This window comes from Stigmatopora nigra, chromosome 11, assembly GCF_051989575.1.
Source record: "Stigmatopora nigra isolate UIUO_SnigA chromosome 11, RoL_Snig_1.1, whole genome shotgun sequence".
NCBI lineage: Eukaryota > Metazoa > Chordata > Actinopteri > Syngnathiformes > Syngnathidae > Stigmatopora > Stigmatopora nigra.
This window is the reverse complement of record NC_135518.1, coordinates 11,092,812-11,636,038: the sequence shown is the minus strand read 5'-3', so window position 1 is coordinate 11,636,038 and position 543,227 is coordinate 11,092,812. Positions and strand designations below refer to the sequence as shown.

Below are 543,227 nucleotides of genomic sequence, written 5' to 3'. Positions count from 1 at the left end.
TGTAACCATTTCTTGTAGTAAATAACTCATGAATTCAGAGTTTTTTTGTGTGCTTAATTTCTGACAAAAATACTCCTAAATATTGGATTTTTTAAAGCAAAAACCAGTACAAATGTTACATTTTTACACCCCCAAAAATATTGATCTGCCATAAAAAATCTATCTGCATTTGTATGATTTATTCATTCAATATTCTGCCATTTATTCTTACAAGAATCGCAGGGGTGCTAGAGCTGTTTAAGATTCACGTGTAAGACATACTTTGTTAGAAAAAAGAAAACCCAAAATGGCTGCTAAACGTATTCTCCATCCAATTGTACGTCTCCACTTGGAATTGCAATGTGGTAGATTCTGTCTCATGCAAATGAGCTACTACTCCCCGCCATAAGCGTTACTACGGCGTCAACAGCTTTCGTTAGTCGTTACCATGACGATCCGGGGCATCGCTAGGGCGTTGCCGGCAGCCTTGTGCTTGTTCATTCTCAAGCACAAAGTAAAAGCCACTCATTTGTATTGCAATTGTATCAGCAGCACTTCATCACAAAGCCGTACAAATTCGACTTGTCAAATTCGGTTCAATTTTATGACTCAAAGTCTATTGGCAACTCTTCACCAACATGTAAGTGTATTTCAGTCAAATGACTGTATTTTAGGTAGCTAAGATAAACCCAAACAGATAAAAACATTGACGATAATATTTATTTTTGGCCCAAAAAGTTAACTTATTTTCCCCCATCATCAATGGCACTGAAAGTTTAAGTGATGTCATCTATTTTTCCATTTTAAAGTACTTCCAGGTCACTTTGGGTACTTAATAATCTCCAAAGCGCCCGTCTGGCAAAACAAGCCTAGCGGGCCTTTTGCTGCCCATGCTCCGTACCTTTGACACCCCTATCGTAGATAATTTTTCAGGACGACGCCCTACTTATTAGGAATGTTTATGATCGTCATAATCCGCAAATCTGAATTCTTGACACTTTGGATGCAAAAATTGTTATTGGTGGGTTTCCTTCCCTTTTTTTTTTCTTCTTCTGCGGGATGTTTTCTCCCCCCTCGGCCCCTTCCCGACCCCTGCCAAGATTTCCACTCGGTATCCCAGACAGCCTCAGCCTTGACTCAGGGCCACCCCGTTCTCTCAGCGGCCAACTATTCCACCGACCGCAGCTTTAACTCCGCCTCTCGCCTTGCCAGAATGCACGGGGCAGCGCTCGGGGGTCTTTCTGGGAAACCGTGCTATGAGAAAAGCGATCCGACGTCCAAGGCCCCCAAAAGACAAATACATCAGTGCAGGAGGGCGGAGCCGCAAGAGTCGTTTGGGGTCGTCAGGACATTTTTTTTTTAATGCTTCTCGGCATACGTTGGGGGGTGTGACTTATCGGACGGCCAACAAATGAAAATTTATACTGGAGACGCTTCCAGTCTTTCGTCCAAGAGTATTAAAATATTGGCTGGTTTGCTTTCGAACCTGTTACGTCGCATCAAGGATTAATCATGCAAAACAATGGGTGGTTTTTGGGTGGAGTTTTTAGACATGAAATGTGGATTTGGCATCAAAAGCACATCAGAAAAACGACTTTGCTTTTTAAAGAAGTTTTTTTAACATAAAAACAACACATTATGAGATTGACTCCCAAAAAATTTCAACCAAAATACTGGCAAACACACAAAAAGCGCAAAATAAGGTCAAACCAAGTCATTTTAAGTAAATTTCCACCTAGATTTGAGTTTTTTTGACTCCCATTTTGACTAGGAACGTTCCTTCATATTCTCCTCCCAGTCAGAACAGATTGGACGTCTAGCGCCATCTCTCCACACTCAAACTTTTTTTTTTTCACACATGGGGCTCCGTACTAATCAGATTCAACAAGTCCATTTGCGATTCCTGCACTTTGTTTCTTTGGTGATGTGGTCATTTGTGCCACTTTTTGCTGACACACTATAATTGGAAACCTGTGTGTGGATGAAGGGGAATACATTTATGTTTTTTTTTTTGCGTCACCAGGGCCCACTAAGCACCCTCGGGTCTTGTTATCCTTGCCTGTATCTGTGCTCCGGGGCCCAGACTAATGAATTCTCCCTTCGCAGGATCTCCTCAGGCTTTAGTCGGGATATCGCCGAGGCTCAAGCGGCGTAACGGCGTCCACGCCTCCCCTGCTTGGACTGCTGTGTGAGTGAAGGTGGGCCACGCTGGAGACACTGAGCAAGGTAGGTGATCGTGCTGAATAATTGATGTGCCCTCACACACTGGAACACTCGTCTCTCGTAGTGATTGTAAAAAAAATGGGGATGGAATTATTGTCAACTCTGCCTAGGCTTACTGGTGAAATTTTGGACATCTTGTCATCTTAATATGCTCTTCAAATAGTTGTTTAGAATTGAGATTGTGATATTATTTGGAGACATGGGACTTGTTTGAATTGTTTGATCAGAGTGACATCTTTTGTGGTGGATTTTTTTATTTTTTAATAACACCTCTGTCCTCCTATCCGCCATTTTTTACACTGACGTGCAAGGCAAAAGTTAGCCTAGGTTTTCCCTGATTTTCTATTTTTGTAGTCGAGTAGGAGTTGTAGTTTTTTGGATTCTGCAGTTGAGTATGAGTTGTAGTTTTGAGGATCCGCCCATACCAAGTACTGACCTAATGCCAAGCTATTTAAAAATGTATTAATTTCTTAGAAACATACATTATTTTCTTCTTGATTCAAACTGGATTGCATCGTAAAAATCATTGAAACATGATCACTCACATGTCAGCCTTAGCAATTGAAATTGATTCAATGCCTATAGCTGTCAATGACGGTGAAAGAGTTGAAGGCTACAAACAACAAAATAATCCTAAAGTACAGAAAATATACTACATATCAATTGGTTGGGACAAATGTTATTGTAAGTGGGAGTAGTTGTCTGGTGCTGATATATTTTTTTAAACTTCTGATATGATTTCTTTCAAGATGATAGAATAGATCATTATAATCTACGTCCGAACTTTGTTGACGTCCCACCCATCTCCGGCTTTTTTTATTTGTCTCTTTCATGACGCGTTCAGGGCCCGTAAAAACCCACCGATCGATGACCGTAGATGACACAACACGCTTTTCCTTCCATTCTCACTTTAATTAGAAGAGCATGTCCCGAGGAACATCTCGCAAAAGCCCGTGACTCATTCGCCGACAGCCCAAATGCGAGAGCCGTAACCGTGGCGAGGTTTTTGTACGTTTTTTTTTTGTTGTTGTTTTTTTTTCCTAGTAGTGAATACGAAGCGCCAGTATTCCTCCCCGGGCTGCGCATTAGGCCGGATGCCGCGCACCTTCGCCTACACGCCTCCCACCACCCGGCGCCCGTGTATATAAATACATAGAGAGGGCCCAAGCTGCAAACGTGCAGATAAAGACTCGTCTCATTGATGTCGCAGGAGCTCATTGCTTGAAAAAGGAAATGTCTTTGACAAATCAGATTAAGCAATGTGAATGGGAAGCCTCAGATATTACAAGCACGTACTATAAAGATGTGGCCATATCACCTGTTGGTACTTGGAATGTACCTTTTTTAAGAAAAGAAATTATCAAAAAAGCTGTCACCACAGTGTTTATGATTAGGAAGCTAATAAACCTTAACAGGGGGAGTTGATTTCATCACTATTTTGGTTTGTTTCTTGGCAGAATGACGTGAAATTATACGCTGTCACGCATTTTTGTAGATGAGTCACTTGTTTTCAACGATACTAAGCCACGTTCTGAGAGAAAAGTTTATCTGAATATCCAAACCAATTTGTACAGTGATGTTAAAACATTGTATAATTAACAAGAAAAATCAGATAAATAAGGTTGGAAATAAGCTATTTTGCATATATAAACTTCTACAGGCCAAAAAAAGTTGAATTATGAATTGAACTATTTTAGTTGGGATTTCTTGGACAATTTCTCCATATGTTTCAATAGCAGAAATAATAAATGATTAATATTACCGCCTACATTAACTATATTAAATGCCTAGTTCTACACAGTTTAGGTCTGAGTCAATTATTACCCCAAGATTTTTGTTTTACATTTTTTTTTAAACCTTTGAGATCATACCACATTACAAATTAAATTTACTGTGTATAGTCCACATCTATCCCTCCTTATATGGCTCTTTCATCCAGCAAACTATTTCATCCTTTATGACCATTTTAGCAAAAATTCTTCCACTTTTTTAGTACAACAAATGAATGCAGCATCCCCTTAAATCCAGGAAACGCCCTTCTATACGAATCAGCCATCATCCCTATATAAATTCCAGGTGGAAATCCAAAGCCCACTTTGTCATCTGCTTTTAATCAGTCCAAAAAAGGTCCGTGAAAGCCACTGGCGACGATGATCTGGGCCTTAACCGGCTGGTCTTGCACTTTTTACCCCGCTTACAAACCCTTCCTACCGCCCCCACCTACCCCCCCTTCAGACAAGACCTCCCTTTCTCGGGCCTGTTTTGTCTCACTGGCTTTGTCTTTTACCATTTTCTGGTTGCCAGATCTCCATTTTTACGCCGCCTCCGTCCTTTTCCCCAACACGCCTTGGCAACGCGTGTCCGGAAAAGGTAAAAAAAAAATAATAATTCCAGCGCCAAAAGAGGCTTTCGAGGACGTGATGATGGTGAAGAAGAGACAGAAGGGGAGGAGGGGGTGCTTCAGCTAAACCACCGGCGTTGTCATGACTGCAAGCGGCATAGGCGAGATGGCCAAGCGGTTTCATTCAAGTAGATCCCACAGGGGGATCAATAAGGAACATCTGGCCTGGGGTGGACAGGGCAGCTTTTGTTTTCAGTGCTGACACCTCACCCACATTCTCTTCTTGCGAGGGAGGAACAGCTTAAGGGGGCGTGTTTGAAATGAGGTAGCGAGGACGATGATCTAGCACAGGGGTATCAAACCTAGGGGGTCCGATTGGGCCCGTGGGCTCGTTCTGCCTGACTTTGTGGCTCATTCATAGGGTAGAAACACAATCTTTTATGCTGTCAGAATGGCAGCTATTGAGTTAACATAAAAAATATATATAATAAGAGAACCACTTGATTTTTTTCTTTATTTTTATTTTTATTCGTTCAGGGTGAAAAGTTGCAAGTTGGCCTTGGCATTTACTGATTTTTCACAAAGCGACTACAGAAAAGGTTTTTCACCCCCTGCAGGATGCCATAGAAGAGAAATAATGAAAATATATCTTTTGTTATTTTATCCTATATAACAGCATTGTAAAGAGTGGTTAGTCTCGCAGTTCTGAGATTCAGGGTTCAATCCCCAGTGGGTTTTCTCCAGGTACCCACATCCCCAAAACATGCTAGATGGACTGACAACCCATTCAGAGTCCTCCAGCACCCCCCAGGACCCTTGTGAGGATAAGCAGTACATAAAAAATAAATTATAGGAATATTTCCTTTATATAACTGCGACATTTTTTTAATATGACATAATGTTTTTAGTTTTTCCTCGCAGCAACAATTTTTTTTCCTCTTATAAATCAACAGCACTCATCTTAAAAACCCTTTTCAGCCTGTGAAGAAAATGTTGCCGGGTTACTTGGCCGTGTAAGATTGAACAGTATTTCTTCATTGTAGCATATCCACAATGCTGAGTAAAAACAGTCTCAACACCTGGAATATGCAGGCAACTTCTATCCACTCTTCAATTCCAGTTCCAGAATTTGACGGTTCGCTATTTTCTAACTAACAGCGGCAGTCCCCGGGTTGAATGTTCACGAGTAGAGTTCCTGTCAATTCAATTTTGTATTCGCTGTAGAGCTTATTGTGTAAATAGCAAAGTGTAGTCCAAGAGTTTGTTAAGGATTTTGTGGCACTTTCTGGAGTGCTTCTTGTTCATTTGTCGGTTTCTGCTGATTCTTGGACTTTTACAGATGCGTTCCTGTTGGTTTTGAGGCATTTTAAGGGTCCTTATTTACTTATTGGCTGCCACTGAAGCTGTTGTTTTGCAGTTAGTTGCACGCTCTTGATCACACAATTAACAAATATCTGATTTGGCTGCATTTTCATCGAAAAAAAGGAAAGTATTTAATTCCATATGCACAATATGTATGAACTTCAAATGCCTGTCAGATGGAAAAACCCCAGGATGCAGAACGGACTTCCTAATGGTCCAATCCTGGCCCATTGGCCACACATTTGACACCAACCGTTCTAGTAAGAGGTAATGCATTGATTTACCCTTCATAGTTGGTTGCACTAGCATTCCCCAGCGCAGTGTTCCAACCAGTGCCCCACAGCTCTCTCCCCAATTAGTTTCCATCGAGATGAGGTGTAAAGCCAGTGACTGGCCTCATTACCTCCCCGACTCAGTTTTTTTTTTTTACGTGCACTTCATTCACTCTCCAAAGCTCTCTTTCCATTTCACTCCGGTGAAGAAAAAAAGCCTTTTTGGGCTTTGGCTTTCAACGTTGGAGTAGAAATGCATACGAGAGGGAGTCGATTCATCATAGACAACACTTGCTGGCTAGTGGCTACAGACAGTTGGCCGGCTTAGAGGAAGCGCTGGGACTCGTCATCGCTGGTGCACGCCTCAGGCTCGCGACTGATGGGAGGCCGTGCCGAGGTCCAGATCTCATTTCCCGCTACCTACTAGCCTCTACATGGACTTGTTGACAAGTTTTGTGGTGAGCAAATGTCCGGAAAGACATAGTCACCAGGGGCGGAGCTAGGGTGGGGCAGTATACACCCATAGGCCCCCTAGTAAAAAAAAAAAAAAAAAGTCATTAAGTGCTTATCCTCACAGAGTTGGCAGGGGGTGCTGGAGACTGTTTCAGCTAAGAATAGGAAACAAGGCGGGGGACATCCTGAATCGGTGGGCATCCAATCAAAAAGCATAAGGAGACAAAGGACAATTTAGACTATTCAATTAGCCTACTCGGCATTTTTTAGGGTTGTTGGAGTAAACCGGAATACCTGGAGGGAACCCACGCAAGCCCAGGGATAACATGCAAACTCCACTAAGGAAAGTCTGGACTTGGGATCAAACTCTTGGTCTCAAAATTGTGAGGCAGATGCGCTAACCACTCATCCGCTGTGTAGTGTAATACACATTTAAGTGTTAATATACCTCTGCCACGCCCTTTTTTTATCTCACCCCTCTTTTTTATACTCGACCCCACTGGGATTGAACCCTCGAACTCAGAACTGTGAGGTGGACATACTAACCACTCCCCACCGAGCCACCCCCCGAAATATGTACATTATATATCATGAGTTGTCTCCCACGGCGGTTTGTTCCACAGTGGGAGGATGAGGAAACAAAAGTGAATTGCGACCCCCTACAGAGAGCCCCAGGGCAGGCTGAAGAAGGCAGCCAGAATTTGGGAGGTCTGAGGTGGGATTTATCCGCACCCTCCGGCTCGAGGATAAAGAAGATGTCGACACACGCACATACTTTCATCGATGTTAAGATTTGTAAATTAGTCAAATGACGTAGCGAGCAAATATAAGGTTGAACATTTTCTCGTGGAATCGTCTGGGCGAAACCGGCAATGGCCTCTTGGTTCGTCCTGGTGGCTGCCGCTCGGCCTCCTGGGAAATAGCTGCGGATAGAAGTTATTCAATTACAGGACATTATTGGGCGGGATGTTCTCTGAGGATGGCGGAGATGATGAAGCGGGGATGACACCCCCGCGGCTCTTTAGTGGCCGGATTCTCACGGGTGAAACATGGGGTCAAAACCAACCTGTGTTTACATTTGGAAAATCAGCAAAGGATACATTTATTATCATCTGTTGATTTAAAATTTGTGATGAAGATATATTAATATGCTCTTTTGAAATCAGGACCCAGTAAAGACTTTTAACACTTATTAACCTTTAACACGTTTAACACTTATTCAGTTTTTTTCTTTAAATTTTCCCCCACAAGTAGCTTCAGTTTAACCTGAATTCTGTTGCACTTCTCAGGTTTAACACTAGATAGAGCTTGTCACTTAAATAGTGGGTGGTTTAATGTAGAAAGCTGTGTAGAAGTTGGTTTTATTATTTGACTCTATTTAGGTTGAAAGAAAACTTATTATAATATCTAAGGTCTAATCACGACAACAAGAATCCCCTTTAATGCATGTCATATAAAACATTACCGTCCAATCAATTGCCACAAAGGAAACTGTCATCATCACTACTTGCTTTGAGAAGCAACATGAGTGCGAAAGAGAGAGAGAGAGAAGCGAGGAGGAGGGTGGGCACAATCTGACCTGAGTAGAAGCAGCAAAGCGGCGACACCTCGGCGGGCCCACGCTGAAGGCGGTCCGCACACCCAAAAGCCAAACACATCCCTTCTCACGGGACCAGCGAGGTGCTCTTTAAAGTGTTGCCAGGATGGGTCTGCCCTATCTAGCCAGTACAGACCCGCAGATGCCCTCCCCGGGGGGACGGGCTGGAGGGAACCGGGGAGGGAGGGAGGAAAACAGGGCAGCGGGCCTGGAGCCTCATCTGCTCTGCCCAGAATACAAATAGGTCATACACACACACACTTATATACACACATACATACACTGACCATGAACAAGGAGGGGTTCTGCCAGCTGAATTCCTCCATTAGCCACGATGGGAAGGGCCATCTGCTGTCAGTGTGCTGAAGTTTGTGTGAGTACACGCACATTAACACCACACACGCACACCAGTGTGAACACACGCATGCGGAGGAAAAAAATTGAGTTTTGGTTTTTTTTCTTTCTCAAAGATAGAGTGATAGTTGTAAGGAAGAAAATGTCAAGTGTGTGTGATGAATAAGGGATTTTATTTACTTTTTGAGGAGGAAAATGTTGAAATGAAGAAAGACGTCGTCTTTTACTCGGGGGAAAAATATAGGAAGAGGAAAGGTCGGGATAGTTAGGGATGTTTCAAATCATATGATTGGAAATCGGGATCGTTTTTTTGGAAGATTGGAATCAGATGATTTGTGTTTTTAGGATATATTTATTTTTGGATATATTTTGTGCTTGTTGAGTGGTTTGCTCACAATTCTGAGTGTAGGGTTTAATCCCAGGTTTGGACTTTCTTATGTGGAATTTGGATCTTCTCCCTGTCCCTGCGTGGGTTTTCTTCGGGTGCACTGGTTTCCTCCCATATCCCAAACATAAGCTAATTGTAGGCTTCATTTTTACTAGTAATGGTTGCTTATTTTGTCTTGAATTGTCTTGTCTGGCCATCAATTCAGGGTATCCCAGGCTTAGGTGGGTTAGTCTCCAGCACCCCCCGCATAAATATGCCCAAGAAAAGGTGCCAAGCTGACATCTTGGTTCATGTCCTTGTTATAAGTGAGAAAGGTCTTATTGGGATAAGGAATGTGCACTCTCAGCCTCAGAATTTATGGTCCAAAATTTGAGAGACATTGTTTCCTCCCCGTCCGTCTTGAAGCAACGCACTCACTCCTCGAGATGTTCGCCCTGTTTTGGAAATTCCTCCGAGAGAGAAAAACTTGGGCCGTGTTAAAAATAGACATTGTTTAGCCGTGATGTCATCCTGTTAAAGTTGAGCTCCCAAGTTTCCTTTTCACTGCCTGCACAGCCTCAACATAGCGGAGAGGCTAGGAAAGATTAGATTTTTATTATGCCGTGTTATATTAGAAATTAAGAGATGTAACTGAGCCCAGTCAAATTTGATTGGACGCCTAATGCTGTCAAAGGGAGTAAAACTTGATTGGTTCATGCCAGACTTAGTGGATTTGATAACAGTTCATGGCAGTGAAAGAGTTAAAGGCTACAAATAATAAAATAGTCCACAGGTAAATTGCAAAAAATACATATGCAGTAATATACTGTATATTTGAATTGTACTGTACTGTACTGAATTTAAATGAAAAAATGTCCAGTGATATCAGTAAAAAAGTCAAGAAAATCACAATTAAGAGAGCTCAATTGATCACATTGCATTATTTCTTACATTAGTTAAAATACAAATACATATAATTTATGTTTTAAATCATGCATTTATACATCGTTAGAGACTAAAGGTATTTATCAACTTTTTAAAAATGATGAACAAGTAAAGTACAAAGCAAAAACTAGCAAATGAGAAAAAAAATTGAATAATTTGGCTGTTTTCCCTTGACGAAAATTGAATAAAATTATGATGCTTTTAAGAACAAAGTGTTCTAGTTAGTCACGTCAATATAAACGAGCATTTGAACAATGGTGAGCTTGGCATGCGTCATTTTTTTTTGAGGATTATATGAGTCTTAGTGATATTTGACATTCCTTTTAGCCCTTCACAAGACATAATATATGGAGAGCTGATTGAAACTAAAGCGCTCCTTCAAACTGGATGTTCTTGAGTGGGATTTAACAGAAACTTGCCTGGCTTCCAACGCCTCTCCAACTGCAGAGGTCTGTAGAAGCGTTTCACTGTGTTTGTGCAAAAGAATCTTTCAAGAAATCCCATCCAATGTGCTGATCTGGGACCAGCAGACATTTGTTTTCCTCTTCAGGAGTGCACTCCAGCTGAGACACATCGGTCTTGCGCCGTGGCCCGGAAATATTGTCTCCTTTTCACTGACAGTGGTCTTACTATTTTACTCTGGGAGTGGGCATTAGAACATGAATTATTATGTGGAAATCCCACTGGTCATGGGATTCCTGTGGGATTGGAGGTGAAATTTAGTTTGTTCCAAATAGATGATTTTTCAACCGTGTTAAACAATCTAGAGGACTGGAGTCCCCATTTTTTTTGTTAATTCTACTTAAAAAATTGCAGAAATTATTTCATAATTCACATTTTACGACATAAATTCCTTTAGAATTATCAAACTATATGGCAATTGTATATAAAAAGGCGAGAAAAAGATTTATTAAGCTATAAAAATCAATAACAAACGTGCAAAAACATTTTCTATTGTTTTGGAAGGGTGAGTGAAGAACATCTGAAAACGATAACTGGTTGGAAAACTGGACAAAAATAAAGCAATAAAAACCTTGAAATCACTTTAAATAACTAACATGTGAAATTATTTTCAAAAGTATTTCTTTAACTTAATAATCAAGTCATTTTAAATGCTTCGTGTACAAAATCCCATCAAATTCCATCCATAAATAACCGATAATTTTTTTTTTTATTCCATAATTCTCTAAAAAATCCCAACTAATTCCCACACCTGGACTCCGATCGGGATGGAATGAATTTTTTTTCCCAGGGAGGGAAAATCTGTTTATCATTTATCGCTTCATAATCGATGTCTTTTTGATGAACACCCCCGTTCACCTCTCTTTCTTCTTCCTCCTCCTCCTCCTTTTCCTCTTCTTCCTCTCTCGCTACGATTTAAAGGGATGCCAGAAAAACACAGTGACAAGTCTAATTTGGGCCGCTCAGGAGAAAGACAGAGAGGCAGGGAGAAGGGAGACTAAGATGGGGGGCTACTTGATTCTCCACAGTTGGGGCGAGAGTGAAGCTGTTGCCATGGCGACTCTCAAGCACTTTGCGTACTCGTGTTTGGAGAGCACTGGCTGTACCAAAATGCCCGGGAATGGGAGGTGAGGCAGTAGTGGTACGGTGTTAGGAAGGTGGGGGGCATATTCTCAACAAAAGAGCAGCAGAGAGGTGGCTCGCGCAACTGTTGATGACAGGCTTGACAGCTGTCGGGGGGGCGGGTTAGCTTCCATTGCTGCCATTGGAGTCAGGTGTAACTTGTGTATGGTTTCAGAGGGGAAGTGACAACGATTTGTCAAAATAAAAGCTTTGTGTTCAATGAGAGAGAAGGAATTGTCTGATTATCGATTGTCACAAAACAAAGTACTTTGCAGAGTTTGTTAAATTTCTTTCAACATGTTGTTAGGCTTTGTGGAGGGCTGCTGTTTAAACTACGCCATCTAGTGGTGAAATATGAAAAGTGTAAAAGGTTGTTGGGTGAAATCAAGCATCTTGTTTGGGCCTTGTTCAATTGGATTTTGTACTACAAAAAGGGAGCAACTGGCCCGCGGGCCTCAGTTTGGACACCGCTCTACAATTGCTCCTCCCCTCAGGCTTAGAATAGCAATGAAATATATATATTTAAACTGTAATCATAGACATTTGTATACTATATTCATTTTGTTCCCTGACATAAATGCAATGTATTCAGTGACACTTTGAGATCGACTGGTCGCTCATTGTCCACAAATGGCTACTTTTGTCCTGAATGTGTTCATTGTTATTGTTGTTTGTAATACTGGAGTCGACTTAACTACTGTCGACAAATTCCATGTGTTTCTGACAGAGGCTAAATTCAAGGGCAATTGCTTGGCTGGGTTTTAGAAGGCATTTTTTTTGTCCCCAAAGACTCATAGTTGCATTCTATATTGCACAAAGTCAGGGTTTACTTCATTAAAAGATCTACTATAAATAATATTAGTCCTATTATATTGCCATCCCCATCTGTCTTGTATTTGCTGGATGATGATTGGTCTACAGCCATCCATTTATATTTGCTAGTAACAGCTTTGACTAAAATGTCCTGGGTAGCATATTGAAAGACAGTTGATATGTTAGAAAACATTTGTGAAATAAGATATTTTTACCCAAAAGTAATTTTGCAGGGCCCCTTTGCTTGATGGCGCCTTAGGCAATTGTCCAGTTCGCCTATCTAAACTAAACTTGGAGACCTTTCCATGCACATGTCGGCGCACGTTTTTAGCCATTGTCGGACTCTGGGCTCCGAGGTCGCGGTGGTCCTGCTGGCGTGTCCCTTCGGCCACCCCCGCCCCTCTCCCCTCCCTCCGGTGGGAGGCTGACCTTGGCAGGGCCTGACAGAGAGACGGCCGGCGGGGGGGACCGTGGAGCGCCGCGCCAGCCCACTCGGTCTGTGCAGGTGTACTGACGCCTGGACAAACATAGGCACAGCGCCCGCCCGCCCACCCACACACACATGCAAATCCACTGGACCAGCGGAGACACCCTCGGCTAGCAGATGTGCTAACGTTCCCGTTTCTCTCCACAGTCTTGGAGCCATGTCGTACTCTCTCCCTTTCAGTTACAGTATGGGAGTATTTATTTGTTTTCGACTTAGTTGACATTTGCATTTTTTGCAATTGTGTAGGCACACGTATAGACGCAAAAAAAGCCTGAGGAATCCCATCTGCTTATTTTATTTACCAATCTTCTTGGATTTAGATGCAGATGAAAAAGAAGGATAATGAAAAAGCATAACATTATGACAGCATGTAGTAGATACAGATATTACTTCTTGACATCACTGGTCGCAGGACAAGTGGTTGGTCTGAGACGTCCAATCCAATTTGACAGGATATTTAAGTGCCCCAATAAAAAAGTAGTTGGAAAAAAATTATTGCATGTCCCACCATTAATATTTATTGGCCCGGATCTACTCTCTAGATGAAAGTTGGCCCTTTATTCTTAATTTGGACATCCCTTCTTTAGAAATAATCCGTTTTTATACTTCCAAAGTGACAAATTGGCCAGTAAAATTAACCCATATCCGACAATAACATTCTCAAGTCTTTAAATTTTGCTCCAAAATGGAAAGCCGGTTTATAGAGCGCGAACGTTCGCCCCCTCACATTTTGTGACGCGCGACTAATTGATGAATGGTTTTACAATAATTTGATGAGATTGGGTCGGATGATGCAAGGGAGAAGAAGTGTGTAGCGCTAATAACGACTTGGTGATGATGCCCCGCAAATGAACCCCCAGACGGTTATTTTATCTCTGAGCTGCTGCCACAGTGGGGTGACGCATTAGCAGGCTGTCTATAGTCGGTCGCTGGCATCTCAGGTGTTTAATAAGTTCTACCGGGGACACAATACATCTAATCTATCTACTCTAATAACTCTTAGACTAAGACTAACTTCGACCCTTAAACTCTCTGCCATTGTATTTTCCTATCCACTCCCAGGCTTGTCCCAATACCAGATTTTATTCATTTTTCGTACCACATATCTCATGGGGTGCTGGAACCTACCCTAGCCAACTGTGTACAGTTAATAGAAGACATTCTAAATTAGGTTGCCAGGCAATTGCAGGCATAATAACTAAAATTGTCTTTAAAAACAGTCAATTTTCAACTTTAAAAAAAGGCTTTTTCAGTACAATTGTCAAATTACCACAAGACACCTCGGCTTTATTGCACCTGTGAAAATCGATGGTCTGAGATGACAGGATAGGCAATTTTGGCAGAAATTCACAACAACGCTGTGACATGTATGACAGACCAACTGTGTTTTATCGCATGACTTCAATTTCCTCAGGTTGCACACAGGCTGTGATTTTCCCACACAGCCAGCAACATGTCACATCATCATCATTGGTTGTGTGTGTGTGTGATTTTGAGGAAAAAAAATCAATTTGTGTTGCATCTGGATCATTGCAACAAACAGTTCCACCTCCATCTCACTGCTGTGGGCATTGAGCAATTCCCTCTCCTGCTCCAAGTGGTGTTTGTAGTATTTTAGGTGGGTGTACTGGTGAGCGCTGCTGTAGTTGTCATGGAAGGAAAAAAAAGCAGACAAAAACCTTTTTTTTGTTGCTAGAATTGTGTAACATGGCCCTTTTGGAACCCTTTTAGCATACAAATGCGCTAAAGAAGCATTGGGTGATTGGAAAAAATAATAATGAGGAAAATAAAATAATGCTGGGGATGCTTTTAAAGCTTGTCTGTACTTGGGGAAAAAAAATCCATTAAAAGAAGCGGATGAATGGTTTTGGTTTCTACAATTTCATGCCATTAAAACTGTCCTGTTAAGATTGGCTTCATTAGGCAGCTTTAAACGGGAATTATGGCCAAAGTCTTATGAATTTATCACGTTTTTTCTTTATAATTTTTCACCAAACTTGGATAAATGTTATTGCTACCATTCCTATACCTGTTGCCATTTTTTTTTTTTTTTGGAAATGCTATGGGTCACATTGTCCTAACAGAAGTGAACGGTTTATTGTTTTGTTTTTGGTTGGTTCTCCATCCTTAGTCAGAAAATATTTTCCCAACTTCCTGGAACTAATGACTTAAAGTCCATATTCCGTTATTCTCTTTACGCATATGGCTCCACCCATTACGTTTTTAACTCTCAGAAAATCCCCTGAACAAAAAGCCAGTCACTGAGTTTGACACTTGTGCATTCTATCAGCCACTCCCACCTTAATAAACCTTAATATAATGACTGCCACGCCCCTTTATTCAACCCCATTAATCATCTCCTCCTCCTCGACCAGCCAACACTGACAGGAAAAAGCCAGCCTCTCGCTATCTGACCCGAAACAGGAGGGATATTAAATAGGTAGCCCTCAGCATATGACGGCATGCATCTCTATCATCCCCTACCGAAACCAAATCACCACATTCCCGTCCACACGAGGTGTACGGGTAGATGAGTCTTGATGCCTTTACCTTAATGAGAGCACCCGTGGGGAAGAGTCATTGTCGGGCGGAAAACACCCGCCAGGGAAACGGAGATGAATGCGCTGGGAACAAGTACGAGCTCAAATGAACTATAATAAAAGGAGTCATTACGCGCAACTGTTCTAGTGTTTTATCTTAAACTTGTACATGACATACAGAGACACTAGAATATTCCTCAGATCATCAATAATATGTATGAATTCATTAGTAGACAAAATATATTAAAAAAAAAACTGGCATTTAATGACACTAGGGGGTTAGGACATTTCCCACTGTACAGCATTTGGTTTACTAACCTGACATGGAATTGGGGGATTTTTGTCCAGACAACTGGTCTTAACATTTTTCTGTGTTTGTGTCTGTGTGCCCCCGAGCAGATGGCACCCTGGACAGTCGCCCACATTAACCATTACGCAAACCAGCCCTGCATTAAAGAATAATGACTTCAACGTGAAGACGCCAGGACCAAATTGGAAGTAAGTGATACAGATTAAGCCATTTGCAGATCTAAACTCATATGCACGTCATTTTCAAACCCTGGCACCAGCATTGTACGGTACCCGGCTCCACTCTGGGCTCTCGTTGGGCCGGCAACTGGGGCAGGGCTTTGACGGGTGGGGGCCCTTGTGTAATTCGACGCACGCTGTTAAAGCTTAGGCGATATTGTCTTCCTCCAGTGTGTGTGTGTGTTATGAAGCCTCCACCCACCGGTCCAGCCTACATTGGAGCGGATCATGTGATGCGGGGTTAAGTCATTTGCAAGTACAACACAACTCTGTGCTGCGCTCCCCATTCATTTCCTGAGAACTGCCTGAGAGCTGCCTGACTGCCTGCCTGAGCGCAGCAGCTGAGAGGGAGGCAGAAGGGGAGAAGGGGAGGGAGGGAGGGTGGGAGGCAGGGAGGAAGCGGCGCGCACGTACATGCACGCGCACCCTCACTCACGTCCATACTCACAGATAGCAGAGGAGACCAGGAGAGAGGAGACCGTGGAAAGGGAAACAGTCTCCACGGCTCTGCAGCTTCTGACAAGGTCGGTGTACGCTTTCCTTCTATTTGACCTGTCCGTTGATTTTATTCGGGTGCGCGCCGTCAGCTGTCACGGTGGCGGAAAGGGAGAGATGACAGGCGGCTTACCTGACGCTAAGTTGAAATTCACTCTCCCGGAGAGTCAACTTTGAAAAGCTCGGCAAAGTTGGGGCCAAGTGGAGTGGAAAAGTGAAAAAGTTTTTTCCCCCCCGTGAGTGTGTCGTCCGTCTAGAGAGACCGGGCCGTGAGCAACGGGTTAAACGCCGGGGCGGCTCGGGTAGCCGGAGGAAGGACGCGGGGGGTAGTGGGTAGGGGGGGGGGGGGTGTCTTGGATGTCATCGGCAGTGTAGGGTAATAGTCATTGGTATTGATGGGGAGCTGTCAGGGTGGCCGGTAGAGAGCGAGAAAGAGAGAGAGAGAGAGTAAGAGACACCAACACCGCCGGGCCAAAGCCGTTGGGGGGGTCGATGGATGGGGAGTGGGGTGGGGGCTGGCCCCTTGGCTGTTATTTTCAATTACAGGGGCGGCGGTGGGGACCGGGGCAGAGCAAAGGCATTTGTAAACCTTGGGAGGGGGCGGAGGGGTGAGGCAGAGAGGGAGGGAGGAGACGAGTGGCCGTCAGAAAAGGGGGGAGGGACGGAGGGAGGGAAGGAGGTAGGGAGTTCGGCCTCTGCTCTCGGGTTTGATGTGGAAACTGAGTGCTGACCTCGGTGACGTTTGCCCATAGAGGCCCTCACCTTGACCGGAACTGCGCGACAGCTGTGTGTGTGTATGTGTGTGAGAGAGATAACTTAAGAAATATGTGTGTGTGTGTTTGTGTGGGGAAGACAGAGAGACCCCCTGCAAATACATAACTTGATGTTCAAGCAGGGAGATTATTAGTGAGGAATTGAACTTTCACTTAAATACATTTCCATTTCCCGAGTGGGGAGAGTCGCTCGCTCTCCGAGGTCTTTTCTGTTTGTTCGCACATTTGGTACACAGGTGTCAGCTCCCAATACTTGTGTTGTTTGGATTCATTGTGCCGTGGAAATGGATTGAAGGGGGAAAAGTCTTTTTTTCATCCCAATTTAATCACGATCAAAGCGACATAAGAGGCTGATTAGTGGATACTAATTGTTTTGGAAATCGGTTGGTTGTGCAGCAGTTACAGTTGATGTATTTTTTGCAAATGTACCATTGGATTAATTTAATTCATGTAAAAAATGCATCGTGGTGCATTGAGCTCTGTTGATTGATTATTTTTACATTTTTATATTGTCAATGGACATTTTCTCTTGTTCTTTAAAGTTTATTTAACTAGTGTAACTAAATAGGGCATAAAACCTACTTTAGTTTATAGTTATTTTTATTATTTGCAGCACTTAACTATCTTACTTCAATTGACAGTTATCAAATCCAATACTTGAACATACCAAAAAAAATGGGTACAAAATATTGGCTTGTTAAAAATATTTATTTTCAAGTCATTGTTTGTCCAACACAACTTAGACAGGTGACAGCCCCAATCATGATGATTTTTTGCTTTCTTGAGTTGACTTTACTTCTAGTATTGCGCTTCTAATCCACTTTTAACAGCTCAATTGCGGTCTCCATAAAACAACACTGTATTAAAAAACAGAAGTAAAAGAAAAACATACTCATGTTTACCTACTGATGACAAGTAGAGCAAATGAAGTGGGTTTATAACCTCTTGTTGGGAAAAAAACAACAACCTGTTGTACATCATACATCACCTAGTTTGCTGCATTGAGTCTTGGCGCGGCGTACTACTTCCTCGCTAAAGGTTCAATCAAAATATGAGAATGCTCCGCCTCCAAGTAGTCACCACATATTGTTTTTGGACGCCATGTCTAGTCAATTTCTTGTTCCGGATTTATACGGCTACCTTTTGTAAATGGCGTGACGTGATACATTTTTTCAGTCGTGATCTTACCCCGTGACTACCTCCATCCCAACCCCCCCTCCGATTACGATCAGCTCAGGTGGTGGTGCTGATGGGATGGCGGTGGGGGACTCAATTAAAAAGGCAATCACCGATGGATAGACTCTATCCGTCCATCAACACTCGGCCACCCAGGACATTTAATCAGCCTCCTCTAAGAGGGATCTCCTTGTCTGACACACAATTTGGTGGTCTGCCGACAGACAGACTCTGTCAGGAAGTTCCGTCCGTCCGCCCCGGTTTGAAGGGTCCAACATTAGCCCTAATCAGCTGGCTTAAACTGTGGCCGTATTGACAAACCGCTGGGTGATTGTTCTGCTCGGGGGTCTCTGGAGTCTATTGGAATTGATTAGCGGGAAAGCTGCAGCTCTCGTTTTGACTTGAAGCCAAAGGAAAGCCATGGGAGACGTGGACGTGAACTTTACATTGATCATTCTGCCGTGCATATATGTGCAAGACCCCAGTAAATGTGTTGAATTCATGTAATGGCCCTCTGGGACTAATGAAATTGACTATAATGTTCAGCTAAAGAATTCAAATGGAGCGTATTTTCCAGACTATAAGTCACGTTTTTTTGCATACTTTGGCTAAGACTTGTATATCTCTTTTATTTTGCTCACTCTGACAGCCAACAGTTTGGTATGTTGTTAGTTTTAGGGTATTGTTGTCCCCAAAAACTGTTAATAGGTTACATTAACTAGGGTCCATTTAGTGTCTTATTCCTTATTTTACTTTTATGGTAACATATAATGTTTGTTCTTGTTATCTGGTGCGACTTATACTTAGGTGCAACTTATACAGGTGCTTTATTTTATTCACTCTGACCGCCAACTGCTTTCTTATGGTATAGTTATCTTGTTTGTGGTTCCCTATTTTACTGTTACTTTAGAATATATACTCCTTATAAAATGCAATTTATACAAAATACAGTAGTTGAAACAATACAATGTATTCATTTTTTGTCATATTTAAAATGTTTTTCAGTTTTTCTATAAGTGTTTTTAAAAAAAAATACTTTTGGTTAATGGAATTCATAAGAAAATGACACTTTTTGATATTTTTAGCACACATTTTATTGTGCACACAATCAGAACAAGGAAAAACAACCAAAAATCTCTTTTTGTCCTTTTTTTAGACTATTCTTTTCTATTAAAATAAATAAATGCACTTTTCTATGTCAAGAGTACTTAACATTGAGGGTACCACCCAAAATACAAGTCATTGTAGTGAAAAGCACTATTATTTTCCCACCCAGCTCCCCTGTGCGGTTACTTCACTCTGTCAGATGGTGACAAAATGTTCCCTCCTCCCTCTTTGTGTTTTCTCTTGTGGATTCAACCTTCGACCCCAGTGTCCAGCCCGTGTTTGTTGACCAAAATCCAGTTAAGGGTGCGCGCAGAGCCATCGCAACATGTGACTTTTTTGGAACGAGTACGGAAAGTGTTGTGCAAGAGCACACCAATCTGTGGCCGATAGTCTAAACACTGTCCCTCAACTAAAAAACAAAACAAAACTCCCTCTCTAACAAAGATTACGGCTTTTCAACGGCGACTTTTTGTTTTCCGTTATCACAGTTCTGACCTTTAAACGCCCCCGAAGAAGATTCTGATTGTGCCTTCATTGGCGCTGGTTCTTTTTGTTGACGTTTTCGAAAAAGGAAAAAAAAATGTCTGTTGTCACACCCTTACGGGAAGAGACTGGTTTAGGAACGCTTTGCTGCTGTCATCTGATTTAAGGTTGCTTTCACGTTTCCATGGCGAGGATGGAAAAGCATGCCAATGTAGGGCCTGACTATCTGTGGCTATGATTTCCAGTGTCTGGCCAAATATGGGTTGTGAACAAGGACGACCATGATCCTGGGATTTTAACCCTAAATCTGCTGTGTTCATTCATCTTAGAGCAACGCCAATGTAACGATGCTGCCAGTGTGACACTCTGAGTCAACTCTTAAGGAGAGGAAATGATGTCAACAACATGTGGAATCACTTTAGGTCGCGCTGGCATTCCACGGGGTCTTTTGGCGTCCACACCAAAAAAAAAAATGCTTCTGGCTAAGTTTCACAACTCCGAACAACTTCCACCAGGTATAATCTTTACATATTGAGAACTTAGAGGAGGGGTGTCCAATTTGTTTTTTCGCTGATGGCCCCTTAACCAAAAAGTATTTCATTATTTAACAGTTCATGGTGGCGTTTTAAAGTTTTTAACTTAAACGTACTTGGGGGTTGTTCTGCCTTGACAAGCACTTTGTAGCTCATTCATGTTGTACGTCAAAAATCAAATTCTATTGTTTGTTTTTTGGACACAGGCAGAATTTTATGAGTTATATGATTGAGTGCACTTGGCTCAATTTCCTATGCACCATCACATTCATTCTTTCACCCCCTGCGGTCAAAACAGCAGTCAATGAGTTAACAAGGAACCTTAGAATGCCCCCAAACCAGCAGGACATGTCCTGGAAAAGGCTACAAAAACCATCAGAAAGTGAGCAACAAACAAAAAGCAGCCTGGAAATTCCCCTCAAAACCAAGAAATGTTCCAAAAATGTACATGAATTGATCTTCAAGTCCTTAAAAATGACATGAAATTGGCTCAAAATGATCTCACAACCTGCTATTGATAACAATAGCTGTCCAATTCCCTTCAACTTGGTGCAAACCCTCGTCTTTTAATGCCATTGTAAAACAATCCAAGTTACGAAACCACTTCTGGAACCAATTAATTTCATAACTCCATGTACCACCACCCTACCGGATGAGTTCAGCTAACGGTATTGCCATCAGCAATACAGCAGCAGCAGCAGGGTGAACTCATCTAAAACTAACATGTGTTTTGCTGACAGTCATTCCTGGAAACAAGTCGGCGCATGGATGCCGCGACATGGCTGTTATTGCAACCGTGTAGTAAAACATCTAGGCCGGTCTTTAGAGAGTGCGTGAGTGCACTCAGTGGGCGAGCCATTGTGGAAATTCTATGCACATACTGCATATCCTGGGTAGAAAGAAGGGTGGTGGTGGTGGTGGGGGTGCTAGCACATATTAAGACATACTGTACATTATATGTTGGACCACCGCACAGCCCGGAGGAGGGGGGGATAAAAGGCTACTGAAAGAAACCCCCACCATTAGGATAAGAGTGAAACAGCATTCCATATAGTAGAAGAGGCGAGGTATGTGGGTGGTGGGTGGGAGGCATGCAGGTTATTGTGAACATGCTGGTACTTCCAACGGCAGCTCCCTGAAAGGATACAAGATAAAATGTTTTGTTTCGACTTGGAAAAAATATTTTTTTTTGGACTATGTTGCACCTGAGTATAAGTCGCACTAAAAACAATGGAAAATGAAATGGACATTTGTTAATATTTATCATTTTAAGAGGTTTTTTGGAGATAACTAGCCAAAAAAACTGTATTAAAGGCTGTCTGTGATCATAAAGAGAAAAATATAAGAGTATTAGTCACAGAATTGTAGTACGAAACATACCTGAGCATTTTTTCGATGGGATTTTATTGTCTTTTTTGCAGTTTTTTGTGCTGTGATGTAACATACGCGATCACATTTTTGTTACAAGATGTTTTAGTTTGATTTTTTTATTGGTGAATGGCTTCGGAGTCGTGTTTTTCAAGCATGTTTTCACTCAGCGCCATCTTTAGGTCACATCCTAATTGCCAATCCGTTTATTTACGTCACCCTCACAAAATAGGGGCTGTGCCCAAACGTGTTGACCACAAATAAGGGATTTGTCCTCGTAAATATTGAACGGCTCCATTGTCAGCATCGCCGTTTTCCGAGCGGATTAAGGGAGCTATAATCTGCTAAAATCTCTGAATAATCTCCCAGAAACAGCTAACAATTGGGTGTTATCTGACTAAAATGCTTAAATTTGGCACAGCTACTTTCTCCTTTATTCAGCCCCCCAAAAAACAGGTGAACTTTTGAGCTTGCCACTTTCGTTTTTTTTCTAGGGGTGAAACTAAGTGTCTTCTTTTAAGGTGAATACAATAATTGTCAGTAGAAACCATAAGTCAACAATCTTGCAAGAACTTTAGCGTTTATCGACTGTGTTTTGCCTTCCGGGTGTTTATGGATTGATGGGTTGGGGCGCAATAATTCTTGTTTCTCATGGTTACCTCCAAACTGATTGGCAAGAGGAAACAAAAGTGTCTGGTGCACTGTCACAAATCGCTTTGACTCGTGAGCCTGGAGTAACGTCACCTCACGTTAGAACGGTCACGGTCGCGACTTGTTTCGTTGCTGTTCCTGTGCAGCATTTTTGAGGCGCATGATGCAAGAGGATGTCACACTCTTCTCTGGAGCAGGAGCAATGTGAGTGTGAATTAGCACACACTGTGGGTGGCTGTAGGTGGCAGCTTGCGTGCTGAATGGGCTTCTATTCTTCTGCTTTCATGAGCGAGACCATTGCGTGGATTTGTGTGTAACGGAGTGAGTGCGCGAGTCTCAAAACTGGGGATAGGTGGGTGTAGGCAAAGGTCACAAAAATTGACCTTTTGCTTCACTTGATGATCCCGCAAAGTTGTCAAAGGAAGCAAAAGTATGGAACATGGCAACCCAGTTTGTAGGTCCATCTCGGTTCTGAGATGGAGGGTTCATTCCCAAGTAGGTTCTGACCTTTATTTGTTGAGTTTGCATGTTCTCACCAGGCCTGCGTGGCTTTTCTCTGGGTACTGCGGTTAGTATATTGTTCCCATCTATGAGTGGAGTTGTGAATGTTTTTCTGTCATTGGCTGGCAACCAATTTAGGGTCACTCAACACGTGGTGTGTTTGGGAACAGCCCAAAAAACACAACACTCGACGACTACAAGTTGTTTGACTTTGACTGTCGGCGACGTAGGCTCAGTATCTGCCGCTTAAATACGATTTTTTGACATCGTAACCCACGGAATCGCTGTGCTCCATTTAGGAAATAAGCCTGACATGCAGATGGAGGTGCAGACAAACCAAACCGCGTCCCATTTTTTTTTTCTCCCTACTTTTATTTCTCCGAGCGAGAAACTTCCCAAGGGAGCAATGTGGTTTTTGACAAGGTCAGGAACTTTTGCAAAGACCCCGAAGATTTATGAATGATTTCCCCCCCTGGCGTATTTAGACACGGCTGATGAAATGAAATGCAGGTGCTTTTTTTATTCTTATATGCCTTCTATTCTTGTGGCCAACTCAGCAAAATGTTTTGACACATGGTTTTCATATGCTCACGGGTCACAACATTGCAGCTTCTACTATTTTGATGCGCTTGTTTGCTCTGAGGGTTGCACGCCGCAAACGAGTACTACAAAAGAACCTCTAATTGTCCATTATTTATTGTACCTTCAAGCATTGGAGAGGGAAAAGAATGCAGTGCAATAATTGCAGAAAAACTGTTGATTCACTCTATTTGTTTACTGTATAATGAACAAAGCAACATATTATTATATAATATTCATCCATTAGCACCGTTTTATGACAATTGCATGGAAACAGAAATTTATCATAACAAAGGTTTGAATGCATAAAATTAAATTGAAATGGTATTAGGTTAAATTTTATCATGATTAATGAATTCAACAATCGCGTTTGACTTTGTTGGGCCATACAAAGTGATGTTTTGGACCGTATATGGCCCCCGGGCTTCCGCTTTGACACCATTGCTCTAGACAAGGAAAAGCAAAACATAATTCTTTTGTTTTTCCTCTATTCAAATGGTGCACTTTTGCCTTTGCCAGATGGGAAGGGAACGTTGATATGCCCCGAGCTAATTATTACTTGTGTGGTGTCATCGGGGGGGTTCAGTTGAAGGGCTCTTTTGCCACCTGATAGAGGGGTGCCGACAACATCCGGATCAACTCACTCATTCTCATTCTTTGAGATTGCCGATTTACTTTGGTGTTTGTCATTGAAGGCAGCAAACTTCAGCTGCATCCGGCAACTTGACTTCCCTCCCCACCTCCCGATTCCCAGCCACTCCCCCCCCCCCCCCCCTCCAAAGGATTAGTGACACAGTATCCCCCCCTGGCAGAAATAGCCACAAACCAAGGCCAATACACTGGAAGAGGGGAACGTGCAAGGGGGGCTTGTGTGGACCTGGTTTCCTCCCAGGTTTGTGGACTTGAATGGGGTTTTACAGCATAATCTCCCCAACACAAATGATTGCAAAATTTGACCATTCAAATTGTATAAGAATGCAAATAAAGCAGCTTTGTTGGATAAGAGTTTATCCCAACTTCTGTGCAGATTGGCTGTCCATGCAGTGACCAAAATATGATATAAAATTCCCACATTAAATTTAGACACTATGAAAATATTACCAGTTTTATTAATTTTTTATTTTTACAGAAAATTTGTGTCATTTGAATGCACCAAATTCACAGCCATTTGGTTCCCTCAATTCCCTCAAGAAAATGTAATAAAATTTCCCGAATACGGCATGAATAAAGTATAAATATCCATAAAAACAAGAAAAACAATTGCATGCATTTAATGAAATCTTAACTCTCCATTATTATGACCACAATTAATTAAAAAACTCAACTAGAACTTTTTAAAAAAGCACCGTTGAGCACTAGGTTAAAGGTTGCCGAATATTTGACCACGTAAAACACGCTTGTTTGCATAGCTCGACTTCTTTTTGAAGCAGCTACTGTGTAGGGGAGCAAATAAAGCCCCGTAAAAATGTCATCATCCAACCAGTCTGCTTTATCGCCATGCAATGCTAGTCTTCATTGTGACTAAATCCTTAAATCAAGCAGCTTTTTCAACATTGCCGAACAGAACGAGTGTAGGAGTGTGCCGCCAGCCCCTCCATGAGGGTGTCACATTGAGTGGGGTCCACAGGAAATCATTTCAACTCTTTTTATACTTGTGCACCAATAAAAAAAGCAGGATTTTCACATCTCATTCTCCCCAATCTCTCTCTCACTCTTTGCTATGGTGGGGGCCCTGGTGGGAGGCAGAGGAAAGTGGTGGTGGGGGGGTTCTGTTGGCATTCTTTTACTGTGTGCTTTGCGCTCCACCAGGCCTTGGCTGAAGTCCATATCCCCTCTCTACTCTCTCCACCCTCTCTGACTCCCACTCCCTCCTTTTCTTCCTTCTCATTGCTCACCCCGAGCTTCTCAACCAATTCACTTCCCAAGCTAGACTCTTGCTATCATCTCTCTTCGTCCACTCACCTAATTTATTACCCGCTTCCTTGCCCCATCACTCCTTGCATGTTATCAGATCGCCACCCAACTTCCGCCCCCTCGTCGGCCAACTAACCCGAATTTCCCGCAAGTTTTTACTTTTGACATCTAAATTTCCAAGAAAATACTTTGATAAATGAACTTTCACATACTTACATAGTGCCTTATCACCTTCCCGGGCAGTCGTAGTACTTCAAATACTTGCAAAATGCTTAGACAAGGTCATCAGTGCAGGAATCAAACCCCCAACCTTCAACTTCTTTTCCACTGAGCCATGGAACATGACGCCAGCATAAGTAGGACGCACGGTGCATTTAGGGGCAGCCCAGAAAAGACAGCACTCAACATGTGAAGCATGAAACATGAAGCATATGTACACACTCTCCCGATTCATTACATGATCGTCGTTTTTTTTAGGAGACATGAACCGTTATTTGTTTGACTGTTACCGCACAACCGCAATTGGTGACAATTTTGCGCCACAAAAGTATTTACGGGTCCTTGACAGGCCGTTTTGAGGTCTGTTTTGGGCTATTAAGTGCACAGAACAGGCCAGTAAGCGCTTCTACTTTAGTAAATAGATTCAAGCTTAACTTTCACCTGAAGAAACAATGTCGTCCGTCTGTCCGGGCTGGGGTGAGAAAAAGGATGTGTTCTCACACTCACTTGTGTTGAGATAACACAGCGTGCTGTGCGACCTCTGCTAATCAATGCAATCAACTGAAGCTTAACACAAATCTGTTGTTTATTTTGTCCTGTGCTCTTTGTAAACTGGGATCACATAGCGTCGATCTCTGGCTTTGATTGGTTTTTCTTCAGGTGATCACAATTTTTGCCTTCACTTGATGGTATTTTGCTTGTGTTTTGTTTTTTGACTACATAATTCTTAATATAGTTTTCACAGAATTGGACACAGGGTCCTTTCTGCAATTTCCCACCTCCAGGAGTAGTGCTAGATAGTTCTTTTCAACATGAACGAAGATGTAGGTCAATGATGTTGACCGTCATTTCCCAGCGTCTGAGCGAGTATTAGAGCAGGACTAGAGGCGGGATGGAGTTATTTTGACTCTCAATGCTTACGCCCTTTTTTATGGAAGCCTTTTTCTCAGACATTGGGACTAGTCATGTAATGTCTTTGCTGCGTGTTGGTTCTTTGTGAAAAGCAGTGGAGATGAAATGCAATTACGGCTTTTAATGGTGAGGAAAATGATGCTTTTGTGCCTGCCTGACACATCACTTTAATAACAACTTGTTTTTTGGTCCGCCTGTCTTTTGGTCCGCCTGTCTTTTGGTCCGCCTGTCTTTTTGGTCGCCTGTCTTTTTGGTCGCCTGTCTTTTTGGTCGCCTATCTTTTTGGTCGCCTGTCTTTTGGTTGCATGTCTTTTGGTCGCCTGTCTTTTGGTCGCCTGTCTTTTGGTCGCTGGTCAAATGGTGACAGTTTACTGTTGAAACCAGCTCTCAAAATTATATTCATGAGAGAGAGAGTTTAATATCTAAGAGAGAGAGTTTAATATCTAAGTATATTTGACCGGCGACCACCTCTGGCCCCCGTGCCCTATATTTTGACACCACCAGCTCTGAAAACTTGTTAAAGTCGTTCAGGAAGACTATTTTGTTTGGATGTTTGATGTCTGCGAAAACCACAGTTGGAATTTGGCTTACTGGAAGGGCAAATGAAACGCCTTAACGCTCCACTGACTTGAACTTTCAGACTTCCCCACACACCTGGGCTCGCCATTTTATTTCAGAGCGCGGCAAATAGAAAGGTGATCTTAATCTACCTTGCACCCCCGCCCCTCCATTTTTATCTCACGCACACAGAGCTTCCCACTGCTGATGGATAGCGCTTCACGGTCGCCTGCACAGTGAATGCACTGACGAGGAGCAATTTTGATGCATTTTTTTTTCTTCACTACTTTGGGCCCACAGTCAGTCCAAGTATTTGCACCCGAGCCCTCTCCATTAGCTCGTTACTCGGCGTGAGGCCTCCCCCGCAGTTGTTTGCACTTTGGTCGTGGAAGTCGCAAGCGGCGCTGTGCACTGGCCATTGATTTCCCATGAATAGCTCGCCGCAGGCAGGCCAGTTCATTACGAAGGTGGCGTCTTAGCGGGGGCTTTTATTGCGTTTAAATTCATGGGCTACATCACCGGTGTCAAACTGGCCGTCTGCCAAAAGTAAATCAGTTGTGTCATGTTTCATGCAAAAATTCATATGGAGATGATAGATTTATAGGAAATAGTTTGTATAGTAAGGCTGCTTTTAATCATTAAATGTATATGAAAATATTGTACTTTTCACAAATGAAAATTAATTATAGGACATAAAAATTTAAAAATGTATGTTATTTTTTTTTCTTTTTTAGAAACAGGTTGAAATAAAATTAAGCTCTACTTTTAAGAAAAATCCACTTATTCAATTAAAAATAAAAAAAAAAAATAGAAATAAAACAGAATGCTTATTAATGTTATCCCTTTATTCTGTAATTTCGAACTGAATGTTTACTCTATTTCTCTATTAATAAAAAGAAATTAAAAGATAATATGGAAATATTTTATTTTTCCCCTTTTTTAATGAACCAAAATGTAAATAAATTAAATACAAGAGAAAATTTGCTATGAAGAACCTTAAAAAGACAATTTTTGCACATTTTAATATCTGTAAACATTCTCTGGACTATCATAAAAACTGATTTTCTATTGTGGCCCTTCTACCAAAACCATAAAAAGAACTTTGACACTTCTAGTCCACAAAAACAAGTGAAATTCTTGCTTTTTTTTTTTTTAAAGAAACGTTGGCATTGAGTCATTACCGGTCCAACAAGCCTCCTTTTTCACTCTTTTCTATTGTTCTCTTCAACAAATGGCTCAAGGCTGGACTCTAGCTGCTACTCCACCCGCTTAAACAGTTACCATAGCAACGCTATCTAGGCCTACCAAGACCTGAAGCCGAAGGACATGCTGGACAACAATACAATAGCGGCGCAGCCACGGTACCTGAGGGACTTGGACCTGTGAGGGAGGTATGTGTGTGGGTGGGTGTTTGTGAGGGGAGGAGGCGGCTACACATTGACAACGAGTAAAAATCCTCCCTTCAAGCACCGCCTGGATTAGTCAAAAAAAAAAAAATTGTCGACAATATGTGGCATTTAATCAAGCCTTTTGTTCCTCCACACATTTGGGATTTTGTTGGCATGTATTAATTCACTTTGGTTAGATTTGAAAAGACCTTACCTGTTTTTTATGGTTTTTGTTGGGGTGCAGCAGGATGTGAGATGGGCAGTTGTCACCAGGCATGAGAAAATTATCCTCATAGTTCGGTAATCAAAAGGTTCAATACTTCTGCCGACCTGTATGGAATTGGATTGTTTTCCCCATCCTTGCGTGGGTTTTCTCCGGGTATTCTAGTTCTGCCGATGTGAGCGAGAATAGTTGTTTGTCTCATTGTGCCCTGTGATTGGGTGTTAACCGATTCAGGGCGTATCCCACGACCTTTTTGACCTCTGCCTGGTGTTTAATAACTCACACATTTCAATAATTACTGATAATGATGATTTTTTAAAGTTTTTGCTTGAGAGAAGGTTCAAACTCACAACGATACAAATAAATCCAATCTGAGCAATTTGATGGACTCCGAGCGTTACAATGAGGTCATAAAAACATCTAAAGGGAAGGTCTATATCCCATGAATCACTTTCTAAGTTTATTTTTCCAACTATGTGAATTGTCACAGTGGCGGACCTCATCGGTGAATGGATACCAGAGATTAACAGTTCTCAAATGTGGAAGTCATTCAGAGTGTTCATATTACACAATATAGCTAAAATAATAAGAAGGCATGTTACCTAAGCTCATATCTAGGAAAGGGAGCAGGTGGATGATACAGAACATTGTTGTTATTGGCTTCATTGCTTTTAAAGCTGCCATTTACGGGCCACCAGACAAAGGCTGAGTGCTTGCAACAGGATGTTTGGTTATACGCTTGTTTATTCGTTGTACAATTTGCAAATACTTTTTTGTTTTTAAATTTGTGACCCAGAGGTACTGTCGTAAAGATTGCCAAGTGACTACTTATCCACTATTAAAAGATGAATGACACTTGCGGAAGGCCGCAGAGCAACCAAATCTTTTTATTAAAACAGTATAATGACTCAATGGATTATGATTCATATCATAATTTGATCACTATCAGAATGTGAAACCTAGTATTAAAGTACTTCTTGTGATATATTTGTTTTCTCTTAAAAATTAACATTTTGTACTTGTACATGTTCTTTAAAGTCAGATGACTTAGAAGATAAAATAAAAAAAATGGTTATAGGAAGAAAAAAAGTATTTGTTTACTCTTTTGTTGTACTAAATTTTATAAACGTTTTCCCTTTTTTAGGCCGCCGAAGAGACAGGATGCTAATGCTTGACGGAATGCCTGCAGTCCGAGTCAAAGCCGAGCCCCTGGAATCGGAACGAGGGGTAAGCGAACAGTTGTTTTCCCAGACAATCCCCCCCTTTTTTTCCTCTTTGCCGCAACCCCTTTCTTGATTCCTTCTCCTTCGCGCCTCCTCCCGGCAATGGGCAGATAATTACTCCCAGGCTTGAGCGAGCTCGCGAGACAGTCATCATGGGGGCTATGAGGAGTGGTCGGAGAGCGTGGTGGCGAGGAGAGCCACAGCTGGGACAGGAATGCACCACAAAGGGGGTGGGGATTCGGCGTCGGGGTGGATTCGTCGGTTGGCCGGGACTTTGTACGAGTCGGGGGCTGAGTGTCCGTGTGGAAGGCGGGTCACGTGAGAAACTCCCAATCTGTTGGCATCTTTATTTTACCCGTTGATCTTCTGGTATAATCTTTGTCTCTCGCCGTTAAAACGTTGCAATTCAAGAGTTTTTTTTCTTTAAAACAACAGAAAAAGGGCAATTTTTTTGTTGAGTATAGTATAATGTTGTTGCCCTACGTTAGTTTAGCATGGATGGCCCTTGTACAGTATCAGGCCCGTCAGTCTAGCATACCTATAAATATAGTGGTCTTGTTATGGAGAAGCTGTTGCTAGGTTACCAGGGCTTTGTGTTGCTGCCACAGTTGTGTCTGTGTGTAATTGGGTTGTGTACATACAGTGAGTAAGTGCAGGTCAGTACATTTCTTTAATAATACTTAATAGTATTTAAACTTTTTGTGTCTGGTTCACTTTTAAATGTAGCCGAATACCAATCAATATGTTATCTATCCCGCATTTCAATCTAAAATGAGCATCCATTCATTTGCTGCCATTCCTCCCACTTCAAATGGGTGTGACATCTAAGGTCATCAATAGCAGCCACTGTGTTATTTTTGTAGTATTTGTAATTTCGTGAGTTGTTGATTTCGGGGCATTTCTGGGTCGTTACCTGTTGATCTTGGGGTATACAGATCATTTCTTGTTTATTTTAGATCAGAGAACAAGAAGTTATCCGGGAATGTTTCATGGAGGAATAGAAAGTGACCCTAAATCAACAAAAAAAATGACCTGGAATTGCCCTAAAATTGAGTCAAAATGACCTGTAACTGCCCCCAAAACTGGGAAAAGTCAACACTTAACTTTCCCAGTAGAACATGTTGGCAGCACCTTTATTTTAAATTCATAGATTCTTGGCGAGAACATACAGATAAACCTTTAAAAAACAAAGTACGCCGATAGACCATCATGACCTTTATTTTATTTTTTATGCATATTGTCACACCCAAAGTCTTGAAATGGGAAGAACAGCAGATTATTATGACAAGATGCATTATCTCAGTCAACTGTGGCCACATGGGAACTATTTACTGATAAGAAATCTCCACATCTGAGCACTTAAGAGTGGCAACAGGTGGTTCTTCTCCGGGTCTTTCTGGGTGTTCTCCTCTCTGTCGCGCCTCAAGGCTTTCCAGCACCTCTGAAGTCACCCTCCACCCGTGCGGCAATCTCAAACCAAACGTCTTTGAAGTGCACCAAGATCCCATCTCCCGCCCCCGAATGACTGACTACGCCTCCTCCCCAATCGCAGGGTAGACAGGCCGTGACAAAAAATGTGGTCTTCATTTTGGGTGGCACGCAGCCAAGGCTGGAAATATGGCCCGGCCTTGTTGGCGTCTAAAAAAATGTGCCCTCTTGTTACACTGGTTACACTATCCCCTAATATAGACAATAGCGGTAGATTTGCGGCAGGCAGGAAGCTCAAGCCTATCTTTGTTTTTGGAAACGGGAGGGCTTAGTGTCTTAATGAGAATACAGAGGGCTTCAATTTTTCAATTTTTTTATCTGAAAGTGACAGTTTGCATTTTACTGCAATGGGACTAAAACCCAACTCGATTTTGTGTGGGCCAGACCATTTTAGATATTATTATTTTTATAAATGGATTAAAAGAACTGGATTCAAAAGCCCTGAAAATTCAGTTTTTTATAGATCGAAAATAATGTTTATTTTGTTTTTTTTTAAAATATATTTTTAGATTTTACAAAGTGATTTTTTAACTAAAAACAGAGAAAATGGATTAAAAATTAGAATTATGGATTTAAAAGGGGGAAAATCAGGAAATTTAATATACATCTCTACTTTTCATTTAAATTTGATCCTAAAACAGAAAGTCGGCACTCATGATTTACTTCCCCGGGCCAGATTTGGCCCACGGGCCGCCACTTTGACACTGGTGGGTTAGATCCTTGTCCAGAGGCGGTCCTGTCTAAAATTTAGTGTCTTTAGTGCTTTTTAGTAGTCTGAATGATTGGATTGAATTTAAAAACTTGAGATTTCTGGCCCTCATGAGCCGTAATTATCATAATAATTTTGTTATAGTTTTAAGAAAAAAAATGATTGCCCTATTTTAGACTGCATTCAGTAACACCTCATTGATGCTAGACCTGCTTTACATCACAAATAAAGGTCAGTGTATATTTAGGTATGCTAATGAGAATATTATTTAATCATGCAGTGATTGGTTTTGACTGATGGTTTGCAGTAATTTCATGATTTTCAACTATACGTGCTGAAGAATCCTTTATGTGATTGCTTGGGTTAAAAGGTCATATGGGGATATTTTTTTTATGTTTTGGCCAGGTTGCTTAGTGGGTGGTTCTCTGAATCGAAGCGTAGCCGCACGCCATAAACCTTGACCCGATGCCGCTGAACCTGAGCTGAACCCCACCAAGATTGTGATGGGATTTGTTTTCCTCTGTCAGGGGTGTTAGAGAGTAAACAAGGATTTTCATTCTACTCATGAGCTCGTAACATTTCCTGTAGGCTGAGTATACAAGCTTGGAGTATAAATAGTAGTCCACACTCAAAAAAAAAAATTGAACACACGCTACTTGGACCAGGAAAAAAAAAATCTCACTTCATTACTCGCAAGCCAGCCAGTAGTATTACATAATCAGAATGAAATGTGAAGTGGGGGTGAAAATCCATTGGCGGGGCACATTTTTATGGCTGGCTTTTCCTTCTAGATTTAATAAGCTTTACCCGATTAGTTAAAAAGGAAAAAAAAGTAGTAATGTAAGCGCTCCTTTCCCCTATGGGCTTGTGAAAGGACTCCCTGTTAGGATCAAGACTTGTAGTACCCCTCCCACATGTGACATAACGTGGACAAAGATCACTTGAAATAGGCAAGACGGCTCAGGAAGGGAAAAAGTTTGCGATGTGTTCAGGGTCACGTCGTACGTTTTTGCCTGTGTTACAGTGGGGTTAAAAGGGAGGAGAGATGGGGCAGGAAATTGAGCCCAGATGATGTTGTTTTTTTTTTTTTTCCACTAAGGAGATTTAGGAGGGATAGGAGGGAAGGGGGGGGGGGGGGGGGGTTATACACAGAGGCACATTTCTGGGGGGGGTGATGGAAAACAGGAGGAAACGAGAGGCGGAACAACGGAGGAAAGGAAAGAGGAGATGATGAAAGGTTACCAGTGCTGAGTGACATTATCTTTATTACGCCGCCATGTGTTCTTTATCGCTTTGCGTGGAGTTGCAACAAGAATGAGATTCATTTGCTCCGTATCAGTGACATTGTAAGCTCTCTAACAGTTATCAGCGAAATTCATTTCGTAGCTTGTTAAAATAAATAGGGTGGTTTTTGGGGTAAAGGATGGAAGGTTACTGCGTATGTGTGGGGGAAATTTTGTAAACTTTGCCAATAGGAAAAGTTATAAGATGTAATGAGAAATTGAGTGAAGATTTTAGCAATGGTGGAGGGATTGGCTTTTTCAAAATGTGAATATGAGTACACTTAGGTTTTTTGGGGTAATAATCAATGGCGAAAAAACGTTTTTTTAAGGGTTCTGAGCCCAATTGCAATAGGATTTGAAATCTAATATATAGTATGATGATACTTACATAGAATTGGATTAAAAGCCTTGAATATTCAGTTTTAATACATCTAAAACAATGTTTATTTTAGCTTTTTAATATATTTTTAGACTTTACAAAATGATTTTTGAACTAAAAACACAGAAAAAAATGATTAAAAAGTGACAATTATTGATCTGAAAGGGAGAAAATCAGGAAATTTAATATAAATCTATACTCTTCATATGAATTTGATCCTAAAACAAAGTCGGCACTCATGATTGACTTTCCCGGGCCACTCAAAATGATGATGATGACTTTGACACAGGATGAATTAATGCTTCCGTTTTTTTCTAGTCTCCCAAAGTGCGGCCTTACACCGCCATGGACGGCGTCCCCTTCTTCCTGAGCCGAGTAAAGGCCGAGCCGCCGGAAGACCTTCTCGCCCACGACCTGCACTTCCACACGCAGACTGAGCCGGTGGACCTGTCCATCAATAAATCCCGCCCATCCTCGTCCTCCACCGCCAAGTCGTCATCCTCCCCTCTGAGATCGGCCTTCTCGCCGTCTTCTCTGTCGTCGTCCTCTTCGTCCTCGCCGTCGGTCATCACCTCGGCGTCGTCGGTGCTCTCGCCGGGTCCGCTGGTGGCGCCAGGCATGAGAGGTCAGCCCTATTTGCACATCCTGCACTCGGTGCCGCCACCGCCGTCCAGCCCGCTTGGACTCCAGAGCGCCGGAAAGCTAGGCGGTCGCGTCCACCGCATCCCGGTGGTGGTGCAGTCGTTACCGCTCATGTACACCACGGCCGTGCGTTCGCCCTCCGGCCTCAACAACGCCATCATGCTACCTCTGCTGGACGACGCCAAGAGCCAGGGCAAAGGTGAGACCGACCGCCGCGCCCAAAAATCATGATATACTTACTCGGGCTGCAGAAAATGATGCGTCGGGCCAAATTTGGCCCGCGGGCTGCCACTTTGACACCCGTGCTTTAAGGCACAATTTACACAAAACTTTTCCAGAGAGCCTTTAGAGTGCAAAAATAGAAAAAAAAACTTGCAAAAGTGAGTTTTGGGTCACGTTTGACTTGCATACTCTGCAAAAATAGATGGATCTAATGCTATAATTTATATTTCTCAATTCCTTTTCTGAACCGTTTATCCTCACCAGGCTCATGAGGGGTGCTGGAGCCTATCCCAGCACAAGCCGGTGTACACCCTGAATTAGTGGTCAGCCAATCACAGTGCACGTGGACAAAAACAAACATTCTCAGGACTATGGGCAATTTAGATTGTCCAACCAGCCTACCATACTTTTTTTTGCAATGTGGAAGTAAATCGGAGTCTCCGTAGAAAACCCACGCAAGCCCGGGGATAACATACAAACTCCACACAGGTGAACCGACCTGGGTTTTGATCCCAGGACCACCAGAACTGTGAGGCCAGTCCACTAACCTCATTTATACCAAAAAAAGAACAATTTAACGCTTGCATTCAGGTAGCAACAGCAAAGTTGCAAACATATGTAGCGCTTCCACGGTGGGGCAGAGGGTGTGACCGCTTCACTCTCTTTGGGTGGGGTTTTTACTGGCAACCACGGGGAGGGAACCGACCGACACTGGCTACACTTGTCCAACACCCGGCGCCATACACAGGGTGAGTGTTCATTTTTCTAAAAGAGGTTGCCTCTCTCTGGTCACGTCCTGCAAGGATGGCCATTTAGGCTTCATGCCCGCCGTACACATTGGAACACACAAACAGGGGTGTGTAATTAGTTCTGGGCGAGGTCGTCCTCAGAGATGCTTGTTGTGAAATTTTGGGAGAAAAATAGGACGTGAAAATGAAGACTTGCATAACAGGGTGGGGATGAATATAGAAGAAGGCTGGCACTCATGCAAACACACGTACTTATACAAACAAGTTGACATGTGCAAATTAAGACGGATTTAGGTGCTTTTTATTGCACAGAATGCCACTTTACAGTAAAGAAAATGTTTGGAAAAAGATAATGCAGCTCACATTTGATTGATTGACAGTATCAGACACTTTATCATTATCTGAAAGTAGTTTTTTTACCTTTTCATTTAGCAACATAGTGAATAATCAATGTTTTGGGAGTATTTTCCTGGGAAACTAGTTTCTGAGAGCATCTCTCTCAGGGGTTTCAGCCATTTTTAGTAAGGCCGACCAATAGCAGACCACCATATTCCACCAAAAAAACGTAAAAGGGTCCACTGTATGTTTTTTTTAAACTGTCTAATTTTGTAAAACAATCCAACACTTACAGGATGAAGGTCCAAACTTCAAATATTTATCAAAATACTGTACATTATGCCTAACCGAATAAATAATCCTGCAGCTGAGATAATTTCGACTATGCTAGGTTGGACGAAAGCAATAGCGATGCGAGTCGCGTGAAGAGCTTTCAACATTGATACAAAAACACTTTGCCCACGCCCACGAGCGTGCACGCACATAGACACTCACAGGTCGGTCATCCTCTTTAAGAGAGGGCGGATACACTTCCTTTTCACTGCTGCCTCCCCGGCTCCCGCAGCAGGTTGCCATGGAAACAGGGCATGACTGGAAACAACACAAGAGAAAGAAATGTGGTGATCTGCCCACCTCTCCAGTACTCCTTCCTCCTTTGTGTACCCCCCTCTTGCTCAACCTACCTTGCATTTTGAGATAATTACAGTCCCTAATTGCAGGCTCCCCATAGGCCATGTGACACCCCCCCCCCCTTCATGTCGTAGAAGTAGAAAGCTTTAAAAAAACAGTCACCACTGCTTTATTTGCTGCTCCTATTATGAGCCATAATGGCTCCAGTGCTATTCGAGAGGACCCTTGATCGCTTTGAAATTCATATAGGAGGGACTCAAAGGACAATATCTTCTCTTTTGACTGGATCTATTTGTATTTTTTGCCAAATTAGGGATGACCAATATTTAATCACTCTACAGTTAACTCTGGGTTTATTGGGCCATTGCTTGACATTAGGGATCAACACATTTTAGAGATTTGAATGGTTTTTCGGATGGATATAATGAAAAATAAATCAATACAGTAAAAGTGGGGGTGTTCAAACTATGGCGCCCAGCAAAATTTGAAAATATTATTGAGCATAGCCCACAGATTTTCTGCAAAGTTTGTTTCTGTGGTTTAAATACGTTTTGCAATATCTTAACTTTTGCTATCTGCCATTAACAGTTATTAGAATGATATATTTGGGTAATTAAGTGGTGGAGTGATGAAAATTCAAGCATTTTAATTGTCTGGTCCCGCAGGATACGCGGAACACAACGGGCTGTCGCCGCGTCACATCAAAAGTGACAGTGATGACGATGACCTGCCAAACGTGACGTTGGACAGCGTCAACGAGACCGGCTCCACTGCACTGTCTATAGCCCGCGCCGTACAAGAGTGAGTAGAACTTTTTTTTTACACTGATGACACTACATGTCAATATGTCTCATTTGCTTTTTAAGGGGAGGGACATGAAATGTGTCTTATACAGTACGACAGTACACATGATGGGTGTAGATTTACCATCATGAAACCTCATCATTAATATATTTGACTAACTAAAATAGTTGGCTAAGCCAATTTTTATGAAACAAAAATAATGTAATAGGAGGATTTTGATTATTTAAATAATTCAACTTTAATTCTTTTAAATTAATGTGCAAAGGATGACTATATGGACTTCATCTTAAAGGTTCAGATGAGGAAACAATGCAAAAATATTTGAATTCTGAGCCTTTTTCACTCCTATTGCTAACGAAAAACATCAATACAATCATTGTTTATTTGTCAATAGTGGACTCTAACCTAACGGTATACAACCATTAACCACAAATAATACTCCAGTAAGTTCTGACATGCGGGCAAGCTGCAATATGGCCTCCATTTTGGATCTGGCTCTTTCCAATTGCGAACATTAAGATACACCTATATCCTGATAACAGTTTGAAAAGGGTTGTAAACTTAAAATCAGATTCTCAAATGCAAGGGCAGGTTAACTATTCCATTAAGGGAGAAAATATATATTAATAAGAGCACAGAAGTCAACATTTCCCCCCCTCAGGCATGAAAGAACTTATCGTGTATATTCGCCTTGAAGTGTTTTCCCTCACGTGATGCCTGGCCGCGCGACTACAAATACGGTCTAACGTGGCGGGCAGACTTTACGGCCGCCGGGCACGGCCAAGCTCAGTGGTGCCAGCCCATCTGCCTTGAATGAAAGAAAGCGTGGCCTCTTGAGGGGGATCGCTGCGCCCATGCTCTCCCGATGGCGAGCAGGAAGTCCAAATCCCGCCTCCCCCTCCCATCCTCCTCTGCTGTCGGAGAACAGCCGCCTGTCCAGACCCCAACTCGGTCCGTGCCCATAGGATGCTTGTTTAGTCTAACTGAGAGAGGAAAGTATTCCCAGACTAGGCTAATCTTTCTCACGTGGAAACACGATGCTACCAAAGGATTTGCGATTTGGGTGGAAACTGCGCCTTGATTGCCGGTTGGTTCACTCACCATTTGTCAGTTCGGTCAAAATATACATATGCCAGAATGGAAACAGAAGTTCAAAATATGTCAAAAGCAATAGACCCAGTTTCTGGAGAAACAATGTACAGCTGTAACTTGACATGGAAAGCGCCACAATTTAAGAATTTTGTAACTTTATAGTAGGGGTGGGCAATAGTCATCACAATCTTGAGGGTTTTAAGATTATTTTTTTAGGTTAATTTGCAGATTAGTGCCATGTAAAGCATATTTTACATGTAATCATTCGCCCCTTCCCGCGGAAGTTAAGTAATTATTTGTAAGAACAAGATGGTTCATTTGCGTAAAAACAGAGGACAACAAGCTAAAGAGACAAGAGTTTTTCAGATAATAGCCTAGAATACAGTGTCTAAGTGGCGGCCCGGGGGCCAAATGTGGCCCGCCGCATCATTTTGTGTGGCCGGGAAAGTCAATCATGAGTGCCGACTTTGTTTTAGGATCAAATTCAAATGAGAAGTATAGATTTATATTAAATGTCCTGATTTCCCCCCTTTTAAATCAATAATTGTCATTTTTTTAATCATTTTTTTCTGTTCTGAGTATATTTGTTGCAGGCCCGGCAAATTATAAAAAAAGGGTGACTTATAGTCCGGAAACTATGTTTCCTAGAAAAGCTCCAACCCCAAAAGTTACCACTCCGAAGGGTTGACCTAATAAATTTTATTCTTCTGAGGGATATCACAGTTGTAGCCGTCAGCACGGTGTGAAATTCAGCTTGCGTACTGCTGCTGTGCCTTTGATTGAGCTCCAATTGTTTGCTTGGCGGCAATGTTTGAAGGCGAAAACGTACGTGGCAATTCAGAAGAGACCAAAAGGTTGGCAGCCTCCGACCTAAGCGTCAAGCCAGGCTGTGCCCGTCAAGTCTGACTCCCCCCATCCCCACCCCTCCCATCGGTGGACCTCAGGTGTCCATGCACACCCCCCCTACCATCCATCAACACGTTAGTACTCTGCACACGGCCTCTTCCACAAGGAGGTCAACTCACAGTTTAACTCCATATCGTATGATTACAAGATAAAAGTCCATTTGTTGATTCTACATTGTTTTGGTTCCAGTGGAATCCATTTTTTTGGCATTGTAAAGTCCCCAAACTGCTTTTCAAGTAACATTAAGAGATAAAATTAACAGCAAATTGGCCTCTTGATTATTTTTACTGGAAGTTATTTGACTTTAACTTTTGGCGATGTGAAAAATTTGATAGGGAAACACTTTTTGGTGTTCCTGTTGATAAAACTTTGATAAGAATGGCTTTATATTGTAAATATAGAGTTATAAATTCAAAGATTTACATCCGGTGTTGCGCCTCGGCTCCGAAAATTTAATTCCAGGTATCCATTTATTAATTCGATTGAAATGAAAAAGGAGAGTGAGAAGGTGTGGGTGCGTTTTTGTGTGTGTGTGGAGTAGCTTTTCTTCAGGAAGCTACTCCATATTCATGCGTCTCCCGGGGGAACGGCGGATGAGCTGTTGTTGGAGGGCGGCAGTGGAAAAGAGAAAAGAGAGGCTAGGAGGAGTGTATACTCATGTGCTTTTGCCTGTGTTAAAAAAGAGACCCCCTCCTCCCCTGATCGGGGGAGACGTACAAAAGTCCTTAGAACATGCGTCATAAAAGGCCCCCGTACGCTAAAATCATTTATAATCAGTTTTTGATGCATAACAAGGGTCAAAATGAGTGTCTGAACTCTTTTAAGTGCAGCATTTATGCCATTTATACTGATGCTTTTCCAAAAACGTCAAAGGAGTAAAGGGCCTACCTGAAAATTTGCCACTTTTAGTTTGTAAATAGGCAATTGGAATCAGTTAAATACAATAAGATTGTGTTTAGACTGTATTTTAGGCCCAGTTTAAGCTCCAGTGCAATGTTGGATTGATTTAAGCTTCTTCTGTGGGCCGTATTCAATATTATGCTGTGCTGATTATTAAAAAATAATCTGTACTGTGGCAGTTTATGTGAAATATTTCCACCTTCAGTTCTAACATGGCTTGACATTCTTTCCTCCTTCTGTCTTTATATTGAAGTCCATTAGCACGTAGATGTAGAGCTGCAATTTGAGTCAATATTAAGCGACTTAATGAACGTGCTTGTGGGTTTTTAACGTCGACACATCGGTCTTGCTGCGAGACGTGGTGAAGTGAAGTGCACTGTGTAGGTGGGAGGAGAGTCATATCCTCCGACAGGTACCACAATGGCCAAAGGGGGCCACCCAGGGCACGCTTTCTCGCGTCCTTTCCTGTTTTCGCCGCAATTAGATGCATCGTGAGAACCCCGGCCGTTAGCATGACCCGCTTTCCTTTCCCCAAACACACAGATGCCATTGTTGTTCATAAAGCAGGATTGCGACTGCCCCTTTTTAGGCTGACACACTCATTTCGATCAGCTTCTGTTTTGGAGCCAGAAAGTAGAAAGAAACAGAGGTCAGCGATGTTTAAAAATGCTTCAAAGAGCTACTTCCTTTTTTTTCTCCCTGGAGACACAAATAAAACGAAGTTTAGAGGCAGCTTTGCCTCCGGGTTCACATGAGGGAAGTAACAGCAATTGATCATAATGCCGCAGTTATGTTGTGATACAATTAAATGCAGGCAAAGTGATGGATTAATAGTTGGTTTGTACTTATAAAAATATAATTTTAAACAGATGACCTTTTCTGTATGCTATTTTTTTCACTTTGGGGGGATTTTTTTCATTTTTTTTGTAGTTTTTGCCTCCCTAAATGGTAAACAATGAAGTTCTAATGCAAAAATGTGTTGGAATTACATTGCATATTTTGGTGGTTTCACAGTTTGTGGTTTTTTAAAGATGAATATTTTTTCCTTCTTTATTTAGAGTATTTTGTGATGTTTTTTGCACAAATTGCAGATGGATTTGCTGAATTTACCACAATTAAATTCAGTTATATGATAAGAATAGTTGATGTTTGTGCTTATCATGATGGAACTTATTTAAAGTGATATTTTGTGGTTGTTTGCATGAGACAGTTTCGTGAGAATTTCCGTTTCATCAACAGGTGTCTACTCGTTTGTATGAAACGTGGGATTTTTTTTATTATTTGGAAAAAAATATAGTGATAAAAGACTAAAACAGGAAGTGGCGTAGTTGCGGTGGCGAAAGTCCCTTGGGTGAACTGTCTGGCTCTTGAAGCCACCCCTTGATCTTCCGCTCTCATGCTTCCTCATTGGGCCTGCTCAAAAGTTGTATTAGATGCAATGCAAGATAATTGTGACTTTTCTGGGGGTCATTTATGATGACTGCTTTAAAAAAGTGCAATTTAATTTAACTTGAGTGCTGTCTCATCATGTGCTTGCATTCGGGGCAGAGGAAAAATGAGTATATATTGTCATTTTTCGGATTATAATGTGTGCTTGACACAAGAAAACATTTGTGCCTAGATTATCCTGTGAAAATCCTCATATAAGCCGTAGAATTCCAAGCAAGGGCAAAAGAAAAAGACTGTAGTCGGAATATTATCATATTTTTATGCAGGTTTTTTCTCTGTGCAGTCTATTGGCCCTTCTCACCTTTACTATAATTTGGACTATGTATAAGAATGTTTTCTTCCATAGGCTTTGAGGCCCCTGAAAATGCACAATGCATGCATGCATGAGCACTAAAATAGTGAGACATCATTTATTTTTTATTTCAAAATAAGCTTGTGCTGCCATCTACTGCCCTCCATTGCACATTTCAAGTATTTCATTGAGGGTAGTTCTAGTACTTGTACAAAATGTGTAGATATTTAACAGCTATGCAACTATACCTGATGCAAAGAAGAAAATGTCCTTGACATTTTTTTTTCTTTTACAGTTCAATGTCACCGTTCAGTATTGAAAGCATTCGGCGCCCTCGGAGGTCGGAGTCGCCGGATTCCAAAAAACGGAGAATTCATCGTTGCGACTTTGAGGGCTGCAATAAGGTTTACACCAAAAGCTCCCATTTAAAAGCACATCGGAGGACACACACAGGTCAGTAGCTTTCATAACCTTGTATGAGATAAGTTTAAAATAGATTTAGCCCATGTTTCTAGCTCTTATTTTCAAACACATTTCATGTATAGTGGTGCCTCTATTTACGAAATGAATTGGTTCCACTAGTGATTTTGTTACTTGGACTCTTCTTAAGTAGAAGCCTATTTTCCATTAAGTTAGCATAATTTGTGCAAAAATTTCTAATACTACCCCTAATACTGTTTAAAAATGATAAAAGTATACAAATTTAGTATGCATGTATGCCAAAAAAGAAAAAATGGGGTGATCGTAAGGTCGCACTAATTGAATTCAATTGAATTCTTTTATTGTCATTATAGAAGTATAAGGAGATTTAAAGCTCTCACCACATAGTGCACACATAACAACAAACATATACATAGATCATCAATATATAGTTATGGTATATAAATAATCGATAGATAGTATGAGATAAATAAGTGTATGCAAAATGTATAAATGTAAAAAATTTGATCTTTCATAACTTGAACCATTTTTCACATCTTGGAACAAAAGGTTTCCCATCAAAGCCCTTTGTATAAAGAAGCATTTGTAAGTAGAAGTAACATTGTATTTAAAAAAAAAATGATTCAAATGACCTTACAGCATCTTTCAATAATATAGTTGTTAACTCCATGACTTTGTCTGTATTTTCGCCAGGAGAAAAGCCTTACAAATGCACCTGGGACGGTTGCACGTGGAAATTCGCCCGGTCTGACGAGCTGACCCGCCATTATCGAAAGCACACGGGTGTCAAACCCTTCAAGTGCGCGGACTGCGACCGCAGTTTCTCCCGCTCGGACCACTTAGCCCTGCACCGGCGCCGACACATGCTGGTGTGAAACCAGTGTGAAATCGGATAACACCACCAACAACGCCACCACCGCCGCACGCGGGGGAGCCGGATCTCCCCGGGAATCGTTCTTCAGCTGGACTGAACGCATGGGACGACAAAGATTGCGGCTGAAATGAAAGAAACAGGGTCAGTTGAGGATCCTCCTCCAAGGAATAGATGGTCAGGATCTTTTATTGTCTTTTAAAAAACACTGTTTGGAAATTTTTAACATGGGACAACATGGGGAAGGGGATGATCGCTTTTTTTTGGCTTTATAATGTGAAAGACCCCAGAGTGCGGATACTTTTCTTCTTCTTTTTTTTGTCAATGACGCCAGTTCCTCGGAAGTAAATCCGTATTGACAACAGGGGGCGCCACTTGATCACAAATATTTTCCTTTGGACTTTGAACGCCGCATCTCAGTGACTCGAAAGCCATGTTTTTTGGGTGGGAAATATCGTTTGACAAAAAAAATAATAAATCCGGAGCATCTTTGTTCGGATTTGTGTGCCGTGATGAAGCAATCAGATTAAGTGCAATCTTAACAATTACAACAGTATATAGACAACACTTTCTTAAAAAAAAAAATAGCCTTTTTTTTCCTATCCTGTTGCTATTTTCATCCTCCACCATCGGACAAATGTTTATTATTGTTATTATCAGTCTTGTGGGTTCAATGTTTTTTGGAGGTTTTCATCGCTCGTATTAAAAACACTTCGTCGTGTACAGAGAACTTTACAAACAATCACGTTAAGGACTTTTACTTTTCTTACTTCTTCTCTCAGCCGGGTTTGAAATTGTGTCTTTTTATTTCTTTTTTGCACGGCAGCACTTGACTTTAAAATGGCTGAAGTGTTACAAAAAATGGTGGCAAATACATAAACACATACATACACATAAATGGAAGAGCAATATATTGTGAATAGGCGATTGATGTCATCTTATTTTGCCCAAAACGGCAGAAAAGTACTTTTGCTCTGCATTTCAATGCTCATTTGCATACAAGAAATGGACTAAAGCGTTGGGACTATACAGCACAAATTTAAATGATTGATTAAATACAGTGGAATGTCAAATTTATTCTTATAAGAATGAGTTTGTTACCCCCCCCCCCCCCCACACAAACTTATTATTAACTTTGTTGGTGGTGGTATAGGTAACTTAAGCCTCCATTTTTAAACCACTATAAATATATTGCAATGTTTGAGCGTATCAATAATAATAATGAGTATTTTTCTGGTGATTTTAATTTTTTTTAACATTTAGTAACTTTATATGTTGCTTCTTTATTTTATTTTCTGTTTTATGGCCCTATTTTAACTCTAGTCATATAAAAAAGAAAGAAAAAATAATAATCTTGGTCCTGCTATAATAAATATTGATCAAAATAAACAATAATCATAATATAAACACAATTTGGGATCGAAAGGAAGCGATAAAAATGAATAAAAAACACTTAAATACAACAGATATGTACAATTACGACAAGAAAATAAAAATATAACTTAGAATGTACATATATAATGATTTTTCTTTGTTTTTTTAAGAGTGTTAGGGTTTTAGAAAACATTAAAAACCAAAGAAACGTCGAGTGTGTGCGTTCAGATTAAGTCTGGCGAGGTTTGATGACATTTTGTCTGTCATATCAAACATTTCATAATAAAGCATTTTTACTTACTCGACACTTTGTTGAAAAACGGTGCTCCCTTTGCACAATTTGGAGTGTTCAAAATTAACATTTCCACTGTATTTAATGATCCTTTTCAATTCTTTTGTCCGTGGTATTGAACAATAGAGCCTATAAAAAAAAAATCACCATTAGTAATAATGTCATCATTTTATGTGTATTCATCTTTCAATAATTCCCACTTGTTTTCACTCCGGATTCATTTTCTCCTTTTAAATTTTTTGAATTATAAACGATCCCCTGCCTGGTGGGGTAGGCTCCAGCACCCCCCAAGACCCTTGTGAGAATAAGTAGTTCAATAATGAATGATAAAATTAACAAATAAAATGATAAATTTCCCTATTCTTTCATAGTGAAATGCATTTTTTTTGGAGCCAAGTCAGTAAAAAGGAAGCAGTGAGCTTTATATCTCAATACAGGATGTTCTAAAATGTTTGACCCCATTTCATTGGCCAATAATTTTGACAATTTTTGTTGGAATGACCTCAACTTATGACAGGTTATGTAGAAATGTTTCATATTTTTGTGTGTAAAGTTTGGCATTTCTATCTTTTCAGGTTAAGAAATGCCATTTGCTTGAATAGAAAAGGCTTCTTAGCGTATGTTTGCACTTACTCACTGAAGACTGTGTAACATGCCTACACAAATTTTGCAAAAAAGGCACCAACTACAAAACAAATTAGGACTTGGCAACAAAAATGTCAAGAAAAGAACTGGAGATTCTGATTTGCTGCCATGTTCTAATTTGTTTTGAAGTTGGTGCCTTCTTTGCAAAATTTGGGAAGAAGCAAACGGTATTTCTGAACCTGAAAAAATAGAAATGCTAAACATTACACACAAAAATTTGAGGTAATTCCAACGAAAATCGTCAAAATTATTGGACTAGGAAATTGGGTCAGACATTTGGCATATCCTTATATTATATTTTATAAATAAATACAGAATATGTACTGTATATTTAACTGCAGCACCTTGAAAATCCACATCCACCCTTGAATCCATCTTTTTAACCCCATCAGACTTTATTTATGTTCTGTAAATAATTTGTGCACATATCAGTCTGTGTTCATGACATAATATCAGCCAGCACCTTGTTTGTTCATCATTAGTATCTTTTCTTTCCCCAAGTGAATTTGATCAAAGATGTCAATTTATAACAAAAATACTCATTTTATGATCCATATAATATATATACATATATTTTATGATTGAGGGTTACTTCAACACGATTCTATTACGTTTCTTTGTGTACAAAATATTGTAATATATGTAATGATGATTTTAACATATGTAGATTTATGCACTGTGTATATGTATATATATGTATATGTGTATATATGTACATATATGTATATATGTGTATATATGTACATATATGTATATATGTGTATATATGTACATATATGTATATATATGTATATATGTGTATACATATGTACGTATATGTATATATGTACATATATGTATATATATATGTATGTATATATATATATATATATATATATATATATATATATATATATATATATATATATATATATATATATATATATATATATATATATATATATATATATATATATATATATATATATATATATATATATATGTATATATGTGTATATATGTACATATGTATATATATGTATGTATATGCATATATATGTATATGTATACATATATACAGTTGATGTTGGATAAAGAGGAGTCTGATTTGAGATGCAGGATTCATACAAATGTGTTTTTTTATGATTCATTTGGGGTACACAGTAATTCTTGCTTTCTTGGTTTTTTTAGTCACTACATACCCAAAACAGTGTTGATTTTACTTCATATTTTTAGGTCCAGCTTTCCCCTTTGACAACTATTTTTCCAAAATTCTATCAATATATCATTGTCAAACTTGTCCTCCTTATTTGATATTTAGTTCAATCAAATGTTGATATAATTCATCAGTTTTTGGAGTATTTTTACAACCACACAATTGCAGATTTTAAGTGAGCAACTTCTTTCTCTTCATGGTTTTGCTATTTGCAAACTTGCGACATTTTTCCTGCTCCACATAATTTCATTTCCTCACTTAAATGAAAAGAAAACTTGTTTATTTTGGTTGCCAGATTGTGACATGGTACTTATTTTGTTCAACATGTTAATATGTTCTAACGTTAATTACATTTCATGTGTTGAATATTTGAAGGTCAACCTGCACATCTTTTAAAACAATATTCACATATTTTTTCAATATGTTTGCCTTTGATACGCAATCATATATTGATAAGAAGTTGATCAATATTATTTGATATTGCAAAAAAAAAACTTAACCACAACTATAACAATATTGGATTAAGTATTATTTTCTTGAATATTTTCCTGATGTTCCGACCTGAAAATATTAAGTGAACTCCCTTTTGTATATCATTTTTTTTTATATGCGTAGATGCACATAATTCCCAATCAGTCTATGAATTTGTTATATCATACCTGAAAAAGAAATGGTGTCCTGATTAGACAGGGTATGTTTTATGATCTGTTCAATATCTTTTTAAAGCATAATTTTGTAACGGTAACCAGGGTCAAAATTATGCAATAATATTAACACTAATAATAATGTTCATGAATAGTGCCTCATCTTACATTAGTGCTCAGTGCAGCATTTTCACCAGACGCAATGGTTTTTATGGTAACAATTTAGAAAGCACAGAAACGGTATGCAAGATCCGCCAAACTTTGAATAAGAGCCAATCTTTACGTTTGTGGCGCACATTTTAACTTAATCGGGTGGTTTTAGCAAAAAACAAACAAATATAACGTTAAATCCTACTCTTGTATTGATGCTTTTTATACATTTTTTGAGTCACCATAATCACAAATTGTCCATTGCAAATTTTAGGAGAATAAAACCCAATTCAACTTAATTGTGCAGTGGAATTAAACAAAAACCATGACAATGATTCCAAATAATTAATTGATGCCTTTTTGGGACAAAAAAAGATCAGTTTTAGTGCCTAACATCACAAATGTTCTTTAACAAAACACTTAATTTTAACTGGAGTGGCATTAAGCAAAAAACCTAACGAGCAATTGAATTCAATAAAAACAGCCTAGTTTTTTGCTTTTTGGGTAAAAAAAATCAGTTTGATACACTAACGTCACAAATTTCTTTGATAAAAACAAGATTAATTGTACAGTGCAATTGTATTATTATTATTTTTTACTTTTTTGACAAAAAAAACATGAGCCTGACATCACAAATCATCCATTGCACATTTTCCTCCAAAAAAACAAGTAATTCAACTCATGTAATTTCATCAATTCATATGAAAACAAAACAAATCCTACTTAACGATCAATGCCTTTTTTTCTAGAAATCAAAACATCATTTTGATGTCTACTTTACTTTTAATGTACATTTTTCTGATTGTGTACGTTTGGAAGAATAGTGAAGCCAGCGACTGTGTTTCAATTTGCAGATATTTTGTGCAGTAAAAATGGTTGTATTTATGTAAAGTGAGTGTAGTGTAAATATCTTTCAATCTTATTTGAGATCTTTATGTCATTAAAAAAATGTGATGCCGCTCAGCAAACTGCTTCAAAAGGGAGATTTTCGCTCAAAGATTAACGCAATTTTTGGGGGGTTTGGGGGTCAAATCTTTAAAAAAAAAAAACATGGTGCCCATTTTTTGTGTTTCTTCTAATTTGTTCCTTCCTCAAAGTTGTTTTAAGTAGCCTATCCAGTCTGTGCTTTGTCTTCTTCTTCTACTTATTCTGTATTTCTTTTTCTTTTCTTTTTTTCCCAAATGGATGGAGCTGTGAAATTCCAATAAGTTGACACGTATAAATGTATATTAATATGAATGGAGGCATGAAGGTTAATAAAATTGCATTTTATATGTAATGCGATTTTATGCTTTGGTTGGAAAATGTTGGCGCCTTCCTTTCTTGGATATGGAAATGAGGCAAATAACTTTGTTTGTGGCTTATTAATTAATTTAAAAAATATATGTATACAAAAAAAAGCACTTTGAAAAGAGCTTGAAGTCACTTAAAACCGTCTGGCAGATGTTCAGGCTGCCAGGTGCTAAGTGGAGAAAAAAATAAGCACTTTGAAATTGCTTTTTTGAAGACAAATCAAGGAAACGACACTTTCATGCTGTTTGGAGAGTGGCTTAAAAAACAAAAAAAACGGGGGGAAAAAACACATGCTTGTGATGTTGGGATATGATTTGCTACCCCCAAAATATGGCAATTTGTAACTAATAACTTTTAACCAAACATTACTGCAACTGAATTTCAGCTATATCCTAAATGAGCGTCCAAATTCATAAGGATGAAAAATAAAAGTTTAAAACAGAAATTAGGGTTTGGAGAAAAACAGTGCTATCATGTGGTATATACTTTATCATTGTTAATGATGGGTTATTTCTAAAAGAAAATATATATCTATATATGTATATATATGTTTATATATAGATATATATTTGTATATATGTGTATATATAGATATATATTTGTATATCTGTGCATATATAGATATATATTTGTATATCTGTGTATATATAGATAGATATTTGTATATAGGTGTATATATGTGTATACATATACATGTATATATATGTGTATACATATACATGTATATATATGTGTATACATATACATGTATATATATGTGGATATATAATATGTATATATGTATGTATAATATGTATATATGTATATATAATATGTATATGTGTTTATGTATACATATATACATAAACACATATACACACACATAGATATTTTTTTCTATTACAAAAATTCATTCAATTTTTGTCTCTTATTTTAAGAATGATTGTTTGTCTGACTGTGCCCTGCGATTGTCTTTAACATTTGCATCATCCCAATACTACCACCAGAGAGCAATAGTCAGTTGAAAGTCATTTCATATTTCCAAGTGACTTAAAAAGTGCAATACACTTTTATATGATTTGATCATGAGGACCCTACAACAGTTTCATATTTGGATATTTTAACTTTCGTGTTTCCCCATTGACATATGTCACCTTTTTTTTCCAAATCAGCCACTTATCAATTTCTCATCCAATACAAAAAAGTAAAGCTTTCTACATGTAACTTACCAGCCTTTCACACTAAATTACTGTTATGTTGTTTTCATTTTTTTAATGATTTACATTTGCCCTTGAAAATGCAGTCAATACATTTCCTTCACTTTTATTTAATCTCTCATTTGGCAACGTTACAAGAAATGTAGTACCGCATACTTATCCGGCATGACACTCTTTCATTAAAGCATGATTTCCATAGCATACAACATTAGCCCTGCTCCTGTTTGGGAAACAGCCGATGAGTTTAGCGTAGATTCTCCGGGGAGAAATTCCCTATAATTCCTTAATTAAATGGAATAATTTAATTACAGTAACTCGGGCAACATTCATCAATATAATTGTTTCAGGAGCACAGCATTATAATTGAGTTTGAAATGAAAACAAGTCCATTTGGAACGTTCCTTGTGATCCTCCAACCGTGTTGCCGTTTCTCCGCGGCATTTCTCCCTTTGATGGTCGGCCATTCGGCAACATTTATTACCGCCATTTAATTTAAGCTCTCTACGGGCTCGGACAAGAAGACGAGAGATGATAGCTGTTGGCCTTCTAATCTGATCCTCCCCATTGGCCTTTCATAAAAGTCGAAACACGCCGCCATCGTCTCGGATTTCACCGCAAAAGGCCGCCCCCGAAAACATTATTTTGCTCTAATCTAGCCCTGAAGAATGTGGGCCGCGTTTGAAGTGGACGCTACGCCGTTCTGGCGTGATCAAGTCATTGCGCGCAAGCAGGTGTGCCCCATGGCGGACAAATGCGGCCATTGTTCAGGAGATCGGTCAGGAGAAAATTCTTTAGTCGGACAAAGTGCTCTCTAACTCCTGCACTGACATGCTTGTGTCAGTGCGCTTGTATCGTTTGCTCGCCCAGTTTATTGTAATCGGATCGGGACATAGTTACTCAACGCTTCATTTCGGTCCAGCAGGATTTAGCCATGTTAGACGGACTTCGAATGGGATGTTACAAAATCAGATTACCCAGAAAAATACCCATGCAAAGCCCAGGGCGAACATGCAAACTCGACACCATCAGGACTCATGTGGGATTGAACCCTTGACCCCTGAACTGTGAGGCTGACATGCTAACCACTGTTTAAAATGATACATTTGCTTAAATTAATGTCGATTACGGCATCTTTCAATACCGACTTTTGGATTTTGGATCCAACATGATGCCTATATTTTTTAGACCAGTAAAAATAATTAATCAAGAATCTGATCACTTTGTATTAAAGTCTTACAATATTACACAATGATCTGTAACTGTCAATAAATGGACAATAATAACTCGAACTTGGTTGAAATCTGCCACTTACCTTTGTTTTGTACCTTTGATTCCAAGAGTATATCATATTCATACATTTGTTTAAACATTTTCAAATGTATATATTATATTCATATTACATACCAGTTTTTTTTAAATCCAGTACCTCAAATATTGTAAATAATGGGATTAGGTGGTATTAAATTGACGATATTTCATCGCCAGTATATTCAATCATTCTTATCCTCATGAGATCCGCAGGGGGTGCTGGAGCCTATCCCAGCCAACTATTGGCAGTAAACGGGGGACATCCTAAATTGATTGCCAGCCAATCACAGGGCACAAGAAGACCATTCACACTCATAGCTAGGGGCAGTTTATAGTGGTCAATTAACTTAGCATGGATATTTCGGCAATATGGGAGGAAAACAGTACCCGGAGAAAACCCACGTAGGCAGAGAACATCTTTTAGGGATCCGCTATGCATTTACAGTTCTCCAGCAGACGGCTGAATCTCTATATTTTATAAAAGGCATTAATTTGACAAATTTCTTAAAACCGTAGACTTGAATCTGGTAATTCAAGCAGATTTTTAACAGCGTCTGCTAATTGTACGAAGAAATCTGTCCATCTGTTCAACAGCTACCAAAGCCCTAGAGAATCATCCATACCAAGAATTAGCGTCCTTGTTGGAAAACTCTTTTCGATTCGGAATAATCAAGCCGCTATTCAGCATTTGGGATGGCGGGGCGCCGATTCCCCAACACAGCTGAGGGGAGCTCAAACTCGCGTGACCCGTGTATGGGAATGAAAGGGAATAATGCGGGTGTGTGTTTCTATTCTCCGCCATGCACTTGCGCATAATAAAGATAGTTCTTGTTCAAGGTGATCCTTTGCTTTGCATATGGCTGATTAATCTTATTGTACGTTGGCGAACATTGATCAGAGGAATGATTACAAATGCATTAGTCAGCAGAGTGTTTGGAGTGGTTGCCTTTAAGTGCCCATTTTCCATAGGTGTCTGTGCTTTTTTTTTTCTTTTTTAATTTTGTTAGATAGAATTTAGCAAATGGATGCACGCCGGCTGCCCAAATGCGGCTTCAAAGCTTTAATGCTTATGGACGTAATTTAATTTTCGAGATGGCGGCTTTGACGGACTGTGTTGAGGATGCTAAATTCATTAGCTAGAAAATGACGATATGTTTGTGAGGTGACGGAAATAATGCAGCGGTACGCGTACGGGAAATACTCGTGTTTGCAGAGTATTTGGTTAGTTTAATTTGGGAAACAGAGGATTTGACTTGGTTTAAAAAGATCAAGTATTTATAATGTTTTTTGTATTTTTTTATTTAATTAATAGTAATTCAGTGGCTGATTTGACCAGAATTTATTTTTATTGTCTGGCAGGGATTCGAATGTTTGCAAGCCCAATAAAATTGAACATCTATGGCCTTCAATTGCATAGGCTTATGTTCTTATCGTCATTAACGCCATTGGACGTCCAAACCATTTCGATTTGGTGGTTTTTGAAGATCCATAGTCGAGCAATATCTGCAAAAAAAATAGAATTTTCTGAATAAATAAAGGCTTTAGAACCATAGCGACCATTGACAGATTACCACCATTTTCCATTATTTCCTAAAGTCGATTGAGGGTACGCTTTAGTACTTTAATTTTCCACGGTTTTCCAAGTTTTTCTCCCACCACTACGCCGATTAACGCCTTGAAAATGAGCTTAACTTCCTCCATTTCAAACTCCAAGGTCACGGCGACACTCGGCAAAGAAACGCCAACTCAGACGATGTTCTCACCAGGCGGGTAAATAAATATTTGTAGCGTTTAGCGACGACCTAAAACACATCGACCTATCTCGGCGGACTACACGGCGTAGCGGTGGGCATAAATGGAATTTTAAAGGCGGCCTAATTAGAATCACACATAAATCAATTGGTACTGGTAAGCGTTTGATTAGCTTGCAAAAGGGACAACGTTTTTTTACAACTGAAATGGTAGCAGGCCGAATCCCAATTGCAGAGGTGTGCAACACATAAGGGTCCCGGCAAGACAACTCGTACCACATGTTCAGTGCTCCCCCATTAAAAAGCCCGGGGAAATTAATGAGCTTCCATTGGCACCCTCACAACAAAGGGATCTATAAAGCCGCCTTAATGTTCTCGCAAAGAAACTTTACTCTTCAGTAGTTCCCAATCAACCGGTAGCAGCAGATTTGCTTTTATTTCCCCTGTAACCAAAAAACGCTGCCCGCTGCGACTTTTACACCAATGTTACCCCTGATTGAAATTGTTTGTAGCTCATTCTTAATTAAAGACACATCAATAGTTAGCCGCCTCGGCTTGTCAAAATGTTTCCGACAAGTGGTGTAGTGTTTAAAAAATGTAAAAAGAAAATCTATAAAATGTTGCGATTAAAAGCGGGTGACGTCGTCAGCAGATCGATTTTCATATTTTAGCTGCTTGTACGCAATTACGACAGCGGTGCGGCACAAAAAGAGTGCGGAGGTTTGCAGAAAGGTATTAATTGGAACTTTATTTATGCAGATGCGCAGCTCATTTGCATAAAACACATTCCGCAGATGGGTTTATGGCTGCAAAGACTGCGCCGATCGGCTGTAAAACATCTGCTCATTCACTACGGACTAAGTCTGCAACGTACAGCCGCTAAAATTGACTCGCTGTCTTTTTAACTCCCTGTAGCGTAGAATTGACATTTTTCCCCCCGAAAATTTAACTCATTCATCAATCAATCAATCAATTAATGCATTTATTGTCATCATACACAGATGTGTATAACGAAATTAGTGGTGCTACTCCACAAAGTGCGTTTTCCCATTAAAGAAAACATAAATATGTAATGTAAAAATATACAAATAACATCCTGGCAAAGTAAATTCTAAAATATTGCACAATCAAAGATATTGCATATTGTTATTCATCATTTTTTTAGGGTTGTAGGGGGTGCTGGAGCCTATCTCAGCTGATTTTAAGCACCGAGCAGAGTCACAAGGAGACCATTCAGGTTCACACGTATCTAGGGGCAATTTAGACCATCCAATCAGCTTAGACAGTATTTTTTTGTAAGGAAAGGGAATTATCTGGAGAAAAACTCCACTCAGGGATCGAGCCCTCGATTTCAGAACTGTGAGGCAGACGTGCGAACCACTCACACACTGCGCCACTTTTAATTTTTTCGCGATGATAATTGTGAAGTCCCATCAATATGTCCTTAATGTTTATTAGTGAGCTATACCCGCCCGAAAATAAAAATAAAATACACATAGGTCAACTTTCTACTGGGCTCCACCTTGCAGTCAAGAGAGCTGTTTCAGTCTTCAAAAGCAACTTTAGTTAAAAGACTCCCAACATTTACTGGCTGCGCTTTGAGAGCTCTGAAGCAGGGAATAAATAAAAAAACCCGCTCTTATCACAGCGGCGCTAAGAACAATCCACTCTTAAGAGAAGCGGCGTTTTTGTTTCCAAGCCGGTCCAAGTCTTTGTCTACGTGTGCCAAGCGTGTTGAAAATATCCCACTTTGTGTCTCTTTAATCCCCACAAACAGTCACTCCTGCGCCAACGCCGCGTGGCTGCAAGGTCACTTCAAGTATTGATAAATCACCCAGCTGTGATTCCCTCCTGACAGCTCAAACTAACATCAAGCTGGATGGCGCGGGGGGTTGAACAAAAGACCATCAAGCGGCCCTTTTTCCTGACACTTTTATTCAATCGCCGCCAGATTGCTTACGACAGCACCAGCAGCTGTTTCGTCTTCATCTTTCCCCATTTGATAAAGCGTGTCAAGTCATATTTCTGCAAGTACTTCACCTCACCCCATACTGTGCCGCTCACCAGCCCGCCAAGCCATCGGGCATATGCGCATTCCACATGAGGGGATCGTCAAATGGGTCAGGGAGTAATGGCGCCCCCCCCCACCACCCCTCTTGAAGGTCGCCACGGCGCGGGGCGGGGGGTGTGGCGGGGGTGGACGACAAAGCAACAAGCTGAAGGTCAAAGATAAGAGCCGTCGCGAAGATATCGAAGATAGCCGTTAGAAAATTAAACAATGAGGCTAAGGCGCCGATTGTGTGACTGGCTTGTTTTTAAAGGGGCGGAATGGCTTTTATTTCGGGACGTGGTTCTTCGCTTGACCTCGCGCCGACTCGGATGGAGGTCAGCCATAGGACGGGAGGAGCGTGTTCATTGTTTGTTTGTTGACCCAACAGGGGACGACAGAAATGAAAATTCCATTTTGCGTCTGCTTTGGAATTTTTTTTTGGGAGGCTTTTGCGGAGGCCCCGGGGAGGACGCTGACTTCCTGAGAGAGGGAACGACTATCGCAGGTGTTGGGAGTCATTGTAGAGATGGTGTTTGGGAAGAGTGTAGGAAAGTGGAGATTTGGTTGTTTGTTGTTGTTATTTGGGTTGTTTGGTGGGGAAGCTTTAAATCTCATTATATTTGTATAATGAGAATAGAAGCATTCAATTGAATTCAATTCATTTGACAAGGGTTGACATTATATTGGCAGACTTCTTAAATCTTAAAAAAAACATAAATTTGGATTCCTATTTGAAATGAACTGGACATCTAACAGTGTTAAAAAAATAAGCACAGTTTACATGTAATTTAACTGATAGAAATCTGTAAAAAAATTAACGATTAACAACTATTGAAATTGTACAAATTCTATTCTGTTCAATTTCAATACTTAACCTAACTAACCCAATACTTGTTTACTTTTGAATACTTTTTGACAGAATTCTATCATTCTATCATTCTATAATATATCATTTTATCATTCTACCATTTTACCATTCTATCATTCTATCATTCTATAATTCTATCATTCGGTAAATTCTATCATTCTATCATTCTATCCTGGATTATTAGTCAAAGACCCTTTCTTGAAGACCCCATCCCGATCCTACTCCCCATCTACCACCTTTGGGAGAAACCAAAATGACATTTTGAACCCCTTCCTTTGAGGAAACCGCATCCCAGCTGTTGCTTTGCGACAAAAAGGGAGCCCGTGTGCAGTTTTGGCCAAAATGAATGGCCACTAATTCCGCTGAGATTCATTTGTCAGGTGGAATGTTGGAAAAAAGAGCTAGCACCAAGACAAAAAAAAAATGGGACAGCTCACTCGGCTCAAACTTGGCCTGGCTCCCGGGAATGCGGTTAGCGAGCGTACAATCACCGCCTATTGACGGTGGCACAGCTGCTGTGGACATATGTTTCCCCACCAAAGGAGGACAACATCAACGGGCCGCACCTTGAACAGGTGAGCAGATGAATGGCGTCTTCGCGCCTTTGACTGGCTGCCCTCCATTCCTCGCGCTTTTGCATGGCTCGACAAATAAGTTTTTTGACAGTACGGTGGCCTGTAAACTTTTAGAAGCAGTGACCAAAAAAAAAAAAAAAAAGGAATAGATAGAATATAAAGCTCAAGTAATTTGGCTAAGTGAGCAAGGCACCTCCCTACGCAGCATGGTCGTGTCCAATAAAACTTTTTGGGGGGCTTGTTCAAAATCCTAGCTAATAGCCAGTGTCTTTGTAGTAATGATTAAATGTAAAATTAAATTTTTAAAGGTTTTTTTTGTAAAATACCCATTTAATATACCCCGCATTTAATATTTCCCTCCATTTAATTCCCCTTATTTATTTATATTTGGGGGTATATTGAATATCCCATTTGATATACCCCCCATTTAATATATATGGGAGTATATTAAATACACATTTAATATACCCCTCGATTTAATATACCCTCCCATTTACTATACCCCCATTTAATATTTTCCTCCATTTAATATACCCCCATTTAATATATATTTGGGGGTATATTAAATACCCATTTAATATTAAATGGTGTATATTTAATACCCATTTAATATATATGGAGGGGATTTTAAGTGATTTGAAGGTGGTCCTCAGAAAAGTCTGAACCACTTTGGCATAGTCAATAATGTCACAACGATAACTGTTCTTATATTAAAGTATATTTTCACAATGTATGTACCTGCAGTTTAAAAGCACGACTTAAAAAGTATTTCTTTATGCCCTTGTCATCATCCATCAATGGAATTTATATTATTATATAAGTGTATTATGAAGGTATCCTGCTAGAAATAAACAAGCAATGTCCTATAATACTTGGTTTTGGACAGGCACAGGTTTACTGCAGTTTTGCGTTCTTCCGGATCGACATTTAAGCCAGTTGACATTGGTTACACATTATGAGAGTTGGAGGAGGACAATAATTCACAGGGATCGGAATTAAGAAACCCTAACAGCACATCCGGCGTGCTGAACAAAGACTTTTTGCCCGCCACTACTCCTCCTCCTCCTTCACAAATGACCAAATGTGAAAGAAAAAGATTACATTTATTCATAGTGGCCTTTCATCTGGCAGCTTAAAACCCCAAACTTGGAATGTAACGCCAAATGATATGCATATTGAGCTGACCCCCTTCACCTTTTTTCTCTTAAAGCCACGGCGGATGTGTGATATGCAAAAAACCTGCAGATCCTTCCGCTCGTCATTTAGACCATTTCAGCAGTTTTTTACCTTCCGAGCCGTCCAAGGGTGATCGCGTTGGTCAGTAATAGATAACGAAAAAGCTCCTCCATTAGCGTAGAGGTCAAATGCAACGTGTTTAAAAAAAAAGACGAGAAAAAATTCTAAACCTCGCTGACATTGCGCAAAGAAAAATATTTTGGACTTATAGTTCAAACTCACGCAATGTCAAACACTTGACTGTCACGTCCTAACAAGTGACCTATCATATACTATTTGGTCGTTAGCTTTGGCGTGGAACATGTGGAGATTCCACAGCCATTTACGGTCGACGTCTGAGAGCTAAGCATCTCTCTTTGGACTATCAACTGCACTAATGGGAGCAAATGGAACATTTCCTGTATGCAGGACATTTGCTCTGCTTCCTCCATTACTTAAGCTTTAAATAAGAAAAATACCTATACGATTATAGTTAAGGCTGCAGTAGGAGACATGTATGAGGTTTTTTATTACTGCGTTTATTTTTAATTTAGTCGATCCCATTGCCACTCTTTACCCAAAATGCCTTTTTTTGTGCTATAAGTGCATCCCATCCGAATTATTTTAAGAATTTTGGAGGAAAAAATGAATTCTATATTTGTAGTGTGTATCAGTGGTAGTAAAAAATAATGAATGCAAATTTCCAGACATTTTTAAATGGGAAAAATAGTTTTAGCCAATCAGATGTAAGTATTTCAGATTGCTATTTATATTTTGTTTTTTTCCCTGACCTTACTAACACAACAAGTAGCCTTATATTAGTATATAAAAAAGTTTTTAAAAACTTTTATGTATTACACTGAACAGAACAATTAAATACACACAACCTTATTAAAAAATACACAATATAAACATACACATGTTAGCAGATACCCAAGCATCTTCAATTAAGAAAACTGAGTAAATATATACATAGAAATGAGCCTAAAATACAAAAAGAAACAAATGATATTAATCTTTGCAAAAACATCATAAAACTTGATCCTTCTAAGAAAACCCCGTTTTCCAAACACTACACAAAGCTTACAATTGTAACACAATCAAGAACAAAAAAAACCTTTTTAAAGCTTTTTTAGGTCAAAGACCAATTTCGGGTTGTTTTAATCTCATTACAACAACTAAATTGATCAGATATTTTGCAAAACCACAGTAAATGTCACATTATGCCGAGCCTAACCTGAATTCAACCTCTGTTTTAATTATTTCCAAAGGAAGCCGCATTGATCTGCTACCTCGGCCCAACAATTACTGGAAACTATGCGTAAGATAAAAACACATTATGTATCTTCCCTTTGTGTGAAGTCACAGGAGTATTCATTAAAGCCTTCTTTTTTTTGTATGTCCCATTTGAAACCATGGGGTTTAGCTTTGGGGGCATTTCTATAGAAGAGATATAATGATCCTCCAATTAAAGACAGAATCATAAGACCTGTTTATTAGTCTTAATTCATCTCCTCGTTATGCTGAGCATATCAACTCAAGAAGAGGAGGGGGAAAAGAAAAAAAATCAACAATTTGCCCAGTGTAATTACAGATGTTTTTAATAGTTTCACAACAATGATCAGTACCAAGCTCTTCACATCATTTCCCACTGTCAAGAACAATGTGCACCATGGGAAAGGACGCCTATTAAAGCCTGAAGTCATGGCGGCTCAGTCGTGGCAGCTTGCATTGCGCCGATTACGCTTGAGCAAATGATACGTTTTGTTGAAAGATTGCTTTCTCCACTAATTCGTCCTATTTGGGGAAACACCTCCCTTTTTTGTAGCTTATCACACAACAACAGACTTTAGTAGCGCTATTCATTAAGAACAATACAATGGTGAAAACGACAACATGGTGATTTTTGCTTAAAGCTGGGAAAACAATTATATATGCCACTGTAACATATGCAAAATTATAGAGCTACTTAAAGCATTGATGAGATATTTGCAACCAAAGGGCCAGATGAGCATATTTCTGCAAATAGTCGTAATTGATCACTGGGATTGAGATGAAAAATGAATAAATATATGATAGATTTTAGGCAAGGACATATTTACAGATCCCCACAATAAACTGTGTTCACTTTAGTGATAAATAGTACATTGGTATGCACTGTGATAATAGCAGAATATCAACAACATTTAACATTGGGATTGAGATGACTTTAAAAAAGTTTAAGAATGTAATGGTTAAATAAGTGAATGGTTTTTCTGTCTTGAAATAAAATAAACAAAGTGCAAAGGACATTTCCATTGTGATTAAATAATAGAACCAACTTGTTAGATTATGCATAGCAGGGAAACAAATATGTTTAAATTAAATACCTGTTCATCTTAATACATGTTTTGAAAATAAATATACAGATATAGTACATATAAAGAGTTTAATAAAAAATATGAATGTTTTTCTATTCATTTAAAAAATACTTTTTAATTCATTGAACAGAACTACTATTCCATGTATATTGTACAAAATAAAGGGGTTTGAAAATGGAATTATAAGTGTGATAAAGCCAACATATTTGAGAGAAATATTGCGATAAGCTGGTCTGAAAAATGTAGTTATTAGAAGCTGTGTACAAATGATAACAAATTACTCATATTTTAAAATCTCGTTAAAAGTAATGATGAAAAACTCAGTAGCATTTTAAAGTATACTCATTTTGACTGTATTTAATTCACCCATTATCTTATGTAAAGCCCCATTTTTATGAATTCATTGATTCATTTTTTCTTATTAATGAAATTAATCTTCACTGGTTGAAAACACTTTTAGGAACCAAAAGTTAATTATGTTCTTTTCATTCTCCCAATAAGTTCTGTAATAATATGTGATTAAACACATTGCAAAAATAAAGCAGATGATTAGAATTTGCCAACAGAGATTCTGTTTTCTTTAGACGGAATTAATCTCCCAAAAAGATGACTTTTAGATCAACTTTTAAAAAACAGAGCGACTAAAAACCCCATGAAATGATTACTGACGGCCTCTAGAATGACAAGTATTATCAACAAAAATTAATCAGGTGCATCTTTTCATGAACTCAATTAATAATGTGCAACAACGGGGCCTTTTTTTCCCCGGGAATGAAAATTAATTAGCAGGGGAAGGTCACTCTGAGATGCTGACATCACTCATCAGGCCGCTGTGGCATTTCTAATTATTTGTCTTGCAGGCTTGGCTGATCAAAAATGATGGCCATACCTGAGCAACATTTAGAAGAAAAGCTTTGTTTAAAGCGCTTTTAATTAGACTTGCTATTTGATTAATGCCACGTAAGCGTACGGGATCGGCCCTCTTATCAGCTTGGTGACAAGTTCGTTGTGTATCGTTGTGTGAAAGACGTCTGGCCGACGCTAACTGACTCTTTAGTATCCAATTCCAACTCTTTAGCCGCAATTAAAATGCTATTTACCGCCAGAGAAGATGTTGATATTGATGAAGACGTCCTCGCCACTGTCCACTCGGTGCCAATACTCGAAATGGCATTTGACGACGATAAATGTTGCAATGAAGAGTTTAGTTACGAAGTAGAAATGCATGTTTAGTTTGAAGGTTTTTTGGGGTTAAAGTTTTACTTTAGTTTTTCATAATTGAAGACTGACCTATTGAGGCTAGGTAAGTTAACATGTTTATATTGAGTTAATTTACATATAAAGATTTCTTTTAATTGGGTTTTGACATTAAATACATCTATGGAATGAAATGTATGCCCAAAAATACAATATGAATGCATATAAAAGACAATCTGGCACTAAAAACAGGCTATTTTATCCCATTTCCATAGTTAATGCACCCAAAAAAATGCATCCTGGGACGCCCACTTTTCTGGTTGTGACATCACAACCAGAATTGATGCTCACATCTAGCTTTCATACAGTTTTTTGCAACTTTTAGATTTTAATCCTCTATCTTAGAATAGTTAGCCTGTATAGAACTATCAATCACTTGACTTCAAGCCTACCCAGCTATTGTTAATGTGTTCACAATTTGATGACAAACTCACCAATTTAATAAATAAAACAAGCTCCTTAAAAGTCATAAATACAACTTCCTTCCTCCAAGAGATAACCTGCGAAAAGGAAAAGCACTCGTCCTCAGGAAACACAATTTATTGCGCTTTTGTCAGCTATAATGAATAACAAAACAGAAAGGTCATACAAAGCCTATAAGATTAATCCCTTCTTGATAACAGATCTGGCCACTAGTGGACCTCTTAGTCAAGCTCGCAAGACGGCCTGTCACCAAGCGGCGTTATGATGTGGCTTTTATCTCGGCCGCCGCTGCCGTCCTTCCTCTTGCCGTCCACTACATCAATTCCCATTACCTGCAAATTAGCAAACTTTCAACCCCGCAGTGGGCTTGATCCAAATAGAGTCTAAATGCCATTTCTGTTCCTATTAACCCACGGTGCGGCGTGGCAAACATTTTCACGAGGTTGCCGGGGGAAAAAACACGAAGCTAATGGCCGCGTTGTGACAGCGCTACTCACGGTGATTTATGATTCTGTGTTTAAGTTGATTACTCCACTGCTGACTCGGAATACTATTTCAATTAGTGCACTGAAGGTCACTCCGCCAAATCCCTCCATAATCTATTCCTATTAACGCTAATGCGCCGAGTATCCATATCTGTTCACCCTTGTTGATTCAAATCATCCGCACTCCTCGTTGCCGCCTTGTTTACCGCTCGTCTCCTTCTATCTGTAATGTCTTCCTTACATTCATGGCTTCTCTCATGACCAATTTCCTTCCACAGATCAACTGATATTTATGCCCAATGACAATGATTCTAAGAAGCCCTCCCACCCCCAACCCCGGCCTGAGGTAAGGAAGCAACAACCTCTTATTACTCGTCACCGCTAGAAACCCAAAATAGCCTCGGCGTGATCAAAATTTCAGAGGTTGGAATTAATTTTACATCACTTTCGTTCACAGTCTCGCTCACCCGTGCAGAGGGGAGGAAATGAGCTACCTGCGTTCTAATAGAATATGTTGCCACGGAAAGCGCTGGTGGACATGATAGACTTCACTTTCCTACTGAATAAAATGGTGAGACGACAGCGCTAAGCGATGATGAACAATGTAGTTCGACTTTCAAAGAGAGTATAAAAGACAGTTTACTCGTTTCTACAAGGCCTGTTTCTTTGCGGATTTGAAAAAAAGTCCGCGACTAGACGCCATTTTTATCTTGCCAATATAGAAGGATAGTTTTGACATGAATTATTAGATACAAAATATTAGAAATTGATTATTGTCATTGCACTCTGGTGGTATATGGTCGAAGAACAAGTTATTGGGAGTAATATCGGTGCTTGGACGTTTTGTCGCCAGTCTTTTGGTCGCCGTTCTTATGATCGCCGGTATTTTGGTCCCTTTTGGTGGCCGGTCAAATGATGACAGGGAGTTTACTGTTGGAACCAGCTCTCAAAATTATATTCATGAGAGAGAGTTTGATATCTAAGAGAGAGAGTTTAATATCTAAGTACTATTTAATATCTAAGTACATTTGACCTGCGACCAAAAGACCGGCGACCAAACGTCCGGTCACGGTAATATCTATTTTTGAAAGCAACCCAAAGAAACCTTGCAGTACTTTTCTCTGTATTAAAAAAAGTAATTGTGATACCCTAAACCGCAATTTGTTTAAATTGAAACGATGGCTTCTTTTTTCCACATACATGTACTTGGTGTGTACTGCAAATATAATTTGTTTGGATATTGATACATCCCACCTACTAAACTTGACCCAAACCCTTATTCGTTTCAAATGGAACGATGAATGTAATAGAAATAAATGCCGTCTAAACGACTTCAAATTATGAATTCAAAAGAACTTAACTCCAAAGGAGTAATAGTCTCTCCATACAAAAAGGCCGTGCCAAGACTTGAACCTTCAAAGTCTTTGACAATTCCTAAAACACGGAATTACCCTTATCAGCTGAAGCAGACCGCAAAAAGTGGATCTTTTTTTTTTCCTCAAGTGGGGGGTAAAAGTGCTGACATTGTCACCACTTGATAGGACTCTATTGAAGGGCTAGGTGAAAACACTCGGTCGGCATGACATCCATTTTCAGAATGATTTAACCACGATGAAGGGAAGAAACTTCCCCATCCCTGATTTACCTCTGACGACAGCCCAGCGGCCTCCGAAACAATGTTTCCAAGGCTGCTGGCGAATGACGAGTGGTCACGTCTGTAGAAGCGTCCCCATTGGTTTTGATTTATGAGCAACGGATCCAATAAAAATGGCAATCAAATCAGCCCAGCCACTTTACAGGTAGAGAGCTGTCTGATTGAGTTGTCGAAGGCATGGCTGAGGCTCAGAATGATTACGCTGGGAAACGGAAAGGGGGTCCATCTCGCCGCGGCCAACAAGGACGCCATACATCTCCCCGTTCGGCGGCGTTATGCGATGTATCCAAAATAACTGCACACCTACCGCTAGCGCGCCTCCTCTCGTTGAAGGTTATTTGTCGTCTGAAGGACTCCACCTGTCAGCACGTGATGAATACCATGTACACAGACAGGAGCGGCGGTCGGGTCCGGGATTAGCCGGAAAACTCACTGATCTGTGAATAACCTAAAAAAGAGCAGCCGAAGATTAGCGATGATGCTTTTAGGGATGATCCATCAAACTCAACTACCCCAGTCACTCAAATGAATCATCGCTCTTGATTCTTTAACCTAGCAGAAGTACCAGCCGCTACTACGCCGCCTGCCGGGTCATGGGGATCATTTTAAGGATGTTTATTAAATCACCGCTATCAATTTTCGCTCGCTGATCGTCTTTTTAGCCACGTCGTCCTTGGGGAGAAGTCGAGCTTACGATAATGTTAAAGGTTGCCGTGTGTGGCTTCTACGTTCAACCGATGTGGGGAATATTGAATTAGTCGTTTGATGAGGTGTACAAATAGATAGATATAGTCAGTTTTCTTGAGTTAAACCTCAATGGATTGGACTGGATGGGGTCATTTTCTTTTAAAAAAATAAAATAATAACCCATAAAACCCACCAAAATGCAAAATTCAGTCTTTTAATCTCAGAAAACCAGAGTTAAGAAACTATTCTTGGTTGCAGAATTGAGAGATGTAAATATGTGGTACCGAGATCCGATGTTAATAAAGCCAGTATGTTTTTTAGGGGGTATGTTGGTATTACTTGCTTTGAAAACAGTAGACTGATCTGCTGGCTGTTTTAATATGCCAAGTCAAAGCAACAAAAGCATTCTTTGTGCAAGTTCTCCAATGAGTAACCTACTTCAAAGGTGCTTGTGGAATTTGATTAAAAAAGCAATACCCTGTGAAAAAGGCCAGAGCAAAGTTTAACTCTATAACATTTTGACAAATCGTTGCTTTTGTTATTGTTTCAGTTGTAGTCCAGAAAACATTAGAGGTGCTTTCAAAGTCAGATATTGCTATACATTAAGTATATTGCCAGTTTTAAGCACAGGGTTTCTCAGATGTTCAACTAATCTGGACCCCAACACAGTGCTTGTTGCCAAATTGTAGCCCCCAAGGATGACATAAGTAGCCTTTGAGTCTCTTCTAAAAGTACTACATAGAAGTTACCATTTGACATTTTACCAAAAGCACAGTATATTGATGGGCATCTGTTTTCCAAATTGTTCATAACTATTTGTACACGGAAATTATATGACAGACATTCTCATTAAAAATAATTTGGTATTTAATTTGAGCTAAATCATTATATATGAAGCAAATATGAAGCTGCATATATATACACACATATATATACACACACATATATATATATATATATATATATATATATATATATATATATATATATATATATATATATATATATATATATATATATATATATATATATATATATATATATATATATATATATATATATATATATATATATATATATATATATATATATATATATATATATATATATATATATATATATATATATATACACACACACATATATATATATATATATATATATATATATATATATATATATATATATATACACACACATATATATATATATATATATATATATATATATATATATACACACACACACATATATACATATATATATATATATATATATATATATATATATATATATATATATATATATATATATATATATATATATATATATATATATATATATATATATATATATATATATATATATATATATATATATATATATAATACACATATCTATACATTTATTGTTCTGGGTAATTAATGTATGGGGCAATAAGAACACACAATAATTATGAGAACCATTTTCCTTGTCTTTAATCTAGTGGCATCTCAGACAGGGTTGTTTAGAGTGCATGAGGAAGCTCATGTTCAGGAAGCAAATTGGATCAAAGTCCACGCAGCTGCTTAAGCACTTATAGGCCTGGGGTAAGCCCGCTCCAAATCAACCGTCATTGTTGCGGAGAGGTGACACACACACACACAAATCGGGACAGGAAAAGGAACGGGGGACTGATAGTGCACCAGCTCCGTGTCTCAAGCAGGGGCCGCTGGCTAATTGCCAGCCAGTCCAAGAACAATTGAACATGGAATTTTGGAATACTTGGCTGTTGTGGAAACATAATCACTTGTTGCGGGAGAACGCTTCACAACAGGTACCGGCACATCCTTTGGAATAAGTACATGAATATAAATAACAGGGGTTAAAGAAAGGGTAACAGTCAATTGACAGGACAGGAATCAGAACAATTGGACATGCTACTTGAGTACCAAAACAATGTATCCATATTAATAAGCCACCTACTTCAATTTGATCATAAACAGCAAATCCTGGAGAGACAATCCCTGTCCCCGAGTCATTTAGGTCCAAAAGAAGGGACTCCAACCAAAAGTGAGCATTAATTGTTCTACTGTCGACCACAGTAGAACAATTAATGCTCACTTTTGCAAGACTTAAAGTTCCATCAGACTAAGACACACCATATTTTATTCATATGGAAAATCGACAAGCAATCCTACTCGCATTTGCAGGACTATAAGGCGCATCTAACTAAGACCTACTGTCCTAGTTCTACCTGAATAGAAGAAGAAAGTTCAAGGATTTGGATGAGTCGGTCTGACGTGGCATGAAAAGGAAAATAGTCATTCATTGATTTTGTGTGTGTGTCCACAAAGATCAATTTTATTTTCCCTTTGTTTGGTGACTACAATGCAGCAGACAGGATGTGTTTGCTACAAGCGAGAGCCAAATGGAGCTATAAATCAAGTGTTGGAGCCCAAACACACAATGTCATCTCCCCCGTAGAACATGTAAACTCTACAACATTCCACATCAAACTCTCTTACAATCTGCTTTCACACCTGGAAAAAAAAGACACAATACTATCTTATGAAACCAATGATCATAAAGTAGAAAGCATTGTGCCTAAGGTCAGATTTGTTGGCTTTTCCCTTCTCCGTAGAAATGGACAAGCACGTTGTATTGAATTGCAGTCTCCCAGGGGCTTTTTCCTTTGGATAAAATGGTCAGATACCGACCACTTATGACAGTAAATAATGGTGACATGTTGGATAGGAATTCATCAGAAAGTGCTTTACAAGGATACAAAAACAACAAAGTGGAAAGAAGACATCCCTCCATTTTCAGATATAGTATATATAGATACACATAAAGACAAATACGCTGAACACACTTTACTTGACAATATTAGATTATCATAGTAGACTGAACAAAAAAAGGAATTCTTATTTCATTTGACCTATTTTCATTTTAATTAAGCAAAAATTGAACTGAAAATTTAGTATTTAGGTCTCTTAAGAAAATGTGATTTTATAAAAAACACTGACTTTCAGTACTGGTATGTATACTTTCAATCCAGGTATGTATAAACACAACAATCATAATAGTGTTGTGGCATCAAAATATAGAATCAAATATAGAATCACTTAATAAAAAATATGTTTTGGTGAGAAAGAAATTGCTTATTTGCAGCCATGATGTGCATCAGAATTCAATATGAACTATAAAACTGAACATGTCCATCCCATTTATTTGGTAGGGGGCTTAAAAACAACAACAACAACAACAATAACAACAACAACAACAACAACAACAACAACAACAACAATCACATGAGGTAGCTTGAGGTAACTTTCTGACTAATTCCTTTATGTATTTTATTATTTTTTCATCTTCATACCTTGCCTCTAATCCATAGATGTTTGATAACTAATCTGCAGAGTGTCTATCCTAATTCACAGATATCTATACGCCGTCTGTTTTTTTTAATACATATGATTTAGTGCATCAAATGACACGTTGTTAATTGTATCGAGCCCGCGCCGTCTGCCCCTGAAGTTTACTCTCCAAAGTGACGTCTCAAGCACATTTTCAACGCAGGCCTATTTAAGATTCATAGAAAAGAGCGTGCAGCTGAAATCAATATCTCCTTGAGATTTAAGTCATGTTACGTGTCCCCTTCGCAGATCCGATTTAAAACATCAGCACAATGTATTCTTAATTTTATTGCTGCCGAAGATGAAAATAAACAACGCTGACACCCGCAATTAACAATGAAAAAATGCAGATGTTCATAATGACTTGAACGATAATATTGTTTCTTTAGCCTAGATTCAAGATGCTCCTCAAGACCCCCAAAAAAGCACAAAATGTGGCTAATTTACGACAGGAAACAAAAACATTGCTAACGGAAATCCACAGCTCATTGGGGAATTTGTCGCCATGCATAATTAAGCAAATTTGTTTGGATTAAGCGTGACTTTTTTTGGGGGGGGGGGGGGGGTGAGCTCTTAATTAATTCAAATCAGACATCTACATCTTTGAGATTAATTTCAGCCAATTAAAAAACAAAGCCTGTTGGATAGTGGAAGCTTTGAAATCAGTCGTTCAGCACACTTCGCAGTCTGTCCTCATCTGTTTCTTTAGGGTTTAGTTTTGCTTAATTTGGACTGTTTTGCAGGCTTTTTGAGACAAATACTTGAAAATGTTTGGGGTTTGTCAAATGTAATTTTCTTCATTGGTACAGCTGCATGTTTGTACATTTGTGTACAAGATGCAGAAGCTAAATGTCAATCTTGACGCTTTTGAATGCAAATGAAATGCTCTTCCAGGTTTTCATATCAAATTATTGAGATCTGAATGGACTGGTTCACAAAACTAGAACCAAAAACGTTCAGTTCCCATTTGTATAAAGTACAAAGTAGATCAGAGACGTGGGTTCATTCAACTCATTTGGGTTCGACACAGGTCAGGTCATAGAATGAATGGGAAGTTTTGATTGCATTGTCTTAACCGACCACAACCCGTAAAAACACTCAATTCTACAAAACCCTACTTTTTGAAACTTCATGTTAACATAGTCGACAAAACAAATTGCTGACATATTGTTGTTCCTCCAATTCAAGATTGTTTAACTACTAACTATCTTAACATGAAGTTTGAAAAAGTAGGTTTTTGTAGAATTGAGTAGTTTTACGGGCTGTGTTAAGGCAACACAGTCATTCATTTTCAATGGTTCTTTCTCTAAAACTGCAATATCTGCATTATGTCAGCAATAAGTCTTGCCCTCTTTGTTTATTTCTCAAAAAAACCTTTAAAAAAGTACATAAATCCCAATTCATTGTAGTTTTTTCCATGCCATAGTCAATTGAATTCAAATCCATTCACTCATTCTTAAAAGTCCCTTCCTCTCACAACACAAGGGCAAAGTTTATCATTTTCCCTTATTTTGACAGGAGAAAATGCAGCAATTATTCTGCATTATTTTATCGCCACTAACGTGGATGAGGGGCAAAAAATCAAGCTTTCTTAACGTTCCAAGGCATTCCATCCATCTGACTTAAGACCCATGAGATCTCATTGTGGTATTTTCCATGTGAAGGCACCATTGCACAACAGGCCAATGACAAATAACTCAGCATCCACCAATAACAAATGTCAGTGTCAAGCGCTGTCTGTGGCTCAGGCTGGGTGGGAGCCTCCTAATGACAACCTCACTCTCACTCGCCTTCCATCTCCGATGCTCAGCCAACCTGTCGATGCGCCGCCGCCACCGCGGCGTTCAGTGCATCTTGATTATTTGGAGAGGAGCGAGTAAACGCTAATGATGGAGGGGCAGAGCTCGCACCTCCGGGCTAATGCTAATCTGCCTGCCTAGTGGCCCCCAAGAAGAAGAGCCGTGTACATTGATTTGATCTCTCACATCAAAAGACAAACAGTGGTGCAAGTCAGCACTTCCCCGGTCAATGTCACTCCTTGAAGTGATTCCCCACCCCTGAACACGCAGACTATCACTTGCATTTTAATGCGCACATCTAGGAAGTGGCGTTCGTTTGTTTCAAGTGGAATAATTTGCATTGAGAGCAAAAAAAATGGACAAATTTTACATGAAAAATCATTGCAAGAATGCTTATGTTTTTTTTTAATTGTAATCTGTCAGATTACTCTTTTGTGCAGGAGTTTTTATTTTTTTAGGGTATTTTAGACATCCAGCCCATCTTGAATGGGAGTGGCGAATGGAGAAAAAAATTATGTTATTTTGCCTCATGCCAATCAAAATGAATTGGACATCTAGCACCATCAATGCCACCCAATGCAGTAACAAATCTTTATCTGTCACTAAATTTTATGCCATCTTTGGCATTAATAAAAATATTAAATGATGAGTACTTTACACTTTACAGTTAGGGACTTTTCATTCAACCATCCTGTAAATAAGACTTGCTAATATGTTAAAAACAATATAAATGGGCTAAATTATTTTAAAAAGGAGTTGCATTATCAAAAATTGCCACCAAACGTGTTGTTTTTTTAAATGACCGAACATAGTTACTTGCCATATAAAGAATTAAAGGTCAAACTTGAATGACGGCATTGACCTCTATTAAAAATGAATTCTAATATTGGTGTATTTGAATCTTAAGCAAGATGTCAATCAATTTTTCGCTTTTGAGTAATGCTACTGGTAAAAAATATCTCAATTCAAATCACATGCATCTATATTCTGTTGATAGCTAAATTACAAAGTGCGTTGGATCATTTCAGGAAAAACTTCCCAACTCTGACATTCAGTCTCATGTTCTTTCAAAAAAATCCAAATTGTGACTGAAGAGCAAAAAGAGCAAAGTGGTTTCTATATCCAACTACAAGCCAAAGTCAGCTCTTAAGAGGCTTGATGCATTTGCATGGCATTCCTTTCTTTGTCCCTACCTGTTATGGATCTCTCATTAATATTGTCTTTTAACGAATAGTCTCCTCCCGGGCTGGGGGAATAGAGTTGACAGTGCGCCAAACTCTAGAGCTGCTGAAAGAAAGAGAAAAAAAATGTTCAAAGAGCCACACGGACCCCTTTATGTGCTCCCTTAATCATTCAAAAGCCCGTGGTGGTATGCCACTTCCGTAGCTTCTCCATATGACGTGGAGAATTAATGTTTGGCCCCTCTGATGCATTCTTTTTGAGGGAATAAAAGGCTTGTGAAGGAGGGGAGGGGGGCGAGAGAGAGAGAAAGCATTATCTATTCACGGAGCGCCGGTCGGGAATACTCGGCACTGTTGTAGCTGCTGCGTCTCATTTTGTCTATCGCAGATCACAGAGTTTCAGACCGCGATCTTTGCGATGGGGAGTCGGAAATGCTGCTGTTTTATTAGAAGCCTGTGGGAGAGTTTTATCCAGGCGGGTTCGTTTGAATCCTGCTAGTTTGGAAAAGATAGGATAATATTGGAAGGCTGACTACAAACGAGGTTATTTTTTTGGAAGATCCGACCGTGCATTTTTAAAAATATGCCGTTTAGGAGTGTCTCCGATTCCATCATGATCGGAAATCTTTGATTTATCCCTCCCTGTCACAATGGATTGGATGTCTTGTGCTATCAATGGCTTTGAAAGATGAGAATCCAAAGCCAGATGAAGTGAATTGGACATCTATCAATGTCAATAGTAGACAATGAGTTCCATTTTAGGGTACTTCTAAGGTCAAGTCAAGTAAATTTTGGATTATTTCCAATTGATTTTGAGGGACTGCACTGCTTTGTGTTTGTTTGTCGCTTACCAGTTGAAATTCTGTTAGTTTTGGGTCATTTTAAAGTTCCTTATTAAGTCATTGGCTGCCATTTAAGGCCTAATTTTGATGGCAGGGGCGAATGAACCAATGTGATTGCGGATAGGAAATGCAAAAAGTGCAATATTGGATGCAGGTTAACATTTTACGACTGTTGTTGTCAATTCATGCATCCTAATATTTGGCAAAGGCTATTTTATCGTCGTGTGGAACTTATTATTTCTTCTGTCTTGTGATTTCCTATTCTGCCAATGTCCAATGCCTCAGGCTCTCTTATTTTTACCCAGTAAGGCTTCATTGCCTAGGAGTTGGCCTTATGCTTACTTTATGCACCAAAGACTACAAATTTGAGTTCACCAGACCATTGGAGCACCTTCACAGGCATTAATGTCAAAGTACGATGAAACCGTCAAAGTTGAACGCACTGATAGAGTTATTCACATGATTTTTTTGTTCAAATTGGAATCATTACATGTTGTACTTCTGCCATCGTTAAGTAAAATGTTATATATAAATGCAACTTATTTTATTTCCATTGCAATTAAACTCTAGAATTACCCAGTTGATGAAGCACAATGTTGGAACTTGTCAACATGCATTAAAATATGTAGAGGTGGGTGAAGAGATGTTCTAGCCGGGAAATTGAGAGCCCAGGAGACATACAGGAGGCCAATGCTGTCTCATGGGACAATTTTATACAGCTGAAGTTCATTTGAATACATAAAGGAGAAATCAAGCTTAAAATAAATGGGGCTACAATATTCCCTTTGTTTTCTTCTTCCCTTGTGTGAGTGAAGAAAGGGAGATTAGCCCCTTTTTTATCCCCAGAAATGTAGCCCTATTTGCCACTATTAATGATCAATTGTGCCAGAAATAGAATGAAGACAACACTTAAGTTCTAACTATCGATCTGAAGAGCATTCCAGGTGCATTTAGTCATTTATTATATCTGAAAAAATAAAACTATTAAAAATAAATGCCAGATTTTTTCTGTCTAACAAAAAAATACATGTTTTATTCATGAAAAATTAGCTATCTTGATCTTTCTTAGGTGATGCCACATACATGATCTTACAAAATAATGTTTTTGTTGTTTATTGGTAACTTTAAGGTAATGTAAAGGAAATGTACGTAACAACCTGAGTGCAGAAAGACTTTTTCCTATTTGTCAATAAGCCATTGTGATGATGAAAGCCAGTCACACACATGCAAAACAATATAAAATAGCTCAACCCAAGAAAGAGTAGAAATGAACATTTTCCTGCTCAAGCAGGACCCACCCACCCAGCATATTCTTCTCCCTTTGAATTTTTCCTGTTTGGTCTGCCCTCTTTACTTTGTCTCTTATCTGGACATCATTCATGACATCATTCATTCCTCCTCGATGATCCTATTTTTCTAAGTACACTTCCTCAATGACACCATTTTTTTGTAATGCATACCTTCTGCCAACTTCTTCACTAAAGTTTTGTCTTTAACTTAATAGACTTTATTCTACAATAACATACAATTTTAATTCACTAAATTTTTACTGAGTGTTACTGTAGACTTTTGGCTTTGTGAAAAAATACAATGTTGTTTTTTGGACTAAAAAGTGGAATTGACTATTGGTGACACTTACAAAATTGGATAAAAAAAACTGTATTTTCTGACATATTCACTGAAAAAAAGTCTGGAAAATTTCAAATTCAAACCACAATAATGTTGCAGTTTATAGCCTGAAAATTAGGGTAAATATCATACAATTTTCTTTCACTAACTGGAAAAATGTGCCCACAGTAAACGTGCTTTGGAGGAGGCATCCCCTCGTCTTCCTGGAAGGTCGTTGTTGTCGTTTTCTGCAGCAAGTTGTGTGACTTTGAAGGTAAGAAGAGGGATTACCCAATCCATTTTGTTTGCCAAACTGTCATGTCTAGATCAAACAACATTTGTTTCATTCCCTCCCAAATGCAAAACTTGTCTCATCTGTGTTAATCACATTTCACTAGTAGCAAATTAACCAAATTAGCAGTCTTGTATACACAAATATCTCCAGGCATTTTCAGAAGTGGGATTATTATAATTTTTCTCTACTCCGAGAGAAAAAAAACCCAAAACATTACATTAATAGCCCTCCCCCAACCCCATATTTTTTTTTTTGTATCTGCTCTATGATTACATTGCGCAGTGATGAGTGGGCTTTATTACCAGAGAACACAAATGAGAACGTCTGAATGAGTTCATCCTTAGCATTTGTATATGCCATTTAGTTCCAGAAGACGTGTTTATTAATCCGCAGTTGTGCGTATGAATCAAACGCTTGGCATTAATCACAAAGTACAAGAGCCCAGATGGTAGAGTCGTCGCCAAGCTTGAATTAATACAAAAGGTTGAATCGGGAGATCTTTCTCAAGGACCTTTGAAGAATGACATGACTAATTGTTGTTGCTGGATGCAGACTTTATTAAAAAGTCGTCGTACGGAATGACTGCCAAGTTTTATTACGGCCGAGACGTTAAAAAGTGAACTTGTAGCCCTCAGCTCGTAATGCCAAATTCATATCGCATCATATCGCAAACCGTCACAGCTGTGATGGATACATACGCTATAAACGTCATTAGTCCCTTAGATTAAAAATCAATCTGCATGCATTTTGATTCGCGTGGCGCCCAAGTGAATTAAGGCCTTAAAGAACACGTCCTGTTATTACAAAGAGGGAAAACAAAGGAGGGAACTTAAAGACAAAGGGTGCAGGTGGACTCGATCTGTTCCGGTGCAGGTGACAGATGCCCTCCAGCCACTCTAATAATTATGACTGCAGGAAAAAGAGCAAATGAGATTAGACGTGAATAATAAAGGCGGAAAGTTCACTGCGGAGGAAGTTAGTTGGAGTGGGGGGCGTGGTCCGGAAAAAAAAGCCGTGTTTCAGGAAGATGGACTGTAGTTCATCGTGTTTTTTCAACCCACTATGAATCATTTTCAGCTATTGTGGTGTGAAGGAAGCATCATTGTAATCCACTGCATTGCATATCATATCATATAAAAGCATCAGCATTACAAGATGATGCAATATAGAAAGATAAATAGATAGTTGTGTTATTGTACACTGTTTATTGGCTTTCACCAATAGACATATAGCGAATTTTCTGGGCTATAAGTCGCACTAGAAAAAGAATATACACAAGATGATGCAATATAGAAAGATAGATAGATATTTGTGTTATTCTACACTGTTTATTGGCTTTTGCCAATAGACATACACCAAAGTTCTCTGGACTATAAGTCGCACTAGCAAAAGAATACACAATAAAGTAGAGAAAAAAATCTATATGCATTTCACTGGAGTATAAGTCACATTTATGGGAGGGCAACATTTTATTTGAAGTACAACATTGTGTTGTTTTCATATTATTGGGGAGTTTTAACTAAAATCATAAGATTTTGACATAAATTGTACGTATTTTGTATAGATTCTGATATTATTATGTCAGTTACAGGTTTTTTTAAAGTATTTGTTTGGCTATATTTTTCTTTCCAGTGTTGACAATCAAAAGCTGAACTTTCAAATGCATCCACTACATTTGGTCAATGTATGCATGTTTAATCTCTGCTTCTGTAGTCATGAATTATTCAACGTATCCTTTATCAGTGTCTTTCAATAAAGAGAAGAGCAGGAAACACTCGTCAAGAGCAAAGGATGCCGTCAAACCACGACACCGTTACTACTTCAACGCAATTAAATGACACGAGATCGTACATGGGAAAAAAAAATAAAAACAAAACAAAACAAGAATATCCACTTAGCCAACCGATACACAGGCAGCCTTCCATGTGTCAATGATGACCACATGTCATTGGATTCAATCTGTTTTTGTTTTAAGTACGCCTCTTTAATTTATTCCATCTTTTCCTTCTCATTCTAAAGGACATTGCATCTCATTTCTTGTCACTTGTCGTCCAAAATTCCTAAAGGTACAATTAGCATTTTGTCTGACAAAATGTTGAAAGGTTCATAGATTGATATTTGCGCAGAAGAAAAAAAATGCAGCCAGGGTAGTACCCCCGCCCCGCCCCCGAGGTTTTTCTGCAAATGCAAATTCTGACATTTATTAACTTTTATTACAGATACTCTGTTTATGGATTGTAAAAAGCGGGCATTGGTTTAATGTGAATGAGACAAAATTACAATGTTTAAACAGAATCTGTGTGTAATTTAGTGTCGTGTGGCAATGAAATGTTTTACAGGCTTGATTTATGATGTGTACTACGCCGTCAGTGTTGTTCTCCTCCTTTCCAGGAACGACATTTATGACATATCTGGGTTTCTTTGGAGAGATTTTATTTGTGTGTTTTCCCATATAAACACATTCCAATCTTAAAAATCATTGTACAGGAACATGACACTTCAAAGCTATCAATTATCCAAGCATATAATTTATCAATTAATGAGTTTAGTTCATCGAGTAATCAGACAATGGTCATTTAATGTGAATAATTTAAGTGTTTATGCTTGAAATAGCATTGCACATTCAATCTGGATACACATTAAAATCTATATATTGTCTGAAATAACAAAAAAAACATGATTTATCATTCTTTATTGACAATTTAATTCATTATTACTTTTCATCTATTCACACCAAGCCATTATGACCAAAATTAACAATACAGGGGGTCAAAAATTTGGCATATTATCTTAAATAGTTAATGATTAGTATATAGTATTACCCCTAAATAACATTTAACAATTCTAGAACTTGCTAAACAATAAATTATTTGGCCAAATGACATATTAGTGCACAATTAAGCATTGAGGCTTAATCAATAACATGCCTAGTTTACCGGATGTCCACGTGAGTGATGATTCCACAACTACAGCTCTTCTTCCCCACAAGTAAGCAACTCATTAAACCGCCATATAAATGTGATAATCATAGTTTTAAATGTCCTTTGTATTATCTTTCCTACCGGAAGCATGCTCTGCTTATTCACAATTCACACAGGAGTCTCAATTTGGCAATCATTGCAGCACTAATTCATAAAGTATTTGTATGTAACATGACTGATATTTATAGAAATAATCTGAAAACATTCGAGCACCCAGATTATGCAGATTATGTCATTTTTGCTTTCATAGAAAATTATGGTTCACTTATGAATTTACTGCAATGCTAGTTTTAGATGTATTTTTCTTATTTTATTCACTTTATTGTGATTTAAAGAAAAATAACAGTATATAACAGGTCAACTGACCCAATGGTCATGGGTTAGACCCTGCCCAAGTGCCATTGGGCAAGATACTGAACTCTAACGGCCATCTGGGATGTAAATAGGAATGCTTTTGCGCTATAATTTTGTATCTTAAAGCGCTCTGAGTCCTCCATTTGGCATTTAAGAGGGAAAAAAAGCCTAATTCTCATGATATTACCAACGTTTCGCATATGTTGAGATCTTTTCTTAAGATTCTTTTGTATTTCCCCCCCTTGAGTAATTATGTCAGCACTTTCCCACCTTCAAAGTCTTTTTTTTTGTTTCCCAGAGCTCTCTTAACAATTCTAATTGTACAGGAACACTAGTTAAGTACGCCTGGTAAATAAAGCAGGAAACGCATTATTTCCTTTTAGTGCAGATTAAAGGTGCAGTTCTCAACACCATAATGAGCTTTTAAATAAAAATGCGAGGAGAGAATTTATACTACTTGACGACTTACGATATTTTTCTACACGCTGTTAAACATGATTTCAGACCCAATGAAAAAAAATCCATCTTTCTATCTGTTAATAAACGCGTTTTCATTAGATTTTCCAAGACGGATACGATGTCTCTGGATCTGATTAAAAGCCAACGATACGTAATAGACCGCTTGTTTTCTTTTGCGTCCGTCTTTGTTAATTGAATAGACTGAGAATGTCGTTCGTAGCCACAACAAGTTGCTCCCTCTTCTTTGGTCAGGACGTGTTATCTTAATTACGCATCGTTCTGCCAAATGCGGTTCAATTTCCTGGTCGGGACAGTTTCTGTTAACTGTTATTTTTTTTTAAAGCCAAGCGGCGCGTCAACGATGATGAAAGCAATTATAGTTTCCCTTTGTTTTCCCAGATAGGCTTTGCCGCTGTTTGCGGAACGTTTATTAAACATTTGCCAAATGGAATTGAATCTGTCATCGATGAAGTTTTCACAGACAATTACCTTTTAGTTTAGCAAATAACTTCCCTCCCTCGCCGCCTCTTTCTCGGCCGTTTGATTTCATCGCGGCGAATCCGCCAATGGAAAGAGAACAAGAGCTTGAAATATAACTTTACCATAAGAATTTCTCAATTAGCATTGCATATTCTCTCTATTAGATAAACTGCCTTGAGAGAGTAGCCTGGTTTAATCTGTTTAATGTCCGTGTAAACTATAATCTCCAGATTCTAAAAAGAAAATCCCTTAAGGACATCATTGGCATGCACTCTTCATAAGAAGACTTTTTGAAAGACGGCGTGGAGTGCAGCTTTTAAAGAGGGACTGTAAAAAAATTTTTTATGCCTATCAATGCCTTTTTCTTGCTAAAGACGCAGCAAGTCGTTAGCGTGTCTTTCGTTAATCGTCAGCTTTTCTGGGCGGATTTAACAAGTTTGTCCTTTCTTGACTGTCACAGAATAATGCGACTTGGTAAAATAAGGTGTCGAATAATTAGACTGGACCAAAGTGTTCTTTTTTGCTTAGTTGTGACATTAGCTATTTAAAAAAAAGAAATACATGGCTTGCTGCCAGCATGAATTGCTGAACTTCATTCTTTTTTTTCTTGGGAATGAGATGTGTTTTACTTTTTTGGGTGCAATGGGGTAACGTAAAACTTGATACAAACAAGGCAGGGTAAACCAGACGGTTCGACAATGTCTAAAAAACACACGGGTTTTAGATAGACGGTCTTCTGATGATTCACAAAGTACATGCAGCTTGTTACGAGAGGAAGGGAAGCCCGGAGTAAACAAACCAAAAACCCAAATATCCCTAACAATATGGGAGATTTAGGATATTTTTCCCCAAACATTTCTCTCAAAGAACAGCAAGCAGATTGGCATTTCGTTCTTCTTTTGCTATTGTCAAGTTAATGTTTAGCTTATTTGGCTGACTATTATCTTGAAGGGATTTTGCCATGTGGATGTACTGTAAAAGGCTAAGTTTTTATTTATAATGACTTCTTTTGGATACAATTTTTAGTGCAAATCATCGTTATATTATTATCTCAATATAGTGACACTGGGAATTTAGACCGTAACACACTTTGTCAGTTGTCAGTCATAAACTTTTTGGATGTTTTCCGAGGCCTGCAACCCAGTTTACCCAAATCCCTGACATATGCAAATCTAAAGAAAACAGACAGATAATTTCAAGTGACTCACTCAATGGGGATGATAAAAACGATACACTTGAGAGACAAGAAGTGTATGACACACACTATGTGGTCTAAAAATGTACTGACACTGAGTTTTTTTGACTATGAGTACACATCATTTTCCAGTATTTGCACATGATTGTTTTTCATTGAGTAAAACTTAAGAGGCCCCTAATAGCATTCTTCTTTGAATTTAATTTGCAAGAAATGGCTGCTGTGTTTAGTGCACATTATAACAAATGTTCTCTTTGCATCCCAATTGAATCGGGATTGTTACGTCCAATCAATGTGCAAAGGTCGTGGGATCGCCACAGCTAGCGCTTTAATGGAGAAGTCGATGAGGATTCATTTTAATCACTGCGCCAGTATCCAGAATGAGCGCCACGGTGCCGTCAATGGCCCGGTAATTACAGCTGTTTATACAGGTTGGTGCACTGGCAATTTAGAGATCTACAAATCTCGTTCGGCTCCGTATACAGGTTTCGCCAGTAGCGGTAAATAAAGTGCGACTGCAAATGAAGTTGGTGCGGCCGCATCTGCTGGGAAAGCAGTTGTTTGACTTATTTTTTTGTGTTGTGAAAGTCTTTTGCGTTAGCAAACGTCTCGTGCTGGGAGGGAATGCTCTCAAATTCATTTTATTTACAACACAGAGGCGCGATAAGTATGCCTTTTAAGTGTGAAAGCACAGTGGAAGTAAATGATCTCCTTTTTGTAATTGAATTGTTACCGAGGAAAGACGACGATAAGCTTAATTATACTACGCAACAGAGAAAAAAAGTGTAAGAAATCATGAGAATCGACAGTATGATAATACCTATTTTATTTTTTTTATCTTTTTACAGTTCTTTTCAGAGGTAACTGAAAACTGTGAGTTGTTTTTTGATGCAATAATGTGGAATTTTTTTATTTATGTATTTTACCTCTATTTGTGTTAGGATAGGTGGTGGAAAACAGTCTTTAAAAAGACATCAATCGGTGAAAAATTAGCAGATATTGGCAATTTAACCTGTGCTTTCAGGAAAAGAGGTCTGTTTTAATCAATCAGTCAATCAATAAACTTCATTTGTAAAACATATTTGAAAGAGGAAAGCCAAATGATATACAGTCGGATATGTGCGAAATTCCAATATCTGATTGAGACTAAATTGAGACTCAAATGATACAATTAGCAATTTTTCTGAAAATCCAAGTTGTTATGAAGTAGGAAACCCAATAAAATGTACTAAAAATGTTTTTTAAAATAGATAATATATGATTTTCTGCCAGACCTTTGCAGACTGTGCAAAATTGAATATTCAAGTGGTGTATTTTTAAAATCGCCATCTTTTTTCAGATGCAATCCTCTTAACAACCAAAAACAGAAGAATTGCAAATTGGTCCTAAAACCCTTTAATTTTTCTAAATTTTGGCCCTACAAGAAAAAACATCCCTGGCTTACATCTTAACTGGTTGAAGCTATATTAGAATTTTAAATTTTTTGGAAAAAAAGTACAATTTTTGGTCAACAAAACCTACCAAAACTGACAAAACAACCAAAAACATTTCTTTTTTTTTAGTGCAATGTCCCCTTCACCTCTGGCACGGCACGCTGGTGTCAGATACCGCCTACGAATAGATGAGTTCAAAGCACAAGTGACCTTGACCAAAACAAATATTCATGATCAATAGTCGCTTTATTCCAAGCATCTCAATGCGCGCGGCAGCTTTCTTCCGGCGAGATTTATTCGGACGAGGGGCGAGAGGACATCGGGAAGGAGGGCGCCGTATCGCGGCCGCTTTCAAATGTCATGTAATCGCAGGTTAAAGGAGAGCTAAGTGATGCGGCAGATTATGAATTAGCCGTGAAACATAATGCAATTCTTTGTTGCGAGAACACAGTACAGCTGCACAATTAAAGTTATTTATCTCTCTCATTTCTTTCTTCTCCCCACACGAGTTCATCAATTATATTGTGCTACACTTAATGTCCATAAGAGGATGATGCATGATTGCTCTAATTATTTCTTATTCACCATGCTTTCTAAAGCATATCAATTTTGTTAATACCATGTAATTAAAACACGTCAGCTCGCTACAAGTTGCCGGCCCTATATTAATGACTATGAAAATTATTTTAATTAAATAGCCAATTATAGAAAAGTCTTAAGCATGAGAATTGACATTTAAATGAATTCTATTTAAATTGCTTTTCAACATTGTTTTATCATAACGTTGCGGCCCGAATAAATTATGGCGAGAAACAATATACAGTGCCATTGATCATACGCAACGTACATTTTCAAACGTCTGCCTGACGCCATACATCATGTGCGCTGATTATGTTCTTGACAAACTCATTTGTTTCACACAAGCTCCATCCCGTCAAAGGACTTCTTTAAAAAGCATTTTTAAAAATCTTTGCTTTCCATCACGCACAATTAGAAATTTTAGCAGATATTTTTGGGGCAAAATACTTCAAAAAAAGGTTCTTCCACAAGTTTTGAATAGTTTTATTGTCATTATACAGATCTAATGAGATTTAAAGCAAATAATCAATCTCATCTCATTTTTTATCCTCACTAGGGTCGTGGAGGGTGCTTTTGGAGGGCAAAATGGGTCAGAAAATGAGATGAGATTATCACAATAAGTATAAAAATACATAGACACAGTCATTGAGTGCAGTAAATCATGACTACTGTCAAAAAATGACATGACTACCTTAGGTTGACAGTTTTAGAGTTGAGTCAGGAACTTAGTGGCAAATTCTGACTAATTCCAGCTTTATGGAGGTTGTAGACTGGAAAGTAGGAGTGTTTAGAAGTTATCTCATGGCGAGATTCCAAACAGAGGAATCCAAAGCATAGGTGAAGAAGACTGAGGGTGGTGGGATGGTGTTTTAATAGTTCAATACTGGAGGACAGCAGTGGTATGAAAATAGATGAGGGAGTCAGTTGATAGCAAGCCACTGGAGCCAATGACCAATCACACATTTTAGCTGAGAAGCTTCGGCCTGAGCATCTGAGCACAGCTACTGTCCGAGAAGAACTCCAATCACCGGCCTGGACTGAGTCAGGTCTTTTTCCCCCTTTCCCGCAGCTCAAGGTCATTTGAAATTGGTGTCAGTGTAACGCAACACCACACCTTACTATGTAAGTACTTGCCCACAAATACACATGTACACAATCAGAGTTTCAAATGTAAACATTGAATATTCAAATCCATCTATTCTGCCACATATTAATGAGCATCTGTCTGCTTTACAAATGTAATACTGACTATTTCCTTTGTATTTTTTCTTCTTAAAAGTATTTTTTTTGTCTTGCTATCCCAAGTTGGGTCATGCATGCGCAGCCCACCATTGAAAGACCCCCAATGTCTGCAACATCCAGTTGATTAATACCTACTTACACCCCTCCCACCCGCAAAAAAACTAGGCTCATATATTATCCCACCAGCTACTCATAAAATGACCCCCCCATTTGACCACTATGAGTAGTATGTCGCCGTTAACCCGTGCAAACAATACTCGCAAACTGTTGTGACATTCATTGTGTATAATGAAATCTTAATATGGTGCATATTTAAGTGAAAGGTTAGCAACATAAAGGGCAAATGGATTGCCACTGCAATGAATTTTAAGTAGCTATTGATTTTTACACTACAGGCCGCCTCTTTTCTTGAATGATAATTTTCAAATGACACAACTACGTCTCCTTAAAGCCACTCAGGGTAGCAGAGTGCCGCTATTCTTTGGGTTGGAAACATTTTATAGGAAGAAGAATGTGAAAACACGCCCCAAAAGTCAAAATTAGTCTCTAGTTTAAGATTTTTTTTAATGTATTTGGTGAATAAAAGGAAGCTAGACATGGAGTGATATTTGATTTATTTATGTTATACTTAATCTCATGGGGGTTGCGGGGGTGCTGGAACCTATCCCAGACATCTCCATGCAGTAGGCGCCTGCCAATCACGACACACAATCAGCCAAATGACCAATCATGCACACACTCGGTGCTCGGACATTTGGTCGCCGGACGTTTGGTCGCCGGACGTTTGGTCGCCGGACGTTTGGTCGCCGGACGTTTGGTCGCTGGACGTTTGGTCGCCAGACGTTTGGTCGCCGGTCTTTTGGTCGTTGGTCTGTTTGTCGCTGGTCAAATGTACTTAGATATTAAACAGTACTTAGATATTAAACTCTCTCTCTTGGATATTAAACTCTCATGAATATAATTTTGCTTATAGGGAAAATTTAGCTTAGCATGCTTTTTTTTTTTTAGAAGTTGGAGGAAACAGGAGTACCCGGAGAAAACCCATATGTAATACAGAAAGGCCCACCAGGGCTTGAACTCATGATCTCTGAACTGTGAGGCAACTTGCTAAACCACTGGGCCACTATTGTACTGTAATTTTTTTTAGCATTGTCATAACAAAAGTGAATTAATAATGATGACGGGTGGCAAAAAGTGTAGTGCAGGCAAACTGGAATGTTTTAATGTGGATTGCAGCCATTAACGCGGTCAGCAGAGAGCGCTCTGATTAGAACGAGTCATTGGATACTGATGACTGTCCAGCTAACAGTTTGCTACAACATAAAATCTTGTCCTCAATGGACAACTTACATCAATATAAACAGCAAGCTTAACCTAACACATGAGTCATTTCATTTTCTATTCCATTTATCTAAAAGGAAATGCACTTCTCATTCTTGTGCAATGCAATTTTTTTCAGGCAATCAAATGGTTTATTCAGACATGTTTTGGGACTGGATGTTCTCAAGGGAGGAAATGGGTTGGAGGAAAAAATCAATTACAAATAAATCATGCGCTTATTTAAAAACAGTGAAGCAAACATCCATTCAAAACTGGTTTGTTGTTAATATTAGCTCAGATTTTTGATGTTTTTTACAAATGATCAAGAGGATAAGAGTTTTTCCATTAGCTTCACATATTTTAAGGCACTTTAGGATGGATGCTTTACTTATATAGCAAATATAACCTTTTTTTTGCTCATTTCTAGACAGGCACTTTGCTGCAGCCCTTGACAATCGTTGCAGTGTCTCACAAGGACCTTTGGTAGTAATATTTAACCACCATTGCTATTCATTGTGACTTTCCAAAGTGTTACCGTATTAATTATAAACTGAGGACCCTTGATTTGAAGCTTCCAGAAACTAAGTCTAAAATGTAAAAACTCTTAACAATACTGAACACACGAATCAGTTTGGACAAATAGTTTTATTCTTGTTTTTTGTGTTTATTCCTTTTCAATAACGGATAAAGAAATAAAACATTGTGGTAACATCAATACAAACACTTGAAATGAAAATGTAATCTGCACTTGTTTCAGATCCTAGTCACCATATTGTACAAGATAACTTAAATGGCTCGCACAAGAAGCTAAAGTTCATCCTACATTGCAGTTCTCAGCCTTAACAGTAGATGGAGACAGGCAGCTAAACAGCACCATTAGTTTTATAGGTCAAAACCTGACACTTAGTTGAAACAAATGGAGAAAACAGTGAAAATCATTTCAGGAATGTAAAGATAAGTGTATATTTTGGAATATCCTTTTACATTTTAACAATAGGGAGTATTTCAAGTTGGCCTTTGCATCTTTTGACCTTTTAGAGAGGTCGACTAAGAGGAAAATAAGTTTGAGCGTCCCTGCTGTACACACTTGAGTTTCATTTGATTCGTGGACACAAACGTATTGCCTGAAAGAGAAAAGGGGATGAAAACAAACATTTCTCACTCATTTAAAACCCTATTTAGAGTGGAATCGCTGTATGCACGCTTGTGCGTGTTTTCTCTTCCAGAGGCTTTGTTGCACTGTCCCCAAGCTCCGCCTCCTCGCGCACCGTATGACAACAACAAGTCATCCAACGGACCGTGCTTCACTTTTCAGCTCATTTTCCTGCTGTCATTCCTCCTCCTATCTTTGATCATTGTCCTGCCCCCCATCCTCCTCCTCCTCCTCCACCTTCCCCAACCTCCTCCTCCTCCTCCTCCTCCTCTTCCACCTCCCGTCTCCTTTCTACCCCCATCACACACTACACACGCCTCTCTTCTTATTTTTTGGCGATCCCAACTTCCAGGCAACTTCTCCGTGGAGAGAAAGAAAGAAAAAAGACGCGCATAAACTCTGGTGGATTCTTTTCATTCGAGCAGACTGGCTTGCACACTTTGAACTTGGGCGACTCTTCCGTCAAAAAAAAAGAAAAGCCAACTCCCCATCTCCTCCTCCTCTTCCACCACCTCCTCCTTCACCACCTCCTCCTCCTCCTCCTCCTCTTCCCCGCCCTCCTCCCCCTTTTTTCAGAAAGCGTTGTAAGGTGACCGACCATGGCCGCCGTCCCGGCTGCTCTCCTCCCGCCGACTTCCCTGGTCCCTCCACCGGCTCCACCACCTCCGTTGCCGCCCCCTCCACCTCCACCTCCACCGCCGGTATCGGCCGGGATGTCCGGCGTCATGAGCGCCTCCTCACCATCGGCCACCTCTTCTTCGTCTCCGTCTTCCTCCTCGTCGCTGCCTCCCCTGCCGGCCGCCGTGGGAGCCGCGCAGACGCTCTTCCGCTCCGAACTACTGGCCGCCGGCAGCCCCGTGGGCATGGCGTGTGCCGGCAAACCGGTCTACTCCACGCCGTCGCCCGTGGAGAACATCCCGCAGAACAACGAGTGCAAGATGGTGGAGCTGCGCGGGGCTAAGGTGGCTTCGTTCACCGTGGAGGGTTGCGAGCTCATCTGCCTCCCGCAGGCGTTCGATCTGTTCCTCAAGCACCTGGTGGGGGGCCTGCACACCGTCTACACTAAACTCAAGAGGTTGGAGATCACGCCGGTGGTGTGCAACGTGGAGCAGGTCCGAATCCTCCGAGGACTCGGGGCGATCCAGCCCGGTGTCAACCGATGCAAACTCATCTCCAGGAAAGACTTTGAGACGCTCTACAACGACTGCACAAACGCCAGGTGGGTCAAAAAGTGTGCCTTGCAGGTGGCGTTCGCACGTGCGGCTATTTGTTTGAACGCGTGTTTGCTCCCCTATATAATGTTTAGGTTAGTTTCTACAAAGTTTGATTCTTTTTTTTGCAGTTAATGCATGTGAAACGTGCGCCAAAGTTGAGTTTACGCGAGGGTTAGGAAAGAAAGTTGATGTAAAAGTTGAGTGCAAAGCAGCAAAAAGTTTGCGGATGAATGAAATGACGCTGAAATTGTTTGATTGTTTATGTTTACGATTGTAAAGGAAATAATAGATCTGCACGGTGTGGATTTTGTTTTAGTAAGAAGGATAAACAGTTTGCCTCAAAACAAAATGTAAAATGTAAACAACACGTATAAATAAAACAAAAATGACATATGTATAGATAGTATTTACATGTATAAAAGGTCTTGCATATACACAAATCCTTAAATGAAGGCAAATAGTAAATAATATCCCTCCAGTGACACATTTTCCACACCATATTTCACAGTAAAATTCATATAAATTCTTTATTTTATTTTCATTGACTGCCAGTTCACTCCACTATAATTATTATAAATGTACCACATGCAGATGCCAGAAATTATGATCGGAGATGAACGATCCTTAATTAAATAGCCTCTATTTGCAAAAAAAAGATAGCCATTATGACACGCGCATTCATAAAAGATTAACAATATTTTGCGAGGTCCATATTTATTAATATACGGTGATTAAAATCCACATATCAATAGTTGATTGTTGCTGATGTGCACACACACACACACTCCGTCACACACACGCACACACGTGCAAGATGGTCAGGCCGATTGTCTTACCTGTCACTTTGATTGATTCCCTATTGATCCCTGACCGTAACCATGGAGACGAGCTGGAAATGCAAATATGAAGCACTGTTTGTAATCATTTAGAGACAATTGCCCCTATTAACAGATTTCCCCCTACAATTACTTAAATTTATGCAAACGCAGCTTTTATATTTAAAAAGTGTATTCCATCTTCCCCTTTGTATTTTTTCTTGATACAAATCATGCAAATGTGAGATCAGAAGACCCTGACATTTAAATCATAGAAAATATACAGCAAAAATATGATGCCTAAGTTCACATTTATTTGAACATGTCAGTAAAATATTTGTGCTTTTTAAGGTATTTCATTTAGAAAGTTATCTAAAATTCTTTGGATACTGTACATGCTTTTCACTACCCGATAAAGCCTCATAAACATGCACCCCCCCTTCGCAGGATACATTGCGGTCTTCTACCACAATTCATTTCTTGTTTAAATTAGACCTTCAAAGCTATTGCTGCACATGGTCTCAGGGGGCTTTGGTTGCCAAGGTCGCCCCCTCCCACATGCTTATGAGATATTAGTGAACTACGAGTACTAAAACGGGCAAATCTTCACCCGCGTGCATCATCTACTTCCTGTGTGGTGACATAGTCTTACTCCTCCTGTCACTTGGCGAGGTGTGCGCTTACGGGTGTCATTTTGGTGGATTGTTGCAAGGGGGGTTAAAGGATAATGCAGTGCCTCGCGCCGCTTTAATGACGCTAAAGTGGCGAGCTATTACGGGGCACACGGACACGCCGCTGTAATTGTCTGTGAAAGCCGCCAGGTCCGGCGGGTCGGTGGCGGGCTCCGAATCAATCAGTCAAGAGGAGGCCCGAGTGCGTCCGTCCCATTTAAAGTATTACATCACGTGCGAGAAGGCATCTGCTGGATAAAAGGCTTCTGTTGCTTACAGTGATTTTATTTGCCGGGCATACGTGTCCGTATTTATGTGTGTGTGTGATTGAACTGCCGCTGACAAGACAGTCAGCTTGTGTAAACAGCCCCCCCCCCCCCCAAGCCCCTTTCCCACCCGTCAGATAAAGTAGTATGCCCTGGAAATAGTCTCAAACCCCCCATCGGTTGCTCCTCTTCTTTATTTATGCAACAATGAGGTGACTAATACTTGTGAATTGCGTACAATAGGCTCGCACTATTTCACATGGAGCTTTTATGCCTCCTAACCCCTCCGTTTCAACCCCCCCTCACTGTCTATTGTGTTAAAACAACACTGTTCTACATTGTACCGTCACTCGTTACCTCTGGTAGAATCTCGATGGAACTTGTATGGAAGTCACAGCTGCCACTTTTGAGAAATGCTGGTGTAAATGTCGAAAAATGTTCTAAATAGAAATGTTCTCTATACAGTTCTTTTGAATAGTATTTTTAGATATAACTATATGAATTCAGTAAGTGGTTAGAAGCCATTCAAGATGCACTTTTTAAACCAGGACACAAAAAAATATGTTTTTCATTGGAATAGGAAAACGCTACCGTACACAATTGTTTTAATTTTTTTTAAATGAAAAGCAAGGCAATGTAGGTACTACAAAACCTTATATTTAAGATCACCCCTCAGTCAAATGTAGTAAATCAATACCAGACCCTAAAAACATGACCCTTTTCACCAAAAAAAAGATTACTCAGACTCAACTTGTGTTAAGTTAATGAGGACCAAAGAGTCAATGTGGCGCCTGCAAACTTTGATGGAGATACGAGACAAAACATACACATTGTTAAACGTTTACTCAATCAATATCCTTCATTGCAGCACATACCAACTACACACCCAACATGAAATCTTTAAACCAGTAACATATTAAAAAAAGTATATTAGTTGACCACCCTCTAGTGCATACCGTATCTTACCCCAAACTTACATACAATCCATTTCGCTAACTAATTATAAATGACGTTGGCTACCATTCTGGTGACTCTTACCATTAGGTGGCGCTTTATACATCACTTAACCCATAATTCTCGCAAAGTAGATGTGGTAACTATTGACTCTTATTTTAAAAAAAAACATAAAAATCCAGCCTTAGTGAACATGCGAACATTTAAGTATCCAATGTGTACGTACACTTATTTTGTAATTACTGCCGATCCTTATGGGTACATCCATTTATTTCTGTTTTCTTTCCCCCTCACCCCTCTACCACACACAATCCCAAATACACACAAATCTAGATTCCGTAATCTCCCGTACATTATGAGCGGCCCTCCAGGAGCCCCCTCTGTTCTAGCTACTTGTTTTCCTTTTCATTTTCCCCGCGGTGGGATGGAAAAGACTTCTTATTGCTGTGTGACACTTGAACTCTCTGAAAGGTTATTATAACATAAGAGGCGGAGGTGGCTTGGATGTGAACTGCTTGGTGGGCCTGAAGATATCAAATATCTCACATTGGTCTGCTGTCGCAGAGAAAGGCAACACCACGCCGGTGCAGCCATGTTGCAGTTAATTGACAATCATTGTCCCACCTGCCTCGCCCTGAAGGTTAAGCACCCCCAGACAACGTTATGGCACTGAGAAGGAGCCCTTTCTTAACCCTGTGTGGGTAAACATATCCTATTTGCTACATGAATTTGGAAAAAGTGATAAAAAGCATATGTATAGGATAGAAATGATTGTATTTGGAATTTTGGAGGCAAGGTTCAGAGTTGAAATCAGTTTAAATTGCTGTCAGTTTTTTTAGTGGTTTGGCCTTTTTAGGGGTAAATACACTTTTTTTTTCAATCATGCACAGCCATGCGTAATAATTTGCTCTTGTATTGTTATGGTAATTGTAGTATAATTTCTATCATGTTTTTTTCAAGTTTTAGGGTCATTAATCTCACATTTATTATATATGTGCTTGCAATGAAGAATGCTTTGCTCTACTTATATTATTAACATTAAAAAAGTCATTTTTAGTACATTTTTAGAAAGATATATCTCAAAATGTATCGAATAAGGTTAAATATTCACAACTTAATGGTCCAAACATTGAGTATTTCTATTCTCCATTGAAAATGACTTTACTTCATGCAATACAAATACACTTTTGCGTGTATACTAAAGAAGACACATTTATATTTCCTCATAAAAACAGATTCCTTCAAATTCTTAAGGGCTGACCCTTTTTAAGTACACCCACATCAATCATTTTCAACAAAAACACTCATTCTCACCCTAAAACTGACAGCATGTAGAGACAGTCAACGTCACCACGTCTTGTTTGAGTGCCTTTAAGCTAATCGCATGCGCACACACCTGGAAGTGATGGTAATTGTTTTGCCTGGCGCTCACTCTGCCACCGACAGCGCTCGCCACTTTTTTACCAGCCATGCCCAACCCCTTCAACTGTGCTGCCGTTATAATATATTTGTTTTCTTACAAGCCGCCAAAGTGTTTACAGATACTCGAGGGGGAGGGGGATATTTCTGGATTCCGTTTCTAACGCGTCTAGCCCCGTTAAAACGGGTGCCCAGCGACTCATCACCCGGCAACCGTATCCAAGAGGGAACCGGGCCGATAAGTTCAAAAACAAGAGTGACAGATGCCTGATTAGCCCAGCTAGGGGGCGGTGAGATAATGCTACGGCAATCTGTTCTCAATCCATTCAAGCAATTCCTTCAAAGTCAAATTGTCACTCGATTTTTTTTGGGTAGGGATGTCCTCATCACATATTTTAGTACGTGACTCCGCCTCATTTTGAAAATCTACCGATACCGAGCGCCCATCTGATATCCAAAGATCTTTTTGTCCACCCAATTTCAAGTGGTATCATAACATTTCATCATCTAAAATAGTGAAAAAAATAATAAAGACAAAACCCCCTTTTCTTAAGTTGTACCGCACCAAAACAAGTCGTAAGCACATTATTTTACGTCAATTTTATACAGCTAATAAAGTTGGTCACCCAATCCAATAAATTTAGCTATTTTAAATGTGATTTGTTGGAGATTTTGTCTCAGTAGTGTCAATATAAATAAATATAGAATATAAAATGAGCTATATATTGAACATTTTTTGCATTATATTAAAGGATGAGTTATATCTTAACTGTCATTCACTGTAAGAGGCGTCCAATCCAATTGGACTGGGATACCTGGCATCAATCAAACAATTGCTGCCAGCCCTTCCAGTAAAAATGGATAAAAACCTAAATGTTCATCCAATTTTGATCTTTTAAAAATGACCCTATTGTGACAAATTTCCGATATCTGATCAGAGACATCACCAGTTTTTTAGGGTGCGTTCAAAAAGGAGCAAGCTGTATTTTTATTTCCTTGGGTGAAGCTGTGCTAAATTTGATTAGGTGGCGTACATGTGCTCAAGTCAACTGTGCAGGTGGCAGATGGCGGCAAGGTGCGCCCGCCCTCCCCTAGCAAATAGTCTCCTTGAAAAATCAGAAGGGCTTTATTAAGTTGACGTTCATCCAGTTGGAACAAGTGCAAAAAAAGATCCTGCCAAAAAGTCCAAAACATTGTTTCCAGTCAAGAGGCTGCAGATTTGACTTGTTAAGAACGGCTTTGTTTCTCGCCGTCTTAATGACATCGGACGGAGGAGGCTGTTTGCATGGCAAAGACGCCCGTTTTTGCTTCATTTTACTGATCTCATTTGTACAAAGCCTATTTGTGCCGCACAGAAACAAGAGAGATTTCTTCTTGTTGAAAGTAATTGCGGGACTTTTCCTTCTTTTTATCAATTGATTCTCATATTTTGCCTTTTTGTCTGAACTATACCGTTTTCATCTTTGGACTTATCTTGTAAATTTGCATTTTCTCCTTCAAATAGTCCGATTGTCATATAAATATAGGCATAGATTACATTTTATCAGCAGGGGGGTGATAGACGTCAGAATGTACCTTTTGCTGGAAACCCCTCAGTTACCTTCCTTTTCTCTTAATGTATTTATTGTAGTTGGTTTTAAAGTAAGTTGCAATTTTTATGCAGTTTTTGTTTGTCTGATAATTATTGCATTGTTTAAGTACATTTACAGTGAAACTTTTTTTTATATGCAATTATTAAAAATACCTATTACTTATTGTACTACCCTTCCACTACCAATATTCAGTCCTTGCAAAACTGTCAGTCACATGACTTATTTGCCATTAATCAATTTAGAGCACATGTAAATTTCTTATATTATGACTTACAGCCACAAATATTCTTTTTTTCCTCATATACAACTTCTCATTCTCATGCAATTCTTCTTGTAATGATAGTACTCCATTGTTTGCATATCTAGAACCAGCAATGGCGGCCAATAAGTGATCTTTTTGGGCCAAAAGTAAACTATCCCACAGAAACAAACATGGTCTAGTCACCCCTAGTAAATATACAACTACTCCTATGTTTACAACTTCATGACTTCACCAAATTCCCCTGAACACACCTTTGACATTGACATACTAAGAATGGTTTAGACCCCATTCATTTGTGAGTTTTACCTGTTGATTTTTCCACCTTCACTATCACCTTTTTCTCAACACGTTGTCTTAGTGGAGTCGCGTTTATGACAGGGCGGGACGCTAACCGCTACTGACAAGAAAAAGAAGAAGGAACGGGCCCTGGGTCGTCACTGTCTAATACGGTCACATGAAGAAATTGATTTTCCTCTGAAATTAATTAATTTTTCATATTGCCTAAAGCTGCAGTTGAAGAAAAAAAAAGAAGCGTATTTTCCGTTTTTAGAAAAGTATTGCCTAATCATATTAATGCTTTTTTTGCCCCAAGGATGAAAAGATAATTGTACAAATGCATTTGGAAATATGTATCACTGAGTATTTATGATTAAATTATGCAAATAAGCCGCTTCCCATCTTTGGCGGGACCCAGATTGTCTAATTAGGATTGATATGGCGAGGAGATGTTCGAGTCTCAATACAAGCATGTCCAAAAGAGCAGAAAATTGAAAATGACAAGGATGGAATCCTTAAAAAGTGTCTCGTTTGCTCTCACACTAGCGAAAAGAAGAAAAAAAAACCTCCTCCCCCTTCCTCTTTTCTGTCTAATTCGGCGTGGCCGTATCAGGAGTTAATTTTCCCCAGCTTCATTTCTCGTTTGAGTTGACAGGAAAAGAAATCCATCAGGGAGGCCATCTCAAATGGGATTGCACAAATTTCCTGCACTTTTTTTTTCACGGCGGCCATCAGGGATGAAGCTTCTCCTGCATAAACACGCAGATGTTGTTACTTTTTCTTTTTAGCTCTCTACTCCAAACAAGCAGCTCATTTTTAATATTGTTAGCTTATTACAGTTATAGAATGTTATCTTATTGCGGAGATGTCTCATTTTTGGACTATTGAATTTGATCTTAAAGCATTTCATAACTAGAAATATACAAATTAATTGATTTCTCATTGACGGATTACATTATATTTTGCATTATTTATACTAAAACCCAATATTTTTGTATTCAATTTCACACGACAGTCTAACACAGACATGGGCAAACTACGGCCTGCGGGCCACATCCGGCCCGCTAGGCCTTTTAATCCGGCCCGCCGACGTTGTCCAAATACTTACTTTGTACTTTATACTTTTTTTACTTATGAGTGATGAGTATGTTAATACTTTAGTCCCTTTTTTTCTCTTTATGTTTTATATGTACTGTTAACGGATGCACTTTTTTATATGTATCATATCTTTTGCTGACCTGGCCCATCCGTCAAATTTTTAAAGTCAATGTGCCCCCTAGGCCCAAAAGTTTGCCCACCCCTAGTCTATCAAATGAGTGAAACATAAAAATAGATTCCAAACAGTCAGTTAAAATCACTCTAACCCCTTTTTTCTGCTATTTTATCCTTCGGTTGAATAGCACACTGCTTAATCAGTTATATTTATATATATATAAAAAAGAAGAGCCGATTGTTATCTAATCTTTACCTGGCAGTGAGCAAGAAAACCCCCCTGAGCTAATGACACTCGAGACTAGCGACTCATTCTTCATGAAGCTTCAAAAGCTTTTCACCCTCAGTCAATACTTTGTGATGACCAACCAAAGAAAAATGACCTTAACTCTCTTTGACGGGAAGTCTGAAGCAGAAAAACACTCCATGCAGTCGCCGTGTGTGTGTGTGTGTGTGTGTGTGTGTGTGTGTGTGCGCTCTCGCGTATGTTGTTTTGGATTCAATCTCACATTGCTGACTTGAGTCAGCAGATGAAACAAAGCTTTGTTTTTTATCGCATTTGAGGCACTTGTTTAATGTAGGAATGAAAAAGCGCAATCGGAAATTACTTTGGAAAGGAAATGTGACAAATCACATGATATATTAAAGAAAAAAATGGCGTGCTTAACACATTTTAGCATTGTTTTTTCGACTTTGACGGTCTGCGACATAAGATTTTTGCGCCCACAAAACCGGATTTAGCCACAAGTGAGTTATTTTCGCGCTTATGATGCTATGCTTTGTTTCCATGGTAATAGTTTTTCTTTTGGACAACCTTGTGTCAAAGTGGTGGCCCTGGGGCCAAATCTGGCCCACTGCATCATTTTGTGTGGCCAGGGAAAGTAAATCATGAGTGCCGACTTTCTGTTTTTCCGGATCAAATTCAAATGAAGAGTATAGATGTATATTAGATGTCCTGATTTCCCCCCTTTTAAATCGATAATTGTCATTGAATGCCGGACGAGACATGGGCGTCAGAAAGTCCAAATGTCGATGGTCGAGAACTTCCTGACTTTTTTATTCTAACAAATAACAATTTCAGTAAAGCTGAACTCCCTTGAGCGAGTTTCTCCATATTTTCAGTCACAGATTTGAACAACGGATGCCACACAGGGGGTCCACAGAGGTCTTTCCCCTCAGCATCCCTTCGGCCTGACGACAGCGCCTGTCACTCTTTAAGGAGAAGGTAATAATGGCCAGGCACCACGGTAAAGTGGTGGCTCGGGCGATTTTTGAAGAATCAGGGAGATGCTGACATTTAAGTCGGCAAAGGGGACGAACGAGAGCGGCCAATAAAAAGCCTCCCACGGTTAATCTGGCTGGACAGAGGAAGAAAGACACAGGTAGAATTAAAGGTGGATGCTAGTGTCAGTGCCGGATGAAAATGCTTTGACGCGATGTTATTGATAGGCCGCTCACAGCCTTCCAGAGGTCAAAGGGCAACTGTGTTTTGGGACAGGAGTGAAAAGTGTTTTATTTTTTAAGTGGTGAATGTTTAAAGAATCCGCATGGAATAATTTATCCTTGGCATTTTGGTTGGTCAATAACCCTTGAAAACAGTCAACAAAATCATATGATTTTAAGTCTTGGGTTCACTTAATTTTTGGGATATAAAATCTACGTAAATGCTTTTGTTATTAAAAATAGAAGCATTTTTTTTTTTAATGGAACATCTATCGCCATCTATTGGGAGCCAACAAGTTAATACTTCAAATTAACTACATTAGATTAAATTAAATACATTTTCTTGATCTTGTTTTAGCTGACTATGATCTTTTACAGTAATACCTCATTTATGGCAATTAATCAGTTCCAAGACATGTTGCAGGAGGTGAATATTTAATATTATTTTGACTTTAAAATCTCACTCTACAATAATTTAACTCCCAAAGTTATATTAATGACAAGTGAACTGAGCTCCAATTGTGACTTTTTACCATTTTTTTGTTCCTATTATCATTCCTGCACTATATATTTATATATATATATTTTTTTTTTATATATTTTGCGGACCCCAACCATGATATAGTAAAAGTCGCTAGGTATTGCTCTAATCGGGCCACGTGGACAATTGCTCTTGACCTTTTCAAAACATTTATGAGGTTGCCATTTTCCGCCCAGTCCCTTCTCTGAATATTTTTAAGCTTCTCTCTACTACCTTTCTTAATCTTCCATTCTAATCTTTTCTTGACCTCAAACAGTTGAGTGCATCTCATCTTCGAATCAGCAAGTTGCGTCCATGCGGATGCTTTCGAGCCTTGAGCGTCAGAAACGCAACTTTTTGTTACAAATAATCCGACGCGACGCTTCCTATCTGGAAATAAACACGGCTCACGGTTATAAAGTGGCCCCGGGCTAAGGCGGCGCGTCCACATACATTAACCCCCGCCGTGCTCGCACATTTGTAGCGCGCGAGTGAGCCGGCTAGTGTGAAAGAGAGAGAGAGAGAGAAAAAGAAGTTCACATGTGAATGGTCTTGGGTGAAAAGCGGGATGAAGTGAGTCAAGCTGACATAGCATGCCAATACGCTTTGTCTCATTCCCAATGCTGTATTCATTTGTGGCGCTCGCACATTTATTGCATGATTGACAATTATGAGAGGCCGACCTACTTCTTTGTCAGGCTTTTTCATGGCTTCTTTCTTGCGTGCATTGTATAGACAGAGCGCCTGTCTCTGTGCGGGCCACGTTTAGTCCGAGGGATCTGCTCCACATGGACTCTCTTTTAAAGCTCTTTTATTTTCATTTTTTTCCTGTAATGCTTTCTTAGATTTGGATATGAATCATCTGCCATGTTGAGAGAAAAAAATATATAATTTGTTTGCTACTTAAGCAGAGAAATGTAAAAAGTACTGTATTTTTTCGCATATAAGTCGCGTCTGCGTATAAGCCGTAACCTTAAAGAAGCTGATATGGCTTTTGTTTAGGCGATATAAATTGGAATCCATCTTTTTTATACGCATGTAATGAATTGTTAAGGAGTTGAGAGAAAAAGAAAAATGAATTTATTCACTCATTAGGCAGAGAAACATAAAAAGTACTGTATTTTCTCGCATATAAGTCGCGTCTGCATATAAGCCGCAGCCTTAAAAGGAACCGAGATGTCTTTTTGTTTAGGTGATATGAATTGGAATCCATCTTTTTTATATGCATGTAATGAATTGTTAAGTAGTTGTTTTAGTTTGATTATCCAATTCTCAAATACGCACTTTTTCTTCCTGGCAGAGCAGGATTGTCAGTGAAAGACTTGATTTAAATCTTCCGTTCCTTTATCCTTTTATGGCTCATTCTACCTATTGTACCCAGTCGAGCTTGGATCGCTTACGAGTGTCGAGGAGAGCGAGATACCTCCTGGGAACGCTGCTTGACTGGGCCCGGCAAATGATACAAGGCGGGCTTTAGCTGCAAGTTAATATCCTGCAAAATTGTCCCACACGGTCTTGGTGGCAGAACGCCGATGATTAAATGACACAAGCATATCAAAAACATTTTTCGCAGGCTACTGGGTCTGAAGTGTCTCCCAAGGTTACTGGCAGTTGGGGCGGTCTGGGCGGTTAATTTCCACATGGAGAAAAAAAGGAAAGGTGTAGTTATGGTTGTGGTAATTAAAAAATATATTTCTATGTATTGAGATGGATGAATTGTGTATTGTCTTATTGACTACCTTTTCATTCCAGTTGGTTTGGAGGGGGTTTTTAACACTATTTTTTCACAATTGTAAGTTAAAATGCACTGTATTTAACATTGCAAAACAGAAAACTTATACATATTTTGATTGTTATTCCCTATTAATATATTATCATAAGAATTTGTATTGTAAAATCTCACCAGAATCATTTTCCCACTTTAATTTTTTGTATTCCGTCTCATCACATGATAAAATCTACGGTTCTCCACTCCTTTTTTCCTTTAAGTCATACACCATTAGTATCAACTATGCAGAGGCAAACCGTTCAATTTTTTTTCATTGTACAATTTCAATAGAGATATCTCTCTGTAAGTACTTTTCCTTTATTTTTGAATACTCCTTAACAAAATCCCACCATTTAATTCCTTTATAAACTGATCGTGGGATTTTAACGAAGATCCTGCTGATCCATTTCCTCAGCAAAAGCATGTTATGCTTTGTTTTAAACCACATGAAAGATGGTGTACTAAAAACCCCAAGGTCCTCCTACAGTTATCAAATGGCCTTTTTTTTTTATCCCCCCGCTGACCTTTCAAGAGGCCATGCTGAAATGAAGACAATGCAGAAAGAAATACAGATCGCATTTCGGACATCAAACCTTTCTTTGTGCCGTTTATTTGCTCTGGGAAGAAAAAAAAAACAGCCGTCATTTGAACACAGGAAGAATAGAAAGAATGAGGCGCTCAAAGCAACAGTTTATGTTACGCAGTGGCGGATACAGTCCGTTTTTTTGTATTATTTCTTCCCTTATCTGATGTTCGCAGGAGCGCTGGAGTCTCTGCGAGTGTACTCGTGTTCATCCACCAATAAGCTCTTTGGTGTGTTTGAGCGTCTGTAAACATTGGCTATTTTGTGTTGACATCGACAGCTGTGCCATTTCCTGTTCCTGTTGTTGCAAGCTACAGTCGTTTATTGAACAAGGCTCAAGTATGGGAGGAAACGGACAAGTTGTCATAAGAGATATTGAAACCATTTCCTTACATATGTTTGTTTCTTGGACTGAAAGCCACGCCTTTTTGAACCCTGCAATTCATAAGGACTTGTATTATTATACTTAATTTATTCAATGACGTTGCCATTATAGACACATTCACATTTTCTACCTGAAAAACGTTTAAAAAGTACCCTATTTTCACATATATAAGGCACACCACATTATAAGGCGCACTGTCAATGAATGAGACATTTTCATTTTTTTTCCATATATAAAACGCACTGAATTATAAGGCGCCTTGTCTATTTTGGAGAAAATTTAAGACTTATAGTAGTGAAAATACGGTACTTAAAAGTAGCAATTTATTTGGGTAGTGATTCTTATATTTATATGGTGTGTCATTGACTTGTCAGTCGGTCTAATGCTAAAAATGTGATGCTCCGCTACCAGAGAATTCCAAGCAAGCAAGGGATGTTAGCTAATAGAATTTTCTTTCAAATTCCATAATGCACACGACATTGTGAGATTGCATTTTTTTGCAAAAAGCCTCGGACGCCATCCATGCTTGATATGATTGCATTGGTCAAGTCATCAGCCTTATGGATGCGACAGAATGTTATCAGGATGCCTGATGGCACCCTGGATTCCTGCCATTCTTTTCCACATTCCAGAGGAGAGCGTTGGAGTGTCAGTGCCCACAGACCCTCCAGAGCCACCCCCCCTCTCGGAGTCCCCTGCTGGGGCCCGGCCTGTTGACAGTTCCCTGGCACTCTTGTCCCAGCAGGAAGACATCAGTTGTAGGAACGGAGATGGCTGTAGATGACAGCCGTCTGGTCAGTGAGGAAGGACACAGTCGGAGGAGATTAAGCTTCACCCGAGGGTCACTACCTTCCCAAGGCGGGTTGGAATTAGTTAGGAATTTTTTAGGTACTCGACTCGGGCTGTCCATTGTGAGGGAATCGTTGAATCATTTACAAGGCATTGACGATGTATTTTTATATTCAGTTTTAATTGCTTTGTACTGGGTGTGCAATGAAGGGTTATACAGTTTATTTGTACCTCACAACAGGAGGTGGGGGTGCTGGAGCCTGTCTGAGCTGACAATAGGTATTAATTGCAGGGCATAAAGAGGCAAACAGTTGTTCTGAGGAAACTAGTGTATGTTAAGGAAATGCGTTTAAGGACTGGATAAGATATAGTTTATTTTAAGGAGGCTAATATCCCATAGAAGGGAACTTGGCACAAGGTTTTGGCAAAATGGCAGAAACCTGGGAAGAAGAGTCATTACCGCTTGTTTGGGTGGTATTGATTTGTAATGAGTAGCTTTAATTTTTTGGATAAATTGAGACTCATTTGATTGAAATGTGCTCTGGCTTATTTGCATTTAAATTGCTGTTAGATGAAGCCTTTGTTAAGGGTGTTAGTTCCCAAAATGTGTTGAGTTTAAAAAGCAAATATATTCCTGCTATCACTCCTTATCCCCAAAAAATCAACATTTACCATAATGCAATGGATATTAATTTCCTGATAGCATATCCATACCTGTGATAAAGAACAATTTTACTGCAATATCTTTATAGCTATTAAAACAAAGCCAGCTTTTGTGAACACCTGACATTGCATTCTCCTAAGTAGCATGTTGGGGCAACGTCAGGGGTGGTCGTCCATCTCCCGACGAGAGCGCAGTTAATTGAAAACAATATTAGTCGTTAAAAGCAATCTTCTTCATCACGCCGGGGCGGCCGTTTCATTGTTCTATTAGTTGCACTGCGGCGGGCTTCTCTCGTCTCGTCTCCTGCGCCGTACGTACTACGCCGCCTTAGGTTTGTTCTGACAGATCCGACTAGCGCTGAACAAATCCTCACATTTAAACCCCGCCGGTATTAAACACTCATGTTGCGCATTTGTAAGGTCGTCGGAGACCCGGCGTGCTCTCATAAGTCTCCTTTAGCGGCGCTGATGGCTGATGTCAGGCATGTCTGCGGCCTGAAAGGAAACACGGGCAGATAGCGTTTGATTCGTGATGGAGATGGCTTCGCCGCAGAGTAGAGCTCCGGTGATTAATAATGCTGCAAATACAGGGGAGAAGAAGAAAAAAAAAAAGGGATGTCAACTCCCGGACGCCCTAATGAAAGCTCTCGAACGTATCTCGGAGAGCCGATATGTTGACAGCGGATGATGCAAATGAGGCGTAATGTGGACGCTAACCTGAAATGAATCACCGTGGCGAATGCCGGCTCGCCGTTTTACGCCACGCAAAGCTTGCGGTGACACTCTGCCGCCTTTTGTCTACGAGTGCTAACTGTATTTAATTTCACATCTTATCGGTACCGGGCTTTGTCTGTCGCCGAGTGTCTCCGCGGCAGAGGCGACCTCTGGAGATAAACTCTGTCAAGCTCTGGGGTGATTTATTAAATTCTGATTTCTGTGAAGGACTTTAATGTCGAGGGGGCAGGGGGAATGGATGGTGAAGGGGTGGGGAGGAGGAGGTGGTGGGTGGGAGGAAAATATGTTGCAGGTGTCTCTGCCAGCTTCGGGCTATAGCTGGCTTTCTCTGTGAAGAAAGGCCTTCTTGGCAATTGATTGAGTGGTTGAATCTGTGGTTGCTTTTATACTTCACTTGAAAGTTTGGTCTTTATTCTTCTGTGGTTTTTTTGCTGTGTCCCAAAGCAAAATAGGGTGGATAAAGTAAGTCAACCTGCAAATTTAGTGGTATTTGAGGTTGTGTTAGAGCTTTAACTGCAATGGATGTTCAGTTAAAATGGTGCAGAGTGTCTAGAAGCCGTCAACGGTGGTAATAAGTTAACTTTTTTGGGCCAAAAATGAAGCTACATGAAATCTATTTGCCATTAATAAGATCCTTGAACGAAACTAAGTTTGACCCACCTGTTCTAGATCATCTAAAAGGTCACAATAAGTGCATAAAACAACATAATGACTTTTTACATGTTTTCAAGGCTGTATACATGAATTGAATCAATTCTTGACTATGCTCATAAAGACTAATTTACAGTAGAAAATAACATTTCTTGGCACATCAGAGATGTGGTAGGGAGGACCCTGTTAATGAGGATTTGGTGCAATTTTGCGTTTTTGTCCAGCACAGATTTTGCCACAGAACGGTTGTGTAAACTTAGAATTAAAACAACAGCAAGACGCCACTTTTGCGTTTTTTTTAAGCTTCAGAGCATTGTTGTGTAAACTCAGCAGAAGTAAAAGGAGTTTATGTTGAACTTCCTGTCTTTGTTGTGGCAATGACCTTGAAGGCGCTGCCATCAACACTACGTACGCTGTTCCTGAATGGGATGCAGTATCAGGTCTCTCCTTTCTGGACTGAAAACAGCCACTTGAGCGCAGCTCGCTTTTACAAGGGTCTTGACCCAGCTCAGGTTTATATTTTAATGCTAATCTTCTTCGTGACACCTGCATGGAGGCTAACCAAATCGATTGGGTAAATCCTTTCACCCTCTCGACCTCACGCGCTATTTGAATAAAAATCCAATGTTCAAGCCAATGCAGAAAGTATTCGGGAAAATAAGCTGATTTTCCCTTCTTCAATTTAGTCACTTTATGTCCTGGTGCAAATTATTTGGCAACCATGCGCATCCTATCATTCTTTTTTTTTCATTGTTCAATGTGAAATAAGATAAGAGGAACACTATAAAACTTTAAAGTAGGTTTGTGACTAAGATATCTGTTCCTGGAAAGCACTGTCCGATGCAATATTGTCTTCTGACTAGATAAATGTTATTCAAAGACTGCAGTTCTTGTCACATCTAAATATTGTTACTCAAGAAACACATGACAGAAATACTCCCCAAATGACAAGAAAAATATGGTAAAAGTTGGTTGTACCTAGCATATTAACCTTTCTTAGAATGTCCATCTCCTCTGATACCTTTACTTTACTGGCCTATATTGTTTCCAGTCTCCTGCATCTTTTGTCTTTGCCACTGATTTGTCTCTTGATCTGTGTAAGTAATTTATCTGCATGAGATCGTTTTAGTTTCCCTTCCCACTTCCTGGAAAACTGGAACGAGGCCGGCCTAACCTTGCCAAGGTAAAAACCAAAAAAGCCCTTGAGAAAATCTCATGTATTGTGATGCTGATCTCATCATTTTCATTGGGATGACATGTTATCCAAATTGAAAATGATCAAGAATTGGATTTAATAGGACTGTACTGACTGTGATGGTCCCTCTGGAAAACACTAGTGGTTGGTCGATGGGGGGGGAGAATCTCTAAGAGGAGGGGCTTCAAAGTCTGACAACCCTGAGGGGATTTGAGGTGTTTGCCTTGTGCGATGTTTTTCCACCCTCATGATGTGCAGCTGTTGAAGTTTTCTTGCTCACTTCCAACAGCTGCTGGGGAGAGAAAGTTAGAAAGGAGGAAGCATAAGAGGATAGATTACATTAAAGGTACGGGCGGCAATCGCTTAACACCTGGAAAAGGTGCGCAAAAGGTGGGCTTGAAGGTAAAGACTTTGTTGAATGTAGTTGGAGGGGTTGGAGATCAAAGTGGAACAAGTGGTGGTGGTTCTAGACAAACTATGCAGGTCGGATTCAGTGTCACAATAAAAAGCTTTTTGCCGTCCTGAGGTGAAAATCTGGGGCCTGATTTGAAGGAGATTTGTTTGTTAAATAGAAATTGCTGTCTTTCTGTCTTTGTAGTTCCAGATGTTGCTTTGATCGAAGTTGTTTTGGGGTCGAGGCTGGCTGAGGATGGGAGGAAAACAGCATATGTTTTAAGACACTTTTTTTGTGGACGATAAGTCGCAAAAATATTAAAATGCCAATTGCTCTATAGCTAAGACATGTGTCAAAGTGGCGGCCCGGGGGCAAAAATCTGGCTCGCTGCATCATTTTGTGTGGCCCGGGAAAGTCAATCATGAGTGCTGACTTTCTGTTTTAGGATCAAATTAAAATGAAGAGAACAAATGTATATTAAATTCCCTGATTTTCGCCCTTTTAAATCAATAATGGTATTTTTTAATACTTTTTTTTGGCTGTTTTTAGTTCAAAAATCCTTTTGTAAAATCTAAAAATATATAATAAAAAAGCTCAAATAAACATTGTTTTAGATCTATAAAAAACTGAAAATTCTGGGATTTTAATCCAGTTCTTTTAATCCATTTATAAAAATCTAAATATGATATCTAAAATGATCCGACCCACATGAAACCAAGTTGACGTTAATGCAACCCATAAACCAACCCGAGTCTGACACCCTTGATCTAAGATGTGTCTCCCTTTCATAACTCCCTCCCTACTTCCCTTCTTTTTCCATTTGGGACCCAATTGTCAATTAGCTGACACTATCAAACCCCCCAAAAAAATTCAAACTAATTAAAGAAACGTCTGTTATATCTTGATAAGACTGAGGTTATATTTCTTCTTCTTCTTCCTCTTAAACTTTTCCTCCCCGACAGACTTGCCACAGGCTCATTTCGGCGCAGGAAGTTAGGAAACGTTGGGTTGTCATATCATTTGCACCAGGAAGTTTTGTACGATCTCACCCGCGGCTCTGTTGACTGGAGTCCATAAAACAGCTTTATTAAAAATGACACCATTCCGCTCCGTATTTGCTCGTCTCGGGGAGGTCGCGGGTGGCAGGAGGAAGTATGGCCGACAATAGGCCGAGTTTATGACAGATAGCAGCTGTCTACGTTATGATAACGTATTCTCCGAATCTGCCGTTTTGATAATCCGCCCCACTTTTCACAAATAAATGGAATCGGTCCACACTTCAAAGGCGAGTCGATGCTGTTCTAATTTCCTGTGACCAAATCTCGCTCGATAATAAATCGTGAAGGCAACGCTGATATGTGTCCTGTTGATGCAATGCCGTGTCGGTGTTGCACAAGTTGGGTTAACAAAGTGAGGAAATCGCCTTCTTTCTCAATAAGAAGACTTATTTGAATGATAAAATAGTCCCTGGTAGTCATGTATAAGTTTCTGCTTCATAAGTTTGTGTCTGGTAACAAAACTAAGTGTGGTATTCGGCGTAAAGAACCAGAATTGCTGTCTACTCAAAATTAAATTAGATTTGTGTTCAAATAATTAGATGTCAGTCATGGCCTACTTCTATACATCAATGAGAAATAGTGGGAAAAAAAACTCACTATAATTTGTACTTTTATCTTCTAAAACAAGGATTTTCACAGTTGATTCAGATTTTTAATACAAATGAAACGGACCGTTCTACTGAAAAGGAAAAAAAATACAACTTATAATGTAGTTTTCCCCCTTTTACTACAACTTTATTCTCATTGCAAGACATATGACTAAATTTCAGATTTTTATGCCATTTCTTCCTCCAAATTTTGTCAAATTATGTACTTTTCTCCTTAGTACGATCCTCACACATACAATATTCCCAAACATCCTCCAAGCCTTGTGATATCGCTGCCTAATAATAGTATTTTCTCCATTTTAGAGTATTTGACGACACTTTAACCTCTATTTGTTGCCCTGAGTGCCCGATGGTTATAAAAGACAAAGTAGGGAAATGCTTTGTGCATGTTTTTTTTCTTCTTCTCGGCGCCCCCAGGCAACTGGAATGCATCAAGGACACCTGGGTGCGACTTTATTAAAGTATGAAATGAGGGGTCAGCGACGCCACCGTCCCACACATGACATCCCGCTGCTGCCCCCTTTCTTCCCTCACAACCCCCATTTGCCTAGAGGGGGCTCTGATGGCTCCTGTATGAAAGTCTGTTTCATGAATCCCCCCGAGGGAGCCCTCAACTGCTCTCCGTGCCGCTCACAGCAATTTAATTCCTGATTTCTTTTCTTTTTTTCCCAAAGATCGAAGCCGTGTCTATCAAGGCTTTTAATTAACGCCACCCGGCGTCTGCACATATTGTCGTATTTATTGCAACGTTGTGTATTCACAAAGACTGTTTAAAGATGGCAATTTTTTTTCTCCCCCTCTTTTGTGCCGGAAATGTGAATTTTAATTAGACGGGCTTGTTGCACCAAGGGGTGTCGTAAAGGTATGTTTATTCTTCTTTATTAATTTGGCCATTTTTTTGTGTTAAATGGACCAACAATGTGCCCAATTGGCTCAGGAAATGTTGTACAAAAGCAAATTCTTTGGCTTTGGGTGTAAATTCATGGGGTGACAATGGCTTGGCGCGACAAGTGTTTGGATTGGCTAGCTATTTGAGGCCTAATAGCTGCGCAGGATCATTGTCAGCCTCTTATCGTGGCCGCCACAGTGCTTTCTGACACCTCGCCGCTGTGTATCTGTGTCTGCCTCCGCGCTCTATATTTATACGTGCTTGTGTACTTGATCTACGTAGAGTTCTGTATCATCAAAGTCGTTGCGATGTGAATATGGAGTGCAGAGAATAATACACAGAGCATCCACACTTTTGCATTCCAATAACTATCTGGATATGTTTCACTATACTTTTCACAACTCTACTAAAGACACACACAATAAATATGCATAGACTGTGTTTTTTGGACAATAAGTCACAAACTTTTTGACAGTTTACATGAAAAAAAGAATTAAAATGTTGACATTTTTGTTATTGGCTGGCCATCTTAACTTATTGAAATGCAAAGTCATTTTCTGAATAAGTTTTGCCTTTTCCACTTTTGCAAAACATGCAATAATTTAAAGTTATGTAGCATGCTTTGTTTTCAATGTAATGTGTGCATTCTCCTCAGTTATTTCAAGCAGTTAGAAAGGTCCACTAAACCAAAATTGCCACCAAAAGTGTTGTTTTTTAATGAACAAAAATAGTAATTTGCCATATAAAGCGTTAAAGGTCAAATTTGAATAATGGCAGTGACGGCATGTAAAAATTAATTCTAATATTGTGTATTTTGAGTATTTGGGTATTCTAATATTGTGTATTTGGTGTTTTTTGTGTCCTTTTTAAATTTATTTGGAAGCATTAACTATTTAAAAATTGAACTATTTGAAAAGCATTAGAAAATTAGATAATATTTATCTTAATTTCTCTACACATTGCTCGTTAATGCCACTAGAAAATGATTCACAGAATCTGAAAATTATCTTTACCCACAGAAGAATATGAATTTTGGCATTTGGCATCTCTATATACAATATGTTCCTTTCAAAAGCACACTTCGTCCTCATTATTCCTCAACTACAAAGTGTACTCACTCGAGATAGGAACAGTGAACCATTCCCCAAAATACTCTAGATCTAGGACAAGGGCCAAGTAGGTAAAGCAATGCCATGTGGCAGCCTTACTTGGATACTAATCGGGGGACGGAGAGGAAAATGATAAAGATATACATTTGGTAAAGGACTGCAAAGGCTTGAAAGAAAAAGTTGGCGGTCAGGCCGTGTGAAGTGGCTCACTTGCTGGGAATAAAAATGTGTTTAGCGGCATTCTAAAGAGCAGTTGATTAGGGGCTAGAGAAATCTCTGGGAACACGCCGCTGCGAGGCCAGGTAGTTAATAGGGGTCAGTGCTGGGGCTCAAGTATAAATTGGCAGGGGTGCATCAATTAAAGAGTGGCAGAGGCTACGATAAAGACTGGAGACAAGCCTATAATCTTTAGCACCATGAGTGAGAGGTAGCGGAGGTCTAAACCCAAGCGGCGCATGGTACATTTGCTTCTAAAAACGATATCTCTTGATACCCTGATGCTATTGAACGCTGGAGTCTAAGGAGGAGTCATGTATGAGTAGTAGATATTGTCAAAATTTATCAATGGATGGAGCGGTGGGGGAGTGGTTAGTACAGTCAAATTGGTATTGGCAACATATATTTTGGGAATTTTTTTAATCTCTAATTTCAATTTAATTTGGCTAGTAGGGTTGGGACATGTCTATAATGTTTTTGTCAGGTTGGGCGGATCTGTGTTGATACTTTATCTTACTATTATTGACTAAGTTTACTATGTATCGTGGTAGTTAATAGTCTAAGTTTACCAAGTATTAGGAACACAGGTATTTGTGTATATAAGCAGGAAGGCAGTATAGCACATTTATTTATTTATTCTCCACTTGATCGAACTATCTTGATGATCTTAGTGAACTATTTATGCCCCAAAAAGGCCATATATTCATCTTCCTTCCTCCTTTTCACCGCTATAACTTGTTCTTTCACTTTCCAAACGTGTCTAAATTACACTTTACACTGTTGAGTGCTGACAAAGAGCAAACTGTCATCTTGACCCTCATCATGGCTTCGGCCCGGGCAGGAAATGAAGCCACGTTGGTGCACATCCAAATTAGCCGGTTAAGCAAATCCGAGCCCTAATTTGAATGGGACCGGTTAAGTCGGCGTTAAACGCTCTACGCTTTTATACGCTGACCCCAAGTGCATGCCTCTCCTTTTGGGGTCATATCATCATTACCATAGTGCAAGCTCAGAGACTTGCGTTTCTTCGCGCCTTAATTAATGTGTGTTTATAGGGTTTTGGGGGGGGTGTACTCTTAATGAAACATGGCTACGTCTGTCTCGGGGGGTGCGCCAGAGACAGCTCGACTATTGCGCAGGCTGTAAACACTTAATTGATCTGTGGAGCATATTTGACTGTCCGGATCGGGAGCCTTTCTCTGATTACTTTTTAACTTCAGCAAAACGTGGCTGGCGTCTAGGGTCTGTTTACCGGATTTTAAAAGTGCACACACACGCTCAAAAAGGCCGGGGAAAAAAGTCTACGGCGCCGACGACGGGGGCCGCGGCCTCCCCGGCCTTTAGGGAGCGCCAATGAAAAAAAATTGAGCATTTCCTCTAACATTCCGCGGGTCACCAAAACAATTTGCCCGCAGAGCACTGGCTAATGCCGGAATAAAACTGCCGGGTGCCACAGGAAGACGCGGAGTAGCGGTTAAAAATACACTAGGATTCCTCCTAGCGCGGCATTGTTGTATAATTAATACGTTTGCTGTGTGTTCTGCATCGGAAGGAACTAATTTCATTTCTCACGCTTCAGCGACTTTGTGATTACTTTTAATGGAGAGCACACCAAACCATTCGCTACTTCATTACCCGGCAACACATACGACAACTGCAGCTAAACACGTAACCTTGCCATTTATTCCGCATACATGTCTGCATCTAAGTACTGTTCTTTTTAATTGTATACTAGGGTGGTGAAGTCGGTAGAAGTTAAACATATGCATTTTTGCATTCATTATAGTGTCAAAATGAGTTAACTATATGAATTAAGCACATATACATACATATACATAAGCACATATACATACATACACATACATATATATAAGCACATATACATACATACATACACATACATATATAAGCACATATATACATACATACATACATACATATATAAGCACATATATACATACATACATACATATATAAGCACATGTATATATAAGCACATATATACATACTCATACATATATATATATATATATAAGCACATCTTTACATACATACATACGCATACATATATAAGCACATATATACATTCATACATACACATACATATATATAAGCACATATATATAGATGTACATGCATGCATACAGTAGGTCTTAACACTCATCCATTTGTTTTGTTAAATAACCTTTTTATGTTAGATGAAAATTTAAATACCAATTCAGGTTAGGCTCCAGCAACCATCATTCAGTAGTAGACAAAAAAATATCTTGAGTCCATTTTTGGGAAGACAAATTTGCAATCAATTCCTTTTTAAGAAGGCAAAATCACACAATGAACTCAATTAAAAAGCCTTCAATCCAGATGGATACAAACATATCTCAAGGCTCTTTTTAAAGGACGCCCCACTTCCCGCGAGCCACCTTGGCATTTCCTGCAACTAACAAAAATATCTGGCTTCAGGCTATTCGGCTTTTGTTTCAGCGTGACAGATGGACAGCGTGTGCTCAAATTGAGTTTCCTCTAATTGCGTTCATAATTTATCTGCCCTGCAGATTTTGGAGTGAAATACATCTTTCACTACCTATATACCTCCACAAAATTTTTCCCTTGCCCCCCCCCACTCCTCCATCCTGGACACCAGCATAATAAAAGGAGTTCACCAAGTGCCGTGTGTTCATTAGCGTCACAGTCTATCCTGCGGCCCAAACACGTTCAATAGGCGAGATTGTCTTTCTTTCAATATACACTTAAACTGGTCTGGATTGCCGGCGGAGAGCTTCGTACCGGCCTTCCCGAGTTCAATGTTCCGATCGCCGCGACCGGCGTGGAGAGGCGAGCGGCGTGTAATCAAATAACCGAGCGTTAGACTAAGCCTCTGACAAGGACATGCATATTCACGGCCTTGGCGGCATGGTATTCAGGTACACGGGATAAAAAGAGCCCACTCCAGTTCTTTATTCCTGCTTTCTACACGCCGCATGTTCAAGTGGCTCTTCTCCTTTCACGAGTGGCGAGCTCCTATTCTTTCCATACGAGGTTGCAGGTACACTATGCGACTGACTACAACCTCTTTCCCAATATACACCACCGCCGTTCTGCTCTTTCTGTTTGATCACGGCAACCAAACAGAAATCACGACATATGAGCAATTCCGCTTCAACTAACAATTTCTCTCGGGAGTTTATTAAAGGCCACGACTGGGGAGTGCTGGTGAAAGATTGTAAATGGATCTATTTGGGGATTTTGTTGACACACTAACCTACGACTGCCATATATTCGTCAGCGATTGTGTCATGTGATGCAAAAGCCATTTTTTAAAGCTCGGAATTGGGTGAAAAAGAGGGTAATTTTCGAATTATTTGGTTTTCTGTACCGCTTGTATGGTTGTAGGGGTTACAAAGGGTGCCGAAGCCTTTTGAGCCAACTTTGGGTAGCAGGCAAGGGGCAACCTGATTATGTTTTCTGGCCAAAATGAGACAAAAAGCCTGATGACAATTCAGTTATCTTAACATGGATGTTTTCAGGATGTGGGAGGCAAGCGTACTACCCAGAAAAAACCCAAGCAGGCCAAGGGAAAACACAAAAATGAACTGATTGCCTGCCATTGACGGCAATAGACATCCAATCCATTATATCCACACATTATTTTGATACCGGTACAGGACATTTGTTTTTAATCATTTCAAAATGGTCTTATTTTTATTTGGTTTTCAAAGGCTAGCATAATTGGAGATGTTTTGTTTTTTTTCTCACGGGATCTGAGTGTTTTTAGAGAGGAAAAAAAACCTGTAATCAAACAGCCAAGGCCATATTGCCACATCTGTTGGTTAACAAGAGAACATCTCATGATCATAAGCTATGTTTCAATCCAAAATGTGTTGTTTCCTGACTTCTCAGGCCAGCAGCGTTGTAGTTAAACACTGTCTGGTCCATTCTTATTCAGTTGGGGTAGAGAGTGGCTGAGACGGCCAGATGGTTGGGGTCTTTTGATTCTCCAGATGGCTCTTGTGTGTGCTGTTCACTGACACGGGCTAGGCTCATTGACATGCCGCTTCCTTGGTCTTCCTCCGACAACGTTACGCATACGAGACCCTCTCGACCGCCCCTATTTCCAGCCCGTGACGGGACTTTTCTGGCGGAGACGAATGTCAGAGTTGGGGATTGTGTTGATGACGGCCATTTGCCACTGTCAAATGCGAGTGTGGTTGTCAGTAGGCGACAGCTGTTGTGATAACTTTATTCATTTGCCGTTTCAGCCACGTCAATGTAGGCTTTTAGTAGCCTTTGCTTTCACTGCGATATCTGGGCAGGTCTTAATGTCATTTTCGGTTAACAGTGTATTGTTTCCTAATCATTTCTGGATGTTTATTAAAAAGTGTGCACAAATATAAATAACGTACCCTGGCAAATCGTCCAAAAAATGGCAAAAATCCTTAAACTAATACAAAATTACAATTAACAGAGCACAGTGTATCACTTTGCATTATTTATTCTATAAACCAAACGTAAATTGCAAAACAATATATATACTGTACCATTTTATACTATATGCATATTTTTATTTACATGAATGAAACAAACTTTGCAGAAAAAAAAGTCAATTGCATTAAAGAGAGCTCAATTTATCACCGGACTATTTGGGGTAGTTTTTGCATTTTTTTCCTCATAAACCTTTTATATCTATTACTTTATTTGTGTTCAAAGACATTAAGATATGCCATTTTCCCCCTCCTTAATCAATTTCCAATGTATCCTCATTCCTCAATCAGATGACTGCAATTGGAACATGACATTTTGAGATAATTTCATGTAATCTTCAATTCCACCCAAAAAAGTGATCATCCATATTCCAAACCACCATTTTCTCCCCTGTTGCACCGTTAAAATTGTTTCTCCGCTTTTTGATGGAGAGCTTCCCCATAGCCCCTCCCATTCTACCTCCTCCCTTTTAGTTGTAGAGAAATCTCCCGATGCTGTAAAATGGGCAATGATGACATATGTGGATGCAGGCCTGTTCATATCTTTGTGGGGGCCTTTAGGGAAATAAATATCTGCGAACATTCAGTGAAATGAAGCTCACTCAATAAATCACCATGACACAATAAACACTTCTGGCACATGAGCGCCACCACCACCCTCTCCGACTCTACCCACCCTGCTCCCCTGGTACCCAGCCCCCTCATATACACACACAAACATTGTCAAACAGCAGCTACATCCTCCCGCCTCTCCTCGTACCACCAAATGGTGCTTCCCCACAGGCCACTAAATCAAATCCCGCCACAAATACAGTGGGAATTTGTTTGGAATGGGCTTTTGTTCACGTCGCCACCTGATTGTTAGGCGGTTGAGGTCACGTGATAAATTGAGCGGGGAACGCCGCCCGTGTCCGTGTCGGCTGTCAATCAAACGTAGACTCATAAGAGGTACTTTAATACGCAAGCGGAAGAGCCAAAATGACAAAGCAATATCCAATTAGTTTGTATTATTTACGCAAACACTGATAGGCCGGTCATATGCTGATGTTTTTGGCTGGAAAAGAGACATCCAGGTGTTACCCAAACAAAGACCAAATGGCTCCTGGCTGACCAACCCGCAAACTCTTAACTATCACCTTCACTTTTCCCAAAATGTATTAATAATTGATATAATTCACGTATAGCAAGCCTGGTGGAAAGTGGTTTGTACATACAGTTCTGAGATCAAGGTTTCAATCCCCGGTGTGGAGTTGCCTGTTGACTATGTGGATTATTTTCTGGGTACTCTAGTTTCCTCCCACATCCCAATAACATGTATGTTAAGCTAATTGAACACTCTATATTGGAACTAGCTCTGGGTGTGATTAGTTGTTTATGGTGGCTTATGATTGGAACATGACTTTAATTCAAATATAGTCATTATCTTTTACTACTTAAATTATATTTTGCTCTATTGTTATTGGTCTAAAATATGGAAATCGGTTCAGAAAGACATATTAATTTGGATTGGAAGTCAAAAAATCAGTATCGGGACATCCCTTGGACCAAATTGAGTTTTGGGTGGTTACTTAAAGGGATTTTGAGGGTCTGCTTTAATAGGATAAATACATCAAACTAATTGCAAAAACTGAAAATGTGAAGAAAAAATAACTTCATTGTGCTTTTCTTTATACAAATTTAGGAAGATTTTTCTTCACATATGTTGACATGAAGATTGTTGGTTTTCAGCCACAGATTTATAATTGGTGTTGTTTTTAAACACAGTTAAAACACCGTCAATCTGTCGTTTGTCTTCTAGTCCCTGACAACACAAGTCATTCCCCAACTTTCCTTTTTTGCAGTCCAAGAACTCCAACAACAATCAAGTAATCAATTGCTAGTGAAAATAAATAGAGTGCTTGTTAGAGTGTATCCTGGTGGCTGGCCAATGTCAATCATGACGTTTGGCAGCTACAGCCAAAATATAATTGTCTTATCGCTTGTTTGCTATGGCAACCCGCTTAGAAACGACCTCTCGGACAGTTGTATTTTTAAACGTCCCGACTTTATCTCACGACGTGATTTTGACGATCTTCCTAAACCTGTAAAGACGCGGCTAAACGTGTCCACTGGAAAGGTAATCTGTAGCAATAAACTCCGTTTGTTTGCTTTAGCTTTTACACAGGAAGGGAGAGGGGAGGGAGTAAAAAAAAAAATCTCATTTCAAATCCTCGCCAGCGTCTTATCTCTATTTGTTCAGTTGTTTTTAATGCCACGCAGTGAAAGAATTTCAATGGCTGTTTTGCCATGAAGTCATTTGTTATCCTTCAATAGGCTTTTGGTCTCCGCCATTGTACGATCCTCCAGATGGAGCGGCTCAGGCACAAGAAAACAGACCTATTTTGCAAAGGATCTGCTCGCCGTGTGGCATATATGGAAATGATAATGTCATTTTTGGCATTTTGTCTCCTCGCTACTCCTCCCACTCCTGCCATCATGTCAGCTTCTTTCTGGAAATATGGCCGCTAAGCGCGCCTGGCAAGTGTACAGCGGGTGTCATGTTTGCAAACAGTCCAACTGAGAATGTTTCGTCGTTTAATGCCGCACATATTGTTCGTCGCTAGGCTGACTATTTCTTTCCCAATTTTTTTATTTGAAAAGAACGTCTTACTTGGCAATGTTTGTCTGAGAGAAAGAAACAGCCGATGGCTTTAATCTGCAGATCAATTGCTTTGTTTTCTCTCAAAAAGTGAAGTTGTCAACTTAGAATAAAAACTGTATTTTGCTTTTAGAGATGTTCTAATGTATTTTTTTGTTCTCTTTTTGCATGTGCTGCTGCTGTTCAATTCGTTGGATGTCCAGGTGAGTCATTTAAATCACTTTTTAAACTTAAGAACTTTTTGTTCATTTTCTAAGTTTCATGCCAGTATTTAAAAGTCCTCAAGTAATGATACTACACTGGTCAAGTTACCCCAATTTATGAATCGCATTTTACTATTTAATGCTTAGAGTTAGAGTATTTCATGTCTTCAAAAGTTTATGTTTTGAATGGTATTACTTCCATACGTGACAATACATACAGGTAAGTTTTTATCATGACTTATGTATGTAGTAAGCCTTTTCCAAAATTCCACACCCGGAAAAAGAAAAGGTTATATGTGTATTATTTATAAAGTATGTTTGTTGCATCGCTGAACAAACACGAAAAGTGGATCTCATTTAAGATTCTCTCTAGAGGTAAGAACTGAAATTACAACTCAAATACATGCAATGCTGAAGTGGATACACTTTGAAAAACTTTATCGTTTTACCCGATTTTGATCCGATGAAAATAATGAAGTCGGATTTCCGTTTAAGAGTACACCCCCCCCCAAAACCCTATAAACACACATTAATTAAGGCGCGAAGAAACGCAAAAATAGAATTCAATAACTCAACAATACAATCAATTCGTTATTCTCAACTTTGACGTCGACAAGGTACAAAAATTTACCCCAGCGTCGATTCACAGCACCTGACTTTTATCTCCAAGTACGTCAGAGTTGAACGAAAATAAACGTACGCGTTAAAAAGAAAACGTTCCACTTCCTTGACAAGTTGGGCGGCGCGGAAAAGTGTTTAACGGCGCCCCAACTTGCCCTTGCGGAGGACAGCGGACCATCCCGCCGATGCATCAAGCATAAAATGCAACCCGCCATAACTCGCCGTCAAAACGCCTCGGCGTATTTCACGCGATCTGGCATGTTTAAGAGGACGGCGCGAGTTGTTCCTGCGGCGGCGATACCGGCTTATTGTAGCACGCCGCCCGCCGTAAATAGTCGTCAATCTTTCAAGCGTCGCGCCACACCGAAGCCTCCCGTTCGGAATGATTGAATGCAACGTATTGGATTCTGCTTCCTTTCATTTGGCGGAGGGGATTACACGAGAGGGAAGACAATGAGCCAGCGAAAAAGATTGTTTTAACAGCTGCACCTCTTTGATTGCGCCCGTCTTTGAAGCGTCACTTTAACTCGCCTTACGAACTTGGACGCACATCACAAGTGTGCTAGCGGAGCTGCGTTTTGATGTAAGAGGAGGGGATTGCGCTCTTTATAAAATGGGTCCAACTGTTTAAGGGGGGGGGCGCTGTTTCGTGAAATTAAAATATAAATAAAAAGATGGGAGGAGGGCATTGCCTTTTAGTTACTAGATGGAGTCTTGGCTGAAGTGGTGCATTGGCGCCGCAAATAAGAAGTCGTTTTTAGTCTGCCGTTAACTGATGTCGCTTGTAAGAGAGTTGCGCATGGAGGAACAAAAAGTAGATTGTTAGAATAAAAGAGAGACTTTTTGGAGTTGGCTTTAAACTCTTGGGATTCGGATTGACTTAAAAAAATGGAAAAGTTTGGAGTAAAGTGAAACTTAGTGGTGGTGGTTAGTGCAATTTAGGTGGCGTTATGAGATCAGGCTCATGTGAGAGTTTATTTTTTATATATGAGACATCCAATACATTTTAACTGGGAAGGCTGGCATTGATGGGTTATATTTCACTGACACAGATGGCGCTAGACCTTTTTTTCGACAAGGGGTGCGGCAAAACCAGAAGTTTGAGTTTTGTGATTTGCCATATGGTATTTTCACAACTATAAGGCGCACTTTAAAGTCTTAAATTTACTCCAAAATAGACAGGGTGCCTTATAATCCAGTGTGCTTTATATATGGAAAAAACATTTAAATGTGTCATTCATTGAGGGTGTGCCTTATAATGCAGTGCGCCTTATATAAGTAAAAATACAGTACATTAAAATGGAAGTGACGAAAAAAAGAAGAATTGCTTTCTATTTACAATACTATATGTCCAGTTCACTTAAACTACCTGTAAATGCTCATCCTTCAATGCCATTGACGTCCATCCGCTGTCAATGGCGGCCATTACATTTTAACATTTTAATGTGTCCCGCGAAGGTAAACAGATTTTGACACTCTTGCACTAAAGTAAAGAAAATGTCGATCTATCAAATGATCCCTTGTCATTTGCGGTGATGTATTAGAAGGTCTTCTTGTTGTTCCAGACCCAAACTGGGCAATTCTATTAAAGGATTAAGTCAATGAACACTAATCTAAAAGACTGGAGGTTTCTGTTCTTTGCTAATGCTTTTAATCTGGGCGCCGCGTAAAGCAAAAAGGCGGCGAGGGGAAAAGCAGATTAGTTCAATTTCGCGTATTTTCGGAGGTTGTCGAATCGCTGGCTGGCTTAGATGGATTACTGTTAAATAGCCCAATTGAAATGTAATGACGCAAAATGCCTTTATTTGCACTGACATGGCAAATAAACAGTAAATCGGAGGGAATTACTGCACTGGTCGAAAGTAATACTTGTTAAATAGTGTTGAGTCCTCATTTTATTCAAGAACAAACTGGCATGCGGAACCCTTGAGTGCACATTTTGCAACTATAATACGCTATCAGCTTAAGGCCATGTCTTTTCCTTTTTTTTTTTGATCATATCCAAATTAATCATGCTCCAAATCCAGCGGCATTGTTGAACAAAACAGTAACAATAAAGACAGCAAAGTTGCAGAAATGACTCGCCCTACATCTGTCATTGTCACCGAGCGGCCGGCCGTAATACTTTATTTATATTCTGCTCTGGTGATGGGAGGTTTATGTTGCAAATGATCATTGATTCAAGGGCGTACAAATACTCCCCCCTTACCACCACCCCACTTCAATAGCCCGCGTGACCCACATAGAGCGTTACGCCAAACGCCGCCTTCATTAAAATAACCCTACTTTTTTTTTTTTTTACACCCTTCAAATGTCGTCCATCCCTCCGATAGAAATAGACAATATAGAAGCGAAGGGGGGTGCAGAAAAACCAGAAAGGAAATTTTGATATTTTTAAATGATGTCCTACATTTTGTCAGCTAAAATCAGGATATTGCCCAAGCGTGTTCTTCACTTGTCAAAAGGCAGTAAGTAATGATTAAAATAGCAGTGTGAAACGCGGGGAGATTAAAGTGATGCTAATGATAAGTGAGAGAAGAAAAGGGCAAGCTATATTTTAATTCCTGGGAGAATGGTTAATGACTTCTATTGCCTGAGATTAAACTAAACCTGTCTCATCAGCTTTTTCGCCTAACAGAGGGGGGATGAAGGGGGAAAAAGCCCCTTTGCACTTTCATTTATTAAACTCTTTTAAGGATTGATCTACATAGGTTAAACTTTCGGAAATTTGGGAACAAAAAAAATAACCGGGAAAAAAAAAAAGATGCCCCCATAAAGCTGTCATGCTGGCGACTTGCTTCAGGCAAACTATAAAGAATTCATTATCTCCAAACTGCCACATTTAATCAGAAACTCTCAATTATTTAAAAAAAGGGGAGCTTTGCTCATGTTTAGAGCGTCACATTGTTCTGACATGCTGAATTATGTTTTTTTATGCCATATTTTGCTACAGTTTTTAATGCAAATTAGTATCCATGTACTTTGGACTTGGTATACTATGGGAGAAATTTGTCACTTGGTATAAACAGAGAGTGGTAGTGTCTCTGAAATGTATGGTCCCGCGTTTTAGCCATTCAACACTCTTCATTAATCTTTGTAAAACCCCCCCTCGGCCCTTCTGCATTGCAACCCCAAGAATCGTAAGGCCGGTCAGCAATTAGCATGCATTCCGATCCGCTGAAACGCATCCCACCCTCCCCTTCTGGCGTAACTGGTCTTTTGTGGCGGCGCGGGTGATAGGAGTCGCTGAACATTCCGCTGACAGCAGATTATTTTTGTTTTTGTACAGATGTCAAGCTTGAGTAGGTGGCGTTTTCCATTCCGGGACGCTTGTAGTGTAGTCGCAACTTTCTACGCCCTTATCGCGGACTCTCATCCTTCCATGTCCTCAAATAGCTCGGATATTTAAAGCTGTCATTCCTTTCGAGGACAAATTGCAACATGGTGTGTGGATATTTTAGGGTTAGTGTCAAATGGTCAGATGGCGGGCTGGGAGTGGACTGTTGAGGTGTGCAATTTGCCCCAATGGGGAATTTTTTAGCCCATTAATACTGTACGTACAGAATTAAATGCATTCATTTTTTGACAAGGATGCCACAAAACCATCATATTGTGAGTTTTGCGATCTAATAAGTGCAATGATGCATTTTTTTCACTTTAGTTCATGAAAACCGGGCCTTATGGCAGCCATGAGTTCATAATAAACCTTGAAATGCCCAAACCCAACAGAAACTAACCTGGAAATGCCCCAAAATCCTCAGTAACCTCCATTCAGTCGCCCTTCCCAGTCACAATGGATTGGACGTCTAATGCCATCCATGGTGGCAAGTTTAAGTTAACTTTTTGGGCCAAAAGTAAACTGGTCCAGTCACAATGGATTGGATGTCTAGCATCATCAATGGTGGCAAGTTTAAGTTAACTTTTTGGGCCAAAAATAAACTGGTCCAGTCCACATGAGACCCATTAATGTGCCCCATACACCAAACTGAGTTTGAGACCCTACTCTTAGAACAAACCCATTAATTAGCATTCCATCCCTAAAAAGTTATGCCAAATGGAACATTCCTACCGATCTAAACAGAGCCCATTTTCAAAGACCCGATCGATATCATCAAAGAAATCTGGAATCAACCTTTTCCGATTATTCAAACAATGATTTTTTTCATCTTTGACCGTTCTCACATCTGTCATTTGGAATGTTAACGATCAGAAATCTCCAGACTTCGCCCCGCAGTCACGGGAAATAATGGCGTTAATAATGCACATATTTTTGTCACATATTTATAACTCATCCCCCCCGGACGTTCCACATGTCGCACTTGTTGTGAGGACCCCCCCCCCCCCTTACCCCCCTTCTTTGGTTTGGGCCGACAGCGGTGTCGAGGCCGTAAAAATAGCCAATTAAAAGTGGAGCAAGCTCTTCACACGCATGTTCAGGCTGATTAGATTAACCTTGAACATCAGTCGGGGTTGAAAGAAAGGAACAAAAAAAAAATGATGAAAGGTATATTCATAACTAGTTGATGCTGAGTTCTAACCTTGCTTTGCATCATTTGAGTGTCATCATTTATTTTATCTCTTGTTCAAGGTGTTACCTCCACACAGGACATTATCATAGGCACTGTTTGTTTTTAATCAGCTACATTATGCAAAAAAATCAACCGTTGCAAGATTATACTTTTTTATTTTTAGGGAACAATGTATGCATCTTAATAGTAGACTGGCCAAAAAACATTGACAAGGTTTTTAAAACTTGTCAAGGGCAAAAATGTAGAAAGTGTTCTTGATCCAACACAGATTTTTTCACTTATTATAATGAATGAGAAACATATTTTTAGGGCGATTGCCTATGATAGTTGTCCAATAACATATTTACAAAAAAATGCAGGAATAAACAAGGCACTTAAAATTATTTTATGAGTATTTTTATTACAAAAGTAAATATTGAACACTAATGTAACTAAAAAAATGGATCTCAAATATGCATTTTAGTTTCTTGTCATGGAAAACGCTTAGAAAAAACAATTTTGTACTTATGAAAAACAAACAAAAACACATCTTAACAACATTTCTCTAAAATATTTGTCCTGTGAAACATAGAAAAAGTTTTAAATTAAAATAACATAAAAGATATAACAATTATTAGTACAAAAGCATATAAATGTGAACTCACTGACCCTTGTATGACCCAATATATTTTACACATTAATTTTGAGCAATATTGTATTTCCCCCTGATAAAATCTGACATATGAAACAAATCATATTAACATTTTTATAGCCTTAAATACTCAAACTACTAAAATACTTGTGTTTTCCTATTATTTGGTCTTTTGAGGGTTAAATATAACAAAAATCCTATCCCTTTCCACATCTAAAAAAAATCCTATTAGAACACAAAACCCATTTTGAAAGCGCCTTCCTTTCTTAAGCCTGCAAGTGTCTCCAATTCCCTGCCAAATTTGGATAGATGGTCCTCGGCTTGGGGTCCTCCTACTCAACCCTCATCCCAGCCATTCTTCCCTATACCGTCTTCCTTCCATTCCCACGTTAGCTCTTTTGCACTTACACACCAAAACTTCTTTCTCAGCGCCTCGCCACTGGCCATCCCCAAAGCCTCTAAAAATACACCTGACGACAAATTCGCACCCCCGTGCCGTTTCCCGCGGTGTCTTCCCAAAGGGCGACTTGGCGCGAGCTCCTCTTTGTCATGCTTTTAATAACAAGTGTAAACTTGTGCGAATCGGTAGAGCGTTCGGGGGCGGGGTCATCGTTTATCGGGCCTAGCCAACCAAGCGCAGCAGCTGATACCTCCTCCAGGGCCAAGGAAGTGTCGTATCCGTCCAACAGTCCGTGAAGCTGATTAATTTCACTCTTCATTAAGAAGGTGTTGCGTTGACCGGAGTGTGCGTCTTCGCTACTTGGTCATCACACCATTCCCCCCCATTTTTTTTCTTTCTTTTTAGCGGCCGCCCTTTTGCGCCACCCCTCCTCCTCTCGCGGCGCCCTTGGCAAACGAAAGGTCAAAGACGCTGCAGTGATTAATGAGCGGTAGACTGGAGGATCTCTCTGTCAACCCCCCACCCGTCCTCTTTGCCTCCCGCCGCCAGCTTCCTCCCCTCTTTCTCTCTCTCTCTCTCGCTAGAGCCGTACTTTATTTTATCGCACGATGATGCTGAAGTTAGCACGTGGCGACGCTTTGCAGAGGAGAAAGATGTTAGAGTTGTTCATGCTAATGATAGGGAATGTAAAGCAAATGGTAATAGTTGTCGGTGGGGGGAAGAATTAAGGTTGAGACAAATGGGAAAAGTGCCTTGAGGGTAAACCTTAGGAATTTTATTCAAAGCCAAATCTTTCATATTGATTTCAACATTGTACTGTCAAAAATTAAATGGTAGTACGTGTAATAGTTTCTGAGATTGGAGAAAAAAGTATGCCCTCATAAACAATATTCTATGATAATGATAATTCCTCTATGACAATAATTTAAAACAGGTAAAAAGTGCAAAAATGTACAAAAAGTAAATTAATAGATAACAAGATGTAATGTTATTTTTGTGTTGGATTGATTTATTGATAAATTGATCAAATTAAACACACAGATATACATGTTTTTTAATCTTTACCATATTTGAGATAAAAACATAAAATAATAAAGGAGTACTATAATGTAATTTTCTTGAAATAAAACTTAAATAAGATAAATAATGGAATTATTTGACGACATACTCATAATATACCATTAAACTTTCACTACAAGTACTTAATCAAAAACAAGACCACCAAAACTGAAATAGTCCAAAATACAGCAAGCCATTAAGCTTGGCTTTAAACGAATTTCATTTAATTATATTAGACACCCATCTCCAAAAAAACATCCTCCCAAAGACACCAAAAACTCATAAAAGTTCCCGACCTTCAATCATCATCCAACGTAACATTATAAGCACTTATTAAAAAAAACGGGTTGAACTTCTTGGATGCTTTACCCCTGTCTTGCCAAAAAGCAAACAACCAATCAGTAGAAAAACCACAGCCACTCTGTGGCGGCGCTTTCCGCGGGCCGGATGACACTTGACGGGCTCCTCGGAGCAAGTGTTTATTTGGAAAAGGTAATGAAATATTTACCCTCCCGTCGCAGATTAGCCACGGTAATTGACTGAAGCGTATGTGCGCCGGTACGCGGCCAGATAGCGAGCGACGGATCCGAGGGAGGGGGCGGTGGGGCTTGGGTAGTGGAAAAAAAAGGGCAAGGGAGGGGGGGACCACCGTCTGTTTCATTGCGCATCTTTAGCCCCCGTCTGTATGTCACTTTTTTGTGTTTGTGTTGCTTTAGTTTAGTTTTTTTGGGGGAGATAAGCGGGAATTCATGCTAAACAAATATGGTGGAAATTAGAAGCCACTGAGAATCATTTGTTTCCAGGTTTCCCAGGGCTCTTTAACAGACAGACAGCATGGTAAAAAAATGGGGGGGCGGTATTAAAAAAGAAATTGAATATACAATGAGCATAACAATTTTGTCAGCGTGGCCATATTCAATTGAAGAGGATGGCAAAGAGCGTCAAAAAAGATCCGAGCAGGGATAAATTGGCATCAGGTGTGGGCGTTTGGGGGGGGGGTACCCCCACTCTGGTCTTTCATCCTGGTGATGGGGGGGCGGGGTTAGACATTTGGCTATTTTCAAATATAATGGCAGAAATGAATGCAAATGAGCAATTGAATTGAAATGTATTTAAATGCAGATTGAATGGGGTCGGCTTGTGTGGGGGCTGTGTCTGATAACAAGTTGCTTTAGGAGAAGGGCTACATTGTGTTGGACCAGACACCCAAACCCCCCCCCCCCAGACCCCACCATACCCCACCACTACAGACCCCAATCCAGTCCATGCTGTCTCTGTTACATTTGTCTCATAAAAGGGAGGCATTGTTCTCCAGAAAAAAAACTCTCCAAACTATTTACATTGCTTTTACATTTGCATTTTTCTTAAATATGTGGGTCTCTTTCTTTGCAACATTCAGCCAAAATTGCCCCCCCCCAGGCCATCCAGTACAACTTTAATTGGGAGGGTGGCCAAAGCGGAAGTCAAATCCAGCAACGGGTCGCTAATGATTATGTCGTTTAAGTCCATACAGCCTCATTAGTAACAAGCATGTGTTTCCCCCAAACAAGACTAACCAACCCCCCCAAAAGCTTTCCACTAAAATGTGCTCAGCCCACGGCTATCCATCTCCTCAAACATTCCCTTCTAATATTGAAGTAGCTGTGTTTTTTTTTTGTGTTGTTGTTTTTGCGCAGCCTTTCCCACACACGCCGTAGAAAGCGGCACATTTACAGCAAACGCGGGTGAGCCTAATCGTTGGGAATGCAGCGGTTTCAAGTGGGAATGTGGGAATTGGGGCAGTAGAGAAAAGAAGGAAAAAAAAGAGCTTGTCACTGTGTTAATTGAATTTCACATCAAGGCTGCTACAGCTAGTTTGTTCCTGTACAAATACCCCCCTTTTAGTTTTTTTTTTTAATTTGGGAATAACTAGCAATCTTGGTTATGTTACGGCCCTCCCCTTTTGCTTAATAAGGAAAAATATCTTACAGAAATATTTTGAGTAATAATATTCAAGGAAAAGTTGAGATTGTGCACAATATTGTCATTTTAGGAGAATAAAGTTGTAAGTTTTGGAAGAAAATAAGAGTAAAGTTGTAGAATTTTCAGAAAAAATGTTTAGATTTTCCCAGAATAAGCTCCAGCACCCTGTAGAAACATTTTTTGGAACCTTATCTTAATTTTACACAAATATTTAATTGTTCCACATTCAATTGGCCATATTAGAGGAAAATTCAATTGAATTCAATGCTTTTATTGTCATCATACAAGTACAATAAGATTTAAATCTCCACCCTAAAGTGCACACATAAATAAAATATCCAGTCACCAAATTTGACTTGATCCAGATAAAACAGTGACAAAAACCTGAGGGAATCTCCCATGCAAAATGAATCTTCACCATATTTAAAATTGGCCCCTGACAGTGAAAAAAAAGGAAGATGGGGAGGGGGGAGAGAAGCATGCGAGGGCGGCAGAAATGTCTTAGTGTCCAGAAGTTTCCACGGTGTGATTAATAGGAAGGGTAATGTAGTGGGGAAATGAGTAAACACTCCCTTGCTCCTGGCTTTGTGCTTGAGCGGCTTGATGACAAGGGCAGAGCAAGGTGAGAATTAAACAGACCTGCAGAATGAGAGAAAAGGGAAAGAATAGAGAGGGAAAAAAAATACATAGGGAGGGAGGGAAGGAGGAGTGGAGCGTGACAGGTCCGGATGGCCGGCGAGTGGGAGTACAGAAAAGGGACTGGGCAGCCAGAAAGACAAAAGTTACTCCGGAAGGAGACCGAGAAGAATGATTAAAAAGCGCTGGAGGGAGGGCACTTTTAATTTGCTGTGTAAAAGGCTAAAGATTTCATTTAAAAAGGCAGCCCGGCGGCGAGGAGGTTAATAGGACGGGCAAAATGGCCGGTGTTGCCGCGTACAGTGCGAAGGGGAGCGTGTTGGACTTTCACCTGACACGTTTTTAATTATACCCACTTGTGATATTCCCCACCGCTGGAAGAGAGGGCGTTGAAAAGAAAAGAAACGGAGATTAAGTTGATTAGCGCTCACCAATTAGATGTGTTCTTGCAACTTCTATACTCGCCTTCAAAGTTGGACGTGGCTCCGAGCGCCGTATTTGAAAAGCGATGCCCACAGGGATGGCGACCGGGACGCGTCGCAAAGCGTCGGCTTTTCCTCGGCGGAAGATCCGCTCTTGATCAGCGTGGTCTCGCTCCATTAGCGGCATGCGAAGTTGACGCGTCCCAATTATCATAATAAGATCGAGTTGGCCTCGTGCTCCGCGGGGTTCCCAAACTACTCTCCAACCGATGGCCGATGATCAAAAGGACTTTTCTAAGTCGACCCAGAGTCCCAGCTGTGGTGCCCTTTCTTCTATAGTGCCGGGAAATAACTTTAATTGACTAAGACGCATTTCTTTTCTTGTACGTTTGGGCCTCAACTGCTGTAAGCGAACAATAGATGAGTCAAAGTGACTTGTCTTGCTGGATGTTCGCAGTCAGGCTAACTTTATTTGAAATCTAATGAACGTTTCAGAGAGGAAAGAAAAACGTTTGTTTTGTCACTTTGTGTTATAGGGAAGGAAATGATCATATACATATACACATGTACACAAAATGATCAAATACATACCGTATTTTCTTGCATATAAGCCGTATTTTTCGCAAAAAAAGATTACTGAATCGAGGATAAGGCTTATATGTGCATAAATTAGACTTGACTTCCACAAAACTCCAAATCGACAAGGACGATACGCCATAACGACATATTTATTTTGACTTCTATGAATGAAAATCATGAAAAAATAACCGTATTTTGCATAGAACGGGAAAAAATAACCGTATTTTGCATAAAACCTGAAAAAAATAACTGTATTTTGCATAAAACGAAAAAAAATCCTGATTCTACATCCAAGAGCGGCTTAAAGTAGAACCACTGCCCCTCCGATTCGAGAACAGCCAATTAAAGTTGCCCAGGCATCTGATTAGGAAAAATACTGCAACAATGAATAACCATTGAATCACCCCTATTATAAACTCACATTGCTAACTAGTGGCGATAGGTGGAACCACAGCTTTAGCAGTTTGTATTACATATTCTTGCGTTACATTGCATTACTGCAAATTTAAAGAAACACAGACAAGTTGACCACAGATTTTGCATTCCATTAATAATCCTTAACAAACCACAAGTATGATCCATAAGAAGTGATTGCAGTTGACACCTGACGGCCCCTCGGGCACGGCCCCCTAGAGAGAAAGGACCAATGTGAAGCCTTTTTAACCACGTCTGGACTCCAGAGTCTCTCTGTCATCGGCCCGAGTAGAAGGTGTCACCTCGCGTTTCCTGCAACGTACGTTACTCGACGTCGAGTAGAAACGTGCGCCTTCATTTGTCGACGAGTTTGTGATTGATTTATGCAGCCCAAGCTCAATAAATGTTTGTGATGGATACCCCGATGGGGCAATTTGCTCCAAATTAAACTCGGACCTCTAATGACATCTCCATGTAGACATTTACATAGCGCTTATAAAAACTAGTTGAAACACGTCCCATTCATCAAGCTAAGAAACTGGCAAACTAGTCACCTGAAATGCAGTCGACGGTTCAATATGGGACTAAATATACACAATTAAATATCTCATTTGTTATAATATTTCTCATAATGTGATGGCTGAGTGCTTATGTATCCTGAAAATTATGATTTTTTACAAATTATACATTATAAAAGAACTATTATTGGAATTATACTGACTGGAAATTTAGGTTGAGCTTTTTGGCCCAAAAAATAATTAAAAGTTTTAATAAAATCCCCATCAAAATTATTTTTTAGACTTATTTGTGCAATACTAGCCTTTTTTCCAAATGAAACCTACATAATAAAAGAAAAAAATAAGTAAAAATAACGAGAAAAACAAGCAAAAAAGTACATTTTTAGACATATTTTTGACTTTCAAGTAGGAACCCTAAAAAACACCAAAAATCCCAAACTAACATAATCCACCTCCCCTAAAAAACTTTAGCTTTATTGTGTTCAACAACCAGTCTGATCTCCCTTTTTACAAAAGAGAATATATTATGACCATCCATCAAAAAATGGCAAAAGTCGTCCATTTCAAGTTTTCGCCTTTACCTCAAAGACATTTTTTAATGAACAAGGGCAGTGACATTTGTAATGCGCGGAAACGTTTCGGTTGCATGAAAACATCTGCCTCAAAGCGACGTCTTTTATTAGAACGTACTAGCAAAACATTTTGTTCTCACTAGGAATAATCGTCTGTATCCTCCACGCTTGCGATTCACAGTTTATTTTCAAGTCCATTCCCACGTTGGATGCGCTTATGGCTTGCCAAACAACCCCCCCTTACAAACACTCACATACACACACACATAGATAATTCTTAAACAGATGCTCTCGTGCTATGATTAGTTTGCGAGTGTGTAAAGCGCCGGTCGACACGGATGAAATATAGCGTAGGTTCATTGGGAGTGCAAGGGAAAAGGAGAAATGTAGCCTATCTGTAATACACTTTGTGCACTAATATCAGCTCCTTTTCTCTGATATTGCAGAGAGAGATATCGATCTGGTAAAATTGTCCCATATTGAAGCTGTCTGTTGTGATATTCATCATGCTGTCACCTCATAGGAGCACCCGCACGTTATTAGAAACCCGGCTTTGAAGAGGTTGAAGGGTTTTAGTCCGCGAGATGTAGCAAACAATTCATCATGAGGAATTCTGGAGAGGTGACGCTCGCCAGGGGGGAAGATTTATGTGTCGGAGGGGCGTACATTAAGAATTATATCGTCATGTAAGAGGACACCGGCGGGCTGGCTTTTCTTCGACACTGCTGAGTAGGCCTATTTGCCGCGCCGACGTTCTTAAATTGCATTTTTTTTTTTTTGGTCCCATTTTTTTCTTTCGTAAAGAGAATTCTTGAAGTGTTCGGGACCGCAGTAGATCACCCCAATGGAGTTATTTGCGTTAGGTTTGACAGGATAGTCGATACTAATCGTCACACACGTGGGGATTTCTGGGGAATCGGATTCTTGCAAGATATTCCAGAATGGCGTGATATTATAGAAATGCAATGAAATGGTCGTTTTAGCTAAAGTGAAGCAAATTTCCAGACCAAAATGACTAAATTTGTAGCCGTTTTTTCATATTCCTTTTACAACCTGGAACAGGTCACATTTACATTCATGTAAAACGTGACTCTAGTTAAAAAAATCAAATTATAAATCTACTTCTGGAATCAATTAATTTCGTAAGTAGAGTTACCGCTCTACAGTAATCCCTCGTTTATCACTGTTAATAGTTTTCAAACCGCTTGCTGTAATAGGCGAATAACCATGACGTAGCGACAATATTTTTTGGTGTTTGTATTATTGTCCTTTTTTTCATATAACATATCTTCACGAATATAAGGCGCACCCTCAATGAATGACACATTTTAATTTTTTTTCTCATATATAAAGCACACTAGATTATAAGGCATCCTGCCTATTTTGGAGAAAATGTAAGACTTTTAAGCGTGCCTTATAGTCGGGAAAATACGTATATTTGGCGAGCCCAAGCCACGATGTTGTGATTCCGCCAGAGTTGATCCACAAAGTAGCTTGTTTTATTGTATAAAAACTTAGTTACACTACCAACTAGTGGAGAGACAGGGAATCTGTCATAGTTTTCTTCATGGTTTTACAGCTGTACTGTAACTACTGTGAGCCAACAGCAGTGGGCTACTAAAATATGCATGGGCACTAACAAGCTGTGAGAGTTAACCTGTCAACGACCCGTCTCGCAAGACGACCACAGCAATATATATGTCAAAACGCGTCAGTGTTTACATTGCCATTCAGGAAAGAGAGAATTCCGAGGTCTGGATTACGGCCCCTAATAGAGTTATTGGTGTGACAGCTCGTCGGGAATACTTTGAGCGGATCCGACGTTAAATGCTGGGCTCTACGCCGCCCCGTTATTTCCTCTTCTTTTCTCCGGCAGTCTTCCTCCGCCAACAAGATCACACGCGTGTACACAGACGGAATCCAAGTCTTCCGTGTCTAGCGGAGGAGGCGCTTTGATTTGTCTTTAACTGGGTACAAATGCTCGTCTGGGAATGCGCAGGCTTTGAACTAAAAGGGAGGATGGAGGAGGGAGGGGGGCTCCTTCCATGCATGTCTCTTCCAGGCTCTTATTGTTGTATTTAAAGCACAGCTGGCTAAATTGATCAGGAGAATAAATACTCCCCCAACAGCGAGGGGCTCTTAAAAGGCTCGATTCTTAACCTTATTGCATGTATATACAAACCCAGAGAACACTTGAGTTTATGTAAACCTCCCCTTAGTTCTCTTTTGGAGCCCCTTGCTCCGTATTTACTTTTCATTAACGATTGGAACAATCGGAGAGAGCTGGGAAAAATGGGGATAAACACAAGATAATTTTTGTTGACTGTTTCTCAAAGAAGCTCAATCCTCAGTGCAATTAATGCTAATCACCAGCGGTTTCCTGTTTACTCTTGACTTGGGTTTGTGGGTGGCTTCTGATGCTCTGGAAAACCTTGTGAGGAAGTCACTAGGAGGAAGTTTGAGAGGCGCTTTAACAATATGTATCATCATGTTGGGATGATATTTAGAAAACTTCACAAATGCAAAGTTGAATTGATAAACTCATGTAATCGCATGAATCAATAATACTACACTGAATAAGAAATGGGTGGGCATGATTCTGGCTTGAAAGTCAGAGTTCTGACTTTAGTTTCAGAATAAATAACATTAGAAAAGATATTCCCAAAATAGATATAATAGTATTTATTTTACAGTTTTCAACTTGTCAGGTTTAGACCTGTCATTTCAGGAAAAGGCGCTGTCCAAGGTGCTAGCTCCATTTAGTTTTAAACCTGAGAAGGGCAACGTGGGCTTAATTAAAGATACTTCTGTGAAGCCATATTCAATTGTATTTTTATTATTTGCTGCAGGCCAATAAAAACTGGGATTTGGACACTGATCTTTAGTTGTCAAAGTTTCAAAACCTAAAATAATAATACATTTTATTTCAAAGTGCCTTTCAATACACTCAAGTACACCAACAGATAAAATAGGAAAAAAATATCTATGCACAGATTATAAGAAAAATTATAATACCAGAAATGTAAACCGATCATATCGGATACAATCATTCAAACAGATGAGTTTTGAGACTAGTTTTGAAAAGTATATAAGAAGTTATAAGGCAGAGATTAGATTGTAGAGTCTTGTGATGAACTTCCATTGATCAGGATTTGTATTCTTCTGCTTTTTACTGTCACTCAATGTAAAGTGACACTCTGCAACAATTTGGGGCAATAATCAAGAGTAGAAATGCAGCTTGATTTCTGTTCCCCCCAGCTTCTTGCTACAGGGGAACCAATTAACTACCCTTCAGGATGACTTTCACTCCTAACTGCCGGTTTGCACCGTTGCCAGAAAGCAGGATTAATTCTCAATTAATCCCCGCAGCAGAATAACTCCGCCTTTGTCTGTCGGGGAGGACATGAGCATACAACAGCGAGGTGACTCCGTGAGACACCCCCCTAGCCCCCCTTCCCAAGATTGATACGCCCTGTAGACTCGCTCTTCTCAAGCTGAAAATAAGAGCCATTAAAAGGGAATGCTTGACAATGATTTTTGTTTTAGGATTTCCAGCTTTATTAGCCATGCATATTAATGAGTCACTTAATTCTATTGGTGATGGCGGCAAGTGGCCTGTTTTTTTTTTTTTTGCGTCTGACCTTTTATCTTGGATGAATTCACGCTCGGACGGATTTAAGTACCCGTTCCTTGCTGAGATTCCCATCGCTTCGCATCCAAATAGAGACTTTTTATGGCTTTAGCGCAACACTTTTGTTTCATGGTAGGACGGAATCTTTAGGAGGGTTTGGAGTCCCCGATGTGAGGTTGAAGGATGCAGTACTTTTTTTGTTTGGTAATCATTTTAAATGGCAGTCAGAGTACTTTTTAGAATGTTTGGCCAGTTGGAGCTTTTGGGGGGGAAATTGGGGAGTTCAAATTACTGTTTAGAAAAGGATTTGTGTATTCCGAAGTACTTTATATTTCTTTGTATATAATGCTTAACTCGAATACATAACAATAAGAATTGTTACTATTCATCTAGTGTGTTTTTCACAAAATTATTTGAACATTTTTGCAGTTTTAGGCAGTTTTGGCTTACTTTTTTGGCCTTTTCACTGGATTTAGTCGTGTTTACATTTTCACAATATTTTTTAATGGCCGCTTTACAAGGAAATTTATTAGATTTGCACTCTTACCAATCAAAACCTCTTATTATTTAGGAAAAAATGAAATAATTGGATATAAAGGTTTATTCTGATATATTTTCCAAAATAATAGTCTTAAATTTTAATATCCGGATCAATCTGGATCGAATCTTGACCTTTGACACCCCCCTATTCCACATTACATATCACCCGAACAATTTTTTTAAGATCCTCGCCCCTTAAACCCCCCCTCCGACCCCCTCCTCCCCATCTGCTATCGTCTTTGTTGCCTCCGTCAGAATGCCTGCCGGATGCACAAGCACCCCCCCCCCCCCCCCCCCCAACCAACCCACAACCCCCTCCTCCCTATGGAAACCTGACGGGAAATATGCTGTTATAGCAGGCGGAATATTTGCCTGATGGGATTTGTAATAAAATTACGACATTTCCTCTCCATCAGCCTCTCTAATTTATGATGACGCCGACAAAAAAAGGACATGTTTTATACATAAAGACGCAAGTAGCCTCCAGTCTGCGTGAGTAGCCGCTTTACAGAGTTAGTTCGGGGGTGAAATAATTGAAAAAGTTGAAAAGTAGAGTGTGTGTCTTGTAAGGGATGCCCAGGAAATGAGATTAATCAACGCGGTAGACATTGTGCTGGCGGTGGGGGGGGGGGGGGTCGGAAAAGTTAGCCGTTGAATGCCTGACAGTCGTGCTCTTTCTCTCATTTCAAATGTTGGCAGGCTAGCAGGCAGCTCCGAGGGAAATGCGCTCCTTTCATACTTGAGTAATTGATGAATTGTATGCAATATGCAAATGAGAATCCATAAATCTTATGAATGACAGCTTAATTTATGTGAGCCTTAATGAATGCAGGATTAGATTTTAATTAAATATCCTCAAAGGCACCCTGACTGGCTAAGTTTTTAAAGCCTTGTTTTTGAAGACTTGTTTCATATGCATCAGAGTTCATGAAAAAAAAAGGGGAGAAATTTCCTCACGGTTTGAAGATAAGACCTGCTGCTCTGTTTTGTTAACCAAAGGCGCTTAATAATAAATACTGGAGCCAATCGTATCATGCCATCTCATTCGCGGGAGTTTTCCTGGAACTGTGTAGCCGCCGCGTACATTTGATTAACTGCATTTACTTTAAGCGCTATCTGATTCCCAACGTTTGCTATAGTATCTTTTTAATTAAGAGAATCTTCCATTAGGCGTGGAAAAGTCAACCAATTAGGCTTTCCTCGTCAGTTCCCGTGATGTTAGGACGCCTGCTTACTCATTATCGCGGCCCGTCGTCGACGTGATACTAAACACGGGTTTTATTCTGCCGCGATGGCGGTGGCGGCAATTATGAAATTTTCTTTTTTTGCCATTAATGAAGCGCGCCTTGTAATCGGCAATTTATGGTGTTTTAGATGTTTTGGAGATTGAATTTCACAGTTGAGAGACTTCAAACGACGCTAATGGAATACGATGATGAGAAAATCTCCTCCCGAAAGATTGGAAGTGTACGATCGGTCATCGATTTAATAACTTTGCAGGGAGTTGGAACTAGTTTTAAGACAGGAAAAACGTGTTATAAGTCTCTTAGGATCCACAGCTTAATTGTGTTACTAAGATTAGAAGGATACAGATTTCTTTCATTTTCTTAAGCATTCCTTAAAAAAAAAAAATGAAAATAAATCTAAAATTCCGGTAAGTTAGTTTAAACTTCTGTCATGAATACTACTTTTATTCATCCCATAGTTGTGTAGGGCAAAAAAAATTGGAAGTAGCTATTTTGTACAGCCACTAAAGCCTTATAAATATATATATAATTAAAAAATGATAATAAATTTACCTTTTTAATGGTAGGAGAGTAATGGTAGTTGGTATTAACGTGGCTCATGAGCCAAACTGAGTTGGACATCCTTGTATTAGGTATTATTTTACATGAAAATGTACTCAACTGACTTGAGGGTAACCACCGATACTTGAGCTGACGATTCCAATCAAACCAAGGAAAATATTTGAAAGTGACCAGTCCCTTTGCAACTCCCGATCCAAAATGGTTATCCACATAGGAATCTGGACAGAGATGGTTTTTTTGGAGTATTGTATTTTCACGACTATAAGACACACTTAAAAATAGAAAAGGCGCCTTATAGTCCAGTGCACTTTATATATGGATTTTTTTTTAAAGGTGTCATTCATTGAAGGTGCGCTTTATAATGCGGTGCACCTTATAATGGGGTGCGCCTTATAGTTGTTAAAATATGGTAATTTAAGTCACTGCATTCAGAATCTAGCATGCTTAATTCCAACTTTAATTCTAAACCAATCATTTCCAAGGCAATTTTGCTTTGCAATCCCAACTCAGGTCAAAAGTATACGGTTCAGCTACTTAATGTTCGTAGTTTGCGAGACGGATGCAGCTGTTCCGCCCCATCTTTAATATATATAAAAAAACGTTTGGCGTCCTCAGCAACCGGCGCTCGATCTCGATAAGATTAGCTTCACGTGGCTACTTGCGCCCGGCGTCTGTCTGACAGGTGCAAGGGGATGCTGATGGAGATAATCCCAGAATAAGTTGAATGCGAGTACAGATACAAGATGAGAAGCCTGCATGAAAAAGATGGATGTGTGAATATATTCCCATGTATCATCGTGTGACTGTTAGATTATGATCATCTCAAGCAATAGACTGCCAAGGTCAGCAGGACATATAAATCATCCCGCTTTTTTTTCTCTTCTCTTTATGCCGAAACATTTTTAATGCATGCCTTTTTGCCGACATTATTGAATGCTTTACGACCAGTTAGTCGTTTGTCTCGCAGGTGATTGGAAATCTCAAATGTCAAATCAGTTGCGATAAGAAGGAGCAACAAAAAAATTGGAATAATCTTCTTCAGAGATAAAAATAGCTCCATTTGACTTGATGTGGTGACATGGATTGGAAATACAAGAATATAGTATAAGTATTTTAGATAAAATGTGCTTTCTAGTTTATGGGATCCCTTGATTCTCTCTTTAGTGATATTGTTAAGTGGCGGCCCGGGGGCCAAATCTGGCTCGCTGCATCATTTTGTGCGGCCCGAGAAAGTAAATCACGAGTGTCAACTTTCTGTTTTAGGATAAAATTAAAATAATAAGTATAGATGTAGATTAAATTTCCTAAATTTTTCCCCCTTTTAAATCTTTAATTGTCATATTTAATCCATTTTTTTCAGTTTTTAGTTCAATAATCGTTTTCTAAAATCTAAAAATATATTTTAAAAAGCTATAATAAACATTGTTTTGGATCAATAAGAATATGGAATATTCAGGGCTTTTAATCGAGTTCTTTTAATCCATTTATAAGAAAAAAATCTAAATAATATACTTAGACAAGTAAACCAGAGTACCCGGAGAATTCCAACGTGAGACTGGGGATAACATGCAAACTACACACACTTAAATAATACAGAAAAAAAGAAAAATATATGTATTATTCAATTCCATTGATACTTAAAGAGACTAAAATATTGATAATCGAAGTAATGGAGAACTCCCTCAAGGCGGTTTTAAACCATTTGACCTGGCCTATAGTACATCAAAGAAAATAAATAAATATAAAAGCTCATAAAGTCAGCATATTCCAGTCCCTGATGGCCCCAAAAAACGTCTGCGTTGCTGCCTGACCTGGCACTTTAAAAAGAAAAAAAAAAGGCAAAGAGGTGGTTTGTTTTATCAATAAGACCTTGTTTTCATGGCTGGTCACCACCTCTTGCCAACCAATCAATGGATGGCGGCGCGCTCTGCTATCGCTGCTGGAGAAATGAAAAATAAACCCCAGATAATCCTTCAGTTAAAAGGTTACACAGGGCGATAAAAGCTATTTTGTTAATTTATTTACTCTCTGCGGCAGAGAGATAAAGAAATGGAACAATTAGGGGGAATTCGAGGTGAGAGATTTTCAAAGGGCAAACGACAGCGGGTTAATATTTTATAAGGTCTGATTGGCGGAGACCCTACGCGGCTCTTTTGTTTACACACCCAATGATTCGCTCGTTTGTTTGTCGGCGGCGGAAATGGAATAAATATCTTCGCGTCTACCTTTTAGGCACGTCAAACAAAAAGCCCCGATAAAAGGTTAATGGCTCAATCAGAACAGCCGGAAAATAATATTGCCATCTCTGTTGACATAATCGGCTTGGATTCCCAAAGATGGCGGAGCGTGTAACAAAATCCACTACGCCGGCCGGGGCTCCGCATTATCGATTGATTTATAACCGATCGTAATCACCGCATTAGCCGCGTTGTGAGTAATGAGATCTCAGTCGCAGTTTCCGTCCTCTTTTTGCGATATTCTACGCCTATCGCTTCCTGTAAAGCGGGGTGAGAACGCCAATGCAATTATTGAGGCTTTTATTGTGTCGGGGCGTTGAAATTGGACTCGTGTTGGGCCCCGCCTAATCCCATTGCCCGCCGACGTTGTGTAGTGCGTCGGCGAGTATCGGGTTCCAGGCGACTCTGTCGGGTCAACTCCGGGCTGGGCTATTAAAGGGGGTTCGGTTCAGAGAAAGTTCAGCGTTATTTTCTTTTTGGCGACGCCGGCAAAACAAAGAAATAGATATGAGTCCCAGTTGCTGGTGGGGCCTATTTGCTTTGCTTAATTGGAGCCAGCAGAGATGGGAGGTCTTGGAATATCCTCAACCTCAGCCGCTTGAATGTAAATAAAGCCTGGAAGCATTTGTTTCGCAAGTGACCTTCCAGTGTTCAATATTGTCTCTATTTCCGCACAAATTTACACCAGATGAAAGATGCTGGGAGAATAAACGATTTCCACTCGTTTTTTCACTCGTCTTGCGACTTCACACGTGGTAACTTTATGGACTAGCGGACTAAAAAAAGTGCCAAAACACACTTTTCCCCTCGTTTTTTGACACTTTTGTACTACCTGATTTACAGTCTTTCTAAAATACAGTCCATTTTTTTGTCCTAGTTAAAAGAGTGGCTTACAAGTTTCAACATGGATTTTCACATTTTTATTGAACTTAAATTTTTTTTAATAATTTATAGCGGCAAAAAATAGTAGTGAATTCGCGATAAGTGAGTCCGTGATAATCGAGGGATTACTGTGCAGTATTCACCCTTCTTGAGTGTTTTCTTTGGGTTTCCCAAGTGGTCCTCTTACCGCTTATCCTTACAAATGGTAATGGGGGTGCTGGAGCCTATCCCAGCAAAATACGGACAGTAGGCATGGGACAATGAAACAAAAAACATTTACACTTACAGACAATTTAGAGCGACCTGAGCAAGCTTGTTTTGGGGATGAAATCAGAGTACCCAGAGAAAACCCACGTGGGCATGCTCTAATAGGAACACTGTAACAAAGACAAACATGCATTCAGTTCTTTCTACATTCTGAAATAATGGCCTAGTTTGGGCCATTTTCTGTGTCAAGCTATTTATAGCGGCTGCTTGATAAATAGCCTGGCACTTTTATTGTTGGAGGCCATGTTGACTTCCTCCACGGATGCACTCTGTTAGTTATCCTGACCGTCACAGATGTTTGGTCACTACTATTGTAACTCATAATACCCACTTTGGCCTCAGACTCATTTTAGTGACTATATCTTGGCCCTCAGTCTCAAATCCCAAAGTCCTGGTCTTGTCTTATCTTACTCTTATCTTAAAACCAACTATACACATCACCCACATCTCAAGTACAACATCTGTGCTACTTTCCCTGACAGAATGAATACATACAAGCTGACAAACCACTTTTATTCCACTGTATTTTTTCCCCTCCTTTACTAGAGTTCACGTTATCCTTTAACATCACTTTTTTTGTCCATTTGACTACCTTTTTTTGGCTTTTTGTATCGTTGGCAAAAAGCCTTTTAGCCATCACATAGCCTTTCTCCATGGAGGTGTTTCATAAATAATTCAGCTGGCCCGCCAGTGAAAGTGATGACAGCCAAACCGTCCACGATCGCTCCCTCTACTCCGATCAAAGAGGCATATAGAAATAGGAATTACATTTGCGGACATTCCCATCTTGAAGTGGGTACTCCTTTTCCCCCCTTCCTTTCACACGATGCCCTCCTCTCACTTTCGTTCCAACGTTGGCCCGTCTATTTTTTTTATTTTTTATCCCGCTACCCAACAAAGGGTTGAATGCGGGTCGGCTTTTAGTCCTCTGGAGCCACGTTGCCAGAGTCAGCACATTCAGACAGCCCGAGCGAGCGCACTCTATTAGCGAGAGCCGAGGTAAGTAAACCTCACAAGACACGGCTGAATAAACTCCACTATTAAGGCCGTTTGCTGCCGATGCCGCCTGTGGGAAAAGCAATGAGATGGGCTGTAAGGCAAACGACCACAATGCTTGATGAGAGCGGGCGCCAGATTCAGCCACAAGTGTTCAATAAAAAAGAAAAAAAAAAGGAAGCACATCTTTACTATAGTAACACATTTTCGGACCGGTGCCTAAGTGGTTTGCCTGTCTGTCTCACAGTTGCAACCCCAGTGGGTTCTTATCTACCTGTGTATAGTTTGCATGTTCTCCCCAGGCCTGTGTGGGTTTTCTTTGGGTACTCTGGTTAGCTCCCACATCCCAAAAACAAGCATCCTAGACTGATTGGACACTCTAAATGGGCCCATAGGGCACATGTGTCAAAGTGGCGGCCTGGGGGCCAAATCTGGCCCGCCGCATCATTTTGTGAGGCCCGGAAAGTAAATCATGAGTGGCGACTTTCTGTTTTAGGATCAAATTAAAATGAAGAGTATAGATTTATATTAAATTTCCTGATTTTCCCCCTTTTAAATCAATAATTGTCATTTTTATCAATTTTTACTGTGTTTTTAGTTCAAAAATCTTTTGGTAAAATCTAAAGATATATTTTAAAAAAAGCTCAGATAAACATTGTTTTAGATCTATAAAAAACTGAATATTCAGGGCTTTTAATCCAGTCCTTTTAATCCATTTATTAAAAGAAAATCTACGGTGCTAACCCTCCATAGGCTTTGTCCAACAGTTTGATTTCTGACTTTATTTTCTCTCTGTGAATTGAACGTCATGTTATTCTGGTTATGTACGATCTTCCAAATTTTAAACAAGAACACCATCTCATTTTAGATAGGATTTAGTAGCCTGATAACGCTCCGTCTATTGTACAACGAATAATTTATGACGCCAATATGTCACCAGTGTCAAGTTGATCATAATTCATCTTCAGCACAGACAGCAGAGTCTACTTTTTATGGACTCTTTGCCCCTTTTATAATATGATTTTTTTTCTTTCCCTCACCCCTTAGGCTTCACTTTATAAATTTAAAGCAGCAAAGTAGGTATTGATTGCAACTGGGAGCTGTATTAACACACCAATGAGTGAGACGTGTTGAAAGTTAGCTTCCAAGACCTTATTTTTTTCGTTTTCCCCCCTCCCAAGTCATGTGACTGGGTCATTTATCACGACTGGATCCGTGCCCCTCGTTCGCCGTAATAAAATCCCCCCCGTCGGAGTGGTCCAACAGGTCTGAATCACTCTGTCACACCACCTTCCAGCGATGGCATGCATTAAATCAAGCAAGCGGAACATTTCCTAAGGCAGCCATTGCCTTTTAATTTCCTGAAGAAGCTTAAAATATCATTCATTACTGCAACTACACATATTTGGTTTTTAAAAGTCTCATAAATCAATAGTGGCTTGACTGCAATAATTATAACAAGTTAAAGTGTAATTTCCAGACTGACGCGGGCTGAGGGTTTTAGCATATGCAAACGAGGCAATTCAAATAGTGTGGGGGATATTAATACGCGGGAACAGGTAACGAGGTATGGGCTATGAATTATGCATCAAAAAGTGGTTGATCTTCAATAAAAGGAAATGAATTCAGCGTGTAATCTAATTAGTTATGGAAGTCTATTATGTTGAGCCGCAGAAAGCAACTGTCCTTGAAAGGGAATTTATTTACAGTGCGTGTTAGCTGCTTGTGGAACGCTTCAAATGTTAACAACAACAGCAGCCGTCGCCCGGGCCCCCCTCCTCCGACACCTCCGCGCTCTCTTACCCTCTCTCCTCTCTTGTGGTTCTTTCCAGCTCCAGACCCGGCCGGCCACCGAAGAGGACCCAGAGCGTGACGTCGCCAGAGAATCCTCACATCATGCCCCACACGGTCCCTGGTCTCATGTCCCCGGGCATGATGCCACCAACAGGTAGGCTTGGTTTCCCCACCAAAATATTCAATTCATATGAATGGAAATGATATGGATGGTATGGTGAAGGTGGGGTGAGCACAACTGCCTTGCAGGGTTCAATCCAGGCCTTTTTGTGTGGAGTTTCAATGTTCTTCCTGTGTCTGAGTGGCTTTTCTATGGGTACTCCACTCAAAAAACAAAAAAAATGCATGATAAGCTCATTGAAGACTCTAAATTAATTGTCTACTCTATTTGAACCAATCAGAACTGTGAGCCAGGTGTGCTAACCACTCTTTCACTGTGCCACTCTGTTGTATAAATATAAAATTAAAATCAACAATTAAACTGATGTAACAAATACCAATTAGTCTAACTGATGTTAAAATTTAACCAAAAAATAAATGGCAAATTACCACAATGAACTCGACAATAACAAAGTTTAGTAAAGAGAGAATATTTAACTCTTTAGTTTCAATGGAGCAATATTTCCCCCAAAAATAACTTCACAAAGGGTTATTAAGAAACCCGAGAACAAAAATCTTTCATATATATTAAGAATTATTTTGGCATTCTGTTCATTTTAGGTTTAAACTTCTTGTGATCACTAAAAAGACTTTTCCCCCATCTTTTTAAAACAAAACCCACTTAAAACAGCACAAGTCAATTCTTTGATGTTGAGTTAATCCTAATATGATTTTCCGGGACTTCCCTGGGTGCATGAAGGCATCACACAATATGATGATATCTGCAACACTCACATTTTAGTGCACATTGGGGCATATTTTTCACATCAGGGTGCCGGACATCGCCGATAACACACCACTGTGGGACTCCCCTCAACTCACCCTCAAAACGGCGACCAGTCCGAAAACCACCAAACAGTCACCATTCACTCATTCACCAAAAACAGATCGTTTGCTTAAGCCCCGATGGAAAAAAAACCCAACAACAACAACAACCACAAAGGCAAGGTTGAATAAATTGAAGTGGAGATCTTTTCTCTCTGATTATTCCGGTAGATGTTGCAATTGTTGCCCGGGGTGCATTCTAATTAGCACGATTAAATCCACTCCACTGCTATATGTACATAGGCACCGGTTGACGCTAAAGCAAGCTTATCGCCACAAGAATCAACAGCAAGCATTTGGGCTGCCTCAGGCCCAGTCTTATTGCAAGCAACGCTTTTGTTCTATTTGCGGCGGGCTTCATTGTGACTACTTTGATGTTGGTGGCTTTAAGTGCCCTTATTTGCATATTGTTGTCTTCTTCCTTTTAACGCATCTTACGGTGTTACACTGTTTTTTTTTCAGAGTTCACTTGGTGTAAATGATATTTACTGAAGTACTCTATACGTAATACAAGTAGAATAATACTGGAGTTTAGGATGTGAATGATAGTTTGGGAAATTCTATGAGTTCTCATTTGAAAAGGGCTGAAGAATTCTGATTTTAATTATAGAAAAATCAGGAATTCTCACTTTAAAGCCAAAATGACTCCAAGTGAGGATTAAATTAGACTTGATTTTACATTTGAACTTTAAATTAGGGCTTCTAAAATCAGATTTTGGCTAGTTTTAATCTCTGTATTCTCACTTTAAAACCAGAATGATTCCAAATCAGCATTAAATTAGACTTAATTTTAAATTTGATCTTTAAATTAGGGCCACTGAAGTCAGATTTTGTCTGATTTTAATCCCAGAACTCTGACTTCAATCTACGAAAAAAAATCTGAATTCTTAGATTCAATTCAGCACTCTGAGAAAGTCAAAATCTTTTTTATTCCAACATCCCTAATCCTCTTCCGTAAATCCGATTCCATGTCCAACAAAGTCTTTCTGATCAAATAACAACACCTTGTTGCTTTTCCCGACTGGAGTTATCTCTTCTCCGACCGTAATCTAATCCCGAAAGTGATTTTTCATCCCGAAGGCAAGCTCGCATTGTCTGCTGAGGCGTTTGAAAGTTAATATGAAACACATTCAACACAATCACTTGCTTTGAACACGTAGGGCGAGGTCGCTTACTATCTGCAGAAAAATGAACTTAAAGGGCGACGCCAGTGCGGAGGAGGACAATGATGAGAAAGAGTCGTGTTATTTAGTTGAACAGAGAAGCCTTTTGATGCCGTCCCCTTTAAAGCCCAGAGGGATGCTCTGATCTTGACATTTAGTCGGGGTATTCAGCCGCCACTGATAAAGTAATTGAGGTTTTCCGTGTTCTCATAACCGTCTTCCTAACGGTCCTCCAACGCCATTTTTCCTGTCTGACAGTCGCTGATTTTAAGAATACAAGCATTTAGATCAGGGGTGTCAAACACACGGCCCGCGGGCCGGATCCGGGCCATCTGATGGTTTGGTACGGCCCGGGGAAGAAAGCTGCATTGTATAAAAAAAATGAATTTTCTTTAAAATTTGTAGTTCTTGTATTATCCGTTCGGGGCGCAGTGTTTTAGTACGTGCAGACAACATGAATTGATTTATTAATGTTCTTGTGTTATTCTTTGTTCGTAATATATTGTTCATAATGTAAAAGGAAAATTCTGTTAATTCACATTTTGATAATTTACTCATTCTTTGCACTAATTATTAGTATTAGTGACTAATACAAAGGAAAAAAAGTGGGCTTATTGTTAGTTCTATGTAATTTAAAAATGAGTTTACTGGTCCGGCCCACTTGATCTAAAATTAAGCTGTTTGACACCGCTGATTTAGATATTTAGGGATTGGAAAACCAGGCTTTTCTGCCAAAATGGGTGATTGGCACATCTCTATTGATGTAAGCTTTATGCTTGAAATGTTAAGGGAAGTTACAGAATTTGACAGTTGCCTAATTGGATATAATTGACTACACATAAGTTAGCATCTAAGCAAGCGGCTAATTAATGTCAGGTCCAGAGAATGCTGATGGATGGAAAGATGGGCCGAGATGAAAAAGTGTCTTCAACCGTCATGGCGTATAAATTCATTTTTCACTTGAGGTTGCAGCTTTGTGCATATTGATGACGGTTTCGCCCTAGATGCAATTAAATGGGAATTTGTGAGCAAAGAGGCATCTTTGGGATTCTTTACAGACATTTAGCATATTTATCTGACACGCATAATGGTAGTCAGATGAAATGTGACCATTTTCTTGAATGTAGAATGAGCTCATTGTCAACATTTTTTTTCAAATCAGGCGTAGACACTAATGACACTTAACAAGTTTTGGAGCGCGACATGATTTATTATAGCTGCAACCTGCTCATGCAAATCAACATTTTGCAGTTATCAAAGATTGAAAATGGAGGTGTCATTAAAGCAAATGTCTACTTTTAGACTTTGCAAGACAATTGAAACAAAGAATGTACTGTAGACTGGAGTGGATCTAGAAAACATATTTTAGGCTAAGGGTGATTAGTGTAAAGGTTTGCAAATATTTCATGATTCTTATACTTGAAACAGTCTATCACAGGTGTCAAAGTGCCGGCCCAGGGGCCAAATGTGGTCCCGCCGCATCATTTTGTAAGGCCCGAGAAAATAAATCAAATGATGATAGATGTATATTATATTTCCTGATTTTCCTCTTCTTAAAATCAATTATTGCAATTTTTCTATTTTTTTCTTGTTTTTAGTTCAAAAAGCATTTGGTAAAATCTGAAAATAAATTTACAAATAGTTTCCGTTTTCCCCAAAAATATTTTGTTTCCATTTGAAATAAAAAACAAGATTAAAAGACATTTTCCAATACTAAAAAATAAATAAAAAGCTCAAATAAACATTGCTTTAGATCTACAAAAATTGACTATTTAGGGCTTTTGATCCATTTCTTTTAATCCAATTTAAAAAAATTAAAACATCTAGTTATTATATTTAAATGGCCCACATGAAATGGACCCCCCTGGTCTATATAGTCCTAATACTTCCTCAAAAGTTTTCATTCCTCCTTAAAAAGCCTTCTACATTGAGACTTTAATGTTTTTGACATTTTAGTGGCGCAAGATTACTTTCCACATTCCACCTAAATCATCATAGCTCAAATTTGTCAAATCCATTTTACTTTCTCCCAAACGAGCCCCAACCCACCGTGGTGTTTATGATTCATTCATCTACAAACCTTGTATTTTCACCGCCTCTAAACATGCAAATCGCGTTAGATTAAAATCAACGCCTACGCTGTTGTGCAGGTTTCCTTCGCACGCTAACAAGAGCAACAATCGGCACGCGCAAACACATTGTTAACATCTGTACGTATGCTTGCCCTTGACACCGCCGCCATTTTGCAAAGAGGACACCCTAACATGCTTAGCATCCCATTTAAGGAAATACTCTCTTGTGTACTTGTGTAAAAAGCAGGTATGTAAGTACACGAGGGAGTTTTTCAGGTGGTGCAAAACGTCACAGGCGGATTGGCCCTCCAACCCAAAATTCCCGACCTTCTCAAATGGGATTATTTGGCGTGGACTGACACCACATGGAGATGACATCTCCTTTTAAGTGCAGTGAGAACCTCCGATCACACTTTGGCCGCAAAAGCTTCAGAGTAATTCATTTACGCGCCAGCGAGACTGACTTTACCATTAGAGAAATGAATACCACCTACAGTAAAGTATATTGTACCTGCAAGAATTCACATACTTGCTGATGATATAAGACAGGGGAACCTTGAATTTTTTTACTTACTGGAAGTTAAAACTACAGTAAAACTGCGATATCTGTGTTCCCCCATATGTTAAAATCTAAAACATTAGTCGTATAATTGTCTCGATGCTGGTTTTTCAGGCCATTTTTTCCAAAATATGAAGCAAAATTTGCAGAATCCACATAATTTTTTACATTGATTGGACATAAATCCAGAAAATCAGTACATTATGGTAAAGTCATGCCACTTTTGTCCACTGGTGTCGCCAAAAATTGAAGATGACATACCAGTGGTGTACCACTATATCTCTAAAAGTATAGCTAAATCACAGTTTTGATCCAATTTTTGTTTTATAGAGAGTTATAGTTCTGTTTAAAAGTACAATTTTCAAAAAACACGTTAGCGCTCGTCGATTGTTTCGTCAAGGCTGGTTAATCTCGACAGTTGTTTTTTTTTTGGTCATTTTTCTGAATAGAAATTCACTCAAATGACGACTTAAGTCTTGTTTCTTGTTGCCTCACTACTCTTCCCCTCAGTCAGTTAGGTTACCGAAATTACTAAACTCCATAATTGATATTAAAATGTATCGTGATCCAATCTAGCAGAGTTTAAGTGAGGTGCACTACACCCTGAAAAAGAGCACCTCAGGTCACGTCGTTATTATGCCGCCACATTCGTAACCCAACATCTAAACGTCGGAATTTCCGCCTTCAAGGGAGCGAAAAGTTTCATTTTCCGAAAAAGACAATTGCGTCTTTTGTGCAGCGGCGTGAGGATAATTTGATTTTAATTCAATTATGTCAGATAGTTGCGGAGGGCACAGGCATTGGGGTGTTTGTTGTAAGAATGTTCTGACATTGGCGCAGGTATGGGGCAGCTAGCATGTTAATTAATGATGAAGATCCTGACAATATGCGGAGGCATGACAGCGTTAAGCCAGTCGGCTGCTGCTTCCTTTGCATATTAATAGATCCTTCATTATTATTTAATATGACAGCTGCTCCAAGGGCTACCGTCAGACCTTGTCTCTGTTATTTGCTGTTTGGTGCTCCCCGTGTGACACCGCCACGCTAGTCTCCATTAATTCTTGGACGGGTTCTGCCTTTCCTTTTTTGTTTGCTTTTGAATCCTACCTGGTTCTATACCGCCATCGCCGCCACCGTCTGAATTTAAAGGTGACTTTGGCTGACTATACGAGGCGGGATTGTTTTGTTTGCATGGTAATGAATGCAGATTAGTGACCGAGTGGAATGTTGACGTTTCAGACTTCCCGCGGCTTAATGGACTTGCCTGTCTTTCTCATTACGCCCGTCGTGGCGGCCTGCCGTTTTGGAAGATATGACAATTCATCTGTTGGGATGAAATAGTTAACTGATCTTTTTCTTTTTAACAAATGTATACCTGTCAAGTGGTATTTTTAACGGTTAAGCTTTGTGGGGGGAAAATCGTACGGGAAATATGAAAAAATGGCAGGTCAAGGCTAACTTTTTTAAGGTTTTCAATGGTTGACCATTGACTCAATGGGAAAAAAAACAATGCATCATTTGGTGCATTTAAGGACAGTATGTAAATAAAACACAACTTTCCACACATACAAGCAGACTCAAACTTTGCATGAATAGGATTTTTAAAAAAAATTTTGCTGCATTTTAGTGATAAAAAGACAATATTAAAGTTATATAATACAAAAATATCCTCTTTTTTAATTCAAAGTTAACATTTTACTGACATTTGGGCTTTTTCTATGCCTCTTACAAAAATAAATGTCTTTTTTATCAAAATTTGGAAAAGAAATCCATTTACTTTGACAGCAGTGGTTGAGGAATCAGTTATTGTCACTTGTTGTCTTGATAAAGCAAACAAACGACAATTAACAAATCCTCAGCGGTCCCGGCAAATGTTAAGTTCACAGCGGTTGCCATACAATCGAGCACTCACAAATCTGCAGGAGGGGGCAACAGCCAGGCGTTGGCTGCACCTGATTTGTGGGCTGAATTCATCACACAAAACAGCCCCAGAGGTGATTTCAATATTTACTTTGCAGTCTGTTCTGCATACGTCTCATTTGGGAAACAGTTGACTCTTGGTCATTATACACAAATGAAGGCTGACCTTCAGCTCGGGCAGAGGCCACATTCATTATGTGCACAAGTATCACCTTCTTATGGGCCCGTGATTTTTTCTTTTCTTTTTTTGTTGTTGTACTCCTCTGACGCCTTTTGCATATGGAACAGCCGTCTGCAAACGAGAGGGCCATCACTGACATGATGTATACAGTGCATCAATATGGTCCCGATGTATTTTAAGATGCAAACAAGCCTCCAAATGATATGCACAGAGTGACTCTCGCCATCTGTCCGTCTTCTGCCGGGGCCCCCGTGTTCGATTCCCATCGTCTTAATGCTAACGGCTGCTTCTAAGCACGATAGCGAAGACAAAGATGCATATTAAGTAGAAGCAGCCAAAGGCCAGGTGATATAGTCAATTGCAGATCTAAGCAATTCCACTAATAAGCACTTTTCCTTTATATTTCTGCTTTTTTTGTGGTCTTCTTTTTTCGAATGGAGCATCTTTTGATATTGTCGAAAATCCAGAAGAGTCTCCCGGGAACGCGTGCAGACCCGGAAGAGCGTTGGCGTTATTCGTCCCCACCGCTGGAGAAAGAGGCCTCATGAATAAAGATTTCGAGTCACGTTCGATACAACCAGAAGCTCCGAAAGTACCGCAATGACAAACTCGATGCTTTACGATCTCTGCAGTGCGCTTGGCATATGTGTGTCTATTGTCCCTCACATACTAGCTCGATTTCAGTCCATTTTGTTTGTGCGGTTACGTCTTTAAAGATTTAAAGTTCTGTATTTTCACAAGTATAAGGCGCACCACATTTTAAGGCGCACTGTCAATGAATGACACATTTTATTTTGTTTCCACATGTAAATCACTCCGGATTATAAAGCTCCCTGTCCATTTTGGAGAAAATTAAAGACTATATATACATATACTATATACATCTAAACTAAACTGGATATATTTTGGGTCTGTACATGTGTCTATGTATATATGAATATACTAAGATACTTTTATAATGGCTGCCTGCTGTGAAAATATTCCATTACCTAATGAAAAGGTACTTATGTTTATTCATGGTGGATTTTTATGAAGTTCTCTTATTTTATTGTATTTGCTTAGGTAGTTTTTTCCAGCCCTTGTTGGATTTATGTTCATTTTTTGGGGGGCCATATTCATGGCAATTAAGTTACTGGCCATATGTTTGAAATAGGCAGGGACTAAGCAATATGTCTGCTGTTTTTTTGCACCCGTCAAGGTCTAACGGCGGCAGCAGCGGCAGCAGCCAACGCGGCCATCGCAGAGGCCATGAAGGTCAAGAAAATCAAGTTGGAGGCAATGGGCGGCTACCACACCAACGCTAACCATCATCACGGGACGGACGGTGAGAACGGAGACCTCGGCTCGAGCGTTGGTGAGGACGCACAAAAAACAAAAAGCTTATGATAGTTTTCATTGCTTTTTGGTGTGGCTCTCAATTAGAAGGTTTTAGAAAATATAGTCATATTTATACTTGCGCCAAATTTTTTTCCTGAACTCAATTCGGTTGAATTGTTGATTATTTTTAAACATCCTAAAAGTAGAAGCGAGCTTGAAATATACTACCTCTAATTTTTAACATAAAATTGGACGGTATAATGTATGGCGACTGAACTATACAGATTAAAATGATTAAAAATAGATTAGATCTTAGTGTTTAGATCCACGTTATTGAACATTTGAACAAATTTGCAGCCTGTACCTTAAATATGGATACACTGTACTAATAACCCTTTGTAAAATACCTAGTTATAGTCTTTTCAATGCAATATTCTTGCGGCACCAATCCAGCAAACTAATGGAAGTTTTAACTGCACTTAACAGCAAAGTACAGTATGTCTGATTCTCTTGACCCAACAATATATACCATCTTACCCCCAAATAACGCCAAAATAAATGTCAGATTTCCCCAGTAGTCGCAAAATACCGACTTTGCCAAATTTTTGTAACCAAGCTTTTTTCAGAATCGCTTTAGTTTTCCCTCACCTGACATATGAGATTGTTGTGTTGAAAGTGGAGGAAAAACAACGCTCTTGAAGGCTAAGTGAATCTGTGAACACAATTTCCCAAAGCTATCAGCCTTTTAACAAGGCCTAATTGAATTGCTGTGAAAGCCCCCCCCCCCCCTGTCCCCGTCCCCCGTCCCCCACCACCACCATCACTACGTTCACAATCCACCATTCCAATTAATTATTAGCCCTAAAATGCAGAAGGATTTTCATGATATCACACAAAAGCACTTAGTATATTAAAGGTAACGACAATAGAGCAAATCCGTGAGCCCATCCCGAATTATAAACCAAATGTATTCCCTCTAGCTTCCACCATCTAAATGGGAAGCTTTTTTTTTTTGGATTCACTTATTGGCAAACGTCTCGCCCGCTAACACTTGACACCGCACACAAAAACAGGATGCGTTCACCAAGGCGATTTTAACAATGCGGAATGCACAAAGTGTGAGGTCATCACTCCTAGAGAATTGAGTGCATTAAAAAAAAAGAAAGACGGAAGAGAATAAGAGCGCACGAGGTCACGGAAATAAAGATAAATGTGGGTACAGGCAGCAAGGCTACGGCAATGGAGCTAATAAGAAACTCTTTTATCTTTTTACAATTTAAATGGTAACCTTGAGCCCGGGCTGGCCACGCCACGCCGGAATCGTAATTCTAGCTTGGCGAAGGGCGGGAGCGGCTCTCAGGTGCATCCCGGCATTAGCCGCCGACGAGTGAAATATACGGCGGCGACGCCTCTCGGCCCCATCCGCAATCAATTGGATTCTTTTTTTTTTTTTCTTTAATATTTACCCGCCGCGATGAGGCCGCGCTCGTCTGCATGGTGATGAACAGTCTGCCAGTGGCGTTTGAAGGTGACCTGTCAGCGAGTATGGACAAATCTCTCGCTCGCAGAAATGTAGAAAATAAATCATTAGCTCGACAGGGCCGCGCGACACCCCCACGGCGTTCTACCTCCTCCTTCCTCCCCATCTCGCCGCTCACTCTCTTGGCGGATTTAAATCAGCTCAGATTTATGATTTGAATTAATGCTTCGTTTGGTCAAAGGAATGGTCTTGGAGACAAATGATGTTTGGTACTGAAAACCATCCTCATATTGATTACCGGGTGTCTCGGCAATCTCGTGTTTAGATCAACCACTCGCCTGTGACAGGGGTGGCCAGCTAGAGTCATCCCCGATAATACGTCGTAGAGTTATTGCGTCGCTCCTTCATCTGTCCCCACCCTTGGATTATATTTAATACCGCTAAATCCACCACAATATCAACTTGCTTGATGGCAATTCAACTATTTGGAAATGTCTGCCCCTTTTCCGCTTCACTCTCTCGATAGAGTTCTATTTGCCACTATCAAACGTCATACTGTATCTACGTCCTTCTGCCTAGAGAGGCAATCCTCGATTTATGACCTGTTTTTGTTGCTATTTCACCGTCCAAGTCAACATTTTTGTTTGCATACTCATTATAAAAACAGTCCGAAACATTCTAATAAGAAAAACAAGAGGCTGGATGAAGAGTTCACGTTTTCAATGCTTTATTTGCAACTGAAACACGACTATGGCCGACAAAACTGCCAACCAAACTGCCCATTTCAAAGAGCTAATGCCAAATTCCTTCCACTGGGCAAACCATTTTTTACTTCCATCAGGGGAGGACGAAATACCGCAAAGAAACAGCCATTTTACTGAAAGGGAACGTGAAGAAGCCTGCTTATTAGTATGGAGGATTCATCTATGTTCACTCTCCCCTCTATCCAAAGTATAAACCTATAAAATGAGCAAAACATGGTCTAGAATGCTCTTAAATAACCTGGGGACTTTCTGTATCTATCTCCCATCATTCTTAACCTACCCTACTTACACCATACCTTTTTTTTCTCACTGTACATACAGTACTAGTCTCTACCTGTAGCTTATATATATACTTACCTACCTACCCAGATTTTACATACCTCTTTGTTGCAGGATATGTATACACTAACATGACCAGCCATGACATTGATCTAATTGGGCTGCACGACTGTATTAAATCCCAAAGCTCTTAGCTACAGGTGCCTCCTCCGAGCATTTATGCGAAGCGACTGAAAGCCGAGCCAGCCCGTGAAGGACACTCTGTTCCGTTTGTAGAGTTGGATCGGCCACCGCTGTCTTTGTGTTGATGTAAATTGAACAGCCTAACGCTCTTCTCTTTCATTAAATATTCATCTCAATTAGACTTTCCCTTTTCCCTTAATGCTAGGATTTAAAAGAAAACAAAAAAACAGCAAATTCCACTCTTAAAGCAAACCAAACCAACAGTTGGACCAAGAAAAAACCTAGTGTTGAACGTTGGGAATATGCAAAAACAGTGATTTTCTTCTTCTTTTTTTTTGGTTTGTTAATGGGAGTGAATGGGGGTCGCCTGTTAGGAGTAGCCCCCCCTCTAGAGCACACTGTGGATTGTTCCTACGCCTCTCAGGAAATGCCACAATTACAGATCACAGACCAAGCAAAACACGTGTGGCGCTGGGCCTTGAGGGGGGATAAACAGGCCCCACCACCCTTCCCCAGCCCTCCTCTGTGCACTGACCCCAGCCCCAACCTTCATTACTGGGAGGGAAAATACTGTCCGCTGCCCACTAACAAACACCTGCCAATTCCACCAGAAGGAATTGTTTTCTTCTTTTTATCCAGCGTGGAAAGAAAACAAAGTGTTTCTCCGAAAGGAGGGGTGTGGGAGGTAGAGATAACAATATTAGACCTCTCCTCCTTTTATTATTTCACCAAAGTCCATCCATCCGTCGTCAGAAGCCCCTCCCACTACCCGGCTCGCCACGCCACTCATCCGACTCGTCGCCACGTAGCTCTAATGGAGCTGAAATCCCGCTCGTAATTAGATATGGGAATTCTGACTGTCATCAGCCAGATGATGCCACCAACCAAAGAAACACAAGTGGCGAGAAGACTGCTCAAATGCGCCGCTTCCTAATCGACTTCTGCGCAGTGGAGACTTCAGCTGTGTCTATACATACAGTACAAAGCCATTTTCATACATATGCCAGGCTGAAAAAAAATGTCCCTTTGGACCAGTGCAGTTTTAAGACATTTTTGTGTGACAACTTCAAAATACATTTTCAGTCTTCATGGAGCTGTGAAGCTCTTTCATAAACCAACCTTTTTTTTTTTCAAAACCGAATCCAGCAAAGAGGGAGATTAACACGTCTGTGTGATTTAGCACCCCCCCTTACTTTGGCTTCCCTACAAACTTGGCTTAAAAGAACAAGCTGCCCAGTTTTCAGCAACATTTCTCCATTTGTTAGGGAAACAAAGGACAGGAGGGGTGGGAAAGAAATATAGAACATAGAATAGAATATATAGACTAATAAATGGGGGTCATATGGCCCAGGAAATAGTAACAGCGAGACCATGTATTTGTTAGTAATCCATTAAAAACAAATATTCCAATATTACAATTATTGCTATTTCTCCCTCATCTACTTTGAATTCTGCAGTTAATTATGCAGTGTGGCTTATATGTGAGTTTTTGCAGGTGCTGAAATGTGGTCTATATATAATCTTGCACTACTTTTCATAGTAATATTTTAATATTTTACTTGTAAACTCATTGCCTGCCATTGACAGGGCAACATTTTTTAATTCGCCTATATTTCTCTTGCAACTTTTTTTCTGATTTTCATAACCTGAGTATTTTTTAACTAGAGACTTTTGTAAGTAGGGGTACTACCACTGTATTCTTAGCAAACAGTGGCCCTTTTAACTGTTTAAATCCCAAAAAGCCATTCTAAATATTGACATGGGTATCCTGAATAGTAGTGTTCGACTTGAGCGATTCCAACGTATCTTGCTAAGCACGGATATTAGCCTACTTTGAAATCCAAAATCACCGCCGCCTGCTCAGTTGGCATGGTCCTCGTACCTGGAGTGTTGCCTGCATGTGAGTTTAGGGAAAAGATGGAAAGACAAGGAGGAAGCATCATTTTCTCCATTCCAGGGTCATCAGGCTAATTTCTGGCAACCCCACCCTAGTGCTTGCATGCTTGTGTGTATGTGTGAGTGTGTTTGGGTTTGTCTGCACGTTCTGGAGGAAAAAAAGGGGGGCTCCGGCCCCTGAGAGCCTTCTGTGGGGAGACCGCAGCTGTACATTCCCAGCAGCTAATTGGTCCTTATCTAGCCGTCCCATTCATCTTCATTTTTTACCAATTACTGAGCATTATCTGTGTTCTCTGTTGGGTTTGGGACTTAATCCTTTTTGGTTAAGCTGACGCTACGGCTTGCAAATTTCAAATAGAATGGATGTCGACGGAGAATAAAGGAATGGAGGGTGGGCGGGGAGGCCAGAAGTCACGCTAAATCTGAACCGGCGACTTCTCGTCATCCTCGGTGGCTCGATAAAGAACGGCGTGGCGTGAAGGAGAAATGGAAGAGATCAATTATCGGCGTTTTTAATTCCAGTTTGCAAACACTGCAGGGCCACATCGATTAGGTTATTCTTGTTGTCGTCGCCATTATTGACTTGTTAAAACCGTATTTTCTCATCATCTCCGTCTCGTCTGCGGTCGCCGATAGAACGCCGCTTTGAGTGGAATCATTAATTATTTAAGTTGCAGTCATTGTGTTGGGACCGCGAACAGCACGTAGCCTAGTGCGCCATCGCTGGACCAGAAGGTACATCAAGACGCGGCAATCTGGGGCATTTAGCCCTAATTTTGCAAGATCAATGCAGAACGGGGCCTCCTCCCGATATGGGGTCTGAGCTCGGCGATGGCGCAGAGCCGCCCAGAGCCAGCGTAGAAAGCCAGCGCTAATTACCCCAATGTTTACCGCTCTGCTGGATAACACTTTGGATCATAACAGCCGTTCAATTTCAATTCAGACGCTAAGTGAGATACTGTGTCAGTTTTTTACGAAGAAATGTATGTGTAATTTTCGGGGGAAGAACTTCTATGACTTTTTGTTTGTACATATACACATACATATATATATATACATACAAATACACATACATACATATATATATATATATATACATACAAATACACATACATACATATATATATACATACAAATACACATACATACATATATATATACATACAAATACACACACATATATATATATATATATATATATATATATATATATATATATATATATATATATATATATATATATATATATATATATATATATATATATATATATATATATATATATATATATATATATATATATATATATATATATATATATATATATATATATATATATATATATATATATATATATATATATATATATATATATATATACATACATATACACATACATGCATATATAATACATATAACTACATAACTACATACATATATACATACATATACACATACATACATATATATACATACATATACACATGCATACATATATATACACATACATATAAACATACATACATATACACATACATATATATACTTACATATACACACATACATATACACACATACATATACACATACACACATACATATACACACATACATATACACATACACACATACATATACACATACATACAAACATATCCATATATATACATACATATACACATACGTGTACATACACATTTATAATAGTTTTATTCTTTTTTGTTTTTGACATTTGATGGCATTTTTTGCACGCGTCCCGTTCTGGTGGCCGTCCACAGACGAGGCCTCGTGCAGAGACGCTTTTGACAGAGATGGGTTTGGTCACCGTCTCCCAGCCAGCTGTCAGCTTCGCCTCCGCCGCTGCGATTTAATTAGTCTGTTTATGTCCTTTCTAATAATAACGCTCTCTGGGTGGAAGGACACATCCGAAGTGGCTCCAACCTGCTTTCCTCTGCGGGAAAACTGGTGGCTGCTCGGCAAATGTGGGCCACCACGCGGACGGCGAGCGGCGGGCGGCGAGCGAGCGCTTTCCTCGTTGTTCCTACGAGACCCGACGACGGCCCCCGGGCGAAGATCCCGTATCTTCCCCCATCTCCGCTCCATCTTAACCTTAACCATTAGGGGATAAAACGCAGGCTGACCTGATATGAGTGTCTGGGGGCAACTTCATCCATCTTCTCGTGGGAGCCTTTTGTCGCGGGGAAGCTCTCGAGAGCGGCTAGATTGTAGCCACGGGCTGAATGGAATTCGTTTCACGAGCGGCTAACACGAGAGCCCCTTCGGCGAGTGGCGGGGGGAACGTGTCGGCGTCTGATTTATGCATTTCGTACGGGAGAGGCCGTTTAAAAGGTGGCCAAACAGGAACACGGGGTTGACGAGTAGGAGACTCGTTCTCACTAGTTGAGGCACTCGCCGTCTCTCCATTAGTCTGGCGAGGCTCGTGGGAGGCAGGTGATAGATAAGTCACACATTTTAATAGACATTTCAAACAGATAAACCTGATAATCATTCCATTTCTTTAATGAAGTCCAATGTCCTCATTGCAATTTCTCTAGGGCTGCCACTAGAGAAAAGGGAGTCGCTTTTTAAATTATATATATACATATATATATAATTAAAAAAAAAGACAATTGAAGAAATAGACTGCAGTGATTTGACTCCACGTGTCATGCAAAAATTAAAAAATGAATAAATAAATCAGGATTCTTTAAATTATGGTCCAGTGACCATTTTTTTATTAGCCCTGAGCAAATTATGAAAATATATACAGTAAATATAGTATTATTTTTTGACTAGGATTCTGGCAGAGATCATTTGATCTAATTCATTCTGGTTGTGACATCTTTTGCTCGGAGATATTTTAGTAGGCGAGACAGTTGAAAGAAATAATGATTGGGATCCACATTCATTTTTAAGGATGGATTTTGTGTTTTCAATGTATTTCTTACAAAACAATTACCGTAAAAATTGGCGTAATTGCCGTATCAGCACGCTAACATGGCGTCCGTGATGTCACAGCCCGAATGCTTGGCCGTTTTTACCCCGATAAAATGTTTTACCGAGCCACGCGATAACACTTTTACATTATTGCCCGGAAACCTGTGAATTGGCGGCGAAAGGTTGAATGTCGTTTATTGCGTGTATCACATTTACAGCAAGTGACATTGTCTTTTCAAATTGTGTTGATCTCTTCACTTCGCAAAGGTCAGCCCCTTGCGCCGCTAAATTCGAGCTGACAGAAGAGTGAGGATGGGCGGGGAAGGCGGGGAAGGCTTGGACGGCGCAACAGACCCCGCCAATGGGCCCCCGCATCCTTCTGCTCCAAATTAATCTATTCAATTAATGAAGAATGAGCTTTAATGTTGATGGGAGTTGACAACTCCATCGGTTTGTTTTTGGAATACATTATTCTTGCTCATAAACTAACTGTAGGAGAGGATTAGGCATTTAAACTGCAGGTCCTGAAATTGCTCAAGAGCCCCTTTGTACATCTACTACAGTATTTAAAGTGATTTCAGTAATGTAGTGTTTATGTGTGTACTTGAAGGTGGCATTAGATTTTTTATAAAGCCATATTTTTTGGAATTGTTGATGTCATTAGATCCGGTTTGCGGAATTATATGGGTTAAAAATGCAGAAATTTATGGTTGTCATATTTTGGGGTTGGTTTTGTATTTGTATTGGATATTTAATGGTTACATTTTAGATCTGTGTCCTGATTGGCTGTTGAGAATTGGGTGTATTGGTACAATGGGAAAGTCTTTGGATAACAAGACACATTTTAAACCTGCTATTTGCAGAATAGTTTGATTTAGAGAAGTGATAAACAATGATGAAATTACAAAATACTTATGGTATATGACAAACCTGAGCTCATCTATGCACATATGTATCTATCTATTATTAGTTGGCAACTAATTCCAGGTGTTCCCTGCCTGGCTGGGATGGTCTCCAGCACCCCCGTGTCCCTTAAGCGGTGCATATATGTACTATATATGCAGAGGCAATTGTATATTTTATCACAAGCCGTTTGTTTTGGTCCTGTCGGGCCGGCAGAGCCAAGACGACGACATCATTCACCGAGCGTGCAAGTCGTAATGCTAATCTGTGTAATTAAAAACGCGCTATCCACGATGACCACGCGTAACCCTAAGCGCCATCCGGCACTCGGCGTACATTTTCCTGCCAGCGCCACATGACAGCAGAGTGGACCATGATTGATAACACTCGTCGATATATTTCATTTGGGGAGCCTTAGTCAAATGACAACGACTTGTCATTGACTGAAGCAATCTTTTTAAAAGGGGGGAGCCTTCGCTAAGTATCAGATGAAAATGATTCTACTGTCTGCTTGGGTGTCACCGTCTGCCGGAGCTTTATTGATTGGCCTTGAATATATTGCAGTAACAGCTGCCGCTAATATCGGCGTACACTCTGCACCCCCCATGTCCGCCGCCCCATTGTCGCTTATCGTCGGTTCTCTTTCCCCAATTTATCGGCGGTGACGTGACGCAAATAGAAAAGTCTGGTCCGAATTATAGGAGCTCTTCGTCCCTCTTTTGGTTGTCCGTCCGGGTGTGAAGACGCTAAGCGGGGAAAAAAACCATTGTCTCCCATTATCAAGCGTCGGGGTGTTGGCGTTGCCTGTTAAAGGTCATTTACTGTAATGAGATTTGCCACGTGCAAGCATATGGCTTGATTATAGAGCGCTGTTCGTTAACATTTGTGGTAAAAAGATCGTGAAGACAACTGGAGGAGTGGAATGGGGGTTTGGTGGATGCTTGTTTTAGCAAAAAAAGTGGGTTTGAGCAATATTTGGATGGGTTAGGGTCAAGAAAGGCACTTGTGGGGACACGGAAAATGAATGTTTTAATGACTGTCAATGGGAGTGGATAAGAAACTAGAAAATTGAAAAGATATTGGGAAATATACATATTTTAATTTAACAGAAGAGTAACTCCATCCAGCTTTAAACTGAGAATTGCAATGTAGCTGTATTTAAGCTTCTTGTGCGGGCCAACATAAATGGAAAGTCAAAGGAAACTAGTTATAGTTACTGTTGAAAAATATAATTATTGTTGTTTAATCTACTTAAAAAAATATAAAAAAAATTGTTTTAATAACATCCATCTTGCCTAGTGAAGAAGAAATTTAGACATCACATAAAAAATACCTAAAAAAATGAAGGCTCTTTATTTAATCAATCATAGCAATAATGACAATCTAATCCAGATCTTCTAAATGAAAACTGCAAAATCCATAGCCAAGTTTTGTCCAAAAAAAACTTTTAAAAATCCATATTCTAAACTCAAAAAAATCGACCTCTAAACCCAGATTAATATTTTACCCTAGAATAAAATCTGTCAATAAATATGGGTTAACATTTCCAACAAAAAGAAAGACGAATGGCTGAAATTGGCAGCTGACTCTGGAACGTGTTTTGCATTTCCTACTCAAAGATAGGAAGAACTTTTTCTTTCCCCCCCTTCTGTCACATGGATGATGGATCTTTCCATTCCCCTTTAAAGAATGCACGCCATTAGAGAGCCGGGATTTTAAATGATCCCATAAAAGTTAGCCCGATACACTTAAAGGACAAACACCTCTGTCTGGCTGATAATTTCAACCACATGTTACACTTCAGTGCCTTACGGAGAAAAGCAATTATTCTATAGCTCGTCAAAGCCGAGATGTTTGCTTTCTTATCAAGGCTCGTGCTAACATCCTCGAATGCGTGCTTAAGAATGCTTGATTTTGAATTGATTTTAATCGCTAAAGTAAGGAGTTGACTAAATATTTTTTGTGTAGTACATTCTATAATGAACACTAGTGGCTTATATGTGAACAAATAATGTTTTCTTCTGCAAATTAATGGTTGTTGGCAGAGTGGTCAAATGTCAAAAATCATATTTTGGAATGGCTAGAGAGGATTTTCAGATTTAATAAATGTAGCACAATAATTTAGCCAAAGTGGAATATGCAAAACTTATTTTGTAGTTTTAATACAAATTGCGTATTTAGTAAAACTGCAGTAGTAAACTACGGAAGATTCGTATTATTTCATTGTACTTTTTAGTTTGAAAATTAAGTTTTTTTAATGTATTATTTTGAATGTGATTGGACTCATTTAATATTAATGAGACTAATTCTTAAATTAATGCATTTTGGTCTTGTATCAGGTTGATTTTCAATGAAAAACAAACTCGTAGCCAAATTCTTTTTGTCCTAACTATTAAATGACAAACCTCTCATTCATTTTCTGTCCCACAAAGTTCATGGGGGGTGCTGGAGCGAATCCAACCAACTATGTAACCCTGTGAATTGACTCATAGCCAATTTCAGGGCACAATAAGAAAAAAAACAACTATTGAGTTGTTCTCTGTGAACCTGGCATAAAGCTGTAACGCATTTTTTTGCCATTTTAACAGGAAATATCAATTGTTGACGCACCCCGGCTTTGGATTTGGTTCCAAAGGGCCTGTGGAATGTAAAGCATATTGTTTGCATGTGTTTCATGTGGGGATGTCTCTGCGTGTACCTATAGTATGTTATTATCCACGCTTTTGTGTTTATACCTCGTCTTGGCGGCATCCGTTCCCTCGTGTGTGTGTGTGTGTGTGTGAGAATATAACAAAGACAACATGTTTGCTTTATGATCAACATTAAGTGCGTCAACACAAAAGGTTTTCTTGCGCAGTGCGTTCAATGACACTGTGGGCTGTGGGTGGCTACATCAAAGACGGATACCTTCCTCCCACTTTAATGAGAAGCAGGACTCGCCTGCCTGGACTCGACCCGCCATCTGTGCTCACGCGAGTAATCCAAGTGGTAGCGAAACTCCAGACAACAAAACACATTTATAGAGGTTGTCCTACGTTTGATGTCGTATCCGCCAGGCTTCCCAAAAAAATGAAGGTTTCGCTGTTTTTTTAGTTTTGAGACCGTTCTAATAAAGATGAAGAGCTGATTAGTGTTAAAGACCGCCAAATGTCTCACTGTTCATTTCCTCTTGGGGGCCCTGCAAATGTTTGATATGACCACAACAAAGGTTGTCCATACCTCACCTTTGTTGCGACATGGGGGTATTTTATACGCTGGCTTAAATGAGAACTGCCTTGTTTACGCTCTTTAAGAGGGAGTGTAAATGGGCTTCTGGGAAATTCTCTTAGCATCAGCTTGAAACTTGGGTGCAGTGCCTTATTATTTCCAGGAAAAGTTAATTTAAACACGGGTGCATAGTAGTTAAGCAGTATTTTTTTTTTGTAATGTCATAAACTTAATTTTGAGGGAGATTGAACTTGGGTATTTGGGTTTATTTCCCTCCTGTTGATTATGTTCCAATATGTGCCTTGTGACGGACTGCAAAATAGTCCCATTTAACCAAATATTTTTCAATAAGACTGTACACCTTTATTACAAACTACAAACTATGGTCCGAAATATACCTTGTCTAATTAATAGGGGGTATAACAGTACTCTAAAATGTTATTTTGGTTCAGTTTTGAAGTATAAAACAGAAAAAAATATTTAAAAATGACAATTATTGATTTAAAAGGGAAAAAAATCAAGAAATTTAATATAAATCTATACTATTCATTTTAATTTGATCCTTAAACAGAAAGTCGGCACACATGGTTGACTTTCCCGGGCCACACAAAATGATGTGGCGGGCCAGATTTGGCCCCCAGGCCACCACTTTGACACATATGCTCTAAATTGTCCCTAAATATGATTGGCTGTCTATCATTTAACAGAACACTGAAACACCAACAAACCCTTCCACCTTTACCAATTATAACGTACATTACAACAAAAAATAAGCACCATCTTTACAAAGTAATCCAACATTTCCACACTTAACTGAACCTTCCCTCTGATTGAAGCCTGCTTCGAGCAGCCAGTTAATTCATTTAGCCGGCATATGGGTCTAGTTGACGGGATCGTAGAGATAGAAGAAGTTTAGCCAACAGGAAAACAAAACAAAAGGCTGAGTGGTCAAACACATTGGCCCTTTTGTCTCATCCAATTGAAATCAAACTCAAAGGAGAACCACCAGGAATGTTTGTCTAGGATTCATTGTTCCGACGCACCAAACAAAGATAGATAGGCTCTAAACAAGGCATTTAATTAGCGCCAGATCCTGAGCTCAGGCAGCGCCAACCAATTAGACATTCCTCAGGCGTGTGCAGGTCCTATTTCACAGATCTTTTCTGGCGCTGTCTCTTACAGTACATCTCCGTCCGTCCAGTTAAGAGAAGGTAAATAGCCTTTAGACAGACAGCTTCATTAGCCAGCATCTGAAAAGCGTCCGGGGCGGATTGTCGCTTAAATAGTGTACCGTTACCGGTGGGCTCAACTGGCGACCTCTGATCAATTACAGTTGACGTTATTGTTTGTCGGGAAACCTTTTTTTCCTTGCCTTTTTATTCTTGGGGAAAACGAGATGGAGCTTTGGCTGTAAATGTAATCTCCAGCTTCTCTCTTTGTGCTTCCTCGGCTCTACAAACAATAAATCATTCTGTTGAAGAGATAATCAAGTGCCAAGTAAGATCTAGTTTAATTTTTGTCAGGGGACATCTGCTTGCACAAATGTTTAAAGCGGTTATGTCAAACATGCGGTCCGCAGACCATTTATTTTGTCATTTTTTTACGTTGCATTGCTTATGGGTTTTTCTCTTGATCCCTCGCAATACTCCTTTAAGCGTTATAACCCAGGCCCTTTTTCTAAAACTCTATTTGTCCTCTGATTCCCATCTTTGCTTAGCCAGGCTTGAACATTCTAGCTGAGCTGTTTACGTCGGTATTAAGTGATTTGTAGTTTTAATGACGGCACACCGGCATACTCACCTTTCCATCTCCCTCAGGCTCACTTCCGGTAAATGACTCCAAACACTTTGTTTAGCCAGAATTTGCCTCTTCATCACTTTAAAACTTCCAGGTTAAAAAACGCAATACCCCACAAACATCAAAACCGCTTCTCTAGTTGTTTCTCATTAAATCAGGTTTTGTTAAATACTCCACTTACACAACAACAGTCTCTCTTTTTTAGATTTTCTCGCTCTCAAACCAAATGAAGTCGGCCAGCTCTTGTTAACCGGGGGTGCATTCTCCCGCTTCCCCTCTTGAATAGGCAAAGGCATCCACTTTAGGGCAAAGGGGGGAATGAAAGGTGCTATGTAGACCCTGAAAGCGACTCTATCTAATACCCTGAACAGAGATATAGTCTTCTGCTTCAAGGACAAGTGGCAGGCAGTGAGTTCTCCATATTTTTTGGAAAGAGAGGACACAATTGGCCTTGGGTGTAATGCATCCCACCTGAGAGGCTCTAAAGGAGCCTTGAATGGCTGATGGATTGCCAAGCCTCCTCTCTACGTTGTCCTACATTAAGCACCCCCAACAATCACACCCTGGGTTTTTGTTTTTTTTGTTTTAATTGAGCTCTACCCGCCAAGAAGTAATTGATTCACTCCGAGCGTTGATACAAGGTGCCGCCTTTAATCCTTTACGCCGTTTTTCGGGAAGACATCTTTCTCATGGAAATCAATGGGAAAAAAAGGAACCCTTTCATTTCCAAAACCCATGTCCTTCTCTTTTGAGTTGTCGCCATGCAGATCTGTTCTTTAATGACTGATGGATTGTCAGTTTTTTTTTTCATGGATCACTTTTTTTACTCCATCACCTTGAACTGGTTTGCCAAGTGAGAGAAAAGAAAATCAACAACATAAAAAAAAGCTCAATCAGTATCCCAATGTCTGTGAGGTTGTCTATAAAGGGAAAGTCGTAGGAACGAGACCAAACTGTTCCCAGGTCTGTTTGATCTGAAGCTGTTTAAAGTCCCTGTCGAGCTTAGCAGGGGAGGGACGGTCGGCATGTAGATGGCTAACTTTGACCTTCCAAAAATTGCGCCATTTTTCATGAAAGAAGCTCGGTGTAATGCTAACTACGAAGCCCCCCGCGGTATCGTGATTATTCCGCTCTCTTCGCTGTTTAAACGTCTTCAATTTCCCCCAATTAGTTCTTCGTCGGCGGACTGCAATTGAATAATTTAAAAGATACGTCTGATGCCGAAGTGGAATAATGTGAGCTGGTACGTATATTTGAAAGAGAGTGAAACGCCTTCATTATACCGACTGATAGGCGGATATAATTAACCTCGGCCACGTTTTGTCATTAGCGTGCGAAACTCGTAACGGCGCCTTTCAAGATTCCCTTTGTTTTTGCTGCCCTTTTTCTAATTCTATATTGAGCCGATTTCCATAATATTCTCATATTTTTTATTCATCTTCAAATAATTGATTCCTTTTTATGGTTATGTAAACTTACGAACTACTGTGTGGATAGTTTTCATTCCGTTTTTCTTTATCATTATTGCATTTGGGCTCTATTATTAACGCCTAGTAAAACATTGATGTCTATTATGTTAACATGGAGAATTATTTAATTGCTTCATCTAAAGGGTTATTGGACTTTTTAAGGGTTGTTTCACAAGGAAGGGGAAAATGGCAGAATTAACAGCGCCGGGGGAATCTATTTCTGCCAGTTCCGGGGAAGCGTCTCACCCTCGTGAATATCGTCCGTCACGATACGGATCGTTAAGTAACCAACGAACCCCTCTCGGTCACAGGCTTGGAACTGCCCTTCATGATGATGCCCCACCCGCTGATCCCCGTCAGTCTGCCGCCGGCTTCCGTCACCATGGCCATGAGCCAGATGAACCACCTCAGTACCATCGCCAACATGGCCGCCGCCGCCCAGGGTCAGAGCCTGCCTTCGAGAATGGTCACCTCTGTCATAAAGGTAACTTTTCATGTATTTATACCTTAAAAATAGACATTTTTGACATGGGCATGTTATGTATCATGATATTTTTGCATATTTAGCACTTTTCAATGTAAAATGTCAAACATTTCTGATCACTTTTAATGAAACCTAATGGAATATACTTATTTTAGGGCTGTGTGTTGTCACTGCAGGGTTTGCAGGAGCGTATGCAAGACAGTCCCTCCCCTGCACCTTCTTTAGAGGACCACCGGAGGCCTGGCAGTCACCCGTCGTCCCACCGCAGCAGCAGCGTTTCAAGCTCGCCGGCCCGCACGGAAAGTTCTTCGGATAGGATACGTGAGTACCCTCGATAGCTGGCAATGGCATTTTTAAAACACATCCTCAATTCTCATTTGGTGACCCACCTTCTTGTTCACAGCGCCACATCACAATGGCTTGTCCATGAACCAAGCTCTGCTGGGCTTGTCCCCCAACATGCCGCCTGGGCCCAAAGAGGGAGACCTTGCCCATGATATGAGCCATGAAGTTAAGAGGATGCATGCGGAAAAAGGTTAGTTTGTTTTTCTTCCCGTATTTTCATGGTTTGATTGATGAAAACACCCACCATCACAGGTTTTTACATACAAATTAAATGATGGAATAGTGTTTAAAAAATTGTCAAGGCTAACTCAGATCCAAAACTATTTAAACTTTGCAATATAAATGACGTTTATAACAGTTTTGCTCTGCATACCTGCAGAGGGCGAATCAATAATGGACTGTAGTCGAGACTCGTTGACTTTATCATGCGATGAGATGATATAGGAAATTGTAAGTGGGTCAGAGGAGTAAGTAAGTCCCCAAAAAACACATTTTATGCAATAAAATGCTAGCTAGATCTACTTGAATGGAAAAAAAGTATTTTAATCATGTTATATTCTTTCAAACAAGCCCAATATAACTTCAAGTCATTCTTATTACTCAAAAAACACTGCAAATAACTTCTTTAAATTTCCCCTTACTATTATGTTCCAAAACTTAAACTTATCTATTCTATAGTTTACATTAGACTGCGTTAAAGGGAAAATAATGGTCGGCCTATTGCAATGTATGTAAAATGGAAACAATAAGTGGCATAAGCTCTTTAGAAGATAGATGTATACAACACTGTAGTGCAATAACATCAATGTCTATTGGGCATCATTAAAAATACATTCACGTACTTAAGTTCATCGTTAATGCTGCGCAGGAAAAATGTCTACAATTTACAATACTCTCTTCACAACTTAAATTACTAAATGCTGCTGTTTTGGTTTTTCCTCCATCTTTTAAATAGCGCCAAAAGTTCGTTAATAACTGTCTATGTAAGTTCCTTTTTTTTCTTTTAATTTGGCGGAGCCACGGACTGCGCTGAATAAGAAATTGTCCATTAGAGTAGTGGCCACTATTGAAGGAAATACAATATAAGCAGGTACCGCCTCAAGCTAATTGCTGGACTGAAAGGTATAAAAGGTCAAAAAGTTGTCCGATAACAGAGCTTGTTAAATTAAAAAGGAAAGGTCAGAAAATTAATCTGAAAAATTATCTAAAAAGTGATAGGTGAGATGGGGGAAAAAAGGGATTAATCCCCATGTCATTATGAAAACATTAAATAGAGCAAAGTAGTTTCTTTGACAAGAATTGGATTGGATTCATGTGTGTATACTTTTAGGTTACTCGTGTACTTTATCATTCCTCAATTAGTCTTTTTTTTACAATTACTTTAGAGTATAAGGTTTGTTTTTTGAGTATAACGAATTAAAATAAAATTGTCCCCAAAAATACTACTTTGGAGAAGGATGATGAAAGCCTGGATCATGTGAATTTATTACTGAAAAATCTATAAATATTGTCAGAGTACAAATAGTACAAATATTCCAAAATACTGCATTTAAACGAGTCACATTTCTTTACATTGGCATGTTAACCACTCTGCCAATATGATGAATTAAGTCATTCATTGAAATATTACAGTATTTAACTTGTAATATTGTGAGATGTAGTGGAGTGAACTGTAAACTTTTAAATTTCCCAACATGAAACTTTTAGTGACAAAACAAAACTACTTTTGTAATATTAGAAGATTTCCCCTGCTTGAACACTGGGTATTATTCAAGATTGAATAGTTTTAATTGGAAAAAAATGATCTCTAAGTGTTAAGAAGTAAGCCAGTAATAGATTTGTAGTATTCTCTATTGGTATAAAAAGAGCAGCATAGGTTGTGAAGTTGTGCTCTGGGTGGGGCCAAGTGATAATGATATGAGAACCACTGTGGAAATCATCACTGGGATCCCTTTGGCTCCCTCTTGGATAGTCTGACATGGAAAGAACTATTAGCCCTTCACTCGCAGAATCGGAAGCAGCGTGTCGGAATAATTAGCAGGATCATGAACACAATTTATGGGTCACCAAAAGTCTATGTGGAATGGGTGTGTGCAGGTTTTGAACCTTAAAATGTAGTAATTAATATATTGTGTATAGGTGACGCACATTTTCGGCACTTCCCAAAACTCCTATATTTATAATAATGATGACTGACTTTACTTAACTATGACAAAATGTCCATACTTTTGACAAGTTTTTACAAATGTTAATCAGTGATCACAATTGAAAAGCATTAAATATTCTACTGCAGTATTTTGTATAATAGTATTAAGCTTTAGTGAGCAATTGAATTGGAAAAAACATTATGTATAGAAAATTATAGTACTAGTAAGATTCTTGTTTTTATTTTGTAAATAGGAGCTGGCGTCGAGTTTAATTCAGTTTAATTTCGATTTAGTCAGCAAACAATTGACTTTTTTTATACAAATTTTAATGAGCGACAATTGAAAGATGTTAAATATTCTACTTCAGTATTTTGTATAACAATATTAAGCTTTAGTGAGCAATTGAGTTGGAAAAAACATCATTATGTATAGACAAATTATAGTACTAGTAAGATTCTTGGTTTTATTTTGTAAATATGAAATAGTGTCAAGGTTAATTCAGTTTAATTTTGATTTAGTCAGCAAACAAAGAACATAACATCCATAAAATCCCCCCAAAAATTCCATTATTGCAACCAGGTGAACCTCACACCCATTTCCACACCCACATTTGTCAATTCCTGATATGTCTCCAGACTTTATTAGAATTCAGCCCTCTTCTGGGGGTCTTGCACTGGGGAAAAAGAAAAAAATATTTATTTATCTATGTTTTTTTTTCATAAAGTAACCTATTAATGCAGAGGAGTGCAACCAAATTAGTTAGCAATTTGCTGAGCATGAATTAATGAAGAGAGCTCCTCGCACAGTTGTAATTTTCATAATAACCCCGGAACCTTTTATTTGGCAGCTTGTTTCGTTTTTTCGTTTGAAGGTTTTCATTAGTCTAATGAGGACTGCGCAAGGGCGAGCAGTCAGCACAATTTACATGAGGAAGCTATCATAATAAATGAGGCAATTTGAATAACATGCGCAGGTTTATGCGGCGAGATAAGAGAGATGGCCGCCACTGCCGTCCGTTACATTAAGAACTAACTAATAACCAAAGTAATTCCAATAAAAGCTTTAAGCGAAGAAAATAAAATTAATGACAGCTATAGTGAACTGTAACGATATGACACACGATGCGTTCCGGGAATAAAATAAACCATTGTTCAGGAAGCTTTGTTTATGACCGCCTTTTTAATTAGGCGCCGTTTGTCACTTGGGTTTGTTTAGAGGTAGCATTTTCGTAGTTTAATGATATCGCCCCTTCTTGTTTGATCTTTGCCAACCTGGCCGAGCGTTCAATTAATCTTGCTCGCAGCGGGAAAGATGGAGAAGGGATGCCGTTTAAATGAGATTTCGTAGGACAGGGGTGTCAGACTCGGGTTGGTTCGTGGGTTCGATATCATGTGGGCTGGACCATTTTAGATATAATATTTAGATTTTTTTTATATAAATGGAATTAAAGAACTTGATTAAACTTGATTTTTTTATAGATCTAAAACAATGTTTATTTTATCTTTTTTGAATATATTTTTAGATTTTACAAAATGATTTTTGAACTAAAAACACTAAAAAAATGAGAATTATTGATTTAAAAGGGGGAAAATCAGGACATTTAATATACATTTATACTCTTCATTTGAATTTGAGACTAAAATAGAAAGTCAGCACTCATGATTTACTTTCCCGGGCCGCACAAAATGATGCAGCGGCCCAGATTTGCCCCCGGACCACCACTTTGACACATAGGAGATGCGGAAATGGTATTTCTAGTGGTTGTTATTGTCAGGCTTTTTTTTAAAAGATGGGTTGGCCAAACAATGATTCTGTCAACTAATTTCAGCCGGAAAACACCAAATTGGCGAAAAAATGTCGTCTCGTTTAGTCAGAAAGAAATCCTGCAACACTTGGTGGAATAATTTAGGAGACCCTTTGCGTTCTATCAACCCTCGAAGTCCAGTTCGAACGCCATTCGCCCGAAAATTATCTTTGGACGAAAATCCGTGCGAATGTTTTTGCCGTTTTCCTGACGTTCCATATTTTAGCGTGGCCTCTGCGGATTTCCGCTCGGTCTGAAGAAAGCGCTTGTTCATTTGCAGTGAAGGGTAACATGAAACAGGCCCTAGCCTCCTGATGGACAGGCAGATTTCACCTTCGCCAGTGAATGATAATGCATTATTAAATTTGCCTCTCTACTCACTAGATACACTTAGCTGACCACAGCATATTTATCTCCCCATCCGACGCTCCCCCGTCTTGGCAGGAGAGAGCATTCTGTCACTTTTGAGGCATTTCAAAGATTAAAAAGAAGCTCTCTCTTTTCAACGGTCCCTAAAAGCATCACCCCACCACCACCATAGCCGCCGCCCACCTGAGTGAAATGTGATTAGCGAGGAGATGGTGTCACGCGATGGAACATTCATGAGCGAGAGAACAAATATCCAAATGAACTCCGCCGTCCCCCCCCGATCTTGCACCATCAGCATTTCCGCTCACGTGGCGCAAAAGGGAAAATTTGATTGATCCTCTATTGAATTATTTTTTATTTTTTTACCGGCGCTCTTTCATTTCAACGGCACGTACCGACAAGTTGTTTGATCACAAAGCGTTATTGTCTGCCAAGTCACATTTCAGCGGCTATGATGGCTAATGATCTTGCCTCTTCGGACTAAAAAAAAAGAAAAAAGTCAGGTAGTCAGCACCCCGTTTGATGCTGCTCGCGCCAAGGACACTGCGAGGACCCAAAACAGCATTAAAGTTAAAGTCAAAGAAACGAAAGAGCTGAGCAAACTTTTAATGATTAGATATAACATGATTGTTAGAGAAGTAGAGAAAATGCCTGGGGATCAAAAACTAGGAGTATAAAAGAAAAAATAATAATAGTTGTACTTTAGATTTGGATATATAGAATGCACAATTGATTACAAGGGGTGGCCTAAGTTTTTCTACAAAAAGTCAAATAGACAATTTGAAATACTTCCAATTTTATTTGTTATCCAGTAGATTTGAATATGGTAAACAAAATTATGGCTATTTTTTTATTGGTTTGGTTAATGCGCAGTATCAGGATTCAAACCAAACTTAACTCTATGACCAATATTTTCAGTTTTTTTCACAAATAAAAGTAGTTCCCTGGTGGTCATTCAAAATTGTGCCATCCAACAAACTGTAACAAAGCAGTATTCATTTCAGTACTGCATTACATACCTTAATATCTGCATTTTTTGACTGAAATACTCAACGTTTTTTGAACAATCTTTAAAAATATAGCTGCTATTGATGCACAATATCTAAACTGGCTTTGGTGACAGTTTATTTGGATATTTTAACAATAAAACCAGTATTAATTAACAAGTATTTCAACCCTCTTTTGGACCTCTGAGGGAATATCTGCATTTTTTTCATTGGTAGTCATGCAGCTCTCATCAAACTGTTATCAAAATCTTTAAAAAAAAAACGATTCTTATTGTTATCCTCCCTCCCCGAGAAGCCACAAGGTGAATTTAACATATCTGAGCATCTGCTATTATGCAGATTTCGCATTCCACTCCCATCCCGACGCCCTTGGACAACAGCATTAAGCAATTATGAACATTATGTCCAATGCGGGAAAATTTGTGATTCAAAACAATACATCTCGGACACATAAGGTTGACCCTGAATATGTATTTCTGTACTTTTGGAGACATACTCACTAGGCTTTTGTATAATTTCATGTAAACAACAATTAAGAACCTGGAGCTGACACGCTGACGCCGGTCAGCCCAGGTAAACGGCGAGCGGCCATGTTTTCTCGCGACCTGTTTACAGACTAGTGAACGACGCTCGTAAAAAAATAATAAAAAATAGCAGCGATAGGTGGCAATTCTTATCGTCTGGTGGTCCGCTCGATAACCGACTTGAGGACAATGCGAGTCAAAGCTCTAAATTTTCACTCTACCATAATTACACGGCTATTCTGCGGCTTTTATATCCTTCCGCCGACAAAGTAAATCATTGCTAATAAAGAGGAGGAGAATCCAGGGCGAGTATTGGTGGAAAAAAAGTGCTTCAGGACTAATTTCCTTCACTCCCTCCCTTTCTGTTCTCTATTCTGTATTTTTTTTTCTGTTCATGAAAGCGTTTTTTTTTTCTCAGTATTCCAGTCACCTTGACTTTGCAGCTGCCGCCTTATGGAGTGTGTTGCTTATCCAGTCTAACCCCGGTCTGTCAATTAGGTGTTTGAAAATTAATCTCTTTAGCTGCAAATACCATGCCAGCTTTTCTTCAGCGTCTGCAAATGAAGTGTTATTAATTCGCGCCAGCAAAGCCGGTGTTATGAATAATGTTATCAAAACAGATTTCCGCGCGTTTAACACGTCGCCGCGATTAAAGGAGCCCCTTAAGTATTTTTATAACTGTGAAACGACTAATGGATTTGCATCCGTCTTTGCAAAGTGTCGCTATAAGCCAGTTCTTTTCAAGTCCTCACTTCTTCTTCTTTGGATTCATTTTGTTCGTGTTTTTTTTTTATCATCTGTGTTTAAAAAGCAAGCCAAGTAGAAGTACAAGATTGGATTAGTGCCAGTAGAGCTTCTCCCAGTGGATTCCAAAAACCAGGCAAAATGCATGTCTAAGATAAGGTAGTTAACGGGAGGCTATCTGTCCCAATACTAAAACCATTGCTTGGTACATTTATGACATATTTGACTCATGTTCGACAATTTGCCTGGTAAATCAAATGCAAATTCATCCCCTGGCATGTCACATGTAGGACATGGATACTGCATGTAGGTGGAAAGTAGTAAAAGCTCAGAAGTCAGAAGTCAGTCGTTTTTTTACTGGATCTGAGTTATGATATCTGTAATCATCCGCAGATAGGATACTATGGGTGGTTTATTATAAAATATTTAAAAATAGAAAGCCTGATTTATCCTCTTTTAAATTAATAATTGTCATTTTTAAATCCATTTTTTTTCTGTTTTTAGTGCAAAAATCATTTTGTAAAATCTAAAAATATATTTTAAAAAATCTAATATATATTGTCTTAGATCTATAGAAACCAGAATATTCAGGGATTTTAATACACTACTTTTAACCCATTTATTTAAAAAAAAACCATCTGAATATTATATTTAAAATGGTCCATGTGGAAATTTAGCCTGTGAACCAACCCGAGTCTGATTCCCTTGTTCTTAAAGATTAAATAGTTTTTTAAGATGAATTTTTCTTCCTACAAACAAAAAATATATAGTAGTTTTGGTAGTTGTAAGTTGTGAGATAATACAGTAGAAAAAAATAGTTCCTATGTAACAATATCTCATGAGATTTAAGTAAACATGAAAAAACTGAACATGCTTCAGTGACTTTTTACACTGAAACATAACTAGCACGACGAAAAACTTATTTCGAGAAACCTGACATTTACACACGATTTCTGTTCCCATTTCTCGCTTGGTGATTCCCACCCATGCGCAATGACGGAATATGTACGGGTCATCTTTCCTCGCCCGGTACGCCCTAGCGTTCCCCAGTCACCTACTGCGCTAAGCTACACGAGGAGGCCTTCTAATGAATTCATAAATGCCAAACAAAAGGCAAAGTAAACAAAGGGTGAGGAATAAATGGCTGGATGATTAGTGGGTCACGCAGAGATTAGCGGCGTGTACAGTACAAATGATCCCCCTCGGAAATGGGAACGAGTCAGGCAAAATGGCCAATCAATTTTAATCTCTCTTATTCTTGTGTCAATAAACGGCCGGCCGCAATCTAAATCACTGCTTCAATAAACTGCGGAATGTTGTTGCTAGCTCCAACTCACACTGCAATACAAATACTGTCATTTTTCATTCCGTTTTCGTGTTATCTTCTAGACCACTGGTGTCAAAGTGGCGGCTCTGGGGCCAAATCTGGCTCACCGAATCATTTTGTGCGGCCCGGGAAAGTAAATCATGAGTGCCGACTTTCTGTTTTAGGATCAAATTCAAATAAAGAGTATATATGTATATTAAATTCCCTGATTTTCCCCATTTTAAATCAATAATTGTCATTTTTTTAATCATTTTTTCTGTTTTTAGTTCAAAAATCCTTTTGTAAAATCTAAAAATATATTTAAAAAAAAGCTGAAATAAGAATTGTTTTAGATCTATAAAAAACGGAATATTCAGGGCTTTTAATCTAGTTTTTTTAATCCATTTATGAAAAAAAGTCTAAATATTATGTCTAAACTGGTCTGACCCACATGAAACCAAGTTGAAGTTAATGACACACCCTTGTTCTAGAATCTAGAAAGTTACGGATCGCGGCAAAAACCTTTTTTCGCTAACTTCTTCCCCCCCTTTTATGGAGGCTTGCTTTAAGAGCGGAAAAAAGACGGAAACAAAAACTCCAGGATGCTTTTACGCAGTCATCACAGTCGGCCGAGCCCGTAATCCTCGTAGGGCCCATAATGACACAGCCCCCTGCATTTATTACAAGGCGGATAGGGGTGGGGGGAGGCAAAATGCTGACTTTGAACAAATGAACACTCTGACCTTTATGCAATAAATATGACACGGGCCACGTAAAAAGACGAGCCATCTTCCTCCCAAATGGAAGCAAATGCAGATCCCTGGTTGCCTTTTCTTTCTCGCTCACACGTCGTTGCGTTTAAATTCCAAATGATGAAACATGCTTGTATTGGCTGAGTTTAAATGCGCGCACTAAAGTTCAATTTGTAGCTCATAATCTGCTCTTATTAGTAGCGCCACACCTCATATACACTGCGGAACACGAGGGTGGATCATCGACTGTACGCTGGCGTTCATGCATGATTAGATTCTTTAAGTTGATTCTAATTGGGCCTTCTCCTGCCACTTAACACTATAATGGGCGTTATGCGTGCATGCAAATGAAGTGATGAGAGCTTGTCTTTTGCTGCTCAAATCCTATTGTCAATATAGCAATAAAGTCCCTGCCTCAAAGAGCCTTTTACACAAAACTCACGTAAAAGCATGTACGGCATTCAATATTCTGGTCAGTGTTGGTATTGCGCCCTCGAACACAACTATGTTGACTAGCACTGAAGGGATTAATCGATTATATCGAGTGTTTTTGTTGAAATAAGCTTAAATACAAATTGGCTGCGATGATTATTTGTTAGATTGGCATTGATGTGGTTTGTTTTGAAAGTATTGTATTTGGTTTTATAAATTTGGGAGGAAACACTGCCCTCTGTTGGAAACAATCCATATGACATAAGTCATCAACCATAGGTAGAGATTTGAGACTCCAAGTGTAATGCAAAATAATCTAAAACCATGATTATATCAATTATATCCATTTTTAATAAGTGGATTACTTGCAAGGGCATAGAATTGCGTGACTTTTGTAAGGATAAGCGGTTCAGATTTTTTTTTTATCCCCAAATTCCTGTTTATTTGGACATATAGCCCAAGTTAGTGCCTTTTGTTCCATCCTGACGCAGAAGGATTTATAGTTTTTTTTGCATCGGTTTGTCTTTCTTCACCAAGGCATGATCCAATTTATTATTCGGGTAAAACCAATGGAGTCGTCACTTTAAGAATGCGCTGAGACAAAAAAAGTGGGGGAGATAGATAGATAGACAGAGAGGGAGGAAAGGAAGGAGGGAGGCAACAGCGGGAATCTGTTAGTAATGGAAAGGCGCGGCCATAGGGCAGTTGAGATTTAATGATTTCCAACGAGAAAAATATGAGGGTGTCACTCTCCAAAAAGTCACGTTAAATGTCAACATTTTTAAGGTTGGGCCGCTGCTAATTTAATGCCCGTGCACAGTAATGTTTTGGAGAGTGTTTAGAATAACACGGCCCACTGGTTAACCTGTTCATCCCGCCGCTCTCACCTTGTCTCCAAATGGCTTTATTTTTTTTGCAGCCAGCCATTTCATCTGCAAGCGACAGCGGGAGGGAAAACAAATAACAAAAGAAAAAAAAAAACAAGGCTTCTTGATTGTCACGGCGCGATAAGAACGCGGGTGCCAAATGTTACCTGTTAATCGAGCCCGATCCCAAACGGGGGCCCTTGACTTTGTCCCCCCCAGCGGGGATGAAGCAAAGTCTCATTTTCGTCTCTCTGTGATGAAAAGGAAATTAGCTTGAATGTGATGAGGCCACATTAGCGCGCCTGTGTATTGCCTTTGCTTAATGACCGTGTTTGCATTTTTTCACACGCATCCATCAGCATGTTTACTTTGTTCACTTTGCTAGCGAAGCAGAACTTTCTCAGCTCGGGAAGTAATCTCGAAATTTGGGTTCCGTTAGGAAAACTCGGAGTCTTCTTGGGAAAAGTCATGTAATATCGAGGCTAGGCCCAGCCTTTATCTAAAAAAGGTCTGCTGTATTTAAAAAGAGTTGCCACACAATGCTACGCCTTAGAACACTAGACCACAGGTGTCAAAGTGGCGGCACGGGGACCAAATTTGGCCCGCCCCATCATTTTGTGTGGCCCGAAAAGTAAATCATGAGTGCCGACTTTCTGTTTTAGGATCAAATTTAAATAAAGAGTATATATGTATATTAAATTCCCTGATTTTCCCCCTTTTAAATCAATAACTGTGATTTTTTTAATCCATTTTTTCTGCGTTTTTAGTTCAAAAATCATTTAGTAAAATCTAAAAATATATTTAAAAACAGCTAAAATAAACATTGTTTTAGATCTATACAAAACTGTATATTCAGGACTTTTAATCCAGTTCTTTTAATCCATTTATAAAAAATAAAATCTAAATATTATATCTAATATAATGTATGGTGTGAGAATTTAGTGAAATTGTGATATATTACAATAATAATCAATATACTCCCCTTAAGAATTGATAGATCACTTTAAACAGGTACCAAATCTTGTTATCATGACTGACTATGGTATTTTCCGGACTATAAGTGGCTTTATTTCCATGGTTTTGGCCAGTTGTGTTTACATATATATTTCTTTTCTTTGACCACAGAAAACCATTTTTTTTCTTCTATACTTATCCAAAAAACACCACACATTATTTTCTACTCTAAACTCATTTCTCCATGTCATCGCCCCAATACATCAACTACCATTCACTCCGAAACAAAAGTACTACTCGTCTAACATACTTGACCATAATGTAAAGCAAACAATATTGCTCATCTCCATCCATTTAGATGGGTCAGCCATTCCAGTCTACTTAGCCTGAAAGACGCTTTCAAGCAGCAGACAGACAGCGATTGCAAGATAAGCAAGCCTCATGTTTTTTTTAAGTGCTCAAATTGCACGTAACGTTAGCATTCGCCAAAGCAGACGCATGATTCCCTTTGACAAGATTTTCCAAATCCATTGCTTTTAAGTGCAGGTGAAATCAGCGCCCCGTCCGCCGCTAATGGCTGTCCGAGCGGTCATAACTGGTCCATTTGAAGTAGGAGGCTTCTGGTGCTAAGCAAATCTAAACGTAATTGTGCAGCGTCTATGCCGACAAGCCATTTTTTTTCCCCCCGTTTTTCTTGCTGGGAGAACGGCGCTCACAAGGACAAAAGCTTCACCTGTCAATATATCATTCTGACTGGCCCGGCCCAGTGTACCTTTGCCCTATCCCTCCTCTCCCTTGCGCTTGTCACTATTTCAATCATTCTGTTGGTGTGTGCCGCCGCCGCCATCTATGCATCCATCTCCTCTTGCCTTTTTTCGCTATCTTTCTCGACCCCTTCTTTCTCTTTGTCTCTCTTTTCTCTCCGCACCCTCTCCCCACTTCAACACTGTCCTGAGGGAGTCGCTTTCAAACACGGGAACCAGGAAACATATGGCACGTTTTTTTTTTTTTTCTCAACTCCCAAGGTCAATTACGGATATTTATCACGAGATTGCGGATAAATTTCACAAGATTTTACTCCTCTGGCTTTGCCGTAGATAGGGCTGTAAAAAAAGGAGCGTTAATGCATGTTTTTTTTTTGCTTGTTTGTTGTCATTGGGCGATTCGTCAACACGTGACATTTGATAAATGTACTTCTACTTCCAAATGAATGTGTTAGGGAAGTAGTTTTGGTACTTTAATATTTTTTAACCTATTTTTGGGACTATAAGTTGCACCTTATATTAAGTTACCAAAAAAGGCACATTGATAATGGAAAAATAGTATGCAACATATGTTAAATTAATTGGAAAATAAGGAAGAACAGTCAAAATAAGCATCTGTTAAAGTTGCATACCAGTTTTTTTTATATCTATGGCATAAAAACAGTATAACAAACTGTTGAAACCAAAAAAACTACAGCATATAAATCACACTTGCGTATAAGTCCAGGCCCAGCCAAACTCTGAAAAAAAATTAGCCTTATAGTCCGGAAAATACAACACAAACAATTCAAGTAACATAAGAAACAAGTATAGACCAACTTCAGACTTGTAAAATTAAATTATCCATCATTTCACATTGTTTAGCCTGTGTGGAGATTTCCTCTAACTCCATAGTTACCTGGGATAGGCTCCAGCACCCCCACAACCCTTATAAGGAAAAGCATCCTGTAAGATGAATGAATCCATTTGTTTTAATTCAGTCCAAAGTCCCACTTCCAACTAAATGTAAATTATCCAAAAGCCTTCATCCGTCCAAGCGATTCATATTTATACATACATTATATATATTTTGTATATATTTATAGTCAAGTCACTGCCTGGCCTGGTGTTTTAGCAGCACAACAGTGGAGGAGTGAAGAAAATTAAGCGGATAGGTAATTCATCACTGCTCGCGTGCTGTCAAGGACTCCCTTTGCAGCTATTCAAAGCAGCAAGATGGAGAAAAGGGAGGGAGTTATGGAGGCTGCTGCCGCCGCCGCTTTTTAAATCACGACGTTTCCTTCACAATACATTGTATTTACGGCGTCCTCCTTTTTATTTGCGGCTTCTATTATCCCGCCAAACACTTGCACGTCAAATTTTATTGGTGACGGAACATGGGGAGGAGGGTTGGGGACCAATCGGGGTGACCTGTCCAAGACGCTATTTCATGGGGACGTGGATTCCCAGCTGCTCTTGGCAGCCTCGTCGAAATATCACCTGGAAGTAGAGCGCTCTGTTCCAGATTCGGCTCGCTGTAATTAAGTCAAAGACCGCGTTCGTTGTGAGGAATAAACACGCCGACGCGTGCCAAGGAGCGTGCGTGGAATCAAAAATGTCTTCAGTTAAGCTACAAAAACAACTTTAATTCTTGTTTTTGATTTGCCTGATTTATTTATATATTTCTTAAATCACCTCCTGGAGGAAATGTTACCTGACAAGTCGGAATATGTCGAACAAAACGCTCCGTTTGCTTTTCCCGGCTTGTTTCCCCTTCGCAACAAAGCCATCAAATATTCTGTGTGATCCAACATTGTGTCGACGGAAGGCCCCGACGCCGGAGTTTGTTAAAGCAATGATTTACGATTAATGCCAGCTTGGAATAAGGACGACAAAGTGCCGCCGGTACGAATCAATTACGAAGCCGACTCTCCCAGAGGTCTGCTAACGTCCCTCCTTGACATGGTGATTTCATCGGGGGTGGGCGACATCTATATCAACCTGAGCGCTGGCCAACTCGCTGCGTTTTCATCTTTCATTAGGTGTTTTATGGAGATGAAATGGCGCTTTCATCCTACTCTAAAGGCGTTTATTTCGTACATTGTGCAGGATGGAAATCAGTGGTGAAGATGAAGAAAATGGCCTCTAAGACTTGACCATAGTTTCTCTAGTTTTTTTGCGTCCTGTACTTGCTAAGCTTGTCGCGTTATAGAACTTTGCCCATTGATCAAATATGAGATTCCAGTTCCTTTCATAGATGTTTACCAGTCATGTACAAAATATGAAAAAGCATTTGCATTAGTGAACATTTAAAAACAAAAAAAACACCATGTTCAACCTCAATGTAGATATCTGCAGTTCCTCTCACATTTTAAAGATTGGACGCTAAGATAAAACTCAAATGACACTTAAAAATTTGATCTAAATTCTCTAATAAGCTGACTGTTATTTTGAATCAAATCAATGCTTTCATAAGTTCTAGTTGGCAAAAAACGCTGTTTTTAAGTTAATTTTTGGCAGTCTTGTTTAACTGTCAACAGTCAGTAATTGGCTCTCCAATAAGTCTAATCTTTCTATTTCCAATTACTCTGTTTTTTTATGCTTGAACACATAATACTCAGTGATGTATTGTTGTGTACATCCCAAAAAATCCATTGTTTACTGACAGCAAAGCACTCCTGTTATTGTTTTCTAGGGTCTCTCCAGTAAAGTAGCATCATTTATACGTATAAAAATGCATCAATTCTAGCAAACTGCCCAGTGTAAAGTAAAATATGTCCATCCTATCACTAAAGTGTGACAAAGCAACTTTCTATTAGAAAGTGGCAACCTTATTATCCGAATGAGATGGCATTATGAACCCATTTTAATCCATTAGGCAAACATCCATTGCAATTAATCACACAGAGTGAACATCTTTCCCAAGGAATAATAAAAAAGCCGAAAGGTTGTTTATTCCCTCTACGGACTTTCCACATCTTCTTCTGTATGGAAAAAGGTAGACTCCAAATCCAAATTAGCAACCTAAACCATGAATCCTAACACTTGATTTTTTTTTTTTGGCTCCCGACATGTTTCCAGGGCATTTTGCAGATGCTGGAAATAATCTCCAATGTTTTTGCTCAATCTGCTCTGAGGATGGGCGAAATAAATACTTTAAACTAATTAATGTAGCGCCAGCTGTTCCTGGCTCTTGGCTGGCATCGCTTGAATGTTGATGGGGGGAAGGTGGACAGGAGGGTGGGGGGGTAAGAGGGGTACTCTTTGTGGACCATTTCTTTTCCGTCACACAAATCAACACTAAAGTCCGCATCGTGATCTAAAACGCCCAATTTTGGAGGCATTTTTATGTTCCTTATTAACACTTTGACTGCCATTGAGGGCGCCATTTTGTCAGCAGGGGGCGAATTAATGAATTTGATTGTGTATAGGGGAGCAAAGTCCGCCCACCTGATCACATGACTCGAAAAATGTCAGGTTTTGTAAAAAAAAATTAATGCGTTTAATGTACACAAAGTGCCCGTCATGCAGAATGAGCCCCTAGTGCAGGGGTAGGGAACCTATAGCTCGGGAGCCATATGTGGCTCTTTTGATGGGTGTATATGGCTTGGAAGCCATATGTGGCTCTTTTGATGGGTGTATATGGCTCGGGAGCCAAGTATGGCTCTTTTGATGGGTGTATATGGCTCTCTGCCTTTTTAAATCATAATTTTTCTTCATTAGACTCTTCTGTAGGCATTCTCTCATTGATGCTCATTGATTAGCAAGAGTGAAATAATGTTCTCAAAAGAATTCCGACTATTTTTTAACTTTCAAATTGAAGAAATGAATATTAAATGCTCACATTTTCATGCATTTTTACTTTTCAATTCTGGTTATGGCTCTCAAGGAATAATGTTTGAAAATATGAATTGTTTATGGCTCTCTTGGTCAAAAAGGTTCTCGACAACTGCCCTAGTAGGCCACTTCCAGCCCACGGGCCTTAGGTTTGACACTATCGGATTATAGCAACCTTCTCCGACGTTTCCTCCCGTACTCCTCTGAGGCCGGACAACAGATGGCGAGCATTTCGTGGTGTCGAGCGCGCAACGACGTCACTGTCGGTTTGACGGACAAGCGAGCACAAAGGAAAGCGCCGGCCGGCCTCACGGGGGCCGAGGCGGGCGGGCCTATTTGGGATTTTCTTGTACACGTGACATCTCTTAAATGGGGGGATAGCTGGGATTTATGTCCATCTTGATGGTGTTTAGCGCCCACTCTGGAATGCTGAGGAAAAGCAATAGAAAGAAATCTCACATGGGCCACTAGAGTGTATTTTGCATCTTTTATTTGACTTACTTATTTAAATCTCATCAGGGTAAAAGGATATAGAAATGTGTATGTAAGGATGGTGGAGTACAAATACTTAACATTGAAGTAGTTTTAACTGTGTTTGCAGATGATAACCTAATGTGCACGCCAACAGCGAGAGACAGCTACGAGCGCCTGTCGTTGGCAGGACCGACTCTCCCACCCGGATTCCCGTCGCCATTCCTCTTCCCCGATGGCCTCTCATCAATAGAGACTCTCCTCACCAACATACAGGTAGTGTTTTTCAATATATATTCATATTTTGGGCTGATCAGCAGGAGAAAAGTTAGCGTTTTTTGGTCTGGTTCAGAATAGATTGGATTCTATTAAAGCCCAGTATGAGTTTTTAAATCATAAAGTGGGTTTTTGCAGGGCCTGCTGAAGGTGGCCATTGACAACGCACGAGCTCAAGAGAAGCAGGTTCAGCTGGAGAAGACTGAGCTCAAGATGGAACTCTTTCGTGAGCGGGAAATGCGGGAAACTCTGGAAAAGCAACTGGCCATGGAACAGAAGAATAGAGGTAGCCAAATCCATCTTGATTTTTGGACTATAAGTCGCACCAGCCCGAAAATACACAAATAATTAAGATTAAAATAGATATAAGTTGCATTTTAGGGAGGGCAAACTTTTGCTTAATCAACAAACAAATACTAGCATGCTTTAAAGTATAGTTAAAAGTAGAACAATAGGCTATATCGCCACATTTGCAGTTTTTTGGATAAATCTAGCCTAAAAAAAAACAACAGGCATTGATCTGAGAGAAAAAAACACATATATAAGTAGCACTTGCGTATATTTCGCCAAACTATTTTTTAAATAGTGCGAATTATAGTCCGGAAACTACAAAAATCTGCCTTTCATTTAATTTCAGCACTCTTATATGACATCTATCGTCCATGCACCATGTTTTTTCTTTGTTTTATTGGGGAACCCCTTACCCCACCTTTAGCAATCATCCAGAAGCGTCTGAAGAAAGAGAAGAAGGCCAAGAGGAAACTGCAAGAAGCTCTGGAGTATGAATCCAAGAGAAGAGAGCAGGCAGAGCAGAACCTCAAGCAGCCTTCGCCCTCCGACAGCATCCGTTCTCTCAACGGTTAGTAAAAAAATAAATGTGTATCCATATTAAGAGTTCAATGAAGTCAAGTCCACTTATCTTAACTGCTCTGACAATCCGTTTTTCCTTGATAAAAGGAGCCAAGCCTTTATTCTTCTTACTTGGAGCATGACATCTCTTATGTTGGCTATCTTAGATGTCTTTTTAAGGCAAAGTGACTCTAGGAGGAGATTAGTGAAGCAAAAAAAAACGGGTCTCCGAGGCCAGTCGGACGTCGGCTGGATGTTTAACGGCGCTGATTTCTTTTTCTCCCGCAGACGCGCTGACCCCTGAGATGGAGAGCGACCGCGGCAGCGGAAGAACAGATGCTGAAAGGACAATACAAGGTAGAAGGGCTCAGATGAGACTATAAATCTTTCTCGCCTTTTCTTCTTCTTCTTCTTCTCGTCCTCTTTTACGCACCGGTTTTGTGTGTGCTTGCCGTCGGACCGTCGCCGTTCGCCATCTGGGCCGCCGTAGTGGGTCAAGATCATCACTTCTCTTTAGAGACGGTGTAATGCCTTCAAGGAGGAAAAACCAGAATAGCTTTCAATAGAGAAATATGCAGCCGTCAATATAGTTGAACAAAACCATTTTTCGTCCTGCAGGTCATGGTCGCTATTTCAACACAAATAACAACTAAAATAGAGCATTCAAACTGCCCATTTTTAAGAATTAACAAACTAGTGTGTCTACCATTTTTGCACAAGATTTTTCCCCATGCATTAGTTCTGAAAAAAAATCGATAAATACACATTTTTTTAAATTAAATGTAGATATCAATATGAATATAGTGCATTTTAATGTCTTTTCAAATGTATTCAACAGAAATATTAACATTATACATTCGTTTTCCACTGCACAAGGGTCGCAGGGGGTGCTGGAGCCTATCCCAGCCAACTATGGGCACCCGGAATTGGTTGCCAGCCAATCACAGGGCACCTGGAGAAGGACAAGCTTATTGCATCACAAAAATATTTAGTACAATTCAATCAAAATCTAGCAATACCTGACTAACCTAATTTCATCTTCCTCTTTTGAAAGAAATTACATATTTTTATCCATTCTTCTTAACTACTTAACTATTTCCGATTCTTTAACATTTCTACTACTACATTTCAATCGGACATAAAAAAAACAATATTTTGTAAACTAACAAATGGCAGCTTCTTCACTTACAAAGTTCAAGTTGAACTTTATCATCAGAAAAACAAAAAAAAAAGCAAACAAAAACATTATATTGCGAACCATCACTTTCTGAATTGGTTTTAAATTTGTCCACACTGCTTATAAAACACAGGAAATAAGTATAAATGGCTATCATTCATCCTATGAGCAAACAAATACAAAAACAAACACGTAACCCTTTCACCTCCGCCAAGGTTAAAAACATCTCCGCAAACTTTAAAAAAAAGCCACCAAACGATTGGCTTGTTTGTGCTAGCTTTCTTTACAGAAGCAAGCGCGTTTGTTTACCTCTCAGGAAATACTAATGAGTCATAAAACCACCAAAAGCGTCGGAATCTCCCCTTTGGTAGCAATAAAAGAGGCAAAATCAATCCATTTTATGAATAAGCCTGGTGCATTTTTAATGCTTTGTTTGTTTGTTCGCCTCCGGGGCCAAAGGGGGGCGGGGGGGTATCGCCACGCTCTTATTTTTGGGGAAGGGCGCGCAACGCCGATAACCTCAACGGGCTGTCTGCTATCCGTGTTTACGCACACGCAAGACATCACGCTAAAACAACCTCAATTATCATGCCGCAGACGTGTCGCTTTAAGTTGCCTGGAGGGAGCGAGAAAGCACCTCTAATCGCAGTTTCAGGCAGAAATTGTCCCCGTTGAACTTAAAGTTACTAAAGGTAATATTTGTGAAAAGGGCATACTCGCCACTAAGCAATCGTGACTCTTTATTCGTAATAAAATATCATTTACTTAGCACTTTATGTTAATATTCAGGCACAATGGTTAGGCATATACGTTCAGGATTGTTTATTAAAAGTAAGGTTTTCTAGTCGAGTTATTAACCTTTTAGTCTTGCCGCTATGCAATTTGTAAAGGTTTTCGGAAATACAACGGTAAGTGACCTTAAAATGATTGCATTCCATATTTTTGCCAGAAAATGTTTGTGATGGAAAAGTATCATAATTAAACTAGATCCTAATTAGTCCTTTCTCAAATGCTTTGGCCCCACCCAAACACAAAAAAACCATAAAATAATATATCACACTCAGAATGACCTCCATGAATTATTAATAAGATTTATATTCTTTTATTATTTCATGCACTAGAAAGCTAGACGTGATCCTAAATTCTGGTTGTGACGTGACAACCAGAATTGCAACAACAATGAAAAAGTGATTGTTCATTGTTGCCAACCCCCCAGTCAAACTAGATTGGACACTTAATACTTAAAAAATATATGATTATATCTTCAAAATGTATTTTGATTTTATTTAATTTTTGTTCCTAAACGTGACCCTAAATTATGGCTGTGTTATCACAACCAGAATTGCAACAACAACAAAAATGTGACCCCCAGTCAAACTAGATTGGACACTTAATACTTAAAAATACATGATTATATTTCAAAATGTATTTTGTTTTTATTTTATTTTTATTCCCAGACCTAAATTCTGGTTGTGATGTCACAACCAGAATTGCAACAACAACAAAAAAGTGATTGTTGATTGTTGCCCACCCCTCAGTCAATCTAGAGTGGACACTTATTACTTAAAAATACATTATATTTTCTAAATATCTTTTAATTTCATTTTATTTTTGTTCAGAGAACAAAAGTTTGCACACCCCAACTTTAGAGTTCTAAAAAAAGTTTTAAAAAAAACACACTTTGAATGGTAAAACTTACTCCCACGTCCACCTTAATAAACATGAATAAATAAATTCAAAATTGAGAATTGTTAAGGAATATACGGTGCACTTTTTGTGCTTTTTGTTCAATTAGTGAAGCATTTGTCTTCCAACCCGTGTCTCCTCCTGCGCTCCACTTTTCCAGCCCGGCTGTATAATTAACCTCCAATGGCAAACACACAAAAAAAAAATGAGCTTGATAAATTACAGAGAGAGAGAGAGAAAATAAATAACTAAATAAAGGCAAAAGGGGGGGGAGAGCGGCCAATCAGCAACCGACGTGTCGCTCGATTCTCCTAACTCGGGGAGTCGAGGAGGAGGTGGCGGCTTGGGGGATAATGAGGGCGTCATTTTTAGCAAACTAATTATTTCTATTTGTCTTTTGTCACACTTCTCTAATTCTGCAAATATGAACACAGTCGGTGTTTATTAATTGCTTTTCGCTGTGTTTTGAACGGCTTCCAAAGCTCTTTTCGCCGCCATCTTGATGACATTCTGCTGCTACTTTAACGATAAAACAGTCGTTAAATTGACCCTGGGTGGTACGGTGTAGGGGTGGATACCGCATCCGCCTCGCAGGTTTAAGATCGAGGGTTCTATTCTCCCAAAAAAATTTAAATGAATGATCATACAAGCTGTTTTTTTAATGAATACTTTGAATATGGAACACATTTTTTTGTGACAGGGTCATTTTTTAACCACTTCTGCATGTAAAAATGAAATCCATAAATGTCACTGACGCAAAAAGAAAGCGAGAGAGAAAAAAGGTCTAATTAATGAATCCCTTAATTGCCTTCATAAAATATTTGCATGGGCATAATTTGCATAATTTACATGTATTAATTAATCTTTCAAAGGTTTTTTTTATGCTGAGAGAGGTCGGAAAAAAATCCTTTGTTTTATTTAGCATTTAATGAAATATGTATACCCTTATACAAACTTATTTTTTTGAATAGAAGAAGAAAAAAAATCCTTTTTTGCGGTAATTTTGCAAAAGCATTTTTGCGTAATTGTTTTTCAACATTTGCACATTTACAAAAGGGTTGATAGCTATTATTTAGCAGGATAATTAACTCATTAATTCCTAATGAGGACAAAAAGAGGCCAGTTTTATTTATGTAGTATCTTATTTAATTTTGTATTGTTTGACTGGTGCGACTTATACTCAGGTGTCACTCAAAAATACGGTAAAACAAAAGATTCTTTTTCAAATCATAATGAGTGCATGAAAAAGTTATTTTTTAGAGGGCATTCTTGGCAAAAAAATGCCCAATATAGTTTGATTTATATATTTTTTCTATTCCATTTTGTATTCTTTGGCTGGTGTGACTTATACTCAGGTGTCACTCAAAAATACGGTAAAACAAAATTGAGATTTAAAAGAAAATCATAATTAGTGCATGAAAGAGTTATAGCAATAATTTTTAGCGGGCGTTCTTGGCAAAAAAATGCCCAATGCAGTTTGATTTTTAAATATATTTTATTCCATTTTGTATTCTTTGGCTGGTGCGACTTATACTCAGGTGTCACTCAAAAATACGGTAAAACAAAATTGAGATTTTTAAAAATTAAATAATAATTAATATAAAAAAGAGTTATAGCAATAATTGTTAGAAGGTGATCTTGGCAAAAAAATGCCCAATCCAGTTTGATTTATATATATTTTATTCCATTCTGTATTCCTTGACTGGTGCGACTTATACTCAGGGGTGACCCGAAAATACGGCAAGACACAATTACGATTTTTGAAAGAAATCATAATTTGTGCATGAAAGAATTATTCTTAGCTGTTCATGTCAGTAATGACAGTGATCTTGAAGAATTTCCGTACGTCTGTGTTTTCCAGACGGAAGACTCTTCCTGAAAACCGCAGTGATGTATTAATAGCGCCGACCGCTGAAACTTACTCGGAAGAAATCTGTTGGGAGAAAAGGTGATTTGGAAAAAAAAGAAAGGAGACAAAAGATGGAAAGAAAGGATGGAAGAAAAAAAAAGATTCTCCAGAGTCCATTTCCAGGGCAAGTTTAGTTTGGGGACAACGAAGAACTCCTTGCTGAAAAGAAAAAAAATGCTGGAGGAACGAACGTGGGTTTGAAAATAGGATAACAACAAGTTCTTCTTCTCTCTACGGGATTTGAGTTGAACTGCGGTTTGTAGATGTTGAGCACAGTCAAAATGTTGGTACCCATTCATCCAACCATAACACTGAAGATTTGGGTTTAATACCAATGACCACAAATTTGCCCTTTTTTTGTATTTCAAATTTTTTTGAAATGTGAAAAATCGTGAGGAGAAAAACACGATGTTTTTCTTAGATGACAATACAATCAAGTTTCCTTTCTAGCGCTGTCGGAAATACGTACAGTGGCGCAAATGTGGGTTTAATTAGCCACCAATTACATTTTCCTACTTGAAATAGTCCCTTACTTATGAGAGATGAAATCTGAAATCACATTTTATGATTTTTAATGAATTTCTTTGCATAACAATGGTGAAAAACAAGTATTTGGTCAAAAAAAAATCATAAAATCTGATTTTTTAATTTTCTTAAATCTATTTTAGTTAAATTACGAACCTTTCTCGAACTTAAACAATTATTGGCGATACAAATACATATTTTCCCCACTGTACAATGCTAAAAATGACAGGTCAACTGGAGCAGATTTATATAAGCGTGTGTATATAATGTCATGCAGTAGCGTTATTAGTCAAACAATACCACCGTACATATAAACGTTTTTTTTTCTGTTGTATTCCTGAGCCATCATTCTTTCTTCTTAGCTGCCACTTTGTTAAGAAAAGCATGCAGGCATGATGTAAATGTTTGTCCTGGAATTATGATATTTAATAATAAATCCTATATTGTGACGAACAAAAACTTAAGGTTTTACTCACCACAAGAAAAAAAAACCTCTCAAATTGAAGACTTTTCCCTCTCATACGCTTGTACTGTAATCTTTGTAAAAGAGGTGACCATTCTTGGCTTTTTCTGTACATTGAAAAGGATTTCGAACCCTCAAAACCTTTTTTTTTTCCTTTTTAAAAAACAAGAAGTCACTCAAACTGTCATTTTGTCGCAAGTTCTCCTGGAAAAAAGACTTTTTTTTTCCACCACGATTTTCCTGGTGTCCAAAACGAGTGAACTTTTAAACCTGAAAGACTTTTAAACGTGTGCATATTCTTATATAAAAAAAGAAAAAAAAATAACCCAACGTCACTTTTTGAGCGTATTTGTTCCAATCAGATGAAAAAGGAAGCCTCCTCTGTGTGTGTTTTATCAAGAATAACATATATAGCTTCTTGTTTTTTCTCTTGCAAAATCATCACTCCATATTGTACTTCCAATAATCCACGTGGGCGCCAGATAGGGAAACGTACCCGCCTTTTTTTTTTCAATATATGTAAGGGATGGGGGGGATTACGCCCCACAAAAACGTAGAAAATGACTGAGCATATTGTTCTTCTCTTTGTATAGCAGTGAAAGAAAAATGTAAACAAATAATCTTTTTTTTCTTCGTTTTCCTTCGGGAATTTTTCTGGGGTGAGGCCACGCACCTTTGACTTCCATGTGTGTTTTTTTAGACTAATTGGCGACCCGGGTGTTATGTAAATGAGGGTGTGAACAAGCTGTCTGTAAATAAATTATTCCCTGTGTTCTTTCAAGTGTATGATGCTGATTGGCCGGATTGCACCGACCGACGACATGTTTCCTGTGTTTGAGTTTGGTTCTTTTCAGTATAAGATGCTGCTTTGGAAAGTTATCAACAAAACAGGTAAAAAAATGGATGTATCCTTTGATTATGATGCAAATTCAAGGCAATTTTTGTTTGATATTTTGCAGGTTGTTTGTTAAGGGACCGTAAAAAGCTTGGGGTTTAAGGAATTATTTGTTAAATGGACCAAAAAAAGTGCAAAATAGCTTTTAATACTATTTTAGTGTTGGGTAAAATACTACAGATATACTTAGTCATGAATTTAAGATGTTATCTTAGACTTGGTCCTCTTCTATTTAGTTTCATGTCTATGGAGGCCATGTTTTAGTAGATTTTTTTCCCCCCAAGAATTTCTATGGTTTTATCAGGCAAATGTTGCGTGGCCAATGAGTTGGGTTGTAAAATGGACCCACAGATTATGAAATTAATCCGTTATGTAGTTTGGATCATAAAGCGAAATTGTCGTATAGTGGGCAATAGAAATTAGTGTTATAGTTATAGAATTAAAGCTTGAATTAAGCATGCACCATTCAAAAAAGGCCAGTTTTAGTTATATTTTTTTGTTTGATTTGGTATTCTTTAGCTGGTGCGACTTATACTCAGGTGTCACTCAAAAATACGGTATAAAAAATTAAGTTTCTAGAAAATTTGTATTAGTGCATGACATTTTTCAGCAATAATTGCTAGGGTGTTCATAGCAAAAAATCCCTGATCCAAATTGAACCAAACATGAAAATGAACCTTAGCAAAAAACCTTATGCTTCTTATACTACTATCTTGATACTTTTGTATCAATATGCCTTTAGTTTGCAGAATTAAAACCCAAAAAATACAAACATTTATCATCTCCTTAACACTACATATCTATCCGATTTTTTTTTGCATTTATATTTCATTTGTCACATCCTCTTTTTAGTATTTGTTATCCCCATTACCGTCTTGTCGTGACTAATTATTCCGACTCCACGGGGATGAGTGTACGCCGTACATTTCTAGCGTCCCCTTAAAATGCATACGGAATATGAAATGGACAGACAAATTTCTCCCGTAAGCATTTTTGAGTGAAAAGTGTCGACACAGCACGCTCCGACCCGTTCCCATTTTGCATGCTTTTTAAAGCATGGCTGTAACACAGCCACCCCAATGAATAATTGACCGATTGTTGCATAATTCAATGGCGTATTGTTCACATTCAAGGACGCCGCTATTTCAAGCGTCTTCGTTTTGCCTTTTCTTTTTTTTTCTTTTTTTCTTTTCTTTTCCCCCTCAAAACAAAATAAAGCTCAAGTTTCAACCAACCTTGAAAGAGCAATATGACACACAACGGGCGGTCAGTCATGAACGCCCGCGAGTGAAAGAACTCATCCATTTAACGACTCGATGCTGTTTCTACTCACTTCCTGCGCGCTATGATATTATATTTATTTCTCTTCACGTGATGAATGCACTCAAGGGGCCCCCAAGCTACATGTTTCATATCACTGCACATTTTGTAACAAGCGTCAACTCACTGCAAATTTGACTACAAGGCACAAACACTTTAAATACCAAATGTGCATTTTATTTAAAAAAAAATCTAATAAAAACATGTAGTTCATTGCATATTGTAAGCATGCAAGCCGTTGTTTATTGGATTTTTACATAAAGGATTATTCCGTTGACTATAATACCGTCTAAAGGCGGGATGTCAAACTTATTTTAGTTATATTCGCGGCAATTCGTTATTTATGGGACAAATAAATTCACAGTTTGCAATTGACGACACTAGACGTCTACTAACTTGTTTTGTTTGAGATGGGGAAATGAAAAAATACCCTTTTTTTTAGCTATTGGCTGATTAGTTGTCATTAATGTACAGTCTATATTTAGCTAACTCTCACTTAATCGATTTTAGGGATGTCTAAACATTTTTTAATCCAAATAATTGGATAAAAAAATGATAAAAAATCTGCCCTCTTAAGTTTTTTTTCCATATATATGAAAAAAAATTTAATGATCAGATTTTCACGACTATAAGGCGCACCCTCAATGAATGACACATTTTTTTCCATATTTAAAGCGCAATAGATTATAAGGCAACCTGTCTATTTTGTAGAAAATTTAAGACTTAAGTGCGCCTTATAGTCGTTAAAATACGGTACTTCATGCCAGAATTGGCAAAAAAATAATACTAATATAAAAACTTCCCTTCTAAATCAAATTCTATTGGACGTCTAAGGCAATCCATTGCAATGAAAAATTTACTTCATACCAGCCCGTCCAGTTGAAACCAGATGCAAAATAATCCAGATTGTAGGTTGTATTTAAGCTTCTTCTATGGGCCATATACTGTAACTATTTTTCCATCTTTTGCTTCAGGCCCAAAAAATATAAAAATGGCAGTGAGACATAGTTTGGACACCAGTAATTTAGATTAAGGTGGAGGTGGTTAGGTTTAGCTGTGTGCACATTAGGACGCTCTGATAGGCCCGCTGTCATCTAATCAGATGGACCGTTATGTATTAAGCGAGATACAAAACACTTTCATCTGACAAGGGCCGCCGCCACATTACCTAAATTAACATTTTGCAAGCATGAACATGGAGGCCCACAGAGGCGACGGGCAATGGGGGCGGGGTGATGACGGTTGCGGCGCCGTGGCCTGCCTGCCTGCCTGCGCTTAGACATTCGGCAGTAATTATTAATTTATGATCGTCTCTAGTCTTAATGAAAATGAAAGGCAGGCAAGAGAACAGGGAGGGATAATGTGGCGTGAAATTGAGTTTCATTTGTACAGGGGCCACCTTTTAACTCTGCGGAAATGGAGACGGCCACTTCTGTCTCTCTTTCTTGCTCTCTGGGGAATGGCTCGTTTGCTTTTTTTCACCCTCAATCGTAGACGCTCTTTCTTTTTGTCAGAAGAGCCCTCTGACATCTCCATTACACTTTTGACGGCTGATAAGAGCGTCAACAAGTTAGGTAGTGTCTCGGCATAATGTGGTAATTCGTATCAACAGGCTTTGTTAACAGAAAAAAAAATGAAAGGTTGCAAGGACCGACTTGAAATCTATTGAGAATTGGGATTAGGGAAAAGAGATTGAGCGCTGTCCATGGTCCTGAAAGCGTTAAGTGCATTTATTCAGGATTTTTCTACAGTCGTGCTTGTCTTTTCATATTGTTTTTTTGGATGTAAACAAGGCATATTCATTTTTTTAGAGTAGTTGACTGTTTGTATTAAATTAAATCATTTTCTAGGTGGGATCCAACTTTCCTGAGGCATGGATTTTCTCCGGGTACTCCGGTTTTCTCCCAAAACATGCATGCTAAATTGACAGAAGACTTAATTGTTCTTATTGTAAAGCGTTATTGGTTGTTTGTCTCATTGTGATTTGGGATTGGCTGGCGACCAATTCAGGGTATCCCCTGGCTACTTCTCAAAGTTAGCTGGGATAGGCTCCAACACCCCCGCAAGGGTTGTATGCCCAATTAGCCACCTCTTATAGGTGATCAAATCGAGATTTTAACAAAAATTGGCATGTTTTTAAGATAAAACACCAAGTTCAGATGGAAAATCTATGAAAAAGCCCCAATTGTTGAGGTTTTTTTTGTGGAAAATAATAGATTTTATGTTGATTTGAGTTAGATTTTAACCTAAGAGGATCATGAGGGGAGGAAATTGCTTCTAGCTGCTTTCAGTAGTCTATATTTGATTCCACGTCGTGTCTCCTCTGCACAAATAAAAGCTAAACACGGACGAGTCGCCGTCATGCTGCGGACGAATGGTTCTACGCGGCGCTCCTGACAGCTGCGCCGGCTCGTCGTTGGCGCTCTCTCTTGAGTTGTTTTAATAAAGTTGTGCGGCGAGCGGGAAGATTAATGGACACGCGGGAAGAGCGGCGGGGGCTGCGCGAGGAGATGCAGGACGGAGCAGGCCCACCGCCATCTGTTCCCTCTCCTTTACGGCTCTCTTAATGGAGAAGCAAAAAGCAAAACAGCACACACTCTCGGATAAATACAAAACATCACTTTTTCTGACAAGGATTAGAGATGTGATTTTTTTTGTATTCCCTGTTGTCGGGAGAGTACGCCAATTTCTTTGCTTGTTGGCCATGCGGAGTTAGGCGTGAGTGGAACTCGATGAAGTTGAGGCGACTTCTGCGGGCGAAACTAGTGACGTCTCAGATACAATCGTGTGATCGGAAATTGGGACTGATTGGGCCTTTTTCAAGGGGCGGAATTGCAATTAAAATAGTCGCAATTGGCGAATAACTGTAATATAGGGAAAGTGATTTTATGGTGTCCATTTCATATTATTTGGACTTTAAAAAGCCTCTCTTTACTATTATTTAACTTCCGAAGGTAGACAATGTCCTAGTGGCCAGTGAAATAATGTCCAAAAGGTGGTTTGACTTTTTTATCGCATTTAACGTACTATTTTTTTAACTCCTGAAGGAAGACACACCCCTCTAGTGGCCAGTGAAATGATGACCAATTGTGACTGGCATTCTATCCCCAATTCATACTTGTATTATTTTTCCCCCAATTCATATTTGTATTATATTTCCCGCAATTCATACTTGTATTATTTATCCCCCAATTCTTATTTGTATTATTTTTCTTATAAACTTTTCACATATGTTGGGCGAATCCAATCCGCGATAGTCAATCTGTGAAATAGCGAGGTTTTACTGTAATCCTCAAATATATTGCAAACATAAAAATATAATACTATACAATATAAAAAGTCAAGAAAAACACAATAAAGAGAGCTTGATTTATGACATTCTTCCTAAATATTGACGCAAATCAAACTTTATTTTTAACTCCTCAACCGGAATCTTTTTTAAAAGTACCAAGTAGCCTTAGTTATCATAAAAACCTCAAAAAATACCTCATATTGAGCTGCCTTTTTAAGTTTCTTGGACATTCTAAAACTAAAATCAAACCATCTTAAATCTTAACGAGTCCTGATGTGGACCCCCACTTCCATTTCACTTGATACAATTAAAAAAAAACATCTCTTGAGAACATGGTGCTTCACAGACTTAAAATAAATCTTATACTAATCTATGGAAGAGAGTGACAAGTGGAGGCCAAGGTTCCTAGGCAGGCACTTAGCTGAGTGGGGGAAAGAAGAAAGAAGGAGGTGGGGAGGGGAGGGCGGTCCTTACATTATTTATACGTGCTAATGGCGTTTGGCAGTGAACGTGAATGCGCACAATCAGATAAAATAGACACACGGCGGTAATCAAGGACGTTTGCTCTTCCTCACGAGGGTCAATTGGAGTCACTTTTGCAACAATTTGAAACTCCATCGTTATGTCCTTTTAATGGAGATGACCAAAGACAGCGGGAACTGAAAAAAAAACAGTCGCCCCCGACATTTCCCGCTGTTCCCCGAGATATTATTGTTTTTCTGGCGCACGTGGACGCCATACATTGTGCGCTTAATGTCGTTTGGCCACGAAATGGGAGTCCATTAGTCTCATTGTGTCGCTCTTAAAACGCTTGGACGACGTAAGGGGAGTCGCGCTGAGCCAAAATGAAGGCTGCCACATGTGTTTTTCGTTTTCTACGCAGGTTCTCGACGTTGTAAAGTTTACCAGGAGGGAGTTCGGCTGTATTAAAAAAGCCCGGAGAGGAAAGCTATGGCGTGTAAATGCTGGCAGCTGCTTTTTTTTTTTTAAATGTGTGTACAGTAGAGGAAGCATGACCCAGACTTTAGATTCAAGCTGTGTGTACAGTACCGCAACAACTCAGTTTGGCTTTCATGTGTCCGTTAATGGGAAAAACATGAGCTCTAATGTTAACTGACGTAAAACTGCGACAGAAAAGAAAAATCTACAAGGGAGTTATGTGGTAAGGTTGGGTTGTTTGTTTTTTATGAGGTTGTAAACACGTGAAGTGTATTGAAGGTATACAACCATTTTGATCTTCAGATACGACTTTCTGGTAAGGAGAAGTTATCTGAAGTCAGTTTTAATTGAATATTGGAGGCTTTTGCAGGTGGAGTTTTGTTTGTAAAAGTTATGGAGACCAGGTAAGTAAAAGTATATTAAAGATATATAATATATAGATGGCTATATATACACCAACGGTGATTTTTATAGTTAGTTTTTCTTCTTTTTTTATTTATTTCATATTGCACACCTGTTTTAGATGCAAATTTATATAAATTATGGTGATAATAATCAATATTGACCAATACATTTCTATGTTGTGATAACATTTTTTGTCATAATGACTTACTCTAAATTTTCCGTAGATATGAAGGTGAGTATAAATGATTCTTAATCTCATTGTGCCTTGCGATTGGCTAGCAACCAATTCAACGTGTCTTCCGCCCTATAGTTGATTGTAATAGGCTCCAGCACCCCCCGCAACCCTTGTTTAACTGTACCCACAGTTTGTGGACTGGGATTACAAAAAAACAGTCATCTGTGGGTGCAGTTTATAGTAATCTGGTGCAGACTACAAAACTTTTAGTACACTTTAGGAATACATATGTGTATACAAATAGATAAACTAATACATTTCCTATCCTGGCATTTCAGAGGCTCACTATTTTGTCAAATTTAGAAGACATATTTTACTTTCACCTTACACTGACTCTTTCCAGATTACAATTTAATCCAGCCTAACTGATTTAAAAAAAGTACTTTTAATTATGGTGCACGGAAGACATTTGGGAAACGAATACGCCGTCTGTGATCATCACAGCAAACTCTATTAAGGCTTTTTCAGGTGTGGTGGAAGGGAAGAAAAAAAGCAAGGATATGATTTGACAATGATTACAAATTCACTTCCCCAGCTGGCGGCCTGGAGCGTCTCCATTTGTCATCGACTATTGTCTCCAATTATATGATTAGCTTTGAACACTAGGCGACGTAGAGAGAGCTCTCGTACGCTGATTCGCAAACAAAGTCATTACCACGTGTATTCACACACACATCAAATAACAAAACAGATGGCCGAGCGTCGTACTCGTCGCCTGATTTGTTTTCTCTACGCCAATGGTCGGCAAAAAGAGAAAAACGCAAGAATACTTGCGCTCTTTTTTTCGTGTTCTTCTTAATGCTGACTGTTTTAGTCATGTACGAGATGGAGCAGCTGGCTGTCGTGTTTGTCGGATCAGCTTTCGTGAAAGACTATCTTGTTTTCATTAATTTCTCGACAACAAAAGGGACTTGTTGGGGAAGATTTAGAATTACAGCTTCTGGATAATTCATCACAGCCATTTGACAGGAAATGTAATTGTTTTAAAATGCCAGTTGCGTTGATTTTTTTCGCGCTGGGTAAAAGGCCTTCTCAAAATGGCTTTGTTTAGTTTTCTTTAGTACTCGAGTACTCAGAGTCTAGGGACAAGGGCGTGAAACTACTCTAACAAAACTTTAATAACTAAGTCAGGATGGGTGGCAATAAAATAACAAGTATTTATAATTAAATAATAAAACTAAACCTAACATAGGGAAACAGGGAATTTGAAACATGGCATGGGAACATAGGGTAACGCAGGCAAAGCAGGGTAAAGCAGACAATCTGACCAAGACTGACAAACACACGGGGTTTAAATAGACAGACAGAGATTGATTACAAAATTTACACATCTGATCACATAGGGAAGGGAAACCATGAGGGACATAACTACACTTAACATATATAGCCCGTATTAAAATTTCTTTTTCTTTATGTAAATACTCTAAAGTACTCCAGATAGGTAAGTTTTTAACTGTGACAAACTTGAGATTTCTTCAGTTTTTATCACTGTCTTTTTCAGACATGACGTGAAGTTCCATAACCCAACATGACATCCCATTTCCATTCTGGATTGGTTGCAAGCCAATTGCTGGAAGTTCAAATATTTACTCAAATATCATGAGTTTGACATCTTCAAAAACCAAAACCGGCTGTAACAGGGTAAGTGAAAATACTTGTTTATCTTGTGTACTTTAACTAAAAGCTTTCTGAACAGAATTGATACCCAAACAAAGGATGAAACTTTGACTTTTTTGAGTTGATTTGTTTTTAATTTGTTCCCTCATCACTAACTCTAGATTTAGCGTTGTATAATCTATCTAAATCTTGAAAGCAATGTATAGCTGAGGCGTGTCTTCCTCTCGTTGTTCACGTCGTTGTGTTTAGCCTCGCTGACCTCTTGATGATGTTACTGTAAATGCACTCCAAGTGTGTGAATCATTTAACATGCAGTCGATAACACGGACGCTGCAGTACTGCGGCTAACAACCTCCATTTGTTCTTGTAAAGAAAATATACACATCAAACCTTCTATACTTATTCCACTTGGAGAGGAAAAATAAAAGTTGGGTCTTGTTGTGTGTAGTACGTTACAAGCAGATGAGGAAGAGCTGTGCCATGCTGCCATCAGCTGTTTTTTGACTTTCACTACACAATTGCTGGCTTGAATGGGAACAATAGTAATTCCCTGGTGTTATTCCATTTATAAAATAATAAGGGAAGTTTTAGGATATTGCAAAATAAATACATACTTCTACGTATTTGCAATACTGAAAAATATGCTAGTCAGTTTTCTACATTTGCGTCAACATGTTGTCAGGTTTTGACCCCTCCCCCAGCTAATGGAGACGCACTGTAAAAGTGATTAGCTCCATCTAGTGTGTGTAGGCAATGTAGGCTGGATTTTAGCTTCTTTTGTGGGCCATATTTTCTTGGAAGGCCAAAACAAACTGGCCAGTGGGAAAAGAGTTGGAAGGCGTGTTTTAGATTCGTGATGTCCTGATTCAATTCTATTTTCGGATCAGGATTTGTGGTCAGTTTTAGTGAGGTTTAACATAGTAACGTATTTTCACAACTATAAGGCGCACCACATTATAAGGCGCACTGTCAATGAATGACACATTTTATTTTTTTTCCATATATAAAGGACACTGGATTATAAGGCGCCCTGTCTATTTTGGAGAAAATGTAAGACTTTTAAGTACGCCTTATAGTCTTGAAAATACGGTAATTGTGATTTGGGCTATATTAGCTTTGGAAGTACATTTTTCTGTTTGTCATGTGAAAAATGTGCCCTTTTGCCCCCTGACCACAACAATTCAAATGATTTTTCCTGCATGTGAACATTCAAAGGGAACAATAAGGGTTTGTGAGTCTTGTGACATCACTTCCTGCGTTAAGAAAGTGATGAGTGGCTGGCGTTTGGCAGGCGGAGCAATGGCAGATTTAGGGCGAGTTATTGATTGGAAAAGTAGGGTCTGTCACAGCACATTAGCTCTCGGGGGAGTCATCCGCAGCAGGTTGCTAGCGAGAAAGCATCTGCTGTGGCAGAGAAGTAATTAAAAACAGGATGTTGAGGCAGTTGCCGTATAAACAGGAAATAAAGTGACCGTAATAGACACTTCACGTTGCTGCTGCAAAAAAAAATATGGTCTTCTGGCTTTTTTTCTTCTGTGTTGGCATTTATAGTAAACTTGAGGTGAAACTTCAAGGTCAGTTTGTAGTATTTTTATGAAAAATTGGCACTAGGATCACATTATTATTATTATTTGTACTTTGTTTGCCTTGGAAGAGTGATTTCTAACCTTGAGTTTATTTGAAATGACCTACATTTTTTATTAAATGGTTGAAAACTTGATTTAGGCAAGTTAAATTATTATTTTAGTCATAAAATGAATTTTGAATTTGATATTATTGCTATAATTCCAGCCAAAATGAGCCACGTTTCAGCTTGTTTTGATGCGGCTAACTTCATTTAAATGTCCCCATATTTTCGACATCCTTGTTATTTATACGAGACTTCCTCATTTTTATTCCTAATTATCTATCGACTTGTCCCCTCAATGAGTCTTAAAAAGGTCCCAAGCAGATGGTACTTTGTGTTCTCTGCAATATGTTGTTATGACAACAGCTTGTCTGCTCTCCATTTTTTTTCTTCTTAAATCCCTTTGATACTTGTCATGCGGTTATTTTAGTAAGCCTTCCATTCCATATGCAATTATGTATTGTTATAATGCTGTTATGGCTGTTTTTAATGTTATTTGTATATTATGTCTACACAAATAGTCTATATCTATAGAATAGATCATCATTTAAGCATAATATTACTTCCAATTGATGACAAGCTCAATGGAGTCTTTACCTTAGTATACACTACCCTCTAGAGTATCAAAATAATTACTGCAAAGCAATCCATGACAATACTAGTAAGTATCTTTTCAAATAATAATTATATAGTCTAAATTACACCTGTCAAAGTGGCGGCCCGGGGGCCAAATCTGGGCCGCTACCTCATTTTGTGTGACCCAGAAAGTAAATCATGAGTTTCTGTTTTAGGATCAAATTAAAAGGAAGAGTATAGATGTATATTATATTTCCTGATTTCCCCCCCCCCCTTTTAAATCAATAATTGTATCCAATACAAGAGATGTTTTTCTCAATCTTTATTTGGACCAACTTTTTAGAACAGACTTATCTTTTTAAAATCATCAAGTACATTCAAATATGTATTGTGAAACTTGCTCAGAACTGAAGTGAAATGACACCTTAACCACAAACACTTTCGAGTCAGAAATCTAAAGTATAGAGGCAACAATTGAATAACATGTGGTTAGATATTTTGAAATCTCAAAGATTGTTTACAAAGTATTTGATATGCCAAAATATCTGAATTGTGCCCCATTAATACACACTTTTTAATTGTTGAATATTTACCATTTAAATATCAAATTTCACTGTGTATTGTGTACACAGAAAATTATGAATGCGTCCCGCACAAGTAGCTTGATTGAAGCCTATATTCTTTTGCACTTCTCAGTTATAACACTAGACGGAGATGGAGAGCCTGAGAAATGTTAAAATCAATGAGGGAAATTGTATATATAATTTCAAGTAATTTCTTTTAGATCAATAGACTTCTATTTTAAAAAAAATGTAATGTAATAATTCTCATAGCCATTTTTTTGCTATTTCTGGGCATTTAGTTACAGTAGTGTAAACATAAATATACATATATTTTATACTATCCCTATATGTCCGGATCATTTTATTACTTGTAGCCATTAACTCATTAACTGCCATTGACAGTTTTAGAAATCAAATCCATTTCAACTCTCCAATTTGCCTGAACAATCGGCACCAACCCTCCCAGTCAAAATGGAATGAAAATCTCTCCCCATCAATAGCAAATTCTTTTAAAAATCTTCATCATATTTCACCCCATTGCAATCCTCCATTAACAAATCAAAGCTTTTCAAATTGGCCCTTTGACTTTCCCAAAAGTGGAAAATGCGGACACCCCCATCCTAGATCGAGCCCAGAAGATGGAGCGAGATGTTCTCCACGTAAAGTACATCGAACGACTTTCCTAAAAGTTCTTTACTCATTCTCCTCCATCACACATACAGCTGCGACCTCCTCTCCAACAATCTCTCAACTTGTGAAGCAGAACCATTAAGCTGGATCCTATTCCCATCCACCACATCCTTGGAGGATCCTTCCGGCGTCATCCTGGCCACGCTGGAGACGGACACACTAGCCTCCAACTTGAGCAGTTTCAGGAGCTTCCTCTTATAGCCCTTACAGGCGAAAAAGTAGAGGAAGGGGTCCAAGCAGGCATTGAGGTTCATCAGGCAAACTGTGATATGCAGCGACACCTGGAATGCCGTAAGGTCGGCGCAGTCTGGAACCGAGACCAGTTTCCGCACCATGTACTGCAGGATGTCTACGTGGTAGGGCGTGTAGCAGATGACGAAAACCAAAGAGACGCAACAGATGACGCCAATGGCTTTGCGGCTACGCCCTGACTTTTCCGTTAGGCGGTTTCTCTTCGCCGTGGAGTGGAGCTTGGAGCAAAGTATGGAGTAGCAAGCCAAGATGGTGATCAGGGGGAAGACATAACCCAGGAAGACGCCGCCGATTAGGATACCGGCGATGTGTTCCACCTTCTCGAAATTGGGGTATTCCATGCATGTGATGTAGCCGTCTGGTTCTAGGTTGGTCATCGGCATTCCCAGGAGTGGTAGGGTCTGCGCTAAGACCAGGAACCATACCGCCACGCAGATGTAGCGGACATTTCTGATGTGACGTAGCCGGGCGAAGCGTAGCGGTAGGACCACGGCGATGAAGCGGTCCACGCTTAAGCAGGTCATGAAGTTGACGCCAGCGTAGGTGTTGATGTAGAAGATGAAGCCGGAGATTTTGCAAGGCGTCTCGCCCAAGGGCCAATGGAAGCCTAGGGCGTAGTAGCTAATCCTCACGGGGAGTGAGAGGGTGAAGAGGATGTCGGATATTACCAGGTTGAGAGAGTATAAGGTGGTGGAGTTCATTTTCTTTAAGTTGGGACGAATGACGTGTAGTGCCAAGGCGTTGCCCAGGAGGCCCACCACGAAGACCACGCAGTAGACTAGAGGCATGAGGACCCGGGCGTAGTTCCGGTGGGTGTACAGGGTGTCGCAGGTGGAGTCGTTGGCGGCTACGCCATGGCTGTTTGTTGTGAGAGTGGGGCTGAATGCCATTTTGAGTTTTTTATTCTGGAAAGGGAAATGTAATACATTTGAGGTTGGTGGAGTTTTACCTTTTTGTCTTGGAAAAAAAACACTAGGCACACTATCAGTCGAATCTTTTAAAGAGGAAGTATGGTTGATTATTGCTCCTTCCGTGACTAAAGCTGCTTCCTGAAATGCTTTTTTTGTCATATAAGAACTATAGAGAGCATAGATGCATCCTATTTTTTGTTTATAACACTCACTTTCACACTTTCACAAAATTTCCCTTTGGAGCTTTGTACAGTTTACTCCCTGTTATGTCATTGGAATTTTTATAAGTCAAAGTTCATTCAATTTCATTGGAATAAAACAATTTTTGTGTCCTAACACGTGGGCTAAAAAGAAAAAAAATGGAAAGTGCTGGTGTGCACAAATATTTTCCCAGTTAAAAAATGGCAATTTTATCAAAAAATATTTACATTCAGTTACTACTATACCGCTCATGAGGTTCACAGGGTGCTGGAGCATATCCAAGATGAATGAACTGATTGCTATACTATTGCTGATTGAAAAAAGACAATTTCCATATGTTAAAAAACTTATTAAAAAGGTAAGTACTCATAGTTATTCATCTGTTTTCTGTCTACCTGCCATCAAACTATCCAACACAGTGGAGTTTTTACTATTACTAATTTAAATACTCTTATCCAACCAACACAATTTTGCCCATTATTTATTGAAGGGTAAATATAATACTGCATATAATACTGTGCATTTTTCTTCTTCTACATTTATCTCTCCCAGAGTTGATCCTAATCAGTGACAGTTAAACTGACAAAGTGGAAGCCACTGAAAAATGTCCTAGTCTAGCAATAATTAAAAAAAAATCAGTAGACTTCCCTACTTATTGCTTACATTTGCCATTGGCTCTTCTACACATTGGTGTATTGTACAACTGAAAACCATCATCATAATGTGGTCATTAAGAATCCAGTATCTCTTGGCAAATCCTCCAAATTTCTTCAAAAAATTTACTCACCCATTTTTCCACAAAAATTTACCCCTCTATTTATGCCATTGCATTATATTGACTAAGATTATATGATGCCAAAGTAACAAGATGATTGACTTTATCAATCTTACCTTAAAGTTGTATGGTGTCTACTTGGGCTCCACCGCACATGGCGCGAATCACGAGACCTAAATGACGATTCTTAGGCTGCCCTCCTGCGGGCCACATGCACAAATCGAGCGCTGATTTGCCGCCTGTGGCTATGGTGACAAAATATCCTGTTGTTGTGCACACCCCCGCTGGCCAAGCCCACCCCCTTCCACTGCTGTAGCATTGCTAAGGATGGAATGAGAGGCTATTTGCCATCCAAAAACTAACCACTATATGCAGTGAGGTATAATATATAGATTAAAAAAAAACAATCTGTTGGTTCACTTCCAAGAGGAAGCTGTGACAGCTGCGGAAGAGGCCGCAGCATTCTAACATAGTTGCTTCAATAATCACAATCTGAAAAGTTTATATTATATTATAATGTTTCCTTTAGTATTCAATGTGTAATGTGTTTCTGTTTTATTGGTTAGAACGTCCACTTCACAGATCCATACCAGTCAACTTATATGTTTTTCCTGTATTTTATACAATTTTTTTGATCATTTTAAACCGTGTATGTCGTATAACAACTTTTGTACAGGATTTTTTAAGTACTTTTTTTATAAAATCGTTCTCATTTTACTCATTTCAGGTCTAATCCGTTCACTGGTAGCAGATCAAGACGTCATCGTCAACTGCTAATATTGTCTAATTGGCTAATATGCACAGGTAAGCCTTTTCACTAAATAAATATAGCGTGTCAGCAAGCAATGTACCCAGAGAGTCAAGCTATGAGCGTCATACATCTACAGAATATTGAATTTGGTGCATACAGATTGGGCAACGTTATTTTTTATCACTTATTATATGGAATTGTAATCATTAATAAGGGGAGCAATGGGCCGAGGTTGCCAGATATGCCGATCTAAAAAAGAGGATGGTTTAATATTTGAGATATATTTGATGCTTTTTTATTGAAGCTTAAAAATACTACCAACATTAAAGCTTTCTATGTCCATCATCATATAAATAATATTGAAATAATTGACTCTTAACTTCTCACTACAGTTCTTCTATTTATTTCTTTACGCGCATTAGTCAGGTGTGTCCAACAAAGCAGCCTGAAAGTGCAAGTGGGTGTTGTTCTTAACAACTGCGTGCAATCAAGATAAGCCCATATACTACAATTTGGGAAATGGGAGGGTTTGTTTTGTTAAGCCTCTACAAATGCAGTGGTCGTATTCTCCGGGCTAATGAGTGCAACCGCCATTTGTTCAAAACAAGTCCGGCGGCGAGGCAGAGGAAGCGCTCCGACTTCCTCATGGCCTAGACGTACGCTCGTGACTCACTGGGGGCCTCGGCGACGGTCGTGCCCCTCGCCGACAGGCCCGCTGTGCCGCCTGCGCTATTTTTACACAACAATGGCCGCGGAAAAGTGGGCGACCAGGTTCTCACACTGCCACCGCCTTGGTGTTAACAACATACAACAAGTGACCATGCGGGTGATGACAAACTGAATTGGAGGACATCCCTATGAGCATCTGATGCTCCTCAATGCTCTGCACATCCTGCATTCAATAAAGGAAGTTGGGAGAAAAACCTTTGTTAAAGGAAATCCTCGGTCAAAAAGTGACTGGTTTTATGGCATCTTCTCTCCCTTGGATCTCCTCGGTTTTTTTCAAGTCACCTTAGGCCAGTGGGTAGGGAGCCTATGGCTCGGGAGCCACATATGGCTCTTTTGAATGGTACATATGGCTCTCCACTAACCTGTGAGGTAAACTATGGAAACTGCTGGTGAGAAAGTGCAGGAATAGGAGCATTATGTTGCCTTATAATCTTTTTTTTTAATTACACTTTTTTTGCATGGATTTTCCCATTGATTAGCAACAATGTAACAATGTTGTCAAAATAATTCAGAGACTTTTTGTACTTTAAAAGTGGTAAATTTACTTTAAAAAGCACATATTTTCATGTATGTAGACTTTTAAAGGATTAAAATTTAAAAAATATGAATTGTTTATGGCTCTTTTCATTAAAAAAGTTCCCGACCCCTGCCTTAGGCCTTCAAGGACAAGTGGTCGGGAGCCTTTTTGACCTAGAGAACCATAAACAATTCATAATTTTGTATGTCATTTCTTGAGAGCCATACTCAGAAATGAAAAGTCATAATGTATGAAGAATGCGTGGTAATAGTTTCTGTGCAGTTTTAATTTGACTCATACGTGGGTGACTGCATTGCAATGATAAACAAGCGTGACACGCCGAGCTGATTTGACCTGACTGCGGTTAAGATAAGATTGCTGAAATTGCACAGGAAGCTACTGTGGATTGCTCTTTGTTTCAAACATCTCAAAACACGAGTTGTACTGTCTATTAAAACTGTAAATAAATATCCATATGTTAGGTAAATATTGGACACAATGCCCCCCCAAACCCATCTTAATTTATTGCCCCTTATACCATGTTCATACCACCTGATGCCAAACTGTCAATGTATTTCCGTTGTTTTTTATCTTTTAGTGGGTTTTGTTTTTGTTCTCGGTTTCAGTGTGGTACGCAAACTGGCTGAAAGGTTTTATTATTGAGGTGTAGATTCAAGTTCCTGTTGGTGTTTGTGGCTGAATTTTGTGAAACAGTGTCATGCTGTGGTAAAAGAGTGATATTGCATTTTTTGGTCCATTATTGGTAGTTACTAAAATAAACCTTTGGAGGGCAGTAGATTAACAAAGGGAAGGATGGAAAATCAGGACTAAAATTACATTGTTTTTGTCCTTTAAGCTCAATCATACTACATGCACAGAATTAAATGCATTCATTTTTTTGACAAAAGTGGCACAAAACAAATGTCTATGAGTTGTGTGATCAAGTATTTGCACTACTGCACGCACTAATGAGTTCATAAGAAATATTAATGTTCCTCAAATCAACAGGGAGTCACATGGAAATTCCCCCAAGTCAGAAAAATGATGTCCAAGTCGCTTCAACTGGCTGTGGATGCTGTTAAGGTTAGTTAGGATTGGTTTGTTTGCTTTTCACCTCTTTTGTCCCTCTTGGTATCCCTTCCTCCCATAACCAGATGCATGCACTTTGTAATCAACTAGGGATGTCCCCATTATGTGCAAATGTTTGTACCAAGTTGCCATGCCATGGTCCTTGTTTCCACCTTTTTTCCATGTTAGGTTTGATTTTGTTATAAATTGCTGAATCCTTGTTATTTTTTTAAGTATTAAAGTTTTGTAGAATACTCCAACCAACTCATCCCTTGACTCCTTCCCTGCATTTGGATCCAAAATGTACCAGATGCTCATCCTTCAGTGCTATTGATGGCAAGGTAAGTTAACTTTTTGAACTATAAATAAACCGAAATGAGATCTAGTTGGCATAAATGTATCAAAACTGACCAAACTATGTTTGACACGGCTCTGGCCGAGCGTAATTGAAATAGATGGCCTCCGGATCGGCAAAAGGTCACGCACAATGTCAGCAGTCAAATGTGGTTACTGACCCAACTTCATTCAACTGGGTCACAATAACAGGCAGGAAATGACTGGTGAATTTTACTCTAAAATTTACTCATTCTTTATTACTGTATTTTACCGCAAATGTGTAACCAGGTCATTTGAAACTCAGCATGTAAATGTTCTAGGCTGATGAGGGTGTGACGTAAAAAAAAAAAGGTCTCGGGAAATTGAAAGTGACGACCCAGCGTGGAACTAGAAAGGAAGTCACTTCTCAGAAATTTGACCTTCTCTGCTGGCTAAGTCAGGGGTGGGCTTCCAGAGAGAGAGGGGGTCAGGTCAAGAGGGTGAGTTCAAGAGAATTATACAATAATAGTCAATGGTGCAAGAGTGGCCCTAGAAAGAACATCTCCCCAGAGGCTGTATCGTTTTAAAGACACCCTCGTAGTGGAGCTGCACCAGTCCGCTGCGCTGCTGACCCAAACTGGGATTGACTAGTGGTGACTGCAACATGTGTGTAGACAACAGCAGGGTTCCGTATACCCCGCCTTAGCAGATTTGGTCTTTCCAGACGACTACATCGCGTGCGAAGCAACTCTCTCATGTCACTTTTGGGGATATCACGGTTTAATGACGTATGGAAAGATCACACGTCGTGTAGAATGGTTTTAGAAGTTTAGACGCATCCTTTTTGCATGTTGCATTTCGTGAAAAGTGTTGGGGGTTTTTGCAGAATTTTTCTAACCACTATAAAACTCATAACACTGCCAGATGCATATCAATAAGTAATGTTTATAAAAATGTACTTCAGTCTTAGCACTTTCATTTTTTTTTTTTTTTTTTTTTTGCACCATGGCTACTTATTTTTATATAGTAATCCATTTAATACCTATTTAATATATGTCCAGTTCACGGTGAATCTTTGAATCTCAATGTACTTGTTTATTGTCAATATATAGATCACATTTTGAATTTGAATATAACATCTTTAGAAAACATAAATATTAAACGGCATAACCGACAAAAATTATACATGATGTCCAAGCAATTTAGAGCTGCATGTTATTAAAAATAATACCACTAGAGGGTAGGCAAACCCAATAAATTGAAGAGAATAGAATAGATGAATAGCTGAGTAATATATGTACACAAAAATTAGTCCCAATATTGAACTATTTAGCAAAATGAAATTGGGCTTAATTCTGTCTTATGATTTAGATTAGAGTGTTCTCAAGCAGTTCATTTGTTCACAGTGGTGGTTGGGGTGGGCATAAAATTGGACTTTTGGCCCTACTACAGGGTGCATGGTCTGGGTCTGGTCTCATGTGGCTCTTGTCTGGTCTCATCACGACTACACCAGCACTCACACTCCACACCAAATCCCCTCAGCAACCCATGTCGACCTCAGTACCAGCACCATAACTGTACTCCAATGGAGACATGTTAACCCTTGTCCTAGCAGATTTTTATTGTTATTGTTGTTGTTGTATACTTGAGATTTTGACATTGTGGAAGTTCTAGCTCAGTTGTCTTATTTCCCTAAACTAGCATTTTTTTAACCTATTTTTGTCAAGATTCTTTTGTCCGATACCAATTTCATACCCATATCTTTGAACCAGTAAAAAAAATAATGTTACCAATCTAAAACAAATCATATTTTTTTCATTATTATATTACCTCCTAAAGAAATTTGCTTTATGCTCTTTTAACTATTATTTCGAGAAGTAGTAGGCAGCTGATTGGTTACTTTTTGGGACATAAGTGTTTTTTTTAAGTCATTTTGGGGTAAAAATGACCAGTTAGACCCTGGAAAGGAAATCTGTGTTACATGGTGTAATCACATGAGCAATATGAGCAGTCTTTGATAAATAGAGCTTGACCAAAGCCAATATGGATATCAATTTGAAGCTTCACAGGCCCACCCGTGGCAAATTTTCCGGCCTTCCGAAGGCGCCGTGCATATTTTGGACGTCATCTCGACGGTTGTATCATTGTTATATTCACGGGGCATAGACTAATTATTCCAACAGCTTCTTCTCTTTGGCGGGAGGCAGACTGACAGTTGCTGTCATTGGAGTGATCAGCGCGTTTCTAGGACCGGGCTGAGGCCGTTTGATTTGATGAAGAATAATTGGTGCCACCGCCACAACGATGTTTGGTAAACCTTTGTGCTATTTTCCACCAGGATGCCCACGAGGAATTTTTCCAGGCCGTCTAAAACAGATGGGTGGACCCGCTCGCGTCAAAGCGTAGACATGACGATCGTTGTTATCACCTTACGGGGCGTACAGTCTCGCTCATTGTCTTGTTGTCCACTTACATTAGCACGTGATTAGCTTTCGCCACGGTAACCTTTGGTTGACCGATTGAGGCCTAAAGAATGGGGAGGGGGGGCACTTGTTGTTAAGTCAGTTGAGGGTACGCTAGTTAATAGGGATGTCCCCGTTATGTACATATTTTTGCATGTGACTCCGAGCTGCCCGATTTTGCCAATCTGCCGATCCGATACCCAGGAACATACTAAATATATGCATATATGTATGTATATGTGTATATATGTATGTATATGTGTTATATGTATGCATATGTGTATGTGTATATATATATGTATGTATATATATGTATGTATATGTGTTATATATATTTGTATGTATATGTGTTATATATATGCATATGTGTATTTGTGTGTATATATATGCATATGTGTATATGTGTGTGTATATATATGCATATGTGTATATGTGTGTATATATATATGTATGTATATGTGTTATATGTATGCATATGTGTATATGTATGTATGTGTATATATGTATGTATGTATGTATGTATGTATGCATATATACATGTATATATGTATATATACATATGTATATATACATGTATGTATGTGTGTATATATATATCAATACATATAAAATATAGACATTCACATATATAGTATGTACCATTCATACTTATTGACATCAAATCTGTTTCAATTGTAAAGACAGCAATGGAGTGGATGGAGTTTCACTGCCATCGAAGTGTAAAGACGTCCAATCCATTTTGACTGCATCGTTCAATCATTGCCAAACTTAAAATCATCACATCATCAAATTCTATCAAGAGACGAGTCCACTAATCAACTTGAGTTATACCACTTTTCCCATTGGCCCTTCTCATACAAATACTGTAATTTCCTTGGAACAAAACCTCCTACTAGTACTCCCAATACATGATGACCATTGAAAATTTATGATAAAGCCACTTTTTCACCCAAGTAGTTCAAGACAAATCTTCATTCCCTACTTTGCTTATCTTCTTTTGACTGTCTAGTTTAAGTCGTCCGGTTGCATGTTTCCTAGCAAAGTGCATTGGACTCGGCTAGGCGTTTGCCGTTGCCGGTTTGAGCTACTAGCAGCAGGTTTTTTTTCGGACTCTGCCAGATTCTACAAGTGAGTGCGAGGCAGATGTGCGCTGACAGCTCAACGCTCATTAGGCTGAATCAGTGTCACACTGTGACAAGCGCCCAACTTGAGGCTTCTCCTGTCATTTGCTGTGCTTATCCATCCAGCCGAGACCAACTTGGACTCTGCTGGACCCGCTTTGACACCTTCGGGTTCGCTTTTTTTTCCCCCCCGACATGACTTGAATGGAGCATTTGGGATTAAATGCTACTAAACTCATTCCCCGTAGTCTTTGGCGGCCATGGCGCTTTTAGAAAGGAACCGTGTCAGTTCCCATTTTTTTCTCTTGGATGGCCCGACGCGATCTCAGCCGTGGGGTCGTCGCCGACCCCCTCGGGACAAGTTGTCCGTCTTGGTTGAAGTTGTGATATCTATTTCAGAGAGAGAGAGACTAGAGAATTGCCTTTCCCGCGATTAGCGACGCTAACACCCGGCTCATATGCTTCAGCATCACCCGTGTCCAAACAGCTCAGCATCCAATGGTTCGCTCACAGCCATTAAGGGCCAGATCGCAATTAGAGTAGAATGTGTGGCGGCTGGACGGCCAAACAGATGTGCTTTGATCTATTTACGGTAGGTTAGATGCGGGGGGGTTGGATGGAGGGTTGTGACCGCAGCTTATTTCCACGCGTGGGTCAGATCACACACCTCTGACATTGCTCGTCTTACAGTTCACTTGTCATTGGCTGGTGTTTTTCACTAGGCCACATGCAGAGGTGGCTATAGTAGCTCAAACTCGAGTAAGAGTAGAGTTATACTTCAAAATAATATGAATCATTCATATTTCGTGAAGCTTTTTCTAAGCAGGGTCGCGGGGGGGTGCTAGAGCCTATTATGGGCACTTGGTGGGGTGATAATGTGAATTGGTGGCAGGGCACAAGGAGGAAAAGGAGTAATTTTAAGTTTCAAACTAGCTTACCAAGCATGTTTTTAGGGTTTAGGGTGTGGCAGGAAACTGGAGTACCCGGATAAAAGCCACCAAGCCCTAGGGTCGAACCTTTAATCTCAGAACTGTTATGGAGCTGCGTTAACCATTTGTACTCCCCAAAACATAACTACTCAAAAATTAAAAAGAACCAGCTTGATGGAAAAAAAGTGGTTTGCATGTCTGCCTCACAGTTCCGAGATGGAGGGTTCAATTCCCAGTGGGTTCAGACCTTCTAGCATTTAGTTTGTATGTTCTCTCGTTGGAATTTAAATGAATGTTAATCATTGATTCCCTAAGTAAAATTTGATGTTTCCAAAGGTCGCATTTTAAGATGACTTAAGGACTAAAAATCTGCAGCATTTACTGTTTAATGGAGGAAATTAGAGCATTTGGGCAATTTTAAGTTAAGCAATGATGATGATTAACATTGTTTTGGGTTCATTTCATGACCTATCATCTCACCATTTGTCCATTAATTGTGACACCACTAGTTGGCACCTTTTTGATATAAATACACTCCCACCCAGGGCATAAGAAAGCTGTCAATAGAACGTTTGTTTTCCATTTTTCACCACCCAGTGCACTTAGAGCCGAAGGGCGATGGGGATTTCTTGGCGGTGACAAGGCGTTAAAATGGCCGTTTCACCTTTTGGTAAAGTCGGAAACATGAACAGATGGGGCTCTGTGCTTGGACCTTCGTACCCATACCACCAATCTTCCATACTTTACTATACCAGTCTTGACCAAAAAATTAAAAATACCCATTTTGTATCAAAACTACAACAAAAAATCAATGTTTTTTTTTCAGATATGGCAGCCTTACAGTTATTATATTTATCCATTTCTTCTCCCTTGCCACTTTTATAATCCATCTTAATTGTATCTATTAAACATGCACGCGTCACTCAAACGACATTTAACACTCGTGCCACTAACTAGTCACTTGTGACCACTTTTCCCAGCGGCTGCGATGTGTTAAGCAAACTGGGATATCATTGCCTTTTACGGTGTCTGTGGTGTGCCTCAAGGGGGGAACGGATCATGATGCTATTGCCGTTATGAATTATGAATGAGCGTGTTGTTCTGTGAAGGCGCTGGGTTTTAACACCATATGCAGCAGCACACGATTGTTTAATAGCGGAATAACAGTAATGCATTTTAAACTCAATTTATAGCGATTATGCTCAGTCCATTTTGGATGTTTTGATGAGACCCCCAAGGCTGCACTTTCAGTGAATAAACTTGCACTGATGGTTCAATATTGACACTTAAACGTGCGGAATTACAACTAAAAAGGGCCTGCAAAACTGTTATTATTTTCTAAACAATCTTAAGGATATAATAGTTCATGTAGATGTATTAAAGAGCTCTGGTTTTGCTTCGATTCACTTGCATTTCAATTTTACCACCAAAATTCGTATGATACTGGTCTATAAATTTAGGAAAATATATGCTTCTGAGATTTAAAAAAACATGTTACTTTTATTTATTTACAAAAGTAATATATTTTACATATTTCCGAATAAAAGGTAGTTTCCTGCCTTTTTTGTATCAAAAATATACCAGACCGAAATAATATTTTCTGTACCGAAACCCCTAGCAGGAACCAAAAGTCCAAAGGACATCTGATTGGACTTGCTCATTATTCCAGTGAAATGAAGTGAGAAGTTGAACTCGTAAGGCGAAAAAAAAAGCTACTTTAAAAGTATTTCCAGTCATTGGAGAGGGAAGATGGAATACTAGTCTCCCTGATCATTTGCCTTAAAGTGAATATTCACATGTGCATCTTGTTTTTCTACCCAAATCTGTCACTCTCCTTCTCATCGCTTTCTGTTTTGCTCATGATTGCTGGGTCAGTGGAACGGGTCAGGGAGTGCAGACTGGTTCTGTCCACCAGCTTGGGCCCGCGGGGGCTAATGCTTCATGACACTCTCAGCCCCATCAGCCCGTGTTGTATCATTCCAGTAATGTAGAAATGATCAAGGGCTCAGAATTGCACAAAGTCTCTCATCTGGAAAGTTTCAACAGACCTGTGAAATCATTACCAAAATAATAATAATAGTAATGATAATACCAGAGGCAATTCTGACGATTTTCAGTAAATCCAAAGTGAATTACATCGATTATACAGAGGTGGTTGGTTGACCAAAAGAATTCTGGAAAAGGACCAGAAGCAGGTCCTCACTTGAGATTTATTTGTACTGAGATAACTTGAAGGTAGTAGAGAAAGATTGCTTTTGTAATTGTGGATTTTTATAAAGTTAAAAGTGTAAAAAAGAAACCAAATGACAAAATAGTAGCAAAAATAGACCAGAAGAACATGGTAGACGTGGTACACTGGCTCACCAATGACTTGCAAGATATATATTTCCCGTTTCCGCCCTCAATTTGAGGCATAAACGTCTGTATCGAGCAATCCTACAATTCTCCATGCAGTTCCTACTGCATATTGTACGATTATATAATGACAATAAGCATCTTAGTCATTCCTAATCTAAGAAAATGATCAATTCTGCCACTTATACTATATAGAGTCCCAGAAACTCTAAATAAGATACTTCGAGTTATCTTGGCAAAACTCTGCATTAAGACAAAAACTACTCGTGTTCACTGATGTACAAATATTTGTGTTATGTTAATGGAGAAACCTAGATAAATCTGTACTGTGTGCTCTCTTGCTGGTGTGCTGATCTTTCCGAGCGCCTTGCGCTTTCTTTACACTCAACTGAATCGTTGCTTAACCTGCGCACTGACCCTGCCACTTATCATCTGCATGCTCGTACCCCAGATCTTCTAACCGCCCTCCGGCGTACACGGCTTGGCCACCGTCGCCGACTTTCGAGGGAAGGCGAGCGGTAAATCTTAGGTGGGAAAGTACGAGTCCAGAACGCTGCTTAGTCGTCTGTTAAAAACAGAGTGATCTCCAAAGTTCTTACGGGAAGCTTTTTGACGGTGCCCTGCTGCTTTGTCAGTGCAGCACATGCTGCAGGCGCTAGCATTCCCCATTGCCTTCCAGGTCATTGGCCAAGCCCGGCGGGAGGCCAGTCTCTCGTCCATGACACGTCACCCATTCACAGCTGGATCCGTAACAAGGTATCATAGCAAATGAGTCGGTAAAACATCACTCGGCCGAAGAGCGTGAAAAATGGTCATGATATCATTTTCTACTTTCGGGAAGGAGAATAAGATCTAGGTGACGGAACGCCGTGATTCCTAACCGTGTCCATCCGGGGGCGCCCCCCATACCCCAACCCACCCCACCTCCCCTCGCCAGAAATGCCGACAGCCCCAACTGGCGCCGGAGGCATCGGTCGAGATAAGTCAAGCTAATGTAAGGAGGCAATAATTAAACATATCGTGACACCGGGCCAAGTGGCTCGTAGGTGTTGCGATAGTTACATGAGGGCGCTTTGACACACTGTCCCATCCTTAAATGTAGACATCTGCCACGCACTAGACTGCCGAATGGTCAGCTCACGTCACATTTAAGTTCTTTCACTATGTTGCGCTAATAGCCGTGATCAGAGAGGATGTACTACAGATGCTGTGTGTGTGTTGTTTGGAAAACAAATGGGTCAAGGGGCTGAAACTATAGGGAAGCTTTACGTTACAACTACATTCTAATATAGTGCCATTATACTTTGTATTGGTATTTAGTTTTTACTTTAGCTGGTGTTTGTAATTTGTAAATTATTTCCCGAAAATATGACTTATACTCCAGTTATGTCTTCATTGTGTATTTTTATACTGGTGCAATTCAGGTTCAGGTGCAACTTATAGTCCACAAAATACGCTTTATACATATATAGACTGATTATTCCCCCCAAACTGTCCTGTGTTAGAGTGAATGGCTGTTTGTCTTCTTGTACTCTGATTTGTTGCCAATCTACAAAAAAATAACAAATTTCAACAAACCTATAATTAGATTTACTTAAATTTGATCTTTTTATTATTTGTTCCAATTGGTATTTCTTGTCTTAAAGGCATGGTTCGTCTAAAATAGTAACTGCAATAAAAAATATTTATTTAATATTCTTTTGTGTTTCTTAAAGCCAGAAAGTTATTGATTTTTCTTTTCCAGTTAATTAATAGACAGAACATGATCTAAAATCATCATTTTACCCCTCATGGGACTGAATTTAACATTATTTTCTCCAAGGAAATTTTTTTATCAACTTTCTAGTGTTCATCTTATAATATTTCACTGTATTTATCCTCTTTACAACAAAAAATATCTTACATTTCTGAAAAAGAAGCACTTAAACAGATATGTATTTGTTACGTTTTGGTACTTTTGGTGCAAGTTGTGTGAGAGATGCAAACCAGAATGGACTAACACCATTTCGCCTGCTTATAAAGAACCACAATGGAGACCTTGGATCTAAATGTCATGGTTTCATAACGGATACACTGACATTTGTGTGATGGGATTTAGCCATGGGTTAATACAGCCAGCATTGATGTCCATCTTACATTCTTGGCCCTGTGAAGTCGATGGCATCATTTTTCTTTTTTAGGTGCCCTGACAGAAGTTTTCTTTCAAAGGCACAAATTTGAAAGCCAATTATTTTATCGGTGGAGGAAGAGACGAAAGTCACGTCTGATATGTCGGTTTGTTTTATATGATTTTTAATAACGTGCCTCAGGAGATTCTTTTTAACTAACTGGTTCAACATCAAATTCAAATCAGAAGCATGTAAATCTAATCAATTATACTGTTTTTTTTTGGAGGTTTCTCTTTTTTTTCATGAAAACACATTTGGAAAAAGTCACAGTATAATGAGGAATTTAAATTGGAAAATGAGAAGCTTTTGTTTATGATTATAAATGTCAGGGCGAGGCGGCGGCTCACCATCCGTGAATTATCCTTTTATATTTCTTTTTTATTTAATCGGCGAATGCAGCTTTGGCGTTGCTTTTAATGAAGGCAGACATCTGAGACTTGCCACCCCCCACCCGACTACTAAAAACTGTTTCCTTTGACATTGTTTTAGATTTGACTGCCTTTACAGGGGATCATTAGGTCAACGTAACATTCAAAAAACAGATCTTCAATGAGCTTCCATAATGCCGCTGTGTGTGAGGGTGTGTTTCTGTGTTGCACATGCAGGTGCAAAGGCTATTACTTGACTCCCAAAAAGATGATTTTCTTCTTAGAAAGCTACTAGCCCAGCCCTTCGAGATCCAGTGGCGCGACACAGTGTCGGCCGCTTTCTTGGGATCAGGAGGTTTCTTAGGGCTGAACAGAATGGAACTTGAGCATCTTGCTGTGACCTAAAGAAAGTGTGCCAAATTGTATCAACACTGGATTAGCACACAACATTTGTGTTTGATCAGCGGAAGAAATGGTGGGAGAAAAAAGTGCGGAGTGGGGGAGCCAGGAAGCTGTTTCCAAGGAACGCAAAAATGGAATTTTTAAAAAGTATGGCTGTTTCTTTCCCAGGCCAACAGAAGTCCACTTCTACTTCATAAAATAGCCTTAGTGGAATCAGCCAAAAGGGTTAATGCGTTCAGGAAAAAATATTATACATCTATACTCTTCATTTTAATTTGATCCTAAAACAGAAAGTCGGCACTCATGATTTACTTTCCAGAGCCACACAAAATGATGCTGTGGGCCAGATTTGGCCCCCGGGCCGCCACTTTGACACATGTACCTTAAATTGTCCCAAGCTACGAGTCATTGATTATTCGTCTACTTCTGCCCTACAATTATCTGGCAACCAATTCAGAGTGTCCCCTGCCTATTGCTCCAGCACCCCCCACACGACCCTTGTGTGGATAACCAGTACAGAAAATTAATGAATGTAACTATAAGCAATACCATAAACAAATATATGAATACACTACATATACATCATTCAATCCTAGTCTTCCTTATATCTGGATTTTGCACGTTCTGACCATACCTTGCATGGTTTTTGTTTGGGTACTTTGGATTTCATGGTTTATTGATCATTCCAAATTGTCTGTAGTGTCATTGACAGAAAAAAGAAGACATAAATGTTAAATATTTAACTACTGTTATAAGTTTGACTGATTTTTGTACATTTTCCAAATCAGCCAATGTTTGTTCGGCCATTGTTGACATTTGGAGCAAACTCCCCGCTGACTTAATCTCAGCAGATATTGCGGCTCGTTTTGTACGTTTGACGCTCGGGCTGTGGCTGATGGCAGGCCTCGTAATTCACTACCGCTGTGGGGTGGGACTCCTAAGGGGGGCTAGGCATCTCCTTGCTCTGTCTCGAGGTCACAAGCTTCATTCTGTCTCCGTGCCGTTTCCGACCTGCTGAGCCAGCCAGCGTAAATACAAACAGCAGTGACGCAAAGAGTTTTTGAACGCCGCAAAGAAAGAACCACAACCGAGCGGCAAACAAACCCACTCTTTAATCATTATGTCAGTCGTTAAAATGCTGGTGTTATGCACAAATCTGACATAATGCAACCTGTTTTTACAGGGTTCTTATTAACTTCCCAAATTGATGTTTTCCAACAGAAAATGATGTTAAGTGAATAACCCTTACAAATCCCATCTTTTATTGGTTGTCCCAATTGTATTTTCTCCATGTTATTGTAAAGAAGGTTTTAATGGTAGTTCTACCTTTTATTTACAAGTTTAATATAGTCTTTGAGTCTGTTTACTGGTATATCAACTATACATGGAACCTTTATGATGGACAAATTATTGCATATTTGAATGCAAATATTAGGCACATTGTAGGAATATATAGTGAGTCTTTTAAATTGCCCAATCTATGTGAAGTATTTTGAATACTGCTTTATTTTTTAAACTAAAATGTATTTTTCCCTTTTGCAGGAAGAACTAGGGAGATGTTGTGGCCCCGCCCCCTATGTTGCTGCAACCAATCACGCAGTGAAATGATTTCCTTCAACCAACCAATTAGAGTCCGCTTTACTTTCATGACGTTTGAACATGGCGGCGCCCGTCCGATGGACTGTCAAACGACTTTTGCAACTGTAAGTCAGATCATATTGCTTTTAATAACCTAATCCTGCCCTTGATCTTTCAAAATATGCACGAGAGAGCAAGTTAAACTTACCATGTTCATTTTGATGATCGGATCGTTGCGAGAAAAGGCTGATCTGCTTGATTTGATTTGTTTGCGTCACATGCCATTTTTGCAACGATATCACGCCGTTCGTATGTAGAGGACATGATCGTAAGCTTATTGTCACAAGATTTCTGCTTTATTCCTTTCCGCGACAAATATATATACACTAAAACAACGCTGCAATATGTTGATCGCCTATGTGAGGGACGAATATCCAATATTTGACAAGATCAATGACCGATGGACGGATGCACCAAAAAAAAAGAATAATTGACTGTTTTTTGCACTATTTTGGAATCGATCGTCTGATTAAAAATAACATGCCAATCTTTTTTCCATTCAAATTGAACCTCATTACTCTGAATCCATCTATAAATTCTTAGACCTGAAATTAGCTTTTAAATACCATTGCTCAACTTCAGATGTCAACCATTTTCAATGGCACATCTTTTGGATTAAATCTGTGTGCAATCTGATCGTTTATGGTCATTTATAGTCCAGTATGAATTGCATATGAATATTTTTGGAGTCAAATTAGGTGGGTATGGATTAGTGCTATAACTGTATATATTGCGCTAAACTGTATATATTGACAAAACCTTCTGATGACACATCAATCACCATAAATAGTCTTGTAAATTGATGAGATTATGCCACAGTAGTACCACTAACCAGCCTCAAGATGTCCCTATAGTTGGCCAATAATCCCCCCCCCCCCCACCTATATATGAGTAATGCATGCAAAACAATTGGAAATAGCAACATATAAACCACATAAAACATCCTCATACAACACAATTCCTTCCAATACTGATATTGAATTTCAACTTATGATACAGTATTCCTAAAAAGGACTTTTGACTAATGGTTTTGTATACCTGTCCAATAGTATGCTTATACATTGTATTTTATGCATACTCCTGTTAACAAACAACCCATAGAATCTCTTTCGCACTTGCGTTTAACACTTGGCGGAGGTAATAAATGTAATAGGTCGAGTTAAAAGCATCAACAAAGGGTCATGTCTTTCTAATTGGATCCGTTGTGATTTGAGGGAAACGGCGTCTGCAAGGTTAAATGCTCAGACGCCCGAGACCACGAAGAGGAATGTGCGCGCTTGTTGTTTTGTTTTATGGACAGCCTAGAGCCGCCCTCACTTAGCCTCCACACTGCTCTTTGTCACCAACACCCTCACGTCAAAGATGCAACGGCATCCTGGGAGGAAGCGTTGGCTGCCGTTATGCAGTCGACAAGTGATGAAATTAGCCTCGAGCTTGTCAATTAAGAGAGTCGAGGCCTGGACCTTATAAGTTAATGGGCAGTTTCCCCTCTAGGGGCCTGCTGGGGCTTTATAGCGATGCTTATAAAAAAAGCCAAAGTGTAATGCGCCCCAATAACATATTCAATTAAGAGATGTGAAGCAGTGCTGGTGCTGGTTAGAATTTATTTTGAAGCCGCCATTACTGTGCGGAAGGAACTGTATTTAGACTTTTTGTTACAGTTGTGTGTGGTGGTGTCCAAAATATGGCCCACGAGCTAATTGCCCAGTTTTCATTGGCCGCAGCAAATGATGAAAGTATCATTAAACGTGGTCCCACAAGATGTTTAAATTCGACCTGCATTCTTTTGTACTTCTCGTCTTTAACACTAGATGGAGATAATGGACTAAAAAACTATTTTTTTGCACGATTCCGATTAATTTGTATGTTTTGTTCTTAGTACTTCCAGAGCATTACAGTTTGCACTTGAATACTCCTAATACTACAAGCAAATATATTTATCTGTGATTTATTTGTCGAGTGCAGGCGGAAATCCTTGATGAAAATCCCCTCACTCATCTGGTGTCGTCTGTGCTTGAGCTGGCTTTGGCTTCCGGTAGAAAAATAAATGAGTGTTTGAATAAACACCAGCATGTTGACACCTCATTTCCTCATTGATTGGCGCTGGAAACTGAGAACTCTTTAGGTGTGTGCATTTGTGTGTGTGTATGTGTGTGTGGCCATAATCCAGTTAGGTGGGAAAACAACCAGTGGGATTTTGTAACCAACTTCTTGAGCCACTTCATCTTGATTATAAAGTGTAATTTCATTATTAATTGCCATTAAAAGTTACCTACATTTTTTTTTAATTCACTACCGTTTAAAAGTTGAACCCAAACCCAAGAACTAAAGTCAATGGAAATTAATGAGATTTTTAAATTCAAAATGAATTCAGGAGGAAGATCATAAAACCTAAAAGTATATATAAATATGTTCTCAGTGTTACCTCTAATTTAGGAATAATCCTACTTAAAGTTCTGACATTCCATCATGGCGTAATGTAGTCATTCATCCATCTTCCGTATCCACACATGGGTCATAAAGGTTGTCAAATGATGGTATTTTTAAAAATTAATGAACATGGATCACCCACTAAGTCCCTTTTTAAAACACTGCCATTTTCAAGGCAATGCATCAATAAATGGCTCTATTACCTGTTGTTGACCCAGTCAAGCTTGCCTTTGAAATGTGTTACAGAGCATTAAGTTAACACATGTTGCTATGCAAAAACAAACTCTTGTCGGCCAGCTGAATAAACGCACTGGATAGATGGGCGGAGTCCCTGAGAGGCCCCCACGCTACACTTGTCCCGGCGAAAGGTGGATCCATGCGGCCAACAGATGGATCTGTTAGCCTGTATTCCTCCGAGGCAAAGAAAACAACCAATGCAAGTGTCTAAGCCTCAGCACAGAAGCCTTTGATCAACAGCACATCTTCCTTCGGCCGCCGAAGACTTTTTGGACCCTCGGAGCGAACATCTGTAAAAACAGAAACTGCAACGGAATGCGTGGACAATGCCCCAAAAGACTTTTCTTCTTGGCTAATAGGTCTCAAATTTATCTTGGCCTTTAGTATTAAATGAAGAAATCAGAGGTGTTCTTTGTTTTTTAGGATAACATAAACTCAGTGTTTTCACACTTTGGATGTCTGTTGAAATTTCGATGGTCTAGTTCACTATCAGGGCCAGATAAAGCTATTTTTGGAGAATTGGATAGTGATCCGATACAGTAGTAGCATGTGTTTTTCATACCATCGATTTCAGTAAATGGAACCATTATGCAAAAATGTCTGCTCAGTGGGACAATTTGTCTTTACAAAGTATTACGATGTAATGGCCCCCAGAAAATCCTGCTAGTTCTGACAGTGTCTTGATTTGGCACTCAATTGACGACTTGGTTGCTGTTCTTGGTGTGGCCCATTGGAGGTCAGTGTTGACAGTGGCCAGTGCAATGGGGTATTTAAACAGAAGCATTTTAGATCTACTCTGTGATTGTCCATTCAAATTTGCTATCAAAAATGGAAGTCATCCAGGCTCTTTTAAAATAGAGATGTCATCATCACGAATATTTTCAAATTTGGCTCTATCTTAGATGGTTAAAAGAACAGAGATGCATAGACCAAAATTAAGTAATAATTGCAAAACATTTGCAGAGTCTTCGATACATTGTTGTTTATCCAATCATTGGCACGAGTTCAATAGAAACAAGTCATAGTTCTATCACACATGTTCAGATCAGCAGGACCTTTGCATCACCCTCCCTCTTTGCATAAAGCCCTGAATCTGATGAATCTGCCCATCATTGTCCACTAATGATGCAGGACTCTTCACGCCATACTCACCCTATCGCTCATTTGGACTCTCCATCTTTGGATCGCTCCCTCCTTTCCAATGGTGTTTGTTTGGATGCTAGCTTTTTGTTTGTTTATTGTTTCCAGATGGCAGACGCCGACTTAATTTGTGTGGCTTTCAAGTTTCCCAGAGAGCTTTTTACTGCCTTGGCTCAAGCGCTTATCCTGTTTCCTCTACCAGGGCTTTATGATGGGCCTTTTATACTGGAAACAACTGTCACTACCACACACTCTAGTAGGGTGCATCAATGAAGCTCTGGTTGAAAATCTTCATTTCTGTCGACTTTTCTCCAACGTGGAATCTCATCTCTTCCTCTGTCGAGGGAGTATACTCGCGTCCTTTGCTTGAGTATTTAGAATATGTGAAGAATCGGCACTGTTGACTGTTTTGCTCCCCGCTCTAGACCCTGCTGAGCCTAGTCTGGGCATCATTAAGCTCTGTGGCGTCACTTATTTACAGGAACCCAGGAGGCAGACTCACCCAGTAAATGCGGGGGAGGACCAAGCACTTGTCTTTACTCATCGGATGCGGTTTTTAAGACTCGGCAGTAATCAAAGCTCTCAGCTATATAAAACCCACCCCTTCTTCGCCTGAAAGAGGGCTTCTCTACTGGCCAGTGTTCAATGAGTGATTACCCAGGCATTCCGAGCTGCCTAATCCCATTTTTAGCTGTGATTTAATGCTGACTGGTCACGGGAGTTGACTTCTGAACCCCCCTCCAAAATCATCAGCCCTGAAGCAACCTAGTTCAGTCTTTTTAATTTAGTCCCCACCCCCCTGCGATTGAGTTGAGTCGTCACCTTCCTCTCCCAATTGAATGTCGTCAGTCACGGTTTAGATCCGTTGGAGCCAAAGGTACAAGCTAACGCAAAGGGGCACCGACGACTAGTACTGGCGTAATCGGTGGTGTTTTTTGCCTTTACAACTGCTGAGCTTCCTGGCTGGCCAAGCTAATCTCATCAGGGTTTGGGCTCGACTGCCGGGGTGAGGGAGAGGACAGCCTAGCATGACCCATATCTCTGTGCCAGGACGTCTACAAAACTCTGTTGCCACTGTGCAGTCACATCAGTTTACTACGAGGACGAGGCCCTCTGCCAGGGTGTTTACTACAGAACTGTCTGGCACAACAAGATAATGCCTGCGCTAATGCCCTCTAAGGACACAGACACTCGCATTAATGAGGGCCTGAACTTTCTCTTTGGGCTCGGACTCTTATTTTCTTTCTGGAAATACAGAGGCCCTCCTGTCCATGGTAGTATTTCTAATCCTTGGTGTATGATTGATTTTTGTTGGTGAAAAGATTCACTTAACTATGGCCATATTCTCCCATGTGTCCTGGGTAAATCAATTGCATTTTGTTTCCATCTGCATGGATTCTCCAATCAGATAAAATCTGACATTAATGAATGCAGACTTCATGTAGAAACCATTTTAAAGCACTGGTGTCAAACCGTTTCTTTTGCAAGTGCAATCAGTTCATTGTAGTCTGGTGCCATTTATTTTAGAAGACACCTCACGGTCGTGGCAGGTGGAGAAACTAAAAGTCACGAGTCCTGCCGATCCAGACTAAAGATGTGTAATCGGGTGAGAGCTAATAAGCTACCAACTTATTGACTGCTCAAGCTCCGAGTGGCAGATGGTGCTTGCTGACTGACGCCCCAACAACTTCCCAACTACTGATGTTGAATTAGTCTTTAGAGGCCTTTGGGATTGACGGAATGCAAAAACCATTCTCTAAATGCGTCTTTTATAACTTTAAACCTGACAACTGAGCCATGTTTTAATATTCTGTTAGGTAGAGGACAGGTGAGTGTTTTGCGAGAGTTGTACTGTACCAATAGCAATTGAGTTCTTCAGCTCTTCACTTGCAGCTGTGGATGAAATGGAACAATACATAAGCAAAGAAGCTGTACAAATATACACGCACACCCCAGAAACGCCACACACATTGACAGGATAACAAATCAGCAGCTGTCTGTTTGGTGCTGGGCTATTGAACAGGCTGATTATTTTTCAATCTTGACATTTTTTTTTCCTTTTCCAGGTTGAGGGATTCAAACTTTAATTTACTTGTCTGAATCGGATTCTATAAATTCAAATGTTGGTTCATTTGCCAAATGAAAGCAGGTTTATTTTACTTTGTAGTGACTAAAAATGCCCCCCCAAAAAGTACTTTGTAGAATTATGTGATAGAATGGCAATTGGCAATGAGAAAATATCCACATTTTAAAATGCATGTCTTTTTCTACTAGTTATTTTATCTATTTATTTATTTTTATTTTTCCCCCCTAATCTTTGATGGTGCAGTAATTCCTTTTAGCTTTTGTCTCCAGTCCAGGCCACAGCTGTTGGGGTTCTCGGTACACCCCTAACAAAAAAAGAAAAACCTCAGGCCACGCGCCACTGAACCCCCAAACATTAAATAGGAGCATTAGACACACCTTGTTAAGGGCTGCTGGTGTTTGAGCTTCGGCGGTGAGTGCATGTTTTATCCCATGATGAGACCAGAAACACACATGCTACTGAATAAGTCATCCGTATACCCTTAATAAAAGACTTTCGGATAAAATCCAATACCTAAAAATATACCCAAAAACATGACTCTAAAAAAAGGCTACATTAACAGATATTTTTGCGCCTTGTACAATTTTCCACCGTTTATTTTCCAAACCGATATCACGTTCCAGTCCAAATAGTCGTCAGCATGTCCACGTCAAATGTGGCCTGTGTCAATCAGCAGACATTTCCAGCATCCTTATGCTAACACCCATAATATACCCGTGGCCAGGAAATTTATTGCTGCCTCCAAATGGAATCTTCATGACAATTTCCTGAACATGGCACCTGCTATCTAGTGCAGCATTTTTTTCCGCCATCAGAGATTATATCAGCAATGCTTTCCTGATTTATTTTACAATGTAATGCTAAAAAAGTTATTGCTCACTTCAACGAATTGCAATGTGTAATGAATACAACTTATCCTCACAAGGGTCAAGTTGATGCCCATCCCTGTTTACTAACCTGATTGCCAAACAGTCACATAATGATAATTTAAAGATGATCATTGGTATAGTTTACTGGAATACAGTTACCTTATCTTTGCTTTGAACCTGTTTTTTTGTGGCAAGTTGTAATGTAGATGTAATATGTTTCCAGGGTCCACCCTGTAGAGGAAGGAAGAGGAGCACTTGGTTCATTCCCGATTCTGTCCAATCCACACCCTGCATGGGTCGACGGGCTGAGGTAGGATCCTGTCCTTTGACACTTTCGACCATAAGTTTTTTTTGTTTTTGCCTTGAAGTGTAAAATGTGCAATCACATTGGAGGATAACCATTTTAGTCACTGACAGTCAAAGTGTATACTTGAGTAGTATTGAATTATTGCATCCTTTGGAATGTCTTTATTGATATGAGCAATGTTTAAACTGATGCAAATAGTGACACAAAACATGAGCTCAAAATTCCCAAATATATATAGAAGTTGCTTAATGACCATTAAGTGATTCATATTTTGTGCCCCCATCGTTATTTTTTTAGTTATGAATATTATTTAAAAAGTGTACTTTTTTTTTAACCAAATTTTGGGGTGCTTTTGTTTCAATGAGTGGGATATGCGAGAAATATACAGTCAATTTTGTGCTTGTCATTGGCTTTTTTGTGGTAAAAAGAAGTACACCAGTTCCTTTCATGTGGTGCATGTAGACATGACTAACAGGAGTGCTAATTAGACCAACCTGACAAAAGCTGCTTTTGATCTGTTTCATTTTCTCAAAAAGAAATTTAAATATATTTCCTTTTTGATTGAGGTTGATTTTTTTCCGTATTGAAAGCGCAGTACTTGTCTCATAATAAATACTTACAACCGAAGGTAGGTAAGGGTTAATTCTAATGGCATACCACAAAAATGTCGACTTTCAGCTTAGAATGTTTTTACGTGGGGTGCCAGAAAGGGGTATTGGGGAGGGGTTGTGGCCTATATAATATTTTCATGGTTTTGGCAGTCAGATTTTCAAGAAACTTCCTGGTGTGTCAGGATCAATCAGCCCTAAGCCAGTCTTAATTAAAGGCTCGGGGCCGGGCAGAAGTCGAGGGCAAGCGGCATCCCCGTTGGTCAAAAGAATGAAGTGTCTGTCATTACAACGCTATGGGGAGCATCAGCTTTATGACTCAAATTCCTTTTAAACATTCTTCCCGGCCAGTAGTGACATGCCTAAATTGACCATATCTTAGGGTCTTGACTTGTTTTGGAATTAATTAAAAACATTTTTTTTTTGGTCACCTTATTTCTACGACAGTTGTCGTTTTGTCAGGGACCACTTGGTGGCGCAGGCAACATACAAGGGAGATCCCAGAGTAGTCAGTTGGGGGGGGGCGTCGGTGTTTCTGTGATGGTGGTCCATTCAATTATAAAGACCGTGATCCAAAAAACTCGGTCATAACACAGCATTGCTCGCGAGGGATGAAATAAGAGCAACATTAAAATAAAAAAGACACAGATGTCCCCTTTTTTTTCCCCCCGATCATGTTTTTCCCTTCTAGTTGGAGTTCCAAAATGTAGACGTCAGATATATTGCGCCTTTAATAAGTTTGGGTCTCCCGAGCGGCTCTTTAGAGACGCCCATCTGCCTGACTTTTTCCGGGGTCAGGGGTGGGAGGGCATGTTTTGCTTGGGATGGGAGGAAAGTTATCAGACACACAGCGTGCCCATCACATCCTATGCCAAATATTCTCAGGGTCTGATCTACCATCTGACCTACTGTTTTAGCTGCAGTTGCATCCAAAGCTGAGGCTGGCCAAGAGATTAGAAAACTCAGAGGGTTTCTATTGTCAATACACACACATACATAAAATATAAAACATTTAAAAAGATGTAGATATACAATAAAATAACAATACAATGACAAAAGTGTGTGCAAGGTGTTTTAAAATATGTATAAAGCCTAAAATTAGAAATTGCTCTTTGCGCACTGATTTTGGTTTGGGTTTTGCAACAAAAAAAATTAAGTCGGAATTTTAAAATATGTCGATAATTTAGCTTGGGATTTTTGTATTGGTTTTAGCCACCTAAGGAAAAAAATTAAAGTTGCAATTTAAAAATATGTCGGTAATTTAGCTTTCGATTTTTGAGCCAATGATGTGGGCCTAAATAATTGTCAACTCTAGAAGACTCAATCACTATTATTGAACTCCATCACCTAACCTTTCCCTCGTCGAGCAAACACGTCGACAGTATTTGCGGACAACAAGTGTTTTGCGAGAAGCAGGCTGTTCTTCCTGTTAAGAGTCAAGCACAGCGAAACCCCTCACCCCTCCGGCCCCCGGGCTGTGAACCTGCGGAGGCAGCATAATGAAGCCATATAAGCCCGTTATTTGCTGCTTTACGGCTTGTTTTATGAAGGTGATTGGACAAGCAGCTCCTAGAATGGTTCCTGTCACTTTACAGACGGCATTACCAAGAGAAAAGGAGAGTCGGGGAGGGAGGACGGGGCTCGGCGGAGAATGGGCCACGGCCTTTATTTCAGCTCTGCCACAGCTTTGATGGGCAGCGGCCTGGCTTCAGGCTATCACTGCTCCATTTTACGTCTTCCCCCTTTTGTTGGTGGGGTGTATGACCTATGTACTTATTGCCACCTCTTCTTCACTAATCAATTACCACATTGATCCATTAATCAGACAGGGGGATGGCCAGTGAAAAACCCTATGGGTAAATCCCAAGAACTGCGGGATTGCCCTTGGGCCATCGCAGCAATTGGCTAAGCCTTATCTAGAATAAAGCAGCGAGCTAACCTTGTGCAAGATTTATTGTTTTAAGGTTTTAAAAGTGTTGGTAGATATTTTGGTCTGCCGTATTAGAAATACAATGGTACCGAGACTTGAGATATTTTCAGGTTGTGAAAATCCTCAATGGGAGGATTTGGTTTCAAGATACAAAAGAAAATTCAAGTTACAAAGTGCAACCGGTTTCAATTTTATCGACCATTTTTTTGTGGTTTTCCTGAATGTCATTTTGTGTTTTATCCAATGTTAGCTCAGTTTTCTTGTGTGAGGCGGCTATTTAGTTTGCAAAAGTTTTCATTTTTAGATTTAAACATTTTGTTATCATAAACAAACAAACTTTTACTTTTCTTTGTCAATAGCATTTTGGATGTCAAGCCCATGGGAAAATAAAAAAGTCTGAATACTTTTTTTCTCCCAAAACATGAAGGCATGTGTGGTGAAAGCAAACAAGTTTTTGTTTTCCTGACAGTCACCGTGGCGTTTTGGCAGTAACGCATTGAGTTGCATTTCACAAACAGCAACGGATCCGACGATTAACAAAAGACAAAGCCGCGGGAGCGGAAGTCACTACAGTAGACTTTGATTTTTGTTTAGCCATCTTCTTCCAAAAGTCACGACCCTAGTGTGCCTCGGCCAAGTCATTTTGACAGAACGGGACCGAATTTTGAAAGTGGGCGAAAGAGGGGAAAAACGCTATTCTGTTCCATCCCACTCCCCCTTTCATTCTGGCCGCCGCTACAACAGCGCTTGTGGGTTTAAGGAATTGAAAAGACACTTGTGTGGATTTTTCAGTTCTTCCAATTGTCATTGGCCAAGAGTGCTATTGTCCCACCTCTCTTTTTTCTGGGCTCCTTCTGCTGAGACAAGTCGTGTCATCCCCTCGCGATCAGCGCTTTTGTTGCCTTTGTTTTTGCTGCTACCTCAGAAGTCCATCTTGTCTTTTATATGGCTGCCTTTCATGCAGAAGGGAACAGTTGTGGCCTGTTGTGGGGCTGTTCCACTGCATTTCCACCAGTGGGGTTTCCTTTCATTGCCTTCAAAGTAGTACAATGGGCCTCAGAAGGCCTGAATGACCAATGCAGAGGGCACAATCCTACAGAGGCCGCTCATTTGGTTTTGCCAGAGTCAATAAAAATGCTAAGTTAAAAGCTAACCCCCTTATGTCCTCCTTAAATGGAACGACTTTTTTGACCTCTTTTAAGCCTCCCTCTCAATTGACTCTTAATGATAAATTCATTAAAACTGTCAAAAGAAAGTGTTTTACTCTGCACTTTGGTAACGAAACTCATTTCTGCGGAACGGATTGCCAGTGTTTGTGCAAATTTTGGCGGGGTTAGTTCAGAAAATAGAAAAAGATAGGTGGCAAATTTACACCATTGTTGGTTTTTCTTTATTAATGAGGTGACAGATGTTATATAAACACAGTCTACTTTATGTGAGGCTCATTCAGATTCTTAGCCCTGTAAAAAGTCTATTTTTTTAGGGTTGAATTGTCCGTGGGAGCCTTCCATTTGCAAAGGTTTTCATTTTTGCTTTTTTTGTTGTTGTTTTTTGGTATCAATGTCATTTCCGTCCAAGCATTTGCCTTTCCGGCGACCTCGATTCATAATGACATCTTCATCCTCCCTAGAAAGAGTGGGATTAAACTCATTTTAAATGGATGGAAGATTCCACAGTCTTTTCCCTGATAATACGACTGAGACCTTTGCATAAGAAGCATTGTGTGATGACTTGTGAGCTTTGAAGAAAGCTGGGGGTCTTTGAGGAGGATTACAGGTGCGACAGGCATTGGCTGCCCCAAATAACTGCCATGACTTCACCCTCATTTCGTAGATTAAGGCATAAAATCACAACTAATGACACCCGAAAGGGCGAGCAGAGGTGGATGGAGGTGTGAGCCATTGTTCATGGTGAGGCACTATTTTTTAATCAAAAAAATGATATAGGGTAATAAATATATTTTACTGAAAACATGCGGAGAGATCCTCCTTTGGGGTATTGATTTTTTTCACATAACCCGTTTCTTGTTGTTAAATGGGATTTTTATTTCAGAAAATATACATTTATTAATTTCAGCAAGCTAACTAGGAAATGACAGACTTTTTTAGTTAATCTGGGGATGTAAAGGAGTGAAGTGAAGACCTTTTAATTGGTAAAAAGATAAATTCACAGTCAATTAACCCAAAATTGTTAGGCTCCATGACATTTTCATACACAAGATGGAACAAATACGAGTCAAGCTTATATTAATGGAATACTGAGGTCATAGGTTCAATAAATACTTTAATATTTTCAAACCAAGTAGAATTAAAACCAAAAAAATAGTCATATGTATTCTGATTAGAGTGTAGGCAGTCAAAATTAAATGTCCTGCTGAGAATAATTCTCCTGTTTTTATTTATTTAACCAAGTCAAAAGTGCCAAACCAGGTGACATGAAACTAGCACTATAATAATGACATATTTCAAAATATTTTATTTTCTCTACCACCAACTGTGCATGTTTTCCTGTGTCTGTATGTCATGATTTATTCCCTGGACAAAATGACTTCCTCTACCCAAAATTGATTCTTATAGCACTTCGGGTCGACGACATTCAAATGAAGTTTTCATATGCGTTGCTTAACAATTATTGTTGGGGGTGGAAATCCAAATCTTTAATTTTGTACATCTACCACACAGCAGCTGCCATTGCTTCCTTGCTGGGGGTAATTGTGTAAATCTACATATTGAGCGCAAGGCGGTTGTCATCCTCTGTTTTGGAGTGGGGCCTCTCGTTATCTGCCATCATCCATGTAGTACAATGAATATTACCACCTGAATTAGGCCATTAAGATGCCAGTTGGAGGCCTGGAGAGTTACAGGAAGTGCTTATCCTTCTATTTTGAAAATGAAACTACTGCTAAAGGCTGATTACTTCAACAGAAAGGTCAAATAAAAACGAAAAGCAACATAAAACTGTATAATTTTGGAGTATCTCCAACACATGTAAAAACTTTTTACTATTACTATGAGACTTGGTGTATAGATAGAAAAAAATAAAGAAAACTTAAGTTCAGGTCATCCATATGTCCTTTTACCACTTTAATGAAGTGAAGGGCAAACTTAAGAAAAACTTCTTTTGTGGCTCCCACTAAAACTGTTCATATTATGAAAATGAATGCAGTAACAATAACCTTTAATTATTCATTGTCCTTAACCCTGCATTCCAACTGTATAAGGTCTTTTAATTCATGCAACAAATGCATTGTGTGAATTGCTCTGCATATGTACTGCATATAATATACGTTATTTGTGCTTCAATGCAGGTTGTGTACCAAGGGACGGCGTCACCACCACGGCACTGCGGGTGCCTCGTTGCCCTATGTACCCCGCAGAGCCGTGCTTTACTGCCCTGGCAATGATGAGCGAAAGTTGAGGAAACTCAACACCCTTGACGTCGACTGTGCCGTCCTGGATTGTGAGGATGGTGTTGCCCTGAACAAGAAGGTAAACAAATTTAAGACTTACTTTAACATGTTTATTCTTGGTCTATGATCATAAAAAAATTACTTCATCCCCAAAATGCAATTTGTACTGCAGTCCAACTTTATTTAACACAGTATTTGTAAGGCCTCACATTTTTTTCATGGTAGGTGCAGTTGTTTATATCTGAAAAACATACCTGAATTTTGATGAGAATAAACAATTTACTCAATACTACTCGAATAAGTTAACTTTGCACCATGCAGCAACATTTTAATCAACAATATCTTAAATATTTAAGTACTTTGAGGCCATCTTTTAGCTTGTGAGATTCAAACTTGACTTTTTTCCCCACAAGAATAATCAAAAATTCCACATATCATAATAGTCATTTTCTAAATACCCTTTAGGTGTCTGTGCCTGGAAAAAAAAAACTTCTAATATTCTCCAGCCGACAGGTGCTTCCCTGCTTAATCCCTTTTAAAGTAAGATGTTTAAAACAAGCAAAATTTTCCCTATTATGGTAGTATAATGGCTGTAGTGCCCCTTACAAAGCCTCCTTTAAAACAAGGTGACTGTCTCCCACTGAGTTAGCAGCGGGAAATCAGCAGATGCAGCAGGTTAAAAGCATTCTCTTCCTGCCCACGCCAACTTCCCATTGGCCCTCCTGACTGTCCATGAAATTGTGATTGGGGTTCAGAATAAAGAGTGATGGGGGAAAAAAAATCTCAGGGCACAAAGGTTTTAAAATCATGCTAATAGAGAAAATTGATACAGCTGCAGGCCGTTCCTGTAGTTTGACAAAGACAAAATAGAATGACGGACGACCCACGGAAGTGGCATCATTTAGCGCTGACCTTGCGATGATGTCACTACTTTTTGGTCTAAAGGAATGCAGTTATTCAAGCTTGAGGCGAAATTGCCCGTTTTTGACATTTTAAATGTTATATTTTCAACTATTGGTGCATAAGCTGGTTTAACACTCTAAATTGCCCATAGATATGAGGATGAGTGTGAATGGTTGTTCGTCTCACTATTCATGGTCTTCTACTATCACCTTTTTAAAACTTACCGACATTAATTTGACTGGCAAAATGTCCGCCCTCCATCTTGATGCTGACCGCTTAGGAAGTGAGAAAGCAATCCGGACCAAAGGACTGTCAGCATGCTATCGTAAGGAAGATAAGGTTGAATGCTCTAACACCCTTACACATATAATCATATCTTTATGATGAGTGGGGCGGCGGAAGAGAAGGGGGGGAGTTGAAACCCTGGAGCGGAACTGACAGCTACACCTGTCCTCATCTTTTCCCTGGCTTTATTTTTTGCCTCCCTCTTGTACTCGTCCCTCTGCTGTAAGCACCTCGGGGTTAAGATGGTTTCCTCCTGGTCTCTTAGTTGCCCCGAGGTCTACTTTTCTCCTCCCTGGAGTGCGTCTTTCTGTCTCCTTTCCCCACATGGGTCCCGCCATCCTCCACCCACTGCCCTCTCAGCCCACCCCACCTTGGAGAGTCTATCCTAATCCTTGGAAATTTGGAACTAATGAACTAACTGCTGAGCCACGGCTACGGAGCTTGCTCCCAAACTATACTGTACTTCACACTCGATTTCCTCTCCAGATGGCATGGTAGCTCAGCCGACACGGTGGGCAGAGGGGGGCACCTCACTCACTCTGATGAGCCTGCTGAGACACACACACATGCATAGACACACATAACAGACGAGTACACATACATTGAGTGTATTAAAACATGGGAAATGGTCAACTTTTTGAGATAACAAATTTGAATAGCTCATGATTCTATACATAGTACTGTTCCATTTTCTCTAAAATTAATTATTTGTTACAAAACAACTGTTTTTGCATCATTATTTTGTTGTATTTTAGCTTTAAAAATCCTCAAACGTTATCTGTTTTACACATTTGAGATTGTCTGAAAAAAAACATCAATTTTTTAATTGGATTAGGCGTCTGTGGTCATAAATGACAGCCAAAAAGTTAATACTCAAAAACAATAAACATATTTTGCAAACCCAATCTTTTTTATACGATTCCGATGTTTTTTTGGGGGGTCAGATTAGTTGTCAGAGTACCTACCGTCTTCCCTAGAAAACTAAACCAAGAACTTGAGTCATGTGACTTAGGTCGCATGATCAGAAGATGTATTAAGTTGCTGTCTTGCTCCATTGCTTACATTATTTTGTGTTCTTGACTTTTTTTGTTTTGCTTTTGGCAGTGCGTTCCTAATCTGAGCTCTGTCCCATGCATGAACCGTTGTCCGACACCAGAGATTTTTAGTTTTACATAAATTATGCTGCCAACTGTCAACTGCCAAATGACCCCAGTTTAGTCTCGGTGTGTTATTCTTGAGGACACCGAAAGATCTGCTCTTCCTTGAAGTGCTCTCGTATGACTTTACTCTTGAGACGTTACTGTGAAATATCGATTTACTTTGTTGGCTTATGAATACTGAATATTTCTTGTTTAGTGTTTCAAGTATGTGTGAGTGTTCAAACACGTGCTTGACACCAAAAAAAGGCGCCGCAGGCTTAAGGGAAAGTCTCAATATGGCTGCCAAGACTCATAAATGGAGTGAGTCTTCCATCAACTAAATAGATTCATTATTTCTGTAGTTAAATCTTTAAAAATAATAATTTCAACCTATTCTGCCTGCTATAGTTTTTCTTGCAGAGGCTGATAGAATGTCCCATTATATTTACTTGACTTTTTGTGAAAAATTTACGTACAAAAGTAGGTTTACTTGCCCACTGCTCTGGATATTGGATGACTCCATCAATTGGGGGGTCAATGTTTGGATATTTTTCTTTTTTTTAGACTGATTTACCTTTTGGTTGGATGTACATGGGGTTTAATGGTGAGTAAATACAATAGACCAAAGCAACAGGGGTTTTCTTAAGACTACAAATGCTTGTGTCAAGATTAAATGCACTTTCAAATCGTCACGCCCATTTGAATTTCCAGCAAGTGTGCAAATGTAGTGTAATGAACACGTGATTTTTAGATGATCAGATAATTACTTGTTTGGAAATGAGCCCACCTGCCTTACAGGGCGAACAGCTTGCATGGATGAACCTGCAGGTGCAGTGTTAAGGTCCTTGGACCATGAACCTTGAATACATTATTGCCATATGGAAACATTGAAATTCAAATCTCATTACATATATGGTTTGGAAGCTGAAATGATACAAATGCAGAAGCCCGAAGTGAAGAAAAATTCAACCTTTAAGTGGGTGTTGGCCACTTTCTTTGGTATTGTGTGGCGGGGGAAAAGTGCTGGAGGGAGATGGTAGAAGAGAAGAATTCCAAGTAGAATTAATAGAACAGGAGAAGAGGTTCTTCATTGAACTTTCACTCCATATTCCTTTTCCAGTCAGATGGGATGTCAACAAGGCGGTAGCCATGCTGCGTCAAGTGTATACTCGACTCAACGGGATCCAGGATGCACGTTAAGGAGCTGCTCATTCTCGTAGGTTCAGAGGCCGTGCCTCGTCTTGCCGACTAGTTGCCCACCTGTCTTCCCTGCATGTCAGCTTCTAATGATGGAGATGATGGAGGGTATCAAAGAGGAGATAGAGCTGATGTTGGGGAGAGTGCACGGTGGGGCACCAGGTGACATGGTGAGGTTGCTTTGAAGCAACTTGTTGGATGGCCTTCCATTCATGTAAAAATCCTTATTTTCAAAGTGCTTTTTTTTTTTTTAAAGTGCTGAGTAGCACAAGCCGTAGGGGTCATTGTGTTGTAGAGTAGGATTCCTTACATTATGGATTCAAAAAGAAACCTTGGTCTTACTCAAACAACACTACGAGAGAAGCCATCAGGCTCGAGTTGCAATGGAAAAACGTTTGTTTTTCCATTTGATGCTAATGTTTAAGGCTGTTTGATTTGTGGATGACGTCTTTTTTGGGGTCAGGTGATCAATGTTAGACGGTTCATAGGGTCGTATTTCTTCGGTCACCACACGCAGCAGACGATCTGGTTTATGAAACGTGAATTATGGCTTTGTAAATAACCATTTATGTTTTAAATTACAACAACCAAGCTGGCGTCAGGAAGATTTTCTGCATTTACTCCTAAGTTGCAATATATTTTTTTATTGAAAAGCAGCACATTTCTCCGGTATTGAATAGCAAATAGGGACTCCGTATTGACAGATCCGCAAAATCGGGTTTGAATCCCAAAATATGCCATTGGGACAGCCCTAATAAATGTTCTTATTATTTGAAAGCCATCAACAGCTCCAATTTCTCATCAAACCTGACGATTTATAAGCTTCCGTTTCCGTATGTCGCTTAACTGGGACCACATTGCTCCCAAAAAAGATCGCTTGCTCGCTCCTGTCAGTAACAGGACGTCATTCCAACACCTTTTTTTCATTCCCTGGCATCTGTTTCAAATATAGTCGCATACGGTATGCTTTTTCTTTTACAATGTTACCTTTACTTTGATTTTATTTTTCCTCCATCTATACTCCTCAACTCTGTTTTGTTTTTCCACAATGTTAACTTTAGAAAAGCAAAGTACAATCTCTATTGTCTTATGCCTAGATTTGCAATCGTTGCTCTGTGCAATCTTTTCAGGATACTTTTTGCCCATTTTGATCAAAATATCAAACATAATGTAACCAGTAAATAGCAAATCATATTAGTATTAAAATTACCCATTTGTTTTCAATTGTTACTATCATTGATTCCCAAAGAGCAGATTTACAGCAGCCGAAAAACCCAATTTTACTAAAATCCGATATTGTGACTAAATCCGACTGTCCGATACTTTGAAAAAAAACCTGCGTCAAATCGACATATCACAAGTTGCTACTCTTCGTACTAATATGATATGTCACAATGCCACATGAAATCATTCTAACCTTTTTCCTGCTGTTTCAGACGGAGGCCAGGGAAACCATTTCCAGAATGATGGCTGAATTGAACCTGGGTCGAACGGAGAAGTGTGTGAGGGTTAACGCAGTGTCCAGCGGTTTTGCAGAGGATGACCTACAAGTTATCCTTCAGGCTGAGATTCTCCCTCCTGCTCTTATGTTGCCCAAAGTGGAAGACACTGAGGAGGTTCATTGGGTAAGTCCTTTCATTACTCACTGCTAGACTTCCTTGATTGAATTGCGACTATTGAAATCTTGGGTTAAATCCCCAGTTGGGCACAACTTCCACTGGTAGTCAATCATATTCCAATGTGGAAACAGTGGTTCCAAACATTCGGAGACTGGTCTTATCTGCAATTTATCAGTAAGACAAAATCAATTTTCAATCTTCCTCAGCTAAATTTGGTCAAAGAATAAAAAATTGTGAAATAAGTGAATATGGGAGACATTCCAGAAAGGCAAAACCTAATAGTTTGTGTATGCATAAACACAGAACTTCCAAAATCCTGCGACATTTCTCCCCTGGGTCTATGAAACGTAGTAGTATCCTTACACAAACTCACGAAGTAAGATGAAACCACGGGACTCTTCAAAGCAATCATAACATGCTTTCCCATTTCATAGTAAAAGTAGGGAATTGATCCCTGTGACAGGAGTCGGGGCGAGATGGACTAAAGTGTTTTTCTTGGCTTCTGCTCAAAAGGCGGACATTTGAGTGGATTTGCTTCATAACTGTAATTCACTTCACAATGCTACCATTACCTCCACACTTATTTTTTACCAATTTTCAGCAATGATTGAATGTTGTTTTGTCCGATACAAACGTGTGTCGTTAGGAAATGCTTTCAATTTTATAACCTAAACTCTTTTTTCTACCCCGTTTTTTTGTTGGTGGGCTTTTTGGCCTTTTCAGTTGCTTTTTACATGCATATTGAGGCATCTAGTGTTTCAAGCGCGCGTCTGATTCTCTCCACTCTTGTAGGACAGGCGCCGTAAATCCCCTCCCCTTCCATGTCGTCTCCCCCTCCCCGACTTGTTTATTTATCTCCTGTTTTTTTATTGATATTAGCCTAGGAGCCTCCAGACTGATTTGTCGCTAAAAGATGGACTCGCTTGTTTCCTTTTGTGTAGAAAATCTTTAGCGGGGGCTTTGCTCCTCTCAGCCAAAACCCAAAGCCTCTTTTGTGAGTGACGGGCCTTATTGGGCTGTAACAGGCGTAACCCCCCCTCCCAAATCGTACCCCACCTTCCTCTAGAAGCAACCCCCTTTTTTGTCTGTGGGACAATTCTCACCGATTCGGAGCAGTGCGGCATTCTTTGCCCCGCCACACTATTTGGTGTAGCCAAAAGAATGGCGCCCCCGTCCCGCTACGCCTCCTCCTCCTCCTCCTCTTCCTCCCCCCGTAACCTCCCCCTTATCCTTTTCTCCACTTCCCCTCTGTGAAATGAACACTTCAGCTGGCAGGAAACATTTAATCTGGCCTCCTTTTCAAACAAAATTAATTGAAACTTGTCCCACTATCGTTTCCTTTCTCTTGCGCTTTGCCGTATTGTTCGAGGGCCTCTTTGGAAGAGACGTTATTCTTGTTTTATTATTGTTTTTTTATTTTTTAAGGAATTATTCCAGGGACCCCCCCCCCCCCCCCCCCCTCATCAGAAATCGGGTCGGAAATCTTGCCCAATTGTGTCAAAAATGATCTATACGTATGATATACAACTTATTGAAAATATTTGTTTAAATTGACACAATTGAAACAAATCTTGCAGTCAAAAATAAGTAAATGTCCAACAAATCACAACTAAAATAGTTTTTTATTGCATCGGGTGGCCGAGTTTATTTGCTTTAAGTTAATTAATGTAATATCCATTGTTTTTGCACAGTTTGCAACCTTATTTTGGTGATGCGAAACTCCAAAAAGGCGTTTATGATTTAGCTATTTTTCTATGATTAAAATAACCCTTTTATATGATTATAATGTTTTGATAGCTCCATTCAAATTGGTTGGACAAAAGAAATTTGGATATAGTACATTTTAAATTTCCGTATCGACAAAAACGTGGTCCGCGACATCCCTAAATTATTCTTTATTTTCCTTTTTTTATTATTATTTTTTTGTACTTGTCCACCCCAATTGAGTCTCAATTAAAGGGCCCGAGTTGCGAGAGTCATTGAATTCTAATGGCTGCTGTACATAAGAGAAGCACAATGAAAGCACCTCTTAACGGTGTATAAATCAGCCTCTCCAAGGACATAATAGCCCAGAAGAGAATACAGAAGACGGAAACATATAATCAGAAATGCTTAGAGGCTCTTAAAAAGAATCGTTTTTTTTTTTTTTTTTTAATTCCCTACCAATGTCCGTTGTCATTTGCGATATCGCCCCACAATGGCTCGCTGTCTATCTATCTTGTTTCTTCTGTCACAAAAATAGATTTATCTTCCACCCTCTTTTCACACTCTCAGACGTAAACCCCCCCGCCCCCCCACACTTCCCCTCCGCCCGCATCGTGCCCAACTCAAACCCCCAGCGTTCACGTTGCCATGGCAACCAGGCTCCCACCGGGTTGTGACCTCAGATGATTACAGTACAAAGCCTGTTGGGGTCTTGGAAAAGGGGAAAAAAAGAACCTTTTGAAGATGAAAAGTCTTTGATGGGTTTGTATTTATGCAAATCTCTTCAGATATGATTTATCCTAGCTGTGATTGAATGGAGAGATGATTAAAATTGGCCCTATTTTGGAAATCCTTCAATGGAGGCCTCGTTCTTTCAGACTAGCGAATGAGCGTGGGGGACGTTATGGGTCGCGTACCTGAGATTATCATGGAAAAAAAGGCTAGGCGACACAAAGTTTTTGCCTCTGGTTTGCCGAGCGAGGGGGGGCGATTGGCTTTGAAAGGAAATATCTGATGGCGGGAGGGGGCTTTTGTGTGTTTCCAGATGATAGATTTTGGAATTTGGGCTATCCCACCGGCAGTCCCGAAGCTCGCTGTGAACTGCTCTATTGGAAAAAAATTGGAACGCTTTGGTCTTTCAAAGAATTAAACTCTAGTTTTAAGAACTGCCTAGGTGAGTTCGCATATTTGGGTTAGAAAAAAAATAGAAAAAAATCCAGTGTGTGTGTGACATTGTCAAAAAGACTTGAAATCTTGTTTATTCTTACCTTGAAGTACTCCCAAACAGTGTGTATTTACATGAGCTTGGAAAAGCTGTCCCCATGTAGAATTTCTAAAGACGTCACATCAAATGATGAAATATTCCCTGGTGATCAGAAAAAATATTTTATTCCTTTTTTGCCGTTTGAACCCTTGGCCATATTTTTTTTTTTTGGAGTGTGTTTGTATAATGGCTGCTAAGGGGAGATGACTCCTGATGAATATCAAAATACTGCATTTTGTCTCGCTTCTTTGACGGATGTTGAAAGCTGTCATATCGCTTACCGGTATCCATAACATTTCATTCCATTTTTTTTTTTAACATCTTGAATTAATTCTCCCACAATAGCGCAGTGTGAGCTCTTTGGAGTAGGCTAATAATGCAGTGGTAAGTGCACTTAGGGTGGCAGCTGCACAGTGAGGAGCAGCAACTTTACAGTCCCTTGGAGCATGATGCATCTTTTAATTTATTCATTTAAACGTCTATTACAAATGAATTTGGGTATCATCAAAAGGCGGAGATGGGTTATTACCACTAAGCTATGCCAAGGATACAAAATGTCTGATGTGAAGCTGCCGTACAAACGAAATGAATTTCTTATCATGTTGTTTTTCCACGTGCGCAAGCGGCCATCTAACGACTTGCGCCGCCTGTGTTCTTTAGTTCGTTGACAGGTTTCAGCGCAGCTTGAAAGGACGGCCGTTGACGGAACCTGTTCGCTTGGTGACCTTTGTGGAAACGGCTGTGGGCCTACTCAACTTAAAGGTAAATTAAAAGTGACTTAGAACGCATCTCTCAACTGCATGACACTTTATTGTTAGTTAAATCTATTGACAGAGTACGATTAAAAGAGGATTTCTCTATCTATTCATTTTTTAAGTATTGTAAAGTATTTTTTTGCAGGTCAGAAAATAGTTTCGGATAAATAAAAGACAATTTTGGTCATACAGGTACACATTTTCCATCTTACATTGACATAATGCATTTAAGTTGGTAATAAACATGTTTAAGATCACTTGGTAGCATCAAAGACTGGGCATGGGATATAATAACTTAAGTTTAAGACGACATTTCACCTATTAATGCACCTGTTTCTACGTTCCAGATGGTGTGCGAAGAAATCAGGCGACTCACGCCCGAGGTCGGCCTCCATCATGACGGCATAGTTTTTGGCTCAGATGACTTCTGCGCCAGTATAGGTACTTATTATTCTTTGAATTACCTTTCCCTTACCATCACTTGATTGCTGTGGGCACTAGCTAGAATGATTTGAAGGCCTGGGAAGTCTTAATTATTAATATAGAAATGATTGGCCACAGCTTTTCATAGGCCTTGGGACAGGTAGACCTACAAATGATGTTGTTTCACATTGTCAAGCTTGAATATATATATTATATGTATATATGGTAGGAACAATATTACGTATATGAAATAGGGGGGTAAAAAAGCCAAGTGCCCATTGGGGAGTATTTCAATACCCATCATGGGGCAGTGTCTTCCTTTGCGAGTTAAATAATAGTACAAAAAGGGGTTTAAAAGTCCAAATTACTTTAAATAGACACCATAAAAATACTGTCCCTACATCAGGGTTAGTTCTTGGAACCTAGCTACTGGGATAAATTAGGTATTTTACTATAACAAATTGCCTACAACTATGATTAGGTCAAAAAAAACCCAGGTCAAATCAGGATAATATAATGTTTTTATCTGTATGAACTATTGGGATCTATAAAAACAATACGCAAGATATCAACAACACTCTACCTTTACTTTTCTGTAATGCTCCCTTACTTGGAAGCACCATTTGTAAAGAGCGATACGGTATATGTTCCAGACTTCCTCCCTCATCGCCCCTCGCTGTCTTTACTTCCTGTGCACCCTTTGGCTTTCTTTCACATGAGCTCAGATCCTTTTCACACCTTGACACGTGACCAGCATGCTGTTTGTGTTTACCCAAAGGCGCCACGCGGACCCAGGATGCCAAAGAGCTGCTGTACGCTAGGCAGAAAGTGGTCACCACCGCCAAGGCTTTTGGGCTGCAGGCTATCGACCTGGTGTACATAGACTACAAAGACGTGGAGGGATTGAGACGACAGGCCAGAGAGGGAGCTCTCATGGGTTTCACAGGTAGAAACATTTGCTAAATCAACATTTTTGGATGAGAAAAACTTTAATTACTGTACAGTCAAGAAGGGCAAGACTAACTTTTGGATGGGTTGTCGATGGGTGAAGAATTTTGCAGTCATTCAAACCTTTGCCATTGATCAAGTCCTTAAGTGCAAATGGGCAATCATTTCCTCCTTCATTTCCCTTTTTTCTGTCCATGCAAAACTAAGCTCCGCGGTGTTTAAATGCTCTGACATTTCATCTCAAGTGTTTGAGAAAACTGCAGTTGCGATTAAAGTGAGCCATCAGCTGAGAGTAGAGACGACTCTAACGTGGCATTCTACGTGTTCGTCGCCAAGCAACAGCTTTGAGTGGAAACGAATTTGCGCAACGGGCAGGACAGACAAAATCCCGGGATATTCCAATCTTTTCCACTACGCCACTTGTAGCACATATTTATTCTATTTTCTTTTCTCCATGACAAATAATTAAAGTTAATCACACTGAGATGTTACAAGCATTATTTTAATGTTTTTCTAAACACCCCAACTTAATTATATAGCTACAGTTGCATTTTTAATGCAAGTATATTATAATTATACTATGAAACTAGTATTACTGGCCCTCATATGATTAAAATGTGGCAACCAAAAGCCTATGTAACTAAAAAGCATAAGTCACATTGGAGTATTAGACCCAGGCTTAGTCCAACAGTGAAAAAAGTGTGACTTATAGTCCGGAAAATACGATCATTGTTGCCCAATCTAAGTCAATATGAATAGGAAAAAAGACAATACACTTAATATAATTGGTGAGGGATTGAGACTTGACTTGCTCTTTAAAATTCTGTATTTCATATCTCAGATTTTGATATAAAACACTTGTCTGTCGGAGTTGAAGTAATTCTGCTTTTCAATTCCTTTCCGTGCCCATCACTTGCCTCACACCATTTTGCCAAATAGCTGCTTGGCCAATGGCGTGACACTATGACATGGCGTCTAGTGATTGGTCACCAGGCATACTTTTTTGAAGGGGGTGCGTGGGTGAGTGGGGTTGGCTGGCGATAAATTTGAAGCTAGGGCTACTAGAGCACCCCCCCCCCCCCTTCTATGTTGCTGCCCATACCACAGTCACAAGTGTCACATTATTATACTTACTGCAATACTTTCTTTCGTATTGGCCCAGCTCTCACATTTCAGTACTTTTGCCACTACTGGTATTCTTAAATTGCTAAATGGCTCACTGTACTTTCTATTTCTGTTTTAGTGGCATGTTTGAATGATACTAGAGTGGCTTCAACTACCAGGGATAAGTTCCATTCGCACACATGGCCAATAAAATAAATTCTATTCATATCTACTCCATTCTATGCCAACGACATGTATTTTGTGATGTAGTTGTCGCAAAATTTTAGTGACGGAATATTATCTGTGTTATAATATTGCAAAGAGTTGCAAGTTATAACCCTAAAATCATATTGTGGATAAAAAATGGATTCTGAAGTCATTATAGCTTCTTTTGCATTAAATAACTTCTTGGTTAGCCAACAAGTGTGTATGTAGTTGGTCTCTAAACTGATCAAAAGGGCACGCATACGTTTTTTTAAAATAAATGTCGGGCGGCGCACAAAAGCGTTGACGGGTCGCAGCCTAATTAACGATGTCAGGAGACGTTCAACAGCCTGTAACCCCTGTGTGTTTGTGAGAGTGTGCGTATACAGTACAAGTGTGTATTAGTGGAGGTTAACTGGGGTGAGAGCAGTCTGAATGGAGGAAGTGGGCCCCTCTTCTTTCCCCCCCGCCACACGCTCCTGTTTGGTTTGCTTCGTCTGGCTTGTCCCACCTTTTTTTTCTTTTTTTTTTTTTTTTAAGGATTTGTCGTTCGCCAGCAGACGTTTCATAACCAGCGTAACTTATCAAGACAAGTCTGATCTGCAAATGTACACAGGATTATGTCTGTGGCGTTTGCCATATTTAACTGGGAGGTGGTTTTTGGGCGGGAGGGGCCGCAGAATCTGGTAAATACGGAGAGCGGATTGTGGCGGAGTTTGGAGTTCGTTTCAGACAGATTTGCTGTTTGGGGATCTTGAGAAACATCTTTAATGTGGAAATCTGGGTTGTTTGTAGTTGGGAAAGTTCTTGTTGATTAGGACTGGTGGAGGTTTGGAAAAAATGTGGAAAAGTTTTTGTTGGTATGATTGAGTTGTTTAAACCATATTAATAGTTAATTGTTGTACATGCGATAATGTAGTGTTTTGATATTGTCAAGATATTCTTCATAGCAGCTTGAGAAGAGAGCAGTTTTTTTTTAAATGAAAAATGTTGCAGTATTGTGACTACCCAGATATATTTTGCAGAGTAAAGCGTAATGTTAAGATAATTTTAGGGAGGGAAATTACAAGGAAAAAAGGCATATTCTGACTTAATTTTTCAGAGGAAATAAACTAAATTTCACCGGAATAAAGTTGAGAAATTAGAATTTTACATTTTTATAAGAAGCCTTATTAACCCTTTTTGGGTAAAATTGGTCTTCAGAACAGGTGTTATTCTATTTGACATTTTTGACAAATAAAAAATAATAATTTCAGGGGCAGTTTACTAAGAGTCAAAATGTAATGCATTTTATTGAAATTAACTCATCATTTAAATAAAGAAATGAATAATCTTTCAATAAAGTCACAAAAGAAATTATTGTTAAGGGAAAATCTAACCTTGTAAAAACACATTTCCCTATCATAAAAAGAATTTGACATTACTGGTAATATAAACTGATCTAAATTTAATTTCTACAATTGTTAGTTATAAAGTCAAGAAAACACATGTTATTCTCTCTGTAAATTATTGATGCAGTTCTTTCATCTAATCTAATTTAATTGTGCACCTAACCTGAGCTATTTTCATTTTTTTCTCCAACTCTGCAAAACATGCACATTTAAAATGTTCTATTCCGCACCATTATTTTCTGCACTCTGCCTTCTTTTGTATTTTTACAGAAATTATTTCCAAAGACAGCACATGCATGTCTACACAAACGGAATAAATAGAGTAAGTGTGTAATATATATTTCCATCCAGCAGTATCATGAAAGGGTAAATGATGCGTGAATTGATGTGACACCCCGTTGCACACACACTGCATTTACACAAACGATACACTACACACTCAAAATAGTATGTCACAATGGAGCCTGTTTAGAAGTGAAAGAAATTCACTGCAGCTTCTGATGTCAACATTTTCTGCTGCCTTTGTTATTTTAAATGCAAGCCTTGTGCTTGTGTTTAAGTGTTTGGCCAGAAGCTTTGGACGATGGGGCGCACTCGTTAATGATGCGCGCAGTCCTCCGGGGTCTGGTGGGTGCCGACGCTCCTCAGACGCCTCAAATATAAACACACACAATTAACTTTTCCTCTTCCGGCCAAATTGTTCTCACCGTGTGTTGTCTCTCTTATTGTTATTTTGTTTCCACCTTAAACCCCACCTCTTTCCAATCTTGTTTTTTTTTTTTACCCCCCTAAGTATTTCAATATAAATGTCAGTTGGCAATTTTGTTCATTTTGTTAAGTTTTCCCACTTCTGTCTTGTCATTTTAATCAAATTATCAGCATGAATTTTTATTTATAGATTTATCATTCTTAACTACAAAGTGAACAAAGCTTTTTTGATACTTTTACCATATTTTACATATATAAATTATCCTTATCAAATTGAATACTCTAAAATTTAAGGGTATAACTATTTAGGGCATGTGTACTAAAGTAAAATACCAAGTTATCATAGAGCAATCAAAGTTTTTTTAAGGCAAAAAAAATACAAAATAAAATAACATACACACACACCCACACACAAATTGGAACAATAATGAAATTTCACCTGTGGTATCACACTTTTAAACAACTGCCATGATAAATTAAAATACTGTCAAACTATAAGGCTGAAAGATGTTTAAACGGTGAAATACAAAATAAATAGGAGGTTAAGTTGCAGGGTTGGATGTTGAATTATTTGTTTCTATTGTTTTATAAGATTTTGTGACTCATTGTAGTTGGTCTGAAATTTCTAATTTATTGCTAAGTTAAATAAATAACAAGATAAGTTGTTTTACTTTTTTATGTAACTTTTTCCAATATAATTTTGAATGATTTTTGGTATTGGAGTGGATATTTTTCCTTTTGTATTGTTTTAGTGTTGACATTGTTTTACGTCTTGTTTGAACAAAAATGAAACACACAAAAAAATCTACTATAATACTACATACTAGCATTAGAACAAAACCAATATAACTGTGTATTTTGTGTGTTTTTAGGCAAGCAGGTGATCCACCCTGGTCAAGTCCAGGCCGTGCAGGAAGAATTCTCCCCCAGTGAACAGAGAGTCCAGTGGGCTCAAGAACTCATTGCCGCATTCCAGCAGCACCAACAAGACGGAAAGGTGACATTTTTTAAATGTTTTTCCCTTCCCTAAATCCCATGGGTTCACTTTTTACTCTCCATAATGACAACGTACATTTTTATGAGCTATCAGGGGTCCCATCCGTCAACTACAACCTCATTTAAACCTCAGTATTGAATAGTTTAAAAGTAAATACTCTCCAAAGACACAAATGAAGCACTGGCTTATCAATGATACAAAAACACTAAATTGTGACACAAGTGTACTTTTGTACACGTCCCCCTCGCGCACCTCTGGCGCTTTCTACAATGCATACTGTACACCCTTGGGTGACTCTAAGAGGCTCCATAGGAGGAGAAGGAGGAGGCACGAGGGGGAATTGGGTGGGGGGGAACTCCTCGGGCCAATTAAGTGTACAATATTATTGTTCCTAATTTAGTGCATGGATGGATCCTATGTGTCGAGCTCGGTGGGCTATCTGCTGAGGTAATACACAATCTGCCCACAACTCTCTCGCCTCGCGCCAGGACGGCCCGAGGGACTTTATATAGGCTTGCCCATCATCCCTTTTGTGCGTGGGTGTGCGCGCGGAAGTCCAAGAGCTTGAAAGAACTTTGTGGCTTTTGTCCTGCAACACGACAGGTGTTTCCAGCTATTGATTTTCTTCTTGTTTTTGTTTTATCAACCAAGCAACAACCACATGAGTACATGACAGCTCCTTTTCTAGACACTTGCCTGGCCTTGTCGGGAGAAGTCCTCATCCAATATCTCGGAAATTTATTAAGGAGTAAAATAGTTGTCCCCTAATTTGAACAAATTTTTATTCTAAATCAGGTGTGTCATAAAATATGGTTAATCTATATCTTAAAAGAAACACAATGTGTGTCCTTATAAATGACTCATGTTTAATCTCCTTGATATTTTCAGTGTAAAATGTAGTTTATTTAATTCATATGTTACATCACTTTCCCCAATTATGAGTAATACTACTCTTTGTATTTCAAAGCCTTTTGAGCACTTTTAAATAAATTATTTAAGAAGTTCAAAACCATTTTCAAGTAGTGCAAAATATTATCCTGTCTGCCTCACAGACATAGCCAATTTATTTCTATGTTCAGTAAAAATAAATTACTGTATTTTCCGGACTATTAGTCACACTTTTTTTTCCATAGTTTGATGATAATTTAATAAGAATATGACTGCCAATGGCTTAAATTGTGTTTTTGTTGGCTATATTTATCCAAAAAACTAAATACTTTACGTTAACAGGTGCCTATTTTGACTGCTGTTCTCTTTTAATATTTAAGGAATAATTATTTTTGGTTACTAATTATAAACCTTCTACTCCAGGTTGTACTTAAGGTTACTTAAACACCCGTCAAGTATTAAGAATTAAAAAAAAAAACTGCTCTAATATCTAGGCATTTTGTGTAGAATACTACAATCTCCTGTGAAGCTCTACTATAAAAACTTTAACTGTAGTGATACTCTAATCAAGTTGCATATGCATTTGTGCAGATTCTTTTTAAATTTGTATTAACTGCCTCTTTTTTTAACCTTTCCAGGGCGCGTTCACATTCAAAGGTAGCATGATTGACATGCCCTCTCTCAAGCAAGCCCAAAACATCGTCACGCTCTCTGCTACCGTGCCCCGGAAATAATTGTCGTCCCGGAGGACAATTAGGGCTGGTGTCGGCGGGGCCCGGCCAAGGGACTGTAGTTTGTCTTCCACCTGGAGTTCTGATACGGAAAAAGAGGTACGACTTATCATACATTGGACAAATTGCTCTCCCAGAAGCCGACATTCCCTCATCAAATGCTCACACCTCCCCACTCCCGGGGGTCACCGTGAAAGCGTCTCCATGTTCCTAGCTGCTGGGCCAAATGGGCAAAGAAACACTATTTTGATTTGCGGGTGATCCATTCCACGTCCTCCCCAACCTATTGAGGGGCCGCCTCGTAAACACAGAACGACGTGAGCTCGCTATTCGCCGTCTTTGTGAGGGCGCCTTTAGCAAAAGTCACGCGGCTCCTCGTGCGGGTTAGGGACTGCCCGCAGATATAATAAAAGCTACCTGATCCGGAGATGTCCCGATCACTTATTTTTAGCTTTTGATTTTGACAATCTACCAATATGGAGTCCCCAAATGTATTAAATTGGACGGAAAAGTACTATATATCCAAATGGCTTTTGTCCAACCAATTGGAATAGCTATAGTAACATTATAATCATATAAAAAGTTGATTTCAACCTAGCAACAACCACAAAAAATCTTATTTCTTGCAGTACTAAAATAGGGTTGTTAACAAATAGTATAAGCAATGTATTTTTCATCAATACACTTATACAGCAAATAAACTTGGCCACTCAATGCCATAAATTGAGTTATTTTAGTTGTGATTATTTTTTTTGGACTGCAAGTTTGGTTTCAATCCTGTCAATGAATGTAGAAGTACACAAAATACTGCATATTTGTAAATATTTGCATCATTTTGATACTCATGGTCTTCCATACTAAGTGATTCTATTTAACGGCCAATCCATTTTGACTGAGAGGCCCCCAGTCAAATTGGATTGGACACCTAATGGCTTATCTAAAAAAAAATATATATATAACACTGCATTTAAAAAATATATAAAAATACATTTTAGACAATCTTTTGGGCCCAACATCCGATTTCCGATCAGGCACAGCCACCATTTAAGGTAAAGCCACTTTATTATTATACCACGGCGCTACAATACGTCCTCCTGAAACGGCGCCCCGTCAAACTATAGCGGCGCGGCGTACAAGTGGTGTTGCCCCACCAGAGCCGATCCCGGCTTTTGTCTTCTCCCGAGGATAATTGAAGGGGGGTGTCCCGAGTGCTCGGCGGGGCCATCGGTGACCATGGCAATGAAAAGCTCCCTTTACACCCCACCTCATCCACTCATCTTCCCCTGGCTTTCTTGCCACCGTATGATGTATTGTGTCTGTAGACGGGTCTGCGCCAGGACCGGACTAAACAAAAAAAAAAGAGACCAAAACAGCGCCCAAGCCAAAGGCCCTAACAGTAAGCTGTCTGTCTGGCATAGGGCCACATGATTCCTCCCACTATTGCACCGCGTCGCCTATTCACCGGCGGTTGTTTGTTTGTTTGTTTTCAAAAGCAACGCAGAGGTCGCCGGACAAACCTTTTGCGAGTACATATTTGTTGCTTTGATTAAATGAATCCCTGCACACGTCGGAACCTAAGAAATGTGGAAAGGATTGCCAAAAAAAAGTTAAATTGTTTGGACAAAAAAGGGCCGTGTCGTAGGTTAATGATACTTTGGAGCCAAAAAGTTATTAGAATTTTGCATAATATTTTGACAATGTTTAAGAAATGCATTGTGCATTCTGAAAGGGATTTAATTTTCTGATGTTTAGAATTCCTATTGCAATACTTAGTCGACTTTTACCCCGCCAAAAAATGCATTTTCTTTAGTTCTGCAAAAAAATACAGTTTAACAAATGTGCTTCTTTATTTTAACTCCCAAAATGTCATTTTTTAGTGCAGTATAAAATGGTATTCAGGGTTTTCATCGCACTATTTTGGCTACATTTGCATACAAAATGTCACTTTGGTACAATACTAAAACCGTGTTCCGGGTTGCCATCACTATACCAAATAATTTTCTCTGTAAATTCTCATTTTAGGACTGATATCTTCTGTTCCCTTAACTTTTAGAATGTTTTACTGCCCGGCCTCTTACTCTTTTACTTTGATTTTGTACTACGGCATTTTAAAAAGATGACATTTTAGTTAGGAAAAAAAATGAGGCGTTTATTGCAGAGCACTTGGCACATTCTAAACTTTTGGGTGAAAGGTCAAAGTCTCTCAAAGTGAATTATAGAAGCTTTCTGTGTAATATAATTCCACATTTTGAAAGGATCGTGTTATATAGTGATTTTAGAGAGAAGCATGTTGAGTACATTTCGCACACGTTATTTTCTTTCCCCATTTGTTCGTCTCAGAACTTTTAGTGTGCGAAAATGACTTAACAGCGTCTTTGTGTCAGCTCAGAATATCCAACGCGGATGAGGAATGTTGTCCACTGGTTTCTGCATTTTTTCTCCACCTCCTGTGGTGTTCGGCACTATGTGATGGGAGGCAAAAGTACAGGAAAACATAATCTGCAGAGCTTTTCCTAAAATTCTCAAGTGTCTTCAAGTCAAAGGTTTTATGCTTAATATCTTATTGAATTTTACTCACAGTGAACCATGATATGGAAACACCTTGTTTGTAAAATGTACTGATTTTGATGTTTTGCCCAATATTTTCTTTTATCATTATTTTTTGTTGGACTCATTAGTTCTTGGGGATTGAGCTGTTATAAATTGAGCATTGTGAAAAAGCACCCAAAAAGGAGAAGATATATTTTTGTCTGAATGGTATATCATGCATTTGTTTTAGATACTGTAATGTTGTTTCCTAAATCCCATATGAACTTGACATTTCTCCACTTTGAACAATTCAGGACCTATTTTGTGCAATTTCCCACTTTTTACTTGTGCATGTTGGAATTTCAAGGAATTTTCAGGAAATGCGGCCCTTCTTACACACAGGTAAAGTATCTTCAATCTTTCTATTTTCATGTTTATATAGAATCAAGCTTTAAATCACCACACTCTGCATAACTTTTTAAAATGTCATGTTATTCTGTATAAAAGTGTCCAATTTATAAAAAAAAAAGGATTTATACCAAAGGGTTTCATAGAATATTGAGCTCAATCAAATATTATCAGTAAACATTATGCTGATTATTTTCGAGTTAGCCATTTAAAAATAATGTGGTTGCCAGATCTGCCTACAAATATGTGATATGTATTTTTTGATGCTCTACTCTCAACAGGTGTCCCTATATATATATATATATATATATATATATACCACATGCTTTGAAGAACAACCAATCCTATGCCAGAATGGTAAGAAATAATGAGTATTATACATATTTCTGAACGTTACATCTGCCCTTTGAACTGTTTTTGTCTGTTTACTCTGCAAAAATAACAAAACAAGAATTCATTGACATTCTGGTAGATGAGACGGATCACTGCGTGCATCTTCGTACTGTGTAATGCTACGTGACGTGTCTATTATGCACGGAATAGATATGGCCTCCCTATTTCGCGCGGCTTCTTTATTTAAACGCCCGTCTTTGCCGTTTCCCCGAGAGAGTCCATTACAATTAACGCGATTAGAAGCTCGCCCAAATTGCGGCAGGAATCAATTAGGCTGGGAGCGGCGTTGAGTCACGTGATGGCTTTTCTAAATGAGGAGGGGCCGCGTGTATGCTAAACACCGTCGGAGGAGAATTAAAACGTGGTGTTTTACATATTTGCCCATTAATCTTAATGGGGCCCGAGTGTGCGCTTTTATCAGAATCTCCCCTGCTCGCCCTGAGGATGCTCTCAAATAATGACTTGATGTTTTAATAGACTTCTAATGACAATATATGAGCAGCTAATTGCAGTTGAACGTCGTTTTAGATGAGAAGAAATATGATTGGTGTCATTTAACCAGGCAGATGTCAGTGGAGTGGACAGCTAATCCTAAATTAAGTGACTAAAACTTCAATATAAGTTGTTGTTTTATTATTTATTTTTCATTGAATAATCATTGTAGTTTATACTTCCATGTAAATATATTTATAACAGTTTTTCATTTGTTTAATTCATAATTTAAGACTTTTACGGTCACTTCAGTGGATAGCGTATATCAAGTGACTGAAACTTCAATATAAGTTATTGTTTTTTTTTCTTAATGAATAATCATTGTAGTTTATGCTTCCATTGAAATATATTCATAAAATAGTTTTTCATTTGGTTAATTCATAATTTAAGACTTTTAGGGTCACTTCAGTGGATAGCGTGTCAAAATGTAGCACTTATTTTGAAATACTTGAGTCATTAATCATTTCATCCTCTTTCTAGTTACACATTTATTTGTAATTTATTCAATCTGAGTCAGAATACTTTTTCCTGTTATGAATCAATTTAGTTTTTTTAAAAGCCATTAACATGAAGAAACTGTAAACAAATGATGACATAAGATTTTGGTTTCGCAAACCCCATGGAATGCTCTCAGGGGCCCACAGCTGGCCCTCCGGCCATACCTTGCCCACCCCCGGTTTAACGTACAAGGGGAGGACGGAATGGACGGCGGCGTGTCGGTCACGCTCGGGACTCTAACACGACACCCTGTTAATCCAATTAAAAAAGACGATAACCCCGCGCTCGGGTATTCTTCTCCTCTTTCTTCGCCGGAGTCGCTGACAAGCACTCTTTTGCTCCGGCGTGAAAGGAAGGAGTCAAGAGCTCTCTCTCTTAATCCCAGCCACGAACCACCAGTGAAAGGAAAGCCCTCATTGGTCCTCCAGCTTTGTATGGATCATGCCCTCAGTACCCCTCCTCGTTTTTTTTTCTTTCTTAAGGGGTGCTCATCTCAGTGCAAGGCAGCCTGTTAATTTGGTTCTTCAACTAAAAAGGAGGTGGGGGAGTTTATTCAACGGTGCTGACAGACAGTTATTAGTTTGTTTGAATGAGGAACACTAAATAATCACTTGGGATTCAGTGTTAAGTGGCTCAAACATTGTTGCTTTTTTATAGATAAGTCATACAGTTTTTTTGGACAAAAGTACTTGGACAATTGCTTTGATTCCAGCCATTTTGCCAAGTTGTTAAACAGCTACAACGGGGGTGTTCAAACTGTGCCCCTTTCCTGGTTTTTATTGGCCTACAAATGGAAATATCATTGAATAAGGCCCGCACAATAAACCTGAGTTTAGGCTACATACAATTTGTCACATATATGCATATTGATAAATATTTTGGTCTATTTTTTAGCTTTTAACTCACTTTAAATGACAATTTTAGACATCAAATCAAGTTTAACTCGAAAAACTAGTCTGCCATTGACAGAAATAAACACCCAATCTGTTTTATTTTTTTATCGCTGCCAGTTGTCAAATGAGTTTATCCTTTAAATACATTTTAAAAACTGCTCTTTTTTAACCTCATTCCAATCATTTATTTAACAAATGAATGTGGATAGATTTCAATTTGCATTTCTTTCTTTTTTTTACAGCAGCTCTTGGAGGATAATGTGTCAACACCTCTGTTGTAAACAGTTTGGAGCAACAGCCTATTCATTCCCAAAGTCCTCAACGTTCTAAGTGTTGCAAAGTGACAGGTACGTAATGGACATTAATCCTCTGGAAATGAGAAAGCGGAGGAAGGGTTGGGGTTAAGAGCGTCTCCAGTAAAAAGGGGGGCTTTGGGGTTAATGAAGTGCCACTTGCCCTGGTGGGTCACGGTTCACACTGTGCACCATGACAAGTTTCACTTTCTATTTGTTTTGATCACTTTCTCAGCGGGCACATGATGGATTTTCATTAGGCTATAACATAATGCAAAGGGTGTCCAAACTTTTTTTTATTCTGAGGGCCGCTTGGGAAAAAAACCCTAATAATAATAGTAATAATATGTATATATTATAAGTCTATAACTGTCAATGGCAGTGTGGGTGTTGAGGGCAACAAAATAATCCCTACAGTGTTAGACCATTTATCTTTTGGGCAAAAATGCACATGCATTTACTAATTATATACAATGTAAAATAAAAATATGTTATATTAATACAAGTGAAAGACAGTTTTTTAATACAAGTTTGCATTGTGTACTTTAGCACTACATATAATTTCCCATTGACTCTGTAGTTGCAAAAGCTATAATTACTGTTATACCAGCAATCCGTAGCTAAGAAAAGTCCATATTTATTTCCCTCTCCACAAACGTGAGCTCTGATTTTGGTAGCGATCCAAATTGGAGAATCGTCCGGCCTTGAGTGCCATTCTACTTGTCACTAAGACGGATTTCTAATGATGTTGTCAGCCGGGGATGCTGTCATTTACGAGTTAATATGTCAGCAGAAGGCCAAAAGGTGCTCATTCTCAGTTCCAGCCGTCCTAATGACACAATTAGTCTTTTTATCGAGTCCAACCCTTGCAAAGACTCCTCTGGGACACATTGATGATGTTCTAGAACTGCCTTCCAGGTTAGAAGGATCTATTTTTTTAGGGAGTGGAGTCCAGAACAGGGGTGTCAAATATGCAGCCCGCGGGCCGGGAGTTGGCTTTGATCTGAGTTTGTCTCCCCTGGTTTAGATGGTGCATTTTTGGACACCGTAGGTCATCTTGGCATTCAATCGTTTTTGTCCTAAGCCTCTTTTAAGGCCTTATTCTGTTTCTTTGAAGCCGCGCTTTAAATGGAGACTCCCGTATCTCCATCTCATTGCCTTGGCGGCCATTTGGGCTTATCCCGGACAGACTGCAAACATCAAGACGCACTATTTTCTTCTGCCCGAGTAGGCTCGTATCAGTCGTTTTGGGTGTGTGAAGTTTTTGCGGATCCACCAAAGTACAAGGAAGGTCCTTGCCGTCGCGTGCCGGAGAGGTCACGCCGTGCTGGAAGGTGTTTTGCCGCTTTATCGCCGAGGATTAGGGAACCTACGGGGGGAGCGGCCGGATGGAGTTGCTCCACGGTGAAGGTCCGGTGAAATGCTAATACTCAGAGAGACTTTATCAGAGCTTCTCTCCTCTGTGATCATGGACATCAGCTTCTTCCAGGCCTCCCGTCAGGTCGAAATGCTGACCTTTTCACGCAGGCAAACGACTTGCTTTCAAGCAGTCTTCTCTGAAGATAGCTTCGCTCGTGTGATGCCAATCTGGAGCTGCCCTATAATGGAAGGGAGGGTGTGGTAACATAAAAATAGCAGAGTAATCAGGAATGAGAGGCACCCTAGAATATTTAATTCAAAATTCAAAGATGAAAAAAATTGTCATATAATGAACTGAGCTCTTCTTCTTTGGTCTGCAAGGCTTGTTTCACTTGTGTAGATATAATTATTTTGTATAGTAACGTCTATGTATTTTTTGCAATACAACTCGGGCTTAGTTTTCTTTTCAGTCAACTGTTTCACTCCTAGCCCTCCCAGTCAAAGTGGATTGGTCGCCCATCATGAGTTCCTACTTAATGCAAAAATGACTACCCGACCTTTGACGTAACTCAGCCCGATCTTTACTTTTTTAATACATCCCATTTTAACGGGTTACATGCGAAGCGCCCTATTTTGAAAGGACCGCCGCAGGATATCGTTCACACTCCAGCGATGAAGCGACTCCTTGTACCGTCCACTCTCATCTCTAGGCACAAATCAAGAGTGTCCGTCCCGTAAGAAGTCCATCTGGTACCCTTTCCTCCACAACCCCCCCTCTACCTCCATCTTATTCCTCCACCTGTCCGTGAAGTGTTTCTTTCCAAGTATGGTGAAGCCTACATCCTGCATTTAGAGGCTTTTAGGCGAAACGGTCGGTCATTCGGCCAGAGGCCGCTGGGCTTAGCTCACTCATGCCTAGCTGCGCTCGGGCTGCAGAAAGAGCGGCTAGCAGCTCGTCCGTGGACGACCTTGCTCCCCCTTCACCTACTGGCTTGGAGTGGCTCCCAGTCCTCGGGATGGGGCCTGTTGGACCGGCACCAAGTCCTCTACCCTCGCAGATGTTACGCTAGCCCACCACAAGATATGATATATTGTCTTCTCGTGGAGAATAGCGCACGCCTGCCAAAGTAGAATTCAGGTTTTTGTGTGTGTATGTGCATGTTTTTAACTAATTTATGGCACATTTAACGTTCAAGGCTTTTTGGTGGAATGCAAAACCGGCCTGCCGCCAACTAATTATCGACTCGACATAAACTTCATTAACTCATTATTTCGACAATGGCGTCGCTAGTCATAATTGGAGATTATTTCTTTGGCCACTAGAGAACAGTGTCTACCTTTGGGAGTTAAATTTATAGTACAGAAAGAGTTTTTTAAAGCCTAAAAATATTAACTAGACATCACCAAATCACTGTCCATACAATGCGGTTGTTTAGTTATTGCGGAAGGGTTTGGAACCGATTAACTGCGATAAGTGAGGTTTTACTGTATTTCTTTGAAGCTGATTTTTTTTTGAAAGACTGCTCAATGTAAGTATATTAGCCATGCAGCCCGATGCAGAGTGGTTAACACATCTGAGATCTAGTGTTCGATCCCCAGTGGGTTCCCGTGACTTTGGGTGTTCTCCCTGGGGCTGTGTGGGTTTTATCCAAGAGCTCTGGTTTCCTCCCACATCCCAAAAACATGCATGCTAAGCTCATTGAAGACTCCAAATTGTCCTTTTTTATTTAAAAAAATTAAATATGTACCTGGGTTTTTTTGTAATCCAACCTGTTGCCGACCAACTCAAGAATTGATTTCAACAAAACGTCCCACTATATTTTGGGTTGGATTGTGGCTTATAAAAATTGCTTATTGTGAACATAATTTCCTCTTCGTGAACCAAACATGATTTGAGTAAAATTTCTTGTCTTTCTTCCTGAGACCCCCCCCCCCTCCCAAAAAAAAAAAATCCTGATGTGTTCACTGAGTAATTGATTTAATGAAGTTGCAATGAAAAGCCTAGAAGGAAAAGGGTCCAGGTCAGTCCAGTGACCCGCCCGAGAGTGAGTGCACACTGTCACGTGTTTCAACTCCCTGGCCCTGCAAGGTGAACTCGCAGCTGCTCGGAGCTGGCCCAAACGTGCAAGAAAAGACTAGTTTCAATAATCCAAAATGACTGTACTGTGGTTGAAATTGGATTTCAAATTTTTTTTGGCACTGAATTTTTAAAAAAGTAATGTTAAACAGGTGTAAAAAAGTTGAAATTGGCTTATCTGCAAAATGTTTTCTTCCTATATTAAATGACTTTTTATCCAACTACCAAACCATGCAGAACACCCCATCTTTATATTTTCCCCTGCCCCCCCTAAAAAACTACACAATACCTTGTTTTTCTGCCAAATTGTGGGCAACTGCATAAATACATAAATATGCACATAATGTACAACATATTTTTAATTACAGGTATGATTTTCATACACAATATTTTTTTAAAAATGATTCCCAAAGCCCTCCTCCTTTTCCCCTAACCCAAAAAAACAAGCACCTTGGCATGCACAAAAAAATATTATCCTACCATAATTTTAAAAACTCATCTGCCCAATGACCACAAATATTAAGAACCCCCCACCATCAAAACTTCCCCAAAAAAATTCCCCATTTTAAACATCCCATTTTTTTTTCCATGAGCTAATTTTATTTCTGCATGCCCCCTTCTTACCCCACAAAAGAAGACCCCCCCCACCCCTCTTAGAAGATCCCTGCAGAGTGCGCAGGTGCTAACACCCTCACTTTTTTTTAAAGGTGGGATGAAATTGAAAGCCAAATCATCCTAGAATGCATTTTAGGGGGTTTGTTTGTGCACATGTCCAACCTCTTGTCATGGAAGGCATTTTTTTCTTCCTTTTTTCTTTTTTTGGGGGGGTGTGGTGTCTTTGTCCTTGCGTCCAAATAGTGGCGTCTGCATGTCTGACTCCGCCGGTTACTGATTTGCAGGCGGCGTGTTAAGGTGGCCCGTGTAAGTACATTTCCACGGGCGTCCCACTAAAGGAGAACAAATCGCTGACAAAGGAGCGCCTTCTCCCATTCAGGGGCGTCGTTGGGACAACCCCAAAAGTATTCCCGGGATAATAAGTTCCACTTCAAAGCCTTTCCCACTCGAGGGTGACTGCCGCCCGCCTCGCTTCTTTATTTTCTTACACCCCCTCCTCTTTTTTTTTAAATACATTTGATGAACTCTTCTTTCCTTGAGCGCTATGTAAGAAAAACTGTTTGTTTATTTGGGTTTCTTCCTTCGAGAAATATGAGCACCTTGCAGGCAGGCAGGCACCTTTTTGGGAGATTTTAGGGGGGTGTCAGGGTTAGTTAGAATATATTGTTTGACATTGTCATATGTTTTTGGATAGGTAAAATGCAGATTTGGGTTTTTTTTTTTGGTCATGTGTTAAACAGGAAAAATATTGGGGGAAAATTGGAGGATTGTTATTTTTGGCATAAATTGAGGTTTTGGTTGTCTCGCATGTGCTGGTTGTAGTTTAATGTTATAATGCAACAGAAATGCATCCTAAAATATTTTTAACTAGTTTTCTTTTGGTTAGGATTTTGATAATTGATTTTGATAATGTATTAAGCATAGACTGGGTTGTGATTTTAGTCATTCAGTGCTCAATATAATCCATATATCAAAAAGCACTATACACTATTTTATCAAGTTAATTTTGCTCTATCAAAATGCATTTTTTACTCTAAAATATGAGTGTTTTTTAAGCCAAGGATCACATTAATATAGCAGAGGACCACTGCAAAATTTGCATTTTTTGCAAAGTACAGTACATTTATTAACTTTAAAACTGCATGTTATTGTCTGTGTTGATATTGTACATTTAGCTGCATTAGTTTGTATTTGTAATTGCATTGACATAATGGAAACCAATTTCAATCTCTATCAACATTCAATGGTTAGATTTATAGTCATTTGAACATTTTTCTGCAGGTATTCTTTAGCCATCTGCTTTTTCTTTGTTGCAACTTCATTATTTGCAAAAAAAATGGCATGCATATTAATATTAAATTGCATTAGCACTTTTCTGTGGGCCCCACGCATGCGCAGGCCGCTCCATAGAGGGCCACATTGGGCCTTTTTTTTAGTTTTACGTCGACTAAAACAACCTTAATATTGTCTACCAAATTGGGGTAACCGTATCTAGATGACAATGAAACATAAAATCACGTTTTTTGAATGAAAATATCACTTAAAATGTCAAATACAGATATTAAATCTAATAATTTGAAGGAAAGTGAAGCATATTTTCCATAATAATGTGACAAATAGTATTTATTACCTTCCATACTGGTATTGATTCCTTTTTTTGACTATTTAAAATAATGTTCATTAAATTTGGAACATCAAGGCTCTGCATCCTTTCCCATTTATCTTTTTTTTTTAAATATCAATGTACAAATGGCACCATGCACCTCAACGAGAGACATCACTATTTTTCTTTAAATAAAAAAAAAGGCATGCGAGAGATTTCTTTAAAAAACAACAAAGAAAAGAAAAAAGAAAACAGTGGAAATGTTGACATTACACAACCTATTCAAGTCAATATTTTACAGGACAAAAAAAAACACATTTCAATAGAAAAACTCCAAATTAAAATGTCAAATATATAACAAAATGTACAAAAATATCAGCAGTTTACTACCACAAAAACGGGTATTATTCATATTTCTTTGGTACTTCTGTAATTTCAATACAACATTGAACGCAGCAAATAAATTACAATATACCAAAAACAAAAAAAAACTATTTTTTTGTCGCTCATTTTAAAAACTAGTACAACATTCACAAACATGAGTACACTCACATATGTACACATCCCAACTAAACATGTGAGCACATTTTAGGGTCTCCGGGGACTTTGTTGCATAAAATATAGACTTAAATACCTCTTAAATATGAACAAAAAAATCCATCAGAACCGCAGTGAAACTCTTAAAAAGTTTCAAATTAAAACATGTACCTCTTTATTTCAACTATAACTCCTTAAAGTCAAATCTAGTCCCAATCTCCCAAAAAATGCTCCAATTTTCTCCAATTTATCCTGATTCCAGTTATTTAATGATCTATTTATTCCTCTTTTAAGACCGTTAGTGAACGAGAATGATGGAATTTGAATATTGTTCTCATAGATGTCAACTTTTGAAGTAAAAAGTGGAAAAATTGAGCATTCCATTTGGATTTACTGTTTTTTTTTTTTTAATGGAAACTAATTTTGTTTTTTGTTTTTGTCTATTTCTATCATAGCATGGTCCTGGAGTGCGAATCCCTGAACATTTGCTCATCTTCGGACTCTGATGTGGGCGCTTCACTTGAGGGCGAATGCAGGTCGTGACGCGTATGCGGCCGGTGCGCCCCCCCTCCACCGCTACCCTGACAAACGTACCACTCATTGAGGTTAGTAACCTGCGGGGAGAGGCTCGCCGAGCGGTTCCGTTGCGGGGATTCCAGGGGGTCACCCGGGGGATTGGTGGAGGTGACGTAGGTGGGCGGCGGGGGGCTCTTGCAGTGCACCTTCATGTGTTTGCGCAACGAGCTGGGGTGCGTGTAGGACTTGTCGCAGCCCCGCACCTTGCAGTAGTAGGGCTTGTCGGACGTATGCACGTGAGAGTGCTTCTTCCGGTCGCTGCTGTTGGCGAACTTCCGGTCGCAGCCTTCAAACTCGCACTTGAAGGGTTTCTCGCCTTAATGACAGGAGACATGCAGTCACAGGACTTTTGCAAACATCTTGAACGCATGAACGCGCCCGCATATATAGCCTCTACCCACCCACTGACATGTTTTACAGTGCGAACACGTGTAACGTGCCTTAAGGCCCCCCCAGGTTCCATGTGGGAGTAGTAGTAGTGGTAGGAGGAGGTGGGCTACTGTGAGTTTTATGTACCTTTGACTAGACTGGATCATATTGAATTTATTAACGCTTGAAAGCTCTTTTTTGTAATGCAAAAAGATTTGTTTACTTTTTTGATAACATAACCCCAAATAATTGGGACTTGAGACTTAAAAGTGCAATTTTCTCATGCAATGACTATTATCACTTTTCAGTGAACCAAATTTGTGAGCATTAGTCTTTGTTAAAAAAAACGACAAAAATCATGCACTATTGGTATTTATAGTTTATTCCCTTTCATTAAATATACTAATTTCCCCATGCGGTTATCAAAAAGTACTTTTAACTGACCTGTGTGGGTCCTCTTGTGGATCTTCAAGTTCTCCGAGCGAGCAAAGACTTTTCCGCAACCGGGGAAAGGGCAGGGGAAGGGCTTCTCTCCGGTGTGCACTCGGATGTGGTTGATCAGTTTATACTTGGCCTTGAAGGCTTTCCCCTCCCGGGGGCATTCCTCCCAGAAGCAGACATGGGAACTCTGCTCGGGCCCACCGACGTGCTCCACCGTGACGTGGTTGACCAGCTCGTGCATGGTGCTGTAGGTCTTGGAGCAAGGTTTCTTGGGACTCTGTGGCTCTGGTTCGATCCACTTGCAGATCAGCTCTTGCTTGATGGGCTGCCGCATGTAGCGCAAGAAGGCCCCCGCGTTGGCGTTGGCCTGGTTGTAGCCGGGGGGCAGCGCCGAGGCTCCGTAGGGGTCCGGACGGGCCCCAAAGTGCTCCGAGCGGCCATAGAGATCCCCCGGTAGACCCAGGCGCATGTGGCCGTTGAGGGAGTGCGCGCCCGGGGACGTTTGCTCGTGGAGCCCCGAGAAGAGAGAGTGGGCGCCGTTCTCGGCGTGGCCGTACGCACCTGTTGGGGAGAGGAACACGCCGCCGCCGTGGTGATGGTGGTGATGAGGATGGGGATGGTGATGGGGGTGATGAGGGTGGTGGGGGGATGCGGCCGACTGGTCTCCGAGCGCGTGCATGGCGGAGGCTGAGAGTTCTCTCCTGAGAATGAAGTCTCTGCCGCTCGTGTAGCTCGGGTGGGAGTGGTGCCCCACGGGGAAGCCCACGGAACTCTGAGTCGGAGCGAAGGAAGCCGCGGTCGCCGCCGCCGCCGCTGCTGCCGCCGTCGCAGCCGCAGCCGCCGCGGTCTGCGCTTCGTGGTGACTCTGGATGTGCTGCGAGGATGGGCTGAGTTTGCTCTGCGCCATGTGCTCGGGTCCGAAAGGAGTGAGCGCTACGCCGGGGTCGTTGGCCAGCTCCCCGGGGTGGAGGTGGGCATGGTGGGAGAGCGGGTGATGCCCCCCTAGCCCCGGGAAGCCTGTCATGTTCTGGGGAGGAAGGACTTGAGTCGCTGCCAAATCCGCTAATCTTAACGCGGGGTTCCTCTTGCTCAAAGGGGCTTCCATGACTACTCCATGCGCGCGCGCGCCCTCACGCACCCACCGCGCATGGAAATATGGAGAGTGCACGGGGCTCTAGAAGTTCTTTTGTCCGGCGTCTAACTCCGCTTTTTCCCCCCTTTGCTCTGTCCTCGAGCGATGGGCAGAACGCACAACAGTTGGAGCACGCAGTGGGGGGACTCGCTTTACAAATGCCATCGCGGGTATTGGACGGATTGGGCTGAGTGGCAGCTCGGCCGATGAGCCCATTGGCTGAACTTCAGCCGAGGGGCACGGCAGGGGTGCGCCCCCGTCGAGGCCCCTCTCTTCCTTCTCTTCCTCTTCCTCCTCCTCCTCTTCCTCCGCGACGCGCTCCAAAAAGTTGCGACTCGCCAACTTGCCGGTCGATGGCCTCGGCCGCAGGAAGGCATCGCTTCCTCCCCTCCGAGAACCCTCTCAGCCGTCAAATCGTCTCCCCTGTTCTGTTATGGAATAAACTCGCGTTTTCACTTTTTTTTTCTTCGATCATCGCGATGAAAACGTACCTCCCTTGTCCGTCTTTGAGTTTGTAACCATCGGGGGGTTACTCGCATGATTTGGTTTGCACGATTTTACGGACACAACCTTCCAATTTTTCTCCCTTCAGCCCCGGCTTAGGAGCGTCTATCTCGGGGTTCGCCAAAAAAAAAGCACCTCGTCGCCGAAAATATTCACTAATGTACACTTTACACCCAACTTTAACCGACAAACTCATCATTGCGAATTTTCTACAATTCCCAGCCATTACTATCATTACATTTTACTTTTTTAAAGCACAGTAGTTTAACTGCTCGTACATTTCTCGTCTCCTTTTATCATTTAATTTGGTTCAGTCCCATAAAAAAGACACTTGAGTGTATTTCGCAATCGATCATTTAACTGCGTGTCAACTGTTAATTATCATCCCCTTTAGACGCTTATATACGCCTGCCCACACACGCACGTAAATTGCACATGCCACTCTGCTTTCTTTTGCTTGTAACTGAGCTGAGCTTCACTGACTGATCGTTCACACACACACACACACACACACACACACACACACACACACACACACACACTCACAGTGACGTGTCCACATTTGACAGACCTACAGGGACCTGTCACTTGAATGTTTCATCGTTGTTAAGTGAATAGTAACAATTCTCCAATCTTAACATGAGAGCTATTTTCACTTGGAAATTAAAAAAAAAATGTTGTCACTTGATCTACTAAGTCCTCACTTATAGTAAGGAAAAACAATACTTTTTAATTATTTTCATTGCAGTATCTGTTTTCAACTTCTATTTGACACAAAATATTTTTTCTTAAACTATCCTTTTATGTTCACTCTTATAGAGGACACTGATTTTTTTTGAGGATTTAGTTTTGCATCATATGCAGTCAACATTTTAAACTAAATAAATATGTGCTTCCCTTAGTGCATATGATTTTGAATAGATATGGCCTATATTTTTTATGCAGCAAATGTTAAATGCAAGTCAGTCTTTTAGCTATGCAATTGAAGTTTTAAAAGTATTAGTATCACATCCAGTATTTGTTTGTTTTACAGCTCAGATTTTGGCTGCAAAAAAAATTAACAACACTTCCCATTAAATCCAAGGTATTCTTTTCATATAGCAGTAATTTGCCTATATAAAAGCAATTAAAATAAATACGGGGTTTCCAGAACTATTTATATCACTGAATAGTATACATACAAATACCCCCCAAACACACACACACACACACACACACACACACACACACACACACACATGAAATATCAATTCTGCAAAGTTTTTAACAATTCACTTATGATTGATCAATATAAAACTCCTCATGTGCATCAGAATAATTAATATTATCATTTGAAAAATTCTGCATTTCAAAAGGCGCACTTGCATGGGGGCTTGCGTGTCAACCCCACCACACACACACACACACACACACACACACACACACACACACACACACAAACAGCAACTTTATGACAAACAGGCTCATTTTACAGCAACCAGTTGAGAGGGCAGCACATGTGGTCTTAAGGGGGTCAAAGTTCAAACATCCATGAAACCGCAAGGTCACAGAGCACATCAGTCACCTCGCCGGCGTGTCAACATATTGATATTGTGGCAAGTATTAGAAGACCCCGGGGAGTGAATGGGGAGGGCTCCTTCATAATGACATTTATCATTTTCAAACCTGTTGGAATGTGACATTCACAACCACCACATGAAATTGTGTCTGCCGCTTTAAGTAAGAATTGTCTTCCTTTTTTATTTACAGCCCCCTCTATCCCACCCAAGCAGCCCGCGCAAAGGAAAGAATGAAGTTCTTCAATATGGGCTCGACAGTCCCGACTTTGAACTTGGATCAGCTCCTGTTTCCCACCGAGCCGCCACAAATGGACTGAAGAAAAAGGAGCCCCCAAAACGCTATGCAGCAAATTCTCCAGGTTTAATTTCCATTCATCAACTGGAGCGGCCTAAGCGAGGAAAACTGTGAGTTAACTTCCTTCCTAAACTTTTAAAGTCATACGAAAAAAAATGGCTGGATTGCATCCCGCAGTTGGAACGCAACCCGGCCATTTTTTTTTCGTAGTTATATGAAAATGTGTGTATTTTGCTTGAAACTAGTAACATTTAGTGGACTTTTACATGCTCGTGTGGTTTTGGGAGTAATTTTGCGTCATGAAATAATTTAAAGGTAGCAAAACAAATCTGAACTGATGATAATTTGATTGTTGGATAATTTTGGGGAGGTTTTAGAAATTGATTTGCGGTATGTTATAAGGCAGATAGGCTATATCGCCCACCATCTTTACTTTGATCAATGAGTTTTCCACACCCCAAATAGGGTGTTTGACCTCACTGGTGGTTTGTTTTTAAGGGTGGTGAGGAGCATCCACCATGTCGCCACCTTTATAGAGTGTGTGTGTGTGTGTGTGTGTGTGTGTGTGTGTGTGTGTGTGTGTGTGTGTGTGTGTGTGTGTGTGTGTGTGTGTGTGGGTGTGTGTGTGTGTGTGTGTGTGGGTGTATTTGTGGGGGTGGGGGCTTTAATGTGAGAACCACATAGTGGGTTTGTGGGTATAAAAGAGTAAACAAACAAGCTGTGGCAGGACATGTGGTGGTTGCGGTGGCTTCGTAACCGCTGGACTCCTCACATTTTGTTTTCATTTATGTTCCCAAGGCGACTGGATGCCAAATGAATTAGGGCATCGTTATCAGCACACATGCAAAATCAACAAATCGGCACTGATTGAGCATATGGTGGGAGGAGGGGGGCTTGTTCGGCGCTTTAAAAAAATTGGAAATTAAAATAGTTAGATCAAGCATTTATTTGTTTAGAATTTTTCTATCATTGGATTGGATAACTTTATTCATCCCGTATTCGGGAAATTTCATTATGACAGGGCCTTAATGATTGTCTTATTTGAACATAACATAGGAAATTTGTATTGTTTTTTTTCTGCACAGTACAGTGTGGTCTATATTGCAATTGAGAAAAAAAATTGTTATGCAATCCGTAGTGCCAGTTTTATTCAAATTTTAAATGCATAAAGAGTAGAAGCGGCACCCCAACTCTTATTTTGATATTTTATTATGTTTGGTTTATTTAATACATTTTCAAAATGGTTTAATTTAGCATTTTTTTAAAGTATCTCACTCGTAAAAAGTTACGGGTAAAAATAATTTCCCAATAGTGCCATGAATTAGATATGTTTTATATGACGTAGTCTGCAATGACTTGTTACATACAATTTCATCGTCATTGTGCTCGTGTAAAAAATATGTAACAGCCACTAGGAGCATGCATGCATACTTTTTTTGCAGTAAGGAAAAATTCAATCTGATGGAATGCATCATAAATAGGCATTCATATTTTGAGTTCCCTGTCAAAAATATGTAGTGATGCCATAATAAAAGGGGCTCATGTTCTATAACTCATTCAAGAACACGATTTATATATTTTTTGATTCATTTCTGCTATTTTCTTGCTTTCTAAAATTGGCGAGCATGTATTTTTGTTTTGTCTTGACGTGGCATGGCTTGTATTTGTTACTCTTTTGCAGCATGCATGCCAAAACCAGTGGCAAACTCCTTAAAATTGAGATGCCGATGCAAAGGTCTAAAACCCACACATCGTCTCTCCTTTTTAGCATTTAATGCCTCCCTTGCAAAGCTTCTCCACAAAAAAAGTAGGCGGTAATCATTTCGTGCAACAACGTAGAGTTACCTGCCATTGGAGGGCCACCTGGGATTGATGAGACTCAACGGCCAATGATGAAGCGAGAAGCCCGTCAAGTGGCCCCAGTTAAAGGGGGCGTTAGAGGAGGAAGGGCCAGTCCACGGAGAAGCTTTTGGGACCCTCGCGCAAGCGAGTGAGTGAGGGAGAGAGAAGCGACCCCGAAAGCGAAACAGTCGCATCTAGCGAGCGAGAATCATTGAGGATCAGAGTGAACAAAAAAATATCAACAACAACAACAAAAGCAAATGACACCACTTTGAGGACATTTGGACGCGCGAGAGGAGCTTGAGACATTTGGATTTCGCTTTCCAATTAAACTTGCACCCAAAAAAGCGAGTGTCGAGTCGAGTTGAGCTATGCGCTTTCTCACGCCCAGTGCGTGACAGCGTCACTCATCTCACTTGCCGGCCACTACTTTCTGCAGAGAGCGACGTTTTTAGCCCAGCGAGGCCCCGGGGCGTCATGCTGCTGGACGCGGGCCACCAGTTCCCGGCTCTGGGTTCCTTTGCCCGCCACCACCCGACCAGCGGCGACATGCAGGAGCGAGATCTGAGCCTGGCCCAGAACACTTTTGTGGACTCGGCGGCCCACATGGGCGCCTTCAAGCTTAACCACGAACTATCGCCACCCGGGCAGAGTTCCGCCTTCAGCAGCCAGGCTCCGGGCTACCCCGGGTCGGCAGCGGCGGCTGCAGCCGCGGCTCTAGGCGCGCATGTCACCTCCTACGCGGGCTCCCCCTTCAACTCCAGCCGGGACTTTTTGTTTCGCGGCCGCGGCTTCGGTGAGAGCTCCCCGGCCGGAGGCCAGCATGCTCTCTTCGGCCCGGCGGCGGGATCGCTGCACCCAGCCGCGGGCTCCCTGCACCCGGCTCACCCGGCTCACCACCACGCAGAAACGCCGCAGGGCCACCTCCTGTTCCCGGGCATCCACGAGCAGCACGGCTCGCACACGTCAGGCCAGATGAGGCTGGGCCTGGCGGGCGAGGTTTTCGGCCGATCTGAGCAGTACCATCAGGTGTCCAGCCCGCGGAGCGATGCCTACTCGGCGGCTGCAGCGGCTGCACAACTGCATAACCAGTACGGTTCCGTCAACGTCAATATGGCTGCACACCACCACCATCACCACCACCATCACCCGGGCGCTTTCTTCCGCTACATGCGGCAGCAGTGCATCAAGCAGGAGCTGATCTGCAAGTGGATCGAACCCGAGCAACTGAGCAACCCCAAAAAGTGCTGCAACAAGACCTTCAGCACCATGCATGAGCTGGTCACGCATGTGTCCGTGGAGCACGTCGGTGGGCCCGAGCAGACCAACCATATCTGCTTCTGGGAAGAGTGCCCCCGGGAGAGCAAACCCTTCAAGGCCAAGTATAAGTTGGTCAACCACATCAGGGTGCACACGGGCGAAAAACCCTTCCCTTGCCCCTTCCCAGGCTGCGGCAAAGTCTTCGCCCGCTCCGAGAATCTCAAGATCCACAAGCGCACACACACGGGTAAGATTATTTAATTATTTATAGTGTCGTTTTTTTTTTGCTATTTACTGTTTATGTTCGCTTAAATCACTGTTGGAGTACTTTGAAATTTCGATAGTCGGATGCATAATTCTTTATTCCACGTCGTCATCGCTTCAGATATGCATTCATTGCGATTGATTCGAGTAAAATATAGGTTGAATAATAGAAAATATGAATGGATCGCAGTTGTGCAGGCAAATTAAATCTGCTGTTTAAATGATGTGCGCTCTTTGGAGTATTTCTGTAGTGTTTTGCAAAAGATTGCATACTTTAGTTACGTTTTCTCATGTGCATTGAACACGTTTTTTTCTCCTCGATCTAATGCACATTATTATTTAAAACTAACATGACATTATTTCATGTCAATGTTTTTAAACGTGGGCTCAGCTTGTACATTCATTTTTGCATTATAATCAAATAGAGCACATGCTTTAGTTAAAAATGCTTTTATTTATAACCACATTTATATATCACCACCTAAAACCAAATCTCAAAACTTAACATTTTCATAACACTACTTAAACAAAAAACATGTATTATTTTTCTTTTACACTTAACTCCTGCCTTGCATTAATTTAGTGAAGCACTTAAAAATGCACATACAAACAAGCTATTTACACACCTTTAAACTTTTTAATGCAAACATGTTTTTATTTTTTTGTTTTTATCTATTGATTTTTTTTAGGGGAGTGCATGATTGTGTTCTATTGTTGCTATTGATGTTAATGTGCTATCCAGGCCTTTCATGATGTGCACCCATCTTACTAAGAAACGCATGATGGATCCCAAGAAAAAGGCCAGGTGCTAATTAGATTTTTACTGTCTCCCGAGCAAATGGTGCGCCTTCTGTAGGCCTAGTGACGATGGCCCTGGGCCCCCCACCCACCCTCAAACAATCCTTCCTTAAATCAATATGCGCATATAGGCTAAGCAAGCTAACCCCCATTCACATTTGCATATGCAGGAAGGTTGATGTGTTATTTCTGCTGTTGCCCCCCGCCTGTTTTTTATAAAAATAATTTCCAATGCATATAGGTGGGATGCATTTTGTGCCTGTTATTGACTGCATTTTTTTTTCTATAGGAGAGAAACCTTTCCAGTGTGAGTTTGAAGGCTGTGACCGGAGGTTTGCCAACAGCAGTGACCGAAAGAAGCACATGCACGTCCATACTTCGGACAAGCCATACCTGTGCAAAATGTGTGACAAGTCCTACACGCACCCAAGTTCCCTGCGAAAACACATGAAGGTATGCAAAAAAATGATTTTGTAATTTGGTAAACTGTACTATTAGGTTTACAGGGAGAAAATTTAGTTTCTTAATTCTATGAGTCATAATCTAAATGAATGTATCTTATTAATATGACACAAATTCTATTTTAAATGCAAAAAGTGTTTTGTTTAAGGGGGTCAAGATTCAGATTTGAAAGATTTGATGTCAATTATTTAGTTGATTGCACATCAAGCGGTAATTAAAAACACTGGGTATTGTTTTTATGAAGTATCACTAGTAGTAATGGTATTTTCTTTATATAACTTTTTTTGTAATTTAAATGGTAAATGTGGAGTAAATATAGGATTAGATTCTAACCTTCCATGTAATGTGGAAAGTGCACTTAGATATTTTTGCATAAATATTTGACAATTCAAAATACTAAGTTACATAGTGGTCAAACTACATCACCTAGTAAAATACATTGAAAGTATGAAACACGAACGATGTGGTATAAAGTACAAATTTATTTTCTTTTTCATTACAAAAATAAATAAATACGTATCTCCAGCCATCCAAATTGGAAATAAAATTCATAGTTTTCCAAAAACAATCCTAAAGTTATAACAGCGGCCATTGTTCCGTGCTGTGCAGTTTCTAATGAAACCCATCTTATTCAGGCCAACGTGTACCCCCAAATCAAATAAATAACGTCATATCAAATCACAAATATCTCCCGTAGGTGCACGAGTCGGCCCCGTCGGTGTCCGACTCGTCGCCGGCGGCCAGCTCGGGTTACGAGTCGTCAACTCCCCCGGGCCTGGTGTCGCCCGCCCCCGAGACGCAAAGCAACACCACGCTATCGCCAGCGTCCATCGTACACGGCGGTGGCGGTGGCGGCCATGGCGGCCTCACATCCAATTTCAGTGAATGGTATGTGTAGGACAAAAAAAAATGAAGACACACACAAACACACACTCATTTCACAGCACTGGAACCCCTCCCCCCCTCACCAGAAGGAGATAGGGACACACATTCCAATTTCTTTTACTGTACCTTCCACCAGCACGGAAGGGAACGTGTATATGAAAACCCTGTTGTAAATAGCCGCTGACTTTGATCGTGCTAGATTTGTCTTTTTCGGTGTCTAGATGTTTCTTCAACGGTAGCTATAACAATCTTAACTGGACTTTTAGTGCACATAACCCAATAACAATTGTAGGACATCGTCAACCCAAGCAGGCAAATTGATTGTACTATACAACGAACTTATCAACGCCTACGAACGAACTGGAAAGCGTGCCAAAGTTGAAGACTACATTTTAAATCATGCTTGTGAATGTACATTTTTTTAATTTGTTTTTTTTTTGTTTTTAAAAGGGGGAAAAAGTTTTTGCCGGGCTTCACTCGTCCCTTTTTTGTGCTCTGCAAATTGTGACATAAACTTCTATATGTGGAAGGACCGGCAGGGGGGGGGGGTTGGGAGGGGGGTGGATGAAACTTTGTGCTGTTATTTTTACCTGTAACTCTTTCCTGTTGTGTGTGTGTGTGTGTGTGTGTGTGTGTGTGTGTGTGTAAGTGTAAATAGCCGACTGCCATATTTATCCATTTGTAATTAAATTATGGTATTTACTTGCTACAGATGAAACAGTATTTATAAAAAGAATGTTTCTTTTTTTTCTTTTTCTTTTCGACTATAAATATGTACAATTGAAGAGCTTAAAAAACTCACGGGGCAGTTGTTTTTTTGTCGTGCTTTTGGTTTTTTGGAAAAAAAGTTTTAAAGAGGTGTTTTCATCCTGACTGTGATAAAACATTTGAATCCATATAAATATAATAAAATGAAGTGTTGTAAGTGATGACTTTTCTCACATGTGCGTCCTTTTTATGTGTTTTTTGCGCTTCCTTTTTTTCAGGGGACGTCTTAATTCCAGGCCAACAAAAAAAAACGAAACGATAGGTGCTCAATTCTCGTCAATCTTTATGTTATGTTTTTATTTTACTTGATACTTACTGAATATTTACCTATGTAGGCTTGAATTTGTCTTGTAGGGTCTGACTTTGGAGCTACTTGAGAAGAAAAAAATCTGGTTGGGGCAAACAGGGAAGCCTGTGTTTGGGATGGTGGAGTAGAGATTTTTGTATTTTCCGCTTGGACTTCGACTGAGCAAGGGATCGACTGTATTTGGACACTTCTTGCTGAAATTTGAGTTGTTTTGTAGGCGCCTCAAAGGTCATTCTGAAAATACTTATGTTTCGTAGTCTTGAATTTTTGTTGTACAGGAATCGAGGTACCATTTGTTTTTGGAAGCAGAAAATGTTCAATTTTGAGTATAGTTTCAAACTTGTACCAATTTTGGTGATTTCTGTTTCTACTAAAGTGAAGCTGGGCTTCAGACTTTGACGGATTGTGGTCTAGGGACTCGAACTTGAACTTGTGGTTGTGACACGCCATGTGAAGAGCGGATGTTGACACCGAAGCGAACGGCGACATTCTGGGTTTCTATATAATAAGCAAGGGAGGGGCTTGGTGACCTCCGACGGGGCGGGAAGCGGCAAAAGGTCATTTGTGCTCAGTGGGTCCGCATGCGGCTTGGTTCCTGTCCTGCTCCTGCTGGGCTCATCGATCCACACTTGAAGGCTAGATCTGCTTCTTCTTCTCTCTTCTTCTTTCCCTTACAGACGTACTTTATTACGCACGCACTGACATTCTTCAATATTCGGGAAGTCCCACTGCTCCAATTGCAACTGGTCTTGGTGGGATTCTGTAATTTGGGAAAGAAAGTTGATTAGAATGAGCTAAACTCTTGAAAAAGTCTTGTGCAAATGCTAATAATGTCATACAATGTCATTTTTCTTTTAACAGATTTCTACACAAGTACTGCCATTTTTTTATGTCTGGAAAGAATCATTTGATGTTGTTTTGTCTAAATGTATTACAGCTATAGATAACAATGCAACTGATCTTCGTGGGATTCTGTATTTTAAAAAGGTAAGGCGATTTGATTGATCAAAACTGTACCAAAGTTTGTCATGTTTGAATGTGATTTTCAATCCAGATTGATTACCAACATATTTTAAGTAAGTAAAGTCTTCACATGCCACTAATGTCACCCAACGTTAACCTTTTTTTCACAGTTTTCTACGTCCAAATACAGTACTACAACTGCAGGTGAGTTTTTTACATTTTATATTCTTTTATTTTTAGCCTCTTTTACATTTCCCCTCATTTCTCATGACAACTTTTTAAATGGTCATATTCTCTGCCAATTTTGTACTATTATGTCTGATCTAGCCCAATAATATTCTTTCATTTTCTCCTGTCTACGTTTATTAGGCCAAGTAGTTATCTCCAGCATTGGCACACACAAACAAACAAAAAAAACTCTTGTGAAGTCATTTAGCTAAGGCGTCTGTGTGCGTGCGGGGGTGTGCTTATTCCCACCTGTTTGCCCACACACATGCACGCATGCGTCAAAACGTGTCAGAATGAAATGGCGAAATTGAATTACTATTGCAAGAAAACAAGGAATTGGTCTACTGATCAATCTCCAAGAAAAAAATGACATATTTACTCATGCAAATGAGTTGGCACGGTAACAACAAGTCAGAAATCTCAGTTAAGTGTAAAGTAAAAATTCTGCAAACAAAGTCCAAATTCTGAGAATTTAAAGTCAGAATTCTGAGTATCACATAGTTTTTCTCCAATGGACCTAATCATCCGTACAATTGGATGCATTATATTTATCACTATTATATTATCATAGTCACAATGCATCAATAGATCATTTTACACTTTGAAAACCTGCTTTGTATTTTTCAATGTGGTATTAAACAAGCAGCAAATCCCTCATAAATATGACAATTTTAACCGTAGACGTGGAATAAAAATGCAGCTAATACATTTAAATATGGTTAAGATGCATTTATACAAGTGCAATGATCTTACTGTAATCTCTTGGGAGCCAAGCTCTTGTTTGGGCTGCGTCGATAAAGTCCCTCTGCTATTTGGGATTATCCCGTAATCTTCATCATGCAAGTACCTACCAAAAAAGAAAAAAAACATTGAAAATCAGACACTGATGTCATTTTATTTTCCCATTTGGCACTAAAAATACATGTTTTATGACGTCACTTTTTAAAAATGTTGGCGTTTATTTAACTGATCATCAATGAGGTTGCTAAACATGCGGCCCGCAGCAGCATCTGGGGGCTTAAATGTTTTTATTTTGAATCTGACTCAGTAAAATCTGAAATTTTGAATAATTTTTCAATAGTGAATGTTGTTGTCATGGTGATTTATGTTGTTTTAAGACAGGTTTGTGTCCTTATATTAACCCTATATTGACAAAACTACCATTTTTTCACTAGGTGATAAATATTGAAGCATCATATAATGGATATCATCAATAATTTGATGTTCTGCAATTTTTCCCTATTGCCATCAACTCCAATTTATATATAAAACATGGAGTACTTTGAAATCAAATTTTGATTGGCTATTTCTGATTCAGATTTTTTTTTTATAGGCCTTCATTATTTTTCCAGATTATAAGAAATCTAAAACGTTACATACCTGGTGTGTGCCTGTTTTTAATTTCTTTTTGGGGGGGGAAGGCTCTCATAGAGCTTCACAGCCTTCCTGTGCAAAAGCTGCCATCCCCCTTTCGTCGACTTTCATCCTGAGATTTGCGGCCGCCTTTCTCACACACATGAATGCGGTGCTTCTGTCACTTCTCCTGGCACACTGTAGAAACAAACAACACACACACACACACACCCAGCATACAACACACCCCCACTTCTGCTGTTTTACTCATTTAAGGAAGCGCCTCCCATTTGTAAAACATAAACATTCTCCTCCAATCTTGAACCGGATTGCCCGAAAAGAAGGAAAAGACGCAGAGTGAATGACGCACTGGGCTTGACTGAGTGTCTTATTGTTATGCCATCAAAAGACTTGACTAGTTTCTTCATCCTGGTTATTTAGTTCAGAGTAGAAGTGCAGTGCAAATTTGTTTCAGTTACACTTAAATGTGTTTTGTTCCTATTTTCCTAAATATCTTCCATTGATTTACATTAATTCTGCAGTTTTCTTTTTAATAATTTTGCTGGCAAACACTAAGTTTTAAATGATTTCTACTAACCTCTTGTTTCCTTTTCTTTCTTGCTTAACTGCAGGTTTATTAGCCAGAAAGGACCCATGGATTGGCCTGCTTATGCGTTGCATACCTGGAAAAAAACAGCAAAAAACATTGTAAGTTATGTACAGTGTTTAAAATCAACTCTATTTTGGAGATTTCCCTTCTTTCGAAAAATTCTAAATATTTTTTTATTGGTTCTTTAAGTCCTTTACATGACTTTTTTTGTGAATACATATCTATATTAAGAAAATTTAGTTGGACTTTTTGAACTACTAACGCATTTTTTTTATCTGCTTCTGGGAAAAAAAGCACCCTAAAATTTACATTTTTACTGGATTATTTTCTATATGTTTTCGCTCCTAAAAGTCTTGCTTTGCAACAATGCCATACATTCAGATTTAATGAGGTGATAACCCATAATAAGGGGTCTTAAAAAAATATTTTATGATGGTGAAAGTTGGACTCTGGGATAAATTCTATTGTTTTTCTTATAGGAGCCGTATTTTGAAATCACATAACAAAGAGAAAATGAAGGAGTTGGACTGCGTTGGACTTTGAGGCTTCTGTTGTTTTGGAGGTTGTACGTGAGTGAGTCCTCGAGAGAAGCCAGACTCGCGCCAGGTACCCACACAAACTTCCTTCTCCATTCCACACCACTCTCGGCCAAGGAAATTTTCAATTTCCTCGACACCTGTAAACATGCCGCTTATACTTTGCCGCCTTTTATCTTCAAACACACCAGAGACGTGCCCTGAGGCACCCCGTGAAGGACGGTGACTGGGTGGTGCATTTTTTTTGTTTTTATAGAGAAGGCTGGCAGGTAATGGAACAAAGCTTATGGCTATTTTGCATCTTTTTTTCTGGGAGGAGAAGGGGCTCTCTGGGAATTTTTTTTACTGTGAAAGGCCACCTTGGGCGAGGCGAGTAGGATTTCTCAAGTTGACAGAATGCAAGAGCTTATTCCGTTCAAAATCACAACAGAACTTATTTCCACGTTAAAATGTCTGCTTCGTCAGTGAATGCTTCCCCACTTGGGGGGTCGTAGACTGCATGTCAAAAATATTTGCTGCATGTAGTATATTGTCAATACGAGACATAACATATACAGCATGTTAAATAATAATCTACCATACTAGGATTCTACACTACAGCAATATATAGTACTACGTACACTATTGTATTTTACACTACACTACTGTACTTTACACTATTGTATTCCACACAACACAATTGTACTCCATTAATCTACTGTACATTACACTACTGTATTCTACACTGCACTATAGTACTCTAGACTACTCAACTGTACTTCATACTACTCTATTTTACACACTACAATACTTTCATTACACTAGTGTTCGCCACAATACACGGCACTACTCTACTCCACACTTGTGTACTTGATACTACTGTATTCTACACTAAATAACACTGCTGTACTCGACACTACTGCACTTTATACTACTCAATTCTATACTACATGACTATACACTACACTTCTGTACTGTACTCTTGTACACTAATATATTTTACACTACTCTATATATATTTCTATCTATATATTTTACACTACTCTATTCTACACTACACTAGATTACTGTACACCACACTAGGGTTCTCCGCAATATACGACACTACTCTACACTAGTACTTTGTACTACTGTATTCTACATTATACGACTGCATACTAGACTTTCTCGTAAAATGAAAGTATCGGGACTGTATTAACTTGCATACTATAGACTGTAGCTCCCTGCAGGGCAAATAATTGCAACAAGAAATCTATTTTTAACACATATTTGAAAATATACTGTACGTAATATATATTTGAGATAAATTGGGGTCGATTTCATTTGAGATGCACAAATAGGCCCCATCAAATGTTTAACTTTCCGAAGAGTCGTCAGCGGTAAGCGTCTTTTTTAGGTTTACCTAATGAGAACCAAATGAAAGCGCAACCGGGATCAAACCAGCTGCGACCACCATGGTGGACTCTTGCTAGCCTAGTCATTATCAATGCGATCTTCGAAGCTTTTTTGGCTCTTTGGAGGGGTCCATTCACCAGAGGAGACAAACAAATACCACATTAGTATGGGCCTTGTCGCATGCAAATGAGTCATAATAAACTTTCATTTTTCCGCCCTCCTACATCGGTTCCTTTTTGTCGTCTTAAAGATGTACTGTACTTTATTTGGTTTTGTGCAAAAGTCCTGCGGGTTATTTCAGGTTGAACAGCAATAGCCTCTCCGTGGGTGACCGCTCTCATAGCACCCCCATGGATATTGCCTTGGATAGGGTCTTCTTGTGCAACTAGGTTGGAAGGAACTAATTTGATTGACTTTCACCTCTGTTTTTTTTTCTTCCTCTGCTTCCTTGTGACAATGAAGAGACCTTTCTGGTCAGTAAGCGTATTGACGACCAGTCAGTTAGCACTCAACATGTCAATGTGGCCGTTCACTCTCGTCATGTGACTTTATGTATCATTGATTAAACCCAGGTGTCTGATAAATCAATATCTTATCCGCTACTTCAAACTTTTCCGAACATTTGTCAGGTGCTAGCTGTATATTCCATACATAATTTTATTGTTAAATTAATTGTCGTGATTTTTCTTCCATTACTAAATCTGACAAAGCGTCTGTCCTTCATGGTTTTGTGGAAAAATCCACCTAACACTGCAAGATACTAGATTTGACAAAATATGACTATGAATGGTGATGTTTGCTAAGATGTAAACAATGTCAGTGTATCTCGTGCAAATCAAGTGCTGTCAGATTGATGAATATATTTTGGAAGGATCTGCATTCATTTTGCCAGTCATGAATATAAACATGCATCCTCTCCCAACCTAAAAAAAATCTTTAAGCACTTTTGAGTGACACGCCAACCCGTCTACTGCCCCCCAAACCCCCCTCGTGCAAAGTAGGCGTTGATGAGGTATGTGTATCACGGCGCCCAGGAATTCCAGGGGTGTCGCCTCAGTTTACTTCCCACCTTCCGTCTCCTGAGTGGCGGGTGGAGGGGGCCGAAGCTAGCTTTGCCCTCCCAGTAAGGGGACGAGAGCTCCCGTTCTACCGATGGTTGACAAATTTTCTTAAATCAGACAGAAGGCCACTTATGGTTGTATGGAAAAAAATGGGAATTGGTGGCTTCCATTTTCGGATTTAGTAACTTTAAACAGATTGAATGAGAAATTCCCTCTAGTGTCGTTTTACGATATAAATAAGGACTGTCAAAACTTTTTTCTGCTTGTATATGTTTAATTATGTAAAACTACATAATGCAGTTAAACAATTCAGGGTGCTGTTGTTGGATGGGATAGATAAGATTAGGGTTTCAACATGTCACTTTTTGACCTCACTGCTACAATGACGAGCTCCAACTAGTGTTGAAGCTGGGAAGTGCAGTAGAATGTAGGTTGATTTAAGCTACTTGTGTGGGTCATATTCAATAGTTTTTCCATGTTCTGATGAGCTGGCCATAGTTGGGATGACACTGCTCTTGAGTAAGAGAAATCCTGGGATAGATGCGTTTGTTTTTGACTAAAGAGTCAATAGGGCAACGAATGAAATTGCCTTTGGGGACTCTAATCTGGTGGCGAGGCGCCCCCGGCCGAGAAAGAGCGAGAGCCCGGCACCGAGCGTTTATGGCATGTTAGCACACGTCTGAGAGTGGAGTGGACATAGAGACAGATGAGTTCACCCGCGGAAGGATTACGGCGCTCCCATGCTGATCGGTAACTACCACCCGGCCCTCGGCGTGTCCTTGTGCACCGTGGCCGCTCATTAACGGCGGAGTAACGGTTGATCGGCAAACGGGCCTCGTTAAAGAAGCCTTTAAGCACCTTTTGAGTGAGACCTAACGACTTTGGCCAAGGAGGTTAGCTTTTCAGAGGAGGCCATCAAAATGGGCTTTTAATCATGACTAGTCTTTCAAGATAGAAAGTTTACATTCAATTTCTGGTTGAATGCATAAATTCTTAGTCTATTCCGTTTTTTATTAGTATTTTATCTATCGAATTTCACTAACGGCAGTTTTTTTTAAAGACAGCTATCTGAAAAACTGTGATTTCAACCTTTTTGTTACTTTAACAAATGTTTTTTCTTGGTTTTTGATCAAATACAAAATTGGCCACCAAAAAATGCGTCTTAGGTTTTATCACTTCTTCATTTTGTATTCTTCCACCAATAGGATTTGTAGTCTGAAAAATGCAAGGCGTAAATCCAACAGCAAAACTAGCAACAATGTCCAAGGTTTTTTTTTATTCTTCTCTGAGGTCCACTTTAAGAAAAATCAAAAGGATGCCATGGCCAATCAGAAATCCTTTCACTTTGATTCCAATCACATTTCCATTCCCGGTTGATTTTCCCGCTTGACTTTGCGATCTGACTTTGTCAACCTTCCAAAAATGCCCCTTTAACAAAATAACCTCTAGGGTGGAGGTTTTTTTTTCCTTCCAAACTTGGCTCTTCTTCCAATGTACGTTTTGAAAGCGTTTTTCTACGTTCTTGGCTGTGCGTGACCCGCCTTTGTCAGAGAAAAATGCACTGTAAGCTGGCGGACATGTCAAGCCACAGTATGTGGTCCTTACATGTGCCGTAATCCCAGCGATGGCCTTTGAACCGTCTTCGGCTCACCGACCTGACATGGAACATCGAAAAACAAATGGGGACCTTGAAAACCATACGGCTCTTCTTGTTTGCCCTCCAACTTGTAGCGTTTTTATTTTTTTCATTTTTGCTTTTTTACCACTCACTGGTTGTTTTTTTTTAACTGTTTTTTTGGGGGGATATTTGGTGTTGTTAGCTTCCTAAATGTCAAATATGTGGACAATTATATTGTTTTTTTGATGGTGTTATCTGTTGAAATAGTAGGATTTTGTCATTAAGTGATGATATTTTACTAATTATTTCCCAGGGTTTATACAAAATATATTTTACTGAGATTTTTTTCAACAATAATGACTTGACACAATATGTAGCATTTCAATTGCCGTATTTTCCGGACTATAAGTCACATTTGAGTATTAGCCAAATAACGCTCGATGAAAGGGGGAAAAATTCATTTAAAATTATAACATTTATTGTAATTTACTTGGCGAGTAATTTGTATATTTCTGCTTTCTCTTGTTTTCTATTTTTCTTAAGTAATTTTACATAAGTCTTTACAAAAGTAAAATAATTATGCTAAAACATAATATATAAAATGCCATTTGCTCAATTACAATTCCCATTCATATTCCTATGACCTCGCAGATAAAATATATTTCAAAATGCACAACATATTAATATTGTCTAGCATTTCAAATCTCAATTCCTTGAATAAGTGCTCCAAAACGAACAGGTCTTTAACTCCATCCTCACTCACTGAACATAATTTCACTGTTCTCCCGCATATATCTCTCTTACTTTTACTAATAAAGCCGTGTTCCCCGCTGATGGAAAATTATGGGTTTACCTCGAGCTGCAGGGGGGCCTGGCAATCAGTCCTCTGGAAAAGCAGTGCCAGGTTAACCTGCTGCGATAGTGGACCCCAGGGACGGTGCCCCACCTCTGCTCAACGTGAGGAGGGAGGCGCACCCGCGTGACAACGGCGTGGCTGCCAGCCTGCTCTTTTTGCACGCTTCAAAAATGGCCTTGTTTTTGGTTTTTAATATGCACTTCTGTCTAGCTAAAGCTAAAGGATGATCACAATAGAGAAGATTTTTTTTTTGTAGTTTTAAGGACTCAAATGGTGATATAACGCGCAGGGAATGATTCTATTGATGTAGCTTTGACGCTTAAGATTGACAATCAAAATTTGATGCTTGGAACTGATTGGTTAAGAACTTGAAGTAGTTATCGCATAAAACTTTGTTGTTTTTGTGTATTAACTCCAATGCATTTTGACTGGGATTTTTAGTGTAACTTTTATATTGAAAAATGACTACGAGTTTGATTTTATGAAAACTTATATATATTTTAGAGACTGAAAAAATACAAAGTAGTAAACTAAAATGAAGAGTTTAGGATGGTTGGATAAGTGTTAACCCTCAAAAGCACACCCACTCACGGTAGGAAATCTTTTTTTCTTTTGTTAATGGCCCACTTAGCGTATCTTTTCGCATTATGATGCCCACCAACAATGCCCATTTTTCACAAGCTTTCCCTCAAATCGTCTTTTTTCTTCCTTTTTTGCCCGGCTTGCGCAATTGAAAGTAATCCAGACCTTGGTGGAGTGTTTCCTGACGTGAGCGTTCACCGGCTATTCTAATGCCGATGCATTCTAAATCGAAAGCACTGTAAGAGCGCTGGAATTGGACAATTTAGAGTACGTTGGATTTAGATTCATGAGTGTATTTACATCACAATGTGCTGCCAGCCATCGTTGGCCTGCCATGCAAATGGGTTCTTCTTCTTGTTGTAGTAGTAGTAGTAGTAGTAGTGTGAAAATGGGGGTTGTTGCTTCTTGCTTTGCTGCTATTGTCCACAGCCACTCACACAACACCAGTTTACATCTTTCTTCTTTCCTTATGATTTGGTGCCAGTAATTGCTTTGCCATTCAAACGTTTTTTTCTTCATTTTAGAGATGATGGGTGTGTGAAGTGTTTTTATGCTTTTCCATACGGCTCTTGCAATTTTTTTCAAAGGAAGGTACTTCTTTGGGATTCGTTCTAGGGATGTCCCGATAGTTTTTCCACATCGTACCCAATCAAATTTTTCTCTAGATATATCTTCCAATACTGATTCAATGGCCATATTTGTAGACCATTAAAACAGACTTATTTATTCATTCATTTTCTGAACTGCTTATCTCTGCTGAGAGAAAAAAATAGATATGTTTCACTTCAGTATTAGCGACAGGCTAAGCCAGGGGTGGGCAAATTTTTGGGCCCCCGGGGGCCACATTGACTTAAAAAATTTGACAGGGGCCAGGTCAGCACAAGAAATGATACAAATAAAAAAGTGCATCCGTTAACAGTACATATGAAACATAAACAGAAAAAAATGACTAAAGTATTAACATACTCATCATTAAAGTAAAAAGTATAAAGTACAATGTAAAGTAAAAAGGAATGTATTAAGAAATATTAAAATGTAATTTAAAAAAGATAGAAGGGCTGTAAAACACAAAAAATAAATAAGAGTGGACCTAGCCAGATGAAATAGCCTAACGTAAAAATAAAAAGCTGTACGTCAACATCAGCTTGGCCTGGAGCTGGCTAATTTGAATGAATGAATGTTTTTTTCCCCTCTTAGCTTGAATTTATTTGTGCACCTAGCCTCAACTATGTGTGTTGGATATTCATTGCATCCCGTTAGGTCAATACATTTAATTATGCCGTTCTTCGCAGGGTGCCGGCACAGAGCCGCCTGTGAATGTTGCTTCTTCAATCTGCATATATAAACAAAATCTTAAGAAGAAGCCACAATGACCAAGAGAAGCTTTTAAGTTGATTCTCAAACACTATTACTCAAAATAAATAGCATTGAAGTTTGTATGGAGATGAGAAAAACTAACTTTGTTAATTGGTAGGAAGCACAGTTCAACTTTGGTGTCACTTTTTTTAATAAGTTACATGTTTTCACAGTCATTGGTGACATTTTGGGGTTTTCTGTCTTGTTTAACATCATTTGCAACATTCAACTGCAAATTAAATGATGAGCTAGTTCTAATTATAAGATCATTTGTGACAGTAATTTCCCAACAAGGTGAAAATGAGCTAGCGTGAGGTTTTTTCCTCAAGCTGTGTTTTTTTTCTGCTTTGAAATGAACAATGTATCAGTACATCTATCCTGGATTTTGACTAATTAAGAAAAGTAATGCTTGGAAATACTGAAAAAGAGCATTGTGAAACACTAAATGAGACAAAATGACGTTCATTTGCGTGCATAATGAGTTTTTTCAATATCAATGTTTTTCATTAACCAATAAGATGATATTTTTATGAAACAGGGTCAACATGGTGGCGTTGGTCGCCCATACTGGCCCTGCTCCAAAAGGCTAGATGGAAAAGGGAGGCCAAGTCAGAGCTTGAGGCTGGACGCAAGCTGTGAATGTGAAAAGAGGCCGAGTCTGCGCTCACAGTCAGGCGGCGACTTAAAGGCATGCCGCTGCATTTGAAACCTTGGAAACGGCGAGGATCCTTCTAAGATAAGTTTGGGGCAAGGGCAAGGAAGGCTAATGCTGTAAAAGAGGTCCTATTTCTATAGAATGGACCTCAAATTCCTTGTGTTTATCGTACATTGTTGTAAAGTGGTTTCTTGTCTTCTGTATTTGTCACAGGTGTCCAATTTCAAGCAGAAAAATACCAATTCTGTTGGTTTGAAGTTGTTTTGATGAGATCTGGCAGATCTGGGAGCAGTTTGAGCTTATTACCACGGATGGATAGGCTATACGACGGACGGACGTGAGTGGTCAGTGTAAATGAGGTGGGGCAAACCAGTTTTTGTACTGTTATAAGTACATGAACTATGAAAAATATGCAACTAATGGTCTGAAAAATACTTCCACCAAACACTTTACATAAAGAAAAAAATTAATTGTTTTAACAGGCGCACTTAATCATGTGTAGACTATTTTATCAACAATTCTTCCTCTGGAGGAAATAGGTTTAATTGCTGTCGAAGACTTGAAGATGTGTTTAAGTTTGCTGGTTGTGTGCATTAACCTTTGCAGTGATATTTAATTAAAGGTCCACACCTGTATCAGCATCAGCACCCCCTGCCAACCCCCCCATTCTTCTCAGCTCAGTCTAACTATAGGCCCGCGTATGTCCACGACAATTAGTATGACCTTAAGAACGCCACCGGCTTGCCTCTTTCCTGTCCTCCTCCTGACCCTGGTGGGCCGTGGCCAAGCCCGCCTGCTCAGTGGGGTCCGAACGATTGACTCGCACCCAAGGGGACCTGCGTCAAGACACCAGTAGAGGTCACGGGTTCCCAAGGTTCCTTGAGGAAACTTGGTCTGTCCGAAGCCCAAAATTATCATTGCTCTTATATTGTGGCCCCCACGCAGCGTGGGCTCCATCTTTTAAGACACATGCTGTTTGCAGAGAAGCTTTAAATAATGAAACTATTCTTTAACATATCTAATTCTCTTTTATCTTAAATATAGCGATAAAATATAGTGGCATCCGATTAACCCTCATCCAACCAGTGACTGAAGTGATAGTATATATACACACACACTTATATACACATACATATATATATACACATTTATACACATATATACACATACTTATATACACATACATATATACACATTTATACACATTTATACACATATATACACATATATACACATATACACATATATACACATAATATACACATATATACACAATATACACATAATATACACATATATACACATAATATACACATATATACACAATATACACATAATATACACATAATATACACAATATACACATAATATACACATAATATACACATATACACACATATACACACATATACACACATATACACACATATACACACATATACATACATATACATATATATACATAGGTATCCATACACATATATACACATACATTTGTTTAAATTATTTTAATTTCTTCATTTTAAAAATGGACATCAGTGACTTGAGCATGTTAAAAAAAGGTAAATTTTCCATGACAAAATGACGACAATCAAGGAGGAAATTGACCATTGTTGTCTTCAATGTGAGAAAATTTATTCAGTACAATATCTCAATTGTTATTTCAGTGTTTAATAACACTAATAGCGGTTATTGACCAGATAACTGTCTACCATCAAGTCACAAGCTCATAGATGATTAGTGTCTCACATGTGCACCCATGCACGTAGCGGCGCACACGTGTGTCGTCGGTGCACATGCTAAATACAATGTACGGAGACCCTGCGGTGGCGCCGATATCCCTGTGGTTTTCCGCCATGAAATGTCCCGTTGCGACGATATCGCGCCGCGGTCGGGCGACTCTTGACGTGCTGTTTATTAGGACTGGCAACTTGTTTTCATTGGGATCAATATCTGGCACAAGGTTATGGTGCTCCATCTAGTTCCTCAAAAATTGGTGACAATCTGGCATGATCTTCATGTTGCCTCATAGAATTTTGAGGGTTTTCTGGATTTTAGGTGTCACTATTTGACTTTAATATGTTTAAAATACTGCCAAGTGACCCACTCAAGGCCATTATGGCGACCAATGAGATAAAAGTAAAGTACTTCTAATCATAATAAACCTAATTTGACTCCTCCCTCTTCAACTCATGTCCCATTGTAGATTCAAAATCCCAGCACTGCTAGGACAACTTATTTTTTCCACCTCTGCTTAACGACGAATATACTCAGTGTCCGAGTGGGCATCACTAATACCACCACGTCATGAGAGTTAAGTGGAGGGGAACAAGCTGAATATTCACACTCATTTGTTTAGCACCTCGGGGGGACCTGACCCGCACTTGCCATTGATATGCACCGCATTATGTGCTCCTTTGGCCGACAGCTTTAACACCTTACCTTTAATTTAATTAAAGCCTGCTTTTGTCACGCTACAAAACTCGATTTACACACACACACACCGCTACACACTTATTGTTTGACATTACGACTATATTTCTGTGGCAATGTTATGAGACAAAAACAACAAACAAAAGCTAAAATTCTATATTAGGCCTAATCACTTTGTTTTCAAAATATTGGAATTGGGTCAAAAATATCTTTTTTTTTTTTTTTTATATATTCTGAATAATATTAACTTATTGGCTACTATTGAGCGAAATAAACGTCCAATCCAATTTAACTAGTAAGCTTAGCATTGATCACTGACACAATAGACGTCCAATCGAAAATGACGTCTATCACTGTCAATGGCAATGAAATAGTTAAGAAATCAGGCCCATATTTTGCCATCACAGCTCAGCATTTAAATCCACCTCATTCAAAAGCAAATGACTATTCCCAGATAAAGATCCTATTCATTTATTATTATTCCTTCCCTTTTTTTTTGACTGACAGTAATCGCAATCAACTTCATAATTAAAATGCGCCAACAAGCCCATTTTTGACAAGGTTCACCCCATTTCTCGCTTTGATTACAGAATTAAAAAGAACCAAACAAACAAATGGCGGCTTGCATCAATAATGAATAAAGGGATCCCTGAAGGGTCACAATATAAAGCCTTTTTTTTTAATCATTCCTGTCCTCTTCATCTGTTTGGACACAAAATACCAGATCTGAATACATTGTGTTTTACTATTGCTCTTTTCCTTATATCCTCTTTTCCTCATATCATGAATTTAAGATCACAACTAGGAACACACAAATTCATACATCATAGAATCCAAAAAATACACACACACTCCCCGAGGAGTACTCCCCTTCGCTTCCCAATTCGCACCAACTCTGTCATGTGTCTCCCCTCTGTCATGTGCCTCATTTTTTTCCACAACATTCTCATGTGACACTTTCAGTATGATGTGTAAGAGGCAGTCAAACACCATCCCCACCCCAAAAAGCCCCCCTTAGACTCCCCTACTCCTCAACCCAAATCCTTCCAGTGTGTATCAATCCACTACTTTTCCAACACAATCAGCTCTCATCCCACAAGTTTCCAACTGGCAGAATAATGATTACCTTTAGAGAAGAGCCACTCTTATTACTTGTGGCGAGGGGCTGTTATTTGCCGCCATCTTTTCACAGGGCCGCCTGCGTCCCCCCCGTTTTACAGGAGTGCGTTTCCTGTAGGTTTACAAAAGCGTGAGGTGAGCATGCAGTGAAGAACAATGGCTCCTCCTCCGTGGGTTTTTCTGTAGCCTATGGAGGAAGCCTTATCTTTGGAATTGTAATGTAATGAGTGGGCCCCGAAAACAAAGGGTCTGACAGCTCTCGCACCTCTGCGGCTCCCTGGGACCCCAGCATTGTTATTAGAATCCCCAGGAGTGTTGGTGTAGGGCCATAATCTACCTTCCCGGACCTTAATATCAACAACAACAGGCTCCCCCCCCAAAAAAAATATCATCATAATGACCACCCTGTTGATAAAGAAAGTCTTTTGAAAGATAGTTTTAGGTGGAAATAGTTTTAATAAGATAAGGCATTTTTTTTAAAGCAGTTATTGTTTTTTTTTGACAAAAACCCTCAATTTAAACTTTTATAGTTTCAGTGGGCTTGTGACCAGTATTTAAATCCGACTTATCTATTTTTATTTTTTTTCTGACCAGCCACAGCCTATGTTGTATTTTCTGGCCAATAATATCTGAAAACTTATGTTAACAAATATCTATTAAACCAATATTTCTCCATTTTATTATTGTTACTCATGTTTCTTCTTAAATCCAGATAAAATAAAAAAAAACAGCTCTACCAAAAATCAAATTTATTCTCTAGCGCAACTTAAATATATATATTTTTTGACTTAGTATACTCAAGTGCATCATATAGTCAGAAAACTACAGTACACATAAAATAGAAATTACATTAATACCCTTTGATTAACCAAATGTCCTGCAAATATTTGTAGTTGAAATATGCAAGAGGGACCTCCTTCATTGTTAACCATGTATTTAAGCTAATTAACCTGCCATATTTCATTCTAAACCCCAACAATGTTTGCACATGCATATGTATGTCATCAAAACCTGTGTCACTTGCACAAATTGCAATTTTAACAAAATTCTCAGCCAAAAAAATCCAACTATTGACTTACTGGACTTTCCTTTCCCTTTAATTGTCTGCTGACGAGACGAGACAAGACGCAGGTGCAATGTGCAGCACCCCCGACATACACCTGGGTTCTGTAACAGGAAACATAGGCAGACTAGCAGTGGAATGTGACACGTTATGAACCTAATTGTTATTTTTTTTTCTTTCTTTCTATGAAGCACGGGAAAGAGTACTTGGAGGTGCTTTGTTTTGCAGGTGACAGGTCCCCTCCTTGCGTTAGGCCTGCCAGATGCAGAGGTGTCACCATGTTGATTAATTGTTTACGGTCACCTGTCGGCGTCGGCCCTTGTCTGCCATGTCGCCGTGCGCTCTGGGGGAAACCAGCCGCCGAGTTTGACGTGAAAAACGGAAGGATTTTAAGAAGGGCGGCGGAATTTATGGACGGCTGAGAAAGGTGAGGGAAGGGGAGACGACAGAGGGCGGGCGCTTGTGGAAATGATGCTAGTGTCAAACATGGAGTCCAACTAACTTGCAGTTTCAATGGAGGACCATCTGTGACGCTGCCATTGACGGCTTGTACATGACGGTGATGATTTGCAAAATTTGGATGAAGTTACAGTTATGAGGTGAGTCATAATGGCTGGGGAAATGCATTTTAATGGAGTAAGCATGCTACTGAGTATAGTATAACAATGAAAACTGATTTTGAGTTAGTGGAGGCAATTGATCAAAATTAGTGTACAAAATCTGGTGCATTTTTGTTTTGAATGATTTCCAATGCTGCAGAAAATATTGAAAATTGAAGGATTTTGGGACAAATGATGCCAAATATCAGATCCACATTTTTGATAGACGGTGAGGATACATTTTAAGAGGTACAAATGAAAGACATCACTTCTCACAAATAGGTAGCAACTAAATCTCATTTGTAAAGCTAGATGTCACTCATTTTTCTTATTTTACTGCTTTAACACCTCTGTTTTGCCCAGAAGTGTGGTCCACTCCCATAAATCAGCAAAGGACGGCCCCCTATTTTTGATTCAGTTTGAATAGCTTTTGATTTAGCCAATATTTTCCATGGCTTACTTATTCATAGGCCACTAGCTTTCTCTCGCTTGCATCCATTCAAATCAATATTGCAAAAGCCAGTTGTGAGTGTGGGCAGGGGCTCACTTCAAAGTGCCAATTGGTCCAACCATCTGTGGCCCCCTCACTCTGGTTGCTCGGATTCCGCCCTTGGTAACAAGCCGCAGCGCGCCAATCTGTGCTGTGATTCGGCAGACGAGGCCCTGCCTGCATGCTGGCAGGGAAAGAGCATCATCAAAACTATTCTGTTGCCATGGTGATAAGAATCCTCAAAAAGTTGTTTGTGTGTGTGTTCACTAGGCAATTCAGAGTCGGGGGCGGGTTCATCGAGGTGGCGTAGGGTGGCAACTGCCACCCTAAGAGACAGACTTACCACCCCAATTGGCACTGATGGGGTAAAAATATGGAAAAAACTGATTGATTTAAGATTGGTGAGTGATTTATGAGTCTAATTGATTGTGAGGGAATTTGCTTCATGTTTGTTGGTTCACTTTCTCTTGGTGTTTTAGTTTGGGGCATTTTGAGGTTCCTTATTAACTCATTGGTTTCCATTAAGGATGTCGTTTTGACTGCAGGGGGCGACAGTAAGAATGTGATGGCGATAAAAAAATGTGCAATGTGCAGTAGTGTATACTAGTGGTTCCCAACTACTGGTCCGTGGACCGATACCGGTCCACGAGCCACTTGGTGCCGGTCTGTCAGAGTAATAAATATTATGACCTGCAAAATCCCCCAGCGGACTGCTTCCAGCCCGCAAGCCGCATGTTTGACATCTTAGCTGTTGAAACAATAATAACTGGCAGTTTGGTTACTTTTAGTGCATTTTATGAGTCAGCAGTTATAGTATATTTGCAGGCATATTTTACTTTGCAGTTCCACTGGTACATAGCTTGTTTAAAAAAATGGAAGTTAATATTATTCACGTTTTTGCAGGGAGTGGTGTGTCTGTTGTAACTCTGTTATCTTCACCGTGTCACAGCCTAACGTTTGTGGTGGAGAAGCGGAAGGTTTTATTTCATGTAATTGGACAATTAATGTGATACCGCATGTCATCTTTCACAGATGAGACCTTGTGATGTGTTCTACGTCTTTCGTTTCTATGCTTTTGTGGTGAAGTGCGCTTGTTTTCATGTTGCTAATGTAAATGAGTTGGACATGAAACGTGTTGAGGTTCTGCCAGGTGACTGGTACCCCGGTAGCCAATTAGATCCTCCAAATTTAAAAAAAAAATTGCTTCAGGCCTTATTTTTTTCATCTTGGAAATGTCTTTTTTCTGCCACCTTTGGACTTGTCGTTAAAAGACAGGAAAATTTTGTTCTGTAAGGAGATAAAATACAGTTTCTGCCGCTTCTTTGTTAAAAGAATCGCTTCCAACTTGATGATCCCGAAGCAAATGCCCCAATCTTGTCTTGCAAAGTGAACTAAATCTGCCAGTTTAATTCTTTTAAAAGCAGGCATGACCACAAAAAAGGCAAATTGTAGTGCTACTTTTAGCATTAGGTACCAATACCAGATCCAACCAGATTTATCTGTAGTTAAAATGAGCATATGGTGGAAAAGCATTATACAAGTGCATTTATATATATTTTATATATACTTTTTATTTGATCAGAAACCAAGAAAAAACATACATAAAAGCCATGGGCATGTGTCAAAATAAGTCTCACTTTACCTTAAAAAAAACATTAGTCACCCAGCAGACCGCTTCCGGCACGCAAGCCGTATGTTTGACATCAGATGTAGAAACAATATTAACTAGTAGTATTCCAGTTAAGTTACTTTTACTGCATTTTATGAGTCAGCAATTATAGTATATTTCCATGCATATTTTACTTTGCAGTAATACTAGTACATAGCTTGATTAAACATATATTAGTCACACTTGGCAAGCCAAACCATTAAAACAAATGCGACCTATCATCCAGAAAATATGGTAACGTCACAATTAACAACCGGTTAGAGTAACACTAACAAAAAAACTGACCTACGTTAATCCCCTTAATTTGTAATGCTGCCTCCATGAAACAAGGTCTCCGCTTAGCAACATTATCTTCATTAGCACCAGTACAAATTGTATCAGCAATACCAACATGAGTCAAGCGAAATCTCAAATCTCTCACATCTCAACGAAAGTCATGTTCTGCATCATTTTAACGGAAATCGGCCGTTTGTTTACCCGCTAACGAGCATGCATTTGCTATGTGTTTGAGTGTGTGTGTGTCGCCTTATCGGCTTGTCATCAGGGCTTCACTTCCAGATCGCAGTTTACCCTCACTTTAGATGTGGCCTGATAAGCATCTCTATGCACGCAGGCCCAATTGTACTTGGGAGGAGGCAGAGTTTGTTTCTGAAGGCTGGACCCCCTCACTTCCCCCCTCCCCTGAAATGGAGATGTTATTACATTAGCAGCTAAAAGGGTTTATTCACAGTTAGTGCAGTTTAGGTATGCAAATGACGGATTTTAAGTACTGCTGTGTAGCCTCGAGGTACGGCGCAGAAAGCGCAGGAGATTTGCGAGGATTAGTTCCACAGGTTCCTTTTATTATGGAAAGAAGCCCTGGCCAATGTAAGGGGGGAGGAAAAAGGTGCGTGGAAATTGGAGAAAGCAAAGCGAGGAGGGATGTTTTCATTATTCCATTGACATCTTGTATGTGGTGTTAAACATAGAGCTGAAAAAAATGTTTAAAAAATCATATTTCCTAGTGTGTAAAGAGATTTTTCCGATTTTTACTTCTACTTTCGCCAAGTAATGGGCGCCGATTGGGCCGTCTGGAGAAGTTAAAGCCTCCATTATCGCCACACGAGGTGTCACCTTCAATGGGCTCCACCGAAAGGGCACCGGCCCATCCGTGGGAGATGAGTTTTTGAGAGATGGTGGCTTTGAGATGGGAAGAGTCGGAATTAATGGTGCCAGCGACCAAGCCAAGGTCATTTTGGCAGGAGGAGATGTGGCACAACTCGTGGGCGGACACACGGGGCTAATGGCAAATGACTCTGATCTGTTCAGCGGGGAAGAGAATGATGGTAAAAGTGAAAGAGGAGATTGATGGAAGCTGCGTGTGTTGGTGTCAGTCGCCATTCTTCCTGCAGCCTTTGACCTTCATCAAGTTACAGGAAAGATACAAAAAAATGATGATTATACCACAAGCTCCTACTTAAAAAGAAAATAGGTAATGGAAAGAAGATGAGGTTAAAAGGAAGGGAATAAAAAGACCCGTCCCTTTGCTGTACTTCCACAAACAAATACATATGTCCTGACCCAGTGAGTTGAACTTTTGTCCATTTATAACCACAGTTGAACTGCTCCCCCTGCTGATACTAAGAAGAAACTGTCTCTAGGGCCCCTCACTCACACCTTTGTATCCTTTTCTGACCAAAGTGTGTGTATAGGACTTAAAAGTCTGTGTTCTATCCTGCAGCCAGGAAAAAATATGCATGTGACATCCCTTTCCTTCCTTGCTTTTGTAGTATATGCATGCCCTTTGCTGTCTTATTTTAAATAATACATAGCGTATTTTGCTGACTATAAGTCATATCTTTTCATTGTTTGTCTGGCCTACAACTAATACTGAAGTGTTACTTATATATATATGATTTTTTTCCTCTATTAGAACAATAACAGCCTCTTGTTTTTTATAGTTATCTGAAAAAAATGGTTATGTTAGCAGAATAGCCCATTTTTTTTACATTTTACTATTGTGATTTTAACATTTTTGTTCTTGGTTTTTAATCATCTGATAAAGTTTTGTGCTAAACTAAAAGTGAAATTCCATGAATACTATTACCACTAAATCTAGACCATTCAGACAACTCCTAATTCTCCACAGGGGACATTTTCCCTTTTGTTTTTAGCAAGTGAAACGCATGCTCGATTGGATTCGGGTCAGGTAATTGTCTCCACCATTGGATAACATTGGCCATTGTATTACATTCTTTTCTACATTAAAACAAACTAGTATTTAGAGCCCTCCAAAAAGAAGTGTGTCCATTCAGTGATGAGAATGAGAGGAAGGAGGGGGTGACTGTGTGTTTTAAAAAAAATGGGGTTTCCCTTGCGCAGAGAGATTCACATTGATTGGGTTTTAATTTGTCGGAAGGCAACCCCCCACCTTAGTCCAACAAAGCCTCCTAATCCCAACCCCCTATTTGTTCTTCCTGAAGAATATGCTTCAGAATCATGGAGGCCTGTGTGGTCAAAAGCAGCTGATAGGAGCAAACTCTGCTCAGCAGGTCTATTGTTTGTGTTTACATTTACATCGTGTGTGTATATGTGTGTTTTTGTGTGCAGGTGTTCCTTCAAATCGTCCTGAAACTTTGCAGGGAATCCATGAAAACATGATCCATCAGAGTCGTCTTTCCCAGGTGGCCATTATATAATGTGCACTTACCTTTTTATTCATCTTCAATAACTCTAATTCGTTTTTGTGTGCTTTTTTGCTTGCTTGTTTTTTTCAGTTTTGTCCAAAGTCAGCTTGGATAGGCTCCGGCACCCCCGCAACCCTTCCGAGGATGCATGGAAGATGAATGAATGAATGAATTTCCTCAGCTCTGTCATATGGAAATGCTATATTTGGGACAGGTAAATATGTTGGAAGAAAGATCTGAAAAATGAAACAAACAAAAAGATTATTTAAAAGATGTTTCTGTTATTTTTTGCAGCTTTCGAAAACAACGAGCAGAGAGTCACTCTCCACCAAGTGAGTTATATTTCTCTTCCAAATTTACATTTTCAGCCTTAAGTGTGTTTGTATGATTTGCACGTGTGTGAACAAGAAGTCTTTGGAGGGTCACGTTCAAGTAGAAGGGCGTAGAAATGCTGCAGGGCTGCTTACAGCAAAGTCAGCCTGGCTGGAGGCAGAATAAATGTCTTTTACAAACATAAAATAGCGCATATGCTAATATTTAATGACATTTCAAAAATATGGACACATCACAAGAGAAATTTCAGGGGTTGTTTTGTTCAGCTAGAGCGGGGATCCGAAACTGGCGGTTTGCGGTCCCTATCTGGACCCTGACACCTTTTGTCTGAGGCCCAAATATATTTTTTAAAATCAATAAATTCAATAATTTTCTTATTAAAAGACACTATTTTTGAACAGGCGATTTAGGGTAACTATGTCAGGGTCTTTGGAGAGATTGTAAAATAGGGTCTAAAAAAATTTAATCATGTTTTTGTAGTTTTTTTTCTTGTCAAATCTGGTTTGCTTGCAAAAATTGCTACTTTTTTTGTCCCTGAATGATATTTGAATCTTTGCAAACTAGTTTTCGATAAATGCAGCCTTTAATTTGAAAAAAAAAAACTAGGATTCCTGCTTCAGTGAGTGCAAGAATATATTGGAGGAGTGGGTGGGATATGTGTGGGGGGGGATTTGCTTCATCTGATTATTGCCAGCCCTGGAGGAAAGCGCTATTCCCGTGTTTCCAATTCTCAGAGAGAATTAATTAGAGCAGAGAACAGTCAGACATGCATGGCGAGCTCCAAAACTACATTAACATTAATCACAGGTGAAATGTATGTCATTCACACTCACCTCCTGGATGATCAGCATCCTCTTCCAAGAAGTCACTACGTATTCATTGTGAAATCCATCTTGACACTGACCGGCCAAAAGGAAGTCCGAATTTGCATTTATTGTATGCCAAGAATATCATCTATTCTGGAAAAGGTTTAAAATGTAAAGGCTCATTTAAATGGCAAAAACAGTGGTGATGTATGGACAAACTAATTAAGCATATTGATTGGGCAGCGCTGTGTGGATTTTAATTAGCATATGCTTCAGTGTGTTAAACATGCTTGCGCTCCCTTTGAGTGGAACCAGGCGGAACCGAGCAAAGTGTCTCTGAAACATGCCTGGTTTAAAAAAAAATAGGTTTACTTTAACACCCAAATTGCCTTCTTATACTCCACCATAAAAATCGAACTTTAAAACAATTTATTTACAAATAAAATGCACTTTACCTTGAAAAAAGTCCTTAAAAATCTCCATTTAAGGCTATTTGATTAGGTCACTTTGGCTCTTCGTCCTCTTTAAATCCATTAAAACTTCATTGAACTTTTCGTCTGTAATAGAAGAATATAACAGGTTGGTTAAAAATGGTTAATAAAGATTGGACATCTATTTTTTTAGGGAAATCAAGGATTGGACATCTATTTTTTGGGGGGATGTGGGACAAAAACCAAGAGAAAACCCACACAATCCTGAAAAAAATCTAAAAACTTGATTGGACCCTTCATCTTAGAACTAAATCCTTCATAAAAGTATCAATGTAATTATTTAGTTGCACTTAAGGCAGTCCAATGAAATTCCACTCATTCTAGCTTACGTGTTCTTACCCATCCTTGTCGCATTTGTGAGCAAACATGGAAACCAGAATTTAACAATTAGCCTTCTCCATTGTTTTCACCCTTTAAGCACGGACATTGAGAGTCTAATTTCCAGCAAAGTGGGTTTTTGAGAGACGCTCTAATAAAACGCTTGGCCTCCTCGCAGTGGCTGGCCGGCGCTCCGGTTCGAGCCTTTCCCGGGCCCCCTGCCGGGTGTATTGATAAGCAGCACTGAACCCTGCGGTCAGTGTTTAATTGCATTATTTGGAGTCTTCTAGTCACTCTGCCCTCGCCTCCTTGATGGGAGCCAAGAACAAGTGTTTACTGATAAAGTAAGACAAAGATCAGAATGGAGGCACAGTGTGGTCTAACAGTCGGGAGTTCTGCCTATCATATTGATGGAGATATTAAAGCAATTTTTTTCCATTTTTCGGCTATGTAAAATATGATATCACAAGACAAGGAGAGATTAAGATTTGAAGTATAACCCTGTTGTTCTATCTTTGTTACCCACAGTTCAAGACTACAACCTGGAAGGATCCTATAAAAGTACAGTAGACTTTCAATATTCATTCACTCATGTTTTACAGTGCAAAAATATAATTGAATATGCCCAGTAGTAGCTTAAATTCAGCCTTTTAGTTTGAGTAGTGTAAATATGAATATAAATTGCCATATTCCTTCAAGTGAGTTTTTTTTCTTGTCATATACGGCCATTGACAGTTCTGAACATAAAGTATATTTCAACTGGTTAAACTGGAATTAAATGATCATGTTTCAACGGTATTGACATTGTTAGACCTCCAACTTGACTGTGATCAAAAGTAATTGGACACTTATCGTCGGCAATGTTAACAATTTAAAAAAACATTCCGTTGAACAAGTTGATAGAACGTTCACTTTTCGGCCTTTCATTGAAAATAGATTGGACGCCTGTCCCTGCCAATGGCAAGCATTAAGTTAACACCCATTTTTTTAACCCAATTCCGATCCTCCAAACAGATGGCATAGATGTTCAAAACTTGAAGGTGCAACGCTTGAGCACCTCCCTTACTCCGTTTTTTTGTGTTGACATGTGAAAGTTGATTGTCCATGCCCTATAGCACCCCCTTTTCCAACCTCTTACTCCACTGCACAGACATGCAAAGGTCAAAGGGAAGAGCATCCCTCTATTCACAAGCGGCCAGCTGCATTCTGTCCATCGCCCTGTGCCTCATCAGAAACGGACTGTGAGTATGACAGACACTTTTTGTGGTCCAAGCGGCTTTTTGTCCGTCAACTTCATTTAGGATGAGACTACATCCATCCGGCGTGCACGTTGTGCAATGATGTGGAAGGACACTCCTCGTCCCCGTGGTGGCCATTGTTGGCGTAGCGCTTCTTTTAGAAAGAGCCGGGGCGGAAAAGACTTACATTGTCGGACGGTGTTCTGCTAGAAGCAGGAGGATGGAAGGAAATGGGGTTTTTAACCGTACTTCCTGGCAGTGCGAGATTTGAAGGGTATCGCCGCTAATTACATCATCATCATCATGCCGAGTTGACTGTGTTTTGGGTAGTTTTAATGAGGATTTGTCGATTTTTGGATGAACTTTGTTCACAATTGAAATGGGCTTAAGTGGGGACACCCATTTGTAATGTGGTTAGCAAGTTCATCGTACAATTCTGAGATGGAGGGTTAAATTCCCGGTGGGTTTCCACCTTTTTGTGTGGAGTTTGCATGTTCCCTGTGGGCTTGCGTGGTTTTTTTTTTTGGGGTGCTCTGTTTTTTTCCCACATCACCAAAATTGTTCATAGCTTTGAGTGTAACTGGTCTTTTTGTTCCCTGTGATTGGCTGGCAACCAACCAATTGATGGTGTCCCCCACCCATAGTTAAATTGGATAGGCTCCCCTAAGACCCCCTGTGACTCTTTGGAGAATAAGCGGTACCAAAAATGAACGACAAAAAGATCTGAAAGTGAATTTTTGACTTTGTGAGAACCAGTTTTAGTTGTCAAAATTAATTTTCCACTTAATACTGTCATTTTCCTAGATTTCCATCAAGGTTACTATGGTGAACTGAGGAAGGAATTGCAGGGAAGGTGCTTGAGTAGGAAACATGCTAAGGAACTGGTCCAGAATGTGTAGTTGAAGCGGGAATTGATCTAGGCCGTTTGAACGCGTGTTTGTTAGTGAGACGGTGGATCGTCGGGAGGGTCACGTCCGAGTTCAGTGTGCCAGAGGTCTCCCAGCTCCGGCTCTTTGATTCGGCTCCCTGGCGGCTCAGAGAATTTCCTCTCTGGTTTCCCAGTGCCGAGCCCACGCTGGGCAAGGAGAGCCGCGGCCAGGAAAATTTATGTTGATGTCAGCAAAGAAAACACTCGCAAAGCCTCCGAGCACGTCTCACAATATTTGTCAAACAGCGGTTTGTCCCTTCTTTTATAGCCCGTTCTTCTCTTTCTTTTTTTCCATGGAATATTTCCACTCATACCTTTTTTCTTAATATTTTTTCTTCTTCTTCGATTTATGTCGACGGGTGGTTTCACACTACCCGTGACTTGTTGACTCTGTTGATGGGGGCGCTGGTGACCACAGCTCTGTGGTTTGTCATAGTGTCATTCTATGATAATGAGCTTGGATAAATGATGGAAAAATGGTGATATTGCATTGTTTTGAGTTTAAATCTATTAGAAATAAGTGAAATTGAATGGAAAATAGGATGAAAATGGAAAGCCCAGTCAGGAATGGTTAGCAGGTCTGCCTCACAGTATCTGAGAACCAAGGTTCAATCCCCAGTGGGTTCTGACCTTCTTGTGTGGAGTTTGCATGTTGTCTCTAGGCTTGGGTGGGTTTTTACCGGGTTCCCCAGTTTTCTTAAACATGTGTGCTAGACTAATTGTACGCTATATTGTCCCTAGATGTGATTGTTTGTCTCCTCCTACCCTGCAATTGGCTGGAAACCAATTGAGTGTGTCCTCCTGCCAAAACCCACCAAAGATACTTATAATTTAAAATAATAATTACAAAAAATAGAATGTGTTGCGTCATTCCTGACATGTCCTTGGCATCTATCCGTCATTTTATAGGTTGTCGTGCCCAAGAGCTGCCATGGTCACCATGGCGATGCAAGTATCCTCCCACTTGCCATCACCATGGCGATGGGAGTGTCCCTCAGCAACCATCAGCATGGGTTAAGCCTCTTAACAGAGATCACCATGGCAATGAGCGCCCGCTGGATCTTCGGGCCAAGCAAGACGCAGGGTGCTGATATGATGATGGCATTTTTTCCCCCTTCCCTTTTAGAAACTCAATCGCAGTCGTCCATGTTGTGTCGTGCGTCTGGTGGGTGGGTGCGGCCGTGTGGCCGCCACCTCCAAGTGGTCCCCGCAGGAGGCCATGACAGCATCACGGCTTCGAGACGCAACAAATAGAATCAATGAGATTTGCGTCTATGTTGCACACTAAGCTAATTGGGCAAATTGACATACTTGGTGGTAGAAGGTTGATTCTTAAGGGTAGCAGCTGTGACTAGATTGGTTGTGAACATAGTGGCGTAGGTATTTTCAAGCACAGGGCTGGTTTTTGCTATGGGCAATGTGGGTTACTGCCCGGGGTGCAATCTGTTTGGGGGTGCACAAACCATTTTTTTTCAAACTATGTTGAAATGTTATGCAGAAATGTCCAAACTATGATCAACTACAGCCTTCTGCCATGTTTGTATTGATGTAGAAGCAAATTAAAATGTATTTATTAGTACTTCTCTGCTTATAAAAGTAAACCAGTCAGTTAAATTTGAGGGTCAAGGTCTGACACAATGTTGAAATAAATTAGGCGAATTATTTTTGTTGTTTTATAGAAATAAACTTGGATATATATTTGAAAGTTGGTCATTGCAGCCTTTGCTTTTTCTTCCAGGGTCCCCCGGAGAAAAAAGTTTGGACACCCCTGCTCGCAGGTATGATATGTTAATAAAATGTGTCAAGCTATGGAAGGTCTGTTTCCTCTTTGTGAAACAGCGTCCAGGCCGAGCGCGGCTAATTAGCCAGCCCATCTGTTCGCTTGGGCAAACTTGTTGGGCTTTAGCGGAGAAACTGCAAAAAGACGCGCTGGCGTCTTTTCTTCGTAGCAGATGACAAGTGTGAGAAAGACCACATTCACATTGTCTTTGCCGGCAGCCCTTTTGTTAACTTTAATTCAATTTCAATCCTATTTGCTATTCATAATGAAACTGATTGTTAAATGGTGACCCTAAAAAATATATCAGTCTTTTCGTCAAGTCATTTAATACTTTCCTTTACATTTTCTGATCATATGCCAGCACAAAAATATGTAAAAATAAAACTAAATGTAATCAGCGAATGATAAAACAATAACAGTTATAACAGTTGGTGCTCTATACGCTTATTGTTTCCGCTGTGTAGACCACACGACACACCAAGTAGACATTTCTTTTGCCTTTCCCTATTTTATTCTTTTTAAATAGCCCTCCTAAAGCCCACCCTACATCCTGTATGCAGGGCCACCATTTTCTCTAGAGGCACTTTAGTGATTCTCTAACTTGTTATGCTAATCGAAGGCCCATCCGCATGAGTAGGATTTATTGCCCATTTGCTCTGAGGAGGAAAGAACAGAAAGAGAATTCAGGGTAATTAATCTCGTTAACCAATGATAATTGGGCTCCAAAAGAAAAGACAGTTACTAGGAGGAGTCGTGGTTAAGACCGCTTCCTGTGTTTTATTTTAAATCCAATGTTTCCTCTTTTTTAAACTATGAGTGTTACATGATTGGTTGTTTGTTGTTTGCTTGTTTGCTATGTCGTTTTTGGCGAATAAAAGCCTTACTATACTATGTTGTTTTGGGCGATAAAAAGCCTTACTATACTATGTCGTTTTTGGCGATAAAAAGCCTTACTATACTATGTCATTTTTGGCGATAAAAAGCCTTACTATACTATGTCGTTTTTGGCGAATAAAAGCCTTACTATACTATGTCGTTTTTTGCGCGAATAAAAGCCTTACTATACTATGTCGTTTTTGGCGATAAAAAGCCAAACTATACTATGTCGTTTTTGGCGATAAAAAGCCATACTATACTATGTCGTTTTTTTGGCGATAAAAAGCCTTACTATACTATGTAATTTTTGGCGCAAAAAAGCCTTACTATACAGTATAGTAAGGCTTTTTTTCGCCAAAAACGACATAGTATAGTAAGGCTTTTTATCGCCAAAAACGACATAGTATAGTATGGCTTTTTATCGACAAAAACGACATAGTATGATACTATGTCGTTTTTGGCGAATAAAAGCCTTACTATACTATGTCATTTTTGGCGATAAAAAGCCTTACTATACTATGTCGTTTTTGGCGAATAAAACCCTTACTATACTATGTCGTTTTTTGCGCGAATAAAAGCCTTACTATACTATGTCGTTTTTGGCGATAAAAAGCCAAACTATACTATGTTGTTTTTGGCGATAAAAAGCCATACTATACTGTCATTTTTTTGGCGCAAAAAAGCCTTACTATACAGTATAGTAAGGCTTTTTTTCGCCAAAAACAACATAGTATAGTAAGGCTTTTTATCGCCAAAAACGACATAGTATAGTATGGCTTTTTATCGCCAAAAACGACATAGTATAATACTATGTCGTTTTTGTCGATAAAAAGCCATACTATACTATGTCGTTTTTGGCGATAAAAAGCCTTACTATACTATGTCGTTTTTGGCGATAAAAAGTCTTACTATACTATGTCGTTTTTGGCGATAAAAAGCCTTACTATACTGTCTTTGTTTGTTGTTTGCTTGAGGAGGTGGTTGGTGGAGATTGAATGATCATGGTAATGAGTTAACTCTTAAAAATGAATATATTGACGAAGAAAAATGACCTTTTCAACAAATAACTTGAAATTGTTGCACAATTTTGTGGATTTGTTTCCGCATTCTTGCCCCATTTTCTTTTAATGTTGTTTATCCTTTGTGTGTTTCTATTTAACTCTCTTAGGAGAACACCTCCCAACTTCACCTGCACCATATGGTAGCAGATCAAAGAGTGTGGAACATTTGCCCTTGCAAGTTTTGTCAATTTGCAGTTTACCAAATGTGAGACCTGTTGAAAGCGGGAGTGATAATGGACGCCGGCGCCCCCCGTTGTTCGTGTCCCGTCGTAACTGCCTTCAAATTAATGCTTCAGCGAGAGCTTCCCACTAATAACACGAGATCTACTAAGTTTTCGCCCAGCGACGACATAGTATAGGTAAGACTTTTTTTTCTTAAAAATCGACATAGTATAGTAAGGCAGTTTTCCAAAATAAATTGTTGTTCGTTCATTTTCCATAGGTGTGGACAGTGTGACGCAGTGGTTAGCTCACATGTCTATCGCCTGGGTGGCCTGGGTTCAAATCCCGGTCGGGACACATTTTCACTTACATGTTTCTGTGCCCTTGTTGTCTAGATCTTCAATAGAAGACAGAGGAAATTGTAGTCACTTGGTGGCGCAGAGGTTAGTGCACTGGACTCCCATCTGGGAGACCTGGGTTCGATTCCCGCTGCCGTCGTTTGGCTGAAAATACTTGGGAAAAAGAATTGGTCAATGGAATAAGAAGAAGGGAAAAAAAAAAGAAAAAACTTTTTAATTTATATTAAACACTTAGTCATACTTTTCAGCAAAAGGTTATATTCCGAACTGCCTTCGGCAGTTCGGAAGACACTTGATGGACCTGTATGTGCGAAAGGCGTTCTCGGGTCGGCCTTCGGCCGACCCTCGACCGCTTGCTTGGTCAGTGTACCGCCGACACCGGGAAGCGAACTCACGTTCTCTCGGTGCAAAGGCGAGTGTGCAACCCACTACACCAACTCGTGCCCCACTTATACATGGGTGTTGAAACGTTTTATCCAAGGAAATGGGGTGAAACACTTAGTCATTTTTTTCACAAAATGCTTCATCCACTACTGAAGACTTATACATTTAAACACTTAGGCAGTAGTACTTATTCTTTTAACTGAATAATATTGGGAAAATCTTTGCCTGCACTTGGATTTGAACCCAGGACCCCATAGGTGGAAGACTGATGACTTAACCACTGGGCCACCACCCAGTGGGAGTAAGTAGTAGTACTTATAGTTTTACCTCTCTCACTTACCTGAATAATATTTGGAAATTTTTAGCAGGCACTGGGGTTTGAACCCAGGACCACAGAGGTGAAAGACTGATGACTTAACCACTGGGCCACCACCATGTGAAAGTAAGTAGTAGTACTTATAGTTTTACCTCTTTCACTTACCTGATTAATATTTGGAAAATTTTTGCAGGTAGCGGGATTTGAACCCAGGACCACAGAGGTGAAAGACTGATGACTTAACCACTGGGCCACCACCATGTGAATGTAAGTAGTTGTACTTGTAGTTTTACCTCTTTCACTTACCTGATTAATATTTGGAAAATTTTTGCAGGCAGCGGGATTTGAACCCAGGACCACAGAGGTGAAAGACTGATGACTTAACCACTGGGCCACCAGCATGTGAAAGTAAGTAGTAGTATTTATAGTTTTACCTCTTTCACTTACCTGATTAATATTTGGAAAATTTTTGCAGGTAGCGGGATTTGAACCCAGGACCACAGAGGTGAAAGACTGATGACTTAACCACTGGGCCACCACCATGTGAAAGTAAGCAGTAGTACTTTAGTTTTACCTCTTTCACATACCTAATTAAAATTTGGCAAATATTTGCAGGCATTGGGATTTGAACCCAGGACCACAGAAGTGGAAGACTGATGACTTAGCCACTGGACCACCAACCTGTTGTTTAGTGACAGTGTGCATAGGTGGACTTTTTTGATTGCTCTACACAGGATGCATCTTTGAAGTTATTTATAGAATCCTTTTGTAAGGCTGTAAAACAGCAGACATCATCATTGTCTTGCTCCTGTTTTTTTTTTTTTTGCTTCCATCTTTCTGTCATTTATTTATTCAAAAGCCTTACTATACTATGTCGTTTTTTTAAGAAAAGCCTTACTATACTATGTCGTTTTTTTAAGAAAAGCCTTACTATACGATGTCGTTTTTTTAAGAAAAGCCTTACTATACTATGTCGTTTTTAAGTCATAAGCCTTACTATACTATGTCGTTTTTTATGTCAAAAGCCTTACTATACTATGTCGTTTTTAAGTCAAAAGCCTTACTAAAATATGTCGTTTTTAAGTCAAAAGGCTTACTATACTATGTCGTTTTTATGTCAAAAGCCTTACTATACTATGTCGTTTTTAAGTCAAAAGCCTTACTATACTATGTCGTTTTTATGTCAAAAGACTTACTATACTATGTCATTTTAAGTCAAAAGCCTTACTATACTATGTCGTTTTTAAGTCAAAAGCCTTACTATACTATGTCGTTTTTAAGTCAAAAGCCTTACTATACTATGTCGTTTTTATGTCAAAAGCCTTACTATACTATGTCATTTTAAGTCAAAAGCCTTACTATACTATGTCGTTTTTATGTCAAAAGCCTTACTATACTATGTCGTTTTTATGTCAAAAGCCTTACTATACTATGTCGTTTTTTGTCAAAAGCCTTACTATACTATGTCGTTTTTGGTCGTTTTTGACGAGAAAAGCCTTACTATACTATGTCGTTTTTGGTCGTTTTTGACGAGAAGAGCCTTACTATACTATGTCGTTTTTGACGAGAAAAGCCTTACTATACTATGTCGTTTTTGCGATAAAAAGCCTTACTATACTATGTCGTTTTTTTTGCGATAAAAAGCCTTACTATACTATGTCGTTTTTTTGCGATAAAAAGCCTTACTATACTATGTCGTTTTTTTGCAATAAAAAGCCATACTATACTATGTCGTTTTTTTGCGATAAAAAGCCTTACTATACTATGTCGTTTTTTTGCAATAAAAAGCCTTACTATACTATGTCGTTTTTTTGCGATAAAAAGCCTTACTATACTATGTCGTTTTTTTGCGATAAAAAGCCTTACTATACTATGTCGTTTTTTGCGATAAAAAGCCTTACTATACTATGTCGTTTTTTTGCGATAAAAAGCCTTACTATACTATGTTGTTTTTTTGCGATAAAAAGCTTTACTATACTATGTCGTTTTTTTGCGATAAAAAGCCTTACTATACTATGTCGTTTTTTTGCGATAAAAAGCCTTACTATACTATGTCGTTTTTGGCGATAAAAAGCCTTACTATACTATGTCGTTTTTTTGCGATAAAAAGCCTTACTATACTATGTCGTTTTTTTGCGATAAAAAGCCTTACTATACTATGTCGTTTTTTGCGATAAAAAGCCTTACTATACTATGTCGTTTTTTGCGATAAAAAGCCTTACTATACTATGTCGTTTTTTTGCGATAAAAAGCCTTACTATACTATGTTGTTTTTTTGCGATAAAAAGCCTTACTATACTATGTCGTTTTTTGCGATAAAAAGCCTTACTATACTATGTCGTTTTTTTGCAATAAAAAGCCTTACTATACTATGTCGTTTTTTTGCGATAAAAAGCCTTACTATACTATGTCGTTTTTTTGCGATAAAAAGCCTTACTATACTATGTCGTTTTTTTGCGATAAAAAGCCTTTCTATACTATGTCGTTTTTTGCGATAAAAAGCCTTACTATACTATGTCGTTTTTTGCGATAAAAAGCCTTACTATACTATGTCGTTTTTTGCGATAAAAAGCCTTACTATACTATGTCGTTTTTTTGCGATAAAAAGCCTTACTATACTATGTCGTTTTTTTGCAATAAAAAGCCTTACTATACTATGTCGTTTTTTGCGATAAAAAGCCTTACTATACTATGTCGTTTTTTTGCGATAAAAAGCCTTACTATACTATGTCGTTTTTTTGCAATAAAAAGCCTTACTATACTATGTCGTTTTTTTGCGATAAAAAGCCTTACTATACTATGTCGTTTTTTTGCGATAAAAAGCCTTACTATACTATGTCGTTTTTTGCGATAAAAAGCCTTACTATACTATGTCGTTTTTTGCGATAAAAAGCCTTATTATACTATGTCGTTTTTTGCGATAAAAAGCATTACTATACTATGTCGTTTTTTTGCAATAAAAAGCCTTACTATACTATGTCGTTTTTTTGTGATAAAAAGCCTTACTATACTATGTCGTTTTGTTGCGATAAAAAGCCTTACTATACTATGTCGTTTTTTTGCGATAAAAAGCCTTACTATACTATGTCGTTTTTGGCGATAAAAAGCCTTACTATACTATGTCGTTTTTTTGCGATAAAAAGCCTTACTATACTATGTCGTTTTTTGCGATAAAAAGCCTTACTATACTATGTCGTTTTTTTGCGATAAAAGCCTTATTATACTATGTCGTTTTTTTGCGATAAAAAGCCTTACTATACTATGTCGTTTTTTTGCGATAAAAAGCCTTACTATACTATGTCGTTTTTTTGCGATAAAAAGCCTTACTATACTATGTCGTTTTTGGCGATAAAAAGCCTTACTATACTATGTCGTTTTTTTGCGATAAAAAGCCTTACTATACTATGTCGTTTTTTTGCGATAAAAAGCCTTACTATACTATGTCGTTTTTGGCGATAAAAAGCCTTACTATACTATGTCGTTTTTTTGCGATAAAAAGCCTTACTATACTATGTCGTTTTTGGCGATAAAAAGCCTTACTATACTATGTTGTTTTTTTGCGATAAAAAGCCTTACTATACTATGTCGTTTTTTGCGATAAAAAGCCTTACTATACTATGTCGTTTTTTTGCGATAAAAAGCCTTATTATACTATGTCGTTTTTTTGCGATAAAAAGCCTTACTATACTATGTCGTTTTTTTGCGATAAAAAGCCTTACTATACTATGTCGTTTTTTTTGCGATAAAAAGCCTTACTATACTATGTCGTTTTTTTGCGATAAAAAGCCTTACTATACTATGTCGTTTTTTTGCGATAAAAAGCCTTACTATACTATGTTGTTTTTTTGCGATAAAAAGCCTTACTATACTATGTCGTTTTTTTGCGATAAAAAGCCTTACTATACTATGTTGTTTTTTTGTGATAAAAAGCCTTACTATACTATGTCGTTTTTTGGTGATAAAAAGCCTTACTATACTATGTCGTTTTTTTGCGATAAAAAGCCTTACTATACTATGTCGTTTTTGGCGATAAAAAGCCTTACTATACTATGTCGTTTTTTTGCGATAAAAAGCCTTACTATACTATGTCGTTTTTTGCGATAAAAAGCCTTGCTATACTATGTCGTTTTTTTGCGATAAAAAGCCTTATTATACTATGTTGTTTTTTTGCGATAAAAAGCCTTACTATACTATGTCGTTTTTTTGCGATAAAAAGCCTTACTATACTATGTCGTTTTTTTGCGATAAAAAGCCTTACTATACTTTGTCGTTTTTTTGCGATAAAAAGCCTTACTATACTATGTCGTTTTTTTGCAAAAAAAAAGCCTTACTATACTATGTCGTTTTTTTGCGATAAAAAGCCTTACTATACTATGTCGTTTTTTTGCGATAAAAAGCCTTACTATACTATGTCGTTTTTTTGCGATAAAAAGCCTTACTATACTATGTCGTTTTTTTGCGATAAAAAGCCTTACTATACTATGTCGTTTTTGGCGATAAAAAGCCTTACTATACTATGTCGTTTTTTTGCGATAAAAAGCCTTACTATACTATGTCGTTTTTTTGCGATAAAAAGCCTAACTATACTATGTCGTTTTTGGCGATAAAAAGCCTTACTATACTATGTCGTTTTTTGCGATAAAAAGCCTTACTATACTATGTCGTTTTTTTGCAATAAAAAGCCTTATTATAGTATGTCGTTTTTTTGCGATAAAAAGCCTTACTATACTATGTCGTTTTTTTGCGATAAAAAGCCTTACTATACTATGTCGTTTTTTGCGATAAAAAGCCTTACTATACTATGTCGTTTTTTGCGATAAAAAGCCTTACTATACTATGTCGTTTTTTGCGATAAAAAGCCTTACTATACTATGTCGTTTTTTTGCGATAAAAAGCCTTACTATACTATGTCGTTTTTTGCAATAAAAAGCCTTACTATACTATGTCGTTTTTTTTGCGATAAAAAGCCTTACTATACTATGTCGTTTTTTTGCGATAAAAAGCCTTACTATACTATGTCGTTTTTGGCGATAAAAAGCCTTACTATACTATGTCGTTTTTGGCGATAAAAAGCCTTACTATACTATGTCGTTTTTTTGCGATAAAAAGCCTTACTATACTATGTCGTTTTTTGCGATAAAAAGCCTTACTATACTATGTCGGGTTTTTTGCGATAAAAAGCCTTACTATACTATGTCGTTTTTTTGCGATAAAAAGCCTTACTATACTATGTCGTTTTTGGCGATAAAAAGCCTTACTATACTATGTCGTTTTTGGCGATAAAAAGCCTTACTATACTAAGTCGTTTTTTTGCAATAAAAAGCCTTACTATACTAAGTCGTTTTTTTGCAATAAAAAGCCTTACTATAATATGTCGTTTTTTTGCGATAAAAAGCCTTACTATACTATGTCGTTTTTTTGCGATAAAAAGCCTTACTATACTATGTCGTTTTTTTGCGATAAAAAGCCTTACTATACTATGTCGTTTTTTGCGATAAAAAGCCTTACTATACTATGTCGTTTTTTTGCGATAAAAAGCCTTACTATACTATGTTGTTTTTTTGTGATAAAAAGCCTTACTATACTATGTCGTTTTTTGCGATAAAAAGCCTTACTATACTATGTCGTTTTTTTGCAATAAAAAGCCTTACTATACTATGTCGTTTTTTGCGATAAAAAGCCTTATTATACTATGTCGTTTTTTTGCGATAAAAAGCCTTACTATACTATGTCGTTTTTGGCGATAAAAAGCCTTACTATACTATGTCGTTTTTTTGCGATATAAAGAGCCTTATAATACTATGTCGTTTTTTTGCGATAAAAAGCCTTACTATACTATGTCGTTTTTTTGCGATAAAAAGCCTTACTATACTATGTCGTTTTTTTTGCGATAAAAAGCCTTACTATACCATGTCGTTTTTTGCGATAAAAAGCCTTACTATACTATGTCGTTTTTTTGCGATAAAAAGCCTTACTATACTATGTCGTTTTTTTGCGATAAAAAGCCTTACTATACTATGTCGTTTTTGGCGATAAAAAGCCTTACTATAGTATGTCGTTTTTTTGCGATAAAAAGCCTTACTATACTATGTCGTTTTTGGCGATAAAAAGCCTTACTATACTATGTCGTTTTTGGCGATAAAAAGCCTTACTATACTAAGTCGTTTTTTTGCAATAAAAAGCCTTACTATACTATGTCGTTTTTTGCGATAAAAAGCCTTACTATACTATGTCGTTTTTTTGCGATAAAAAGCCTTACTATACTATGTCGTTTTTTTGCGATAAAAAGCCTTACTATACTATGTCGTTTTTTGCGATAAAAAGCCTTACTATACTATGTCGTTTTTTTGCGATAAAAAGCCTTACTATACTATGTTGTTTTTTTGTGATAAAAAGCCTTACTATACTATGTCGTTTTTTGCGATAAAAAGCCTTACTATACTATGTCGTTTTTTTGCAATAAAAAGCCTAACTATACTATGTCGTTTTTTGCGATAAAAAGCCTTATTATACTATGTCGTTTTTTTGCGATAAAAAGCCTTACTATACTATGTTGTTTTTTTGCGATAAAAAGCCTTACTATACTATGTCGTTTTTTTGCAATAAAAAGCCTTACTATACTATGTCGTTTTTTTGCGATAAAAAGCCTTACTATACTATGTCGTTTTTGGCGATAAAAAACCTTACTATACTATGTCGTTTTTTGCGATAAAAAGCCTTACTATACTATGTCGTTTTTTTGCAATAAAAAGCCTTACTATACTATGTTGTTTTTTTGCGATAAAAAGCCTTACTATACTATGTCGTTTTTTTGCGATAAAAAGCCTTACTATACCATGTCGTTTTTTGCGATAAAAAGCCTTACTATACTATGTCGTTTTTTTGCGATAAAAAGCTTACTATACTATGTCGTTTTTTTGCGATAAAAAGCCTTACTAGACTATGTCGTTTTTTTGTGATAAAAAGCCTTACTATACTATGTCGTTTTTTTGCGAAAAAAAGCCTTACTATACTATGTCGTTTGTTGCGATAAAAAGCCTTGCTATACTATGTCGTTTTTTTGCGATAAAAAGCCTTACTATACTATGTCGTTTTTGGCGATAAAAAGCCTTACTATACTATGTCGTTTTTGTCAACAAAAAGCCTTACTATACTATGTCGTTTTTGGCGAATAAAAGCCTTCGTTTTTATGTCGTTTTTATGTCAAAAGCCTTACTATACTATGTCGTTCTTATACTAAGTGTCTATTTACATGCTTTATTCCATAAAACCATATGGCATTTAGTAACGTTTAAGTAAATGAGAGCGAAACGGCTGGATTGTGGCTGAAAATGCCTGTGTGGCAATTAACGCAGGGTCTTAAAAAGCAGCGGTCCACGGGGAGATGGCCACTGGTGTGCAGCTGGATTACACTTAATTACCTAATTGAATATCATTTCTCCACTTAGCTGTAAATGAAAACATTGACAAACAGGGACTGACATTGGGACATTGATTCAATGGTACTATCTCAAATGTAGAAGTTATTAGCACAGCTTTTATTTTACTGTCATTATTATTGATGTGAATAATTCATAGAATTAGTATTTTTATTTTATACAGAGCTGAGTTCCTCTTACCAACAACAACTCATCAAGAAACTTAAGCATGAATGAAGGCCAAACGCCAAAACCTAGAGGAAAAAGTACTATCGGGGCTCAGTTTTCGTCTCATTAAACGTGCCAGATAGTCTGTCGTGCGTCTATGTTAAGCATTGCGTACCGTAGCTCTCCACGCCAGCTGTCTGGCGACGTTCACTTGCTTTTCGCACTGGAATCAGCGTGAGGCATCACTATTCACAGGAGGAGGCCACTTGCTACTCTGCCTCTTGTTTGGTGGAGCGCAGCTTCCCCACATGCACCTGCAGCATCCACATGCTTCTAAACAAATAAAGTGTTGAGAAACTAATCCCTACGCTTTCGTGCGGTCATTTTCTCGCTGGCTTCCTTTGGAGTGTGCGAGAGATCTTATGAGCCCACACTGAGAGCGGAAACTGTACGTTGGATGACAAATCATTTGTCGTTTACATTCACTGCATAGAATAAGGGAAAGGAAATGTACTTATCCCGGGGGTTCTAAACCAATAAAAAAGAAATATAGTAATTATTACATTAGTGACATATGACACATCCAACACGTATTTCTTACAATAGTGCTTTGCCTTTAAATCACACACGGCACACATGCATACAAACAATAGACATAATTCTTAATGTGTGGGTCAAAAAAAAGCATTTTGCTTTTTGATTCCTAATTAAGAAGGTAAAAGGGATTAGGCTTCAAACAGCACACTTTTGTAGTTTTTGCGCCCCCCTGCAATTGTTCTGAATTCAACATTCATTCATTAGCAATTGCGTTTATTTTTAGGAAAAAAAGCCGTACTATGTCTTTATTTGAAGAAATATGCCTTACTATACTATGTCGTTTTTAAGTCAAAAGCCTTACTATATATATTATGTCGTTTTTATGTCAAAAGCCTTACTATACTATGTCGTTTCTAAGTCAAAAGCCTTACTATACTATGACGTTTTTATGTTAAAAGCCTTACTATACTATGTCGTTTTTATGCCAAAAGCCTTACTATACTATGTCGTTTTTAAGTCAAAAGCCTTACTATACTATGTCGTTTTTATGCCAAAAGCCTTACTATACTATGTCGTTTTTATGTCAAAAGCCTTACTATACTATGTCGTTTTTTTTAAAGAAAATAAGCCTTACTATACTATGTCATTTAACTTTTTCTCTTTCACTGCCATTGACAGTAACAGACACCAAAGGTATTTTCTACAAATGTTCCGAACAATATTTACCTTTTTTTGTGATCCATGATCTTTCTTTATAAGCACCCTTCTGATTCACCAGCTGTCAGGGGTGGGGGGAGCCACCTCACCTCTTACCCTCCCTCCCTCCGTTTATTTGGAACCCACGTCACGGGGAATCATTGCACAACCCCCAGGTAAGTGAAGCGAAACCACACAGATGTTGATCCCCTCCCCTTTGACTCTGGACTTTAGTCTTTGAGCCCTAACTGAACTAAAGATAAAAGTAAGAGTTTGAGCCTCTCGATTTCTTATTTTTTAAAGGGCGTGGGGTGAAAAAGAGGGTGTGTCTCATACAGGTAGGTGAGCTGGTAGTCCGATAGCTCTTCTAAACAATCCGGTTATCCGTGTCTATTACAGAAGAGTGGCTGAAAGCTAAAATAAATCCTCCCCTCCTTCCAGACCTGTTTGGGGCCCCCTATCAGCCATGGACAGGACTTTGAGCCCTGATGAGAAAAAGGGTGCAGGGAAATTGAATTCACTTTTGTGTGCGGCTCTTCATTGATTGCCCCAAGGTGACTTTTTAATCAGGGGTGTCCAAACTATGGCCCGCCACCCACTTTTTATTGGCCTCTAGAACATAAAGATATCATTGGCCCATAAAAGAACCTTAAATACAGGTTAAATTCGGTTGTATTTGTCAGCTTAAAAACTAGTTGAAGTTAAACGATATGAGAATAGTTTTTACCGAAGAAATTAATAAAATGAAGATGGCATTTTTCATAATTTGAAAATTTTGGCGAAATAAAAGGTAATATTTTGCCTGTGCTTGAAACTTTAGATGAAATGCTCATTTGAATTGAAAACCTTCACTTTTGAAATGCTAACATTAAAACGATACACCAATTTATTTCAAACTCTAGCAAGGGTTTGAAACCTCCATTTTAAAAAATAACTTTCCATTAGAAAACACCTCTCCACACTCTTAAAACCATTCTGTTAAATCCTAACACTTGCAAAAGAACAACAAACCTGCTTTGAATTATGAACTTCGAACCCTTTGCAACCCTAAAGCGCCAATACAATGGAGGCCTTTTCCCTCTTAATTAGAAAGAGAACACAGACTGTTCTTATTCTAGGAAAAGGAAAACATCAATGCAACGGTACACAGTGGAATAGTCAACTTGAGTCGAGTGTATAACAATGTGAGTGAGAACTCTCTAAAAATGACAGCTCTTTTAGCTAAGAGATGATGAATGAGGCTTGTGATGCACACACGTCCTGTTTCTCTAAGCGCATAAAAGGCTTGTCGAGTGTTTTCAAACTGGGGGAAAGAACAATAGGTCAGATGAAGAAAGAAGTTCCCTGACCTCGATTACCAGCACCCTTCCTTCACATACACATAAAAACAGAGTTACCCTAGAGTTTTATATTGCACAAATATCTCCATAAGAGGGAACTTGAAAATCGAAAGCACGCGTTGATGCCAATAGACTGCAATGAAAGCAGTGAAAGGGGTCAAAGATCAAGAGTTCAAATGTCCCGGTGATCATCTGGGCTTTTTATGACAGCCACCTGCCTCATCTGCTACATGAGGCTTCCCTCAGGAAAGCGGTACAGATGATTGATGATAGTTTCATTGTTTGCATCCCCCTGCTCACCACCATCTCTTAAAGGGACCCAACAACCTAACAAACTCACCATATGCAGGATTTCACTCTTACTCGTACTTATTAAACTATCTCTCTTAGATATTAAACTCTCTCTCATGAATATAATTTTGAGAGCTGGCTTCAACAGTAAACCCTGTCACCGGCGACCAAAAGACCGGCGACCAAACGTCCGAGCACCGGAAGATGAATCAATGAATGAAAGTTAACTCACTGGCTGCCATTAACCGGGTTAGTGTTAAGGTTGGGGAGTCTTCCAAATACACTTGCCAGATACCACAAATGAAGAGCTAGAGGCTATCACAGTATGAGCTAGAAAGGAAAGAGGGGGTCCTGTACCTAAGGTGGGTGTTAGGGGTGAAGTGAGGTTTGCCCACATTTGCTATTTCCTATGATTAAGAGGCTTCTTTTGTTGGCCAATTGTGCCTGCTAATGAACACAGCAGTTGTCCACTGCATACTGACCACACAAACAAATCTTTCTATATGCTCCAAATATCTGGCTTATCACAGACTAACAAATACAAATCGTGCAAAATTTGCATGTCATCTGTTTGCCGAGGACGCTACCGGGTGGCCATCAATACAAAACCTGTTTTGGCCTCCAGTCTGCATATTTTCCTTAATGAGCGAGAGCAGTGGACATTGGAAAATATTCATAATCTGTTCAGTGTACTTTTAGCTAGGAATGAAAACATGTAACAGAGTCATTTTCTTATTTTTTTGTACATCTTTTTTCTGCAAAAGGACATTGCAAGTTCATGAAAAAATAAATGTTTCGTCTTTTTCGGTATATAAGTCGCACCTGAATTTTACTACCATTAAGATAGATATTTGCATTTTTTAGGACAATTCTGATATTAAAATAAAAAAATCAATTCATTTTCAAAACCTCTAATCCTCACAAGGGTTGCGTTTAAAACTAAAAAAGTTATTACTTCTACTACAGGTATCAAAACAGCTTGTTTTTTTTGACTAAACTGAACTAAAAGGTACTATTTTTACACCAAAAACCAGAAACAACTCAATTAAGAACCAAAAATATCTGCTGTGTTCGACACCTTTAAATACATTCACCAAACACACACTCACGGACAAAAGAGAGATAGGTCAAATGGGTGATATAAAGCGCCAGCCCTGACCTCAAACCAGTCTGTAGATTTATTCTAAGTACTTCGCTCATGACAGGTAAACTGCTGAACTTTGACCCTCTCCCCTCTCCAGGTGTCACTGTCTATGGTGTTCGCTGTCAGCGTTAATGGGCGGCTAAAAGTAAAATGTAAATTTAATTCAGCGCAGAAATAGATTATGAGAGCATGTTCCTCATCTTATCCAGGCTAATGTTGCATTTTTTTTTTCGGGTTCCCCTTCAAAGTAAGTTGGTTAGACGGCAGGCAGCAGTTTGGACAGATAGGCTACGTTTAATTTTCCAAAAATTTGACGGTGATCGTTCGATCGCTATCAGTCAAACAGTGTGACGTAAATGTAAAAAGTATTGATTTAAAGTGGACTGAAAATACCAACTGTTAGGAATTTTAAATTACCGAATTCAAGGAACGTGAGGGGCGTGGCTTGGAGAACGTTCAATCGAAATAAGAGCATTCAATTAGCAGCGTTCAGTCTCCGTCTGAACAATTTTCCAGCAACGCCTCTAAAATTCTGGGCACACTTCATCAGCGTTATCATAATTCTTTAGCTCTAGGTGATTTGACGGCTGCTGGGCCCCGCTTGGCAAATCGCATTTGCGATGCCGCCATTGATTTTTCCCGGCCACCCCCTCCAGCTTTGCTCAATTCGTTTAAGATTGCTCCATGTGAAACATATTCATTTCTGGTCGCTGGACTGCGGATTCTTCGGGGTTTTTTTCGTGCATGTCGTCAATTCCAACATGAGCACATTAGCTCCGTTCATTTGAATCTTAAGGAAACAAAAAATACCTGAACAAGAAATAGGATTCCGTTATCTAGTCCGAAAATGTGTTATTTTTCGTAGTACTACGGTTGTGTTATTGTGAAATTGCTAGGTTTTGTTTCTAATTTGATTGTTTTAGCAACAATGTATTTGTATAAAATTAATATTTGCCGATGCAACAATGTTCTATTCATTTATCTTCTAAGACAGTTATCCTCGACAGGGTCGCGGGGGTACTGGAGCCTATCCCAAGAGGAATCAGTTGCTAGCCAATTGCAGGGCACAAGAAGACAAATTGACCAATCACACTCATAGCTACAATTTATAGTGTCCAATCAGCTTAACATATTTTTTGGTTGTGGGAAGCAAATGACATACCTGCATAAAACCCAAATTGCCACGGAGAAAACAAGTAAACTCTACAACAAGACCATTTTCTTGTAAAATGATGCCATTTCTAAAGAACTCTATTGGGCAAATGGAAGAGAGTCACACAGTTAAAAGTATTTAATCTTGGCTGAAATGCTAATATTACGATGAAATGGAGATTGTATATGTGCAAGTGTGTAATCAGCGGTACTCCTGCGATGATTGGGCCTGGATGCGCCTTTCTAGAAGCTCTGTGCAGTCTGATGGAACCTATTGATGTCTGACTACACAGGCCCTGCTCAATTAGTCCATGACACCCACTGCTTTGGTCTCTATAGGATCCCCCCCCCACTCTTCTTTGCATATGCCACCCCATTTCATAGAAAGGCTTCTCCTTTTAATTTAAATAATGGGAAGAAAAACAAACGTTACACATGTCGCAATGGGATTGTGTGAAGTTCAGTTGTACGTGCGAGGTGTCTTTTTCTCTTTCTCTCTCTCACTTTTTTTTTTTCTTTTTTAACACACTAATCCGGGACGCCTTTGCCTGGGCATGGCCAGCATTTTGGAGTGTGTCATTGATTTGGAATCAAGCTCAACACACTCTTTTGTCCTTCACTCTGTGTTCAAATCAATCGTGTCTGCCTCCGGGTAAGAAAAAGAAAAAAAACAATGATAGAGTGCGTTTGTGTATCCGCTTTTAATCTGCTCTGCATCCGCAAAATGTAAAAAAGTATCTCCCGTCAAGGACGGTTACTGCTGTATATATTTGAGTGGTCATGCTATTGTTTTTTTCTTTTTTTGGCTTTTGTTTCCTCACTTTGATTGATTTTCTGGAAGACAACACTCCGAGGTTCAAAAAAGTGTGTCTGTGAAAAAGTGGGAGTCGGTGTTGTTTCATGGCTTTGCATTAGAAATAAGAAGAGCTTTTAACCGTAACTTGAGGTACACCTGCACAGTTTCCATCAGGAGCTGTGGGGGACTGTAAAATTATAATTAAAATAGTTTTCTTGTGAATTACAATTAGAATTAAGAAGGCCCTTGAACTGTACCTTGAGGTACACCTAGTTTCTATCAGTACTCGTGACTGAATAACTTCTCTTATCTCTCCATTTTTCTCTCACTTGTATATTATATCTATTTAAAATTTAACTTGGTATGTACATTAATTTAAATTTTACTGCAATAAAATAATGACTATTTTCACCACCATATATATACACATATATTCCAAAAAATACAGTATTTATATTTTTCACGAACTTGCAATGTCCTTTTGCAGAAAAAAGATGTATAAAAAATAAGAAAAAAAAATATATATGTATTTTCCTACCTAGGAAATTGTCCTCAGGAACACTTGACTCCTCTTTTTGTATGGTATGCTTTGCTCCATTTCCCACTTGTACAATTGAGTTGAGTTGCTGTTGAGACTGCAGTCGCACATCCACCATAAATCATAGTTAATTGTAAAATCTGCCTTTTATTCCTGCGTGAAAAGAAAAGACGACAATAGTCAAGAGGAGGAAAGTGAGGGCAGTTATCTGGGCATCTCATACGCGCCCCCCGTTGTGCCCGCTTGAATAGAGCGCGAACAGATGTCAAAGGAGAACTGCAAAGTACACCTTTCTGGCTTGGTCTCGACAATAGGGTGTCCCTTCTTGTTGAGCAGGTAAATATTTTGCCTTCAGATGGATGCTATCTGCTTCAACTTGAAAACTGAAATGATACAAAAAAAGAACTCTTAAATGAAGTCTTTTGAGCTCTTTAACACATTCTCCATAAGAAAATAAGCTCATAAAAAATTGCCCTTCCAAAAGTGCCGACTATATTATTTTTCTTCTTCATTTCGTACTTGTTAGTTGATTTTTCTTACACTTATTATCTGAAAAATGCAGGAATCAGAACACAGATTTTTTTAAATAGTTTTTTGCAGCCCCAGTCTGACTGTGACCACTTGGATGTTTGGATATGGGAACTTCAGGGGGGTCAATGATCAAATGTTAGCCCAAAACCTTGGAAAAGGTTCCTAGAATCAAGCTGTTTTATGCTTTTTATCACCATCATGAATATGTTTCTAGTTCGTTTTTTTTTTGTTCCAAAATCCTGTCATGGGAGGGAAAAGCAAGCCTATGATCAGACATGGGTGTGCTTGGGTGAGGTGCACATACATGCTTTTTTTCCAACACTGTTATTGCAGCCTTCTCATTTGGGGATCTCATGGAGGGAGGCCTTATCCACCGAGGACAATAGCAGTGGAAATGGATTATGATTATAAAGGCAATGTGGAGGCTCGGCGGCGTGTCGACTATGTGCGGCATTAACATGGCCGACGCTCTCACCGGGAGGTTCTCGGTCCTTCCCGTCTAAACTCTATGATTGGGGATGCCGACAAAGTACAGTAGGCTATCAACCAAATGTGGTAAAACTTTAAAAAAAAAAACACCTAGCACCCCACCTGCTCCCATTCTATACACGAGTAATTTAAAGAAATAATACGTAGTAATTTTAGCTTGAAATACCAACTTGAAAGTCAAATTGCTGATTCACTGGTTTGTGATGTAATTATAGATGCTCTGTTGTTGCCATGGTGATCGTAGATCATCTACACAAGTAGTGTATAATTTTAAGCCCTCATAGGTGTTGCTAACAGAACAGTAATAGGGGAAAAACTTTACTGTCACAATTGTACATTGTTTATTTCAAGATATAGATCAGACATGGGCAAACTACGGATCATATTCAGATCATAGTTGGTTTAATCATCTGGAGATACAATTATGCCAATTACAAGGATATTATTTATTTAGAGCTAGTAAAACTGGTGAGGATTTGTATTTTCCGACATGTATAATTAAGCACCACAAGTAATAGATAAGCAGCGCAAAATTGTTTCCGAAAAAAGAATGGCCTTCGTCATCTTCCTTGTCAAACAATTAGTTAGCGTCAATTCAATATATTTACTAGCCATTTGCTCATGAATAATTCATACGAGCTAAATCAAAAAAAGAAGACATGTCCTCGCAAGTGACATTTGATCCTGCATCTAAAGCCTTGGAGTGTCCCGTTTGCCAAAAAAGCCCATCAAATGAATATTTCTTAAAATGTGTCCTCAAAGACCATCCTTAAAAGAAGAAGACCCCCGCTATTTCATTTGGTAGCACACTTCCTCCCAATATGTTTGATTCCTTCGACCCTTACTCTTGTCGATGTCATTTCAAGGCTACAGCGCAATCACCCTCACTTTTTTTTTGGAGGGTGGGGACAGAGTTATTGTTTTTGGTCGGAGGGAACCCGGAGATCAATTATTTTCCGAATTATAAGCATCATTAAAAGGACTCGGACCCCCTCTCCTCTCAGCCCTGCCGTTGTTTTAAGTGCGCCATCTGTCTAAACATCTCCCTGGGTTCTTTCCTCTCTATTTTTTCTGATCATTTCCCCGTCTTATTCATGAACCGTAGGAGTCCGGCTTTGTAGTAGTGCTCAATTCGGAGCGGCTTTACCCCACGCCGAATACAACGCTACCCCCCTTTCCTGACCCGCTCAGAAATGACCCAAGATTTTCGCCTAGACCGTCTCCACTCCACCCATCGGACCCCCTCGGCCTTCCCCTGCCTCGCCTCCTTATTGCGAATTTGTATGCTGGCGGCGACAGCTACAAAGCACCACGCATTATTCTTGATCATTCCTCGGCCCCCCTGCGAAGCCGGTTAGGAGGAAAGATCCCTTAATGATCGCCACTATTAACGCGGTTTTAGTTCCAAATGTCTCACTCGCTCTCCGAATACAACGCCGATTTCGGATATCAAGGATTTTACGGAGACGAGACCTCGGTTATGAGCTCATTTGATCATCGACTGGTGGTTGTTTTCCAAATGGAACATTAGCTTAAAGTAAATTTTGACATCAATTTGAAAAAAAATGCTGTATCAATGGAAGGGTACTAAAACTAACGGTACAATACAAAAAAATGATGTAGTACCATATATTTCCACATTCATTATCGGCACTGTTAATCCTCACAAAGGTCAACGCGGGGCACATGCAGGGATTGACCCTTCAATCTCAGAAATGTGAGGCGGATATGCTAACCACTCTCCACCGTGCTGCCCAAATCGGAGCATTTTTTTAAAATTATTTTCGACAATATTTCAATCTATACGTAACAATAATCATATAAGCATAGCCATTCGTTTTCCATTACGTATATCCCCATAAGTGAGGGTCCTAGAGCTGGAACAGCAAAACTTGCCCATTGAAACTTAAGAATTACTTACATGTCATTTATGCCTGCAAACATTCTTCGTGAATTCTCTTCTCTTTACTTCTTTGTCTTTATCCAGTCTGTAACACAAAAAAATGCAAAATTTCTCAGTCTTATGAATCATCAGTCAAAAACATTCAATGGCAGCCATCAACTTTCTAATTAAGAGACTCTAAATTAATTAAGCCATCACTCAGGGTGGTATCAAGGGGCTGAAGCAGGTATCTCACAAACACATGCAATTACAGCATGTCATTCTCATCATGAATTAAATTCTTTAAAAAAGATACATTATTTTGTAAAAGATGTAAATGAAAAATTGTCTTCATACAAGGTTAGATGAATAACCTTTACGCAAATACATTTTTCCTCATCTGCAAAAAGGGGATTTCTGGGAAAGTCCGTTTTCTTCTGAAACTGTTTGACATTTAAACTCAATTCTTTGACTTATTTATCTAACCTTTAGGAGACTGTTTTGTGGTATTTGTGCTTTGTTCCATTTTTGTATATGGAAACCAACTTGACATTGGACGCATTTTCTTTCTATAGTCATGTGTACAATTTGAAGGGTTTGTGGGGTCTTTTGTATGTTTGTATTTCAACTTTGTGCCCTCCCCCGCTGACCTTTGAATGTAAAGTGCTTGTTTGAAGGTGCCATATTGCATCAGCGGCTCGGAAGCGACTCCAGTGTTGCCAGAGAACTCCGAAAGTGGGGACAAGCTTTCCGAGGGGACCTCTGGAGATCTTTGACCTTTTAATGAAGCTTTTATTACTGACAAGTGCACTCACTTTGCGGATGCTATTTTCCCGTTTGGACTTAACCCTCGTTGAACTCCAGAGTTCCTCCCTCACCCTTTCACCCCCACTTGATTTATTTCCCTGCTTGGCTTTTGTATCTTCTTCTTCTACCGCGACCCTATCCGTACACTTCATTATCCGATATACAAGAGTTGTCCTAGATCTCTTTAATTTCATTGTTTTGCCTGATAAAATGATCCAAGCCAGTAGTTTTTCATCCGTTAACTACTTTGTAATTCCAAAGTGCACTTAATTATTCTTCTACCCGTAATTGAGACACCAATGCAAATCTCCTTCATTAATTGTGACATGGACAATTTCTCCGAGGGTCTCCGCTGGGACGCCATTATCTTCAGAGCACTGCGAGCAGGTTGCGAAGTGTCATCAGATATTCAAATGGCGTTGCTAGTTTTAATTGTAGTAAATGTAGCATGTCCCGTCAGCTCATTGGAAGACGTTTTTTTTCTCTCTCTTCCTTGTACGTTGGTATTTTTTAAGAATTATCGGGCGCGAGGTAAGGCAGGAGTCAGGTCAAGGTGTGTACGTGATAGCGAGTCCCTAGTCCCTCTTTTTGGCAGCTGCTTATTGTGATCCCGTAGCGGCTCCTGAGGGACCGAATCGTTGGACTCTTGTCTTTTATGGCGGCAGCGGTAAACATGACAGGCTGTTTGGAGACCATCTGTTTCCAATGGCTGCCACATGGTAACAGGGAGTTCAACCTGGGATGTGCTGGGTGTCTGTCTCCGAGGTAACGGCGACAACATGACAGCCTGAAGGAATGAGCCCTTCGTGATGTGACGAGCACGGCGTGCGCACGCGTCGCCTGCCGTCAAACGGCATCCCCAAGGCCCCGCTAGTGCTTTATCATCATCATCATGGCCGTGAGTACAGTTGCATACTTCAACATTGGATGAAGAATTAAGATGAAGTAATAGGATTTCTAAGCTACCTAGTACCCAAACGGTAGTTGGTCAGTTCCAATTGATTAAGTATACGAATGTGGATGGATAAAAGTATCCAAGAAGTAGAATGTCAGTTCTATTAAAACATTGGTATTCATTTGCAGGACATTTGCCAATCAGAAGCAGTTGATTTTAAATGGTAAATACTTAAAGAAATACCAAACTTCCCATTATTAGCAAAATTGATGTAGAGACAGAATTTTTAATATGGTTCTTAAATGCTTGATTAGGTGTGCATAATGTGATCAAGATCAAAGACCAAGGCTTATCACTTGATAATACCCCCCTTTTAAAAGTTAGCGTTCATCATTGCAGTAAATATATGTAGATGCATTCAGAAAAAGGGGGCAGCAGGCATATCTGCAGAGGATTAAGTAAAAGTATCGCTCGCTCAGTACATTTATGACCTTCAATTTAAACCAGTGGGGTCAGACTTGAGGCTCGCGGGCCAGAAGCGGCCCACTAGTGTGTCCGATTCACCTCATTTATACTATACATACAGAATCAAATGCTTTTGTAAAACCCTAATTTTGTGAGTGGGTAAAATAATGCATGTTGCTCAATTTCCTGCCCAGTTAATTACCAATTTTGGCCCAAACCTAACTAAGTTTGACACTCGCACTTAATACATCTTTTCTACAACATCCTACCAATCCATCTTGTGTTTGTTTGAATAGATTTGCAGAAAAGTAAATAAAAATGTTCGAAATACATTCTTTCTTTAGCCAAGATGAAAGAAAAACGCAGTTGGCTGCAACTAATTTGTCCATTACATGTATATGTTCTCTAACAAGAAGCTCTGAGGTGTGTGAATACACTTGTTTTCAAGGCATATTCCTCCTGTTTTGTTCTTTTGTTCCACTCTGGGACTCCCCCAAATGCCCCTTTGACACAGTGTTTATCTGCCGGCTCTCTCTTGGCCCAGTCATTTACTTGACCATTATGACCTCGCACACCCCATCCTCCCAATTCTAGTCTTAGGACGCTCTTTAGTGAGCAGCCATTAAAGTGCCGCAACCGCAGTCCGCCACTCATTATTACGCAGTACATTTACATTGACTAGGTCATTGGGAGCCAACTAAGTGGAACTAATGCAGCGCAGAAGAGTGGAGGGATCAAGTTCAGTGTTACAAAAACCGTCTGCTCGCTAATAAGCCATCTTTGAATGCCTCTAACAAGCAAGGACAAATCAGTGTTTCTACAATCAGCGTATAGGATAAATAGAGGGTATTATTCACTGCTTCCTTTGTTTTATTCTTTGTTGGCTTTTTTGATACAGTTGATCTGTTGCCCCGCATACAACATCAAGCTTGTAATTATGCACACGCAGAAGGCAATGCCATATGGTAGATGTCTTCCGGAAAATGAGAAGAGTTGGGAATAGGCGCTCGGGTCAGACTGAGAATTCGAGTGGATTGTGAAAACACAAAGCACGTTAAAGCCGGCTTGATTCAACAGAATAAACGACAAAAACTTGGAATAGTAGTGATTCCAACTAACTTTCTGCGCCTGAGGGTATGATCAAGACCGGTAATATGTCAAATATGTTATGACAAATGTGTCAAAACAATGCAATTATCAGTCTTTTATATTTGAGGGGTCTCCAAGTTATTCCACAAAGGGCCACAATGGGTGCAGATTTTCACTTCAACAAACAAGACAACATCTTTTTACCAACCAGGTGCCTCAAGTTTTTCAAATCTCAACAATTTTTTTTTAAGATCTTGGCAAAAATGAGCGAAAAATGGGCCAGCTATGAGTCAAAACAGACAAGTATAGCAACTAAATTGAATGCAAGAAAACAATCTGTGTTCCTATTTTATCTGCATTCCTTCAATGTTTTGTACAATGTTTGCATTTACAGATAAAAACGTCCAATGTTTGGCTTGCCCTCAATTCTATTCCTGCCTACCTAACATTCACCTTCAACACAGCGTGCCTAAATGTATTCGACCAAGGTTTCCATCTCCCGTTAAGCTCATTAACTCTGTTTTGCAAAAGCTCAACAATGTTATGAATTGTGCTGTTTTTTTCCCTGTGATGTATTATTCAACTTTGGGCTTAAATTTGCATTGGAAAATGGTAACAGGGTTGCCAAGTCCAACTCTTTTATTAAGACAGCAGGAGACAGGCGACAAAAATGAAGGGATCATAATTAAGGTTGGCTGCTGTCAAGGTTATGGCAGCTTGTATTTGGCCATTAGCCTGATGACTTTTTTTGTTGTTCTTTTAGTGGTCCAAACCATTTTGAATGGGAAGTTTTTAAGTTTGAGTCTGGATTAACAAAAGTGGCTTTAAATTCAACGATGGCTTTCTGCGCTCAAACTCCTTCAATCTCAATGTTCTGTTATCACAAATTTTAACTTATTAGGTGAATAAATCTTGTTAAGATTTTTCAAAAATAAATGAGCAAGACTGACTCACACAGATCCCTAATTATTGAAATTGTACAATAAAAAAATCCTGTAATGGTTTGCCTCTGCATAGTTAGAAAACAGTAGTGCAGACTCGTTGTGTTTATCAAGTGATGAGTCGCAATAGAAAATTGAAAGTGGGTCAGGGTACAAGTCCCAAAGAACCTGCTCCTCAAGGACTAAATGCTATGCTATTTATTTATTTTTTCGCTGTGAGAATCCAAATCTAAGTGCTTTTGAACTATAGTTAAAATTCAGAAAATACTAGATATCTGCTAAGGTTGTTAATAAAGCCATGTGACATATTTTTATGAATATTCTGGAAGTTGCATTCTAAATTTATGAAGGACTGCCATGTGATAGGAGCATAAGGTATGTCCAAGCAAGGCAGTGCAGAGAGCGCTGGGAGTATACTGCATAGGCCAAATACATATTCATGAGTCACATACACACACGAGGCTGACTTTTCAAACCTTGCCAAGCTCGGGAAGACATGTGGGCACACGAGCCGGGCAGGGAAAGGGCAGAGTGAGCGGGCCAGAATCGGCAGGGGTCTGGGAGTCCACTTGACGTTATTCTAGGCGAGTGGAATCGTACCGTGACCTGAATCGTTTCGATAAAAGGACTGAGTTATTATGTAATGGCCAACAATTACCTCAGATCTTCCTGTTTTTTTTACCCCCTCATCTGATGGCTTCAAGGTTATCATGTGTGATCTGGCAACGCAAAGGAGTTCAGGTACAACTAAGATGGCTTTGGCTATTGACCGACCGGCCAATTGCTCTCCTTCAACCACTTTTTCAAGGCTGCCTTTAATCTCTCCCTGCACACCCCCGATTCCACGCTTTGATGCTTTACTGCTCTTCTTTGGTTTACTCGATATTTAATCCGTCCGACTTCATACGATCTAAATCCAGTCGTGTTGGATTCACATGGACAAAGTGCTTGCTTTCTTTTATGGACCCCTTTTCTCATACAGTTCATCAAAAAATGACTACTGTGCTAGAATATAGGGCTTATTTCGCAATTATTTTATACTTTTTCACAGGCCATTGCTGAATTAAATTGAATGCATTTATTGTGATTATACAAGTATACTGAGTTTTAAAGCTTCACCGCGAATATCTACCGATAATTTAGGAATTTAGAGCATTGGCCAACCGACTGTATATAAATACAGTAATCAATGATCACCACCATTTTAGTCCAACATAGTGTATTCTCTCCAGGCCATGGAAACCTGTCCACCCTACGCCCTGGCTGTCAGCATTGCCGGCAGGCTGCGTTGACAAGGGGAGGCCACTAGGGCTGTCTGTCACGGGGTTATTCTCGGGGCGGAGAAGGTTCAGCTGATTCGCTGACACTGTTTGCCGGAGACGGGCAAAGTGTGTGTGTATGGCTACTAGGGAGCGGGAGCATTTGGCTGAGGTTAGCCTCGCCAGATGATGGGCAAAAAGAGAGAAACATGGGGTTAGCACTGTCGACATACCTAAACACACACACATGTACGTGAGTGGCTGGATGAAGGACAGTTAATTAGGGGCTTGGAAAGCACATCTGGAAATAAAATATGACGAGTCAAACTCTTGCTAAAAGTTCCAAGCTTTAAGCATGAACAAATGGGTAAGAATACAAATGTAAAACAGGGGATGTACTCAATTGTTGTAAGAATCTAAAATTGATATCTATAACAAATAAAGGCCAATATTTTTGCGTATCCTAACGGAGGCCATGGGGGTGCTGGAGCCAATTGGCAGTAGTCAGGATTCACCCTGAATTGGTTGACTGCCAGATGGAGTAAAAATTTAAAATAATAATCCAGCAGTTTAAATCTAAATTGCGTGCATTCTGTTTAACAAATGAAAAAGTCTAAATACCCCGTTGTTATACCTTTAATGATTGAACAGAGCACGCCATTCACTTATCCTTCCACTAATTTGACCCGAGGCACCGAACTGCAGTCGCACGCGTCGCAAAGCACTTAGCCTATGCTAAGGATTAATAGCGAGCCATCTAAAACAATTTGGGAGCCAATCAGTCGGAGCAAGGAGGTTGAATCTAATATGATAATTTATCTGCATCAATGCCTGGCGGGAGGGGCGGGCTATGCTAATTGCCCGACCCTTACCTTAAGCGAGTGGATGCACACAGCTGGACGTGGCGGCTCCATTAAGGAACTTTGAGAAGACTTTTGAGTTTTGGTTCTCCTTGGAATGATGATGTTGACCCCTCCCTCTCTTAAACATTCTCATTTCCATAATGTTCCCACCTCCCATGACATGACAGCGAGGCGCAAATAAGTGCTGATGTTACCATCACATGGCGAGGGTGTAACTTTGGTGAGATGGCCCCGCCTCCTCATCTCACGGGAGTATTTTAGCCCTTGCGTAGCATGGCTCACGCGGCTCCCACAATCGTCCCTTAATTGATTCGTTTAATTAGCCGGAGATTGAGCTGGACCAGCATCCCGCCATCTCCTATCTGAGGGGGTCTCTTCGGTACATGGCCAAGCCACTTAGCCCGTCCCAGTCAGACTCCCATTAAAGTGTAATTATATGTAAATGAAAGCTGCATCAAACACACTATTTATCGTAGTTTTTTTTTGTCTTACACTGCTTTTTGTTCTCTTTAAAAAGTCATGCAGTTGTGCAGTGATCAAAGAAGCAAGGGTCGCGGAGGTGCTGGAGCATATTCAATGACAGGGGAGTACATTGGGAACACCCTGAATGGGTTGGCAGCAAATTGTGGGGTTACAAAGAGACTAAAAAACAATCACACTCAGACAATATCAAGAACTATGGGCCAAAAGTGGTCGGATCTACAATTTTTTTCGTAACTAAGGACACATTTTAGCCGTAAAATCCTTAATTTGTCCCAATACTACCAACCAAATGCTTTAAAAATAATAAAGGGTACAGATTTTGTATGGACTTGACACGAAATACCCCCCAAAAAAGAAAAAAATACTTTTCTAAAGCCATTAAAAATACAAACATGCAAAAAAGATGTTGCATTGTTACTAAAGGGCTTCTGTATTACATTCCCTTTGTGTTCTTTTACTGTAATGGAGAGGTTAGCCTCCTCTTCATTGGCTCGCTTTGTGTCACATCAAGAGTGTACTTGTCTAAATTGGAAGGGTGGGAAAGAGAGGGGAAGTTTGTGTGTGTGGGGCCCATGTTAAAGTTTCTATTTAAACAACCAGCGCCACCCTTCCATCCAAATCGCCGCCATGCCTCCCAAACTTTTGTTGTTTTGCTTCACAAGACCCTCAACCCCCCTCTCCTCTGTTTTTTTCTGGCTATGAAGTCGGCGCTAAGAGCCAGGGAGTGATTACAACTTCCTTCAATGTGAATGGTGCAGATGTGAATCCCGGCCTGAGCCAGGCACAACAATGGCCTCAAAGGCGCCCGGGACACAATGAGGCTTTCTCCTCAGCCGGCGCAGGGATGCTAAGCAGGTGCCTCGCCGAGGACCCCGCGACGGACCCTGGTGCCCTTTCAAGTCCCACCGCCTCTGAGCTAGCCTGAAAGGCTCCAATGTGTGTATGTGTGAGTACGCAAAGATCACTATAGTGGTCATTGTGGGCATTAGCGAGCTGAGGTGTCACTTAGCCACGGATTAGTGGGCCTCGCTCTTCATCGTGGATTTGTTTTCATTGAAGCACTACCGAGGGATCGACGCTCGCTCTGATCTGCCTTGACTCGGCGGAAGATTGAGGAAGTTGCAAAGTCTTTCAAGCCCTGTCGCCGCCCTCCCTCCATTGGCTTTTATCTCCACTCACTCTTTTTTTTCTGCCTTACTTGGAAACTCAGTACAGAGTAGGCAATAACTTGGACAGCAATTTCTTTATATTTTATGATATATGTATTTTAAACTGTTTTTTTTAATCTGTGTTTATGAAAATGAAGGTTCCAAAAATTTGCTCTTGGGTTGAAAAAAGGATGGAGACCTTGAACTATCAGAATAAATAACAAATAAAGCCAATACTTAAAAAAATAATGGATGAATGATAGCTATCCACATTAAGAGAAATAAATGAAGGATATATATGCTTAGGCAAATTATATCTACTGTAAATTAATAGATGGACAGATGACGAATGAATAGACAGGGAATTACAGATAAACAAAGCGTAAATTATGAGACGGCCCTCTGGCTAAATTTAGCAATAAAATGATGTTAACATCCCATTGTGTGTTTACTTTCAAGTGTGTGTCTCAATCTGATTTATTTCTCATTTCCAAATGGCCTTCATTTTTTTTCTACCAAGCAACGGGGGTTAAAATGGGGAAGAGTCACCTGGCGTCTCCTCTCCGAGGTCTGGCAAGAGTTATCATGCAATGAATAAATTAATAACTAATGAACGAGGGGGCGCTACGACTGGCCTTGCGCTCGGGGAGACGGCAGCCGAAACAGACAACAAAAACAATAAGCCAGACGTACTAAACGCCTCCCATTGTGTAGCACTAGCATTATTATTTAGGACTTTCCCTATCTACTCTTCTTCTTAGTTTTCTTTGGTGATGCCATTCTCCAGAAGCTATTGGGCCCTCCGTGCAACAACAATCCGCCTGGCAGATTTACCTTGGCTAAATCCTTTGTCATTGAGGGATTTAATGCATCGCGGACACACGTGCGAGGCGAGTCCTGCTGGGCCTTCGCTAATGTCCAGACCCCCTCGTGAGAGTACATTATCTCCAAGCCTTCCTGTTATTCCCGAACGCTCTTTGATTCCTAATGCAGCTATAACATCCAACCTACACACGTCATTCATGAGGGTACTAACAATCTATGATGCTCACTCGTAATTAAGTGGAATTCTTGTTTAGGGTTTAATCAGTTCAACGTTTGCATTGGAAAAAAAATGTCAAGGACGTGTCAAGGACTATTGCTGGAAGCTCAGGTGTTTTAAGGGGAATATATTATAGGGAAAATTATATAGGTGCAAACTTCATTTGACCTTTTGTAAAAGCTCCGCCCCACTTAAATAATGTTTCTACTGCATAAACATGCTAAAATAATTTCAATTATTGAAAGAAGGTCATTTCTTAACTTGTCCAAATTATAGATTTTGTGACCAGGTGCCATTATCTATTCAGTATTCTTATAAATTTCATCTTTTTCATTTTATCTTGAGGTATGTGGGCTTTTTTTTCTAAATGAAACATCAAACAGCCGATAGAAAGCCTTTGGAAATGAAATAAAAGCAGACCTAAGTCAAGCAAATCAAATGAAAATGTACATTTTCTACTTCAATATCAAGTCTGTATCTGAAGTCTTTAAGGGACAAATGTCAAGCGCATTGGAGCCCTTTGGCAAATGCTTCAAAAAAAACCTTCAAGATCAATCGTTTTGCCTTTCTATCAACGTTGAAGCCAACTTAAATAAAGAATAAAATTAAAACGATGTCTTGACAGTTCTTGGAATGTCATTGAATTTCTGAATAGTTGAGAAAGTCAAATATCGAATATTTAATTGGATACATATTATTTACAATAAACTTCTGGAAATAAACACTTGAATTCTGTACATATGAATGAGCTACAACGTGCAACAATAGTCAAAACAGCCCCACGGGACATTTCCGGCCAGGATAAAAATATTCAGCTGGCCTTTTTCAATGCAAAAAGTCTGCCTGAACTAAACTAAAAAAAATCGGGAAACCACCGCCTTAAACGACAACACTATCATAAGCAACGACTTGGACAAGATGCCTATATCTCCCTCTCAAACTCAACAACATTTGCCAGCCTTCTACAACATACAGCAGTGTACGTGTGCGTGGCTAATGAGCTCGTCCGTCACGCCGTCCAAAAGAAGCGCTGGAAACCAACGCAGCCATTAAAGAGCCCGACCGCAGCTACAAAAACAAGCCCTATCCACCTGAGACCACAGAGAGACAGGATACAGGCTACTTATAGCCAAGCAAAAGCCAGCTACAAGAATAGCAGGAAAAAAGGGCTCACTATGGGAGCCCGCTTGAGCCTTTTGAAGTACGCCACCTTCCAAACTATTCCGATATGGACCGGAGCAGCATCTTTGAAGGCAGGTTATCCTTCGTGGCCGCCTTGTGTCCTGTTGTGAACCAATTGTTTCCTCTTTTATTTTCCTGTAGAAACTGACACGGCTTGAGAGTTTCCCCCCAGGGCCAAACAGCGGCGTATTTCAGGAGGACCCCTCACGGTTCTCCTGACGACGGAGGTGGACACGTGACTTAAACGCAGGTGATACGCGAGGGGTGAGTGAACTTTGCTCACTGCGTGGCATTTCCTCCGAGCTCAAGGTCAGAGTCCCGTCATTTTGCCTAAGAATGGCCCATTAGGCTCGTTCGTCAGCGAGGTGTCACCCATGTCATTGTGTAAACGGCCAAGACGAGGACGACGCTGACATATTTTGTTGTTTTTGTCGTGCGTTGATGTCATGATTTTTTCTAATTTATGGATTGTCTCAGTGGAGGTATGCACCTGCCACCTTTTTTGGGGGGAAAAAAACTAAACCAAAAGAAAAACACAATAGGAATGGTAGCCAGCAGTAGAATACATGCAGTATATTATGTCTGAAATAGTATATTGTATTTCAAGAGTCCCCAAACTATGACCCGCAGGCCGCTGCCTAGTTTTGATTGGCCCGCAGCAAACTATAAAAGTATCATTGAATATGGCTTGAATACAGGCTACATTCTGCATTTCTTAGCTTCAGTAATTACTTAAACAGTGCTACGCCATTATTTCCAACCAGGAAAATTGTAGAATTGTAGGAAATTGTAGAATTTCAATATTTTGTTTTAAATAAATAAATGAATGTTGTTTGTGAGTTTCCTGACTTTGAGTAGTGTTAATAAATATTTATATTACTGTTGTCATATTTTTAAACCACACTTTGCAGTACATTGTTGACTTTTGATTAATAACCTTGTTTTTTATATCCCAAATGCTAAATGAAAATTGGTATTTGCGTATATATCAACCACGAATGTTACCTTGAAAAATGTAACTCTTCCCAGTATATCTTTAGTTTCTAAAGTGATCATGTAACTTCAGTTTGTGTACTTGTGTTCATCCAAGATGAATGTATTCACCTGATTTGTTGGCCAAAATCATGTTGACGATGGAGACACGTTAGACTTGGGCTTAGTTAATGTCCTCCGGTCGTCTTTGTCCGTGTTTTGTAGCGCATCTGTTCAGCGCCCATTTTAAGTGTCACTGTATCCTCCTTGATCTGCTCTCAGCTTCTGCAACACAGGAGTTAAATACAGGTTAGCATGGAACTCTAGTCCCCACTCTCCTCGTGTTCCCCCATTTCTTCCTTTTGAAACATCCCATCCAGGCCAATCCGCGGTGGTCCGCTTAGTTTCCCCTGCCCCTCCCAGGCACACATGGTCTATTGTTTAAAACGAGTCCCGCAGCCGCCAACGCCATTGGTTGACGATCCACTTTGTGAACCTCTACGATGTAATTAGATGGTAACCTGGTGGTCCTAAGTGTGCACCTCCACTGCCCGTCCTTGGCCCACCTGCACCTTTGTTAGGCACTCAAACTTCCCTTTGGAGGTCATATCCCCTTCCCCCTCTAATGGTGTTCAACTTTGTCTGGGTTTCCTCTCCAGTGCCCCCCCAACCACAGGTCAGACACCCCTTAACCCTCCCCCCAATCATCCATTAATTACAGCTTGTACTGATTGCTGGGACTAAAAAAGGGAAAGTGGCGGATCCCGTGCGGTGGGTCCTAAAAGGACACCGTTAAATGTTTATTTAACAGTGCTAGTTAGAGTTATGCTATTGTTTTCAAGTGAACAACATGATCCTCGTTGCTTGAGTGCAGGGTGGCATCGTGGGGGGCTCCATTTACAAAGAAAAAAGCTTAGAATGAGATCTAGGTAATGATTTCCATTTGCTAATTGGTTAGTTAGTCCATCATTGAGTCAGCTGGCAAGATTTATCATTTATGAAAGTAGTTTAACGGGGAGATTTGGACTATACCTTCTTCCTATATTGGTCAATTTGTTTTTTTCCCCGTATTTTTGATCATTTTAAAATAGTTTAGGGTAAAATATCCAAAACCACTGTAATACTCATTACTGCCAACCACAGGGCATGAGGGGAAGACAAGTTAAGTGCCACTATCGCTAGGAATTTATAACCAGAACGAATATTTTTCGAATCGTTTGCCCTTGGTGGAAGGGCTGCTGTTTGCTGTATTTTAGGTGCATGGGATTTAATCCCTGGCCTCATATCGTCGGCGTGTGCCGGTTGGCGGGTGAGGCAAACGTGCATGGCAGCTTTCCCGTACTAGAAACTGCGCGTATTACAGTAATCTGGAGGGCCTCCTGCTCACCGTGCTGTGTCCTGGGCGGGCAATCTCAGAGACGGCGGGTGGGCTCATCTTATTTCTGGGCACATTTGGCGTGGCCTATATGCCTGTTAGCAAAGCTAAAAGTGGAACAGAAGTCATCGAAAGACATTTTGGTATTTATTTTTTTGGGAGGGGGAATTTTCTTTAAAGGTGACTTATTCATGCATTTGTTTGGAATGCAAACACAAGACGATGCAGATTAATTTGTCAATAAGTCAATTGTAAATATGCTGTGGGTGCCTTTTTGTGCATGTGAAATTTGGTGAAAGGTCGCTGAGGTGTCCGCGACAACTGTGTTTATTGACGTAAGAATAAAACGAGGCAGTTGTGCCAACCATTCTACTACTTTTACGTCATTTATAAATTTTAGTTGATTATTGCAAAAGAAAAGGAGAATTCTCAAGGATTTCCAAAATCAGCGTTAAAAATTTCAAAGGACAAAAAGCCTAAAAACCCAAATTTCCCAAAACTAATTACAATTAAAACCCACAAAAGCCTAGTGACATAGAAGCCCGGACATATAAATACGTAAACGCCTCTAAAGACATTGTGCGTATGTGTCGCCCCGTCGTTACCGCCCGAACAACGGCGTTGCTCCCAAGGTCGTGAACTCGCATGACCCAGGTTCGCGGGGCGGGGCTGGCGGGGGTGGCAGGCTGTTGTCCGTGGCTTTCCCAAGAATAATAAGTAGGAAATCTTCACTTCCCAGACCTCCCAGTAACCCTCAGAGGGACAAGATTTACGAGGCCCAGCGTGAACTCTGCTGATTTGCTTTATGACAGGACTTCCACCCTGTGCCCAAGCGCTGTCATTAGCACCTCTAAACATAGGCGTCCGCGGAGGGCGTCGTGGAGGGGGGCCAGTTTACTTTGCGTTGACGTGTCGTCTGCTGCTGTTTGATGGTGTCCCAACTCTCCTTAAAAGTTGTTAACTGAAATTTAGCGGACTCGCATGGCTGAACAGTTGACATTGACTCCAATAGACAGGTACGCGTGTGCACGCACACATGGCCGTGCACCGGCACTAGTGGAGACATGCACGGGTCACCTAGCAGGTCGCGGCCCCCCTACCGGTCATCCCCTGCTGTAAGACTGCATTGATTATGTGCTTGTCTGCAGGCACGCACTCAAGCATGTGCCTTTTTAGCATTAGCACATGCAGGATAGTGACACATTTCTGAATTTTCCGAACTTTTCTTCACCATAAGTATTGGTTAGGGTTAATCCTGAAGTTTCCTTTTCGGTGATTGCCGTTTTTTTTTCTCCCTCATTGTTTTATACTATCTTACAATCGAGAAGAAGAATATTTGCAACTGTCATGCAAGTGCAAAGAAAGAGATTTACTGTGCCCATTCTGGCCAATAAGTAAGCAAATAGTAGTTGATGGCTACTGTGCATGTCAGCAATTCAGGAATAAATTGTTCTGTTTTCATTAAAAGGAAAAACAGCAACTATGATTTGGAAAAGGAACAAATTGTTGAAGTTGAAGTTATTGATTGAATGTGTAAGCAAACAGAAAATGCCACACTGACCACACAATGATGGTGGTAGAAAAATTAAGGTACTAGTCTGGAGTAATACAAGCAATATATCCCATTATGCAATGGGGTACACAGAAATTGATTTCTAGCCAGAGTCAAAAACAATAAAGTTAGCACAAAAACGTATTAGAAACTCTTAATTGGTTTCCAGCCAATCGCACTCCACAAAGAGACAACCAACCAATCATAGCAAGGAACAATTTAGAGAACACGTTAACTCCACACAAGAAGGCATGAATCTGGGCTTGTACCCTTGATATCTGAACTGTGAGACAGACAAAAACCTGGAAAATATGAACACAACAACAGAAAACTCCTGAAATCTACCCTCTAGACCGGTATGTTGTAATGGTGTGACAGCAATGAAGTGGTACTCTTGGAAAACTATTTTAGTTGGACCGATGAGTGAAGGAACTATACCGCTATAAGGCCCACCGAGCCACGGGCAGTTATAGTCTGTTTCTAGATCAAACCAAATTGGGTATTCTTGGAGTATGTGCAATTTCGAAGCGAAGATCAAATGAACGCATTTCATCTCCCCGGACTTGGCGGTAAAAGTAACCTGGTAGACGGTTCACTCTTCCCCGACAATTGCTCTCATCAAAGCGGCGGCAGTGATGATGATGTTGACAGCGCAGGCTGTGTATTGATTTGCGCTCACCGTTTGTCAGGAGGTTCACAACAGATTATACCTTTTCCCTGGTCTTTAATTAGAGTAGCCACTATCTTCCCTTTTTCACAAAATGTGCTTTTAAACTCCCTGCTAAGAAATAGTCACCTGCGTTCCCTGTTAGAGAAATTGGCCTTATTGGGTTTTCCCTTGACAATCCAAGTTTGTACACAAACTCATTACGTTACGGCTTTTTCATTGATTGAACTATGTACACAAAATCTTTAGCAATTCAACTCATATATTTGTCAAGGGTTTGAGGGGATGTAGTTGCTTGGCAGCATTGATCTAGAGTGAAATAATAGTGTGGGCTTGGGTTGTAAGGACAGATATTAAATAATATACTGACTTTTTGACAAATAAACATATTACAGATGTATGAGATACCTAGAATTAGCCTAATTCTGCTTGTGAGGGAAAACGAGCACATGCAAAGGTCTTTTTCTTCCTTAATTTGAACAATGTCGGGCAAGTGAAGCGCTATATCATAAGGCAGTATTCAAAAAATGTTAAATCCTGGTTGGTATTAGTATTTGATGCATTATTTCTTCTAGGGATGTCCTGATACTGACAATAAAAGTATTTAATTCAATTCTATTCAGCAGAAAAGCACAACAGTACTGAAACACACAAAGGTGCGGATCAGAACCGATTTTGTAACTGAATTTGATACTCTGAAAATTGTCGTATCGGACGAATTTGTAATGCTAGCTTGGATGTGTTTTTTTTCCCTAAATGCCCCAACTTGTTTTTTAAACTTGATGGTTTCACTCAACACATGCTTTCTAGCTTTTAAGGAGGCGATCAAACTATTTGGCGGGGCGGGTAAACATTCTCAGGGGCCTTCCCACCAGCAGATGACGACGATTGAAGCCTTCAAGGGGCATCGGTGCGCTCCTGCCTTCGCTCGGCCAAAAAGCCGAAGGGAAGGCTTGGATCGTGTTCTTACGCAAACACGGGGGGAGCGCAAACGGCACGCTCTTGACACGCATTAGCGTTGCAAATGTTTGCGACTATTTTGGTCTCACAGGCCGCTCTCTGGGATAACTCGCTTTGAATAAATGAATCCCGACGAGGGGAATCTGCATACAAAAACAGCACGCTTGGGAGCGCTCCCTGAATGCTTACAGACATCTTTAAATGGCTTTCTTTGTTTATTGAGAACAAATTTAGTCTTCTGTTCTCCCGTCTGCTATTGGTAAACATTTGCACTTTTTTGTATTTTATTTTTTCAGTCTTACATGGCTGAAAGTACTTCTTTATCGGCAGATTTTTTTTCCAAAGCAGGTAAGCAAGAACATGTCTGTCTCCATAAGTCATTTCCTTATGGCTTTTCTCCTTTTTTTGTATACACAGATATATGCATACATTTTTTCAGGCAAAATGGTTACTATTTTATCATTTTAAAGGGTAGAAGGTAGTATTTAAGACTGTCGAACAAATTTTGGTAATTCGAGGTAACATATGCCTCTACTTACGAAATAAATCCAAGTTACAAAACCAATTTTGGAACAGTATCATTTCGTAGGTAGAGGTTTTTTTTAAATTGTTTCCTAAGACATTACTACCTATAGATTGATTTCTATTTCAAAAATAGTTTGTATATTACATTTTATAAAGGCCTACATAACATTTGTAAGATTACTTAAAGCCGGTTGGAACAGAATGCGGGTGACGGATTTCATTAACAAAATGCTACAGTGGCAATATAAGCCATTTTTGGGGAGTAATAGGCCGGATTGAGACCCCTGTCGACTGTGTTAGATCAACTTCCAATGCGTGTTTACTACAAGCAATCTTTTCCTCGCCTTTGTCACCCCTCTTCAATTATCATCGTAATTAACACGACTGGCAAACAGTTTGGAGGTCTTATGCCACACAATTAACCGCAAAAACAGAAACATTGGCTGCGCTCTTTGCCTTCCCGGAAATGTTTAGTGGCTTAATGCGCACACGCTCATTGTGCTACGACTTGTCGTCACATTAATCTAATTAAACGCTGCTGAAAATGAGCTCGGGCCTCCTATTGGTGTCGCTGAAACCCCCAACTGACTCCCCCTGCAAAGTAGAAGCCAGTATTACAACCAGTATGACAACGCTGCTGCCGAAAAGGCGCCATTCTCTAACGTTGTCACAGACTTGCACTTGGCACCTCTTATTTCGTTCCCGCTTGTCTAATTAGGAGCGCGTCGGCATGATCTGGGAGGGAGGGGGGTACGGTGTAAATAGAGCTGTAGGGATCTGTCACATGAGCGGTGTCGGGAGAGAGGCATCGTTGCCACGCCGAGGGATGAGATGATGGGTCGTGATTGACAGCTACCTCGAGACTGGCCTGATGGAGTTGTCAAAGCGTTTCGCTCACGGCAGATGTCGTTGGGTGCGCGCAGTTGCACATACACGAACGCTAGCAACGATACGGAGGAGTTTTTTTTTTCTCCCAAGCATCAGATGTTTGTTTCCATCTGAACAAATAGGAAATTCTAGCCTTTTCTAGCCTTGCCTGACGTTAAACCTCAAATTTGTTGGGTCTTCCCCAACATAAGCCATCTTGATAATGGTTATTAGGCTTTCTATATTTATATACCAAACTTGGTTCATTTCCATGAAAAACTCCTAGAAAAAAATAGTTCTCCTTCATAACGCTGAAAGAAATGGTGCAATCCCAGTCCAGCACACACACAAACCCTCCATCAAAATCTCATTTAACCATGCAAACATGATCGCAAGACAAAACCTAAAGCTCAATTTTGACGATACACAACCCCGGGGTGCGTACATCCATGCACCAGAACGTTGTCATTAGGTAGAGCAATCATAGATCATACGTTCATGTTTTTTGACACGCGTCCTCCCCTTCCATCTTCCGATGGTGGGAAAAGATTCTATAAACAAATGCACCCCGCTGACTCGCATAAAACACTAGCAGGACTGAAACAACGTGTAGATTTTCACGGGAACTCTTTTGCCCTTGTCCTGCCAGTAAGCCAATCTGCCTTGTCCAAACCAAGACCCAGCTCGGATGGCACAAAGTGAGATACTAGATAGTTTTCCCACTGAGTTTTCCCACATGCATGATTGTGGTAGCTTTCCCACATGCCGGTGTTGGCACCCTCTTACCGATGTAGTCAGTTCTTCGCTCATTAACTGACCTACCCTTAAAATCGTAATCATCTATAAAGTGCAGAATCCACAATGATACTCTTTTACATATCCGACCTCAATTAAACTTGATCAAGGAGCAGAATCGTTAATTATTCCCTTTTTAATATCGCAATAACAAAAAGTGGCAATATATATTCTTTGGAGTTACTACTATAATTACCGTATATAAAGTGCACCCAAAAGACTCACGTAAGCAATGAAATGCGCCCAAAATAATCAGTTTTTCGTCAAAACATTTCAACAATCAATCGTTAACGCAAAAAAAGGGGGTGGGGCAACTAAGGCCACCAAGTGGGAGCCTCACTTGTCTCCCGCGCAGCTGTTACTAAGCCCAGGGAGGCGTTGGCCCTACGCACCCCATCACCCTCCCGGCTACCCATCATCTGGAGCAAAGAGGGGGCAGTGGGCATCAGCTGACTGCCACCCAGGCTACCAACCAGATGATGGCCGCATCCTGGAGGGGTGGGAATAAAGTGTGGGGGAGTTTGGCTACTGGTGAACCCCAATACAAGGAAAACAATTGGATGTGAGGGCTGCTTTCTCTGTGACAAGAAGTGATAGTTTTTTTTATTGATTTTGTCAATTTGGGCATGGATAGCTCCCAATTTCGAAAGCTGCCAAAATACAACGCATTGACTTTGACTACACAAGAAAGAGATAAAATATAAACAGTAAAAAACATACGTGAAACGAAGGGAATGAAGGTGAAAACGAGCCTATTCTGTTGCTACTTCTTTGTTATCATGATAGTGCCATTAATAATGTCCTGCAGTGTTCTCTTATGCCGCCACTGGGAAAACACGGCAATCGATGAAATAAGCCATTAGCTCCAAAAGAAATGCAGGATAGTGTCAAAATACAAGGGTTGGAGTGCTTAGAATTTGGTGTGGACCATGAAAAAAGGCCAGCACTCAAATGTGGATATTGTACACACTATCTTCCTATAATTGACTAGCAACCAACCCAGGCTTTCACTGACTCAATTGGCTATATATTACCTCCAAGCATAGAAATTTATGGTATCCATACAGCATTCTGGCCTGGTTTAATCTGGCCCTGCCACTAATACTTAAGTGTGACTTGTCTTTTTCACCAACAGCCTGTTAGTAAGATGAAAAACTGCTATGTTAACAGATGGCTATTAAACCATTTTATTATTGTTACTGTAACATATGCTTGTTCATGGTTGGCCCTATTAAAAATGTGACTTTAATCTATTTTTTTCCTCTTCATTTTGTATTCTTTGGCCATTGCAACGAACAATCCAGAAAATATGGTATATATTATGTGCCATAGCAACCGACCCAGCCTTTCACTGACTAAATTAGTATGGGAAATAAATAGATGAAATAGACGAGTGATTAAACAAAAAAAGCAACTCCATTGGCTTTTTGAGCCAGTTAAAAATCTGATCAGATGCTTTGGAAAGAAACTGAGTCATTGAATAACCACCAGCACAAAAACAATTTGTACCACAACCACACCATAGCGTTGGTGTTAGATCATGTAGCAATAAAACAAGCCACCCCTAAAATAATACTATTCACATCTTTGTAAGATTCCACTGGCACGTTTGCATATCCTCACGCGACGCGGCCTCCCGCTGATCCAGCACGTCATTCAAAACAGCGCCAGCCACGGTCTGGCTCGGTCGCCATCGCCGCGCTCTTTGGCGGCACCCCGCTCTTCCGCCCCTGTCGCCATGACAACGACCACCAACAAAGAGATTTAACAGTTTGATGTTGACACGGAGCGTCTTTCAAATCAATCTTCACCAAGGTTTCATCTCATCGCAGAGTTGGTTTTAATAGAAGCGAGACAGCTGCATGGGCTGTTTAATTAATAATTTTAAATGTGAATTTTACGACACAAAGTCAAGGAAAGCCTGGTAATGTCCTACATTGAATGACGGGTCGATTTTTGTAGAATAAAAACAAAACAATGGATTTAAAGCATCAGCAATTCGGTGTACAAAAAAAATGTTATTTTTTAGCAATTTTTCTATCATTTTGCTAAAAAAATTACCCCTCCAGATCTTATAACCTTGAATTTCCCGTGATAAATATTGTACTTAAAACCAATGAGTAAATGACGTTCATATTTCATGTTGTGATTATAAAACATGAATGAAATAAGCGAAAAAACATGGCGCCATTGCGGCCAGTCAAAAGGGAGAAGACAAACAAAATGTGTGAGATCACGAAAATTATGTCCTTTTTAACAGTCTATGGGTGGAATGGGAAATACTATTTGGTCTCAGCCAGAGGTATGTTGCCATCTTCTGGTTCTGGAGAAAACTAAGGATGGCTTCAAAACTAAAACATTTTCTCGGGGAAAGGACCACTGGTTGCTGCTCCTTTGCCTTTTTCATGAGGTCTTAGAATCATAAAGTTTTTTTTCAAATTGAACCAAAATGGCCAGTAAAAACATCACCATGCTCTGATCAAATACTACAGATAAGGGACAATAAAAAGTCTATATTACCTGATTAAGATGCCTGTTTGATGATCTGGCAACTTCAACCATAATTCATGGGAACTAATAAATGTAGTTGTATAAGTCATATATATTTGCTCTACATTGTTGTGTATTAATATTTTCAATTTAAATGATACATATTAATTCTGGTCTTATTTAATTAATACCTCACAGATTGTATAGTTTATAATTCAATTTTACACCACTGTTAAAAAATACAACTTTCAAAATAATGTACTTATGGATAAAATACCCATTTCCATTGGTAATAATTAAAAGTCCTATTATTAAAAAGCCTAATAAAAAATATATTCAAAATCTGGCATTTAATGGTATGATTGGATTTATTTACATTTGCACTCTAAAACGTTATTATTTTTGGGGTTATTTGAGCGATAAGGGGCTGTTTCTAATGTTTCGTCCAGCTCATGATTTCATGAATGTGGTCTATTATATGATGACACACACATACACACACACCTTCACACACACACATATGAGAGATTCAGTTATGCAACTCAAGAAGAGCGAAGCCAAGAGGTCGCGATTCTGAACGGACCACAGTCGATTGCCTTCCAGCCTAATAGTTAACACCCGTAACTTTACTCAAGCGGAATAATATTCTATCTACATGCAAATTCACTGGTAAAAAAAATAAACAAACAAAAAAAGAGTGACTTAATTTGTATTCATTCATTCATTTGCATTGTCATTACTCCGCATACGAGTCCATTTTACCTATCCTAATTGTTCATTATTTGCTGGTACTATGGCATGACATGCCTTCTCTTAAATGGCGTTCTCACTCGGAAATGCGACGCCTCAGCTGTATTTGGAGTGAAAATATTGTTTTGTATGTCGCCACAGCTGGTCCACTTTGCCTAATGTGGGCCTTGGAGGAGTAGCTAAGAGCATTGCACCCCCCCTCCTTTCATGGCCGGACACAAGATATCCCCCTCGGATCTGGAACGCGGTCCCAGAGTAAACAGCATCGGTCTGGAGGTTAACTGGGCTGGTAGGCTGAAATGCATACGGCTTCAATAAGGGTGACCCCCTCCCCTCCCACTTCTGCTTCCCTTTGCGACTTTGTACGGCATCTTTGAACGGGGTGTACGAGTGCACGTGGGTGTGACCCGTGCTTGTCAACGCCAATTATGCGGCTTTAATTGCAAAAACACTTTTAGATGAAGTTAAAGCTTTGTTAGGGATGCCAAATGTGCAGGAATGAGATGTGACATTGCTTTGAGTTACATTAACTGTGTAGATTTTGATGGTTAATATTGTTTTTATTGAAAGATAAACATGGGAGCATCTACCAGGGTGCAAAATATAAATAATTCTATATCTGAACTCTGCTGTTTTGATACTAAGGTTGAAATGATTAATCAATGTCAATCAATATATTGATTGGTTAACCACAATCGAATATTAGTAGATTAAAAGGCAAAATAAGTTTTAGTTTTAAAAAAACCCTGCTTTTTCATCGACAAAAATCGCCATACGTATCAAAACAGTTTAGAATTGAATGCTTATATTGTAATTAGGTCTTATAATTAGTAATAATTTTAATGTAGTTTTGGCTCACAAATATAATTGTTTGACTTTGTTTACGAAAATTGCAAGAACAAAACATGTGCAATTGAAATATTTTTAACTACGGTCTAAATATCATAATCAAATTTGATTTTAAAATGTGTCCCATTTTCTTGACTACAGTCTCAATATAGATGACATGGTGAAAGCAAATTGAAAACTGTGTTGTACAATCAAACTACAACCAGAAAATTAAAGGATATCTGTCTTCTAAATGGTCATGAATGACTATTTCCACATAAAATAGATACAAATAATATATAGCAATCATTTTGGAATAAGTAAATCATTTCCCCAAAATGCTCTTTGCCAAGAATTACGTTCCAAAAACACGCCTGGCATTTTTTTTTGCAAAGCCGTAGTCCTTTTTGCAGGCAGCAGCACCACTAGAGGTGACACTCTAAACTGCACCCCCTTTTCACTCAAGATTTGAGAGCAAAGCTTTTGTAACCAACGACTAAAAAAAAAGTTTAAAGCCTTCAAATTCTCTCTGCACCCCCAACCCCTATTTATCTTCATTTGACACTCTTTACACTGACAGCTGGTGCCTCTCACGTTGCAATAAACACGCACACATAAGTGATTTCACATTTCCAGTGAAAGGATAAAAAAAAAAAAAAAAGAATGCGGGGATTTAATTGCTTTTTCATGATCCGGCGACAGTGCGGGAAAATGCGGCGTAAAGAAGCCCAATTAGACTCTTTTGAGCGGCGGCTGCAGACAGCGGGGTTCGAGCCTTGATTGTCTTTCTCCGCTAGCTGCAAGGTGATAGCGGCCCGGACCCCTATTAGCCTCGGAGCCTTCTGTTAAATTTGCCAAGGAGACAAAAAAAAATAAAAAGAGGAAGGAAAAGAACAAAAGACTTTGGCGGTTTGGCAAAAAAAAGGGAGCCAGCCGGGAAAGAAGGATCCCTAAAGGCGGCATTCATTTGGTCTGCTCTGGCCATTGGAGCAAGCAGCAAACTTCGTCCGCCCGCAAATGCGGTGGGGAAGTGGTTCACAGCAGATGCTTCGTATTAATTGGTCTACCAAGGCCTGACCCTGGCTCCTCCGCTCATATTTAGTATTTTCTGGAAGCCTACTTCTTGAGGGAGAGATTGTGGCGTTGCTTCATTGACGGATGAGCCTGTCTTATTTTTTGCATGTGTATGTGTGTGTGTGTATGTGTGTGTGTGTGGATGGGGAGCCCAAAGGCGGCCATATGCCGCTGGCACGGAGTACGGTCCAAACGCCGCCTACTGCAGCAGGCCGGCAGGATACGCAAGACAAGAGTCAGCAGGACGGAAGCGGGATGGATGGGGAGAAAGGATGCCACCGTTGCCCACCCTTGGGTGACTTTGGGGAAAGTTGTGCATGGCGTGTTGTTTACGTTCGGATGTGGATGCGGAAATCATCGGGAAGATTCGGATTGTCTTGATGAACGATTGTGTAGAAGTTGCGATAGTTAGGGGAAGAGTGAAATTAAATAAGTGGAAAGGATAATAGACGTCCAAGTCGTTTCAAATGGATTGCCGCCAAGAAAGGAGAGATTCTTAAAAGAAATGAATGAAGAAAATTCCAAGGCCGTAATATACACAAGCTAAATTTCTATGATTCATGGCTTTCCTCCAGTTTTTGCATGCTAGCCATAGGTACACCATTAGGTCAACATGTGCTGGCTAGTCCAGAACTAGAAAGTTATAAATGAGCATTGATTCTGGTTGTGATGTCACAACCAGAATTACGGAAAAAAGTAGGCGGTCTTTAAATGCATTGTTTTGGATCTAATAAGTATGAGATGGTTCAAAACAGCTAGATTTGAGTGCGAAATAGTTTTTCTGCATGTAAAATTAGTTTAGCATTTTTATTTGTTCACATTTCAACTTCCTGGATCGGAACTGGATTAGAACCAAATATTAAAGTTCAAATGTGAAATGCATCTATTCTGAGAGACATACTTTTCATTAGATGAAGCCTTTTTAAGCATTTAACTGATTTTCCCAGAAAATAACCTGCTATTATTCCCAACATTGTCCTTCTCGACAAAATTTTCAAGTCATTAGCTAAACTAAAGCGTGACTTTGTAAGGAAAACTAAAACCCAATGACTTTTGTTTCATAACTAACTCGAACATTTTCCACAGGATCTACTGCGCATTAGATGCCGAATTCACACTTTCCCTAACCAGCGTGACGGATGTATTTTTAATAACAGAGGTAAGAGTGGAACTAGGAGGTGGGGAGATGGCACAAGGGGGCAGGTCCATCTGTCCCAAGCAGCCTCTCCCCCCCATGAGAGAAGCACAGCTGTTACTGCAAGGCCAGAGACTGTCCACTAAAACACCCCCCCTCCCACTCCCGAGGATGAAACGAAGCGGCCCGCGGTGCAGTCAGGCTGCACGTCTGCAATTTCAGACCTCTTTAGATTCATTCTTCATGCTGGCCGCAAATGAATAATGCACACATTAGCCGCTGCCAGTTAACACATTTCCAACTCGTTGCACTGTATCGCTGATTCTTTTCTACCAATAAGTTTTGTGGCTAAAGCAAAAAGGTAAAATAAATACACACAAGCATCGACCCTGAAGAGCGCTGGTGTCAAAGTGGTAGCCAAAGTAATTCGCATGTGTCTACTCTATGTTTCCCAGCCTACCGGTTAATGTAAATAAAAGATAAATTATATTTCTAAAAATATTTGCACTGGCTTTCGCTTCAAGAGAAAAAAAATGATTAAAAGATAAGATATATATACTTTTTCCCTTGTCATGTTTTATCGCAAATATGTAAATACTTACTTTTTAGGTAAAAAATACCCTAAAAAGATTAAAACATGAGAAACTAATTTCCTATTTAAATGAAATAATACTGAAACATTTCAGAAAATATTTTCAAATTGAGAATATTATGACACATTTTAATGTCTATAAGCAATCTATCAACTATCAGAAAAGCTGTGAATTCATTTGTCAATTAATTAAACCGCAAATACAAAGTGGCCAAGACAAAAATACATTTGACAGCCCTGTTGAGACCCAAAACCAAGTTTTGCTTTGACTACACCTCCCCAAAAAGTATCTATATATATGAAGTGGAGGTAGTAGTAGTATTATACTATAATTCATTCCAAACCACCCTCCCAAAATAAACACACAAGCACCAGGAGAACATACAAACACCACACAAAAAGGCCAAAACCCTCCCGGGATTGAATCCCTCAATATAAGAACTATGTGTGAGCCGGACATACTAAACACTCCCACACCGCTCCGCCTGTATTGTTATTGTTGATGCTTCATTAAATACACTACTTCATTTTTTTTGTATTTGGGATGAGGGTGGGCAGTTGTTTTGCAAAGCAGCACACCCGCTGTTCTGAAATGACTTCAAAAATAGTCCCACATGCATACACCCAAGCGCATTTATTGACAAATACTCCTGCAACAAACGACTTTTTTTTCCTCCCTAATGTGACTACCTTCAAAATAAAATACGGTGAGTACATGAAGTGTTTTTCCCCACGCGGGTAACACAAAGAAGTCCACCTGGGGACGGATCTGGTGAATTATTATGACAGACAATCCAAGCGGGTAAAAGGTGTGGAGCGCTGTGCAAGGAGTACAAGGAGAGGACTTCATAAGCCGCTAGTATCCCATCTTTTATTAATGTCACTCCCTGGGAAGTCTCAGGTTTTCCCTCTCAGTCAGAATGGCTAATGAAGATGTCGGGGCCGGACCGGTGAAAGCCGGCCTTAAAAAACTGACATATTTTATGGTAATGAAAAGGTATTCAAAGAATGATTATGATAAAAGTGCGGCCCCCCCTCCCTTCATTGATGCAACCGCACAGCTGCGCAACAGCAGCAGCGGGCGCCGCGTGAAAGCGATCCTGACCAAAAAGTAAAGAAGAGACTCCAGAAAGTACATCAATTCAGCCAGAGATGCCGTGGACATCATTACATGGCGTGACTGACTAGGATAATACGAGAAATGAGTGCTTGGTTTTGAATGTCATCATTTGATCCTATTCGATGTATGTACGCTCCATAGTGAAGCGCTCTTCTACTGAAGTGACCTTTGTACAAGTACCTTTGCAGAAATTGACCTGTTCTATAACTCCAAATGCAGGACTGGACACATTTTGTCACCAAATGACCTCCGCCTCGGCAAAAATTGAAGTCCACAGACAACTCCCACAGCATATCAGCTAATAATAAACCATATAACAACTTTGAACTTGTAATTCGTCACCCCTAATGTGACTGAAACTTCCTAATATTAGATTAAAAGTAGTTCACAGCCCATTTACCAGTCAAATTTAGGTTCAAGGAAGGTATGCCCCAAGATAAGTCTGCCAAATTCCAGCATCATAGTCAAAAAGACTGATAAAATAGTAAAATAGTATCATTGAAGGAGTGCGAATCCTAAAGAAGATGCAATGTTTGATGGGCCACTATTGGAGGAAACATGGTAAGACAGAATTTTACCAATTGACCCTAATGAGCATTTGTATGTAACTTATCAAAGCATGCTTTAACAGACCCTATTTTCCTCTAAAAATAATATCAGCACAAGCGACTGAGGTAGTCCAGCCCACCTGCTGATTGATTTCATAATTTAATCAAGAATGGTGTCCCGAGACTTTTGTCCATATGGAGGACATCCCGCCATCGGTTGCATATTTAGACGGATGGAGTATCAAATGCCACTAGCCCCCCATGGAGATGAGAAGAGCAGTAAGATGTCGAGAGCATCAAAGTAACAAGTGGTGCATTGTACTGTAAGCGCAAACAAACCTTTAAGCAAAACCAGCCCCGTCACAGCTTTGAAAAGTTGCCTGGCTTGCTGGAGGAAGCAGGTGAAAAAATAAAAGTGTATTGACCTATGAACCCGAGTGCACACTTGTTGACTGATGTTTCACACTGAGGTCGCCTGATCCCTCGCCTCGGCGGCGTTCTTCACTGTGTGTATGTGAGTTGTCCCTGGGGGGGAGCATTTTTTTCTTCTTCTTTGAAGCTGAAAGTCCGCCATCGGTTTCCTGTCCTCATTGACCCACTGTCTCCACATGGATGCTCTTTCCCTTTAAGGGTGGGGTGTCCCAATTGCAGCTCACTGCCTAGTGAATATGGGCCTGAAAATTTCATTTAATATGGCCTGCAGAAGAAGCTTAAGCTCAGTCTACATCAGGGTTGGGTATACTACGGAAACAAGAAGCACCTGACTGATGGAACTTCCAAGACACCTGATTGGTGGAAAGGTTATACCTCATTCTGCAATAGTTGGCTGTAAATCGTTGAATGCTAGATTGGAGTAGTCCCTTGAACAATGCGTTTTCTTTGGGTAGAAATTTGACTAAATATAGGGAACATGGTGGAATTTTACAATTATGTTTTACATAAATAAACTTACCGTATCCATGGTTTTATTTGTATTAAATGCCTATTTTGTAACATACTTTGGATGGTGAAATAATGAACTCTGATTGATGGTTTGGATACTAAGAGACCATGATGTCAAAGAAAGCCGACTAGAACAGTCAAACTTTATTTAGTGTTTTTCCAGAGGCACTTTAAATATTGGAAAGGCGCGCAGACTCCTATTTTATCTCCCATTTCTAAGCGTGTGACTCCATAATTAGGCAAATACATGAGGGCTCCATATTAGGCCTCAACAAACTCTAAAACAAAGTGAACTTACCTTGTAGAACGAATTACAACATTGAACAATTACATTAATCCACACCTCATCATAAAAAATAATTCTACTTATTTGTCATGTAGATTGTGTCATTTACCCCAACGCCTATCAAAGTGAAATCTACTAATAATTTAGGTAAAGTTTTGTTATTGTTTTTTTTAAATCCTCATTTCTTTTGAACTGCTATTAAATGGATGTCAAAAACCCAGTTGCAACTGACACTTTTTGTCTCATGTTAAGGATCAAGAGGAGGAACATGTTTGACTTTAGAGGACAAAGGTCAATCCAAATAAGGATTCTTTGTGACCCTCACATGTGTGGTGGCAATGTCGTGTCCAGCTGAGACAACATAGCGTGGAGGCCAATGGGTTCCACATGGTGTGCTTGAAGCACAACAACGGCAACAAATACTCCGCCGTATGACACCTGCGTCTGCTACGACACTGGAAAATCTAATTAAGATGTATCACCCGTGAACCGGCTACGAAACGACCCTTTCATTAAACGCTAAAAGTGTTTGTAAAAATCAGTGAGACTGTGAAGTGGAGTGTTTGATAAGGGCAAGGGGTGGGAGTACCCTCAGGGTGCTTGGCGTTTGCGCTGGTCCAGTTTGCGTCGCAGCATGTTGTAGTTGTCTCGCGTGCCCGGGGCCTCGGGGTCCAACTTGAGAGACAGCTCGTAATGTTTCTGGGCCAGCTCCAGCTTGCCCCAGCGATGGTACAGTACAGCTTTGGGAGATGCAAAAAAAGACTACTTTAATTTGCGAATTATGGTTTGGATAAGTCAGGAGAAAATGCTCATTGGGGTATTAATCTGGGGAATAATCAGGTATAAAAGGCAAGTACTTCAAATGCTTCTATTAGGCAAAAGGTTGTAACGGTAACAGAATTTCGAGGTTGGGAAATTCTTTAGTAGCAGAAATCTCAATAAATATGATAAACAAATACAGTACAAATAGTACAGAGTTAGTTTAGTCATCTTTACACACAGATTATTTAACTGTACCCAAATATTAGTACTCACCGGGTTGAATTTTTAGTTTGTAAAAAGGTCTAGCTTTGGGGGAAAATAATTATTTTCTTATAAAACACATTGATAATACAAAAAAAGACCACTGTCTGAAAATAACTGAAAAATATATTAGTCACCTAAATTGCCATGGCAACCAGCTGCTTTTGGGTTGATTTGGAGAGCGTGGAGGAAAACTCCCTCAGATTCCTAACAATTGAAGACACAATATTAAAATACATCCATAAAAAAAGTGTTTAAACATCTCAAATTCAAAACTTTTACTGACCTTATACTTTTCTTGCTTGCCCAGAACATTAGCCAAAGAAAACATGATTGTATGATCATTGGGGAGGAGTTTCAGAGCTTCTCGGCCAATCAGCTCTGCTTGACCCAAGTTACCTGGATAAGAGGGTGGAGTTTAACTACCATAATGCACATATAAATTGACGTCATATATTTTACTGCAGTTTATCTTTTAAAAAGAACATTGGCCACACAATTTCTCACTCCAGTAATAAGTATTTTCCTCCAACTGACCAAAACAAAAAATTAAAAGGGCTTCCAAAAACAACACTGAGACGTACAAACCAACAACATTGGTGTATACCCATGATTAGAAATCTTATGACTATTACTTGAGACTGTGCCCCATTAGGTATTTGAAAAGTGTTGATAAGCTCCCATAAAGGGCGAATAAAAGCCAGTTTACAGTGTAGACATGCTGACTGTCTGCTTTTATTTTGGTGATGGAGCTTAAACCCCATGCCCACACGGACGAGCGGTCTGCTCCCTAATTAGGGATGAACACAAGGCACGACTGAGTTATTGATCTCTGTCACTGACCCGTCTGGTGTCTAACTCACCCTCCCCAACTCCCACTACACCCCCCCAAAAAAAAAGAAAACAGAAAAGCATAAAGAACTGGAGTAGACAGACAGAAAAGCAGACAGTCCAGAGTCATGAGATGTTAAGAAAAAATCCCACCAAAAAACAAACATTGCCAATATCTTAATAAAAGTAAGATCTACTGCTTTTCTTTTCCCTTTTCTGTTTGTTTGTTGGCGAGCAAGGGAGAAGGCTATGATCATTTCAGTTAGATTTGTGGAAGGGGGGGCTCTAGAAGGACATCGTACTGACTGTCCTCGCCCACGTTTGATCAGTGTACACACTGGGCTCTGATTGGACGGCTGTGGCGCCCTCCTGGGAGACTCCACCCCACCCCCGCGGGAGCGCCTCCCCGACAAAATGGCTGGAGCGTTCGGAAATCAGAGCATTCTCCACACGCCGGGGAGGAGCGCCTTGGAAAACTCAAAAGACAATAGCCCTAATACATAAATTTCAAGCATTGCTGATTCTCGCTCTTCCGCTCTAATCTTGTTGGCTTGCTTTGATTTGCTTCAAGCAAGCAAACAATTCTTTCCCGCCATTGCAAGGACACAGAATTAAGGGTGTTTAAGTTGAAAATGCAAAAGTAATGACTGCCAATTTGTGGACAATTTAAAAAAAAATGAAAAAGTAAATAATGCTAACATTTAAAAGATAAAAATACTAGTGATAAACCACTCTGCTACTCTGGGTGGTGCAATTTTTTTTCTTCTCTAAATCTTTTTGATAGTTTTCCTCACATAATTTTACTCACTAAGTATGTGTATGGGCACGTGGACGTGTGTATAACATACCAATATTGTCCAGTAGGATGACCATGTTGTTCCATGCAAGGCTATGATCAGGTTTAAGCACAGTTGCGTTCCTCCATGCATTCAGAGCGTCCAAATATCTCTGCTGGTCTGCATACTGCCAAAATTTAAAAAATAGATATACTTTATGATGAGTCATATAGTTAAGACTGTTAAAGTTAGTGTGCTGATAATCATTTTTATTACAACAACAAACAATATGAGAATGGTTTTAAAAACTGAAATATGGTCCATATTTGGGACAGTGTGAAATAATTTGAGATATGAAGCTAGTATTGCTTTTTCAAAGTACTGCATTAATTAGAACTCAACAATGGAAACGTGGATTTATTCTCACCAGGCGTCCCAGGTTGTAGTAGCAATCTGGATATTTCCTCCGGAAGTGGATGGCATTCCAGTAGCTCCTCTCGGCTAGCTCAAACTTGCTCAAACTGTTCTGCACGATACCCAGATTCATCCAAGCAGCAGCGAAATCAGGTCTGTAAAAAGAGTGATGTTTATAAAAGGGCGCAATGCAATTGTTTTTCCTCATTACTAAATACATACTGGATGGAAACAGCTTTGGAGAGCAGTTGTTCGGCCTCAATCAGCTCGTTCCTTTCCTTGAGGATGTTACCCAAGTTGTTCATGGCGTGTACGTAGGTGGGATGAAGCCTGCGAGACGTCCGTGGAGAGTTGTCAATCATTTGAGGAGAATGTGCCACTGTAAAGTAAACACTAACCTGACAGCTTCTCTGTAATAGTTAACAGCTGCTGTGGTGTTGCCCCTGTCGGCCAAATTCTTCCCCACGTTGTAATGTACCTAAATGATGAGAATTTCAGTAGGTTAAAAGTAGGCATGTCCCCTAATTTGAGACTCTAATGAATCAGATACCGAGAATTGTATTAATGATATCCAAATGTTTTTTTCCTTTCTTACAAATTGAATAAAGGTATGGCAAGATTATATACTGTATATATTATTTGGATCCTCTGAAAGGGAAGGGATTGGACATGATGGCCAATCATGTTAATGGATGGGGGACATCCCTAGTATAAAAAATGGAATAAAAAAAATAAAAACTTTTTTTACCTTGGCATTGAGGGGGCACACGGCCAGTGCGCTGGTAAAGAGGCTTTGCTCTGACCGCCATTGGTGACTGCGGAGAGCGCAGCGAGCTATATATGTTAGCAACAAAGCGAAGATGGAGATGCACATGAGCTTCTGCAGAGAAGGAGGGTAATGCAAATTTGTTACACACAGTTTCAACTTATAATATACAAAAAAAAATAGTTTGCATTAATTTTACCGGTCTAAAAATAGAGGTAACGGATGAGTCAAACATCCTATATTCAACCATGATCTTATTTGGGCAAAATGCACTCCCACCTTGTACTTGAGCCAGTGACAAGAGTAGTGGGCCAGAGCAAAGGCTAAAAGGAGGCAGTAGCCGGACGAGGGCAGGTAGAGCACACGCTCGGCAATGACGAAGCCCACCCGAAAGAAGATATTGCAGGCTGGCAAGAATGGGACCACCAAGAGCACCAAGGCCATGCTAAGAGTCCTGTAGACAAAGATACAGAGTTTCCACTGAGGATCGCTAAAGAAGAGTTTGGCGGCGTAAAAGCAGGAGGAGATGGTTCCGCTCGTTTACCTCCTCTGCTGGGCATCCGATGAGCACAAGGCTCGGCCTACTAGGCCTATCAGGACGCACCAGAACAGCAGCGGCCACAGCACCCTCCAATCGGCGGTGGACTTAATGAGCGGCACGCAGCCCATGGACCAATCGAAACACAACCACCAGGGACACAGCAGCAACCAGCCGTTCAGGGCGTAGTAGTAATTATAGTTGACCACCTGTCAATCATCAGCATGGCAGAGAGAATGGAAGGGAAAACAGTCAACAATGGGGTACAATTCTTATAGCTGGATGGCATATTTCATTATTTTTTGAGGAATTCTGACGATTTTCTGGTGAAATATCGTATCATAAAGTTGAATGTTGTTAAAGTCACTTCATAATAATATATAATAGATTATAAATACAAAAATAACATAAATCAAGGTAAGGCTGAAGTGACTGTGGATTTTGAAAAAAATTGAGTATTTTAATTCATCAGGCATCTCTTTTCAAAAAGATATACCCTAAAAAATAACAACATAACATGCTGTTGATTGTCAAAGGGAGAGAAAATAAAACAGTTGCAGGTCCAGCCATATTAGAGGGGAAAAAGAACTGACTTATAGTCCGGAAAATACAGTACTCAGCCATGATATAAATAAACAAAAGATACACAATAATATTTTCAAAACAATAGCTGGTCATTTAAAGGACCCGATTATGCCTATCCAATCTGACTTACTCTCAGAACCATGTTCTCTGCAAAGGAGGCGGGGTTGTCCACTTCAGTGAACGCCGGCGGCCCAGTTCCCATGATTCTCCAACGGGTGTAAAGCATTAAGAAGCCGCCTAGAGCCATGAAGGCCAACCGCCATGGCAGACCCTTCACCAGCCTCTCTCGTGCCTGTCACAAAACATTACCTACATCATATACAGTCCATACGTACATGCACGATCGATGAGCTTTAATTAACTGAGCTTTGCATAGGCAATGTATGCAATGTGACGTTTAACATACAAGGGGCCACATGATTTATGACAGAAGAGGTTGAGGGGTGTACAGTAACTCACATTAAGAGGGGTCTTTCGGAGGAGTAGCCCCTGGGTCAGTTCATACAGGTCAATGTTACAGATGAAGAGGACGTCAAAAGCTGCGTTCACGCCCTGGAGGTAAAACGCAAAGACATATATTTAAAAATCCACATAGATAGTGTAGTTAAGTGACAAAAAAGCCCCCTCTAGTGTTAAATATGAGCTATGCAACATATTGATGGCTGAATTTAAGATTCTTTTGTGGGCCACATGCAATATTTTCATTAATAACCATAGTTTGGACACCCCTGGGATAGGCCGCATTAAGACATCATTAAAAACAGGTTTAATATATCCTGTAAAGTTGCTCCAAACTTTCTTACCAGGACGGTGATGCCTTGTTCTTTACAAAGCATTGCGGTGGCGCACAACGCAAGGCTAACCACAATCCACCAAAAAGAGAAGCCGCCATTTTCCTCGACTGTGGACAGAAAAGAAAATAAATAAGATGTGGTTGGTCCAATAAAATAAGTGAGGTCAGGTTAAATGGAACTCACCTCTTTTGAAGGCTTTGCAATATGTGAGGAAGGACAACTGGAAGAAGAGCGCACACAACAGGTCCGCCCGACCCACAACACCTGCTACCTTGAGTGGAGGAAAGGCCAGAAGAATGGATATCACAATCTGCACCCTGAACTGTTTATCATATATAGATGTGTAAAAAAAATGAGTTGAGTTCATTTTGCAATCTCTGGAATAACTAATAGTGAAGTGGTGATTCCCACTTGGTTTATTGTGAGGGTCAATGGTTGTCTGTCTCTATATATGTGGCCTATGACTGACTGGTGACCGACCAGTTTAGGGCGTAGTCTGCCTCTCGCCCAATTTAAGCTGGAATAGGCTCCGGTACCCTGGGTCAAGGTTAAGCAGTGTACAAAATGAATGAGAGCTGGAATATTTTGTCATTTATATCCAATCCAATTTGACTGGGGGACCGACAGCCTTTGTACAATGCACTAGTCTACTCAATTCACCAAATGCATACAATACAGTAGAAAAGAAAGTATAAAATATTGGCAAAAAAATAAATAAAAAGGGCAAAATGAAGCAAAACACCAAACTAAACTATCCCCAAAACTGGAAATTTATCCATTCGACTTTGGTAATGCAAAAGGTCTACCAACTACTACTATTTTGTTTTCGCCAATTCCTTTATTTAGTTCTAACTGGAAGAGTAGTCACTCACCAAGGAGAAAAGGTTCTCTCATTACCACTAATGTGTGAGTCCATAGTGTGTGGGTACAGTGTGGTGTGCATCCTGGGGCTGACTGCTTTGATACGTGTAGCGGGCTCGAGCCAACCGTGTGCCCGCCGCACCATCCTTGCCCGTCATGATTAAAGAGAAAACGGGAGAGGGAGCCAGCGCTTCCTAGTCACGCTTCACAGCAAAAACATACATGCGACAGGTCAATAAGCATCCTATAGCGAAGCGTCGGCGGCATCCGTGTGCAATTTGGTCCCGGCGCTCCCAGCTGAGACAGCCCGTTTGTTCTTGGCATGGAAGCACTGCACTGTTTAGTACGAAAAACCTTGCGACACAGATGCCGCTGCGGATCTATCTTGTTAGTTTGCCGCCCCAAAATAAAAAAAATAAAAAAAGGAAACAGGCACAATGTCTCTGTAGGTGACCGTTTCAAGATTAAGTTCAAAGCAGCGCATTGGCGCTTGCTTAATTGGCGCCTATTAATCTTGCGGATTGGAGGGTGAATCGGGTTCGACATTCTGGGATGTGAATTTAAAAGATGGTGACTATAAGTTCACCAAAAGAAAGTTTTGGGGGGGAAAAAGATTGCTAAAGATGATGTATTTGGATATTCATACAGCAGAAGTATCTAATTTGGTATTAACTCATTGACTAGGTTAAGAGTAGTCGTCAGTCTTATTTACACCTACCTAACTTAGATAAACAAACTATTCTAATTCATTTCGATTCTAGTGGACCATCTGCTTGGTGCTAGTGTCAACTGCAATTCCAGAATAAATGCAAATAGTCGGAAAATTTCTCAAATGTGTTACTTACGCTCTCTGTGTGGACAGGATGAGCAGCAAAGAAGAGTGCAGCCAGCAAGGAGGTCTTCGGAGCACGATTCACTATACGAGCACCCTTGTCGTAAGCCAGACCACCAAAAAGCAGGGCGAACACGTCGATCATCAGAGCGGAAATGACGGCATGGAGGGTGATGTTGAGAACGTGGAAACCGACAGGATGAAGACCACCTGCCAGCATGTAGTTCAACCTACAAATTCACAGAAAAATGATGAATTTCTGCAATTGAATAGGGCATCTGATACCCAAATAATAATACTTTCTAGACTATGTTTGTGTAATGGTCATTGATTGGATCAGTTGGTGCTTAGATGATCATAACTGAGCATATTTCCAATTTGTAGAACTGACTTATACAGCAGTATAAGTATAGTCGAGTACAAACCTGAACGTTAAGACAGTGAGCGGTCTGTAAGATTTGTGACTGGAATTGCTACTCAGGTTGCTTCCCCAGAAGTCATTGCTCCAAATGTTGGTCCAGGGTGTTGTTGGCTTCAAGTCCTGTCATATACACAAAATCATATCTTATCTTTCAGGGTATAAAGCACATTAGTCCAATCAGATCCCGCTTTTTAATTGTTTTATCATGCAGTTATGTTCCAACAAAGGTCAAAGGTCATTAAGCACAATCAAAAATTCAGTTATTCCTAATTTGAAAAGAGTTACAGAAGATAAAAATACAAACTTTGGAGATCATCAGAGAAGTGCAGATCTAAAATACCTTGTTGTTAATGATGGCCTCTGAATCGTCAAAGACAAACTCCCCATCGTAGCTATTGATGAAGCAGAGGAGTGCCACTAGACCCACAGTCACCTTGGCCTGGATTCCATCAATTCTTGGTAGGGGTACCTTCTGATCCCACTCAACCTCAGACAACACCATGATGCACCAGCCTCCGGTTCATCCCTTGGCATCATCCAAATCCCAGAGGACCACTTCATCTGTGAGCTTTAAAAAAACAACAACAACCAAAACCTTTCATGAACAAGTGGTAGACTATAATGCATTGTTGAATTCCCACCTGATTGTACATGGTGACTTCTTACATATCATTTTACATCGTTTAAAACTAACATCGCACACAACGCTCTTAAATCAGGCATGTATGCAAACACATTACATCAAATCCTGCTTTCCATAAAGATCAGATAGTGATTTATGATTATTGAAGTGATACTTACATGCTGATCTATATAGAAATAGCATCTTTCGTCGAGGGATGATCCCAACTATAATTCGGGAGATCAACACAACATGCAGTAATAACGATGTTTATTATGCAAAAAAATTTAATAGACTACTTTATCTAACGATCTAAGGACAAGTGTATGAGGGATCCTTGTCCAGTCGCAAACATTATACAGTCACATGTAAGTAAACGGACACGATCTGACTGGCTTTACTTCCTTACACGTCATATCACATGGCTTATTTCAACACAAAATGTGGAAACAGCACTACTAGTGGAACAAATGGAAAGTCAGCATCAGGACCATCAACAAAACTCATCCCAAGTCAACATTAACTGACAAACACTCTGATTTATGCAGAAAATTGTCCCAAGTAAACTTACTACTGAATTTTAAGAATTTTACAAATTTAAGGATCAAAAACTGTTCCCACTGAAACTGAATTGGCATCGATTTACATCAGGGGTGTCCAAACTAATGTCTTCAAGCAAACTGCTGGCTACTTATGAAAGAAAATTATGACTATATCATTTAATAAGGCCCACACAAGAAGCTTAAACTCAGTCTAAATTATGTTGCATCTTTAACACTAGATAGGCTAATTTATTTCCCCAAGATTTTCCCTTTCTGCTGCAAAATTTGTTTCAGTAGTGTATACATTTTACAGTATTGTTTATTTCCAAAACCTGATATTGTTTATCTGATTCCGATCCATTGCCCAACGAATAAAATTAGAAGAATTTAAAGTTGGCCCTTACATCCTTTTTCTGAATGTAGCTCTAAGAGGAAAAAGTTTTGACTGATTTAGACAAATACGACCTATAGAAACTTCTACAAATCTAAAGCAAGCTCCATGTTATTTGCTCACTATATTTCATATTTCTAATGAATATTTCATAGAACTCCTTATTTAAAAGCTTCTTTATAGAAAACTTGAAAGACTGAAACTTTAAATCGTAACTTTCTTGTCTCTGATCACAGCAAGCATAACAATCACGTATTCTCCAATGTGTTGTTTATTAATAAAAATGTTTGTTAATAAAAACTAAGTTCATATTTGGCAGCTTTCTTCAATTTGTTTTTTTGAGGTTACTCTGTTCCCCGGACATAGACAAAGATACTCTCGTTGCCCATAGAGAACAAATTCCTTTGATTGTGCAGTTTTAGATACAAAAGAATTAATGAAATATGCATAGTCTGTCACCAGCCCCTTGTGTGGTGATCCATTGGGTTTTGCAGAAAGTACAGTTATGATCATCTACTTCAAAGTCAGCATTATTTTTTTTCCAAACATTTCCTATATATCAAAGCACGGTCAGCATATTAATTGGCTCAAACATAAACCATAACGCTGTGTAAACACTGTATGTTTTACACAAATACATCCATAAATGTATACCAATAAAGTTTGGCTAATTAAGAGTTTTTAGCAACAAGATTGGAAGCAAAACAATAAGGTTGCCATGCATCATTTAAAAAAAAATAGATTTAATATTGTGACATTCTAAACTATAAGTTTTTCAGTCACTATACTAGAAGAGATGCATAAATGAAGACATTTACCATTCGGTAAGCCCCCAAATTTGATGTTAATGTAGCCATTGATGGTCACTGTCTCATAATTACCTGCACTGTGTTATGGTGATTCTTCCTTTGGTTGGAATCCCTTCAGAATCATCAATGTCGGGACCCTCTCCTCAGTTCCACTTTCATTTTCGATTCCAGCTTGTGGCATGATAAAGTCTTCGATTACGTCATTGGTTTCAACTGCAGAGAGGAAAACCGTTAAAAGAAATCATATTTATAGCACCATTTCAATAGTTATGGATCTGTGGGAGTCTTGACACTTGTTTTTTTAACACTGTGACAAGATTCAATTATTTAATTAAAGTGGAACAACTTGTGTAATAGTATTACTTTAAGGCCAATGCTGGAAAATCAACTTGCAGAGAGTCACTTTTTGCTCATATGAATTTCTCATAAAGAGAATGTAATTATTATTTTTTAAAATGTATGACCAGGACGAAAGACCCGAAATTGTGACAATTGATATACTGAGCTGGCATTTAAGCCACATTTTAGCTCCACATTACGAAAGAGAATTCATATTTAGTGGCGTTCATAAGAACAGATTTTTTGACAATTGGATTCTGACTGGCATTCATCAGTCATTATGATAAGAATATGTCACTTCAGTGGACATCCAGTTTGACTCTTGAAATTCTTACCTGCTGTGTTCTCCCTCATTAAAGTCTGCTATTTTCCATGTTGGCGGGCGGTGAAGGCTGCCACGCCGCAACTCCGACCGGGACCAATGACTTGCTGGCTTTCACGGCTCATTAACAAGCGGCCAGCTCGCGCAGTGGACCGTTGGTCCTGTCGCCTTGCGGTTGGAAATAAATGCCATGGCGCTTGTCGTTGAGCTGTCAAGACATGAGACGTTATCAAAATGACAGAAATTATTGCATTGGTGCAGATATTAAAGTGCCTCATAATGATAGTCACAACATTAAACAATTGGAATGGATTTATCTGAACATTGTAGAGTATCATTCTTTTTCTTTCAGCGTGAGGCCGAAACACAACCAGGTGGAGATGGTGATCTTCTCTGATAAGGGCTTTCACATCAAGACAAACACCTGGGGGAGCGTCGTCCATCGTGGGATCGCTGGACGAGGCCCTCTGCAGGAATACATCTGATCGGATCAGATTTACTTTTGCTGTGACACACGTTTTTTGCTATTATCCCTATTGCGATAGATTTTATAGGTCTTACCCACAAAATCCACACAGCTTGTCCTCAAAATATATATATTTTATTCCTAGTTTCTTATCAAACAAAAAAAAAGAGACTTATCCAATGCATTCTTCTTTTAGTGCGACTTATAGTCCGAAAAATACAACATGTATCACACTTTGCGCACTTTAGAAGTGAAGATCCGCAACACTATCTTGCCTACAGCCAAGTGCAGATATTAAAATCCTGTCATATTCCATCACCATAACCCTTCACCTCCACAGGTGTTTTCGGCCCCTTATATGACAGATCTCTCAAAACACATCACTACTCGGAGTGGAAGTGTGGTAGCGCCCGGCCAGCCTTGGGGGGCAGGCACTTGGATTATCTTCTTTATGCCCAGCAACAACTTCCATCCGAGGGGTCAAACCACAGATAGTGATAGATTTGTTGCAAAGAGAGAGAGAGAAATAAATGTGTGAGACCTAATCTTCCCGATGTTGCTTTCTCCCCGGTGATGTTGGCAAAAGTGTCACTCCTAAAACCTTCTCAGCACCCCAGGGGGGCCTCGGCTTGATTGACGGCCTGTCACATTATTTTACAGAAAGAGAGAGCGGCATAAGAGAGGAATAGTAGTGATACTAGGGTAGTGTAGATACCCTAAGGAGCTGCCAGTTTGTGCTGTAGCAGCTGTGTGGGTTTTATGGATGGGCGCAGATGTTTTTTGCGTATGGCTTACAATGCTGGTATTTATGGCAAGAGGGTGAAAATATATATTTTTTTATGAGATGGTCAATAAATAGCAATGTGCTGTGGCTGTTATTAAAAAAATCTTAGTAAAATTATACAAGAAGAAGAGACTTTCCTGTGTGGACAAATATAGAAAATGCCCCCCATAACTAAGTAATTCAAAGTTGCCAGTTTCTGAGAAAGACCTCAGTAAGTGGACAAAAAAGCCACCAAAGTTGGTCAAAAGTCAACTTTTCTGAACACCTGTCATTCACTTTATGACAAGACGACTTATTGTGACCCTTATGAACCAAGAAATCTTCACCGTTGGACTCTGAGTAAGTGTTTACTACCTTAGGTTACTTGCAATGTAGTAGTGGCCTTTGGCAACGTAGATGGAGCAAGATTGACATCCTGGGCTTTGAAAATCCCCCCAAAAAAACAAACAGCATAGGTAAATTATTTCCGTCAAAGCGAGATGTGGTTACCCACATGCGCTCCAAGTCTTCAGGGCTTGGGCCAGTGTATTTTTCAGATCAAATAAAATTGACAGATGTCAAAATGCAACTTGTGTTAAGACGGAGGGATGGAAGTGACAGACAAACAACAGTGAATTGCTATAGAAAACTGTCACTTATATATAGTCAGACTCGTAACTTCATTTTAGTCAAGTTTAGTTGGCCTTTATCCACTTCTCAGAAACAGACCTGTCACAAGAAATCTATACAAGAGTTGTTGATATTCTCTATTGCAATCCAGCATTTAAAATAGTTCACAAATGCACTATTTTTTCATTCTCTCATCTTTCAATGCAATTGACAGTGCTAAATATCCAATTAATTTAGACTGTAAGCGAACATTTCTAGCCCAAAATAAATAATTCTGGCCGACATGAGCAATAAATACCAACAAACTAAAATTAAATTGAACTTACACTAAATATCTATCATTCTCCAGACGTCCAGGCATGTTAAAATCCTTCCCCACATAGCAACAGTAACCAAGGGCACACATCAATTACCAAGGTAGGTGTATTGAACACCAATAGGACATCTCCACAAGCATTTTATTTGTCGGCTAATCTCTCTATCGTGAAAAAAAATGGTTAAAAAAACATGTAGCCTCTTCTGGAAGCCTACATTAAAGATATAGACTGTGCATGGATGAATGAGTCAACAAATTACCTTTAAAAAATGATCTATACCTCAGTGTTTGGCCCTGGGCTTTTAAATAAACATGATCTTTGCTTACTGCATTTAGTTAAGAGCATGCTTGACTGCTTGCGTCCATCAAGCAGAGGGATCCCAGCCAACGCACACCAAACCCGCTACAGCTGCTGCTCTAACCTTTGAGAGTCTCCTAAGGAGCGCAGTGATATTTGCACTTAATAAAATTATGCCTACCGGGAGAATATGCCGCTGACATTTGCCATTTGTCAAGTTGAGGTGGCAGCCAGAGCTTTATGAGTCATTAGTGTTTCAGAGTCTGTGTGACAGAGTTAATCAGCCTGGAGTCATTTCGGAGTCTGCAAGACAAGAATATCTGTTAATGTCACCCTTTTTTTATCATGTAAATCCACTTAACATTTGTAATCGAGACATTTTTTTTTGCTTTAACGTTCGAACAAGTGGTTCAATTTGGAGTGCAATATAAATTAACATTTCAGTGTTGTCCAAATACTATTGATTAAAGTGTTTTATAAATACATTGGATTAAAAAAATTGTGGACAGCATTTTTGGGGGTACGAGCTGACAAAAAAACAGAAAATTATTATTCTTTTAAACAGTTTTGGTCAATATTTTCTCATAAGAAGGAAAATGGGAAGCAGAGGATTGGTCGCTGAGATAACCAGATCTTAAATGGGCCATAAGTTGGACACTTTTGCTATAAACAAAGCGAGAGAATGGCACAAAAGACAAATTTATGAAGGACGGCTGTATTTTTGTGAAGTTTGTGACAGCTAGATGACAACCCCAATTGCTTTAGAATTTGGGACCTAAAAAGAAAAGCCTTGTAGTCAAGTTTGTAACGCCTCACTGGTTACAAATCACGAATTACTGATCAAATACAAAAAAAACTAAAAAGAGAGAGAAAAGGCTTGTATGCTACGTGTGTAAACAGAATCAAAAGCAACACAGGAGAATCAAGCTGCCCTTCATGCTTTGTGTGATCTTATGTTCTGCTCGACTCTCATTCTTCTTCTAGACAGTGAAGATCTGATTTGGAAAGATGATTTTTGATATTCGCCGTGACAACATCAAGGAAAATTATTTGCACAGCCACAAGAGACGGACGAGAAAAGATGTCGCCCTGAGTCTCTGGTCACGAAATTGAAAATTTGGTGTATTTGGGGACGCACGTCAATCCTTGCACCGCCATTTTTTTTTTTTGTATCAGGGCTGCTGATTTGATACTCATTTTTTGGTGCCTGTAAGTTAGGAGTTAGCCAACAGAGGGAATACATGCAATTTATGACGGCCTTCAGCCTGTAGTAGCACACTTGTTATTGTATGCTATTTAGTCCCATTTCATCTCATCTCATTTTCTGAACCATGTCCAATCAGCCTACTATGCATGTTTTTTGGAAAGTGTGAGGAAACCGGAGTACCCAGAGGAAACCCACAGAGAACATGCCAACTCTAGACAGATAGACTTGACCTGGATTTGAACCCAGAACCCCAGAGCTGTTAGGCAGACCCACTAACCACTTAACCACCGGGCCGCTGGCTATTTAGTCAATCCATTATTTACCTACTTAAAGTAAGACCTTGTGGAAGGTCACAATTGTATTTTTTTACCTGTTTTGACAAAAACTAACCTTGGTTTTCCAATGAAAATATTCGGCAATTTTGACTATATTTTCAAGTCACTTTCTACTTTTGACACATTCTCACAACTTTTTTGTTTTTTTCTGCCGTCTCGAGCATCTTTCCTGTAATGCCACCTCCATTTTCTGCTTCTTCACCACCAGAGGACCATATGCACGCACAATTTAGCATAATAGCAGAATGATCAACGCAAAATGATAAGGTAATGTCCCACCAAGGGCAATACACAGTCACATTAAAACAGCTTTCTCAGTGATCTGTAAGATTGCTCTCTGCGGGGAAATTTAATTGTTTGAACATAGCACCCCCTGTAGGTATGCATTATTTGGTTCTAATCACACCCAGGGTTTGCACAGGCGGTCTCGGGGTAACCTTTCACAGCAATTACAGGCCTTTCTGCTTTGATCATTAGGTATTTGAATTTCATTGGGCGCAAACGAGTTCTCGGGGAAATTTCGACCCGCATTTCGACATCAGAAAAAGCATAGGTGGGCCCTATAATTAAAGGAGCCAAGTGTGGGAAGCATGGAAGCAGAATCACTTGAATGGGCCTGATTAGGGATTTAGTGAAAAATTTGGGTTTGGGATGTTGGCAGAGAGAACCAATCGAATGGTGCGTCAAGTGGAAATGACTTTTTGGGGGGGCCGGCATTTAAAAGGACGGTGGTCTAAACCTGGGGATGCATATCAAGCATGAAAGATGTTTTTTTAATTAAATTTTGGAGGTTATTTGATTTTTTTGGGTTCAGATTACCATTATAAAAAGCCCTTCATTCACATCCAAAAATTAAAATGATTCAAAAGGACTTAAAGCAAGCTTTCCTAAAAGGTGGATGAGACTCAAAGATGGACGATCTCAACTAAACTATATCATTTTGTAGCCTGATTCTTTTTTGAATTAATGGGAAATAATAGATAAACACTGATTAACTTCATCTAAAGCTGAGCAATGCAACAAAATGTCATCTGTATTTAAAATTCATTTGTGGGCCATATTAAAAGGCATTTTTTATCATTTTCTGCGGGCCAATAAGAACTGGGCAGGGGGCTATATGTTGGACACCGTTGGACTACCGTCTCTATAGTAAATGTTTGTCAGGATGACGTATACAAAAGGATTTTTTTTCAGTTGTAGGACTGTAAATCTGCAGCAAAGCATTTGACACTGTAGTTTTTAATTACAGGAAAGAGTGTCAAAATAAAGGTGATGTTTATGATGCCACCTCATACCAAAAAGCCAAATGTTGTCAGGTCAAAAAGTCACGCTTTGGTCTTTTGGGAGTGACAGCTGTGGCCCCGTGGAGGGACGCCAAGTGCCTTGGTGCGACTGAGTTTCTCTACTCTCATTTTAGAGTGGAATGGATTTTAATCAACACATTATGCCAGTTGTTAATTGCTTTTCCCACCTACTGCTAAAATAATTAGCTACTTTATCAAATGATTGTACTAGTAGCCATCTGTTTGGAAACGCATGGATGGGATGGAAGGATGGACCGGGCCAAGATGCTGACAGATCATTGCTACCTTATTTTAAGGTAAGATAAACCAGGGGTGTCTAAAACTGCCGGGTTTTCTGGACCTGCAGCAAAGTATTATATAAAGGCCTGCACATGAAGTTTAAGTTTGGTCTATGTTCTGTTACTGTTTTCTGCTTCAACACTAGATTGAGCCAGTCACTTAATCAGTGCGCTCAGGAGTCAAAATTGATGTTTGGAAATCATTATAAGAAAGTGTGGATATTTACGTATATCTATATATACTAAAATACTATACTACAACAAGTACAGGGAGTTTATATTTAAAAAAAATGCTTATAATCCTGTCTGTAATAAATGAAAGTGGAAAGACTTTTAAGATGGCCCTCTAATTTATGTGCTAGCCAGAGTTAATACCTAAAAATATTTTTTTTGTAACCTGATTCCTTAGAATATATCTGAAAGGGTTCACAGAAAATATGTATAGACATCTCTGCCTTATACAGTAATTTAGGCTATTATTCCATAATGCGTGGTCATGTTAATACTCGCGTACAACTCTTTTTCATGATTGTTTCTTTCGCTGAGGCCCTGTTTTTACGTCAGTAAAATTGAGGAAAGGTGTGTTCCGGTAAAAGTGCAGCACTTAAGGTAACGTCTCACCAGGAGGGGAACGAGCCTACGTGGCCAATGGTGGATTTTAATTATAGCTAATCTCCACTCTCAGACAGCCACTGCACTTAAGAACTTCCTGGCCAATTACCAAAGTGCCATAAGTAAGCCACGGACACGCGTGATGGAAAAGTGACGGTTTATAGGGAGGTGGTGGGGGGTTTTTCGACAAACAACAGCCCCCCCGTACGAGGCAGTGTCTTACGCCGAGGCAATTAAAAGGCACAAATGTTACAGCACGCAGGGTGCAAATGAGAAGAAAAGAGAGAGGTGCTTTGATGAGTAGGTTTGGAGCTAAGTAGAGCTTAAGAGCCGATGGTGGCAGAGAAGAAAAGGGCGAGTAATAAGGGGCAAATTAAAGGCGGTTGATTAGCACGGGGCCCGGTGTCACACTGATTCCCTGCGGGACCGTATGTCGCCCAGAGAATTGGCTCATCCAGGGTCCGGAATGTTTCTCCAAATGGTGGGATTTTTGCAGAGCGAGTGGGCGTCTCAGCGGCAACTGAATTTTGGATCGAGTTCATTATTAAGGCCTTCAAATTCTAGTCCGCGGGCCACATGCGACACGCTGCTCGGGTTTTATGGGCCCGTGGCAAACGCCGGAAATGACAATGGCCCACAAAATAATCTGAAATGATAATTTATGAAATATTCAGGTTGTGTAAGGCCTCAATGGGAAAATTTTGTCATAGGACACGAAAGAAAGTCATGGTACAAAACACTAAAAAATAAAACATCCCCATCCAGTTGAGTAACCACTAACCCTGAAATAGTTGGGAGTATAAAGAGAGTTTTCATTGACAGATTAATAGTCTCAGATATATGGATGTAATTGAATTGTTTATGTATCTAGGACACTACACAATATCCTTTGTGCTGGTTTATATGAAGCAAAATAACTTTTTTAGGGGGGTTTTTGTTGTATTTTTTAGTCATGCAACTTCAAAATCTTGATATGCTCATATTCATTTAAAACAGTTTCTTTTATTCCTACTAGATTAAATCTAATCCACATTTATCTTGCAATATAAGCCATATAGTGAAAAAGTCCCTATAAAAGTCATTACATATTAAAAATACTTTTGTAGAAAGGCTTGATTGGCCAAATGAAATACATTATTTATTTTCTTGAATTAGATCATGTACTCACTCGGTAAGATGTGGACGTCCACCAGATTCCGTTGAACAGGTCCTGCAGGTGGCAGAAAAAGCTATGTTCTCCCTCCTGAATCATGAAATTCACCAAACAACATTAATATCTATGTAGCGTAAAACTTTAATTTTAAATACATTTTTCTATATAGTCTTAATTACATTCACAGTCATTTATTCAGCATATACATAAAAGTATTCCTCTTTGAATCAATTTCAAATCCTTATATTAACTTTAACTTTTTGGACTTTGCTTATAAATCTCAACTATCTCTCAACCAAGTATTTGTGTATAAAGTAACTGTAATAAAAGCCATATGTATGTGATAAATAGTAAGGTCATAGAGAGATGAAAAGAGCCTTTACAGCTGAATACACAAACAAGAGCAGCTTTTCCTCCATCGATCCGCTTTGGCCTCGCCGCGTACCAGATGTGCCTACAAAGCAAAACTGGCGGAGGACAGGAAATACATTTCCCAGAGGTATCTGCTTGACGCCCACATTGGTTCAAAATACCTTCTTCCACTCTTTCATTCACCTTTGGGGAAGCCGGAGTCGCTGGGAGGAGTCGCCTTAACCTCCATTTCTTCCATCAGTTTTAAAATTGCACCATCAATTCAACAAGGAGTTGAGCGAGTGATCCATATCCGGACTGGTCGCTAAAATGTTCTCCAAAAATGAACCATAGAGTTAGGGTGCACCTAAATGTCAATGAGGTCGTCGCCGCTTTCATCGCTTTCCACTGTTAGCTGGCGGGTCCACCATTTCTTGACCTCTGACCCCGAGGAGGCCTCGTCGCTGACGGGGTTCATTTTACACACAATGGACTTGACGCTGGTACGACCTAATGCACAGGTGAGAAAATAGACAAAAATTAACATGTCAAAATGTTCAATTGAAAAAAAAAACCAATTGTATATTAAAAGGTAAATATGTTCACTTTTGGTTGACATTGAAATGCGCATGAGTCATTCTCGTTGCTTAAGTGAGTATGAAACATATCTGTTATTCATTTGGGGGTAACACAACTTTTTTAGGGTGACATTGAACCAAATTGGTTATGCCAAGAAACATCTGAATTATTATTTTTTTTATACAGAGAAAGATAATTGTTTCATATCAGTTTTAAAAAGAAAATAATACAAAAAAGATTATATACTATATAAAAATAGAAAAGATATGAGCTGAACTTGAATATTGTTGGCAGTCCAAGCCAAACTATGAAAGAAGTGCGAATTAAAGCTTTTCCAGCTGTTAGTGACACACCTGCAGGCAGCCGCCACTGTCCCAGTTTCCTCTGCGGTTTTCCCAGGTCAGAGGAGTCCTGCCGATAGCCCCCTCTGTCAGACAAGGTGGGACTAAGGAGCTGCTGGAGGCCACTCATCTAAACAAAGAGAAGAATTAAGTCAGCACAGCACACGTGGACCCGCAGGCGGGCGTAATCCCACCTCAGGCTGCGAGGCGTTGTCCGGACGGTCAGCATTGGGGTCTTCGCTTGGCACCGTAGTCTCGATGCTAGGAGGGTTAAGGAAGCGGCTGAGTTCCTGCTGTTGACTCTCCCTTAGGCTGTGGATGATGCTACAAGACTGCTGTTGCTTCTGCGGAGGCAACGACAACGAGGGTGACGTGGCCGCGGGTCGCCGGGCGGCTACATGGTGGGGGTCGATGGCGAGAACTTACCGCACGTATCCGTTTGAGGCATTTCTTCAGCCACATGCGGATGGTTTGCTTGGCAACCTCCTCCTCGATGGTGTATTCCAGCTGTTCTCTGGCCAACAGCTCCTCCAGCTGGAGAGACTTGCGAATGTCCACGGAACGATAGGACAGCATGCTGGTGGATACAGACACAAACAAAATAATAATTTAATAAGTTTTACATTATTATTTTTTTAACCAAGGTTTTGACCAAGGTTTTTTCCGCTTTTTATCAAATAGTCATGTTTACCTGAGCACATCATGGAAGGTAACATCACCCCCACTATGTAGTCGCTCCATTTCATAGCACATGTGCTTAAAGAGTAACTTGTCTTTGTCCAAGTCCACTTCCAGCCTTCCCCTGAGAAGACGCAGTAGGAACTTCACCCTGGACGTTGGGATTACACCCTGAAGACAAAAAGGACACAGATTCTCTCAGAGAAATGTTGATCATGTATTCTAAAAAGTTGAAACTGTTGTACTCCATCAAGGGCGCTCACCTCCCGCTTGTCATCAACCATGTTCCAAATGATTTGGAAATGTCTCAAGTCATTGTAGCTCAACAGTTGGTCCTCCTCCGTCGAGTAGAAAAGGGAGAAGTTCTCCACAATGATGGCTGCACCAAAACAATCAGTCAAGATTAATTTCAAAACAATGAGGGATCAAATAAGGGACAGGGTTGTCGTAGTCGTGTGTGAAAAGTGGTTGCTCACCGACTAGTAGGTTCAGCATGATGTAGGCGATGATGACATAGAAGGAGCAGAAGTAGATGAGGGCTCCGGCATAGTTACCGCAGTCAGTCTCCCAATAACGATGCTTATCTGGGGTGCAGAATGGAGCTTGCACCTGAGACATGCGAAACAAATATAACAAGTCACTTCAATGTATTTGGAGCACTCAGAAAAGATCTTGGAACTCATTAATTCTGCCCAGTCTGTCCTGGTTGGTGACATGAATTTGGCATAAATTGGTCATTTTGTCATGACCTTGTTACAGTGGCCAGCTGTGAAATGCATTATGGCTTGGAATTGTTCCCATAAAGCAGGGCTGTGTTATTTTCATCATTTGATGCGGCCACAAAAAACAGTTTGGACATCCATGAGTAAAACCATTTTTTTGACAGTTGTGGGGACATAACATTCAAGTCAAACAACCCGGTGTTCATATCTTTTTGCTTTCTTACCATACAGTCATGCATAATTTTATTCCAGTCCTCTCCTGTGACGATGCGAAAGAGGACAGTAATGGCTTGGCCTGCCGTGGAAAAGTTAGCATGCCTGCAAAAGCGTGACCAGACAAACCTGCATTCAGAACAACCAAAAACTACTCTGCCATATTCCTCCACTCCAAACTTACCGGTTGATGTTCTCTCCATACTTGACAGTACCGAAGAGTACAACTCCCGCAAAGGCATAACAGAGAAGAAGGAGGAACATCCCTACGATGATAAAGAAGCTCTTGTACATGCTGACAACCACAGTCAACAACAGCATCTTGAGCGTCACCTGTGGACATTAAGCAGATTGTTTAAACAGTCGTAGTTAGCTGGGATAGGCTCCAGCACCCTCATAACCCTCTGAGGACAAAATTCCTAACACTTACGTGCTTGCCACATATTGTAAAGAATCTGAAGACAATCACACATGTGCCCATCATGTAAGTATATGCATTCTGAAGAGGAAAAGAAATGGATTAGGTTTCTAATGACAGATTCTAAACATGAATTTGGGTTTTCACCAGGAGTGCAAAGTGAAGGACGATCCAAATAACGCCGAGGGACGTCACCAGCAGGTCGTAACGATTCCGTCGACTCTGCCAGTAACCGGCGGGAGACATGGCTATCAACTTCATTGTTACCTAGAAACAACAAGTCCAACATAACTGATAAAAGGACAGCAATGGAAACTTGAAATGAATGTAGGCTTACCTCCAGTACAAATATAAAGGTGAAGACCACTGACATGGTAGCAAGAGGAAATGTTACTTCATCGTCTACGTCCCACTAGAATAAAAGGATCATCATGTTAGTTTTTGATGTTATTATGGTGGGCTTTTAAATGATTTTTTTAGGGACCTTGACTGAGAGCAGCACAGATTGGGCCAAAACCAGTACAGCAATACCACGTTTGAAGAATGGGTGCTGTGTGATGTCATACATCTTGGCCCGGAATCCACCATTTTCTGATTGGAGAAGAGATTTAAAGAAAATAAAATTATACATAAATTTTCATAATACTTAGAGAATTATTTCTACATAATAAAGAGTAGAGTGACTGACTGATTTGTAATAAAATGTAAGAAAATGTTTCTTCTATTTCCTCTTGATGGCAGTAAAGTACTGCTGGATACAATAGCGAGTATAGATAGAATACAATGTTTTATTTAAAAAGAAGATATTATATTGGTTGCTAGTAAAAATGGAAGAGAACAGAAAATGGTCCCAATAGCAATTGTTTACTGTCTTTATGCAAATAAACTAGAGACAACTATCCATCGATATTTGCTTCTCATGATGTCAGAAAAAAACATGTCCAGTGAGAACATTTATCTGCTTTGATACAACTCCAGAAATGTCTTCTATATAACCCAGTCTTGAGACATTTTATGCCCCAAAAAATAAATTTTTTCTTTGAAATATAGTAGTTTGGATGGTGTGGCATAAAAAGAGAGGAAAAGTATGATTTTCTTAAGACTTAAAGTAACATTATGTGTTTTCCGGGAAGGATGCTTGTTTAAATGTTTAATAAAATACGCCTACCTGGACGGGGAGGTAGGTGGAGTGGTTGTGCTATTTTAAGACGACTTTTCAAATCCTCCCATCGCCTCTGATCCACAGTAAGCAAAGCAGTGCCCTGGAAGGAAATATAGCCTTATTAAAATAATATTGCGACTTATACATATTTCCCGCCCTCTTCTTTGTGTATTTTTTTAGCTGGTGTGGCTTATCATCCGGGAAATACAATACTTTATTTTTTCCCCTTACTTACTTTGTTCTCATTAAAGTTGGCAATGACGACACCGACAAATAGAGTGAGTCCGATCATACATCCGAGAAACACGAAGACGTGGATGTAGATGCCGTGGATCTGTACATAAAGTAGATAACACATAACCAGTTGTTATTATAATGATGATTGTTAAAAAATAAAGACTAGAAAGAACATTCAATACCGGTCCAACACGGTGAATAATGACATCTCGGACTTCCACCCATCCTTTTAGAGATAGTACCTCAAACAAAGCCAACATGGCGTTTCCCACATTGTCAAAATTAAAGTTGCGAGGGTTAGCCCTGGAAGGCAACATAATAACATCAATACATTTCATTGAATAGGAGTTTTGTAGGAATAAAGGACATGGTTTACCAGACTCTCGGTACCCAGAATCCTGGCTTTTTCTCTCCGACTTTTAGTTTGAGATTTAAGTTTTTGGAAACGCTGACGTTAATCCTGAATATACCGTGACAGTCAATCTGCCAGGAACATAGTAAATAAAGTTGCCATTAAATGAAAATATTGAGGTTATAGTTTAAGTATTTGTGTTGAATGAGGTTTCAGAAATAAATGAATATAAATGTATACCTGTTTGAGAACATGTGGGTCATTGCACTTGGCCAATTTTCCAGCAAATAGTTGAACTCCAAAGCTGGCGAACACCAACATTAGTGTAAGAAGTAGAATGGAAACCTGAAGAACAACCAATGAGTCGAGATAAACACATTTTAAAAGGATGCATCCATCAATCTCTGGCTTTTAATGGAGCATTGTCTGTGGCTCATAGTCCCTGTGAGGCCTATAAATGGCCATATGGGTTTTTTCTTTTAAGATTTGGTGGGTGTATTTTATCATTCAAAGTGCCTTATAGTGCAGCAAATTACATTTTTTTGTTGTTTTATTAAGACTCATTCTGAGCAAGCAAAACAAAAATGAAAAAGTTATTAGTAAGGAAGGTGGCCTTATCAAACCTTCCAATAGAGATTTAAAATAGAATAAATATGATAATCACCTTCGATTACTTAATACTAAAAAATCTATACACATTTAGAAACCCAATCTTATTTACTAAATTTTTCGGAAAAATACACAGGCCCAATTTAAACAGAATTTAGATGAGGGGGTGCTTTAGCTTACCAGAAAAATCTCTTTGAAGCCTTTGAGGACTTCCCGGACCACCTTCCTCATCTGGGGTACCAGCTTGAAGATCCTGAGTGGTCGCAAGCTCCGTAGCATCATCAGCAACTGAGCGCCAGATTCGGGAGGGACGTCGTGTGGCAGCCAGCACAAGAAAATAAGACTAACCTACGACAAAAAGAGTGACTGCAAAGTTAATACAATTTATAAGCAAAAAAACGCCACTCTGTTCACCAAGATGGTTCTTTACAAGGTAAATGAAGATGTCCATCACGCCTCCAAAGTCTCTGATGACCGCCGTGGGCGTGAAGAAGAGACCATCTGCCATGATCTTGAGATTTAGTTCGATGCTCATGAAGATGACAAAGACGTACTCCCCAATCTTTAACCAGATAGAATTTGTTTTTTGTTTAAAATAAGGGAGTTAAAGTGACAGGTGACTATCAGATTGTTGATGCTTTCTTTACCTGAAGGGTGGGAACGTGCATGATCCTGGTGAAAGGTGACTCAAACATCATGGAGATGCAGGAGCAGATGGTCACAATGATCATCACCCAATCCAAATAGGTGACCAGGCCCAATAGGTCACTGCAGAAATAAATGTTAAAAGACATTTACTTACTAAATTAATGACAAAACCATTGTGAAACTCTACAAAGGTAAACTTAACATATTTGAAGTGCATGTTCCATGATTTGTGGACAGTGTTATGTCATAAGAATTAACGTACATTTTTCTTTGAACCATATTTAAAAGGTTTTTTTTTCAGGTGCTGAAATAATTTTTAACAATACTTACTAAAGTTGGTGATACTTTGTATTCTTCACCACTCCTGTGATTGGATCTGTCTTAGATCTGATGAATTAAAATAAATAAATGAAGATAATTAAAGTGAAAATTAAAGTGATATAAATAATACAAAAGTTTTGATTCGATCAAAAGTAGCAAGTAATCTTACGCATTAAAGCGAGCTCGAACGATCATTCGACAAAAGTTCCTGAAGCGGTGTTCCCTGCCAACAATGAATAAAGGCTTATCGAAGTACGGATGGTTTTCCCTCAGCTCTTCCTCTTGGACTTTTCTGTCAAGACCGAAAACCAGAAGGAGAGAAAAGTCAAACAGCGGTTCAGCACCATGGACAGCGTACACGTCAATAGAAGCTATTGCCTACGATGAATGCATTTTATGTGTGGGATTACCGTTTCATCTCAGCCTGCTCTTTCTTTTCTTGGATCATCTTGATCTCACTGTCCTCTCTCTGGGCGTTACGGTAGCGTACCGTGCTGGAATGCTTAAAAAATAAATAAAGACTCCATTACATAAACGTATTTAACACAATAACTTCAACAGTAAGATGGTAGCAAAAAAAGGACGCAGTAACATTGGGTATATTGTCTTTTAAAATAAATCAATACTCACATCTTGGGTCAGGGTCTCCAGCGACTTCCCTCGGCTGATCCTCTGACTGGTAGAACCGTGTCGTAAAGATCTACGCTCTTGCCGTATGTGATGTTGCACACTGAGGATGGAACGTTCTTTGGCCGGCTGCCCATCCAACGACCCACTGAGCATCCGCTGCCTTGTGCAAGCCCTACATTAAAGAAAGGACTATGTTCACCTTGACATATTGTTCTGCATTCACCCTACAAGAACCTTTCAAATAAGAAAGAGACATGTATTCCTTTTATTCCTACCGTAGTATTTTGCTGATAGTTGTTTCTTTTTCCAGCAAGTTCCGAGCCTGGATACTGAATATTGACCTGCGAAGCTAAGAGGGCGACATATAGATTGAAAACACCGATGAATGTAGACCAGGCATAGGCAAACTACGGCCCGCGGGCCATATACGTCCCGTTAGGCTTTTTAATCCGGCCCGCCGACGTTGTCCAAATAGTGAGTTGGCAGTGAATTGAGTATTAAATCACCTTTTGGTCGATATACTTATTGTCTTCGATAGCTGAGCGTTTGGAATGGTCGCAGGAGGACGAGGAGGCTGAAGGGAGTCTTCGAAAGAGACAACTGGGGTCCTGATGTTGTCTGTCAATGAACTGCTTCATGAAGCTCTCCCTTGTGGATGTGGACACCGTAAAAAAGGGCAGTGGTAAACATTTAGGCACCTTAATGGAGGTAATCGTTGTAGTGGGCAGGTTTTATGACATGAATGATGAATAGCCATTGTGAGGCACACTGTGTCCAATGAAGTTCTTTATATAGAATATTTTTTGGTTTAATTTAAAGTCATCCACTTACCTGATTCTGGGCACGGTGAAGTCGGATGGCAGCTTAGAGATCTTAACCATCTGAGGTCTGTTGGGAAACTTCTCAAAGATCCTTAATCGGAGCGGCAGCTTCTCTTTGGTGTCGGCATTTGCCTCACTTTGCTTGAGCTAAATGAGGAAAGAGAGTGGAAAGTTAGACCTAATGCATCAAATGCAACGGCTGGTAAAGAAGCTAAAGTGTTAAAATATGAGCTTTTTCTGATGTAAAACTATGACACCACAACTATCTATATTTTACAGTATAAATGCCTCAAAAACAGTTAAAAGGGAAAAAGCTGTCAAGAAATCTTGTTACAGAAGCTAAATTATTTGCATATTAATTGTTCTATTAGGAAAAATGAGGTTTGGAATTTGTTTTAAGATTGCCAATGCATGATAACATTCATTTTATGTCATTACATTTTAAGATCATATATTTTATATGCAGTTTTGATCAAAATGATTGCAAACACTGAATATATTGTAATAGTGAGTCGGACATTTGTTTTTTAAATATTCATAAAATGGGTTAAGGTTCGCGGGTAGGGGTACTATAATAACATCTGAATACACATGGATGAAATAGACAAAGAAAAAGCCACATAATGGAGGAAAAGAGACATAACGTGGGTTTAGGGGGAAATTGATTCTAACAGGAGAGGTGGAAAAAAGCGTGGATCTTCAAAATTCTGCCTGATGATGGCAGCAACGCGCTGACCTCCGACACGGCACACGCACATTTCGGCACACTTATTGAGATGTGACTTACTTTGGAGAAAATAATGGAAGAAGCCAACAAAAGAGAGAAAACAAAGATTACTTTGGAGTGGTTGATGAAGAAAAAAAGGAATCAGCAATCGAACAATGTTCCAAATAGCAAAAAGCTTGACAAAATAAAATGACAAAAGCAAAATGATAGCAATTCTTTCCATTTAATTACATATGGGGGAGGCTGATTATAAATCCTAGCAGGTAGTCTCTGTGTGGGAGGGTGGGTTTCTGGAGATAACCTTTGATGCGTTACCGATCGGAACCGTCGGCGTACCGCGTTGAAAGCAATGGCGAATGGCAGTTTATCATTCAGAGCAGGCCACTCGCCGGGTGGTAAATGAGTTGAGCTTGGTTAATGTTTTTGCGCTCTGTTCGCTCTAGAAAACATTCTCCTGTCTGACTATGTGGCGTGACAACACCATGCCATTAGATTCCGGGCATTTTTGGTTCTTTCTTTTCTGGATTTGTGAGTGTCTTTTTACTTGTGCGTGGGTGAGAGGAAGATTAAAGAGTGATGTGCCACTGTGTGCTTGCTTGCCAAATGTTCTTGATTTCTGATGGTAGATATTATATAGACAAATGTGTTAGATGCAGAAATGTTTGGACAGTGACACGTTTTTTTGTTATTCAGGATGGATTATTTTATCAATAAACTATGATGATTGACAGAGATTTATAACCATTGAAATTGTAGGCCCAAAAAAATGAGGTATTTTTGTGGATCGGAATTCTTAGAAAAAATATGTTTTAACGGGAGGGGGGCGGCGACATTGGAAATGAGTATGTAGTCGTGTTTATCACAAAAAATGAAATTCAAAGTAGGTCAGTTGAGGAAGTACAAGAACTTTACACGTTTAAAAAGGAGACTGAAGCAAAATAACTGGGCATCCGTGACTGAAACAAAGAAGGAAGCACGCCACTGAAATTCATTTAAACTCTGGAATTAACAAAAATTGATTTTTTTTTAATGGTCCACTTTTAATGATGTTGGCCGAGGAAATAAGGTTGGCTAAAGCCTTGTTGTTTTGGGCTCCCATGCTATTCACTCTGTAACTAGGCATATTTTGGTGCAATTTAGCCCCTGAATCAGCCCAATTTATTGGCAACACATCACTTGGTCAAGATATGCTATATAAACATGTTCCAAATTCCCAACAATCGATTTTATAGTCTGAGCAATAAAGTCTCAGAGTTAAATTTGCTGTCAATTCAAAAGCACAAACATAAAATCCCCCTTCGTGGAGTAGCAAAAAAAAAAAAAAAAGGTACGCTCTGAGGCGCTGCAAAAAAGTGTTGATTCCTGTCCAATTGAAAGCACAAGAACAATGCCCACATACAGAGGACAAAAATCCAGAATTAATATGTACCCTACAGTAGTGCTCCCTAAGGTTCAATTGGTCTGACACAAAAGAAAAGTACCATTAAAGCTGAACTTTCAATGAATTTCTGTTGTACCAACTTCTAACGTTGTTTTCCCCCCACTTTGCAAAACTTTGCCAAGTTTACAACACACATTCAACTCAATATCTTTGACACAAGCCAATTATTTGTGTTTATTTCCATTGTGGGCATTCCGAAGGAGAGAAGAAGTAAGGGAATGGTAGACCAAATTTAATTGAATTTCACTCTGGGAGCACAGCACCACATATACTGTAGTACAAGAGAGTATTTAGACATCCTAGTTTACCTTACAGCAATTAATGTCTTGGTCTGTTGTAAAAAAAAAGGTGTTTGTCAGCTTTACTTGAGCAGTTCCCTTTGTTCACTGCTCATCTATTGACACTGTGCAAGGTTGTTCACCTGAATTGCCATTAAGCCACCATGGATCACTATTAACCTGACAGTACATGTGTTAAAACTCGGCACCCTCCGCGGTCGATGTACAGGATCGATAATGTGAGCATTAATAAAGGGCAAAGGGGAAAATGCATGACTTTTCGGGGCATTATGTTCTGTTCCTCCAGCTTTAGGGCCAATTGCTGAAGTCCAGCTATGAAACAGTTTACTTACAGTATGTGTTGCTGTAAGTCTACATATTATTTGTATTCTTTAGAGTGTGACGGTGAATGGATGAGATTTACTGTAACAATGGAGAGAAGACTAATGTGTTTTGCCTTGAGGAGTCACTCAGTCGAACCCACCACGGCTTCCTCCTTCATTCAAGCCAATTTCAGGCTCGGCTAAGCTAAACAAGCTGAACCTCTTATTCAAGCCATTTTCCAGACCGAGGCATAAAAAAAAGTAGAGATTAATGTGAAATTTAGCTTTATGCACCACCTGGAACTTGGCCTTTAGGGGCCCAGGTTTCAGATTGGTTGGAGTCTAACATACCTGTCAATTTATACGATTTTACCATATTTTAAACGTTTTTTTGATCATTTTAAAGTGTGTGCCGTATAACAACTTTTGAACAGTATTTTTTTAGTACGTTTTTTTTGTAAAAAAGATCTCGTTTTACCCATTTCGGCTCTAATCCGGATTGTCTCGGTCATTGGTAGTAGATGAAAATGCCATTGTCGACTGCCAATATTGTCTTGCTTTAACACACATGCATTCCCCTTTTCAATACATACATATACCGCGTCAGCAAGCAATGTAGCCAGGCAGTTAAGCTGTCCGCGTCATAATGCAACATCTACAAATCCTGAATTTAGTGCATACTGGTTAAGTACCAGGTCCAGTTTGGAGAACATTTTAGACTTTTAAGTGCACCCTATGTGAGTAAATATTCATTTTATTGCTCAATAAGGAGAATTGCAATCATTAATAAAGGGAGCCATTGTCCAAGGTTGACAGGTATGGTCTCAACTAAATGTTAAATGATCTATAGGGCAATAATTCTGGATATATTTCTTCCATCCTTGATTTACACCAAAGTAAATGAGGCAGATTTGAGTCTGCAGTACCATGTTTGAATATAATAGTTATTTCTTTTTTATTGCCGAGTTTAAAAATGCATCCTTTTACTGTGACCAAGGCTGACATTAATACATATGTATATCATGCCATTTAAAAACCTACTTGCACAAGACACATTTGGGTTAAGTCCCCCCATGTTTCAGGGCCCATTCAGCCAGCTAACCTACCCAGGGGAAGAAGAGCTGAGTGACGGAGTGGGTTCACCCTCTCCTCCTCTCATTAGTTGGGTAATGAGGCGTGTCGTCGAGCCGCACAGCTCATAAAAGCTCTAATAGCTACCTTCACTATTCAAAACAACATACAGCGGTGCACTCTTATCTATAAAACACACTTCGTCTTTCTTTCAGGGCTTTTGGCAAATCATTGCTAGCCTTGTTTTTGCGTCAATTCTAACAAAAAAAAAACAATAATATGGGAAATAAAACGCATTTGGAGTTTTCCATTATTGCATTTGAAATGGGACTGAAACAATGTTTTGCGTTTGTGGGTTTATTTTACAAAGAAAAGAAAAAAATCAGATTATGGCTCAGTGAAGTCTAATCTATGGAATTCAGTAAAGCACCCCCTATGGTGTGAGTGGGACTTTAAAGTTGTCAGCTACTGGTAGGAAATACAAACAGATGAGAGAGGAAAAACAAAAGTGCTGACTGAGCAAAAATATAGTGTGTACCCATGATATTTGAGACCTAAATTGCATAAATACACACTTTGGGATTTATAATATGTGACATCTGCTCTGTTCTAATAAGGAAAAAGGCTACCCAATTCAAAGCACGTTTATTTTAGTGTTTAATTTACTTCTGATCATTTATTTTGAAGCTGCTAAGACATTTATTGTAACGGTAATAAAAAAATGACAATGTTTCACAACTTGTTTGTGTCAACACTTTTACATGAGCGGCACTCCGCAGGTAACTATGGCAGACTATTTCCATAAAAAAAGATATATCTCCATAAGGTGGTAAGGAATCCTCTCATAGAGCATTTTAGGTGCCTGTAGTGGCATTAAAATGAATCTGTTAGAGCATATTGCCTGGGAATTCTCTGAGGGGTCTCTGGGGGTGGCTCTTTGTCTTTCTGCACTCTCCTCTCTCTCTTTATAAGCTTTCTTCTCTGTCGCTAAATCCCCCTAAATAAGCCCTCGCTCCATGAATTCCCTCAAATGAAGTGCAGACTTTTAGTTTAATTAAAAACAATCAGCTTTCCTCACCTCCATAATGCATTCGATGTGGTTGAGATACACTGGAGTGCTACTCTCAAGTCAAAAGGCAAATTCGCTTTAGTTTTTATGGAAGCCAACATCTATCGTCTTTTTTGATTTGGGATTTTCACAGCTCCTTTTTCTTTCCTGAACAATTTCTCCAATGCATCTGATGACTCATCTACCTGGCCTGAGGTGGTGTGTGACTGCCACACATTTTCCTATAAACACACCCACATGATTACCATCACAACTGCAGCCTGAGGGGTAAACACTATTTCCACCCCTCTTTAAATTGGACGATATTTACTCGCACAGGTTAAACATTACTGCCCATCTCCCGCACCCCCACTTTTACCCAGCACTGTCAAACATAGGGCCCACGGGCCGGAAACGGCCCACGAGAATCCGAGTTTGTAGCTCATTCGAACTGTACATGCAGAATCAAATACTTTGATTTCCAATTTCTTATTTGACTTCTACAACCATTATGAGTAGGCAAGCAACCTTAAAATACCCCCAAAACAACCAAAAGTAACCTGGAAATGCCCCAAAATCAACTAAAGCAACCAATGAATACTAAGCAGACCAGAAATTCACCCAAAAACAACAAGAAACAATTCAAAATTTAAAAGAAATACTCTAAAATGACCAGACAACTGAAAGTAACCTGGAAATGCCCCCAAAATCAACAAAAGCAACCAATGAACACTAAGCAGACCAGAAATTCACCCAAACCAACAAGAAACACCACAAAATTTAAAAGAAATACTCTAAAATAACAAGAGAGTAACACAAAACTAACTTCATGTCCAATTCGCTTAAACTGGCAGTGGATTGGACGTCTAGCGCCGTCAATGGCGACCATTAAGTTAACTTTTCTGGCCAAAAATAAATAAATCGGGCCCACATGAGATCTATTTGCCAAGTTTGACACCCCAGAAAAAAAGAGGCAGCATATAAAGGCATCCTTTGCATCAATCCGGACATAAAATAACATTTTGCATATATTTTTGCACATATTCTCTAGGCATAAAGGACATGGAAGAGTGTGTGGGTGTGCAGTGACGAAGCGTCACTTCTGGTTTCCTCTACTGTCCGTCTAACAGTCTGCCGTCTTTTTATTAAACCTTTGGAGCCAACCTAATTTCACGCACTAAATGCATTATCCTAATCAACACTGAGGAGCGTGTGTGTATTTTCAAAAGCACACAACAATCCGATGTTTGTTGCAGACGGCGTCCATGCGTAAACGTGAGAGTGATGAAGGCACCATTCAGGCATGAATTGACATCATTTACCTTCAAATATGTCATTAAAAGTGGCACAGCGAGCTCTGATCATTTTGCAAACTCAATCATGCAACCAATTCGTAATTTGAGGAGCAGAAATACCTTGAATAAAAATGAACAGGCTCCCAGTAGATGGCTATCAAATATTTTATAATTATATTTGGACTTTGACACCCAACTGATTAGGGTTAGGCAAGCAATTGATTATTTAGTTAATCGACTAATCTATCATTTAATCGAGAAATCTACAAAATAGTGCTCAGACATCAACTTATAGCCTTTTTTTAGGCCTTGTTTTTATTCCTTATATTCTCAAAATGTGTGCATAACCAAACATATTTAACAAAAATAACTATTCACAAATACTGCTTTTATCCTATACAGTATTTATACAAATTCAGAAGGTAAATATGCTCAGGTTTTGAATCAAAATCTCATCTCAGGCCATGTTTTGTTGTTTTATTAGACTTTAAAAATAATAACACTTTGCTTTTTTCTTCAGCAAGCAATACGCTCTATAAAAAAATAATAAAAAAATACTGACTTGATGAATAGCTCACTGGCAGCATGCATAATTGTGCAGGTAAGCTTTATTACTTCAAGCTTGACTGCACATTTGAATTTCCATTTCAATGTTCCACACTTTCACACTTGAAAGTCACACACACACGCACACACACATTCACTGTAGATGTCGGCTTTTCTTGGGTAGACCAAGCATAATACAATGGCACCCAAGTGGAGCTGACATGTTTGGCTGCTTTCCCGACACTTATTTCTGACGTATATAGAGCATGACAGAGATTGTGAGAGGTTGAGCTTTGAATCATGGTAACCGCCAAAGACATCATATGAGCCATATTCTTCTAAATTACATTTTTCACATATGTTTAATGATTTTCAAATTATAGGGAAGCACAATAGTATTTTGCATTAAAAATATTAATTCATTGGCATGACCAGCTCTTTAAAAAGTGCCATTATATCCATTTTAAGAGTAATATTAACTTGACAATGCATCAATGTGCAGAATATTTTATGGTATGTTTATATAGTTATTTAGTATTTTATTCCCGAGTTAGTACTATAGAAGTATTTTAAATAAAATGTGATAGATAATATGTTGTCTGGGCTTATTGATTAAAATGTCCTTACCTGTTTAAGCTTTTTCAAATCTTCATCCAACTCAAGATTATCCAATATAACAGCCACAAAAAGACTGAGCAGAATCTAGAAAAACAACATTTTATTAGACAGCTAAAAATTAGAGATTTGTGTATTTTCCTTAAATCAAATTGATTTATTTTCATACTGTTTATCAGCAGTCAAAAAAAGGTCATACCAGAAAATAGCATAGAAGGTGCCATTTTGATTTGAAGTGGCCATTTCTAATGGTTCTTTGAAAAATAATTACAGTAATTCAATTTGATGCGCGTGCCATCGTCAAAGACATCCTCTGGGATTGAGGAGAAGCGATGAGTCATTCAGACACTTCACAGAATTAGGAGGACAAACACTAAAATGTTAGCACTTCTCAAGTCTGCGCCCGATTGGCTGTCAAGCTCGAGAAAGCGTAACAGGGGTGATCAGGCAGTAAGTAATCAAATGCATTAAGATAAGAAAACAATTTGTGAAGCTTCCGTGACATTTGTTTGCTTTTAATGCCTACAAATATTGTTACTGCAAATACTGTTTGCATTGGTGAATGTTAATTTTGTCAACTGGGATTTACTGGACCATTTAAATTGTTCAGAGCTAATATTTGAGGTTGTGAACCAAAAAAAGAGGAAAAAATCCCTTTCAACTTGAATTTAAACAAATAAACTGCAAAAAAAACTGATTTTTGGGGCTTTGTTGTGTTTTTTATGTATTCAAGTTTTGGGAAATGTTGGGTTTTTTGGAGATTTTGTGTTTTATAAGTTGAATTTCTTTCCTATCTTGGAACAAAAGCCTTTGGGAACCTGAATATTTTGGAAGTAGAGGTACTACTGTTGTAGTACTGTCTTATCTTCCAGTTAAAAGTCTTACCAATGTTGCAAACAGATGGTAGAGGATGAAGTAAATGGCCACGACCGGAGCCCACATGTGACCTACTGCTACAAGCGTCTGATCCATAACATCAACCCAGCCCTCCTGGGTCAAAATCTGAAACATGGACATGAAAGCCTACAAGCAGAGAGAAAAAAAAAAACACAAGGTTGACAGTGAGTGTGTAAAGATGCTCGATGGTGACACAAGATGAAGATGATTCACCTTGGTGACTACATTTTTCTACCCTGCCATTGTGAGATGTAAAAACATCATCATCCACCGCAAGAAGAGGTCAAAAAACGCTAGTTGTGTCAAAGTGGAGGCCCAGGGGCCAAATCTGGCCCTCCGCATCATTTTGTGTGGCCCGGGAAAGTAAATCATGAGTGCCGACTTTCTGTTTTAGGATCAAATTAAAATGAAAAGTATAGATGTATATTACATTTCTTGATTTTCCACCTTTTAAATCAATAATTGTCATTTTTTAATCATTTTTTTCTGTTTTTAGTTCAAAAATCATTTTGTAAAACCTAAAAATATATAGACTTAAAATAAAGATGTGTTATTACGGGATAATCGATGTACTCCTCAGAAGTACAAGTGGGTAAAGTCGAGGGTGTCAAGAAAAGACTTCCATTATTTACGCACTTACGCTCAATTACCTCGAAAAAAGACATTTATTCAGTACATTACAGAATTAGGTTTTTGTGACCTGCCATTAACTGTTATTAATGAGCCAAGTAGACGTGTCACAGCATCATCAAACTGAATATATCAAATTAGATTTGAAGTGAACTATAGTTATTGTACTTTCACCACTGCAATCTTAAGATTTAAGGTAAACACTTAAAACTGCTGTACACATTATTAATAATATTTTTTGTGTATATATATTGAACCCCCTGTCAAATTCATCCACCAAAATACGTATAAATAAAGAGAAAAGACACCCTTCTGAATTTTCACTTGAAAAGAGAATGAAAGTTGATGACCGCTCCCCAAAGACGTTCTGCCCTTTCTTTTCTTTTGTTCATTTTTATTACATCCAGATCCCCTGATTAGATGGACATCCCAACTCTAAAGGGAGTGGTGAATTACACAAATGGGACGTCAGAGTTTTAAAAAGACATTCACAATCTCATAACTATATCAAAACACAAGGCACAAGGACTCCAAGACGTTATGAATAGTGATAAACAAAACGTCCTTCATTGGTGGTAAGAAATGAGAATAATGGCCAGTCTTTGTCTAGAGGAAGAATGCGTTCAAATTCAGGTAAAGTATGATATATAATATTAATGAGCACATAACTTCAACATTCCCCTCGAGTGAAGCAAGGTAGTTTCTTACCCTTGGGAAAGTAGTGAAGCGATCCAGTTCTTCCACAAAGCAGAACATCTGAAGACTAATGGCCGACATGACGATGAGGAGGCTGGCGGTGAACACCACTAGGCTGCCCAATTTTTTACCTGGGCCAAATATCTTGTAGACAAAGTCTTCTAATGCTGGGGAGATCTTAATCAAACGTACCACACGGAGTACCTTTGGAAGAAAAAAGGAAAATGTGCCTTTTATGGAATGCTAGAATAGTTTGGGAAAGCATAGGTGACAATAGAATAAAAACTATTAATGCAAAATATCAGTATCTGTATTTTTTTACAGTACAAGTCACATTTTGTAGTGTTTTCAAAGCAATGGTGCAAAAGCGCATGGCCCGCTTGTCAAAACGGCTTCAAATATGCATCTTTTGGATTGGATTACCATATGATGGCATATAAACAGTATTTTCCAGCAGCTACAAATTAGGCAGAGACAATAGCGCTGTCGCATCACTGCCAGAAATTTCCTGGCCCTCACAAGACGTTGAAATGATTTGCATGAAATGTAATTATATGATGTATTGTGTCACAGACACAGACATCTGATTTATTTTAAACTGATATTGGCAGCACGCTCTCTCTCTCTCTCACACTGCCGAACCAAAGCTTTCTGGAATCATCAGTTGCAGTCTTTCTGAATGAATCAGACGGACTGAGCTGTTGACTCATGCCGCTAGTCGAAGCATTGCCATTCTGAGCATAGATAGAGAAGAGGGCTTCTTGGGATGATTAAAAATCATTCTGAGTCATGTCAAAATTGATGAGTGTGGCTGGAGATGCATGTGAAATTTTGTTTGGATTGAAAGACGATGCGTCAAGGCGAAGGACAACCATTCAATTTAATATACAGTGTAAAAATATCATCGTTCTGCATTAAGCACCGCTCTTAAATTTTCCTTTATGAATCATCGGTTGTATGGATGAGCAATGTCAGCAATTTAAACACGTTTAGCACAATAACTGGGATGATTTCTGACCTGGAAATAGGTGAACTGGGAATGGTAGAGATCTGGGTAGATGTGTAGGGTGGTCCCTACAACCAGCAAGAGTTCGAACTTGTGTAGGGAGGAGCTAAAGTAGCCAGAAAAGCCCAGACACCATATCTTCAGAAGAGCTTCCAGGTCAAATAAAACAGTAAAGGCCACCTAAAATAACAAATATGACAAGATGACATTTGTATTTTCACAATGTTGACATAATTATATCTAAGTATATTTATTGGATTTATTATTGTTGTGGAACAAATTAGATTCCCTTTAGATTGACAGTATATAAAGTAGTTATATTTTTAAATATATACATTATATTTGGATAATAATGCATTAGTCTTTTGACATGCTTATAGCTGTAATATTTAATAAATATACTTTTTGATAATTGTACTTGTACTTCTCTATAGGTGTGGTAAAATGTATTGTGGTAATTATAATGGGGTTGATCCTACTTTTGCATTCACTTGTCTAAGAGTATTTATTATTCTTTTGAGATCTTCTGCAAAGGTAGCATAGTATGTAAATAAGTTTTAAAGTTTTTAGTCTGACCATAGGACAAATCATTCTTTTAACATTATTTTATCCCAGATATCGAGGCATTTTCACCTAAAATAGCATTAAACTGGAGAAGAAAAATAATCAAAACATCATAGTAACTGTTATTTTTCAGTTTTAAAAACTAGGTTACAATCATGAATGTCTCTCTAAATCAAACGAATCAAATGACTGAATTTGGAGTGGAAATAATGTTCAAAAAACTGAAAAGGTAACTCTTACCTCTGCCAGGTAAAATTCATCATAATGCCTGCGATGATTGTCGCCTTTGTAATAGTTGCTCGCAGCAACGATCACGTCAACGGCCACCATACTCAAGATGAACATGTGAAACACGGATGAGCGCATCAGTTGCTGTGGAAACAAAGTAGTAATTGTGAGAACTGCCATTTCAATTCATCTGCTCTTGAAACTCAAGTTATGGCTTATCCACAAAAGGCAAAAACAATTGGTATAGTATATCATATAAGGCACAATACATCCACATGTCAAACATACCCTATAGAATATGTACGTTAAACCAGCAGGCACAATCATTGCAAGTGAAAGCAATCAGCAAGCTTTTTTTTCTGAATGCAACATCAAGCCAAACAAGCAAATCAGTGTGTATTCAAGGCGGCAGAAACAAGCGGAGAAAGGGGCAATCACCGTGTGTTATTTCTCGTGGGACGCGCTGTGAAATTGAACGCCTACGACAACATCGCAAGGAGGAAACAATCAGGGCACAAAGAAAAAGTGATAGAGGAAACAGACAAGAAAAACGCCCTTGCCCGTATTGGTTTGGAAACAATTTAACAGATGTGATCACGACCCTGGAAGAATTGCACGCGTGTGGCGAGAACAGCTTGGGAGTGGGCGCAAAATATCACAAGCTAGGAGAGGGCCAATGTGGAATAGATATTTGATCAAAAAAAGACCAAGGGACTTGGGCTAGTGCCAAATTATTAGTGATGGTAATGTAGAAACAATTACATTCAGACATTTAGGTTAAGGTCAGAATGAAATTTTATTAGGGATTTGGCATTATCAGTTTTAGTGCATGAGTGCGCGTAATTGTAAACTCATTGGTATATTCTAATCATGTACGGAGAACATGTGATGCATTATTGCACACATTTAACCAGACCTCAGAAGCATTTTGCAAAATTTAAAAAATATATAAAAAATATATATATAAATATATATTTAAATTTGTTTTCTTCATGCAAAAATGCAACTATAGACCACAAAGATTTATACATGCACATACACATATTCCCATACTATACAAAAATACACATATACACATATACACATACTATACACAAATACACATACACACATACACATACACATACACATACACACACTGTACACTAATACACTTATACACACATACACATATACACATACTGTACACAAATACACATATACACACACATGCACATTTACACATATACACACACACACATGCACGTATACACATATATAAACATAAACATATATATATATATATATATATATATATATATATATATATATATATATATATATATATATATATATATATATATATATATATATATATATATATATATATATATATATATATATATATATATATATATAAGCATATATAGATATAAATATATAAACATAAACATAAGCTGTAGGTGGTTTGTTTAGTTGAAATTATAGTTGGGAAACTTTTGTACTCAATAGGAAATGATTGTATAATACTAAAAAATAATAACTTCACAGAATGGACAGCATTCCTGGTGTTCCTTAGGAGTATAGAAAGCACAGCAAGTCTGCCATGTTTGAGGAGTGTTTTTGCAGTAAGAATGGCTATTGTTCTAAAGTGCGTTGCCGCGGGGATATCTACAAGGAGATCCTGAGAAACCTGAAAATTTGAATCTAGCGTTTGACTTTCCCTAGTATTCCCCACTAAATTCTCTTGAGAAAATATTGCCCCGGGTGATACATTTAATGGAGCAGAAAGCTCAGAGGGAAGCCATCCGTGTTTATCCCTCTGGTTATCCCCATCTAAATCCTCCCTCCATGCGATGATGGTGCTCTGGAGGGGAAATACTGCATATTTCACATGCTATATCTCCTTTCCACATTCCTCTATTTTTAAATTCTTTCCTCGCCCCTGTCGTGCGTCGACACTCCCCATGTTTCCCGTCGTCGCGCAATCTATCGGCAGTCTCTCGCGGCGTGAGTCCAGGCTTTGGCCCCACGCCGCTATCAACAGAAGTCCAGCTGCAAGCTGTGTTCCGCTTATCTCAAAAGCGCTGCTGTTCGAATCACGCTGACCAAATGGCGAACAGCGGCGGACTGCCTTGTTTACTCTAGATGTCATTTATAAGTCGTTCGTAGCGACATCATTAGTGCAAACCTACGCTTTGTTTAACCTTCTTAGTTGCCAGCTTACTCCACTAATATCCTATTGTCTATTGTCATTTTCAAACACAAATATAAGCCTGAGCCAAATCATGTAGTGGGTTTTACAATGGCTGTGCCTTTACAAAACATAGAAAACAATAATCAACACAATAATAAAAATACATAAACTATTCTGAATGGTGTGTGCAATTGAAAGAAGTAATTTGAGAAGATTTTAAAGCAGGGGCTTCCAAACTATTCCATAAAAACCCTCCATTAGGAACCGGTTGTTTTTCTAATTGATCCAGCAGGGACAGTTGAACCAATGAGGTTTCTTCTAAAACTAGCTGCACCCAATCAATTGACAGAAATAGATTGGCAGTAATTGACATCAATTTTTGCATGAAAATGGTTTGAAATATTCAGAAATAACTTTAGTGCCTCTTAAAGTGTCATTGTATCAAAAAAATTAAGAATATCATTAAATTCACAAGCAATTAAGCAAAGTATAAATATTATGTTATTAGATGTAAACATAAAGATTTACCTGGAGGCAGGCAGGTGCTCGCCCATGTGGTTTGTTGACATCCACGGCTACGAGTTGCCATCCCCCGGCAGCATCTTCGTGGAACATCTGTACCAGAAATAATAACAATGACTTATTCAATATAAGGAAAATAAATAGGCACTATTACGAACAAAGGCCACCATTCTAATAGCACAAATATTAAAAAGTTAATTAAAAAATAAGACTACTATACTTGTGTTGTTGCTGTTGATGTCGTGCTACTCCTGGATCCCCACATTTGCTGAAATTGAACTCTAATTTCAGCAAAAGTCTCAATAATGACAGCAATGAACACGTTCTGTTAAAAAAACCAAAAAAACATTGTGATTATTCACCTATTGTGGCAGGTCTAGAAACCTATTAAACGCAAAAAGCCAGGTATTACTGTACTTTATAAGAAAAATTCTAACCTTCACAAGCCATGCCAGGAAGAAAATTAAAGTGATAAAATAGAAGTATGAGCGCCATCGAGGAAAACTGTCAATTGCTCGGTACATGAGAAACACCCAACCCTCCTGAGATGCAGCCTCGTACACAGTAAAGATACTTGTCCCTAAAATAAAAAGACCAAAACCAATATTGTGTCAACAGACAATCGTTTCTTGTTATTTTTTTGTTCAGGAAACTATATTACCTAACTCGTTGAAGCCGCTATAGCCAAGTTCCTGCCTACTTAAGCCCAGTTCTTCAAGGTCCATACATTTAAAGCCAAGGGGACATTGGTAGCCTTCACCATCGGGGGAGCAGTGGGTGTCAGGGATAGCCAAGCTATTCCATGTCACATTGCTAAAAAAAAATTAAAAACAATGATTACAATTCATCCTCCGCAGCATCTGAAATTTGCTCATGAATACAATAAGTGCTTTAAACCAACGCATTCTGTATCAAATTGCCATTAAATGACAATTTAAGTGCATTATTGGGTGGGCCGGAGTGAATTCCCATCAGTATTTAATACAGAATCCAGAAATGTAATACAATACAATGATTTAACCATAATAAGACAAATTGCAGTTGAATATTTGGTTTTTAAGCCTAAAAATGTACATTTCACCATTTAAATTTGACCATAGTATTTAACAGTAAGCGTTAATTACCCTTTCTGTGTATCGTTGGTAACACAGTGATGGTTGAAGGTTCCAAACATCTGCACACCCAGAATTCCATAAAGTAAGAGAAAAAAGAGCAGGAAGATGGATACACTCCAGATTTGCTCTCCTGATCGCCTGTCATCAACAGCAATACATTTTAGTGACATAGTTCTTTATGCACAATTAAATTTTAACTCTGAATCAAATGCTCAAATGTACTTAAGAATGTTGGTGATACGGGAGCGAGGAAGCTCAAAGCGGAAGTAGATCCTAAAGGCCCGTATCATAATGAGCGCTCTGGGAATTCTCAACATCCCCCACGGAGACATCTGATCCACAAGCTCGGCAATCTCAAACACCTAAAAACAAAGAAAAATTGTGAAATATCGTCAATAAAGCTGTGGGAGCAAATCGGAAGCGGTAAGAAAACCAAAAAAAAAGAACAAGTGCAGTAAAACCAATAAATGTGGCAATATACCTGCAACACCAGGGACACCCAGATGAAAAACACCATGAATCCGTCAAACATGCACCAGCGATCTTTCACATAGGAGTTATCCCCCTGTGAAAAGAGTAGGAGGAAATGGCAACGGAACAAATCAACAGTTATGGCTCCAAAAACAAGAATGTAACAGTTTTAATGAGAAGCAGCCCACAGCTTTCCTCTGTGCCACATAGACAGCTTGTCGGGAATTAACACCCAGCCAATATAACAACAAACACATCGATGTGTTATAATGACAATGAGTAATAATAAGCCAATATATATTAAAATTACTATCTTACACAAAAAACTGCAAAGGTCCTGAGCACAGAGAGATCTGCGACTGCAAGTGATGCAGAAGTCATGCTGTAGCAATGTTTAATATGTTGTTTAATTAACTTTGTTTCAATAAAGTGAAAAAATGTAACTGTAAGCATCATGCATTGTTTCTTTGTTTACATATACAAGTGCATCTGATGCATTTGTTACACAATATGAAGTGAAATATCAATCTAATCCTTTAAAAAAGCTGTTTTCACTTTGTAAATGTCATTAATTTTGCTTGAACAAACTCTAATAATTCATTTTTTACATTTTTTTTCCTATGAGCAGAAACACAGCTATCAATAGGTAGATATGCAGTCATCGTGCAGGGAAATTCAACCTGTTTCCAACATGATAAGCTGGAGAAAATGACAAAAGCCCTGAGGTATAAACAAAGTAAAATGTCAAGTAGACACTGGCTGCAGTAGGAGAGGATGAGAAGGAGAGAAAGAATGCAAAATAGCAGTGTGAGTTCAGATGAACCCCATAAATGAACAAAAGCTTGAATTTGACTGATTTCTTCATTCAGTCACAATACACAGTCCTTTCCAGCAAGGATATTTAATTACAATTTAAAGTAGTCTAGTTGAAGAAAATTTGTATAACTAAAGGTCACGATATATTACTATTTATTATGATAAAGTGAACTTAAGTACCCGATTTGTTTTTTATAAATCTCCATGAAATCAATACCGAATGTCAAATTAATTGGATACAATTAAAATCTGACTTTTTTAAAATTTCCATATACTACAGTATGTATTACTGCAAGTATACAAAGCTGTACTTATATAAAATCGACGTACCCTGGCAGATGTGGTGAAATGCTAGCCATTTTTCTGACTCATGGTAGAAGTGATTAAGTATTTTTTTCTCCTTTTATAAGACTTTCATGCTGTTTTCAGCCATTTGTGAATCAAACCATGTCCTCATTCGCCTCTTTGTTTGTTATGCTTAACGTGCCACGTTAGCTGTTCGTGATTTTATTATGGCAGCCAGCTGTCTCTTCCCAGATAATTCTACTGAACCTTTTCTGGTTCCCTGAGATGAGTAAAATTGATGGACTTTTAATCGATACCTTCATCTATTTGCTGTACCAAGAGTGCTCATTAAAATCGTGTACGACCCAAATCTTCATTTTAAATTCATCCAAACAAAGTCAAATCTATAAATATAGAGTACTACAGGGAAAATTAGAAAATCCTGTTGGATCAGCAATCTTCAGTGAGCTCTTTTAAATGTTTAACACTCTTTTTAATTACACATGCACTAAAGTGTAAAGAAAATTAGTATTTTCACAGCGGTCTTAATTTTTCTGAGTTTGTAGTTTGAATAAGATTTAATTTGGAAGGTTGGGGGGCAGTTTTTTTGATTTATGAGAAAAAAACAACAAACATGTTATAATCAGAGTAAAATAAACCATAAGAGTTGAAAATATACAGCTCTTAATGTCAAATATTTGCCGTTTTTGATAATAGTATTATTAATAATAATAAAATATGCAATACGAAATGTTCTAGTTGTAATTGGTACCTTGATGATTCCCCTGATGTGCATCTTGGCGATCATCTCGGCAGTGTAGAGGAACATGAGCAGCGTGTCCAGGGTGAAAGTCACATACTGCAGGGGCGGATAGTGCTCAAATGTCTTTGGGGTGTTCATGCACACCGAGATGACGCTGATGATGGCACATGCTCTCAACAAGGTGTGCACCCACTGCAGAAAGAAAAAAAACAATATTTAATAATATTTCAGACTTCATAGGGGAAAAATCTGCATTGCATTGTTCCAAATCATGCATGCGCGTGCATAAAACTAAAACGTTTAAAGTTTTTGTTCCTAATTTGTGCACACACCAGTCAGGTGTCTACTTTTTTAAATCAAGCATTTTGGAAACGGCCAATTAAATTAAAAGTCTGATTGATTAATTGAAACATACCGACATATCACTAAAGAAGCAACAATTGTATTCATAATTATACAAGTTTGGTAATATGTGCTATGTATTACATATGCTGGAGTCTATTCTATATGCAGTACTTATTTCCCTCTATTATACATAAAGCTTTTACGACTCATGTTTGGATTTTTGCCTTGTTTTCTCCATTTCAATTTCAGCCCGGAATTTCCATTTAGGTGCATGCCTACAAAAACAAATGACTTCTAGTAACACCGGCCAAAATGACTCCAAGTGAGAAGCTTTATTGTGTACTTAGTTCCCAATACAGCTTACTAGTTAAGAATGTTTGTTATTCCCCTTCCAGTTAATCAAGGTTCGGGACAGATGAAATCCCAAAACAGAAAAGATTATAAAAGTGCACCCACCGGTTTGTTGATCCAGAAGATATCCGCACTATCTGCCAGGGTCTCATCCGGCCCAAAATCAGTCATGGGCTGGGTCTCGACCCTGGAACTTTGTTTCCTCTTAAGCATGCTGGGGCTTGCTGTGCTATACAGAGAGTGGATCTAACAGAGAAAGCAGGTAGACCACACAGTGACCAAAGCTAAACCAGCAAAACTGCGTTCTGTATCTGCTTTCAAGTCCGGAAAGGTCAAGCTTATGTCTAAGATACATTCTACATTTCTATTAAAGGTAAGACATTTGCTAGTCATTATTATAAATAATATACAGGCCTTTTTACAGACTTTTCAAAAAGAAAACAGTTGTCATTTGACATTGGGTGAGTTATTTATCCATGTGTGGGTAATTATATTCAACAAGAGCCATTTTGATGTTAAACATCAACATATTTTGAATGTTCTGGAGAACGCAGCGACCGCTAATGACGATGTTTTTGTAAAAATATACCCGGACTTGAACTTCCAGTACAGAGTTGTCCTTGTAACTTGTTAAGAACGCGATGCATGATGCTGTCATGTTCCACGACGAAGCACACATGGGACACAGGACAAGTGTATTCACATGGGAACACGTCCAGCGACTTACCAAATCACGCGCGATCATCATCATGCAGCACGAATATAAGCGACTTAGTGCGTGTTCTCGATTGAGCGCGCGTGTGTACATTGGATTGAAAAAAAATTGCCGACTTTTTCAATCTTCTGCACAAAAGGGAAATGTGTCTACAGGCCATGTTAGCATATGAACAGAAGAAGAAATGGCATTCGAAATGGAGACAAAGCGCACATACCAAAGGGTAAAGTAAAGCTGAAATTGCTCCAGCACTGCACATAACATGCGATCAGGCATACCCTGCAAATAACACACAACAGTTAGTCAACGTCATGGTTTATAATGGCGTACATTTACACTATATGCACATCTACAGTACGCTCAGAGAGACAGAACTGTCCACCACATTTTGACATTTATGCAACACATTCTGTGAATGGGTGACCCGGTGTGGAGGAAGAAGATAGGTGGGATGAGGAAGATAAGTGTGAAGGACTCACTGTGAGGCTCCTCATTGGTGCGTTCATCCCCAGGGCACAGAGAGGTGGAGGGACCAACCAGAGAGAGAAGAGATGCGAAAATCAAGTGTCCTCAGGGTCTGAAGGTGCTGTGACAGCAATCAGTAGTGGAGATGAGTACACAATAGCACAAAAGAGAAGATGTACTACAGTAAAGTATACAGTAAACAGACTGAGCCATTGTCAATTACCACATGAAAACAAATGCAATTTTTCTGGGTGTTTGCAATATGCATTCCAGGGTTAAAAATTGAAGATGGCACAGGTTTGAAGTGTCCAAGATCAACATATCACATAATGATCATATTAATGTTGAGGCTTAATCCACAGGAATTGTGGATTACAGTCCAAAAATTTAAATTATTTGAAATATAACAGGGGAGAAGACTATGCAGAATGAGCATAACAAAAGAAATGGAATATATTTTCACAGCTATTCTGGCAGCTGTGTAAAACCAGGTAGTACAAAAAAAGACAAAAACAAATTTCAGCGTGAAAGGCAAAACCTGACCATCATTTGGCTTCCCATTTAAAAAAAAAAAAGCTCTGACATTTAGAAACAATTAGAGATTGTGATTATTGCACTTAACATGGACATATGTGAGAAAGAGTGACAAGAAAATAACAAGGGCTGGTTGCCATTATGTGGGAGGACCGGCGGAGAGAACTACAATTACCTTTCCATTTGGGGAAAGAGGACATGTTACGTGCAATCTGGATAAAATCACATCAATTGTAAATCAGCGAGCAGACGCTTTTTTCCCAAACTTTTCATAACAAGAAACAGTAACAAGAAGTTTTCACATATAGTAGAACAATGAATGATTCTCAAACTCTTTGACATTGTGTGTCGGACCATTGTGTGTGGAAATACATTATTCTAAAAGGGAAGGTCAAAAATGTGTTTTGTACACATGCAAAAATGAATAAAATAAAACTAAAGTGGAGAAGAAAGATTTCACATTTTTTTGGGATACTGTGCTGAAGATATGTTTCATCTTAGACTTTAAGGCATTTAAACAAAAAAAAACGTTTTAAGTTTCAGATGGGTAGTAACATAAATCAATTCAATGGGGAAAGAAACTAGCTTTTAACTAATGCACATTGTTGTAAAAAATAAATAAAAAACGGAAAAAGAGTTTTCTTAAAAATGTTATGCATAAAAACTCAGCTGAAATAGTATCATCTACACAATAAGCATCTAAGTAATAAACACATTAAAACACATCAATTCATTGATTAGAATCAACCACATGTCTCTCAGTAATTAAATTAACCAAAAGCTGCGCACAATTATTGATATGAACCAGGAAACGCGCGTCCATATTAAAATGAATGACTGCCAAGGTTACTATGGAAACGCTTCAAGGCTACAGCGCTGCAATGTCACAATACAAGCCGATCGCAACACATATAAACGGGCATAATGTTCAAATATCGCACAAACATGTCAATCTGTATTTTAGCAACCATAGATCCAAAAAACAATATAGAAAATACAAGTCAAGGCCTGCTACAGACATGGCGATATCTACACTTCCGGTCCCAAACTAGCTAGCAGGTGGGAATGCCTCGTGTTTGCGATACAAACACTGCAGAAGTAGCAGGTAAGCGTCAAAATACGCCGCATTCGGACATGCAATAGATGACTTACGGCAGCGATTTATTCCCTTCATCGATTGCGTTGCATCGTGTCGGTGACATCAGCTGTTTTCCTGCCGTGCGTCTGCGCGTGTTTGCTTACGTGGGGGTCGAGTGGGAGATGTGCGTGCGCGCGCAGCCAGCAATCTCATCAGCAGCTGCTGCAAAAAAAGCCCCCAGCCGTATCCATGGTAACGCAGCATCTCCAACGTCCAAGTCCACAGTCCTAAATAGACTTTAAATCCAATACATACAAATCATTCTTCATGAAAGACCAAAATAGATCGTCTTGGAAAAGTTGAGGTATGTATATCAATTATTCCCTTTAAAAAAAATTAAGTTATATAGACTTTAGGTGACTTTAAGTGTTTATTTTCCTATCATTTGGTTTTACAATCCAAAGATCTAGGATTTCTCTTTAAGTTTTTGGAATGAATGTGTTTTGTGAGTGCACATTTCAAGGTGAAAATGGTAGTGTGGGAGTCATCATATTGTCTTAAGATGCTCGATAAATCAATGTTTGACATGGAAAGATGGACAACAGGTTTCAAAAACCGTGACCATCAGATTGACAAAGTCCAGACGACAACAAAGTCCGTCATGAAGGTAAACCAAGTTTAGATGAACACAGATGAAGAGAATTGAGTCAGAAAATCGTCAAACTACGAGAAGCACACATGAAAGCAATAACACCCAATTGACCGCTTACGAATTTCAGGCATCCCAAAGATTTGACACACACACCCACAACAGCTGGACCTTGGATTGGAGAAGCTACACAGAACTTTGTCATTGCTAAGTACAGTAAAAACTAGTCTGTTTTTCATTATAGTCATATTTTTGTGTCAGTTTCTTTGTGTATTTTATACTTTGAGACAAATCACCATCTACACTATTTTTGACATTATAGTAACTGTTCATTTGCACCAAAATGTTGCTTTTTTGCACTAACTCTTTGTCACATAACATCTCAGTACTGTATTCTGGAAAAAGGTATTTTAATCAGTAGATAAGTCATCTTTTTAAGATTTAGCTTTAGTGTATAAATCTATGCTGTATTTATGAAACAAAAGAATCATCTGGAAAAAAGAAAGAGCGTGGAAAAAAGGAGGAAAAACAGTCTGCTTCTCATTACATTCTTAAACTGGCGAGTGAACTTTTCAGTTTGGCATTTTTCCTCCTGTAGAACTTTAGGCCAGGACTGAGTCTGAGAGTCACAACTAATGAAAGGCACTTGTAGGAGAAAAGAACGGGCCAGCCTGCTGCTTTCTTCCCCCCCCCCCCCCCCCTCCACCTTTTGCTTTCGCTCCCCTCCTATTTTCTTCTTCCTCCAGTAACTGTCAACGAAGGAAGAGTGGGAAAATTCCTTTAAGCTACTTTAGCTCCAGGTTCACCGTGGGATTTAAACATGCACACTGAAGTTTGGGTGCAGCCTCTGCTAGTGCTGCTAATTCTGCTCTGCGGCGTGGAGGACACATTGTTACAGTCTGTGAGGTGAGTTTCGACGCCACTTCAAAACTCTGCATGTAAAAATAAGTTTTTGTGTGTGTTTATATTGGACTCAGTTGAGGGGGAAAGAGCTGTGGAATTTGATGACTGAGGCACAGCATGCAGAAAAGTTGAATATACAAAGATGGGCTTTGCATTTTAACTTTTGTGAAGTTTTTTATATAAAAAACATGCATAGTCAAACTTGAGTATTAGTTGCAGCCCCCAACAAGCTGTATATATAAAAAAAAGTGTGAGTTATAGTCCAGAAAATACATCAAGTGAGGGGTTTCAAACTCAAGTTTGGTTTGCAAAGTACATTCATGCCAACTATAAATTTTATTTTCCATAATCTGAAGCAGTTGGATTAGCTCTTGTGTGTAGGGTTTCACATAACCTCAACTTTTGGTTATGTAATGGTTCACATATCTGACTTGATTACCTTTTTTTTGGAAGATTCCAAAAACCGCTCTTTTCTTTTTGAACAGTCACGTTGCTGGAGTTTGTCGGCTGTCTACCGAGTCTTCTCTGCGTCGATGCCGGACAACCGATGGAAAAATCTGTAGCGGGAGGGGAAAGTGTGACTGTGGCGTATGCGTGTGCCAGGCATCAGATCCGGGAAAATTCTACGGGCCTCGTTGCGAATGCCATGACTGGGTCTGCGCCACATACAATGACAAAAATTGTAATGGTGAGTACACAATACAGATGTCATGACATATATACGCATGATTTGCAAAAGGTGGGGAAAAACAAACATAACAAAACCCACATAAACCCGCTTAGAACTCGCAAATTCAACACAGTGAGAAACAACCTGGTATCGAACCCTCGACCTCAGAACTGCTAGGCCGACGCCCCAACCACTTTCCCCAATAGGATATTTTCTTCTCGACTGATTTCCTTTGACTTATTTTAAAAGCGAAAAATAATATCATTTATTTTCCATATAGCCTATCCCCACAAAGGCCGAAGGGGGTGCTGGAGCCCAGCCAAATATGGGCAATAGGAGCAATTCTCAGCACAATTCTCATTTTCATCCTGCCCTGCGATTGGCTGGCACCCAATTCAGGGTGTCCCACATTACCAGTGAATAGTTGGCTGGGATAGGCTCCAGCACCCCCCTATAGCCTTTGTGGCGATAACCTATTTGGAAAATAAATGAAGACTTTTTTTTACTTTTAAAATAAGTCACTACAAATCAGTTAGTTGTGTTTTATAGGCAGTTATGTGGACTGAAATCCCAATTCTCAGGTTTAGAGGAGCAAAGAGGGGTAGTTACAAAAGGAGGAGCAGGTCTCGAATCATGGAGATAGCAATACAGGCACCAGCGTCAGGTGCTCATGATGACTTTGTGATTTATTCGTGCGGACAACATGGCTGCTGCGAAGAGCTCATTACGGTTCAGCAGTCCGGAACGACGAGGTCCCACTTTTTAGCCTCTGATAATGGGCTTTCGCTCACGGCTGCACTGCATGGCATCTGAGCAGGGGTGCTGTTTCACACCTTGACGCACGCCAACGCTAACACACGGGCTAGTAAAGGGTCTGCCTATAGCAGACACTAAGTACCATGAGTACTAGTAAAAGTGGAGAGAAGACTAACATGACATCCATTTCTGAGCTTTCTTGTTATTTTATCTCCTCAGAAATTGAAAGGCAGTCTTCAAAAACATGTTTCTTTTTTTTCCAGACTATAAATTTGCAAAATGTAAGATTTGTTCAGCTTTTATTGTGCAGAGTATGCATTTAAAAGTTGTATTTCCTTAAAACGTATCTCAATACTATCCTCTTTTTACGGCTTAAGTGCTTGAGAGGATTTTTCTTGTTGTTATTCTGTTAAAGCAAAGATGAAGGAGGTATTATAAGGACGTGTAGTCTATAACATCCATTCATATTCAGTATTATGCATGCTCTATTTAGGGAGAGCTGAATAAATACTGGGGTCTCTCTGGCACTTTATTTACAGCAGAAATTATAGTCGCATGATGATGTGATGGAACTGCACGCATAATCCTCTTTTAAACATTTTTTCGTCTCGTTTAATTGATTAAAGTGTGCCTGCGTGTGTGTTTTGCATCCTTGTTTATGGTTAAATGTGAAGACAGTGTTGGAAAATGGTATTTTTTCATCAGCCAGAATGTCTGTTGATGCATTTTAATTTTATTTTATAACAACAATAAATAAACACCTTCATAGGGGCATAAAATATAGAAAGTGGGTGGATGAACTAATATCTGAAGTATATATAATATAAAGTACAAACTATTCTGTCCACTTTTGCTATCAAACGTCTGCAAAAAAATTTATGATGGAGTTCATAATTGACAAAGTTTACTGTTGGCAGAAGAGCAGGGGGAAAAATACCATTTTGATTGAATTAAATTGTAAATTTACTTACTTAGTGGTACGTACATAGCATTTTGTTGTTTATTTGTTTAAAAAAAGTGTATGCATTTGTCCTCGAACAATTTAGGTGTAAAAATAATTGCAATGACTCTGAAAAGTATTTAAAATATGTCCTGTGCATACAGCAAACTTCCCAATGCAATTGACTTTGGTTCAAACTCTAAAAATTCTAACAACAGGCTCCAGCAGAGTACTAATATTACAACGGCCTTGACCAACATCTGCTTACCAAATGTGGAAAAATGTCTTGTCATATTTTCCCCTTGTTTAATTTTCTCCCTCTTCTCTACCTCATCACCTCATTTTGATGACACAATGTGTCAATAACACGCCTCAAATTTCAGCATTAATAAACAGCATGTAGCGTTTGGCATTTCCCTTCAGATCACGGTTACTGCGACTGCGGGAAGTGCGAGTGTGACGACGGTTGGTTTGGAGAAGCCTGCCAATTCCAGGAGGAATGCAAGCTTTCTGGGAAGAAGAGCAGGGAGCAGTGCAAAAACCCACAGGGGGTGCTATGCTCTAACAGAGGTACACACCTTCATTAGAAATGATGCTTTAATGTTTAACCTTTTCAAGAATTGCACTATCATAGTGGCATCTATTCAAATCTTGGCTGGGATAGGCTCCAGCACCACTCGCGACCCTTTTCATAAATTAGCCTAACCTTTCGCCTCAAACTGGAGTATTTCTCAAGAATAAATCACTTAAAACACTTGTGTATAGATTTGCAGAAATTGACATGTGATTGTCATCTTAGCAACCGTAACTAAGGAGGGGCTGAGATATTACAAATTGTCCAGTGGAAGGTTGAAAGTAATTATTTTTGTAAAATATATTACTTGAGGAAAAAAATAACTATATTTTTTTTGGTAAATAAGGCATGGATTTACATAAAGCAGCTTTCCTTTGACATTTTTTTTAATATTTTGTGTGTCAAAATGTATTTTAGGCCAATGCTATGTAAGTTTATTTAACTGACTAGATTTGTGGAATGGAATGCACACTGAAAATAAATGTGTGTATTTGAAGGGACCTGTCACTGCGGTAGCTGCATGTGCAACAACGACGACAACAAAGGCTTGGTGACGGGAGCCTTTTGCGAGTGCGATGACAGCGAGTGTCTGGATGAAGACACTGCTGAAGTTTGTGGAGGTCTGTGCCACATCTTGACAACAAATATCAACCATCACATACAAGTACAAGAGTTGAGATAAGAGTTATGTGTCAAGATCATCTGTAATGTCTTAATATCACATACCTACAAGTCTATGTGTGGCTTGAAAACCATTCAAAACAAATACAAGGTCTATATTCAGATTTATTTAACTATTCAAGCTAATTAAAATGTGATATTTCAACAGTTGCCAAAGATTATCTGAATATTTTTACCCAATTGAGGGATACTATTAGCACCTCAAAAGATTTTTTTCTTCATAAAAACAACCAATTACAAAAATTCTGATGTGTTTGCATCATGCAGCAATGAACTGAAATCATGTCAAACTTTAGCTAGGCAGAGATATATTTTTTAATTATGAAATACTAATTAGATGCAGAAGAAATTGACATTAGGAAAACAATTTTATAAATTGGAATCCTTCTTGTCTAGACAATTATGTTATCTGTTAATAGATTATTTTTTCAATATTCTGTGGGCTTTGTATTTTCATTTATGTAACATTGTTATTGCTTAAAAAGGTAACTAAAGAATTGCTATAACTTTTTCTAACATAATTTCATTAGAAGGTATTTTAGGTAGTGGAGTAGATACAAAATTGATTTGTTTTGGGGTTGTATATGACTGAATTCATATGTGTAGGTTTTAGCTTTTAGTTTGGATAAAATGACAAATACTATAGATGAAATATATTCGTGTGTAAGTGTCCAAGTCTAACTTTAAAGGAGAAGTGACCTCATGAGGTTGTTTTGTGCTTCCAGGCCATGGCCAATGTTACTGTGGAAACTGTTACTGTGCTGCCGGTTGGCATGGAGATAAATGTGAATTCCAGTGTGACATCAGCCCATGGGAGAGCAAGCAAAGATGCTCATCTCCAGACGGCAAAGTCTGCGGCAACCGAGGTCTGTTAAACCACAGTGATTGAGATGATCCTTCTCGGATTTCATCACATTAGGATTCACAACGGACCTAAATTGACTCTACTTTTTAAATCCGATCCGACATACGGAATGGAATAACATATTGTATTTCTATTGTTTATTTTAGTTTAGAATGGCGCCAACTGTTGCAGTTATTCTGGAATTAGCATTCCATTTCAATTTTCAGGACTTTTTGACATTTACATGCTGTGATCTTTTCTGCAGATGATGCATTATTTCAAATGCCAAACTCAATAAAAGGGGAGAATGTTCCACACTAGAGCTGAACAAATGATCGGCATGTCATCGAAACCCTCTAATAATGTATGCATTTGTGTATGTGTTAGGTACCTGTGTGTGTGGAGAGTGCAGTTGTTATGATGTGGATCCTTCTGGCGATTGGGGGGACATTCATGGCGATACCTGCGAATGCGACGAGAGGAACTGCCACGCCACTTATGACCGATACACTGATGACTTCTGCTCGGGTAACTTTGTCCTGCCATTGCGCTAATAAAAAAAAATACAGAAAACCACTGTTAATACACATTCACAGTCTTTACAATCCAATTTTTACTCTCTAAGTCAAACTAAGTGTAATTTGCAGGCCACATGAATGCATTAAATTAGATCTCATCTGTTTATTTTTGCCCCAAAATGTTAACTTACATTAATACACATTCAAAGTCTTTACAATCCATTTTTTACTCTTTAAGTCAAACTCAGTTTAGTTTGCAGGCCAAATGAATCCACTCAATTAGATCTCATGTTTATATTTGCCCCAAAAAGTTAACTTACTTTTCACCATTGACAGCAATAGACATTGTTTCATTCGACCCTCCCAGTCAAAATGAATTGGACGTCTAGCACCATCAATGGCATTAAAAGATGAGCATCCACAACCAGTTTAAGGGAATTGCACATCTACCAATCTTAATGAGTTCAGACAATAAACAAGGGATGAAAAGTTGGCAGTGTGATATCGCTGTTTCTATCTCTTCCCTTCAGGTCACGGGCAGTGTCACTGCGGCAGGTGCGACTGCAAGGACGGCTGGGCCGGAAAGAAATGTGAGCATCCGCTGTCCTGCTCCATTTCTCTGGAGAGCAGCTTGAAAAAGTGCCGGGGAACGTCCAGACTGCCCTGCTTTGGACGAGGTGCACCTTTTCCTTCTTTTCTCTTGTGCTCCTGTTGCCATGGTTACCCCTTTACACTCCACTCTCACTTTGCTGTGTAAAAGTGGGTCATTTCTAGTGCCTCTTTTGAAAGGATCCAAACACAACAAAACACATTAAATAAATACCTCTCCGACGCTGCCAATCAAAATACATCATAAGATCGTTTTTTTTCTATAACTGTGTTTTTCCTCCCGTTGTAGTTAGGGACCGTCCAAAAATGACATAACCCAGATCAGGAAAATATTCATGAGCATACATAAGGTCACCAATAAAATACTCTATAAGTTGTTAAATTTTCAGGCATTTTTAAATGTTAAATGCATTCTAAAATATGCTATTAATTATTATGGCAGGATTTTTAAGAACTCTCACCCAATGCCCAATGGCTCCACCAAATCGTAATTTGAATGAAATAAATATGACGTAAAATTGAGACATGAATGTTACTCTATTAGCTCTACAATTGGTGATCTAAATTAGGATTGGTCGCCTTCACTGAGGGTTTACTACGTGCCATTCACTTCAGCTTCTATTCGTTCCAGACTTTGATTTGATGAGCTCATTCCATCTCTCACTGCAATATAATGAAATAGAAGAGATTAACATGTAACAGAAGAGTTAATTATTTCCAACACCTCTAGCAGTACCCACAAATTTGAATATCTCTACATGCTGCAATACAATAGATATATTTTTTTAAAAGAACAATGCATCTATAGTCTTCCTATATAAAATTTACATAATTATTCAGTCACCTGCTGCTGGCATTTTTAATTGGATTTCCTATAGGCTATTTTGAGGGGCTAATTTTGTGTTTTTTTATCCCTTTTTTTGCATCTTGTAAAAAAAATGAAAGACAAGTGTAAATTAGATGCAAGTTAGGTTAATGGAGCATCATTGTTGGCAGGAAAAATTAATTAATTTAAAACAGACAGAATTATAGCGAGGCAATTTTATATTGTGTTGGAAGGCGGGATCGTAGAGCAGATGGTAGCTCGATCTGGGAAAAAAAACACTCAAATGTGAACCAACAGCTTGGTTTTTCTTCTTTCAATTCTTTTCCTTGAGTTACATTCTTTCCACTTTGTGGTATTTCCTCAAGGAAACACCTGCTTTCATCATTGGGATTCCTACGCCAAGCGTGATGGTTAATCGGGCCTCGCGTCTGGCATTTGTTGTGCGGGAAAAAGGTCAGAGTTAAAGAGAATCGTTGCGGTTTATTTGGTGAGGCCATGCGAAACCATGAGTGACATTTTCGATTGCATTTCTCCGTTGCACATGGCCCCCGACAGTATGTGTCATCCTGATGACTTCTCACGTGACTGGTCTCCAGCTGTTATTACGACGCTCCCTTTTAAACCAATACTGAAGGTCACTGGCTAAGTCATTAAAGGATATTTTAAAATAATAAAGTCTTTGGAGGAGGAGGAGGAGTACACTCACCATGAATTTTAGGACAGCCAACCCCATTTCTGGCATAATTTTCCTCCTAATTATTAGAAAGAGGTAAAAAAAACAGGGTAGGGTGGATCCTATTACCGTCTTTTGCGGACTATAAGTCGCATCAGACTCAGAATACACTATAAAAAGGACAAAAAAGTCACATTTTATCAGAAACCAAGAACAAATATATGCTAAAGTGATAATAGGAAACTGTAGAAGAACAGGCATGATAGATAAATGTGGCATTTAAAAAAAAGATAACAGCTGGTGAGAGAGAAACAGGAAAAAACAACAACTTTAGTCGCAGAACCAGAAAATGTCACTTAAGAAAAAGCAGTACAAAAATGTTGTTGTTTTTTATGCAGGGCCAATTTGCACCATATTTCAGTACACAATCCAAACTGAGTGATATAAGACTCACACTTTCTAAAATAGTAAAACTGAATTGAGCAGCCTTAGATAATCGCAGGCACTTGCAAGTTTATCCAAGAAAACTCTTGGCAAGCGATTGCCGATTGACTTTGTCAGAACGCGTGACCTCAAACACAAGCGAACACTGTGGCCCTCCAGGTGTGGATAGTTTGACAGGCGGATATAATCGATAAGGCAAGGGTGTTATTACATCAGTGGTTGCCTGGGTAACTGACTCCCTTGCACAGATGGTGCCACGATGTGTACGTGCGCGTGTGCGATTTACATGAGTCCAAATATTTTATGGAGTTTGCATTCTAAAAGTAAATCCATTGCGTATATTCACCCTTGAAATGTATTTACTGTATTTTCTTGCATATAAGCTGTTTTTGTAACTAAAAAATGATGACTGATATATGCATACAGTATTTTCACGACTATAAGATGCACTTAAGTCTTAAATTTTCTCCAAAATAATCCAGTGTGCTTTACTTATGGAAGAAAAATGTGTCATTCATTGACAGTGCGCCTTGTAGTTGTGAAAATACGGTAAATTAGACTTGACATACACTTAACTGCTAGGTGAAAAAGACAAAACGCCATAAGAAATGCAGCTGATATATGATATATAATGTATTTTGATGTCTATTAATGTAAGAAAAATAGGGGGCTTCTTATACTGTCTTATACTCTTATACTATATTGTAAAATTCAACGGTTTTAAGGCAGTTTTAAGGGTAAGGCTTCCACGCAAAAACGGTCAAATGTGCGAGAAAATACGTTATTTATCTTGCAGTTCTACTTTGGTCCTCCATAAAATGTGTAATACAGTTTAACCATTAATATGAATATGCTGGTCCATAGTGTGTTTTTTTTTACGTCATTTTGGCATCAACAGTGAAATTGGGGTTACGCCACCAGTCTAGAAACAGAACTCCGACATAACCGGCCCAAAATACTGTCTGATAGCAAGACTCCACTGGTTGCCTTTTCCTGTCAAAATGAATGCAGCATTGAAATGTGAACACACCATTCTGTCCCTGCATCTTTTGTAGGTCAGTGCCAGTGTGGACAATGTACCTGTCACCCACCTGGGGACAGTCGAGTTCACGGAAAGAACTGCGAGTGCGACGACCGCCAGTGCGAGGACCTCTCTGGGGAGGTTTGCGGGGGTGAGTGCACACACTGATGACTGTGATCAAAGTAAAGCCTGAAATGACAAGAAGCGACTGAAACTTAACGCTGGTGTCGCTATCTGGGAGAGAAAAACATATCTTTCGTGAGTGCTCCCACACTAAATCTTGTTTGGGGTCATAGACAGGTCTATTTAAGAGATTCACTTGGAGAAGTTGAGGATACAATTTGTACTCTGTGCGAGAAGGAAGCAGCATGAACTGGCACGTCGCCGCTCGATATGAACGAGCCTTCGTCCGTACCTTGAGTGATCGAAGCAGCCGTGCGTAGGAGGCCACTGCCGGAAACTTGGACAAGCCATCGCTTTTAATTTAGGGACTTAACTTGGGGGCGCCCACTGTACGTCACACACAGCGTAAGATGACTAAAATGCATTTAATCTTAATGGTATAAGAAAGTGTTGCATTTTAAACTGAATATTAGAGTTGGAGCTTTTTTGTGATCACCTTTTAGTTTTTTGTTTTGTTTTTTAGGGCCCAAAAACTGCAAAGGTTGCATTGTAAAGCATTTTTTTCAGGGGAATTAAAAGAAGAATATGATAGTTCTTTCAAAAGACTTTACCTCATTACTTTACATACATTACGTTATTTCCTTCATAGGTCATGGTTACTGCTCATGTGGACGCTGCATCTGCGAGGATGGTTGGTTTGGCAAACAGTGCCGTTTCCCCAGGTCATGTGACATAAGCGACGCTCAGAGCAAGGAGCAATGCGAGACTTCTGATGCTGTTGTCTGTAGTGGCAAAGGTGAACAATTCTCATTATTTATTAGAATCAAGTATTTGGAATAACACACATACTGCAACTACAACTACACTGAAACCTGCAACTGGCAGTGAACAAGTTAAACTAATGACAACTTTTGAAATATCAAATGTTTATCTTGTAGGTTCCTGTCACTGTGGCCAATGCATTTGTTCCACCAAAGACTGGTGGGTGTCCGGAGAATACTGCGAGTGTGACGACAGAGAGTGTGACAAACATGACGACCTGGTCTGTACAGGTAGGTACACCCACTGAACTTAAAATCCAGAGGAACTTCCTCAAAAAATGGTGGCCCCTTTTAACCATACAGTAAAACTACAGTTTCTCAACACGACTACTTGCAATTGGCGCAGAAATGACTATTAACTGTCGGCAATTTGCTTAACTGATAAAAAATGTTCCCCAGTTGTGGTTTTTAAAGATGTAGCTTGTTAAAACTCCCTGTAAAATACAGTTTTGTGTTTTTTTTAATTAAATAACGCAGGGAATGGAGTATGCAACTGCGGAACGTGTGAGTGCTGGGACGGCTGGACCGGGAACGCTTGTGAAATCTGGGTAGGAACCGATTACTGAGACCCCAACATGGATGCCCAACAAATCCTTTGGAGAAGCAAAAGATGGACTTTTTTCAAATTTTATGAATTGTACTGGTTACAAGCTGTTGTTGGTGTTAACGCAATTGATGCATAAAATGTTGTTTGCCAATAAAGTACATTGAATCGCTTAAATGCTAAAATGAGATTAGAAATTCCCCCAAAAATGAGGCCGACAGTTAGCGTCGTTTGAGCTTTTTTATTTCTTTTATATATTTTTTTAAATAATAAAACATTAAATGTGCCGCATGACACGACATTTTGCGTGGAAAACAATGCAAAGAAGACTTTTAAACATACATACATGGTTACCAATTCGGTTTATAACATGACATAAATCCAATGGGCGTATTTGCAATGATAAATATAGTATTTGTTTTCTTTCTTAAAAATAAATAATTTCAATAGTGACTTTCTCTAATCTTTCCGAAAATAACAAATATCACTCATAACTTCAAGGTGTGGATATTCCTCTTAAAAAGTGAGAGTGAAGAAGACAAAGTACATGCACTAAATAAAGTATAGGAAAATATGTCCATCAAACGTGAAAAATAGAAATAAATATGAATCTGGTCCCCATTTTGCATCTCTAAAAGTACCCACATCATATTTAAAGGTGTTTTCTAGGCCTATTATGCCTCAACTGTCACTCTTGAGAAAAAAATGGTAATTATTTTAGTGAGAATAAGGTCACACTGTAATGCCAATTAAGTGATGTGAAAAGAAAACACCAGTGTATCCCAGCAGAAAAAAACCCACAGAACTTCATTTTCCTGATGTGTTACAGCATAGAAAAATGTAAATAAGAGTAATATTTTCCGGGAGATGGAATAACCTTTAGTCAGAATGTTTTAAATGTCAGTACTCCACTGCTTATGCGGGGTGCTGAAGCCTATCCTCGGTGTTTTTGAGTATTTCAGCCAATTAAATGAGCATCTTAGATTGTCTGCACACTATTTTGATCTAAGTTTTATGTACCCAGTGTAGTATTATAGAGTATTACACAGATTTTGCTAATCATATTGTCATTTTTTAGCAGCGAGCCAATAAAAACTGGGCATCAGGCCATAGTTGGCATTATTTTGCACCCCCCTTTATTACCATATTCACCGATAGTTGCGTCCTTTTAGTGTTAACTTGAAAATTTGACATTTCTAACTGAAATCTTTCAAGGGGCAAAAGCCAAATCAAAGAAAGCGAACATTAAGGACGAGCGTAACAATGTGAAAGTGCAGAGAGCAGCTCGTGAGGGTGCCGTAGCCTGCAACATGCCCATGTCAAGTCCTACTCTACGTATATCCCGACACCTCTGAAAGTACATGCAGGTGACTAATTGAAGGTAGACAAACCTCTGCAAAATGACATCAAGTTAAGATCTTTTGGAGGAGCGCAGTCACGCTGAGATCTCGCAAAGGGCTGCGAACAAAAAGCGATCACAGTGAAAGCGCGCATGACTTGAGAGGATTTTACAAGAATCTTCCTGGTCTCGCTGCATTGGGGGGGGGTAGGAAGGGATTGGGGGGGGCTTTGGTCATTTGAGTGAGCGGGCCGATTCTCGCTATGCTAAATGACGCTACGTGCCCTGTTCATGGATGGGAAGGTGGGCAGGTGGGTGAGGCACCTTGGGCCCACAGTAGGGGGCCGCTTTTTGCATGCCGGGAAAATCCAGGTCGAAAACAGGCACGGGATAGACCAGAATGATCAGTATTGGACTCTGCATGCTGAGCTAGGAGACGATTCCTCTCGATTAACAACCTATTGTATTCTCCGCACTATAAGGCACACCTAACACATTTCAATGATCTCGAAATCTGACAGTGCACCTTTAAATTCCATCAATATAATCCCATTTTAAAACAGGCTATTGACTGTAGGTGCGTCTTATAGTGCGGCAAATACAATGGATGTTTAAAAAAACGGAGTCACCCCCACTGTACTTTTATATCATAAGATTAAAAGGTTACAATATACATTACGGCGTTGCTGCAAGAGAGAGACAACGCAAGATCGATCTTGCCCATGCTTTAGTTTGCAGATGCAGCCGACAAATGTGGAAAATGTGGTGGTTTACAGCCTAGAAGACGTCGGCAACGGAGGCCCACAAGGCCGAGAGATATTCCTAGAGCCCACGCTCGGAAAGAAAACTTTTAAGAAAAATAGATATACCAGAGAAGGAAGATGAACCGTTGGTTGAACTTTATACGCTGGGAAATGACGATATGTTGACGCCATTCCATAGCAGCGTTTTTCCCACCAGTCTCTTTATAGCCAACGGAGAGCCCCGTCGTGCGTCAATAACGACCGCGAGAACAAAATAAAAGCATCCTTTTGCCATAAAAGCGTGTGACAGGTTCTAGAAAAAAGAAAGAAAGGAAAAAACTGAAGATTGGGGAAGATACTCGTTAAAAAATAGAGGACATTTGTCCACGTATTTACTCTATCTAGAGAGCCGTTATCCCAGGGCGTAGCTGGTGAACTGTGGTATAGAAAATAGATTTGAAGGTACCTATCGCAGGTTCCTCTGCATTAAAGAAGGGAAAGGATTTGTTTTTTGTCAGGATTTTTTTTATATGAACCCTCAGCAAGCAAAGTGGCTGGAAAAAGACACGTTCACACCACAACCTCACAGTTCCAGAGGAATTTTTAAAGGCATTCCAGGATCAGAGATGTCCGTTTACGTCCTCGTGCGGTGGGGAAGTCGCCTCGCTAGCGCCCCCCCTGATTAGCCTCGGCCTGAGAATCCTTCCATCAGACAGGTGGAATAAAGGTGAGGGCGAGGCAGAGACAAAAGTGGACGAGCAAGAGAAGAAACGGAGGGGAGATTCGCCCAGATCTGCCGGGGAAAGACGCCCCGGCGACAGGGGGAGAGGCCCGCCGCCATCTCCCCGGCGCGCAGCAAAGAGTCGAGCGGGGGAGGCGACACGTGGCTATGTGGCGGCTTTGTCCGGCTTGCTTACAGGTTTACCTCCGTTCATCACCACAGGCTCGCTTGTGCTTTTGCTGGCTGGGATGGCCGCCTTAGGCACCGTCTCTCCAACGTCGTGCAGCGATGGCTCTCGGTACATGGCGACTAGGGATGGAAGGAGAGATGCCATTAGGTCGTTGGGTTAAAATATACTGACTGGTTACTTTGCTGGGCATACCTGTTCCGCTCCTCAATAATGCAAATTCACATTCAACCTCAACTGGACTGACTTTAACCAAACTCCGCCTTCAGTCTGAATATGGCCCAAACTAGATGCTTAAAAGAAATCTTCAATCAATTGGATTTTCTACTTTTTACCATAGATCACATGTGTCAAAGTGGCGGCCCGTGGGCCAAATCTGGCCCGCCGGATCATTTTGTGTGGCCCAACAAAGTAAATCATGAGTGTTGACTTTCTGTTTAAGGATCAAATTAAAATGATTAGTATAGTTGTATATTAAATTTCCTGATTTTCCCCCTTTTAAAGCAATAATTGTAATTTTTTAATCCATTTTTTCTGTGTTTTTAGTTCAAAAATCATTTTGTAAAATCTAAAAATATATAATACAAAAGCTAAAATAAACATTGTTTTAGATCTATAAAAAAATGAATATTCAGGGATTTTAATCCAGTTCTTTGAATCCATTTTTAAAACCTGTATCTAATGAGAACTCAATTCCATTAAGGGACAATTCTTTTATTTTTTTGTAGCGCTATTGAATCTCCGATGAAATTAATGTTTAAAAAAAAATGCACCATACCTTCTAATGGCTTGGGCAGGAAGTGAGCGGCTGGTTTGGTTTTCTTGACTCGGTTCCCTTTCATGGCTTGACCCTCCTTATTAAGACCGAGGAACCAGGCCCGACCTGACTCCTGCTGTCGATACAACATGGACGAGTAGATGACGTAATAATTCTCAAACACTGACTCTTTGAATTTGCACTCTGCCGTGAAGAGTTCCTGCAAAGACAAAAAAACGCAGCAAACTCAATTTCCGTGTAATTGCAAGAGATGATCACAACACCCACACACAGACAAATGTATTTTTCTCCTTCAACCGAGGTCATCTACATCGTAGTCCGGCAAAACAATTCGAGCGAAATCTATGTCTATTCATCGCTAAGAGGAAATGCTGCGTTTACAATTCACGGAACTCCTACGCTAGTGAACTGAAACACTCAAACTATTGCTCTTATTTGGCAACCACTCGCGCTTTTCGCCTCTTTAAGACGCCAGGGATAGTCTCACCCGCCACGCTAATGAGGACATGGACTATACAGTATAAAATGGATGACTATTGTTTGCCCAAAGCGAATCACATTCCTGCCTCCGTCCTTGATGTTTCTTGGAGTCTAATTCACAAAAGAGTTGATATTGTCCAAGCAACTTGTTAACATAGCCTCGTGGGCCACGGTGCAAATGAAGATTGAGCAAACCCAGCGTCTTCTCGGTTCTCCGTCCACGCCTATACGTGGCAAAGATAAATGAACTCAGAAGGCGCCACTTCTCTTATTCACTGTCGCCCATTCATCTCCAAACAGAAGGGTAATAAAATAATTTCCACACTGCCGCCCCTACTCGGGCTAAAAATAAAGGGCTGCAATGCGATGTGTTAATCAAGGTCCTTTAAGCACATCTGGTATGTGAAAGTTATACGCTTGAGCTAAAATGCCAAATATTTATAATGTAATAGGAGTACAGTGGTACCAAATACATAAATCAACATACGACGTAAAATTTGACACAAAATTTGTCTCCTGATATGCTCAAAATACATTTTTTGTGTACATAATTGCCCCAAATAAGAGTAAAGTAGAAGAAATCTGCTCATTTATCCGCTTTTCTTGCAGAAAATGGAGTTCAGTGTTTCGTAACCTTCTAAAACAACATCATTTCATGGGGGCGAAGTTGAAGGTTTACACACCTTTTATTTTTCTGGTTCTCCAAGCACTTATGTGTACACTTAAGTCTCCCTTAAGAGTGACACCTTTTATACTAGCCTACACGGCTTGGGTGACTCATTCAACACTCACAAAAGTGGAGAAAAAAATCTCAAGGCGACCCAAAGTGAGAAGAATATCAGGTCAAATACATTCATTTTCTTCCCAGATGAGAAGAACAAGTCAGAGGATGAAAAGTAGCAGAACAAAGTCTGCCCACCAACAATCACAATCAAAAGAGCTCAGTTGGTTACATTGGAATATTGGTTTTTATATCAGTTGTAAGCATAAAGTGTGTTTAATTTCTGAATTATCATGTGTTTTTCTTGGTTATATTTCTAGTAAATGAGTTAAGGATCTTTCATAAATTGTTGAGGGGCAAATACAAGCTGTGTAGCAGACTATAGTTTGGACAGTCTCATATCACAAAACCTCTTGGGTTTTCTGGGAGTTGAGCGTCAGGACAAATTTATTTCACTTAGTGCACCTCGAGTGAAAGTAGCTGGCGGGCCGGCACTCAGCATCGGGTGAGGACACAGGAGGAATCCCCCTGACACGCGACCTTTTCCAACAAGCTTGGTTGGAGCACAAAGGCCGGATGATTCAAATGCATGCCACCAAAACAACCAGTCTGTCCATCTGGGTCAAAAAGTCTCTAGTAATTTGTTCTTCTATTGATTTTATTCTTTCTTTAGGGGTTGCAACTATTGATGTGTATATGTATTGATTCGTTCAATTAACAGTATACTCAAATAGCAAGAATTTAATAAGTTGCAGAATAACTTTACTATATAGAAACACATGGTTACGTTTACAATAGGTTAATGTTCACCTCAAATTAAAACCAAATGCAACACTTTCAAAACAAACCATCATCAAAGTAGCTAAATTTAAAGCTGGGGTTGTTTTTTCCAATAACGATCCTAATTATTTTAATAGTACCTGCTAATAGTACCTAAAATTAGCTGCCATAACTTAAAAATACCTTTTTTTTTACGTTACAAGCATCATAAAAAAAACACCCAAATCAAATGACAGCCATTTTTTCTACAATAAAGCAACACCTCTGACAGATGATTTCATAATAAGTCTCAATAACCTTCTAGCCTTCCTTATGAACGCAATCTTTTCACTATTCATCTCACAAACTGTTGTGTCGACTTGCAATCCAGATGGGGGAAGGGGTCTCACTTCATATTTGAAAATATATATATATATATATATATGTGTACTTACAGCTTTAGCTCTTTCACGCTTATTGATTATTTGCATCTCATGGGGGAGAGATGAAATGTCCCTCTCAAGTCTGCCTCAGAAATAGAAAAAAAAACCCGAAAGGACTCCTGTGGAGAATCTACAGTTATTACACATAGGCAGAGAAGAGTGGAGAACTGTGGGCATTTCTGTCACTGTGAAAGAATCCCCATCCTTCACACCCACCCACCCACACTTGAATCGGAGCGACTGAGAACAGCATGAACGAGACGGTAAAATAACACAGTGGCTGAAAGATTAAAGCTGCGGTAAACCAAAACAACTCAAGCAGTAGCAACCATGTACATATATCAATGTTGACGTGCCATAAGTGAAATCTAAATGGATTGGGTGTGTGGGTATAATAGAGTATGTGTAAATCATTGCTTTATATGTACAGATAACAACAGACTATCACCCCTTATTTATTCTTTCAATTTGAACCCAATGGCTTTTATAAGGAAGTGGCTTATCATGTTATTTGGTGGTACAACAGACCAATTTATTTGCGATAACGAGAAGACGCTATGTTTATATGTTTTCAAATAAAAGTCAGAGGACAAAGACATTTCAATATTTGCAAAAAAAATGACGATTAAAACAGTTCTAGATGTAATATCTCAATTCTGTCAACAGCAGTTTCCATATTTTAGCTCACTTAGCAAACAGCCATATGGACTCAACAGAAGAGCCACATGTGGCTCCAGAGCCATAGTTTCCCTACCCCTTTTCTATACACAATGATATGTACTATTCTTTTCATTTGCTGTACTACCAGGAAAAAAAAAATAGTTGGGAATATCTGCAAACATGTTTATGTTGGCTTCCTTTCTATTTTTCAATTCCAACTAGGTTAGAACTTTGTTATCATCAACATTATAGACATAATTCATCATTTCTGAGTCTGAATTTGCTGTTTCACGACAATAACCTCTGCTTTTGCGCAACAGATCCTTTTAGGGATCCTCCTCTAATGACACACTTGTTTTAACAGCCCTATTTACCTGTGAAATGTACATATAAAATGTTTTAAAGTAGCATTTTAAATCACTGATCCATGGAGGCAGGTGTTGCGCTTTAGCAGGTTTGGACTGTGCTTTCCCATTTGAGGCTGTGGTTGCAAACACTGTGAGCTCAGCTCGCTATTTATGACCCCCGTTCCGCCCTAATTGCCTTCCCATAGCATGAATGTCAAGTACCATGCAAATACAAATTGTACACTTGTCGCCTGGAGAGTAGCGTTAATCTCTAAGTGAGTCGCGTGAGGCGGTCGGTAGCTTGCAAAGCTGCAAGTTGTCTCCAGACAATAATTGAATGCGTGACACCCATGAGCCTGAACTCATATTTATTAATATTTAGTAGGATTCTTTATGAATATCATTTCGCTCTATTATAGTGTGTAGGAACAGATCATTTGGATGGATGTTTGGGCCTATTCATTGGAACAAATGATTAACAAACAATACGGGATCGTGTGAATTAGCGATGTTGTAATGCTATAATGGCTCGCAGTAACATAAGTGTGATTTAATTCCCTTGGAGCTTCTTTGAATCAGGGATGGAAATACTACTGTTTATTACAGCTTCCATTTTCAGTAATCTGCTGCTTTGATCTTTTAAATATGCAATGTTGGAGGTGTGTGTGTGTGTGTGTGGGGGGGGGGGGTGTTAGTTGATAAGAAACCAAGATAAAAAAAATGAAATACTTAAAGTAACAATAATTAAAGTGAGAAAAACTGGCTAATTTGGCTTTTTATGTAACTCTAGACTAATAAAAAAAACATAAAAGGTTGATCAGATAGAGACAAATTATATATAAGTGTGATTTATAGTCTGGAAAATATGGATATATGAAAAATAATCCAATGCAATACATTGAGGTATTTTGGTCGTTTTTGTTTCGTATTTTAAAATAGTAACTAAATATAGTATAGTACTGTATTTGTATTTTATATATAATGTTTGCGATATCCCTATTACTTTATCATCTAATGCTGTCAATGGCAGTCCTTATTTAAAAATAAATTTGGAAAACTCAATCTTTTTGACCATATTACAATCTTCTGTTGTTAAAGTGGAATCATGTCAAGTTGGCCCTTGTATCCTTAGATTTTTCCAAAAGTTTGGACACCCTATTTTACACTATACAATGTCATCACCCCACTCATCCGAGTTGTTCCACCCTTGTAACCGTAACAGTACATTTGCGTTCATTCGCACTGAAAACAGGTTCACGCAAAACCATCTGTTAGCCAATGAGCGCGCACACACATTTTGCACTGGAGGTGTTTGGTGAGGAGGTGCTATGCTTGTGTGAATCCGAAAATTTGACTTCAATACTGTCCGTATGCTGATAGCACAAATGAGGAACAGTATTGCTGTATTTCAACAAGTCACTGCTGAGCAAGGCAGTATTATCCAACTCATTTTTGGCACGAGCCACATCAAACTTACCTTTTTAATAATGAATTAAAAACCCAGAATTTAAAAAAAGTAAAAATGTATTCATATATAGACATATTTTGTTTTAAGAGCAATTTAAACCATAACGAGTTGAAAAAGCAAGATTTTTCGAAATATTGTTGAGTGTAGTAGAGACTAAAGCCATCCTTCATAGAAACTCCTGCATAATTCTTATTACATCTCATAGGCAATGTCGGCCATAGCAGGAAAGATAAATTAGCCTGGAGTTCATTGGCTCTTACAGATCAGAAAGGCGCCATGTGATTGAGCTCAGCTTTTGTTGCAAGCTCCTTTTTTTTTTTTGTACCGGCGCTTTGAAAGCAGTTGGAAACGAGGTGCCCGGCGGGACTCCAGCACAAAAGAATATACGAGGCACGACCGAGGGGCATTGAAACGTTTGCCGAGTAGTTCCTGGAAAAAGAACACGGCTCTGTTAATTCACTTCTACTAAAAGTGTGTCTTCAACCGTAAAAGACTTCACAAGCCAATTCTGCTAATTTGACCTTTACAAAACAAAAAAAAAGACATTTAACGATGGCGTTCTAGTTTTGGGGGGACTTTTTCTATTGTTTTTTATCACTTGTGGGACCTGTAATTTTAATAGTGAATACATCCCAAACATCTATGTTAATATAGTTATTTTTAAAATAATAATATAATAATAAAAAATATATAATAATAATAAAATACTAAAATCCCACATTGATTAGGAAATAATAGATGCACTTTTTAAGTGACTACCTTGACCATTTAGTGTTATAAATTGAAAAATGCAACATAATATAGGGTACACATAAGCTTCTTGTGAGGTACATATTGATATTTTCATCATTGACTGCAAGCCAATGAAACTGGGGAGCAACAGGTGGCTATAGTTTGGACACCCCTGTTTTATATTAGTACCAGACATTTTATTTGTCATAGTTGAAGCAGAATTAAAACAACCTCTAGAAGGTTCCTTCCAAATGTAAGTGCACTACTACCTTTCAAATCTAACTAATGGCGAGAAGCAGAAGGGCCCATCTAAAACTGACAAAGTGATAACGGCAGGAGAGGTTGCGTCTTTCATACGGAGGAGGATGAAAAGTGCATCGCAAGGCTGCCATTTGCCCACTAAAAAGGGTCTAGAGAAGTGGGCGGCTTGATCACAACCTCCATTAGCGAGCAGGAAGAAGCGGCGGCGGACGGATCGGCGAGCCGTAGATAAGGAACACCGTGGCCCGACCTCAATGATTCCCACTTCAAACGCGCCTGGAGGTGAGTCGACGCATGGAGATTAACGGCGTGTCACAAGAAGAAGCCCTTTGTTATGCAGCGACAATACATCAAGGCTCAGCTACCTTTTTTCGATTTCATTTCATCGAGAGCTGAGATTTAGCATCATAAAGTTTCCATTTCAGTGATATGTTTCCTCTATGTCCATCTATTCTCTTTTGATATGCAACTCTTAGATGTGAAAATGCCATCTTTAGGTTTGGACGCGACAGCTGAGACTAAGATAAACAAGTTGTGACATTAAGTGAGGCGTTGATCTTGGACACTTCAAACGTGTGTTGTATTGCTTTGGTGGTGAGTGTGAAATTCCTTAGAATGTCAAATTGTACATTTGGTTGTTTACTTGAAAAGTATATCTTGCAGAAAATGCATTTTTTAGCAACCATGACCTCAAGAGGGTACACTTAAATTTACTCACTGATGTGTAGAGATGACCTTCCCCGTTCATGGCGATGTACAAGCCCGTCTTCACTGATTGGATGGCGACGACTCGGAGGCCCACGGGAATGAGATTGAACAAAGCTGAAAAATAACATATAAAAACATATTCTAAATCATTTCAATCTTGAGCGGAGTTGTCAAAAGAACAAAAACATGACTTTGACAAAAGATTGCGTCTGACAACAAATGTCAGACTGCGGAACTTCCTGTCTGCTAATAAAATCCTTGCTGGAGTATCTGCTGTGCATCATGGTTGATATAATAGTCCTATGCTTGCTATAATAGGCAACATCTGCTGGCCTGTTAACCGTCCTTGTATGAAAAGTGGAATGATAGGATGTAAAAATGCATTTTTATATTGAGGAATAATAATAAATAACATATGACTGAACTTGAGGGAAAAAATACCCATTTTGGATGGTGTGAAAATATTCCACTTGGTCCAACTGGGCTTTTTTTTTATAATACATGAAGTGACATGTGCCACATTTGGTCAGGCTGACATGCAAATGTCAAGTGTCACTCGTTAGCAGATAGCAGTCAAATGAGGCAGCTAGCCTGAAGCTGCAGTGCCATTGCCAGTTATTAATACCATTTCCAACACTTTCCTGGACGAGCTTTCCATGCTCGTGACCTGTAAGTACAAATCAAGGTTAAAAATGCTAATGAAGCTAAATTCCTCACTAGATTATTGTATTAAAATTCAAAGCTCGAGTTCGCATAGTGAATAGATTGACCTTTTTTTTTCTAGTGCAATTTAAACAGAATAGAATCCAATGCTATGAATCATGGCTGAATGTTAATGACTAAAAATTGATTTTGCATGAGGTTAATTATTTAAATGTTACAACCATCATTAGCTCTTTACTTTTTATGATACCGATATGTTGTTTGGCATGCAAACTGTGTCAAATAATTGAACTGAGGTAGAAATCTACCTTGTTCTGGTACATGAATGTGATTTTTTTTTTTAAATGGAGAATTTATGATGTCGATTTATATTGAAGTTATACTGTATAATAAATCATCAATGATTTGCGTTTCCTGTGTGATTCATTACAGTCTCATTCCTGGAGAATGGGTGAGGGGTGGTGTAAAAGACAAATTTTTCATCATGGGCACCATGACAGCTAGAGAACGAGTCGACTACTCACAGGAATTACTGTTGTCATCCTTGGTGCCATCGAGAGAGCCATCGGGATTCATTTGCAAGTAGTAGCCCTGTCTACAATATAACCTGGTCACTATACCCTTGAGCTGGGGATCTGCAAGAGAAAGAACAACAAAAAACACAATGATTAGGAAAATCTAGTCTTAAAAAGTACATAAAAACCTACCTTTAAGCCAAACTAACCACTTTTCTATGCCGCCTATTTGAAGTTGAGAAAATTAACAAAATGTAAAGCGAATTCAAGCTTCTTGTGCAGGCCATATTCTGCTAAATTTGCTGCAAGTCAATAAAAATCGGGGAGCGTGTCCCTATTGTACACTCCTGCAATGGAATGACCACAGAACTCAATAATGCACCCAAAAACTTATAAAATATGGCCTCCAACATGGAAAAAATTATGTCAATGTACAAGCATTATCCACAAGAGCGTGCTAAAGAGGACATCAGCGTATACTCGGAAACCAGAACGTCTCAGCTGTGTGTGTGTGTGTGGGTGTATGCATACGGTTGTTTGTGGGTTAATGTGGCTCATTCGTCATGCTTAGTTGGAATTTATCGCTTCTCCGCAGACTGCAAACACGAACATGAACACACACACATGTACACAGAAAAAAATAGAACTGGAATTATCAATTGAACCACATTTGTCAGAAGAAATGAGATCCACAGTTAGATCATTCATCACTAATATCTCTATCAATTCTTATTTTTGGGTGCAAGAAGGACACACTGATTAAACATGTTTTGCATACGAAAAGGATTGGTTTGACGTATGGGGTGATAGATGATTTATTTATTTGTGATTTAGGTGCCCTTCATTGTGCTTAAAGAAGTAGATGTAGTGGAACATGACATTTGAAAAAGAATAATCATTTTCCCCTCTGAGAATTGCCCTTTGAAATACACAGGGTTCCTGATTTGACATCAGATTAAAGGTTTGAAGAAGGTCCAAGTATAATTGGAGCTAATACGCAGAAGGAAAAGCTTTTCTGAATCACCAGGGACCAAATATATTTGAAATATTTTCTAGAACAAAAGCTATCTGGGAATATAAATACAAGTGGAAAAGTAATCATGGACATAATTGCAAATTTTTTATATTGTCTCTTCTCAGAGGGAAATTGATTTTAAAAAATTAAAAACATTGATTTTGCAAGAGTGCAGCACAATGTGAAGGTGGTTAGCATATGCGCCTCACAGTAGTGAGATCAAGGTTCAAGCCCACATCCCTAAAAAATGCTTGCTAAAATGATTGGATGCTCTAGATTGTCTTCAGATAGGAATATGATTGGTCATTTGTACCATATGATTGGCTGGTAACAAATTCAGGGTGTTTCTGACTACTTCCCACAGTTGGCTGGGATAGGCTCCAGCACCCCCGCGACTTCTGTGAGGATAAGCGGTACAGAAAGTGAAGAAATGATTTTGCAAGTCAAAACAGATCAGCCAGCAAAATAATATTACTATATAAAGTTCTTACATTTTGAACATGATCCCTGCCATATTTGGATGGAAATCCCAAGAAATTATCAGTGTTCATTCATTTGACTTGTGTGTGTGCAGTGTGGGGTTGATTCCCCCTGGGTGGCAAGGTGATTGCAGTTTTGTGTGTACCCAGGATATGTTGTGTCCAAGAGGAAAGTGTGCATCCCAGGAATTCATCTAATACCTCTTTCTACAGAATGTAATCTAATAATCGGCATCATTAATTGAGCCAGATCGTTGACGCATTGAGATTACAGATGTGCAGGGAGTGTAATCGGATTTACAGATGGTTAATCCTCCCCCAAAATCTGTGTGACCATTAGCCTTGCAGACACCGTCCTAATGGGATGCCCTTGAAAAAAAAAAAAAACATAAATGATAATTGACTAAGAGGGCTGGAAATCTGATGCTCTCCAGGTGAAATGTGTGATTTTTCAAAAATAATGTGATATTGTAACCATTTTTTAGAATAATTATATCCTAACATTAAGTTAAACTTGAGAACATGTCACAGAATCAACAAAAATATGTATAAAGACCGACTTATAGTCCAGAAAATCCGCTATATACCACAAAATTGAACACCCAACAAAAAGACATTTTAACTATAGAATACATTCAACTATCCACAAATATCTTATTTTTGAGTGACTCATATGCATCCAGAGTGGACGTGACAATTACCAGTGATCTAAAAATCAATGCTTCATAACCTCTTACGTCCCCGCGCCAAAATAATATCGACAAAATAACTGAAGGTGATCATGTAAAAGGAGTGTCAATCAACCGGTGGTGGCTACGCCGGCAAAACTTTCACCTTGTCTCCGTAGCCTGCGTTTCCTGAGGCCAAAGATGCGCACTTTGGAGAAGATGTCCACCAGATTACTGTTGCACAGCCCCTTGTTCTTATTGGGACTCTTGCGACGGCGGTTGGTGGACGGCCGGTCCAAATGTTGCTCTCTCGCTTGCCTCTTTTGCCGGATCAGTCCACTGGCGATGGCGGCGGCCATGGCTGCGGCTGCCCGATTTCAAGCCCTCTCCCGACAGACGCTCCGGGTCCCGCGGTTTGCGCACGAAACCACTCACGGTCCCGGCATGGCGGGACTTTCTTCTCCCTTCCACTACCGTGTAAAATCTTGATATTTTCTTGATTCAAAACCAATAAGAAGCCCCTTTTAGTCCCAGTACTACATGATAAAAACTGGACTGTGTGTCTCATCCAGGAAATTGTGCGTAAATCCGCATGCCTGCGTAAAGAGGGGGTGCCGTCTTCAGGAAGATTCTCCCAATATGTAGAAATTGTTAGAGTAATGCTAGAATAAATCCAGTCCAGTTGTGGCTGGCAGCGTGCTGGGAGGCAAATGCACTCCTCTTTTTCCATCCTTTTCACCAGCCGGGCTGGTCCTCCCTCCTTGCCTCCCTCCCTTGTCTCCCTCCCTCCTTTCTCGTCCTTCCTTCTGTCAGTAGAGCACGCACGCTCAAGCCGCTGTTTAAGTGACGCGCGCACAAAGAATTGGACGCAACTTTGTCCTGAGGCGACACGACCAAATACGGTGGCGAAATTATAAAGCAGTGTAAATTCTAAAGAGGATCAGAAAACAATAAGATTAAAATTGGATTTGAGGACTAGACCTGTCAATGGCAGGGAATGAGTTGAGCAAAACTAGCCAGAGGTATTGTAATATTTATATTTAAGGTCTTGAAACAAATGGCTGTATTTAAGATTCCTTTAAAAATATATTTAACTCACGAGCCCTAGTTTGAAAATATCTAATTTAGTATAATTGTGATGTTTAAATGCTTTGTCTATGAGCTATCCATCAGTAACGGCATTTTCAGCACCATGGACAGCGCCTTTCGCTCAAACATGACACTCATCCATGTAGCCGCGGTTTAAAGGTGATAGTAATATACTGGAATCATCAAGTGTGTATATGTTAAGAAAAATATACAGAGAAAGACAGAGGTGGAGAGAGATAGAGAGGGAGACTGAAACAGAAAAGAGAGAAAGAGAGAGAGACACACACACAGCAGCAAATCACAAGCAACCGAATTAAAACTCGAGAGAGCCATCTGCTGTTTGTGGCTGTAATTAAAAGCTCTGGGCTACAAAGAGGGAGGGTGAGAGAGAATGGCTAGTCCCGGGGGTCCTCCAACCCCCCCACCATACACCTGTTGAATCCAGCTGTACTATTATTGGATGCCGAGAGCTGAGAGATGAACATCTGGCCAGACATCCATCCTCATTAACCGAAAGATCGTATTTGTTTCTCGAGCTAGATGGCGCCCGAGAAAAGGAGAAAAAAAGAACATGACTGATAAGGGAATTAAAATTCAAATATACTACAATATACGTGTTGCTCGCGAAACGTGCAGTGAATGCATCTGGTCTGGTGGATGCAGTAAAAGGCTGCGACCAGCAGCGGACACTGTCAGACCGTGACTGAGACGCTGATATGCTCATCTAATCATATTCGGGACAGAGTGCTATCCATGTTTTACTACAGTGGGAAAAAAAACGGAAGACAAGTCAAGCGGAAGACTAACCAACCTTTCATGACATGGACTCGATATTTCACCTCCCAAAGGGGGAACATGGCAAGTACACACAGCAAGTAAATGAGGCGGGAAATGTGGGAAGGAATGTGCTCACCTTCACCAGCAAACAATCTCTCACAAGACATGGTTTATGGTATATATTGTCTTCTATGGCTATATGCAGGGCCAGTTTTTGCCATGTGCTATTGTGGGCGACCGCCCGAGGTGCAAACAAGTTGGGGGTACGGGACAACGCATTTTGTTTCTCAAATTGCAGTAAAATCCACCTAATTTTAAATGGTTAGATGCTGTTAAAGGCAATAGACGTCCAATCCATTGAATCCAGTATTTCCATTCCATTTTATCAAAATTCTATCACTTAACAATCCTAGTTGCATGTTCCAAGCAGGCGTGGCAGCCTTCAATTCCAACATATTGATCACATGACAAGATTCAAGCTATGAAATAATCATAACCCATTAAAGTATCACTCCAATAGCAACATACTCTATTTTCTATAATGATCCAGCCCAACGGAAAAGTAGATTTTTCGCAACTACCGCCGCCGCATTTCATTACCGTAATGGCGTGAAGATAATTTATAGGAATGTTCTACTCAGGAAGAAAAACAGGCACACGTACCTACATTTTTTTTCCTCCTGCACGTAAATGCGCGAGTCTCCATGACGCTCCCATTCCAAAGCTCACTTTAGCCAAAAGCCTCCCCTCCTGCTCCCAAATGCCGCCCCATTTATACCGCGTCCACTCGGAGATAACATGGTTACGGTTAACTTGACAGTTGAACCCCCTGAGCACGTTGCATTTGTTGGACACAAACTGGAGCCAAACGATATGCATTTATCACTTTTTGTCACCAAATATACATGGTAGGTATATTTCGATAATTTGGCTGTTGTTTAGAAGCAATTTTAAGCCAAGTGAGTCATTTTTTTGTGGAAATGCAAAGAAGATGGATGCATAAGTGAAGTGGGTGGCCAAACTTTGAAATCATTCCAAGTACTTTTCTTAAATTAAGGGATCGGAATCATGCAAAATAAAATTAAATGATGGAGATTGATAGACATCTAATCTATTTTGACTTACAAACATCTAAATATACACATGCACACATGTACACACATACATATGTATACATATATATACATATACATATATATACATATATACATACATATGCATACATATATATACATACATATATACACATATATATACATACATACATATACATACATACATACATATATACATACATATATACACATTTATATACATACATATATACATAACAGATACATTTAAGTGACTACCTCCCTCTTTTGTTAAAACTGAGAAATACAAAATCATGTAGATTGAACTAAAGATTCTTGTGCAGGGGATATTCAATTATATCTCAAAATGTTGCAGCAGAATTTGGGCAGCCATGTTTTGAAATGTCAATAGTGTTTATTTTTTTTAAGACACGTACAGCGGTGAGGGGGGAAAAATCAAGGATGCAATAGAATGGGACGAAGGCTTGTCTCATCAGGACCAAACATTGTAATTGAATCTGCTTTGAGGAAATGACATTAGCTTGACTTGAATGCCCTGCAGCGACGCTGCAACCAAATGTCAGGCGACACGATTTGGATAAACAAGGCGATTGATGCTGATCCTCGCTGCTCCGCCTGCAGGCCGCCTTTCATCATTATTGCATATAATGCAGAGAACAAATACCTCAATTATGCAAGAACAGATTTGGTAAATTAGCTTTTTGTTTGTTCTTTGGCTTTCTTGGAATATCAGAAAAAGAAAAGAAAAAACAGTTGTGGACTTTTCAAACTTTGAGGTTAGAACTCTAATATTTAACTTCTTAATGTTTGTTAGACAGTTAAAATGTGTATCCAACACAAAAAAAAGGAATTTTCCAATTGGATCGAGTTTTGGCAGCCAATGAATGCATTTTGAAACCTAAATATTTTTCCTTTTTACTTGACTCCGATCACCTATTTAGCAATTAAAAGGATTACAAAGAAAAAAAGCACTATGAATCTTTCTCATATTTGCCTTTGTTCCTTAGATCGCTTTATCGCCTTGCCGTGCCTGCCTGCCTGCCTGCCTGCCAACTCCCTGCCAACTTGGACCACTCACAGGAATCCCCCGCTCTGAAACCCTGTCAAATAAAATGTCCATTTTTAATGCCCGTATATTTCTTTCATTTAGGTCCCACGCACAGCTCCTGCGTTTATCACTAATGTCCTCAAACGATAAGTCACATCACTGAAAAGTTGACTTGCAGTCCAAATTTACTAACACGAAAACAACTTGTACACCCCTTAAAATCTCTCCAAATAAAAGTCACGTCCACTTTCTACAACAACAACAACAGCAATAAAAAAAATGCATTTTACGCTTTGGAAACCTTCCAATAGGGCCAAATGGACACAAACCTTTAGCTCATCATCTGGTAAGCATGTGTCATAAAATCATTGCAATGTACATCCCCTAATGGCTGCCAGGCACTCAAATACGCCCTAGGAGTCAGTGTCACGCCAGGTTAATATGAATCTCCATTTCGCCAGGATGACGGAACCTTATCCAACACCCCCCATCAGCCCAAGAGGACAAAATTAAAAGCTAGCTAGGGGGCACAAAAGCCTCTGACGGAGACACTAATGAAACGCAGTAAGTGCCACTCAAAAATAGCCCACTTGCCGCTTGAATGACTTCTTTAATACTTCAATTGCTGTGATTAGCTCCTCACGTGAGGGGACTGGTAGAGTGGCTAGTTTTGGAAAGATGACTAGTTACTCAGGGAACATGCAGTACTGATTGAAATGGGATGATAAGACAATGACTCACAGTTGGTTGGGATAGGCTCCAGCACCCCCCGAAATATGAGGATAATCAGTCCAAAATGAATAAGGGACTTTGATCCATTTTACTTCAGGAGCCAATGAATTAATACTCAAAAATAAATATTTTAGACAAAAAGAATACCTAATGAAAAGGAAAAAAATATTGTAATAATAATATATATCACAATTACAATAATATTATATACCACACTGGAGTGGAAGTCACATATTTGGGAAGCCATTTTTTTTTTCATTTTATCAGAAACCACATGTTAAATTAACAATAGTAAAATGGAAGAAAAACTGGCTTTTTTAGACAACTATAGTTTAAAAGAAAAACAACCTAACAGTCTGGTCAGAGGAAAATACATAAATAAATAAGTCGCATTTGTGCAGGCCAAGTCAAACTATGAAAAATTACAACTTATAGCCCAGAAAAATAATAATAATAATTCAAACTTGATCCTATTTTTCCCCATTCGATTCTGATTCTCTTAAAAGTACATGATCAGGCCTGATACAATAACGTGTGGAGGTAGCGATTATAAATACCTAATGGGACAACTTGGCCAAATGACTTTTACATAAGAATTTTGTAAAAGTGATCAACCTTTATTATCTTCCCCTGACCTTCCCTTGATGGCCTTCTTTTTCGGGGTGGAGGCACACAGACTGGCAAGCAAAGCCAAACCCTGTCATCTGCATTTTGATCACATATCCATAGTGTCGACGTCCTATTTTTAAGGATGCAGCAGCAGAGGAAGAGGGAGACCGGCTTCCTCAGCAGTTTGCCGTTCCTTCGGGAAGCCCGGGGCGGCGTGGGAGAATATCAATTAGTTGGAGGTGACAACCGCATACTGCGTACGCGTCAACTTTGCATCTTGCCCAATAGAGGGTGGCAAAATGGTCATTAATATAAACACGTGTTTAGGCGAGATTGTTAACGCGAATGATCTAATTTTATCTAAATGTTTTTCAAATGGTTTGTTTTTTCAATAGTTAATTCTTGCAAAGAAATAAAAAATATGAACTTTTGTTTACATTTTGTGGACATCGCTAAAACACGTCTTTATCTAAGTGGTATTTTCTTAAAAATCGAAAGATTGGACTTCACTGAACCAAAAACTTGTCTTTTTTTGTCAAATAAATTTTAAAAAAGCTTGAAACAAAGTTTTAATCCTGTTTTTGCCGTTGGTCGGAAAGTTAGGGTCACCCACAGGAGTTACGTAAGCAAAGGTTAACTTGTTTATCCGTTTAGTTTCATTGCTGTGGCGGCCATCTTTCTTTTTTCCCCTTATAAATCAAATCATTTTTATCAGATAAAAAAAATAATAACATTAGTGCATGTTCAGTAGGAAATTGCTCCAACACCACGGTTTTATATTGGGGTGGGGTTTCTTTGGGGGGCCAAAAAATGGTCCGCCCATGGCACAAGAATAGCTAGGCCCGCCTCTGAATGGATATATTTCACTATGCTGCAGATCAATTTGAGTTTTTGTGTCATTTTTCTGTTGTGAGATTAGTTTAGTGCTAATAAAAGGATAAATCCCTCAGCTCAAGGATGACTTAAGTAGAATAAATACTCGCAGTATGAACAAAATAAATTGATAAACAGATGGAGAGGCTGCAGATGCTTTAACTATGTTGAGCCGCTAGAGGACAGTGCAGGGCTCAGCAGAAGTTTACCGCAGGATCTGACACCAGACAAGAAAAACACACACTTTGGCTCTCTCGCTTCTCATAAAAGACTAAAAGCCTCGTGGTGGACTTCAGCAAGCAAAAGGGAGCAACCTCTAAATGGAAAGCCATCAAGTCCAATTTGCTCGGGGCCGACACAGCGTGGAGCGACATCATGAATTAAACATGGATGAAATATATCCAAAGGAGGAGAAATAAGCGCTGCCTCTAGTCTAGATTTTACAGTTCAGTCCTGTCCTGGACACTAGAATATGAAATAAAAGAGATGTTCTATTCATTTGCTTGCTTTTCTTCTAAATATACATGAAATAGGTTTGAAGATAGGCACTGAAAACATGGACGTAAACTCATAAATAAATTAAAAATCGAAGCTAAAAAAGAAGTTATCGCCAGAAAGTCTATTTTTTTGTGTCAGGTTGTCTAATCATGAATAATAAGAACATTTAAGTACATTGATTCTAAGTGAACTTGTGTTGATTTAGTTCACAATTTTATTCATTTATCCTAGGGGTGTCCAAACTTTTCCCACCAGATAAATTAAACAAAGACCAACTACAAATCCTTCTACTTTAATTTGTTAAAGAGAGGTCGCACTGGAATAAAATGTTCCCCCATACTTGATGAAAAACCAAGAATAAACATATGTTAGTCACAATACTAAAATGAAGAACAACAGGGCAATAGGAACATGTTAACATATTTAAAATAACTAAAAAACAAACAAAATCATAATAGGGTTCCATATATAAGTTGCACTTGAGTATTAGAGAACCCAAATTATGAAAAAAAGTGTAACTTATAGTCCTGAAAATACGGTGTGTATAATATATTAGGGCAGGGTAACTGAATGTTGGTAAAGAGTTTTAATTGTCTTTTTAAGAGCTATATGATTGGATGCCTATCATAGTGAAATACTTGTTATTGTTAAATTTGTGGTATATATATCAATGAAAAAGTGTGCCGTGCCAATTCATTTTCACATTACGTAATAGAAGCTCTTCCGCATGGATCAGTGCCTGAGGACACACTTTCCAATTGCTGTGAGTGAGTGAGTGGCGCAGGATGATACTATTATTACGTCTGTGGGAACGCAGATGTTTGATTGGGAGCAGACGTTAGTCTTTAGCGCGTAATACACCGCTCACTGTTTCACGTCAGAACAACACCTTGGATTATTAAACATCAAATTATACTCATATAACGGATTTTTCTTGAGATTTCCAGACTTTTCTGGCCTTGCTTATGATGTCATAACACAGACGTCAGTCAATGGATTTTCCTAATTAGAATTTTATCAGAAATCGAGCCCGATTGCCTCATTGTTAGAGGGTCGGCTATTTTTATTTATCTATTTTTATCTTCACATTATTAGCTATTAAATCATTAGTTGCAAATGGCAAAAAACCATAAAAACTCAGAAATCCTACAAGAACATTTAAAACTGAAAACTGAACACTTATTTATTAATTTGAATCCAAAACAAATAAGCATAGCATATGCCTTATTTTTCATTTGTGCATTTTAAAGTTTACTTCACTGTATCCCTAAACTAAGTGCATCTATGTTCCCATTAAAAAAATGTAGTTAAAAATACTCCTTTCTTAACATATCTATCAGATATATTTCCTATTCTATGGTTATCATCACACCCTCATTTAAACGGCCACTATCAAACCCTAACGAAGACTGACACGTTAGTAATTGCTTTTGGCACTAAAGTGACACAGCAGAACTAAAATATTTAAGACATGAGCTGAAAGAAGTTACTCTCTTAATATTGACCTGCTAAAATGCTGGAAGGCTGTCACTTTCTTTTTTTGCAGAGTTTAACACAGTCAGTGAGTCCATTTTTTTCATTATGTACTTGATAGTTTAAATCTCAATGATATGAAAGGGCCATCGAAGCGGCCTCTACGTCAAGTCAATGAAGATCCAACGACGGGGCACAACACATAAATTTTTCTGCATGGGTAATTTTATGTGACGGACAATGAGAGAGCCGGTGTTTAAAGGTCATAGGTTGGCCAGACTGTCGGATCTAAGAAGTTCTAATTTTAGAAACAATCGCTTGGCAATGTTTCATGCTATGAGCTCTCTAAAAAGTACTTTGGTCAAGCTGTAAAACACTATAAAAAAATAGTATTCAATATTGCATATTTACAGAAATGTTTAGATTGCTGCATACTACAAAAAAGGGTAAGAGAAACATAATATCTATTTAAATAGAAAAATTGTGCATCTTAACACTGTTTGCAGTCTTGTTATTTTAAAAATGACGTCAATTGTATTTTCTAAAGGATGGATGTTTTTATTTTATAGCAATTTCTTCCACATTGGTGGCACATGTTAACCTTTCAAAGGTTAGTGTAATGCTAGAAATAGCATTGGTGTGACAAACAAGGAATTTTGCAGTGTGGATGAATAACCTGCATTACATTAAATGTTCATTTACTGTTACCCTCCCATATTAGATGAATTGGACAACTACTACTGATAAACCTATTGAATTTTAACAATAGAATGATGAGCTTGTTTATACTGATTTCCTGACACATGTACAGTAATACCATTTTTATGACGGTTAATGGGTTCCAGGATCTGACACAATAAGTGAATTACCCTGGGACAGTGTTTTATGGTGTCTATTTAATATTTTTGGGGCTTTTAAAGATCTGATCTGTATTATAATTCAACTCCTGAAGTTAGACACTACCCTCCAGTAGCTAGTGACATTATCTCCAATTGTGACTTGGCCATTTCATGTATGTATTATTGTTCCACCACTATAAACGTATAAATATTTGGTGTATTCAAGTCGTAATGTGGTGAATTGGCCATAGTCAATCAGCCAAGTGGTTAACTGTATAATCGCCATATGCTGGGATCATGGTTATGGTGGATGTTATTGTGTCAGGTGCTACCCAAAGGTTTCCACCATAAATTTGGACAAACCCAGCCTAACGCGAGCAGATTACGTAAACCTTTCTCGATGATAAGATCCTTTCTTCTTTGAGTCTTGGTATTAGCGTGAGCAGTGCAATCTTCCCCAAAAAGCCTCCCACTACTTCCCAAGCAACCCACTCCTTCCTCCCTCCTCCAGTGCTTTGAAAGCTGCACTCCCTTCCCAGAGAAACCATGTCATCCCTTTGGGTGGGAGAGGGAGTAAATGGACGGGCGGGAGTGGCGCTCGATACGAGCATCGACGGGATTTGGTCGTCACCAGTCAACTGCATTAGCTGATTAAGAACGCTACAGAGTAACCATCATAGGATGCCATTTGTTTTCTGTAGTAAAAATTCAGATGAATATAGTAATGTGGGGTGAAATTTATGTTTATTATATACTGTGTTGTATATGATTTCAAATAAGTATCTAACTGCAGTGCTGGTTATTATTACTGTGATGTATTTGTAAAAATCTAGACTGCCTGTCTATGAATAGGAAGTGTTTTAATTATTAACATGAATGCAATACAGAAAGATATATTGTATATTAAGTAGTGTATTTTTGGATTAAAAGCCACAACTATTGCATTAACCAAAGAATGCACAATGAAAGGGAAACAAATATATAAGTTGCAATGGAGTATAAATAGTATTTTCTTTTAGAAATCATCACCTAGCAAAATGACTGGACTTGAAGGGGTTAAACATAGTATAAAAGTGGAGGAGAAATGAACACAAAGTAACTGACAGAAGGTTAAACCCAATTAAGCATCATTGAAGCAAATGACAAAATTTGATGACATGGATTTGACAGAAAGCATTTCACTTTTTAAACATTCTTTAGAGCCAAAAGTCACACAGAGATGAGGACATTAAGACAGAGATGGAAACAACGAAAATCTCTTTTAGTTGAATATTCATCATTTTTTTTGCCCCATTGATGACACGTCTGCAGGTGGAGCTTCCTGCATAAGATCTGCCAATAAAATTACTCTAATAGTCAAAATATGTCTGCTTTTTGGACGTTTATTTGCACAGCCGCTTACTAGCAACGTATCAAATAATGAATGGTTCTCTCCACTGCCTGTCATTGACCCCTGTAGTTTATCTAAACGCCTCTCATTTATTCCACGCTGTTATTACAAGCCATCCCTGTCATCAGCTACTCTCTATTTGGCCAAAGCAAAAAAAAAAACCCTGTAGGCTGTTGTGAGGTTGTGAAAACAACACCTTGACACGCATTAGCACGTAAACAGCAGGTAATTCATCATGCATAGACGAAACCCCCCCACAATTCGCCCCACCTATGCATTACGTGTTAAAAGGCACCAAAAGACAGAGGTGGTGTAAATCACCCAGACAGAATCAGGACTGTTCCAAGGGAGCCTCTGCTATCGCAAAATGCTCCAATACATTGGAAAATATGTGCTGGATTCACTTATAAAAAGCCCCGCCTGCTTTTGGAATTGAAATGACCTACATTTACGTTGGATAAAGTTGACTTGACTCATATACCCGCATATTTTAGGTGGAATGTAGCCAGGAAAAAAAAAGATTAAGCCCAAAAGGAGTGACTTTGATGGATGGAACATGACAAAAGCTACAGGCCCAAATGCACAAATGCATTAAATAATGTATTCTCAAGTATTTTAAGACACCCAACGTGCAGTAAATTCAAACCAGGCCAAAAAATATGAAACCAAGACGGGATCAAGACCTCCATGAATCCAAAAATATTTTCAAATAAAAGTTAAATGAGATATTGTATTGGTTATTTCGCTCAGTTATGAAACAATGTTTTGATTCTGGACTGTTGAGTTAGGGGTAAATTCTATTGTTTTCAAATATTTATAGCGTTATGTAATATAACTATGTCACAAAAATGAAAATGACTGCAAAATTTTACATTAGACAACAAATTTGGACAATTTTGTTGCCTTTTCATAGTTATTGCACCCAAAACAATGCATCACTTTTTCCATCAACTCTGGTTGTGACATCACAACCAGAATTGATGTTTTTTTCAAGCTTTCTCATAACCCAAATGACAGAAGGGTCACAAACTTTGGCCACTTATTCTTTCAGTCCCAAGATGGGGTGATTTCTCCCCCGCAACCGAGCCTAAATGATGCAAAAATCTGCCTGATTTAAAAGACTAAGGATTTTCGGCAGGAAGGTGGCACGTACTACAGTGTGTGAGGTCCATCTGTTTCATGTCAACAACAAAAGTGTAAATTATGCCGTTGAGATGACTTTGTAGGCACCTTCAACACAATTTGACACTTCCTCGCATTGACGCTAAACAACAGATGGGCATGAATATGCCCACCGACAGCTAAACGCTAAATGTTTAGAAAAGATAGCGTTCACGCCCGACCCACGCGCAGAAAAAAAATGTTCATGCAAAATAACAAAAAAAACAGACCACTGGAATACCAGTAGGTATTAAATGTTTGGTCTTTAAAATAGGATAGAACAAATCAAGAAAATTGACCAAAGTATTAAGAAAAACTCCTAAAAAAGTAGCATACTAAGGAAAGTACACAATCACTACTTTGAAATTAAAAGACTGTTAAATAATATATTACGAAAATGTCATATGAATATTCTGGAACTGTTTTGCTAATTCTGGCACAATTATTTCAAACTTCCACGCCATTGGTGGTTACTAACTCGCCTTGTTTGATAGCATCATGACGAAAAAACCAAAACACCCTGGTGTAGTTCACTGCTTAAATCCACACCGAGCCCAAGTCTCATGAAATTTTCAAGCAATTCTGGCATGACTGAGCATATTCATAATGATAACTCCTCCACCCCCACTCGCTTCCCCCGATCCTCTGTTCTTACTCCACTTGCCACACGTGTCATCACTATAGCGTTGTGTGTGTGTGTCAATGAGTACGCTTGTGTGACTCGCGAAAAAAGGAGGCGAGGAGGCAGAGAAAAGGTTAAGTGTACACAAAGATATCGACGTGTGATTCAGGTGGAGAAGAAAGCAGTAGAAAATAGCGAGCTGGTGACTAAACGATGGAGCAGCAGACAAAAAAGGGGCAAAAAAATACACTCATTCACTATATGCCAACTTATTAGCAACTATTAAGTTAAGGGGCCCTTTGACACTCATTGCCCCTTGGCCTTTACATACTATTTCCTCCCCTGGTCAACTACTGTAATTCAAATGTCTGTTAAGTGGGATTACTTTTCTAGTAAAAGTACCTTGTATCATGTGATACTTGTAAACAGAACTTTTTTTTAAAGATGACCCTACTTTAATACAAAAAAATATCATTTGGCAATTCCTGGTTTGTATTTTGCATTATTTTTATGGGTCTAAAATAGGCGTATCGGATCGGTAAATCAAAAAAAAATCATCAGTATTCTGTTGATAAACTTCAAATTAAAATTGTTGATAAGCAGTCCACTCTGATTAAAAGAAGAGAACAGATAAGACACAAATAAGCAGAGTCACATGCGGGTGACAACAGGTCTACTTTTTCCATATGGAACACGAGTGGGAGCGAGTGAGTGGTGATGAGTGGGTTTCATTTTGGAGAAAGAGGAGTGACAGAGCAGCTGCCGCAGGTGTGAAGACAGAAAACGCGTACTTATGATAAGGAAGTCAAATCGAGTCTGCCACAGATGTTCAATTATTAAGAAAGTCTGGCTAGGAAATGGGTATTGTAAATATTACTTGAACAATAATGACTCAGATCTGGCAACAGGAGAAGAAGGTGGAGAGAAATCAGTACTGGAGGAAGGCCTGGACTTTTGGGTGACATAGATTCAGAAAAAGCCACTCTCCCAAAATGCACATATAAAAAGAGTGCACTCTATTTCTTCCTGAAGGCACACAGCAACTTTGTCGGTTTTGGTTGTATACTTTTGTCATCAGGTAAACCTCACAACACCATGTCATTATAACATCTACTATAATAACAAAATAACAGCAAACTGAAATACAGCCAATACATCGTTCTACTATTATATAACCTTCTAAGACCCTAACTCTTGCAAGGCATGCATTTTTATTTTTGTTTTGATATTTAGGCTACTTGGGACCTCAAATAAAGAATTATCTTTTTACATGATGTAATTTCTGAGACAAATAATGTCCACACATGAACACAAGATCATAGAAGGTTTAAGTATTATATTCTTGGTTTCTGAATACAGTAATCCCTAAAATATCACGGATGATTGACGCATGGCTGTAAGACGACAAAGGACTTGGACTAAAACTATCATTTATTAGTTTTGTGGGATTTATATCAAGCACAGAGGAACTATTTTCACTGTGAGTACAGTATTTAAGCTACTTACATTTGTAAAAATATGCATGATATTTAGATAATAATACATTTCATTCTTTTAATCTAACAGTGTGAATTGATAATATATATTTTTCTTTTCAATGTGTATTCTTTGACTGGTGTGACTTGTACTCCGGGGCAATTTATAGTCCAAAAAATATATAAATACACTAGACTAGATAACCTTTTCTACATAAGTTTCTTTTGGTGTCAGATCTCACCAAATTAGATGATGTCAGCAGGCTCCCAAATTGTTAAAATAAGATATTTCATTCCCCGCATTTGTGCTGAAAACAAGCATCTAAAGTGCTTTGTGCACTGCTCTAAAAAAAAAGGAGGCGGGCTTGAGATCATTATAAATTTAACATCAAGATAAGAGTGCAAGAAATGGCTCAACTATATTTCCGGTGTAGCGAATCATAGACAAAATGTACACGCGGGCACACTTTAACAAAGTTGGCGGCTCCCGTGCCGAGTTTTACAGTATTTTTTTGTTTTATAATTGATTTGGGGACAAAGGGAATTCACCAGGTTGAGGAGGACGTTGTTCTATGGTTCCTGTACTGTCAAGAAGTACTATGGTAGTACTACAGCTTTTGAAAGCAGCTGTCAGAAAATAAAAACATTAATAAACAAGCTTTTTAGATAGATTTAATCATGCCTTGATTGAATTTTGCTAAAAAGTGATGCCTTCTTATAGTTAAGCAAATAAAAATATTAAGACTACATTTCTGCAGTGCACATATTATTTTAGATTATTTTTTAGATTTCTGGGTCATTTTCTACATATTTTCAGTCACTTTTTATTCATTTTGCAGAATTTTTACGTCCCTTTTTTGATAACTCGTTGCTGAAATTGTCAGTGCCAGATATTGAATATATTTTGATTTAATTCTGGGTAATTTTGTCAATTTTTGGCTACATTATACATGCCATTTTCTTCACATTATGGAATATTTCCTATTAATTTCCCCCCTCTAAGGGCTGTCCGGGTCATTTCCGAACATTCCACATGAGACCAGCATCTGTACGAAAAACATGAAGTATTCAAAAGTGTGTAATGCTGAAAAACAATACAGTGAAATATTCATAATGGCATTGTCAGTGGTGCCAAGATGTCTTATTTATTGATGAAATGGAAGTGCTGCTGACGAAGTATATGGAGGATAAACATGCTAAGAAAACATGTGTTCATCCTGGGGTACTTTTAAAGCTTCCGTGACCGACCCTTGTTACATTGACAGGTAAGAATTGGTCAGCAACATTCTTAACTTAATGGCAGCCATTATATTTGCTGATATGGAAAATGAGTGATGGGGGAACTGGCTTCTCCAGGGGCGGAGCTTAAGGGGAGATGCAGGGTTTTTTAAGCTTCTTGTGCGGGCCATAATCAATATTTTCATAGAAAGTTTTTCTTTCTGTTAAATATTTGATGATTCAAAAATAATTGTATGACCTCCTTCAATAAGGACACGATGAGCAAGCGCTACATCATGTTGTTTAGTGTTACATCATGCTGTATCATTGCGCCAGGTCGTAAAAAGACACCCACTGCTGGCTTGAACCATAAAAAATGACAAAATATTTACCACCGATGACCACATTAAAAACATATTGTAACAAGTCGTTAAATATCTCAGACAACGGCTGAAATCGATTAATTTTTACACCATAACAGGGATGTCCAACATATTTTTGTCAAAGTTACGAGACCATTGGCTAAATCTTTCAACAATTAATTGTATAATGATTTTATAGCTTCCATAGATCAATAATCAACATTAAAATATGTCCAGATCCTCATTTGAGGAAATAATCTCTTTTAATATTCGTTTTTTTTAACCAAAAGGGAAAATATAATTATTTTTAATGCATCCTGCCACGCCACTTCATTTGAAATTCCAAAATTTGCGTCTATTTTTACACCGCGGCTACTAATAAGATCAAAGACACAACGGCAAAAGGTTTGAGGGGCACTTTTCTGAAAAGCTCAGCATTAAAGACCAGCGCTGTATAAGCTAGCGCGTAACGTAAAGGACGTTGTTGCTCGCCGGGCGTCCTTGTCACTTATTCTCGTCATCAACTTCACTGCCAGCTACGACTAATAGAATAAGAAGTGGTGCAAATCAGTAAATTCGACAACTGCATTTAGCTTAAACAGCAAACTGGGAATGTTGGGTGGTCACCAAAAAAAGACTTAAAAATGACTACTTTCAGAAAAACCTAAACTTACTATGCAATATGTGAGCCATTGGAGAAGATGACTGGAGTGCTGGTATACTTGTTTTGAGGCTGGTGACCTCTGTCAGGGTCGAAGATACTGCGACAGAAACTTAGCCCCTTTGCTTCATTGATTGACAGCAGAAACTTTGCCTTCTCAACGAGTTGTGCATTTTTTTTCTTTGTAAATCACAGGTCACCACTTTCTCTGTCCACTTTGTTTAACTTGCATTAAACTTTTGTTTTTTCTAATACTGGCGTCTGAGGAAACATTTAAAAAATATTTATATTACTAATTTTCATTGCACGTGATTACACACTGAGAAAATTAACTCCACCAGTCTTTTTTGACTATTATGCAGTATTTTCTGGACTAATAGTCCCTTTTTTTTTCAAATTAAGGCTGGGCCTGCCATTGAAAAATCATTGCCCGCCCTCCCAGTCAAAATAAATTGATCGTCCATTGCAGTCAAAGCAACTAGTGAGTTAATAACTTTAAAAATGAAAAAAAAATCACTTTTATACATTTTTCTGAAAGTGTACCTCAGAGAAATTTTGGTAACCCCTGACCTGAAATGTGTCTCTGGCATTGTCAAAAATGGCCATCTAATTTGTAATTTGTCTGTTACGTGCAAAAGACACCAGAGTTTCTGACATTTTTGTTTGGAAAAGTAACTAAAAACTCCACCAAAAGCTGACAGGCAAACTCAATGCAAAGCTATTGAAGCCATCACAAAAGGCGGCCTTGGGAGATCCATTGGCGGCGACTGTGCGAGCCCCCATGGAAATCACATGTTGAATCACCAGACGTTTCCACAGTAAAAATGGATGTCTCACCGAAGTTTGAATCCAATCTCCAAACAACAGATCATACAATGCCTGCCTTTCCGCCATTGTCAAATTCACTGAGGAGCGTCTCTATACATAAATCAGCAACTATGGAACACATGCTAAAGTGTTAATACGTCCACGTGTTCTAATGGTGACCTTCAGGTTTGATCTGCAATGCGGTAATCGGTTTTATTGACGTTAAGGAACACTGTGCAGATAAGGCCAATTCAATGAAGTTCACTTAAGCTAGTGTACTGACCAATTGTATTTTTTTATGCTTACCTAACATGTAATACCCACAAAAGGGATGGTGTACTCCCCCAACAATTGCCTAAAGTGAAGTGGGAGTGGCAAGTTTGAAAGACAAAAAGCTTTCTTAAAATAGACGATTACTAGATCGGATTATGACCAAATACGATATTGTCCGATACTCCAAAAATAACCGTTTTGGGCGACGATACTCAGAACATATCATTGAAGAACGATTGTACGTGTCAGTCTTTGTCAAACCATCCAATTGAAACACAACCACATCTCACCGACAACCAATCAGAGTCAAGAGTTAAAATACTAAATGTTCAAATTGGAGCCAGTCCGCTACAATTTATTAAAATTCAAGTTTTGGAAAAAAAGTCAGAAACAAACCAACTGAAAAGCTTGAAAAATGCCATTCAGGGCAAACATGGTATCAAGTCTTACGTAAAATAAAGTTTTATGCCGCTTAAACTAACCGTAGCAGTTTCACAAGACTTACCGCTCACTTCGGCGTTAAGTGCCCTGCGAACTTGTCGCCCCACAATCTTAGCAAGAGATGTGGCCTCCATATTTGACCCGTAAAAAGCTTAAGTTAGACTGGATTTAACATATCCTTGCCAGCGTTTACTGTACTGGGGTTTCACACGGTGTTGATATGACCCCAGTGAGGCAAGCGCCACCTTCTAAGCTGCTCTCGCACAAATATTTAAGCTGTCACATGCTTGTAAAGGACGTCGTGAGCGCTAACAAATCCTAAAATGTCCCGCAGATAACAGCGACACCTTCTCAGCTTGCTGCAGGCAATGTCAAGTGCCGGGCTGTCACATTGTGTTCTTGTGGAAATGGTTTTTGCCAACTTACTCCCAAAACTTGGAGATTCCAGCCCAATGTAGGCATGGTTTGTGAAAACCAAAGACAACGGAGTCATTATTTAGGTGAAATGTGTTTTTTGTTCAGATTAAAATCAATTTCAGACCCACAACTAGATTTTTTTTTAATCATTGGACTTGTGTCTCCTGATATGATATGAAATGAACTTTCCATAGCACAGAAAAAATGTCCACGGATCACCCAAAAAATTCAAGATCACAACCATGATAGTACTTTAGATTATTTTTTGAATAAATGTATTTATGTAAAACTAAATAATACAATTCTACAGTTTCTTACATTGACTAGGAAAAATAAAGCTGAAAAAATGCAACAGATTGAAGGCTGAATTAAAGCTTTTTCTGTGGCCAATATTCAACTACATTTTCATGATCTGCTTCAGCCCAATAAAAATTGCCAGCAGGATATTATTTGTACACCCCTGACAGAAATAGATCATGCACAGAGAAATGTAGTCTAGATAAGTGTTTCCCAACCTTTTTTGGTCTGAAACACACTTTTTGCATTGAAAAAAATCTCATTTGAAAATCTTTTTGGTTAAAACTATGTTGCCTATAATAACAGTAGTCATTTTCATCAAAGTTTTATCAGTAGGAACCACAAAAACCTCCAAAATAATCAAAAATAAATCTTCCACACTAACCTAACATCACCAAAACTTGGTTTGTGAACCCTGAAAAAACTTCCAGTTCGAGTGATGCAAAAAATAAGTACTAAAGTCATGTTTTTAATTCATATAATAATTTTGAATTACTTAAATCTCTTATGCACACTGCTCGCTAGCAACAAAACATACACTAACTTTCACAACTCTGATATGCGCCAGTAAAATATTGCTTGCAAATTTTAAAATTCAGTTTCGTTCCACTTTAAAAAATACAACGTACGTACAAGAAATGATTTAAGCAGCATGAGGAAAAAAGCAGCAGAAAGTGAGACCACAGCAGCACAAGACTTCCTGCTGCACTGCAGCAAAAATCTACACAGCAAACCTCAAGCTCTTGAAAACCTCCTGCACCAATCATCACTACCCTCCACACAAAAAAAGCTTTACGTTGCAATTATAACAATCGATTATTAGCACCAAGTCCGACAAGGGGGCGGATCCACAAAATATAGATGGAGTTGCAAGGAACTTTTTCCTGGGGTGTCAAATATGCCCTAGTGGACATTATCGATTCTTTGGAGAGCGATACAATATTCCACGGCGTTTCGATTCAAGGCAGAATTAGGAACACATTTACAAAAATCCGTTCCAGTTTACTTAAAGCAATTAAAATGATCATTAAATGATGATTTGTATGACAATTTGCCATCGTCATGAGGCTGAACGGCTCATGTATTAACAGAATTTATTAACCATGCAGAAAAGTGAAAGCACCATAACACGGAAGACCACTCTTCTCTTTGAGACAAATCAGTGAACTCCCTGGTAACTTAATCTAAGATATGGTCAGTAAATGAATACGTAGCAGGCAGACGATCACAACGTTAGATACAAATGGTTGCCGACTAGACTGTAATGGTCATACGATTAAAAGCAGGATAAGAAACTGAAGTCTAAGCTAAGGACATTTGGACAGAGATATAAACTGAATAAATATCCCCCAATTCTTATGTCATTTTTTTATATAACTTCACAGCAATATTCAGTCATTTTGATGATTTTCTAAATCAAGAGTATCCGTATTATGGTCCACTGCCCAATTTTTTTATTCATTTTTTTGACAGCTGGTATTGAATTATCCAATTCATTGAAATGGACTTAATTTGCCATCAATGAAAACCAATGATTTAATGCTCTAAAAATATGAAAGTGATCATTTTTTAACATATTCCCATTTTCTGTTCCACAAATAAAAGTGGCAAGATTTTTTTTTAATTCTGAATTGTTTGGACACCCTTTTTCCAAACACAAAAAAAGGTTTTAAGACATGCAGAAAAAAATCAGCATAAGTATTTACACCAAAAAAGTCCATAGTTGGCTTTCTTTGGTCTGGATCAAAATACATTTTAGTCATGGTCAGTTCCTGTTAAGTATTGCAATTCTAGAAAAAGTCCCCAGACTTTATAACAGACTCACATTTTGGACAAAACGGTCACTTTGCAATCTCACTGAATCCTAATAGTGTCCTGCATTATATCATAAAGTGGTTCAGGAGTGATTTCACACCCCGCCATGTTTATCTTTGAAAGCAATATGTTCTGGATGTCAAATATATCCAATTTCCCGAGTACATTTTCATTGTTGACCATAAGTGAGCTTTCAGCAAACACCTGGCAACCCATAAGAGGGAGGCAAAAGGAAACATCAGCACGGTAAGATTTCTTTCCTCTTGAGTCAGGAAGCACAGTTCACATTATGCCCCGGCGTAATAAATGAGCTGCAGGCCAGTGGTGACTCATGAAATCATATCAGCAATCATTCATAATCAAATCAATGAGATGCACTCTGGGCGGAGGAAAGTAAGCAGGGCCTGGCGGACCTCGCCGTATTTTTCCTGCTCTCCTCGTCGCTCTACGGTGAATAGCGGTCCCCTGGATGAATTATTTGCCATATTTTAGAGCTTAATTGCAACTTCTAATTAACTGTGCATGCATAGATATATTCTATCATGTACTCTTTTTTTAACAGAGATTTTTTTAAGACTATTATTATTCTGTTTGTTATTTTAGAGGTATAACTAAGATAATGTATCAGGTGGGATTTTATTTGAAAAATATTAGGACAAAAGTCTAAAAATAGAGCTTAAAAGGGGCTATGCTATACTATGACAATTGAATGGGAAATTGTAGCAGATTTGCTATTAAAAATGATAAAAAAGATTTAATCATGAAATTAGAAAGAAGTTTAGGAAGAAAACATGTAAAAAGGGATTTTTGTGTTTGCTTTTTGGGGTTTTAAATTCATTTTGGGGATCAATACTGGGTAAATTCCCTAAAATGCTCAAGAATAAATATAAAATATAAATTTTAAAAAGCACACGCAAGTGAGTAAATGATTCATAATGGTACCGCAAATGTCAAATTTCAACAACAACAATTAAAATACCAACTGTTTTGTGCCAATTTCTCCACCTTGGTGAATGTAACCTTACAAGTTTATGTCTTTCTGCATAAATCAGGGCCCAACTGTGCCACCCAAGAATAAAAAGGGACGAAAAACATCACGGATTTAGTACTCTAAAATGTTTTCCACAATTCTTTCAGCTCCGAAGACGTATTAAGAAGCCGACTTTTGCGTTTGTGTCATCTAGGCGTTGAAAGTCTGACCATTTCATGTGTACGTCATTAATTCAATTAAAGTAATGAGCAGGGAGTGTGTAAAGAATCGAGCCCACGTTAGTTGATCCAAGCGATGACGCAGTTGTCGTCTTGAAACTTTGCAAATGTCACTTAAATGGGGGGTGAGTGGGAATGACCTAATGAGGTCAGAGAATAAGAGTAAACGTTGGAGGATAAGGTTGTGTCAGGTATTGTTGTTCTGTGGAATTAAAGGGTGTATGGCCACTCACTGAAATGTACTTTTTCCTGGTGGATATTAAAAACGTAAGATTTTATTTTTCAATATTCCGAGTGCATGGTGTGCAAAAACTGAGGCTCTCAACTGAAATGAATGGATTTCAAATCCCAGACGAGACTTACAATCACTTCCAACAGTTATCCAAATTTAAACCACACAACAACAAAATAATGCACTTATTTGTCATTAGAAATTTAGCCTGAATTATCATTTAACTGGTTGAAACGGACAATGAAAAGCCGTGCTAAAGAGTGGGTGAATATGCAAACAGAACTCCCACAATTAGAAGAGAATGGCAGCATTGGCTAAAAATACCCAGCGCCAACTAGCAAGATACGCTGTTAGGATTTGTCATATGAAAAAGTGCATACGGAGAGGGCAGGTAACATTGATATCATGACAATATAGAATTCGCACTGGAGCATAAATCGGATTTTTAAGGACCATTTTCATTTGTTTTAGTCACAGGCCCACTAAAACTATGAAAAAGGTGCGACTTATAGTCCGGAAAATACAGTACTTAAACAAAGATATGGAGAATGAAGACGTTTAGATAATACAGATTTAAGATCATGAAATGTTTCCTTTCAAACAAGAATATGATGATGTATTCTTTGTTTTGGTGATGCAAATGTGTCTTAAATGTCAGCCTTAAGAAATTTTGACTTAAGAGCAGGTGTCTCATTTATCTTTTAGCTCTAAGTGAAAAGCAGACTCTGAAAATTAAAGGATCGCTGAGTACACCGATTAATCTCGGAGAATGTTGTTGTGTATCATGTGTGGTTTCCACGGTAACCACTTAAAAAAAGGGTAGGAGTTATTCTGCTTTTGCATATTTAATGTGCCTAACACCCCACGAATATGACTCTGAAACGTAATCAATGCTATTTGGAAAAATGAAAACAGAGATTGTTTATAGCTGCTCTTTCATTCAATTTAACCTCTCCTTCAAAATCAATTGCTGGCAAAGTGAAGAGGGCGGTTAAGTAGTTGAGGGAATTAGAAGCATTGTAACTGTTGTATCCACCTATGAAGTGAGCTAGCAGCTTAAAATAAAATAAAAATAAAATAATAAAATAAACAATGAGAATAAAAAAATGCTAAAAATTGTAATCACAATATTGTTTTAACTTTGTAAGGGTTGGATCTCACACAAATTTCATTTAAACTGACCACAATCCTTAAAATCCAGTCAACCAATTACTTGTACAAGGGTACAAGGAAACCTGAGTACCCAGAGAAAACCCACACAAGGCTAGGGCAAACAAAGTCCAAACGAAAAGAAAAAAAAAGTCTGATAAAATCAAACATTTGGAGATAAATCAATAAAACTGTAGTTTTTGGCAGAGTCGTACCAAAATAAAAGTAAATGATGAATCAGTAGTACAATTTAAGGGTGATGGTTGAATAGTTGATGAAGTAAAGTGTTTACCAATGTCCTTGAAAACAAACGCCTACACGTGGTGAGTGCTCTTTGTTTCTATTCTAATGCTCTCCTTCCTCTAAAGTATTATCACACATTTGGACGCAATCCAATGTCAAATTCTCGGTTTTGCAACCAGCAAAGATATATTTTAGAAGTACAAAGACCTGTATTATTGTGTAGGAACAATAAACAGAGAGTATTTCACCAGCCTGAGGGGGCAATGTCTACCTTTGGTAGGCCAGCTCCTACTAGTGAGGAGGAGGAGGAGGAGCAAATGAAAGTGATGGAGCCTATCCCATCTAACTACGGGAATCAGGTGGGGGACACCCTGAATTGGTAGCCAGCCAATCACAGGACAGAAAAAGAAAAACAACCATTTGTGCACACTCATTTAGAGAGTTGGGCGAGCCTATTTTGCATGATTTTGGAATGTGGGAGAAAACCAGAGTAGCTAGAGAAGGGAAGCCTCGGGAAAACATGCCAACTCCCCACAGAAAAGGGATCAAACCCTCGATCTCTGAACTGTGGGCCAACTTGTCCACCAGGCCTATCCAGTACTATATTTGATTTAATATCAAATGTATTTTTGACTAGTTAGCATCAGTATAGTGAACCGTATTGTAACAGGTGAGTTATATAATAGTACAGAGTCTTAAATAGAGTCCAACGAAACGCTGTCCCTACATGGCGGTGATTTAGCGATGTTGGCAAGTCTTGGAACGCATGAACCTCCATGTACGAGGTATTACTGTAGATCTAATATCTGCTTTTCTACAAGTGTTTCTCCTGCAGTGTCAGAGTGTCTCTCCATGCAGTCCGATGTTGATGTGTGGTGCAGTTGCACTGTACTGCTGAGCTCATCATCTTCCCTTGGCCAGGCTGCTCGGAGTAACAAGTAGCCTCGTACAACACACGCACACACACCGCCGCCAGATGCGCTATTATCACACACACACACACACACACACACACACACATATTTTCTCATTCAGCCTGTTGAAATAAACATGGAATTGTTGCATCAGCGCACTACCCCCCCTCCCTAAAAAAAAAAAGAAAACACTGCATTGCTTTGCCAATGCAGCACTTCTGCTGGGGGCCTGTTTAATCGAGAAGTCATGTTGCAGTGGAGGGCTCCTGCTGCTGCAGTATGAACCAGGATGGCATCATGTAGCGCAGGGGTGGGCAACGTGTACCACGTGGGCAATAGAGCGGCCCGCCATAACTGTTAACTGGGCCGGCTGGATCTATAAAAGCATTGTACTCGTAAAAAAAAAAAAAAAACATGGACTTGGAGTGAAATTTGGGATGAAAAAATACCCTATGCTTGAAACTAAAAGGTTTGGTAGTTATGTAATAGCAGCTAGTTTGCTGGGAGAAAAGTTGCAGGTGATGTCATGCAGCTTTTTAGTCGGGGAAGTTGTTCCTCATCCCTCCTGTATGTGTGTGTGTATCTGGGTATTGCTGCATGAATAGCGTTGCAGGTTTGTCCATTGCAAATGATACACAGCAGAGGAGCAATAAAAAAAAAGATACTTGGCGTGTAATCCCAATCATGACAGGGGAGAAGAAGAAATATGTCGCTTACCACTTGGATTCTTGTTTTTCTTGAGACTCTTGCCACAAAGACACTGCAGCATATGCGTTCCTTTGCTGAAAATGTTCCAAAGAAACCACATTGATTGATTTGGGCGAATCCAGTGGTTCAAACACCCGGAGAGAGATGAGATCCTTGCGGTTGCATAATAATAAGAAGAACCATGGGAAGAATAATGACAACACAGTTCTCCACGTTAAACCGGCCAGTTCTATCATATAGGAAGAAGAAGAAAGGAGAAAAATAGATATCCTGTCTGTACGGGCTTTCTTGTGTTTCTCTCACGTGGCTTAATTCGCAACAAGGCTATGATTTCTTCTTCTTCTTCTTCTTGTGGCGTCCTCAAGTAGAAAAGGTACTCTTTTAATTGCATGTGTCGCACCGGGGAGGAGACGCCAGCACGCACACACACACACGCATGCACACGCTCGCACAACACTCACACACGCACACTGCACGACACACACACCGCCAACTAAAACAATAAAAGACAGCGGGCTTCTTCCGAGGAAGAGAGAAGCATCGCCGCGTTTAGTTCATCACTCTGGAGGAAGAGAGGAGGAGGAGGAGAAGAAGGAGGAGGAGGGTGGATCGACGCCGCGTCACACGCCAGGGGAGGATGCATCCTATGAAGACCCCCTGCTCAAGTCCAAATTTGCACCCCTAGTTAGAGTAGACGGTGCCCACCGCAGTTTGGCGTGTGCCCGTCGGGTCTCGCACCGCAGCCGTGTGGATCCGTGACGGTGTCAATGCTACGCTATTCCCCCCTCCCGTCAAAAAAAAAAAAAGTGCAGCTGTAGCTGAACATGTGCACGGATTTCTTTCCTTTTTTCCAGTCTATGATGGAAATAAAAGAGGAGGATGTGGAGGAGGAAGAGGAGGAGGAGGAGGAGAGGGGCCAATGGGAGGAGGAGGGCTCATACTGGAAAGATTGGCTTTCCATGATGTAAACACGTGGTTTGTGCCCCATCATGTCAGTGATGCTTAGATGTTGTATTAAAAAATAAATTAAAAAGTTATATGATTGATAGGCTTATTTTTAAGCAGGTATGTGTCATAAGGATTTTTAACTGGGGTACAGATTTTTTTGGGGGGACCTGAAGGCATCATGCATGACCCAAAAATACATTATAAGGAATGGAATCTTATTTTTACGACAATTAGGGTGCAAAACAACACACTACTAAAATTTGCAACACCATGGAAAAGTTTTTTTATCTCATTTAAGTGGGCTTGGATAGCCTCCAGCACCCCCGTGACCCTTGTAAGGATAGGAGTAGTGGAAAATGAATGATTGGATATTATAGGGTTGGTTTCTATAGTAAATGTGATGAATGGCTAGTGTTATAGTGTTATGGTGTTTTATATTTAATGGCAATTATTTCTGTTTTGGCTTTACAGGAAATCATGCAGTCAGTGTGTAGAGCACAAAGTGTTGGAAGCTATTTTTTACCCCCCATTTAAAAGGAACTCTGCATTCTAGCCTTCAATAACCGCTTTTTTAAATGCATACTATTGTTATGAGGTCAAATCTAGTCAGTGTGGAATGGGCACAAGTGGAGGATCTTTCGACCTCGGCCTTTCCATCGATCCATCCGCCGCAACGTGAAGTATCATTGCACCCTGGAGGATATTGTCTGACGAGCTTGTCGGGGGTTATTACAATACTTGTTTTTGATTGCCTAGGGCCCCTCGTGAGCTTTATCCAATGAACAATTATTTATTGACGCTTGAAAATAGATAAATCGATATATACATCTACTATATGTTACAGTATTGGTGGTTATCATGGTTAACTTTGGCTAAAATATTTTAAGGTACCTAAAAGAGTGTTGATCTCCAACAGCTAGTGCTCAGTACTCTGTCCGTCATCCATTGATTGACACTAAAAATAGAATGATATAGTTAGCTGGCCAGCTATTGTCAATATTAATTTGAAGTCAGTACTTGACTGAGGAGTGCAATGCTGGAAATGAAAACGTTTGTCTGTATGGATCGCTTTTTTTGTCGCGCAATGGAAACCGAAATTGCATGCTGAATGAATTCCAATTGCACTGGTTAACTGGTTTAACTCACTGTGACTGTTTCCACCTGTCGGTATACTCGCCGGCTGTTATTCGTGGTAAAAAAAACACACTACATGGGAACACTACACAATTAAACCCAGACACACATCTTCATATAACATAGATCTCATTCAGTACTTGTACACAGACACGAGATTCACGCTCTGGACGTACAACTGTAGTCGATTGATTGGTTCCTGTAGCGGCAACAAGATAATCAATAGTTAAGCTATTTTCTCTTCCCTATTTCACTAATGATCTGTCTGAGTAACGAAGCACCATGTTTTGCCCCTCATGCCGTCTTTATCCTATAACCTAGAGCGACCTCGTGGAGTTACACCTGTAGCCAAATCCTATTTAATATCAGCAAATATTAAAGTTCACATGCTCTGAACAACTGACGGTTTAAGTAATGTGAAAAAAAGCCATATAATGACTTTAATTTTGTCGATTCTATTCTGCTAATGTGACTTCAGATACAGACCTTACAAAGTGAAATCAAACAACTATTGGTTCATATAATGTAAAAAAAATAAGCAAAAAAATCGACTTTAAGCTCTTAGCATTACGATTTCTGTAATATTACATTGTGTGATTTAATTCTCATTACATTAGAACTTGTAATATTACAACTTTACTCTTATAATTTTACAATTTGTGACTTAATACTGTCTCTTTTTTTGTAACCTCTGATTTGGTAGATAATATAAACACCACAGCAAAATTCTTCCTCCAAAATTATCGTCAAACCCAAGTTAGAACTCTAAAGTACTCTGTACTTTCCTAATTTTTGTACCCTCATAATTCATTCCGCGGCTATGTAACCACCCTACCAGTCTGTTTCACTTCATTATTTATATCCTTTTATAGCAGCAACCTATCTGAGTATTAAGAAAAAGGCATTGAGTGGAAAGTGCATCTTGTATGTGCCAAATTGCTATCAAAACAGCCGCTTTTGGGGGTCGCAGGACCGCACGCTTAAAGCGTACTTCCGAGTCAAAGAACTCATCCCGGTGGAGCTCGGCAGTATTAATGGAGAGTGCGCTGCCTTAGAGTCCTTTTCTATTCCACCATCCATTAGTTGGCCCCTAAAAAACGGCTTTTGATGAATCAGGTAGGAAAGCTTTTCACGTTATGTTAGAGTCAGCCTTGCCTTTGCAGTGGCTTGAGCATACATTTCTTTCTTTGGAAATACTTTGCCTTCTGAACTAATAGTCTAAAACGGAATAGCCCAATAACAAATTATTGCAGTTTTATGAAATATGAAGACTTTACTTCAGTTTTTATCCCCAAAATAAATGTTTTCTCCAGGTACGCCATTGTCCAAAAACATGCTCATTGAGGACTAAATTGTCCCTAGCTATGATTGGTTATTTGCCCTATTGTGCTCAGGGATTGGTTGACCGACTTCCTAGATTGCCCATAGCTGGGTGAGTCAGGCTACAGCACCCCTGCAAACCCTGTGAGGCTACACAGAATGGAAAATGAATAAAAAGATGGTGGACTAACAACAACAGATGATAAAATTTGACTGAATACATTTGGTATGGTGTCAAATTGCCAAAATATAACTGCATTAAAAGTATAAAAATACAAGTAGAGGTGTGGATTACAGCAGGTTCCCTTGTCAGCAGCTTCCTCTAAACAGGCGTCCCCCCCATGGGACATGTTACCTTAGCCACTTTCCATCACACGGATAAAAAAAAACCCATCTTTCCAGTGACCGTGGGGAAATACAGCGACTCCTTCCTCGTATTTGGCCCCCATGGGGCCATTGAGGAAAATATGAGCACTTAGGTTGCTATTTGTCTCAAGCTGAGGACACCGCTGACATTGCGAACAGGACAAAAGTCCCAACGTGAATGCCAGATTAGATCAGTTTGAAAAATAATGCACTGTACATGTCGTCTTTTTTAGTCTGTCGGATTGAATCTATAAGAGGATTTTGTAAAATAGTTAAGAGCAGATAGCAAAAAATAGGATAGTTACTGTATAGGACCGCAAAATAGGCTTAATAACTATTACATCTGGCTATTTTAAATATGTTAAGCATCCAAGTTAGTTTTATCTTTGTGAATGTTATGAAAACAAGGCATTTTTATGATGTATTCATACAAAAATATTCATTAAAGTGGGTTCAATGGACAATTTCTACATGTGCCGTTTACATATTTTATAATGTTTCCCTTTTGACTTGGCTTTACTTTGCTGGAAGGAAGCAGAGCCTCTAAAACGCCTCATTATCTTTCATTGAGGATGTCGAAACGGTAATCATTCATTTGTGCTTGTCACCGCTGCTGCCATAGCAACCGAGAGCAGTAGAAAACAAAGCATTTTGTTTCTGACTACAGGGGGGTCCATACATTGTCCAAGCAGGTGTAACTTCATACTTGAGGCAAACTTTTGCGAGGTAGGTACACTCATCTTTCTTTCCCCTTTTTAATGGGAATAAGTCTTATTGGGCCTTGATGTATAGTTACAATTTGATATATTTTTGTGTGTCACAGACTATAAAATGTTATCTCACCTGGCCTATCAACCAATAATGCCCTGTGGGAACAAGTACCTCCAGCAGAAATGGGATCAAATTTCTTATGATTTTCACCGAAATAAGGTGAGAAGAACAAGGTTTTGCCCGCAGCCGATTATGTTCAAAATTACAATAATTTAAGCCATAACCAATCTAGCTTATTCACCGTGTTACAGAAAGAAATATACCTTTTATTCTGTCTTTTAATATTTTATTTTCTGTTCTTCTGGGGAACAAACTGTCGTATTCTCCGGAGTATAAGTCCACAGTTTTTCTGCTTTGACCAACAATAGTTTGAGGTTACTGTTTAAAAACTGTTAATATATTACTACAGTATGTGCCTATTTTGTCTGTTGTTCTTTTGTTTTAATTATTACTTTAGCACATAATGTTTGTTCTTGGTTTCTGATATTTTTTTAAAAATGTCCTCCAAAAATACCACTTATACTCCAGTGCTACTTACTTTCTCCCTTTCATTGAGCAATCATTGGCTAATGTAACTTATACTACCCCTAAAAACCCAAACTTTTTGGGACACAGAACAAATTCGGAAAGACAACATGGTATCTGAGACCAAACTACATGTTTCATGGTTTTATGTATCTCTGCAGATAAAGTCCATGCAACCAACACTGGACACAAAAGCCCCCAAGAAATATGATCACCTCTCTCCACAGAAACCAAAGGTAAGTCACAGTATTTGAGAATATATACTGCATAAAAGATAGTGAAAAATTCAAATATAATTATTTGTTTTTGATGTTTACTTGATTTTTTGTTCAAATCAATGAATTCTGCCCTAGACGTGTGAATTATAATAATAAGTTTGCATCCTTTACTCTTTGGTATTTTAAAGCAAAATTAGAATATAATTTAAGAAAAACATGTTCAGCAATAAGAAACTATTTTGTAGTTATTAACACTGAACAAAAACTTTAAAAATAAGGTTATCTAATCAACTTAGCATACTTAATAATGTGGACAAATAATGCGAAAATCTGTCAAGAGCAAAGATATGTACACCAGGAAGATTGAGAGAGAAAACATCTTACTTCTGGAAAGATTATCCCACATCATGTTGACCAGTGGACGAGTGGACAACAGGAATAGTTATGAGAGGAAAAGGTACGTGTGCAAGTCCAATAATAACGAATTAAAGTTGCTCATTATTTGCTTTGTGTTTTAGTCTCAACGTGGAAAAACGCCAGCGGGAATTGAGACAAATCAACATGGAGAATCAGAGTATGTTGACACGCTTAAGCCAGTCTAAGCCTCATTATGATGTAAAGAAATTGCACGGCGATTGGCTCCAAGCTCGCAAGTTGGTGGACGCCATCGCGCGTTATCCGAGTAGAAGTCAGCAGGTTGCCATTTTTCTTTTTAACACAATCACAAAAAATGGGAACTATATGCCTGTGACGTGTTTTTTTTGTTAAGTATTAACTCATTGGCTGCCATTAATGAATGAACTTTTCCAATAACAGGGTGAAGAAAAGGCCGGCAAAAAAATGACGACAAGGAAAAAAACAACCAATACGTCCACGGGCACAACAAATGTTGGCAAAATTGCAAGCGCAACAACAACAACAAGCACAGCGCAAGATGACAGTGAAGAGGAGTCTAGCAATGAAAAAACTGAAGAATCTAACTCACCATAATCTGATGCAGAAGGACGTCTTTTTTTGCCACTTTTTGTTTTCAGGCAAAGATGCTCCTGGTGAATTTTAGAGGCCCTCTTGACCAAATCCTGTGCAAAGATTAGAATAGTATATGATATTGTTCATGTTTATTAATAATGTGCTTGATTTAAAGCATTGATTTTTCATAATAAACTTATTTTGACCCCAAAGAAGAGTACAAAACAAGCATAGAACACTAATGGGTGTCCTACAAGTACTACAAGTGTATTGCAGTCAGGTGCTTCTTGTTTTTTGCAGAAATCTTATTGGTTAAACTGTCTGTGCTGGATTAGTTGTGAAAAAAAACTTCTTCATATACAATCAGGACACACACGTAAAAAAAAAACATCCACCCACAAAACTATATTAGAAGAGGCCTTTTTTATTACATCAGAAACCAAGAAAAAGTCAAAGTAGTCCAACAATAGACATCTATTAGGACGATCGTTTTTCAGATAACTAAAGCCTTAAAAACAGGCTGTCGATGGTCAGACAAAAAGACGTGTAAGTCGCACTAGAGTATCGATCGTAGTTCTTTTATTCAGATATCCATCTAGTCGCTACCGCCATTTGTGTTGAAAAATCATTTTGCCGGATGTGTCAGACTTTGACGCAGAGCATGGCATCCAGCAGGTTTCCCGTTCTTTTGATACCGGAGGCGACAAAGGCGTGGCTCTCCAAAAGCAGAGTGTATTCGTGGGCGCTTCTCTGCCTGCCTTGGCTCATGCTGAGGGCCTGCAGAAGGCCGCGACTGGGCCCTCTTCTACCCTCGTCCAGGAAGATCTCGCTCAGCAGGAGGCCGCAACCTGACGGCGTGGCGACAGCATCAGTAGATGGAACCTTTTATTATTTGATCAATCGTAACTGCGACTTATATACGTCTTTTCACTCTGACCACCGACAGCTAGTTATGTTATTTTTGGGCTATAGTCACCCAAAAAATATATCATTAACAGGTCTTTTTTGTCTGCTGTTCTATATTTTACAATTACTTCAGTATATATTGTTCCTAATTTCTGATGAATTAAAAAAATCTTTAAAAAATGCAACTAATCCTGTTTTTTTCCCCCTTTTCATTGTGCATTCTTTGGCTCATGCAACTTATACTCTAGTAAGATGATAAGTCTGAAAAATATGGATTACTTTGACAGATAATGTCCTTGATTTCTGATAAATTAAAAAACTTTCATCCAGAAATTCAACAAAAACCCTGGTTACTTGTGTATATATTTTTTTCCTTTCATTGTGTATTCTTTGGCTAGTGTGGCTTATACTTTATAGTAAAAAAATAGAGAAAAATACCTGGTGTGCACACTTCTGCAATTCTGCTAAGTAGGAGGTGCACTTTGTCATCAGGCCAGTCGTGAAGAATTCTAGAGAGGATGTAGAGGTCTGCTTTAGGCAAGGGATGCTTGAAGAAGTCTCCTGTTGGTATAACCACTGCAGCATTAGGGCATGAGCATATCGACAAAAATGACAAGGGTAAAAAATGACCTTGGACAAACGTCAGCCGGTCTTGATCGCCGGCTGGAATGAAACGTGGACTCATTTCCACCACGGCCGGTAAGTCCAGCACTGTTAAAGTCATCCCCGGGTACACTCTGGCAAATTCCATGGCCATTGCGCCTGTGCATCCTTAGGAAAGAAAGGCAAGATAAAGAATTTGATTAGAAGACGTAAAATAGGAGATTTCTAAAAAAAAAAAAACCAAGAATCCCACCTCCAAGGTCACATGCGCTCTTGAAGGCGGACAAGTCAAAGGCTGTGGCCACTGTTCTCGCAGTCACTTGAGCAAAACTGTGCATGGCTTTCATGAACCTAAGTTTGCCATCCTGGCTGCTGGAGACAGTGTCCTGTTGGTGCAATACAGAGAATTTAAAAAAAAAATGGTGCACACAACAGTGCAAGTTAGGAATTTGGATGCATTTTGATTTTCACCTGGACCCTGTGGTGCTGTTGGACACCCTCCCGCACGGCGTTCTCCAGGTGGTTGAAGAGAGGCCATGTGGATTGGTCGCAGTGTGCCAAGTAGTCCAGTAAGGAGGATGGGGCATCAGACAGTAGGACGCGCTCTGATAGTTTAGTGTTCTCGTAAGCGGGCGTCTTAGAGTCTGTGAGAAAGGGACACATTTTTTTAAATATAGTATATAATATATAATTTAAATACAGGAGATCAGTGGGTTTTTTTCAGCAGGACAAAAACATTTAAGATTTCTAAATGATGAAGAGATGAAAAATGGTGGACTAACTTGTTGTTTTCAACAATTTGAGTGACAGGCACGCCTCCAGCAGACGCTCCGTTCCCTTGAGGGAGGTGTTTAGCTCCAGGGCCACCTGATCCACGACCAATCCCGGCTTGCGCTTCAGCAAGTCAAACAGGCCCAACTTGGATGCGGTAAAAAGAGCCTGCAAGATGTTTTGTTTTTAGACTCAGTGATTGCAATTAGCAAGATTGAACTGTCTACACAAAAAGTCAAAAGTATGCATCCATGCTCACTTTGGATGCTTTGAATCCGTCCATCAGTTGAATGATTTTCTGCAGGTCGTCTCTGGCCTCCTCACTGTCATCAGATTCCTGGCCAGCGGCCTCCGGTCGGGTTTCCTCGCAGTGTCCGTGCAAGGTGACCTTCAAAAAGTCAAGATTAAGATCATCTTCATTAACTAGGAAGGATTTTTGCACCAGATTTGGAGAATCTGCAAATACCAATCCCGTAACCAGGAAATTTATTTTGAAAAGTATTATATACTTTTAGCATTTGTTTCTAACTCATTAACCGCCATGGCAAGTGATCATATTTCATTTGTATTGGAAATGCTAACCTGCGAAGGGGTAGGTCCAATTGCATCCCTTTGTTGGTTGTATATTCGGTCCATCTGTTTGCAGAAGTGGTTTAGGGGGAAACCCACCACGTTGAGGAAGTCTCCATGCACGTATTCCACCAGCATCCCACCCAATGCTTGGATGCCATAGCCGCCTGCTTTATCCCTGACACACATACAAAATTGCACTTAATATTTGGGAGGAAAGAATAACTGCAGTCACCAGATTTCCACGTCACCCGAGTTGGGGTCACCTGATTTTGAGAATATGCCGATATTTTGGACCGTTTTGATCATTTAATGCCCCATTAAAGGAGGAAAAGGTAGAATAACTCACATTGGTTCACCGCTGTCAATGTATTCCCACAGCATGTCTTCAGAGAGGTCGGCAAATTTCACCTTAGTTTCTTCATAAAAGTCCACGATCTGGAAATCTTTGATAGAGGAGGTGTTGTTAATTATTATTATTTTTGTTGTTGTTGAGAATTTGGGTCCTGGTGTGTTTTAACACAACTTACCTGTTGTCTCATTGCAAAGGACAATGGCGACGCCCGTGAAGACGCTGTGTTCCTTCCCACTCAAACTAAAGCCAGACCAGAAGAAAATATTAGATACATATATTTGACAGAAAAAAAGAGACTGTTTACCTTGAGAGCATTCTGTATGCATCTTGCTTGTCTTGTGGCTTCTCCAGAATTGTGCCATTTACACTCTGCAGAAATACATAATTCAAACTTTTTTCCCCATATATATTCACATTACACTATTGAAACAAAGAAAGAAAAAAGTCCCCAAAAATTGCAAGCAAGATCAATTTATAACTGTGATATATTTTTAATATGCATTACATTTACATAAATACATTTAACAGTACTTACCACAATAGTGTCCGCTCCGATCACTATGTCAGGAGTTTTTAGGTGATTCTGGAACAAAAAAAAAAAAAGAAATATTAAATTCCATACAAACTCAATGTAACCACATGGCCCAGTTGGTCTTTATGCAAAAGATAATTGATAAATATACGTACACAGGGCATCCTCCTGGCCACCTCCAGGGCCTTCTGCTTGGCCGTCTCCACGGCGTACTGTTGAGGCGCTTTAAAAAGACCCTTATCAAGGGTTTCTTTGAACCAGGACGGGACCACCTCAAAGCGCAGACCCTACCGGAAGAAGACGGGTGGGACGTGAGAAGAGATCTCTCCAGTTTTTACAATCATTAGCCGGACTCTTACAGCATTACGAAGGATCTCCAGTCGCCGTGGAGACGCACTGGCCAGGACGACCAGTTTGCCGGCCAGTTTGGAGATGACAGGGTTCAGCACCATGGTGGTCCAATCACCTTCCTACTTCCACACGCTGAGGAAAAAAAGATCACAATTGGGTTTTTCAAAATACATGTATTTAATTGAAGTATGAACTCATTGGCTGCCATTGACATGTGGGCCTCCCAATCAATTAGGACAAAGAGGGATGGCAGCAATCCTGCCATCAATGACAGTGAAACATGATTCATTCCCAGTCGAAATGGATTTGACGTCTATAACAAAGAGGTCCAAGGTTTAGGGATGTTGATAAATCTTTACAACAACATTTGATTGCAAATGTTTTTTGGATGAGCTGCAGAACACGCGCAGTTTACTTGGCGTCAAATTCATGAACTTGGCTTCAGTGTGGAGTCGAAATCCAGCGATCGATAAATATGCACGAGTATATAAGGCATGCTTTACATATTTCAACATTCTTTTGACACGGTTGAACAATATTTAAGGCTTTTATTTGCCAATGTTTGTCAAGTGACAACAGTTCTCTTACCTCCACAAGCCCGGAAGTTCGCGGACTTCGACGTAAGGGTTACGTCATGACGTAACACGCCGGCCCGATATGACAATGATACTCTCTACATATCCAGTTTGCTCATATCAGTTTTCTGAAGTTTTATATCCACAAATAAAATTTAAAAAACAGTCTCAAACCCTCTCATGATGACCGTGTTAGTAAAGTATAGTAAGGAACAAAATTAGGATCCAATAATCTTCATTTCTTTGCTCCAGACATACAATATTGGTGGTTTTTATTGAATTATTTATTCTGTAATCCAATAATTTTTTCATAGGTTTTTCTAAATACTGCTATCACTGTCACAGTGTTAAGACTGAAGTATAGTTCCATTCCAGGAATACTTTTTTTGTGCATAGGATGATTCATAAATACATTTGGTTGTGGAAATATTCCTAAAAAAATCTGCACTTGGATGTTCTGGGTTACGCATAGGTTACATAAAAATGTCTAATTTTGCAGGTTATCCACTAGGTTTTGTACTATGCACCGTTAAGAGAAATGTCCTGCCTGCTGTGCAAATAGTGACGGGAGTAAAGTACCAAAATAGGCCAGAAAAATACCATAACACTGTTCTGTAGATGTTTAGCAACTGTCCAATACATTGTAATTTGTATTGATAGAGAAAAACCTTTAAAATAATCATCAATATTTGCAGGATTAACCATGATGACTCTGAAACAGTGTAGTCTTTATTTTCAAAGCACATCACAACAAAGCAAAGAAGATATGATTTCAGAATTCAGAAAAAAATAGAACACAGATTCATACATACAGAGAATGTGAAAATAAACAGAAAATGTATCACTTAAAGTGGATGCCGCATTTTATACTCTATTAACTCTTTTGTTAAACCTACTTTTTTGCCAATCCTATCATGTTGGCGATGTCATATATCGTAAGAAAATAAATATGTCGATGGGTTTTAGACCCACTCTTGTGGATGATTGACATTGCTTTACAAGTGCTCATCGTTGTTATCGTCATAGGTTTTGTCCAAAGCCGTCGCCATGGCGACCGGCTCAAAGCAAGACCCCGCCTCGTTCTCCGGCGATTGACCCGCTTGCATGCAATCGTAACCTTTTCCGGACGAATTGCCGCCTTTGCGATTGCGTGTTCCGGGTTGGTACAGCTGCATGGCTGGGCGGTCCTGAGGAGAACAGTAAAGGAAATCAGTTTAAGTGAATAGCGCCAGCTAGTGCTCGAGATGGGAACTGCCAAAAAAGTATATATAGGCTGAACACAAGCTTCTTGTGTAGGCCAAATTTAATGATATTTGTAGGACACAGATGTAAAAGTGGCGATCCGGGGGCCAAATTTGGCCCGCCACATCATTTTATGTGGCCCGGGAAAATAACTGTCTGTATAAATGTATATTAAATTTCCTGATTTCCCCCTTTTTAAATCAATAATTGTCATTTTTTAAACCATTTTTTCTGTGTTTTTAGTTCAAAAATAATTTGGTAAAATCTAAAAATATATTTTAAAAAAAGCTAAAATAAACATTGTTTTAGATCTATAAAAAACTGAGTATTCAGGGATTTTAATCCAGTTACCACAAGTCCCGATGTGGATAAAAGACAAAAACAAAACCCATCGCATGCTCACCTTTTGGCTCACCTTGTTTCGAAGGCGCTCCTTCCTGTTAGCCATCTCGTCCCGCTCGCCCTTCATCTGCTTGTCTCCGCTGTCGGGGCAGAAGACGTAGGCGTGGTGATGGCCCTCCTTCTTGGCTCGGTCCTGGCAGTAACCCTTACCCCACTTGGTCTCATCTTTACGCCGCGGAAACTTATCAAAGTCGTAGTGGTGCCTTTGACGCTTCCTATCGTCGTCTTTGCCCCGATGCTCTTTCTCTCGTTGCCGGCGAGGTTGCCGTTGCTCTTTGTCGCTTTCGGGTTGACCTCTACTGGACAGACAGTGACAAAAGGTCATAGGGTCACATGATAATCCATAGTTTCAATATGACAGATTCCATCAGTCTTACTTTTCCTTTGACTTGATCTGTCCACAAGATTTTTCCCATTTCCCTCTTTCCACGTCCCCGACTTCACTTTTGTCCTTGACCCGGTCCGAATCCAGGTCGTCATCCCTGTCGCTCTTCTTCAACAGCTGGTGGTCCAAAAATAGAGAAAAAAAAGAACCATGTCAAGGCTTGTTCTTTCCTTTTGCAGGAGATGCGCTATCAACCTTAATTTTAACATCTTTGTCAGAGAGTTTCTTCTGCTTCTCGGCTTCTTTCCGTTTGCGCCGCTCGTCCTCGCGACGCTTGCGTTTCTCTTCCTCCCGTTGTCGTTTCTTCTCAAATTCTCGTCGTCGCCTCTCCTCTCGCTTCTCCTCTCGGATTCTCTGCCATCCATTTTGTGCTGTTATTTATTCCTCATTGTGGAAATCAATTCTGATGTGCATTTGTGTGTCTCACCTGCTTCTCCATTTTCTTGTTTCTGATGTACTCCAACAGGGGTGTTGTCCTTTTGGCTGGAATTGCATGATTGGATTAGATTATAAACTCGGCTATCAGGCTAATGAGTTCCAAAGAAAATTATAATTTCATTTAAGCATATTTACATGACTGACATACACAAAAACAGAGCAGAACTGTGTTTGCAACTTGCTGAATCTTCCTCTGAGAGCTAAATTTGAAATCTTACCAATCAGCTCTCTTGTTTTAGCCTCGATTTCCCCCAGAAGAGTCTCAGGATTGGCCATTGACTTCTCCTCATCACAGGAGTAGTTCTCCAAGAAGCGCTTATATTCCGGATCTGTGGGAGGAAATTAGACAAAAAAAAGTAAGTGTGTGGCTCATGCAAAACAATTTCAGTCTTTTTTGGAAGTACTTTGAGAGCCGTAAAAGTGTTGCATTGAAAAGAATCAATAGAAATACTATCTTTCTCTTTGTAACTTTTGTATTTAGGCATGAATAACAAGATTATGTGGCACAATTTAAAATTTTGGTCAAAGAGAAAGCTCTAATAGCTGTTTATGTGAGAAAAAATGTACAAACTCATGCCTAGAAACTACGATTTTCTTTCACACATGGTTGACATCTTTGGATTGGTATAGATGGGACAATTTAGTCTGAGGTTACCTTCCTCAATGCTCCCGGCTTTGGCATCTTTCTTTTTGAGTTTCTTCTTGGAGACTTTCTGGAAAGGGGCAAACTCTACCACAGCAGGAAACTCTTGACCTGAAAAAATAGTCAGCACAGTCAACAATGCATTGAACCTTGTATTAAAGGGGGTCACCTTTGCTGTCAATGAAGACATAGCCATCAAATCTGTCTCTGAAGAGAAGGATATCATCCTGGTTTTTAAAGTTGATGTAGGCTCTGGAGAACAGATGCGGGTACAGACTAGGGACAGAAGGAGAAGGTTGTGAATAAAAATATTTGTGAAATATGGAGGTGGCTGTGTGGATATACCTGGGATCAGAAGGGAAGAATTCAAAGTAATCGTAGGAAGGAAGCGGGCTGAGTTGTTCTTCTAACTGTTCCTTGGTTAGCTGAGGTGGGAGCCTTCGAATCACCACCTGTCAGTCAATATACCACAAATCGAAAGAGAAATGTAAATAAATGCATAATAAAAATGTATGGTTAAACTGATTTGTAAATAGAAAAAGAGGGATATGTTCTGCTTTGTTGAAACTACGGGAATAAAAACCCTGGCTTTGTGGGTGCATATTTAAAAAAAACGGTTTCATCGAATCTCTGTCCATGGTGCTGAAAAGCAGTCGCTGTCCGCCATATTTTCTCCGTCCAACGTAAACAGAACGAGAGCACTCTGATCACATCGTACCTTTGTAAAAACCTCTTTCTTCTCCTCTTTCTGTTTAGGAATGTTGTCCTGGTCCCCGGAGTTGTCCCGGAACTGTATCTCGACGAGGCATTTGTCTTTGTTGGCCGTCATTTGCTCCTTTTCAGACCTCATCTCACTCCATTTTCCTTCATCAAGCGTTCTCTGTGTGCACGCGATACTTACAGATGCCGCGAGAACATGGGACAGCGCACAAAGTTCCTTTTCAAGACGTATTAAAACCAATTCGTCATGTAGAATATTACATTATTTGTTTGTCCTACGTGCTAAACATCCCTAGCCTTGTAGAATTTCTCATGTTATTAAACACAAAACACGATTTTGTTCTCATATTTCATTGTATCTTTTATTTTTTTTAATAAAACAAGCACACATTTTAAGTACAGTCTATATTAAGTCATGACAATGTATTCCAAAACTTAACAAATTTGAATTATGATCTGGTGCACTTAATCCTGAAGGCAAACACTCCTGAAACGGAGCCTAATGCAAACAACAATGTCGTCAACAGTTGTTATTCACGATTAAAATATACTATAAGCCAATTAAAGACAAGGATTTATGATTTATTGAAATGAACATGCTTGTAGTCTGTGATGCACTTCTTGGGTCATAGTGAAAATCCAAAGGAGCAATAAAAAAAAGTGAGTCTTTCAAGTTGCGAGGTTACATTTCCCCCCCCCCAAAAAAGGGAACTTCATCCTAAAGAGCCCCAAACAAAGGCACGTTCTAAAGGCCCACACTTTGAGGTGCGTCTTCGCTATCAAAGCTTTGTCGTCATCACGTGCTGGTGTCCGAGAGGGTGTCCAACATGACGTCGCTTTCGTACATGTCGCACTCCAACGTCAGGGACAGTCGCAAGGGCATGTCTAGCACCATCTTGTCCTGGCTGGACAGCGGCGTCTCCACCGTCATGGGGCTGGCGTCCTCCGGTCGTGGTGAGGTACGCGACTGGGAGGACTCGGTGGCGTCCAGCGCCTTCATCAGCGTCTGCGTGTTGGAGCCGCCTCGCGCTTTGTCGCCGATGTCGGTGCCTTCGAGGCCAAGAGACAAAAGTCAGTCAGTCAGTCAGTCGGTAGTGATGGCTACATACATTCAATGGTTGGAATCCCCTGGTTAAGCAACCAATGGAGTAAGCCTATTCTTTCAAAGCTGGATTTTTAAAAAAATATCATTAATAGTGCCACGTACCTTCGTAAGCGTCCGCTTCCCCAATATACATATCGATGCAGTGGCCAAGCATGGTCACAGAAAACGTGTCGTCTCGCTTCAGTCCAAGTGCCTGATAGGAAGGGGTTGGGAGAGAAGACCTTTTAGTAATTTAAAGTTGAACAAAAATTATGTTTTTTTTCACCCATCTTTCTTAATGGAAGGATTTTTAGATAGTGCTCTTATTTGACTGGACTCTAAAGGCTTATGCCATGATATGGGATTTTTGCTGTCAAACAGTGCCATCGTGCAGCCAAACACGATTACTGCTTTTACAGTTTCCTGAAAAAATGGTAGATGGCGCCATGTTGGCTCCTTGAAAAGTATATTATCTTGGAGTAAAATAGTTTGAGCACCCCTGGCTTAATCTAGCTGATATTTCCTATCATTTATATACATATATATATATTGAATTATAGGGTAAAACAGTGCAAATGTATTTTATTCTCATGTTTCAACTTAAGACTGAAGTTTGGGTCGTTGTACTTTGTATTCATGTGTTACGGATTCACACATGATTTTGTCCTGCACTTGTGAGAAAGAAAAACAAAATGAAGAATTTCTAGTGAGCTCCAACATGAGGTAAAAAAGGGCTACCGTGTGGAAGTAGTCGATGGCGCTCTCAAAGTCCCCCATGAGGCTGTGCACGTATCCAATTGCAGCGTAGGTGGAGGCATGTTGGGGAATGAGCACCAGTGCCTGGCGATGGTACTCCAAAGCTTGCTCGTATTTTCTGCATGCACATATTTGATCAATTTATATTCTAGCAAAATTTCAAAATGATCAACCTGCAGGAGTGAACCTACTTGAGTTTGCGACACACGTGACCCAGGTTGTTTAACAAAGGCTCCCACTTGTCAACAGTCACCTTGAATGGATAGATCGAACATTAAAATTACGGGTTGTGAGATCATAAAAAAATATTTTGTTAATTCAAGCAGCTACCTCATTCCCAATAGCTTTTATCTTCTCCATGGCGTCAAGAAAATACCTCTCGGCCATCTTCCAGCTGAAAACCATATCACCCATCTTTATACAGCGCAATTGCCATTTTATGAGAACAAGTAGTGGAGTATAGTACTTTGACTTACTCTCCATTCTGAAAGGCAACCACGGCCACCTCGTGAATGACAAAGGGGTCCTCTGGAGCGATGCTGAGGGCTTGGCTAAAAAAACGCTCGGCCAGCTTGGAGTTGTTGGTCAGGCCGTACTCCAGGCCAATGTACAACATTGGCAAATGGCACCTGGAAGAGCAATTCAATTCAATTGTCAATTTACAAGTACCATTGTACAAGATGGGATACTGAAAAAATAATATATCGCCCAAAAAGAAGAAAATATACATTTTGAAGTCCTTAACATACCCTTTCATCAACTGTGCGGCCGTGAAGTAAGCAGCCATGGCTTGATCATGTTCGCTCTCCATAGCAAAAGAATGTCCGTAAGCAATCCAAGCAGGACCATACGTTCTCTCCAAAGTGGTGGCTTTGCTGCAAGACACGTAAAATACCAGCTTGGCATCCACTTCAACCGAAAACTGACTTTTCTGGCGCAAAACTAATGCCAGTACCTGAGATAGCGACGTGCATTTTCATTTTTATGGCCGACCATGAGATAGTAGCAGCCCACGGCGAACCAGGATACCTAGAAAGACAATTTTGTCAGCTGAGTATGGCATAAGTAATGGCATCAAAATGGTTTGGAAGGAGTGAGTGACGCTTACTGGGTTGTTGGGATACAGGTCCACAAGTTTGTGTGATAGATAAAACAACTCTGCACAAAAAAAAGGAACATAAAAAAATTATTCATTTTCAAGTCTTTCTAAGTTCAAGCTTATTACATTACCATTTGATTTTCCCAATTCTACAAGAGTTCCGATATGGACTGGTAAGCAGTTGGCATGGAAGGGGTCTTTAACCATCACCCTAAAAAAACAACAGATGACAAAGTAAGCCAAAGGTATTATGAAAACCGGGTAAAATGTGTGTTGACTCACGTGGATGTGAGTTTGTAACACATCTTGAAATCACAGTTGTAATAATGCCTCTCGGCCAGGGACACCACCACGTCCAAGTTGTCTTGCAGGTCGTTGACCATATCAGGCACCACCAGGTCACTGGGCTTATTGTACTGCCAAGACAAGTGGAAATGAGCCCAAGGAGCTCCAACAACAACAAATCTTGATCTTTCCATGCATGTAACTCCATAAAAAAGTACCTTCTTTAACTTATTCTCAAATAGGAAATGAAGTAGATCCTCTTCTTCCTCTGTGCATTGCTGGTTCAGTGGCAGTGAGTCGAGGAATTCTTTCTCTGTCAAAACAAGGAATTTGATGTTGTCGAGATCCAGTCATTGAAAATTTCTGGATTAAATTTATCTGCAACTATAAGGCACTTTTTACCTTCTTGCGCAGTTAACATGTGGTGCGACGTAAGAAGCTCAAAAGCTTCAAAGCAGTAGACGTCCAGTTTCAAGGCCTCTTTATAGCTGGAGGTGGCTAACGGGCGATTGTCCATGGCGTCATAGATCTTGCCACGAAGTAGACAAATGGAGCTTTTGATCTGGGAACAACAAATGGAGTCCACTCTCAATACAACACTTTCTCCTTACTACAGAACAGCTCATAACTTACAGAAGCAGCAGACATGTCCCAATCCTTGTTGGCCTCAGGTGTTCCGGCCTCTTCCTTCACGCTTCTTTCCAGCAGTTTCTTGCAACCCGCTTCCTCCGATAAGATATCCAAGGCCTGCTGGAACTCTTTTGCTGCATACTAAAGCAAAAAGTCACCCGGCGTCATTTTAATGGTACTTTTACCTCCATTCCATCATTGTTTCATCAGAGGGGAACTTCCATAGATAAACACAACCATGTGCAAAGAGTAATTTAAAAATACAGGGTGAGGTGCAGAATATTTTATATCATTATTATTATTTTCTATAACTTTTGAGGTTTCCAAGCATGTCCAAGCAACTTACATGGCATCTTGCAGCAAGATATTGACAAGCTCCATACAGCTGCAGAAAAAAACAGCCACATAGCAATTAAAATTGGTGCAGTTCAAGTTCAAAGTATGATTTTTGACAATATTTTAATAGAAATACCTTATCAAGTTTCCTAGAACGGAGTGCGTGCGAGGCTCTGTGATACTGTGACGTCAAGTAAAGGCACTGAGCAAGCCAGTAGATGTCTTGTGGATCTTCTGCACACCAAAAAGAGAGAAAGATAAGTCGGTCATTGTCATGGAAGTGGCTGTAGGGCTCCTGAAATAATTTCAGAGAATGTTATGCAGCTTAAAAAAGAAAATAAAAGTGCCTCTGTTTTGGGTTCCTCCACTGGGATATTTCTGAGGAATGTCCCGATCACATCTTCTTACTCTGAGATCTTTTACAATCACTTGTCTTGCCTGTAGTTTGCTGGGATATGCTCCAGCACCCCCAGTCAGAAATGGGATGTTTTTTTAGTAGTCTGTTCAGACTGACTTTTCCAGTCTCTTTGTGTGCCCCAACTTTTGCTGACACAATGACATTTAAAATCACCAAAATATACACCGATCTGATCCTTATTTTGAATATAACATTGCAATTTTGCATTGCATTCAGTTTTCTTTTCAGATTGCAGATCGCACCACGTTATTTATTAAAATATGACTCTAAACATGACCTAGTTGAGACGAGCTAAACAACTTACCATGGGAAAGAGATGCGATCTTGTCCGCCCAAAACAGCGCGCTTTGGTACTGTTGCTGTAATTACACACACACAAGGTGCACATTTATTCATAATAATAGTTTTTTGGAACATTCCCCGATTCGGATCTAAGCTAAACCTTGCCAGGACGGATACAAAATTTTCATTGCATTCTCATTACCTGATCGATGTACTGCCGCACCCGCTTACGAAGTCGGTCAAGATTCATTTCAAATTGTATTTTCGCGCAGATTTCCCAAATTTTAAATGCATGTCATCGTTAAAATACGTCAGATGTCGTAGCTTTGTCTATACAACCCATGGAAATCAAATCTGCGGTTTTCCCTTCAACTGCGCTGCCGTTGTTTCAATAAAAGTCCACCGATGGGAAACAAAAAGGATTCCGCGAAAAGGTTCCTTCTGAATTCAAACTCCAATTTTTCATTTTAAACTATGCATATAGTATTTGTATGCATGTTGTTTTATTATTTATTCACCATTCAACTCAAGGCAATTCAAAGTGCATGGTGAAAAGCCACAAAACAAGAAAACCCCAAACAAAACCCACTAAATATTAATTCATTCATTTACTGAACCACTTTATCCTCACTAGGCTCGCAGGGGGTGCTGAAGCCTATCCCAACTGACTTCAGGCCAGAAAACAAAGGGCCTGGAGAAAACCCACACAGGCCCAGAGAGTACACGCAAACTCCGCAAAGTGAACTGACCTTTGACCCTGGATTTGAACCCAGGACCCAAGAGCTGTGAGGCGACACGCTAACCACCCAAGACACCGGGCTGCCACCCACTAAATAATTGCTAGAAGAATAAATACATTAATCAATAAATTAAAAAACATACTCTTTTAGTTTTAGTCTTTACAGAGCATTTGTACACCGTGAAATTTCCATTAATGATATTTTAAGATTAATATATTTAATGTGAGTAATGACAAAAACTAAAATGCATGAGAATTGAGAACATTTATATTTTTTGAAGTACTGCTAATTTCAAACACCTTTAAAAATGATATCTATAAAAACAAAGGAGTTATTTGTCATATCTCAGCAAACGTGTGAAACATGCTCTATTGATTTAGTTTCAAGACAAAGAGGAAAAAATACCACCCAGGCATGAAAGACTTAGAAATAACAATGCAGCTTTGTTTGTTTGGCTTGACATCAGCTACAGAACTTGCTAATGAGAATAAGGGAGGGGATTTATTTGATTCATTTCTTCATTGTTTTGTCTGAAATGTGTATATGTGAAAAAGGCAGCCCCGCCGTCTGGATTGCAGCGGTCATACACACACGTGAGACAAAGATCCTCCATGTTTTGTGACGTCGAGTGGTTGAAGACAGGACTTTGATCCGACCCACCGACAATTCTTTGTTGTTATTTTTGGGATTTCTCATGGGCTTAGCGTGAGAGCGCAGTCGACAGACATTTCGGCTCGCTTACCCGCACATGCGTGAGCTAAAACACACTTTTATTTTTTATGGCAACATATTTGCTGTCATGTCACTCAAGTGGATTTATGGCTAGATCAAGGCTATGATTGACACATGGCTTAAGGCAGAGAAACTTGTCCAATAGTTGAGGATAACGTATTAAACTGTATATATTCATCCATTCATAATCTGATTCTTTTTTTCTAATTGGAAGGTGAGCTGTAAGAATTTTATAGTGCCTAAAAAACATGAATTTTAACATATAACTTCACTTTTACTTTCAATGGCAGGTAGAACTACAAAACGCTCTCCATGGTGCTTAAATATTCTATCGGTCCTATTTTTGTTTGGTGCGCCTGGAGATTTTTTCTAAAGTAAAATAAAATTCTATCTCCCAAAGACAAAGAGCATCTAAAAACTATTAGTAAACCCACAATCCACCATGGCTTCTCAGTATTTGACGGCGTGTACAAACATCGTTTAATGTACCTGAATGTGTGCAAACGTTCTAAAAGTACACAACAAAAATGTGCGGGTACAAACAGGAGTCAAACAGCTACGTTTTGCGAGAATAAACGGCAACTGTTTGATATCTGGCTCCAAAAGTAACGCTGACCTTTTGCCCTCTGCGAGATACAAAACAAATGTTTAGCCCGCCGACGGTTGGCGTCGCCGGCGTGCGTGTCGCTCTCAACTCGGAGGCGTCACATCAGACGCGGCGGCTGTTCCGAACACGCTGCCGACGCTCCTCTCGCAGCGCGACGCTGACCTTTCCTCTTAACCCTTGCCTGGCTACGCTACGATCAAACCGTCGCGGCTAGCTATCGCCCGACGTGGAAATGATATGCATCTCCCGCTGCTCCCATGGCAACCGCATTGACTTTATCGTCGACTGCCTTTGATCCCGGCAGGCTTTGATTCATTTCTCCTTTCAGCCTTTTAGCTAAACATATCATGCGGATTTGGAGCTTTGTTCCTGACAGGCCCCCGTACGGCTTCCATTCGTCTCGCTCCCCAGAGGAGTCGCTCAGGAGGAGGAATTCCGCCCGATTCAAAGACTTATCTTGACTTTCTCCTTCCGTGGCCTCGCCTTCCCTCGCCGACTTGATCATTGACACCGTTTACATTGTCAGGAGCCTCCAGTTTGTAGGATGAATCACATGTCCAAATTTTGTATCTACATGGGTAAAAAAGGGCATGTTTATATGGCAAAATACGAAAAACGTATCCAGAATTGAAATCTTGACAACACATCATCCAGGGCTGGTTTTACCTATATGCAATGTGGGTGACTGCCGAGGGTGCAATCTGTTTGGGGGGCACCCGAAACCCCTCCCCTTAAAAAAGCTGTTTTGTCTCGGCCAGAGCTTGGGAATTGCTAAATATTTTACCACATGTTTAAATTTTAGTTCCATAAGGGATTTAAAGTGTGGCTATGGTGGAAAGTTTGTGTTTATAGCTAAAGAGATTTAGAACAAACTTATTTTTAAATGTATCTAGAAGGAAATCATCAAAATGACCTCACAGGATTTTAAACTATGCGTTAATGCTTAAAAGAAAACATTCACTAGTATGATTCAAATCTAAAAATCCATCACAATTTGGAGGTACAGTTCCTAATTTTTTGGGGTAGCGCAATGACAGTACATAATACTTTTGGGCCAAATATTAACATCAAAACCCCATAATTTGAGGTAAAATGTACCAATTTAGCATCGAAACGACTTGTATGACAGACAGAAATTGACATCTCAGTCAAATGAAAAGAGTTTTTGGTGGTTTGCAAAACACAAAAGATGATCATGGCGAACAAGTAAATGTTGACGTATAATCAAAACCAATCGGATTTGAACACTGGTATTGTTTGCTCAATTAACGCAAGATAACAAACGACTACACCTGTCAAGGATTTTGACGACGACTACGACGACGTACTCTAATTTTGCTCCATAATTTGCATCTCACTTATTCAGGCCGTCTTTGAACGCTGACAGTTTTGCAGCATGGCAACAATATAAACTCTCACTAATAATCCATCCAAATACAAAAGATATTTCCAAAGTACTCGCTTCTGATTGGCACCCCCCTATATGAAGTCAACAATGTTTTTCCTTGTGGTTAATTAGTCAAAGATGACCTATTAACCCAGAGCTGTTGCTCCAGGGGGGTGCAACTCTTTTGCTGTAGTTTGATATTTAGTCAATGGAGGGCAGTATGACTACTGGAAAAAGACCCCTGCCTTGTAACATCGAGGAATGACTTAGGTGGGTTTCTCACGCCTGTCAAAACCTGTCGTGACATTTGATTAGAGCAATCATATGAAGGCAGTTCTATTATTATGATAGAATTAAGCAATTGTGTCTTTCCTCTGCGCATATCTTTTCAATTTGCATCACTTTATATTATGCTCCAATGCATTTTAATGTATTTTCACAGGCAAATAAAAATTAAATGTCAATCTCCCCTTTAGTTTTTTTTAATTATGATTATTTATCATTCTTTTCCTCATTTTTAAATCCCAAAAATGCAAAGATTTGCAGGATTTTTTTTATTCTTTATTTACAATATTTACTTTCTACTGCAATACATTATTATTGATTCTCACACTCAGATGAAAATCTTGTTTCATTTTTTTATATTATTATAAAAGATTATGTTTAAAAAAATGATAAAAACACAGACATTCCAAGACATATATTTAATATGTATTTATTTTTAAAGAGGAGAATTTACCCATAGCAAACCCCATAAAGCACAATAAAGTATAAGTATTCAATTAAAAGCATGTAATTATTGATGGTATTTTCCTGATTAAAATGAGCAGTTTGCCCGGGGACAATTATTAATGAATTCATAAATATATACAATATTACTAAATTAATTGCATTAAAATGAATAAAACAGAACTGGTTCCAGCTCCAAGTAAGACTCTCCATATTATTATTATGATTCAATTTACAAGGGGAGTATCCGATCCTGATTTATTTGAGCGGTGTTTATCTATCTGCTTATCTTGTTTACAGAAAAGTAACATCTTTAGCCCCTCCCCCCCATGGCGGCCTCTCTACTACACATTTGCCATGTAGAGCAAACAGCTGCGTGATGAATAAGTCAGCTTATCTAAATGTGGCTGCAAGTCATGTATCTTTAAAAACGATTTAAGAACGGTAATCAAGATAATCAACATCCTCGCTATTACACTTTCACTTCTTAATAATGGATGGCGAGGAAAGGCGGCGCTCTCACGTGTATTGCTCGTCTTCTGCATTTGCAAACGCAGCACGAATTCCGATACAAAATGTATATAAAGGTTGAATTTAAGCTTTTTGCATGGGCCATATTGAATGCTATTTTCATCATTTCTCATAAAAAAACGGGTCACAATTTGGACATCATTTCTCTACAGAATGCACTTGTTCTCGCATTATCTCAAAACCGAGTATGTTTGTTAGTTATATATATATTTTTTTGTCACAAGTGGGTGAAAACTCAAGATGAAACCTGCAGAGAGGCCTTTCCTTTCCTTTCCTTTCCTTTCCTCTCTCTCTCTCTGTTCAATTATTTAGACTCCAAGAAGAAAATGAGGAGAGAGTTTTGCTGACACGGGCGCAAGCGAATCCCATATTTATCCAGGCTGTTCTTTGCCAAATAGCTGCCTAATGGAAGCAAATACCTTCAATGAAAGGCTCGTGTTTGCTTTGAGCTGTGCACATCATTTTAAATCCATTTTCAACAACACCTCTATCTCCATTTTGAAGTTTGGCAGTAAATATTGCTTGATTGTGGTATGTATCATGATCTGCAAATGGCTGGGAAGCTCCTACCCATAAATTGGCGGGATAGGCTCCAGCACCCCTCGTTTGAGAAGATGAATGAATATTTATAAACATATATATATATTCCTAGTGGCAGGATGGGGAAGTATTGCCCACAGTTGGCTGGGATAGGCTCCAGCACCCCCACAACCCTTGTGAGGATAATTAGATCAGTAAATGGATGAATGAATATATATACCACATACTATATTTACTACTATATAAACTAATATATTAAAATAAGTGTTATTGACCATTTTCCACTTGGAAATTCATTTATAGATATCATTATATATATTTGTTTACAAGTCACTTTTGAGCTAAAATAATTTCTCTAGAAAGTGACCTACAAAAAATAGATTTTCTCCAAAAATGGCATTTTTTAAGTTATCATAATGCTAATGTGCAACCTTTACTTTCAATGGGTCAATCTGTCAAAAAGTGTTAATACTCTACTTGCGAAAAAAAGTGTGATTAGCATCGACGCTGGCACATATACGGCAAAATTCTCCTTATTATTTCCAAAGCCTCTCATCAGAAATTTTCCCTTCACAAGATAACCGTCAAGAAGAGAAGGAAAAAACAAACTCCGCCGTAGCTGTCAGCATTTCCACCCCCGTTGCGGCGTGTAAACATACTCGTGCACAAAAGACACGCCGCAAAATAAAATGAATACAAAAAAAAAAAATACAAACACCCACGTGCGCGCGAGCCACAATTTCCTGTCGTGCGGAATGCTGGGAAACCTGTCAGCCGCTTACAAAGAGAACAGCAAATGTATTTATTCCTCCGAGTTCAGAGTAATTACGGGCATTACGGAGGTGCGCGCTGGTGACGTCTCTTTACACCATCAGGTGTCAAAAGGGAGGAGGCGAGGCAAATTGACTCGGTTTATTCTCTAATCATGTTAAATCGCTGAGTGTTTCCTCTTAAAGGCAGTGGTGTCAAAGACGCGGGGTGTGGGCTGATAGTGGCCCGCTAGGGGGTCAGATCCGGGCCCACGTTTTGCCTGAACGGCACTTTATAGCTCGTACAGTATGTATATAATTAAATGCTTTTATTTTTTTTGACATGGTCACCAAAAAAACTAATGTTTACGAATTTTGTGATGAAGTGCGCAGTGTATGATGACAATAAAGGCTTTTGATTTCATTTGATTGATTTGACTTTGGTCCATTTACTTTCCCTTCTTTCTCCACCATTGATATAGCTTAAAATGCCCCAAAACTAACGACAAATCACTTGGAAATGCCTAAAAAATAACCAGGAACCAAGAAATAAACAAGAAGTGTCACAGAAAGTCCCTAAAATCCATAAAAAATGATCCACAATTTACCAAAGTGACCTGGAAATACCCTAAAATGGAACAAAAACGTGACATAAAATGAACCAATTGCCTGCTATTGGCAATAGTTGGTATCAAATTCCTTTTCACATTCTGTGAAGGCGAATCTTTTCAATTGTGGCAAATAAGTAACTCTTTTAGACAAAAATAAACTGCTCTAGTTGGCATTAAAGTGGCCTTGCAAGTTTGACACCCCTGTCTTAAGGTGTATCTATTCATTCTTTCATTGTCAATGGAAACACAATTGAATAGAATTATTTCCTGGCTTAGAATGTCCAGCGACGCCCACCAAGGAGCGCCAGTAATTTGCAAAATGCAGATCACCCCTCCCCTTTGAATTCCATATAGCAGAATCATCTTTTCATTAGAGACAATGAAACGTCAGCTGGGGTTGATCGGCTCATAAATATTTCCTCCAAGCAAATCACTACACAAATCAAGCACCACCTCGGAGTGAAGGGGCGTGCGGCCCGAAACGCGCGTCGACTTTCCCCGGCGAGGACGGCGGCGCGCTCGTATGACACTTTATTATCCTTTAATGTCGGCGCTCGGCGCGGGGCGTCAAATTGAAATATCCTGAACAGATGTAAAAACACATGTGGGCCCGCTTTTGTTTCATCTCGCTGTGATGTGAGCCTTAAGGAGAAAGCTTTTTAAAATTTCATCACTATTCAAAAGGATAATTAATACGTACCCCCAGGCTTTGATTATGCGATAGGCCGCTGCCGTTGCCATAATGAGCCACTCGTCGCGCTCTGCCTTCCCCGTACAAACATACAGTTTGCATAAGGTACTTAAGATTCCGCCCAGGAACCTTTGTGTGTTGCACGCGGGAGGGGAACGGCGACCGGGGCTTCCAAGGCGGGACTCCCCGCTCTCATTTGTAGTTCGTCGTCGGTAGACGGCGCCGGTTGTATTCGGCGTGTTTACCAGAGGACCTCTGTCCGAGAGCGGCCCGGCAGAGTGACAGGCTGCGGAAGGGGAATATTGGGAGGTCGCATAAATCAGGGCTGTCAATTAGAACGCCTCAAGGCAAAGCATGAGTAAGTCCATTTCCTTGGGACACTTTACCATTCTGTTATTAAATATGGCGCCATATGTAGTGTACCTGTAGTGTTGTTCGAGTTGAAAAGAGTTTGTAGAGTCGCTTAAAAAGTGACCAAATTGGTCTGAAATTCATGAGAGAGTTTAATATCTAAGTACTACTTCATATCTAAGTACTGTTGAAAACAGTAGATATTCAGATATTAAACTCTCTCTCTCTTGAATATAATTTTGAGAGCTGGTTTCAACAGTACTCAGATAATAAACAGTACTTAGATGTTAAACAGTACTTAGATAATAAACAGTACTTAGATATTAAACTCTCTCTCTTAGATATTAAACAGTACTTAGACATTAAACTCTCTCTCTTAGATATAAAACTCTCTCTCTTAGATATTAAACTCTCTCTCTTAGATATTAATCTCTCTCATGAATATAATTTTGAGAGCTAGTTTCAACAGTAAACTCTGTCACCATTTCACCAGCGACCAAAAGACCGGCGACCAAATGTCCAGTCACGAAAAAGCCGACCCACCGGTCCACTTCTGAGCGACATCTCGACATCGCCATGGCATGGACGCAATCTCCCGTGCCTTTTTTTTATTCCCCGAATGACACTCAATCTCTCTAGGCAGTCATGGGGTAAAAAGGGAGGATGTCATCGGGGATTTACGGCAGCCCCTAAAACAGACAGCCATGGCACTTTAGCTGGTGAAGGATTTTCACACGCCGGCGGGGCAACGCGACATCATCAGGACAGACATCAAGGGCCAACTCCTAACGTTCTAGAATCCAATCGCATGCCTGACAGTGAGTGGAATTAGCTTTGGACAGGTGAGTGATGGCTTCCCTGGGTGACAAACAGATCCCAGTCAGAAGTCAGCTCAAGTTCTTCCTACAGATCAATTAAAGACTCATTGGGACTATCAAATCATTGTTTCCCATTGACAAAAAAAAAAACACAAGGCGCACTACCAGTTTAAAATATCCATTAGCGATATTGACAATATAAAATACTGCATTTTTTCCAAAGCTAAGAGTCAGGAAGGGTCCGATTTTTCGCTAAGCCCCCAAAGGTAAAGGCTAAATGAGGTGTCTTGTTAAAATAGCTTATGGGCTCAATTTGTGATCAATATATGTCCTGGAGCTTGAAATTGATTGAATATATAAACATGCATTGCGCTCAGTAGAGGTTAGTGTTGATGAAATGATTACATCGGCTCTATTTTCATCGTTATATACTCCAGGAAGTCAATCGGTGTAATCCGGTTTGTCTACTTCACCATTCTTGGACATTTTTATCTATATTTCATCAGTCTAGTATTTTACAGGGATTATAACAAATGTGGTTCTGTCAGCTTCAGCTAAAAAATATAGACTTTACATGCATTATTTTTTACAATCATTGAAAGCAAATGAAGAGCAATTTGAGTTCAATTAGTAATTTAGTGTGCATGTCAATCATTGCTGGGCCCACCTGTGATTGGTCTGGTCTTTGACCTAATCGAAACTTAGCCTATGGTCAGCAGGTGTCAATCAAAAGTTGGCCCCGACTAAAAGTACACACACACACACTACCACAATTACAAGTGGGCCGAAATATGGATCCCGGCCGGCCTGGATGTGGCGCCACTCACCATTCAGGGGGGCCGGCGGGGTCCTGCCATGGGAAGCAATTATCGCTGGCGAGCAGCTGACAGCCTGATTCGCTTGCCAACCCGCGACGCCTCTCATCCCCGAGCTTTCTCTAGGCAAATAGCATTCTCATCCTTCAAATCAAACCCCTTTGCTACTTTGGGCCGCCATCAGAGAGGTGGATGCTTCCTTTTGTTTGGGAGGACAATGCTACCAAACGAGGTGGACGGAACAATACGAGAAGAAGCGCTTCGCCATTTTACAACCATTTTTCTTCGGTCAAACCACAACAAAGAACATGGCGAGGAAAATGACGAAAATCAACCCTTCCAAATCGGCCCAGTTTTTAATGCCCTGCACAAAAAGGTTAAATTCCGCCTTATATTGAGTTGCACTTTTTTATGTATAAAATGCTCACATCTATTAGATTTATATGTACATTTATGGATAGATAGTTATGGAAATCAAGTTCCAGTCAAACTGAATTGGACACCTATTACACTGAAAGGTCAGAAAATGTGTTAAAAAATCAAAATACATTAATCCATTTTGAAATATGATCTTTTCTTACTTCATTCTCATTCTCTGCTTAATAAATAATAGAGGAAAATCCATGCAATCTTTGAAAAATCCCTCATAGAAAAAGTTTGGACACTCCTAAAATTACATTAGGTGCATTTCTTTAATATTAACCTTTACTCTGAAAATCCAGTGCCATCCAATATATTAAAATCAACTTCAATTTTGACATAAGACCCTATCAATAAATCAAATTAGCTTCTCAAAACCCAATTTATCTATTCAAAAAAGAAGCACATGACATCACCGGGTGGAGAGTATCGTTAAAATACACGACTAGAAAATGAATAGGGCTAAATCAATGAAAATTGGGACAATTAATTGCTATAAAAGTCAAACAGCCATTTGCCCCTTTGCTCATTATTTGAAAAAACACGGAAAGGCAAAGTTGGCTGAATGCTTTAATCACTTGAATTAACGTACATTGTTGTACGTTTCCTTGTGGCTCACGGGCTGCCTCTCTCCATACCTTTATTAGGGGAGTCATAAATAAATTAGACGGCGCGTGCGTGCGCTGCCGTGACCTAATTAGCATGCAAATGCGGCAGCAACAAAGCACGGTGGGACTGTTAATCTGTTGCTGTTGAAATTTACCAGAGTGCCCTACAATTGGCCAACGTGCAATTAGGAGAGGAAGGTCACTTGGATTTTGGCCTCTAGGCTCTTCTATGTCGTCTTATAATTGTTGTATTTGACAGAAAAAGGCAAATTTAGAATAAATGTAAAATATTTTATGTTTTAAATTGGCTCTATTTTGTCTTGTGACTGGTTGTAAGGTTTAAAATAGGTTTTTTCATCTATTTTTAAATGTTTTATGCCAAATAATGCCATTCAGACAAATTTGATTGGCCCTCTAATCATTAAAATACATGTAAAAAATGAAATAAGTTGGATTTAAAGTTGGTGATGACCTTTTTTTTATGTATTTATTATTTTTAGGAAACTGTTCTTAAAAGGGAAACAAAAGTTTGGACCTTCGCCTTAACAAAATTCAACCCTAAGATCTATTTTTTAAAGTTATTCTAGTTTATTACTCCACTATTTTCAATTTTATCCAATTTATTTATGATCGCAATTCAATTTAACACAAAGAACCGAACGTTTGATCCAAGTCATTTTTTGCAGATTTCTTAATGATGAATTTAATCAAACATCATGACCTCTCCTATCATATTGTGTGTTTTTTTCTGTATTTTTTTCATCTCCTAACAAGCATAAATTAAAAGACACACTGATATATTTCATCTATTGCATTTTCCGAGCACAGCAAATGAGGAAAAAATATGCAAAAGTTAAACGACAAAAGTTTTTCCTGGCCCAAATTGGGTCAAGATAAAGAAAAATCAAAGGCAAAAATGTGTTCCAATAATCAGAACATCCACATTGGAGTCGATTTCAAATGAAAGGCTCGAGTGATGAATTGAACTAAATGGCGTCGCCATTGAAGAAAAGAAAACAATCAAATATTAAAAGAGGGCAAAAGAGCGGGCCCATGTGTCATCAAACCCATGAATGGGATGGTCATCATTGCCTCCATTTAGTGTAAGCGCAATAAAGGAGGTGTCATGGGGAGCCGGGCTCATTAGCGACAAGGGAACAGTCACGGCCGCAATCACAGCCAGGACACCATTTAAGCAAATCAGCTCGTTATGGTAATGGCGCTCCTCGGGGAGAGGGGGAAAAAAAAGCACTTTGGTTCTTATTTGTGTTCTTTTACGGCCTATTGAAGGGAATTCGTGAAAAATAATATCTATACTTCTAGGGTAAAAGCCTGTTTTTTATTGGCTGGTGGCAAATTTGGAAAATGCCATTGTCATCGGTTGATTGGCGTCAAGTTCTGCTGCTTTTTTATTTATATTTTGTGCTGGATTATTTGGGAGTAAAACCTGCAGCCACTCTTTGTGGAATAGTTTGGATACCAATAATTTTGAGTTATAATTAACATATTGCTGATTGCCCAGATTTTTTTCTTGACTTACATTCATAGACGTCAAAATAAATTTAGTTTTGAGTTTTATCTGTTGATCTTTTCTATATTCATAAATAAAAAAAAAAACATAATAGCCACATTGCCTTGCATTAGGGCGTTTTGGCACCTTGGACAGTTCCGTGCATTTCAAGTCTAATTTGTGCATGTATAAACTGTATCTTGGATTCAGTCACTATTATTTTTATTTCCAAATACAGCTTATAAGCGAGGAAATACGCACTACAGAATACAGAACTACAAGGCATGATCACCACCCTGCTTCCAAATCCTTATTCTATACAGTAGATTTCAAACAAGAGAGTGAGAAAGGAATGAAGTGAAAGTAGCTATTAGTCTGATTAACATCAATTGGTGTCTGAGGTCTGACCTGATTGAGCAGAAGGTGAACAATGACTTGGGGCAGACACAAAGCGCTAATTGTGTCATGATTTGAACTTCAAGTAAGTCTGAACGCCTCCGTCTGTCTCTCTCTCTCTCTCTCTCTCTCTCTCTTTCTCTCGCTCTCTCTCTCACATCTCATAGCTTAAATCAGTCAGCTGCGAGCAAAGTGCTCAACTGCGCACGACAGGGCAATAACGTGAGAAGGAGCATGCGGTCGCACAACTTTTACTTGGCAGCGGCACAAAGGGAAGCTTAAGTAAAACGAGACGGTCACAATGCCGGCGGTTCTCTTTCGGGGCTTCGCTAGGTCGGGCGACGTGTTGTGAGAACCTCCACAAACGCTAGCCACTTATGGCCATTTTACGTGTAATGACATAGCAAATAGTTTGGCAAAAAAAGCCCAAACAGATTACAGCAATAGTGGTAAAATGGAGAAGAATGGACTAAATAGGTTAACATGGGCTTTTCAGATAAGGATTTGAGTAAAAATGTAATATAAAAGCTGTCAGTGGTCAGAGAAAATGCCAAAACGAACTATGAAAAAAGTGCTTATAGTCCGGAGAATACGAGACAAATGAAAAATACATAATGTAGTTCTTCTATTAGCTTCTTTTGTTCTCCAGCACTTTGTTGCATTTAAAATTCAACATTTTTTTCATATTTTTTTAACAATATAATCTGTTTACTGTAAATAAACATTTTTTTCAACCATAAAAGACAAACTACAAACAAAACTGGTCTCCAACGACACAAAAGACGATGCACCACATTGAAATTCATTATCATGCAGCTCGAATCTTGACACAGCTCTCTCATCTCAAAATAATCCTAAAATTCATCATCCTTCTCCGCCTTCCCACAAAAACTTGCGCAAAGCGCCCGTATAAAAATACCCAGACGGCGGCCACGGAACGCCTAAACGCTCAACAAGGCAAATACGTATCAAACCGTCCAAATCTCCCAGGCGCTTCCCGCAAAGGAGCGCAACCAGCAAGCGCGTTGTCTCCATGTCAGGGCATTTCATCAGAAATACCCAAGACTCGCCATCCGTCTGAAGCAAATAGCTGGGATGGATCTCCCGGCGGCCGCCGCCGAGGTTTGATAAGCGCTCGCTAAGTGCACTAAGCTGCTTTGTAGCGATTCTTTTCTTCCACCCTAGCGATTGCTGACTGCGGGCCATGCACGCTTTCTGTTCCGTTCAGACGTAACGCAGTGCAAATAGAGTTCTTTCTCAATTGGTCCCTCGGTGTCATGCCGGAATGGGTACTTGGACACCAGACGAAAGCTTAAAGGCTTTCTTTTTTTTTGCTTTTTTTTTTTGGTGAACATTATGAAACACTCAAATGGTGAAGGCGCACACTCGGAGGAGGTTGAGTGTTTCTAAGAGGCCCCCGCGGGAAGCCGGGATTCAATGTGATGGGCGGCTTTTGACAAAATTCGTCCTTAAGTACCTACGTGGAGGTCTAAGACAGCGTTTTAAAATGGCATGCTTGCAAAGGCCGTGTTCTGATAGGGCAGAAGTCACGACCGCTGAGACCAAATCCAACACAGAGGGTTGCATTGGAAGCGATCTCTGATTGGCTAAGTATTTTGAATAATTCTATGGTCCCAACTAAGCAGGAGACATGAATTTAGTCGCCATTGTTAGCCTTCCTCAACATCCTATCAACAAATACCAGTATGTAATGTGTATTTTTTCCAAATTTACTGCTGTTTTTTGAAAAAAGAATGTAAAAGAAGCAAGGCAGTATGTTATATAGAGCTCTATTGATTGGGATTTCCTTGACTTTTATGCTATCCGTGTTCTAAGATAAATATATAATTACTGTATTCATATTTTTGGGCAAAATTGTTACATTGCTTTTAGCCCTTAACTCTTCCTCAACCATTGAAAGTCAAATCCATTTCAATTATAAAGGACGGCTAGGAGTGATCCTGTTTCACTGCCATTGATGGTGAAAGATGTCCAATCCAGTTGTACTGGGAACTGGCATCCATCCAATTCAATCCATACTGGAATATAAACAAATCCATTTTAAAAAGCCCATCTTTTGACCCGATTCCAATTCCCCGACAATGACGAGACGAGGCCAGATTTTAGGCCCCCCTCTGGTGTTTTCCTAAGGGAAATCCTCCAAAGACAACCAGGCACTCACCAGCGGCCTCTCTCACCCTTTTTAACGGCAGCTGGCGGCCGACGAGATGAAAAGCACCTCTCGGCAGCTCGCCCGAGTGGTACCGATGGAACCTTTTAGAGAGCGAAAACACGGCCGGCGTTCGGGTTGACGTCACCCCCCAGCTGTCGCCTCCCCGTCCGAGCGACGCGAGGCTCGCTCGGCATTGCCGTTTGAAGCGCGCCCATCTCGGCCCACCGGGTCTCCAAAGAGCCGCCCGGTGGAAAAGAGCCGGCCTCAATCAGCGCCCGCTTAGATGGCCGAGGCCCGGATTCCCTCGCCGCCGCGGCTCTGTCAGCGATCCCTGCTTTTGCTCTTCATTTTCCGCCCTTCGTAACAGGCGCAGCTGTCGAGGACTTGTACCTGACATCATCCTAATAGCAGCCGGCCCCCCTCTGTTTAGCATCGCTCTCTCAGCGTGAGCTCCTAAGCATTTTTCGACGATGACATCTTTTTCGCGCTTTTTTACCGATGATGAAGCCATCTTTTTTCACACCGACGCCATTCCTGACTTTACTTTTTTTTCAACCGTCACTACAACAATAAGGGTTAAAAATATGTTTTCAATGTGGCTAAACAATCTATAGAAATAAAAAAATAAACTAGGAGAAAATGATAAAACACAACAACTATCCAAAGTGCAAAAAAACATTAGAAATAAGTTAAAACCAAACAAAAAAATCACTTTGGAAAGTAGCATGGAAAACATTTAGTTTTAAATGGATAGATGACAAAAAGTAATGTAAAAAAATAGCCAAAACAAAGGTAGAAAAATTGCTAAAAAATATTTTTCCCTTATAGGGCACTCATTTCTTCCCATTAACGGCGTTAGAGGTCCAATACATTTCAACTTAGAAGCTCACAAGACATTGTACTGAAAATGTCCCAAAATTTATAGAAATTGACCCAAAAATGTACAACAGAAGACCCTATGGAAACAAGAAATCTTACACTCATGGTATCTTTCACTCTTTAAACTCTATGATTGACTGGCAACCCATTCAGGGTGTGCCCTGCCTGCTGCCCATAGTTAGGCTCCAGCACCCCCTGCAACCCATGTAAGAAGAGTAAGCAGTACAAAAAACGAAGCATGAATAGTCTCTAAACTCCTTCACAAAACCTCCTCATTTTTTTCCTCCACGCAATAAGCCTCGCCGTCTCTTTCTTTGTCACCAAGTATCATCAACACTTGATCAAATGTCACCCGGAGGGGGAGAAAAAAACGTATATAGACGAAAAAACTACCATCGGCAACAACTTGATTAGTTATCATACAACCCCGACTTTAGCGAACGAGTGCTAACAATCCTCGACGGTTGCCTTAAATTCCTTCAACCTTTCCAAAATCCAGCTGTGAGAAAACAACAGCACACACTATTATTTTAATTATGCCCCCCCCCCCCCCTTTTTTTTGTTTTGTTTATTTCACACACGCACACAGCTGGATGTCAAAAAGTGTGCGAATGAGCACCCAAGTGGTTGTTCGCCAGCTACAAAAGGCGCCAATGTAGGAAATAGCTCTTATTAAAGTCAATACGCATACATATTCTGGATGCATAATTTATGGCTCCTTCAGTAGCGGGAGAATAAAACTTCACACGCCTGCTAGGTTTGGGGTTTTTCAAAGCTTTTCTGAAAGGTGCATAAAATATCACAAAATAAAAAGCCGGTGTGTTTGAGAGGGAGTTAACCGCTTAGGTCAACCAAATATACCTTCAAGTAAATATTGGGTGTATTTTCTGAGTCTAAAACAACTTTTGGTTATATCTTTTGCCTTTTGTTTCTGACAATGTTATTTAAAGACCCATGAAAATGGGGGGTAGTTATGGGGGGCAGTTTTGGGGATTGCTATAGACCAAGGGGTGTCAGACTCATGTAGGCCAGACTATTTTAGATAGTATTTAGATTTTTTTTCATGAATGGATTAAAAGAACTGGATTAAACTCCCTGAACATTCAGTTTTTTTATACATCTGAAGCAATGTTTATTTTAGCTTTTTTAATATATTTTTTAATTTTTAAAAATGATGCAGCTGGCCAGATTTGGCCCCAGGGCCGCCACTTTGACATCTGTGCTATAAACTACCAAAAAATCAATATAAATTGGACGTCAAAGTGTAAAAAATAAAATACATAAATTGTACTTGAGTACAAGTTGCTTTCCTAGTCAAAAAAGTGAAATATATAGTCTGAAAAATATGCTATATGGAAGTGGATCAGATGATAAATATTCCCCTGTTTGGATTAAAACATTTTAATAAAATCTGTTTTGACCAAGCGATAAATGACAAACTGCTAAACGATCAAGTTGCAACTGCAGTTTTTCCTTGAGTGCAGCCCCAAATGGGTTTTAGTGCAAAGCAAAAATACAAGTGTGCTTTGTCAGACAACAGGTTAATGGGGCAAAACAACTCGGTTAAAAAAGTCAACAGTTTGCGGTTCCCATCATTAGCAACGTAGCCACAGCGTATCATACATTCCAGAGTAAAAGCAGGCCATCTGGACGCCCCTATGCACAAAATACCTCTTTCATATTAAGTGTTTATTGTTTTGGTTAGATCGATACTGTTAATATCGGACCTTTCAGGATGACAGATTAGCATCGTGCTCTAATCAGCACCATTAGAAGATAAATATCGGTAATTCGATCACGCCGGACATTTCTTTGGCAATAATGCCATTTGCGACTGTAAGCTATTAAGTCATTAAGCTTTACATCTGCGACGATTACAATCAACACACGTGATTGTCTTTAAGATATGGCGGCTGCATTTTACCCTTGTTTTTTATTAGATTTTTTTTTTTTTAGAGGCTGTTTTTCTGCAAATGACCGCCGTGTGCCCTCGAGTGAGTTTTAAGTCGTAAATTATGTGAGTAAAGACGAGATTCGCGCCTTCTCAAGGTTTTTTGTGGGTTTCTCCAACAACACTCGCCTTTGGGCATTTCTCCTCATTTCCATATTTTAGCGCTGGACAATTTTATTTCCAATGTAATTTGTCGGTTAGTGTTAATTTCCGAAATGCAACATAAAAGGAGTGCGGTGGTGAGAGAGGGAAAACTTTCAAGGGGGGAAAAGTGGTAAAAAACAGCAGAGAATTGCTTCCATGTGTTTGCAGCTGGCGGCGGTAAAGGAAGCGAGCGGCGAGCTGCCTAAACGCCACTGACCCGCCGAGGCCCGGGCCAATTCGCTTTGAAAGGCCCCGGCTCGCTAATGAAGGCCTAATTTTTATTGCCACTCCGTCGGCTTCAAAGTGACGCGGCTTGCCAAACATAATTTAACTGGAGGTATGTTCAGGTGCACTGCAAATAGTTCATAAATCATTTCCCCATTAGTTCAGCCAAGGCGCTTTCTGGAGTGAAGGCTTTGTCCCTTCAAATTCTGGACACGGTGCGGGTAAGTAAATCGTTCAAGTTGCAAAATATGTTCCTGACAGTAACGTTTCAGTACGCTCGCTAATGCTCGACCCATATATGGTCTTTATCCAACCTCAGCCAATAAACTAACATACAAAAATCAGGCATCTATACAGGCAACTGCAAATTAATTTAACTGACAGAAAGACCCCGGAATGAGTCTACAATACTAATCCACAACTAGACAAGAGAAAAACTAGTTTGTGTAATCCGAGTATCATCATTTTGCAACCCTCCAAAAGGCAAAGCACTGCCCAACATGCTTCAATGATCCCTGCACTGGTGTTAGACCACTGAAACCTTTTCCCCAGCAGGTTTAGGCAGTCACAGACCACTTAGTGGCCCTGGGAGTTCTCAGCAGAGGCAAGGAAAGTCAGCGTCTGTTGTCAGGTGCGGCGACACCATTACGGGATTAGATATTTTTCAAAATAAACCCAAGTGGCAGTCTGGAGTTTGTCAGTGGATACTGACTTGCCGGATATACTCTATTGGCAATGTTGTTTAGATTTTTTTTTAAGAATCTCTTTTAGATAGATCATTTTTGTAGGGGTGGTAAAAAATAATGCAAAAAAAAACAATGTAACCTATTAAATGACAAATCATATATTTATATTCTTAAGTAAGTTTTGCTCTATTTACAAATACTACAAGATTATCTGGAAACAGGCCAAAAAATATTGTCCTGTCCTGGAAAAACTAATATTCATAAATGCTGTTTTTTTTTTTTTAAACTATACAACAAATCTTAGGACCACACTCGACACTGTTCGATAAACCAAAAATAACCTGTTGGAGTCCAAAAAAAAAAACCCTTAAGAGAGCAAATATGGGGCCAAATGTTTTCGCACGAAAGTCACCGACCAACAGTACAAGCCTGTGTTTTTAGACCAAAAGTACATCTCGCAAAGCACAAAAAATTGCAAGATGATTGCTCATTAATCACTTGGCTCTCCAGCCGGCATCTCAATAATAACCCACGTTTGGCCACCACCTTTTTACATTTCAATGTTGTGATTGTTCTGTAATTGTGTTTCCTCCCCTGCAGCACAGTACCTCCTTTGAAGCGAAGGAAAAATGGAACCCTTTTTTTTCTTGAGGGGCCAGCTATTTTTGCAATAAAACTGCCCTGGTGTCATTGTATACACATGTTTATTGAGCAAACAGGCCATAAATCACTGCAGAGATTACCAAATACTCTTCCGCCTGAATCCAAGCGGTAAGTCCGCCCACTAATTATGAGCCACTGTACTTCTTTTGTGGGGTTGATGTGTCATTATTTGAGCTTCGATAGGAATTTTAGATGTTTGAAGGGGCGGTCCAAGAAAAAAGGCCTGATCAGATACAGTAAATTACATACCTGTCAACCTTGGGCAATTGCCCTCCTTATTAATGATTGCAATTCCCCTAATAAAAAGAACAAATGCAACAAGGCGCATATTTAGTCACATGAGGTGCACTTAAAGGTCTAAAATGTTCTCCAAAATGGACGGCTGCCCATTAGTATGGACTAAATTCAAGATTTTGTAGATGTCGCTGTATGACAAAAGTTGTTATATGGCGTACACAATTTGAAATGATATAAAAACGTCTAAAATACGTCAAAAAAATTAGTTGACAGGTATGAAATTACATAAAATGCTCCAAAATGAGCAGCAACTGACAAACAAACAAGAGGCCTTCTGGAAAGTCCATAAAAATCAATAGCAAATGATCCAAAATTGATCAGAAGTAACCTTTTAATTCACTTAAACTGGCTGTGGATGTTCATCTTTACTTCTAGCGCCATTAATGATTGCAAATAAGTTAACTTTTGGGCCGAAAATAAACTAGTCCGGCCCACATGAGATCTATCTGGCATCAATGTGTCTGTATTCTCACCTTCTTGCTACTGTGACAGTGAAATTTCCCGAATACAAGATGAATGCAGTTTTCTAATCTAATGTGGCCTGTGAACAGAGAGTTTGACAATCCTGCTTTAAACAGTCCCCTTTTAACTAATAATTTTTAAAAGCACTGTGGTCTTTCTAATCATAACTTGAAGTAAAAACACAGGATTTACTTGCTAATGAAGAGAAAAGACATCTAAAGCAAGGATAATGACACCATCTAGGAGGACTGACATCCTTAAGTTATCGCTGATGGAAGCTTGCGGCTAAATGGCAAAACATCAAATTGTTCATCTTTGTCCGGCTGCTGTTTGGGCTCCGACGTGCAATACAAGACCGATACGTCTCATGATACATGGCTACAGCCGCTCTAATTCCCTAACGTACACAAACCCTCATTAATGACTTGTTATTGAAAGAAAGGGAGCTCTCAGTATCTGTTAAACAAACACGAGCCCTCTTAATGAGCTCAGTCTCGGGAAAGCGAAGCGGTCGGTTCCCCCATTGTCAAGGCATTGTCCCCGAAACTGGAACTCTCAAAGCAAAGGGGGCGGAATTATTTTATATGTGTAGGCGCCACCATGATTCCCAATTTTTTATTTTTTTTGGTTTGTTGGGTCAAGAGTTATACTTTTGATTGATGAAAATGTGTCCGGAATGGCTGTGAGTGCTCTGGAACCCAGAGCCAATTCCACTGACTCACAACAGGAAATGAGAGCTTTAGGGGTAAGGAGTCGGGCGGCGTATTCACATGGCGGGTCGTAGACACATTGCACACCTAAAGCAGATGTGAGCGGAAATGTTCCAATGATAATAATCGATGGATTAATGAATCAAAAACAGCCTACTTGCCAAAGAACTGTTTCTCACTCTCACCTATTTTCTCTCTCCCAATAAATTAATTCTTTTGAACCCGCCAGATAATTCAAATGGCTCTTTGTGTCTTTATTTTGAAATAAATACCCAAATAATGCAGGTTAAACATCCAATCAATACAACATGGTTGACTTTTTGAAATGAGCTTTATGGCCAACGAGATATATTAGTCGAACTACTTTGAATAAAGAAGAAATACTGTGAAAACAAATTGAAATTACACCCACAAATATGCCGCTAATGATTGACATTTTGAAGGATTTATTGCTAGAATACACCAATGAATTGTTTGGCAAATTCTTAGTGGGCAGACTTAACAAAAAGAATTTTCTTTGGGTCCAAATACTTAAAATAGTACTACACAGTAATGAACTGGGTTGCATGTGTTCTTCAGTAAGTATTTTAAATTCTATCCCTAATTCTATCCCATGATAGGGTGCATTAAAAAGAACTTTTAATGTAACTTTAAGTTTGGTATTTACTTTTACTTAAAGTAGTTGCAAAAACTGTTTTAAATAGGATTGAAGTTATTATAAAAGCTTCTAAATGTCTTTGATTTGTCTTTCTAAAGCCTGCAGATACCCAGAAAACGGACTAAATTCAAAGAAGACATTTAAAGTTTTCTTTGAGGGATAACCCTCCCAAGGAGAGGCGGTTATTAGAAAGCTGGGCCACAATTATTTAAGGGAGCGGCGGCGGCACAATACTGATCTCCATCAAACGATTTGGAGAAACCCCCACCCACATTCTCCACTAACACTTTCTAATCATAAATAATCATACACACGCAAAAAAAAAAGGCACTCAATTAGATTAGTCTCCCAAGTTGGGGCTTTTATAAGTGGGAAGCCATTCCTCTGGTCTATTGCTAACTATTAAACTAAAGCATAATTGCTCTCTGGTGGGTTCATATCAGTTGCGAGCTCAGGGTTTTAACGGGCCTTATTAGGCCAGTTTCAAAGCGCCGCTGATTGAGCGTATTGAATTTAGACTGACGACTCCACTCGAGATTGAAATCATCCCAAGTCGTTGTACGGAGATTACATTCGCCCGTGTTTTGATTAGTGGGAAACATGTTGTGAAATAATGATGTCTGGAGTCGGAGCCCAGAGTTGGACAAATTTCAAGTTAAAAGTTTGCAAAAAAGCTTATGATGTGGCGCCATTTGATATCTCGGCGACCATTTGCATGTTAAGTCCCCTAATAGCATACCTCCTTCGTAACAAAATATTTTCGTTGAATTCTGTTTTACTCTTTAATGGTTTCGATCTTATGGCGGTTTGTACACAATTTTTAATGAAAACTCCCACACTAACATTGAATTTTATCATACAGTGTCATTCAAAAGGTTTATGGTCAGTGTAAACTACTCTCTAACAAAGATGGGTATTATTTTGAGACTTATGTCTTAGTTTTTCCTTCCATTTCCCATCAAAGACCCCTTTTAGGATTGTTCACTCATGAAAAATGGCCAGACAGAAGTCATTCTAGAACACATGCCAACTGTTATTTTCCGATAAGAAAATGAATGAATCACTGATTCCTCTCCCCCCGACCCCCCAAGTTTTTCCTTCTCTTAGAATGCCAACCTGGATTGCCGCACGTGGGTTTTTCTCCTTGCCAGTGCAAGAAATTGCATTGACCTCTCCTATCTATTGCTTCCATATGCAGGCAGTTATCTCTCTTGCGAATGGAAATGAGAGCTGAAATTGCAACAAATGGGGCCGTGCCACTGAATGCAGATGTCCCAGGACCAAAGTGCACATGCCCGATTAAATTAACTTTAACCCCCGCGCCGACAGAACAGACATCTCTTGTACCGATGCCCCCCCTTCCCTCATCGGCAATTACTTTGAGGAAAACTGTACGTCCGTGTATGGCGTACAGCGCCCGGCTCTAGCGCGGTTCCCCGTATAAGAGCGTTCCGGGGGCCCTTTGACGGGACACCTGTTTCTGAGGGTGTCGGAGGGGGGTCGCCCTCTGAAAAAGGACTGCGATAAGGCTCTGAGGAAAGTGGGGGCTTTCTCTGAGAGGGTACAGGTGTTTCCTCTGAGTGTCTGGGAAAGACAGAGCCTTGATAATATATGCAAATGGGAGCAAGATCTTCGTGCCCTTGATCAAGTCGCTATTTGCCCTTTGTGAATAATAAGAAAACCTTATAAAAGGGGCCTGACAGGTAATTTACTAAATTGGTTAAATGTCGCTGAGAGCCCCGAGTGTTAATATGCTTCCATTCAGTGCAGGCAGAGGTCAGCATCGGGTCTGATCAACCTATTCCACACTTGGCCTTCTGGGGGTTATTCGGAATCTAAGTGAGTGAACTAGCCTGGATCTGAGACAGGAACATAGCCAGAGATAATCTGAAATCTTAGGATTGTTGAAAGACCTGATGCTAGAAAACTGCAAGAATATGCAACATAATCCTAACGTTTAAGGTAGACAGATGCATTTTTTTTAACATGGAAGTCGTTTTTTTTTTGTATAATACTTTTGATATTCTTCGTTAATCTGCACGAAATATTTTCTTACGAGCAAAAGTAGGATATCGGAATGTTTGTGAAATCCACGTTTCCTATCATAATTTCGACACGAACATTGATCGGAATACATTTTTGTCAACATGGCATTCTCTATGTCTGCCACATTTTTGCATGCAAATTTTACATCAATGCAAAAGGCATGAAAAATGATAACAAACAGGTGCTAACTGATCTGGCCATGTCTGTTCACTGGCTTGGCTAATTAAGAACAGGTGAGAGAGGCTGTTGCTTTAATCAAGTGGGGAAAGGGCAGTACACAGATTGTGGGCTTGTTAAAAGACCCCTTGTACACATGGACTTCATTATGGAGTTAAAAAAAAATGTAGTCAGCAACAATTGTTGTCCTATCTTGCCCAATATTTTTCTCTCCTCGTGTGTTACAAGCTGACTGATTCATTTGGCTGACTCGGTGTGGGTTTGATTCCCACTCGATGGCGATACAATACAAATCACAGTGTTTTTTTTTAAGTCAACACATCAAAACACAAAATGACTCTTAGCACAAAAAACTCTTAACAGACTACAATCCCGTTTACGAGATTTGCCTGGTGCTCGAATCGAGTTTTGACAGGACAAAGAAAACGAAAATAGTTATGTTGCTTGGCCAGAAAGAACTGCTGGTGATTTATGAAGCACTCTGGAGGTTTAAAAGCGCATTCACACAAATGATTCCAACAATTCAGACAAATGAGCAAATAACTTCATGTTAGCCTTGACAAGGATGTATGACGACGTGGGCGATTTAGCGCGGTGGGCCGCCTCGTTCTCAATTTAAATGGAGTGATTCTTATGGTTTTTGGGCTCTACCAAGAAACAAACTAAAGTCAAATCTGTCTATGAAATATGAGTCTGAATTTGCAAGACTAGTCGTTGCTCTCACTTGACAAATCAATTGTATTCCCTCATTTTGTTGGCAGTTGTTATTTTGTCAGACTATTGTTCCATTCACTGGAGAAGGAGCGAAATATTTTCATTTCATTTATTTATGTTTCTGTTTGTTGGTTGTTCACCTATGTTTTCATCTTATTTTAACTCCCACAGCAGACACGTTGGCTTTCTTTACCTTAAAAAAAAGATGAGCTGCTGTTTTTTTGTGTCTGTATTCACAAGAGGGTTATGCAAAGCTGCTTTGACTTTTAGCTCATCTTATTTAAAAATCATATCCTAAACTTGAACTTCCTGGAGGGAATATGCCATCTTTTGTATTTGTGTATGTATATATAGAGGAAAAACATATTAGGAATCCAATGACCACCCAATATTTAGTTAGAAACATAACAAATGGAATCTTTGGAAATAATTGCAAGTAGAAAATCCAATCAGTAGTATTTGCTGGAAGTACTGCACTACCATTAAAATGCACATAATCATCAAACTTCTGTTCCATCAATTCATTATGACTAAACAACTTTTTAAATATGACTTACCTTTGGTTCAGAAATGCATTTACCAATGCTGATACATTTTCTTGTCCCTCACATAATTTTCTGAATATTCAAAGTGCAAGTCTTGCATTAAAATGTACTTCATTAACCTTATTAATGAACTTAACTTCATCAATCTATCAGGTCATAGACAAGTTCATATCAATCCATGTGTGTCTTATAAATTGACTCTGGCCTCTTAGCATCTATTAAAAGCGGATGACAAGAGGACTTACCGTCATGGCGGCTTGTCAGGCTGGAAAAATAGTAAGCAGTGCTTTTGGCCCGGTCACTGACATAGAGCAGGGAACAATTAAAGCTTGTTTTTTTTCTTCGTCCTTTGGTTGTTAAGGCCGCACCTGTAGCCCAGCTCTCTGAAGCAAGGTCAGGCGTGGGAGTGTGAAGAGAACTTCACTTTGACCTTTTAACCTCTCACTTGCTTCCAATGGGTAAAAAAAACCTGGAAAAAAGGAAGACACAGCTTTACTATGTGGAGGGGAAAAAAAGGGTGGAGACCATTCAAGTTTATAGACAAAAGTTGATGTGCCTTAACAAAAAGCTTCAGTTTTGTGTCATCTTTCCAAATAATGTTCTCACAGAAGATTTTTTTAACAAATTCCAGTGTTGCTAAACTATGATTTTTATGAACTATGTTCTTTGGTACAGACTGGTAGCCAAAATATGCTTTTTTAGCCCATTCTGCTTGAAACTGGTAGCAGTTTTGTAGTCTGAACAGCTGTAAAACATTCATTAATTTTCAATTGTTTTTGGCATGTTGGAGGAAACCCACATTTTACCCAAAGAAAACCCACACAGGAACGGAGAGTACATGCACAAATGTTGTCCTTGTGCATATTGTGGTAAAACAAAGTCCAGTATCTCTGACGTCCAAATTTTAGGCACTTTTTAGATCTACTTTTGTGGTCTCAAACCAGAAATGTAATTTCAGAATGATTTATACCTAAAAATAAGCCTGGTAAAATTGGGCCCTTATTCAAAATATGTCACGGACGGACAAATGTGCTTCAAGTTTAGTGCGTTGAAACATTTGACCTCATCAGACGCAGTTCAGCAGTTGGACGTCTGCAACGCTGTGCTTCCTGTGGGTGTGATTGTGCTTCCTGTTTGGCTGGTTGTTGGCAAAAGTGCTGGGTTGTGTGTGTGTGTATTTTGCTGGCTGGCAGGCAGGCAGGCCGTAAAGCTGTCTCCACCGGAGCCATGATTAATACAGCCATCATTTGTAAACGCTGCCTGCTCGCCGCGTTGGGCCCGGAGGCTGTGACGCGGCGGACCAATGTTTGCTTTTCCCAGCGCCCTCCCTTTCGTCCGCACGGGGTCAGTGGGAGAAAGAAGCGTTCTTTAATTTGACAATTAGTCAGTGCGCTCGTTTTCGTGAGGGAAGGATTGCCCTCATTAGCTGTAATTGTCTAATTGCCTTTCATCTCAATTGCGTGTAATTTTCACTTCACAAATAATAGAAATGTGCTGCTGTGTTATTTGTATATCCTGAAGGAGTGGGGGGGAGGGTAGGCAAATTCTGCTGTCAAGTCTTGATGGAGAGATGGCTTTATTTTGGAGGGCTCACAATGGTTCTTAAGGCTGATTGTTTGTCAAGCGTGGGTTGAAAAAGTGATCATGTCAGCAAAGGTTGAATAAATTGGAGTCTTCACCCATTTTCTCAATTCAGAGTGTGCTATAGCATGAATTCTACTGGATAGTTTATGCAAAATAACTGGTTAGTACATTTTTCAGATGATTTGGGCCTAAAGGGTGGACATTTTTGGGGCCAAAAGAACATGATTTTGTAGTGCATCTATAACAAAGACAGCACGGTCAAATGGATGGTTTGCAGCAACAGTTGTCAGATGCGATTGTCCGAATGCATTTAAAAGGGGGATTCCAGTACAAATCAAATGGAATTACAGAGTCATTGGGGATCTCCTGCAGGAGTGTGCACAAAGAAGTGTAATGAGTTTTGCATGTCCGTGTCAAGGAGTCTTCAATCTCGGAGCTCTGAATGGGAAATGCGGCCCATCTGTTAAACAAGGACTGGGGGATAGAGATGATTACACGACAGGATCATCTATTAGCACTGTCTTTGGGAATCCACCATGGACAAATTGGCTTGGGCGTGGGCCATCTCCATTGCAGTCTTTGAGACCATATCAAAAGGGATGCCAAATACCATAGTTTACTAAACTATCAAATACATACTTTGCATCAAAACAGCAAAAATCCAAAACAAAAAGTCACAAAATGGACCACAAAGTTTAGAAAAACATATACAAAAGAAATATACTTAAAACTGCGTGCTATTTAACTTGTTTTCTATTGTCCAGATACTCCATATTTATTATCATGTCATTTTTTGAACATATTTCAGCCTATATTTAACGCTTTACCTGTTGAAAAACTAGCATAATAAAAAATGAAGGGCCCTCAAAAGGGCCATGTGCAATTCCAGATTAATTTGTGCCACTTTGAGCACTTGTCAGCCCTGGTACTCATTTCTAATCTTGATTTAGTGTCATAAATCTTGGCCTACACAAAGGTAGGCTACAATCAAAGTGATTTCCTCGCCATGACAAGCAAATCTTCCGATCACTTTGTAAGTGGGACGGAAAAAAAAAGCTCAATGAGTTACATTTATCTTATTTCCAGTCGCTGGATTTCACCTCTTTGTCATCTAATGAGCATAAACTGTCTCTCGCGCTAACGAGCTTCTGGCGGCTGTTGATTTGAATAACAACAACACAGGCGTCGCGGAGAGGCAGCAAAGAACAAAGTCTCGTCTTCCTCGTTAGCCTCGCCGCTTGATTGTTCTCGGTCTCTGTGTGAAGACACGTCCTAATATCATTGGCTAATCTGCCAGCCTCTCCTCCAGATGCCCCCGTCGCCACTCGCTTTCATGTCTGACTGTCGTTCAAAGCCTCGCCGTTAATGCGATTTATTCCTGGCTGCTCGTGATTTTGTTCCTCCTAATTTGTTTGGCTTCGTTGGCGCGGGAGCGTGAATCGGAATCAAAGACGCTCGCCTCACGCTTTTTCTTCGTCAACTCCGCTAATGGCCTGCCTGCCGGAGCTTTGCCTCGAGATGAACGAGGACCGCCGTCAGCCCAAATCGCCTTTTCGTTCATTCGTCTCATCGTATACGAGGCTAACCCTGGACAGGTCAATGACCAAACATCTAATTTGCAATTTATTAAGCAATTAAAAAAAACGTACAAATGCAACACGGCACACACATATTTTCCCACATTTGGGGCACGCAAATGTCTAAAATTTTCTGCAAAATGGACAGCTTTCTGACACGCTATATTTATATAATAAAATGGGAATGCGCATGCGCATTTCATACTCAAAGCATTTTAAAATATCCTGTAGAAAAATGTTGTTAAACGGCGTACACAATTTGAAATGATCAAAAAACGTACAAACTACGTGAAAAACATACTATATATCCAATACATTCCTATTAAATCACTTAATATTTAAGAATGAAGTATTTTTACGAGTATAAGTCTAACATTTTCCCCTAAATGAATAATAAGCCCAATAAAACCGAGCATCTAATGTGTTAAATACAGAAATTTCACCCCCAACTGAAACTACATTAATACTATTGGTAGACGGACTACTGGCTATTGGTCGCCAAAAACGCAAAATTCCAAGAACTACGATTTTACTGTTTTACCATGCATACCACTTTGCTAACACTAAATAAAGAGAGCTGAAATATGTCAAAGTCGATCCTTTGGCAAGCCATATAGTTTGGCACTTGGCAATGACAGAAATGAGAAGAAAATAGCATCGACGTTCACATTCGACAGACGGCACGGATGATTGTCATCTGTCCGTCATTTGGGCGAGGCGGCGCTCGCCGGATGCCGCGACGCATAATGCGATGGGACAGCGCCGTGACAGTGAGCCGTGACCTTCAGCTGCCAGATGCCGCCTTTCCGGGTTCCGGCGGGGGCCCCGACGCCGCTGATCAATGGGGGCATTGGCACCCGTCACGTCAGATCCGCTCGCCATCTATTTCCCGTCTCTTTTGTCACCGGGCCGGCATTTTCCTCCCGCTAGTCAATCACTCGCTTCCTCGAGCAAAAGTCACACAAATTCACCTTCACTCTTTCCCGCACGTAAAGTTTTTTTCTCCATCTTTCATCATCTCAAAAGCCCGGGAATTGTTTACGGAGAATTTCCACCTAACTTAAACAATCGGTAGCCTTTTTTTAGGTTTTAGTTTGATGTTGCTGAAAGGAAATGCAAACCAGATAAGATTAAAAACACAAAAGGAGGACACTTGGCCAAGGGTTTCCAAACTACGGCCAGTGGGCCAAGTGTGGCAAACAAATTTATGGTAATATCTTGAAATATGGCTTGTACAATAAGCTTAAACGCAGCTGCTTTACCACCAAGCTCAATTTGAATCCCAGTCAAAATTAATAAGATGTCTTTGGAAAATAGAAAAAAACCCAATATTTTTTACTGGATCCTGGTTCTCTACTTAATAAATGAACGTGTTGGATTTTTTCTGAAGCGGCCTACAGAAAAAAAATCCCAACACCCCCTGCTTGAGATGCTAAATGCTCCAATTCCCTTCTCTCTCCCAGTTCCTCAGGCCACTTTCCCCTTTTGGTGAACCCAAAGCAGCTGCGTTAAAAGTAGATAACTGGCTCTCGCGGGAAAATTTCACCCGCGCCGTCCCACTGGAGCCAATGAGGCTATTCCAGCTCTAAGTGGGCATGCTATTGTTTTGAACAGCACAATTAAGGAGAGATCTTTACAACTAGGTTCTGACCGCAGGTCTTCATGCACAATTCCGGTTTTTGGTTCTTTTTCTGGTCTTTTGGCCATTCTTTTCTTCTATTAACTCGATTCAAGTGTTACACACGCGCTCACTAGTTTGCAGAAATAATATTGACATTGTACGCTACGTTTATTTGGCGTACAAAATGAAAACCAGACATTCTGGATCTCATCCAAGGCTCGTTTTTTTTCTCGATTTTATTCATTTACGACTATGGTCAAGCCCACCCCCAGCCTTAAAAAAGCCAATTGAAGCGAGACACTAACAGTAATGCCTCTCTTACTCTATACTTGCCACTTAAAGCTCGATTTGTGTTGAGATTGTAGCCGATTTCTGACAAAAGTGGCCCAAATCAGATTTAAAACTGTCACGAAAGTCACTTCTAAGCAATGTAAAACCTGGATCTGGATCACTTCGGACAGAACATTGGGTCTACCAAAGTATCCCTCCCTTATTGTTTTTTGGGGGGTTTTCTGCCCTGATCAGATTGGTCCAATTGTCGTCACGCCAGAGTTGCAAACAAGTAGCCATTTGGAAAAAAAAAGGCTGATAAAGGCAAGGGAAAAGAATCAAGCAAAGGGTTACAAACAGGCTAAAGTGAAGTTGGTGTGTCTGGCTACAATTAGTCAGTCTGCTGTGGTCCTAAATCATACTGGAAATTGCCCCTTTAAGCGACGTATTTTGCCGCCTTTGTTCCCATTTTCCAGCTCCAAAAAATTCACCAGCTTGCACGAACAAGCAGCTGAATGTGGCAGATTAAAAAATTAGAGAAGTCATGGGAAATGTTTAAGTATGTAACTGATTAGTAATGTTTTGCCGTCAGGAAAAAAAGTCTAAAATCTGTTACTAGTGGAAAAGATTGCCATTTTTTTGCTGAAAAAAAACAGTCAAGCGTATTTGTCAGACCAAGGAATGTGCTTTTGATTTTTTGTCCTTCAAATTGAACAAAAAAAGGTGGCTTTATAAAAAGAAATTGCCCACTTTATGTGCAGTTTACGGCACCGTCATTAGCCAAATCCTGTCTCGTTAGCTAACCCATTTTGGCATGCTCCATTAATGTGGCTTCGTTTAAGCAATCTCATTAGCCAAAGTGTTTTTATGAGAGGCGGTTACGATTGTTTAATGAAATAAGCATTACGAGGGTGTTTGCAAACTCATAAAGAAATTGACTCTCATTTCCGCCACTTTTAACAAGCTCCCAAAAAGTGTTGATCATTAGGAGTCCCCAAAGTCTTTTGTAAAGGTCACAGATTTAGAACAGATTTATACAAAGTAAAGGTGTCTTTATCTTGAGCTTTTCTCGCCAGGAACGGCCATTCAACCTTTTACACATTTAATTTATCACCACATGTTTCTCATAGTCTTACAGCCTCCATATGTAGGTTTCTAATGATTAGCAAGCAGTCTAGGATAATTTGCTTTCTGCAAGTTATTTATAGCATAATATATCAGGATAAGGACTCGGTATTTAAAAAAAAAGGGCTTGTTAAAATCTGAAAATGCATTCCTGTCCCAAAACTGCAGACGATGGCATAAACCAAATAAAAGTATGAAACTACAAAATGACGGCAAATGGAGGCAAAAAAACCCTCCAGAAAATGTTTATTTTTAATAAACTAAAAGTAGACAATAATCAAACAAGCAAGCAATGAATTTTTAGCATTCAAATCTTGCACTAGGACGTCATTCTCAGAGTTACTTGATCTCGACACGCTTTTGTAAGCGTTGGGATGCTTAACATTGCTAATTACAAGACGATGTTATGGATTCTAATTGACAAATTAAACTAGCTTTGAAACCAAATCAACGCTGGGGCAAACCAAAGTGACAACACACAGAGTAGAGAGACGCTCAAAGAAGAACATTTATATCGTAAAAAACGAGATGACAGATTATGCAAAATCCCCCATCATTTTGTTCTTGGGCCAAATCTGAGTCAGTGGGAGGTTTTTCCATCCTCTGTTGCATACGTTTCCATAACAACCGGCAACTACAACATTCCATTATGGGAATGATTAGTTATCTTTGGCGAGCGCCTTGGGTGTAATTGCGGCATGGTCACACACGTGTCGCTATGGCTCAATGGGGAGTTGAATTCGGTGTCACAGGTTTTTAGAAAGTCTGGCGCTTTGATGATGTTAACATGAGAATAATAACAGCGGTCAAGTTTGGCTCATGTGGTTACATGTCGTTTTGGCAGATCATTTGCCACTGCTACACCATTAAATTGGCCCAAATTGGAGCTCTTGCTGTAATTTGTGTGATTGTTACGCTGTGCTTATAGCACCACCAACATAAGTATAGTTTTTAAAGCTGGACCCAAGCATTATAATGTTAACACGTGGCTATATGTTATTATTAATATAGTAACTGTACATCAACTTAACAGAACTTTGCCATGTAGTAGTTTTTTACCAAAGACATGAATAGTATTGAACAAAATTGATATACGACTACCAGTTGCAAAAGTTTAGGAAGGCAGGATTGTTTATGTTAAACAACATTGGAAAACAGCAACATCTGTAGTATTATTTTGATATGTTTTTTACTATTCAAATTGAAAAATATCATATGATACTACGGAATGGTAACACATTGTACTACCATACAGTGATAAGATGATTATTGTGTACTGTAAAAAGTTTTTTTACATGTCACTATTTATTATATGATAATGTAATCAATATATGTATTTTTGTACTACCATACAGTGACAAGGTGATTATTGTGTACTGTAAAAAGTTTTTTTACATGTCACTATTTATTATATGATAATGTAATCAATATATGTATTTTTGTACTACCATACAGTGACAAGGTGATTATTGTGTACAGTAAAAATGTTTTTACATGTCACTATTTATTATATGAAAATTGTAATCAATATACTTATTTTTTTGTTCTACCATACAGTGACAAAGTGATTGTGTACTGTAAAAACTAGGATCCAGCACCCCGGCGACTCCGATGAGGATAAGCGACATGGAAAAGGAGAGAAGGTTGTGTACGTGTACGTGGAGCACTCCCAAATAAAAGTAAGAAATGGGCGCAGTGTGTAATTGGAGCACGGCTGACGTGAGTGCGCGTGACAGGCCAAATCCAATAGCAGCGGCGGAGCTGACAGGCCTGACATGAGTCTTGCCTCGCCGGCCCCCTTAATTATGCACAGCCCAGTGTTTCCCCCGCATCTTAATTGAATCACACTGTCTGAAACTTGTTACTTCCAATTTGTTGCACTTGATTTCTGACATGGATGCGGTTCCGTCATGAATTATGCAGACGGCGGGACCTTTTAATTGCCGGCGTTATTAAAACAAAACTAATTGCGGATGATTAAAATGTGGCGGGGAAGACGTCGGTTTTGGGGGACGCCACAGTTTGGTTGGTGCCAAACAATGATTGGCTGTCAGGACTGTCGGAGAGCTTGTGCTGTTGTTATTGGGACTGTCACCTTGACTGGAAGGCCACGCCGGGTCGGATGGTGGGACATGACGAGGGTGACGTGAGGGCCATGTATACTTTAGCCGGGGATGAGTCCTTCTATCTTGGTGGAATGCTAAATAACGGCTTGAATTTAAAAAAACTTTAAAGTCACACTACCACGTTAGTGTTTGCTTTACGGAACTGTCCACTTGGCCAGATTTTCAATCGTTTTATTGGAAAATTCTCAATACATATAGAGAATGGATACAATAACAACGCTGCTAAGTAACCCTCTAAATGGCAGTGAAATATACCAAAATGATAGACTGTATGTTTTTGCAGTGGTTGGGGAGTTGAGGGTTGTAAATGGGTGGCTTCTCACTCAGTTGATAGTATTTGTATTCGGGTCATGTCATGCATGATGATAGGTTGAAGTCTAAGTAGTGTTTGACTTTTGCGATGCATCTTGATGACAGTATCATTCGTCTTCTAATTCCAATCTCACAAGTCTTTTCACTTCATTGATTTGCTCCTTACACATTCCCATTAGTTCTTCTTCCCGAAAGTGTCTGAATCTCCCATTCACCGCGTCCAAAATGACTTTCAAATGGCTCGACTGATTCAGGCGTACAACGTTGAATTTCATTCTTTTCATGTGCATTCTCAGGCAAAAGTAATACGGCATTTGGATTAAATGTGGGGCTGTGAAAAGTCCAATAAATCAATACGGTCTGGAACATTTAAAAAATAAGAATTGCAACGTGATGAGTGTTTCAGAGAACTTGAAATTCCTTTGCAACTCTTTTGCTTGCTTCAAAACACTCTAATGTTGATTAAAAAATAGCCTAACAAGGCACAAATTTTAATAAAAATAAATAGTTTGGGCGGAACAAATGAAAAAAAGTGACCTTTTGGTCACGAAAGTATAGTACAAGACTTTCTGTTTCAAAAAGCAACAGGTGTATTCTACCTCACTTTTGAAGTAAAACTGCACTTATCTCTCTAAAATCTAAAAATGTGTCAACTCTACATGATGTGCAATGGAACAAGCGAATTGTGCCCGCAGCTACACCTGACTCAAGGTGTGGATCCATCCATACGGGGCCTTGCAAATGTCTGGAAGTCATTACCACACGTGAGCAAGGACTCGCTTTGTTTTCATGAACGCTCAATCAATTTGATAGGACAGTGCAAGTGTCTCTCTGGCTGCCGCTCGGAGCACGTTTGCGGGCCCACGGGCTTCGCCAGGTTGTATTCAAAGGCCTCAGACAAAGAACAGACGTTTCACCTCGGAGCGAGCCGTTCATCGCGATGGAAAAGAAAGACAGAACAACGGGAGGTATAAAGATAGTGGAACAAAGGTTGCAAAAAGCAGTCAACTTAAAAAAAATTAATCACAAGCCATCACCAGAGGTGGAATGTCACAATGCACATTGTACATGCTTTGTTAATGTTTGAGAGGATATTTCTTTAGGAAACTGAAGTTGACATGAGTATTTATTTTTGTGATCTTTCTGTAGTGTGTATATTTCTATTTGGTGTTTGTTAAAATTTACCACGAAGTGAGATTTTGGGCTAATTTCATGGCAAAGCACATTAATTTTGACTTTTAGGCAAAATTAACACATTTCTAAACAAAGTTAGTAGTTGGAATATAAACATATTTGCCATAGTTGGTATTTTTTTCACTATTGCTGTTTTGAAAGGTGCAATGAAGCACAAAGGCAAGTGATTTAATAATGATGGCACACCAAAAATCCATAAAAAAATGAAAGGGCTTACTAAATGAGTGCAGATCTTGATTCGTCTTCCTTTCTCCACTGCTTTGGCCACGCCCACTAAAAGAAAAAACACAAAATAGTATTGGATGTCACAACCAGAATGCAGACTCAGTTAAAAAGACAAACATGCAAAGCAAGAATTGACCTACTACCGATGCATTAAGGTATTTAAACATAAGGTATTATAGTGGTACTGTATTTTTATTTCTGTGGTTTCAGGATGACCGCCAAAGTATATCTACAGAAATGACAATTAAGGTCATGTTCCATCCAAGTTAGGTGAAACAGGCGCTGTCAACCAGCAGGGAAGGAAAATGAACAACGACAGCATGTTCTATTTGATCCTCTTGGAAGTGGCGTGCCCACCAGAGACAGAAAAGGGGTCAAAATGGAGGCCAACTATACACCTCCACAGTCCTGTTTTGAAAAGGAGCCTTGGTTATTCCCACCTTGCCTTTGGTGGACTTTCTGTGTCCTCTCGCCAAAAAAAGGCAATCATCTGCGAGCTCGTAAAGATGGATTGTAGTCTAGGAAATGACCTGGCACTCGACGCACGAAATATCGAATGGATCAAAGTGGGTTTTTTATCGCATTGCGTCACGGCCAACATTACAGACGACAGCGGTCATGTGTGGCTGTTTCTGATGCGCACTTAAAAGTGCTTTGACTTTAAAATGAGAGCAGACCATATTTTGAACCCAAATATATCTTAAAAAGTGACAGGAAAAGGCTTGAAAATGAAAAATATTTCTTTTCTCAGATGCATTAGCCACACCCAATAAAAATTCTGGTTGTGATGTCACAACCAGAATTGCTGTTGCATTATTTTGGGTGGAATAACTAAAAAAATGTTAAAAAATTAACTAGATTTGAGTGCCAAATTTGTTTTCATTCAATGTATTCCGATTCTGGTTAACTTTTGCGCTTTTGTTTTCTACATGAAAATAACATTTAATAACATAGTTACCATCTCATTAAAAACTAAAATCTCCAAAAGTTCGATTTTCTGCCACAAGCCTTTGCTTTGCAAACCCCCTAAAAGATATGAAGTAAACAAGCCTTTCTGGTTCTTTCAGAAAGGAGAAAAGTTTTCATTCCTTACTGGCGGCTTCCCATTGAGCAGTTCTCCCCGTAATTGCTGTCAATATTTTCCCAGCAAATATCACATCCGAAGAAATGGGGCTCGCGAGGCGGCTTCCCCCCAAGGCCTCTGGAGGATTGGATATACGGCACCATAGCGTAAAACCTCCACGCCCAGATAAACGCACCTCTCCTTGTTGTTTACCTCTCATTGTCACCGAGCCGACAACAGCCCTCACAAGGCGGCGGGCCGTTGGCGCCGAAAAACAGAGAGGCGGATAATTGAGAAGATTACGCTCGACATGCCAGCGAGGATTTGATGATGTGAAGGCTTTTTCAAGTGGTGAAAGTTTGCCAGCTGACTGGAGCGCGGCAGGTATAAAGACACACAAAAGGCTTTGGCACTCCCACCCCTAAAAAGACACGCAGATGTTGACATGTGTTTACTCCAAATGCCTTGTCAACCACTCTGGCAGATTCCGATCTGGCGCCTCCATTTTTCCTCGTGATGTCGCCTCCAAACTGACACGCTTTGCAACGCAAAGCTCTTTACATATCATGTTCAGTTTTTTTCTGTCCATTTTTTTTCCTACAAAACACACACACTTTGACCAATCATGCCAAAAAATAGCTTAATATGAACAGTAAATGTCCCCAAAATCTATAAGAATAGATGAAAATACACCAATTTCCCATTTTAACCCATTGGCTGTCACTGATGATTTTTTCGTAGTTTAGCTGGGGATGCGACTTATATATTGTCTCATTAAAAGAAAAAATCAAACAGCTCCTTCTATTATGTTTTTAGGCTATTGTTATCCAAAACATGTTATGTTAAATGCATAGGTGCCAATTTTGTCTTTTACAATGTTTGTTCATAGTTTCAGATAAAACTGCCCCCAACAAAAAGCAAAGTTTGGACGATCTGGTTTAAAATGGCGTTCAGAGAACAAGAAACAGTGCACGGAGGAATAAATAGCGACAAGCTGGCTCGTTCCACAAAGTGTCATTGGATCTTTTCGCACCAATACATCTCCCTAATGCAGGCAATTTCCTGCAGCTTTCCGCCCCAGGAAGGGGATGTGACCTTTGTGGTCTGCTCCTGAAGACAATTCCAATGTTTGCCAACAAGGGGGATTAACTCACCTATTCTCAACCTGTGCACTCGGATGTTTGGACATGATTATTTCCAAGTTTAGTTTTCAAATTCTCATATATTTCCATTTTTTGTTGATTATATATATATATATATATATAGAGATATATATAATATATTTTTCGGACTATAGGTCGCACCTGAATACTTAGGTCGCCCTATTCAATGAATGCAAATAAAAGAAAGAAAAAAAATCTATTTTTGTCACACCCAAGTAGAAGTTACACTATCCAAAAATAATAATGAAAAAAATGACATCGAATTGAATGCAGAAGTATGAATTGTGATATGAATCGTATCACCAGATATGAGGCAATACTACAATCCATAACTACAGTCTAAAAAAAAACGAGATGGCTGCCAGTAGTCAGAGAGGGGAAAAAACATACTAGTTGTTAGCCAAAACTGTGAAAAAGTGTGTCTTAAAATCCCGAAAATTTGCTAAATTCAACACAAAGTCTTCATCAACACATTTGAAGGGTCTGTGGAAGTACATGAGATTTGAAGGAACCCCTTTCTGTCAATAAACGTACAAATTGATTCTATTTGGTCTTTTAAATAACTATTACTTTGAAAGGTCTGGATTGGGTGGAACGCTGGATGCATATTCTAATGGGCAAAGGCGACGGCTCCCTCACTCCCGCTGATGAGCGTCCACAGAGATGTTGACCTTGCGGTGCGCGTGAATCGATGGCAAGTTGATAAAGCCAAGTTCATTGCTGCCTAACGCAAAACAAAGCTGATTTGTTTACCTAGCGTAGCCGCCTGCCGTCACTCCCATTAGGAGGATGATTTATAGAGCGGCGCCCAACCAAATTGTTTAAAGCAGATTAGGTGGAGCCCGACCATCAGCACTAATATGACAAGCTGATGTGGCGTGACAGGTAACCAAGCAAACAAGTTCCTGAAATTCAGATTCCATTACAATCCTAATAATCCTGCAGGGAGCTGCAGATTTAATCAAGACGGGAGGACGGCAGAAGAGGGGAGGAAATCAAGACAGTTGCCTCTTCGCCTGCGCCAGGAGGGGGAATCCGCTTGTTTTTCCATCCAGACCATTTTTCTTTTTAATTGAGCCGTCAGAACTAGTTACTCGATTGGGTTGAAACGTAAACAACAAGACGTTTTTTTCATAAGCTTTTGAAATAGTGCAATTTTGCATCCGTTTTCAAACTTTGTGAATCTGGTTGTACAAGTTCTAGGCCAGCCTTTCAGCTGAGATAGGCTCTAGCACCCCCACGATCCTTGTGAGGATGAGTGGCTCCGCTAATGAATGAACGATGGAATGAATTTCAATCTTTATGATTGTTATTGTTTATTTTTGAATATTTTGCAAGATTCAATCATTTTATTGCTGACTTAAAAGTTTGCATCTCAATTTCAAGGAATCTAAAAATATATACTTTTTTTTTTTAATCGCGCCATACAATATGCATGCAGTTTATATTGTGTTGGCGCAAATAGAAATATTAATGCAATTTTAATTGGTAGAAGTTCCTCCAAACAATGATGAAAGACTGCCTTAATGGTATTTATATTGTGTTTGAGATTTGAATATAACATCAAGTATTTAAAAGTAGAAAAGCAATCAAGGAGCTGAATTTAAAACTGCTAATATCTCTGAAAGTTCTACATATTCATCACTCGTCCTCTTTATTTGAAAATAATGAGCCTAAAACGAGGAATAACATCTTTTCCCTCGTCGGATGGCCAATGCTGTGTACATGATTAAATTTATGTTAAACAAAGGCACAATGTATGCATATTTTTAATATAGAATAGAAGTATTTTAGTTTGAGAATGCACAATGTGTAGCTCATTCCACATACGCAATATTTAATATATCTGCTTACACCATTAAGCTGACTAACATTGTTCAATTGCAATCTTGGAGAGGGAAATTTTAATAATGAACCAAAATAAAGTAGGATATATATATATATATATATATATATATATATATATATATATATATATATATATATATATATATATATATATATATATATATATATATATATATATATATATATATATATATATATATATATATATATATATATATATATATATATATATATATATATATATATATATATATATATATATATATATATATATATATATATATATATATATATATATATATATATATATATATATATATATATATATATATATATATATATATATATATATATATATATATATATATATATATATATATGCGCACATGAAAAAAATAGTATATATTTTTCAACCAATTTGAGATTGAATTTTGTTGAATGAAAATACAAGCGACAAAACTTTAAAAACTAAACAAATTATGGTAAGTTCTCCTGCTTGTTTTTTTTAAAAACTGTTAAATCTGTGCGTACTGTCAATCACATTAGCATACATGTACCTATACTTCAATAGTATCAAGTTTTCTGCAAGGTACTGAAACAAAAAGTTGAGAAAATGGAAATCCAGACTCATCTTTTACAGTCTATCTGAAATCCCCACATATGAGTTTTTCCAATACTCACATCCAGGTATTTTTTTTAGGTGCAAGGTGTTAAAAAATGAATACAATGCTTAGAAAAGACACGACGACAACTTGACCGAGATTATTTCCGTCAGCAAATGTCGAGTATACCCAAGTCTCTTTCCATGTATATCTCGTCGACGCGAATCGTTAGCAAAACTTTCCCCGACGTGCCCACTTGATTAAACCTCGATGCATACATGTCAGCGTTTCCCCGTGATGAAGGGACAACGCCGGCGTCGGCAAGGGGGGAAAAGTTTCAGACGGATCCCTAATTAGGCGGCACATGGGCCCCCGTTTCACAACCGGCTCCTAATGAGGGGTTTGTTATGCTTCCGACGAGCCGCTCACGTCGGGGCGAGGCCGGAGTGGTAGCGTACCGAGTACTACCAAGTGCGGAATTGTGCACCTGCGAATCCCCCAACACGACGAAAGCGGGCCTCGTTTGATGTGCTATTCTTTTCATGTGCGGAATGGGAGGGACCGAAAGAGCAGGGACCCAGTTGAAACCAAACTGGGGGACTTGAGATGCGTCTAATAGACGCTTTAATAATGTTAATTAATGAATAATAGCATTAGTAATGAGCCGGCAGCTCTATTTATTTATGCGATCGTCGCTAATTTTCTCCTTGAGACGTCAACAAGGGACATAAAAAAAAACACAAACAAGTGCGTAAATTTGGACAAAAAAAATTGAAGATGAGCCACTGGCGTGTATCTCATGGATCAAAACATCATTCATGGTATTCCATATAGACTTGTTTAAACTACATAGGTGAATGCAAATTTCATCACGTTCAACAGACTTTGGTAACTAGCACGGAAATGTCTGCGTTTATATATGCAGGCTGACATAAATTGAATAAATAAAAGTCTGGCGTAGCTTTTCTTTGTTTCAAGCTTTCTTTTTGATGCAAAAAGAGGCAATTAAGCAGAATGAGCAACAAATGTAGTTATATTTTTGGATATAATATATTATTGTTGGTAATTTATCAATAACAACGCACATTTGGGAAGTTATTTGAAGAGTAATATAGTAGAGCATAGTAGAGTATAATATATCCTTATAAGGCACACTTAAGAGTCTTAGCAGTGCGCCTTTAAATGCGTTGCACCTCATAGTTGTGAAAATATGGTATATATCAGTGATGTACGATATGACAATATACTGTCTAAAGTCAAGTTTAATACATTTAAGTTGGCTCTTAGTTCCTACTTTTTTCTAAAGCGGCCTTCAGAGAAAAAATGCTTAAACACACCTGATCTAGCATGTTTACAATTAATAGAAATTTAAAAATGTCGACGTCCCTTTGTTTCAGCACCAACTGAGCAAAGTATAAAAAGAAAATCTGGCCCTTATTCAAATATGACATTTTTACTACAAATAAGGACACGTCGGGCTAAGTAAAGCTTGGCTCGGTGATTTATGGAGCTGTCCTCCACAGGAAATGAGAGCATGATCAGGCACCACTTAGACCTTCGCCGTGATTTACACAACCACCTGTGCACATGTGCATGCAACCATATGCACAAATTAAGTGTTTTATTTTACCCAGCTATGGGAGAAACCTTTTTTTTCCTGTCAGGGGTCATTTACAAAATCCTTTGAGGGCCACGTTATATTTTTAGAAGTATACGATGCCGGGATCAAACAATGTGGGTGTGATTTTTCAGATTGGGGGCAAGTTGAGTTTCTGGGACCTGGTTTGAGGAGGTGAGTGGGTGGAGCTTTACAGTCGAGAGTAGGAGGAGTTTTAGTGTCTTTTTGTCGCTTTCATGGAGCTGAAAAGACAACAAGCCACCACTAGTGGGCCCTGCGTTGAGGTTTGCTTTGATTTCAAATTCAGGGTGTACACTTCTGACTGCTTGTTGTTGGTTGTGATGGGCCTAAGCACCCCTGTGACCCTTGTGAGGATAAGTGGATGGGGAAATAAATGTGTAGAAAGTTGTGGCATCTCAAAGCCATCCATTATCGAGCGCCAGGCCATCAATAAACACGACGATAACAATCAGCACTCTAGTTCTATCCCTCTTAAAATTTCGGAATCACTGTCCCCATCTGTTCGCCTAATGAAGTTACGGCCAGTTGTCAGACCTCCGTCAACGGTGGTCCTGGTTTGTAAAGATTCTCATTAAACCCGCGCTCATTACGAAGAGGAACGTGTTGTCGGACAACAATGCTTCTTCTAGCGGTTCTCTGGGAACAAAAGGCATTTCCGCGACCAATCAGGGGAAGGCTCCTAATCAGCCCACTGCTTAATAGAGCAACACTTCCCAAATAATATTAACCTCATCTGTCTGCATTAGGCCAGGCCGGCCACGTATTGTCTTTGTGGCAGCTGCTAATGTACATATATATTAATCCGCTGGCCTCCTTTCCTTTTGGCAAGCGGAGATTGCACCGCAGCTCGGGAACAAACGGCGCCCTTCACCGGGCCAGGCAGACGCGGGTTAGGAAGCCACTAATTAAATGTCAGACTTGACAGATTAAAATTATGAAATTTAAAATCGGCAAGCGGCTCTTTGTCATTGTCAAATTAAGGGCCGGGCTCTGCGACGAAGGGGACGGCCAGGCCTAATGGATTGAAAGAGAATGCGCTTTAACAGCAAGGGGCCGCCAGTGAATAAAGATTCGCCCGTCGCTATCGCTAGAAATGTTCAATTCCTCCGTATTCTTCCCAAGTCTGGAGCGGAAGGGTTGCGAGAGGTCACTCCTATCCCGACCACTCCGTTTAGATCTTTCATTCCTCTGGCGACACAAATACTCCCATTCGGAAAAAGCTATTCCACCTTTTGGCCACCTACGTCTTTGTGTCGGGAGCAATGTTCGCAGATGGCGACAGTCAATGTCTCCTTTGCTGAATGGTTAGGATTCGGTTGGCATGGAATTTTGTAAAAAGACGATTACGCAGGAACAGAAAAATGATTCCAGGTTTATAATCATTCAATTTTTGTTGCTAGTTTGGTTAAAATTAGGGGCTAGATTCCAAAGTTTGAACTTTATATCAGATTTGTGCCGAAAATAGTTGGGTTTTAGGTCAAAATAAGTCTATATTTGATGGATACCTTTGGAGTACTTGTTTAAAAACCCACCATGTAGCAAAACCTGTTTTTCACATGTTGACGTAGATATGTTAAGTTCAACTCCTCGTCAAGCGAATTCAACATCAGTCGTTCCTGCCTAAAGCGTTCGTCTGTTGGACTTTAACTTCGGCCCAAATGAGAGCGAATTCATCAAGCCGATGCTGATGAACCCGGTCCAAACGAGAACTTTTAGGGGTTCAAAGCGTTGTCAAACTGGGCTTAGCAAGGTAGAGGCTCCCATAATAAAAGTGCAATAAAAGTCGGTTCGGCGCCGAGGCAGCCGACACTCTGTGAGGATCAAACCAGCGGCGGCATGGGAAGTGACAAGATCCAATTAAATTTAATTACTCAAGCTACTTGATTCATTTTAACTGACAATTCTCATTAAGGTAGGTAACGTGTGCTCAAAGCAGAAAAGCGCCAGGACCAAATTGTACCTGAAGTAACGTGCTTCAACTGACTCTCTGGCTTTAATTAAAAAAAATGACCTGAAGAACCAGAGCAGCGGTCATGGCTTCATGTCTGCTACTCAGTATGGGTCATGGCTTAGCAACTTGTAATTAGTGTATATCATTGACTACATTTTATTCATTAATATGTGATAAGTCAAAAAGGCAAGTACCGTAATTTTTCTCGGATATTAGCCGCATTCACGTATAAGCCTTACCCTTAAAATTGGCTTAAAATCCTTGAATTTTACAATTTCTTGTATAAGACGCCCCTAATTTATAATGTTTACTTCCATATTCATGATTTTAGTGTGTTACTTTGAAGGGAAAAGTCTAATTTGTGCGCATATAAGCCGTATCCTTGATTCAGTTTTTGGACAAATACAGCATATATGTGAGAAATGTGTGTATATATGTTTATATAAAATAAAGAACCCCCATGTAATTTCTCCTATATAGTATTTAATAAAAACCTATAACAATACTGCCCTTAAACTGCTCGTCAGATCGATCATTCTTCGTGCTAGTAAATCCGAGAAAGAAAGTTTCCAGAACGAATGGCGGGGCCATCGACAGAGGCTGGCGTCACGTGGCGCAGATTAGCGTCACGAGTTTCATCCCGCCAAATAACCCGCAAATGTGAGGTGACACCTCCATGGCGAATGGTGTGTGTTTGAAAGGTTAGCGGGGAGTCGGAATGGCAAGAACAGCAGTTAGCCTAGGGTGCTTCACGTTTATAGTCACATGCTGTGCACGACACACACACACACTTGTGAATATGTTTGACTGGGATGAGGCTCATCTGCTTGCCCTCTGGTGTTTTGAAAGCACCTGCAGCGTTGTTGTTTGTGCAGTGTCACTGATCAAGACGCTCTATCTTATTTGTCACTTTTCTATGAAGAATTACCACTTTAAAAGAGATGCATACAGTATGTCATTCGACCAAAAATGTTATATTATTTAATTTAATGTATATTTATGCTGAGTCCTTGATTAATTCTCAATTGTAAAATCCTAAAACAACATTTTACCCATTTAAAATGAAGCACCTGGAATATTAGGGAGGTTATTTATCTTAATTTTAGAATGTGTCTTGTGCTTGATCTGAATACAACAAAAGACGTGATATTCCGAACTGATTCTTTCCTCTGGGCCGGGCTAATTTTATCATTTTTTTCATGGTAAGTCTTCTATTTTTCTTCTTACGGTAGCACAGTTGAGTACTGTTATTTTATAAATGACTCTAAAAGACACACAATGGTGTCGTTATTCTTCATGTTCATTCGTTCCCCATCTGTGCCAGGCTTCATTAATGCTTCCGAGAAGTGTGTGTGTGTATGTGTGGGGGTGTGTGCGAGTGTGTGAGTGAGGGCTGGGTTTGAAGGGGTGGGTGATGGAGGGGGGTAGGTCACCCAGGTCAGAACTGACACCATCTTTAACTCTTATTTACTGTGATTCCACGACAAGACAGATACCAGCTCCCGCGACTCCACTGATGTATGTTAAGCGCGCTCCAAATTACCCGCCTGATGGATCTATTGATGGCCCATTCCGAGCTGTCACCTAGTCTCCATCAGCCTCTCAGTTATCCCCCGCCGCCGCCTTCCCCCGGCTCGCCCTGTCGTCCCAGCGGGCCTGAATCAGAAATGAGAAGCAAGCAGATATATGGAGACCTTTTGTACGCCTACCGCGACCAGACAATGGTCAATGTGGGCCGTGCTGAAAAGTTAAGAGGGTTCACAATGCACGTTTCCATCCCCGGAGATGTGCGGAGGGCAATGTCGACCGTGACCGTGCTTGCTAACAACTGTGTCTTATCACATCCAGGCTTTAATGTGGGACCCCATGCAAAGGCGGTCTTGGAACGCTGTCAATTGCCTGAAAAATTACAATTTAGAACCCCCATGACTCAGATTTTTCATAAGCAGAAACTCTAGTCTGAACAATACAGCACAACACAACAACTTCCTTATCACCACCAAAAAAAATAATGTTCAGTATGTTTTTTTTAACAACTCTACTAACTCTAAGTAGAAGTTATGTCTACAGAGGCCAGTTCAGGTCTGTCAGTGTGGGGGGAAAAACCTATATAAATACATTTACAAGTAAATATGAAGTCAAAGGCTGAGCAAAACAATGAAAAACAAGTGTGACTTATGGTCTGGAAAATGTAGTATAAACATATTTCCATATTTTGGACATGTAACAGTTTGATGAGAGCAAGTCCAAGCCAGTTATAGAACTTGTATATATCGTCCACTTCATTATGCACAAACGGAAACTTAAAATTATTGGCTGAGAGTAAGAAAAAAAACAAAATGAGCCCTCTGCTCAATCGGATAAATACGGCATTGAATCTAGTGGCGCTAATTGACTCTCGCAGGCATTACCAGGATTAAGTTAGCTCGCATCCAAAGTTCATTACGCAGATGAATGCGTCTTTTAGCCTACCAAGGAACCCTTAATGCAAACTCTACCACACGCAACGCAGCATCTTTGTTAGCAACATTCCCCATAGTGAGATCTCATTGGGTGGGAGTCTAGATAATACTGTGAACGACACGATTAGGGCAAAGCAGGTTAAGGCCATCTTTGCTATAACATTCATGGTTGTTTTCTTTGTGTATCCGCGGCGATGAGTGACACAACAGCAGGTGCTCAGAGAAGCGTGGCGAGTGCTTTCATTTGACCACTTACACGACAAATTACCCAGACAATAGACCCAGCGAGCCGGCGCGTTAATTCAATTGCAACTGTTGACTCGGGTTATTCCGCATGCTCTAGAAGATCATCCCGACAGTCAAAGAAAATGAAAGGCAATATTCTCTCCCGAGGCCAAAGATAGCTGGTCTAAATGTGAGACAATAGGATTTAGGGATTCCATACGTCACTTTGGACCTCCAGCCAAACTGATTTGGATCAATAGTGTTTTCGAAGTGGGGCGGGAACGACAAAAGAGGGTGGAAAAGAGCACATTTTAGTGTGTACGTCACTTGGGCTGCCGTCAGATTTCAGTGGTGTCAAATTAATTTCCACCTTATATGGGAATTCAATTAGGAGAAGCCCCCCCCCCCCGTCCCTCATCTCGTCCCTTAACCGCTTCCCTCTTCCTGGCTCGCCTCCTTTTGTGAGTAAGAGAGTGTCGGACATCCCGGCGTGACAGATTACACTGCTCAGAGTGCATATCGGTCCGAAGTGTTGAGGCCCACTAATCCGCCCTCTAATTCTCAATTAGTGTAAAATGAGGCCATAAATCACGCAGACAGGCCGATCGATAGAAACGTTGTTTGGCCAGTGATTGGCAGCCTCCCCAAAGGTTACCGTTTAAGTTGGTTTAAGGTTACGGGGAGGCGGCGCGACGCTAAGTGCGGCCGGCCGGGCTCGTAGTGGCGTGGCGAGGGCCCGCGGGGGGAAAGGGGGTGGGGGTTCCAACTCAATCTATAAGATGTAGGACCCGTGTCCTCTGGGGGATACAGCAGAGGGACAGCAACAATTTTTAGCCCATCAGCAGTCCAATTTTTCTCCTTTTCATACCTGCTGTAGTAAATGAGAAAGAAATTAAATTTCAGCCTGCTATCTCCAGCGAAACCATTTAAATCCTTTATGGAAACCAAATTGTCCCCAGACAAATCGCCTCTGGTCCTGTTGGAAATGCGCGCGAAATAAATTTGTGTCAGTGTGGATGCGCCATTGTCTGTAATGCCATTCATCGAGAGGAGGCTATGAAAGAGGGATGAAATAAGGGGGCACACTTTGCCGAACAAAAGCTTCGCCGGTCTCCTCCTCCTTCGAACCCCCCTCCTGCTCGCTCCTCCCGTTATTAATTTTCAGCCAAGAGTTTTTGCATTCATGAGGTTGAGATTGAAATGGAAATGAGGGGTGAGCCGAGTGAGCGAGCTCAGCAGTGACCGCAGCCAAACTAGAGGAGGGGGCGGACGGGGATGGGGAGGAGAAGGAGGAGGTTGGAGGGGAGACGGGGGGCGCGCAACCGTGCCGACACGTGTCAGCGTCAGGAGGGCCGCCATCCGGCCTCTCGTTCCCCGAGATTAGCGGGCCCTCCTGGACATCAATCACTGCATCAGGGAAACAATGCATAAAATGGGCCCAACAAGGGCGATGAAAAATCACTGACAGTGCAAGAGTGGAGAGCAATGCAAGTGGGGGGGGGCAAGAGGGAGGAAGGGAGGTTTGGGGAGGGATGCAAGAAGGGAGGGGAATGAGAGGGAAGCGGCCTGATGCCAAGTTGGATGATTAGTCACATTGGCGGGGGAGATGCAAGGAGAACGCAATAGCTAGAGAGCATCATGATGAAAAGGATAAGACTAGAGATTATGCTACAAATTGCTAAATCACTCCTATTTAGATAGATTGTTGGTATTTGGTGTGTTTTTTGAGCATACAACTTAATGCAAAGAGGGTGACTGCATGTCACTTTAACTGGTTTCAAACTCACTGATTTATGTTTCCAAGTCATGAAAATTAGAGTTTGATTCCCCCCAAAAAAGTGTTACTAAGAAGCCTGTTAAAGTTGAATTCATTTTACATACTGCACATCTTCACAGGGGTGCTCGAGCCGTTTTTTTGTGAACTCTTATGGTTATATATTATTAAAACATCATTTCTGGCCTTATTTGAGTTTACGACACGGGTCGTTTGTGACGATTGCCAGCTTTGTTCGGGTTCCTTCCAAACTTTGGGGGGTAACCTCGGACTGGTGTTATTGGGGACATGGTTGCACTTTGGGGGCTGATTTCTGGGAGCACTAGAATTCCTTTCCAGACGTGCCAGACGTCTTTATTATTACGAGCGTGCTGAACGGCGGCGGCCTCTTTATTCCCTCCCCTCGGCTGCCTACCTAGCAGTTGTCTGCTTTGTGTCCTCTGCAGCAAAAAGCTAATGCGCTGAAAGGCTTCTTCTCGCCTGAAAATTCCGCCGGTGCCGTTTGTGCTTCATCTGGAGAAGCGAGTCGAGAGACGTGAGGACCTCAGGGGATTCTATTTAAGGTGGAAGTGACAACCTCGCCCAAATGACGCCTCGTAATTTGATTATCTTACGATGACAATTTTTATTTATAGTCCACGCGAGGAGGGAGGGAAGTAAATCTGCTATGAGGTTCTCCCATCTAAATAAAAACAACTATGTTAGCCAGCCAATTTAGGGGTGTCCAAACAATAAGATATTTATTTTCGGGGTTGCAGCAAATGAGGAAAATATACTGATTATGGCCTACACTAAAAGCTTGAGTTCAGCTTACATTTTGTTGCATTTGTCAGTATTATTAGTCCGATTAGCCAAGTGAATAATGTCAGTATTTTGTTTAACATGAATACAAATTTTAATTTTTATAACAATTTATTAAAACACAACTATCTTGATTTTGATTTCCTTGACTTTTACCGATGAGTCAATAGTTCAAAATAACTAAAATGTTTTATCTACTGTATTTTGTCGCATATAAGCCGCATCCACATATAAGCCGCACCCGCATATAACCCTTAAAATTGCCTTAAAATCGTACAATTTTGCAATTTCTCTCGTATAAGCCACCCCGTGATTCATTGAATTTCATTCATAGACGTCAAAATACATTTTGTTAAGCGTTTTATTTTATTTTTTCTCTATTTTGAAAGAAATGACTGAATCGGCCTGCATCCTACGTCATAACATTCCATCTTTGTCACCTTGCAGTTTCATGCAAGTCTAAATTGTGCATATATAAGCATATCTCGATTCAGTCATCGCTTTTATAGCGTATATTCTTGAAAATACGCTAATTCCAATCTCAAGATTAACAAACGAAAGAGCAAAGATTTGAAGTTGGTCCTTCCAGCCTTTGATTTTCCTGAAAGCGAATGCAAAAGTTTAAACACCCCTGGGCTAATTAAAAACGTGTCGTCCATCCGGCGCCCGGCCCCTCATTAGCCGCGAGATTGCTTGTTTCATTCCACGAAAAGGGTCGCCGCCTCCTCCGGAAAAAAAAAAAAAAAAAAAAACACCTTCCATATGCATGAGGTTTACATCAGAGGCGGTTGTGTTGTGGAAGCTTTTGAAATAATCATGCGGCAAATGATAACGCCTGGGGATGCTACAGCACAGCTCGAGAGGCGTCTCTTTCACAAAAAGGGGGAAAATAGGTTGCGGTTGAGAAGCGGAAATGTTATTTAGATTCATCCGTCGACGTCAAATTGTTGCACGTGCAAAAAAAACAAAAAAAACAAAAAGAAAACAGCAGGAGTTTGAACTCGGGGGTTAATGAAAAAGTCCCCCGGCGTCAAATTACCTGCTCGTCTGTCGAAGCAAACATTTCATTTGCGCGCCACATGTTTCGCAGACGAGAAGCCCGTAAAAAGTTGTTCAATAAATTTTACAGCCGAGCGTCATTTCGCCTTTAATTGAAAGTCGGCTATAAACGTCGTTTGGCCCCATCCGAGATCAAATGACGACGCTTTCAACCTCGCCTCGTCTCCCGCTAAACACCCCGACTGCGCCGCGCGTCTGTCGCTGTATTTTGTCAGCAAAGCGTTATATTTCTTCAGGAGTTTTTCAACCCGTCGCTCAGCGGGGCGGGAATAGAAAAACGAGGCGGCCGTAAATCAGCTAACACGCCGAGCAGGTAGGCGGCAAAGCGGATCGGACACCAGCCATCACGCTTTAATCACGTGTAATAGACACGTCGCTGTTCTCTTTTCCAGCGTGTGCTATTTAAATGTGCCTTATGTTTGTTTGTTTGGATGTCAGAGGTTATTCTTTGGTGCGATGCCGTTTGAAGCTTTCGCATCAGCGTTCTTCAAAGGTCGCCTCTCGCTGTGATAGAGTTTTTTCCTCTCCCTTTTTTTGACACGACGCGTGTCAAACGTTAATGTTATTGTTGGCGAGGCTCTTTTGTACACGTGTAATTTTATTCAGACATTTAAGAAGGAGATGATTAAACGGGAGATTGTTTAGAAGCTAAGTGTAGTCGTAGAGGTAAGTATTAGGACGCGGGATTTGCTCCCGTCTGGCGGAGTTCATCCAACGTCAAATTTATCCAGACGCGCCATTATGGAAATGGATGCGTGGTAATGGATGGCGCCGTGGAAGATAAGTAGTTTGTTTAATCGTCTCACAGGTATGAGGTTGGGAGTTCTAATTTCAGGGCCTACTGGACTCTTGAATTTGCATGTAGGGCAAATTGGGCCTAGGTGACTAGGTGCCCGAGGCCAAAGCGTAGTATCTAAAATGCATACCTGGCAACGTCTATATTTTTCCCGTTTTTTTATCATTTCAAATTGTGTAGGCGATATAACAGCTTGTTTACATTTGTATATTTTGCCTATTTTTTGTAAAACCGTCAAGTTTTACCCATTTCGGCTCTAATCCAGATCGTCTCGGTCACTTGGAGACAAAAAGCGTAATTTTCAACTGCTAATATTGTCATGCTTTAAGCATGATATACGCCCATACATCCGCCCTTTTCACTATATAAATATAGCGCGTCAGCAAGCAATGTACCCATAAACCCAAGCTGTCAGCGTCATACAACGACATCTACAGAATCATGAATTTAGTGCTTACTGATTAAGAATCACGTCCATTTTGTAGAAAATGTTAGACTTTTAAGTGCACCCTTTGTGAGTAAATATGTGCCGCATTGCCTTTGTATGTTTTTTTATTGCTTAGAAATTAAGACTATTAAGGAATATGCCAATCAAATTTCAATGACCTCAACATCCACTCAACAAAAGGATAAACAAAGAAAATAAAAATAGGGCTATGAGAATAAAAGCAAGAGATGACAATCACCATATTACAAGAATAAAGTGGTACATTGTATTCCTACATGATAAAAAGTCGAAATATTCTAAGAGAAAAGTCCTACTGTCACGAGAATAATATTCAGACATGGGTTATTTCAAAACAGAAAGCTCAAATGATAACTTTAGAGCCGGGAAATGGAACATACCACCCATGAAATCATCTAAACGGGTTATACAAAGAACTAAATCTCAATTGCACAAACTGGATCAACTGACGATAACATAAATAGAATGTTGCTGAAAACGGCACGCTAACGACGTATCGCCCAAAATAAAAAAGCAAATTGTCACATTTCAGCAACAAACAAAGCTTATTTGGACAAGAAATATCATTTCCGCGCAGTTGGGTTTCAAATACATCCCTCAAATGCCTTATTATTAAAATAAAATGTGTCTAAGCTAGTGTAACAAGATTCATCTTGTGCATTTTTTTCTTTTCACTGTCAAAACATTACACCCATCAAAAAACATCCTTTAAGGATGAAAATATGTAATAGATCAAGTCTAAGACAACACACTGACACCCATTGCAAATACCCGACTAATGATGCAAGTATTATGTGGGCGCTTCAAGGCACTCAAGTCTCATTCACCTGAAAAAGTGCCACCGATTATTCACCAACCGATAAATCTTCTTTAAACACCCAACGGGTCAAATCGCTAATTCTCCTTTCTCTTCCTTTCCATTTTTAAGTAGAAAATAACTCTCTCCCACCTGCCATTAATTAGTTCTTGGACTTACATAAAATTAAAAGCCGAATTAAAAAAGCGGGTGGCACAAAAAGAACGATTAAAAAGAATAAAAAGCTAATCAATCGTGCACTTCATTTTGTTGCATCGTTAATGAAGTGCTGTTGTAAAGAGTTTCCACTTGAGGGTCCGCAATGGCGGTCCCCCGAGGAGCCGACTAGAGGCGGGTGATGGGAAAATGCAACATGCTGGACGTTAGCCATGTAGGATTGACATATGACGAGGGGGGAGGGGCCGGGAACAGATGGGACGCCGTTCCTCTAAGTGCGTTTTAACATTTTTTATAGCTTGTCCAAGGCTAGGCGGTATCGATTGAGTTCCTAGCCGCAGATGTGGCTCTGATAGCTACATGTGTCAGTTACCATCCCTGTCTTGTGTTGTGACCATTGACGGTGTTGCTGTAAAGATGGATGGGTTTTATCCATCAAATGTAAGAAAAATGCAAAATGTTGGGATGCACTGTAAAGCTTAATTGTTGTGTTTGTTTACATTGCCCGCATAAGAAGCTTCAGTTCGGCTTACAGTCTATAGCGCTTATTAGTTTGACACTAGATGGAGATAGTCCTATTAACAGTCCAAATCTGACAGCATGTTGAAATCAATATAGGAGTTTGTCAGTAGTTTGAGTTTTTCACAGATTCAGCCAATGTATTGGGAATAACTCCAAAATATGGTAGTTTGTTTGAGATAACGTGGCTAAGCACAAGTTATTTTAAAATATATACATATATAATAAGTACTCACCCAAGAATCTAATCACTTTGACTTTACAGTCCCTAATTTGACAAGAGGGAGGCATCAAAGATCAAGATGTACAATGAAGTATCAACAAGTATCCTTGTCTTTTATTATGATAATGCTAAAACTACACCAACTAATACACAATTTAAATGGTTACATTATACTGTTCATCCTTCATTTATTTTCTCCATTATATTAAACTTTCAATACATGTAACCTACTGTCATTTGCGATGTAAAATTACGGCCTTTCACTCAATTGTCTTTTGGCCTTCATATAATATCATATCACACAGTACTTGCACGTCTTTTTTTCTATATATAATTTGTTATCCTTCCCACACAGTCGAAGCACTGAATTAACATTTACCCGTTTCCATCACCCCAACAAGAACCCCTTCTCTCGTTAACGGGCCACTTCACAGCATTCGGAAAAGATGGCGTACAAGCCCCCCCACCTCCCCAACATTCATCTGGTGTGAAGTGTAAAATGATATTAATATCATTATATAACCATCAGCCACGACCACAGACGTCTCCTGTCAATTATACGTTATTGGAGCCCGTGTATCCCGAGTATTGTGATACGCTTTGATGAATGCAGTACTCGGTGGGTGTTTGGGGTCCCCGGGATATGCTTTCCCCCACTGATGTACTTATTAATAATAAATTGAGCGAGGTGTGTATGAGTTGCGCCTCCCTCTTCTGCGATTGCAGGGACGGCGCAGCGTTTGAAGTATCCGTCTTAATCCAAAGACACTTTATTAGATAAAGCAAACTAGCTGGAGACAAACGGCGATGCCTTGCGAGGCGAGTAACTGCGACGCTCCTTTGCTGTCTTTATTTGTCTTTTTGCTCGTTCTTAAATGATTCCTTTCAGGGGTGGTTCGAGCAAAAATATTCATGGGGTGGTGAGAAGGGGGTGGGAACTTTTGGATGGGGTGGCAAATATTTCAAGGCACTATAATACATCCATAGTACAATATTTACCAGAAAAAAAAGATAATTTTGCTAAAAAACATGGATGAAATAAGATATATTTGACATTATAAGAAAGCTGCCAACCTCCAATATAAAATCAATATAAAATGACATAAAAATAACTTAGGACAATATAAATCAAACTGTTGTTATCCTGTTTTTACATTAAGTGAAATATTGTGGAGAAGTTGGCTGCTCTGATATAAGCCTAAGGAACATTATATTGTTCCTCACTGATTAACTGTCACAACCGTGGTGATAATATAAGGCATATTTAGCATATTAGATTTTCGCACTTGTAAATGTCAAATTGTTTAGAGTTAATTTTTTACCTTGTTGCCATGTTGTGTGACTTATGGGGTTGAAAGGTGGTCTATTAGGCTGGCAGTTGCCACTTTGTGCCACCCTGGTAGATCCTCCCATGATCCCTTTGAACCATTATAGTTATTTTCTGTAAAAAAGAAGCAAAGTGTCAAGCAAGAGGAAGCAATCTGAGCTCGCAGCAGCCCGAAACCGCCGCGGGTCTTCATCAATGGAGTCATATGTCATTTATTCATATTAGCGCACTTGGCCCTTGATCGCCCCCCTCCTGCTGCTCTAACACTAACAATACATAATCTTGGTGTGTCACGCCCTCAAAGAAAAATATAGACTTGTTATTTATGCCTCCTTCTCAGCTCTGCCATGTTATTTTTTTGCCTTCTGCGGCGTTATAAATCAGTCCGGAGCTGCACTTTGTGAAAACACACCAATCGAATAACCGTGCGGTGCTCACCCAAGAGAGAGGCTGTAAATTTCCCTAGTAACAAAGTTAACATTGATTGCGATATAAGTGCTTGTCCCAGTGTAACAACAATAACCTTTTAGCATAACATTTGCAAACATATTTGACACCTATTCATTTAAGGAATGATTTTTTTTGCCCCCCTTGGATGGTTGTTTGTAGACCCGGGGGTGTCGAAACTTTTCTCTGCCAGGGCTGTTTTTATAAGAAAGGAAAAGATATAAATATGGATTAGAAAGGCAAGTTTGGTTTGTTAAAGAGAGGATTAGTATCAGGTGAAAAAAATGACTATAACTTGTAAAGAAGCAGACTTTTTTAAGATAAAAACTACTCTTAAGAGCTATCAAATGTATCGTCCTTTTAAGCTGTGATTCTTGCCTACAACCAGTACACGTGCACGCTAACTTGACGCTTAGCGTCTTCCCAAATCGAAATGAAACTTCACACTCATTCTTTTCATGATCGTCGCTCGATACTTTCCATTTTAAGTGCGCACATGAGAGAAAAAAAAAAGCGTATGTGTGTCCGATCTTAAAGAGCAGACTTAGCGAGGAATGTATTTTCACAGTGTCACATTCAGGTTAACATCGACTTCAATGGGATGTGACAAGAAAAGCTCATAGTCTTGAATTTGTAAAAGTATCAAAGAACAAAAAAAAAACGAGAGAACACGTACGCCGCTCTCATTTTCCCTTTCGCCCAAAAAGCGGGAACACATGTCAGTCGCTTTGTGTCTGTGTGTGTGTTCTCTCTAAAATATTTTTCCTCGCAAAAGCAACCAAAGTGACAACTCCATCAGTGAAAGTAGTTTGTCCGCCGCCATTCAGGGAAAATATTTTGAGAAGCTGAAGTTTGGGAGCGTTGACGGACAGCTCTGACACGCCGGAGCACTTAGACAATTACGAGGAGTTTCTGGCAGTCACCACATCTGACACAACACAAACATGGCCGGGATAATTTTACACTACACTGGCGGGCTACGGGTCACTTGAAAGGAACACGGGGAAGCTTGCGTTTCAAGGCCAATCATCCCAAATTGGCCCCTGTGAACACAACGTATTCTCTCCAATTCTTTCTTTCTTTCTGGCTCGCCCTCTCTCTACGTCTCTTTCGCCTCTTTAAACGGACGTAGCGTTGGAGAGGCTTTGAAGTGCAGCTGTCACTCAGCTTTCCGGCTCGCCAGGGGTGGGAACCGCCGGAGTGAAATGGCGTACAGGTGTGGCCGGACCCCCTTTAGGTCAAACTGATAGTGAATTCGAGTTTGGTAGTCCAGACGGGAGCCATTTGTGATATTGTACAAGTTGACAAGAGGGAAAGTGTAACGTTTTTTGTAACTGTATTTTGAAGGCTACGGTAGTAAACACGGTACGAGTCAAACTCAATGATTTTGTGAGCGACAAATGTCAAATAGAATGGTGAAACTGGTCTCTGATAGTTAGTAGCTAGTAAATATGGCACAATCTAAACAACTTTATTTCTTTTGTGAGTATCATGTCAATTATGGTAGAATTGAATAGCTAATATAGACCATGTTAAATATGGTAGGAACCAATCACAATGATAATTAGGGAGTTATTGGGGGTCAAATGTCAATGATGATAGAATAAGATAATCAACAAGATAATTTGCTTGTTTTTTACGGATCTTTATTAACCACTGGTGACCTTTTGCTTATACACATTCTTGTTATTAAGCCATTGTGTTGGACAAATCAATACTCCCAACTTTGGAGGAATAATATAAAGATGTTCCTGTTCCAAAATGACTTTGTAGATTAACATATACGTCCTTTACAAAGACATGACCTCAACGCAATAAAAGACCTTCAGGATAAATTAAGCAAAAAAGAACCTCTAGGCTTTCTCATCTAAATTAAAGTTTGACCTTAGAAATGTCATTAAAGCAATTGATTCTAACGACTTTGCCAAGTTTAAATAGAAGGCACTGAACCAACAAAGAGTCGACAAAAATGCATTGCTGGGATCTGCCATGTAATTTAAAGTATTCTTTTTTTTGCATTATACAAATGTTTATCTGGCACCTTCTGATTTATAGGGAGAAAGTTGTGCTAAGAAAAAAAATACTGCTGGCCCAGATGCGCAGCATCTCAGTCATGTATGCTAATTCTTTGTGTCTAAGTTTTGGATCTGCTTAAAGGGAAATAGGGAGGGTTTGTGTGTTACTGTCTCATTAATTCACCACTTCCGCCAGTGAATGCAGCATGTCACATAATAATGGGCTTCAAAGACTGTTTGTTTTCCGCAGCTAGCCGCCTCTAATTCACTGTGAGCCAGCATCAAACGTCCAATTGACAGACATCCTTGTCACTTCATCATTGCTAATTCCCTGTGTCCACTCTCCACGGCTAAAATATTGCGACAATGACTTTGATAGCAGATGAGCTGATATTCATATACTAGCCTTTGAATCGACACATATAATAACAAGAACACTATATTTTTTTATTGCTTTTTTAACAGACATCAGATCCAAACTAGGTGATGCCTTGCAAAATCAGTGCATGGCAAATGTAGTTGATGCCATGCACTGATTTTGCAAGGCATCACATCAAATGTAGTTGATGCCTTGCAAAAACAGTGCATGGCAATTCCAGTTTTGCGAGAGATGATCAATCCCAAGATTGCATATTTTGTGATTTGGTTTATACTTTTGAGGAGGGGAAAATGGCATAAGGGTGTTCTATTGGGTTAAGGTTTGTGTTCAAGATGACCATCATGCACATCACACAATTTATAAGAGTAATAATACCAAAAATGACTTGCCTTCAGGGCGCACTGCAGTGACGTATTTTCGCACCTCGGAGCGTGCGATTTGCTGGAAAGAAGACATCTGATTGGCTGGAAATGCTTGCGTGTTTTTCAGGTGCAGCAGATGAGCGCGGCACATGAGTCTCAGACACACACTGGTAAGCATGGATTTCAAATGAAAAGTATACATCCACCCAAAATACAATTCACACAAACTTTTGACGATCTTGTTTAGTGTCAAATACGTTTACAGATCCCGAAATATGTGCGTGTGTGTGTTTATTATGAAACAGTACTATCTTACCTGTCAACTCTGTTTGCTTGCATTCTTCATGGCATTTCTCCATCTTTTTGAATGGGCACGGCGATCGGTGAAGTATCATACGGAAAAACGCGAAAGTAGGAAAAAATACATGCCTATTCTAGTGTTTAAAACGAAAACGCCGACTTTATATTCAATTTATGGCGACCAATGTGAGGCCTCACCTAGCATGACAACCAGCCTCCCCAAACATTTCGCTCCAATCACTCGGTGCGTTTAGGGACAGCATGTAAAACACATTTCTTCACACTCAGCTGTTTCCAGCCTGAACAACTGCACATGTGATATTTTTTGTTTTCTAAACGATTTATTGCAGTAAATAGAGAAAAATAAATTCCATAGAGACATGCAATCCAATTAAACTTTATTCCACAATATGCATAGTGTCACAAAATCACATTTAATTAGTGTCAATATTTAATTAAAAAATGAACTGTAAAATATAGTCACCATAATGTGTATTATGTGACGATAAATATGATCAAAACTGATTGGGAAACACTTTTTTTCCACTAATAGAATAGTATAAAAGGAAAGAAAAAAATCACTAGGCCAGTAGGCCTACTGTTGTTTAAATGAATACTGATCAGACTTGACAGCCATCCGACTTTCCTTTACCGTTCATAGCCACCACGCTAATTACGCATTTACATTTGTTAGCCTTTGTTTAAAAGCTCATTTGCAATGACAGCGGTTTAATCAGAGAAGCCGGCCTCCTCGGTGACGCTCGTCTTTGACCCGAGCGATATCGGCTGCTGTAAATTTAAACACGTCCAATCTGACAACGCCATCACTGGAGTTCACTTACGGGCTAATTGTTCTCCAGATCTGCGAGCATCCACCATTCGTCTAATCACGACACGTTCTCGTACCTGCGTCGAAGCGTGGGTTAATCTGAATTGAGCACCAATTTCAAGACGAATCAAAAAGCCTCTCGATTAACTGACAGTACCGCTTAGCCATGCCATCTCCAATAGACCCGGACCTTCTCCTGATGCACAAAAATGTGCGTGAAAGACACAAACGACAAGTAAGAATTCACACCGTAGCGTCATCGAGTCCAAACTCATAACGGTCGGTGATGGACAGCTTGATATGGAAAGTTTTTGAAATGATGAGATGGACTACGTTCCGCCATGGGACCCCCTGCCTGATTTGTGTTGCATTTTTTCTCTCCTTAGATGTTCAGTGGGAGAATCACAACATTGTCATCTGTTTTGGGGAGGATGCTGAAATGTTTGACAAATTAAGACTTCAATATTCATGAGGAGGCTAACAGGAATCGTAAGTATTGACTTCAATCATTTCATTCATTTATTCATCATCTGGAGTTTAGAATATGGGGGTTTCTAATTAGGTTCTAAGCTAAGATAGATCCTAGTTGATCGCAGTGCACCAGACTAGTTTCTACTGTTAAAATGTATTAATATAAAGTGTAGTTTAAAGGGGAAATGACTAGTATGGTGAAATATGGAAGCAATGAATAGAAAGCTATAGCTAACTGATATATCATAGCACTGCACTTTCATGTAATGAATCCTATTGTGCACATTGAAATAATTTAAAATGAAATAATTGACAGGAAATACCTCATCAGATTTAAAGGGCCAAATAAAAAACAATATGGAGGTTTGATTTCACACTGTGTAGAATTTATCTTTACTTCAAGTTCAGTGCATTACAATAATAATATTTCAGGAATTAAAATGTCCTATTTGATTGTTTTAATTGATTGTGCATACTTAATTGGTTTTGAATGTTTGTAATTGGAGAGTGCAAATAATAATACAATTGAAAACAAAAAATCCACACAGCCAAAATAAAAATAATCATTGTGCAATTAAAGTACTCTCCATTTACCATTATATTTTTGTACTATCACATGAAAATCAGATTACTACAATCATGTTAGAACACTTCAAATGTGGAATGCAAAAAGAAGCTAACCTCATGGCACATGCTAAAGCTAACAGCACTCATTTAGCCGCATTTAACTGTTGAAAAACAATTAGGGCAAAAGCATAACGGCGTCTTCTCGGCACCCACGGTATTGTAAGTATCGGCAAGACTTCATGAATTTTACATCGGGGCCCTATCATTAGCATAACGACGCTATCAAAGATATTAGGAGGCTTCATTGCTGTTCTTACACGGGGATCTCGCTCAGATCTGCTGTCAGGGAGGTGCAAATCATCTGGTGTCATCTCGCGCACCTCCACATCTAATGAGTGTGCATGCATGTCTGAGCGTACCATATGTAAATGCTAGCATTGAGTGAAGCAAGAAAGGGGTGTTGTCTGCGGGCATGCGTGTCATAAATCTTCATAAAAGAGGCACTATTGTCTCGGATCCACTCATCCTGCTTTTTCAGCAACTCCTAGCACCATAACGAGACCCGTTTTTTTCCCCCCGTCGCCGTTCCGAAAGAAGACGTAAAATCGCGACATTTATTAACATAAGAAGCGTTTTGATGGACGTCCGAAACGAGGCGGCGTAATTAGCATGGCGCTGTCTTTCTACCGCCGAAGCTACCCTCTCTGACGTCTTCTGAAGCGTTTTTAAGAAGAAAAAAAATGTCGTCCTTCCCCCTTCGCTGTAATTATTTTCTGGCAGGGACATGGAACAAAGTGTGCGACAAAACATCTTTCGTGAATGCAGGCGCATGGGCGTGTTTTTTACGTGTACACAAATCCGTAATCACATGGGGAGACCAAACTATTTCCCTTTCACTGTCTCGTTTCCGTCTTTTTAAGCACAGGGGTGTCCAAAGTTTTTTCTCCACAGGCCGCTTTTAGAAAAAAAATCAAAGGATGCGAGGGACAATTTGAAATCCTTACCCTTTCATTATTAACGAGGAGATCGGATCACATTTTTAAAATGGACTTTCTACTTATTTCTTTATATCTATATCAAAGTGGCGGCCTGGGGGCCAAATATGGCCTGCCGCATCATTTTGTGTGGCCCTGGAAAGTAAATCATGAATGCAGACTTTCTGTTTTAGGATCAAATTAAAATGAGTATAGATGGATATTAAATGTCCTGATTTACCCTCTTTTAAATTAATAATTGTAATTTTTATTCATTTTTTCTTTGTTTTTAGTTCAAAAATCATTTTGTAAATATAAAAAAAGCTAAAATAAACATTATAACCTGAGTCTGACACCCTTGATCTAGAGTGCGTAGCACGTCTGCCTCACTATTCCGAGACCGAGGGTTCAATTCTGAGCACCGGTCTTCCCTGCCTAGCTCCATGTACTGTTCTACCTGAGAGGTGAACTCAAGCTTCTCGTGTGGTCTATTTTGAAAGATATTTCCATATTTTCCCTCCTGTTGTATGCCATTTCTCACATTAATGGTGAAAAGCTTTTTGAGTAGCAAGCTCAACCATCATCTCAAGGTGTAGAAGGCAGTCTGCAAATGGCATGCCCCCCTCACGCTTCACATAGTCTATTTTCATATGCTAATGGTCACATTACCGGTATCGGCATACCGCTGAAGTGATTTGTGGCGCTCATTTGAGAGCGATGAGACCGAGTAGCAGTCACTGAATTCCTACTTAGCAGCGAGCTAGCCCGTCATTATTACGTTACGAGCCCGGCACATTGATAATGGGCTGTTGTGCTAATAAGCGCATAACGCATCCCATCCATCACCGACCGGGCCGCCAGTTCTTCCGCTTTGAACGCAAAAGCCGGCGTGTAGGCAGTTGCTGTAGGATTGTGTTGGTTTTTGAACAAAATAAAGCCAGAACTCGCAGTCGCTAGTGACAAATGGTGTCGCGCATAAGTAGTCTGTGCAAAGTTGCTCATTATTCACTCCTAACTCTTTGTCTGCAATGGGATTACCTTTTTCTCCTTTCCATGTACACCCCCATTCCACCCGCCCTGTCTTGCTCCCCATCCATGATTACCACATCGCCTCCAGCCACTGAATTTCAATTGGGTCCACCTATTATTTTCCTCCATGTGATAGTAATTATTTACACATTGGTGAGCCCTCATGTGAAGTACAGGATGTTCCATTATTAGTCAAGGGAGGTTGAAGGTGGTGGCCGGCTGGGTCTTGATTGTGAATATGCCATTGGAACCATTACATTCAAAGATGGCCACAGGTAGCTCGAGAAGCCTTTAACCCGACGGGGTTATCATTACGGATCGCCGTTACGACCGCTTGTGCCGCCGTTTGCCGTGTGAAAGAATAGCGCCCAGAGAAATGTTCATGAGAGCCGGCAGGACACTCCCCAGTTATATTTCTTCATTTGGTGAAGGCCTCGGGACGAGCTGGAGAACAGATTACAGAGGGCGGGATGTAATTGCAGTGGTGAGCTGATTAGGCAGGAAGGAACCTCGCATTTTTTTTTCGAAGACTACGCTATAGCATTTTTTCCCCCCTTGCGATTCACGGATGTGTACTCCTTAACCCAGGGGCATCCAAAAAATGAAAATATCATTGAATATGGCCTGCACAAGAAGCTTTAAAACAGCCTACATTCAAGTTATAATGACTTAAACAGTGCCTCTCCATTAACTCTGGTGTAAAAATCCAACATGATGACATTAATGTAGTACACTATAGTATTTCACTATTTTGCTTAACATCAACACATTTGTGTATGAAAAAATCTAATATGGTTGTGTATTTTTTGACAGTTTTTGTCATTGTACTGTCAAGTGGGTTTCAGTAGTGCTGTAGTATACCTATTTAAAGACAATATTTATATATATATGGAAATATATCCAATGATCAATGCCCACATTCCCAGTCAAATTGGATGTCAATGGCAGCCAATTAATTATTAAAAAAATAATAATACAAATAAATGTTTATTTATGTTTAAAATGTATATTGTTCTGCTTCTTAGTGAAAAAGTATGGACACCACTGATTTCTATGTATTTCCTTCTATTATTTGTTTTCCCATTAACTTTACATTTACAATTACAAATGAACCTTCAAGTACGTACAGTCCACATTACATAAGATTCCCATCCCCATTGTGAAGAATTGCTAATTTGCATCCATGTATTTGTGATTGGAACACCATTGTGATTATCGCAACAAGCCCATCCTAATGGAGCCGCCGCACATGCTCGGTTTCATCCAAGAGTAGCGCGCATGGCCCGAAGCACGCCACCAGGCATATGCACAAGCATATAATTAACACTCGCTTTGTATGAGAAACACACAAGGCAAACACCCTGCAGAGACATTGTTAGCTTTTTATTACCAAAGGCTTTCTTTATTATGAGTACGCTAAAGAAACCAATGGAGAAAATGCCACACACAGATCTCAGCTTCTGGCTGGCCCTGCAGTCAACACCTTCAAACTTTTATCCAAAGCAGGTTTGTTTTTGATAGTACTATTTTGTTAGAGGTGGAAACAAGTAACAGTGATGAAAATTGATAGTCTTATCTTTTATAGCAGGGGTGCTCAATCACCCAGTATTCAGAAAATTTGGTTGTCACAGTGAGGATGCAGAAATAAGAAAGGCATTTTAGACATAGATAGATAAGTAATATGTAAGTTTATAAATAAATACATGAATAAATAAATATATATATATATACATACACATACATTGATATGTCTGCAACTCAGTTCAAATATATACTTGAACATGCTAAATTGCTAAAGTATGGTAGGTTTGTCTCATTGTCCCCTGTGATTGGCTGACGATAAATTAAGAATGTCCCTGCCTTCTGCCCAGAGTTGGCTGTCATAGGCTCCAGCACCCTCTGCGACCCTTGTCAGGATAACAGGAAAGGAATGATTTTTTTACATTGACACCCCTGGTCCATACAATAACAGTACGCTTCACAGCATTATTGTATTTTGTCGAAAAGTCATTCCTCCTGGTGCATCGTTATTTGTCCAGTATATTTATCCAGTTAGTTTGCGTGCCAAAGGCTATAGGCGAGCTTTGTACACTTGCTTGAACGCAATGCATAAACCCAGGTTAGCCCCTGAAACCAACCAATAATGGCCAATTAGATCATCAAAAAAGTAGATTCCCTGCAAAAGATAGAGAAGAATGCACACAAGCAGGGCTAAATGAGGGGGAAAGAAGAAGAGCAAGAACAAGCTCGGGGCTGTTCAACTTCAAATAGTACACAAAACAAATAATCTGACTAAAAGCGTAACCCAGGGAGACCTCGCTCTCTGCCTCATAATTGTCTTCTTTCATGACACCATCCATCCGCCGTGCATTCCCAGGCCTGCCGGCTGCTGGCGCGCTCGGGCAAATGATGGGAATGATGTCAGTCCGCGTCTCCGCGGGGAAGATCGAGCTCGGCCGTCGGGTTCAACCGACCAGCGCATGGACTGTTTACACACGCCTTAACTCTTCTTTGAGGCAATTGCCAGGCTCGTAGTAGATAAAACAACCTTTGCACTTATTTTTTTACCGGCAGTTGTATGTATACCTGAAGCCAACGTTATTAGCGGCACATTTTATTGACTCGCGGTGTAGTAGGCAAGAGCTAATGTTGTGTTTTTCACCCACGCCTTCTTCCCCCCTCGGACAAACGAGCGCACTCTGGCCTCAAAGCGGGGCCTCACGCTGGATACACGCATCTAATTGGCCGCTAGCGTCACCGCCGAGACGAGCATGGGTTCACCCAATTTTAGCGTGCAACCTACACAGTGTTGCGAGCAGGTACGAAACGACAGCCTACGGATAGGTTTTTTATTTGTTTTTCAACTTGATGTGCACGTTGATATACGAGGCTAAGCCAAGAAGTTGTTGCACTCCATTTTTATTAGGTTAGATACATTTATTTGTGCATTTTTATTAACAGGTAATTCAAAGCACTTTAACCATTACAGACACAATAGATCAACAATCTATTGTTCGATCTGCTTATCCTCACAAGGGGTGCCGGAGCCCATCCCAGCCAATTATGGGCAGTAGTTGAGGTATACACGGAATGGTCGCACGTCAATCAATAAGATTGTAATACTAAAAATAGATAGAACGGGACTTATAAATGCAAAAAAAAATTAACTACATGGGCAATTAATCAATATGCTATTGTGAATGATAGCATTTTGAGCCCTTATTTAAAGCGAGCTAATGATTTGAGCACACAAAAACTTTTTGACAAAATAACTTTTGACCATTTGACATCAAGCACTGTTGTTCTGTCATAATTTGCTACCCAAAAGAAATGGGCTACTTCTGTCATTTTTTTATGCACACTGTTTTTATTTTAGATAAGAAAGCCAATGAGTAGAGACTGAAAAAAAAAAGGCTTTGGACAATCTGATCTCTGATTCTGATCCTCATCACCACGTCTCCAACATATGAAAAGCTTAAAAGAAAAAAAAAGGAGAATCTTGATCATCTGCCACGTTCATTTTGTTCATAATTTGTCATCCCAGCGGATTCACAAGCGTCAATAACGAGTTCCTTGAACACATCGCTGTAGGGTTCTCTGGCCTTTTCTTCAAAAAGTGTGTTTTTAGCGCCCACCTGATTGCCAGAAAAACGCTCACCATCTCCGAGGCAGAGGATGGGGAAGCCGTAATGATGGCGCTCGTCGGGATGTGTCACGCCGAGGATGCTGGGACGCCTCGCTGCGAGGCGTCTGGTAAATAAGGCTAATTAGTTGCTCCGTTCTCTTCAAAGACAACAGCGGCGTTGTGTCTTTTACAACTATTGCCTTTTCACGAGTGGATTGTCGTCGTACAAACGAGTGTAAACACTTTCAGAAAATGTACTGTGTGTTTTAAAAGCGACCAATGTGGTGGTACGTCTCTTAACTTTCAAGAAAGTGAGATGCATCACATACTGGACTGATCTTCAGCCAATCTCGGTGTAAAAGACACTAGAGTTTGCCTCTTGCACATAATTTGGAAAAGTGCATTTTTCAAAATGGGCAGCAAATGAGATACGAAACGATCTTTATCTTTTGCCTACTTTTTAACAATCATCCTATTTTAAAGCTGTATAATCATCTTAGCATTGCACATAGTATACTTTTTCTTACTCCCATTACCTGTCTGTATGTATAATAGAAGTTGACATAATCACGAGAAACCAGCTTGAAATTAAAAGCACTGGGAGGTGCAAGATGTTCTCAGCCACTTGCGTAAAGGAAAAAAGAGGAAAAAAATGTCTAAAAATAAAAAGCAACACATGTAACCAGTGTGTCCTTGCCCGAAAAGAATCCTTTCCTACCACGTGTAATTGCATGCTTGAAAACGATGACAGAGACTGCTCACCCGCATATGGATGTGTTCTGTTTAGCGATAACAGCGCGTTGATAGCCGAATGTATGATTACCGGTCAAAAGCGTGTAAAGCATTTTTTTTTACACCATTTTGCTGCAGTTGTATTGATTGAGTGGCAAAAAACTGAAAAAAATATGCTGCTCATTCTGGTTGTGACATCATCTGTTTATGGGCGGGGCCAAAGCAGATTAGAAAGGAATGTTACTTTTGTTCTAATTTCATGATCAAGTCTTTTCTGTCACTTTTGGGAATGATTTAATGTCCAAAATGTGGCCGACTAATAGTTTAAACCCACTTTCTGTCGTATTTCTGATTGAGAAATAATACCGCCACAAAAATGTGAACACCACACCGCATCAAGCGGAAAGTGATGGACACGTGTTGTAAAATAATGCGAAAGAAATAATAAGACCTTCCTTAAACAATTGTCACCTGTGAACAATCTGGGATATTTCTAGCTAAAATTGGCTAATGTTTTCTCAGATCTTAAGTAAGTAACTGTAATAAGATCCTACATGATCAGCTTTAATGACAATTGATGGAAATATAAGCGTCCAAACATGTTAAACAGGACGTTAAATTGTTGCCAAATGCCAAATGTGGAAAAGACATGCGTGCATACTTACATGTAATTCAAATCCAGCAATATTTGACACTGATGTGGCTTTTAAATCAACTTCTATTATTACCATTTTGGGGAAAATTCAAGCAATCTCATCCGGAGGTGGACTTTCCAATCGTGCTTTGAAGATGACGTACCTATAAAAATGATAAATGAATCGTTTGGTTATTACACACTAACATTTAAGTCGCCACTAAAGGTCACCTGGTGGCCAGTGACGTTTTTATTAGTATTTTTTTTCTATTTGGCTGTGTGTAATTTGAGTTTTGTTGCATCCTTTCTGTAAATGTGCATTTTAAATGGTCATGTGTGATGCATACAATCTTTGTCCTAGCACAAACTGTCAAAGTGAATTTTGCCGTCCATCTGTTTTCCATTAGGAGGCGCAACATGCATAATTCATAGCCGGCGAAAAGTAAAGACGGGACGCTTGCTCCATTCGAAATTCCAATGCTGCCATCTCTCTTATCACTCTTTTTTTGGTCGAAATGAGCCTATTGAAAACTTTGCTGGTTGTTTGTGTGATTTTTTTTAAATGGAAGTTGGTCATATGATGTGATTATTTCTTGGCAGTGTAACTTTAGCTAAGCCTTTTTTTTTTATTACTGTAGCTTTTTTATGCTGTGTTTTTTGTTTTGGTTTAAAGCTGATAAATATATCTGTTTCAATGTGACATCTACAGGCTCAAAAAAGATGACGAAAACGACAAAAAAGTTCAATTCACTCCCCAGAAGGATAAAAATCATTGTCAAAAAGCTAAAGTGGCAAAAAAAACTGTGGTATCTCACCAAAATACTTTCTTTCAGGATCCATTTTACTTCAATAAGATGAAAAATGATGGCAATAATACAAAACCAAGGAAGCAACTTGAAATCTTTCACTTGTTGAACATCGCATCAAAATCAGGTAAAAACAAAACTTTTTATACATGTTATATTTGCTGTCTGTTTCTATTAAAGCCCATACTACAAACTTCCCATTATAATTAGTCCTAAATTTGTATTGTGGTTATATTCAACATCAATTCTGAATTTAAAAAGCCAGTATTCTTTGAGTAAGCTCCGAATTGAGACTAAAGTCAGACTTTGTATTTCTTTATTAATTTTCTTCACTACCCATAATCCTCTTCCTGGGAGAATGGCTCTCACGCAGGGCGGCCGTATTAAAAGCCCCCATTGACGTGACCATTCGCCGGATGGTTAATGAAAAAGCAAACAAGCCCCCCCTGCAATTTGCAAAAGGAAAACGTAGCAATTGGCCCGCTTGTGTACTCTGCGACGTTCCCACCTGACCCACAAGCAACACTTTAGGAAAATAGAATGGTTGTATTTTCTGGATTATAAGTCGCACTTTTTTTTCATAGTTTGGCTGGGCCCTCCACTAATACTCAAGTGAGACTTATTCTCTTGTTTTTATTCCACTCTGACAGTCTGTTATGTTGTTTTTTTGAGGCTATAATTATGTGCAAAACTATTAGCTTTACAGATGCCTATTTATACTGTTGCTCTCCATTTTGCTATGAATACTTTAATTTATGTTTGTTTTTGGTCAGGAAAAAAAATCGCCCCAAAAATGCAGCCTATACATATATATATTTATATACTTATATATTCCCCTCTTTATTGTGTATTCTTTTGTTGGCTTGACTTGTAGTATTCCCAAAAATACAGTATCTGTCATTTACATTATTCCGAGTACCCTTCTCCAGGGTGGATAAAAATATGGCGCTTGTTTTGGTCAAAACTGGCTGCAAAAATAGGTCAAAATTAGCAGAGTGAAAGAGTGAATTCTCAGTCAGTGTGTGGTAAAGACAAGAAACCACAACCTTTTCAATGTCAAACAGTCCGTTTTTTCTATCGATGGCAATAATTTAAATTTGAAACTTTGGCCTTATAAACAAACCTGTTTCTTTACTTGATATCAGCGCTTTAGGCTATGTCAATATTATCTGAAATTGTCTAGGAAAAAAAAGCAGGTAGTGTGACATCATGTTTGTGGGGGTTGTTTTGTCTTGAATAAAAGTGCAATCAAAAAAGAAAACAAAACAAACAAAAAATGCGGGCCATTTTGCTTAAATTATTCATAAAACCCACTCTTGTGTAAATAGATTGGACGTCTATTTCCGTCAGTAGTACCCGATGATTTAAATCTGATCGTGAATACATTAAAATAGTGACATTCACACACTCAGACACACACACACACTGACTTTTACTTTTTGCAAAATGTATCCATACTGCAATACTAGCTGCTGGTACCTATATTATTATTATTTTGTGGAATATATGTGTTTTTACTTGAGCAGATTATAATTGTACGAATACAACCAAAAGTAAACAGTAAACACACTGGACATGAATATTACTCAAGACAATTTTAACAAACAATATAATATGTGTGATACATATGAATTTTGGCCAGAAACCATCATATGACTTTTTCGAACATGGTGAAAGTAATTTTGTGTATAATGTAACTCCAGCAGTCTTAATGGAGTTTAATGTTGACTAAATACGTCGGCCGGCGTTTGTACACCGTTCTGAAACTCAGTGGAATGCAGAGCCGTTTAAATGTTTGCATATAAAATTGGAATATGTCAAAATGCGTATGAATAATAGATCTACCCAGCAGTTTATTTTTGTATGTGTTTTAATAATGTCTAGAGAATTGAAAGTGATCCAAGGCAAGACTTAGCGATAGCTGCTATTTCGCTTTATCTACTTTTCACTGGTGACTATAAAATATACTTTAAAAACACACACACACATAATAGCAATATTTCAAACAATTCCATTTCTGCAATCATTTGTCATCTCAACACGATAAATGTATTGACACAAGCAACCCATTTATTTAAATTTTTAAACAGTTTCCATGTTGCCTGTGTGGGTTTTCTCCGGGATAAGCTGCAGCACCCCAGCGAACCTTGTGTGGATAAGCGCTATGGAAATGATTGAAGTTTCAAAAGTTTTTTTCCTGTTAGTAGCGACACAGCCAGCAGCTTTTTGTGTGTTCTTCCAATATTTTTACGGATTACAGCAACACAAAGCAATGTCTGGAAATGAAAACAAGGTGCTTCTAATGCGAGTGGCATTAATAGCCCAATGGAATGCCAAGTTAATTCCCCCTCCGCTCACTTTGCTCGATATTCGCCGTTGAAATTCTTGACATTTTACACCTCGGGCCGCACGCGGGAGACAGGGTGTTGACCCAGACTTAAAATGTTGGTTTTAATATCGTTCCGCGCTATTGACGTCCACCGATACGTCGGCCGGCAAATCTCGGCCAAACAAACCAGCGCGGGGGGATGAAAGGAGGCCTTTGAACCGGGTGACTTCAGCGCTTGAGCTGGATTGTTTTCAGCTGAGCGTTCCCTGGGTGGCTTCGCCTCAAAAAAGATGCCGGAAGTGGTCTTGGGTGTCATTTCGAGTCCTGCCATCTTTTACCGACTTTTAAACACTCAATGAGAGAATCACATCACGTGAATATAAGAGTGTTCTTTTTTCTTTTTTTCCTGCCAAAGCCTTTCTGTCGAGTCTGCATTCCGTCTGATCATAGTTGTGTGTGACATTTCAAAGAGGATTAGCCGAATGAAATGTGATAAAAAGTATTTTCACGTGACCCCGCGCCACTTGACCTAACCCCCCTTTTCCAAGCTAGTGCCGAGGCTCAGACGGGAGCAGATCTCTACGACGTGGACACACACACACAAAATGTTGTAGTACAAAGAAGTATACAAACGGTTAAGTTAAAGTTAATAAACGCGCCTTGACAATGAATCTAAAAAGTAAAATAGAAAATGTCATCTTTTGGGATATTTTTAGGTTGCTTCCTCATTGACTCAGGCAAGACGTCCAAGTTAAAAAAGGTCGCATCGCCATTAATTTAAGAGTCAAAAAGACATACTAAAATGATTCAGTTTTTAGCCGGTGGCTAAACGAGTAGTCGTTATAGTCTGTGAACGTATCGCCTAAAATCTTGATGTACGAGCGCAGCGATAAAAATGAAAGGTCGCCTCACACACTCAGTTGGTACATTTGGGCTAATTCCCGAGCAAAGGGTTCGGACAATAGGCCACTATAGCACATGGTGTAATTACTTTGTGTACACACATCTGGAATTAAGCTCTCAGAGGAAGCTAATAGTCACCCCCTTTCCCAAAAAAATAGAGGTGGACTGTTTTTTTGTCGAACAAGTAAAAAGAACGATTCACCCGTGGCAAAAACTCGAAAACCACGGCGCCAAATGCAGGGGTGAAACTACAAAAACTGATTGATGGAGTGGCAAGAGGGTGGCAAGAACATTTTGAGGGGTCAAAAAAAGACAAATCAGCTTTGTTTACGACCATTGTCGATGAAAGATCAGATTTTTTGGGTCAAATTCATTCATTTTCCATTCCGCTCATAGTCACAAGGTTCGTAGAGGGTGCTGGAGCATATCCCAGACCACTTTGGGCAGTGGTTGGAGGGCACTGTGAATTAGTTGCCAGCCAATCACAGTGGAGAAGGAGACAAAGAACCGTCCAGTCAACTTAACTTAAATACTATGTAGAAAGAAACCATAGTACCCGGAGAAAACCCACACAGGGATGGGGGAACCTATAAAATGAAGGTTTGAACCCACCTTGGATTAAACCCTCGATCTGAACTCGTAAATGTCAAATGGTTAGTTCGTTTTCACCCTGGGGGATCCGCTCATGGCCAACCTGGTCCACTTTGGACTGGGAGAAGATTACAAGTGGTTCTACTAATTCTGCCTTCGGTCGTGGGCTCGCCTGACTTCTATTTGACCGCTGTCATCGGTGACTATAAGACATTGCGTTTTAGAAGGAGGGGCGAGCAATTTTTACGACGCTTGACAACATCTGGCTTTCATAGCAGCGCCACCAGATCAGAAGTCGCTTAACTAAGACCAATAATCATCCACAGGTTGCAACTTAAGGCAAACATACAACATTTTTCTAGATGTCCCTTCGCAAAACTGTAAATCTTCAATTGCAGGGTGATTGACTATTGATTTTTTGGAGAATAGAAACGTTTGTTGATTTTATTAAGCGGGGGTCTCCAAACTTTTTTCTCCATTTTCAGAAAAATCATAGTACTATAAGCCACCTTAAAAACCTTCATTTTTAAATTTGTTTTATTGAATCCAGTAGATATTCAGTTCATTTCAACTTGGAACGTAATTTTTCCACAATTTTGGTTAAAAGAAACATAGTCGAAACAAATTCCTTGTCAAGTATTGTAACGCTTGGGTACAAATACTTATAATTTTATTGATAGTTTACTTGTACAGGATGTACATTCATATTTTGTGTCTCAAAAGAGAGTTTGGGGTCAAACAAACGAACAAACAAACATGATTCATGTTTAAGCATGCCGGCAAATGAAGCGATAAGCGTCGTACAACAAATTCCACATTTAAAATTCAACCATCCCTGAAACTTGTGTAAACTTGGACACGCTACATTTAGTTTTTTTTCTTTTTTTTTTCTTCTTCTCTTCTAAATGAGCCACGCCCCTCAATAAAGCACAGAAAAGGCAGACGAATAAATGAGAAAAGCAACGTAAAAAATGTACACTTGTCGTCCGACTCTTAAACTCTTCGCAGACTCTCCGATGCAAAAACCATAAATAAAACAGGCGTTTCATTTTTTTTCAAACCGAGACGTCGACACTCGTTAATGCGGGTGGAACAGAAAGTAGGCGGGGCGTGAGAAAACGGCGACACAAATTAGAATCCTGAACATTTTTGGCAAATGAACGATGAATGTCTCACACACACACACACACTCACACACAACATGCAAATTAAAGCTAATCGTTTTGTAAACAACCGCTCGGGCCGCACGTCGATTCTGCTGAAAGTTGTCATAAATTTGATTTTTTTAGCTGAGCGTGAAATATGGCACCCTGTTTTTCTCCAACGCAATAAAAATGTACACGCCGCTTCGGAAAAATGAACGGCAAACAAAGTTTAAACTCCCAACAGTGCATTGAAAAAACAACATAAAATCGACTAACTGCTAGCTGTTTAAGTTTTTTTTTTTTGTTCTGCTATTTACAGTATTGCACTTAAACTGCACACCATTGCATTTCAGTTTGACTGAATGACAAAAAAATATGTACAGTGCTTAACAAATTCAATTTTGACCACCTGTGCTTAAATACAAATTTGCATGGTGAAGACATCTTTTGATTTTTTTAAAGTATTTTGAGTGGAAAAGATGTTCTTGTGTTTTTGGAGGATATTTGAACTTTAAAAATATAATTTTGGTCAAAAACAAATATTTTGTATGTGGTACAATACATTTTGATTCAAAGTTCAAATAAAAAAAATATTAAATTGACCTAAATCAGTAAAAAATACGAATACATTTGTATGACTTATGTTGGTGAACCGACAGATTTTTAATAAAAAACTGCATTATTGAAACTATGAATTAGCATTTTTGATCGACTTCAATGCTCAATCAATGTATATTTATATCATTTTTACCCCAAGTGTCAACAACTGGTTCCATCAAAGATTACCGTAATGCAGGTAATGTAAATAAAAACTTAGTGTCTGGTGCCAAAATCCATATGTTAAGCACTGTACATTGTGTTTATACCCTTCATCCTTTTTTTTGTGTAACGCGTGGCGCGTATCAAATTCCCCAAGCCCACCCCTGTACTTTTTAATTTAATAAAGTAGTATCTTGCTTGTAGTGCCATTTGTAAACACCCACGACACACGAGACCTGAAGTGCAAAGGCAATCTTCACTTCTTCGCCCCGGGATGATAGAAAGAACCAAAAAGTCTGGGGAAAAGGGGGCTTCCGGTGGGGAAAAAGACAAATAGAAGGGCCAATGTGGAAGTTGTTGCTTTTCTTATATCACAAGTCCTTAAGAAGTAGAGGGGCGGAGAGGGGGGGTTGTTTCAAAGGAACGAAAAGGAAGGAAGGGAGGCCTAAGCGCACGGGCGGTTGCAAATGCGCGTCTTTAAAGCCGGCGAGGAGGTCGGGAGCGGCGAGGCGTCCCTCGCCCGGACCCCGCCGTCCCGACCGTCCTCATCCGCGCCGGCCACGCTAAATGTGGCTAAAGTCCTCAGCGTGCGGCGGGGCCCTTCAGACAGACATCCACATGCGTTTGTACGGTCCCTGGGATGTGATCTGTGCCTGGAGTGGACTGAGCCACTGGCCCCGCAGAAGTCCTGCCTGTTGGACGAAAAGTAAAAGGTGACTTCATTGGTATTTCACGAGCGCTTCACTGGAAAAGTGGTTTGTTTTGGCAGCTGCTCTCTTTCTGACAATTATTTCGCTGCCCCTCCTCCCTTCTTTTTTTTTTTTTTTTAAGTCTTCCTCCTTTGTTCCCCCCGAAAAAGGCTCTCCGACACCCAAAACCCCGCCCCCTTCTCTCATTGGTTGTTTGTATTTACGTTTAGCTTTGAGCGTCACAGCCCCTTTTCACGGGCTCGGTCTTGTGCGAGAGGCCATTACTGGCCTGGCGGCGTGGGGGGTGGGGTTAAAGGTGGGGAGGGGTTTGCCCCCGCTGGGGTCAGAGTCCCAAAGCCTCGGCGTGTTTCCTTGCCTTGAGTCGCAGGTCGGCGATGCTGGAGTTCTTGCTGTTGCTTTTGGCGGCGGCCGCCACCGCCGCCGCCGCCGAGGCCGAGTCGGCCAGAGAGGCGATGGGTAGTCCGAAGGGAGGGGGCGGGAACATCAGGTAGGGGGCGTGGGCCGCCAGGTGTGGGTGCAGGTGGGGATGGGAGTGGGCCACGCCGTCCAATTGGAGCTGCGCTTGAACCTGCAGAAAACAGAAAAGGTCACTCGCATTTGACCGGCTGGGTTCATTTTCCAAGCCACGATGTTTTGTCATATTTTTTTTATCCCACACAAATTTTGAGCTCAGTGGATTTTTACATTGGGAAACTTGAACTGGCAATTGTCGTAAATGTTAAGTGTTTAAAAAAATGACAGTAATTCTTACCTGTCATAGTCAAAATAAAGTTTTTGACGCTACTTTACTGACTCATGATATAATATAATAACCCTCATAGATGGTTGTCATGTGACTATTTCAAATGTGAATTTATAGCCAGGTCAAAATATTCCTGTATCGCACCAATCTCTAACATGACCCGCATTTTAAGGCTTGAGCGACCAGTGCACAAATGTATTTTTGTGCATATGGGGATATCTTTGGGCAGTAAAGACCTCAACCTTTGACTAGTATTATTATTATTTCACCCTATTGTGTGTGTATGTGAGCAATGAGTTAAAGTTAGGTTGTGTGGCATTTTTCAAATGTAACCCCAAAGTTTATCCCCTCAAAGGTGTTGCTTAGTGTGTGTTTTCTATGAAAATAGCCAGCAGCTTCATTCAGCCACCCGACGTGCTTTCATTTCATCCTTTATTTTTGTCTGCGATTCTAAAAGTTAATGAATCTCTCACACACAAACACAGGCATCAAATTGTATGAGCCAAAATCAAAGTCTTCCTGAGGCCCAGAACACATTTGCTTAATTCAGTCTGCTGTTATATGCCGTCTTGTTACGCTGATGATTATGCATTCCATTGCATAAATAAACTATTTTTTGCACTCGAAAGATACTTGCATATTTTAAGTTATAAATATTTATCCAGACATATTCCTGAGTCTAAAGCGGCAGAGCATTTGGCAAAAAAAAAAAGGTGGCCAAGAGTAGCATAACCTTTTTCATATTCCGGGTACCGTATTTTCCGGAACATAAGTTGCACTTTTTGTTCATAGTTTGGCTAGTTTTGACATCTATTCAAATGCAACTCATAGATATTTTTAATTGTTTGTACTCTGACTATGAACAGTCTATTATGTGTATTTTTCTTTAAGCCACAGTTATCTGAATATTCTTATTTACTCTCACGCACAATTTGTAGTCTAAAAAAATATATATTTCTAAAAAATAGGCAAAAACAAAGCATGTGCCTAATTCAGAAAAACATGTTGCCATTTCTCATGTGTCCAATGGAAAATGGTTCAAAAACTATTTTACGCTTTGCTCTTCCAACCCAAATAAAAGCTGAAACGTCACCCTGCATTATTTTTATTTTTTGTCAATCTGCCTTTTAACCTAAAATACTGAAAAATGCTGTTAGCAGTTAGTCGCTAAGCATTTCAAGGGCAAACAAACAAGGCCATACGCTTATTAAAATAGTATATGAAGTTGATTTTCATCAAGTACAACCTACATTTAACTCTAGATCACCGGTTTCAAAGTGGCGGGTTGGGGGCTGGATCAGGCCCTACGCATCGCTTTGTATGGCCCAGCAAAGTCAACATTCTAGGATTTTGTTTATATGAAAAGAAAACAGATAAAAATAGGAAATATTGTCTGTGTCAGGAAAAAGGTCGATGTCTGAAACGTTCCCGCAGCCCAGTTATTAAACCCCGACGCTTGGTTAGTAGCGCGTTTCACCTGCATTTTTTAAAGAAAAAAAATGTTCCCAGCTCGGTCCTCGTTTTATCCTTCTCGACACGCAGGCCCGCCCGCCCGCTCAAGCTCGCTCAAGCTCCATAAGCCTCATTTCTCTTTTTGGCCCCCTCCCGGCTTTGGTGCTCTCTTTCATGTATGGCCTAATTAGGCCGGAGCCGCCGCGTGTCACAACATAGCGAGACGGGCGAAAGGTCCAAGAGAGTCAAAAAAAAAAAAAAAAAAAGTGCTACGGGATGTTTAATTCGGCGGTAGAACGTGAGGTGGAAAAATTGCTGCCGGAAAACTCGCAAAAATTTAACCTTCGCTTCCTTACAATTTTTATATGCTGGGTTATTTGCATTTTTTGGGGGGCTTTTGATCTGTGGTGCTGAAAAACTGAGATTAGATACTTAAGTTCTATATATTGTCACATAGAGTAGGAACTAATCTATTCTATTACCTGTTCTACTGTAATAATAACTTTTCCTTATTTGCAATACGTGTCTATTGTGCTATTTAATCTTGACTTAACCACATAAAGTTCAACTCTTGAATTCTTAAGTCAAAAAAACGGTAATTCAGCTTGCTAACTCACAAGGAAAAAAATTAAATGTTCCATATTGCAGATAAATGTCAAGTTTTTGCGTATTATGTTTCTGGGAAGTTCAGGCATAATTGAAGCTACAAGGTACAACTAGATGTACTGCAAATGTTTAAAATGATTTGATATTTCAAAATAACACACACTTAAATAGTGTAAACTGAGCCTTAGAGAATTGTTTTGTTTCGCTAAAGTCAAACTTATTACAAATGAAGGTGATAAATCGTCGGAAAATGTATTCCGTCTAGTTAAGGTCACTGAAGCGAACATTTGTCAGTCAAAGCGAATCAGTCATCTTTAGCTGTCCAATGACTACATTTAAGATCACATTTTTGTCAGTTTTAGAGTTTTTGGGATTACTTTCTTGAAATTGCGGGTCATTTGCTGCACATTTGGGGTCAATGATGGCCAAGCTCAGTTTGCAAAGTAGCCCAAAAAGCAGGTATTGCACGGCCTGCTAGCCTACTGGCTTGCCTACCTGTTGGAAGGGCATCCGGAGGGCCCCCATGTTGACGTAGGGCGCCACCCTGCAGGCGTCCAAGTGACTACCACTGCCCAAGATGACCCCTGGAGAGAAGGGAAAGATGTCTGTCAGACAGCCAGACAGTTATGTGAGATGAGATGAGAAGGGAAGCATATTTTTCATAATAAAAGCCATTGCTTAGAAAGGGTGCCAAAAGCCAACGCTTACCCTTGTGCATCTGGTTTTCCTGTTTTCGACATTTTGCTCTTCGGTTTTGAAACCAAACCTGCAGCGGGGGAGGAGGAGAAAAAGTGTGTTTTAGGACAGCGTTTGAAAAATGACAACAGATTTTTTTGTTCTTTTTGGAAATGGCATTGAGAGTCAAAAAAATGCATGGCAGAGAGTGTGAAATATGATTTTTAAAAGCTTGAAAAGCAGGAGGAATTAAGAAATGCACTCATGCATGTGTTGTCCTTTTATCCAAATTTTCATGAATTATTAAATATGTTCCACAAAGACATTTTTTAGTGAATGTGAATTTTGGAGGGATTTTGTCACTTGTTATCTTCACAAAAGAAACAATATATGTTCTTAAATGCTGCATCGTGAAAAATGTATACACAAAAATACCATTAGCTGGTTGCATGACATTTTCATTTTGTTATTTAGGTCACAAAATACCTTTTGAATCTCATAATATCGAAAATATGATTTTCTCATTTCGCCTGTTTTTTGTGTACATACATAAAACCAGAAGTACATATTTCCCAATCAATGTCATGTCATGCAAATAATTGAACATTAACCAAATATAATTATTAATATTCAAAGGTTTTTTGCCGTCAACATTGAATGGTGTATTTGTTTAGGATATTTTGAACCAAAGGGCAAATCAATTTGGAGCCTAAAATGTCGCGCTTTCAGTTTGCTGCCAGCGATTATTAATTATCATCAACCTAATTTGTCCTCATGAATAATTGTAGCAAGCCCCGCCTCTTTGACGATTAGAAATGAACCATTTAGAAATTAACCTTTTCATCGACACTTGTAAAGTAGTTAACACTTAAAACATTTAACCTTTGGGTAAGGCACGTGAATATTAATGTATTATAAGGAAAAGCAAAACATTAGATATAATAAAATAATACAATATTGGACGTCCATTGCCGTCAATGGCATACAAAGACTGCTCCATCATATAGATTTAGACAACTACTCCATAAATACATTTTGGACTGTAAACAGTCGGTATTAGAAAAAGGTTGATTCAGTTATGATTCATATTTTGAGGCTACAGATGTGTCAAAGTAGGCCGAGCAATTTTCACACACTTATTTCTTCATGAAGGGCCACTCAATGATATGAATTAATCTCATTTCTGCTTTGACGTTTTTTTTAGGGTGTGTGTATTCCAGACAGTGAAAAATGACATTTAATAACATATTTGCTCTAAATGCATTAGTGAGTGACTCTCATAACTTTCAATTACATCCACTCACACAGCTGCGCTCACACCGAAACAACAGCAAGAAAATGCTTGAAAAAGGAATGTTTTTTAGTTTCATACTTTTTTGAGTGGAGGAAAACATCCCTAAATTTTCTCAAATTCAATCATTATTCAATAGAGTAAATTTGATATTTTTTCCTATAGAAGGCGACAAGACTTTTCTTTTGTCATTTTTCAATAAGAGACCAGCAACTACAAATCGTGCAAATTTAATTTCCCCTTGAGATTTATAATTACCACAATAAATGATGAATTGCATGCAATATCATGTAAATCTGCATATACATATTTTACACATTTTACACATGTAAAAAATGTTACCTACTTTGCAAGATAACCCACAAATCCCATTTAAAAAACAACCTATTTTAAAAATATATCATTTTTTTCTGCACAAATTATAATTTTCACTCATTCCCTCTTGAACTGTGAATAACTTGAATCCCTCCCAGTCCGAATGACTTGGACATCTAACACCATCAATATCACTAAAAGGTGAACATTGAACGCCATCCATGACATGCATTTATTCCTCCTGCTTTTTAACATAGTTTTTATCAACCAATATGTTGATTCACAAATTAATCAACAAGAATAAATTCTATTTTTGAAAGCAATCATATTGTAAATGGTTTAAAAAAACTCATTGCATGGCCTTCTATCTCCATTTGAAAATATAATGCTCTCATAATGTCAGATTTTTCCCCTCAATGAAACCTCATAATTCTGAGTAGCGAAATATGGTTATTAGGTCTCTTTTTGGAGAAAAAAAAATGAATAGATTTTTTGCCTGTGGCATGGACCGGTGCACGAACTTTGCCTCACCTGGACGCGAGCCTCGGACAGACCGAGGCGCTGACTGAGCTCCTCCCGCATGAAGGCGTCCGGGTAGTGCGTCTCGTCGAAAAGACGCTCGAGCTCGTTGAGTTGCTCGAGCGTGAAGTTGGTGCGACTCCGGCGTTGCTTCAGCTTGCCTTGTGCGTCCTCGTCCTCCGACTTGACGTCCTCTTTCTTGTCCTTGGCGCACTCGTAAATGCCTGCCCAAGTCCACAATCGACGCTCGCTCAGAATAAAACCAAAAACATGCGATAGGGGGGCGATTTTATCCCCAATTTTACGACAATTTCAATTGCAATGCCTTGTCATATTTGCTATCACGTCTGATTCTTGTTTTAAATCGGACGTGTTCCCTCACTTTTATTAATATATTTTTTAAAAAGTGCTCGTATTTTATTTTATTTTTAATGTTTTGCTGCAATATTACGGCCTCTGCTCGCTTCTTTTGCTGCACACACGCAATAATGCAACTCCAAATATTGCAGCCTATGATAAAACGGACAAAGTAATCAAATAAAAATCTGATATTTATCCTACGTATACATATTCTAAAAATTCGAAAAAACTCCCTTTTTACTGATCATTCTAAAAAATAAACTATACGCCCAAACAAAATATTACAAATGCAATTTGCTGTCGTTTTCTTTCTGCATCTGCAATTACTTTATTTCTTAGTCTCGGCTCCCCCAAAAACATGAAATCTAGCGATTAAATACACCTTTTTCGCGTGTAAAATCATTAGAAAATCACGAAACGCTATCATTTTCCTCCTTTTGTGCAAACTCCTAAATTGACGCTCTTTTTTCCCCCCTCTTTTTTGGCCCCCCTTCTTCGACGCTCGTCGTTCGATCGGTTCGTTCGGTTACGTTCGGTTACCTTCGGCTGGCCTCGTGACATGGAAGTCCTTGAGCTTGTCCTTGTCCAACTGCTCCACATGCTCCTTGTAGGCGTGTAGCGGACAATCGCCGAAGTCGTGTTCACCGGGGCTGGCCAGCTCTCGCGGCCGAGCCAAGCCGGACGTCTCTAGCACTTCCCGGTACGTGATGGCCTCCTTACTACCGCCTCCACTCCCGGTCTCTTTCCCCTTAGCTTCGAACGACTTGGATACGAACGCCGTGAGTTCTTCCATGGCTGCCTGCCCTTTTAAAAATATTTTTTAAATGATGATTATATTCCCCCCCAAAATAAAAGCAGGCCCCCCTCCCTCCCCTCCTGGCCCCGATCCCTCTCTTCCTCCGGCAAATGAAAATAGCCCCGAATCATCCAATACAAAAATATAAAGAAAGAAAGAAAAGAAAAGAATCCAGGAGACGTCGAGAGCTCCGCGACGTGAAGTTGGGGAGAGAGTGGAAGGAGTGGAGGTGAGATCACTCCTGCTGTTGTGAGTGTCTTTTGGAGAGCTCACTATTTATACCGCCTTGAGACCCCCCCACTCCCCACCTCACCCCATCCAGAAGCCCCCCCACTTCACGCGCGCGCAGCCTTCTGCGCGTCTCGTGCAATTAAAGGCCTTAACAGCACTCCACGCACAATTCAATTTTAAGACCCCCCCCCACCCAAAACACACACGTACACACACACACACACACACACACACACACTTCAGTCCTCTCTCTCTCTTTTGCACGCTCATGATTGTTATTTCTTTTTTTTTTTTTAAACACTTCTAATCAATGAGGTACTGATGGAGGAGTTTAAATGAAGTGGAGAAAAGGGGGGTCTTTAAAAATAAAGCCCACCCTGAGTCCATTCACAGTAATATGATTTTTTATTTTATTATAACTTTATTTCTTATGGTTGCTTGACTGCAGTTATTTTATTTGGGAATGTTTTGGGGATGGAATTTTGAGTAGAGTTGCGAATATATTGTTTTTCATTATTTAAATAACATTGGGCTACTGTAGTGGGATTATATATCGTTATTTATTCATCAGTATTGATTTTTATGCATATTCAATATCCATATTTATCTACAAAATGAAAGATGAAAATAGACTTATTTTCTTTTCCCATATTTTGGAGAGTCTGGAAAACCAAACGATGTATTTTAATATTTCAAGTGTTATTAGTGTGAACAGTATTTTTAGCATCTGTTTTCTAATGTTTTTTATAAAATACACTAAATTCACCAGGGCATTTTTTTGCAGTGATTCACTTTGACATTTATCATACATTGTTCGAAAGTCATCCGTTTAGTGCATTCCTGTCCCTGATTTTGTATATTTAGCTGATATATTTTCATAAAATGATTCTATACGATGACTTTGAAGGCATTTAAATTCCATAGAGAATCCATAATGTTTTTATTGGGAGTCCTTTGGGGTTGCAAATGTGGCTTGTAGATCAATACATATTTATATATGAGTATATGTTCTTTTTCTGTTCAGACCTTGTAACAAGTGAGTGAGTCCATGAAGGCTTTTTCTTAACAGGGCCGGTTGGTGCCTAGCAGAAATGTAGGCCGTTAGAGGCACACATTCCCCGGGGGTCTGCCATCCTTTTTTTTAATTCCTCCTCCCTAAGTCGTATTTATGGTTTTATTCAAGGGCCAATTAGACTGCTGCGATGGATTTGTTGTTTTTGTGTTTTTTTACATATTTAAAGGTGTCCACATTCTCTTTTCGAATGTTTTGGTAGAAAATGTTGTCTTGTATTGTAAGTATTGGTTTATATTTTTAAGGAAAAAGGGGGGGAAACTGATATTTTGGGAGTGAAAAAAACAGTAAATAGTGATATTTTAAAAATGTGTTTATTTATGGAAGAGTAAACTATCTTGGGTTTGGTTGGGTTTTTAAACATATTTAGGGATAGAAAAAGTGTGTGGGGGGGCTAACTATTCAGTTTTTTTTTATTATTCCTAGAAAAGAAAATCATTAGACGCTTAATTTTTTCAATTTTAGTCATTTCTCTTTTCATTAAAAAAGTAAAATCAGTAAATATATTAACATTCTTCATCAATTGAATGCAAAAATGTACATTTTACTTGTATCTTGACGTATTTTTCAAATATTTACAAATATAAATAACTGAACAACTTAAAATCCACCAAAAAATGTTTGTTTTTATCTTTCAACGCATGATGTAGTCTTGTGTACAGATCACAAACACATTTCCTCGACTACTGCTAGTACAAGATATGTCTTGAACATGTCATTCTTGGCCTTATTAGCTCAAGCCAGGAGGTGACAAGTGTACAGTAGTCGCCTCCTCATCCTCCATTTATTCCTCATTAGATGAATTCTTCCTTCAACCTGCTTGTGAAGGCTCACTAGTATTCCACAAACGTCACTAGACTTCAATTAGTCGCTTTTTGCTCACTGGCGGAGAGCGAGAGAGGGGGGAGGAGGAAGGAAGGAAGGAGGGAGGGATATATGGGGAGAGAAAGAGAGAGAGAGAATGTAATCCACAACCAACAGCACATGGGCAAATTCAAGCAGCAGTGGTGTCAAACTAGTGCGCCGGGGGCCAAATCTGGTCCGTCGCGTCATTTTTTTGACACCACCAAAGTCTATCGTGTGCATTAACATTTTCTCCAAAATAAAATAGTTTTTAGTTAGCTGACATGTAGAATTTTGGTATTTTGTTTTACATAGATAAAAAAATCCAAATAAGGTCATACTTGGCAATATTAGAGGACTAAAGTCGTAATATTTCGAGATTAAAGTCATATATTATGTATATGACGGAAATAAAGTCATAATATTATGCAAATCAACTCGTTTTGTTGCTTAATTTTACAGTTCGGAAGTTGTTTGGTTTCATGGGCTGACACTTGGATTATTATAGCATTAAAATTGTAACACTATGAGATCAATATCATTTATTTTTACGATCCGTAAACTGGAAGTTGTTTGGTCTCCAACATAAAATTACTTTTGGTGTAATATTAGGTGGAATCGATATCAAAAGAAAAGAAATAGTCCAATTGCAACAAGGTAGCCATCATTGTTCTAAACACAAAACAGCACTTAGTGACAAGCTAACAGGAATGTCGCTCATTGGGTCGATATTTACGATGTAGAACGCGACCAGGCGAGCTGACGGGTTATTTAAAAAAATAAATAAATAAAAAAGCAGGCTGGCAGCGCCCTGATCGCTTCCAAATGAAGTCGTGTAGAAGACGCGGCATTTTAAGGTGCTCGCTTGTTTGCGGTCCGCGTGGCAATTAAAAATAATTGGCGAGCGGATTTTTCCCCGAGAATCTTCCAAGAGTGCCAGTGATGATCTAATGACGCTTCATTAGGCATGCTGAAAGCTTCCAGCTCCATATGACACACGCAATTAGCCGCCATCACACGCATTGGGAAGAAAAAAAAATGGTAGAAAAACGCCTCGGCCAAGACGAGCTCTTCACTTAATGGCCAATTCATTTGCTAATTGATTTCTTATTAGCGGAAGGCAGAGACGACTGTTTGGCCAACCGCTGCCGCTAATTAACGGCGTTTACGCCATTAGCGGCTGGCTTCATTTTTCCCGGCGAAACAACATCGGAGGCGAGGAACGCGGCGGCCGCCGGCTTTCTCGCTCTTTTATTTGGACGATGGGCCGACCGGACCTGCTGATTAAACACGCCTGTCACGTGACAGAGCGAGCGGGGGTCCGGAGGCCAGATGTAATTAAAAGGCAGTAATAGCGGCAAATGCGACATATTAGTATTTATATTTCATGGCGTGTGTCAGTGGTACATTTTGCTGGCTTTTACCAGGGAGAATCAAACGAATTCATGCTTTTGGACCGCCGTCTACGGCAGCAACTCCAACTTTACGAGGCTGGATCCTAATTCGGAGTGTCGTTAATGACCAGATAGCTGGCGTATCTCAATTTTTAGAATGCAATTATAATAGGAGCAGTTCATTGCAGGGGTGAGCTGTTTTTTATTGGCCCGGAGCAAGCAATAAACATAGAATTGTATATGGTACCCGTGTAAGAAGCTTGAGTTGACCCTACGTTCTATTGCACTTCCTATCTTGAGCAATAGATGGAGCTAGTCACTTAATCAGTGACTGCAATGTAGAGAACTTTAGACAATTTCAGTATTTTGTTTTATATGTATAAATATTCACGTATATGTATGTATGTATGTATATATGTTTGTATGTATGTATATATGTTTGTATGTATATATGTGCAAAGTTTGCTTATTTTTTGGACTAAATTTTGCATTTTCAGACTTTAAAGTGGGAATTCAAAAAGTTATTTGTCAGTGTGTCGAATCCGTTTAATTTCTCAGGTGAAAATTATTTTGATCAAATCCAACATAAACACAAACAGTTATAAGAGTCAACATAGTTAGAAATACGAAACAACAAGAAACTATTTTCCATGGCGGTGAGCCCTCAGTCGAATCACCGTCCTCGAAAAATCTTGCTATGATGCAAGATGGCGCACTTCTTGCTTCCCATGGCGCCGTCCGCTCGATGTTACGGTCACACTGTCCTCTTTTTTTCTTCCCTTTGCCGCGTCATTGGAAGGCAGCAGCTTCGAGTACGCCACACTTTTCTTTTTTTCGCTCGTAATCGGGCCGTTGAGCCGCTATGGCGTCACTCCATTAAAAAGCCCATTCGCCTCCCTAGCGGGCAAAGCGAGACACTTACTACCAACGCTTCTCGCCGCTCTCCGAAGACGTCGTTAACGCGTCGCCCGAGTTCCCCCCGTCGTTAGCGGCCGCCACCGAGCATTCGCGTGGGGGTTCACGCCCCGCCGAAGCTGGGGGGGTCATCGTCACGTCCCCCGAGGGCCCGGCGACTCCGATCCCTGGCGAGGAATCCGTCTAAATAATGTATAGACGGCAACCGACGCGCGTCTGGGTTCAGCTGTCTGGGCCCCAAAAATGATCAATGTCCTCCGATTATTATTTATCTCCCCCCCCCCCCTCTTGGTCCCCCCGGCCTCCCCAACCGGTTCTTTCATGTTGCCCTCTGGGAGCCAAACAAAACAGGGATTTCTACTGCAAATCAGGAGCTAAAACACCATGTGATCAGCCATGAATTATTTGCAGGCTATTGATTTGGAGCAATTGTTGCCTTTCCCCCTGCGGAGTCTTTGGCCACAATACCGCAGACCTTTTTTTTTTCCTATCGGGGGCCATTTAAGCAGTTATGCTTTGGATTTCATGCAAAATGCATGGAAAACACGCACAGACACAGACGCACACGCGCATAGGCCGAATAGATTATAGAGGTTTATATACATGAGGGGTGTCTAAAGTTTTT

At 39.5% G+C, this 543,227-nt stretch overlaps 15 protein-coding genes and 5 long non-coding RNA genes across 35 annotated transcripts; 9 read left to right on the top strand and 11 right to left on the bottom strand.

Annotated features, from left to right (window-relative positions):
- Window positions 1-6,879: 6,879 nt before the first annotated feature.
- On the bottom strand, window positions 6,880-8,635 carry LOC144204599 (uncharacterized). Its single transcript, XR_013327919.1, has 3 exons — window positions 8,515-8,635; window positions 8,210-8,447; window positions 6,880-7,553 (listed from the first exon to the last, which is right to left on the bottom strand). It is a non-coding gene; the product is annotated as an uncharacterized LOC144204599 (long non-coding RNA).
- Window positions 8,165-44,241, top strand: klf12b (Kruppel like factor 12b). 2 transcript variants are annotated; one of them, XM_077728661.1, is made up of 7 exons: window positions 8,165-8,600; window positions 15,717-15,815; window positions 29,870-29,952; window positions 34,126-34,648; window positions 37,052-37,187; window positions 42,125-42,282; window positions 42,964-44,241. In XM_077728661.1, the coding sequence occupies exons 3-7, from the start codon at window positions 29,887-29,889 to the stop codon at window positions 43,143-43,145; spliced, it is 1,065 nt and encodes a 354-aa protein (XP_077584787.1). In that variant the 5' UTR covers window positions 8,165-8,600; window positions 15,717-15,815; window positions 29,870-29,886; the 3' UTR covers window positions 43,146-44,241. The 2 variants fall into 2 exon arrangements, with proteins under 2 accessions (XP_077584787.1, XP_077584786.1); XM_077728660.1 differs by lacking the exons at window positions 8,165-8,600; window positions 15,717-15,815 and adding an exon at window positions 16,227-16,369.
- A 40,812-nt stretch (window positions 44,242-85,053) lies between these two features.
- Window positions 85,054-185,948, top strand: dachd (dachshund d). 5 transcript variants are annotated; one of them, XM_077728498.1, is made up of 11 exons: window positions 85,054-86,101; window positions 138,425-138,540; window positions 146,464-146,589; window positions 161,809-161,981; window positions 162,137-162,302; window positions 162,385-162,516; window positions 178,395-178,558; window positions 178,697-178,844; window positions 179,274-179,417; window positions 179,696-179,764; window positions 184,132-185,948. In XM_077728498.1, the coding sequence occupies exons 1-11, from the start codon at window positions 85,482-85,484 to the stop codon at window positions 184,167-184,169; spliced, it is 1,896 nt and encodes a 631-aa protein (XP_077584624.1). In that variant the 5' UTR covers window positions 85,054-85,481; the 3' UTR covers window positions 184,170-185,948. The 5 variants fall into 5 exon arrangements, with proteins under 5 accessions (XP_077584624.1, XP_077584620.1, XP_077584625.1 ...); XM_077728494.1 differs by having other exon boundaries at window positions 146,464-146,619; XM_077728499.1 differs by having other exon boundaries at window positions 85,055-86,101; window positions 146,464-146,619; window positions 162,158-162,302; window positions 178,413-178,558.
- A 10,462-nt stretch (window positions 185,949-196,410) lies between these two features.
- On the bottom strand, window positions 196,411-199,693 carry LOC144204251 (G-protein coupled receptor 183-like). The gene is made up of 2 exons (XM_077728119.1): window positions 199,582-199,693; window positions 196,411-198,483 (listed from the first exon to the last, which is right to left on the bottom strand). Exon 2 carries the CDS (start codon window positions 198,466-198,468, stop codon window positions 197,347-197,349), a length of 1,122 nt encoding a protein of 373 aa, XP_077584245.1. The 5' UTR covers window positions 198,469-198,483; window positions 199,582-199,693; the 3' UTR covers window positions 196,411-197,346.
- Window positions 199,694-202,642: 2,949 nt separating this feature from the next.
- clybl (citrate lyase beta like) lies at window positions 202,643-244,300 on the top strand. Of its 2 annotated transcripts, XM_077728782.1 has the most exons (11): window positions 202,674-202,714; window positions 202,781-202,871; window positions 214,193-214,353; window positions 221,274-221,360; window positions 227,203-227,383; window positions 232,265-232,453; window positions 236,076-236,177; window positions 236,518-236,611; window positions 237,372-237,539; window positions 241,821-241,945; window positions 243,472-244,300. In XM_077728782.1, the coding sequence occupies exons 3-11, from the start codon at window positions 214,310-214,312 to the stop codon at window positions 243,565-243,567; spliced, it is 1,086 nt and encodes a 361-aa protein (XP_077584908.1). In that variant the 5' UTR covers window positions 202,674-202,714; window positions 202,781-202,871; window positions 214,193-214,309; the 3' UTR covers window positions 243,568-244,300. The 2 variants fall into 2 exon arrangements, with proteins under 2 accessions (XP_077584907.1, XP_077584908.1); XM_077728781.1 differs by having other exon boundaries at window positions 202,643-202,871.
- Window positions 244,301-246,841: 2,541 nt separating this feature from the next.
- Window positions 246,842-266,577, top strand: zic2a (zic family member 2 (odd-paired homolog, Drosophila), a). Of its 2 annotated transcripts, none has more exons than XM_077727679.1 (7): window positions 246,842-246,858; window positions 249,020-249,124; window positions 255,717-255,866; window positions 260,033-260,247; window positions 261,906-263,486; window positions 264,591-264,754; window positions 265,461-266,577. In XM_077727679.1, the coding sequence occupies exons 5-7, from the start codon at window positions 262,457-262,459 to the stop codon at window positions 265,659-265,661; spliced, it is 1,395 nt and encodes a 464-aa protein (XP_077583805.1). In that variant the 5' UTR covers window positions 246,842-246,858; window positions 249,020-249,124; window positions 255,717-255,866; window positions 260,033-260,247; window positions 261,906-262,456; the 3' UTR covers window positions 265,662-266,577. The 2 variants fall into 2 exon arrangements, with proteins under 2 accessions (XP_077583805.1, XP_077583806.1); XM_077727680.1 differs by having other exon boundaries at window positions 261,819-263,486.
- Window positions 254,279-258,025, bottom strand: zic5 (Zic family zinc finger 5). The gene is made up of 2 exons (XM_077727678.1): window positions 256,651-258,025; window positions 254,279-256,153 (listed from the first exon to the last, which is right to left on the bottom strand). The coding sequence occupies exons 1-2, from the start codon at window positions 257,750-257,752 to the stop codon at window positions 255,711-255,713; spliced, it is 1,545 nt and encodes a 514-aa protein (XP_077583804.1). The 5' UTR covers window positions 257,753-258,025; the 3' UTR covers window positions 254,279-255,710.
- A 552-nt stretch (window positions 266,578-267,129) lies between the features above and the next one.
- Window positions 267,130-283,183, bottom strand: LOC144204007 (uncharacterized). The gene is made up of 5 exons (XR_013327808.1): window positions 282,547-283,183; window positions 269,866-269,950; window positions 269,295-269,465; window positions 268,668-268,761; window positions 267,130-267,483 (listed from the first exon to the last, which is right to left on the bottom strand). It is a non-coding gene; the product is annotated as an uncharacterized LOC144204007 (long non-coding RNA).
- LOC144204006 (uncharacterized) lies at window positions 270,353-283,137 on the top strand. Its single transcript, XR_013327807.1, has 4 exons — window positions 270,353-270,483; window positions 277,799-278,274; window positions 282,759-282,957; window positions 283,039-283,137. It is a non-coding gene; the product is annotated as an uncharacterized LOC144204006 (long non-coding RNA).
- Window positions 283,184-287,032: 3,849 nt separating the features above from the next.
- On the bottom strand, window positions 287,033-350,512 carry tmtc4 (transmembrane O-mannosyltransferase targeting cadherins 4). The gene is made up of 26 exons (XM_077728007.1): window positions 350,283-350,512; window positions 349,822-350,049; window positions 349,486-349,601; window positions 349,074-349,290; window positions 347,551-347,638; window positions 347,377-347,474; window positions 347,033-347,125; window positions 346,704-346,865; window positions 345,995-346,197; window positions 345,730-345,904; window positions 345,433-345,564; window positions 345,083-345,162; window positions 344,907-345,014; window positions 344,698-344,839; window positions 344,343-344,457; window positions 342,950-343,062; window positions 342,801-342,870; window positions 342,230-342,380; window positions 325,267-325,419; window positions 314,028-314,094; window positions 311,376-311,469; window positions 311,087-311,239; window positions 296,318-296,459; window positions 289,549-289,650; window positions 289,121-289,440; window positions 287,033-288,190 (listed from the first exon to the last, which is right to left on the bottom strand). Exons 2-18 carry the CDS (start codon window positions 349,981-349,983, stop codon window positions 342,232-342,234), a joined length of 2,223 nt encoding a protein of 740 aa, XP_077584133.1. The 5' UTR covers window positions 349,984-350,049; window positions 350,283-350,512; the 3' UTR covers window positions 287,033-288,190; window positions 289,121-289,440; window positions 289,549-289,650; window positions 296,318-296,459; window positions 311,087-311,239; window positions 311,376-311,469; window positions 314,028-314,094; window positions 325,267-325,419; window positions 342,230-342,231.
- Window positions 290,872-298,293, top strand: LOC144204194 (uncharacterized). Of its 2 annotated transcripts, XR_013327846.1 has the most exons (9): window positions 290,872-291,143; window positions 293,807-293,846; window positions 295,893-296,144; window positions 296,343-296,390; window positions 297,056-297,132; window positions 297,200-297,273; window positions 297,341-297,414; window positions 297,482-297,555; window positions 297,622-298,293. It is a non-coding gene; the product is annotated as an uncharacterized LOC144204194 (long non-coding RNA). The 2 variants fall into 2 exon arrangements; XR_013327845.1 differs by having other exon boundaries at window positions 296,228-297,132.
- A 9,477-nt stretch (window positions 350,513-359,989) lies between the features above and the next one.
- nalcn (sodium leak channel, non-selective) lies at window positions 359,990-389,164 on the bottom strand. Its single transcript, XM_077728405.1, has 45 exons — window positions 389,026-389,164; window positions 387,354-387,460; window positions 387,092-387,153; window positions 386,265-386,405; window positions 385,473-385,655; window positions 383,610-383,693; window positions 383,351-383,490; window positions 383,138-383,266; window positions 382,675-382,826; window positions 382,451-382,593; window positions 382,234-382,338; window positions 382,020-382,106; window positions 379,328-379,459; window positions 378,536-378,703; window positions 377,530-377,721; window positions 376,180-376,317; window positions 375,307-375,381; window positions 367,961-368,097; window positions 367,636-367,777; window positions 367,405-367,478; window positions 367,130-367,301; window positions 366,910-367,001; window positions 366,669-366,791; window positions 366,509-366,565; window positions 366,178-366,298; window positions 365,961-366,092; window positions 365,711-365,878; window positions 365,162-365,266; window positions 364,946-365,052; window positions 364,752-364,872; window positions 364,568-364,666; window positions 364,339-364,432; window positions 363,655-363,761; window positions 363,508-363,582; window positions 363,318-363,437; window positions 363,183-363,251; window positions 362,937-363,085; window positions 362,764-362,857; window positions 362,294-362,426; window positions 362,081-362,196; window positions 361,831-361,988; window positions 361,566-361,716; window positions 361,334-361,483; window positions 361,152-361,269; window positions 359,990-360,729 (listed from the first exon to the last, which is right to left on the bottom strand). The coding sequence occupies exons 3-45, from the start codon at window positions 387,131-387,133 to the stop codon at window positions 360,587-360,589; spliced, it is 5,238 nt and encodes a 1,745-aa protein (XP_077584531.1). The 5' UTR covers window positions 387,134-387,153; window positions 387,354-387,460; window positions 389,026-389,164; the 3' UTR covers window positions 359,990-360,586.
- Window positions 389,165-390,290: 1,126 nt separating this feature from the next.
- itgbl1 (integrin, beta-like 1) lies at window positions 390,291-401,615 on the top strand. Its single transcript, XM_077727554.1, has 11 exons — window positions 390,291-390,506; window positions 390,989-391,191; window positions 393,293-393,439; window positions 393,941-394,063; window positions 394,850-394,990; window positions 395,356-395,496; window positions 396,017-396,163; window positions 399,094-399,210; window positions 399,832-399,978; window positions 400,121-400,234; window positions 400,481-401,615. The coding sequence occupies exons 1-11, from the start codon at window positions 390,421-390,423 to the stop codon at window positions 400,567-400,569; spliced, it is 1,455 nt and encodes a 484-aa protein (XP_077583680.1). The 5' UTR covers window positions 390,291-390,420; the 3' UTR covers window positions 400,570-401,615.
- Window positions 400,774-439,476, bottom strand: fgf14 (fibroblast growth factor 14). Of its 2 annotated transcripts, none has more exons than XM_077727555.1 (5): window positions 438,670-439,476; window positions 412,082-412,192; window positions 410,905-411,008; window positions 404,316-404,514; window positions 400,774-403,659 (listed from the first exon to the last, which is right to left on the bottom strand). In XM_077727555.1, the coding sequence occupies exons 1-5, from the start codon at window positions 438,758-438,760 to the stop codon at window positions 403,517-403,519; spliced, it is 648 nt and encodes a 215-aa protein (XP_077583681.1). In that variant the 5' UTR covers window positions 438,761-439,476; the 3' UTR covers window positions 400,774-403,516. The 2 variants fall into 2 exon arrangements, with proteins under 2 accessions (XP_077583681.1, XP_077583682.1); XM_077727556.1 differs by lacking the exon at window positions 438,670-439,476 and adding an exon at window positions 414,401-414,994.
- On the top strand, window positions 438,817-445,170 carry cfap97d2 (CFAP97 domain containing 2). Of its 2 annotated transcripts, XM_077727558.1 has the most exons (7): window positions 438,817-439,033; window positions 443,096-443,154; window positions 443,252-443,358; window positions 443,886-443,960; window positions 444,281-444,399; window positions 444,461-444,638; window positions 444,759-445,170. In XM_077727558.1, the coding sequence occupies exons 3-7, from the start codon at window positions 443,260-443,262 to the stop codon at window positions 444,930-444,932; spliced, it is 645 nt and encodes a 214-aa protein (XP_077583684.1). In that variant the 5' UTR covers window positions 438,817-439,033; window positions 443,096-443,154; window positions 443,252-443,259; the 3' UTR covers window positions 444,933-445,170. The 2 variants fall into 2 exon arrangements, with proteins under 2 accessions (XP_077583684.1, XP_077583683.1); XM_077727557.1 differs by lacking the exon at window positions 438,817-439,033 and having other exon boundaries at window positions 443,042-443,154.
- Window positions 445,171-445,315: 145 nt separating this feature from the next.
- Window positions 445,316-449,656, bottom strand: asmtl (acetylserotonin O-methyltransferase-like). Its single transcript, XM_077727559.1, has 15 exons — window positions 449,588-449,656; window positions 449,008-449,131; window positions 448,804-448,935; window positions 448,652-448,699; window positions 448,421-448,485; window positions 448,283-448,356; window positions 448,111-448,207; window positions 447,774-447,939; window positions 447,451-447,579; window positions 447,203-447,359; window positions 446,892-447,064; window positions 446,674-446,806; window positions 446,448-446,588; window positions 446,256-446,378; window positions 445,316-445,759 (listed from the first exon to the last, which is right to left on the bottom strand). The coding sequence occupies exons 2-15, from the start codon at window positions 449,098-449,100 to the stop codon at window positions 445,554-445,556; spliced, it is 1,737 nt and encodes a 578-aa protein (XP_077583685.1). The 5' UTR covers window positions 449,101-449,131; window positions 449,588-449,656; the 3' UTR covers window positions 445,316-445,553.
- Window positions 449,657-450,281: 625 nt separating this feature from the next.
- upf3a (UPF3A regulator of nonsense mediated mRNA decay) lies at window positions 450,282-453,594 on the bottom strand. 5 transcript variants are annotated; one of them, XR_013327942.1, is made up of 11 exons: window positions 453,403-453,594; window positions 453,030-453,136; window positions 452,854-452,960; window positions 452,697-452,795; window positions 452,260-452,370; window positions 452,031-452,086; window positions 451,799-451,957; window positions 451,596-451,720; window positions 451,369-451,517; window positions 451,220-451,298; window positions 450,617-450,761 (listed from the first exon to the last, which is right to left on the bottom strand). XR_013327942.1 is itself a non-coding variant. In XM_077728802.1 (10 exons), exons 1-10 carry the CDS (start codon window positions 453,532-453,534, stop codon window positions 450,570-450,572), a joined length of 1,386 nt encoding a protein of 461 aa, XP_077584928.1. In that variant the 5' UTR covers window positions 453,535-453,594; the 3' UTR covers window positions 450,282-450,569. The 5 variants fall into 5 exon arrangements, 3 of the variants coding, with proteins under 3 accessions (XP_077584928.1, XP_077584930.1, XP_077584929.1); XR_013327943.1 differs by having other exon boundaries at window positions 450,618-450,761; window positions 451,232-451,298; XM_077728802.1 differs by having other exon boundaries at window positions 450,282-450,761; window positions 451,220-451,517.
- Window positions 453,595-453,752: 158 nt separating this feature from the next.
- cdc16 (cell division cycle 16 homolog (S. cerevisiae)) lies at window positions 453,753-460,471 on the bottom strand. Of its 2 annotated transcripts, none has more exons than XM_077728734.1 (18): window positions 460,383-460,471; window positions 458,317-458,371; window positions 457,731-457,828; window positions 457,605-457,643; window positions 457,262-457,399; window positions 457,031-457,190; window positions 456,847-456,941; window positions 456,626-456,759; window positions 456,475-456,554; window positions 456,353-456,402; window positions 456,200-456,273; window positions 455,994-456,119; window positions 455,721-455,873; window positions 455,575-455,638; window positions 455,436-455,497; window positions 455,227-455,362; window positions 454,612-454,702; window positions 453,753-454,454 (listed from the first exon to the last, which is right to left on the bottom strand). In XM_077728734.1, the coding sequence occupies exons 5-18, from the start codon at window positions 457,274-457,276 to the stop codon at window positions 454,201-454,203; spliced, it is 1,494 nt and encodes a 497-aa protein (XP_077584860.1). In that variant the 5' UTR covers window positions 457,277-457,399; window positions 457,605-457,643; window positions 457,731-457,828; window positions 458,317-458,371; window positions 460,383-460,471; the 3' UTR covers window positions 453,753-454,200. The 2 variants fall into 2 exon arrangements, with proteins under 2 accessions (XP_077584860.1, XP_077584859.1); XM_077728733.1 differs by lacking the exon at window positions 460,383-460,471 and adding an exon at window positions 458,497-460,362.
- A 54,548-nt stretch (window positions 460,472-515,019) lies between these two features.
- LOC144204629 (uncharacterized) lies at window positions 515,020-525,093 on the top strand. Its single transcript, XR_013327926.1, has 3 exons — window positions 515,020-515,157; window positions 516,503-516,605; window positions 524,982-525,093. It is a non-coding gene; the product is annotated as an uncharacterized LOC144204629 (long non-coding RNA).
- Window positions 525,094-529,402: 4,309 nt separating this feature from the next.
- Window positions 529,403-538,407, bottom strand: shox (shox homeobox). Its single transcript, XM_077728756.1, has 6 exons — window positions 537,892-538,407; window positions 537,004-537,215; window positions 534,900-534,957; window positions 534,687-534,796; window positions 531,747-531,959; window positions 529,403-531,373 (listed from the first exon to the last, which is right to left on the bottom strand). Exons 1-6 carry the CDS (start codon window positions 538,142-538,144, stop codon window positions 531,284-531,286), a joined length of 936 nt encoding a protein of 311 aa, XP_077584882.1. The 5' UTR covers window positions 538,145-538,407; the 3' UTR covers window positions 529,403-531,283.
- Window positions 538,408-543,227: the final 4,820 nt, after the last annotated feature.

What these genes read in the sequence shown, in the direction of transcription:
- itgbl1 (XM_077727554.1), top strand. Translation starts at nt 390,421, where the DNA reads ATGCACACTGAAGTTTGGGTGCAGCCTCTGCTAGTGCTGCTAATTCTG. An exon ending in ACATTGTTACAGTCTGTGAG is followed by an intron (nt 390,507 to 390,988) that starts GTGAGTTTCGAC and finishes CTTTTTGAACAG; the next exon opens with TCACGTTGCTGGAGTTTGTC. An exon ending in CACTGCTGAAGTTTGTGGAG is followed by an intron (nt 394,064 to 394,849) that starts GTCTGTGCCACA and finishes TTGTGCTTCCAG; the next exon opens with GCCATGGCCAATGTTACTGT.
- dachd (XM_077728494.1), top strand. Translation starts at nt 85,482, where the DNA reads ATGGCCGCCGTCCCGGCTGCTCTCCTCCCGCCGACTTCCCTGGTCCCT. An exon ending in GAGGATGCATGCGGAAAAAG is followed by an intron (nt 162,517 to 178,394) that starts GTTAGTTTGTTT and finishes ACATTGAAGTAG; the next exon opens with TTTTAACTGTGTTTGCAGAT. An exon ending in TGCTGAAAGGACAATACAAG is followed by an intron (nt 179,765 to 184,131) that starts GTAGAAGGGCTC and finishes TGTGTTTTCCAG; the next exon opens with ACGGAAGACTCTTCCTGAAA.
- nalcn (XM_077728405.1), bottom strand. Translation starts at nt 387,133, where the DNA reads ATGTGCAGTGCTGGAGCAATTTCAGCTTTACTTTACCCTTTG. An exon ending in CAGCTTTACTTTACCCTTTG is followed by an intron (nt 386,406 to 387,091) that starts GTATGTGCGCTT and finishes TTTCTCTGTTAG; the next exon opens with ATCCACTCTCTGTATAGCAC. An exon ending in TCTTCTGGATCAACAAACCG is followed by an intron (nt 385,656 to 386,264) that starts GTGGGTGCACTT and finishes TTCTTTCTGCAG; the next exon opens with TGGGTGCACACCTTGTTGAG.
- klf12b (XM_077728661.1), top strand. Translation starts at nt 29,887, where the DNA reads ATGCTAATGCTTGACGGAATGCCTGCAGTCCGAGTCAAAGCCGAGCCC. An exon ending in CGCCAAGAGCCAGGGCAAAG is followed by an intron (nt 34,649 to 37,051) that starts GTGAGACCGACC and finishes CTGGTCCCGCAG; the next exon opens with GATACGCGGAACACAACGGG. An exon ending in ACATCGGAGGACACACACAG is followed by an intron (nt 42,283 to 42,963) that starts GTCAGTAGCTTT and finishes TATTTTCGCCAG; the next exon opens with GAGAAAAGCCTTACAAATGC.
- LOC144204251 (XM_077728119.1), bottom strand. Translation starts at nt 198,468, where the DNA reads ATGGCATTCAGCCCCACTCTCACAACAAACAGCCATGGCGTAGCCGCC.
- upf3a (XM_077728802.1), bottom strand. Translation starts at nt 453,534, where the DNA reads ATGAGGTCTGAAAAGGAGCAAATGACGGCCAACAAAGACAAATGCCTC. An exon ending in TTCTTCCCTTCTGATCCCAG is followed by an intron (nt 452,961 to 453,029) that starts GTATATCCACAC and finishes TTCTGTCCCTAG; the next exon opens with TCTGTACCCGCATCTGTTCT. An exon ending in GAAACAAGGTGAGCCAAAAG is followed by an intron (nt 450,762 to 451,219) that starts GTGAGCATGCGA and finishes TGTTCTCCTCAG; the next exon opens with GACCGCCCAGCCATGCAGCT.
- shox (XM_077728756.1), bottom strand. Translation starts at nt 538,144, where the DNA reads ATGGAAGAACTCACGGCGTTCGTATCCAAGTCGTTCGAAGCTAAGGGG. An exon ending in TCCGGATGCCCTTCCAACAG is followed by an intron (nt 531,960 to 534,686) that starts GTAGGCAAGCCA and finishes TGTTTTCTGCAG; the next exon opens with GTTCAAGCGCAGCTCCAATT. An exon ending in TCGCCGACCTGCGACTCAAG is followed by an intron (nt 531,374 to 531,746) that starts GCAAGGAAACAC and finishes TTCGTCCAACAG; the next exon opens with GCAGGACTTCTGCGGGGCCA.
- zic5 (XM_077727678.1), bottom strand. Translation starts at nt 257,752, where the DNA reads ATGGAAGCCCCTTTGAGCAAGAGGAACCCCGCGTTAAGATTAGCGGAT. An exon ending in CCACAAGAGGACCCACACAG is followed by an intron (nt 256,154 to 256,650) that starts GTCAGTTAAAAG and finishes CCTGTCATTAAG; the next exon opens with GCGAGAAACCCTTCAAGTGC.
- zic2a (XM_077727679.1), top strand. Translation starts at nt 262,457, where the DNA reads ATGCTGCTGGACGCGGGCCACCAGTTCCCGGCTCTGGGTTCCTTTGCC. An exon ending in CCACAAGCGCACACACACGG is followed by an intron (nt 263,487 to 264,590) that starts GTAAGATTATTT and finishes TTTTTTCTATAG; the next exon opens with GAGAGAAACCTTTCCAGTGT. An exon ending in CCCTGCGAAAACACATGAAG is followed by an intron (nt 264,755 to 265,460) that starts GTATGCAAAAAA and finishes TATCTCCCGTAG; the next exon opens with GTGCACGAGTCGGCCCCGTC.
- fgf14 (XM_077727556.1), bottom strand. Translation starts at nt 414,593, where the DNA reads ATGGCCGCCGCCATCGCCAGTGGACTGATCCGGCAAAAGAGGCAAGCG. An exon ending in ACGCAGGCTACGGAGACAAG is followed by an intron (nt 412,193 to 414,400) that starts GTGAAAGTTTTG and finishes TTTCTCTTGCAG; the next exon opens with ATCCCCAGCTCAAGGGTATA. An exon ending in AAGGTCATCTCTACACATCA is followed by an intron (nt 404,515 to 410,904) that starts GTGAGTAAATTT and finishes TTGTCTTTGCAG; the next exon opens with GAACTCTTCACGGCAGAGTG.
- cdc16 (XM_077728733.1), bottom strand. Translation starts at nt 458,544, where the DNA reads ATGAATCTTGACCGACTTCGTAAGCGGGTGCGGCAGTACATCGATCAG. An exon ending in GATCGCATCTCTTTCCCATG is followed by an intron (nt 457,829 to 458,316) that starts GTAAGTTGTTTA and finishes TTTGGTGTGCAG; the next exon opens with AAGATCCACAAGACATCTAC. An exon ending in TGTTACAAACTCACATCCAC is followed by an intron (nt 456,555 to 456,625) that starts GTGAGTCAACAC and finishes TTGTTTTTTTAG; the next exon opens with GGTGATGGTTAAAGACCCCT.
- clybl (XM_077728781.1), top strand. Translation starts at nt 214,310, where the DNA reads ATGGCGGCGCCCGTCCGATGGACTGTCAAACGACTTTTGCAACT. An exon ending in GTGTTGCCCTGAACAAGAAG is followed by an intron (nt 227,384 to 232,264) that starts GTAAACAAATTT and finishes CTGCTGTTTCAG; the next exon opens with ACGGAGGCCAGGGAAACCAT. An exon ending in ACACTGAGGAGGTTCATTGG is followed by an intron (nt 232,454 to 236,075) that starts GTAAGTCCTTTC and finishes TGTGTTCTTTAG; the next exon opens with TTCGTTGACAGGTTTCAGCG.
- cfap97d2 (XM_077727558.1), top strand. Translation starts at nt 443,260, where the DNA reads ATGTTATCTCACCTGGCCTATCAACCAATAATGCCCTGTGGGAACAAG. An exon ending in TCTCTCCACAGAAACCAAAG is followed by an intron (nt 443,961 to 444,280) that starts GTAAGTCACAGT and finishes AAATCTGTCAAG; the next exon opens with AGCAAAGATATGTACACCAG. An exon ending in ATCCGAGTAGAAGTCAGCAG is followed by an intron (nt 444,639 to 444,758) that starts GTTGCCATTTTT and finishes TTCCAATAACAG; the next exon opens with GGTGAAGAAAAGGCCGGCAA.
- asmtl (XM_077727559.1), bottom strand. Translation starts at nt 449,100, where the DNA reads ATGGTGCTGAACCCTGTCATCTCCAAACTGGCCGGCAAACTGGTCGTC. An exon ending in ATTGACAGCGGTGAACCAAT is followed by an intron (nt 447,940 to 448,110) that starts GTGAGTTATTCT and finishes TATGTGTGTCAG; the next exon opens with GGATAAAGCAGGCGGCTATG. An exon ending in AACAGCACCACAGGGTCCAG is followed by an intron (nt 446,807 to 446,891) that starts GTGAAAATCAAA and finishes TTGCACCAACAG; the next exon opens with GACACTGTCTCCAGCAGCCA.
- tmtc4 (XM_077728007.1), bottom strand. Translation starts at nt 349,983, where the DNA reads ATGGTGTTGTCTGAGGTTGAGTGGGATCAGAAGGTACCCCTACCAAGA. An exon ending in AGGCCATCATTAACAACAAG is followed by an intron (nt 349,602 to 349,821) that starts GTATTTTAGATC and finishes TGTATATGACAG; the next exon opens with GACTTGAAGCCAACAACACC. An exon ending in TGGTTGCCATGGCAATTTAG is followed by an intron (nt 342,381 to 342,800) that starts GTGACTAATATA and finishes CATCTCCCAAAG; the next exon opens with CTGTACTGTACCATCGCTGG.